Below are 506,242 nucleotides of genomic sequence, written 5' to 3' on the forward strand. Positions count from 1 at the left end.
ACTATGATTTGTCTCTGCTTTCCTCTTTACTCTACGATCGATGCAATTTGTCTGTCAGTCCCTTTCAAAATTTTTGAGGGGGGTTTATTTTAAAATTCGGACTGGAATTTGAACAAGGAGTCTTTTGAATGTGGGGTAGGGAATAGCCCATACAAAGCTCTGGAAATCTGGGTTTCCCAGCAATATACTATCCACTTCCAAACCTGGCCCACTATATGTTCATTATAAATGCCTGAGGTGAACTCAATTAATTTTAAAATCTGATCTATTGAAACAGCACTCTTTCTTTGAAGGATCTCAAAGCATTTTGCAGGAGTTTCCCCTGCTCCTGCAGTCAGTTCCACATAGGTAGACCTTGTGGCCACACAGAGCCCTCTTGACTTCACTGGGCCGCCCTGTGGGCATAAGTGTCTGCTTACAGGGATCTAATTGTAGGATTCGTTCTGCAATTATTGTTACTGGACATGCGTGTAGTGATGCAAATGTAACATAAAATTGACATGTTTCCTCGCCCCCAAAGTTTACAATCCAAGAGACTAGTCACAGGACAACTGTTTGGATCAAGAAGAGTGAGCAGAGGGTATTGATGAGGAGAACACGGTGGGAAGGATTTGTGGAAGTAGTGGGATTTCTGAAGAGAGAGGGCACTTGGTGGACTAGGCATATAAGACTGTTCAAACCAGCGTGGAAGAGGCACGGAACCATGAATGGCAAGGAGAAAACTAAGGGCTCAGTCATGGAAGGTGCTGAATACACTAGTCCTGATCAAGCACAGCCCTTGAGCAAATGCTTCACTTCAAGCATGAGAGTTGTCCCACTGCCTTCAATGGTCCTGCTTGCTGGCCCCAATCCAGCAAAGGATTTAAGCATAAATACTCACCATCTTGCACAGTCAAGCCCTAAGGGAATAATAAGGAGAGAACACTGGGAGAAGCATAGTGTAAAACAGGGCAGTAGAAGGAAATGAGAGCACAGATGTACAAGGACAAGTTTATCCTCAAATTGAGCCTCTCTTCTCCTATGAGAAAGAGAAGTATTGTCTTCATTTTAGAGAGACAGCATCCCTGTGCTTCAGTTTCTCTCTGACTTATAGTCACAAAAGACAGTGGCAGAGCAGGAGTCTTGGAGCCAGGATTCCTGGGTACTATTCCTGGCTCTAACTACATATTCTAGTTTAATGATCCACAGCTGCAACTATATCGTTTCTCCTTTTTGATCAGAGCAACTAGTCAAAGTTTAGGGCTCTGTGGGTGTTCCAGTTGGGAGTAGAAATTTGTGGTAGCCAGGTGTTTCTTTGTAAATAAACAAAACTACATCAAGGAATGTACAAAGTCCTGTATCTCTGAACACGGAAGGAACCAAGAACAAAAAGGAATAATTTCTTGTCTTACCAGTCCCCTCCCACCCCGCGCACTCTTTGAGCCAACACCAAACCCAAAAACTCTCTCTCTACCTCTGTGTTCTTGTCTGTGACCTCAGTGGATGTGAGTTCTCTCTCACACACACCTACCCAAAACAATACTCAGCTCAAAAGCTCCTAGGACGGTTCACATGCACTTTTGTCTGAGGGGCTTATGTTTCCAGTTCTGTTAATTGAGGGATGAGTTCACACCTATCAACCCCAGCATGGATTTTAACCAAACTCAACAAGGTTTCTTTCACCCAGTTCATTATTAAAAAAAACAACCAATAACCACTACTATTGTCAATAGCCACAGCATCGGGGTTAGAAATACTGGCCTCTCTCACAGATTACTTCCTCATTAACTAGGGACTTGACCTTGCATTGTGCTGAGCATTATGGTGGCCCAAACTGAAGCGTAGGGAACTACTCACATGCTTATACTATTCAGTACATGTTGATGTGTTTTGCTGGACTGGAACCAGAGTGCTCAGAAGCTTGTAGGATGGAGTCCTAAAGGAACCGTTCTTCTATCTCGGTTGTTAGAGAGAAGTTACATATAGATGAACAGATTTGACATACTCCATCCAGAAGAAAGCAGTCTTACGTAGCACAACTATACAGGATGAAATATCTGGAAAAGTATTGCTTAGCCTGGCAGATGACTGATATTAATAAAGTACATATAGGCTTTGTTATGCAAGGAAGGGATATATGCATTTCACTGCCATATTAACAACAATTTAAGAAAGCTATTAGCTGTAGACTCTTCAGTTTCTTGTTTAAACTTATGTGCTGTGCTATTATAATGAATATTTAGATTGAGGCTACTGTGTAATGAGGATAAATACCATTCCAAGTCTGAGGCTCTTGAAAACTGCACGAAGTAGTATTTAAGTGCATTATGTGAAACGATTTAAGCAAATTATTATGCACTCCACTTCCAAGGAACTTGTCTTATACAAATAATTGTTTGTAGCTGTTGAAAAGTAAATTGAAAGCAAGTTTCTAATCTGAAAAAGACAGCAGGTGTCGATTAACTCTGCAAGTGCAGATGCAAGCCCAGGCAAGGTAGCCGATTCCTCAAACTCCTTAGGCAAAACAAGCTAAGGTAAAAATTTGGCCATGCAAAAGTTTCCATTTAACATCCTTAAATATATGAAGGGACAGCAACTCCTTTCTATTTAGCATTTTCTCAAAAGAGGGATGAGAAGTAATAGCACAGGAAGAATAATCTACCTAAACTTTGGGGAATAAACTATCTTTTAAAAAACAAGACAGAATCACACCACCACGATGGATCTTTCATGATAACAATTGCATTTCAACAGTAAAGACAATGAGAATGTATGCCTCTCTGAAATCTCTTGATCACAACTCTTTGACCACAAGGTAGATCTCAGTACAGCATGTGTGTATATGTGCTGCTAGGCAGGATCTAAAGTCACTCTATTTCTGCAAAACATTTTAACACATTCTTCACTATTATTTTTAAACCACACCAGCGTGCTTCACAGCTCTGTCCCTTTGTTTTCATGGTAGCAGTGGGGACTGGAATGACAGTAGGAGAAAAATGGAAACATAATATGTCCACTGCAATTGGCCTCCGCTGTGCTTGAATCCCTTCACTAGCAATATGTTCAGAGGGCTGTGCTTTAAAGCTGGACTTCTCACATTATTAAATAGAGCAAGATGGTTCCAGTGTCATTTTTAGAGAGAAGTTATTTAAGAGGGCAACATGCAGTTGTGGAGGGAGGACATCAGTTCAAAATTACATCTGTCTGGAATTTCACTGGTGGTCGTTGGAAGTGAAGATTGTTTGCTGATAAAGTCTGAAATGGTCTCCGTCTGACAGGGACTGTCTCCCTGGTGTGCTCGTGGCAGGGAAGAAGGAAAGGACCACATGGTTTAGGTTCTAATAAGGCCACAATTTTATTAGTTAAAAATTACATCCAAGTTTCCTGTCAGGAGACAGCGCAGAGTAGTCATTTTTAGCCCATTAATCCTTTACCAATTCTTTGTGTGATCTCACCACAGGGGCAGCCAATCATAACGCTAGGAGGTTTTCTGGGTGCTTCCACTCACCTGCTAGTATCCCTCCCCTTTCAGGGGTTGAGGTGAGAGGTGAACTTTGACACCTCCTCTCACCAGCACTGCTATAAAGCACATTGACAGGGGCAGTCCCCCCAGATATTGTCCTGGACCTTGGCTCACATTTGCCCTCATAAGGAGATGCCCTCAGGCTGGCCACCATGTTACCTTTTTTGATCTGGAGCCTAAATCAGTGAGTTTCTGCATTAGGTGCCTGCCAAAACGTGTGACAACTAAACAACTCTCACATAGGTCAAACTATGGCCTCTGGGAGCTGGACAATCTCAGCCCTCTGGTTGGATTTTGCTGTCAGAAAGATGACAAAACCTTGCCCAGCCTCAGCCAATCTGGTGGTATGAGGGAAAATTCCTTCCCATACCCAAAGCAGCAGCTAGCATAGCCTTCAGGGTTTCAGATAGGGAAGCAGGCTGTTGAAGCCACCAAACTCACCTTTTGCTGGGCTTGGCACCCCTGTCTATACTCTCCTTTGGCATAATTCACTATTTTTTCTACTTATCTCAATGGATTTTTGTTGCTCTCCCAGGCTTTTTTTTTTTAAACTGAAATACTGTTTTTCATTCCATCACAAACAAGTCCCATAGGTGTGAACACTTAGTATTTCTTATCATGAATAAGGAGATGAACACACACACACACACACACACACACACACACACACTTGCAAAGCAACAGCTTGCCAGGTATGGAGTACAACAGTGTAGATCCACAAAGCTAGTATTTTATTTCCTTTTGTTTTATGTATACAATATATAGGAAGTTCGTTCTGAAGCACTTAATCAGGGAAAATGCATTAAAAGACACATGTTAAATAGAAATGGTATTGACTATAATGTTATAAGCAACCAGAATGAAAGTAAGAGCTTGTCTATGCTTAAACGCTACAGCAGCACAGCTGCGTCACTGTAGCGCTTCAGTGCAGACACTACCTGTGCCAACAGGAGGGATTCTTCCATCAGCGTAGGTAATCCGCCTCTCTGAGAGGTGATAACTAGTTTGAAGGAAAAATTCTTCCATTGACCTAATGCTGTCTACACAGGGACTGAGGTCGGCTTAACTATGCTGCTCAGAGGTGTCGATTTTTCACACCTCTGAGCAATTTAGTTATGCCAACCGGATTTTCTAGTGTAGACCAGCCCTCAGGATGCAGTAACTGCATGCAGAGAGTCATTAAGAGTATTGTGTGGGTTTAACCACTCTCCTTTGTCTGGAAGTTACAGCTCTGAGATTCCTTCATATTGCAAAGCAGCTCTGAAAAAGGATGGTAAATGGCGAGGCAATCTGTCCAGACCATGTGCTCTGATGGGGTTCCTTGGGCAGGATTTACCCAGTTGAAAAACTCAGGGACTAGACTAGACAGCACTTGGAATCCCCTACTGTAAGCAGAGACCTGTATGAGACCTGGCCTAGAGAAAGCCAAGGCAGCTGCTTTTGGGGACCGTGGCAGGGATCTCTTACCCAAGCTCCCTGCGAGAGTTGCCTGTAAGCTGTTACCATCTCTTTTCAATTAAACAGGACTTCGGTGTATTTTGTAAATAAACAAATTTCACCAAGAGAATAACTGCCTCCATCTCCCCAGTTTCTGCTCAGCACCAGGGACAACAGTATCTATAAAACTGATCATTCAAGAGACGTTTTCAGTTAGTCAGAAATGTCACTGATATTAACCCCAGGGTAATCACATATAGAATTCCTTCCAAATGAATTGAGTCAATTATGAGGATGAGAGTGTATTAAATTTATTGGACTTCATCATTCATTCAGGCTCTCCCTTGCCCCCATGTAAATTTACCATGTAAATTGCATTTCAATGTATTTTTGTAACTTTGGTAAGGTGAATAGAAAAGATAGTGGGAAGAAAGATTTGTGTTTATATTTTTAAAAAGCTGTACTGTGAAATGCACCTACAGTGAACTCTAGAGAAACTCTACCATCAGTGAATAAAATAAAAGTCTCAACTCGTGTCTGTGTGTGTGCAAGTGTGAAAATAGCAGTTTTTTGTATTTGGGAATAGTTGTTTTTTAAGTGACTTCATTTTAAGAGGCTACCACTGTACAGGAAAACCTTTTGTAAATCAAAATCAGCGACTTAGTAGAAGATATTTTTAACTGAAGTCTACTTAAAGCAGGCATTTGGCTATGGAATGTGGTCCTTAGGTCGTCTTACCTTATATTATGCTCACACTATGAAAAAATAATTGAATATATGGAAATTCTTCCTACTGGAGTGACTGGAAATCATTATGCCATAATCCCACTTGCTGCCTCTGCTGCCTTACCTGGGAATGGAATTTGGAAACACAGTTGAGTCATGCCATCACTAATTCCTCCCCATTTGATTAGTGCTTTGCACTTCTTTATGCTTTTCATCTAATGATCTCAATGTTCTTTTGAGACATATAATGAATTAAAGCCCATGACACCCTGTGCAAGAGAGAAGCAATATATTATGTTAACAGCGTAAAATGAGATTCAAGGAGGGAGGTTAAGGGATTAGTTTGGTCATGTGTACGTGACAAGCCACAGTCAATGCAATTTAGGTCAGTGTCCAGCCACCACAATGTATATGTTGCTCGGGCCCCTATATACTTGCCCGTTTGCATTAGAGCTGCACGTGCTCACTACGAGTGCTTGCACTGATGTAAAGTGTGGTGTACCATGAGTAGGCATTTCTCTGTGCCATGCACCGCCATCCAGTACAATGCCTTTTGGATGCATCCGACGAAGTGAGTATTCACCCACGAAAGCTCATGCTCCAATACATCTGTTAGTCTATAAGGTGCCACAGGACTCTTTGCTGCTTTTACAGATCCAGACTAACACGGCTACTCTTCTGATACTTAATGCCTTTTGGGACATTTTTGCAAAGTTTTGTGGGATATTAACGACATGCAGGGATCAAATTCAAAGCATGTAACTTTTTCCATTCCATAATACCATCCTTTTCCCATAATTTACACAGCATTTTTTTTTTAAATCCCACAAACCTGTATGGTGCTTTTTGGTCTCTCCATGCTTCTGTCAAAGATGTCAGCTCTCAGAGCTCTGTGCTATTCTCTTGAACGTTGCAAATACAGGAAGCCTGATTCTCCTGTCTTCAGAGACTCTCAAGAAGTCACGTCCCCAGTTATTGCACTATGATATCTTCAACAGTTTGCTGATGGACATAGCGGAAAACAATTCAAGGCAGTGGTTGGTGTTCACAGAACTGCTGTAGGTGGCGGAGCACTGCATCTGAGTCTGAGAAACAAGCAGTGACTGGTGGATCACATCATAATGCAGGTTGGGATGATGAGTGGTGGCGGAAGAATTTACAGATGCAAGAGGCTGCATTCCTGGATCTGTGTGCCAAGTTCATGCCAGCCTTCAAGCACAGGAACACCAGAATGAGAGCTGCATTGACAGTGCAGTGCACTGCATTGACAGTGGAGAAGAGAGTGGCAATCGCACTCTGGAAGCATGCAGCTGATCAGTGCGAAGTCATTTTGGAGTTGGAAAACCAACAGGCCATTGTCATGTGAGTGTGTAGGGCTATTAATTGTCTTTCAGTATACAGGACTGTGACTGTCAGTAATGATGCTCGCATCTTTAATAACATAGGATTTTTCAAAAAAAAGGCAAGCAAGGACATTCGTTCCTAACCAGAGGATTACCACTGGCAATGTTGAAATGCCTGTAGTGATCTTGGGAGACGCAGCCCACTCTCATGCTCCCCGGTCTCATCAAGCTGTACACTGGCCACCTAGATAGCACCAAGGAAAGAGTCAACTACCAGCCTAGCAGGTTAGATACAATGTGTAATAGAATATGTTCTTATCAAGCTGTAAACCTGGCTAATCCACTCAAAATTCAAATATTCACTGTTCCTGACATCCCACAGATTTCTAGTAGTCTCTCATTGTCACATGTCCACAACTGTCTACTATTTTCTAGGCATTATCACTCCAGCTGGTCTTCTGAACTATAACCACCAAAGCCTAAAATTGACAGTACTCCTTCTGGATAAGGTTCTCTAATTTCTGTCTATATAGAACCTAAAATTCAGAAGAATATCAGTGGATCCCATTGTGACGGGCTTGTGTATACAGGTCAGATTAGATGATCGCAATGGTCCCTTCTGGCCTTGGAATCTATGAGTTTATGGCTACCACCTGACCTATGTACTTTGCCTTACAATTCCACTGAAGTCCATCACAGTCATCTGCTTTGTATTCTGTAGTTTGCAAAATCCACAGCTACAGGGGGTTCCTAGTATATATCTGCCCTTTTCCATCGTTTCACATATCCATCGCTCATCAGTAGAGGAATGTGTTCTGATTCATGTTGGTCCCATCCACATATCTGTCGTTTGCAACTTACTCGCTTCACGTTTAGCATCACTTTTCTGTGAGTGCTTTGCACCCACCAGCAGCCAGCACCCCTCCTCCCCACCCTGTGCCTCCTGTCCCACAAGGCCACTGATCAACGTCTCCCCCTCACTCCCAGAGTCTCCTGCATGCTGCAAAATAACTGTTCAGTGGCGTGCAGGAGACTCTGGGATGGAGGGGGAGGAGCAGGGACAGGGTGCACTCAGAGGAGGGGGCAGAACTGCGTGGGAAGAGGTGAGGTGGAGGGGGGTGGGAAAAGGTGGGGTGGGCCATTATTTCTTATGGGGAAAAATTCCCTGGTATCTGTCATTTTGGTATCCATCGCAACCCTGACATATATCAGGGATCCCCTGTACTCAGAAAAGCCTGCCAAACAGAAAATAAACTTTTTTTCTGATCTCAGGTATATAGCAAATAACTTTGCAGTACATCTAAGCGAGTGTTTCTCAGATGTGGGCACTGTGGCCGTATGCAGCAATCAGGGGCTTTTCTTGCAGCTACAGCCTCTTGGGCAGTGACTGGGGGAGAACGCAAAGCAGTACCTCTCCCGCAGGGCCATCAGAAGGGTTTGGGCTCTCCCCTCCTCTGGAGACACAAACACTGGAGGAGCAGGCAGCCAGTGAGTTCCTGACTTTCCCAGTCTCGGGCTTCAGCCCTGGGGTGACAAGCGGCAGGCTCCGGTCATGGGATTTTGGGCTCCAGCCCTGACCCTAGCCACACGGTAGCAGGTGCCAGCTCTGGGCTCGCCACCTCTTCCCCATCATTGTCCCTGGCCCCTGCAGCCTCCTCCAGCCCTGGGCTCTGGCCCTGGAACCTTGGATTCACTGCCTCCCCGTTGCCCCTGGCCCCCAATCCCTACGCAGCCCCCCATCCATCTCATCCATCACCCCTGACCCCCACTGTCTCCCTACCCACCTGCCCATCCAGGGCTTAATTTGTCCCCTGGCTTGCCAGGGCTGAGTAAGTCTGCTGTGAAAATTGATACTTGTATGGTTCTTAATACCACTTTTCACAGCCTCCCAGCCAGCTAGTAAGTCTGCTATGAAAAGTGATATTAATAAACATACAACTATTACTTTTTGCAGCACCAGACTTACTAGCCAGCAAGTCTTAAAAAGAAAAAAAAAGGCAACCAAAAACAAAAGAAACAACAACAAAATACAAGGATGTGCAAAGCACCTTATTTGTGTTTCTATTCTGTTTAGGTCCAGTAAAGAATAGAGAATTGTACATTATTTTTATTATTGAGTCTGCAATAAAACCCCATATAAATAAATTATAATGATTTGGCCATGTAGATGTACATATTTTTGTTTTTCCTAAAGTTAATTCAGTATTTTAAGAAGATTTGTCATAGCAGCCACCAGCAAGATGTGGTGGCTGCACTCTGAGGCCACCAAAGAATTTATTGTGAGAACCCTGGATCTAAGCGCGTATGTGTATCGAAGGATATTACATGTGGTTACAAACTCTGATAAAAATGTTCTTTCTGTAAATTTGGGGTTGTTTTAATAAGAAAATATAAAGAAACAGAACATAGGAAAAAGATGGTTTGGATGGACTGTAAACTAATCTCTTCTGTCTGATAAGTGGGGGTGGCTCCAGGCCCCAGCACGCCAAGCGCGTGCTTGGGGCGGCAAGCCGCAAGGGGTGCTCTGCTGGTGCCGCAAGGGTGGCAGGCAGGCTGCCTTCAGTGGTTAGCCTGCGGAGGGTCCACTGGACCTGCAGCTTCGGCGGACCTCCCGCAGGCACGCCTGCCTGCCGTGCTTGGGGCAGCAAAATCCCTAGAGCCGCCCCTGCTGATAAGCAGCCATAATTCTCATTAGAATGTGGATGGGGAAAACAGTCCCATACGTTAGTTTCAAGACCATTATGAAGTGCTTGTTGCTGAAAGGTGCAGTTGTGGCCATTTGTAGTAACAGCAAGTTATTACCGTAGATTGCAGGTTTATGATCATGCTGGGTTGAGTACAGATTCCAATTGTAAACACTGAGAAGGTTCAGACTTTAAACCCTTGAGTTTGGATGGTTCAGACCAGAGTTTCGGTGTTTTGATTCTGCCTGCTATAATGATATGAAGTTGAGAGTTAGTTTTTTATTTGGTCTCATCCTTAAAATATCAGCACAGGGGGTGGAGATTGTACACATCCAGTGCTGCAAACATGACACTTTTCAGTGTTATGTTAATGATTTATAGGTCTCTGATAATACAGACAATATACTTTCTCTTCTAGATAGAGGTTGGGTGGGGGGTTCTATAAATGGAAATTATAAAAAGAAGCATATAATTAGATGGTAATACTTCAGACTATGTGGGTATCTAGTTAATGCACGTCAAGTCTCCTTGGATAAATCATTGTGCTTATGAAATGGAAAATAGTAGGAAACTATCTCTGTCAGATCTAAAGCACCTGTCACAATAAGGAACCCATATTTAACAGGCTTATATTAATGTTAAAAAATAAAACAATAAAGATTTTATACAACAATACAGAGCCTATTGTGTCTTAAAGTATATAGACACTGATAACTGTGAAACAGCACAATTTTCATCTCCCAGTGGGAAATTACAGCTAAAACTTCCAAGAGTTCTAACTGGTTATTTGGGAGCTGCCATTTCTGTTTCCATGGAAACCGATGTCAGATTTTCAATGAAGTGCTTTGAAACTATCCTCAATTCTGTCGATTTACAATTATTTTACACCACCTTATCCTCTGTGACAAGCCAATCTCTATTTCCATGGAAACAGCAACTGCAGCCAGCAGGCCTCTAAGTGATTGGTTAGATCCCTTTTAAAGTTCAGCTCTTGCTGCTGGCTGAAAGCTAAATGTAAACCAGCAAAGATTAATATTCAGTGTTCTCAAAAACTCTGCAACATTAACCATGGGGAGGAAAGTTAATGTTTTTCTAGTATATTTATGGGGTTGGGTTTTCTTAAAGGGCCTTATTAAACTGCCTTGACACAAATCCACTGTTTGTTATAATACAGAATGTCTCTTTAATTGGTGTTTTGCTTTAATTGAATTTATATTTAACATGAAAATTAATCTCAGAACCCCAAAAATTCATGAAAGGCAAACCCATATTGAATTTTTGATTATAATTAATACCTAGCTCTTATATAGTGCTGTTCACCTGTAGATCTCAAGGCGCTTTACCAAGGATCTCAACCTTGTTATCTCCATTTTACTAAAGGGGAAACTGAGGAATAGAGAGAAGTGACTTTCCCCAGATCATCCAACTGGCCAGTGTCAGAGCCCGGAATAGAAACTAAGCTCCCACATATACCAGTCCAGTGCTCTATTCACTAGGGCATGTATGTTTCTGCAATGATGCAAATTTTAGGAATTAAAAATGCCTGTTAACCCCCCAGCACACAGACCAATGCGTTTATCAGTATATTTGTATTTTCTTTTTCGACCTAACTTGGTCCCACTGAAGTCAGCGTCAGTTTTTCCATTGACTTCATGGCGAGTTGGAACAGGGCCCTGATTTTTGAAGTGTGCACTCAGCAGATCTATTAGTTTTGCCTACCAATTATGAGATTTATAAATGGATTCAGTACTGTATTAAAATCATTCCAGTTAGTATTTTCCCCCAAATTATTGCGAGTATTTCAGTAGCCAAGTGAGGTGGGGGCCCTAGTGTGTTAGGTACTGCTCTAATATGTCATAATAGACAGTCCGTGCCCCAAAGAGTTTACAGTGTAAATAGACAAAGGGTGAGAGGGGAAACAGCGAAGTGAAAAGACTGTCCCAGGATCACTCAGCAGGTCAGTGATAGAACTCGGGTATCCTTAGTCCCTGTCCTGTGTCCTATCCCCTATACTTCACTTCTTCTCCATATGATCTTTTCATATAAGGCTATTGATAAGAGATCCATCATTCTTTTGAAATGGAACTTCCCTGTCCTTCCAGTGCTGAAGGTTCATTAGGCTAGTAGAAATCCAAAAGTAATTATTTTTCTTGTTAATTTTTAACTTTAAAGGCCTCAGTGCTTCTCTTTCACTGATAACCTATGGTGGTAGTTGTGCCATTCATAATGTTCAGTTAACGGATGCCACACTTGTTTGTTTTATGAGGAATTAAGTGGCTGAAATAATTTCAGCACAGACTGGTAGCCTGTGTTCTAACTTGCTGAGAGGGTCCCATTATACTACAATATTGGATAAGGAATCAGTGCTCTAATCTAAACACATTGGTGTGTTCCACCAGCATTGACTGATGTGACTGAACTACTCATGGTTCTTTGTACTTATGCTAGAGACAAGCTGTAAATGGCTTTCAGTGGAAAAAATAGAAAGATTTCTGTTTCTGTAAGTGCATTCCATCTCCCTCATTTGTCACAGCTTTGGATAAAGATACTTTTTTATCACATTGCTGCTCTTTGCACATTCTACTGATAAAGTCTTCATGGTTGTTCATCTCTACAGTCCATTGCATTCAATGAAATGCAGAGTAACTATGTAATTGCTAGCTAAGTAGGCAGCATGTGCAGAGTTTAAGAGGTTTGTTTCTTAGTCGGGACTCTTTGAATACTGTACTATCTTACACTTTGCAATGAGACCATATAAATGTTTTCCAACTTAAATTGATGTAAAAACTACATACAGAGATTGTTTTCTCTGCCATGGAAATGCAGTCACCTCTGAGGTAAAATGTGGCAATTGTTTAACAGCTCACAGAAAAACTAACCAGCAGATTAAGACAAAAAATGAAAAATATCTTATCTGACTGAAACTACAAGGGGAATGTAGGAAGATAACTATTACCCAAGTTGGAGTTTAGAAAGGCTCTCCAAAATCTTGTGAAAAATACACAGTATCTTTAACTGATCACAAGACATCAAGACCTTATTCAAAATATGCCACCTCCAACAGTCAGTGTCTTGTGCTTAATACATTACCATTTAGCATGTTGAGAGGCATTAGTTTGCTACTGACTTGGAGTACCTCTGCCTGTAATTCCCAGTTCCAGTAGACAGACACAGTGTGGCCGCAGTGACACAGGCAGTGGGTTGTGGTAGCCACACAAATGCAACCCCATCCAAGACCCTAGGGCTGTACTCAAGTAGTTAGCCTGAACTGCCTTTTATGCTGTTGCAGGCTATCTCCAACAGAGCTAGCGCATGTACATCTACCTGAGCATGGAATCATCCTCCCCCCAGCAGCAGTGTAAATGTAACTGAATCATCAGCACCATTTCCTGAAGCCTCCATATGTTCTTTGAGTTTACCCCTTTAGTCTTACAGTATTCCCACTGTAAGAGCACAACACATGTGGCATGCATAGCCAGTGGCACTGGAACACTTTTCATAGAGGGGGTGCTGAAAGCCAGCCAAGGAAACTATAAAGCAGTGGTCCCCACACTTTTTACCACATGGCCAGAAGTGAAGCCCAGGAGCCAGGACATGGGAGCAGAGCAGTAGAAGTAACTTTAAAAGATTGCATCAGTGCTTGGTATTCAATTATGCGAGAGCCATTTGTCCTCACCATCACAATCTACCTAAGGTTTTATTTCTAGGTCTCCAGTATAGCAGGAACAATCCATTTCCTTTCTACTTACCATCCATGTAAATTAGTGACTCCTCTTTCAACATTCCTCATGACCCTAAAGTCTAGTACAGATTTCTGCTCTGTCCTTGTCTAGGAGTGATTTGTTTCTGGGATTCAAATGCCCCTATCCTTAGTCTTGTTACCTCTAAACCCTATGTTCTCAGCTGGTGCTGTAATTCACTGGTATTATAAATAAATTAGATTTGTCTCCTCTGACTCTACCTCCTATACTCTCTGAGGGGAGGGCTCTAAAGTCCAGATAAAGGCAGAAAACTCTTCAGTGGGCCCAGCTAGATATTGTCAGAAACCAAGTTGCAAAAACATTTTATAAAAATCAGTTAACACATCCCAGTTAACTCATAATTAAAGAATGCCTTTGTGAAAGCTCTGTTCTTAAAACAAACCTTCTTTAGGAGAAAGTTCAGTCTCTAGTTGGTAAGATAGAGGGAATCAAATTCTGTAACCTGGCTCAGCCTGTGCGTAAAAGGGAGTCCTTTCCCGCTCAAATGTAGATAGAACATCTGGTTTACTTTCATGCTTTGAAAACTTCCTTAGAGGTACAAGAGGCAGCACAGAGATGGACAAATTCATCCCTGGTGGAATTTCAACGTGTTCAATGCACTTAAGACCATAAGAGCAGCCATATTGGGTCAGACCAAAGATTCATTCAGCCCAGTATCCTGTCTACCAATAGTGGCTAATGTCAGGTGTCCCAGAGGGAGTGAACCTAACAGGTAATGATCAAGTGATCTCTCTTTTGCAATCCATCTCCACCCTCTGACAAACAGAGGCTAGTGACATCATTCCTTACCTATCCTGGCTAATAGCTATTAATGGACTTACCCTCCATCAATTTATGTAGTTCTCTTTTAAACTCTGTTATAGTCCTAGCCTTCACAACCTCCTCAGGCAAGGAGTTCCACAAGTTGACTGTTCTCTGTGTGAAGAAGAATTTCCTTTTATTTGTTTTAAACCTGCTGCCCATTAATTTCATTTGGTGGCCTCTAGTTCTTATATTATGGGAACAAATAAATAACTTTTCATTATTCACATTCCCCACACCATTCATGATTTTATATATCTCTGTCATATTCCCCCTTAGTCTCCTCTTTTTCCAAGCTGAGAAGTCCTAGCCTCTTTAATCTCTCCTCATATGGGACCTGTTCCAAACCCCTAATCATTTTAGTTGCACTTTTCTGAACTTTTTCTAATGCCAGTATATCTTTTTTGGGATGAGGAGACCACATCCGTACACAGTATTCAAGATGTGGGCGTACCATGGATTTATATAAGGGCAATAATATATTCTCCATCTTATTCTCTATCCCTTTTTTAATGGTTTCTAACTTCCTGTTTGCTTTTTTAACTGCCACTGCACACTGTGTGGATGTCTTCAGAGAACTATCCATGATGACTCCAAGATCTCTTTCCTGATTAGTGGTAGCTAAATTAGCCCCCATCATATTGTATGTATAGTTGGGGATATTTTTTCCCAATGTGCATTACTTTACATTTATCCACATTAAATTTCATTTGCCATTTTGTTGTCCAATCACTTAGTTCTGTGAGATCTTTTTGAAGTTCTTCACAGTCTGCTTTGGTCTTAACTTTCTTGAGCAGTTTAGTATCATCTGCAAACTTTGTCACCTCACTGTTTACCCCTTTCTCCACATCATTTATGAATAAGTTGAATAGAATTGATCCTAGGACTGACCCTTCAGGAACACCACTAGTTATCCCTCTCCATTCTGAAAATTTACCATTTATTCCTACCCTTTGTTCCCTGTCTTTTAACCAGTTCTCAATCCATGAAAGGATCTTCCCTCTTATCCCATGACATCTTAATTTATGTAAGAGCCTTTGGTGAGGGACCTTGTCAAATTATGTCCACTGGATCCTCCTTAACCACATGTTTGTTGACCGCTTCAAAGAACTCTAATAGATTAGTAAGACATGATTTACCTTTACAGAAACCATGTTGACTTTTGCCCAACAAGTTATGTTCTTCTGTGTGTCTGACAATTTTATTCTTTACTGTTGTTTCAACTAATTTGCCCGGTACTGACATTAGACTTACCGGTCTGTAATTGCCAAGGTCGCCTCTAGAGCCCTTTTTAAATATTGGCATTACATTAACTATCTTCCAGTCATTGGCACAGAAGCTGATTTCAAGGACAGGTTACAAACCATAGTTAATAGTTCCGCAATTTCACATTTGAGTTCTTTCAGAACTCTTGGGTGAATGCAATCTGGTCCTGGTGACTTGTTACTGTTACATTTATCAATTAATTCCAAAACCTTCTCTAGTGACACTTCAATCTGTAACAATTCCTCAGATTTGTCACCTACAAAGGACGGCTCAGGTTTGGGAATCTCCTTAACATCCTCAGCCATGAAGACTGAAGCAAAGAATTCATTTAGTTTCTCTGCAATGACAGAAGATCAACCGCTACAGATGTATATTCTAATAAACTTGTGAGACTTTAATCTTTCCTAGAACATTCCCAATTTTTTCACAAACAGCTATAAGAAAGAAAAAATTGCAGAACTTTCTCAGGCACATGTTATCTTTGGATGGTGGAGAGCTGCACTTCCTCAGCTCATCTGTATGCTGGGTGAGCATTAAAACTAGATATAAAATACTTAGAAGCACATATTGAGCCAGATTGTCCACTGATGGAAATTAGCATAGCTTCTTTGACTCTAATCAAGTTACACCAGTTTACACCATCCCAAAATCTGGCCTATTTTTTAAACTATTTATTTATTTAGGAAGTTTTAACAGGTTGATCTAGAGACAAAACAATAATAATTACAACAGTGAGCTTTTGTTTAGAGAAACATTTATATAGTAATATAATCATTGGCTTTCTCTATTTAACAGGCTGTTACCATATTACTGAATGAGCATCCTTACAGTACACAACATGTTGTTAATAGTGATTTTTTACTACATTGAGTGAAATCTCTGTTTACAAATATTTAATAAGAATCTGGCCCATTCTTAATGGGACAACTCCCAAAGGGCACTGAGCTCCTGCAGTTCCCACTGACCATCCCTGTACCAAGGTCTCAGTAAATTCAACAGAACATGTAGGTTGTAGGTAATTAAAGTGTAATCAAGATTGCAAAATGAATGCAAAAATTCCAACTGTTACTCTTTCTGCACATAAAAATATTGTAGAATGTGCTATGCCCCATTATCTCAGATTTGTTACCTTTATTTAAATGTAACTGTTTCACATACTATCTTAGGTACTTATATGGCTCCCATTTCTGATGTCTCTGAGCGCTGCACAGGTTTTAATGTATTTATCTTCTCTCATGCATGTGAGAAGGGGCAGTGCTATTATCCCCATTGTACAGATGGGGAACTGGGGCACAGATAGGCTAAGGCCATGTCTACACTATCATTTATGTTGGCAAAACTTATGTTGCTCAAGAATGTGAAAAAAACACACCCCTGATCGACATAAATTATGCTGGCATAAGTGGTAGTGTATGCAGCACTATGTCAGTGGGAGAAGCTACCACCGCTCCTTGGGGGTGGTTTAATTATGTCGAGAGGAGAGTTCTCTCCCATCGGTACAGAACAGCTACACCAGAGATCTTACAGCAGCACAGCTAGGCTGTTGTAAGCTCTCTAGTGCAAACAGAGCCTAAGTGACTTGCCAAAGGTCACACAAGAAGTCTGTGGCAGAGCCCAGAATTAAATCAAGGTCTCTTGACTCCCATGCTAACCATTGGACCAAACTTCCTGGCTAATCAGTCAATAATCTATTTATTACTACTGTAAGAAGAATTCTCTACAGTGTCTACTGTAGAAGTAGAATCACAGACCTACTTCCCTTATATAAATGAAACAATAAGAATAAAAAAAATATGATCAGACCCATATCACTGAGTTATCCTGCAGAACTCATGTTTATCAATTAATCATTTCTGAGCAAACATTTTCTCTGGTTTGAGAAAAGGTTGAATTGGGAGTCACTCTTTTCCTGTATTACTTTGCATCACATAGGATATCATTCAGTTTGTTATAAGATCAGTCTTATTACACAGCATTAGCTGCAATATAGCACATGCAAATATTGTTTGTCCCAGCCACATGAGAAGAAAGATGAGCTGAATTAATTAGGCCGCAACTGTATTTATTAATCACTCACATTTATTTCATCTCTCTTGTCAATTGTTAATTTAAAATAGTATCCAGTGACTGAAAAATATAAATAATATCTGTGAATTGATTCTCTGCTAAAAGTGGTAGAATAACCTTTGGATACTCAACAGGATTTTTTGGAATTGTACAGTATACTCCCTGCATTAGAATTTTCTCCTGTGATGCCATGGAAAATGCACAAATTAAACTATTATAAATATTAGCTCAGGTTACTCTGGCATTTTTAGGCAAACGTAAATATTCTAACAAATGTGTTCATTTAAGAGGGTAGGTTTGTTTTTTATAAATGCCTAATTTTATGCTGTCCCAGTAGAACAGCAAAACTGTTAGGATGTAGCAAGTTGCAAGATAAAGTATTTGGATTAAAAAACAGGGAAAACCAAACCAATATGCTTCATTTTTTTTAAAAGGTAAATAATTATAGACTGCTTATTATTCGTAAACTTTCTCTCTCCATTTAAAGAACAGTTTTCTTGACTTTCAGATAAAGGGTCACGCTTCAGACACTGACTAGCTGTTTAGTCTCAGACCAAATCAGTTAATTAAATTTCTCCACATTTGAGAATATATTCACGGAGATGTTTTGTCATGCAAACATACCCTTAAATATATAAAGCACCAGAAAAAGTAACAGTTGTTTCCACCATCTTATGGTAAAAGTATTTGTAGTATTTGAGCACCAAAGACTGTTCTTTTTGCAAACTATGAATGCTAGAAATGTTGATCAGGTTGAATCATACTTCAGATGGTTAAGTAATTAGGTCTGTTTTTTCCATCAATGCTGCTCTTTCTTGTCTCATTCTCCCTTAATAATAATAGTGGTAGAGAGATTCCTAGCTACCTTAAAACTTTTTAAATATACAAATTTTTGTTACTTTAAATAAACCCCTTGTAGATTAATTTCATCACCTTCAATTTTTTTATCTTAAAACAAAATATGGATTTCCTGTCCCCTTCGAAAACACTGTTTTCCCAGACTTGGACCTCCCCCCAAATATCACAATTGTGATACATGTATTTTGTCAGTACTGATTTGTTAGGTAAAAGTACAGTTAAGACCATTTATGAAGAATGCAATTACTGCAAGATAGAATCCTCATAAAGGGAATTAAAGAAAAAATGGACAAATTATTTGAATACTAACAGTGTCTTAGGACACAACGTTAGATACTTAGGTATGGTGTTTCTTCCTCACATGCAGAATTGAACAGATTGCCAGATTTAGGGTTGGGCAAGAATGTTCCCAGGTGTCACAGTCAGATACCTGCTGCTTCACGAATCATCCACAGGCATCGTCCATTAGAATAAGATCTTTGTCTCTCACACAATCAATTGCTCCAAACTATCAGGTTTATTGGCAAATTTCTGCCCTTCTTATCATTTATTTCTCTGGTGCTTTAATCTTTATAAAGCACTAATTTCGTAGAATAAATAAGCAGCATATGCTGCTGGGAAGCCATTGTTACTGAAAACATTGCTTAATTGCATTAAGTGTAAACAAGATAATGGATAAAGTAGACAGTGAGGACGCTAGGGAATGAAAATTAGTTGACATAATGGACAAATTATTTAAGTGCCTTTTCTGATTGTATTTCTCTATAAGTCAGGGCTGCCTCGGGGGGAGGACTGCAAGTGGGGCAATTTGCCACAGGCCCTGGGCCCCATAGGGGCCCCCACGACAGTTTTTTGGCATCCCTGGAGCGGGATCCTTCACTAGCTCCGGGGGCCCCGGAAAACTCTCTTGGGGCCTGGGCCCCAGGAGCTTCTTCCGCTCTGGGTCTTTGGCAGCAATTCAGCGGCGGGGGTCCTTCCACTCCAGGACCCACTGCCGAAGTGCCCTGAAGACCTGCGGCGGGGGATCTTTCTGCCCCGGGACCTCCCGTCGAAGACCCCAGGCTCCCTGAATCCTCTGGGTGGCCCTGCTATTAGTACCTTGAGTATCAGCCATATAGAAGCCAATAGCAGTGCCCTTTGAGAGATTATCTTGATTTTTTTTTAAAACAATATGAAATATTCTTTTGTACACATATCCTCAAACATGCTGCTATGTTTCTTGCACAGTATGCTCCAGGTATGTTGGAAAGCACCTAAACGGAGCTAGGTGGATCCCCTTGCAATCAGTGTAACTTGTGCAGGAAGCAATTGCAATGAAATCACAGCCTGTGTAGGAAAAGTTTTATGCTCTGATAAAACAGGGCCACCCAAAGGATTCAGGGAGCCTGGGGTCTTCGTGGCGGGGGGCCCCCCGCTTCAGCGGTAATTCAGCGGCAGGGGGTCGTTCTGCTCCGGGGCCCTCCGCCACCGAATTGCCTCCGAAGACCCAGCACTTCGGCAGCGGGTCCCACTTCGGCGGTAATTTGGCAGCAGGAGGTCCTTCCACCGCCGAAGACCCAGAGCGGAAGACGATCTGGGGGCCGCAGCCCCGTGAGAGTTTTCCGGGGCCCCCCGGAGCGAGTGAAGACCCTGCTCCAGGGGCCAAAAAAACTCTCATGGTGGCCCTGGGGTAAATTGCCCCACTTGTCCCGCCCTCTGGGCGGCCCTGTGATAAAAATACAGATCCCAAAATCCTTAAGTATAAATCACTTGGGACCTTCCAGCATTTGAGACCACTTTTCTTCTCTTGAACACAACTCATGTTAGTGTGACATTAAAGCCCTCAAGCTTGATCCCCTTTGATTTAGGATTCATGGAGCTAGTGACAGAGCACTCTTGATGAACAATCTCCCACTCCAGTGCATTGGCAGCGTTCAGGATGCTCTGACATATCTGTGTGGCAGGTGGATTTTGATGGGAGTGAGTTCAGCATGGAGGAAGGGGAGAGAGAAAGTGAGTGTGTGTGTGTCGGGGGTGGGGTGTGTTCATTCTGCTCACTGTAGGGTAGAGACTGCTATTTCATTTTATTTTTGTTCTTGTCATTTGTGGCCTGGTGCCTAGGGCCTTCGATATCCATCCCCTTTTTTACTTGTGTAAAATCTAGAGAAATAATATTACTAGCCAGCATGTTGTGACAAAAGTAACGTCAAAGTTAATGAAATTCAGATCAGTTTCCATGACGTCTGACCCGAGAGAGAGAGAGAGAGAGAGAGAGCGAGCTCTTGCACTGTTGCTGCTGGCAGACTGATACATGCAGACAGGTGAGGAATGAACAGCTTGAGATGGGAAATTATAAAAATATATTTTTATAAGATACAGAAATAGTCAGAATTTTCCCTATCCTTTGTCTAGATAGGTCAGTGTAGAGATGCTCCTCGTTCCTCCTCCTCTATTCTGTATTGTTCAACAGAACCAACAGCTGCTCTCTTCTACTCTGTACAGTTTCTTCTTGTCATCTTCTCCATAGCATCTGAGCACCTACCAGTAGTATATTAAGTGATGTGAATCGTATCTGTCATGTGTGGTTCATTCTGTTTCTTGTCATCTCCCCAGAATTGTGGGTGCAGTATAGTGTGTTGTTTTGGTAGGTTTAAAATGTGCATGCTGCTCTGGCAAACTAAGTCAAATTTCACAAACCTTAGCTCCATAAAATGAATGTTTCAGTTGCTGTCATGCTACATTACTGCTCATCTGATATGTTTGTAAATATTGTGTTCATTCTGAGGTCCAGGATGCTGAGTTGCACATATCTTTAAGTTAATGAATGGAGGGATTTCAGAACAAGTAGAATTTTTTCCTGTTCATCGCATTTTAGCAAGTCATTTAGTCACTGGAGCTGGACTCTCTGTAGGTCCCTCATGTGCAGGTTTGTCCAGGGAATGATCTGTGTACAATGCAGCATGACTCTTGGGAGGTGTAGGCATAGGCCTTGTCTACCTGGCAACACTCAGGAAAGTTAATCTGCTTTAACTCAAGGGGTGAATTGAAAGTGGATTAGTTAAACTGCATTAAACTCTTATGTGGACACTCTCATTCAGAATTAAGGGGTCGTTAATTAATTTTAGTTTAATTCACTTTGTAAGTGAATTAAGCTAAACCAAATTAAGGCCACCTTAATTCTGAACAAGGTCTGGTCTACACTTTAAAAATTAGATTAAAAAATGTCATGCCCTAAGCACTATATTTAGGTCAACCTAATGCCAGTGTAGACACAACTAGGTCAACTGAAGGATTCTTCTGACCTAGTTACCGTGTCTTGGGGAGATGGATTACCTATATTGGTGGAAAAATCCCATCTGTTGACTTGGAAAGTGTATCCGCTATGGGCTAGTTTACACTGGGAACTTACACTGGCATACCTATGTCACTCAGGTGTGAGAAATCCATATCCAATAGAAATGTAGCTATGTTGACCTAACCCCGCTATAGACAGTACTAGGTCAACTGAGGAATTTTTCCATTGACCTGGCTACCACCTCTTGAGGAGGTAACAACATTTGGTTTGATTAAAACTAAATGCTAAACAGACACTCCGCATGTAGATCAAAAGTTAGTTTATATAAAAACAAAAGTACTTCATCCATTAGCACTTTTTTTTTCCTCCTAGGACAGGTCACTCTGATTATTCAAAACTGTTATCTGAAGCAGTCTGATGCCACCCAGCCTTAATTACACTCAAAATTTTCTTGATTATCTGTATCTTCAGTGTGTCTCTGTCAGCCAAAAAACTATTTGGATAATTATGGTTGAATTGTATTTGTAGATTGCCAGGTAGCACAACTTCTTTTTGCATAACCAAGTTAATCATTCTTGTAGCTGTATTTATCCCAGGATATTAGAGACACAAGGTGGGTGAGGTAACATCTTTTATTGAAACAACTTCTGTTTAGGATAGGGATGTAAAACAGTAAATGGTTAACCGGTAAGCATTAGTCTTACTGGTTAACATGCCCTAAGCGTTAACCGCTACCACACCGGCAGCATAACCCTAGCCCCAGTTGTGCTGGGTATTTAGTAGACCTATGTTAAATCACTTTTGCATGTCCACATGATGCTCCCTGTGTTGGCAGTGCATGTCCTGACCAGGAGCACTTGCACCAATTTACCTATCAGTGTGAGACAGCTTCTGAAAGGTAGCAACAATCAATATAAGCAACAGCATCTACGCTGACATTGCTTTGATCTAACTACATCGACCTAAGCAGTATGGCTCTCACGAAGATGGAGTTAAGTTGGTGTAGTAGGCGAGTTACATTGGTGAGAGAGACGTTCTATTGTAGACGCTTACAGTTAGGTTGTTGTTAAGTTGCCTTTACACCAACCTCTGTAGTGTAAACCAAGGCTTAGGTCAACTTAATTTTGTACTGTAGACTTCCCCTAAGCTGTAAAAGTAGACAGACACCTGGTTGAAAGCTGCCAGAGATGAGTTTTAAAAAAAACAATAATTTCAAACAAATTGAAGATGAAACTTTAGACTAGACTAACAATTGAAAGTAGGAGTCTTTAAAAAGTACACTCTCATATATTAGATAGTCTCCAACTCAAAAAACTCTTACTATTTTGGTGTCCTGAGAATTATAAGTGTATTTTGTTAAATGTGTCATCAACACTATATTAAAAAGTCCTTTTACCCTTACATATTTGCTTTGCTAATAGAGTTAGCAAATCAAGAGACATGCTAAAACCACCTCTGAGCATCATGGATTGTTCTGAAAATCATTAATACTATTAACAAGCAAACTTAAAACAAAACAATGTATGCTTTTACTCAATAATAAAGAGAAGGAGGACTGGGAGGACAGAAAATCCCTAGGAAAGTGCAACACAAGCAACAATAGTATGTTTGTAAGAGGGCTTTATTAACTATGTATAGATAAAATTAAATACCTCTTTCAGCAGTTTAAGGTGCTTAGTTTTGCTATGACCCAAATAGCTGTTTTTATTCTGTTGCTGACTCTAGTTTATGAAGTAGAGCAGTCAGCTGCTGAAGAGCCAAAAACCAAAACACGTAGTTCTCTTGGAAATCTTCTTTACTTGATTTTATTCCTGCACCCAAATAAAACTTTGGGATTTTCAATATGCAGTTAACAACTGCATGTAGCTCTTAAATTAAACCATAGTGGTTGTCCATTGCATCAGTCTTAGTTCAAAAACATCATTTTTTGCACAGTTACATGTTGCTGCATCAAATTAATGTTCTGAAAAGTATATGTGCTACATAAATTAATTTAACTCAGATCTTTTACATTAATGGAATATGCCACACTATGCTGTGTTCCAAAATACATATTTCATCATGAACATTTTCATATGGGTATGTATGTTTAGTAGAGAATTGAGTGATTATCAAGTGAATGTTTTTTCTGAATACTAATAAAAAAACCTCTGCAACTCAAGCTATATTTAAATAGAAGTTAAAAGGTGTGACCACCTAACTAAAGTCAGCAGACAGAGTTCATGATATTTCCAAGAAAAAGAAAATGTTGTGTATGAGGATGGCTGAATTTTTTTTGTTGTTTCTATATAAATTTCCTTTAACACAGAGAGCAGTGGTTCTCAAACTGGGGTCAGCAAGTCATGTCTGGGGCCACCGGTCCCCACTGATCAACTCCTCCCCTTCGCTCCCAGTGCTTCCTGCATGCCGTGGAACAGCTGTTCAGCGGCATGCAGGAGGCACTGGGAGGATGGGGGAGGAGCAGGGAAGAGGAGGGGTGGAAAGAGGTGTGGCTTTGGGGCCAGGGGTGGATTGGGGGCAGGGCCAGCTGCTGAGCAGGAATTAAGCACCCTCCCACCCCAGGGAAAATTAGAAGCCGACTTTGAGGTCTGTGACAAATTTTAAATCAAAATGGGGATTCTCGGGTTGCTAAAGTTTGAGACCTGCTGACATAAAAGCACGAAAATAAGGGTTTTTTTAAAATAGTGTATTTAGAAAATACATTTTTTTCCTTTAAAATTTTAATAAAATTTTTCCACCACTCAGTTTTAAAATGCTTCTGGTACTTAGCCTTTAGCCTCAGTTTCAGATTACTGCTGGAACTGAAAGTGAAGAGTGCTCACATTCTAATGCTATTCATGGGGTATTTCACCCCACCAAAATAAGGTATTAGACTATTACTCTAAAAATAGTAGTGATATGATTGTAGAATCAGTGCTCTCTTTCTAGTTCATTTTAGCCCAACATTCCATTTAAAAAAAACAAAAAACCACAACATTATCCCATTCTATAATCCCAGGTTTTGTTCAGAAAAATGTCAATTGCATGGTTAGCTCTTCTTCAATCTTGTCAGATATATAATGGCTGAGGATGCTACCTGATTTCATGGGTGAAGTTCCAGTATGTTGAAGATAATAGGAGGAATAAGGGGTTATATTTACCGTATCACATTTTTCTTAATTGGCATAGAAAAAAGGAACAGAGCATCACTTGATGTACAGCAGACCTAGGAATACCACAGTTTTCACTGGCAATACTGTAAATGGATACATTTTAATGTCTCATTGGATTAGGCACCTCTCTTATTATCCCTTAATAAATATACTACAGTAGTTGCTTTAGATGATCAGAGATTAGGAGTAAATTTAGAAAAGGAATATAAAAAGATGGAGTGTTTAACTGTTTTAATCTGACAAATGAAGAGGGTTCTGACACTGAAATATCACATGTACCTCTAATGATGTAGAATTATACATTAAAAATAATTACTATCTGTACAGATGCAAAAATATAAAGGTTTTATATCATACAATTAACCCGCTATAGAAATCATTTAAAAATAAGCAGAAACCTCTTGAACAATTGAGGTATTAATCCTTTTGAATGTTCCTCCAAGGGTATTAAATAAAACATCTTTAATAGTGAACCTAAACATTACTACTCTCCCCCGATAACTTCTGAAAAACATTAACCACCTAAATAAATGATTAGTAATTTTTGCTTCTCTCACATATTTTGCCTTTTTTCAGAACCATTCAGACTCTTCAAGCATGGTAGTACAACTAATTTCACAATACAGTACTAAACATATAGATTATTTAAGAATGTTTTTACTTTTTCAGATGCCAAAAATGCTAATGCTGCAATTCGAGGAATACTAAATATTTCAGATTAGTTCTGAAGGCTGAAAAGGCCTATGGAAACTTGCAAAAGTACTTAAGTAATTAAATTTAGAATGCAAAACACTTATACAAACACTAGTATATTATAATCACACAAAGTAAAACTTACAATGCAGCTTATAAATTTGAGTACCCTAAAGAAAAACTCCAGTTTAGGAACACAGAGGCAGCAAGATCACAAATGAGTAAACTAAAGTTCTTGATGGTAGAAACGTTCATCATGGAGCTGCCTGCCATAATCTGTTGCTTCACTTGTAAGGAACAAATCCTGGTTCTCAAGAATCTCTGCCTCAGAGAGCTTTTTATCATCATTCAAATCCATTTCTTCAATCAGATGAAGAGCCTTTAAAATAAATGGAACACAATGTGTTTTGTCCAGTAAATTGACACTTACATTTATGAATATGCTTTTAGCACTGATTTGTCTAATTCGTGCCATTAGTTTAAAGGGACTATTATAACACAAAATGTCTGTCACCTATGAACCAAAAATCAACTCCCTTTGTATGTTTAAGGCACGGTCATTTTTCCCTCAATAGTCGAAACTGTACATTTAGAATACGGGTTTATTTTCTCACACTTCTTCTGTCTTATAGCAAAGTGATAATGCTGAATGTCTAGCCTCACTCAATTCTATAGCAGTTTACCAATATCAAACAGGATCAAGCAGAAGAAGATAGCATTAAAACAAATCTCCACAAGCAGCAAAAGACAATGAAGAATCTTACTGGAAGAGCAAATTTCTTGTTTATTCCTCTGGTCAATGTGTGTTACACAGTCCCCTTTCTCTGCCAGATCAAGAAAACGAGTCTGTCACATCTCCCAACCTTGGTGCTTCAGCTCAGTTTATAGGCAATTTTACTATTACCTCTGGAAGTCCCCAGTGTGTTGATTAAAATGGCTGCCATCACATAAGTGGAGCCTCATCCAGGATTTGAACCTCTTCAAGTTCATTACAAGCATCACAGGAGAAGTATATAATCCACTGGTCAGCAACTGTCAAATGTCCACGTCTATGCCTGATCCACACAGGATGCACGGCTGTTACAACTCTCAGCTACAGAGCCTGGCTCTTTAGGTCAAGCTATAGATACTCCTGTTTTCAGCTTTGGATATCCCTAGTTTGCTGGCCACACTTGCATATTTTCTTCTTTAAATTCTGACCTAGTTTATGGTTTGGATAAGAAAGTTAAAAATCTCAGCATCAAATATTTCTCCAGTATTTGAGGATGGCTAGTTTAAAATATCTGAGGTATAGATCTGCAGCCGAATATTCTTTATATATTTATGAACAGTTTTAAAACAAAACATTCTACTAAAGCAAAAGGTTGAACTGTTAGTCTAAGGGGATTGACTGCGTGGGAGTTTGGCAATCTAGTGGTCAAGCAACAAGTCACTTGCAAATATCAAAATGAAACTGCAGAACAACTTTCAAACTGCATCCAATGACTCATTCAGTGTCACCATCTCTCTAGCCTGAAGGCTCTAGATGAGCCCTTGGTACCGGAAAAGAAGGCAGGAACCATGGTACAAAAAAAATTTACTGACATCCTTGCCAGGATGGAGCCTGAAAAATGCTATGGCCTCCTGGAAAATTAAGCTGTCAGCTTAAAAAAAAAAAAATCAACTGGATAAGCAAAGAATTACTGAAAAGTTCAAGACCACACAGGATTTAAGGAAAGTACACAGAAAGACACAAAGCCAGGTATTCAGCAAGAATAATATGATCCTTGAAGGAAGAATGGAGCAGACTGAAAAATCAGATTTGGGCAAGTAATATCAGGATATTGGGGTTCCTGCTGGCAAAGACTGATTGGACTTTTATCTTGCAGAAATGTTATTTCAACCATTTTGCAACTTAACCTCAAAAAAAAAAAAAAAAAAACCCATACAGTGAGAGACAGTACTGGGCTCCTGGCCAAGTTCTTTTTTTTTTGGTGACAATACAACAAAGATGTTCAGAGGTGGCTTCAGTAACCATGCTTTCCAACCCAGAGAACATGCTACGCTTTCTGACACAGAATGTGCTGTCTCTCTTGGAGGCAAGAGCAAAAGATGATCTAAATGTGAAGGGGAAACATGTTCTTTCCTCCAATCTGAAACGTCAAATGATCTGATGCAGTCAAAAGAAGAAACATTTGGGTAATTAATATAAAGTTATTGGGGAGAAAAGGGAGAGTAGGTTTCTCCCTATCTGCTGTACTCAGCAATAGCAAGGACCATTTACCAAAACAAACAATTTGGTTTTGGGACATTAAGTGCTTCAATTGTCTGCAGAAAAAAATAAGAGGAAGGAAAAACAGCTAGATGAAGAATCCATTTAAACTCCTTATCACATTATGCCTAATTCAACTGATTTCATTGTTTTAAATTTGGATTATGGTATACTTGGGTTCTGTTTTGATTTTATGTACATAGGTTTCTATCACCCAAGACACAAATGGCAGCAACTTATCCAGCTAGATGAAAGGTAGCAAGTTCTATCAGAAGAATGAATGTTATGGCCTCTGTATTAATATTTAATTGGATTCATGTTATCCATCTAGTACTTTGGAAAGATTTATCATGGTTTTGCTAAAAATACTGTATCTTCCATCAAGTCAGATTGACTATTTACCTTTGAGGAGTGCAACTATTCATTTTATATTCTGACCATTCATATAGTCCATAGGAATTCCAACTGCTGCACTATGCAACATTTTGTAATAATCTTCATTCTTTGTTAAAGTGAAAATCATAATTTTATCAGAACTTTATGAAAAGCGTTAGATACTTTTCAGTTAATAAGATGTAAAATACACTTTTTTGTACAATAAACTAAATTAACGCAGCATATATTTGGTCATTTTACACACTACCACAATATTTTCAAGAAGTTTCATTAAATCTAAACAAAAGCCATGAACTCAAACCTCATACCTCCTCTTGTGCAATACCCTGATTATTAGGTACTACCCAAGTCAGCAGTTCTTGAGGGCTGAGTTTTCCATCACTATCCTTGTCATAATCATTCACAAATCGATCCTTCTCGACAAGTATCCATTCTGGATCTTCATTTGCAGCTAAATATAAAGTATTTTTCAAATTTTAAGACCATTCGGTATCTCTGAACTGTTTTCACCTCTTTTCTAATGCAAAAATTGACTGGGTTTAAGATTAAGCAATGTCACCAGAGCAAGCATTACAGATCATTCTCACTGAATTAAATCAACAAAACTGTTTCCTATAGATGTAAACAGAATTAAAAACAAAGCTTACAGTAATGGAACTTTAAGGTTGCAACCTTAAAATTAAAGTCAAGAAATGTAATGAAGGATACAATCAACTCAATCATCACACTTTGAACCAAAAGTGTTTTAGTTAAAATTGTAATACAGTAACTCCTCACTTAACTTTGTAGTTATGTTCCTGAAAAATGCGACTAAATGAAACGATGTTAAGCGAATCCAATTTCCCCATAAGAATGAATGTAAATGGGGGGGGGTTAGGTTCCAGGGCAGCTTCCCCTACTCTGCAAGCACCAGAGGTGGGGGGTTCAACCTTCAACCCGCCCACTCCACTCCTTCCCTCAAACCCCACCGCCTCTTCTCCCCCCAACCTCCTCCCCCTTTAGTTCACTCACTGCATCCTGGCTCCTCTCCTCTCCCTTCTGAATGCCAAGCCAGCTGATTGCTGCGTAGAGGAGGAAAGGGAAAGGCAAGCCAAGTCCTCGCTCCTCCCCCATCCCTCCAAAACACCACAAGCCAGCCGATTGCCACTGGCAGGAGGAAGAGGGGGATGGCGCTGATCTGCAGAGTCTGCTGGCGGGCAGGAGGCGCTGGGGGGGGCGGGGGGGCATAGGGAGGCTGCCACCTGTGAAGAAAGCAGGCAGCCAAACAACGTCAGAGTGGAGCATTGCACTCCTTTAAAGGAGTATGTTCCTTAATTGATCAGCAAAGAAACAACGTTGAGCGGGACGACTAAGTGAGGAGTTACTGTACTGCTTAATCTAACTGAAATAGGAGAAACGTGTTTTACTTTGACACTATCTAGATTGCCAAATACACAATTACTTTACACCTTTCTCTGCCTTTTCAATACATTTATTTAAAAGAGTAAGCATTTGTCAGACAGTTTTTTCCTGGTAACAAATGTTACAGTGAAGCATTATCGGACACCTTCTGAAACCTCATCAAAAGTAGGTGACATCATACGGAAGACTGAAAAATAATCAGTTCAGAAATAGATATGTTTCCACTGTATATAAGGCATGGGTGAGGTCCCTTTCCTTGTTCCTCATTAAAAAGGATGTCTGTATGCAAACAGGCTCTTGTTTGAGCTCAGCAGCCCCTGCTGTTGAAGTCAAACTTGCATCATAACTAGATGCTGCAGAAATGGACTCTTCAGGCGGGGCAGGCTAAAATTATGAAGTGATCAACGGGTTGTCTACCGACTTGATATCAATAATTTTGGCAGAATTTAAGTTTTGCTTGAAAACTAGCCATAATATTAAAAAAAAAAAATTTAAAAAAAATAGTTGTTCCTTGCCATAATAGCTGCTTCGGAGCCACCCCTGACAATTAGTGGTTTTATAACCACTTTAGGGGTAAAAAAAAAGATTTTCTCCTCTCTGTAAGCATCAGAAATGCCTCCCTCACCCTGTAACTTCAGAGGTGGAGAGGTATTGTCTTGGATATCAAGGAAATGAAGCCCCTTTTTCCTCAGGGGCTTGAGAAAGGCATGGGATGGGAGAGGAGAGAAGTATCCCCAGCTTATTGACTGGATTCACTAATCCCTGTGCACCTAAACCACATAAGCCTTTTCCTATGCACCCAGGCACTACGACTCTCCCCTTCCCCACCCCACTGGGATTAGAACAGGTCTGGTATTTCTGGCCCTTATTGTAAACATCATGCTAGTTGTCTTATTGGGGCTGGGAAGGAATTTCCCTCACTGCCAGATTGGCCTTGGTTTTTTTTCCATCTTTCCAAAAGCAGCTCTGAGCAGGGGCAGCTCTAGGCACCAGCATGCCAAGCGCGTGCCTGGGGCGGCAAGCCACATGGGGTCCTCTGCCGGTCACCACGAGGGCGGCAGGCAGGTTGCCTTTAGCGGCATGCCTGCGGAGGGTCCGCTGGTCCCACGGCTTTGGCGGACCTCCTGCAGGTTGCCGTCGAATTCACGGGACTGGGGACCTCCCACAGGTGTGCTGCCGAAGGCAGCCTGCCTGCCGTGCTTGAGGCGGCAAAATACCTAGAGCTGCCCCGGCTCTGAGATCTGGTGGGTAAAATGTTCATGTTGTTTCAAGCTGGCAGTCAGTCAGTGCAGGTACATATTAAATGCAGGTCCAGTTTCCCAATAAACCAAATGGAGCAGGATTAGGGGAGGGCATCCACTGGAGAAAGCAGATGGGAAGCCTAGTGTCTGGTAAAGTGAGGGTCTACTCTCTTTTCCCTACACCATTAATCCTCGTGAAGAGGTCCCCACAACGGTGGAGGCTTATGACAGCCCTCCCCAAGTGGTACTGATTATGGAAGGAAGGTTGATCTTGAGTTATTGCTGGACAGTCTCCCAGATGTATTCTATTAATAATGCTGCAGCCTCGTTTTACTACATTCCTGGTGTCTTGTATTCCTATAATGCCCGGGACAATGGCAAGAGAAAAACGACTATTACTGGGAAACAGACAATACACTAACTGCTATCAAACACATACAAAAATTAGAGTAAAAGAAGCTAAAATGGTGTACTCTTGCTACTCATCTTTGTACTATGTTTTTTAAATGAGCGTCAAGGGTACCCAGAGCCTTCGGCATATTCTTTTGGTTTTTAAACTCCTAACACAGGGGTGGCCAACCTAAGCCTGAGAAGGAGCCAGAATTTACCAATGTGCGTTGCCAAAGAGCCACAGTAATATGCCAGCAGCCTCCCCATCAGCTCCTCCCACCCCTGCTCCCAGTGCTTCCCACCCACCAGCAGCCCCACCAATCAGCACCTCTCGCTCAGCTGTTTCATGGCATGCAGGAGGATCGGGGGCGGGAAGGGGTAGGAGTGAGGGCATGGCAGACAGAGGAGGGGGCAGAAAGGGGTGGAGTGGGAGCAGGGCCTGTGGCAGAGCCAGGGGTCGAGCAGTGAGCACTCCCCGGCACATTGGAAATTTGGCACCTGTAGCTCCAGCCCCAGAGTTGGTGCCTATACAAGGAGCCACATATTAACTTCTGAAGACCTGTACGTGGCTCCGGATCCACAGGTTGGCCACCCGTCCTAACCAAACCACCACTAGAAAGCACAAAGAAGCTTCTGTTCATTTCCCTCCCTCCCCATCATTTTACATACTTGGATCTCTTCTGTAGTCACCAAGGAACTCTTCCAGGCTCACAAGTCCATCACCATTTTTATCATGTTCTTCTAAAGCTTCCTGAATGACAAATTCCTTTTGTGTGCACATGTGTGTGTGACAGGAACATTAGTTGGTTAAACACTTAACATTAAGAAAAAACAGCAATATATCATTCTAGAGGACTAAAAGAATGCATTCTATATTCTAAACACTTACTGGTTTCAAACAAATTTCTCTTTTAGTGTAGAATAGCGCAACAATTAAAACAGCCACACATCCAGTCCTGGAGGGAAATAAGTCTACACTGCATATTCATTTGACTTTTAATGCAATCACATTTTACTGAAATCATATTTGAATGGGATGCTTTGATTTGGAATCCTGGAACTGAATTCAAGGCAATAGATATGTATATGAAATATTAATTTAAAAAAAGGGGCACTGCCACCTATTTGAACAAAATGGATCACTTTTCTCTACTACTTCCAATTTGGTAAATACTTTTTTATAGTAAAATTATTAGGGAAACTTTTTAAAAATTATCTGCCTTTAACTCCATTGGAAAAATATAGTATCAAAGTCAACGTGCCTGCTTGCCTAGTTTTACCATGCCTTGTTTGTTCACCAATATCAGCAATCATGTCACACAAACTGATGCCAGGTTTGCTTTGTGCTCCCTCTGGTGGCTGACTCTGCAGCGGCAAAGAACTAAACATTACAAGTTCTATAGAGGAAAGACTATTTCTTTTCAATTTCTTGGCAAGAAAGTATTTAATCTAAATATGCTGGGGGTTTTGTTTTAAAAATTATGGACTTCAGACTATAAAAAGGCACCCATTTAAAATCATACTTGCGTGTGAAAAGGTTTCATCTGTATAACTACTTAAAATTACTATAACTGAAAGATCAGGATTTTTTTTTCCCCCCATTTTATTCAAAATGCTCTCAAAAGAAACAGTTTCACTGTTGTGCGCATAGCCAGTTTTACCGTTTTTATGAATCTTTCATACAGCAATAAGGGAAAGGAAAATATGATTGTGAAACTACAAAAGTTAGCATGGAGATACAGGGGTTAGCGTGGTAGTTGAAACTTTTAAACTCTTTGAAACTGGTAAGAATTCAAGTTGACAGGATCTCTTTACAAAGTAGATCAAAATTAACTAAGACAATTTAAGTAATTTTTTAAACAAAAGCATCAAACGTACATAAGCAGCTGAAATGCATCCTTCATATTCAAACTAAGAACTCACTTCTAATCTAAAACTGTTTTACCAGGCTAGGAAATCTCACACTCTCACTCAGGCCAGTCAACCAAATCCAGTCAATTCACGTGAATGAAATTAACTTACTACTTACTGATCTACGTTTAGAACTCTTAGGACTTTCCAGAGAAGCAAGTACTAGCACAGACCTGTACTAGATTATTTTCATTCTTTGGTTCTATCCCAGATGCTATGTTCACCTACAGTCTGTGAGTATTAGTGATGATGTTCATAAAATTGAGGAACACATTCAAATAACTAAACTCCACAATAAATATATATATTGCACAAACAAGTAGGGCTTAATTTTAAGACTTTGTGGCTACAAAATAAAATTGGGACAGCTGTATTGAATTGGACTGAGCATATCTTAACAAGTGACTGAACAATTTTTTCCAGCCTGGCTGGTGCATACAACAATGCAAGCTGAAATCGTTTCTGTTACATTTGCATGCAGACTCATTTTTAAAAAACACAGTAATTTATGCCCTCTCATCTCAGCTAGCATCAAACCTGAAGGCTTATCTGTAGTCAGAAAAGTGACTTTCTGCATCCGTTTTAGAGGGCTGAGTATTCCCTTCACTTAATCCTTTCCCATGCCAAAGGCTTTTCCTTAAGATGATCTATATCTTTCTGATGGGGACTCTTTTCCAAGCTAGACCTGACTCCCTCATCATAAACAGGATGCTCTACTGTACTACTCCCAGCCTAAGGGGAGAATCATCTAATCCCAACTCTTGCATGACAATTTAAAGCATCTCCACTACTCTACTGGGTAGATTCCTGAACCCCAAGACTGAGGACTTTGCACATCATATATGTATGTTCTTCAAGAGAAAGAAATAGTAGTTGTTCACAAGCAAGTTTTCCAAGGTTCGTTGGACTAAAGACAACCATTACAAGGTGCAGCCTCGATGCATATTAACCTTTAGAACAAATGATTTTCCCTAAGTCTTACCGTCATATACTCAGCTTCTTCAGGATGCTCAAAAGCAATAAATTCATTCAGATTCAGACCAGGAACTTCATCTCTACTGGCTTTTTCAAACCGCTTCTTGTCCTTTAAATGAAGCTAAAAAAAGTTTTCAGAAAACAGACTTGATCAGATCACTTAATGAAGCAGAACACTGGACATCTACCGTAACTGGTTTACAGGATTACAGCAAGAAAACACAGTATTACCGTGTTTCACATATGGGTAGAATAGAACCTGTTATCTCTACATTAACACAGCTCATGCAGAGATAAAAGACCAGTGCTCTTGGGTAAGGTAATTTATTACAAGTACTATGCATATGGAAACTTGCTACTTTTAGACTCCAAGGGAAGATCTGTAAAACAGGTTCCTGGCCCACACCTCAAATGAAAGAGAGGTAGTGTGACCAGACCAAGCAGCAGGTGTATTCTTCACATACATTACTCCTCCAAAATTCACCAATCCAACCACAAGCACTAATCCAAATCATGTCTAGCTGCATAAATTGAGCCCCAAACTACCGAGGATAGTACAATAATTGTGTTAAGTAAGTGCTACCACAATACAAATAGATGAAGAACAGATGGGTACAGTACATAATTAGCATTGTAAAGAAATGAAACTGTGGTCAAAACTTTGGGGGACCAGTTAAAAGTTAAGTGTATTGCTTGTAGAAAGATTTTGAGTTGTATTTAAAAGGGAGAGGGAATCTATGAAGGTCAGGGTGGGGAGCAGACATTTTCCCAGGCTGATGATGAAAGATACCAAACCAAATGTGGGAAATGAGAGACGGAAGACTCACAGGTTAGACTTGGAAGAGCAGATGTGGAGAAAAATGGATAAAGCTGTGGCCAAGAAAGGCCTTGTAGTCTAAAGGATTGTCCACACTAGGGAATTTTTCAGATTTCACAGCCACCATGAGAACTGTAATGTAGACAGGGCTTTTGACTGTTGCCACTTTAACACCATGTTATCTAACCTTGCTGGGAGCAAGTCTAATTAACACTTTGCAGTCAGTGTCAGTAGCCTTTCTGTACTAACATTGTTTACAGCAGTTTAGCAGATTTATGGAAAAATGAATTGGCTGAAGGGTACAACAGATCTACACTCTCTCTATCAGAATGCACCAAAGCAATAGGTGGTATAGGCCCGATTCAGGAAAGCACTTAAGCATCTGCTTAAGTACTTTACTGGAGCAATAATGAGCAATTCTCTGCTGAATAAATTAACAGTGCAACAGATTTAGTCATTTCATTGGGTAGAACAGAAGTAAGCTCCTTGTTATAGAATCTTGCTTCGGGATAAGGTCAGCATCTTTGACAAATTGCTATAGAAATGGCAAAGCAAAAGGGAGACATAATGTAGCATTTGTCTTGTGATATTCTATTCTATTGCTGTTATCTCCTGAAATAGTTTACAGGATAAAAACAAACACATGTATCTATGATTTTATAAACTAGATTATTCATTTTTATAGCACCCATCACCATAATATCTGGGCAATGGACAAGGTTCCTTTTTAACAATATTTTGTATTTTTCCGCCCTTTAGCTTACTGGGCCAGGAGATATACTGAAGTGAATAGTATTCTCATAACAGCAGAATTCAGGAAAGGATATGAACTCATACTTTGACTTACGCCCTAATCTATAATTAATGGGGGCTAGGAAGAAGTTTTTTCTATGAGCAGGTTATTCCACAGTTGCTTACTACAGGTATCTTGTGCCTTCCTCTGAAGCAGCTGGTACTGGCCACCATCAGAGAGAGGATAGCAACTAGATGGGTCACTGGTCTGATCCAGTACATTTCCATCCTACATTGCCAAGAGAGGGACCAACTGAGGTATGGGTTCTAGGATTCCATTACCAATATATTCGTACCCTACTCAACTCTCAAATGTGGCTCGTCCTGTCATTCATTTTGTTGGCTGGAACTTCAATATTTTGTTATTACCTTTTAACTACTGAGCAAGTCCAGACAGCTGAAAATGTTCAGTACGTTTGCCAACTCTGACTGTGTTTAACGATGTAACAGAATAAAATTACTAAAGAATCCAACACTGCTGCCATTTGCCAATGCTTTGTAAAAGCTGGTGTTTGAGTATCTTACCTGTCGAAATGATTCTTCTTCTTGATCTTCCAGGACAGTATTCTCATCAAAGTCAATTAGACGATCATACATTTGAATGTTGTACTCCTCCCAAGATACTAATCCATCACCATCTTTATCATATTCACCAAACTGTTTCTTAGCCTCTTGCGTAACATAATGCTTAAAAGACTGCTGGATCCATGAACTTAGTTCATCTGTGGAAATGCAACATAATGCAATTAAATCTTTAATTTAACCTTTTTTATTTAAAAAGCAATTGCAGTAAATGTTGCATTTTCTACATTCCTGAACAGTAGAAACAAGGTCTCTTCACATTCAAACAGTGGAAGATTTTACTTGTTAAAATACTCACATGCAATCATGTAACCAGGGCTTCACTGTGCCTCAGGAATCCACTTTCCATAGGATATTCCTGTTTTTTATGTCAGGCAAGAAAGAGAACCAACCAGAGCTAAAATCCTATGTTAGTCTCATGTAGCAGTATTTTCTCCATTAAATACTTATTAGTAGCATGAAACTGATTACCGGCATCATGCCCATTTCAAATTGTTTACAGGGCTAGAGAAATAAACGAGAAACAGTATAGTTTAACCTAATCTGTGGGTACAAAAGGCATACCGTGTAAAGACAACTTTTTGCAAAACAAAAATTCGACCATTTTAAAAAGTATTCAATATATCAAATTTTTGTATTCTGAAAAATGTGACAGGCACAAATTATAAATAAGTACAATACATACAGCTACATAAATCCGTCAATATCCCTAAAGTTAGTTATCCAAAAGAAAATACTACCTAAGGATTTCCACTTAAAATGAGCCCCAACTGGGCCTTATAAAATTTCAGAGTAGACATTAAGCTTTGTTTTTCAAGGAAATATAGCAATAAAAAAAAAACCAAAACAACCAAACCAAGATTTAGCCGATTGGCCAGTTCTCCCTCTTATACTTAGATGTCTTAACCATCCAATTAATAGGAATATTTCCCAAGATCGTATTTTCAATAAATTAAAAATGCATGCATGCACACGCACACACATCCCCATCCTATTATTAGAAAAAGACTCTCTAGTCAAAACCATTAAATTCTAGTGCAATTCTGAAAAGTGACAAATAAAGTAAGGGCACCTTATTATTCAACTGATCTGCACTCCCACTGTTTCACAGCAGTCTCTTATGCTAAAATAAGTTTGTGTTACTTTATTCCTTTTAGCAATACAGAACTAATACAACTTACACGGGGGCCCTGTGAAGCTAAGTTGCTCAGCCTTTGGCTTCAGCCCTGGATGGCAGGGCTCAGGGTCCCAGGCATCAGCCCTGTGTGGCGCCCTTGGCCCTAGTGAGTCTAATGCCAACCTTGCTTGGCAGACCCCCAGGGGCCCATGGGCCCCTTTTTGAGAACTGCTGCTGTAGAAGGAATTGATTCTAACTCTCTCTCTCAGCTGTGTTTACTATGAAGAGGTAACAGGAGTAAAAAGCAGAAACATCTTATTTTTGCACCAAAAAAAATCAGACAGGTCTGTGGATACAGACAAGACAGTTACTTTGCAATCTAGAACTTAAACTTTGACATAAATTTAACAGTAGATACAGTAATATAAGAATACTGCACTGGTTCAAAGACGACATGTTGTAGGGACTGACAAGTTTTAGACACTTAGTAGCTACCTTACCAGAACTGACCTTACCAATGGGGGCAGATAGAAAAGAAGTGGGGAGAATCCCAATAGTGAAGAGTCCCTCTTTCTATCAGACTTTAGCTAGTATATGTTTGATATACATGCAGCTGCCCCTTCTGACAACTGAAAGTGAGAAAGAGTAAACTCTCTCACATCAGAACTTTTTGACTGTGTATCTGCTAACTGTCCCTTCATCTCCACATTTTGAGTCTTCCTCTCCTGTTTGCAGCTCCATTTCTTGTCTTTCCTGCTTCTTATAGCTTTCCAGAGTAGCAGAGTGAAATCAACATGTCAACTTTAATATTTAGCCACAGCAGAGGAGCAGTGAATTTGACCAGTCACTTGTTACTATCTCTCTGCAATAGCTTCACAAAACTATGAGCAGCAACAGAGACACACAACAGTGTCTGCAGACAATGAAAGACATAGCTACACTGCTAAGTTTCAGAGCAGCAGCTGTGTTAGTCTGTATCCACAAAAAGAACAGGAGTACTTGTGGCACCTTAGAGACTAACAAATTTATTTCAGCATAAGCTTTCGTGGGCTAGAGCTCACTTCTTCGGATGCATCCAAAGGGACAGGGAGCAGAGAGATGCATCCTAAGAAGTGAGCTGTAGCCCACAAAAGCTTATGCTGAAATAAATTTGTTAGTCTCTAAGGTGCCACAAGTACTCCTGTTCTTCTTACTACTAGGTTTGCAACTCAAGATTTTTAATTATCACGCTGCACTATTTTCTCACCCCTATCCACTAAGTGAGTTTTTTTCCAGTGACCCAAAATCTGTGTGCAATCCCTACCATCAGTAAGGAATCCATCCGAGTCCAAGTCAATTTTCTTTATGATGGCCTTCAGTCTCTTTTGCTGTTCGTCTAGACTGAGTTTAGTATATTCTTCTGCTTCATCCTTTGGAAGGAGAAAAAAACCAAACAGAACTGACTAACACAAAAGTCTGATACAGCCCTGCCACTTCTGAGCAGAGGGGCAAATTAAAATCTCTCTTTCTCACAAAAAAAAATGAATCGCACAGTAACCTGCGTTCATTTAAAAAAAAAAGGGGGAGGCACCACATCTCAACGAGGTGGGTGAGTGTCATCGTTCAGCAGCGTTCACGGCCTCCCACGCTGCGAGACAGGCTGCTGCAGCTCTCTCGGCTTAGCACCCCGAGCCAGGGTCATCGCCCGGCGCCCGCTGGCTGGGGACTGTCTCCTAGGCTCCAGGAACAGCAGGAAGCTCCCCGCCCACCAATGCGGGCCTGAGGGGGCCTCCCGGGCCGCTCACCTGGCCTCCGAGCAGCGCCTCCCGGTCGTAGTCGGCCCGGTGCTCGCTGTCGACGTAGTGGTGGTCGCTGGGTCCCCCGCACGCCGCGCCCAGCACCCCGAGCACCAGGCCCAGCCACAGCAGCGGCGGGGGCCGCATCGCGCCCGCGGCTCCGCCGAAGGAGGAGCAGAGCTGGCGGCGGCGCTGCTGCCCTCCGACCAGCCTGGCTGGCTCCACAGGCTGGGACCAGAAGGCTGGTGGGGGCCACCCGGTTGGCGGCTGGCTCGCTCTGCGGAGACGCGGCTGCAGAGCCGGACACAGCGCCCCGCACCGGCTGCGAGCAGCCTCTGCAGAGAGAGAGGGGCTGTGGACGCGGCCGGGCTATAACGGGACCCAGCTACCCCAGGCCCCTCCTCCCCCACCTGCGCTGCGGGAGTCCTGCCCGAATCACAGCTCTCTAACCACTAGCCCCTACTCCCATGCTGAGCTGGGAAGAGGACCTAGGAGTCCTGATGCCTGGTCCCCTGTTCTAACCACTAGCCCACACAGCCTGGAACTGAACCCAAGAGTCCTGACTCTCATAGGTTAGGGCTATGTCATTGCCATTCAGCTCTTTAACTTACTATACCATTTAAAAGGGAAAAAATACAATTATTTCCTGGACCCTGGGCTTACTGCCCCCGCCATTGGCCCTGGCCCCAGCCCCCCACCTCCCCCATATCCACCTTGCCATTGCCTCTGGCTCCCACTATCTCCCTAACCACCTGCCTATCCAGGGGTTAATTTGTGCCCTGGCTTGCCATGGCTGAGTAATTCTGCTGTGAAAATTGATGTGTGTATGGTTGTTAATATCACTTTTCACAGCCTCCCCACTAGCTAGTAAGTCTGCTATGAAAAGTGATATTAACAACGATACAAATAAAAGTTTTCACAGCAGCAGACTTACTAGAGGCAACCAAAACCAAAAGAAACAACAACAACAACAAAATACAAGAACGTGCAAAGCACCTTATTCGTTTTTCTGTTCTGTTTAGGTCCAGTAAAGAATAGAGAACTGTACATTATTACTATTATTATTATTATTGAGTCTGCAATAAAACCCTATATAAATAAAGTATAAAGATTTGGACATGCAGATGTGCATATTTATTTGTTTTTCCTAAAGTTAATTAAATATTTTATGAAAATTTGTCATAGTAGCCACCAGCAAAAGTTGGTGGCCACACTTTGAGGCCTGGAAGGTTTACTTAGTCCAGTCTCTCAAGGTTCCTTTCAGCTTTACAATTCTGTGGTTCAAAGAAAAGGATAAGTCCTGTAACTGTTCACTGTTTCAGAAAAAAAATTAAAACCTGGTCAGTTTCTGTACTGGTGCTGACCATAATTTGTCTTTGCATTTTCAGCTAAAATGTGTTCAGACCAGTTGAGCTGTACCCACTTCTAACACCCAACAGCAACAAAGCAAAGCATCTTTGCGGCATGTTTTAAGAGCTGTCAGGTGCGCCACATACATCTCATGGTCCACAACTATTATAATAGATTTCCCAAATAACATTAATTCAGTGCAGATGTGTTACATGCAAGCTTATTTGCAATGTGGTCATGCATTGAGGTGACCAAAGACAGGAAAGGGAGGAAATATGATTACAGGGGTAATAAAACAAACAGAAAACAAAAATGGTATATACTATATATTAGGCAAAAAAATACAGTTCATCAATAACTCTTTCCAAGAGGAAAAACATAGGAGACCATATTCTTCTCTCGATAATTTGCCTGTGTCAAAGTGTTTCTCAACATTGTTAATTAGTTCTACAATAACATTTAAAGTAATTCTTCTGGGGTCAAGACGCTCCCATAATCTTGATCATTTTAGAATAAGAAATGGTACCACGGGAAAAAAAAAGTTCTTGCCCTCTGTATTTCTGGAATTTTCTGATCAAACACCTGTGCCCTCAGTTTAGGATCTACAAGGGACCAGTCCTTCATAAAGCTCTCTAAATTTATACTGCTTAGTTTGCCTGATAATCATTTTAATATCCATGTCAGAACCTACCAGTTCACTGCAGGTAAGATTTCTGATCTGAATAATTTTTGAATTTACTGCTTTCTTCATCAGTGCCGTCAGTTAGGACTACGATAATGACATATTTCCCCCACCCTACAGTTTCATTATTTTGAGCTGCTTTTTTAATTGCAAAGAAATTCTTTTTAGGAAGTTGTGTTCCAGACAGATTTTTGACTGTGTTGGAATTTTTTTTGCCCTGCTTTCTAATAACTATACTAAATCTACAGTTTCTTTTGTTCTCTGAGTGCTTTGCAAACCTCAATCTTTTTCTATTTAATGGTTAGCATGACAGCAGATGCCCAGCAACAAAGCCAACAGAATATTAACAATCATCTTGAACAGGAAACATTGTCTGTTCAGTTGTTTTTAACCAGCACTTTGACATTCCTAAATTTTAATTTTGCCGCTTTTCAGCTAACAATATTGTACCTTGATTTTCTGTTATTTTCTATTATACATATCATTTTGTATTATTTCACTGTCAGAATAATGTAAACTGAGCAACAATTCTGTGATAATTATAAAGAGCATAGTCTTACACTGTTCAAATATGAAGTATATGGATTTCAAAATAGTGATAATTTACATTGCGTTCTGAGTGTAGTTCTAAATGATATCAATAATAAATAATAATGTATAACACCCTTCATTACAAAGGATTCAACAGCTTTTTTGAAACTTAACACACTACAGACCTGGTTTTCCACTGCTTTACACTTAGTATAGCTATTTACCCTGGATGAACTGGTTATAAAATGCTACCATTCTGATTTGATATCAGATACTGGTACTATATATCAAATCAGAATGATAGCATTTGGTATCACATGCTCAGGCAAGATACTAGGGAGGAGTGTACAGAGGCAGATGAACTGAGATGTGGCAGCACACAAGACACAGCCATTTTGGGGTGTGGCAGAGGGGATGGGGAAGAACACAGAAGCATGGTTGTTTTCAGTTGCAGGGTATTGGGGACAGTGTACATATGTGGCCACACCCATGTGTGGCAGTAGTGATAACACATAACTATGACTGCGCTGAGACACGGTGGAGGGAAGGATGCAGATGTGGCATGTCAGGCAAGACAATGGTGTAAAGACATAATTATGCTCAGGTGTGGCAGTGAGGGGAGGGGAGGAACGCACAGACATGACTGTGCTGGGGACATGGTAGCATGGCTGTGTAAAGGTGTGTTAGGTGACAAGGTGCAGATATGGCTGTAAGAAGGCATGGCTGAGTGGCGTGATGGAATTGTAAAACTGTATTATAATGTTGAACCACAAGATGGGATCGTGTGTGACATAGCTTACTTGAGCTGGTAACAGTTGTACCTGGCAGTGCATTAAAGCATCTGAAAGAGAATACATCTCTTGGTATTTTCCTGATGGAAGTTCTGTAGCCAGTCCAAATTCGGTAGAGGAGCCTGACCTGCTAGTAGGAGGCAGCCTTGTAACCAACTGTGTACAAGGAGTACACATGACACAGGGAACATAACAGTTAAGGGCAAGGGCAGAGAAAGTATACTGATGTGGGTCATGGCAATGGAGGACATGGCAATGTGGGAGTGGACAGACATGGCCATGCTTAGGCATTGCCATAGGAAAGGCAAATAGAGATGGCTATGCTCAGGCATGGCAGAACGGGAGCATTCAGACAAAGCTGTTGTCAGTTGTGGCAATGTGGAGGATGCACATGTGGCCATGGGATAAGGAGAGTGCATTTAAAACAGTATTTTATTGTCACTCTTTTGTGTCCCCACACTAGTGCTGTGTGACACGCTGAGACATCTACATTGTACCTAGTGATAATAAACCTTATGATTATTATGCATCAATTAATACAAATATATTTGCATAATTTATTTCACTTTTTCCTCCTCCCTTCAGTTTCCTCAGGGATGGGGAAAGTGAAAGATTCTTCACTCCTACAGGTGTGAGATCACGCCAGAGGCCTAAAAACCATGTGTACGCAATACACAATTTCTGATTGAGGAGAGCCGCAGTCATGTCCCTGCCCTGTGCCTCAGTTTCCACATCTATAAAATGGGGATGACAATGCTTAGTTCCTTTGTCTATTGCTTTGAAATCACAGATGAAAATCATTATTCAAGAGCTAGGTATTATTATAATCAGCTAGACATTGCCTTGATGTGTGCCTTGCATACCCCAGCCCTGAGGAGGGAAGGGCTGAGATCAGGGCCGGCTTTAGGCCGATTTGCCCGATTCCTGGGAATCGGGCCCCGCGCCTTAGGTGCCTTTTTAATTTTTTTTACTTACCCCGGCTGCGGTCTGCTCCAGGGTCTTCTGTGGCCTCGCTCCCCTGACCAAAGCGCCGGAGGGAGCGCAGCTGCCCCACAGTCCCACTCTCCCGGCTGGAGCTCCGGCCAGAGCGCAGCAAACCCTACCCTGCAGCCCTGCTCTCCTGGCTGGAGCTCTGGGCCCTTTAAATAGCCCCCAGAGCTCTGGGGTAGCAGGGGGTTTGGGGGCTATTTAAAGGGCTGGGGCTCCAGCTGCCTCTGCTGTCCCCTCTGCCCTGCCCACACCAGCCCTGCCCCGCCGCCGGCAGCCAGCTCTGCACCCCCTGCCCACAGCCAGCCCCTGCCAAACCCCTGTCCTGTCTTCAGCCAACCCCTGCCACACGCCCTACCCAAAGCCAGCCAGCCCCACACACTCCCCTGCCTGCACGAGCCTGCACACCCTGACTTGCCCACCCCCAGCCCTGCACCCCCTGATGCACCTCCCAGCCTGAAGCCAGCCAGTCCCACACTCCTCTGTCTCCAGCCCTGCCCACCCCTGCTGTATCCCCCTGCGGCCCTGCCTGAAGCCAGCGCACCCCACACCCCTTGTCTCCAGCCAGTCCTGCACCCCTTGCCCTGCCTGCAGCCAGATCCTACCTCCAGTCAGCCCCTGCCCTGCCTCCAACCAGCCCCATGTCCGCTGCTGCTCTGCAGTTCCCAGGGCAGTAACCCTGCACACCTGCTTCAATGAGGGGGACAGGGAGCAGCTGGGACCCACACATGTGCACACCCCCAGGGAGTGGCAGGGACCCATACATGTGAAACTGCGGTCATTAATAACCAATCAACAGCATATATGATGCAATGTACATAATATATAATTTTATTATTTATATAGTTATGGACAGTAAATAATACATGGAAGAAATGAAAGACTTTTTTTTTTTTTTAGTCAGTCATCCCTGCCAGGGCCCCCGCTGAAAATGTTCGAATTGGGCTCCGCACTTCCTAAAGCCGGTCCTGGCTGAGATGTACCACACAAGCCCCTCTACAACCCGCACACCATCCTGGCAATCACTGCAGATGGATGACCCCATTTCTGGTACCCTTTATCTACCCTGCCCCTCTCTATGCCGGGGTTTCTCCCACCTCTGCCACTCTTCCATCAGAGTCCATTTATCCTTTCTTAACCCCATCTCCTGCACCCTGTCCCCAGTGCTGCCTATCTGCTACTCCCCTGCTTTGGACTCCTTTCACCTCCTGCACAAACCCTGACTATCTTCCTCCCGCCTCCCTTTTACCGCCCGCCCCCAGCATGGACTGCTGGCACCGAACTACGGGCGGAGGTAGGGCAGCGCCTTCGCCGGCTCGTCCTGAGCACGCGCAGGCGGCTCCGGCATGTTCCGGCAAGCTGTGACGGGAGGCCGTTCCTGACACTGCACCGGCCACTGGCGGGATGAGATGACATCAGCTCGGCGGGACGCGCGCAGGCGGGACAACGCAGTAAGAAGGAGAGTGTAAGTGTGGGTCCCTTATTGCGCTCCGCGGAGTAAAGGGGAGGGGCAACTTGGTGAGCCTGGGGGGACAGCAAGATGGCGGCTGGCCGGTCCCGTTCTTCTGCGGGAGCCGGCTGCCCCACTCCACCAAGGCGGGCGGGGGATGGGCCTCCCTCCCAGCGCCGGGGGCAGCATCTGGGGGGTCCGACACACAAGGGATCGCGGGCAGCCTGACACCTGGCTCTGTTGCTGGGAGGGGCGTGGGGCTGCCGCTCGTAGGCTGCTGTCGGGCCCCTGCGCACGGGGAGGGGAGCGGGCCCGCCCTCTGAACTCCTCTACGAGGGACCCTTCCCAAAGCCCCGCTCCCACGCAGAGATCCCTTGGATGGCAGGGGGCTGGGCTGTGACGGGGGGCTCCTGAGTGTGGAGGAGAGAGAGCTTTGCTCTGTGCTTGGGACCCCGTTTCCTAGCACTTACCGTGAAGCGAACTACCCAGTTGCGCCAACGGTATCTAAATATCTACCACCACTGGTGTCTGGTAAACGTTATTAGTCTTATTCAGAGGGCAGCTGGAACCTGGTTATCGATCAAAAGACTTTACCGGTGTTAGGCAGGAGCCACCCTGAACTCTTAATTGATCATGTGGGAATTCACTCTAACCCTCCAAGAACATCTTTAGAACAGCTGCTGTAATTTAGGACTTGATCCAAGTCCCAGGCTTGTGATCAGGCTAAACTCTGGCTGTTCAGTGCACAGCAGTTCTCACATACTGGGCACAAGCTGAGTCTTATAGTTAAAGGGGTACAGCCAATTTAAAATAAATTCTTCTGTTTCTTTCTTATTAGAGTTACAAGGAACACCTCAGATTATTATACCTGAAAGAGATGGGGGGGAAGATTCCTTTGCTTCCGTTATATATTTGACAGCATTTAATGTATAGTCATTTTCCTGTTTTCTGCTTATGTCCCCTCATTTTGTTTTGTGAAAGACCTTCACACAGATGAGGGAGAAAGGAGAACTTGATTGTAAAATCTCAAAAACTGGCAGGAGGGACTTGAGCAAGAGTATTATTGGAAACTACTTAAAATTTTAACTGATTAGGTTCTAAATTGATACTGTCACTTTTTAACGGGTGTGGAAGGCAGGAAGAGTTACAGCTACAGAAATTCTGTTTGATATCTTCATCAATGGTTTAGATAATGGCAGAGAGAGTACACACATGAAGTTTGCAGATGCAACCCCTCCAGCTTGGTATCAAGTGCTTTGGAGGATAGGATTAAAATTCAAAATGATCTGGAGAAATGGTCTGAAGTAAATAGGATGAAATTCAATAAGGACAAATGCAAAGTACTCTATTTAGGAAGGAACAATCAGCTGCACACATACAAGATGAGAAATGACCGCCTAGGAGGAGTACTTTGGAAAGGGATCTGGGGATCATACTGGATCACAAGCTAAATATGAGTCAACAGCGTAATGCTGTTGCAGTAAAAAACAAATATCATCTTGGGATGTGTTAGCAGGAGTATTGTAAGCAAGATAGGAGAAGTAATTCTTCCGCTCTTCATGCTGATTAGGCCTCAACTGGAGTATTATGTCCAGTTGTGGGTGCCACATTTCAGGAAAGGTATTGACAAATTGGAGAAAGTCCAGCAAAGAGCAACAAAAGTGATTAAAAGTCTAGAAAACATGACCTATGAGGGAAGATTGAAAAAATGGGGTTTGTTTAGTCTGGAGAAGAGAAGACTGAGAGGGGACGTGATAACAGTTTTCAGGTACATAAAAGGTTACAAGGAGGAGGGAGAAAAATGGTGGTTGTTAGCCTCTGAGGATAGGACAAGAAGCAATGGACTTAAATTGCAGCAAGGACGGTTTAGGTTGGACATTAGGAAAAACTTCCTAACTGTCAGAGTGGTTAAGCACTGGAATAAATTGCCTAGGTAGGTTGTAGAATCTCCATCATTGGGGATTTTTAAGAACAGGTTGGACAAACACCTGTCAGGGATGGTCTAGGTAATACTTAGTCCTACCATGAGTGCAGGGAACTGGACTAGATTACCTCTTGAGGTCCCTTCCAGTTCTATGATTCTATGAAATGGGCGGTACAGCATAATAGATACTGATGTACGTGGCAGTGATTGGAAACTGCTGTCATAGGTTCTTGATCTCAAGGTATCTTGTCCTTACATGATTGCCGAAGTTTAAAGCGACACTGTATTGTAAAAATTGCTCTAGCTCAAATTTAAATATTTTTAATTTGATGGGGAGGGGATTATCTTGAGTCTAACTTACTTTGAGGTGTAGAGGCATTTTCTGAATACTTACAGTGTTGAGGGTTCCTTCCCCTTCTTCATCCCTTGTTTTGCCATATTTTATATTTCTCAGTGTTGGTCCATGTTACTGTGGATGTCATGTTTCTGACTGTTCCCAGACGTGTTCTGATCTTTTAAATAATGTTGATGCACAAGCACGTTTTATTTTGACAAATCAAGTGTTTGTTTTTTTAAACAAAAACAACCATGCTAATTTAACTTATCCTCAAATTGTTTCAGTGTTTGTTTCAGAGGCAAATGGTTATAGTGTTTGCCAAATTGCAAAAATAAAATAAGCACGGGGAAAAAAAAACCTAGATTTTTGTGTAAAAGAATGTATTCCAAATAATGGAGAGTAAAAATGAAAGAGAGAATCCAGCCGTTACCTGAAGGTTATTTTTAAAGCCTGTGTGACTTGTCTAGGTTTTAAATATTTATGAGTATACAGTATATACATTGAAATGTATACACACATAGCATGGGGTGCAAGATGTGGAAAGTTTGACGTACCAATCAGAGCAGGGGAATGGCACAACTGTAGCTTTAAAAAAAGGTACAGTACTGCCATTTAACAGTAAGGCATAGGAATTGCCACACTGAGTCAGATGCAAGGCCCCTACTCTAGATCCTGTCTCTAACAGTGGTCAGTACCAGATGCTTCAGAGGAAGTGCTTGTCAAAGAGACAGTTTTGAAAATTTAACATTTTAGCTATTGACATCATAGAGGGAGTCATCATCATATCATTACATAGATGAAATACATTTACAACTTTTCAATATCATGGCAATAAAAACCTAAAATTGGATTTTGTCATAATCTGCAGAAGATTCTTTGCAATGTAAACAGTGAAAGCATATATAGATTTACTGTGAAGCTGGCTTTAGGAAATATTTAATAAAACCTCATTTATTAAAAGATGTGTGTACCATCCTAAAGCAAGTAAAGAAATTCAGTGAAGCCCTTTTAAATAAGTGCTTTTTAAAGACCATCGTGGCAAATCATTCACTTTAGTGGGACAACAAGCATGAAAAAGGCCTGCAGGATCATGCCATAAAGGAATAATATGCTATTTTCCGAAACTATGGCATACACTAAAGACATACCCTTCTTAGTAGTGTAACCAAAAGAAAAACAAACAGATGTAGACTAGTTTGAAATTGCTGTTTTATTTATAACCTAGAGCTCTTTATTTAAATTGAGAAGCCTCTGCTGAGGCAGGTGGGAAGTCCTGGACCTCAATATTACCTTCTCTAAAAAAGTTTTAGATTTCCATCATTTGTATTTTCCTGTTATATTAGGAACATATTTCCCAATACAATTGATTTGAATCAATTTACATACACTTTATGGCATTACTAATATTTCTGCATGGAGATTTAAACTTTGCTATGGATTCCCTCTGTTAACCTTCTGATTTTTTGCCAGATGTTTAGCTATCTTGTAATAAAAAATCTTTTAAACTTTTGTTAAGACATTTAGATGATAGTTGTACCTATATATTTAAACTGGCATGCATGATGTAAATGCTACTTCATTTTCTAACTCTTCTAAAGATAATGAAAGATTTACGTCTAGCATTAAAGTTAGAACATAGTTTTAAAAATATATGTGGCATAAAATAAAGTGAATGACTAGTTACATTTATTTTAACACAGGTATGAAAACTCCATGGGGTCAGCCAAAAATGTGATAAGTGAGACTGTTGATATAGCAGAGAGTTATAACATGACGGTAAGTCACTCATGTAGTGCAACAGCATTTTAAGATTTTTCTTTACCAAAACAATATTGTGGTTTGTTTGCAACTCTCAGCCCCCCCGCCCCCCTATTGCTCCTCTTAGGTCAGTGGAAGTGCTCCTGGTGAGGGTGCCTGCCACTGACAAAAGGAGAGTAGTGTGGACATCAACCACCATAGTAATTACTGCAGTGGCTGTAAGTTGACCTAACATAGGTCTACTTAAGTTTGTAGTATAGATATGTCCGGAGTGAGGAAAGGGAAGGAGGCCCCTTAGTGTCAAGCAGCCATTTCTCTGTTATGTTCCGAATGGTGATAGCAAAAGATCACGTGGAGAATAGGAGCAGAATGTACAGACAGGAGTGTGGGTGATAGTGGATAGAAACAGAGGAGACAGACTGGCTGCAGAGGGAGGAGAGTGAAAGGTTTTTGTTTTTTTTATGGCCACTACAGCACCCTCCCCTGTTGAACTTGGAATTGAAACCAAAATTCGAGAACCTGAGCATTCCTTTCCTGGAGCAAACAGATCTGAAACTTACTAGTGCAGGGGTTCCCAAACTTAGTTCGCAGCTTGTTCAGGGTAAGACCCTGGCAGGCCGTGAGACACTTTGTTTACCTGAGTGTCCGCAGGTATGGCCGCTCGCAGCTCCCATTGCCCGGGAACAGTGAACCGCAGCCACTGGGAGCTGCGAGAGGCCGTACCTGTGGACGCTCAGGTAAACAAAGCATCTCGCAGCCTGCCAGGGGCTTACCCTGAACAAGCCGGGAACCAAGTTTCGTAATCCCTGCTCTAGTGGCTAGTCTTCGGAAAGGCTAACAGACTACTATTACCAATTACTCAGTTCACATTGTAGAAGTCTGGGCTGTGGATTAAAGGTGCCAACACTGCTGATGACCAACACAGGGGTTAGTAGGATTCCACAAGGATTTTTTTTTAGTTTGCTTTTTAAAAAAATTAGGAAATGACATTTAAAAAATCTACAGTAAAGGAACATTCAGGTTGCAAAGTCAAGAACTCAAAAGTCACTAAATACCAGAATTGAAGTTGCCATGCAATTTGAATTTGGAAGGTGTATAGTGAATGGGGTTGGGGACTGCAGGTAGAGAAAATATAATGTCACTTGGTTGAAAATTCTACCCCTGCTTCTGCCAGAGATTCGTATGCAGTGCTTGGCAAGTCACTTTAATCAACTCTTTTATAAGTTACCATTAATCTGATGTTCCTAATTTTCTAGTTGCTGAACTTGAGACAGCTGGGACAAGACTTGCAGAAGTGCTGAGTGCTCATAACTGCAATTGAAGTTTACTGGAGCTGTGTTTGAACTTACTGTAAAAAATGCTATACAAATGCTAAGTACAGCAAAAAATCAGGCCCTGGGCATCTCAAGTTGGGCATCCAAAATTAGTGGATGTTTTTAGTGTTGTTGTAGCTGTGTTGATCCCAAGATATTAGAGAGACAAGGTGTGCAAGGTAATATCTTCTAATGGATCAACTTCAGTTGGTGAAAAAGACAAGCTTTTGAGTTTACCCACCACTATTCTTCAGGTCTGGAAAAGATAGGTGGCAGTTAACATCTCTGCCACCATAAAATAAAGGAGAGCTAGTGTGTTATAGATTGTTAGACAATCATGGGCCTAATAAACACACTGAATTTAAGGCTTAGTACAACAAAGTTAGGAATTTATGCTCCGAGGCTTATCTTTTGAAGGTGTTGTGTAGGTTTCCTTTAAGTTTTTGTGAGTTTTGGCCTGACTGTCTCTGTTCCTCTATTCTCCATCTGTAAAGTGTGGATAATAATGCCACCTTGTGATAGTGGTGTGAAGACAGATCCATTAATGTCTGTGACCACTCAGGTACTTTGTTGAGAGCACCATAGAAAAGCCCATGAGAAATTTAGTAATTATGTATTCAGTGCATGGTTTGACTGATGTATGATAAATTAGGCCTTGGGCTCTGCATTGTATGAAGAGGATAAAAAGAAATATTGAATAGCTCCCCATTCAGTGAACACTATTCCTGCTTTGCATTGAATGAAGCAGAGGTCTTCTGAAAAATATAGTACATGATCATGAAATTAAAGTCTATCTTAATGTATACTCACAAGGGGCTAAATCAAGGTTGCGCAAGAAATCTTAATTTTGACTTTTTTGAATGCTTGACTTCGTAACCTTAAAATTCTTTTAACATATTTTTTATTTAATTTTACATGTATATTAGAAGATTTTTAAGAGTATCAAACTATGTCATAAAATGTTGGCAGTTGGATCTGAATCTTGGTAAGATTTTTGCCTGTTTTGTCACAAACTACGTCACTGTTTGGTTTGTACTGTAATTATGCAGAGCTTTAGGGTATGTCTACACTGGCAGAGTTACAGCGCCAGCTGCTAGAGCGTCACTCAGAGAACGCTGAAGGTAAACAGCTGTTGTGTGTTCACACTGTCAGCTGCCTGTGCAATAGCGTTTTCACACTTGCGGCACTTGCAGTGGTATTTGGAACGATGCACTCTGGGCAGCTATCCCACAAAGCATCTCTTTCTCTTCTGCTGCTAAGAGTTGTGGGAAGGCGGAGGGAGTCACAGGGCATCGTGGGTCCTGTCCCAGTGCTCCATGATGCATTGCTTTGCATCCCAGAAATCCCGGTGCTTCCGTCTGCATTTGGCACCTTCTTTCAACGGTTTGTATACTGCACACTCTGCTCTGCCTCTTCGGTCTGCAGGAATGGATCCTGCACTGTTGATCAATATGCTTCTCGCTGTCACTAACATGTCATGAGTGGCGGTGGAGTTACTCCTTAAACTACAAAGGCAAGAACAGTTCGACATTGATCTCGCCACACATAGTAGCTACGAAATGAGATGCTTGTGGCATTCATGGAGATGCTGACCACAGTGGAATGCTGCTTTTGGGCTTGGGAAACAAGCATTGAGTGGTGGGATCAATTGTCATGCACGTCTGGGATGTTGAGTGGTGGCTGCAGAACTTTTGGATGAAAAAAGCCACATTCATGGGACTGTGTGAGGAGCTCGCCTCAGCCCTGCAGCCCAAGGACGCGAAAATGAGAGCTGCCCTTCCATTGGAGAAGCATGTGGCAATTGCATTCTGGAAGCTGGCTACTCCAGACTGCTACTGATTGGTCGCTAACCAGTTCGGAGTGGAAAAGTTGACCGTTGGATTCGTGTTGATAGAAGTGTTGAGTGCCATTAATTGCATCCTGCTCCGAAAGACCGTGACTCTAGGCAATGTGCATGACATTGTGGATGGCTTTGCACAAATGGGCTTCCCTAAGTATGGAGGGGTGATAGATGGCACACACATTCCAATTCTGGCACCAGACCACCTAGCCACTGAGTACGTTAATCGGAAGGGGTATTTCTCAATGGTTCTTCAGGCACTTGTGGATCAGTGTGGGTGTTTCACAGCCATTAACACAAGCTGGTCTAGAAAACTGCATAATGCACTCATCTTTTGAAACACTGACCTGTTCAGGAAGCTACAAGCAGGGACTTTCTTCCCAGGCCAGAAGATCACCGTAGGGGAAGTCGAAATGCCCATTGTGATCCTGGGAAACCCTGCCTACCCCTTAGTTGCATGGCTTATGAAGCCATACAGGGGGCACCTTGACAGCGGCAAGGAGCTGTTCAACAGGCTGAGCAAGTGCAGAATGACTATTGAGTATGCTTTTGACTGTTTAAAGGCCTGCTGGCACTGCCTATATGGTAGGCTGGACCTGTCCGATGACCATATTCCTATGCTTATAGCTGCGTGCAGTTCACTCCATAATATTTGTGAAGAAAAGGGTGAAAGCTTCACTCAGGGCTGGACCGCTGAGGCTCAGTGCCTGGAGGCTGAATTTGAGCAGCCAGAGACAAGGATTATTAGAGGGACACAGTGCGGGGCCATAAGGATCAGGGATGCTTTGAGACAGCAATTTGAAGCTGAAAGCCACTAATATTTGTTGCTATGCTTGGGAATGCAGTGCTTGTAATGCTAGGAGGTGATTGTGATTGGTGCAGATGATGCACTATGAAGATTTAAGAAAACGGCCATTTGCTTTGCAGGGCTCTGTTTTTTTTCAGTTAATGGAATAAAGATTGCTTTTAAACCAAAACAATTCTTTTATTAAAAAACAACAACCAGAGGAGGGAGAGAGACAAAAAAACACATCAGCACTGAAGGAGATGGGGGAAGGGAGGGTCCCAGGAGGAGGTGTGGTCCTGGGACGGTTAAAGATTTGTGTATGTCCGGGTATCATATCCAACCTTCTTTGGAGTACAGTGCTGTGAGCGCTGTACTTCAGCAGGGCTAAACTGCAGAGGGACAGGTGTTGAGTGCATTGGGTACTGGGAGTCCACAGTGCTATACTGTGATGGGGGAGGAGGGAAATGTAGCGGGTACAGACTGGAGCCAGGAGGTTGATAAGAGAGTGTTGGCGGTGTCTGGGGCGCGCATGGGAAAGAGTTTTGCAACAGCGGTTGCAGGGGAGGGTGGGCGTGGAGCTGCTCTGTTTGCAGTGCTAGTAGCGTCTGGAATGTGTCCAGTTGGTGCTCCATAACATTTAAGAGCCGCTCCTTGGCTTCGTCTTGGCACACCACGTTCTCCTTTCGGTCCCTCTTCACGCTGTCCTGCCACTCCTTCAATTCTAGTTTTTCGGCCACGGAGTGTATCATCACATCACGCAGAAAGTCCTCTTTAGTTCTTTGTCGCCGCTTTCTAATTCTGCGCAGCCATTCAGCTGGGGATAACAAAGAGGGAGGCTGGGCTCCCAAGGTCATATCTGTGAAGCCAAAATGCAGCATTTTACAGAAGCAGTATTGTTTGCAACACACAGACCACTGATTCAGTGGTTTAAAACACAGCCACTATTCACATACCTATCACTAACTGGCTGACTCCAGGCAAGCACACATGAGTCACAAGATCCCCAAAATAGTGAGTAATCGCGGGGATAGGGGAAATCAGTGTTCCAGGACCATACTGTACACTGGGAACATGGCTCTTGGGGAGAACTAGCCCATTTTCCACAAGCTGTGGTCATTATGTTGAGGATTAGTAGGGAATCAGTGGAGTGTCTTCTCCAAGACTGCAGCTTCCACCCTGGCCCTTATTGCGGCTTGCCGGTGTGCAGCAACACGCACACACCCCAGCCCCTCCATGATGCTCAAAGTGGCGCGGGAAAGTTACCATTAATGGGACAAGAAACAGAGCAGCTCTGCCAAAGAACCTGCGGCAGCAGATTTCCCAGTATCTCCATAAGAGTTTCCTGGAGATCTCTGAGGAAGATTCCCATGAAGTGAGGGAGCCAGCCAATCAACACCTTGGTCTGCTGCTCAGACTAGGCATGTGGTGGTACACGCATCATACAGACACAGGCCTGCTTTCTGCAACCCTCCTACCCCCAACAACTCACTTCAGTGATTCCCAAAATCAGAGCCACTTACCAGGAGCCTTCTCTCCTGTTTGTGCTTCGCCAAGCTCCGACAGCCATGACTGGCTAGCCACCTCTGGGGTAGAAAAGAGCTCCTGGCTGCATGTATCTCTGATCTCAGAGTCGTCCTCTGCCTCTGGATCCCCCTACACATCCTCGTCCAAGATTTCCTCTTCCTGGCTCAGTCCACTCTCTATAGGCACACGAGCCACCAAATATCCACAGTGCCCTTCACAGTGGAGTTGGGGTCACCACTGAGTATCGCATCCAGCTCTTTGTAGAACTGGCAACTTGTGGGGGCAGCACTGGAGCGGCGGTTTGCCTCCCACGCCTTGTGGTAGGTGTCCTGCAGCTCCCTTACTTTGACCCTGCACTGCAGTGTGTCCTGGTCATGGCCCCTTTCTGTCATGTATCGTGAACTCTGTCTGTAGGTAACATAATTCCTACAGCTGGGACTGGACAACATCCTCTCTTCAAATGCTGATGAGGTCCAGCAGCTTGGCATAGCTCCAAGTGGATCTATGGGGGTGGGATCGCCTGGTGCATGAAGCAGGCATAGTCACCTGGAAAGATGCCCTGAGACCACTGCGCATGTCATGGAGCAAACGGGAAGGAGACTTCCAAAATTCTCAGGGAATTTAAGGGGTGGGGCTCATGGTTGGTGACCTGAGGGTTGAGCAATAGAGTTCAAACCAGATTTAGCAGTCTCAAAGTACCCAAATTAATTGATTTGTAAATGATGTTTTTGAAATATGAGGGAAATAAAAAAAAAAGAGATGTCAGAATATGTCGGTTAATTATGAAATTCTCAAAGTCTAGTTCTTTACTGTTAAATTTAATTCTGCAAAGACGGTCTGTTGGTAGGGTAGTTTATCAAATAAAACATTTTTAAAAAAGATATTGCATATATCTTTATGATTTTAGGAGTACATATGTAACTAAAAAGAGGGCATATACTATTAGGTGTTATCTTTAAAAGATAACACAAGTTAATTATAAAAGTTTGATGTGTTCTTTTATCTCTCTATTCTTATTAGTTTAAATCATATTTACCATAGCAAGTTGTAATACTGGAAATCATAAAATTAGAAATCTAAATTTGGTACCTGCATCTTATTTAATTAAAAAAGATAAACTGCTCTTTTAAAGAGTAAAAAAATGGTTTTCTCAAAGCAAAAATAAAATAAAATAATCCCAACTCCTCCCCCCCCAAATGCTGTTAGTAAAAATCAAGAACAAGATATTTTACCTGAAGATGGGTTTTACTGGACTAATTTGGCAAATTCAGGTAAATCCTGAGTTTACAAGATCTGCAGAACTTTCATCAGACATGGAAATTGTAAAGTTAAGCAACTAATGCAATGTACCATACTGTCCTTATTTAGATTGACATTCAACTGTATTTTAAAGAAATAGATCAAAGAAAGATTCTATTTTTAAACGGGTTTGATATTTGAATTTGCCCTCCATAAAATAAATATATATAACCAAGATGTAAATTTAAACTCTACATGTAAATTAATATTTTTTTGTTGAATTTCATACATTTCTGTTAATGTCTGTTGGCTGCATTCCACTATGGTCCACCTCAATTTGACATATACCATAAATGAATGTCTTCAGTGATTTATAGCATAGGACACTTTCAAAACACTAAAAAGGAGTTCACAACTCTGTGATCTCCCTGAAGATAAATTCTTTATCATGAAACCACCAAGCATTGTGGGTAGGGGAGGGAAGAAAAAGCATTATTATCTGAGAATATATAGGCTATAAAAGAGTTTCTGAGACCAGTTTCTTTTTTTATATATTACTTTTATATTGTCTTGAGGGAATGCTAAGAAATGACATTTTTAATAGAGAATTAAGACATCTCTATTATGTGCCAGAGTCTGCTGTTCAAGGACCTTTAAAGAACACTTTGCAACAAGAGACTTTCAACAGATATTTTTAAGTACCTTTTTAATCTGATGGAGCAATTTGCCAAAGTTTTACAAACAACAGGAACAGCACTGTTTACAATTCTAAGCTTTTTGCAGTATTTTTCCAATCGTGAAGAACAGTACAATTTTAAAAAGCTCATCTGAACAGGTCTGTTTTTTATCAGTGACATGATGCAGGAAATCTTCTAGACTATTAACAGTGAAGAATCTTCCCATGGATACTGCGCACCCTCAATTCCAGTTGAAGTCAGTGGGAGTTGAGAGTGCTGAGCAGCTTGCAAGAAGTGCTTAGTCCCTAACTGAAGAGAGAGTGGAAACTGCTCCTCAGATTTTCAGGGTGTGTGCGCAGTTGGGGGATCGTGGGAAGATACAGTTCTTTGAGGCAGGGAAACAGCAAAAATTGTTTAGGTTATCTGTTTCTCATACTTAATAGCCTTTTGTTTCTGTACATGTGATGTATCTTTTTTCTGTTTAAATACTGAAAGTTAAACAACATGCATTTAGTGATAATTAAAGTTGCATCAAGAGATACCTCCATCACCCAAAACCTTAAGAATGCAAATAAGAAGTTACAGAAAAGGCCTCCAGCATTTCTTGCCACCTTTGCCATCATCTACAGTGTCGTCAGTAATTCACTCTGATATTCCATAAAGCATTTCCTTTTGTCTTCAATGCATACCAAAACCCAGTATGTTTCCCCACTTTGGCTCAGTGGTTTGAGCATTGGCCTGCTAAATCCAGGGTTGTGAGTTCAGCCCTTGAGGGGGCCATTTAGGGATCTGGAGCAAAAATCTGTCAGGGACAGTACTTGGTCCTGCAGTGAAGGCAGGGGACTGGACTCAATGACCTTTCAAGATCCCTTCCAGTTCTATGATATAGGTATATCTCCATATTCATCCAACTCATGCTCTTACGCAAAACCTTAATAGTGACCTCATACTCTTTTGCACCAACAGATCTGCCCATCTGACTGTTATGCAGTCCATTAATTTGGAGTGTTGTTCTACCTTACCATAGCTGGGACTATGCAGGATCCCCCTAGAGTGCAGCCTGGAATGGTGGGACCACTGTGCCCCCTTAACTCTCTCCAGTCTGGCCTGTCTCTCACAGTGCCTTGCTAATGACCAGCAGAAAGCCTCTCCAGGCACTGTGATCACTTTGCACAACAGCATGTGGAGCCCCACACCCAGCTGTATTGCATGAATGTTCCCAGAGCCACTCATGAATCTCACAGAAAAGCATCAGCCGAATCCCACCCCAGTTTCCAGCACTGTACCCCAGGAATATACCATCTGCTGCAAGTTTCAGCGCTGTAATGTGGCAGTGTAGACAGTGTAACAGCGCTGGGAGCTACTCCCCTCATGGGGATGGTTTTTTTGCAGCGCTGAGAGAGAGCTAGTGCCACGATTACACAGCCATGTTAAAGCGCTGCCGTGGCAGCGCTTTCACGTTGCTAGTGAAGACGTGCCCTTAGTTGCTTGCAGTGTAGTTGGGGGCAGGAGAAAAGGCCAGCATATGGCCACTCTGGCTGTTTTATACCCTCAGTCCTTGTGCTTGGAAAACTCAAGTGCAGATATGTCTGGGGCATTGCTGAGTCTCCCAGCAAGGTTGAGCAATTCCCCTGGTGTGGCCTCATGCAGGTGAGTCATTACATTGTAGCTCCTTTGCTGGACAGTGGTTGCTGATGAGTTGATTGATACCCGGCCTGGGTGTTGGTTGCTTGCCTTGCCGTTGCCTCTGGGGAGCTAATATCTGGCTGATTCCCTAGCTTACAACATGTTTTAATGACAACCATACAACACAATTCTCATAACTTCATATGCATTAACGATATGCATATATGGAAAGAGAAATGACTTTCAGCAGGTCATAACCTTTCCCCTTTTATCTTACAAGGCATGCTTTATATGTGAGATCACAATCATATATAAATGAGGAATTATGAGGGTTCCAGGATGCTCCCCCAAGGTACAGAATGTCCCAGGGACCATGACCAAGTTTTGCTTGACAGTGCAAGATGGATGAAATTGACTATCTCGTCCTGATTAGAGAAATGTCTTAGTACATGTATACAGAGAATGTTAATGAAGTAGGGAACCCCTGTAAAAGGGCCCTCTAATATTCACTGCCATACCTCTGTGCATATTAGAGATTTACAATGAAATAAGGAAGATAGGGTTGCAAGGAAATAGCACTACCTAATATGTAAGGCGTTAGCGAATTTGTAGTAGCTCCTCTTAGTTAACTGATGATTGTAACTCCAGCAGTTTTAGGAATGTTTAGAACATAAGTATTTCAATACTATATATATACTGGGGTTTGGGCCCCAGATTTTATCCATCAGCTGAAATAGACTTCACTATCGGGTGAATGGTTACTTCATTCTAGATGAATAGAAGGGGCTTAATGTCTTGATGTCCAGTATTGCCTTTGACACAGTGATTTAGACACAACAAATCCTGCATCTTGGCAGGGGGTTAGATTAGATGACCCTTGTGGTCCCTTCTAACCCTGTGATTCTGACACATTCTCCTCTTTGCTTTGTGACTGTATTCTCCTGGTTCTCCTGTTTTGCTGACTATTACCTTCAGTATCTCCTTTAAGGATTTCCTATTCTCTGGCTGGTGTCCCACAAGGTTCTCTTCTTGTTTGTCTTGTCTTAGTTAGCTTGCAAGGTCTTTGGGGCATGGAATGTGTTAGTTATATAAAGGACTAAACTGATGGGTTATGATAGTAATATAGACATCTTTTGTAGTAATTTCAGGAGTAAGCCTGTAGCTAGCTACTTGTGCAGCTTTGTCTTGGGATATCATTTGGTAGTCTCAAGACTAGGAGGATCAAAATAATCACTTGCTAACCTGAAACAATCTCGTAGAGTGTTTATTGAATTCATAATGATGACATTTTTTCTTTCAAGGAGGGAATTGTTTTCTTGTTCATACTTAGTCCAAATTTCACTTAGCTGCGCTTCATTTTAAAGAGAGAACTTATTTTTAGAAAAAGCAGCAGAGAGTCCTGTGGCACCTTATAGACTAACAGACGTATTGAAGCAGGAGCTTTTGTGGGTGAATACCCACTTCGTTGGATGCATGTGTTTAGAAAGCATCTCTAGAATATTTTTTTTTACCATTGTCCGGTTATTGACTAATTTTTATATGTGGTTTCATATCAGAGAAGTTCTTTCAAAGTCACAGATTATCATATTCAGAAGAGACATAATATCTGATTGTCTTATGGCCAATAAAAGACAAGGGCATGTGGGTTTTCTGCTGTTTTCTATTTATTTTTTAAGACATTGAAATAATAATTTTAAAGAAAACCATGCAACAACTATAGAACAGGTTTTTTCTAAACATTTTTCAGAGTAAATCTGAATGCTGAGGTGATCAAAGGTCTGCAAGACAGCCCGCTACTTTCCTCAATTTTGGGATTATTCACACAGGAAAGTGCACTTTAACTAAAGCCATGATTTTAAACTGATTTAGTTAAATGAGTGCCAAAGGCTTTATGAACACTCATATTTTGGCTTTTTCAGTTAGGTGAATTTGATTAGAAATTGGTTTAATTTAAATCAAACTAAACCACTCAAACTGAAATAAGTTTTCATATAGGGATTTGCACCAGTTTGCCATACATCTAATTTTAAATCAGTGTATGTTAAACTGGCGCAACTTTTTGTGTTGACAAGACATATAACGTCACTTAGAGAGTAAAAAGAGAGAAGACTATCATTTTATGCAAATTTGTTATGGCCCTCAGGCTCCTGACCAGTTTGTGCATTGCTTGGTTGTGCAAGCTTTGGGAATCTGTCCTTACTGCATGTTGTATTGACAGTTTATAAACTCCTATATTAGTAATGTAAGCTAGCCTCTGAGAATACTTTTAAGTGCTTCTGCAGGAGTAGGGTAAAAGGTAGGGGGGGTCAAGCAATTAAAAAAATTAATCATGATAAACTATTAAACTATAATAGAATATCATTTATTAAAATATTTTTGGATGATTTCTAAATTTTCAAATATTAATTTTTCAGTTACAACACAGAATACAAACTGTACAGTGCTCATTTTATATTTTTGATTACAAGTATTTGCCATGTAAAAAAAAAAGAGTATTTTTCAATTCACTTAATACAAGTACTGTAGTGCAACCTCTTTATCATGAAAGTTGAACTTACAAATGTAGAATTATGTACAAAAAAACTGCATTCAAAAATAAAACAAGGTAAAATTTTAGAGCCTGCAATTCCAATCACTCCTATTTCTTGTTCAGCCAATTGCTCAGTCAAACAAGCTTATTTATGTTTGCAGGAGATGATACTGCCCACCTCTTGTTCACAGTGTCACCTGAAAGTGAGAACAGGAGTTCTCATGCCACTGTTATAGCTGGCATTGAAAGATATTTAAGTGCCAGATTTCAATTACAACACAGAATACAATATCTATGAAAATGTAGGAAAACATCCAAACTGTTTAACAAATTTCAATTGGTATTCAATTGTTTAATAGTGTGATTAAAACTGTGATTAACTGCGATTAATTTTTTTAATCACGATTAACTTTTGAGTTAATTGCGTGAGTTAACTGCAATTAATTGACAGCCCTAGTAAAAAAAAAAAAGTAAAATATTATTTTGGACTCACACAAATATGGGCTGTTTTTAACATTTCCTGGCAAGTAGTTAGACAAAGGATGAATTGGGACAGTTTTGACATAGGCCCCATTTTAGAGTTTACCCTCCTTGGGGTTCCTTTTGAACCAAATTAAATAACTTGTCCCTTTATTATATGAGCTTTCCTTTACAGCTCAATTCCTCTTTAGTTATACTACTTTTGTGTTAAGGACACTATGGTATACAGTAGTGCCTCCAAGTAATTCTCTGTGTAGCACTAGATGGCACACTGTGACTTTGAAACAATCTACTGAAGTCTTCTGGACACAGGAGCCTAGGTTAAAATATTGTTGGTACAAACATTCAAAATAATGTGCGGTTTCTCACACACATTTATTGCATTTCATACTACCATGATACACATAGATAAAACAGTTTAAACTACAATGCCTCATCTAGTAGAATCTGCAGTCATTTTTACAAGACTTGGTTATTAAACACGATAATGCTCATGGACTGAAATGGTTTCAAGATTGGGGCCTCAAATTGTAAGTCTGGTGCAGGAAACATCTCCATCTGTACTATCAATGCTTAAAATACTGGTTTTATTAAGGTTTTGTGGTTCATTTTCTCAACATGTACTGCAAACAGTTAACTACATGAATAGTTCTGTTGACTTCAGTGGGACTGCTCACATAGTTACATACTGTAACTTGAATTTTAAATTAATTTTTGTACAGAGCCCTCTTTAAGTAGTATGTTTTGAATTTTGTTAAATGTACTCTAAAATTTGTTATAGGAGTTTTTCTCCCCCCCCCCCCATTTACATTTGGAAAAGTCTTATGGATGGGCCTGAGAGCAACATCACCAAACTTTTTCAGGCCAGCCCTCCTTTCCTCCCCCCTTTTCTGTACATATCTGACTGTTACTTCCTGCCTTTCAATTTGAGCTCTGTTTCTGCTGTTAACGGTAAACTCCCTCTTGCAGAGCATGAGAGAGGGAATATTCCATCCACAAAAGAGTAAGACCAAGCACAGTGTGCTGTCAATTGAAGAAAGTAATCTGAAACGAGAATACTTTTTTTTAAAATTTCTTTCCGTTACAGTTATCTTCAGGTTTATTTGTAATGATAGTAGCTACAACATTTTCAGATGTAAATGCGATTTTCAAATTAACTGTGTCCCTTTAAGTATTTATAAAAACAGGCCCTGAAATGGACATCATAATATGTACCTGTAACAGGGCACAGTGATGCATATGCACATCCCAGTGCACCTGTGACAGCCTTTGTGCCTTTAAAACTTTTGAATTGTAGTTGCAGGTGACATGCTCCTAGTTCTGCTTTATAGGAAATCGCATATAAAGCTTCCTCCCTCTTAAGCAGTTAGAAGAGTCCCACCGCAGGGAAGGATCTGAGATGACTTTCTGCATTTTTCAGGGAGAGAGGGAGATACTTGCAGGGAGCAGGAGCCAATTGTGAATAATGGCCAGTAGGTGCTACCCAAAGCAGAATGATGCATCCTTTTCCTTCCCTGTTGGTGCAGACTGGACAACTCTTAGGGAAAGGATGCGTTCTCTCCCTCCTGTCTGGCTAACACAGGGAAACCTTCTTGGAATTATTATCCAAGGTGTTTTTTTTTCCCCTAGTTGATTTGATAATAAAACAAGCCCTAAGTTAAGGATTTTAAAAAGACTCACGGTTGGAGCTTTATATACCTTTCCTGCCTGGTGAAGCTGCCCATCAACTCATAGTACCTTAAAGAGATACTGCGAGGCTAAATTTATTACTTATAAGGTGGTTTAAGATCCTCAGATAGAATATGATGTAGATGAACATTATACAAACCATTTTTAAACAAAAATGATATACTGCAGGAATAAAAGTACAAATATATGTAAGTTAAATATTTCTGGTTGTATATTTGTAAGCAAATATTTGTTCATTTGTAAGTACAAGTTTTTAGGAATTTTCAGCTAGAGTAAAGTGACTAAGATTCCTATTGATAGCTTGCTGACTTGGACTCTGAATGTCATTTACTGCAGTTGTTACTTTTTGAAAGTCATATTTTAAATATTAGGTGGTTTCAGTATAATGCAATAAAATAAAATCACAAAGTGACCAATTCAATAATAAAATTCTTGCCTGCGTATATGTACCTGCCTCTAGAAATTTCCACTACATGCATCCGATGAAGTGGGTATTCAACCATGAAAGCTCATGCTCCAATACATCTGTTAGTCTATAAGATGCCACAGGACTCTTGCTATTGTTACGATGATCCATATTTCTTAGCCCAGTTGTTTAATAATGACTTACAAAACAAAATTAGTTTTCTTTTTATTGCACTTTTGTCAACAATTATGGATGTACTGAAGTTAAGATTCTCCCTTATTTTCCCTCTTTGTACTATTGTACTGGAAGAAATGCAGTCTCAGCAGAGGGTCCTTTTAAAGTGAGCTCTTGCGTGTTATGCCTGTCTGAGAGGGCCCCAGTCTGTTGATCTGCAGTGCCATGGTATAAAGTCTGCCTTCTTAGTCAGGCTTTTTCCTGTAGAGTACCTGGTTGCATTCTGTTGTGAGGCAAGAATTTATTTAGTTGATGTTAGTCAATATCTGTTAATGTTTGTTTTATTGTATATACTTTCAAAAGCCTTGAACTGAGTATATTTTAAAAATCTAACCAAATTTGTTTCTTTAGTGGGAATCATCCTCGGGGTTCCTTCTTGTATCCTTACCTTCTCTACTATAGCTTTGTGTAGTAGTAAGTTATCCTCTAGGGTCTTGTTTTCACTAAGAAGAAAAGGTATAATTTTAGCATGTAATAGGTGGTCCGGATAAACCTGAGCTCCTCTCTAGGGTTTCTTTGCCATGCTAATGTGTATTTTTGGCCTAAGGTTTTGTCTACACTAGACTTTTTTTTGTCATGATTTATTGATTGCCAATTAATTCAAGATAATTTATTATCACATTTCATCTTTCTCATGCCAGTGTTAGCACACAGGGCAGAAATTCATCTATTCTATTCTATTCTATTCTATTCTATTCTATTCTTCTGTGTCTTTCAGCCCAGTGCCTCTTGGGGGGAGGGAAGCTCAGACCCAGGGCTCTGGCCCTCCCCCTGAACCCCAAGCCAGCTGAGACTGACTTGCTTCCTGCTGCCTGGCCTCTGCCCTGCCCGTTGTGCCTCCTCTGGTCTTTGTCTCCCTCCCCTGGCCAAGAGTCACCTGGTTGCATCCCCCTCCTGGGTCTCAGGTTACAAAGGGGCAGCCATAGCATCTGTGCAGGCAGCTGGAGTAGTCCCCGCAAAAGTCACACACCTTTATTCTCACCACCTAGACATTGGTGCAGTGCACCCACCTCATTCATGCAAAACAGTAAGGCTCACGTAGGCTCACATACAACATAACAAAGGAAAATCCCCACTACGTCACAGTATCACACTGCAGAAACTTTCCCTACAACAGAGAGTAGTGTAACTCCTCTTCAGTTGTTACAGTCAGTGAGACAACCTTTCTGGAGTATTCTGACAGTGATTCTGTGTTTCTACTAGTCGGGAGGAGGGTCTCCTTTTACCAGACTTCATTAAACGGTTCTTTCAGATTTGTTAAGGTTGTGTTATCAACTGCTTTTAGCATTCCTGCTGTGATTTGGTCATCTGCTGCTGCTTTGTTGTTTTTCAGCTCCTTGACTACAGCCTGTACTTTTGCCATCTCTGTTGGACTGATGTTAATGTCAAGTTGATCAGTTTAGCGTATTTCATCAAAATCTGGTGGTGTTGTAAGCATTTTTTCATCTTTGCCTTTGACTGATCAATTTCTTATTTTGAAATTTTCACAAAGGATTTCAGTCATTTAGCAAATGTCTCTGTGGTTTCCTTTCGTAGCAGCATTTTCAGCTTCAGCTGCTAGGTCTTCAGCATATCTCCATTTATCTTTCCTTGCATTGGTTTTCACTTTTTTGATCTGGTTTCTTGTATTGCTCCTTTGGTTTTTCCAATATTTCATTGGTCTTAGTATTCAGGAGTTTTCCTGGCAGTGCTTTCCTTACCTTGATGAGATGTCTTGTCTCTTGGCTTATCCAATTCTTGCTCTGTCTATATTGATATCCAACAGTGACTCCTGTAGCTTCAATCCCCTTCAATCCTCTGAGTGCTGCCCATTTTTCTTAAGGTTCAGTCTGTGTCTCACTTTGATCTGCCTTTGGCAGTACTTCAGACCTGTTTCTTAATTCAAGATGGAATTTCTCACAATAGTCTCATTTTCATCTTTGTACTGTTGATTTTATTTACCACTTTCTGGTTAAAAGGTGATCTTTCTTAATGTTATTTTCAGTATAGCAATGCAGAGATTGTGGTCACTGCTAATATTTGCAGCTTGATATGCCCATGCAATCTTGGACAGATGACTTGAATCTTCAGTTGATGCACACGGGGTCAATCTATTTTGTTTTTTGTTTTGTTTTACCATCTGGTGAATTCCATATTTCTTTGTGTATGTCTTTGTGAGGGAACAGGGTGCTTGCAGGAACTAGATTGGATACCAGTCACAGTTCAATGAGTCTCTTGCCATTTTGGTTGATGTTTACCAATCCATACTTCCCTGTCCACCAGGGCTGATTTGATTTAAATCACTTGTCAGGAAGACTCGATTTAATCATGGATTTCTACATAAAAGTGCATTCTTGTTGGTTGTTATAACTTTAATATATATTCTTGACAACTCAGAGATAGATGAGACCCAAACTGGGTCTCTTTTACAGCCTGCTGCCATTATAGGTTTTCCCTTCAAGTGAGAGAATGGTGTGGTAGATCTCAAATCAATGAAGGCTACACCCAGAAAGACCTCAAGGCTTCTGGAATATGGTGCTCAAACAGTTTCACTTCTGTTTCTACTGCCTGTCCCTCCTTTCTCACGTATATCTCCAGTAGGGTGACCAGACGTCCCGATTTTATCGGGCCTGTCCCGATATTTGCTTGTTTGTCCTGCGTCCCAACCGATGTTTGGTCGGGACACTGGACAAACAAGCAATTTTGCCCTCTGCTCCCGCGCACAGGCGGAGCCCAGAGGGGCTCTTGCCCCTCTCTGCCCCCAGCTCTGCCTCCTCCTTCCCCCATTGGATTCCTCGCCCTGGACCCGCCCCCAGCCCTGCCCTTCACTGCCCCATTGGATCCCTCCCCAACTCCCCGCCCTAGCCCCACCTCTTCCCCAAGCATGCGGCATTCCTCCTCCCTCCCAGGTTTGCACATGGGCCAGGGCCAGGGCTGGGAGCGCAGCGCGGAGGCTGCTCCAGCCCTGCAGCCCGTGGGGCAGCGCAGTGGGGCCAGGGCCAGTGTGGAGCAGGCAGGGCCCAGGCGGGCGAGGAGTGGAGTTACGCGTAGGGCGGACATGCTCCTGCCGGGAGGGGCCAGGCCTGGCTGCCTGGTTCGCCCCCTGCCCGGGGGGGGGGGTCCCCAAGCTCCCCACAGCTGGAGCGGGGCTGTCCAGGGTGAGTGTCCGGGGCGGGATGGAGTGGAGCAGCCTCTGCTGTGGGGCCGGTGCGACGAAGGCCGGGAGTGGCTGGGCCAGGAGCGGCAGGAGGGGCCCGGAGCGGGGCTCGGCTGCACAGTTCGGAGTCCAGGCTGGGCCCAGGAGCGAGGGGATGGGGGAGCTGGGGGTGTATCGGGGGTCGGAGCAGAGATTTGGGTGGAGACGGGGCTGTGCTACTTCTCCGGCTTTTTATTTGCTTTCCCCCATCCCGATATTTCTTGTTTGTCATCTGGTCACTCTAATCTCCAGGCTTCTTCTTCTTGTCCAGATCTGTTCTGCCCCCAACAATCTTTTGTTCATTTAACTTTTTGAAATTTTGCACTTTTAGAGAGAGGTAAGGGTTTGACTCTATGTACACAAATTTGCAGAGGGACAGTAGAGTTGAGGTCTGTTATTTCTCACCTCTCTATATTATTTATTTATTTAAAACATTTTTGCTGTTAACAAGCATGTTATCTCTGGAGAGACAAATCCACAGTTTAAGAACTTTAAAACTATGCGTCTCTCATGGTATCTTCTAGACTTAGCAGTGAGTCCTATTGTATAGATAGAAAGATTAACCTAAATAATCTATACAGAAGCCCCTGGAACTGCATAAGATTGAGTCCCTAATCCATGAACTGTTGGAACTCATTTACAAAACTTTTCTTAATGAATATATTGTCTCATACTATAGACTTAGAATTTATAATTCCTATTCCATGATGAGATATCTTTGAGCTATAATATATCTTAATTAAAACTATCTTTAGATAGATTTTTTCCTCAAAAAGCATTTAATCAAAAAATGTGATTTAAATAAAAAAAATTGATTTTTATCCACCCTGCTGTCCACTCTTTCCATATCCTAAGTGTTAAAGGTCACCCATTACAAGAAGTAAATCATATTTTGATATTCTGTCAATCATATTCTGGAGGCAATAGAAGAATTCCTCTTTGTTCTTGAAGCTGTTTTCCTCTGGCAGAGCATAGCACTCTCTGATTGACACTTTTGGTCCAGTCTGGTTTGGAGTCTGGCATATATGATGTGTTGGTTGATGTATGCCCAGTCTGTCCTAATGAATGCTATTCCCACTCATTGTTTGTTATCACAATGACTTGAAAAGATAAAAATTTTCTTTTCATGCCAGAAGTGCTTCTTGTCCACACCTGGTCTATCTGTTCTTACTGATGTCCAGGATTTTGAGTACATAGTTTTCCTCATGATTTGCGAGATTATTGATGTTTGAAACATTGTTCTCTCCTTCCAATAACCAACTTTGAAGTGTTTTCTTGCTGCCATCATCAGCCTTTGTGGGGTCCTGGCTTCCACAGACTGGCTTTCTCCAGAACCCTTTATGAAACGTGAGGCATTGGCAGCCATCTGTAATGGAGTGGTAACTTGGTTCCATTTCTGTAACCAGTGAGGTGGTTTTTGTTTGTTTTTTATGGGGCTAGATGTTTGCCTTGTGCTCAGTCCTTCCAATTTTATCCAGGTTTAGGAGCAGCAGCCACATCAAGGTGCAGCAGGTGCGGTTAACACAAGGTGAACACACTCATAAAGTTATAAACACTTCTTCAATGCTGACAATCAGTTTAATCAAGGTTAAAAAAAGTCAGTTGTAGACAAAGCCCAGCTGAGGGCTAGACACTAGTTCTCATTCTGATTAAACATTCTGCTAGAAGATACTGTAAGGGATAAGACACATGCCTCTTCTCTGTGAAAATAAATGAATATATCCATGCCACCGACACAGTTTCTAATAGGTGGTGAAAATACAATACCCATCTCACAGCCTTTTACAAATAGTAGTTAATATTTATGCTTATGTGAAGATTGTCAACTGCAAGCCTCTTTTTGGATGTTTTAGCATTAATGCTTTGAGATAATTAATATATTAGCTTGAAATAGAATGATGCATTTTTCCTGTATTTCACATTTTCAGGCTTCTTTCCAGCGCTCTAATAGTCATGACAAAGTGAGGAAAATTGTTGCAGAAGAGGGTCGTACAGCAAGAAACCTTATTGCATGGAGTGTCCCACTGGAAAGCAAAGAGGATGATAGTAAGTATTGAACTTCCTCCCCCCCAACCTTCCCTTACTTTCCCACCCAAAAAAGAATGTTTAAGTTTGAAGTAAAAAATTTTATACCTAAAAATTTTATCTTAAATTTGATAACTGCTTAAAACATAGATATCATCAATATTTTAAAATGATTTCTTCAGTATACTTCATGTTTAAGTCAATTATTATTTTGTAAAATGTATATAAAAATTTGATAAAGATGAAATAAAAGGTATCTTCACTGTTTTGTCCCCTTTATTGACTGTAACCAGGCTGGTTACAGTCAGCCTCCTATGTGCCCCCTTGTGAGCTGGGTTTACGCTATAGGAAGTCTGCCTCAGTTTCCCCTCTTGGACTGTTCAAATACACTTCAGGCTTTTTGTTGGTCAAAAATACCTTCTTTTGGGACTTGGTTTATTAATAAAAAATAATCTGTAAATAAAACTCAAAACCCCCAAACAAAGTCCATTGATATGTCCACACAGCCCAAGGTTTTACTTCCTCCTTCCAGGATGTGTGTGGGGAAGCGCATGAGAAGGGAAAGTGCAAGAGCAAGGCATAATCTCATTGCTTTAGGGTACAAACCCTGGAGGTAGAGTGTGTGGTGGGAACGGGTAAAAACTTATTCAGATATCCCATCCTGGAAGTGCTGATAGCATAGAGTGGGCGACAGGAAACATCAGGCAAATTCTGAAGTGCTGTAGGAACTTTGGCACTGGGATATTCAGGGTCCTTACTTGAACACTGTTGTTGAACTCTGGCAAACAAGGAGGATAGCTATATCCTTTGTGTTTATCAACTATAAAACAAAATGAACATGGGTTACAATTGCCCAGTATTTCAAAGGACATTAAGACTCTACGGTTTCAGCCTCTGACCTTTTTACTGCAGTCTTATCCCAACTATCCTGCCTCACTGGCATTCCTGCCTGAAGCGTATAAGCCCAGTCTGCAAAGCTTTTATATAGCACAGTGGTTCCCAAACTGGGGTTCATGAAATGTTACACGGGGTTCTCGGGGAAAAAATTCCCTAATGGCAGACAGAGCTGTCGCTAGGGACCCCAGCAGCCCGGAGCCCCTGGACTTCCAAGAGCTAAGCAGATCAAAGCAAGCATATCTGTCACACTGAGGAGATTTAAACTTCAAGACTTCTTCTAAGAAATGGAAAGGGAGATGGATATTTTTTGCTGTTTTTAAAATTAAATAGGCAGCTCGTATTGTTTTAAAAATTATTATGAAGAACAAGTTTAAGCTTTTTGTTGTAACATGCATTGTTTACCTGGACTCTCAAGACCTGAATGCTTGTGTAAGAGGAACTCTTTGAGATGGCTTCTTAAATACCTTCATTCTTCCACATCTGATGCTTCTTGATGAAACCTAGGAGCCTTGTCTTCTAACAGACTTATTTAAAGTGATACAAGCAACGAAAGTGAGATCTTGCTGTTTTCATAATGTGATAAAAATACTGTAATGATATATAATAATTAATAGTAAATAGTGTGTAATAAGCATGTCATAAAAACAAATTTTATATTACCAAGATCACTGCTTTTATAATTTATACTCAGGTAAATGAGAAAATCCCTGGAAATACTCAGTTTTAGGAGGGGGTTCGCGATACTTGACATTTTAGTGAAAGGGGTTCACAGGTTATTAAAGCTTGGGAACAACTGATATAGCAGAATTATCAATACAGCATCTGTTTTTGCTTACTGGTTACTGCTGACATGTGAGTCCTTAAATTAGCTATATGTAGTAAGACAAGGTAGAACAATGGCTAGTTGTTAAGAAGTGGCTGTCAGATTTATTCTCTCTCTCTCTCTCTCTCTCTCAGAAAAGGGACGACTGCTATTTCCCTATCAGGTACAAAGAAAGGAAATAAATTAAGGCTTTCTCTTTTCATTGGGAGACTCTAGCCTTCAATCTCAGTATTCGCTTCAGTGACACTCCTTCATTCTGTTTACCCATTAAATAGGGAAATTAGAGAGGTGTTCTTTCTGTTCTGGGTAAGGGTTGTAAAAACACGGGGCTGTACCAGTTAAGAAGAAAGAGTTTTACATGATTTTACTCCATCTATATCACACCTACAAAGAAAGTAAGAGAAAGGAGACTCTCCCTGTGGTCTGAAGGGGGGACAAGAATGGAGCTTTCACTCTTGTTCTTCAGGAGCTCAAATATCTAAACAAAATAAAAACAAGGGGATGACCAGAAACCCTTTTGTTCCCAATGCTGTCCCTGAAAGCCTCCCTTCCCCAGGTCCCAGGTGATTAAATGGGAAAAAATTAGAGAACATGTCATAGCTCAAACACTGGGGTCTCTGCCTAGTTTTAGAGTAAGTTACTATAAACTATTTGCTTTCTCTGTGCACAGCAATGAGTTGCAAATAATTCTTGCTAAGAAGGAACATGTATTTTTAGAGTCTCACTATGTGAACACATTCACATGAATGGGATGTTGCCACTGTTCAAGTGGAAGAACGTTTAGTCTAACCCATAAATATTAAATTGAAAAATCTGTTAACAGTAAATTGGAGACAGCAGAGCCATCAGAACAAGGAAATGTATTGACTGCATTGTTAACTTGCCTAGTTGTGCTCAAGTACAACAGTCTCTCTTTAGCTAGGTGATTATTTGGCACTTATCACCATAGTATCTAAGACAACTTTGTTGCTGCTATTTTATTTTAAATTAAACATAGATGCTATAGTTGCCTTTTTTAAGTGTTTTATCTGCATAAGTCTCATGTTGGGGGTCTGTACTCTGATGTCTCAGAATTAAAATGTTAATTAATGAGAGGCTCTTCCTTTTGAATACTCACCTTAGAATGGGATACAAAACCTTTTCTGTAAGTGCCATTGTGAGCAAAGTTGATCTGTATACATGAATATGAAAGCATTTTGAAAAATTACCAATATAAGGGCTCCAGTGCATATACAAACTGTCACTTTTAAAAAAAAAACTTCTAACGAACTTTATCCGTGTCAGAGTAATAATATTTAACAATTATATGGTGTTTATCATTAGTGAACATCAAAGCATTTTCAAAATTTTAGATTCGAGATTTTCCATAAATTGTTCTGCCTTTAAAAGGACACCATCAACTTAAGAATCACAGTTCTTCCTGAATTGTTTTTAGCCTACTACTGTTACAGAAATGGAGGAGAGAAAAACATTTGGAAAATTAGGGAAGTGTTGTAAAACTGCAGAAATTGACAGAAGGATTCAGGTGCAGTATCTGAAGTTTCTTTAAATTGGCTAGGTTTCAGGTGGATAATATCTATTTAATTTTCCCTGAATATGAACATGAAAGTAGGCCATCACCACTCAGAATCAGTGTTAAAATGTCCAAACAGACACAATGTGGAGACACTGAATTTTCACTGGTGCCCTTGGAGTACCATTTCACAGCTGTACTTTTCCAGCTACGATCTCAATACAGTATAATTAGTTTGATAGAGTTGTTGGTTTGTTGAATGTGAATGTTAATTCTGCTTTTGAATTACACCTTAATGGCATGCAAGATCAATGCAGACTGTTGTCTTCCCTGGAGACTGAAAGCTTATACTTACAGCATCTGGGTACTCCTTTTTTTTCCTAGACCTGTATTTTGGAAGATCAAGCATTTTAAAATATCTTCATCTTAAAATACTAGTATTTTTGAATATTTTTTGTGTGATAAATACTGTTGTACCTAAACTAGTGTAAAACTGAGTAGAAGTGTTGCAATTAATTGTGGAGCCAGGTCCTTATCATATGTTCTCGCTGGCAAGGCTAAGTGTCAACACCAAAGTGAATACATAAAATGGGATGAATTTTTTTTGGGAGGAGGGAGTTTTTTGTAGCAGAAAAACCTCAAATAAAAAGGGGGAATCATAGAAATGCAGGGCTGGAAGGGTCCTTGAGAGCACTGAAGAAGGACCAAGTAAACCTAGACCATCCCTGACAGGTATTTATCTATTCTATTCTTAAAAACCTCCAGTGATGGGGATTCCACAAACGTCCTTGGAAGCCTATTCCAGGATTTAACTACCCTTATAATTAGAAAGTTTTTCGTATCTAACCTAAAACTCACTTGCTGCAGATTACACCCATTATATCTTGTCCTACCTTCAGTGGGCAGTCTTCTTTCTCAAGACTAAACATGCCCCATTTTTTTTAACCTTTCCTCATTAACCTTTTATTATTTTTGTTGCTCTCCTCTGGACTCTCCAATTTTTCACCATCTTTCCAAAAGTATGGTGCCCAGAATTGGACAGAGTACTCCAGCTGAGAATTCACCAGTGCTAAGTAGAGCAGAACAGTTTCCTCCCCATCTTTTACATGTAACACTCTTGTTAATACACCCCAGAATATTAGCCTTTTTCTCAACTGCATCATATTGTTGACTCTCATTCAATTCATGAGCCATTAATAACCTCCCCATCCTTTTCTGTGGTACTACTATCAACCAGTTATTTCCCATTTTGTTGTTGTGCATTTGATTTTTTTCCTTCCTAGGTGAAGTACTTTGCAGTTATCTTTATTGAATTTCATCCTTTGATTTTACACCAATTCTCCAATTTGTCATGATCATTTTGAATGCTAATTTGTGCTTCAGAGTGCTTGCAACCGCTCCCATCTTGGTGTAATCTATAGATTTTATAAGCATACTCTCCATTCTGTTATCCAAGTCATTAATGAAAATATTGAATTGTACTAGATCCAGGAGTGACCACTGCGGAGCCCACTAGATATGCTCTCTCAGTTCAACAGCAAACCATTGATAAGTACAGTCTTTCAATCATTTGTGCGCTCACTTTATAGTAATTTCTTCTAGGCCCTAGTTTTAATATGAAAATGTTGTGTGGGACAGAGTGCAAAGCCTTACTAAAATCATATTATGCCACTTTTACTGCTTCTGCTAATCCACTAGGCCGGTAATCAGAACAATAGTAGCTTTCAAAATGCTCAGATAACTTGTTTTCCAATCACTCTGATTGTTTGATACCTGTAGTCATACTATATTTGTCAATTTGTGTCTGTGGCAAATCTCATTTCTGCTGAAGTAGTACAACAATACAAGTCATTGTTTATCATCTCTAATCTCAAAGTGTTCTAAACAGGGAAAAATAGATTCTTCGGTGTGCTTAATTATGTCTAAATATAGATTAGATTTAGAAATGTAGAACTAGATTTTCAACTGGAAAATTTAAAGTTTTTTTTAATTATTTTGATATGAGAAAACAATTAACTTTACATGCACATTCTGAATAACATAAATATATGGATATTTAACAGGAGCAATTTTTCATTGTTGCTTCATTTACCACTGTTATCCCAAAACGCATCTATTTAGTCCCCAATCTTGCAAACTCACTTGTTCATGCTTAATTTTAAGTGTGTGAGTGGGTCCATTGATTTCATTGGGGCTACTCATATGCTTAAAATAAAATACTTTCCTGAGTGTTTGCAAGATCAGGGTTTTAAATCATTTATAATTCAGAATTATAGCTTTGAGGAAGGTAGTAATGTGAACAACTATTTTATGATGCTGAAAGAAGAGCATAAAATGTATTTAGCAATTATATACTTGAGGCATTTGTGGTAGGATGGGAGGCTTCTCTTTAAACAGAATTACTGTCTTTAGTTCTGGATTGCTTGTAATATTCTCTTAGAAACTTTCAACATGCTCTTAGATGCTTGTAGAAGAGCTTCACAGTTCGCTGACAGAGATGCCTAGAGAATGAATATTAATTGAAACTCCAGCCTCTATTAAATTCAGATGTGATTTTAAAATGGTATTTGTCACACATACTGGGACATTACAGGAGAAGTTAACTCCCAGACAATCATGCCACAACTTGTCATTTCCTGGTTCTTATGGCCCTACTGGCTCTATTTTAACATTTAACAGGTTATACAAATGTAATTTCTTTCATAAAGACAGTGGGCCAAATTCTCATTTATGATCTGACCTCTTTGCACTGCTCAGACAAACTAAAGTGACTAGAATCTGGTCATAGCAGGGAACAGATAAATCACTTTGTGGAAGGGAACTCAGCTGGTGTAAAGGGTGGGAGAGCCAGCTTCTGTGCCCCTGCCTCCTCCCTTGGCAAAGGGGTGAGTATGTTGTTGTGGCCGAGTTTAGCTCCATTAGGAAGGAATTGGTAAATGGATTTTTCCGATATTCTAGCCATTCCAGAATTAGTACTGGATTTGTCAACTGTCTGTGGAATGAGAATGGTATCTAGACTCCCTCATCAGGACTGTGATTGTTAATGCATATTGGGCCTGGGTAACCCTGGCCCAATTAAACAAATTGTGGCAGTTCAGCATACAGGAATCCAGGAATTAGGTACTTCTTAATTACTTAATGTGCCTATCAGAAAACTTGAGGCACATAGGCAAACAATCTACAAAAATTGTATTGCAAAATCAAAGTTGATACCATATCAATAATACTTAGAACACATCCCATGTGAGACCTTTTTCACTAAACCCAAAATAAAAATGTCGAAATATCTTTGTAAATTTAAGAAACGTGTGTGACATGCCAAAGTAACCACATAAACTTGTATTTGTAACTGTTCTCTTCCCCTTATTCCCTTTTTGTTTGAAGTCATTTGATCGCCACAGAAGGTTCTGGCCAGGCAGAGCACGTTGCAGTATTGGGGCTTTAGACTGTAAGCACTTCAGGATAGGGAATATATTTTATTTTGTGCAGAGGTGTCCAGTACTTCTTGAGCACTTGGAAAGTAATAACCTACACTTTTAGAAAAAGCTTGATAGAATGAATAGGCTTTGCAGTATGTGATGGAGATCAACAAATTTTGGCTCTGTTGGACCAAAGGAAGAAGTGCATGCTGGAGTTGAGAACTCGTGACTGAAAATGCCTGGTTGAACATTCAAAAGTAGCTGAGAGTCCAATAAGATTACAAACTTTAATAATAAAATGAGAGTGTACACCCACATTTAGAGGGCCAAAAATAATCTCTCTCTCCCCACTGGTTGCTTCCTTCAGACAGGCAGCATTGCCTTTGTTGTTTTATTTGAAAGGAGCTCCAGGCAGCCACTTCTTATCCAAATGCCAGAGACTGGCTAAGATGAACAACTGCACCATCTGGGGCCAGTGAAAAAGAAATAATAGAGCTGAGTGGTGTCAGCATAGTGTAATAGCACTACAAGGCAGACTTTCTCACTATCTCCTCTAGATATCTTGCGTACACATGGAAGAGGATGGGTGACAGAATAGAACTCTGTGGGACACCACATGAGAACCCTGGAGAAAAATGAGCAGTTACCTAGCCCTACCCTTGGAGTGTACTCAGAGAGGAAATAAAAGAGCTACTCAAGTGTGTTTCTTTCCATCTCTGCCAGGGTTCACTGACAACACCTCATAGTCAACAGTGTCAAAGGCAACGATAGATGTAAAAGAAACAATGGATACTCAATCCTTGTCCACCACTGTGATGATTTTTGAGACAAGTGTGGTCTGTATAGTGCTGCTCCCTGGTACCAGATTGAAAGATGTCAGAGAAATCTGACTCCAGCTGTTCCCAGAGTTGCATTCCTTTCTCAGGAAGAGATGTGAGACAATGATAATTGCTGAGATTGTCAGTCTAAAAGATGCCTTCTTGAGTATAGTTTAACAATTGTTTGTTTTAGAGATACTGGCACTTTGCCCTTCTGATGAGATGTACAATCTCTCTACATAATAACCCAACCTCTCCTCACTAGATTTACCAGTCAAAGATGAAATGGACCTAAGTTATATCTGAAACTTCCTGAGTACCCAGAACTTCACTAATTCACTTATGTTACAATGGCTAGTTAATAATTCACAAGGTGGTGATCATTAGTCCCTACTATTCTAATCTAAAATTGAATAAGTACCTCATAAGCAAAAGGCTTAGTACTTGATTACCATCTCATGACCAATCTAATATTTTACAGTTACAGACTAGTAGGCCTCACAAGTACAAAGTCTTGAATAACACTCTTCATGGTGGCACTGCTCATGAATACAGAAAGGAAATTATTGTACATTAGCCATAAAAATATTTGTTGAATAAAAAAGGGGAATGAAGCAAGAAAGCATGGCTGATGATGAAAGACAAACTTGTTTGTCCTATGCACGGAAGAAAGTGTTTAAAAATCCTTCAAAAAATACTACCTGTCTTAAATTGCCAAAATCCAGTGTTGACATAGGTGTAGGGCTTTTTATGTACTTGCCTTGCATGTTCAGTCTGCCTGTAAATTGCTTTAATCTCTGCACCTGCCTTGTTCAAACGTTTCCCAGTTTTTACTCATAAATCACATTTTTTGTGCCTTCTAAAGAGAGAACTACTTTTTTTTTAATCCGTCATCCTTTTTAGTACTGGCGTATCTATTTTGATATGCTTGAAAATGGACTCATGGTGCAAGTTTTCTGTGCCATTTACACACACGCACAAAATTCTGCCTTCTAGGAATGTAAACAGTTTCAGATGAGAGCACTCAGTTGTGGTAATATTTTAATGTTTCGAATCCTGGCATACATCTCATCTGGAATTTTGAGGTTTTCAATGAATAGGGAGTGTAATATGTATTCTGTGGACAATCTCTTATTTGCTAACACACAGCATCTCATTTTTATTTCTGAAACCTGCTCACGTTGAGTTCAGAATCTTTAATTTATTTGTGCTTGTAACTTTGGTTTACTCAATGTTTTTAAGAAGAATTCTAAAGCAGGTAATGTAGATTTTGTCTAAAAATGAAAGGCCTGGTTCACTAGTATGCTTCACCACCGCAAAATAGCCATAAACCTGGTTTAACTGATTCAGCCAGTTGCATTACATTACTAGAACAATGTAAAACAGCTGACCCTGCCAGTGAATTTGGCCCCAAATATCTGTTAAAACTCAGTATGTCAATTCTAAAATTCAGGAGTGGTTTCCAGCTTTGTATAGCAAGGACCTATATTGGGGCGGCAACCTTTCAGAAGTGGTGTGCCGAGTCTTCATTTATTCACTCTAATTTAAGGTTTCGCATGCCTGTAATACATTTTAATGTTTTTAGAAGGTCTCTTTCTAGAAGTCTATAATACATAACTAAACTATTGTTGTATGTAAATTAAATAAAGTTTTTAAAATGTTTAAGAAACTTTATTTAAAATTAAATTAAAATGCAGAGCCCCCCGGACTGGTGGCCAGGACGCGGGTAGTGTGAGTGCCACTGAAAATCAGCTCATGTGCCGCCTTCAGCACGCGTGCCATAAATTGCCTACCCCTGACCTATATTAAGTCCACTCAGTTTTTTAGTTGCTTTTATTTCATTGTATAATCTGATCAGTTCAGTAAGATGTGTGAATCTTTCCTCTAAACATATACCTGTTGTCAGAAAGTACATTTACCGTAATTATCATTTTGTCTCAATTGCTTACACTTTGAAAATAGGACCCTGTAACTTTTACATTTTATATATTTTTGTAAGGTAAAACATCAAATCAGAGGAGTAAATCAAGAAAAAAAACATAAAAGAAATAGCTTATGAAATTAGATCTATCTTTGAGCAAGCCCTTTTTAAATCCAAACCCCTTTTAAAAACCATTCCTTATGAAAACATTCCAAAAAAGGAAATTTCTTACCTGCTAATTATAGATCTGAGAATATTTTGTTAAAGTAGATGTACTACACGCTTATTCTGAGGAATTATATTTCATTTTTTTTTATTCACTCTATTGTAGTTTATAAGACTTACTGTCAGATCCTTCAACAGGGAGCCTCTCAAAAAAACATAAAAATGGTGCCCTCATAAGAGTGCTCAGTTTCTTCCTGTTTCCACCTGTTGGAAGGGGCTTGTAAGCCAACTGCCCGGGCTGTATGAACAGTTCTTCAGGAAAAATAGTTAATGGCTAAACTTTTCCATTTCTGTTTTCCCAACCAGTATCCCTTATTTCAATCCTGTAATAAAATTTTGATTAAAATAAGCAATGGATAAAGACTAATAACACCAATATTTGTTGACTTTACCTGCAAGCTCTAACCATATTTGAGCTGTATATGAAAGTGGTGTATTTAACTTCTAGATGATGATGACCTGGTTTTCAGAAGTGCTTAGCACCTTTGGAAAGCAGTCCATCCTTGTGTAGAAAAATCTCTAATTTTTCTGTTGAGTGCTTATATTTGCCAACTTTTAAATTGTATATTCAGTTCTTTCCTTCAGTTAGAACCAATGGACATAAGTATCAAATTCAGTACATACAATTTTGCAAATTGGTTTAATTCATTAATTGTTCTCCTCATCTATCTTATGAGTGTAGTGCACTATTGTTAGCACACTACAAGCTTGGCTGCTTAAATATTAGAATAATGTATCTTCCTAAAATAGTTTTTGCTGATTAAAATAATTGTTTTCTTTACAGGTAAGTCTAAATGGCAAGTAGGTGGAAAATCTAAGAGAGTGATTCATGGAACACATAAACCTACAAAACAGGTATATATGTTGAACTTTTCAGTTTTGTTTTAATTTCAATTACAGCATATAAATGTCATGAAATAGAACTAATACACCATTTACTCAATAATGTGTGTGCATGCATGCATGTGTGTATATAAATAATATTACACACACTCGACTGTCTTAAAAGAACATTATTAATATTGCAAAGTTAAGTACACAGAAGTTGGAAAATGCCACAATGAAGGTTGTCTGTGCAACCTTAATTTGGCTCCCATATGCATTATGAAACAGTCTTTAATTCTTCTTTGAGTGATGTCACTGTGTATTCTACATGTGGGTATGCATGTACGCCATGCATCAAAGTCTGGAAGTTCTTCAAAGCAGCATCCATTGGCCTGCACATATGCAGTAGCTCTCCTCGTGCTCCCGACCAAGAGTATAAGAGTTGGTGTAGGTTGATGCCTCTCCAGTTTCTTCTTGCCACCGTGTGGCGTGAGGCGGAATCATGTCCCCCTTCACTTTGTTTCATAACCTATATAGAAAACATTTGTCAATAGTTATATTATTAGATATGTATTTAGCAGTTAAAAAGTCTATTGAATAGTATAGAATATTTCTTTCTCCCTGGTTTCAGACTGGTAGCTGTGTTAGTCTGTATCAGCAAAAATAACGAGAAGTCCTTGTGGCACCTTGGAGACTAACAAATATATTTGGGCATAAGCTTTCATGGGCTAAAACCCACTTCATCGGATGCATGGAGTGAAAAATACAGTAAGCAGTATATATAAACAGCACATGAAAAAATGGGATTTGCCTTACCAAGTGGGAGGTCAGTGCTAACAAGGCCAATTCAGTTAAAGTGGAAGTGGCCTATTCTCAACAGTTGACAAGAAGAGGTGAATATCAGGAGAAGGAAAATTACTTTTGTCGTGCTAATGAGGCCAATGCAATCAAAGTGGACGTCAGCCATTTCCAACAGTTGATAAGAAGGTGTGAGTATCAGCAGTCTGAATATCAACACTGAATACAGAGAAACGGTATTTTGTTCCTGTGAAAGGGGCTGAATTCTTATTCTTGTCCTGCACCCAACTCTCTGGTGGAACAGGTGACTGTTGAAAGGGCTAGGTCTCGCTAACTTTACATATAACGTTGAGGCATATCTATGGTTGACCAGTAAGTTACTAGTTTTCAGTGATACCTCGTTAGGCATATTTTGTACAAAGATTAGCAGATAAAGGCTCTAAGAGATTGGACCGCCTGGGGAAGAAAGTCTTCTCCTCCACAGACCTGCAGTTTTCTGTCACTGACTGCGAAGTGTTGTCAGCAAAATACAATTTTAATACTTGTTCTAGGCTTGCAGTCTTCACAGACAATCTTTCTGCAGAGGATGGTCCAATTTCAATCTCTTTTAGATGAGGGAAAGCTAGTGGCAAAGGTAGCTCTTCAGGCTGCAGTGGATGTGGCAGAGACAGCTTCTAGAAGTTTGGCTAATCATGAGGAGGGACTCCTGGCTGCAATCATCAGGATTTCCTGGGGAGATCCAAAACACCATCCAGTACCTTCCTTTTAACAGGTCAAATCTCTTAAATGAGAAAATGGACGAATCCCTGCACTCACTGAAAAACGTGCACCTTTTTACCAGCGCAGGGCTGAGCCACCGTGCAAACGTCAGAAGATTCAGAGGTCTTGCTTCTCAGCCCCCCTCTATTATCATACCCTCTACTCACTGTCATCCACCACCCAAGAGCTACTTTTGAAATGTGTTATAACTTATAGGCATTCATAAAAGACCTTATATGATACACTAATACTGTATTCAATTAGTTGCCTCAATTGCTTATCACTACAGGTTAAGCCCTCTGTCTTTATAGAGCTGTAAATCTTTTAAATGGATTATTTGAAAGGTTACCCCTCAAAGTAAAATTTATTCAAGCAGTGAGGAAGGTGGGATGGAGTCTGCTGATGGAAGAAGCTTCATACTCTTTTTTTTCCTCCCAATTGTGTTTGCTGGAATGTGAATTGCAGTGTTCTCTGCTATCTTTGCCCCCCCCCCCCCCCCCCAGCAACCCTCTTGTTCAGATGAACCTGTTTACTGCTTATATGTAAATTGAGATAAACATACTCCCTGGTTCAGGATAAACCTGTTTAACAACTTTTGCCTAGGCAGGGCTGTCTGCTTTTGAACATGTGCTAATAACATCAGACTGGTGGAATTCATAACTTTACGTATAATGTTGAGATATACATATGATTGACCAGTAAGTTATTAGTTTTCAATGATACTTCACTGGGCATATTTTGTACAAAGAATATTACAGTAGTTTGTAGGGTATGAGTAAAGGAGTGCTTTGAGTCACATGGACACACATGGCACCTCCGTGCCAAATTTCAACCCGCTAGAGCTTTTCAAAGAAAAGGTCACTGGAATTTTTTAATGTGAGGAGAACAATGTGTTTTTCCCTAGCTTCATACTCTGAAATGGCTGAATCGTTCTGGCTGAAAATTTCCCCAAAAAGTTCAGCCTGTGATAGACACCTGGCAGTCCAAACACTTTAGTTACAAGCAAAAACAGAATTTTACAATGGAAAGTGTCAGGCAACATAAATAATAGAGGTGCTACTAGCTTTGCCTTTGATATTGAACTAACTATATCATAATGTTATATTAACAGAGCAATACATTTCGGCTTCTCATCATTTTTGATCTTCTTTAACTGTTCCTCTTCTTTGATATAACAGTTTTAGCTTAACATTTTGATCTGTAAGTCTGCCAGTCTTTGATATTATGCATCACAGAAGATGGTATTATGCATCACAGGAGATGGTATAAAGGAAAAAAAGAAAAATGTTCCTTTTTTGTGTAAGTGAATAGGCAAGTTACTTTTCTACCCTGCTCAGCAATTGGTATTCCTCTTTCTTGTTTCCAATCCTTGCTTAAAATGCAAGTTAGATAAGGTTTCCTTTTATTAGAAAAAATTTCTTATTTAGGCCCTAATCCTGCAGTCTGATCATGGAGGTGGAACCTTAATGAAGTAATGGAGGTTTCATGTGGAAGGGTCTGCCCCTACCGATCTAGTTGGGCACAAGGATGATCAGCTTTACCCTCTGGGCTCAGTTTAATTAGGTCCCCTGGGAGATTGTGTAAATATTGAGCTTCAAGAAATATATTCTCTATTAGTACACTGTTGGCTTGAACTGGAGTATTGGAGGTAGCAGTGTGAAAACCTCATGGATACAACTTTAAAAATGGAAATTTTTATGTTTTTGTTTAGTCTTTTATGTAGAAATAAATCCAAGAAGTGCCACAGCTCTGTTTAAATTCAGGCAAATATGCTTTTAATAGCTCCCTCTTCTGATCTTATCGACATCATCTTCCTCTTCCCATGGTGTTGACAAATTTACATTCAAGAACTTCTTGCCGTTCTCAAAATAATTGTACTTTATACTTGCTAGAACTGCTGCCTTTACATGGTGGAGTATTGAAACTTCTGTGCAAGTAGATTATTCAATTTTTAATATAGTAACTTTTCACCACATAAACTGTGTGATTTGTGATACAAGGAATATGTGTTTCTATTTCAAATTCAGTTTAAAAAGCACATAGTTTTCAAAAAAGACAAAGGATTTATTAAAGTGTTTACAAATGCCTGTGTATGATTTTGTTATTTGGCAAACACTTCCACTGTTGAAAATAGATAAAATTTTGTTTATAATAAAGCTTTAAAAAAACACTGCATCTTATGTATGGTCTCAGATCCCTTACTCTCTTTAATACTCAGTAGAAAGCAAGGCTCTTGCAAACACCTTTTGTATGTAGCTTGACACACGTGAATAATCCCATTGAAATAATTGGCATCCATGGGACCTACTTGCTTGTGTCATGTTAAGATGCATGATTGTTTTCCGGATCTGAACCTTAGTATACAACTAAATTGCTCCAAAGTGGATGGGGAGGATGAAGGGTTATTATCCTGCCCTATCCCTCTCAAAATTGGCCTGTTTTAGAGAGGGGAGCATATTGCACTAGGATAGTGCAGTTTGCAAGCAAGGGAGCTAGGGAAGTGATTGTCATTCTGGAGTTCATACTTGGGCAGTGCGACTCTGCATTACTAGCTATGTGAGCCTGAAAAGTACTACCTGGTCAAAAGCAGAGAGTTTTGCAATGTATATTTATAAGGTTTAAACTTATTCTTTATAGTTGTAAATTTAATAAAATGGTGGTGCTGCAGAGTGCTTACACATTTGACTATAGTATTGAAAAATCTTCCCTCAGCCCTCTTTTTCTTGTTATATTTATTTATACAACCGGAGTAAAAAAATTGCAATTACAGATTTAGTTTAGCAGTTTACTGCTATTTTATTTTAAAATAGTGGTACTTTTGCTGATAACAAGCATTAAATATTTTTACAGAACTTATTCATCATTCATTTATAACCTTGATAGTATATTTGCATTAGAAATATTCAGGTTCATGACCATTTTAAAAACAAAAGTTGTATGTTGTGTTTCACTGCTGAATAAAGGTGGTGCTAGTAGTGCTATGGCAAAGTTGGTTAACAGCCTGTTCAGTTTTGACCCTTTTCAAGTAGCTAATGGAGGGTAAAATGCCAAGCATCAGACACAATCTGGGTTCTTTCTTAACGGTTGCCACTCAAGGGAGAGGAAGGCAGATATCAAACTGTGACAATTTGAAATGTACTGTGTTAGAACTGACTGGTGCCCGGGGACTTAAAATAACCTTTCCATTCACTTCCACTGCCTCACTGTCTACGCTTAGCTATAGTTGTATCCACAAAAAAATTGTTGCCCACTTTATATGAGAGCTGATCGTATGACGGAACCGTTGCTGGCATAACTGCTGTATGATTTTATTGTTCTAATTATGTAGCAGTCTTTATGCTTTGGATAGAAAAACAGGTGTCAGTTCTTGCACAGTAATTGTACTGGTTGCATATGTTTGTCTATATCTGAATTAAATTCATATTATAACACTAATGATGATGGGTAACTGTAGATGTTACTCAAATGTTATAACCAAAGGAATCATATCTTTTACAGTGTGTGCGTAGAGTGTAAGTGCAGAAGATATTCTTATTTTTTCTGTTTTCTTTAAAGTAACAAAACAGCATTTCACTGTCACAAAGGGGCAGATCTACCTCTTATTGACTTCAGTGAAAATCTGGGAGTTGGATTGGGCTGCAAGTGAAGATCAGAAAGATCTAGGCTGGTTTTGTACCACAGTGACAGAGCATTGGTCTGCTTCAGGAGACTTATTTAAGCTTCCTGTGGCCAAAGAGGCAGTCTTCTTCCTGAGCCACTAGAGATCAGGCAAATCAATTAAGTGTTATACTTAAGTTTCCAGAGGGATAGTAAAAAATACCAAAGTGTGCAAGTGAAGAAATTTGGAGTTAAAGTTTAAAAAAAACCCCAGACCCGCAATTCAGAAAGTTAGAATGTCATCTCAGTAGTTCAAAAAGCCTAATTGCCAGAAAGCTTAGAAAGCTCATTAAGTTTCCAACACCAACCTTTCTGTTCCCCTGTTCTCACTTCTTTCACTTCATGGTGGGATAACCCCACTACTTGCCACATGGAAAATCAAGTCTTTTCTCTTCATAATGTGAATTATAGGGTGACCAGACAGCAAGGGTGAAAAATCAGGACGGGGGTAATAGGAGCCTATATATGAAAAAAACCCAAAAATCAGGACTGTCCCTATAAAATTGGGACATCTGGTCACCCTAATGAATTATAATAGTATTTCGAAAGAAAACAAAAAAATTAAAATTGTATCTGCATTTCTTTATCTGTTTTTTCCTAGTGACAATTTTAAATGTGCAGTGTAGTTATATCCATGTCGGTCCCAGGATATTAGAGAGACGTTTTGAGTGAGATAATATCTTTTATGGGACCAACTTTTGTTGGCGAGAGAGACAAGCCTTGGAAGAAGAATTCTGTGTGGCTCGAAAGCTTGTCTCTCTTCACCAGCAGAAATTGGTCCAGTAAAAGATTAATTGCTTCGTCTACCTTCTCTCTCTTAAATGCTTAAATGACTTCCACCAGTTCACTGGTGTGACTTTCTTTAAAACATAATCAGGAAACATATATTTCTTGAATGGTTCACCCTTAGCTCTGAAGTTTATTATAGTTGGCATTATGGAGGGATGATTGCTGGATGTCCATGTCATAGCCAACTCCTCTTCTTCAGCAGTTAAGGTTTGACCTGGGTACTGAGTATTAAGAATATTTGCAAGAAAATGAGCTGGATATAGAGCTTGTCTCATTTGTTTTTTTAATGCTTGTAATTCAACGCTGTCATTGCATATTTCTCTTTTTAAGATCTCACCCAGTTCCTTCCAAATTTCAACAGCATCAGCAATAAAACAGCTATTTCCCTGTATTTTGTTCAAGGTTACAGAAATAGGCTTCAGGGTACTCCGCATGTGTTCAACATTTCTCTTAAGACCAATGTTGAGAACTTTGGCTGTGACAATACCATCTATTTTTTCATGATTTTGTTGACAAACTGTCAATCAGATTAGGCCAATTCTTGATATAGTGCTCAAAACAGCCCACTACGGAGTTCTGTCGCACGTCTTGTGGGAGAGTTAGCTTGGTTTCTCCCACTTTTTTCAAAGCAGCTGCTGCAAAGTGGTCATTACGGAAGTATTTTGCAATTTCAACAGCACTAGCTTTTATTCAGGGAACACTGAAGTCTTTGGCTAGGAGGTGCATCAAAGGAACACTACAGCCATACGTTATTAGCTGTCTTCACTCTCTTCTAAATTTATTCTCATCTTGAATACATTTGCAGCATTGTCTCTGACCAAGCTGCATACTAGATATTTGAATTTGGGAACCCCTGGTCTAGACCAAGCTGTTTTTGAGATATGACATTACAGAAACATTTTAGAACACTTGTTTATCAAACTTGCTTTTCAAATCTTTTGTCCAAAGAATCTCACACTTTCAGAATATACAGTAGTCTGGCTAGTGATCATATATGAAGAATTTCAAGCAGTAAGGATGTCTACTGGGGTCATTTTTGGTTGACCAAATACAATTGATACTCAAAATACTCAAGAAAGAGAAACCAATAAATGAACGCTAAATGTAATACATGTCTAAAATTCAGAGATAAATATAAAAACTGACTCCAGTGCTGCTCTTAAAGATGTATTTAAAGATGTTCATTTCAATTACGTGAAGTTCATTGAACCTGTTTTATGACAATTCATTCTTTATGTTCACAATCTTTGCTGAATGTGAGAAGAAACCTAATCACCTTACCAAAGTCGTGGCTTTTATAAATGCAGACTGCAGAGGGTAAATGCTGTTGTTATAATATAACCATTTATGACACTGTAGTCAAAGTTGTCATCTTTTCCATCATAAACTGTACTTTAAAATAGTTGTAAATTAACCATTGTACACTTTGGTCTAAAAGTTTATGTGCAGGGCTAAGCTAAGCTTTTTAAAAAAGAAAAGTTTGAACAAAATGTATGACTGTTTTTGTGTTTTAGGTTGGAGAAAAGTTTTAGTGGTTTCAGATTCCTTCTTACATTTCTACATAGGGTTCAAATTGTTGGTGGCTCAGAACTGAAGACAGTACTTCCTGGGTCACATAATCTGTGTGCACATGCTGGCTATGGGATTTTTCACAAACTGAGATATAAGCAAGGGTAGGGAAAAAGTCCTGTCCCATATAATAAATAAGTTAGTCTTCTCCTTCAGTAAAAGGTAGAATTGTGTTTTTATAATTTTTCTACTAATCTATCAGTGCGGTATCACATTCCTTTGCAATTCTATGGGCAGTTCAAAGATGTCAGTCCTGTAATTTAAGATTGTAAACTGTGTCCACACAGAATTGCATCTTGAAGTTCTGTGTCTGTAGTGCAACAAGAATAGCAGGTAGCTTGCTCTCGCCTTAAGTATTTTATTACATTGGAAAGATAGTTGAGATTCATTTATTTTTCCTTATACTTATTTATAAATAGGAAAACCTTAAGGGATTTTATTTTTGCATCTAAATTAAAGTCAAGAGACCATAAAACAAAGCCCACAAATTGAGTAGTCACACCTGGTGAGTCACATGCAGCTGTTGAGTTTTCCCTTTTGGTTCACAAGAAACAACATGCAAACACATTAATTTAAATATGTATATGGAATTGGCAAAGTCATAAATCTTAGACTTGACCAAAATCACTATTTAAATAAACTATACATGGCATTTGGCCAAAAGCATCCAAGTGTGGATTATTTCCAGCAATCCGCCTTGCTTTCTAACAGAAGGTAAAGTGAATAGGCTCAAAGTGCACACTTTTACTTTATTGCTCTTCCAGTTTCTCATGCACTATTTTGGTTTGGTTTGCAAAATTAAATGTACTACAACTTTGGTAAATTTTATTGTGATAAAGAAATGCGAGTGCAGCCATTGAAATCATGATCAATCTGATTGCATTGTGTGCTCCTTGTTAGTTACAAAATGAAATTTTCCAAATGTTTTAGTACATTATATGATGTGTTTTGTAGTGTAGACAGAGCAGGAGCTATTTGAGAGAAAGAATAGACTAGAATGCGGAGAAAACCCATAAAAGGGTCCAGGAGTTCTAATAGAGCTGATCTTTAATAAACAGTTTGGCAAGTTTTGCCCTCACGCATTTATGCAATTCACTTCTGTTTGGTAGTTACATGTCTAGAAATGTGGCCTGTAGTTTAAAATCTTCTAGAAAAGAAGTAGAGACATTTATAGTCTTAGAATACAGTAATTTAAAAATTTTGATTCTCACCTACTGTTCCACTTTTAAAGGTGTGCCATTTTTATATTGAAATCTGATTTGATATACTGTATGTTTTCCAAACATGCAGAGAATGTTTTTTAATTTAAAGCCAGCATAAACTGTTGAAAGTGGCATTGAATTTATTGCAGTGTCTTTATGATGGAATACTAAAAATCACAAAGAACCTTCTGAGGAGAACAAGGAAAATCCTCTGTGCACTTAGTATTTGCACAGTCTTGGGATCTCTTTTGCACAAATGCCAACATAAAAAATGTTTTTCTGGTTTTCCCCTAATCCATCTACCTTCCATTTATAACGTTGAGACTTTCATCCAAATTACTGTAGAGTTTGTATTTTAACTTGTATTGCCTTTGGGCTTAAATGACATTTCTACAATGGTGCTCTGTCTCTGTTGAATGCAACCTTTCCTGCAATGAAACAAAGTTTTGGCACAGGAGAAAAATGTTTTTCAGCTTTTCACTGAGAAGCAGTAGGATTTGAACCCAGGCCAATTATTATAGCATCCTGTTCTCAGTATTGTAGTTAAGATTAGTTGTTTTAATTATGAAACCTGTTTTTCAAGGATTTAGTAGCTTGGGCTGTTTTAAATCTCATTGGATTTAATCTTGGAATATAAAAGTGGTAGCCCGTAAGCATTTTTGTTTCAATAACTGACTTAAACTATTGAAATCCTCATCCCTTTGTTTAATTGATGTATCCTGTAGGCACCTTGGCTCATATATTGTTTTGTTCATTTTGACACACTGACTAAAAGATGGAGTTTAAAGAAATTAGAATTTGAAAAGATGGAGTTCTCCAAGCAATACTAAAAATGTACTAGTGTCTTACGCAACATAACATTGTAGAGATCTCTACTACAGAAAACATATGCATGGAGTGCCTAATGAATGCTTCAAGATACAAATTATTAAAAAGAAATATTTAAATTATTTTTTTCCATTTATGCTGCTTGATTGTTTGGCTAATGAACATTTTTACTTTCTATTTAAAGTTGGTTTTGTTTTCTGGTTCTCATGCCCTTAACTAATACAATGCTATGTTTGTGTTGTCAGTATTGAGGGAAATGTATATATCTCTTTTCAGTCTTTTCTTTTGATATGAAAAAAGGATGCATGGGTGCCTTTTTATTTATAAAAGCTTATTCTCCATTCTTTTTGTTTTGTATTTGATTAGATGTAATGTTATAGTTTTCAATATCTTGCGAGTGTCTTTTTAAGGAGAATAGTGACAACTTTATTCCCAAATTTCCTTTAAATAGTCCGGGAAGTAACTTTTTAAAAATCTAATTTTCTTTTAATTATTTATGTATTTTCTTACTTTTTGTATTTCCCTCAATTTAGACAGTGAAAATAGACTGGTCAGTTTCACTGATTTGTAATCACATTAAACAATGGCATGTTCTCATGCATAGAAACTAGTGTAGTGCTGTATTATCTGAATTTCAAATGCTGCAGAGCAATATTTATATATTTACATTTGGGTTGGTAGCTTATTTTTGCAAAACCTAAATTTGGGGCCAGTTTTGACCTGCCAGTGACTATAATTCAATTTATGCTTTCATATGCTAGGGCTTTGGCATTTTTTGTTCTCAGACCTAGTTAATAGATACATGGTAAAAATTGTATATGATTGAGGATCACTTTGGATTGATTTGGGGTGCTTGTCCCAGTTGCTGGAGAGGACCCCCCATACCCACAGCACTTCTAGTACGGGAACTCCTTCCTTCCTCTTGGTTGTTGTGGGAGAGAATCTTAGGCTAGATGGGCCCGGTATCCTGAATCTGGCTGAATTCAATTTTGGAGTTGTCACCCAGGAAGAGGTGCTTCACACCCCTTTGGAATGTCTTCCATAACTGAGTTACAGTATATCCATCAACGAAGGAAAAACCTACCTCCCACACTGTGAAAAGGAATGAACTGAACGTGCAAGCTCAGCAGATGTGTAAGGCTGTAGTAATCATTAAATTATTGCTTTTAAGATGGCACATAACAGATCATCTGTGATCCAGCAGCCACGAAGAAAACTGGGGACAGATACGAGCCCAAAGAAAATAGAGTAATCAAATTTAACATAGCATTTATATCTCAATAATTTGCAGAGAACCATAAATTTATACTCCATTTCTCTTCTTCGAAAATTAGGGTAGAAGCTTAAGGTGTGTTTAACACTGCTGAAATCATGACTCTAGAGTCAAAACAACAGAGAGACAACATCAGACCTGGCATAAGTAAGACCAACACAATTAAAGTCAATATGCTGGATTTGAATTTGCCTTGTAATATTTGAGTGTGATGAATGGAAAGTCACCTATACAGGCAAAGACATGAATCTTTTGAAGTGTGAAAGCTTTTTTTTTGTAACTAATTTGATGCTTATTGACTTCTTTACTACAGTGAAGCAATAAAACATTGATTAAAAGGCTGGTCACAGCTGTGTTCACTGGCCTTAATACTTGTACACTGAAGTTATTATATTTTAACAAAAAATTGAGACAAAATGTTCTATACAATATCTTTGCAATAACATTTGTTTGATGACAGAATGGACCTGGCATAGTCATTAGCAAAATAATGTTTGCATCTTCTGGAAACATACTCTTGTCAGAACAAGTAATGGGACAAATGCAGCTTTCCCATCTATATGTAGCGCAGAATATCTTCTGCTATTGTGCAGATGTAAATATTGGGTTAGAAATGTCAGAGAAAAAGAAATTAGGTTTTACAGACTTGCCCCTTTTGTTTAATGAGAAAATTTGCTTGAAGAACTCAGTCAGTGGGATATGGTGTAAGCCTCAATTAAGGATGTCTTGTTTGAAAGTGTTGACATATGTTGAAAAAAATTGTTATACAGAAGCCCAACCCCTTGCCACACTTATTTGTGTTTTGTTTTGTTTTTTTTATGTTGTATCTCATCTCTTCAGAGTACTACAGTAGACTGTAAAATAACATCAGCAGCTGCTGGAGATAAAAACTTTGACAAAAGCCCAACAAAAACAAGGCAACCTCGAAAAGTTGATTTGAGAGCTCGATATTGGGCATTTCTTTTTGACAATCTTAGACGGGCAGTTGATGAAATCTATGTTACTTGTGAGTCGGATCAGAGCGTAGTAGAATGCAAGGTAAGACTCTTTCTGAAATGTTCTGTCCCAATTGTTCCAATGTGTCTCTTGGTGCTGTTCCTGTCATTACAGATAAGCTAAAAACAAGAAACAGAACCTCAAAAACAAATTATTGCATGCTTTGTATTTTATTTGAGGGCCTTAAATAAGAAAGCGGAAAACATATTGATTTATTTTTGCTGAGAAAAAGCAGCTTTCATCTTACATGCTGGCTGGTTTGGAATGATATGAAACTTATAGCAATATGTAACTTTTTTTCTTAGACTTTTAACACTGCAATCAGACTACCGTAATTTATATTAACAAAAACCAAAAACGCCTCATTCAGTCTGTGGTTGATATTTCTAGCAATTGTCATATCCTTTTGCCTGCAGTACTTCTTGCTGTAGATGGCACTGTTGGGATTCAGCCTGTTTTCACATTCTTTAGTTTCCTGTTTAATGTCTTAATTACACATTGCTCCGTTTCTGCAGAGATAGTTATCACTCTTCTGATTCACTCTCTGGTGGTAAGAAAGTGCGATTGATGGCCAAGTATAAACAAAGTCTGGGTGGGATGTCGTTGCAAGGTGTTTTTTCTAATTTTAGATAACCTTGTGTTTGTAGTAAGATGTAAAACAGACACACAAAGCGTGGTGTCTTTTCAGTAACTCAGTAGGAGAACTATTGCCTTTTAATAAGAGTTCATTGTACGCTGTATTACTTTATAATGCATTAAATGATCACAAGAATTAAGAGAAGCCAGGACAGTACATCTTTAAGAAAATATTAAAGGTACTTTTTTTTTTTTAAAAAACATTAAACATGGCTGAAAGTTCACCAAATTCTGGAAGCCATTATCTAATCATTGTGATAGGTATATATCTACATATCTACATATATAGTTTAAAATAAACTTTCATCTTATCATGTGTATCTAGTTTTCTGCTGAAATCAGAGATGGCCAAATTGGCTTTGGGATTAGCGTACAAATATATTTAATTGAAATCAGGTTTCAGAACTGAACAGTAGCTGGAGGCTTCCAAACCATTAGTTGATCTAACATAATTTAACATTTTGTTACTGAACTGTCTTCCTGCTCAGGAAATTTCTCTGATGAATTTTTGTTTTTAAGAAAACCAATCTGCTTTGTCATGTAATCAGATTACCATTTTTAAACTTTTATGACTGAAGGAAAAGAAGTTTATTTGTATCATTATCACATCTTTATAGAGCTGAGACCTCACCTAGAATTCCAGTCATAACACTGAGTCTGTGCTGGGAGGGAAGTGTGTGTGTGTGTGTGTGTGTGTGTGTGTGTGTGTGTGTGTGTGTGTGTGTGTGTGTGTGTGTGTGTGTGTGTGTGTGTATACACACACACACACACACACACCCCAACCAAAAATCTTTAAAACACCAGTTAAGGTTGGTAAGTGACAACAATGCAGTTACTTATCACATTGTTTGCCTGCAAAACTCCCATGACACTTAAAAGCACAAAAATGAATAGCTATGTAAATTCTAAGTCTTACACCTCCAAACATATTTAGTAACTGCATTATTTTAATCATATATAAAGAAATGTCTGTTTCATCACAAAGCCACCACTTTAGTGCAGTCCCAGTGATAAGATTTTGTGTGTATTATTTTTGTTATAGTATCTTGATTTTAGTAATTTTCTTTTATGGGATAGCATTGAATAGACAATATTATTTGTTCATATATCTTTTAATAGAGTTTTTTGAAGATGAGATGTAGGAAAGATGGAAAATTTTAAATAATTTTATTATTAATTATTTGTGGAGAACAGTTACCAGTTATATTTGTTGAGCTGCTTCTTGATTTCTTTTTGCATGATGATTGTATTGATCAATTTATTGTTGTCTTAGCTAAATGTCAGAGATACCTTTGGTACAATATAAAGCGGCAATGACTTTGATAATATATTTTTTATGATTTATGTGTAATAGTAGAATGTTTTGGAAAAGTATTATTTTTCCTTTTTTCTTAGGATTAATGTTGTACATGTAGGTAAGCAGGAAAAAGGTATAATAAATTTATGGTAAAATTATATATGTATGTGGGCTTGCATGTGAGACTGATCAGTATATCATTTACATGCGTGTACATACATTATTTTCTTTTTCAAAGGATTTTTTGCTGTGTAACACTGGTGGTAAAATTTAGGTGCAGCCAAATCTCTGCTAGAAGCTGGTTTCACAGTTGTGGTTCTCCACACCCAAAGCTCTGCCGTCACTCCCTGCAAGGCATATCCTGATTTCTGTCAGCCAAAGTGCTCTGGCTGAATGCAGCTTTCATTTCATGGTGCAGAGGGAGACATTCAGTCAGGTAGCTGGTGTCAGCCCACTTAGGGCTTTGTAACTGAGGATTAGGCTCTTGACTTGCACTAAGAACTGGATATGCAAACAGGATTGAGCATGAAGCACTGGTGTGTGACCTTGTCAACAGTTCTTCTTGCTTAGTAGATGAGCCCCCGCATGCCTTAATTTAAGGGTGGCCTTGGTCAGTCTCAGATGTAGCGCATAGCGCATTATAATAGATCCAAATTTGACAGAACAAGGTGTGTGATAAAACTTTGTATCCATTTCTGATTTTAGAGACTATGTCATCCCATTCGCAACATCCTATCTTGTTTATGTTGTCATATTGTGCCTTGTAATACATATGATATACAAGGGCCTGTGTTTGTTTTCTAACTCCAGAGGTGAGATCCTCTTCTCCATTCCAGTTTTATTCTGCTATTTAAAAGGACTGCAGTGGTGTAAAGGGTCTCTAAAAGCCCTGTATTCATCTAGAATAGGTTTCCCTTGGTGCAGAAAATGTGGAGGAGAGTCATAAAACTGCCTTCAGAGGAGCCTCTGTGGGTATATCTGCACTGCACTTATGTACCCTCGGCTGGCCTGTGCCAGCTGACTTGGGCTTGCGGGACTAGGGCTAAGGGGGTGTTTAATTGCATTGTAGTCTGAGTTTTGGGACCTGCCCACCTCGCAGGGTCCCAGAGCCTGGACTCCAGCCCTAGCCAAAACATTAACATCTACACTCCAGCTAAACAGTCTCTTAGCCTGAGTCAGCTGGCATGGGCCAGCTGCAGGCTTTTAATTGCAGTGTAGACATACCCTGTAAGGCCCTGGTATTGGGGCCAGGATGGGCATGTTGGGAATGGGGCCACAGCACTGTAGTGATTTCAGGCAGTACTGTGGCTTATAGGCAACCTAGGGAGAGTGCCATAATTTAGGCTGTCTTCCAGGTGTTGCTGAAGCCAGGGGTGGGCAAACTTTTTGGCCCGAGGGCCACATCTTGGTGGAGAAATGGCATGCAGGATGATGAATGTAGGGCTGGGGCAGGAGGTTGGGGTGCAGGAGGGAGTGCAGTGTGCAGGAGTGGGCTCAGGGCAAGGGCTTGCGGTGGAGGAGGGGTGCGGGGTGTACGAGGGGGCTCAGGGAAGGGGGTGGGGAGTGCAGGAGGGGACTCAGGGCAGGGAGGCAGGGAGGAGTGTGGGATGGGGCTCAGGGCAGAGGGTTGGGGTGCAGGATCGGTGCAGGGTGTGGCGGGGGCTCAGGGCAAGGGGTTGGTGTTCAGGAGAGGTGTAGGGTACGGCAGGGAGCTCAGGGTGGGGGTTGGTGTGCAAGAGGGGTGCAGGGTACAGCAGGGGGCTCAGGGCAGGGGGTTGGGGTGCAGGAGAGGTGCAGGGTGTGGCAGGGCCTCAGGGCAGGGGGTTGGGTGCAGGGTGCGACAGGGGGCTCAGGGTAGGGAGTTGGGGTGCGGGGTGCAGGAGGGATTTGGTGTGCGGGCTCCAGCCCAGCACCGCTTACATGGAGCAGCTCCGGGGTGGCAGCAGCACACAGTGGGACTAAGGCAGGCTCGTCCTTGCGGCCCCTGAAGGTGGGAGGGACAGAGGGCTCCGCGTGCTGCCCTTGCCTGTCTTTACATTCTCTGAAGCTCTCATTGGCTGTGGTTCCCACTTCCCGGCCAATGGGAGCTGTGAGGGGCAGTACCTGCAGGCGAGGGCAGCATGCAGAGTCCTCTGCCCCCCCCCCCCCGCCCAAGGGGCCTCAGGGGCGTGGTGCCGGCTGCTTCCGAGAGTGGTGTGTGGCCTACAACACCATGGGAGTGGCAATCCCGCATGCTGGATCCAAAGCCCTGAGGGGCCAGATCCGGCCTGCAGGCCATAGTTTGCCCTCCCCGGTTTAAGCCCTCAGAGCAATCTAGGATTGTGAGAATGCAAAGGTGACCTAAAGCCACTTTAGGCCATTGCTGCCTGGGCTATGAGTTCTATGCTATCTAGAGGCAAAAGTCAGACTCTTACCCCACCTCTGTTCTAAGGACATAATGTCAGCAACAGAATATTGCATTGTAAGATTTATTCAGGTTGAGTGCCAGTGAAATAATCTTATTTCCCCCTCCCCCCATTTACAGCGGTATTGTAGCCCTGTTGGACCTAAGATATTAGAGAGACAAGGTGGGTGAGGTAATATCTTTTACTGACCATATTCTGTTGGGGAAAGAGACAAGCTTTCAAGATATACAGAGCAGACCTGAGGAAGAACTCTGTGGCTCAGAACTTGTCTCTTTCATCAGTAGAAGTTGGTCCAATAAAAGATATTACCTCATCCACCTTCCTTCTCTTTTTATTCCCTGCATAGACATGAGCGGTTGTATGCATCTCGTTTTTTTTTGTTTTCAAACATGCCTGAAAGAACTAGTTAGCCATCATTTATTAAATGTCCCAATCCAATTGTAAATAATATGTGAATGAAAATTGTCAGGAACTAGAAAATTAATATTTAAGATTGTGTTATACATTGGGTTAAAGCTCTTTGATACTGTACACATTACTGCCCATCTTCATGTAAGATTGTTGTCAGAAATCATTATGCTCCTTTATGAAATCAGGCAGGTGAAGGAATGGCGAACCATCCAAAACATAGACCTGTGGCAAATTTTGAATAGAAATTTAACAGCGTGGCTCACAAAGGATTTTTCTGGGGACTGATATTGCAAATGCAGGGAGTAGGGCATTGATTGGATTGAAACTGTGTTTTGTTTGGATCTCTGTGAGAGAAACAGCAGAAAGACTAGAGAAGCTTGGAGAGAATGCAGCCACACAAAAGCATTTGTAGCATGGCCTGAGAAAAAACTGAAAGAGAGATTTTGGGCTGAATGGTGACTGAAAGAGACATGGAGGTGTGAGCAAAGAAAGTATTTCCTTTTGTCTGATTCTTCATGTGTTCAGAGAAACAGGACTTTTTATATTCCTTGTAAATAAACAGAATTGCATTAAAGATGTGGATTGTTTCTGTTATGAGAAATTGATGATGGAGACCCACAAGTTCCTGAACTTTGGCTAACTACTTGGGTCAAATATGGGTAACAGTTAATAGTCTATCTTCAACCCACATAATAATGGGAGGGGAGAAAACCCCAGTTTGAGTTGAGGATGGCAGTATCATTCTTCAGACTCTGTTATTTCCGTTTGTTGTATTGCATCACAACCTTTAAACAAATCACTTTGTAAAGGAGAAACTGTAATTTTCAAAACAATAGAATATTAAACCTTCCTAAGGGTGATAACTCACAGTGAGCAAATCCCATCATAACTCTTACTGTACAGGGCAGTGCTAGAAATCAGTAGAAATCACTTTTCTGTATAAGTGGTGAAAAAGTCACAAAAAATAAAAGGTAGAAGTCTGAAAGAAAAATATAAAAAGCTGGTGGAATCAAACAAAGGCTGACAGTGGCAAGAGTGAAGCTTAGAACTCCTCTGGGCTTTAAAATACAGAATAGAAGTGATAGTGAAATTAAGAAATAAAGGTAAAAGATCCCAAGAAATTACTTCTCTGTCATGCAAAACTGTGAGTACTTTTAGTGCCACAGAGAAGGACTCCACTTGTTGTTCACGTAAATAAGAACTGATGGTTGGTGCACTTCATATATTCTCTGGTGCGTGACTGCTTCCCCAAGGGCAAAAGGCTTAATGGAAGATATTTTAAAGTGCTTAAAAGGAAGACTCTTGTCTGAAAGTGTGATACCTCAGGGCTTTAGTTCAAATACAGAATCTACCTTTCAGAAAACAATTACAGGTAGATAATTTACCCTGTACATGCCTGACTGACCATATTCTTCTGAATGTAGTCTGCTTTCTTGGTTAAGCACATATGTGTTATTCTAAACATATACTATTCAGCCTTTACTTCAGTCTTTACTAAAAAAGTTAATTGTGACCAGATGCTTAACGCAATTAATATTAACAACAAGGAAGAAGGCTTTTGGAAAAGAACAGGTTAAAAAATACTTTGGTAAGTTAGATGTGTTGAGGTCAGCAGGGCTGACAAAATTCACCCCAGGGTACTTAAGGAACTAGCTGAAGCAATCTTTGAGCAGTTAACGATTATCTTCAAGAACTCATGAAGGATGGGAGAGGTCCTGGAGGACTGGAGAAGGGCAGACATAGTACCTATTTTCAAAAAGGGGAAAAAGGAAGACCTGGGGAATTTAGACCAGTCAGGCTAACTTGGATACCCAGAAAGATACTCAAACAAATTATTAAACAGTCAGTTTGTTCAAACCTGGAGGATAAGAAGATGATAAGTAATAGCCAAGATTGATTTGGCATGACATATACATGACAAATCCATCTAGTTTCCATCTTTGACAAAGTAACTGGCCTTTTGGATGGGGAGAAGCAGTAGACTTGATATAGCTGGGCTTTAGTGATTCTTTTGACTGTTCCTCATGACATTCTAATAAGCAGCCTATGGAAATATGGCATAGATGAAATTAGGTAGGTGCAAAACTGATTGAAAGACCATACTCAAAGAGTATTTATCAATGGTTCATGTCTCCTTTGGCCCCTCAGGGGTCAGTCCTGGTTCCAGTACCATTCAGTATTTCATCATAACTTGAATGTTGGAGAGCAGAGTACGCATATACAATTTATGAATAACGTCAAGCTGAGAGTGGTTGCAAACACTTTGGAGAACAGGATTAGAATTCAGGATGATCTTGATAAAGTGGAGAATTGGTCTGAAATCAACAAGATGAAATTTAATAAAGACAAGTGCAAAGTACCACATTTAGGAAGGAAAAAATCAAATGCACAAATATATAACAGGGAATAACTGGCTAGGCAGCAGTATTACACAAAAAGATTTGGGGATTATAGTGAATCACAAATTAAATATGAGGCAAGAAGTTTGCTTCTGCTTCAAAAATAGCAGATGTTGTTCTGATATGTAGTGACGGAAACGTCATATGTAAGACAGAGAAGATAATAGTTCTACTTTACTTGGCACTGGTGAGGCCTCAGCTGGAGTACAGTGTCCAGATTTGGGCACTGCACTTTAAGAAAGATATGAACAAATTGGAGAGAGTCAAGAGGAGAAAAACAAAAAATATGAGGTTTGGAAAATATGACTATGAGGAAAGGGTGAAAGCTGTAGGCATGTTCCACTGAAGAAGAGAAGGCTGGGGTGGATGTGGGGGAAGGGCATGAAAACAGTCTTCAAATATGTAAAAGGTGATCAATACAGAGGATGGAAATCAATTATTCTCCGTGTCCACTGAGGGTAGGACAAGAAGTAACTGGCTTATTTTAACAAGGGAGATTCAGGTTAGATATTAGGAAGGTTTCAGAGTAGCAGCCGTGTTAGTCTGTATCTGCAAAAAGAACGGGATTACTTGTGGCACCTTAGAGACTAACAAATTTATTTCAGCATAAGCTTTCATGGGCTACAGCTCACTTCTTCAGATGCATAGAGTGGAACACACAGACAGAAGATATTTATACATACAGAGAACATGAAAAGGTGGAAGTACGCATAGCAACTTTAAGAGTCCAATCAATTGAGATGAGCTATCATCAGCAGGAGAAAAAAAAACTTTCAAGTGATAATCGAGATGACCCATAGAAGGTGTGAAGAGAACCTAACATGGGGAAATAGATTCAGTTAGTGTAATGACCCAACCATTTCCAGTCTCTATTTAACCCTAAGTTAATTGTATCTAATTTGCCTATTAATTTGAGTTCAGCAGTCTCTCTTTGGAGTCTGTTTTTGAAGTTTTTTTGTTGCAAAATTGCCACCTTCAAGTCTGTCACTGAGCGATTAGAGAGGTTGACGTGTTCTCCCACTGGTTTTTGAACGTTATGATTCTTGATGTCAGATTTGTGTCCATTTATTCTTTTGCGTAGAGACTGTCCGGTTTGGCCAATGTATATGGCAGAGGGGCATTGCTGGCACATGATGGCATATATCATGTGGGTAGATGTGCAGGTGAACGAGAAGAGCTTTCAAATAATACCGATAGTTAAACTCTGGAACAGGTTACATAAGGAGGGTGTGGAATCCCCATCACTGGAAGTTTTTAGGAATAGGTTAGACAAACACCTCTCAGGAGTGGTCTAGGTATATTTAATTCTGCCTCAGCACAAGTGGATGGACTAGGTGATCTCTAAATCCCTTTTAGCCCTACATTTTTCTGATTCTGTGAACCTGATAGAGCTATTTCATTGTATCCTCCAAATATGATATTTAATACAATAGTGTAGATTGCCCCATTCTGTAGAACCACCATAAGAAAGTACTTATTTGCACAATGCACAGTCAACTTGTGGAACTCGTTGCCAGGGGATGTTGTGAAGGCAAAAAGAATTCATGAAGGATAGGTCCATTAATAGCTATTAGCCAAGATGGTCAGGGAATGCAACTCCATGCTCTGTGTGTTCCTAAATCTCTCTGACGGCCAGAAGCTGGGACTGGATGACGGGGATGGATCACTTGACAATTGCCCTGTTCTATTCATTCCCTCTGAAGCATCTGGCAGTGGCCACTGTTGGAAGGCAGAATACTGGGCAGATGGGCCATTGGTCTGACTTGATATGGCCATTCCTAGATTCTGACACCCTCAGGAGAGGGTTTGTGTGCAAAACAGTGCAAGGTTCACTTTAAAGAGTTTTTATGAAACTCTTCCCTCACAGTGGTAGAGATTTGCAGACACACAGATTTTGGAGCAACATCCTCTCCAAAGTCCACACATCCTAAGGATCTTCAGAGAAGAGATCCCCTTTTTGTTAGAGACAGGAACTGTTCTTCAAGGATAACTATTGCTTCTCTGTCTATCTTACTCGTGGGCAACATAGCCTTATTAGGAGCCATGCTGCCATTGATCGCATCCCACAGCAGCTTTAGCATATCCTGCCTCCAACTCCACACCTTGTACTCTGTAGAGTCATGAGCAGAGAATCTTCTGAGACAAGGGAGGTGGGACTTCTTCCTCTCCCCATATATAGTTTCTTCTTTTTATAGGTTCTGGATGGAGCAACTGAGCCATCCTAGAATATCAGGGTTGGAAGGGACCTCAGGAGATCATCTAGTCCAACCCCCTGCTCACAGCAGGACTAATCCCCAAATGGCCCCCTCAAGGATTGAACTCACAGCCCTGTGTTTAGCAGGCCAGTGCTCAAACCACTGAGCTGTCTCTCCTCCATGCATTGTCATTGTATAAAAATAGTTCTTGGATTACTCTGATTTTGTGGTAAAGCTATTTTTTCCAATTTTTTAACTAGCCATTAAATGTGGCTTTAGATATTTTTCTATTTTGCTTATTAAAATCTAATAATGGACAATGTTGCAACAGAAAAGGCTAGGCATTATAAGAATTGCAGCTGCAAGATTTGATCATCTCTGTGGCTCATATAGTCTTTCTTCGTGTACCGTAACCTTCCATGAATATACAGTGACACTGCAGTGTTGATAGATAGGTAATGTGTAGTAATTCTGCTGGATTGTTTAAACAGTAGTTTAAAAATTATATGTTAGGAGTTTAGAAATTAAAAAGACCACTCTGGTCTTCTGAATCTTTAAATTACATTTTAAGACGAAAGTCAGTTTTATAATTAAAATCTATATTAATAGTGGAAATATCTTTAATTTCACTCATATGCTTACTTGGTAACACTTCGTACTTGTCTGACGTGCCTAGAGAAGGTATTTAGTGGTTTAAAACAGTATTAATTGTACACCTCTACTCTGATATAATGCTGTCCTCGGGAGCCAAAAAAATCTTACTGCGTTATAGCGGAAACCACGTTATATCGAACTTGCTTTGATCCGCCAGAGTGTGCAGCCTCTCCCCCCACGAGCACTGCTTTACCGCGTTATGTCGGAATAGAGGTGTATAAAAAGAGTTATCTTATGGTACTAGACAGACAAATCACTGCCTACAGTTGAGAAGTCACACAAATTCTGCCAGGTCTGAGGGACTAAAGGACATTAATGATGATAAACAAAAGCAGCTCTTGTGTTGACTCATATTTTGTTGTCTTGTTTTCTTACCTATTTAGTTTGAAAGCTTTTTGAGCAGAGAACGGATTGTTAGCTAAGTTGTCAAGTGTCATTTATATTTACAATGCGGTATAAGTGTTTTGTAAAAATAATGTTAAGTACAGAAATATAGTATCTGGTAATTGATCCTCTAGCCCAGGAGTTCTCAAACGGGGGGTCAGGACCCCTCAGGGGGTCATGAGGTTATTATATGGGGGGTTGCAAGCTGTCAGCCTCCACCCCAAACCCTGCTTTGCCTCCAGCATTTATAATGGTGTTAAATATACAAAAAATGTTTTTTAATTTATGGCGGGGGTTAAATTAAGAGGCTTGCTATGTGAAAGGGGTCACCAGTACAAGTTTGAGAACCACTGCTCTAGCCTTTATTTATTTTTAAATTGTTTTCTGAAAATAAACAATTGTTGTTTTAAAAAAAAAGCTTTCATATACATTTTATTCAAATAATCTTAATTTATTATTTTGAATATTTGTATTTTAATTTGGGAAATTTGTCACTATTTTTCATATTTTTCCATATACTGAAAAAATTCAAGTGGATACATCATGCAGTGTTATAAATGTTTTAATTGTGCTAAAGGTCAAATTACAATACAAGATATATACTTGTTAAAGAAAATAAAACCTGACCCTATTACCAACATTTAACACCTTTGGATTAATCCAGGCTATCTTGAAAATGTGTGTGTTTGTTTTTGAAGTTACACATATGGGACTTGTTCAGTCTTATGATTTGGAGTAGTTAGTTATTGATTACATTGTCACTGTGACTAATGTTTAGTGCTTCCAAATGGGACTGAGCTCTGGTGAGTGGCTGTGGTTGAAATTGCAGACGAAAGGGTTGTGGTAAGGATGCAAACAGTGGAAATGTGTGTAAGAAGATCAGCTGTTGTGTATATTTCCTCCTGGCTTTGGACGCTGCCTAAGGCAGTATCTCAGTAACTCTTGCTAATGGTTTGGAGTTGAGGTATTTGAAACCACAAATGTATGTATTGATACTGCTTTGATGCTTCATGCTTAAGAATACAGTGACAAATTGGTTAAATTACCTCTAAAAGAAGCAGGGTTTGTCAAGTTTAAACATAGTCTTATTTCGTTTAAATTAATCTGTCCACTGGTTCAGTGATCACAGAATTGGTGGATATAAGACCAAATAGGAAACAAAAATGAAATGCTAAATTGTGTAGATACTTGCTATATTATAGTTCCCCCACATTCAAGTTAAATATTGATTTTTCCATGTATTTTATATCTGTTTTATTTTATTATTTAGCATTCTCTAGCCCAACAGAAGAGTAGCCCTCTAACCCTTTGTAGAACATGGCACTGCTCCCCAGTCCATAATGAATGCTCTGTGCTGCTTTCCTGTGAAATTTGGAGATGGTCCCAGTCACATTGCCATGAACTGTAACTGACTAAGCTTTACCCCTAATTTCCATCCACCAGACTTTGTGTCTCTGCCACAAGAACACATTTGGAAGTTAGCTTGTCCCAAACAGTTTGCTGTGTTCCAAGTTGCTCCTAAAGTGACATATTTGCAGATGTGAGTACATGAAGTGAATATGTATTTTCTGATTCAGCCTGTCTCAACCTTCTTAATGATGATGATAATAATTAATAGTAGTAATTTCATCCAACGATCTTAAAGTATTTTCACCTATCTCCTGAAGTAGGTCAATATTATTGTCCCCACTTTACATATGAGTAAATCTGGGCACGGGCAGGTAAGGTTACACAGTGAGTCAGTGGCAGAACTGGAGATGAAATCTGGAGTCCTATCTATCAGTCCTGTGTATTACCCACCAGAGCATCCTTCAGTACAAATATTTGTACTTGAAATATTTTCTTTCTTCCCTTTTGCTCTCTTATTCCCAATCTCACTCTGCCCCTCCTTATTTAATATTTGGAAAAAAAAGAAAATAGATTGCATACAAATATAGTGGTGCTAAGAGCAATTAGGCTAGTGGTCAAGGTTTTCCTGAACTCAATGAATGAGTAATTTGTATTGATTCTCAGATACAGTGTGACAGCCAAGTATTATCTAAACAAACATGGTGTTCTTCTGTTGTCCATCATCAGGATGGGTTCATTTATTTTCCATTTCTTCATACCAGCTACAAGTTTAGGGTTCTTCCGTCTTATTTTTTAGGGCCCATTACATGTATTTTGATTAGTCTGACAACCCAAAAACCACTGGGTCTTGAACTGATTTCTTCCTAGATTTGAACCTCTAGAAGCATGTTTATTCACACTCTATCTTCTAAAAGAAACAATCTGGAAGTTCTGTGGCTGATCCTCCTCACACTGTATTCAGAAAGACAAAGTGGTTCTGAAACATCACCCCAAAGCCTAGTAAGATGGTCGTAGGTTTTCATATTAGCAAATATATAACTCTCGTGCTGTGTTATTCACAAGTCTCATCATCTGCCAATGAAATGAGGTTTCATAGGTTAGATCAGTGATTGGCAACCTTTCAGAAGTGGTGGGCTGAGCCTTCATTTATTCACTCTAATTTAAGATTTCGTGTGCCGGTAATACATTTAAACATTTTTAGAAGGTCTCTTTCTATAAGTCTATAATATATAACTAAACTATTATTGTATGTGCAGTAAATAAGGTTTTTAAAATGTTTAAGAAGCTTCACTTAAAATTAAATTAAAATGCAGAGCCCCACCCAGACCGGTGGCCAGGACCCTTGCAGTGTGAGTGCCACTGAAAATCAGCTTGTGTGCCACCTTCGGCACACATGCCATAGGTTGCCTACCCTTGGGTTAGATATTTAAAAAGTTTTTAATACTGTTTGGAAAAAGCTCAGCCTTATTTGTAAATTTTCCTTTTTTTTTCTTCCTTGTGGAGAAATCCAAATTTCAATTCAGAGGCTTTCCAAGTGGATTCTGGTTTCTATCTAGGCCTTTTTATGATCAGGCTGGAGTCTCAGTACCAGATAGATTGAGGGCATTCTATGAGACCTGTGGCTACACTGGCTGCCTCTATTAGAAATGCAGCAAAGAATCCTGTGGCACCTTATAGACTAACAGACGTTTTGGAGCATGAGCTTTCGTGGGTGAATACCCACTTCGTCAGATGGAAGTAGTGGAAATTTCCAGGGGCAAGCGCGCTAGAGATAAGGAGGTTAGTTCAATCAGGGAGGATGAGGCCCTGTTCTAGCAGTTGAGGTGTGAAAACCAAGGGAGGAGAAACTGGTTTTGCAGTTGGCAAGCCATTCACAGTCTTTGTTTAATCCTGAGCTGATGGTGTCAGATTTGCAGATGAACTGAAGCTCAGCAGTTTCTCTTTGAAGTCTGGTCCTGAAATTTTTTGGCTGCAGGATGCCCATCTTAAGGTCTGCTATAATGTGGCCAGGGAGGTTGAAGTGTTCTCCTACAGGTTTTTGTATATTGCCATTCCTAATATCTGATTTGTGTCCATTGATCCTTTTCCGTAGAGACTGTCCAGTTTGGCCGATGTACATAGCAGAGGGGCTTTGCTGGCATATATTACATTGGTGGACGTGCAGGTGAATGAACTGGTGATGGTGCGGCTGATCTGGTTAGGTCCTGTGATGGTGTCGCTGGTGTAGATATGTGAGCAGAGTTTGCATCAAGGTTTGTTGCATGGACTGGTTCCTGAGCTAGAGTTACTATGATGCGGTGTGCAGTTCCTGGTGAGAATATGTTTCAGGTTGGCAGGTTGACTGTGGGCGAGGACTGGGCTGCCACCCAAGGCCTGTGAAAGTGTGGGATCATTGTCCAGGATGGGTTAAACTCCTACCTGCCACATGGGGCCACAACCATGGTACCCCTAACCCACCCAGCAATATCGTCAATCTATCCAACTACACACTCAGCCCGGAAGAAAAGTCTGTCCTGTCTCGGGGACTCTCCTTCTGCCCTGCCACCCCAACCAACATGATACAGTTCTGCGGCGATCTGGAAGCCTACTTTCGCCATCTCTGACTCAAAGAATACTTTCAGGACAACACTGAACAGCGCACTGATACACAGGTACCCTCCCACCAACAGCACAAGAAGAAGAACTCCACATGGACTCCTCCTGAGGGTCGAAATGACAGTCTGGACCTATACATTGAATGCTTCCGCCGACGTGCACAGGCAGAAATTGTGGAAAAGCAACATCGCTTGCCTCATAACCTAAGTCGCTTGCCTCATAACAGAACGCAATGCCATCCACAGCCTCAGAAACCACCCTGACATTATCATCAAAGAGGCGGATAAAGGAGGTGCTGTTGTCATCATGAACAGGTCTGACTACCAAAAGGAGGCCACCAGACAACTCTCCAATACCAAATTCTACAAGCCACTTCCCTCAGATCCCACTGAGGAATACACTAAGAAACTGCAACATCTACTCAGGACACTCCCTACACTAACACCGGAACAAATCAACATACCCTTAGAGTCCCGACCAGGGTTATTCTATCTATTACCCAAGATCCACAAACCCGGAAATCCTGGATGCCCCATCATCTTGGGCATTGGCACTCTCACTGAAGGACTGTCTAGATATGTGGACTCTCTCTACTCAGACCCTATGCCACCAGCACTCCCAGCTATCTCCATGACACCGCTGATTTCCTGAGGAAACTACAATGCATTGGTGACCTTCCAGAAAACACCATCCTAGCCACCATGGATGTAGAGGCTCTCTACACAAACATCCCACGCACAGATGGAATACAAGCTGTCAGAAACAGTATCCCAGATGATGCCACAGCACAACTGGCTGCTGAGCTCTGTGCCTTTATCCTCACACACAACTATTTCAAATTTGATGACAATATATATCTCCAGTTCAGTGGCACCGCTATGGGCACCCACATGGCCCCACAATATGCCAATATTTTTATGGCCGACCTGGAACAACGCTTCCTCAGCTCTCGTCCCCTCACGCCCCTTCTCTGCCTATGCTACATTGATGACATCTTCATCATCTGGACCCATGGGAAGGAGACTCTGGAAAAATTCCACCACGATTTCAACAGCTTCCACCCCACCATCAACCTCAGCCTGGACCAATCTACATGGGAAGTCCACTTCCCAGACACCACGGTGCAAATAAGTGATGGCCATGTTAACACCACCCTATACCGAACAGCTACCAACTGCTATACCTACCTTCATGCCTCCAGCTTCCATCCTGGGCACATCACACTATCCATTGTCTATAGCCAAGCACTGAGGTACAACCACATCTGCTCTAACCCCTCAGACAGAGACCAACACCTACAAAATCTCCACCAAGCATTCTCAAAACTACAATACCTGCACGAGGAAATAAGGAAACAGATCAACAGAACCAGACGTGTACCAAGAAGTCTGCTACTGCAAGACAAACCCAAGAAAGAAACCAACAGGACTCCACTGGCCATCACATACAGTCCCCAGCTAAAACCCCTCCAACGCATCATCAGGGAACTACAACCCATCCTGGACAATGATCCCACACTTTCACAGGCCTTGGGTGGCAGGCCAGTCCTCGCCCACAGTCAGCCTGCCAACCTGAAACATATTCTCACCAGTAACTGCACACCGCACCATAGTAACTCTAGCTCAGGAACCAATCCATGCAACAAACCTCGATGCCAACTCTGCTTACATATCTACACCAGCGACACCATCACAGGACCTAACTAGATCAGCCGCACCATCACCGGTTCATTCACCTGCACGTCCACCAATGTAATATATGCCAGCAAAGCCCCTCTGCTATGTACATCGGCCAAACTGGACAGTCTCTACGGAAAAGGATCAATGGACACAAATCAGATATTAGGAATGGCAATATACAAAAACCTGTAGGAGAACACTTCAACCTCCCTGGCCACATTATAGCAGACCTTAAGATGGGCATCCTGCAGCCAAAAAACTTCAGGACCAGACTTCAAAGAGAAACTGCTGAGCTTTAGTTCATCTGCCAATTTGACACCATCAGCTCAGGATTAAACAAAGACTGTGAATGGCTTGCCAACTGCAAAACCAGTTTCTCCTCCCTTGGTTTTCACACCTCAACTGCTAGAACAGGGCCTCATCCTCCCTGATTGAACTAACCTCCTTATCTCTAGCTCGCTTGCATATACATATATACACCTGTCCCTGGAAATTTCCACTACTTGCATCTGATGAAGTGGGTATTCACCCACGAAAGCTCATGCTCCAAAACGTCTGTTAGTCTATAAGGTGCCACAGGATTCTTTGCTGCTTTTACAGATCCAGACTAACATGGCTATCGCTCTGATATCTATTAGAAATATATCTATTCTTGAAATATGTTAGGCTGCCATGTGGAGTTCACACCTGCATGAAGTATTATTCTCTTGACTCTGAATATTGATCGGTTGCTTTGTTTAGTAGGGTAGCACTTCAGTCTGTTTCTAAGTAAGCACTCCCTGGCCTCCTGTGATTGTGATTCTGCTGATAAGTCTCCTACACTGGTCTGCTGAGATAATTCGTTAAAGCAAAATGAAAGTTGCCGAGCAATACTTGGAATTCTCAGAATATATAGGGCCAAATTCTATTCTGTTACCCCAGCGTAAACCAAGAATGACTCAGTTGAAGTCAGCGAAGCTGAATAGACGGATCAGTGTGAGATTGGGTGGAGGCCCATTGTCTTTGCTGAGACACATTCATCATCTTTTCTCCACTCCTCTTTGCAGTCCCTTAATGGATGCTTTGATGAGGAAAGAAACTGAGAACAGTTATGGGATCTTGAACATTTGGATCCTAGATTGTCACAAGTGCTCCCAGCAGCTTTAACTACTAACAATTCAGTGGCTTATATGCATGGTGCAAGACTGCTACAGTGGGGATTTGCACAGGCAACATAGTTTGGAGAACTCCAGTTCTTGGTGTATTATATTATTTTTCTCCTCCATCACACAGTTTTTGCCTCGTCTTTAAGGCCTCATGTTACTGTTATTTTTCATTGACTGAGAATGGTTCAATGGCACTCCATTAGATAGAGTAAAGGGATCCCCCTCCCCCAATCCTCCACTAAGATTAAACACGCTGCTTTGGCAACTCTCCCTGACCAGGAAGCAAGAATCCAAACCAAACTCTCTGGGTTCTTTTAAGCATTTATAATTCAGCTGTCAAAAAAGTATCTCTGCAATGAAACTTGTTGTGCAAACTCTCAGCCCCAGGGCAATTTTTAAGCCAAATGACTAAAACAAATTATCTGATTGTCCTGTTCAAAATTAAATAGAAAAACAGAAGAGAAAAATACTAGGTTTGCTTGGTTTTTTTGCAGGAATAACTGAAAATGGCATCTAATCTGACAAATATTTAATCCAAAATGTACAATATAATTACTCTGCGGAACTATCAACTGGTAGAAAAAACTCAATACCCGTTTCCAGACCTGAGAATGAACTGAACATTTTGTATGTTAACAAATTTCTTTTCTCTGGTATGTTCTTCTGGTGGGAATGCTGAGGAAATTGTTCCATCTTGTGGTCTCCTTTGCTTCCGTCTCCCCACCCCTGCATTTTAGTGTGGGAGAGTGAAACCGAGATTTGATTTCCAAGTTCACTACATTATATTTGAACAAACTAGACTCCTTTTCTCAAAGGGTACGTGCAATAGGAACCAAATCATGTAGATTTTTTTTTATATATATACAGGGGGCTGGAAAACTGATTGTGTTTCCTTCTGCTCATGGAGTTTTTTTTTTTTTATTATTATTCTATGGGAGATCCCTGTGTTTCTGCACAGCTTCTGGACCCACATGACTCATGTATGAGCAGGAGCTGTACTTCTATGGTATCTCCTACTGTTGCTGACCCTCTCCTGCCCTGACATCTCCCGTCCCATCCCTTCAGTGTATGTGTATTGCACTGTGTGGTGGGTTAATCCATGTATGTTGTTTCTGGCTTAGGTAAAAGGCATTAAATTACATCATCAGTCCCTGCTTAATTTAGGGGGCATGATAGATTGGACAGCAGCCATCCCCTGGGCTGTCTATCCACACCTATGAAGCCAGGTCCCTGCAGAGGACCTATTGATGTGTTTCCATGGAATCAGACAGAAAACAAGAACACTTGTAAATTTACTGTAGATATTTTGTAAAAATAATGAGGTCTTACTAATATTAGACATCCTTCCAGTGCTCTGCCACTAAGCCGTTGCTATGAAGTGAGGAGAGGCCATTTTTGTATGTGTGAATTATAGGGTGTGAGGTTCTAATGTCTAGAGACCTGTCCAATATTTATTCAAAGGTTGCCCTCTTTAATTGCGCACTGCTGAAATTAACGTAGGTTTTTCAACTAACTAGAGAAACACTTCAATTAAATATATTCTGTTTTCATTCCAGCTCAAAAATTCCACCATATTGATACTAAGCTTTAAGGGTGTTGAGGTATTTTCATTATTTAAAAAAACCTTTAAGATGCAGGAAGCTGTGTGAGATCACAGGACCACACATGTACTGTTTTGCAAATGCATTATGGTAAGGCTTCTCCAAGGTGTTTAGGAAAGGTGGGGACATCCATGGAAAAGACCATGAGCCCAAAATGTAGGAACAAGAAACATGGATTAAAACATACGTAATTTTTAAAAAATGTGGTGGTGTTTGAAATTAAGCTAATGATTCAGGGCTGGAGGAAGGAAATACACTAAGGTAGAAAATGAAAGCATGAAGTCATTAGAATGATGCAGGGGGGAATTTTAATATTGTAGAAATTCTTCTGTTTCACATTTTCCTGTTGACATTGGTTTTAAGACCATCCCCTCAACCTCAACCTGTTTTCTTGGCTTGTACTGGCCCTTTAAAAATCAGTATGAGTTACACTTGACCTTGACAAACAGTGGCTTTTAAAATTGCCTTGACTCTAGTGCAGCAGCAGTCTACCCCATAAAGGTTCCTTTTTGTCAGCACCTTCTCAAGTGGTACAAGTTTCCACTGCTTCAGCACCATAGGGTATATCTGCTACACTCAGTACTGTAGGTGAATTAGAGAGCCAAGACCCTAGGGCCCTGTGCAGTAGTATTGTGTATCAGGAGGACAAAGGGATGGCGCCAACCGTCCTGCTGTATGCGCCAGTAACTAGAATTAATTACAAACCAATCGAATCCGTTGCAGCCAATTGGTAAACTAATTGGTAATTTTAGCTGTACATCTATATGTAGTTATCTGGATGCCTGTAACGGTGCTTTCAGAGCCACTTTTGTTCTGCTTCATCCTGCTTGACAAAATGGCCTTCATAGCTTTAGGGAGAAAGATGTGCATCAGTGAATATGGGGCCGCTCCAGCTGCTTGTCTTGTTTGTATTCCCTTGTTCGTAAAACATGACTCAGATTACAGCTGCATGGTACTACTCTGATCATTTCTGATAAAGTGTAGCTAAACATTCCTTAAAAGAGGTTGTTTAAGCCATTTATTGTATTTTCTTTGTGCCATCTAGCTTCAGCAATATAACTCATATTTGGATTAATTCAGTTTTTAATAGGGAAAATCTCAGTAGCAGACATTTTAAAATAAATTATACTGAATTAATCTTGCTTTCCGTGCTCTTACTATTGTTAACATTCAGCCCAACATAATATGACCGACTTAAAGTGAATTAGAAACCTAGATTTTTATTAGTGAAATTGAAAGAAGAGGGCTGGCTAAAACACGTAATTTGTTCATTTCTTGTAGCAGACTTTTCTTACCAGTTACTTTGCAATGCCAATTGCCTTTTAAGAAAAATATGTAAAATGTTTTGTTTTTGTGACACTTCAAAATAAAGGTAATATAATGTTAATATAAAAGTTGTTTGATTTTTCATATATATTTGTAAATATTTACTACAAATACACTTTTAGACTATGTCCAACGGATGTATTTGTAGTTATTTCATCTTTCTATGTATATGTATATAAAATCTTAGTGTTTAAATTTTTTTTATTAGTATTTGTCAGAGTTCTTTCTTCCCTTCATTTTGGATGAAAATTACCCCTGTGCATAGGTCCACTCCATGGATTATACACCACTTATGTCTCAGTTAAGCTCTATTTTGAGTGCTTAAGTGGGAGATAAGTTGTCCATAGGCCTCGTGCTGGTCTTCTGCACAGGGCTGAATTGCATTTATCTGAATTAAGTAGAAGAGATTAATGAAGTCTGATTTAGATTATATGTGTAGCTATCAGTTAAAAAAGTGAAACAATTAAGAGCTCATACTTAGGTAAATCTCCCACTGAAATTAGTGGGAGAATTACGTGAGTGAAGACTGCAGAATCAGGCCATACTAGGGGAAATGGCCTTTTCAATTTTAACTGTTGTCTTCTGTGTTTAAGGGCAACTTTGACATAGTTAACACACTTCCAAAGCTTGAATGAATTGGAAACCAGTGTGTATGATGAATCATTTTCAAAATAAAGCTTAATAATATTTTTTGCTACTAGAAGGAAGTAAAGACTTTTAATCCTGTTTTGCTCAGTGTACATGATTATTGTGCCACTAATTTTCTTCTTTAGATGTGAGAAATTATATTAGATTCACATTATAGGTCTGCAGTTCTCAAATGGCATTCTTTGTTACTCGTCAGCGTATACATGAGTAGGTTCTGTCAAATTAATAAGATCTTGCAAGGTTCTGTTAATTATCAATTGAATTCCAATTTCAAAGCCATGAAAGACAGTCATAGATGCAGCTTTCACTTTGTCTGACTGAAATAGCTGACTTTGAATCACTTAGGAAATGTAGGTAAATTCTTGAACAATTATATTTCATTCAACAGTATCCTTCCAAAACGATAATAGAATCACTTATCCATAAAAATAGGATGTGTAAGCTGATTATTGGTTGTTATAAGGGCTAAATATGTAATTATTCCAAAGCCATGAATGTGGGATTCTGTGGTTTACAATTCTTACAGTGCAGTTATTGTGAGAAAAGTGAATGTAAACTTTACATCCCAAGGGTTCTGTGCTTAGTAGTGCTCTCAGTAACTTCACATCAAATATATTCTGTTTAAAATTGCCAGTGCCATAATCTCTCCCTGTATACTTTCTGCCTCTTAAACCATCACCAGTAATATTCTGTAATTATAGTATAGTTTATAATTTTGTTGATGCTGAGGTTGAGTAGAATCTTATGTGGCAATATCACATATACATTCCATAATCTCCAGACAGACTAGTATTGCTACACACCATCAGGATGTTCTGTGTGCCACAATTTAGGAATTCTGTGGAAGAGGGGTTCTCTCCTGTGGGCTACAGAGCTAGGTAGGGTGCTTTTTGCCTTCCCCAACTGCTGATATCCTAGGATTCATTAGAGTGGACTCTCTCCTGCTGACTTTACAAAATGTGCAGCGCCCTCCTAATCACTTTGCACATTACACAGCCAAGTGAATCATTAATGTTTGTGCAATTTCCTATGCAGTTCATAAGTTTATCAAAACTCTGTGCAAAATGTACTGCACATATCCAGCATGTGAATTTTAAAAGATCATAACTTGTCAAATCAAAATCAAATTTCACTGGAGCATTCAGAGACACTTGTGCTTAATGAGAGCTTTAATTTATATGCCAGATTTCAGCTTTCTGTCCTTAGCCATTTTGTTTGCAGAGATATTCAAAAAAGATTACAAGAATTATTTATAATAGGAAAAGTATTTTAAACTCTCTTTAAAGTCTGAACTGTTTTTGCTCAAGCCATTCAAAAGCTCCACTTTCAAGCAGGGACTGAGATTGGTAAATTTCAGCTTCAAAAGTTTAAGTTTCAGAAAGTTATTGGCAACTTGAAGTGGTGTCAGAATGGAAAATATTACGCAACCTTTACTAAAGCAGATTTTGACACTTTTGCTATAATAGAGTGAAATTTGTACTCTGTGGTCAGGTTTTTTGCTGAGTTTTCTATCTCTTCCAGTATTGTCTCTTTCTTTGCCTTCCCCACCCCCATAATACAAATACCTGATGTAGGTTGTTTGTTTTCCAGGAGGTTCTAATGATGCTAGATAACTATGTAAGAGATTTCAAGGCATTGATTGACTGGATACAGCTACAGGAAAAGCTAGAGAAGGCTGATGCTCAAAGCAGGTAATCAGATGTTTTTCTTTTCTTGTAATCTATTTCCTGATAGTCTCTCAGGGTGAAATTTACCCTATTGCAGAGATCCAGCACAAGGGCCTATGAGCCGCTTAAGTCCCACTTAAGCAATATTGCCAGCTCCAATCATTAAAAAATCATGAACAAAGCCATATGAAATCATGATATTTAAAAAAAATGTATTTGGAGTTCTTTTTATTTGCAGGCTAGCAAGTGAGAGTATACCCAGGTTCCCTGGTATGCTTGTTCGGCCCACACAGAAGCCTGTGCTGCCATGTCTTTATTACTGTTTTTTAGCCATGCTAGCTAGATTAAAGCTAGATGGGTGCCAGTCTGTACTCCTATCACAGTGTAGACATACCCGTGGACTCCTAGGTCATTTGAGTGACTGAACATTTTACCTGCTATCTATGAAAAAAGATCTGCCTAACTATTTATTTGGGTTCCTGTTTTCCCAAGGAAAGCTAAATTTTGCTTTCTATAAACAATTTCATAATACCGTGTTCTTCTCAGCAGCATCTGTGAGGTGTCGCCACCTTGCAAATTCTCTTAAATAATTATCTGAGAAGAAAAAGCTTAGAATTTAGGTTCCAATAACATCAACAATAGTAATACCTAGCTCTTACATAGCAGTTTTCATCAGTAGATCTCAAAGTGCTTTGCAAAGGAGGTAAGCATCACCACCCCCATTTTACAGATGGGGAAACTGAGGCACAGAAAGGTGAAGTAACTCTCCAAAGGTCATCCAGCAGGCCAGCAGTAGAGTTGGGAATAGAATTCAGGTCTCACGAATTCCAGTTCTGTGCTCTATCCACTGGGAAACATTGCCTCCATTTAGTGACAGGCAAATCATTATTTTAAAAGTGGTTTAGAGTATTCCATTCAGATCAAGCCCATGCTTTCCCTTGCCCTATTGATTCCTCACTTGATTCCATTTTTGAATTGATCAGTAGTTGACATATTCTATATTGCAACCACTAGGTTAGTTCAGATAAATTTTTCCACTGTTGCTACATCACCAACATCCAGAACATGATTTTGTTTTACTTCAAGTAACATAGGAATATCCATTGAAAAATGTTGTAATGACTGCTTAGGATTCATTCTTAATTTATTCTCTCCTGAATTTTTAGACCTACTTCATTGGCCTGGGAAGTAAAGAAGATGTCTCCAGGACGCCATGTAATACCAAGTCCATCAACAGAGAGAATCAGTGTAACATCAAATGCTCGAAGAAGTTTAAATTTTGGGTATGAAAACAAATAATAAAGGCACTAAAGGAAAGCTGACTCATTTATTAAAAAGGTTCAGGGTTAACTTGTACATAATTTTCATTTTGCAGCTAATGTATTATTTTGGGTGCTATTTGCTAAGCTATATTTGAACCCAAATATTGATGTATGTGAACACGAGAGAGAAAAATACCCAACACATTGTGTAAACAAAACAAAACAAAAAACTGTTACTAGAAGACCTAATTTTTTGCTTATATTTAATCAGACATTTTATTCCTAGGCATTTCAATGACCTGACAATAAAAACTGATCAATCTATTTCATGTTAACTGTTTAATAAGATTAGCAGCTATTTCCTTCTACAAAACAAAGGTCAAAATATATGTAATTGACATTTTAAAATAGCCTGTGTATGCACCTGTGTATGGCAAGCTGAGTGTGCAGGAAGTTAATGTTTATCACTAACAATTAATGTAAAATGAAATGGATTTTGATGAGCAGCAAAATTTATATTAGTCTGAAAGACAGAAAATATTTATTATAAAAATACTAAACCTCTTATTCAATTAAGTGCCAGTATGTGGAGCAAGCACACAAAAATTACATATAAATTATTTAACTCTATTTCAGGGGAGCATTATCTTCACTAAAGCCCAAATTTTGGAAAGCACTTAAGCACATGCAGTAAGCCCATTCCTATACAGGACATGCTTTAACTCCAGCCCATTGGGACTTACTGTATGTGCTTAAGTGCTGGCCAATATAGGCCTCAATTCAGGAAAGCATTCCTTAACATTTAGAGTATTTATTCTACTGTGGTTCTAATGTTCAGCTGCCTTATATCAAATATTTCTAAATTAGTGTCACAAGTTATGTTTGATAGAGAAATTTGTGTAACTAAGAGGGAGCTATAATATTACAAAATAAATATATCCATTTTAAGTGCCTATCTGAATATCAAATGGTCAATTCTAATTTTATTTCACAAAAAATAAAACTAGAAAATCCTTGCACCTAAGACCAAACTAAAAATAATTGTAAAACCTTTCAGTTAATAATGTAGTACCCATTATGCCTCTGGCATTTAGGGTAGCGATGAAGCTCCTCCACTCCTGTCTGTTTCTGGCAAGTCTTTCAGTGGTTCCCCAGCTGTACTCCAGGTTTTTCAGGTCAACATCCGTGGTTCTTCACCATGTTGTTTTCAGGTGACCTCGTTTTTGCTTGCCTTTAGGTGTCTTATTGCTATTCTGGTGATGGAACCAGTTTCCATCCAGAGCACAAGACCAATCCATCTCCAACACCTCCTGGTAACGATGGTGCTCCATATCTTTTTAGTACCTCTCTGTACCAGATTATTATTGTATAAAGAAATTTGCAGCTAATTCAGCTATGAACTCAGAAGGTGTTTGGTGGCTTGCACCTCAATCCTGCATTGAGAACTGTGTGGTACTCCTGTGGAGTCCACAGTGCTGGACTGGGGGCTTATCTGGAACTCTCTTGCTGGGTTAGTATTTATTGTGTATTGTAGCAGTGTCCTTGGCATATAACAGGGTTGAGCGATTGCTGGTCTCTGTTCTTGGAACATATCCTGCAGGTCAGTGAACATATGAAGTTGGTACATTACTGCCAACTTTTGGGAATGTTGTCTGTTTATCTGCTTACCTAGAGGATGAAAATGACCAAGACGATAATGGGAGTAAATAAAAGCAGTCAAACTAGGGGTGAGAAACGGGGAAATGGGCAATAGTATAAAAGCTCTTTAGACTAACAACTAACATAATAAAACTCTAGAAATATTTTTCACTTAAGTCATTGTAGATGTTCAGCTTTGCTTTCCCCCCCTCAAATAATAGTTTTAATTTAATGTTTCTGGGTTTTAACTTGTCACTAGCGCAGGCAAGATGGCAGCTAACGGAATGCTCTTATTTTGTCACCCTTCAGATACCTAAATTCCTTTCTTTCTCTCTTTCTCATTCAGGGTACGTCAACATTGCAGTCAGAGGTGTGATTGGCATGTGTAGACATATCTATTTTAGCTTTGATCTGGCTAGCTCAAATAACAGTAGCAGTGAAACCAGGGTAGCATGGATGGCAGCATGTCTTGTACAGACCCATCTGAGACCCTGGCTATGTACTCGAGTGGCTAGCCCTGACTTCAGCCTAAGTTTTCTCCCCAGGCCTGGCTGTTCCCATGTCTATGTACCTAGTTCCCTCTGACTAGATGGCTACCTCTACTTCGCTTATAACCTGTGGAGTTAAGAAACAACACCTGTTACAAGGAGTCAACAGAGCAACTTTATGCTAAAAAAAAAAATCAGTCAAAAGGAAGATCCCTGCATCTGTATGGACTTTAAGATCAGAAGGGATCATCATGATCTTCTAGTCTGACCTCCTGCACATCGCAGGCCACAGAATCTCACCCACCCATTCCTGAAATAGACCTCTAACCTCTGGCTGAGTTACTGAAGTCCTAAAATTATGGTTTAAAGACTTCAAGTTACAGAGACTCCACCATTTACACTAGCTTAAACCTGCAAGTGATCCGTGTCCCATGCTGCAGAGGAAGGCAAATCCCGCCCCCCCCAGGGTCTCTGCCAGTCTGACCTGGGGAAAAATTCCTTCCCGACCCCAAATATGACAATCAGTTGGACCCTGAGCATGTGGGCAAGATCCAGCAGCCAGACACCTGGGAAAGAATTCTATGTAGTAACTCAGAGCCCTCCCCATCTAGTGTCCCATCACTGGCTGTTGGAGATATTAGCTGGTATCAGTCACAGATCGACTACATGCCGTTGTAGGCAATTTCATTATAACGTCTGCTTCATAAATTTAGCAAGCTCAGTCTTGAAGCCACTTAGGTTTTTTGCTCCACTGCTCCCCTTAGAAGTCTGTTCCAGAACTTCATTCCTCTGATGGTTAGAAACCTTCATCTAATTTCAAGCCTAAACTTGTTGATTGTTAGTTTATATCCGTTTGTTCTTGTGTCCACATTGGTGCTCAACTTAAATAACTCCTCTCTGTCCCTGGCATTTATCCCTCTGAGGTATTAATAGAGAGGGGTCATATCTCCCCATAGCCTTGTATAATGGTACTAAAACTTCCCTGTCTCTACTAGAAATACCTTGCCTGATGCATCCTAAGACTGCATTAGCCTTCTTCACGGCCGTATCATGTTGGTGTGATGATGTATGCATGATTGCAGATCCTGGCACTCTGTTATAGTGAGAGAATTGGGTGCTCTTTCTTGTGTATACCTGATGTGATTTTCTACAGGGACAAAGTCATCCTGCATATATACTCCTTTTTTTAATGAGCTTTGAAAGTAATCATCTTCGAGTGATGACCCCTATGTGTATTCCACATGTGGGTGTGCATGCGCGCCATGTGCTTGAGTCCAGCAGTGTTTCTTAGCAGTGTCTGTTATCCCTCACATGCGCAGTGCATCTCCTCGTGCGCTCAGCCGAGGGTATAAGAGCTAGTACGGGTCGATGCCCTCCAGTTCCCTCTTACTGCCACATGGCCTGAGTCTGGACCTTTTCCTTTGTGCTTTTAGTATGCTAAGAGAGTTATTCTTGTTTGTACATAGTATGTAGATAGTTTACAATTAGGTGAGTTAAGTTTGTCTAGTGTAGTAGTTCTTTTTCCCTGGTCAGAGACTGCCCCCTTCTACCTTGGCTTATGCCCAGGATCCCGGACTTCAGAAACTCTCTCTCCTGCCCGTGCTCTTTCTCCATGAGCGTGCTGCGCCATATGTAAGTCTTTCCTGCCCAGGACCAGGGAAGTCTGCAAGCTCTGCCTTGACAAATACTTTATGGAGGAGGCTATGCAGCCCCAGGTGCCTTTGGATCCTGGCCCAGGAGACCCACCTGTACAGCAGCCACTACTGGTGGTGAGGTCAAGGACAGGTCCCGGCATGAGACCAAAAAACTTGGGCACAAGAGCAGATCTCCACAGAGGACTGCTCACAAGTGCAGCGTTTCCTCCCTGAGCCAGGTTGGATGAGAATAGTGTGCGGATCTGGCCAGAGCGGCACCCAAGTTTCCCCGGATGGAGGACAAGGCCAAGCACAAATGGGATCTGGCGGTACCAATGATCATTTGGCACCCAAGCTCCCAGAATGCTCACCAGCGTGCGCAACGCCACTTGCTCTGCCAGTGCCCTTGCGCCTGCCAGACAGGCCAGCCACATAGACCCTGCCAGGCCACTCAGGTTTTTCTGTCACTGTTTTGTGGGCCCCTGGCTGCACGGAGACATTCCTGATGATGGAGGAGTTAAGCCTCCCCTTTATGGAATACAGATAGGGACCACATATCTTGAAGAATCTCCAGTTACAAGTAAGTAACCTCCCCTTATTTGCATTTCACCTTATTCAGAATATTGTTCTGAATGGGTTTTTTCCCCGAAATCAAATGAAGAAAAGGAAAAGTTGTGGCATATCCTTCAAGTATATAGATGACTGCAATTCTGTCCATCAAGAAAAGCTGAATTTAGGCAGTCAGAGTATTTGATCTTTCTTAAGGATAGAAGAATAGCACCCAATATCTACAATTTATCTTTGCTAGGTAAGTAATAGAAACCTTCAAAGTAGCATGGGTCCATGGATTTATTTTAGCTAGATGTACAGTGGAAAGTTAGAAAATATGATGGATCCATGAATTTGTTTATATTCTATATTTATAGCAGAAGCCCACAACACAGCAGTCTGTACTTGGCTAACCTCATAGCCCTTTCTACACAAGGCATTGTGGATTCTTGGGCAGAGAGACCTCTTTGTGCAATTGGCTATTTGGTGCTCCCCAAACACTTCTTTTCATGCTTTACAAACTTAATGTCTTTCTGTCAAAGGATGCCACATTTAGGAACCATGTTCTCTAATCATCAAAGTGCTGAGATCTTTCCTCACTTATTAGCTCCCTTTTAATTTTTAATGTAATAGTTTGAGACTTTGGCTTCCTGTTGAATTCAAGTTCCACTGCTGTTTGTGTATGGAGAAAGTGTAAACAGTCTGACTCTTCTCTCTGAAATTTTGTATAATTGGGAATGCTAAACAGTACTCATTCATGTTTGCCATTGGGAAGTAGGATCCAAAAAGAATATTTTTTTAATCTGCTAGGTCTTTTCTGTGTCCTGGTTTCCACTGATACTGTCACTCACCCTTTAGTTCAGTCAGAAAAGTTTTGTATGTTTTTTCCAAGTTAAATATCAAGAAGATTTTCTGCTCTGGAAATTGAGTAAGTAAAGAGAGAGAGATGGGGGCAAGAATAAGAACTTTCTATTGGTTGTCAAGAGGTGCCATTTTTTTAGAGCCACCTTTTACTCTAAGCCACCAAAAGCCAAGATACAAAAGAAATGAACACCTAAGAAATTCTTTGATAAACCATTCCATTATTTGATCAGAAAGTGATATATCTATGAATTATTTTTTTACTTAGGAATCCATCTGTGACAATTGCTGCCACTCGTCTGGCTCCTTCAGGTGTAAGTTGGGCTGATAAGGTGAAAGCTAACCATGGAGCTAAAGCTGCCACTCCAGAGCTAGCAGCTACACAAACCTGCATGCCAACACCAGTGCAGAAGTCATCACGGAGAAATGGCAAGTGTCCTTCAGTGAGCTATTATCTAAAATTATTATTATGGCCCAGCTATTGAAAAGTTAGTTCAATCAAAGCCACAACTTTTGTTGTTACAGTACACCAATTTAGCTTTACATAAAATAACCGTAAAATTAAATTAGTGATCAAAATGTAGGTTCTTCCAACATTGCTTTTTCAATGCTGCTGTTGAAGTTGAGAAAGATTTCCCATTGCAAATTTGTTTTTTCAAGTGCTGATAACTTTTCATTGACTTGTAACCTACCTGACACCTCATATAGGGAAAAAAAATGTGACTAAACTTTTGGTTTAATGAAACTACTATTTACCTTTCTTTAAAACTCCTTCAGAGGTTTGTTTTCTAAACTTCATCATGGACATCAGGGATCACAACTAAAAAGCAAAAAGTGTTTTGATTCTCAGGTTCAGAAATGTACAAATGGCCCCGCAAGAATAATCTTTGATATTTTCCAAAAGAGCTTGAAGATGTGTGTCCAAAGAGACTAATGCACTAGACCTGTGCTAAAGAAGTGATAATGGATGGCTTGTTCTTTCTCTGAAGAGTTGCCACACTTGTAGTTCCTTTCCCTTTGTTTAAAGAGTGTCCTTGGAGAAGCTTTTAATTCACAGCCTTTTATTTTACTCTAGAGAAGATTGTTTGTTTCACTGGAAATAGTAAAAAAACAAACAAAACTTTGCCTTTTGCTTTATGAACTCTCTCTCTCTCTCTGCCAGGATATATTGGAGCCTTGGAGTGTTTTCAAAGATTGTTTTCCCCATTTATCTTTTAATTTATTGACCCAGTTTACTTTATGCAAACACAGCATTGAGGTCTATAGAGGAAGTAGATATCTTCCCCAAAAAATGAATTTAGAATTCCATTTCTAATATATTTAGTATCTTAAAGAAAAACTACTAGAAAAGAAAGACATGCACTTCATGTATTTACACATTAAAAGTATTGGTAGTAAAAATTATGCACCGTATATAGAGCTGTAAATTTTCATGGTGTTTTACAAAGGTCATACATGTTTCCGGCCTCAAAATATCTTACAATTTAAAATCAGTTTTGTAACAGCAGTTTCATATGGTCAGAAAAGAACAGTCGAAAGCTTACTAATTTCTTGTCTCACATCCATTCGGTCCTGCTATTTTACTGGTCTGTCTCCCTGAGCATCATTTTAAAATGACCTCTTGACTCTAGTGTCACTTCTACTCCTCAACAGTTTTTTTTTGTTTTTGGTCTAGTATTTTTATGTATTCTTGACAACATATGTATAAAATGGAAAACTGAGAAATTGCAGCTACGACATAACAGGACTCCAGTGTGGCATATGATTTATTTCAGTGATGTATGTGATTTTCATATTAAAATAAACTAATGCACAGGAGAAATGAGGAGCAGCAGATATCACCAGCTCTTTTTTGATGTATATGAACTATACCTCATACAGTAGTTTAAGAAGTCTGACCATTCCAGGAGACTGAGCATTCTGACTCATATTACAGCTGCATTACTTTGAGACTGCTGTGAAAAATGTAAAACTTGGAAGAATATAATCTCAAACTACAAGCTTTAAATGAAATATGTCTGTTTTAAAACCATTACAAATTCTTTACTGTCGTGAGATGCCATCTCCTGAGGAACAAAATAAAGGAAAACTACACTCAGCATAAGAATATTTACATGCTGGAAGTGAGAGAAGTGCAGTCTGTTGCTGCTTGGTCTAGTATATGCCACTTTTGAGTTGCATACTGGAAAAGGTTCCTATAAGATGATGATGTATCTATTTAGATTGTAAGCTCCTTAGTTAGGGGCTGGGTTTATATCATGCCAAACATTATGGGTTCTGTATGATTGTTGTCTCTAGACACTACTGTATTACAAGTAATAGAGTGGGGAGTTTGATGGTGAGCAGACAATAAGATAGGAATTCCTATCTAAGGGATAGGAAAAGGGGCTATAAATTCCCACTTTTCTGAGAGCCCACTTCTGGAGGAAATACCATGATTTTCAAAGCTAGAGCTTGGTCTGTTTGTGAGAATTGTGTATTTTTTTTGTTTCCAATTGTTACATTTCTGTAACTAAAAATGGATTTTTTTTGGAAAGCAGTTACTTCTTGTGCTTGAAGTGTACAGCCACTGCTTCACATCTACCTGTTACTGACAGCATCTTTGATTACAACCCTTTCAGTTTTAGTAAAGATCTAATTTACTTTTTATTATCTCTGCAAAAAGAAAACACGTCTATCCTACCTCCCCATCTCCGTGAATTTCCAGTCTTGGGTGCATCCTTTCAGGATGTGATTGTTTGCTTCTATAACTTCAAATTTCTGGGTTGTTGAAGCACCTGTCATACATCTATTAAAAATACCACAGTAATTGTATAGTAGAAGCTAGGTTGAAGGAACTTGTTAAAGAGCGCTTTTCGTTCCTCACCACATCACCTCATGGAACCATAAGCAAAGGACACTGTGTCTGACAGAGAGAGGAGTGATGAAAGACAAGCTATGCAAAAGGATATTTAAGTTGTCCTGATAAAAGTGACAGGCTGATCTCTCAAAGAAACACATATTAAATAAAAGGTTGCTAATAGAAAGAAAGGGTTTACAGCTATCATTTGAATTACTTCTTGTAGCCTGCAACTAAGTGAGAATATGTTTAAATGTTGTGTTTAAGTTTGAATAAGCTTCTTCTCTATAGTTCCTAAAACAGATCCAACTGATTTGGATTTGGCTATTAATGTTGCAGAACAGATGTTGGCTGAACATCCCAGGAGATGGAAGAAATTCTTACTTCCTAGGAGCAAGAAAAGAGGTGGGGCTATCTTTTTCAGAGAGATCCATGGTCTTAAAAAGAAGCTCAAGAGGGGCTGCAGACTCTTCCTATAGCAGTGGCATATGGGTACCATGCTTGTACAGAAAATACTTTGTGCTTAGGACTTAAGCACAAAGTACCAGGGAATGGTTACTTCTTGTTACACTACCTAAATTTTGATTCTTTTATTGGTGCACCAGATCATACTGAGAACAAAATGTACTCAATACAGTTACTCAGTATTGCACTGAGTACACTCATTGTTGAAATACTTGAGAGGATTTGTACCATACATCTTAGTTTTGTTGGATCATCTAAGGGGGCCCTGCTCTGTCACTGATATTGCTGAGTCACTGAACAGCCTCTGAGTTCTCCTGGGGCAAACTTGTAGGTGTATTGATGAGGATTTGGGTTTCCTCTTGTTTTTGCTTGGGCATTTCACAGTCTTAGTCCATATTAAGATTTTTCATCAACATCCTGTCTCTTCAAGACTTCAGGGTTTCAAGCCCTGTTTACTCCCCTCACCCAATCTTCCATCTGTGAACTTTGGTTCAGCATGCTATCACCACATGTCACAGGTGCACCTCTCACTGCTGGGCTGACGTCTCCTCCTGGCCACTCTGAGGATTAGCTGTTGAGGCCGACACCCCTCCCACAGATTGCACACCATCACTCCGATTCTGGTCTGCAGCTCCTCTCTCTCCAGGACCCTCAGCATCTCCTTCGTGACTTAGCCCTTTGTCTAGGTTACTCAGCGTTCCCTCCCCTGGGGTTCAGTCCATCAGCAGTCTTAGGCAGCCTTCCCATTCACTGCCTCAGTTCTGTGCCACACCCTTGGTGGCTGGTAGGTGAACCTGGGCCCACCCTCTTTTCTGGGTTCCAGTCCAGCTCAGCAGTTCTGGACCTCCTCTCTCTGCCCTCACTGCTCCTCCCCTAGACTGCTTCCTGCATTTTGGTTTCCCTTCTCTCTTTGTGTGTACCAGCTCCAAGAACCCTCCTCCCCCTTTCCAGGGAGTGACTGCTGTCTGCCTTCCTGCAGCCTTTTACAGCAGCCTCCAAGCACTCCTCCCTCTTCCCAGGGAGTGACTGCCCTTTTTCAGCAGCCCTAGACTGTAGCCCTCTACCTGGCTTTATAGGCACTGCCTGTTCCTGCACAGGTGGGCCTGCATGCAGTCATTTAGTTCTCTGCTCAGTGGCTCCTCCTCCAGGTGCAGCTTGGGCAGTTAATTGGCTATCTTAACCCTGGTCAGTCCTGCGTGGAGTGGAGACCCCATCACACCACACTTCACCATGTCACGTGTCTCTCTTTTTTCACCTTGATTACCAGTATGTAAGAAGGAAGATGCCCCAGAAGCTTTACTAAGTTTGCATATTGTAGAGAGAGAATATCCTTTATGGACATGCATAACTACTGTGGAAAGGTGCCGCTTGCAAAATCACTTTCAGTCTCTGTGCCGCATGCTCTAAGACCTGAAATGTCTGTGTCACATGCCTATGTCAAGGCTTCAATTCCCTTAGTAGTATAGTGTGCTATCCCAGGAGACTTGGCACCGATTCTTCATAGAATATGACATCACTGTCTTTAAAGCACCATGTTCAACCCATTTAAAGAAGTGACAGGTTATCTCCCAGTTTGTGATTTATGCTGTCCTCAATACCTACTGGCAATCCCTGAAATCTTCAGCTGTGAATAGTATGTACACAGGTACCCAATCCAAAAGATTATCAGATACAACAAAAGGAAATATTGCCATAGCAGAGATGGCTTTGATAGAGATGTGGTTCTTTGCATCAATTTTGGTGCTTAGCAGCACTGACCTGACACTGGCGCTGGATGGAGTCCTCCATTCCATGAGAGGCCTGAATGCACTGGACTGAATTCATGAGTAGATGGCACAGCTGACAACACATTTATCTGCAGTGATTGTCTTAATACTGTTGGTTTTGGCACCAGTCTCAACTCTCCAGTTTCCTTCCCTGACATAGCACCTGTGACATCTATTAAGGTGAACTCTGATGATCAACACTACAAAAGTGATGTCCACTCCTTGTCAACTGTTGAGAATAGCCTACTTCCAACTTAATTGAATTGGCTCGTTAAGCCTGACCCCCAGCTTGGTAAGGCACCTCCCATATTTTTTTATGCTGTGTATTTATACCACCCTACTGTATGTTCCACTTCATGCATCTGATGAAGTGGGTTTTAGCCCACGAAAGCTTATGCCCAAATAATTTTATTAGTCTCTGAAGTGCCGCAAGGACTCCTCATGGTTTTTTCTGATGATGAAGATGATCAAGACGTGTTATTGGGACACTGAAGAAACTGGTGACTCCTTATAAATCATCTGTATGTAGCTGTAACTGCAGGGAAAGAGGACAAAAGGAATGGTTGTTCTGGAGGATCCATCCTTTGCCCATATTTTTGAAGTAGACAGCTAAAGTTTCAAGCTTTAATTCAGTCTCTTTTTAGAAAATGCAAAGAACTGAAGTTGACCGTGATGTGGGTCAGGTTCAGCTTCTGAACAGAGCGATCTGATTATTGTATTCTATTCTGGATATGATAAAGAGAAGACTGAATTTTTTACTGTTTGGATCAAAAAGTTGTTTGGAAACAGAATTTTACCAGCTTTTCTGGTTTTTGCACAGACAGACAACTTAAAGCTAAAATCAGGGACCGTTAAATACACCTAGAACTGTGATTCCCTTCACTAGGCCAAATTCATAAAAAATGGTTTGTTTTTGCCAGTTCTGAAATGAGTGACAAGCACATTTTACTAATTTTACATTGTGTTATTCAGAGATTTTTTTTTCTATATATACAACGTACTGGATTCTAGAAATCAGGTAGTCTCTCTCCAAAAAGTAGACAAACAGGGGCCTGATAGCCTTTCATTTTCTTATTACATCACCTTTCAGTTTTTGGCATTCTAGTCTTAACTAAGACGAAAGCTGTACCCCTCTTTCTCCTGGCTGTGTACACCTCGTGCTAACAACAAAGAAGAGAGTGGTGTAGTGCTGTTACAGGGAATCCTCTACTATCTGGATCCACTATATTTAAGTCTATATTGTGCTGGCAGACTGGGACCTGAGAATTGGACCCATTATATTCTCCTGTTGTTAAAGAAATGGGAAAGCTGCGGCTCAGATTTCAACTCCTTATGTTGGCAGCAGCCCATTACAGTTTTCCAAAAAGTCTTCCAGCAAAAAGGGGAAAGTCATGGTGGGATATTTCTAATTTAAAAGCAAACTTTTAAAAATAAAAATAAACTTGGTAAAGGGCACCAAAAACCTTTCATTTTCTTCATTTCCCTTTTACCTAGTAGGTCAGATGCTCGGTTTGGTAGCATGACTTCAGATTTCTTTATGTAGATCTTTTTGATGACTGCTGCATACTTGTATCCAAGATGGAGGAATCTGTTAAGACATGGTTGAGGGAGAAAAGAAGATTACTTTATTCTGAGAATTCCAGTTAAAATTATCTGCCTTCACAAATGCCACCCTGTTTGTCTTGCCAGGTGACTTTATGGAGATAATATTTTCAGATAATTCCAGTTATAGGTCAATAAACACATTTTCCCAAAACTCCTAGTTTTATATGTTTTCAAAATTAAGAAGATTAATCCAACTATAAATGTCAGAATATGATTCTGTAATGTGTAATAATCCAATGTTAGTTACCTTTTGATTCTCTGTCTCCTTGTTTAGTCTCTTCTTTCTCTTCCTTCTCTGTCCATGGCTTGTGGAACAGTTGCCCACTCACTTTCCCTTGCTTTATGTCTGTGTTTTGTATAGGTATCTTATTTTCCTCCTTCCCCTCTGTATCTCTCTTACATCCTCTCCCCTCCTCTATCCCTTTCCTTGCCCTTCCTGCTTTGACTCTGTAAACCAGAATAAATTGAGATAGAATATTTTGTCAGTCTCTAAAGCTCTAATCAGCAGTGGTTTGTTCACAGAACGTGATATTTGTCAGGTTTACTTTTGGCTCAGCTCTACTCCTGCAAGCTTGATCTTGCTCCCAGTTACATGTAGGACAACATCAACAGACCTGCACTAGGAGCAAATTGGAGAAATATCACCACAGATATCAAGGCATAGTTTGTTCCCTGCTAGGTTGTCAAAGCAGGATTTATTGCACATTAAGGAGACATAATCCCTGTTGGAAATTGTACTTCTCTTCTCCTTTTCCTCTTCTCTTTTGTCATTAAAAAAAAAAAAAGCGTTGTGAATACTAGTTTTACTAGATCAGATGATTTAGGTCTCTCAACAGTTTTACCTATATCCATTGCATGAGTCAACTCTTGTGGAGACAGTGCTTCTTATTATGACTGTCAAGATTTATTGCTTCTTACAGCATTGCATTTTTTCTGTATTTTCTCTTTTTCTTTCCTATCTTCTGTCCTATACTCCTATCTTTGGCTTACCAGAAGTTGTGGAAAAATAATTTCCGTTCCTACTGGGCTTATGCTTCCAACACTCATACATTCACAGTTCTCCATAGTGTCACTATAGTACTTACAGTAATATTGTATAGATTTAAAATACAATAAAGGTTACCTGGGACTTAAAGTTTACTAATGATGGGGTAAAGCCAAGTTGGCTTAGGTAATAAATCACTGGCAAAGAAATGTTTAAGTGAGCACAGATCTCATAAGGCAGAACTTCTTGGAGTATTGCATATACTTGGATAAATGTGCCTCATTGATTATACCAATAAGATTGCTGTGCAGTTCTGCCACATAGAGTAACTTTGAAAGAATAAGGCCCAAATGACCATGGGGGCTTCAGGATAACAGATGGCATGTTACTTCCATGTAATACCAGAGCAAGCAGAGACAGGGAAGTTCAAGTAAAACTAGAGAATGAATTATTAACAAAACTGGGCAAGTAACCAAATCCAGCATGTGATACTTAGCATGTGGAGAATGGCTAGTGTGCTCTGTGAAAATAATTCAAGACTTCTGAAAACAATTGTTACACACCAGGGATAATACCTTAATTAGTGTTAATTTTGCTCAAGATCAAGAGCCAAGTGAGCTAATGTCAATGAAGATATTAGCGCTGCAAAATTTGTGTTAAAATAGTATTGTTTGCAGTGGTTGAGAACATAAGACGGTGAAGGGTAAATTAAAATTGAAAAAGATTTAAAAAAATAAACTTTTGAGTTCATGAATGGGTATCAGATGTCTAGTATAAAGCTCCAGTTTCATACCTGTACCTAAAAAATAAATCAGCAGAATACTGTTATAAAAGTATATTTATATTGGAAGAGCCTCATCAAATAAAGCATGTCAGTGGATATAATGTACTCTTGAGTGTAAAGAAACTCTATCTAAAACTCTTTTAGTGCCTTGTCCTTCCTTATTTATCTTAAAGGTGAACTTTAAAACATTTTTGTTTTGTTTTTATTTTACATATGGGGGATAGAAAATAACATTATTGAAACTTTTCAGAATTGCATGACATACTTAAAATCTGCCACTTATCTGATTCCTTTTTGGACATTTCCATTGTGCTTGTAGAGTTTCTGATTGCTCTTTTGTCCCAGAATGATGTATTTTTTTCAGTATCATGGTAATTTAGATGCAGCCAGCAGGACTTCACATGACTTAAATTATTCCAAACTTAACTTAAAAAAAATCTTTTAATGTGCTGAATGTCTTTCCTATGCTTGCTTTTTCAGCATTTAGCACATAATTGTAGGGTTAACTAATCTTTGCAGCTTATCTTTATGTTTGAACTTTCTTGTTGTTTTATTTGACATTAGCATGGATAACTTTGTGGCGTATACTTTTTTTCATCACTTGCAGAACTTAGTGGAGGACATTGAGGACTCCTGTTGGAGTTCTATTCCTCTCTCATCTCTTTATATTAATAATGGAACGATGATAATAATAGTTAATTAATGCATACTATTTACATAGTACCTTTCATTCCAGGATCTCAAAGTGCTTTCAGTCAATAATTAGGCCTCACAACACCCCTGTGAACTACATTCTTGATCCATCCTGATCCAAACCTACTGAAGTCAAACATTTTTTAATTGACTTCAGTGGGCTTTGGATCAGGCTCTACAATTCCTTAAATGTTATTGCCATAAAGGGAAGTCCTGGTGTCCTGGACTATCCTGATTTACATCTTTTAAAGTCATGGGTTATAAATTGCATGGGTTATAAGTCAGCAGTATTTTTTCCATGATCTGTGAAGAAATTTTCCTGCTTCCAGTAAGTTCCTGCAGAAAAGATAGTGTAATCCTGATCTGGTAATAACACTATTAGATAAATTGAGACTATAAGTAAATAGTATTCATTTTAGAGACAGAGAAACTGAGGTACAGATAGATTAAATAGCTTGCTTGAGATCATATGGTAAGTCTGCAGCAGAGCAAGAAATAGAACCCAGATCTCTTAACTTCAGGTCTCCATAACTCCAACCAGAGGCACACTCTCATCTTTATTCAAGTATATTTTGGAGGAATAAGCACAGGGCTTCTGCAGAGAGATACTGTCTTTGGCTGCTATCAACAAACAGAAAAAGCCCCTTGCAGAATCATTCACACAGAGTTTTGTGGCTTGTGTTGAAAATATCTGTGACCAGTTTGCAGATAATGGGTTCTCTGAAGAAATGTAAAGCAGTTTGATTTGTAAATATTTGATTGCTCTTATTTCAGCTATCTCAGATTATCAGCTTTGATAATATTTAACAGATCACAACCTTTTTATTTTTATGCTAATTGTGACCATGGAATTATTATTAACAGATGCTTGAATTACAGTAGATATACATTTGATCTATTTAAAAACAAAAATGGAGACAGCAGGAGCGCCGCTAGCTTTTTTGCCACCCTAGGCGGCGGAAGGTCCTGCCCCCGAAATGCCGCCCCCGACAGAGGTGGTGGAAGGGCCCGCCCCCGAAATGCTGCTGACGACCAGGGCGGCCCAAGATCCGGCTGCCGCAGTTGCTGCCCTTCAAATGTTAGCGCCCTAGGCGACTGCCTACATTGCCTAATGGGTTGCGTCGGACCTGAGGGACAGATAGTCAGCTGACATAAATATCCCTATAGTTCCACTGACTTCATTGACTATCTACTCCGGCACTTCCATGTATTTGTTTTTCTGTACAAAATGGGGAAAAAAGATAACTAGATTAAGTCCCCAGTAATTGCAAAATGTTAGGTACTGAAGGGTGGCAAAGAATAAATATGCAATTTATACTGCTTTGTTTTGTGTCCAATTCCAAGTTTGTTAGCCTCCCAATAAAGTTGGACCCAATTCAGCTCCCACTGAAGTTAATCGAAGTAGAATAAGCTGGTAACATTCTGTTTTATGCAACCTCTGTTGTTGTTGGAAATCCCAAGACTCTAGCGTTGCAATACTTTGTAGTACAATCTGTAGGTGCACTGGCACTAAACTTAATGATTTACAGAATTTGATGCCAGGGCCCTTGTGCTGGTTTACAGTGGTGCTTCAGAGTTGGAGGCACAAAGGATTCTGGAACACAAAAATGGAGATCAAGGCAAGATAGCCCTATATATTGTAACTTTGTTTAAAGCAAAGAAATGTGTCATTCAAGGGGAACAGGTGTCTGATACCCTCATCTTCCTAAATGGTTGTCTGATCACCAGTACTTAAAGCTGATCTAGTTCCTCCTGAAGTCCAGATACAATGTGAGTCTGGCTGCCGGAATAGCACAAGATTGTTCAAAGAGCATAATAATGCACCCAATATATTTTTAAAATACTTTTATATATTCATTTTATAAATCAGATATCCAATAATTCAAACATTACCAAAATCTTCAAGAGTAATGTGCAATTTGTCATAATGTATCAGTCCAGTTCTGTAATTATCCCTTACATGCACGCCATCAAATGATAATTTAACCAGTACCCCTTGTTTTTTGCAAGTAATTAATAATGGCATAAATAAGTTATGAAACCACTTAAGTTTGAAAATTTTGACTCAGATGTCCTGACTCTCAGTCCTTTTGCCTTAATCACATGACCAACTTTCCTGTTGTAAAGGTTTTGAGATAACTTGATCATAAGAGGAGTTTATATGCTGGTTATACTATGCTAGTATATACTATGTTAAGATTAGTCTCTCACAGAACTGAGCGGTTTTATGTCAGTTTCATTTCTGTGATTTGCTCTCAGTCATGACAAACATTCTTTCTTAAAGACCTTTCCATTTTTATTGGAATGGTTCTTCAAAACAGTTTATACCAAAGGTATACAATAAAATATTGCCCATAGTTAATTCCTTAGTTTCTTTGAGTTCTAAGTTTATTCTTATATTGAGATGCTCTTCTTTTTACTATTTTCTTGAATTTTTTCAATATTTTACTAGATAATAGTGTTTGTGTTGGCCATCTCCTTGGTTAATGGATTAACTCCAAGCTCTGAATAGTATTTCTTTGTACAAGGAAACTTTTGAAAGAGTGTTTTTCCTTTCCTGTTTTAAAATAAAATGATTAATTGTAGTTTTCATAAAGGATGAAAAACTAAATATTCTGAGAATATCCAAGAGAGTACATATTAGGCTTCTCTGTTACTTATTTTGTCATACTTTTTTTTAAAGACTGTTTTAAGATTCTTTGCTAATTTGTGCTCTTTCTCTAAAACAGAGTGTTGTAAAAGCATTATTTTATTTATATTTTTTAAATTAAAGAACTATGTTCAATTTAAGATTCCTTTTTTGTGATAGTTCTTTTTTGAGCCTTTTTCTGTGACCACCTGGGCATGTTTACCCTTACATACATGAGTAGGCCCATCAATATCGGTGGAACTTCTTGCATGCATAAAACTAAGCAAATAAATTGTATGCAGAATGGGGGCCTTGGTCACTAGAGAATGATGTAAAGCCCAGCAAGGTGAAAGATTATTAAAAGTACTAAATGTATCTATTTCCTATATTATTATTTTTAAAAACTATTTGTACACTTTCCACATATTCTGTTGGTTAAATGTAACAATAGAGGGCAAAATTCAAAGAACAAGGGCAAACTTTAAAAAGGACAAAAGGGTTTTATTTTCAAACAGCTTCTCTTGGAATAAATTTCCTTGTTCCTGAATGGATTTTATAGATAATACATACTTATGTCCATTAGAGTGCAGACCATCTGCCAGTATACGATATACTTATACGCTAAACAGTCCAAGTTCACAAAAAAAGATTTTCTTCAGTTTACTTTTGAAAGCAAAAGGATTGCTGGAAGTTTTAATAATGAGTCTTCCATAAACTTTGTGAGAACTCATTTGCTGTTAAGCATTGGAAATAATGGTAATGTTGTATGTTCTTCTCTGTAGGGTACAAATCCTACAAAGTCTGGCTGAGTAAGGCTGATCCTGCAAATATTTAGGGATATTAACTTTAAAGACCTTTCAGATGTTCCCCAGGACAGAATCTGTCAGAAAACTCTGACCTAGGGATGATGGTATTATTCTTATTTAGCAGTTATTAGATGGGATCTAAACTGAATCAGTACAGTTTAGTGTTTAATATTGAGTTTGTATAATTATTTAACACTGAGCTTGTATAAAACCTGTGATCAATAGACATATTTCCGTGAAATAAAAAAAAAAATCAATGGAAACTGCTCTTCTAAATAAATTAACTTACCCTTCAATCTGCAGCCCAAACTTAGCAGCATTTTGCTATTTCATGACACTCAGAAAGTGAAATTATCTGGAAATTGACACTAAATAGTGTAGTTCTATGATCCAATTTGAGTGAAATGCAAAAAGTAAACAAACAGCATGCATAGAAAAATATTAAATTATATTTTAAAAAATGCTTTCACTTTTAATAGCATAAGGCCTCAGTCTTGCAAGTGCATCTCCATGGGTAGATCCTTGTGCTTGAATGGAGGCCCATTGAAGTCATCACAGTCTATATGGGTGCAACAGTCTGTGCACTGAGCTCTGATTGCAGTATCAGGGCCTGAGAATGGTAATAGAAACACAGATCAGAAAATCTATTGTTAAAAAGTATGTGTACATACCAAAAAAAAAAGTACAAACCCTTATGTTCATGAGTAACTTGGCTCATGAAGGTAGCCCCTTAGAAGTCAATGGAACTACTCCCACTAGTAAAGTATGCATGTAGGAGTTTGCAGGATGGGGCCCAGGCTTTTTAAACCAATGGTGTCCCTTGGAAGGAAAATTATTCTTGAACAGTGTCTAATAGGTTTCCATATATTTTTAAAGAGAAAAGGTGTTCTTGTTGTGCAAGAACAATTTAGACAATAAAACTGCTAATTGTGGCTTTGCAAAATTTTATTTATAAAGCTATTTCTTGGTGGGGTGTTCTTGTTTCTTTGTGTAGAACGGAAGGATGCAGAAGGATGGGAAATAGTTCACCGTGGAAGGCCTGTTCGATCTCGATCTACAGCTGTAGCAACAAAAACTCCTGTAATTGCAGAATTACTAAGAGCTAAGGATGACAGCGACAAAGAAAATGTAGTCTTCAGACAATCAGAAAGTAAACAGAAGAATTCATTCGATGAAGATAGTGCATCCAAAAATACAGAACTTCTGCAGAAAGATTCTTTATATCTGAGTGAGCATCCTCTTGCTGAAAGGACTCAGGTCAGTGTAATCTGGAAACATTTTTTTATTTTTAGTATTGTAATATTTTGCTAAGGTTTATATAGAAACATTAATCATGGTTGTTATGTCCAGTGGCTTATTCTTTAACCTGATTGAAAGGTTTTAAAACACTTGGAACTTTTATCAAATCCTTTTTATTATGGTTAATATACAGAAACTACAGTGTGAATAACATTAAGGTGGCAAAATAAACTGACAGTGATAAAAAAACTCTTATCAGATAGAGATGCTCCATATATTTTACAATGTCTAGAAAAATAACTGGGCATGGTAGTATGGTAGTCGGCAACTTAGTTGAAGTCAGTGGATCTGCTCACCCACAAGGCCTGCAGGATTGGACACATTATTTGTTGCAAGAATAACCAAAATGTTTTAATGTTTTTGAAAGTATAAAATCAAATTTGGCTTTAACAGTAGCTCCTAGCGCAGACAACCAAATATTAAAAACTGAAGTACATCAGAAAAATATCTGTATTCACTTATGTGCAATGAGTGCCTGATTATGCTGTCAACGCTACATGCCCACGTTGGGGATGGTTCAGAGCTACAGTGCCTCCTGGAGTTCCCTGGCGCATGGAGTATGTCCCTTGCAACTCTCTTTAGAGGAGTGAAGCCTAATTTTCCCTTTGTGGCTGGACATGTCTTATGGATGATGTTGAAGGGGTGGTATAAGGGATATATCCTTTGACACTTATTGTGGCCCCTCCCCACTTCCTTTGGTGGTGACTAGAATCCTATGGGGGGGCACGAGCAGATGACAGCCTCTGTATTCTAAAAATATACGTTATCACTAAAGTGACAGGGCTGCAATTTTACCTGCTTTCCATGCAGGGAGATGATAGAAATAGCAAAGGCGTGGGACAATCCTTTCCTTCCTCTCGTTATTGCATCTGTGCGAGGGCCAGGCAAAATCTGGCCATAAATTTAATCCTTTGCGTGAAAATGAACTGTTGTATGAGCATGGTATAAAACCCTAGGTGCATAGATATTACAGTGCAGTCAAAGGGAATGTGCTTTGCTAGAAGTACATGTAATAATATCATCTGTAATAGTAGTAATGTTGGTGGAAATTATTTATTGGTCAATATAGTTTGGTTAAAATATTATTGTTAGGAAAGCTTAGTAACAAAGATATGTATGGTAGTCTTCTCCATTGTTGTATTGAACTCTTTTGCTGTAGTGGGAATGTTTGTGTTTTTCAACATTATTTCATAAAATTACCATTTATTTTGCTATATTACTATTGATTTTCTCATAAACAGTGTTGACTACACTGTAAACATCAGTCAAGCTAATATAAATATTGCAAATAAGTATATTAGCAACAATGACTGTGATATAAATAATGTTGATGCCAGTATAAACGAAATTGTGTAAATTATTTTTAAGTCATTAGAACGATAATCCTTAAAGTATGCATATTGGTTGATTTAACAATATGAGGCCAAATTTTGCTCTCCTGTTCACCCATGTAATCCCACTGATTTAACAGAGTTACACTCAAAGAAGCATACCTGCTCCTGCCTCTGCAATTCTGGATGGTCTTTTCTGAAAAAGGACCAATGTCATGATTCTACATAAGGAATGGGTGACAGGATTCTGGAGAACCCACAGTATGTGTGTAGTGTAGCTCAGCTCTGGGGGCCATCTTTTTGTGAGAATGCAGGAAGTAGGTGGGTTGAGGAAGGGGTAGAGCCTGGAGATCTGCTGCTATACCAATCCTCCCATCTTCTTCCCTGGAGGGTAGGGGCCCACAACATATTCCAGCTTTTATTTATATACAGGTATTAACATTGAATAGATCTGATAGCCCTTCTGCCAAATTCTGCTTTTAGTTATACAGCAGTGCAACCACACTGACTTTGGTGAAGTCACAAGTTCCTGCATTTTGCTGCTTTGGGGATATTTCCACCCCCTCAAATCTCACTTACTCCTCTCTGTATGGAAAAAGGGAGGGGAGATTATAGGCCTTAATAAAAGAATGTTGTACTGTATTTCCACATGTTATCCTTGTCTTCTTTTCTCAAAGTCACGTCTTCTACATCTGTTTTCCCAGACTTGTAACCCAAAATTAACTCCCTGGTTTTGAGCTGATTTTTAGAGTATTTAACATTTGATATCACTTTATGGGCTTATCTACACTTACATTTTATAGTGCTCAAACTTGCTGGCTCAGAGGGGTGAAAAATCACCCTCCTGAGTGCAACAGGTCTGAGTGCTTTAAAGTGCTAGTGTAGACAGGCTCCGAGCATTGGGAGCCATACTCCCTGCACTCAGAGCTAATCCCCTCATGGAGATGGACTACCAGGAGCGCTGGGAGAGCTCTCTCCCAGTGCTTGTGTGCGACCACACTCGCACTACAAGGCACTGCCATGGGAGCGTTCCCGCGACAGCGCTTTGAAGTTTCCAATGTAGCCATGCCCTTAGTGTTTAGAGCAGACTACAGTTGCAGTTCTGAGTTCTCAGCACTGCTGAGGTGTCTCAACTTGGATACCCAAAATGTAATGAACACACCGTTAGTGGTCACCTGTGAAAATTTTGGTTTATGAGACTTGCACAACATCACATAAGAACTTTGGCAGAGGGAGGAATAGAATCCAGTTCCCCAGAATGGAATTTAATTGCTTTAATCATGAGACCATCCTTTCTCTTCCTGCAGTTCCTTGCCTCATTTACTACATACATACCTTCCAGCTCCTTCAACAAATGAAGCAGGTATCCTGCAGAGAACAGCCTCATTCACTATACAGTGCTGATTTATTCACCGAGCGCATTTTGTCCTATGCACTAAATGAGGCAGGGTTCTGTAAGGAACATGTGCAAACAGAGATTTTTCAGAGGCTTATAATATGGCCCAGTTTGGCCTAATTTTTATGAGGATAGCAAAAGGCACATCCCTAGCACAAGGAAGACCGCTGCTGCTAGATCTCTGCTCCAAAGCATGGAGACACAAGGGCCTTTTAGCTGAAAGCTTAAAAAAAAATCAGCTTCAGGCCAGCACTTTGAACCTGTAAGTTATAAGTAGATGGAAAATGTCAGGCAACTTTAACTAAAGCCGGCACTACTTGCATCACATACAATATGAGGGCTAAGTACAGTATTTTTATTAGCTTTTTTTTTTCAAGTAGTATATTTGAAAATCAATGTGTTGCATCTAACTTATTTTGTAAATATGTCTTTTATTAGTTCACAGCACACACACTAGAAGATACCAGAAACACTGGCAATGTGGTTTTACAAGACAGTTCTTGCTTACAAACACCTGAAATGCCGGCAGTTGTCATAGACACTGAACATCCTTCAGAAAGTCTACAGATTGATGAATCTCCCTCCATGATCTCTGGTAGTAAAGAACAGCATGAAGCATTAAAAAACAAGATAGAAAGTGAAATGGATCCCTCAGACATTTCAAATGTGAGTGCTGCCAGATTGGTAAGACAATTTACAAGAATTCTGAATAAATTACAAAGATGTGCCTTGGGTTTCTCATTCTGCTTTGCACAATATTTAATGTTAGCCTAGTAAAGAAGTTGTGAAAAAGTCCACAGAGCACCAAATGTATATAGTATGGCAAAAAATCATTTTTTGCATATGTCCAAGCACATTCAACTCTAGAATTGATTACAGTAAGACATCCGAGTTAGGCTAAAATACAGTAATGCACTGATTTGGATTACAAAAGTCACAACTCCAGTTCTTTCTGGAGACATGATCAGAACGATTTTTCACTTCCTTTCATAATTGTTGATTTTAAACAGGCCTCCCGTTCATTGTTACAGTAATTCCACTAATTGCTTGGATTGGAAGAGCATGAGTTATTGAAATTCATTTGGAATTATCAGACTTCTTTCCCCACTAAAATCAAGCCAACTCTTCTCTTATGTCTTCCCATGCAACTAGCAAGCATGACTGACATATGGTTTGGGGCCATTTCTTACCAGGGACCTTGTACAATATGCAATATTTCCTTATACTTTTTTCTTTATTTTCTTTGTTTGCTTATTTTGAAGTATAAGCAGCATGAAGAATATTTTATTTCTGATCCTTTCAACACTTTGGTACTTTAAAAAAATGTGCCTTAGCGCTGATGTAACAATTTGAATAATAATTTTACTGTGTACAATTTAAATATGTTGCATACTGTTCAAACAGAACTTTTTCTTGTCTAATAAAGCAAGCTAGAAACTGTGTTAAAATCTCTGACATTAATCTCCCATGCCATTAAAATCGCACATGGATGTCACTTTGCAGCAAGAGGACTTCCAAGAACAGACTGCTAATCTTAATTATAACTTTATTTCATGATACTAAGTAAAATACCTTTGACATGCAAGACCGTTTTCTAATTAAAGGTGTCACCTTGTTCTTGGCTTTGACAGAGGTGCCAAGGAATTGAAGGGTCATGATGAATGAATTATCCATTTACCCCTATGTTTTGCCTACATTAGGAGATGTTACTGAGTATAAACATGGCTTCTAATAATTGAGTTAGCCGACATAATGTTGGTCATGACTTTTTGGCCTGTGTAGATAAGGACAAGTTATGTTCATCATCATGTAGCTAGTCTTGTTCCCTGATCCTCTCATGGAATGGCCATTCTGTATGCAGAGTACAGTTATGGTCTCAAATTTTGTATTGAGAGAGTAACGAGTTTTTGTAGTCCTCATAGCTTGTTTTTGGCTTATGAAGAATCCCATAGCAAATCAGCAAATATCTAAGTAGATATTTAGTTCTACTGCAGCTTATATAAAAAAAAACCCTCTTCTTGTTCTAGAACTCTCTAGAGTCATTCTACCAGAAATACTGCAGCTTCCAAAGCATGTGTTCTCCCTGGGTTCCTATACTGCAGATCTGCAAGGATGCCACTTAAAACTCAGTTCAGACTTCCAACAGTATTGTTTAGATTCACAGGCTAGATTAAATTCCTCCTTTGTAAAGTGTTCCTGAAGTTCATTTTGATATCATATTGTAAGAGATTTTCTTGTAGCTATTTAATTAATTTGTTTGGAACTGCTAGGATTTTAGTCCGTTAAATTAATTCATTAAATGTATCCTTTAAATGTACCACAACTACTATAGAAAATGACTGTAAATTGACCTAAAAATGTAACATGATCCATATTTGGAAAACTACTTATTTCTAACCTTCTGGTCCAGTTCTAATTTTTGATTTTCTATACAGTCTATGGCAGAAGTCCTTGCTAAAAAAGAAGAGTTAGCAGATCGCCTGGAAAAGGCCAATGAAGAAGCAATAGCTAGTGCCATTGCAGAAGAAGAGCAGTTAACTAGAGAAATTGAAGCAGAAGAAAATAATGACATTAACATTGAGACTGACAATGACAGTGATTTTTCTGTGAGTTTTCAGTCTGTTTTAAAATGATTAATTTTAGTTATCAGAATGTAAGCATAGAATTTAATTTCACATTCCTACTTGCTATATGCAGTTTATTTTATATGCAAATATATCTGTTTATACATGTATTACATTATCATGTAATAACAGTGACAACTATATCAATTTATAGAAATTTGCTGAAGATATTTTTAATCTTACTGTGTTTCACTTTCTGTATTGCGTATTACTGTAGTTGCTAATTAGTCAGCAAGACCAACTAACTAGCAGAGCATTTAAGCATTTTATCTGGAAAGATCCTGTACTACTTTTAAAGAAAGCAGAGATGGAAATTGAAGGGAGATGTTTGGTGTGAGTCTTTGATCAGCACATTTAATTTTTTAATTGTCTTAAAGAGAAAATTTCCCGTCTTGCTGAAGTATGTTTTACCCTCAAAATTTCAAAAAAATATTTACATTAATAACCAAAAGCTCAATTTTGCTGCCATTACTCACATTGTGTAATACCTTACTCCACGAGTATTTTCACTGATATCTAAGGGTATGTCTACACTACGAAATTAGGCTGAATTTATAGAAGTCGATTTTTTACAAAGTGATTTTATACTGTCGATTGTTTGTGTCCCCTCTAAGCACATTAAGTTGGCGGAGTGCATCCACAGTACTGAGGCTAGCGGCGACTTTCGGAGCGTTGCACTATGGGTAGCTATCTCACAGTTCCCGCAGTCTCGGCCACCCATTGGAATTCTAGGTTGAGCTCCCACTGCCTGATGGTGCAAAAACATTGTCGCGGTTGTTTTTGGGTACATGTCGTCAGTTACCCCTCCCTCCATGAGAGCAACAGCAGACAATTGTTTCGCACCTTTTTTCTGCGCAGACGCCATGCCACAGCAAGCGTGCAGCCCACTCAGCTCAGCCACCACTGTTGTGTCCTGGGTGCTGCTGGCAACAGACAGTGGAATAGGGCTGCAAACCATCATCACACTTCCGCTGCCACTCTGCTCTCCTGCTCTGGCAGCAGACTGTGCAACAGAGCTGCAAACCATCATCATCGAACAACAGCTTCCACTGCCACTCTGTTCTGGCAGCAGACGGTGCAATAGGGCTGCAAACCATTGTCATGCTTCCGCTGCCACTCTGCTCTCCCACTCTGGCAGCAGACGGTGCAGTAGGGCTGCAACCCATCGTCACACATCTGCTGCCACTCTGCTTTCCTGCAGACACCATACCACGGCAAGCATGGAGACCGCTCAGATCACCGTAGCAGTTCTTGGTAGTCCATCGATCCGGTGATGACAAATCTGAGCAAATCATCTATTGTTGCTCTCATGGTGTGCCCTCTGATGGCTATACAAGCCAATTCTAGAGGTGCACATTTGGCTGCAGATGGTGCATGGGAAGTTCGCATTCAGTGGGTTGTGCGCTGCTGGTGCTCTGTGATGTCGTTCGCGTGCCTCTTGTAGATGCTGGCAGCGGTCTTCCTCAAAGGCGATGCAGGTATTTCTGACTGTTGCACGCCACTGTGTTCTGTTGCTGGCGGCGTCCTCGAGGTCCCTGGGTTTGATACTGCTATACTGCAGATTGGCTTTGATGGTGTCCTTGTAATGTTTTCGTGGACGACCTATATGCCGGATGCCCTGGGAGAGCTCACCATAGAGAAGCTGGCGAGGGATTCTGTTGGCATCCATGCGGCTGACATGACTGGTCCAACGTAGCTGTGACTTCATGATCATCATTTCGATGCTTGTCATCTGGGCTCTCTCAAGGACCTCAAGATTGGGCACTTTGTCTTGCCAGTGGATCTTCATGATGTTGCGGAGACAACGCATGTGGAATGCTTCGAGCTGCTTGATGCGCTGCCTATATAGTGGCCATATTTCACACCCGTACAAAAGAGATGAAAGAACAGCAGCTCTATACACAAGCAGTTTTGTTGACATCCAGATGTTATGGTGGTTTAAAACTTTGACATGCAGATAGCCAAGTGCCTGGCTTGCTTTGGATATTCATGTGTTGATCTCATTATCCAGTGATCCATCACTGAATATGACACTACCCAGGTATTTAAAGTTCTCCGCTGCTTTAAGCTGAGTGCCATCAGTGGAGATACTTGGGACAGAAGCATTTGATCCAGGTACAGGCTGATGGAGAACTTCTCTCTTTCCGAGGCTGATAGTTAGTCCGAAGAGTTGCGAGGCCTCGGCAAACTTGTTGACAATGTGCTGAAGATCATTTTCAGTGTGAGCCATGAGGGCACAGTCGTCAGCAAAGAGTGCCTCAAGAAGGAGTTTCTGCACTGTCTTAGTCTTTGCATTCAGGCGACGGAGGTCAAAAAGTGAACCATCGTGCCGGCATTTCAAATATATACCTCGATCCAGATCTTTCATTGCATGGTTGAGGACGCATGCAAAGAACAGATTAAATAAGACAGGAGCGAGAACACATCCTTGTTTCACGCCGTTGGTGATGTTGAAGGGGGCAGATGTGGCTCCATCAGACAATACTTCGCCTGTCATGCTGTCATGAAAAAGGCATATAATCTGGACAAATTTTCTTGGGCAGCCAAGTCCAAAGGGCTTCCCTGTTGACGGTATCAAATGCCTTTGTCAGATCTATGAAGACAGCATACAGGTGCATGTTCTGTTCAATACACTTCTCTTGTATTTGTCTGACAGCAAACACCATGTCGACTGTGCTCCAGTCAGGTCGAAAACCACATTGACTTTCAGGTAGATTTGCCTCGGAAATACTGGCTATTAGGTGGTTCAAGATGATGCGGGTGGTGATTTTCCCTCCAATGGAGAGGAGGGATATGCCTCTATAATTTCCACATTCTGCTTTGCTGCCTTTGTTCTTGAAAAGAGAGACAATAGTAGCATTGCGGAGGTCCTGTGGTATGTTTTCTTCCTCCCAGATGCTGATGATCACGCTGTGTAACACTGCTAGTGCTGCTGGACCTGCTGCTTTGTATCTCTCTGCTGGTATCCCTCTTTTCCAGGAGCTTTTCCTGAACTCATCTGGCTAACAGCTTTCTTAATCTCATCTATAGTGGGCAGAGAGTCAAGATCTGTCAGAGCAAGTTGTTGTGGAATTTCATCGAGGATGTTATTATTCATGGTTGATGGTCTATTGAGAAGGTTGCTAAAGTGTTCTCGCCATCTTTCGTTGATGCCTTCTTTATCTTTAATCAGCGTTGTGTTGTCTGATGAGAGCAGTGGGGTGGTCCTTAGTTTAGAAGGTCCATAGACAGTCTTGATAGCACTGAAGAACATCTTTGAGTTGTGGGTCTCAGCATAGAGCTCGATTTCTTTGGCTTTGCTCTCCCAGCAGCTGTCTTGTATCTGATGGAGGTCTTTCTGTGTTTTGCTCTGAAGGTACTTGAAATGTTCCCGTTTGGAGACTGAGGAGGGATCATTCTGCCATTCGATAAAGGCTTTTCTCTTTACTTCCAGAGCTGAGCATATTTCTTCTTGGTTCTCATCAAACCATTCCTGATGGCAATCCTGAGCCCCATAAACACCTTGCGTATTATCCTGCAGTATATGCAGCACCAGAACCTGCAAAAGCAGGCGAGGAAGCGACGGCAGTGCAGTGACGACAGTGATGAGGACATGGACACAGACTTCTCTCAAAGCACGGGCCCTGGCAATTTGGACGTCATGGTGGTAATGGGGCAGGTTCATGCTGTGGAACGCCGATTGTGGGCCCGGGAAACAAGCACAGACTAGTGGGATCGCATAGTGTTGCAGGTCTGGGATGATTCCCATTGGGTGCAAAACTTTCGCATGCGTAAGGGCACTTTCATGGAACTTTGTGACTTGCTTTCCCCTGCCCTGAAGCGCAAGAATACCAAGATGAGAACAGCTCTTGCAGTTCACAAGTGAGTGGTGATAGCCCTCTGGAAGCTTGCAATGCCAGACAGCTACCACTTAGTCGGGAATCAGTTTCGAGTGGGAAAATCTACTGTGGGGGCTGTTGTGATCCAGGTAGCCAACACAATCACTGAGCTGCTGCTATCAAGGGTAGTGACTCTGGGAAATGTACAGGTCATAGTGGATGGCTTTGCTGCAGTGGGATTCCCTAACTGTGGTGGGGCAATAGACGGAACTCATATCCCTATCTTGGGCCTGGAACACCAAGGCAGCCCATAAACTGCAAGGGATACTTTTCAATGGTGCTGCAAGCACTGGTGGATCACAAGGGACATTTCACCGACATCAACGTGGGATGGTCGGGAAAGGTACATGATGCTCGCATCTTCAGGAACTCCGGTCTGTCTGAATGGCTGCAGCAAGGGACTTACTTTCCAGACCAGAAAATAACTGTTGGGGATATTGAAATGCCTATAGATATCCTTGGGAAACAAGCCTCCTCATTAATGCCATGGCTCATGAAGCCATACACAGGCACCCTGGACAGTAGTCAGGAGCTGTTCAACTATAGGCTGAGCAAGTGCAGAATGGTGGTAGAATATGCATTTGGATGTTTAAAAGCGCATTGGCGTAGTTTACTGACTCAGTTAGACCTCAGCGAGACCAATATTACCATTGTTATTACTGCTTGCTATGTGCTCCACAATATCTGTGACAGTAAAGGGGAGACATTTATGGCAGGGTGGGACGTTGAGGCAAATTGCCTGGCTTCTGATTGCGCGCAGCCCGACACCAGGGCAGTTAGAAGAGCACAGCAGGGCGCGCTGTGCATCAGAGAAGCTTTGAAAACCAGTTTCATGACTGGCCAAGCTACGGTGTGAAAGTTCTGTTTGTTTCTCCGTGATGAACACGTCCCTACCCGCCTTGGTTCACTCTACTTCCCTGTAAGCTAAACACCCTCCCATCCCCCCTTCGATCACCGCTTGCAGAGGCAATAATGTCATTGTTGCTTCACATTCTTGCATTCTTTATTAATTCATCACACAAATAGGGGGATAACTGCCAAGGTAGCCCAGGAGGGGTGTTGGAGGAGGGAGGCGCCAGGTGGGATGGTGGAGGAGGGGAGAAGGGAAGGACAGGGCCACACTGCACTTCAAATCTTATTGAATGCCAGCCTTCTGTTGCTTGGGCAGTCCTCTGGGGTGGAGTCGCTGGGTTCCCAGAGTGTGGTCCCCCCCAGCGTTCTTGGGCATCTGGGTGAGGAGGCTATGGAACTTGGGGAGGAGGGTGGTTGGTTACACAGGGGCTGCAGTGGCTATCTGTGCTCCTGCTGCCTTCCCTGCACCTCAACCATATGCTGGAGCATATCAGTTTGATCCTCCAATAGCCTCAGCATTGCATCCTGCCTCCTGTCATCACGCTGCTGCCATCTATCCTCTCACTCCAGCCATCTATCCTCTTGTGCGTCCCTCCTGTCCTCATGTTCATTTTGTTCTTTCCTGGAATCTCACATTGTCTGCCTCCATGCATTCAGTGCGGGAGGACTCCATGAGCTCAGAGAACATTTCATTGCAAGTGCATTTTTTTCGTCGTCTTATCTACGCTAGCCTCTGGGACGGAGATGATAGGGGGAGTGTTGAAACATTTGCAGCTGTGGAAGGAAAAAAAGGAAGAGTTGGGTTGACCATTTAAAATGGGTTGGCACACAGCCCAGCAGGAACGGCCACCTCTGAATGTCACCTTAATAAAACTCCCCTATTTCAACCAGGTGACCATGAATGATATCACTCTCCTGAGAATAACAGAGAGATAAAGAATGGATGTTGCTTGATTGCATTCCAGTAGTTTTACTGGCCGTGAATACATCCCACGTCTTCATGGCAAAGGTACACTCACCAGAGGTGCCTTTTCCACCTTCAAGGTCTGGGAGCCGTAATGGGAGGATAATGTCTCCAGGGTGATAAACAGTTCCTGGCTGTCGGGAGAATGGTTTATCCACTTGCCTGCGGTGCACTATCATCAATCACCTCCTCCTCATCATCTTCCTTGTCCCCAAAATCCTCATCCCTGTTGTGTGAGACTCCCTTGCAGGAGTCCATGTACAGGGGTGGGGTAATTGTAGGGGCACCCCTTAGAATTGCATGCAGCTCATGATAGAAGCGGCATGTCTGGGGGTCTGACTTGGAGCGGCCGTTTGCCTCTTTGGTTTTTTGGTAGGCTTGCCTGAACTTCTTAAGTTTCACGTGGCACTGCTGCAGGTCCCTGTTATAGCCTCTGTCCTTCATGCCCTTGAAGATTTTTTTTTCAAATATTTTGGCATTTCGTCTTTTGGAATGGAGTTCTGATAGCATGGATTCATCTCCCCATATAGCGATCAGATCCAGTACCTCCCATTCGGTCCATGCTGGAGCTCTTTTACAATTCTGGGACTCCATGGTCATCTCTGCTGATGAGCTTGCCACGCTGGCCAAACAGGCAATGAAGTTCAAATGTTCACCGGGCTTTTCCTGTCTACCTGGCCAGTGCATGTGAATTGAGAGTGCTGTCCAGAGCAGTCACAATGGAGCACTCTGGGATAGCTCCCGGAGGCCAGTACTGTCGAATTGCGTCCACACTACCCTCAAATTTGACCCGGCGATGTCAATTTCAGCGCTAATCCCCTCATCGGGCAGGAGTACAGAAATCGATTTTAAGACCCCTTTAAGTCGACAAAAATGGCTTTGTTGTGTGGATGAGTGCAGGGTTAAATCGATCTAACACTACTAAATTCGACCTTAACTCATATTGTAGACAAGGGCTATGTGTCCACTCATGGAGTAGGGTACTACTCAGTGTGACTGGCGGTAGCAGAAAGAGTCTGCAAGTGACTATGGGAATAAGGTAGCTAAAACCCCACACATCATTTTGAAAACACAGAGATTAATTATTTAGGGCACAATCCTGGAAATACACATTTGAGAGACTTTGCATAGAATTTAGTTGAGGAAGACTACTCATCTGAGTAAAGTGATTCATGTATATTTGCAGGACTGTATCCTTCGCTTATGAGCACTTTAGGGTAGGGACTATGTTTATATAGTACCTAGCAGAGTGGAGCCCCAGTCCCTACTGGGACATTTGAACAGTTCTGTGAAACTTATAAGAACAATAATACAAAACTCAAGATTCAGTAAACAGGGTGTAGGACTTTATGGTTGTTTATTAGTCTTTGAGATGTAAAATGCTTAGTAGCAGGTGGAGCTGTCATTTGTAATTAAGGCATTATTCTGCAATTAAAAATTACATAAAAATTGACTTCTCTTAGGATTCACTGTATTTCTGCAGAGGTATCTCTTTTAATTGCCTTTAATCTTTAATCTAAGTTTGTACAGCATTGTAAAATCCATCTAGTATGTTTTGATTTCATGGGTCATTTTGTGAAATTTCAGGCTAGCATGGGCAGTGGAAGTATATCTTTCTGTGGCATGTCTATGGACTGGAATGATGTCCTGGCAGATTATGAAGGTAAAGATTTATGTATTCATCTAGACACACAAAATGACAGTTTATGAAAGAGACTTTCTTTTCATACTCAGTTATGCATTTGGAATAGAAATGACTCCCAAATCATTGAGAAGTTCAGAATTATGTTAGTTGGATATTGTTGGACATTATATTTTAAATTATGTAAGTTATTGTTTCCTTTCTGTGCAGCTCGTGAATCATGGCGTCAAAATAATTCATGGGGTGATATAGTGGAAGAAGAACCTGCGCGTCCACCAGGCCATGGAATACATATGCATGAGAAACTCTCTTCACCATCTCGCAAAAGGTCTTAGAATTTTCAACTGTCTTGAATAGCCAAAATAGAAGTAGATTCAACTGTTGCATGAAGTTTTTATGTTAATAATTTCTTGTCTTCTTTATAAAGTGCTTTGTAATTTGTGGAGGGAAAAAAACTTATATAAGAGCTGGTTATTATTGTTATAAAGTTTGTTACATTTGTACTGTATTGTACAGTAGTTCAAATGCTAAAATGTTCTGAGATTAAAAGAACAGAACAAGGATAATATTAAATATATTAATCAAATACCTATAAATTAGATTAAATCAAATAAGTTACATTTCAGCAGTATAATGCTTTTTTTACTTTCTTAAATATATTTGGATAGCTGAATTGCTTATAGGATTGTCAATCTCAGTTCTTTGTCTCATTAACTTATTTTATTATGTGTATATTAAAAGAACAATAGCAGAATCTAAAAAGAAACATGAGGAGAAACAGATGAAAGCTCAACAGCTGAGAGAAAAGTTACGTGAAGAGAAAACGCTAAAGCTTCAAAAACTGATGGAGCGGGTAAGCTTTCTATAGTTAAAAAGATCCAGTTTATTTTAATTTAGAAGAGTATATTTTGTTCACATGGTCCAAAAACATACTCTACGATTAAATTCAGAGCTAATTTCAGAATGAACCTTGTCTTCTGGGTCTGAGTTAGCAGAATCTTAGTGCATGACACAATTGACCTGACTTTCTAGGAGGCTTGTATATTATTATTATTATTTGTTACCCAAAGTGTCATTCTAGATTGGGCTCCCATTGTGCGATGTGTCTTCCTCGAGTGTTAAAAGAGAAGCAACAGAAAAAAGACAGGGGGAGGGGGATAAAAAACACACAAACCGCTGATCAGAGTGATGACAGGCACGCATCTTGTTAGTTCATTTTCATCTATCTCTCACTCTTTCTATCTCTCTATCTATTTTGGGAGCCAGACAGGGCAAGGGGAATGAAATAGTCAATAAGGAATAAAAGGGAAGAGGGACAATGTTGGGGATGGAGAGATAGGTACGGGAAAGGCGTGAGAGGTCACTGGTAGGTATAGGATTGTGCAGGAGAGGAATGAGAGGAGATTGGGGTGAGCAACCAGCCATCAGTAAGAAAATCATGTTCATACTTCAGATTGTAAAGAGCAGTCTTCTGATATTGCTAGCATCCAGTGGCGGTGCAGATATCTCTTCCTTCTGTGCTGCTCCAAGCTGTTACTGCAGGAGTCCCTGGTGCTTCTAGGGATTGGCTTCATCAGAAGGGCCTGATCTGCGCCCCGTCTGAGGGCTCCTTTTGAGCTTGTTATATTACCTGAATCAAAAGGCTTTTGTCATACTGCGTACAATACTGCACTGGCCTTGTAAAATAGTGTTGAGATCATTAAACAAAGAGTTATTGCTAAATCATTAAGCGGTGTGAGATTTATGAGAAAATCTCACACTAAGTCCTTTTTACTCAGAGAAAGTGCTCTAAATACTGAGACATATCAAAAGAGCTCACTTAATTTTAGCATTTTTTGACTCAGTTCCCTTTGAGCTAGACTGAAATTACTGCAGGGTTTTGCAGGATAGCTTAACTTTGTACTGTCACAAGTGTAGGTAAAGGTTACAAAGTGGAAAACACTGGGGAAAATTCAGACATTAACTGCTGTATTGTATTAATAATGTACTAACTCACTGTGTGTAGGAGAAAGATGTGCGAAAGTGGAAAGAAGAATTACTGGACCAGAGACGCAGGATGATGGAGGAAAAATTACTTCATGCTGAATTTAAACGTGAAGTGCAGTTACAGGCAATTGTGAAAAAAGCACAAGAAGAAGAAGCAAAGGTAGGATGTCTGTATAGAAAAATATTTATTATTTATTGAGTGTGCTCAGCACTATACATGATCTTATGATCAGATATATGAAGGCAATATGGATCAGACATATGATCACCAGTCAAGCAGATAAGGTTCGGTTTCAGAATGGTGAACATTTTCTTTTAAAAAAAAATCCCTTCATGGGTGAACTATCATTGCTAAGCTTAGTGGAAGAAATATGTTTTAAGGAGAGATTTGAATAAAGAGCAGCCTTTGGATAGTGCATAGTACAGTCTCCTCTACACCTGAGAGTGCATAATGGGTCTTTTGGTAATTTGCACCCCTGAAGGTTCACAGAAGGAGCCTGTCCTTTTAATTACAATTGTCCCTGTAGTTTGCATGAGATGTGCAAAGTGAGGAAAGCTCATTGTGCTCTTCCTATGCTACACCCCCACTCTAGGACTAAGGGACAATCTGGCCCTTTAAATGGAGTCCTGTAACATTTTTCACGTGTTCAAACTAACCCACTGTTCCTTCCCAGTGGTTTGGATTTAGATATGGCTGGAATCCCAAACACAAGTAAAGTAGTGACTCATGATCAGTGCACTGAACGTGATTGAGAGCCCCCACTATAGACTTATTACACTTTAAAATTTACTTACCTCCTGGGTCTGTGAAGTACCTCGCTGAAGAAACAAGAATGTAGATTAGAATATTAATTTTTTACATTAATTAAATGCACTGATGGTTGTGTTTTCAGCTGTTGTTTCTTTTTCTTTTAAAATCAATATGTTGTTAGTAATGTTGTTAAATTATTGGAGAGCATGTAATCTTATAATAGAATCATAGGACTGGAAGGGACCTTGAGGTCATCTAGTTCAGTTCCCTGCAGTCATGGCAGGACTAAGTATTTGGCATAGTGTATTTATTCTGGGAAGATAGACAAAACATATCAATGGTTTATTGACTTGAACTAAGGTGGTAGTTGCTGATAAATGCTTTTCGTTTTAGTTTATTGAAGAACTGTTACTTTATTAACTTAGAAGAATTTATTTTAAAGCTCCTTTCTACTGTAACAAAGGTGTCCTCTTACTACTAGAATGCTTTGTTGTATATGTAGTGAAGCTCTGTATCTGAACTATGATTGATACACCTTTTCAACCTTGTTAATTATCATAATCATGACAAAATTGGTTTAGCAGTTTAACTTAATGGTTGTTTCTGTCACTTAGTCTAGACTCTCTTCTAAACTATCTAATTCAGTCTCACACAGTTACCTTCATTATTATTTCATTAAACCAGTGTGACTTCTGTAATCATATTAACTAAATCACACTTAACATAATTCCCAACCAAGCCGATGTTTGAAATGTTGTTTATGTTTAATGTGTGAAATCTGCTGCCTCTTGTGGTTCTTTTGTTCTTGAAGATCAAGGGGTATGTCTACACTGGAAACTTCAAAGTGCTGGCACAGGAGCGTTCCCGCGGCAGCACTTTGAAGTGCGGGTGTGCTGGGAGAACTCTCTCCCAGCACTCCTGGTAATCTACCTCCACGAGGGGATTAGCTGTGAGTGCTGGGAGCCCGGCTCTCAGCGCTCAGAGCCTGTCTACACTAGTGCTTTAAAGTGCTCAGACTTGCTGCGCTCAGGGGGGTGATCTTTCACACCTTTGAGTCAGCAACTTAGAGCACTATAAAATGTAAGTGTGAACAAGCCCAAGGTTAATTGGGTTTACAGAAATACTAGCTGATGTGTAGTACAGTTAAAAGACCATGATGACTGTTGCTGTCCAATTGGTTTTCCAAATTCCCACTGCTTGCTGTTCACTGAACTGCAAAATCCATTCTGTAAATGTATTCTAGTCAGTAAACAAAGCAGAAAAATCTACCTTTTATTTGGCCTCTTATTAGTTCCACAGATTTACATCTGCATGATCCTTTTATGGATTCACACAAATGTAATAGACAGGTTGTGTATGACAATGTACTCTCTTTTATATTCAGTATTTCCTATGTGTTTTGTCAATGCTAATAACTTTTTGTGTTTTTTTCCTCAATAACTTTCCTTCTAAAATATATTTTATTTAAGATTAAATAATAGTTTGCTTTTTCTCAGTCACATATACCTTTCTGAAACATTCACCATGATGCAAATATTACGTATATATATGTATTAAGGTTCACCAAAATCTTTTCAGCAGGTCTTGAGTATGAAGAGAGGGTAAAAAATACACTTATTTCAAATAATTTATAATAAAATAATGATTGTATAGTACTGGGAATACAAAGCTTAAATTTTTGCATATATTTAATGTAAAAAATTAAAATATCTGAAAAGCACTTCAAAATTGGCTCCTATGCATCAATTTTTCATGAGTTATTTATCAATGGCAATTTTAGAATTAAAATGTTATATACTGTTCTACTGTGGATCAATAAAATAGTAAATATAGATTTATGAAATAGATCATAACAAGGTATGAAAGAAAAAGACTATTGAGCTTGATATATTTTCCTTAATTACAAATATGTATATACCCACTTTTAAAACATTCCATTTTGTGAGGTAAATATCAGAATTTAATAAATCTATAAATACATACAATTTTCAAAGTAAAAGTTGAAAAAGACTGAATGAATCATATAGGCCCTGATCCTACAAACACTAATGCACATGCATAACTTTACTCACGTGAGTGTATTGGCTAGTGCAAGGGTCGGCAACCTATGGCAGACAGCTTGTCAAGTAATAACCCTGGCAGGCCGGACGAGTTTGTTTACCTGCCGCCTCCACAGGTTCGGCTGATCGCTGCTCCCACTGGCCACAGTTCACTACTCTGGGCCAATGCGGGCTGCGGAAAGTGGCGTGGTCCTAGGGATATGCCGGCCACGGCTTCCTGCCGCCCCCATTGGTCCGGAGCGGCAAACTGCAGCCAGTGGGAGCAGCGATCGGCCGAACCTTTGGAGACAGCAGGTAAACAAACTGGTCCGGCTCGCCAGGGTGCTTACCCTGGCGAGCCGCATGCCAGAGGTTGCCGACCCCTGGGCTAGTGCATTATCTATTCTTGTTTTAAATTTCTCAAATTATGTGGCTTCACTAACTTACCCTGAGAAAATTTCCACAGTCCCATACATTTCATTATTGGGAAGATTTTCCTGATATTAAGCCTAAATTTAACTTTTTCTTGATAGCTTATCCCATTTCTTGATAGCTTGTTTATACTCCTTGGGCTACCCTGTTAAATAAATAATGTGTGAGGAAAGCAAGGCCCTCGATTCAACTTGCTTGCAAACACTGCATCTGATTAATTCCAAAATTTTAAGGACTCGTCTGGGTGTCAGTTGGGAGAACCCTATTAGTTTTGGTGAAAATCAGAAAAATCTGATTTCTGTTGGAGGACGTGACAGGAAAGTAAGGCTCACAGAGTGCCCATTTCATGCTTCCAGCAGAGAAATCGCTCTAGTGCCCCTTGCTGCTTCCTACACCTATTATAAGTGCAGCTTAACATGCTGCTCTCATTAGGTGTATGGCTTGGCCTTCAGAAGCAACAAAGCATGTGATCCTTTACTTATTTGAATATGTTGTCCTCAGTTACACTGAGATAAAAAAAAATTATAAGGAATATCAACTCTCATGCTTCGTTTCTTATGCTGACTTACGTACTGATGTGTGCAACTCTGTAGTAGGAATAAATATAATTTTTGTAATGTCTTTGAGCTAAGAATATCTGAATGTTTTACAAATGGCAGTGAATTAAACTTCATAACGCTGTTGTGCGGTAACTATTCCTATCCCCATTTTGCAGATAGAAGAATTGAGGCACACAGATTAAATGACTTGCAAGTCTGTGACCGAGAAAGAAAGAGAACCGAAGTCTCTTGGCTCCCAGTGCTTTGTTTTAACTGTTTAAGGCCTGATCTTGCAACTGGATATTGACGATCTGATCCTTGCATCCCTGCAGTCCTTCATTTATTTGCTCTGCTGATTGATCAGCCTTTCTTTACTCAGCTGCTTAGAAGGGATGGGGTACCGAAAATGTTTTCTGCCCTGGCCAACAAAATGCCTAGGGCCTCTTCTAGATGTTCTAGGTGGGGAGAAGAGTCTACCGATGTAAATCCAGTTTCAGGATCTGCGCCTAAGTAATGCTGCCTTTTTGTGGACTTTTAACAATAATCCTAGTTGTTGCAGATGTGAGATAAGGGATTGCATCATATAGACCCAATCCTACGAACATTTAAATTGAAATCAGTGGGACTGCTCACACGTGTAAAGTGAAGCACGAGTAAATGCTTGCAGGATAGAGACCTATGTTTTTATTTTAAAAAACGGAAACCTAAAATGTTATGTTAGTATATGAGATTGGTTGCAACCCACAGACTGTTAGTTGGTATTACAGTCTAAAGTAAATTTAATTTTAAAAAGATTATTAAAGATATTCAGCAAAGTACTTAAATAGGAGAACAGTCCCATTAAATTCAGTGGAGCTGCTCATGAGTAAAGGTAGGCATGTGCTTTAGTACCTTTCTAAATCAGGACCTTATTAAAAATAGGGGTTTAGTTTATAGTAGTTCTTGATATGTAGGATAACCTAGGTAAATTATTTTAAAAGATGCCTATTTTTTCTCATGTATATCCAAATCCTTAACAAAGGATCACATCAGATTGAGACTAAACATGAGAATCTTTGGTGAAAAACCAGGGACATGGGAAAGGATACACTGTGCTGCAAACCTCTTATCCGCAAAAGTTAGAGATGGGATAGACTCCACTAACCAGAGAATGATACTTTAACTCTTCAAATGTCTTGTACGCTGTGGTTTAATTGCAGGTAAATGAAATTGCATTTATAAACACCTTAGAAGCCCAAAATAAACGTCATGATGTGTTGTCCAAACTAAAAGAATATGAACAAAGACTCAATGAATTACAGGAAGAACGCCAACGGAGGCAGGAAGAAAAGCAAGCACGTGATGAAGCTGTTCAGGTATAATGTAACTTTTCAAGTGAAAAAAATAGTTGCAAAAATACAATAAAAGCAGCACATTTGCTCTTAGTTATGTTTCCATAATGTATGAAAATTTTGATTTATCTCCTATACTAAATTACAAAAAAGCAAGATTCCACAGATAGCTTCTTTATAATGCTTCAGGAAGTTAGGAAAAATGTGATTGTTAAACGCTGTACAGGGCTGTTTATACAAATACTGGATAGTTGGGACTCTCCTGTCTTCAGATTTTTAAAGAATGTAATAGTTTTCTTGTAATGGAATAGCAGATAGGTTTTAGCAATACTGAGGGCTTTATGATGAAAACCTGAAGATATTCAATGCAAAAACTGTAGTTAAGTAGTCATCATATGAATACTATCTTAAGTATTCCAATTTTATAGGGCTACTTAAACACACAAAGAAAATGCTTGTGTGTTCCTGGAATTCTGGATTTTTGACTATGCCCTTTGAATGCTAGATTTCTCTAGCATCATACATCCACTGTTTGGCACTGCTTCCTATATTACAAACCAAAGCATAAATTTTTCTCTTATGTAAACTCCCTCTTCTTTCGTATACATCCTTCAGATCACCACAAGTATCTTTCACCTGTGAATCTTTAATCACGCTTCCTTCAGTGCTCACTTAATCCTGTGCAGTTGATAGTGTCAGTGGTGAGTAAGATTCTGTCTCTTTATGGAAAAACAGCTCTCACTGTTTCACCTCTGATAACTTAGAGGGTCATGCTGAGACAACGGTAACTACACAGGAACCAGAAAACATACTTACCCCCTCTACCTTGATAGAACTTGGACTGATCACTCAAAAAAAAACCCTGGGTTCCCAAAGATTGTGTGGCTCACCACTTGCGAAAGAGACCCATTGGGCTGGTTAAATCCATGAAGAACACTTGTCCCTAATGATCACCTCCTTAGCTTTCCTCCTCATCTTCAAGGGATGATCCACTCCTTTGTGCCTGCAGCCTGTTTTTCTTTGGTCTCAGCCTGCTTTTGCTCCCTTGAGTACCTGCCACTTCTATAGTCCTGCCCTGATGGGCCCCTCATCAGGGGCTCTAGGCCCCTCTCAGTCCCAGCTAAAGGAAATCCTCCAAGCAGTCTTACAGTCCCACATGCCACCACCATTCCTTTCTGTCCACAGATCCCTTTGCCTAACTAAAGACTAAAACCTTCAGCCTCCTACTGTGCTATTTCTGTGCACAGCACATTGCAAATACAGAAGGCTGTCTGATGGTGTGTTTGCAGCTCAGTGTTTCAGAAGACAATGAAAAGGTTAAACACTAACTTACCGAGCTGCTGCACTACACCAAAAGGCGCTGCTTCTGTTTCCCTGGAGTCAACTGGAGATTCTCAGACTAGAGAGGACAAAGGAAGCTGGGCCATGGGACTGTGAGATGCTTTTGGTGGATTCCCAGAACCTGCGTCAATGGGACCGCATCTACTCTGCAATGCAATAGGGCTCGAACTCTGGGTCCCAGATTGACTCAGGCTTGAACCCTCCAGCCCCAAATAGTCCCAGGATCCTAGATCCAAGCCCAAGTCAGAGAGGTTTATGTGTAGGCTGAAGCAGGGTTTGGGCTCCAGTCTGAGTCTGAGCTTACATTGCAGCATAGACATACCCTTATAGAGTTGTGTTGGGGAGGTCCAGCATTCTTGCAGTCTTTTCTGCAGTGCCCCATGATGCACTTTGTATATTTCATATGGCAGTTTGCACTTTTGTGCATTTATTTAATTGTACAATCACAGTGAAACATGCGGTTACTTTTCTTGTTTACCTTCTTTAAAAGAAGGAAATTAAATGCATTCACACAATGTTATTGAAATTTTATACACATACAAGTTAGAATAATCATGTATGGTTCCTACAGTAACCATAACCCAGCCACATTGCACATGTATATTAAGACATTAAAACTAACACCATATGTAGTAACACAAAATATTACAAATGTGGAAAGGGGGCTAAGTTATGGCTTCTGTTGTCATAATGACTTTGAATTTCCTGACTTTTTATTAGTGTAAAATCAAAACCATAGATAAGTTGTTTGGTCTTAATAGATGTAAAGATTGCATATCCAGTACTTAAGTTACCATGCAAAATGCTTCTAGGATCATGCTCAAAGATTTTGGAGTTCTTTGAGAGGCTATTTTGTTTTTATAGCATACAGTCTTCAACCTCTAAGAAGTATAGAATATACCCAAATGTTACTGTTACTTGGTCAGTCTTTTTTGAGTCAATTATTGAGTAAATAGTCTTTCATGTGCAAACAAAAATGTATACCCATTTACTGCCTATAGGAGTGCATACAATTGCACATTCAAATTATTATTTAGGTGGTTATGTGTGTACATTTGTGAGCATCTTTGTGTGCAGGCGTCAAGGCTTCTGTCTAGTGCATATCTGGTCCTTAGAGACTTTAATAATGGTAAAGTATGGTTTCATACCATTGTTAATTTGTAAATAAAAGTGAGTAGCTGAAAATAACATTTCTATCATTAGGAGCGTAAAAGAGCTCTGGAAGCAGAACGCCAAGCCCGGGTTGAAGAGCTGCTGATGAAGAGGAAAGAACAAGAGGCTCGGATTGAACAGCAGCGGCAAGAGAAAGAGAAAGCACGGGAAGATGCAGCACGGGAAAGGGCCAGGTACTTCTTACTATCTTGGGCCCTTATTCTGCATGGTGATCCATGCAAGTAGACTTGTACTCCTGTACAGATCACAATGCAGACCTGGGGCTTTGGTTATGGTATTTTTTGGAGAGTAATATTAGTAAATATCATTTATAAATGTTTTCAGATACAGAAATTAGGTGAATCATATTAATTATAAGTCCTTTCTCTCAGAGTCCTTATTCTGTGTTGAAAAAGTGCTGTGTAAATTTGCAGCGCAAACTACATACATTATTATTTTATTAGAGTATTAAAATTTGCTGTATCATAAACTTTTATCACTAACAAGACCTTTTAAAAAATTGCCTTTTTCCTATTTTTTATGGTTTGTCCATAATCAAAAGTCCACAAAGAGGTTTTTAATACAATAGCCATTTCAGCTGTTCAGCTCTCTATCTCTCTTGGGCCAAATTTGAGTTGGATGTATATATGAATTTTGACCCATTGAATGTAGGTCCATCATTATATTGTACACAAAATACTTTCTTTATGTTACAATCACCTTCTGCTTAAGTTATTAGTGTTTATTTTTGTTGTCTGAATCTTGTTCTCAGTCCCCCCCCCGATCCCCTTTCCAAAAGCATATATGTAAAATATACGTTATGTTCTTTTTGTCGCTGAAGTTCATTGAAGATGATTGGTTTAGAAAAAAAAACTTCATCTTTTCTGATATTCACAGCTTGAGGTCTTAAAAGCCATTTTAAGGAATATTCTAATCCAAGTAAAACATTCTGAATTTGTATTGATTTTTTCTACATCTTCCAAGAACATACATTAATCTAATTTGACATCATATAAAGACCTAATATGCCATGAAATGGTTAAACATAATGTACACTAAGAGCAAGATCATCCAATCTGCTCATGACTCTTTGCGCCTTTCCTGGACTGCGCAGAGCCAGTATAGCCAGCTCTATGAAGCCTCTGTCATAGCAGTCGGGTGGAAGAGCCCCTTTGTGGTTTTCTTCATTTTCTTTAATTCCCAGAGGACTTCAGGAAAATTAGGCAGAACAGAGACGGGGTGATATTAGTTGCACCACTGTAGGAAAGGCAGTCCTGGTCCTTAGAAATTCTTGCTCTTTCCAAAGATCGTCCATTCACTCTCCTGTTGTGTTAAAGATTTCTTTCCCAACAATGCAGTGTATCCAGACTTCAAGTCCTTTCTTTATCTGACATCATGGCTGTTAGATTTTGAGGACAGAATGTTTTATGCTTATCTGAGGAGATCCAGACAGTTGTTTGGGAGTCCAGGAAGTGCTATGCTGCTAGATAGAACTGATTATAAAAGGTTGCTCAAGTTAAAATCCTTTATCCTACTTTCAGTCCATTTAGATTTTTTTCTTGTCTCTGGTGTAATCGATGTGTTCATTCATCAAGCTGTTGTTTCTATGCACCATGTTATTATGTAAGGGACCACAATCTGGTGTAATGCTGATTTTTAAAAAGAGCTCCTGAGGCAATCCTGGCAATTACAGTCGATAAGCCTAATTTCAGTACCGGGCAAATTGTTAGAAACTACAAAAGAGCAGAATTATCAGACATGTAGATGCACACGGTTTGTTGTAAAGGGAAGTCGTGCTTCACCAATCCATTAGAATTCTCTGAGGGTGTCAACAAGCATGTGGACAATGGTGTAGCATACTTGGATTTTCAGTAAGCCTTTGACAAGGTTCCTCACCAAAGGCTCTTAAGGAAACTAAGTAGTCATGGGATAACAGAGAAGGTCGTCTCTTGGATCAGTAACTGGTTAAAAGATAGGAAACAATGGGTTAGAATAAATAGTTTTCACAATGGAGAGAGGTAACCAGCAGGGTCCCTCATGGTTCTGTCCTGGGACCTGTGCTGTTCAGTAAATTCATTAATGATCTGGAAAAAGGAGTGCACAGTGAAGTGGCAAAGAGTTCAGATGGTACAAAACTATTCAACATAATTAAGTCCAAAGCTGACTGCGAAGAGTTACAGAGGGATCTCACTAAACTGGGTGCCTGGGCAACAAAATAGCAAATGAAATTCAACATTGATAAATGCAAAGTAGTGCACATCGGAAAAAATAATTTCAGCTACACATATCTAAGGAGGAGGTCTAAATTAGCTTTTACCATCCCAGAAAGAGATCTTGGAGTCTCATGGATAGTTCTCTGAAAACTACAGCTCAATGTACAGCTGTGGTCAAAAAGGCTAACAGAATGTTAGGAACTATTAGGAAAGGGATAGGAAATAAGACAGAAAATGCCATAATGCCACTGTATAAATCCATGGTGTGCCCACATCTTGAATACAATATCCAGTTCTGGTCACTCCATCTCAAAAAGGATACTGGACATACTGGAAAACGTTCAGAGAAAGGCAGCAAAGATGATCATAAGTATGGAATTGCTTCCGTATGAAGAAAGACTATAAAGAGTAGGCAGTTTAGCTTAGAAAATTGACAGTTAAGGCGGGGGTCTGACAGAGATTTATAAAAACTTGAATTGTGTGGAAAAAGTGAATATAGAAGTGTTATTCCTTTCCCACAAAACAAAAAGCAGGTGTCATCTGATGAAATAACAGGTAGCAGGTTTAATACAAACAAGAGGAAGTAATTTTTCACATAACGCACAATCAGCCTGGGGAACTCATGGGATGTTCTGACAGCCAGAAATATAATAAAGTTTAAAAAAGAGCTAGATATGTTCATGGAGGATAGGTCTATCAAAGGCTTTAGCCAAGCTGGTCAGCAATAACCCCATGCTAGTGGCAGCCCTAAACCTCTGGCTTCCAGAAGCCAGTACGGTAAGATGTGTGGAACTCTCAAAAATGGCACTGTTCTGTACGCTGTTCCTTAAGTGCTGATACTGGCCACAGTGGGAGATAGAATACTGGGGTAGATGGACCATTGGTCTGACCCAGTATGGCAGTTCTTATGTTCTTATATTTTACCATCCTTGCTTCAAACCATTTTTAAAAGATCTTATGAACTTGTACTCTCCCTTCCCAGGAGACTAATTATCCTTGATATTTGAGTTTTATGTTAGCCAGACTTAGGGAAAGGGCTTGTAGATTCAGTGACAGAGAATAGAAAAAGCAACGAAGTCTCATTTCTAGTGGTCACTACCTTGGCTGCGAGCATTTTTGGAGTAACAGACTCTGATGGCCAAACCAACTGTATACCATATTCCATAAAGATTAGGCAGTACTTAGGCCTCACCCCAAGTTTCTAACAAAAGTGATATGAGATTTTTCATCTCAGTCAATCAGCTGTCACTGTCTGTCTTTTTTTGTAAAGCCTCACAAGTGTTTTGGGATTTTAGAGATAGTCAGGAACTGAGGGATGATTTCAGGGGCAGTTAATACTCTCACTTGTACACACTACCACTTATGTCAGTATAACTTATATCCCGCAGGATTGTGAATAAGCGACATAAGATGCATCGACCTAAGCACTATGTTGGTGGGAGAGCTTCTTCCACTGACATGGCTACTGACTCCTGCAGAGGTGGTTTTATTATGCCTGTCAGCATAGAGAGACAGAGGCAGGAGCATCTTTGATTGCTATACCACACTTCCCTACTGAACCTGGAATGGAATTCAAAATCCCAAGCCTCAGCTTTTTTCTGCTGTCAGCAAATATCTGTGTGTGCATCTCCTCCCCCTCCAGTGGCTTGTCCACACAGGGGATGACGGCCTACTATTGCTAGCCATTACTCCATTAGTTCAAGTGGCAGAATTCTGTGCTGTGAAGCTATGATTCCAACCAAATCCAACAAGAATTTTTCTTATCAATCAGTTTGTTTTTTTTAAAAGTTAGAAATTATATCAAAAAAATTATTAAGAGTGTTAATGTTGCAAAGTCAAGCACTCAAAAGTTAGGAAATACTAGATTTAAGGTTGCCTGTACAACTTTAATTTGACCCCACTATGCCTTATGATACAGTCTACAGTAATTACATACTATTTTTTCACAGGAGCCTATCCTCATTCAGTGCATCAGATGGGCGATGCATACTGGCTGAATAGCTATTTAATATTTTGTTTTATTCTTATTAGTTCAGTGTGTGGCTCCAGGCTTTATTAATTGCATGCTATTCAAAAGGGTTATTTTAAGCTAGAGAAAATACAGAGGGTCAAATCCTATTCTGTCCCCTTTGCCCATTTCCATGGTAGAAAGTGGGCAGAAAACTGCCCTAAAAGAGCTGCTAGTAAATAGAGGAACCTTTACTTAGAGGAATTCTCTGGTGGCATAGAGCCAGCATACCAACTCTATGCCATCCATTCCTCGTTCTCCTCCCTTGGGATGGGAAGAGGTGTGGCCACAGCGTTTTGCAGTCCGGTGATTTGGACTGATAGAATGGCCTTTAGGGGGCACTGCACCTGGCATATGTTAGAGTAGTCCAAAGGTTTCTCTAACATAAATCAGTCCAAACATGAGTCCTGCTGCCATGGTTCAGGGGAGTTAGTTTGACTTTGCCACCCTCCCTCTTGGATTCTGGTATAGTTCAGTGGGACCCAAGGATGTGGCTCGTTATTTTGCTGCTAGAAATACTTGAATCTTATACTAAAAGACTTAAAACAGAATGGAATGGGTCATTTTGGAATATCTACTTAACTTTTCTTCAAAATCCACTCATTTTGTGCATCTGGGGGTGATTAAAGCCTTCTTATGAAAGGGGTAGTGTATGTAAAAGTGCCTATGAAGAGACCCTGTGCTCTCATGGTTCATTAGCTTGATTCCCAGTAAGGCTTTAGATGCAATTTCTGAGCATTTTATATTCCAAAGAGATTACATCCATAATATGAAAAATTCCACTTCTGTCAATAGTAATCATACAACTGTATTGCTGAGCATAATGATATACAAATATGTTTTACATATGGACCAATAAGCTATGCAAGGAGTAATATTTATGTTTTGTATGTAAGGGGATTGAGTCTTAGGAATTTTTATCTACATTAAAATATTGATTCAAAAGCCATAGTGTTATCTTTGTCTTAATTTTGATGTCACATAGAGGAAGAAAACAAATATGTTCTCTAAAATAAGTTCTGTTGCATAATCCGTTTTGGACATTGTGTTCTTTGGTTGTGTAGTGTGAGTCAGGAGTTCTTTAAAGCCAAAATCAAGATGTTCTAAAAGACTAAAGTGCAGGTATTGCTTATGTACCTCAGGGAGATAGTACATAAAATACATAATTTGTCTCATCGTCATATCCTTTCCCCCCCATGGCAATTGGAGGAGTTCACTTACATTTTCTGAAAGAACGATTGTGCCTAGTATTCACTGTGAGCCTTGTTCTCCCTGCCTGTATTCCTATATTTTCTGTGCTTTTTTATTTTTTAAATTTGGGTTTATGCAAGCCTTCACCAGAACTAGCTTATTCAGTAAAGTACTTCTTAATATTTTACTTTTCATTTTTCTTTAATAATTTTTCCCTTTCTACTTTTGCTGTTCACATTATTTTTATTTCAGAATATCTGTTGTTTAATTTTTCTCATTAGAGAATGTGGCAGGCACATTCAAAAACAGGAATGCCCCCAAAACAGCAGGAAGATGTTGGTTTCAGATTACCATGACCATGTCTGATTGGGGTTGATCTTGTTAGCGTTGAATGTGATATTTCTTTAAGTAACACTCTGAGCTGTCAAGATCTAGGAAGACCAACTAAAATCAATTACCCTTTCAATAATTCAAAATTATTTACATAAGAAGGTTTGCCACTACCTTTTTGGAATGACTGACTGTTTTGCTGAGAGTCTTACAAGTCCTTCAAAGCACTGAACTTCAGAGGAGATTCAAGTCCTCCAGGGCTGCTCCAGCAGCTAACAGGTTATTTCACCTTGAATGCTCTCATAAAATATATTGTATGCAGTGGTGTAGCTGTGTTTGTCCCAGAATATCAGAGAGACAAAGTGAATGAGGTAATATGTTTTATTAACTTCTGTTGGAGAGAGAGACAAAGATTTGAGCTTACATAGCACTCTTCTTCAAGTCTAGGAAATGTATTCAGTGTCATAGTTAAATAGAAGATGGAGCAGATTGTTTAGCGTAAATGGTTAACACACATTTCAAGAAACCAAGATGAAGTGGCCTATTAACAACCCTTCTGTCATAGAGAGGAAAGGGGGAGGGAACTTGGGGATAGTGGTTGTTGTAATAAGCCATAAATCCAATATCTCTGTTCAGTCTGTTTCCTGTATGGCTTCCCTCTCCAACTGTACACCTCTAGATGTCATCTACCACCCCACACTGAAACCCTTGTGGGGCATCATCAGACAATTGCAACCCACATTTGATGGGGCCATATTGTGAAAGAAATCTCTCCAGAACCTCCTCTTCTGGCCTTCAAACAACCTCCAACCTCTCCATCAGAAGCAAACTCCACGCAGACATACCAACTCAAAGTGGTACCAGACCTTGCTAGAACAACAGATGCAAAACCTGCAGCCATATCTCCATTGTTACGATGATCAACACCCTCCACAATACACCTGTCAAGATAAATGGGTCCTACACATGCCTATCACAACATGTGGTGTACCTCATCCAATGCACTAAATCCCCCAATAAAAACTGTGTGGGTAAAACAATACAATCATTATGCTCTCATTTGGGCTCTCACAAAAATGATAAAAGACAAAAATACCATATTACCTGTGGTTGAACACTTTTCACAAAGCAATCACTCTGTAATTGATCTCTCAGTCATCCTCAAAGAAAAACTGAACAACGCTTTCAAAAGATGAGCCTGGGAACCTCTTCTGTCAGCATAGGCAGTGTCTGCACTTAAAATGCTACAGTGGGGCAACTGCAGCCATACTGCTGTAATATTTCAAGTGTAGACAAGTCTTAAAACTATGTGTTAACTACAGGTCTCTCGCAACTTACACACATTTAACATGCGTGATTTCAGCTTTATGCTGAAAGGCCTGGAGTCCGGGAGGGGGCGTGGCCTCAAGTAGAAGAGACGTGGCTTCAAGATTTAAAGGTCCTGGGACACCAGCTGTGGCTTGGAGTCCCAGGGCCTTTAAATCACCCAGGGGACTCCCAGCTGCAGAGGTGGCTGGTAGCCCCTGGGGTGAACTAAAGGGCCTGAGGCTTAAGCCACGGTGGAGCTCCAGGCCCTTTAAATGCCGGCCCCAGGCTGGCTGCCAAAGCTGCGGGCAGGATTTAAAGGGCTCCTCCGCGCTCCCCACCGCAGTGGGAAGCCCCGTGGAGCCCTTTAAATCCTGCCCTCAGCTCCGGCGGCGGAACCGGGGGGCATTTAAAGGGCTCCACCGAGCTCCTTGCAGCGGGAAACCTGGCAGAGCCCTTTAAATCCTGCCCACAGCTCTGGTGGCGGGATGGGGGGGCATTTAAAGGGCTCCACGGGGCTCCTCACAGCAGAGGGAAGCCTGGCAGAGCCCTATAAATGCCCCCCCCGCCCCATCCCCAGAGCTGTGGGCGGGAATTAAAGGGCTTGGAGTTTTGACTATACGCGGTTTTTGCTTTACGCGATAACCGCGGAATGGAACCCCCGCCTAAGATGCAACAGACCTGTACTTACGCTAAATAATCTATTCCATCTTGTATTTAGTTGTGACACTCTGAGTATCTTTCCCAGACGTGAAGAAGAGTTCTGTGTAGGTCGAAAGCTTGTCTCTCTCACCAGCAGAAGTTGGTCCAATAAAAGATATCACCTCACCCACCTTGTCTCTCTCCACCATCTCCAGGGCATTTCACTTTGTCCTGCTACTCAGCAGGGCAAGAGTGAGCTTTGAAATTTTTATGAAAGCATTTGGGTTCAACCTATAAGAAAGGGGATAAGTCCAGAAACAAATGCTCACCTCTTGGTGTGCAACATATTTCCTTCAACCCAGTCTGGACATCCTTGGACCTTTGTTTTATTTCTATTCTATGTAGCATCCCTCAGTTAGCTGTAGTTGTGCCTAGGTCCTTGGTTCAAGTACATGAAATGTGCAGTTACTAGAATTGATTCGATAGGTTTTGTATTGTGTGTATCAATGTATTAGATGCATAATGGATTTAAGTGCCTTCATTGCTGAGTATAGCCAAAGCTGCATGCATTGTGCTTCCATGACCTCTTTTGGCCCCTACCCAGGCTTCTTCTCTTTATACAAACAGTAACAGCAGCCAACTGTATTCTAATTTATAATTAGGATTTGAAAATTCCATTTTCTGACTTGCTATTGGCAAGTCAGAAATTTGCCCTGCTGAATTGTGACCTTAATAATCAATTTCTGCAGAATTTAAGCTTTGTTCTAAAAGAACAAAGTTTCTAATACTTATGGTTTCAAAGATAATTTTCCAAATATGAACTGATGAGGCACTGTCTTCTAGATTGTTAGCTCAAGTGCCTGTGCTCTTGCTCTTGGCTTTCCAAAGAAGCAGCAGCAGAGTGAACTTAAGACTGGACAATTTCACTTAACTATTCAGAACCCTGCAGGGAGCAGTGAAACTGTTGAGAATCATGTCACTTTTACAGTGTTGCTGATAGTTTTTACAATCATCAGTACCAGAGAAAAGCACTGGAATATTCATGGGGCTGCAGGCCAAAAAGAAAAAAAGCAGGGGAGATGTAGAGTACAAGAAACCTTTCATTCCCTTGCATCAGTAAGCATCGCCTTCTTGCATGCAGATGGAAGCAAAAGTGACTTCAAATGCATTAACACTCACTAGCCAGAGACTGAGACTAAAGATGGGGTCACCTAGTAGCGTTTAGAGATAGCACCTTTTATTTCTTCTCAGTGGGAAAGGTAGGTTCACCAAGTCTTTGCGCATGGGACTTGCTTGTGGGTCTTTCATGCATCTTACATGTCATTATATGGCTAGTAAGTTCAGTCCTCTGGCTAGCAGTTGTCTTGTAAATTCCTTTATTTACAATATGCACTTACTTCTTATTGCTTTGATCAAGAGTATATACGAAACAGCAAAAACAGCAGTAAAGCTTAATTTGTAGAACTTTAGAAAGCTGCTGTGATCAGACCTTTAGCCATCATCATTTTCTATCTCAAGCATTTCCCCCAACTGTTGTGTTAATCTGATTGGCCTTGTCTGCACTACACGTTTTGGGGAAAGTCACTAGTGTATTACTCCCTGTTGTCTCTTCACAAGGGGTAGCGACAGTGGAAGTGCTAGTGTAGACAGGACATCACATTCATTAGTGTTTTTTACCACCATGTCATCTATACCTACTCTGAATTGGACTGGAGTGGTGTCTGCTGTTATGAGACCATCAAGATTAAATGCATCTGTTATTTTCAGTAATTAATCTAGTTTCTGCTGAACTACTTTTATCTTCCTCCTGAGCTACTTTTATCTTAAATGGCAGTTAACGCCTTCTCTTGTTTCTTTCCCCGTCTCAAATATATATTATAACTATAAATGTATACTTCATACCTTTACCACTTCTGCTTTAATACATGTTCTCCTTTGGTAGAGATCGAGAGGAGAGGCTGGCAGCTCTCACTGCAGCTCAACAAGAAGCAATGGAGGAGTTACAGAAAAAGATTCAGCTGAAGGTATAAAGGGAGTAATAGTCTTTCTAACTGAAAATACATTTCTATTTAAAATAGAATTTCCACAAAATTATTTTAAGTACATTTTATTTAGCGAAGTCATTACAGTAGAGCCATATCATACTCTGAATTTTGCTACTGTAGTTCAGGTGTTTTAGCTAGACATCTGACTTATGAAGATGGGTCTGATTTTGCTCTCATTGACACTGTAAATCAGAAATAATGCCATAGAAGTCAATGGAATTAATTAGTGTAAACCAAGTGTGGGATCAAAGTTAGGTCTAAATTATTTTGTACTTTTGAAGAAAGTCAAAATAATTTTGAATTTCTAATCATACTATTAAAATGAAATTCTTACAAAATAAAAGTCTTGGTTAAAAAAAATTAAAACTGATATGTACAGTTTGGTGAAAATAGTCTACAAACTAGGGTTACATAGAAAAGGACGTGGGAAATTATGCCATTTTATGTGTCTTCTCAAGTATCAGTAATGGAAGTATGGCATGTTCCTTCCTCTTCACTGCATAGAATATGGTCCCAGTCCTGCAACTAGATCCACTCAGAGGTCTGTCAGTTTCACTGGATCTCTTCAGAAGCATAAGGATCCAGTCATGTGGAGTCAGTTGTAGAATTGGGAATGTTAGGTAGGATGCTGCAGTATTGCAACACAGCTTGTGAAACTCCTACCTTATGAAGAACCAAAGACCAAATGATAAGAAGTTTGAACATATCTATTCTATTTTGAGAGGCCTAAAGATTTCCAAAGTACTAAGTGCTATTTTTCAAGTTCTGGTGAACTGAGAAAATAAAACCTTTATCAAAGTCACAGAATATTAGTAGTAATAATAGCATGATAGGATTACCTAGTAGTCTCTATCAGGATCTGGGGTCCATTGCAGTAGATCTATACAGTCGTATAATTTAAAAAAACAGACTGTTCTTCCATCTCTAAGGAATTCTCTACTGTTGATCCCATTAATTAAGAAGCACTCTCGCTACACATGCTCCTATTGTGAAATGCCATTCTTTCTCATACAGTTGATGTTTATAAGCTAATTTCTGGTATTAGGTAATATACAGATTTTGTGCCATCCTTCTTGTGGTTGATAAAGCATTGTTTGAAAGGGTCTAGAGACTGTAATCCCTATTACAATCTAAATATTAATAATAAATCATTTATACCTTTTTAATTGATGCCATGTTGCTTTCAGTTCATCAGACCAAGCACGATTACACCAGTAATATCTGTATGGTACTGCAAGTTGAACTGATTGGATTCTGTCTCAGAGTTCTTCCTGTGGAAAAAATACAACATGAGCTCAGAAACTAAATGCAACCAAAAACCATTGGACTAGATGTACAAAAGATGATGAAGTGATGTGAATCTACATAAATAACAGTATAGTGTTAATATTTTAAATTATATCAATAAAGAGTAACACACTTAAAATGCATGTGGTGATACAGCCTGTTGCATCCTTTTTGGCATTTTGGAAGGTATTGTACATAAGTTTCAATTTAACTTTTCATCATCTAGAACTAGACAGTACTTAATAAACCTTGGTGTTTCTCAACATTATTCATTTCTGTTTATTTTTACTTGATGTTCTTTACCATTTGTTGTTTTATTTAGCATGATGAAAGCATTCGGAGACACATGGAACAAATTGAACAGAGGAAAGAAAAGGCAGCTGAATTAAGCAGTGGGAGACATGCTAATACTGATTATGCACCTAAACTTACACCATATGAACGAAAAAAGCAGTGTTCATTATGCAATGTTTTGGTAAGTTGGATTGAAGGAATGCTATCAAAAGTAATGGGCCTAGCTAAGGTTTCAATCTACCAGTTTTGTTGTGGTTTGTAGGCATGAATATATTGTAAATGGAGTACTGCCCCACCATTCTCCCCCTGCTTCCTCGCTTTTGTGAACAGAGTAATGATTAGAGCTCTGAAATTTAGCAGATTTTGTGGGATCTTTGGCATTGCAGTTGCATTAGGTTGTTGTTCCGTTGCACTGCCAAGTCAGGCAATGTCCCAGAAACAGGGACAGAGAATCATGTAGCCTAGGGCACCGTTCACTGAGCTGGAGCTAGGAGGTCTGGTCTCCCCTGTACTGATTGCTGTTGATTTTTCTGTCTACTGTAGACTCCTTATCATTGAGCAGGGGCTTCATAACCTACCCAAGAAGTCAGTCAAGCATCATTTCTTCATTTTATAAATAAGTTCACTGAAAGATTTTATAAGGTCACTTCAGAGAGAGTTGAGAATAAACCCCCAGTTTTTATCATATCGTAGACCTAAGTCTTGTCCACTTAGCCACACTGCCTGTCAGAATGAATGTGCCAGATATATGTGCTCATCTATCCTGTCTCTAAACAACCACTATTCTAATCACTATTCTAGCCACTATACCACACGCCCTTCCCAGAAACTGAATAGAAACCAAGATTCTTGATCTCTATCATTTTGCTGTTGTTTAACAGATAATTGTGCAACTTGCTGGCAAAGTGTATATCAATTCCCTCTCTATAGGTAGATCTAAATAGAGGATAACAGTTCTAGGGGTTGAGGTCTATGCGGGAGATTTCATGGTCCAGAGTTCAAACCCCGCTGACAGTACAAATAGGTCTTCCTTCTGATTGCATACGATGGAATTTGTTTTTCCAAGTTTTTGTTTAAAATCGGTTTATTTTATTCATGCAGTGAGAAAATACCCTTAAAACAGGTTTTATACTTAAAACCATTGTAATGGGTCAATTATGACACAACATAAAATGAAACATAGATGTTCCATATTTTAATTATTTGCCAATATTAATTGCTTGTGTCATTCACTGGCAAGCTTGAAGATTAAGAGGTGTGGTATTGACATTTACAAGAACCCTTCTTTCTGACAAAGTAAACAGGTGTTCATGATTGTACACATGGCTATGGAGTAGTCTCTGCATGTATGTTACCAGGGAGGCTTGCATAGTTTCTGTGGACTATAACCCAGAGACAAGGTGGGTGAGGTAATGTATTCTATTGGACCAACTTCTGTTGGTGAAAAAGAAACACTTTCAACCTACTCAGAGCTCTTCTTCAGGTCAAGAGCTCTGTGTAGCTCAAAAGCATGTCTCTTTCACCAAAAGAAATTGGTCTGATAAAAGATATTACTTCATCCACCTTCTCTCTCTAATATCCTGGGACTGACTACAGTGCTGGCTACAACAACACTATAAGCACAGAAATAGTTCAGTGGCTGGATGCCCTGTGTTGGTTTACGTATCAGAGAGAGACACGTGGTTCTTACTCTCAGTACCTTGGATCTTGCTACTGCTTAGTAGAGTGCAATGTCTGTGATTCATATGTGGGCTAAACATGAGCATTGCTCTTAACTTATTAGCTGAATTCCAGTTTGTATTTCCAAGCCTCCGCTACACCAGACAAAGTTGGTATTGTCACCCTCTTGTGCTGTCCCTAGAACATTTGTATCATACCTCATGTCCAAACAGAATTATTTCAAATAGTGTACAGGCATTTACACCATTTTTTGGAATAAACTTGCTTAGAGCAAGAATAAACAGCTTAGAGTCCTCCACTATGCCAGTCTCTACTAGAAGCAGTGCAGAAGTAAAGGTGGCAATACTGGAACCCCCACCTACAATAGCTTTGTGACTCCCTTTTGGGTCAGGACCCCAGTCTGAGAAATGCTGAGTCTTAAGGCAATGTGTCTCAAACTTTTTTTTTCACTGACCACTTAAAAATTGCTGAAGGTCTTGGCAGACCCCTTAATGATCTTTCCAAATGTTGTTTGTACTGTTTAACTAACTATTGTAAAGCAGTTTGGATAAAAAACACTATATAAATAAAACTTTAATAATTAACGTTCTTTTGTTCTACAAATAAAAGCACACAACTCATATTTTAATATCAGTAGTCTTATCTTTCTAATGCAATGGATGTGCCCTCTCTCCCCTGCCGCAGCAGCCCCCAAGCTGGGGCTGGGAAGGAGAGTGATATTTCCCCCACCACAGCAGTCACAGAGCTGAGGCTGGGAAAGAGTGCTGGCTCTCCCTGGCAGCCGCAGCCCTGGAGCTGGGGAAAGTCACCTCTTGCTCTGGCTTCTGCAGCCCTGTACATCCCAGATTCCTCCCACCCCCTCTTCTCACCCCACTGCCCCCTCCCACCTACCCCCTGCGTGGCTCCACACTAATTCCTTCTCTTGTGTGCAGCCGCCTAGCTGTGCACCTTAGAGAAAACTATCCACCGACAACCTGACCTTGCAGACTACAGTTTGAAACCTCTGTCATAAGGGTTTTTTTTGTTACAATACCATGACATTTAAGATTTAAATATCTGAAACTGTGAAATTCAAGATTTTTAAAACGCTATGACCCTGACATTTACGAAAATGGACTGTGAATTTGGCAGGGCCCTAATCGTCATTTGTTCTCATTCCAGATTTCCTCAGAGGTGTATCTTTTTAGCCACATTAAGGGGAAAAAACACCAACAAGCAGTGAGAGAAAATAGCAGCATCCAAGGACGAGAGCTTTCAGATGAAGAAGTGGTATGTTTTATAAAAGTTTTTAATATTAATATAAATATTCTTCTGGTTTACAATGTCATCTGAAATGTAATATTTTAAGACAGATTTGAAAATTCTCACAGAACTAAGAACATAAAAAGTCAGGCATCAAAAATAAGATGTACTATTGATAGTAATGCTGACTTTTTTTAATACGGAATGTAAAAAAAAAAAAGAGAGAAAAAAATAGAACATTCAAATACAGTTATTCCAATGAGTGTCATATAAATAGATTTCCTATAGCAAATGTTGCAATGTATATAAATTGACTGTTTTCTAATAAGGTATTTTTTTCTATCCATCTAACGCAGTGGTTTTCATCCTAAGGTCTGCGGACCGTAGAGGTCTTCAGTCTATGTCTAAGCTTTCCAAAGAGGTCCACACCTCAATAATTTTTTAGGGGTCCACAAATGAAAAAGTTGAAAACCACTGATCTAACCTATCCCGTACTTATCAATGTGGTATATGAGTGCTTTACTAGTGTCTTTTATATACAGTAAAACGTGCCAAGAGCAACCGCTCATGGGAGTTAGCAAAAGTGGTTGCTTGTAAGAGGCATAGATACTGTGGTGAAACTGCATCCAAAAGAAAAAGACATAACCTCCTTCCCAAATACACATGATAAGCACACTTGACAATTGTTGGTATCTGTGACTCCAGCAGGTGCCAGGAACCCAGCAAAATCCGTAGGTTATAAATACGAGAAACAAGCCATGGACTCTTCTTTGCAATCTGGAAAGCTGGTATAATTTCCACCGATTCCTCTGCTTAATTCCCTCATATGTAAAATTCACTTTAGTCTTTTCTGGGTTGAGTATCATCAACATAGTTTGTAGAAAGACAGAGCAAAGCCACTCAAGTGCAAAACTGTCAGTTCCTGCTAGGGTCTGCAAATGTGTTGTCTGCACCTCCTGGTCGAAGTGCTGAAGGGAGCAGTATTAAATTGTTTTTCCACAACATTCTTGATGATTTTCCACAGATATTAGGGATTCAAGATGGGACAATAGTTATAGAGATTGCCCTTATCAAGTAATGGCTTTTTAACAACAACTTCAAAAGAACTGGCACTTCGCTGTCTCTTAAGGAGGCATTGAGAAACAACTTTTTTTCTTTTTACAGCAATTCAGAAAGCTATGCGGTCTCCAAGAGAACAATTCTAAATTGTTGTGTGATTTATCTCTACTGCCACAGCATGGCAGACATGGAAATACAGTGTTATGTCAAGGTGCATTCTGTGAGAAACAGTTCAACTGACACATAGCCTTAAACTGTGTCCATCTGGAGGATATGTGAATCAGCCACCTGGTGTTCCCATCTCATATTTACTAAGAAATACTGCTTAATCTGGGTCTCCAGAGCAGATTCAGATTTGACTTTAGTGTTACAAAATCTGTTTCCAAGCTAGGTGCACCAAATGTTTCCACCTCATAGAGTTTGTTTATTTTAGAATGTCTATTTATTTTGCCATTTGGGGAGGCATTTTATGTGTGCATATCTGCAAGCACATACATAAATATATATTTGTTGATATTTTTATTAATTAAGGTATTTTCTTTGTATTTTGTTTTTCACAACCTGTAGCAGGTTTTTCTCTTCTTTTTGCAGGGAAATGTATAAGTTTCCAAGAGCTGCAACCCACCAATATGGCTGTCTTTGGAGAAGGGATCATTGTAATTACAGAGAAAGGATTCTCTGGAGAAATACATCTTGGTGGATTGCAACTCACCTATTTCCCTAATCACAGGTTGAGGGTTCTCTAACTCTGTATTTTCTGTAATTTTAAGATGGCTATTATAATGGGAGTGTTTTCACTTCCTGTTTGGATATGAAATTGATTATTGGGCAGTAGGTGTAACCTAATTACCTCAGTGGCAGGCTTCCTGCTGGGTCCAGAGTCTTAGAATGTGAGCTGTGAAAGTTCCCAGCAAACTCAAAAGCAAGCACATAGATTACCATTCTTGGATCCATCAGTGTTTACACTGACAGTCACAGGTACCTAATTATCTTGTATGCTTCTCCCTGCTGACTGAACAATGGTAGTTCTACCTTTTAGCTGCTGGGCCACTGCCTTCCTTTAAAACTTGAGGAAAGAAAAGTAAAATAGATTTTTCCTTTGTCTGAATGTTGTACACTAATCACAACATTTAATAGCATAGCTCCTCTAGAAGAAGGAACCATGTGAGGGCGTCTGCTCTAGTGCCCAAGACTGAGGCCTTGTCTGCAATAGAGAGCTTACAGTGGCACAGCTGTACCAGTACTGCTGTGCTTCTGTAAGAGCTCCCATGTAGCCACTCTATGACGATGGGAGAGAGCTCTCCTGTGGACATAATTAAACCACCCCCGGTGAGTAGAAGTAGCTATTGCGGCGGGAGACACTCTCCGGCCAACATAGCACTGTGCACACTGGCGTTTCTGTCACTGTAACTTATGTCGCTCAGGGGGGCGTCTTTTTCACACCCCTGAGCGACACAGTGATAAATGTGCAGACATATCTTGAAAGACATGAATCCATTAGAGCAATGGTGGGCAATCTGCAGGCCGCATGCAGCCCATCAAGGTAATATGATTGCGGGCCGCGAGACATTTTGCTGATGTTGACCGTCCACAGGCACTGCACCCTGCAGCTCCCAGTGGCTGCGGTTCTCTGTTCCCGGCCAATGGGAGCTGTGGGAAGTGGTGTCTGCTGGCAAATGAGCCACAGCGACGTCCCCAACAAAATTAACCATTCCTATGAACTTCTGTACTCCCTCCTTATTTTCTGGATGTTGCATATTTGTTATAGCTTGTATTCTGCTAGGATCAATACATACCCCTTGTTCAGTTAGCCTTTCTCTTAAATAGGTATTTTATCTGAGCCTGAATTTACATTTTTGTTTATTTAGCTTCAGGCCTACTGTTCTAATCCTGTCCAGTGATCTTTTTAACCTGCAATGATGTTTCTCTATTGTACTGCCCCAGATGAGAATGTCATCTGTATATATACTTTTGTGCCTTCAGTTCCCTCAAGTTTTATACATAGTTTTATGAAAGGCTTCTGAAGCAGATTTTAGACCAAACAGTAATCAAAGAAAGCAATATCTTCCATATGGTATAATAAAAGTGCATAATTTGTAGATCCTCTCATCTAAGGGAATCTGCCAGAATCCAGATGGTGCATCTAAAGTAATAAAATACTTTGCACCAGCCATATCTGCCAAAATGTTTTCCTTAATAGGTAACTGAAAGTGCTCCCTTTTGATATATTTCTTAAACTCCTTAGTATCTAGGCATAATCGTAGTGTTCTATCCTTTTTTTCTACTATTACTAGTGAGTGCATCCATTCTGTAAGCTCTTGTGCTTTTCTAATGATGTCTGTTGTTACTGAACAATCAAATTCTTCTTTGAGCTCTTCTCTCATACTTAGTGGAATATTTCTATTTCTGTGTGTGCCGTATTCATGTCCCCCGCAGATTTCTTTGTTTCCTTGCAAAAAAATGACTTTCTGACAGGGAAGCAAAGGGAAGCTGCAAGAGCAGTCATGCACCACTCCCTAGCAGCACAGGTACATTGTTTCAGGCACCCGGAGCAGTCAACAGAGAGGTAAATCACCGCAGGGCAGGTGACACCCCAGCCAGTGGCTCCTACCCTGAGTTGGGATCAGCTGCTAGTCCTGGCTGGGCTGGAGGCAGGAGAGGACGGGACTTCCTCTTCCCCTGCAAGGAGTGGCTGGGGCTGTGTCATATCCACTTCCAGAAATCTCATGCAGCTGCAGGTAACTCAGCATCCTCCCCTGCTTCCTGCCCCCATCACTCCTCAGCTGTGGGGGAGGGGTCACTGTATGGGGAGCTGCTCCTCCATCTGCCCAAATCCCACACATCTGGACCTCCCATACCCAGATAACCCTGCCAAGCCTCACCTCGTACACCCAGAACTTGCCTAGCACTCCATACTGGAACCTCACCCCACTGAACCTCAACTCCTGCATCTGGAGCCCCCCTGCACCCAGACCACCTCCCACTGAGCTCCCTGCACTCAAACCTCCACTCTTATGAGCCCCCTGCACCACCCTGAGCCCTCACACCACTAACCCCCAATTAGCTGCACCCAACCCCACCCCCACCAAGCACCACTGAGACCCTCACACCCAGAGCCCTCTGCTGAGCCCCAGCTACCTTCACCTAGAACCCCCTCCAATGAGTCTGTGCATCCAGATCCCCCCCCACTGAACTGCCTGCACACAGATTGTCCCACACAGAACCCTCTTGTCCCACACCTGGATCACCCCACACTGAGCCCCTTCACACTTGGATCCTGCCTGGTTGAGCCAGCCTGCCCACATCTGGCTTGCCTGGCGCAGAGGAGCAGGGCCCCAAGGTATTTCTGGGCACGGGCCAGGCCTTGAGCTGTGTCAAGGTTGGGCGCAGCCTCACTGCTGAGTCCGTTTCCTAGGGGTGGGGATGCTGCAGAGTGATCTCCCATCTTCGTGCAGCCAGTGGTCTGTGCTCCTCACTGCCATACTGGAGCCTCTACATTTATTTATTGACAAATAAAACTTGAAGAAACATGCAGAATTTTAATTTATTTGGCGCAGAATGCCCTCAGGAGTAAAAATTTCTAGGGCATGTATTATAGGACAGTTGGTTCTGTTAGTTCAATTTTATGTTCAGTTGCCAGTTTTCCTGTGCCCTCTAAAAGGTCCTGTTACTGTATGCCTCTGTCCTTATCTCCTCTACCATGTGCACTCTTTGCATGAGCCCAAGGGCTTGCAATATTTTTAAACCCAATATAGGTGCTTTGCTCCCTTTAACTATCACAAATTTTATCAACCTATTTGATCTTTTACCTTTACTTCTAGTACACATGTACCTCTAGTAGGAATGACTTCCTCGTTATAAGCTTTCCATTTAATCTGTTTTTAATTTAACCTTTTAACACTAATACATGAAACAACATTTACCTGAGCACCAGTGTCGAATTTGTAGGTTACCAGAGTCCCATTAGTCTCTAAGCAAATTGTCCATTCGTCAGTTCCTTCCGCTTCAGATACAGCTCCTAAGCAGAGCTCCTCTTCTGTGTTGCTATCGGTGCCGTCTTCCTGGATTACTGCAGCAGCATGCATTCTTTGCTTCCTCTTCTGCAGTTGTTGATCCTGGTTGTACTCTTCGGCAAAATCGCTGTATTTCTTACAAATATTGTAGTGCTTACCAAAAGCGGTGCATTTTTCAGGTCAGTGTTTGTGTCCACATTTTTTGCAATCCTTGAAGCTGACTCTTGTGAACTCTTGTGCTTTGCTTTGTTCATGCTTCTCTGTGGTTTTTTGTTCAGTAATGACTTATTGCTTGCCAGTATTTATTTTTCTCTTGTCACTCTAATCCAGAGTGGCAGTGTCCTATTTTCCTTCCATTATTTTTATTTTGTTCAGAGTGATTTCTATTGCCTGATAGTCTTACTGCTTTAGCCAAAGTGAGATTCATATCCTCCAATAGTCTTTTTTGCTACTTTGGACCTCTGATTCCAGTTCCAGTTTGATCCCTTATAATTGAATCTGTTAATTGTCCATAGCTGCAGTTTTGGCTCATTAGCTTCAGCTCTGTTAGGCATTCTTCAAAGGACTCTTTCCATTTGTCTTCTAAGGTGAAACTTATACCTTTCAAATGTTTTGTTCTTTTTAGGTGTGCAATACTCTTCAAAGTTCTGCAGAATTGTGTCATAACTTGCTCTCTCTGCCTGATTTAGTTGCATGCTAATTAAAGACATCCAATGCCAAGTCCTGGAAAGTTTAAGAAGATTGCTATTTTCTGCTGGTTTTCTTTTTCACCAATGCTGGCTGCTTATATATAACTCTTGTTTGTTTGAATCTATTCCAGGAGTCTGCTGAATTACCTGAGTTCAACTCCCTGGGGGCTTTTACTTGCTCCATGTCCAAAATTACTCTTTTATTCCTTCAGCACAGTCCTCTTTTCTCTGTCCTCTTTTCTACCTCACTCTAGTACTATATGTTGTCTTGTGGATACATAAGAAGGAGGCACAGTCTGGACTCTTAGAAGTAAGGCTTTAGTGGAACTAATACAGAATTACATAAGACAAAGGAGAGCCATGTACTGTTGGCTGTGTATCTGGTGAAGTTGATACTAGATTGCTTCTAATCATCCCTGTTCTTCTTAGCATGTACTGTGGTCTTAAAGGCACAGTACATACTCCTAACAGAGACCCCAGTTTAGTAAAGCACCAAAGCATATACTTAAATCCATTCCTCTCCAGAAGAGCATTTCAACATGAACTTAAGTATGTACTTTAAGCGTGGGCTTAAGTGCTATCCTGAAACAGGGCCCTAAAGTAGGAGCAAAAGGACTCTAGTGGGAACACTTCCAATTCAATGTACAACTTGACAGCTACAGCAGAAGATTGAGGGTCACTTAAAAAAAATGTCCTTAATTAATGAGTGCATGTGCAGTGCTGTGGCTTACTGTGCCTGTCTAAAATGTTAACCTAAAGCCACCACAGTGATAGTGTAGTACCAGACATTTTAGTTACTAACCTTATATACCTCTACCCCGATATAAAGCAGTCCTCGGGAGCCAAAAAATCTTATTGCATTATATGTGAAACCATGTTATATTGAACTTGCTTTGATCTGCCAGAGTTCGCAGCCCTGCCCCCCCCCCAGAGCACTGCTTTACCGCATTATATGCAAATTCGTGTTATATGAGGTCGCATAATATCGGGGTAGAGGTGTATTAAAAATAATTTGTTTTATACTTAAATTTCAGCTGCTTCTGTGGGTAAAACAATGCAACTGTACAGTCGTCATTTGAGATTTCCCTGGCCAGAGGCCATCTTCACAGTTTTCTTTTTCAGTACTTCAGTACTAAGATATGAATCTTAGAAGTACTCTCATAATAAAGTAGAAAACCTATTACATTTATTCAGCTAAGATATATTTTGTGTTCTTTTCATTTGATATGCCCAGTTAATGCCAAACTTTGCCTCTCCCACAAATAAAGCATTTAATAATTTAATATTAGGTCTAGCATACTTGAAAGCAAGTTTCCAAAATAATATACAGAAGTAAATAATGTGTTGTAGTAAGGCACTGTAATGTTCATAGTCACTAACCACAGAGTTCCAGTTTTAATCAATGAAGGTATCTGTAGTGAACACACTTGCACTACTTAAAGTTATTACTTGTCATCTGTGATGTCTTTATATTATATACACCTTGTCTGTGACCCTTCTTCTTTGACATATAAGATTTTATTTATACCACCTTTGACCTAATAAAATTCCACCTTTAACCTTATGCACTTGACACCTCAGATAACTTACTCTTGATCTTTGACACATTTTGTTTTAAGCCTGTTAAGTGTAATAGGTAGCTGCCTAGAAAGAAAGCTTTTATTGTTTTTTTTTATTGTAATTTGACCATAGACTTTCTCTAGTGTTGCTTGAGATATCACAGAAAGAGTTGGGGCATGTTTAATTTTGTCCATGTCATTATCATAAAATTTAAACTATAAAGTATCCCATTAAAAATTTGGAAATTGCTCTGTTAATATGTTATACAAGCATTTAATTTTCATGGTATGAATATTTTAAAAAATTGTTTGACTGCCAGAAGAATGTTAAATAGTCAATGCTGGTTAAAAGTCTGATGCACCACGTGAACCCTGAAACACTGATTTTTCTGGGTAGCATGGAAACTGGCTAAAAGTTGATTTTGCCCAGCATGGGAAAAACCAAAATCTTTTGTATTATTTGAGTGCCATGGATTATTTATTATTTGCTATCAAGTCCATGAATTCTAAAATATTGTAGACATTATAAATGTTACCTTTTAAACTAGCAAAGGATCCTGTGGCACCTTATAGACTAACAGACGTTTTGGAGCATGAGCTTTCGTGGGTGAATACCCACTTCCTCAGATGCATGTAATGGAAATATCCAGGGGCAGGTATATATATGTGTGCTAGCAAGCAAGCTAGAGATAACGAGGTCAGTTCAATCAGGGAGGATGAGGCCCTGTTCTAGCAGTTGAGGTGTGAAAACCAAGAGAGGAGAAACTGGTTCTGTAATTGGCAAGCCATTCACAGTCTTTGTTCAATCCTGAGCTGATGGTGTCAAATTTGCAGATGAACTGAAGCTCAGCAGTTTCTCTTTGAAGTCTGGTCCTGAAGTTTTTTTGCTGCAGGATGGCCACCTTAAGGTCTGCTATAGTGTGGCCAGGGAGGTTGAAGTGCTCTCCTACAGGTTTTTGTATATTGCCATTCCTAATGTCTGACTTGTGTCCATTTATCCTTTTCCGTAGAGACTGTCCAGTTTGGCCGATGTACATAGCAGAGGGGCATTGCTGGCATATGATGGCGTATATTACATTGGTGGATGTGCAGGTGAATGAACCAGTGATGGTGTGGCTGATCTGGTTAGGTCCTGTGATGAACTGATTGAACTGACCTCGTTATCTCTAGCTTGCTTGCTAGCACACATATATATACCTGCCCCTGGATATTTCCATTACATGCATCTGAGGAAGTGGGTATTCACCCACGAAAGCTCATGCTCCAAAACGTCTGTTAGTCTATAAGGTGCCACAGGATCCTTTGCTGCTTTTACAGATCCAGACTAACACGGCTACCCTCTGATACTTGACACCATGCAAGGCACTGCATTTAGCCGTATGGAATGGAAATCCATCAACCTCATGAAGAAACTTGCACAAATACAGACAGATATCATCTTCCTTTCCAAATGCAAACGGATGGACATCATACCAAATGGACTAAAGGTAAAAAATCCACTGCTATCTACATACTACACAGACCACAGTGAGAGATTATGTCATACTCTATCAAAAAAACTGAGGAACCACCTGATCAGCATCCTATACAGCAAACAGGAAAACATCAAAAAAGAGCTCTCCAACCTGGAGACTCTCATTAATAACCAAACTTCTATACAAACAGACTTCACTAGAATAAGACAGGAGATCTACATTACTCACTTCACCTCTCTTCACAGGAAAAAGGACTGTAAGCTGTCTAAACTCCTACCTGCCACATGGGGCCACAACAGTGGTACCCCTAACCCACCCAGCAATATCGTCAATCTATCCAACTACACACTCAGCCCAGAAGAAAAGTCTGTCCTATCTCGGGGACTCTCTTTCTGCCCTGCCACCCCCACCAACATGATACAGTTCTGTGGCGATCTGGAAGCCTACTTTCGCCGTCTCCGACTCAAAGAATACTTCCAGGACAACACTGAACAGTGCACTGATACACGGGTGCCCTCCCACCAACAGCACAAGAAAAAGAACTCCACATGGACTCCTCCTGAGGGTCGAAATGACAGCCTGGACCTATACATTGAATGCTTCCGCCGGCGTGCACAGGCAGAAATCGTGGAACAACAACATCGCTTGCCTCACAACCTAAGTCGTGCAGAACGCAATGCCATCCACAGCCTCAGAAACCACCCTGACATTATCATCAAAGAGGCTGATAAAGGAGGTGCCGTTGTCATTATGAACAGGTCTGACTATCAAAAGGAGGCAGCCAGACAACTCTCCAATACCAAATTCTACAGGCCACTTCCCTCAGATCCCACTGAGGAATACACTAAGAAACTACAGCATCTACTCAGGACACTCCCTACACTAACACCAGAAGAAATCAACATACCCCTAGAGCCCCGACCAGGGTTATTCTATCTACTACCCAAGATCCACAAACCCGGCAATCCTGGACGCCCCATCATCTCGGGCATTGGCACTCTCACTGAAGGACTGTCTGGATATATGGACTCTCTACTCAGACCCTATGCCACCAGCACTCCCAGCTATCTCCGCGACACCACTGATTTCCTGAGGAAACTACAATGCATTGGTGACCTCCCAGAAAACACCATCCTAGCCACCATGGATGTAGAGGCTCTCTACACAAACATCCCACACACAGATGGAATACAAGCTGTCAGAAACACTATCCCTGATGATGCCACAGCACAACTGGCTGCTGAGCTCTGTGCCTTTATACTTACACACAACTATTTCAAATTTGATGACAATATATATCTCCAGATCAGTGGCACTGCTATGGGCACCCGCATGGCCCCACAATATGCCAATATCTTCATGGCCGACCTGGAACAACGCTTCCTCAGCTCTCGTCCACTCACACCCCTTCTCTATCTACGCTACATTGATGACATCTTCATCATCTGGACCCATGGGAAGGAGACTCTGGAAAAATTCCACCATGATTTCAACAGCTTCCACCCCACCATCAACCTCAGCCTGGATCAATCTACACGGGAGGTCCACTTTCTTGACACCACGGTGCAAATAAGTGATGGTCACATTAACACCACCCTATATCGAAAACCCACCGACCGCTATGCCTACCTTCATGCCTCCAGCTTCCATCCCGGGCACATCACACGATCCATTGTCTACAGCCAAGCACTGAGGTACAACCGCATCTGCTCTGACCCCTCAGACAGAGACCAACACCTACAAAATCTCCACCAAGCATTCTCAAAACTACAATACCCACACGAGGAAATAAGGAAACAGATCAACAGAGCCAGACGTGTACCCAGAAGCCTCCTACTGCAAGACAAACCCAAGAAAGAAACCAACAGGACTCCACTGGCCATCACATACAGCCCCCAGCTAAAACCCCTCCAACGCATCATCAAGGATCTACAACCCATCCTGGACAATGATCCCACACTTTCACAGGCCTTGGGTGGCAGACCAATCCTTGCCCACAGACAACCTGCCAACCTGAAACATATTCTCACCAGTAACTGCACACCACACCATAATAACTCTAGCTCAGGAACCAATCCATGCAACAAACCTCGATGCCAACTCTGCCCACATATCTACACCAGCGACACCATCACAGGACCTAACCAGATCAGCCACACCATCACTGGTTCATTCACCTGCACATCCACCAATGTAATATACGCCATCATATGCCAGCAATGCCCCTCTGCTATGTACATCGGCCAAACTGGACAGTCTCTACGGAAAAGGATAAATGGACACAAGTCAGACATTAGGAATGGCAATATACAAAAACCTGTAGGAGAGCACTTCAACCTCCCTGGCCACACTATAGCAGACCTTAAGGTGGCCATCCTGCAGCAAAAAAACTTCAGGACCAGACTTCAAAGAGAAACTGCTGAGCTTCAGTTCATCTGCAAATTTGACACCATCAGCTCAGGATTGAACAAAGACTGTGAATGGCTTGCCAATTACAGAACCAGTTTCTCCTCTCTTGGTTTTCACACCTCAACTGCTAGAACAGGGCCTCATCCTCCCTGATTGAACTGACCTCGTTATCTCTAGCTTGCTTGCTAGCACACATATATATACCTGCCCCTGGATATTTCCATTACATGCATCTGAGGAAGTGGGTATTCACCCACGAAAGCTCATGCTCCAAAACGTCTGTTAGTCTATAAGGTGCCACAGGATCCTTTGCTGCTTTTACAGATCCAGACTAACACGGCTACCCTCTGATACTTGACACCTTTTAAACTATTGAGATATGAAAATAAATTACACATTGAAGCAATTTCCTTAATGTGGGTGGAAATACTCATATCTTGTGCAGAGCAGGCATATAATGTGATTGGTAGAATTAATTAAATTGTTGTAAATTGGTATATATTTTGCAAAATCCTACAAATTTAAGATTGATTACTAATGAATAAATTTAAAGTGAAGAAATATGAAAATATATCAATATATATGTGACAAAGCTTCCTTAACATAAACTTTGCCTGTTGTAGTTATTTATTTATTTCTCTTCTCTAATCCCCCCAAAAGTATATTTACCTCAGAGCATAAAAGCCACTAATGTGAAATTGTGGTTTAAAATGTTAAAATTAATTACATTTTCTTTGATTCCACTTTCTTCTTCTCGCCCTACATCTGGTCTTTCATTTTGGGGTCCATCTTGCTCCCATTGAAATAAACAGCAAAACTTTCATTGACTTTGTTGGTGCAGGATTGGACTATACATGATCTTTCCTTCCTCATTACATTTCTAGAATTTACCATTTTCTCACTGTCTTGCCGCTAAAACTGTCCATGCCCTGACTATCTCATCTTCATTACAGTGACAGTATCCTGTCTGGCCTGCTTGCCCAACCTTTCTGTCCATACTATCTCTTCCCTCTCTTTTACCAAGAAAATTCAAGAAGATGGTGGTAATCTGACACCTGCCTCATTGCATTTAGCCTCCCATTTTCATATCAGCTTTGATTCAGCAGAGAATTTAAGCATGTGCTTATTTTTAAGCATATATTTAACCGATGGAGTTAAAGTTAAGCATGTGATTAATTGCTTTACTTAATCAGGACCCTAGTGCCTGATCAAAAGCCCATTGAAGTCAGTGGAAAGAATCCCCATTGAGTTCATTGGGCTATGGTATGGATCAGGCTTACTAGGGCCCTGTATGCTCTTGCTCGGCCTTATATCTCAGTTTCTTCCCTATTTTCCTCCTTATTTCTCCCTTCTCCTTTGCCAGTGGCTTGTTTTATGCCATCTGTTATGTTGTCTCCTATGCTGGATCAGTCCCATACACTCATAGACTTTAAGGTCAGAAGGGACCATCGTGATCATCTAGTCTGACCTCCTGCATATTGCAGGTCACAGAACCTCACCCACCCACTCCAGTAATAGACCTCTAACCTCTGGCAGAGTTACTGAAGTCCTCAAATCATGGTTTAAATACTTCAAGTTACAGAGAATACACCATTTACACTAGTTTAAACCAGCAAGTGACCCATGTCCCATGCTGCAGAGAAGGGCAACCCTCCTCCCCCGCAAGGGTCTCTGCCAATCTGACCCAAGGAAAAATTCCTTCCCAACCCCAAATATGGTGATCAGTTGGACCCCGATCACATGGGCAAGACCCAATAGCCCGACACCTTGGGAAAGAATTCTCTGGAGTAACTCAGAGCCCTCCCCATCTAATGTCCCATCCTTGGCTGTTGGAAATATTTGCTGCTAGCAGTCACAGATTGCTGCATGCAGTTGTCTCCCTAATGTAGTAATCACTTCAGCTTCCTTCTGTGAACTATTGTCCCATATCTTGTCTGTGCCTCATCTCATTTAGATGCTAAATTCTTTAAGACAGAGGCTATGTCCCTGTCTATGTTTTTAAAGCACTCTGTAAATATATGCACTATCTAAATATTTCTAATAAAGTTTGCTTCCAATAAAGTATGAGCTAAAAAAAATTAGCCATACACCTGGCAAATTAACTAATCTGTATGTTAAAATTCTGTGTATTCTGAAGACTACTTAATGAAGAAATATTAATGAACATTTATTTGCACAAGTGAAAAATTAAAATATTAGCAAGAGAAGGAAATGACTGTTTTCTGTATTCTGAAATAACATTAAAGAAACAAATAACCATTTTGAATAACATCTTCAGATCAAAGAAAAATGTAATCCATTAGCGGAAGGATGAGATAATTGTACTCTGAGTTTATATTGACAGCTTCAAAACTTAGGGATTTATAAAAGAAGATGATTGGCTGGGCCCACCCACATTTCTTTTAAGAAAGCCTCCAGAAAAGAGCTGGTTGCCCTACCAGGCGGGTGAGGTCTCTTCTACAAACTTCCACCATAACTCTGTCAGTCAGAGAGATGTGATAAGGTGTGATTTTTGGATGACATAGCTGAGCCTGCAGATGCCCCTAATGTAGGCATAGTTATACCAGCAAACTGCTCTTTTGCCAATATAGTTTATCACTCAGGGAGGGGACTGAAATTAACTTTGCTATCAAGAGTTTTTTGCTGGTATAGCATATTGGTATAGCTGTACCGGTAAAATCTTCAAAGTGTAGATCTGGCCATAATCTTTTGCTTTTCTCAACCTTCCTGTGTAATTTAAGTCTTCCAGATAGTATTTAGGGTCTGATAATGAATTTTTAGTTAAACCACACACATTTTATACTAATCTTTGTTTTCTCTTTTCTCTCTATTCTGTTAGTTAACAGTTGTAATACCATGCCCCTGAGCAACACAGTTATACCAACCTAATCACTGGTGTAGACAGCGCTAAGTCAACGAGAGATCTTCTTCTATTGATATAGCTACTGTCCCTCGTGGAGATAGGGTACCTATGCCGACAAGAGAAAAACTCTGCTGTCAGCATAGATAGCATCTTCACTAAGCTCTGTAGCAGCACCACTGCAGCTGTAGACAAGCTTTCACAGAAGGCATTGAGTACCAGTACATTCTTAAAGAGGGTCAGACAACCTGAGAATACCAGATACTGTCACACCATTTATTTAATATACTCTTCTATTTAGTGTCTTCTCCAGGTAATTTAGAAATGGTGTTAAAGATAAGTGTGTAAAAGGAAGGAAAATGCTAAAGTTTATAGTAAATCCTCAAGCCTTTCCTATGAAAGGATTTTTGGAAGGAAAAAAATTGGGTTTTTTCATACTTGACCTTTGCTTGCTTCCTTCTGTACTCATAATTTTCTTTCTTGTTTAGACACTCCCTGATTCCTTCGCTTAAGTAAATCTTTGAGTAATGATGCGTTTACCAAAGCAGAATTGTATATATTTTTTCTTTTGCAGACAGTTTAGCAAACATTGGAAAAGGGCCTCTTCTTTTCCATTTTGAGTCAAAACTAAACAAGGGTTTTTTTTTTAACTTTGATACCTTATGTGTTTCCTATATCTTAAAAGTTCTGATTAATTAACATGAAAAATAACATCACTCCTCCTGCAGTATAAAAACTACTGTTGTTTTCACTGTTTTCACTTAATCTACTGGAAGAATTGAGGCATTTACACCTTGAGTTAAGTGGTCTTTTAAAAAATATATCAGTTTAATGGTTTCTTTTCTTATTTATAATTTGTGTATTCACTGTGCTACACAGCTATTTGAATTGCACTGATCATCATGTTTGTCACCACCTTTCTATTTTTTATGCTTAGTTTCACTTCAGGTAGTGTAAGCTTTTGGCATTCAGGCCTTGTCTACACTACAGAGTTTTGTCACTAAAAGGCAGCTTTTGGTGACAAAACAGTGGAAGCGTACATGAACTCAGCAGCACTGCAGGAATGCACCCCTCCCCTCTGACAGCTGAGCATGCCGCTCTGCTCTGGGTAACAAAGAGCAAATCATTAATATGGAATGCTCCTGCTCTGTCCCAGGCTAGGAACACAGAGGCAGGCAGGCAGGGACAGATGTGTGTATGTGTGAGAGAGTCTCAAAGAGAGAGAGAGGGGGAGAGATTGCCTTGCTGTGCAGAGCCAGGGACAGAGGCAGGGGCATGGGAGGCAAGTTTGTAGAAATTTTGGTGGTGCCCAGAACCTGCCCCCCCAACTCTGCCCGCTCAAACTCCGCCTCCACCTGCCTAAGGCTCTGGGCGGGGTTTCAGGGTGGAAGTCTGGGGTGCAGGTCCTGGGCTGGGGATTAGGGTGCAGGAGGGGTGCAGGCTTTGGGAAGGAGTTTGGGTGCTGGGTGCAGGCTCCGGGCTGGGGCACGGGGTGGGTGTGCAGGAGGGGGTGAGGGCTGCAGGCTTTGGGATGGAGTTTGGGTGCAGGCTCTGGGCTGGTGATGGGGGTGTAGGAAGGGGCGAGGGGTGCAAGCTCTGGGCTGGTGGTGGTGGTGTAGGAAGGGGTGAGGGGTGCAGGCTCTGGGAGGGAGTTTGGGGGCTGGGGGAGGGGGTGAGGGGTGCAGGCTTTGGGACAGTGTTTGGGTGCAGGCTCTGCTGGGGGTGGGGGTGTAGGAAGGGGGAGGTAGGGCTGAGGATGAGGGGTTCATGATGCAGTGGGGCTCAGAGCTGGGCCAGAGGCTCAGGATGCGGGAGGATGAGGGCTCTGGCTGGGGATGAGGATCAGGGTGTGGGGGCATGAGGGCTCTGGCTGGGGATGAGGATCAGGGTGCAGAGGGATGAGGGTTGGGGCTGAGGATGAGGGTTTGGGGCGTTGGAGAGGCTCAGGGCTAGAGCAGGGTAAGGGCAGCCTGCCTTGCCATTAGTGGATGGCAGGCGCTAGGACCCTGGGGCAGCAGACAGCAGTTCTGCCGGGAGCTGATCTCTGGCAGCCCGAGCAGGCAAAGGACGCAGCAGAGGTGGGACGCAGGGGGAGGGGTGGAAGGCGGAGGCCGGGACCTGCTCCAAGCAGGGACGCGGTGGGGGGAGACCCGCAGTGGCCAGGGCCAGGACCTGATCCAGGCAGGGACGCAGCGGGGCGGGACAGTGGGGGGAGACCCACGGGGGCCGGGGCTGGGGCCCGGGCCCGATCCAGGCAGGGCCAGGGGAGAGACCCAGCTCCAAATATTGCTGGAGCAGGGCTCCCGGCACTGAATATTCCTGGAGCGTGGGCACCTTGAGCCCATATAACCAATTGCCTATGGGCAGGGACTGATGTCAGGGGTGTCCCCCTCCACCAGCCTCAGGACTGGTTGCTTCCTGTGCCTGTCTGAAGTTATGAGACAGCATGCGGACACACTCACGGCCCCCCAACACAAACTCTGTCTCTGTCTCTCCCCACACATACACATGCTCCCTGTGACACGCTCTTCTCCCCCTCCACACACACACACTTCAGTTGAAAAGCAGCTGGCAGTCTAGTAGATGTCCATGGAACACTAGGATTGAGAAACCTGCATCAGGTGATGCTGTACCTGCCCCATGAGGCATTGCAAACCCTTCCCAAAGCATTCTGCAGCCAGTTGCACAGTGGGATAGCTACCCACAGTGCACTGCTCTCTGTGTGGATACACTCTGCTGACACAAGGAGCATAGTGTGGACATGCAACAGTGGTTTAATTAAAGCACTTTAATTAAAATGGCATAACTTTTGGCAACGAAACTCTGCAGTGTAGACACAGTCTTAGTTTCAAGCTCTTCTGTCACCAATTGATCATTCAAGGCTATGTTATATGTCCAAAGGCTTTCATTTCCCAGAGATCTTTTTGATGATGTGAGCTTGATTCTGCAACCAGTGGGAGTAAAGGTTTTAGAATTGTATCCCAGTTGTCTATATTTCCACTCTTCTTGCCTGGGCCATTGTTTTTTTCCTTTGAATTCTTCAACTACATTTAAAAATTAGACTTGCAGTCACAACACTTGAAGCAGAGTTCAGTAATTTCACTGATGTATTTGTTATTCTTTGAGTGTGGGTCAGCGTAGGTCCCAGTGTGGATGTAAATGAGTCCAATGTGCATGAGACTTGATTGGTTTTAACTAGCCGAGTCTGGTGGGGCCACATCTGTGCTTTGTGTCTGCTCATGCTCCTCTATAAGGACATAAAGACTGGAGTGTCCCCGCTCCCCCGTTCATTCTTATCTCCCATGGCAGCAAGTCAGAACTTAGCCCTAGTCTGACTACGGGGTTAGGTCGAATTTAGCCACATTAGGTCACTTTAAAAACAAATGTGTCCACACAACCAACCCCGTTCCGTCAACCTAAGGGGCTCTTAAAATTGACTTCTGTACTCCTCGGCAAGGGGAGGAGCGCTAAAATCAACTTTGCTGGGTCGAATTTGGGGTAGTGTGGATGCAAATCGATGGTATTGGCCTCCAGGAGCTATCTCAGAGTGATAACTCTGGACAGCACTTGGGACTCCCTTGCAGTAGCCAGGTACACAGGAAAAGCCCCTTAAATTTTTAATTTAATTTCCTGTTTGGTCAGGAACTCAGCAGCACAGGTGACCATGCATTCCCCCTCTCCCCCCAAATCATAGAGCGTAGAATGTTTCTACGCTCCCCCATCATCTCCGTCCCTGAGGTTATTGCAGATTAGAAGGCGAAAAAACTGCACTTGCAATGACATGTTTTCTGAGCTCATGCAGTCCTCCCGCACTGATAGGGCACAGCTTAATGCATGGAGGCATTCAGTTGCAGAGGCCAGGAAAGAATTAAGTGAGCATGAAGAGCGGAGGCAGGACGCGATGCTGAGGCTAATGGGGGAGCAAACAGACATGATGAAGTGTCTGCTGGGGGAGTAAGGACCTGATGAAGCATCTGTTGGAGCTGCAGGAAGGCCAACAAAAGCACAGACGCCCGCTGCATCCACTGTATAACCGCCTACCCTCCTCCTCATGTTCCATAGCCTCCTCACCCAGACACCCAAGAACACGAGGGTGGAGAAGGGGGGGAGCTCAGGGCACCCAGCCACTCCACTCCAGAGGATAGCCCAAGCAACGGAAGGCTATCATTCAAACAGTTGGATTTTTAGTGTGGCTACAATAAGCAATGTGGCCTTGTCCTTCCCTGCTCCCGCATCCCACCCAGGCTATCTTGTCCATTATCTCATTTTTTTTTAATTAATAAAGAAAGAATGCATGGTTTCAAAACAATAATTACTTTATTTCAAAGGGGGGAAGGTGGTTGGCTTACAGGGAATTAAAATCAACTAAGAGGGCGAGTTTGCAAAAAAGGAGAAACGCACACAACTGTCACTCTGAAGCCAGCCAGTCATGAAACTGGTTTTCAAAGACTCTCTGATGCACAGCACGCCTTGCTATGCTCTTCTAATAGCCCTGGTGTCTGGAGCAAAACGATTGTCTGCCGTTGCTTTCACAGAGGGAGAGGCAACTGACGACATGTACCCAAAACCTCCCGCAACAATGTTTTTGCCCCATCAGGCATTGGGAGCTTAACCCAGAATTCCATTGGGCAGGGGAGACTGAGGGAACCGAGGGATAGCTACCCACAGTGCACCGCTCCTTAAGTCGATGCTAGCTATGGTAGTGAGGATGCACTCCGCCGACTTAATGCGCTTAGTGTGGACATACACAATCGACTGTATAAAATCAATTTCTAAAAATCGACTTCTATAAAATCGGCCTAATTTCATAGTGTAGACCTACCCTTAGTGGTATCCTATCTTCTGATAGAGCTCTGGTGACCTATCTCACAAGAAAACCATTGAACGTCTTGAGAACTTCTTTCAATACTTACCTTTACCTAACTGCATCATTAAATCCTCAATTTGATCTGGTAACAATCAAACAGACCAGGAAGCAATCTTGTTATAACAGAGGACATTAATCCTCTAACCCCTCAACTATGCAGCCTGCTCAGTCCTCATCGCAATAGGTTGCAAATAATCATCAAGAGCTGTTCCAGAGCAAGTCAATCCAACACCTTCTTCAGAAACTGCCTTGCCTCATTCCACCGTTCATGGTCAGACGTTACTACTAACAAGTGGGTATTAGACCCCATTGCCCATCGGCACACCATCCAAATTCCTTCTCTGTCCCCCTGCCCATTTCCTTGTCCATCACTCTTCAAGGATCCTTCTCATGAGAGCCTTCTTCAGTCAGACGTGACCTCATTGCTCCGACCAGGAACTGCAGAAGACTTTTTGCAGGAATACAGAGGAAGACGATTATACTTCTGGTATTTTCTTATTCCATAGGAGTCTGAAGCCTGGTCTACACTACTGCGGTAAATTGATCTAACTTACTCAACTTCAGTTATGTGACTATCATAACTGAAGTCAGTGTAGTTAGATCCCCTATCGTGGTGGCTACACTGCGATATGTCGATGGGAGAACATCTCCCATTGACTTCTCTTATTTTTCTTGAGAAGGTGGAGTACACAAATCGATGGGCGAGTGCTCTCCCATAGATTTAGCGTGTCTTCACCAGACCCGCTAAATCAACAGTCGCTGCATTGATTGCAACAGTGTCAATCTACCAGTAAGTGTAGACATGCCCTGAGAGACTGAGTAGACCTAGCAAATACATATGCCATCTCAGATTCAGGATGTTAAGCTACTTGCCTCCATCATTACAGTGCTCCAAGTACAAAACTGGTTTGCAGTTCTTCACTTGCAGGATACATGCTTCCACATTGCATTCATCTGGCCCACAGGAAGAATCTGAGGTTCAAGATTTGGGCACAGTCACTACTAGTACAAAATTCTGCCTTTTAGACTCTCTTCGGCTGGGGTTCTCAAACTGGGGGTCGGGACCCCTCAGCCTCAACCCCAAACCCCACTTTACCTCCAGCATTTATAATGGTATTAAATATATAAAAAAATGTTTTTAATTTATAAGGGGAGGTCGCACTTGGAGGCTTGCTGTGTGAAAGAGGTCATCAGTACAAAAGTCTGAGAACCCCTGCTTTATGGCACCAAGAGTGTTCACAAAATGGTTAGCAGTAGTAGTGGCACATCTCAGGAACTAAGGGGTACATGTCCACCCATGTCTATATGATTGACTGATCAGAGGTCTGTCCTGGGACGAAACCAATCAGCAGTACGACAGGTTGTGTACCTGTCCTGTCAGTTAGGTCTCCTGATGAATTGTGAAAAATTGCTTCTCACCTCATCTCAGATCTTGAGGAACCACAGTCTTAGGTTGTTAAATGTATTTTGAAAGAATAAATAATTACATTTTTAACTGAAATTAAAATTCTCCAACATCCAAAATCAGCAATAAAAGACACATGACTTTCTACCAGCTCACATAACAGATTTCAGTCCCCTCTAAAGGGAACTGGTGTGCCTGAGTACACCAATTTAAGTTCATATCTCTAGCAGATGGAGATGTCCAACTCACTGAGTTTCCGATTTTATTTTTGTTTTTTATTAAATGGCTTCAAGCCCGTGTTACTGTCAGAGGGTTAGCTAGCCATGTGCTCTCTGAGGGGTTTGTATTATCTTGTATTATTTCTCTCCCATTGATTCATTTTGAAGCACTCTATGGAAGCAGGCTGTGAATCTTAGAATCCCTATATAGGCAGGAATTAGACTGTGAGCAAGTGACAAGCCATCCTAGATCCTTTGTTTTGGCTTTCTTCAGTCTTGTAAGCAAGACATGAGAAGTAATTCTTCCACTCTACTCTGCGCTGATTAGGCCTCAGAGTATTGTGTCCATTTCTGGGTGCCACATTTCAGGAAAGATGTGGACAAATTAGAGAAAGTCCAGAGAAGAGCAACAAAAATGATTAAAGGTCTAGAAAACATGATCTATGAGGGAAGATTGAAAAAATTGTGTTTGTTTAGTCTGGAAAAGAGAAGACCGAGAGGGGACATGATACGTTTTCAAGTACATAAAAGGTGATTACAAGGAGGGAGAAAAATTTTGTTCTTAACTGCTGAGGATAGAACAAGAAGCAGTGGGTTTAAATTGCAACAATGGAGGTTTAGGTTGGACATCAGGAAAAACTTCCTAACTGTCAGGGTGGTTAATGACTGGAATAAATTGCCAAGGGAGGTTGTGGAATCTCCGTCACTGGAGATTTTTAAGAACAAGTTAGACAAACAGCTGTCAGGGATGGTCTAGATAATACTTAGTCCTGCCATGAGTGCAGGGGACTGGACTAAACGGCCTGTCAAGGTCCCTTCCAGTCCTGTAAGTGATTGATTTATAGGCCATTCCTTCACATATAGGAGAGTTCCATATTTCTTATAAAGCAGTTCATGTAAAATAGCTCAGTTGTTTTGAATCTCCTCCAGATTCTCAAGTATATTATAATTTGTGGCATTACGATACAGTATTTGATTACATTTCTACTTTATGATCCAGTTTTAATAAACTGGAATGTTTCAGGCCATCAGTGATTATAATGTTGTAGATTAGATTTTGCGTCTGAAATAACTCTTGGTCCCTTTCAGCATGTGTTATATGAAAAAATAAGGAATACTGAGAAGTCTTATTTAAATATATAATAAAATCAGGAACAAATGTTCTTGTGATAGTATGATTTAAAAGTATATTTTAAAGACCCCTTTAAAAATTGGCAAATATATGCTCTAAGTGATTATACACAAGTTAGGAACTGTTATTCCTGACATGGGTAATAAATATTGAAAACTTTTTTATTTTCTGGAATTACAGTTTATTTTGAAACAAGTAAAAGGTACTATATATTTTAATCCAAAGTACAGATGTGAACTTCAGAATTGGTACTGATTTTCTGCAATGTATGTTTATACTTTATAACAGTTTTTACAACCAATTTTCTGTTGATTTGTTTTAATACAGATTAAGAATTACGAACAATGCCATGATTGTGTTCTAGGGTAATAAATATTATTCCTTGCTAAAACAAGAATTTGAAAACTTTAGAGATAGGGTTCAGATAAGCGTCCAAAGTCAGATACTTCACCAAATCTCCTGTATCTGCAGAATTGGAGTAGAAATCTTGTAAGAATGCCTTTTTCTTTCCAAACTTTTTGGTTCAAGTCAGGCTGGAAGTAACACATGGGCACTTCAGCTTCTGGTCGTAGCCTGAATCCCAGCATACAGAGGGGCATGAAAATGAAAAATAATGGGAGAAAGCAATTAAACTTTTTCAATTTCCAAAAAAGTGTTTGTTTGGCAGTTTGGTTTGGTTTTGGGTGAAGATCCTAGAGTGGAAGCAATGTCAGTTTATCTGAACTGGTTAACTCATGCATAATAGAAATATAGCTAACTATGCAGTATATTACATTATATAGAAAATGTACAATATGTCAGAAAGGTCAAACGCATATATTCAGGGCCAGATTGTGGCATTTGACAGCCCTCTGTGGTGCTAGTGCATAGCCCTGCAGAGATCCTGGTGCATAGGAGAAGTATGCCCTCTGTGCCATACATTAGGAGAGTGCTCTGCAGGCACCGCCCACCCTCCAGAACTGGCCAATTTTTGTGGCTGGGGGAGCCCCATAGCCCCCTCCTTCCCTGGCTTTTCCTGCCATTTTTAGGAGGTGGTTTGTGCACCAAGAGTACTAAGGAGCAGTCTCTGTGCTTAGGAGTATAAGAAGTTCAATTGTTGCTGCCTCTCTGCAGTAGATGCAAGACTCTTAGCATTTCTCCCTTCTGCCTTGCTCACCTTGATAATCTCCAGATGCAATATGACCCTAAGGATAAATCCTTAAATAAATCTTGTCCCATGAAACATTCCATAAAAGAATAACCCTATTCTAATTTTGGTTTTAATTCTTCCATATTATACCCACCCATGCTTTTAGAGTAAATGGCCTTTGGGCCAGAAACTCTCCTATTTGTTAGTACATTTTACTTATTGACAGTTCTGTTTGACTATACATTGCTATAAAAGTAATAGTCCGACCATAAATATTTTTCAAGTTAGTTACTTGCTGGCTCAATCCTCTAGATCATTGTGACTTCACCAAGTGATTTTAAAATATCTTCGTTTAAAAATACATGCATTAATGTGTGTCCCTTTGTCCTTTTCCATAAGGTTATACTAAACATGGCCCAACTTTAATGAAATATGGTATCCTGTGTTTTAGGACACTTTATACATGTTTCTATATTTATTTTTGTCTTTCTGTATCAACAATGCATGAATTATTTTATATATTTTTGTTGCAATATAATTTTAAATTGCCGTTCTTCAGAATTTGTCACACAGCTATTTAAATGGAGTTTACACGCCATAAAAGCCAATTTAGGAGTGGCATACTGTGGCATAACCCATTGCAGAAACGTGTGGCTGCTGTTCCTGTGTGGGTGCATATGCCGAAATGCACACTTCGAGACCTGGGAAGTACTGCAGTGTTAGCTGAACAGGAGGTGTAGACTGGACATTCAAAAGTTGTTTTTTTCATACAGTGAGTCTGTGGAGAAGCTCATATCAATGGAATTCCTTTAGGGTGCTGGTGCAAACTACAGCTTTAATTTTTCTGCCATCCTTGTCCACAGAAACCTCAACAGAAGGCAGAGGTGGGAAACCTCTGCCTCTTTTAGAGGATTAATTTCTTCTTAGCTTGTATTACACCTCCCAGTGCCTAGTTGTACTGAATTTGTCCCTAAACATACCTGTAGTAAGTGTATCTATAATTTATTATTGTGCCCATCGCTTCTTTTTTTAGATCTGTATGCTAATTCTCACCATCTCTTTGTTCGTGTTTGGCAGTCATCTATTAGAAAAGCTGAAGATGAGAATATCAACTTTTGTCCTCAGTAATGCAACACCAAAAGGGTACATATTAATGAAAAAGAAAGACATACATCCTAAGTAAAATGTTAATAAAATATATGGCGAGGGTGTTGGCATGTCTTGATTCTTCAGGATAGAAATAAGATGAAGTGCTAGTTATGTAAATTACTTCTATTTCCTCTGCTACTATTCCTAATAATTTTAAGTGCATTTACTCTGAAACCTTTACTATTTTTGTTCATTTCCTGACACTTTTCTAATTCAGAAGATAAATACTATATGTGCTGCAGTTGGATATATTTTTTCAATTTATTTAAATACTTAAAATATCTTTAAAACACTGACTTTCACAGTGAGATTTTTAAGTAACATTTAAAGATTTTATTTATTAATATTAGGGAGAGGTAGAAAGAATTGTCTGCTTGTTAAAGGCCCAGCACTACTTACGTATTCAAATTCAAGTTCATATAGGGTGCATTTAGATCAGCAAAACTGGACATACAAATCACAACTAATGTGGCTTGTCAGTGTTGCGTACGTCTGTCATTTGCTACTTTGCCTGTTCCAGATGCTCTTTCTTTACCAGTAGTCCTTGCCTTGGCAGCTTTTGCAGGGTCCGTTTTCTGATCAGCTGTAGTTACTGTTAGGACCATGTAGGGCACATGGAGGTAAAGGAGTCTTCTCCAGCTAGTGGAAGAGCAGATAGAAGATGCATCCTTTGGGCTGTTTCCTCTGTGAGGTCTTCAGTCCCCTTTATTTACTTCCTTGGCATACCAATAAATTCCTTTGAGGAGCCTCAAGTATAAATCCTGTAATGCCTATCAGGCCAGAAGGTCTGCTCCAGGTGCAACTTATTTCATGTGTTAGACTCAGCTATCAGGAGGTGACATTTTATCATCTCTTACTCCTCTTGGGACTGTCACAGCTCAGAGCAGCTCTGGTTCAAATTCATATGAAAATATTATACTTGTATTAATCCTGACTTTGCTTTACCATATCAGTTCAACTTTGACACTTTACTTTCTTGATGTTGCTTTAAATACCAATGTTACTCATTAATGTTTTTTTCAAAAGCTAGATTGTGTATTATAATTCTATTTATAATCAATATAATAACTAAACTTTCACTTCAGTTGACTTGGTTGACACTTAAGAATATAATAATTTTCCTACACATATGCATAATTCTCATCAGCACCAATAGGATACATCAATGAATATCAAAGGTGAATCTACTGTGTCTTGTGTGTGGACAGTCTTTCTTCAGTTTTCAGGTTGATGAGATTTTTTTGGTTTTGGAGATTTTTTTGTTGGGGGTGATGGGGTTATTATACCAAATAGTCTCTCAGGAGTAACGGAACGCCATTATGACACAAAATACGTTTAACAGTCTACTGTAGGTCAACACCCAGTATTAATCAGCAGTTTTTCTAGATACTGGCCATTGCCAGTTGTGAATAAATGCTATCATGTATTGTCTGAAGTGACTGTTAATTGGAAAGTTTATTCTCCAGCTGCTGTATTTCACATGAATGAACAAGGGTTAGAATCTGGATTATGTTAATGGTTTAATTCATCTGAACTGCATCCTATTTGAATATATAATGTCTCTGCATTTTGTAGTATTTACTTCATTTTTTTATGGATAAGTTTTGTAATTGTATATTATTTGGATTCTAAAAGAATCATGTGATTTCATCAAATCATATTAGTAATACCGTAATAACTGTAATATAATTTTTAATATATGAGAGAAAAAGTCGGTGGGGGAGGTTGTGTGGAGAAGAATACCTGCCTACGAGAAGTGCCTGATCAGCTGAAGGCCTTATAGTTACTAGATCTGAAATTCACTGGATAGTTGTTCCATTCCATGCAGCACATTTGCATCAGAGGAGGGGATATCCAGCAGGAACATGATTTCCTGGGTGACCTTAACCTCTTCTGGTTTTAGCAATAATGGTTTTTTCAACTCAGTTTCTCATGCAGTTTGTGGACAAGGCACATCTGCTGCATTTTGGAAAGTTACAAAACTGTCAATGACTGAAAGTCTGAACAGTGGGGAGGGAATTTCTCTGTGGATCATTTGGTCTCTCTTACTTATTTATGTCTCATTCTTCTAGTCTGTGATTTTTAATTGTGGTCATAGCAGAATTCTTTCAGTTTAAGGCATCAGGCCCTGAAATTGCAGCATTTAAAAATATTTTCAAGTTTATACTGCAGAATGAAGCAATTTAAAAAAAAATTAACACTTTTGCACATTATAGTATATACAAAGAGAACATGTTGTGGGTTTCTGTTCATGACTCGGGTCATCCTGATAATTTATTAATCCAGTGGGCATTAAAACATCATTATATGTATTATATAAGGTCCTGATCCATCATTACATTGATTTTATATTTGTTTTATAATTTACGTATTTGTTGTAGTTATTGATTGCTTTTCCTCTCTGTCATCCCTTCAGCTTGTAAATTATGTCAATTTAGTCTGAAACATTGGGCCAAATGTAGAGGTAGATTACATATTGGTAAGTGGCTGTCAATCTAACAGTCAAAGCTGTTGTAATGTACACCTTGAGGAGGCTGAAAAAAAAGTTACACCAATTTAGTCTCCATTTAGATTTATATAGATTTCTTTATCATCACCTTGTCCCTTATGCTTTTATTTTCTTCCTTCCTTCGTTTGGAAGGGTGGGACAAAGGGGTTAGTGGTGATCAGGGCCGGCTCCAGGCCACAGCGCGCCAAGCGCGTGCTTGGGGCGGCATGCCGCAGGGGGCGCTCCGCCGGTTGCTGGGAGGGCGGCAGTGGGCTCCGGTGGAACTACTGCAGGCGTGCCTGCAGAGGGGCCACTGGTCCCACGGCTCCGGTGGAGCATCCACAGGCATGCCTGCGGGAGGTCTACCGGAGCCGCGGGACCACCGGACCCCCTGCAGGGAAGCCTGCGCGAGGTCCACCAGAGCTGCAGGACCAGCGAGTGGCACAGCACCCCCTGCAGCGTGCCGCCATGCTTGGGGTGGCGAAATTGCTAGAGCCGGCCCTGGTGGTGATGATGGGTTTTGGATCCTTATGTGAAGTTAGTGCCTACCTTTGTAGATATTGTCTGCCATAGGGAATTTTGCAAAACAAATCCCCAGTGGAGCCCTAGTGTAGACAGATGTTCAGTGGCTTCCAAAGCTTTTGCTGAATCAGGGTTGATATTAGTGGAAAATTCTGTGCAAAATCCCTTTTGTAGACACCTCTGTACACCTTCAGAATCTAAGAGGGAAGATAACTTGTACTCAGAGCTATTAAAAAAAAAAAGAAAGAAAGAAAAGAAAAGAAAATTACTGAAAAGAGTGCCACAACAAAATCGAACAGATAAATCTAAACCTTGCAACTTAAGACCTAGATAATTAAAACATGAAAATACAATACCTCAAATACAATTACAAAATTGCTAAATGTGTAAATTGCAAAATTATGTAAGTACATACCTAAAAAGGCAAAATACCAAGCTTACTAATATTTTTTAAATGTGTTTAAATGAAAAAGGTAGTAGTGTGTGTGTGTGTGTGTGTGTGTGTGTGTGTGTGTGTGTGTGTGTGTTCAAAAAAAACTCAGATCTAACGTTTTAAAACTATCTTCCTCTCCCATTATAAGACCAGTCCTCAACTTCTCACTCAAGCTATGTCACTTGTTCAGCCCATCTACTTTACTGAGTGTTGCCAAAGTAAGGAAGTCAGGCTCAAGCCCAGAGGTTTTAAAACAGATTAATTTTGAAAAACGGTGTTTAATTTCACTAAAATCTCTTGATTTGTACTGGCTGGTGAGTCTTGCCCACATGCTCAGGGTTTAGCTGATCGCCATATTTGGGGTCGGGAAGGAATTTTCCTCCAGGGCAGATTGGCAGAGGCCCTGGAGGTTTTTCGCCTTCCCCTGCAGTGTGGGGCATGGGTCACTTGCTGGTGGATTCTCTGCAGCTTGAGGTCTTCAGACCACAATTTGAAGACTTCAGTTACTCAGGCATCGGTTAGGGGTTTGTTATAGAAGTGAATGGGTAGGGTTCTGTGGCCTGCTTTGTGCAGGGGGTCGGACTAGATGATCACATTGGTCCTTTCTGACCCTAGAATCTATGAATCTATGATTTTTCTTCTTGTGAAAATCTGTGATTTTTGTCAGCTGTTTGTGAGTGATTGTTTTTCCAAAATGGCCAGAGGACTGAAAGTGAGGGAAACTTTCATCATTTCCTTCTTATGAAGAATTCAGCAAAGCTAAAACCTCTCCAACGCATCATCAGGGATCTACAACCCATCCTGGACAATGATCCCACACTTTCACAGGCCTTGGGTGGCAGGCCAGTCCTCGCCCACAGACAACCTGCCAACCTGAAGCATATTCTCACCAGTAACTGCACACCGCACTACAGTAACTCTAGCTCAGGAACCAATCCATGCAACAAACCTCGATGCCAACTCTGCCCACATATCTACACCAGTGACACCATCACAGGACCTAACCAGATCAGCCACACCATCACAGGTTCATTCACATGCACGTCCACCAATGTAATATACGCCATCATATACCAGCAGTGCCCCTCTGCTACGTACATTAGCCAAACTGGACAGTCTCTATGGAAAAGGATCAATGGATACAAATCAGTTATTAGGAACGCAATATACAAAAACCTGTAGGGGAACACTTCAACCTCCCTGGCTACACAATAGCAGATCTTAAGGTGGCCATACTGCAGCAAAAAAACTTCAGGACCAGACTTCAAAGAGAAACTGCTGAGCTTCAGTTCATCTGCAAATTTGACACCATCAGCTCAGGATTAAACAAAGACTGTGAATGGCTTGCCAACTGCAAAACCAGTTTCTCCTCCCTTGATTTTCACACCTCAACTGCTAGAACAGGGCCTCATCCTCCCTGATTGAACTAACGTCCTTATCTCTAGCTTACTTCTTGCTTGCATATATATACTTGCCCCTGGAAATTTCCACTACGTGCATCCAACAAAGTGGGTATTCACCCATGAAAGCTCATGCTCCAAAACGTCTGTTAGTCTATAAGGTGCCACCGGATTCTTTGCTGCTTTTACAGATCCAGACTAACACAGCTACCCCTCTGATACATGAAGAATTCAGTGATTATAATAAGCATGTTGAAGCGTTTCTGTTTATTCCCAGGGCACAGACATCAAAACTATTATGTAATGTGATCTTGAAGAGCACTGAAAGTAGTGGCATACAGATGAAGACACTTTGTGATACAGTATACCTTACATTTTTAAAAATCATGTATTCCTACCACAACTTTGGTAAAACTGTATAAAAGAAACAGGAGTGTTTCTAGTCTATTGAGTTGTTGAACTGACACTAACAAAAGAATATAGAGCAAAAAAAAATGATTGAACAGATTTAAAGTAAAACAGAACATGATAAACCCTTAAGTATGTTAACACAGAATTTCTCCTCTTTTCCATATTTTATGGCTGGATATCATAGCATTGTACATACTAGATACTACATGAGGTCCAGATTCTGCACAAAAATTGAATAGTATCTTACTCTGTTAGTTGATGGATTTCAATAGGATTACTTGCAGAATAAGATACTACTCAGTGTGTGTAAGGATGGCAGAATCTGACCATAATGTTTGTAGTATGTTTTAGTCTTTTGTTCAGGATGGGAAATGTAATTATTTTTACTTATTTATAGCCTTTGTTTCCAGATAGCATTGGTACTTTTGAGAATGTGTGCAGATAGAGTTCAGATCAGTCACATTAAAATTATAAAACAGGTAGTGACATCAAAAGTTTAGTAGATGTGAACACCAATCTTAATAGCATAAGATTTCATTTGAAAATATTTTTAACATAATCATAGAATATATACTGGTTTGATTCTACAAAGGGCTGGAGATTTATTGATGCACTAGGATATTGGGGCACTCATTATCTCTCAGTTGCAGAATCATCCCTGTAGTCCTTTACACCGTTGCATTGCTGTAGAAAACATGTATTAATGCTCACAACACTCATGTGATATAGCTAGGTAAGTAAGTAGTATGTCTGATTACATCTAACATTTACTTAAAGAAGTGTTTCTGGCAAGAAGTAAATAAAATGCCAAACAATTACAATGTATTGTCTTGATTAGAGATCAAACTGTGGGACTCCATAATGTAAATATTAATTGCTAAAGTAAAATCTTTAAGAAGATGAGACCAATTTACTTGTTAAGTACTGTACTGTGTAGAGCCCAATCTTTCAAACACCTACATACATATATACACACATGCTGATAAGCACAGGTGTTTGAAAGATTGGGCCCTATGCAGTACTTAGCAAGTAAATTGGGGGTGTGCGGGGGTGTGTTTGTGTATATCTCTCTATCATCCCATTGACTTCAATGGAATACTCATACAACTAAAGTTACATGCCTAATTGTTTTCAGGATTGCAGATTTAGTATGATTTAGTGTGGGTTATGTGGACTTTAAAAATTACATTATTTAACACAAATATTTTTACAAGCTTATCAGGACCTTAGAGAAAATATGCTTCAGAACAGTATAAGTATGACATTACTGCTGTTGGGTTCACACAGTATTGTCATTCAATACTATCTGAGCTATTAGTTGTACTTGCTTCTCACCTGGAAGGTGCTAAATCTGCCCAGTGTGATAATCCTACACTTTGATCTGTACCTTCAAGAAGTGACAGTTATTTGTGACACAAGGTGTTATTACTCTAGGCTTATTTTAATGAGCTGTAAGGATGAAGTTTGATATTAATTCAAACTGCCACAATTGAAAGTTGAGAACTCTGAGAAACATACTCTGCTAAGGTGCTTGAGTTCATTTGTTCAATATGTTTTGTAGCCATACCATGTTGTGCTATTGACAGCTAAGACGTTTTTTGGCCCTCACAAGGTGATAAATGAATAAGCTTGTTGAACTCTGTAGTTCTGTTTGAGTCATCTATTAAGCTATAGAAAGAGACATTAGACCCTGCAAAGGCGATACAAGGCTTTGTCTCATTCATCATTCCCAGCTATCAGAAATCTGATGGAGTGTTCGTAATTGTCATTGAGTGGCATGAGGATAGCTGGTTTACTCTCGTTTTATATCTGAATGAAGATTGCCTGCTCTTTTATTTTATATGGTGTCTGCTTCAAAGCAGAGAATTAGCTTCATTTTGCTCCTGCTGTCACTTTGACTGATTCAAGTAAATTGATTGTAGATCTGATAAACACACGAATCAGTCCCACACCTGTAGAGTCATAGGTTAGAAAAGTTTAATCTTTCAAATACTTTTTAAAACCTCATGAATTACAGAAGATATAATTGTCTTGCCATTGTGTTACTTTTGTGAGATGATGTAATTAGAAAAAATTATGATAGTAAAATATATTAACGCACAGTTTTAAAAGTTGAGATATCATACTAAAATTGTTATAATTCTCATTTCTGCAATTGTTATAATTCTCATTGTTATTTTATTAATCAGACACCCAAGAATGTGCCAGGCACTGGATGTCTCCGTGTCTAATGTGGCAAAACAGTAATATACCAAGTTAAGGTCCTTAGTTTTCTTAAAATGAAAAAAATTGACACCGACAAGCCATGGGGGCCATAGAGAAGCATTGATGAGACTTGGGGCCACACAGAGTTGGTTCAACATTGATGGCTGGCTTCTCCCTGTATATGATGCTTACGCCTTCTGAGCTCTAGCAGAAGCTGAAGGATCTTAAGTCACCTTTCCTTTCACTACAAGCAGTCAGGAATTGACTAGAAAGGCAGTGGTTGTGAGAGGTTGATAAACAGCACTGGGGGCTGACTCCTGCTCCACCCTTCTACTGCTTCCCTTCAGGACCAAGAGTCATCAGGAGTTTGAGGAGTTTTGCCACCCTTGTGGTGGGGAACTGAGATTCAAGAGGGAGAATTCTGTCGGAACATCCTCAGGGAAGCAGAGTTGCAGGCCACTGAATTTTCCATTTTCAGGGATGTTTACAGGGGTATAGCTAAAATTAATGGGGTGAAATTTAGCAAAAGAATATTCAAGCTGAGTATCAGAGGAAACGCCCAAATAATGAGACCTGTTAGTCAGTGGAATAGTATACTGTAGGGAAGTGGCAGAAATCTTATTGCTTGTATAATCAAGAATGACAACGTACTGAAAATTATATATAACAAATATATTAAATTTTATTTTGTTAAATGTATGTACCATAATATATACAGGATGAGCAGTATGACCAACTTAACATTGCATTACTTACCTTTTAGAATTTCCTAAGGTTGGTGTGCTTGATTTCTTACTCATAATATTGGTTTAACATTCACTTTGCATACATACGATTTAAGATAGAAACTTCAAGCCTTATTTTGATTTTGCTAGGCTAGATTGTACTGTAATGTTTTACAAAAATTAAACAGCCTTTTTCCAGGAAATATCACAAAGATTTATTTAGTTTTTAACAGGCATACATTTTTCCTGAACGAGTAAGAGAAAATATGATCAGTTGTTTGCTGGAAAATACTATCTGTATTGCTACAGAATTAGGCACAGAATGTTTTTTCCCCTAATTATTTTTATTTATTAGTTTCAATTTTATTTATTTTTATTTCAGTTTTTAATGACATTTTAAAAAAGGACAGGGCATCTTCTGATTATGACCCTGATAATTTTCAAGGTTTAATAATAAGTCAGCAGTTTCTCATTTATTTTATCCTTCAAAATGCATATAGTATTATACAAGAAACAAAAAATAGAGAAGCATTACTATATTAATAAATATAATACAAATAGTATAGAAACTGAAACTGATTCTAGGTAATTTCATGTTCCTCCTTGCCTTGGACTGATTAGCTCAAATTAAATATTACTTTAATCAGCCCAAGCAGGTAAAATGCAGTATGGGAATTTCTACTAGTTGCAATAAAAATACTTCTGAGTGACTTCTGGAGTGTATGAATTTATATTTTAATCACATTTGGAAACAGAGGTAGATCTAGAATTGTACAAATAATTGGGTCACGTTGCTGATAATAGAATGTTTTTACCTTTTTCTTTTAAAAAATAAACACCTAGGAAATTACATTTAAAAATTACATTAAAAGAATTATCATTTTGGTTGCAAAAGCCAAATTTTTGAAAGTTAGGAAATGGTAGTTTATGATTGTCTGCACAACCTTAATTTGGTCCCCTTGTGCATCTGCATTATGATGCATACTTTAATTTAAATGATCAAATACTATTTTTTTCTATAAGACCTTATTAAATATTCAAGATAAATGCAGAATTCCTTATAATTTAAGATAAACCAGTTTAAGGCACTTGTCAACTGAAATAAGTGTGACCAGTCAAGGGCGTTGCACTAATTTAACTAAATCAGTTTTTAAACCAATTTGGTTAAATCAGTACAGTTTTCTCATGTAGACAAGCCCAAAGACATTGTGGAAGAATCAAAAGAAGGTATTATCTCAGATGGCGTTATTCAGCAATCGAAATTTAAATTAAAGGTTGTATTTATAAATGACAAAGTGTCTGTGTGATGGGGTTTCCTTCTTAATGCATGAAAATCCAGTCTGAATTTTTATTGATTTCCACATGTCCTTTTGAAGGTGGCGAATCGTATGTATGTGCACACTATGGTTTTCAAAGAGAGCTTTCGGTGCTCAATGGGCAATTCTTACAAAACTGAGAACACCTGCAATAGAACTGCTGTGCTCAGCTTATTATTCCCATGCCCTGGACCACACTATTCATGAGGTCAAGTATCAGAGGGGTAGCCGTGTTAGTCTGGATCTGTAAAGTGCATCTGAGGAAGTGGGTATTCACCCACGAAAGCTCATGCTCCAAAATGTCTGTTAGTCTATAAGGTGCCACAGGATTCTTTGCTGCTTTTACTATTCATGAGATGTTCTGTACAGCAATTAAAAGAACCTTCTGGATTGTGTGGATTTCTTTAATAACAATAAAAAAAGCAAAAAAAGCAAAATGTTTATTTTAAGTAAAATATGTGTTATGATGATATTTACTTTTCATGCATGACATTTGATAAAAACTGAGCTATCTTACAATGAGGCTGCTCTTAGGAGGAAAACTAGCTTACAAGGTGACTGATGTTATTTCACAGAAATGCAAATTTGAGTATGAAAGACAAATTACATTCCTTTCAATAAATTGTAACACTGTAAATGGTGAATATTTTCTCACATGTATTTAAATGAATATAACAAAGTTTAGAATAATGTGATAAAGTGTTGAAATCTTAAACTGTAGCATGAATTATTTCATTTAATACAGTGAATTATGTTGGTAGGCCAGAGCTTTGGTCTTATGTGGCCAGAAAAGTTAATTCAGAGAAGAAGAAATGAGATCAGCTTCAATGAGATCATATCTGCATTGGTATCAGTTTTTATAAATTGTTGGACAAAATAATTACCCACCCCCTTTTTCCTGGATACACATACTCTTATGTTCCCTCCCTGCCAGAACTATTAATTCTCCAGTGGTTGGTTCAGTTTCATTTCTGGATCCTTTTTGCTGCTGGAGAAAAGTACATAGGTTAGAACACAACAAAGATTTGAACCCCATAAATGCAACTGGACTCAGATGGAGCCACAAAAACTCTAAAATGGACTAAACTAGATTTTATGTACATAAAAAATCACAAAGTTGGGGGAAAGAAGGAAATACCGTACATCTTTTATCCATAGCCGCCAATGATGATGTGAAGTGTTGAATTAAACGTGGGTTAACAGGAACTGTAGAAATGTTATGAAATATTTTTCAGATTGAGATCTCTCCTATGCACATGCAAATGGTGGTAAATAGCATAAGGTACACTGTTACTCCCCTCCACCCACCACCCATACCTTGGTGCCACCTTTCAACATGCCAGTCAGTGCACTGAGGACATTTACTGTACCAGCTCTAGGACTGGCACAGCATATGTCTCTTCTGATGCAGGGAGAACCGTGAGGCAGATGGTGACTCAGAATCTGCTTCAGGTCAGCTCCTGGAGCAGTGTAACTACACAACCCCCATAACTGGAGTTTGTGGCAAAAGCCATAATTGGCCCCTTTATATTTATAGGGTATGTTTTTGAGGCACTTTAAAGGCTGTTATTTTTTTTATTATAAGTTAACCTTTTTGGAGTAATTTTGCTCTCCCTCACAGCACCAAAAATATTGGAGTTGGGATTAATTTTATTAAATGTTGTGTAGAAAAATGTTCTTCGGTTTTTTTTAGTTTTTCTCACTGGACTTGTTCTGATATGTAGTTCACTTTCTGTATTTGCACTTTATTTTTTTTTCAAACAAATGTTTTAAGTATGTGCATTTATAAAAAATTTTAAAAGGCATTCAGTTAAAAAAAATGCCACAAATTTAATTGAAAATACTAACTCCATTGAATATGCAATCATGAAATAAATATAGTAAAACTTATTTTAATGTGGGGCCATAAGAATTGAAATATCAGATCACACCACTGGTCCATCTGACTCAGTATTCTCTCTGACAGTGGCCAATGCAAGATGCTTGCAAAGAAAGTGCAAGAAAACCCTGCAGATAGACAGAGCCCAATCCAAAGCCCATTGAAGTCAAAGGAAGAACTCCCATTTACTTCACTGGATCAGAGCCTAATGGAATAACTTGCTCCTAAGGAAAATTTCTCTGTAATCCCCATCAGTTAGTAATTGGCTTATGTCCTGAAGTGTTTATATCCCTTCCAAACTTTTTTCTTGAATATTTGATGTTTATACTCAAATATAAGATGTTTCCCAGCCAGCAATAGTTTAGACATAAAAATACAAGTAAGTCTTTAGATTATCTTAGAATTATGTACACATGATAGAGCAAGAGTGGTCTGGGGTTCAATAGTTAAGTGTTAGAGTGCATGATTGAGCATTGGGAAAACTTAGAAATCCAGGGAATAGGATTTATTTGTTTTGTTAGAGAAAGAGTTAGGAGTAGTTGGCCTGGGAGAAAAGATACATATTGAGATGGGCTATGAAGAGGGTCAATTAAGCAAGAGGGGAACAGCATGGAGAAGGATCTGCTACTGACTGTGAACACACAAGTTGGGACAAAAAGAAATCAAGTATCAGGCAAATGAAGGGGAAAAACTAGACAATAGAAAGAGATGAGGTTGGAGAGAAAGAATAGATATCAAAAAGAAAATCTTCCATGGAAGACAACATAAAAGAGATTTTATAGATTACTCCAAAATGGACAGAAGGCTTGGGAAAATTTGCAGATGGGTTAACATTTCTTGGAAAGGGTGAGGTGAGAAGAAACTCAGTTTTTGACACATCAAATTCAGAAAGAAGATGACCAAGGAAAGGTGACATTGAGAAGAGAAGAAAACCCTAGGCTGAATTAACCAGGTTCTGAGTGGTTAAATACACTAAGAGATCATTCATTCCTGCTGGAGAAGAGACAGCTGTACCCCACTGGCAGTGTGACCTGTGGAATACAGTTAGCAGTGCTTGCACCACTGCGATCCCTGGGCAGTCTTAACTACTGAACAATCCCACTTATTAATATCTTTTATTGGTTACAAAATTACCCATTATTTATTTTAGTGATATATTGACATATATTGATAACAGATGCTTTATGGGTGTTTTCTTAGTGGATAAGATTTTGCTGAGACCAACATATTTTATTGCTTTATTTTGTTTTTTTGCTGTGTCATTATTGGCTTTCCACCCAAAATAAAGTAATTAAATAACATTTTTGGTTAATTGAGAATGGTATAACCCAGTGTTTCCCAAACTTGGGATGCCGCTTGTGCAGGGAAATCCCCTGGTGCGCCGGGCCGGGCTGGTTTGTTTACCTACCGCATCCACAGGTTCGGCTGACTGCGGCTCCCACTGTCCACGGTTCACAGCTCCAGGCCAATGGAAGCAGCGGCCAGTACGTCCCTCGGCTTGCGCCGCTTCCAGCAGCTCCCATTGGCCTGCAGCAGTGAACCACAGCCAGTGGGAGCCGCAATCGGCCGAACCTGCGGACACGGCAGGTAAACAAACTGGCCCGGCCCACCAGGGGCTTTCCCTACACAAGCGGCGTCCTAAGTTTGGGAAACACTGGTATAACCAGTCTTCACAAGTTGCTATAAGAAATTTAAAACAGACTTCTCTTCTAGTGGTTCATAGAAACGTTCATGAATTAAATGTCCCGTTACCGTTATTAGTTAGCAAGAAAGAAAGAAAGAAAAATTCTAGTTTTGCTGAATATAGCCCTGATCATGTAAACACCAAAGCATGTGCTTAATAAGTGTGTGAGGTCCTGTTGAAGATAGTATAATAATTGCAACTGAGTAAGTCAGTGCTGTAAGTGTTTGCAGCATCAACATCATATATGGCTTTGTATTTTTCTTGTCATTTTAATTAAGCACTGTGTGTTTTGTTTGCTTTTAACTTAATTTCTTGAGCTAATGTTTACTTGTTCATTGAGTTTGATCTGACCAAACGGTATGTCTGTGTGTCTTGGGTTTGTAATTATCAGAAAGCGTTGCCAGAAATATTCAGACATATTACTGGTTTATAAAAGGACAGGTGACATTGAAAAGATATAAACAAAAGTTTATACATCAACATTTATTTCTTCATTTTCTCAGCCTTTTGTTAAATATTCATCATTGATGTTCTTTTGATGCAGAATCTTAGTTTCCTCACATGCTATAAAAATGAAATACCATTATTTTAAAATATTATTTCAATGTCTTCTGCAGGAGCACCTGTCATTGAAGAAGTACATTGTTGATATTGTGATTGAAAGCTCTGTTCCAATAGAACCTTTAAAAGATGGAGAGGAAAAGCAAAAATCTAAAAAGAAGGCAAAGAAGCTTAAGGCCCGGATGAACTCCAGGTAATGCTAATATTCTTTTAGCTTTTCCCTAAACTTAATCTTTTGTCCTTTAGCAGGAATGCTATTGAACACTGAAAAAAAGTATGAAGTTATTTGCTTCAGAAATGTCTTGAAAATAACACTGATGAGCCTAATTTATAGCCACTTTCTCTGATTGAGAAAGAAAACTGAATATCGATCTGGAGCCCTTGCTTTCACCTGTTAAGAGCTTTTCTCATAATTGGATGCCAGTGCCCTGCCAAAACTGTAGCCTCTTCCAGAATACAATAGTATGTTTAAGTATGTGTAAACCATGCCTATTTTTCTTCTTAGCTATTGATTTTTAAATGAAGTATCAAAGAAAATCAATAGTAATCAACAAATAGAAGCCTTCCTGCTGTAGTGTCAAATCCCGTGGCTGGGTTTAATCAATTTTGTTGCCTGTCACAACAAGAAAAAGTTAGAAATATCTTAAAATGGAAAGTGAGTTGTCAGACCTGTAGTTTGTCATTAGCCTAAAAAGTGACATCTGAAGATCAGAATGATATGCAGGGCATCATTATATCATGAACTGTGGTGTCTGTCTTATAGCTGAAATGTCTCCAACTGAGGTTAGCACAACTTCAATAGAATATCATAATGTGGATTTCCTTTTTAAAACAATCCTTGCATTTACCTTTAAAAAAAGTCTAAGCATTCATTAACATATTTTTTTCTTATGAGTTATTTGAATAGATTTATTAAAACAATCGTTCAAATAAAATAATAGTTCATTAACATTGCTACGATGCAATAATGGTAACTTAAATCTTCATAGATACACTTATTCTGTCTTTTATCATCTTGTTGCTTCAAGTTCTTTCCTTCCCCTTTTGTTCTTTTATGTGATAGATTTTTTGTCATTGCATCACCAAATTAGAGTTTACTGTTTTACAAGATGCATGTATTGAAAGTACAGTGTCTACTTTCCTTCAGAGTTTCTGATTACTACGGGTAGGAAGTTCATATTGCTGATTTACTGTACTCACTGAGTCCAATCATACATTCTTTACTCAAGTAAAAGTTCCAGTGAATTTACTGAAAAATTTGCTGAAGTAAGGAAAACAGGATCAAGCCTATTGTTTGTTGTTGGCATCAATAACTGAAATATTCTGTCAGTACATCTTGAATTCTATTGTGTTACATGAGTCAGCATATTTTAAAAAATTTATTTATAATTACATTACTAATAGTAATGTATTATTTTACAGATTTCATTTAATAGGAAATTGAAATGTGCACTGAAAGCTTCAAAATCTAGAAAAATATGAAAAGCAAGATAATTAATATTTTAGTTTCAAGGAGTAGCCAGATAATTTTCTGTTATTTTAGGTCATTAACCCTGAAAAGAAAAGATAATTGTGAGTTAGTATTGAACATTTAACTATAAATTCTTAAATGTAGCCATAAGAAGCTCAGCAAAAATATAATGTGTGGTTCAGTCCAGTAGCATAACAAAACAAAGATTGTCCTATAAAATATAAAGCAAAAACAAAGCCTTAGTAAAATACTTTGCATATACTCCATTTGGCAAATTAATTTTAACTAGGCAAATATTGCTTTACTTTTAGGCTTACCAGTTGGCACCTTAATAAGTCACTGTAATATTGGTAAACACTGCCTGGATGCTCTCATGAAATCTCATTGTTGGTCTGGGGGAGAAGGGTTTCCCATATTCAGAACACAAAATAGGGCTTTATTAAACTAGATAATTAAAGCAGGAGTCTCAGTGTTGTGAAATATTGTATGAAATGAGTTATGTGATGTCTAGCACATTTCTGTCAAACAATAATCCAATTCTAAGACCACCAAACAGTTGGGAGTCACTATTCAAAACCAACTCAGAACTTATCTGGACTGTAGATTTAGAGACCTTATTAACTAATTTAAGGAGGAAGGGGGACTGGGTGGGAAGTAAGGAGCATGGAACAGTAATAATTCATTTAGAATTTCCCAGGAAGTCTTCAGTTGAGTTATCTATATACGTTATTTCATAATGGTCATGGGAAACTCCCCCAACGTTTGTAAACTTGGAAATTATGAATGTATTTCAGTTGTTAGAAAATTGTAAGATTTTAAATTTGAGCTGAAGCTAGTAACTGCACTAAAATAGGTTTGTGTTGCTTTCATGAGATGCTAGATCTTAAATCAGACTATGAAAGCAACTAAGAGCAAAGGTGAATGAAAGGACAAATTGTGATCAATGGGTTATTAGTTCTGTGTAAAAGTTTTGTTGGTCTATTAATAATATTTATAACCCTAAGCCATTAAACTGATGCTATAATAACAGTTGATATATATCTAGGTAAATTATCCCAGTTTAATATGGATGTGATACTATCAAAAGAATGCTTCAGTGTCTGCATGTCAGATTGATTGTTAGTGAGAACTAAATAATAAACTCTGACAATACACCTGAAGAAACCAACAAAAGAATATGTTTTGTGATTTCTCATTTACAATTTGTTTAAAACCTTCCTTTCACAAAAAATTGTTGTAGGACGTATTTTAGGTGAATAATTTTTGGTTTACTTTTCTGGGCCATACTCTTAGAATGCCTTTGTACTGGACAACAAACAGGAAACAAAAAGTGAGAATAAATGGTCAGTTTTCATCGTGGAAAAAGGTTAATAGTGGGATGCCTCAAGGTTTCTTACTAGGTTCAGTTACGTTTAATATATTTATTAATGACCTGGAAAGGAGGAGGTGAATAACGAGGTAGAAAACCTTTTAGGTGACGTAAATGATACATCTACACTACAATTAAAAAACCATGGCACTGAGTCTCAGAGCCAATATCAATTGACTCAAGTTTGCGAGGCTAAAAACTGTAATGTAGATGCTTGCGCTGGAGCCCAGGCTCTGAGACCCTCCCCATCATCGGGTTTCAGAGTCTGAGCCCGAGCAACTACACTGCTATTTTTTGCCCTGCAATGTGAGCCCTGTGAGCCCAAGTTAGTTGACCTGACCACCGAGACTCACTGCGGCAGGTCTTTTTTTGTTGTGTAGACGTACCCCAAGCCAGTGGTTCTCAAACTGGGGCCACCGCTTGTTCAGGGAAAGCTGTGGTGGACTGGGACGGTTTGTTTACCTGCCGCGTCCGCAGGTTTGACCAGTCGCGGCTCCCACTGGCCACGGGTCGCTGCTCCCAGCCAATGGCGGCTGCAGGAAGTGGCGCGGGCTGAGAGACATGCTGGCTGCCCTTCCTGCAGCCCTCATTGGCCTGAAGCAGCAAACCGCAGCCAGTGGGAGCCGTGATCGGCCAAACCTGTGGATGCGGCAGGTAAACAAACCAGCCCAGCCCGCCAGGGGCTTTCCCTGAACAAGCGATGGCCCTAGTTTGAGAACCACTGCCCTAAGTGGTTTAGGTTAGTCAAGTCCAGGGAAGACTGTGAAGAACTTCAGAGGTACTTAACTAAGCAAAGTGAATGGACAAATGAAGTTCACGGTAGATAAATGCAAAGTAGTGCTCACTGGAGGGAAAAAATGAACTATTCATATACCTTTACAGAGTTCTAAATTAGCTAGGTCTACTCAAGAAAGAGACATAGGCATTACTGACACTTCAATGAAGACCTCTGCTCGTTGTGCAGATACAGTCAAAAAAGCAAAGGAAATGTTAAGATCCGAAAGGATTGGAACGGAGAATAATATGGAAAATATTACAATCATATCAATGATATGCCCTCATCTGGTACCCTATATGCTGCACTGGTGGTCACATTGCAAAAAGAAAATCATATAATTGATGGGTGATGGTGGCAGTTCAGAGAAGGTGATGAGAATGATTGGGGCATGAAAAAGATGTCATATGAAGAGAAATGGAAAAGATTAGGATTATTTGCTTTACAAAGAAGGGGACATGATAAAAGTATATAGAATGATGAATAATATGGAGAAGGTAGATTGTGAATGTCTGTTCTCCCTGTCTCATAACACAAGAACAAAGGGACATACAATAAAATCGAAAGATAGCAATTTGTAACTGATCAAAAGGAAATACTTTTCACTCAATATGGAATTAGACTGTGAAACTCATTGCTACTGACTGTCATTGAAGCCAAGTATTTTAGCATGAATCAAGGACATTCATAGGGGTATCCAGAGTTATAGTAGTTAATCCTAAAAGAGTTTTGAAGGGAACATAAAACCTCATTCTTCAGGCTTAAAGCAAAGAATGACTATTAGCAATTAGGATGACCAGGAGCGGCGCCAGGGTTTTTGACGCCCTAGGCGGAGGTCCTTCCACGCTCCCAGTCATTGGCGGCAATTCTGCAGCAGGGGGGTCCTTCCGCGGTTCCCGGTCTTCGGGGTACTTTGGTGGCTGGTCCCGGAGTGAGTGAAGGACCCGCCGCAGAATTCCCACCAAAGACCCAGAGCGTGGAAGGACCCCCTGCCGCTGAATTGCCACCGAGGGTGGCAAAATGCCGCCCTCCCAAATCCTAGTGCCCTAGGCAATCACCTAGGTCGCCTAAATGGAAGTGCCGGCCCTGAGGATGACATCTTACTGGGGGGAAGATTATCCTATATTTGCCTACTGTGGGGTTTCAGCACCTTCCTCTAAAGCAATTTACGATGACCACTGTCGGAGAAGGATTACAGATCTGATCACTGGTCTGATCCAGTGTGCAGTTCTTATGTTCAAAATAACTCATTGCCCATTTGGACACCTAAAAAAGTGGCTGGATTTTCCTTTCTGAAAATCTGAATGACTTGTCCTATGTCAGAGATTGAGTCAGCTGCAGAGCTAGGAATAGAACTCAACAGTCCTGAGCAGCAGCCTTACCTAACCCAAACGTCACTATCTTTCCACATTAGTTTCTGCATCTGCCATCATTTTCTTTCTAAATATGAAGTCAATATAGAGTTTTCCTAATGGGTCCAAAGCTGAATTTTCTAGCTGCTCTGTTGGATATTTCTTTCACAATAGGGCTCTGTCTGTAAGAAGTGAGAATTTAAATTTTCTGCGTCACCATAGTGTCTAAATTTGTTTTACCAAATATATTAAATGTTAATAAATTACTGCAATGAATCCTGACTTAGGTTGATGAACTGATGATGTTTATCACCTGTTGGCCCAGTCCAGCTGGAGCCACACTAAGCAGTGGTAAAGAAGTATTGTCTCAAATTTTCCTTTACTTTGGCATGTGGCCAATGTAAACAAGAATACTTTTAAGTGTCTAAACAGGTTTACGCTGTTGAGTCCTGCTTACATTTCCCAAAGTAAAGCAGACATTCATAGAGAGATTTATTTTAGAGTTGTATGTCTCATGAGATATATTGTCATAGTACTGTCATTAGTATTTCACAGAAGATTTAATTGGACCCTCAAATGTAATGGACAATTTGAATGTTAATTACAATGCTTGTGATAAATTTGTCTCTTGATCCATTAGACATGTCAAAATTAGTAATGTTTTCATCTGCAATGACATTTTTGGGATAAAAATATTTCTCTCACCATTGTTTTGTATTGCATTTGTTATGATTTTGAAAGTCAGCTTAAAATATCTTTAATACACAACAGGTGAAGTTAAAGTAGTGACAATAATCATATCAAGTCACTGGCTGTTCTTTAGGAACAAATATGGCTGATGAAAAGACAAAAAAGGCTTACAATAAAATTGATTTTCAGAAATGCCCAGTGGCTTGTAGAGTGTCATGAAGTTGAATAAGTCACATATTAGAATTATCTAATTGCTTTTCAAACACTGAATAATTAAAGAATAATCAATGTTGATTAATATTTTTCCCTCAGGGCTAAAGAATATGAAAGTTTAATGGAAGCAAAAAATGCCACCTCTGAATCACCATACAAAGCAAAGTAAGTATTTAACTGTGTACTTCAGTTGTTTGTGTTTTTTGTAGACGTGCATCTGCAACTTTTCCATAGGAGTCAGTGTGGTAAACTTTCCATTCAGTATTTGGTACACTATCCTCCTGAACTACAGATCAGTTCCTAACACAGAAAATCTGTGCCATAACCACTTCAGTGATAAGATTCAAAATATGCATCTCCACACAATAGGCAAAGAGATTGGCAGGGGGCCAACAATTTAGGTTCCAGTGACCCAAATGAGGCTACAGTACAATATACTGTCCATAAGAGAGAAAAGAGTTTTTGCAGGGGTTTTCATTTATTTCACAAGGAATTTTGCCATTGACAGCATATCTTGGGCCAGATATTCATTGGCTTCAATGATGCGTCACCAGTGTACACCAACTCAGTGGTGATCTGGCCACTTGTCTCTGTAGACATATATATTATTAACCCATTGATGGGCAAATCTAGAATGCTGGGGACCAGGAAATTTGTTGCAATGAAGTTAAAAATAGTATGCATGCTCAGTGAATTAACACGAGTTTAAGAGTCAGAAATGTTTTGGAGACCACTAGCTGGAAGAATGATTGTGCAGACGTACTCAGAATAGGATTGTAATGTGGAGGAGGTAAGTATAGAAAACAATTTAGAAATGATATTGTTTGTACAACTACTGAAGCTTAATTTTGCAGTCCTATCCATAATCTACTCTGTCCACCGGAATTTCTGTTTAAGGCTCCCCCAGGCAAGAAACAGTATGGCTGCTCACATAGATAGAGAAGATGATTCTGGCAACCTGCATATCATAGCTCCATTCCTGTTGTAGATCTCTTCTTTGCTATCTGAGCATCATTGCAGTCCCCTCCAAGGATAAGGAGGGGAAAGAGAATGTTCCTGCTCTGCTGGGCTAGGTTTGCCCAGTAGTTGCAGTAGTTTGTTGATGAAATCACTAGTTTGCCCTGGTAGTTGCTCCTTCAGCCAACTTCTAGAGAAGACTGGTTTTCCCAGACTGAGGCGTTCCATATAAACCGTCAATCTCAAATGTACATTACTGGGCCTGGAGAACTTTTCAGAGGTGGTGTAAAAAGTGACACATGAAATTAGGGTGTGTTCCAGCCCTCAAATCTGGAGTACTTTGCATTTGTCCTGATTGAATTTCATCCTATTTACTTCAGACCATTTCTCCAATTTGTCCAGATCATTTTAATCCTCTCCTCCGAAACAGTCCCTCCCAGCTTGGCATCATCTGCAAACTTTATAAGTGTACTCTATGCCATTATCTAAATCACTGATGAAGATACTGAACTGAGCAGGACCCTACTTGATATGCCCTTCCAGTTTGGCTGTGAACCACTGATAACTACTCTCTGGGAATGATTTTCCAACCAGCTTTGCACTCACCTTATAGTAACTCCATTTAGGTTGTTTTTCCATAGCTTGCTATGGTAAGTAATATATAAATACATATAATCTAAGTAAGTCAAATAGTAACTAGAAAAGACAGCCAACTCAGACTTCTGGATACTTTTTGTGAACAAAATTATTAGTCAGCTGCTAGTAATGCTAGTTCTACTTAACCACATTGTCTTTTCCCCCTTGCTTGTGCTCTGAGCTTCTGATATTAATTGGCTTGTACTGCTAATAATAATCAACGAATTGTTCCCATTTTCCATGTGATTTTATCAGTGATGACCATCACTAAGCATCTCCATCAAATGGCACATCATAAATGCTCTGGGATAGAGGGTACTGTTGTTGACTTCCATTTCTTAATAATTAGAGTAATTATTATGACAGATTAGTACTCTTGGATTTCTTATTCCTGTGTGTGGCTGCCAGGAAACTCATAGTTAAAGCCTGCTTATCAGCTGATAGCAGGATGGACATGTGCCTGGCTCTCCTTGAAACACTGATAAACCATAGTGCTTTCAGTCATCTGGTTCAACTGTACCACAGCAGAAATGCAACAATCCCCTGATTTTTCACCTGAAATTTTCCTTTTATTTTTGACTTGAACTAACTATAATGGGTTTTTTTGTTTGTTTGGTTTTTTACTTCATTGGACTCACCAGCCTCAATCCCTCATTAGCTCCTGTGGCTTCTCTTCTTTTAATTTGATTTTTCTCGTTTCACCTGTTTTCTTGTTTATCTTTTTTATTTGTATATCTCTTGTGTCTGAAGAACTTATAAACTCTGCAGGAATCCTATTCCTGGTGGCTCATTCTACTCCTGGTGGAGTACAGCATCTTTGTTGGGAAGCCTGTGGAGTTTTATAAATTCGTCTAGAATGTTGACAAAGTTTTCAAAGGCTCTGGTATTCATAGCAAGTATTTCCAAAAAATACACCTCATGCACTTGACTAGTGCTCAGTGAGGAGAAACAAATAAAACATTTTAGTGTTTACTTGCTGCTCTGATAACTGGGAGATCACTGAACGATGTTCGGTCGCCAAGTTGATGACATTCGTTGTGAATTCTCACTTAACAGAGTGGGCCCCGTAAAGGTGCCATCTTCCACTCTATGCGATTACACTCTAACATATCTTGGAGTGAAACTCGACTGCACCCTCTCCTTCCATAGTCATCTTGAGAAGATAGCTGCAAAGATAAAAACGAGAGCCAACATAATCCAGAAACTAGCATGTACAACCTGGGTTGCATCAGCATCAGTGTTGCCAACATCTGCAATAACACTTGTATATTCAGTAGCTGAATATTGTGCATTGGTATGGAGCAGATGCAGCCACACACGATTCATGGCTACCCAGCTAAATACAGTGATGGGGTGCATCATGGGAACCCTTAAGTCGACTCCAACACCATGGCTACCTGTCCTGTCTAACATCACTCCCCTGCCAATATCCCGAACTGCTGCAACATTCCACAAAGCTCAGCAAATCCAGGAAAACAGATGTCTTCCTATTCACCAAGACCTTGACAACGCCACACTCCCTCCCCCCTGCAACGTCTTAAGTCCTGCAAGGTTTTCTGGGAACATTCGTTAAGCCTCATGCAATCACGCTATGATCAGAAGGAGGCTTGGAAAGCAAATTGGGCTACACAAGACTTAAAAAATAAGCACCTTTTGCCAGATCCCACTTAGAAGGTTCCTGGGTTTGACCTTCCACAGTCATCTATCTTGGTCAACACTGAACTGAATTCTAACCAGCCATGGTAGATGCGGATATCTAATGCACAAATGGAAAATCAAGGACTCCCCGGTGTGCAAGTTCCCCAAGACAGACCATCAAATATATCACCACCTACTGCTCAATTTACAAATATGAAGGCGGCATTGCTGCAATAAATTCTGCTACTCCCGATGTAGGCTTTTGGCTCAGTCAGCTTCAGATGAAATTATAGTTGCTGCTCTACACCAGCCATATGAAAGAAGAAGTTTTTACTAAATTAACAATTTTTAGCATATAATACCAGAAAAATTAGAAGATGTGGCTAGGTATTCTAGGTTTTCTGAATATTGATGAGTGGCTTATTGTATACACAGGTATTATGTAGACACAGAGCATATTGTTGATAGCAGTAAATAAATAGAAGTGGTAGATTATTATATAATAAAATTATATTAAATCAGTTATGTATTACAGCACTGACACTAGTGACAATAACCTTTAACTGCTCAGAAATTTAATGAGATTTAGTCTCTCAGTTGGAAATTTAGGGGTCAGAAGACTAGTGTTCAGTCCAGTACATTTAACTATGTCATTATGTTCCAAACTAAAACAGCTGTTGCCAGAGTCCTATAATAAAAATCTCTAGGGCTGAATCCTATTGTCTTGCCCTGTCCTGGTGCCAGACCAATCTCCAGTGCAAGTTAGAGCACCCTGGTAATATTCTACTATGGTTCCCCAGGCTATGCTCAAATTGCAACATTATGCATCTGCAGTACATAAAGTAGGATTGAATTCTAAAAAATCTGTTGGATTACTTTAGATTATCATCTAAATAGATATCCGAAAAATATAGGATTAGATGGTATCCTGAGATTCCTGACCGTGAATGGATTGACAAGAGTGGGTGGGTGGGTGGGTGAAAAGAGCTTATGCCCCCTCATGGAGGTTGAGCATAATCATGGTTCTTGTACTCATTGAGTGTAAGGATCAGGTGAGTCTGGAACTGCAAGCTACCTCAAAGTGGGAAGGGAAGGCTTGAGAAGAAGGAGCAGCAGAGCCAACTTGTCACAAAGTGGGTGAGCATACACTGCACCCTTTTAAGCAGGGAACAGTGAACGTGTTCCCTTATGTGCCAGGAAACTCTGTTCCTCTTGAACTTCCTGCTAGTTTGTGTGATTTTTGCATCACCCTAGTGCTGGGCAGAATGCAGTCCCCATTCTAAACTTGTACACAGACCTACAGAAAAATAGCAGTGTGAGACTCCTATTACTGAAAGATCTTCTGGAATCAAGGTAGTACTCAAATCCAATTTAGTCAGAAAGTCACCTTTCAGCACAGTAGTCTGAAAGCAGTTAGATATTTTATTTTTGAAATGTTATCTGTCCAGCATCGGGACTTGAGTATTTGCCAATTGCTCTGAGGTCAAGGCAATAGCAATAGGAAATCCAGTCTGAACATACTTTGTGAAAGAGGGAATAGAAGACTGCCTATGAGTCAACCAACAGCTCAGTTCAGAGTTTACATCATATATTATGCCAGGAAATTAAGCAAATCAACAGAACTGAAGGCAAATAATCTAGGAAAGGTAACTTTATATTCCTCAGTAAAAGAGTGAATGAGAAGACAAGAAACTTCATGAGGCAAGCACTAAAGCCTGGACCTGTGTGGTTTTCTAGTGTAAAAAGACATTTTTAACAAAGGGAAAAAGTTAAAAGGAAAGATTATACTGCTATTAAACTAAGCATAGGGCCCTGTGTTACCTAGTACAATAGCTGAAAAAACAAACTAGAAGAAAGGAACAGAGCAACAGTAGGTCTAGGGTGGAACATTATCATACTACAGAGAAATTTTTAAAAAGTTAGACTTTTATCCTTTCAGCCAGAACACAGAGTGTTTTACTGGGAGCTAATATTAATTGTGCCTGGCTGACAAAAAGTGAATTCTTGCCAGTAATAAGAGTCTAGAATCTGTCCAATGCAGGCTCTGAGAAAATCTGCTGAGGTAATGAGACATGGCATATCATGGAGTGAAAAGGTAAAAAATTGGGAATGCTAGTATTGAAAAGGAATGAATGACAGATTCTTAGCCACCTTTAATGTCTGTAATAATATGTGATCTGAAAAAAATTCTCTCTTACAAAATAAACATCAATATTTTCTGTTTATTCTAAAAGAAGGTCTTAAATAATCTAACTAGGCTGGAATTATATTAATAAACAACCCTAATCCTAAACTACTGTAGTGTTGCAACGATCACTAGTTTCCTGTTGCAGTTCACAGATTGTTTTAGTAGCTGCTGTTAGTTTACATTTCGCAGTTTTACACAATTTTTTGCATTGGCCAAGCACTGGATCAAATGTTTTGTAAACAGCACATTAAGTAGTTGGATGACATTAATATTAGTCAGCAGCCTGGGCCCACGCTGCTTTGGCAGGTATGAAATGTGCACTTGTGTGGGCTCCAGAGTACTGACTCTAAAGTGGTGTGGGGGGGTTTGTTTATTTTTTTGGGTTTTTTTGTTTTGTTTTTTGTGGGATTGTCAGAAGACTCAAACCAGTTCTTTGCTGCAAGTAGAAGTTTACGAGATGGCCAATAGAGATTTCTAGCATATCTGATGAGCAGCTTTTGTCCCCTAAAGCTGAGGGAAACGGTCCCAGTATACTACCTATTCTTTAGGTGCTCCGCCCTGTCAACTAATTTATGCAGCCAATGACACTTTTCCAAGCAAATGAATGCTATCATTGCAGCAGGGAGAATATTCCCAGTTGACTTCTTCACTTGTTGGCTTCACACAGCTGTTTGTTGATGGTTGCTCTTTTTGGTTATTTGTTGAAGGTGAACAGATTCCTGTGACTCCTATAGTGTTAATTTTTAGGCTGCAGATCAGTTTAGATGTAATAATTTAGCATTTCATCCAATAAACTTGCCTATTAAAGTTATATTTACATGGATACCTATTATATTAGGGAGATAGGGTGGATGAGGTAATATCTTTTATTGGACCAGCCTTTGTTAGTGAGAGAGAGAAGCTTCCAGGGTCTGTGTAGCTCAAAAGCTTGTCTCTCTCACCAACAGAAGTTTGGTCCAGTAAAAGATATTTCTCGCCTTGTCTCTAATATTCTAGGACCGACATGGCTACAGCATTGCATGCATCCCATTCCTTTTGTAATATCTGTTAGAAGGCTGCACTAGCAGACAGTTTTAAGGAAGGAGGAAAGTAGATTATCACAAAATAAGTTATACTTTGCACTTACTTAGCACTTTTTTCCCAAGGACCATAGAGTTTTCAGTATTAAATTAAGCATCAAAACACCATGTGAGGTATCGAAGTGTTATGAACCCCATTACGTAAATAGAGAAAGTGAGGCAGAGGAAAATGTTGCTGCAATTGATGTAGTGAGTCAGTAGCTGGGACAGAAATCCAATCTTCCCAGTCTTGTACTTTAACCATTAGCTAACACTCCCTTTCTGCAGGTTTGTAAAATTGTCTCTAAACTCCTCTAAAAAAACAAAACAAAAAACTATCACAAAAAAGCACATGCTGAACACTACAGAAATTTAAGCTGTCATTGTCCTGAAAAGAGGATTCAATAGAGAGGGCAGACAGAATTAAAAAGAAAAACCTCTAATAAGAGTCTGCTACAGAAGAAGTGGGATACGTTGTCTGAGATATGTTCTTGCATAGCCAAAAATTGAACATTCTATATATCAATGGTTTTCAAAGTTTGGGTCGCGACCCAGTACTGGGTTGCAGAATGCAAGGCACTGGGTTGCCTTGCTCATCACAAGCGGCTAGCCAGTAAAAACTAGTAGTAAAACTAGTAGTCCCTACCCGGAAGCAGCCAGCAGCAGGTCCGGCTTGTAGGCCCATGGGGCTCCGTGTGCTGGTTAAGCACTTGCTCCACACAATTTTCTTCAACTGAGTCGCCAGAAAAAATGTTTGAAAACCACTGCTCTATATTACAGTATAGTCTTGTTTGCCACCCAGTGCACCATCTGACTCACAGGAGAGAAAGATATTTAGGCCATTCTTGGTCTAATACGTAAGTTACTATTTAGGCCAATTGTAAGACATTAGACCAAAATATTGGCAACATTCAGAGACAAGCCTCCATTTTAAAGGAATTAGTGGAAAGAAGCAGATAATCCCACATGCTGGAAATATTTATGTAGAATTTGTTATTTCCCAAACAGCTGTGCAAACTATAAAGGAGCCAAAAAAGAGTAAATAAATCTCCAGTTAATACAGCAACTACACAATCCTTTAAGAGGATACAATATACACCCCCTTCTGACTGTGCCAAGGCAGGTACTGCTAAAGTCTTTCCTATCCCTTTTCATAGTTCCTTCTGGGGCAATAGGAGGGAGCAAGGTGTATGCTTCCCATTTGGATTCTGGCTAGTTCGTGGAAAAGAATGTGGTTCATTGCAACCTCCCACTCCCTTGTAAACCTGTACATCAGTTGGACAGACTCTCTAGACCTGTGTCTGTCCGTATTAATTCTCCTTTAGGTGTGTGCGGTATACATCCAAGATTTTATTGAGTTAATCTGTAGAAATGGTGAAAATAAATTGACAAATCAATATTCTTAAGGCCTTTCTCTAGAAATGAAGCTTAGCCTGAGAATGTTAATATAGATCTTTTTTCCTTTTCATTTCCAGTATGTGAAATATACTAAAAATTAGGGCTGTCAATTAATCGCAGTTAACTCACACAATTAACTCAAAAAAATAAATCATGATTAATCAGAGTTTTAATTGCACTGTTAAACAATAGAATACCAATTAAATTTATTAAATATTTTGGATGTTTTTCTACATTTTCATGTATATTGTATTCTGTGTTGTAATTAAAATAAGTGTATATTATTTTTTATTACAAATATTTGTACTCTAAAAATGATAAAAGAAATATTATTTTTCAATTCACCTCATACAGGGTACTGTAGAGCAATCTCTTTATTGTGAAAGTGCAATTTACACATGTAGATTTTATTTTTGTTACATAACTGCACTCAAAAACAAAACAATGTAAAACTTCAGAGCCTACAAGTCCACACAGTCCTACTTCTTGTTCAGCCAATCACTAAGACAAACAAGTTTGTTTATATTTATAGGAGATAATGCTGCCCTCTTCTTAGTTACAGTGTCACTTGAAAGTGAGAACAGGCATTTGCATGGCACTTTTGTAGCTGGCATTGCAAGGTATTTACATGCCAGATATGCTACACATTCGTATGCCCCTTCATGCTTTGGCCACCATTCCAGAAGAAATGCTTCCATGCAGACAGTGCTCATTAAAAAAGTAATGTGTTAATTAGATTTGTGAGAACTCCTTGGGGGAGAATTGTATGTCCCCTGCTCTGTTTTACCAGCATTCTGCCATATATTTCATGTTATGGCAGTCTCAGATGATAACCCAGCACTTTCACTGCAGATTTCACAAAATGCAAAGAAGGTACCAGTGTGAGATTTCTAAAGATAGCTACAGCACTCGACCCAACGTTTAAGAATTTGAAGTGCCTTCCAAAATCTGAGAGGGATGAGGTGTGGAGCATGCTTTCAGAAGTCTTAAAAGAGCAACACTTCGATGTGGAAACTACAGAACCCAAACCACCATAAAAGAAAGTTAACCTTCTGCTGGTGGCATCTGACTCAGATAATGAAAATGAACATGCATTGGTTCACACTGCTTCTGATTTTTATTGAGCAGAACCCATCATCAGCATTCATGCATGTCCCCTGGAATGGTGTTTGAAATGTGAAGGAACATATGAATCTTTAGCACATCTGGCATGTAAATATCTTTCAGTGCCGACTATAACAGTGCCATGAGAACACCTGTTCTCACTTTCAGGTGACATTGTGAACAAGAAGCGGGCATCATGATCTCCTCCAAATGTAAACAAGCTTGTTTGTCTGAGCTATTGGCTGAACAAAAAGTAAGACTGATTGGACTTGCAGGCTCTAAAATTTTACATTGTTTTATTTTTGAATGCAGTTTTTTTGTACAGTAATCGACATTTTTAAGTTCAACTTTCATGATAAAGAGATTGCACTACAGTACTTGTATTAGGTGAATTGAAAAATACTATTTCTTTTTATAGTACAAATATTTGTAATAAAAAATAAATATAAAGTGAGCACTGTACACTTTGTATTCTGTGTTGTAATTGAAATCAGTATTTTTGAAAATGTAGAAAACATCCAAAAATATTTAAATATAGGTCTCTCGCATCTTACGTTGGGGTTACGTTCCGCACTCAGCGCGTAAAGGGAAAAACGCGTATAGTCAAAATTATATTGAGTGTAATGGCAGGCAGAATTTCCCGCACTACAGAAACAGTATTTAAATTGTTGTTTTTCTCTTTTTTTTTTGTTTTTGTTGTTTTTGCCGACCGTGTAAATCTGAAATCACGCATGTTAAATGCGCATAAGATGCGACAGACCTGTAAATGATATTCTGTTGCTTAACTGTGCGATTATTCGTGATTCATTTTTTTAATTGCACGATTAATTGCAATTCATTTTTTTGATTGCTTGACAGCCCTACTCAAAATACTTAGCCTATAGCACAAAGAAACTCTTGTTATAAAATATTTTGGATTTTTTTATTTATTACTTATTTGATTACTATTGTATAGTATAAAACCTTTTACATGAGCAGCCCTCATTTTGACATTTGAATTGTAAAAATGTCAATGTATTTTTATTTGCTAAAATTATTATTTAGTTAGTATTTATATTGTGGTAGCACCTCCCAGTGAGCCACCTCCATACGTGCTTTATGGATATTTCTTCTAAAATCTGGATTATTCATGTTTGTGGGTAATACTAAAATCTTATTTGGTGAGATGTAAATCATTGTAGATTAAAAAGACATACTGCATTTGTGGCATCCCTTTTTGAGTAGCCCGGCGAATTTTGCCCAGTTGTTTGCAGTTTCTGGTATGAAAAGGTGGAGGAACACAGAACTCAGGACAGAAATAATGTAAACATTATCATGAAATAGATGGATAGATGAATTTGGAAAGGCTGCTATGTCCATATAATCACTGGAGCAAACATTACAATTTCTCCTAATCTGTTGATACTAATGATAAATTCCGTACGAAGCACAATCCACTGTATCAAACAGATTCCTTGGTTCTTCAGAACAATCCAAAATAAAGAGATCACTAACTTTCCTTTCACCAAAAAATCAGTTTAAAGACTATCTGGAGTTGAGATAACTCATCCAGGATTTAGCAGTTGCAGAGAACATTTCTGCTTCTTCTATCCTCCCAACAAGAACACATACTGTAACATTTTCCTGTCAGTGGATTAGCAGACAATAGAACATAAGTAAGGCTATGATTTGGTGACAGAAGTCACAGAATCTGAGATTTCAAGCGACCTCCGTGACTTCAGCCTGTGGTGGTTGGGAGCTGCAGGGTCCCCCACTGCCTCTGGCAGTCCCTGGAGCTCCAGGTCACTGTGAGTAGCGGGGTACCATGCAGCTCCCAGGAAGCGGGATACCCCTGTGCTGGCCACCGCCAGTGGGGGAACCCCAAGCTCGCTGGCAGCAGGGAGCCCTGCAGCTCCTTGCCATGGCAGGGGAACCCCCAAGTTCCAGGCAGCTAAGGACAGTGGGAGAAGCCCACAACTCCTGGCCCCCACAGACAGTGAAGGATCCCCGGAGCTGCAGACAGCAGGGGTACCCCCGCAGCCCTCAGCTGCTGCAGGCTGCTCCTAACCCCTGTGCAGCTGCGCTGCTTCAGGCAGTGTGAGGACCCGCAGATCCCCATTTTGTCAGGGATAGTTTTAGTAAAAGTCATGGACAGGTCATGGTTCCCATGAATTTTTCTCTTTTGCCCGTGATCTGTCTGTGGCTTTTACTAAAAATATCTGTGACAAAATCTTAGCCTTAACCATAAGCAATTCAGGAGTAAATCATTAGCATGTGGGGCTGGAAATTTCACTCTTATGGCTTGTCTATACTGCCCCACAATTTGGACTAGAGGGTGTGTGAATAGCAGTACGCACCAAAGTGCTGAGCTGTAACTCCCCCATATGGATGCTGCAGGCACAAATTAAAAGCTTGCAAGTTTACGTTAACATCGTCCTCTTCAAACAGGACCAAACTAGTGTGAACTAAAGTTTATCTTTTAGTAAAAGATTCTGGAGTTATTTACAGTCGAAGTTAAAATCTGACAGTTTCTTTCTTGAGGGGGAATACATTACCAGCAGTGTTTCTTCCGTTGAGGTTGGAAATTGGACATATCTTTTAGGTCATATTACTGAAACATCACTCTAATTCTGGCATTCTTCCTTTAAGCTTAGTTCAGATGAATCACAGTTTTGATTTACCTCAGGGTTAAATACAGAGCTCTTGTGTTCAGTGAATGTTCCTTATGCCTTTTTAAATACTATTGGCATTGGGTGGAATATATGCTAAATTCACAAAGACACTGACATACAAATATGTGTATTCTATAGGTATGTTTAGGTACTTTGTAGTTCACTGTTTGAAATATTAGAATTACTCTCTGCAGTGGTGAAACAGTCCTCCAACCAATGAAGTGGCCACTTTTCTGTCACAAAGTCTAATGTTTTGCCCATAATTTTATGCTTGCTTTGCCTCTACCTTAATCTGATAGGACACCAGCCCAAATTAAAATACAAAGTGGTGGGGCAGAGAAACCATTTTTAATAGTCTTTTTGCTTTTATGTTAATTTTTGTGTAGATGTAGTCCACTATTGAAAGTGTTAGTGATATGGTATATTAAGAAAAGTGCATCAAAACTGTGCAAAGAAAACATTCATACTGTATACTATAGTTCTGAGTAGTCAATGCAAAAGCATATTTTATATTAGGACATTAATATTATTTTAATAATTAGTAAAATATATTTCAACATAAACCCTCATAATTATTAGATTGTGCAACCTCCAATGTGTCTCCATCCAGTCATGTAATTTGAAAGAAATATTTACTTAAGGGATTTAAGCACTTCCTTACTTAAACATGTACTTAAGTGCTTTGCTGAATAAGAATGGGCTTTTAATGTATGTTGAAATGCTGTCCTGAATTGGGGCCTATGGCTGAAATATAATTGAGGAGATCCAATGTACAGTTTTTGTTGGATAGAGGAAGAGAAGCAAGAGTTCCTCTTTGAGTGGTTGGACATGTGTATTCCACTCAAGTGTATGGGTGCCCATTACACCAGAGCCAGTGTGTTTTCTGCAGCAGTACCCATTGGGTCCATGCATGCATCCTGCACCTTCTCCTGGCTCCTCCTGAGGCTGAACAAGAGTGGCACTGCCCTGATCCTATCAGTTCCTTGTCACCAGCCATAGCCTGAGTTGAAGCTTCCTGGGCAGTTTACCTCATGATTTTTTTCTCTTTCTAGTCAGCAAGATTAGTTCTCTGCCTTCGCTGTAAATAGAAGTTAGTACCCCATAATTAGACTTCTTTTGTTAATTCATTTTGTTTTAGGGTTTTATTTTGTTTGTTAATAGTTAGTCTTCAGTGCTAGACACTACTGATGTGCAGCACTCCTCGGGCTTTTAGCAATGCCTGTCATGTGGGGTGTCTACTCAAATAGTGACCCTCACGTGCTCTGCCTTCTCTGTCTTAGGAAGGGGCACATTAGGGAGAGGTGTGGTATCTGCCATTCTTTCAGAAAAAGAATGCAGATTTCCAGAGATCTGTGCCTCAAGCAACACTTTATGAAGCAGGCCATGAGACACACCTCAGCCCCAGGACCCTCAACTAAACACCTATTGCCTTCCTGCAGACCACTAATGAGGCTGCAGTGGTCTCTGACAGACCCCTAGACTCAGGCTATGTCTACACTAGCACTTTGGTCAGTATTCTTACCTCACTCATGAGTGTGAAAAAACACCTCCCTGAGTGACATAAGTTGCATCAACAGACATGCTGGTGTGGACGGTGCTATGTCGGTAGGAGACACAATCCTGCTGACATAGCTACTGTTGCTTGTTGGGGGTCATTTAATTATGTCAACAGGAGAGCTCTCTCCCGTCAGCTTGGAGCAGCTATATGGGAGATCTTACAGCAGCGCAGCTGCATCACTACAGCGGTACCACTGTAAGCTCTCTAGTGTAGACATGGCCTCAGTCTCTTCTCTGAGGAAAAGGTGTTGGTCATCTTATCCAGAGCTTCCCCAAAAGAGGACTCATAAAACAAACCAGAGCTGCTCACAGTCGTAGACTTTTTTGAGGAGGAAGCACAAATCACAGAGAAGGAGATCCACCAATTCCAGTACGAATCAGCCAGCTCATCCTCAGTCTGCTGTTTGGAAGCAAGACATTTGACTTCTCCTTCAAAGAGAGCAATACAGTCGTTGGCGATTTTTCTGTAATCTCCCCTCCATGCATGGGGACAGATATGCCACTTCCTCAATGCTTGAGCAATCATAACACAGACAAATGGATCCTAAGGACTATGAGATTGGGATATTTTATCCAATTCTTCTCACCCCCCCATTTCCCACTCATCTCCACTATCCCTTTCTGGGGAACTGTCTCAGGGAGTCAGTGCTCCTTCAGAAAGTTCAGACTGTGCGCACTCTAGGAGCCATATAAGAATTTCACTTTGGCATTGGGGAAAGGGGTTTTATCCATGACTCTTTCTGATCCCCAAGTCCAAGAGAGGTTCTGTGTCCCATACTGAACCTTCAAAATCTCAACAAGTTCATCAGATATATAAAATTTTATATGGTTTCCCTAGCATCAATCCATCCTTCCCTACATCACAGTGCTTGTTTGCTACCCTTTCTCTCCAGAATGCCTATTTCCATGTGGCAGTGCTGCCAAGTCACAGGAAGTTTTGAGATCTGTAGCAACGGGCCAACATTATCAATACACAGTACTTCGGTTTGGCCTGTTGTCAGCGCCGCATGTATTACCTACTAGTGCAAAGTGGAAGTGGCTGCCTTCTTGAGAAGAAAGGGAATTCACGTCTTCACTTATCTGGATGATTGATTGGTGTGAGGCAGATTGAAACATCAGGTACTTCACCATGTTTAGTTCATCATCTGTCTCTTCGACTGTCTGGGACTCATTCTGAACAAGAGAAAATCCATGTTGGTCCCAATACAGAAAATAGAGTCCATCAAGGTCCTACTCAGTTCTGGGAATTCGATGGCTTATCTCCCTCAGGACAAATTTCAGACCATTCAAAAGTTGTGCATATTCTCAAGTCACACCTTACCACTGCTGTCGGTTGTGCCGAAGGCTACTAGATATATGGCCTCATATACTTACGTGACCCAACATGCCAAGCTGAACCTCCGCATCCATCAAGATTCACTAAACAGACACCTTTAAACAAGTTGTTCAAGATTTCTCCTGTGATCCTATGTTCCCTGGATCAAAACAACATATCTCTCAGCCCCTTTCGTCCAGGACAGTCATTACTAGCAGATTTTTGTATCAATGTCCTTAAACTCTGGACAATTCACAAGGCTTGTTGTGCCTTTCTCCCTCACTTCAAGGGTTTGTCGATCCAGAAACTGGCCAACAATACAACCATGGTGTACTGCCTAAGCAGATAGGGAGGGAGGTGATCCAATCAGATTTGCCAAGATTGATGAATCTCTGTGACTTTGGCATCAAGGAAGGCTACTCCCATTACAGCTCACTTACCTGTCTCCCAAAAACAGATGGCCGATTACTCAGGAAGGGGATTCTCCTAGAATGATTGGCCCCTCAAGAACAGTATGCCGAGGACTGTCTTTCAAATCTCGGGTATTCCAGCAGTCAGCCTATTTGCAACAAAAGGCAACAAGAAATGCCATCAGCTCTGTCCTCGAGTAAGTCATAATTCAAACTCAATAACCAACTCGATTCTCATGTAGGCATTTCCCCCATTCCACAAGTTCTCAATTTAAAACAAGATCACACCAAGATAATTGGCGATAAGAGTGTGATTGAGACAGCTCTGGTTCTTGGATCTTCACATTCTCTCGATTCAAACCAATGGTCTCTACCTCCTCTTCCAAATCTCATCTCCCAGCAACAGAGATGAATGTGTCACCCAGATCTTAATAGTCTGCACCTCACCTTTTTTTTGTTTGTTTTTCCAAAAATGGCACTCAAGTCTGCATATTTTGGATGTCAGGCAAGCACTGGCCTTCCATCTATATAGGACCAAGACTTTCAGGCTGTCTTCTTGGCTTTTTTGTTTAATATAATAGCAGAATGAGAGGTCAGGCAGTTTCAGCACAGACAGTTTCCCAATGGATTAATTTCTGTATTGCAACAGGATGCAGGGTAGCAAATGCCTCTCCTTCCCAAAGACTATTGGCCCATTCAACAAGAGCTCAAACAACCTCAAAAATTTTTCTAAGGGACATCGCCATACTATACATTTTTAGAGCTGCTACTTGGTCTTCTCTGCATACATTCACTCATCATTATGCCATGACAACAGCTTCAGGATGTGATGCTAACTTTGAGAAAGCAATATTGAGTCACTGTTTAAATATACTTGGAGCCCGACCTCCTGACAGTATTGCTTTTGAGTCACCTGAGTGGAATACACGTGTAAATGCTCGAAGAAGAAAATCTGGTTACTTACCTGTACTGTAACCTGTGTTCTTCAAAATATGATTGCACACATGTATTCCACGACCCTCCGTCCATTCCCTCTCCATTGAGTTTTGAGCCACCATAGTTCAGTGAAAAGGAATTGATGGAAGATGTGCTGGCACTACCCTCATATAGCCGTAGGAGTGGCCATGAGGAGGCATAGGGCACGTGTGCTGCACCAATAGGTACAGCTGCAGAAAACTCTCTGGCTCCAGCACACTGGGTGGGCATCGCCAGCATGCATCACCTGAGTGGAGTACATATTTGCTCCCACATCTCAAAGAACAACAATTACAATACAGGTAAGTAAGGGTTTCTTCCCTTTTTTGCAATATCATTTTTATGTTGCTCTAATTTAGGCTATTTCCTCACTGTATTATCCACAAAAGAAAAATATTTAATATGAAACAGTTTTTATCCAAATATAATTAATCAAAATCGTACTTTGATATAAATATAAGATGTGTTCTACTTTGACTTGCCAGAGCATTCCATAAAAAAAAAAAAAAGATTTAGTGTGGTAGCAAAACTGTCAATAAAACTGGAAAATAGTTCCCCAGTTCGGAAATAAAGGTCTCGGCTTCATTCCAATATGTCTATATATAAAGACCTCAGTATGTACTTTACAGTGAATGGCTGTTATCGTGTCACAAGATTCAGTTCCACTGGCATTCTGCTACAGTTACATCTGTAATCAAAGTAAGGACCTTGGTATCTCTCACTGCTAATGACACAATCCTTGCTATACTTGGTCCTCATCCCTGGTAGATGCTCCTTCAACCAACTTCTACAGCAGCCTGGCTTCCCAACAACTAGCTTGCTCCTTGGCTTTCCTGAGAAAGAGAAGGAACTCTGCTCTCACTCCTCACTCTCTCAAGCAGGTCCTTCACTCACTTTCCTCCTTTTTTCATCAGTAGCCCACTCTCTTGTATTGAAGGGAGTGAGCCCATTACAAACATTGGCTTCCTCTCTATTCTAGAGGAAGGGAGGAGACACCTACAATCACCAGAGCAGAACATTAAAATTCATTTTATATATATGTATGTATATGTCTGGTTTGAAATAGGTCTGTGTTGAAGTGGAGGGAATGAGTTGGGGAATATCTCTCCATGGGACTTTTTTAAATACTTGACACAATCTGGTACTTTGCAGAGTTAGAAAAAATTGTTGTTAAGAATTAATTATTTTTATGAACTGGAGATTTTAATTATCTCTTGCAAGGATGATAGAGCTGTATCCAAGGCACAACTCCATCAGATTCATGAAATCATCCCATTTCTTCCATTTGATGGTAAAAGAGTTCCCAAAAGCCCCCAAGAGTACCATCCAATACATCACTCAGTTATTCTCATCTCTTAATTATCAGCCTTGTTCGTTCATAACCCATTAGGACAAGACTTTCAACAAAAGTTCTTTTTGAACATTGTTCTGTAGTGTTTATTCGCAATAGACCAGATTTCGCCTCCCTAGACCCACATGCTTTGGAGGGTACTTTTTGAAGGTCAGTGTGAGATAAGGAGAATCAGAGACCCTGCAGAACTCCTAAACTCCACATTGCAGGAAGGTTGGGGTGGAGCTGGAGACTCTTTGATCTAGTGTTTTCAAAAATCAAGGAACTTTCTTTTTATCTGTTAATTTACCTTTTAAGATAAGATTTCTTGTGTGTGTGTAAGTAAAGGAACATTATGGTTATTTAAAAGTATAGAAGAAAAAGAGTTAAGGTAGATAAGTAATTACACTCACAGTTTATACAATCTGTTAATTTAAATGTATATATGTAAAATATCATGTTGCATATTCCAAAAACAATCTGAACTCTTCCATTATATACCCTTCCACAATCTATCTTCCAGAGAGACCGATACAATAATATCCGCAACTTGTGAATTTTTAAAAATTAAGGAAATAAGTCTGTTCCAGTGCACAGATTGGGTGGGCATCCAAAAATACAATAAACATTGTTCAGACTATACATTTAACTTCGAAATCGTTGTTGTTAATAATAGCCACACCTTTTTTGTGCAGTCTTTATAAAAAGGTCAAAGTCAATATAATGCAAAAAGAGAAGAAAAATTCCTACTCTCAAACATGCAATATAACATTAAAACTGACCAGCATTTCCAGTAAATAAAGATCATTCCAGATGAAACAAATTAGTATGAGTCAGTGCCTATCTTATTTGGCTGGAGGGAAAATAACTGAGTAATGAGCAAATCTGCTCCAGCGATAGATAACGTTCTAGTTTCTTAGTACTCCAATTTATTAATGTTTAATTAAAGCATTTATACAGACTCACACTGATATATAACAATATAATGGTGTGAAAATCTTTGTATTGCCAGGTGCACACAAAATGGTCTTTCCAACTCGGGAAGGAAGCAGGGGAACTTGTCAACAGAGGTGACAGTTTGATATTATAATTATGGCTACGATTTTGTCACAGAGGTTGTGGAAGTCATGGAATCCATGACTTCCAGAGACTTTTGTGACTACACCCCGGGCGCCCCCCGCCCCAGGCACTCCAAGCTACCGCAGGCGGATTGGGGACCCTGCAGCTGAGCTCCCCATTTTGTCACAGATATTTTTAGTAAAAGTCCGGGACAAGTCGCAGCCTTCCATGAATTTTTCTTTATTGCTCATGACCTGTCCCGGACTTTTACTAAAAATACCCATGACAAAATCTTAGCTTTAATTATAATTATTCAGTAAGACCTTTTCCCCTTCCCTCTAATCTTTGTCCTTGCATTGAGCAGTGTCTTAGGTAATGTTAAGTACTCTGGACACTGATGTCTGATCCACATGTAGATAAAACACACACACACACACACACACACACTTCCTCATCAAAAGAGGCTTTAAGATTTGCCATATAGAAAAATGAGGCTTTGTCATCTTTATCCACCAAATTCTCTAAGAGCATCAAAGTCCCTTCTTTAGGCCTGCATGGCTGACCTCAGATCTTACTCCGATTTGATTTCTGTTCTTTTTATACTACCTGCAGCAAGCAGAATTCCATCTTGCTCTCTCAAATCAGACAGAGTTGTGATTATGATGCTTCGCTCTTTTTAATGAAGTTTTATGGGGTTTCCTCATGGGACTGCAGTAGTTATTTTCAAATAGATATTTATTTAGATTCAGAAATCTTGTAGATTTTCCAGAAGATAAAGTAGGACTAAATGACTTTCCACTAAAACTGCCTAGACTTTTTATCTTTGTAGATCTTATTTGGTTTTCTAAGTATGGGCTGCAGCCATTCTGCCTTTCACTAATTTTGTAACCTGCTTATGTTGTTCAGTCACAGTATTTAATTAATGAGATTTGCAGTCCCATATCCCTCACTTTTTCTTCTTTTTTCTATCTTTGCTCCTAGTTTAGTAAGTACAGAAGAAATTCTTTCAATTTTGTTTTTCACGGAGGGCATGGCAGTGCAGAGAATATCTTGTTTGGACTTAAGCAACTGTTAGCATTCCTTTCCCAGAAAAATCCTCTGGCTGAATGTCAGCGGGTCCAGCTAACCAGATGCTAACAAGTCCTAGGCTCAAAGAAATCCTGATGATCATTTTTATTTTTACTTTTATTGGGCATTGTAACTCTCCAGATTCAGAGTGCTGTGAAGTCTTTTTATAGATTTATTTACTTAGCTCTTTTTAAGTGAAAAAAATAAAAAATACCACCTTCCACTGATTAAGCAGGAGCTCTCCCTGCCTAGGCCTTGCCCCCATTTAGAATTTTTTTTTAAAATCATTAACTACAAATGATCTTGATATAGATTCTACAGACATGCTGGTTCCCTTTTCAACCTTCTGGTACTAGTTAAGATCATAGACTCATAGACTCATAGACTCTAGGACTGGAAGGGACCTCGAGAGGTCATCGAGTCCAGTCCCCTGCCCTCATGGCAGGACCAAATACTGTCTAGACCATCCCTGATAGACATTTATCTAACCTACTCTTAAATATCTCCAGAGATGGAGATTCCACAACTTCCCTAGGCAATCTATTCCAGTGTTTAACTACCCTGACAGTTAGGAACTTTTTCCTAATGTCCAACCTAAATCTCCCTTGCTGCAGTTTAAGCCCATTGCTTCTTGTTCTATCATTGGAGGCTAAGGTGAACAAGTTTTCTCCCTCCTCCTGATGACACCCTTTTAGATACCTGAAAACTGCTATCATGTCCCCTCTCAGTCTTCTCTTTTCCAAACTAAACAAACCCAATTCCTTCAGCCTTCCTTCATAGGTCATGTTCTCAAGACCTTTAATCATTCTTGTTGCTCTTCTCTGGACCCTCTCCAATTTCTCCACATCTTTCTTGAAATGCGGTGCCCAGAACTGGACACAATACTCCAGTTGGGGCCTAACCAGCGCAGAGTAAAGCAGAAGAATGACTTCTCGTGTCTTGTTTACAACACACCTGTTAATGCATCCCAGAATCACGTTTGCTTTTTTTGCAACAGTATCACACTGTTGACTCATATTAAGCTTGTGGTCCACTATGACCCCTAGATCTCTTTCTGCCATACTCCTTCCTAGACAGTCTCCTCCCATTCTGTATGTGTGAAACTGATTGTTCCTTCCTAAGTGGAGCACTTTGCATTTATCTTTATTGAACTTCATCCTGTTTACCTCAGACCATTTCTCCAACTTGTCCAGATCATTTTGAATTTTGACCCTGTCCTCCAAAGCAGTTGCAATCCCTCCCAGTTTGGTATCATCTGCAAACTTAATAAGCGTACTTTCTATGCCAACATCTAAATCGTTGATGAAGATATTGAACAGAACCGGTCCCAAAACAGAACCCTGTGGAACCCCACTTGTTATACCTTTCCAGCAGGATTGGGAGCCATTAACAACTACTCTCTGAGTACGGTTATCCAGCCAGTTATGCACCCACCTTATAGTAGCCCCATCTAAATTGTACTTTCCTAGCTTATCTATAAGAATATCATGCGAGACTGTATCAAATGCCTTACTGAAGTCTAGATATATCACATCCACCGCTTCTCCCTTATCCACAAGGCTCGTTATCCTATCAAAGAATGTTATCAGATTAGTTTGACATGATTTGTTCTTTACAAATCCATGCTGGCTATTCCCTATCACCTTACCACCTTCCAAGTGTTTGCAGATGATTTCTTTGATTACCTGCTCCATTATCTTCCCTGGCACAGAAGTTAAACTAACTGGTCTGTAGTTTCCTGGGTTGTTTTTATTTCCCTTTTTATAGATGGGCACTATATTTGCCCCCTTCCAGTCTTCTGGAATCTCCCCCGTCTCCCATGATTTCCCAAAGATAATAGCTAGAGGCTCAGATACCTCTTCTATTAACTCCTTCAGTATTCTAGGATGCATTTCATCAGGCCCTGGTGACTTGCAGGCATCTAACTTTTCTAAGTGATTTTTTACTTGCTCTTTGCTTATTTTCTCTTCTAAATCTACCCTCTTCCCGTAAGCATTCACTATACTAGACATTCCTTCAGACTTCTCAGTGAAGACCGAAACAAAGAAGTCATTAAGCATCTCTGCCATTTCCAAGTCTCCCGTTACTGTTACCCCCTCCTCATTGAGCAGTGGGCCTACCCTGTCCTTAGTCTTCCTCTTGCTTCGAATGTATTGATAAAAAGTCTTCTTGTTTCCCTTTATTCCCATAGCTAGTTTGAGTTCATTTTGTGCCTTTGCTTTTCTAATCTTGCCTCTGCATTCCTGTGTTATTTGCCTATATTCATCCTTCGTGATCTGCCCTAGTTTCCATTTTTTATATGACGCCTTTTTATTTTGTAGGTCACGCAAGATCTCAAGGGTAAGCCAAGGTGGTCTTTTGCCACATTTTCTATCTTTCCTAACCATTGGAATAACTTGCTTTTGGGCCCTTAATAGCGTCCCTTTGAAAAACTGCCAACTTTCCTCAGTTGTTTTTCCCCTCAGTCTTAATTCCCATGGGACCTTGCCTATCAGCTCTCTGAGCTTACCAAAATCCGCCTTCCTGAAATCCATTGTCTCTATTCTGCTGTACTCCCTTCTACCCTTACTTAGAATTGCAAATTCTATGATTTCATGATCACTTTCACCCAAGCTTCCTTCTACTTTCAAATTCTCAACAAGTTCCTCCCTATTTGTTAAAATCAAGTCTAGAACAGCTTCCCCCCTAGTAGCTTTTTCAACTTTCTGAAATAAAAAGTTGTCTGCAATGCAGTCCAGGAACTTATTGGATAGTCTGTGCCCCGCGGTGTTATTGTCCCAACATATATCTGGATAGTTGAAGTCCCCCATCACCACCAAATCTTGGGCTTTGGATGATTTTGTTAGTTGTTTGAAAAAAGCCTCATCCACCTCTTCCGCCTGATTAGGTGGCCTGTAGTAGACTCCCAGCACGACATCACCTGTGTTTTTTACCCCTTTTAGCCTAACCCAGAGACTCTCCACCCTTCCGTCTCCTATGTCCATCTCCACCTCAGTCCAAGTGTGTACATTTTTAATATATAAGGCAACACCTCCTCCCTTTTTCCCCTGTCTATCCTTCCTGAGCAAACTATACCCATCCACACCAACATTCCAGTCGTGTGTATAATCCCACCAAGTTTCAGTAATGCCAATAATGTCATAGTTGTATTTGTTTATTAGCACTTCCAGTTCTTCCTGCTTATTACCCATACTTCTTGCATTTGTATAAAGGCATCTAAGATACTGGTTTGATTTTGCCTCCCAGCTTTGCCCTGACCCTCCTTCCTCTCTGCCATTATAGCCCGTGCTCCCTCCTGCTTCCAACCCATCTCCCAGGTCTTGTTCCCCACTTTCCTGTGGGCTTTGCTCACCTGTCCCCGTCGAACCTAGTTTAAAGCCCTCCTTACCAGGTTAGCCAGTCTGTGCGCAAATAAGGCCTTTCCTCTCTTCGAAAGGTGATCATCTTCCCTTTCCTGTCATTCTACCCATGCCACCCCCACTGTGAATGTTTCCTGGCTCTCCCTTCCCCCACTCATGATGTTCAGGTGCCTAGTGATCAGTTTTAAGGTCCTGCATAACTTCCTTCCTTACTTATCCCTACTTGGTTCTTATGTCATCCTCCCACATTCATGCTGCTCCACCAATGAAACCAGCTCCATCCCACCTCATCTCTGTATGCCACAGCTACCACCACGCTTTCTTTTTTACCTCTAATGAATGGAATGCCATTCCTGAACTGGTCTGTAAAGCCACTGCACTCTCTTCATTTCAGTCACCCCTAAAAACCCACTTCTCAAGAAACTAGTTAAATTGTCTACTGTTCTATGTCCTTTACTCTTCTCCTGAGTGAATTGCTCATCTGTGTGGAGGGAGATAGTTGAAAGCTGGGAGGAGGAGGCAAAAGAATACTGAAACTGAAGCTGAGAAAGACAAATAGGTTGAATTGTGGAGGAAGGATGCAGGGAATTAACTGTGATTAACTTAAAAAAAGACAACAGCAGCAGCAAACAAACAGGTGACTAATAAGTGCTTATGATTGTCCTAATCTCTTTACTTGCATGTGGCCTCACTTCCTCCTTTCTTCATCTCCTTGTCCTTTTTAGAGTGTATTCTTTCTAGGCTGGGGCTGTCGTCTTCCTCTGTGGTACACATTTTGGATGCTACTGCAATATGAGTAGTAATACCTGTATATACATTTTTCTTAATTGTTTTAATCAAATTGAGGCTCATTAAGTTTCAGTAGGTATCTTTGAGATTTTACTTGAATGTAACTTTTTTCTCTTTTTAACTCATTTTTGTCTTTTGTTTACTGTTTAAGGCTGCAGCGATTAGCAAAAGATCTTCTAAAGCAGTTCCAAGTACAGGATAGCAGTTCATTGGCAAACAACAAGGTTTCTGCTCTGGACAGGACTTTAGGAGAGATTTCTCGTATTCTGGAAAAAGAGGTATTATTTATTACGTAATTAACACATGGAATGCACAGCTTAGTTGGAATCAAGAAAGCATTCAACATGTATGTACGTGAATATATGAGTTATAAACGTTCCTACTTCAGGGGGTTAGGAAGAAACTTTCCATATAACCTAGTTGTTACATAATTGACCATTCTGGAGATTCCAGCTCCTTCACCGGATGCATCTGATACTCACCAGATGCTCTTCATAAAAAAAAAAACAAAAAAACTTTTTGCTATAAAAGAAGTTACAGCAAACAAAACATGACTTTATAGAAAAACTATAATTTGATTTTTTTAATGTTTTTTTTACTGTTTAAACAGATGTTTCCAATAAAACCTGAGATACATGGAGTGCATTTCTTCCCTTTTCTTACTTTTGTGAAAGTCCCCGCCCTTTTTTAACAGATAAATTAAAGACCACCCCTGCCCACATGATTCATATATACAGTGATTTTTCTCTGGTTATTAGATGAAGATGAATATTGTTTTTAGTTTTGGATAGCAACAGGATTACATAAGCTTTCTGTGGTTTATCAGTAACTTTAGACATGTGTATGCTGTTACCACAAGTAAACGAAGTTTAAACAGATGGATTTGACATGGATTTTTTCCAGTTGCTTTTCCTGATATTTTAGAATACTGCCAGATTTAAGTAGGGAGCCAGCTGCAAGTCTTATGAACCTGAATAAGTAACTTCATATCTGCCAAAATGTGTAAGTTGATGGAAGTTAGAGAAACAAAATTTTCTGTGACCCATGTCACAAAGTGTAATATTATGTTATATTTAATTGTAGCAAATATTCCTTCACTTCAAGTTCAATCAGATTCCACAATTGCTCAAATAACAATATTTAAGTCCTGTAGAAGTCCTCCACTCAGTGCTTGTGCATACCTATCATGACAATTGTGGATTGGCAGTCACAAATATAGACTAAGGAAAGACTGTGGCCTAAATTCTTAGATATACCTGTTATCCTCTGAATGCAACTGAGGGGGCTGAATAGCCAGCCACGACTCTTTGATTGTGAGGCCAGTTCTGCACTGGTTATAACCCCAGCATAGGGTAGAGCAGCCTTGGCTATGGTGCTGTTTGAGGTGTTTGAATTCTACTGTTTGCAGGCTATTGCTCCCTTTTGTGCCCTCACTCTGCCGCCCACAGCTGCACCAGCTTGCAGTCATTTACATCTGGAGAATCCTTAGCTAGGAAAAGTCAGCAGCTCTCTGGCTTATTTACATTGCCAAATAAATGAGAGAATCCAGCCTTGTAAATCTTTTGTTCCCTTAACCTGTATATATTTCAAATGACCATGCTACGTTCACAATAAGCTTTCAGATTCACTTGGACTTGTGTTTTTACTTTTTTAGCACAGCAATACTCAAACTCACAACATTCAGTTTAGAGTAGTTAGTATCTTTTAAGCCTCTCTCATTTTTCTCCCTCTTGCCCATTTTTGAGAAGCAATTAATGTAATTATTACATCGCCATAGGAGTGGTTGCCATTTGTGTTTCCTTTCCCATCATGTTAGAAGGTTAAAATGACATCATGCTGCCTATATTACCAAGTATAGTGGCTCACAGAGCTCAGAAACAGACTGTTTCGGTAAACATTACTGAGTGATGGTTTTCAGCAAAAAGGAGAAAAACATTTATGTCGTTATTGCTGTCAAAGTGAAATTGAAGTATAGTTTATATTGCTACTGATACTCGCAAGCTCAGAAGGAAGTATCCCATTTCTTATTAGAAATGTTAAAAAGAACTGAAGTTTGACGAGTTCTCTTTAGTTTGCTTTTTTTTTCTTTGTACTTGAAGTGAAAATTTTCACTGGTTGAAATAGTACATTCCAGTTAAATAATTTGCCTATATCTTCTTTTGGAGCCTATCCAAAATACACTAAAGTCAGTAAGTGTCTTTCCATTGATATCAGTGGGCTTTGGATCAGACACTTGGAGAACATGGGCTAGTTCTCCTCTCCCTTGCATCATGTGTGGTCCTTTACACCTCTGCAAAATGAATGCAGAGTAAAATACTGTCAGATCAGCACTTTTCACAGGTGTAAATAAACGTGCAAAGCAGTGAAGTCTCAGACCTGATATGTTGGGTTGGTTTTTTTGGGAGGGGTGAGGTGTTCCTCTTCTGCTGGCAAGCCTTTTATGTTTCCCCTGTGTTTTACTGCATGCTATATGTGGCACATTGCAATGTAAGTCACCATTCTACAGCATAAGTAATGGCACTTACGCGAGCCAAATTTTGACTTAACACCTTCTGCAAACCCATTGAAGCCAATGGGCGTGATTCTTGTTTACGTTGTCCGCTTTACGCAACTCTGGCAGTGTAAAAGTTCCTTAAATGGATGGAAATGCCCCATATAATATCCACAGTGCAGAAAGCTCTCCTGGCTGGTGTAAAACCAGTAGAGGGGCTCTACAGTTGACCTAACCCCAGGTATAAGGGTTAGGTCAGGGTGTGAAGGGAGGCATGGCTGAAATTCCATGTACTGTGATTATTTTCTGATTTCCAGAGCCTCTAAGAGGTCATGGGAAGCAGAGAGTAAGCTGGAGCAGCCTTGAGGTTACTTCAACTTACGCTGGGGACCAGGCAAGGTCCTGAATGACCCCAGAGTACCGGGAGCACAAAGGTGGCTTACATTTACCTTTAATTACCCCTTCATTCCTGCCCCAACCACAGGACAGGAGTAACTGAGTGTCAGACCCAGTGGGATTTCCAGGACTGTATGACAGGAAGGAATTTAGCCCATTATTTCCGTTATTATGGTGGTACTAGGTATCTTAGAAAGTCATGTGTCAGCTTTGTCATGGTACATTGTTTCATGACTGTGTTATAGGTTGAAAGAGAGACAAGGTGGGTGAGGTAATATCTTTCATTGGACCAAATTCTGTTGGTAAAAAAGAGAAGCTTTCAAGGTTACACAGAGATCTTCTTCAGGTCTACAGCTATGCTGCATAGTATAGGTGGAAGTGCATTTTATTTATCTAATAGCTACAGCAGAATCAATCATTTGGTCGAGGATTTTTGTAGCATGGAAATGGCAATACAATCTGTATTCACATAAGTGATTGCTCAAAAATAGAAGACAGTAAGCCAAATTCTGCTCTCAACTACACTGGGGTGAATAATTTCAGTGGGAGTTGGAGGTATTCAGCAGCTCTCAAGGTCAGGCTGTTATTCAGTAAGGTCCAAAAGTGGACATCATTAGTGCAATTAATAGTACATTCTTCCATTAATTTACGGTATAAGGGAGAAAAAAAGAATTCTTTAAACAATCAATATAATTTTTATAACTCAAAAGCTTATTTTAATCCGATCCAAAATTATATAAAATGGATCATAGTTTTAAATTCTAGTTTAATTGTTGTGTAAAAGAAATTGAATTCTTCTGATAAAAGGCAAGCAAGCATATATTACATATCTGTGTTCTAGAGTGCTCCATTTGAACCAATGCTGCATACATATTTACCAGGAGAATATAGTTTATCTTTGCTCTATTTAGCATTGGTGTCAATCAGATAATGGAATAGTAGCTATAGTTGTTTTCAAGAAATATTGCAAACATACACTTTAAATGATGTTTTGAAAATGAGGCCATTACTCAAGTCAAAATTTGGTTTGTTTTCTATATTTCGCCCTTATCATACTTAAGGATCTACCCTGTAATTATCGAACTGTAAAGAGTATGAAGTCTCTTTCTCTTACCACTGCTAATTTTGCTATATTGCAATAAATTAAATAATAACAAAAATCAAAAAGAAATGTGCATGAATTTTCCTCCGTTCAGTGTCTCAAACAGATTCATTGTGAGTCGTTTCACTACAGTTGATATCTTATAGCTATTATGTATTTCTTATTTTACGCAACTACTTATATTAGTGGTAGAGCATGAAACCAATTTGAGGGAAACAAATTAGCGGTTTATTTAAATATATTTGCTTATAGAAGAGTAAGATTCAGTAGATGATTTCATTGAAAGTGCATATTTTATAAGACGTGTGTGTGTGTGTGTGTGTGTGTGTATGTCTGTGTGTTAAGTTTATAATACAATAGGATTCTATTTTCTTACACATGCATATGGGGTTTATATGAGCAATGTCCATTAATGATGGTTATCTATGTGAAATCCATTAATTTCCCACAAATTTCTGCAGATATGTTGGCAAATAGATACATATGGTGGGAAGAAAAAAATCACACACAGGACCTAGCAATATAAAATGCTGGCAGTGTTTCATGCTGTATTGAGGAAAGTTGCCACTTAAGGTCCAGATCATGACCCAGCTTACTTGGTGATACAAAGCAGTAAGGGCTAGCTCCACAGAAGAACTCGGGCATTGCAATGCTCAGCATTGCCATACCTGTTAGGTGCTGTGATGGGGCGGCCCCACTCTGCACTAGCCCCAGCAATGTCAGACCACTAGCTCTGACAGAGGAAGTCCCGCCCCGGTTGTACTGGGCATGCTCCAAGTGCTCTGGGAGTATAAAAAGAAGGAATTCAGCTCAGTCTGGGCTGGCGGCCGTAGGGGAAGGACCTATCCGGGAAGCCCCTGCGGAGGACCAGCCACCACCCTTGAACTCACTGGGGTCTGAAGCTTCCTCTGGCCAGAACGAAGCCCTGCTGCAGGAAGAGACCGAGGAGCCTGAGGAGGCGATGGACCCAGAGACCCGCAGAGAACCTGGAGACTCATGGGAGGCCCCAACGCTCGACTTGGTAGGAAGCAGCCCGGAGGGAGTGATGGACTGGTACCTGGTCCCCGGTAAGCCTCAGCGTGTTTTGGTAGGACCTCCTCCCACCCCCGCTGAGCCCTTGGCAAAGTCCTGCGGTGCTGTTAGGGGCAATTCTATGGACTTTGGCCACTAGGCCATGCTACCCCATAACCAGGGGCAATCCTATGGACTCTGGCCACTAGGCCATGCACCCCGTAACCAGGGGCAATTCTATGGACTCTGGCCACTAGGCCATGCTACCCCATAACCAGGGGCAATCCTATGGACTCTGGCCACTAGGCCATGTTGCCCTGCAACGAGGGGCATGAACCCTCACAGGTGCCTAGAAAGTCAGTGGGACTCACAAAGCTTGAGTTAGGCACTCAGACTCCATGTACATTGAATGAAGGGAGATAGGCGCCTAAGAATGGGATTCACAAAAGCTGTCACACTAGGTGGCTCCCCACTAAGACAGTCAGTGATGGGAACAGTAGATGGAGCTTTGATTCTGCTCCCTCTCTCTCCAGTCAGCAGCATAGTATAAGCCAAAACAGTTTGCTTCCTCCCTAAAGGAAACAGGGAAACCAGGACCGTGATGGACCCTTCCTGGGCTGCTGCAGAGGCTCAGAGCAGATCATGTAGTCACTAGCCACAAATGGCAAAGTTTATAGTGAGAATCTGCCAAGCACACATCCCAAAGAAAATATTAACAAAGTGGTGTTACAGTGAAGACACATTGATCATACATACTCTTATTTAAAGAAATACCAAGTGATATATAATGTGTCCTAAGACATTTCTCCTAGAATATTATCTTAAAAGCTGAATTATTTTGTATGAAGTACAAGTACAGTTCTAATAAATATAATCATCCTAAATTGGCAGTTAACCATTTGCATTACTGAGCCTGACAGTGAAAACAAGTGGTAATATTTTGAAGAGTACAAAGAATATGTAATATAAAAATAGGCTATGGAATTTACAATATTTTGTTCAGAAGGAGCTTGTATGTTTTGTAGAATACAACCATATACACATAACATACAGCATAAAGATATTAAGAAAACCTTTGAGTACCATTAATGGGATCTGTACAGAGTAGAACAATTTCTGCGGGTTCCATAATTCTTATTCTTAAAACATGGTCTTTAAACTACTTAAAATAAAAAGTGATTTCCAGTGTAAGTATGTCAGCATTACTGAAATATTTGTGAGCCCATCATTGTTCTAATAGCACAAACAAATAATCATGGTACAAAAAACTCCAGCTCACTTCCCCACAGCTTGCATATCTTCTTTTAGATGTAATCATCCAAACGTGTGCGTGTGTGTGGTGGACGTGGAACTGCTCTATAATAATCTGAGGGTTGCTGTTAATATGATTTGTCATCTACAAATTATACTCTAACTCTTTATTATTCTCTTCTGTCCTCGGGTGAATATTATTATTATTCATTCAGTCTTTAGATATATTTTTACCTTGGCTGCTTAGAGAAAGGAGCAGTTTTCATTTTGCTTTATAATTTTTATCTGCAGAAAAGGTAAGATTTAAAAACTTTTAACTAGGGAGAAAATGGAAAGTTTTATACCTTATATCTTCAGAAAATAATGTTTCCTTTTTTGCAAAACTAAGTTCTGTGTTCCATCCAAACACTTCTGAATTTATTCCAGTCAGATTTACTGAACCCTATATGTGAGAGTATTATGCATAGCCCTACTAGTTAAGAGTAGCTGGGAAGTGATGCATTTAAAAATCCATGAGAAGAAATGCGTAGTGTTGAGATTTAGACTTTACATCATAAATTTTAAAAAATTGTTGGGACACTTGGGATCTCAGCTACCCTACCAGCGGTAGTAACTTCAGATGTCAAAGAAGTGAATTCCAAAAGCTAATGACTAAGTCCATTTCTGTAAATGCATGATGTTTTTAAAATATTGATTCTGCTGTTCTTTGGCAGTAGCTCTCTCTCTGCTATTGCTGAAATTGGAGAGAGTGTACATCCAGCAGTGTCATCATGATACTGATTTTTCCTGAGTGCGGAACTAGCTGCCAGCTGCATGTTTTTGCTGTAGCGCAGAGCCTGATGGCAATATGCCAGCTGCTGTGTATCTTGTTATTAAAACAATCCTTTAAAATTATACAAATATACCAGATTGCAGGATATTTGCAGCCTCAGTGGATCAGATGACATATGGAGCCTTTCAGCAGTCAGGCACTGATTGAAACTGGGCTCCATGTCAGTAGTAACTATCAGAATGCTGTTCAGTGGCCTTTGTGAAAAAGTTGATGGATGCGGTTCTGTTTTGTCCACATATGCAAAAGGGATAGCTCATGGGGGAGGGATAGCTCAGTGGTTTGAGCATTGGCCTGCTAAATCCAGGGCTGTGAGTTCAATCCTTGAGGGGGTCACTTAGGGATCTGGGGCAAAAATTGATCCTGCTAGCGAAGGCAGGGGGGCTGGACTCAATGACCTTTCAAGGTCCCTTCCAGTTCTAGGAGATTGGTATATCTCCAATTACTAAAAAAAAATGTATATAAAAAGCTATTTTTAATTTTAGAGCCTCTACTTCTTTTGCATTCATAAACGGTACCAAGCCAACCAGTTTAGGTTAGTGCATGAGGAGAATCATTATGGCAGTGTGAAAACAAAGGGAAATCTATCAATAATATAAATGTAGTGAAAATAGCACTTTTCTTCCTGTGACAATATTGGCAGCAGCATATCAGAGTAATGGCATTTACTGAGGCAGATTTTTCTCAACTCATCGTATGAAATACCTTGTCTGCTTGATAAGTTGCAGTTGTGCATATGTGAATAACATTTGCTCTCTTCACCCCAAATAAGCAGGGTTTGTACAATGAACTTGGTGTTTGTGTGTGTAAGACTTGGGGAGGGATTGTGCATTTGGTAGTGTCAAAACAACTTTTACATTTGATAAAGTAGCAGCATTTCCTCATAGATGCAGACCTTGCTACCATTATTCATGCCACCTCTAGACTGGACTACTGTAATGTGCTCTACATGAAGGTAGTGTAGATTGCAGAAACCTGCTTGCTAGTGGATCATCTCACCATGAGCATTCAATACCAGTGCTTTGCAATCTGCACTTGCTGCCTATTGGCTTCCTCACAGGGCTTTTGTGATTTTACCACTTTTTTTCATTCCACAGGGAAAACCCACGAAAGCTCTATGTAAAAAAACACAGAAAACATACTATGTGGTTTACTTTCTAAGCATTTGTATTCCAGAAACACAAAAGATCACACATACATTGTCCAAAATGAAAAGCTTGCATTTTTGTAAATAAAATTTAAAAAACACAATAATTGAATCTTCAGTCTATAGCTAGTTAGGCCCTACCACTCTTTTATATCTGTCTTTTGATACCTGTAGATGTTTACCAATGCATTTGCTGTTTCTGCACCAAGCATTTTGCATAGTTAGGTACAAACCAATCTGAACATGCTGAAAACATGCTAGAATGTGCAGAATTTAAAAATTGATAAAATCCTAAATTCAAGTGTCCTCTGTCACTTTGTTCCACAATTTCCACATTTTATGCAACAAACTATTGTACAGCCTCTTTCACAAACTTAGATTTGGGATTAATATCGGGATCTTCAATTTTAAGTTCAAAAAGTCTTCTGTTTTTGGCTCAATAATTCATTTTTGGGGGTGGGAGGGATCACTCATGTTGACCAAGTGATGAAAAGATTCTGTAGCTTTTTCTAATAATTTTTTTATTTTATCCTTGTGTGTTTCAGTACTTAGTTAATTAGATCAAGCCAGATTTCCGCTGACACTGTAATAATAGTATAATCTGCCTATAATCTGTCAAATTCCTGTGAAACTTCCTTCAATTGTTTGCCATTTTAGTATCGCTATGGAATTAATTGTTTGTAAAATATGTGTTCTGTTTTGATCAAAGTACTTCTTGTATTCATTGCAAATTTCAATATACTTACAGTAGTTGGATGCAAACAGAGACAAATAATTTTCCTGAGAGTTGTGAGTGTTTTTGACAAGCGAGGGCAATAATCCTCCTATTTTTTTAGATAACCAACTATGAACCAGATAATGAGTGCAAAAGAATTTTTGAACTTCCACTATTCCAGAATGACGTGATGTTAAAGAGATACTGAAAGTCCATAAATTATTTAGGGACTTAAATTATCATCACAATTGCATATCTGTGAGGATGATGCCTCTGAATGTGTCCTACTTTCAGAATCACCACCTGACTGTATTATATTTATCAGCTGATTTTACATTTACTACAGTTACAATAAGAAACAGCCACCTAAGGCCAATCTAAATTACCACCTAAGTCGATCTAACTTGCATCACTCAGGAGTGTGAAAAAGTCACCAACGTGAGCGACACAAATTACAGTGACCTAAGTGCTGTCCACATCGGCGCTGTGTCGATGGGAGACGCTGTTCTGCCAGCATAGCTTCCACTTCTCGCGGAGATAGAGTAATTATGCTGGTGGAAGAGCACTCTCCTGTCGGCTTAGAGCGTCTTCACCAGACATGCTACAGAGGCGCAGCTGTGCTGATGTAGCGCTTTTTGTGTTGACCTGCCCCTAGTGAATTCAACCCTGTGCATAACTAAAAACTGGAAGAATAAGATGAGCAAACCAACTTTATATAAAATCTTATCAGTTATCCTGCTACCTTTCAGAAATAGCTACATTCTAAGAAAACAAGCTCCCTCCCAGTTTGCACTCCACTTACTTCAGTATCCATTCATCCACTCCCCAATCTCTTCAGTATACACTATTTGATTTTATCTACTATCCACTACCCCTTTCTCCAGTTAATAATATCTCCTCATGTTCCCCTTCCCCTCTAATGCCAAGGAAGTTCTGTAACTTTATTGTTGTTTCTTAATAGGCTCAGCAAGAACCTTGATATTTCACATCATTTCACTTCTAACTTTTTAGAATGGTGTTCTTTCACAGATTGAAATTAGAGTCTACTGTTTATAATTTAAAAATTTTAAATTATGTTCTTATGTCATTACTTCAGATATAGAAGTTCTAAAAATGAAAAAAAAATCTTTAAAAGTTTGTTGCGGGTTTTCCCCTCAGAAAAATGGGTTTTTCACAGTAGGAGTTAAGGCGTTAAATTAATTTTTAAAGTCCTAATTAGCCTGGATCCTGCCTGCCAGAGAGATTGTATCTCTTCCTGTGCAATAGTGATGAATATAAGATCACCAGAAGCCCTTGAACTGGAACCTATTTTGAAGGCGGCTGTGGCAGAACATTCACCAAGAGTGCCTCTTGACTTCAGAATTCAGTCCTGAACCTGCTCTGAAACAGCACAAATGTGTTGACTTTTCAGGACATGCTTCAAAGCTCATCTTTTCTGAATAGACCTTTAGGGGAAGATTGAAGGTGTGTGATGGGGGGATTTTGGGGAGGAATCTAAGTGATGGGGAGATTTTGTTATGCAATGTGGTTTTTTGCTGACTAATATTATGTAGTTGGGGGGAAGGCTTTTCTGTTTTCATTGCTATGAACAGTTTTTATTCTGTTAATTGATGGCATGGTGTCTAGAACCATAGGCTTTTTTTATATTGTTTAAATCAAAATAAAGTAATAAGCATAAATTCTCTTCCACAGAATCCTATGTCCTATTGCACAGTTTTCTACTCCATCTGGACAATATTGTTCAAGAGATCTTCCAGCAATAGAATACACTGTATATGCTCTCCAACCAATCCTTAGAAAATATCACTTGTGAGAGGCAGTTCTTTCTGTTTCACATCTGTAGTCATAGAGAAAAAAAACTAAGTATCTCACTTTGCTGTATACCATGCAGACTGCAGGCCAGCTGCTGCCCAGTATAATCAACACAGAGCAAAAATTATATCGTATCTTCTTATTTTGTTTATCTAAATAGTGAAGATTGACTGTGATACACAAACATTTTTAAATCAACCCTTCCTCCTACTATTTTACCGTTTACTCTGAGCTGTTTAACTAGTTTAATAGTTTTCTTGAAACAGTTTATGCCATGTTCTCAGTTTCAAATTTTTATCATAAGAAAAATCTATTTACTGTCACTTCCTTTCAAACTGTAGGAGTCTAATCGTTGTCTTATGAGTATGAAAGATTCCACGATACTTCTGTGTGTTTGTTAGGTGCTTAGTATTATGTGGCCTTCGGATGTTCTTGCATAAGAATAACCAGTAATTATGTTATTGCATACAACCTTTTATCTTCAGGAGTTTCCTGAAAGTGTTATTTAAAAAAGACACATGAAGTACAATTAAATATTGATTATCAACTCTGTATAACATTTTGTTGCTAGTAAGCGCTACAGTGGGGAAAGGGGAAAGAAAAGATACGTTTGGTAGAGTTAATAGGCAAGGCCTCATTTTTTTTCTTTTTCCAGGCATTACCCTGCCACCAGTGAAGTCTCATTATTTCTGAGTGTCCTAATCAATAGGGTCATGAAAGATTGATTTTGGTAGCTGTCAGTGTGTTTATGACACAGATCATATATAGTCATTTATAGAAGTAGATTGTAATTCTCTTGTTAGCTTGTGAGTCAAGAAATCAGCGGACACATCTTGCATGTCAGTGAGTGGTGAAAAGAATCTTGATGGTGTCAGTCATTGACTGAGAGGAGGAGACTGACACTGTTAATTGAATTTCCCCAGGGAGTATAAAAATATACCATGATATAGGGGGAGGAGTAGGGAGTGGGAACCACACAAGCTGTCAGTGTGTGTGAGCTGGTTACATTGATTTACCTCTGCTAATGGCCTGGGTTGGATAAAAAATTGCCCTAAGGGAGGACAGAGTTCACTACAATAGCTCCTTGCCACTTACTAAAAGTCTTTCAGACTTACAAGTAGTGACATAAAAAAAAAAAGTAAAATAAAATAGTTCTCACAAAGTCCTTTAAAGGCATAGTATAAACAGTTTTCATTCTGAATGTTTCTTCTGCTAGCAGTTCATATTGATTGAAAGAATATATTTTCAAGGGAATCAATGCTGTATTTCAACCTTAGGATTCAAACAGGTAGCTTCTTAAATGCTTTTTCTTCACTTTAAAAAGTAACAATGAGGGCAAAAATATTCTTATAATCTCATCACTGAAATAAAGGATTTTTAACAACATTTAAATAAAACTTTCAGCTGCTATTATTTTAGGTAATAGTAAGTAAATGTAAAAATAAGTAAAATGCAAGAATCTTTCATTGATTTTGTAATACTCTGGAGAATGTTTAAATATCATTACGCCATTTAAATTTTTCCTTACTTTCTTTTTTATTAAATTCTATAATTTTTAAACCATATCCAGTACAATATTTATAAACCACTAGGAGGTAAAGACGTTCACTAAAGCAAAAACATATATATCGCTCTTTCAGCTGCAGTATAATGTGGATCTGCTTGCATCAAAACTGTGACTTTTGTAGCATATTAATATGAAGTTAACTTGTATGATGCAGAACTTCTGAATAGACAGAAACGTACATAAATGAATGTGAAATCTCAGTACTCTACTAAAAAAAAGTGTACGTGTGTGTCTGCTTTCTCCAGCTGTGAATCACAAAAGTAAAACCTAAACTTAAATGGTGCTAAAGAATAAACTTATGACTTATAAAGTTCTTACTGGATATAACCAGGATGGACAGCTGCCTTATTACTCTAGATATTTTCAGTGCTCCTCTCTGCTGCTTTCTGTAAATAACATCAAACAAACTCAAAATTCTAAAACTTGCTGTATGTTCCTAACATTTCAGCCCAAAGTTTCATCCAGTGAAAAAGAGGTAGGGGAGTAAAGTTACCAGTTACTATATCAGGAGTTCTCAAACTTGGGGTCAGGACCACTCAGAGGGTTACGAGGTTATTACATGGGGGGTTGCAAGCTGTCAGCCTCCACCCCAAACCCTGCTTTTCATCCAGCATTTATAATGGAGTTAAATATATTAAAAAGTGTTTTTAATTTATAAGGGGGTCACATTCAGAGGCATGCTATGTGAAAGGGGTCACCAGTACAAAAGTTTGAGAACCACTGCACTACATAAACAAACTGTAACACTCAGACTGTATAGACCATAGTATTCTTGGAAGGCAATTCATAGTTTTTATGCATATTCACATCCTGACTGGCAGAAACTCTGGGAAGAAATTATATAGCATCAGTCTCTCTTTATCTATATGTGTGTGCATATAAACACAAAAGAGAAAACACAGTAACGGACACAATAAAGGCAATAACAAATAAGGCTGGCTTGAGGTTGTGTGCAGCCCCCAGTAAACAGTAATATGTGGCTCCTTCCACCCTTCACAAGATCTTGGAAACTATTTCAAGCTTAAGCTCTCCTTCTATCAAAAGCCCCCCAAAATCACCAGTTTAGCTGATGCCAAAGAATAAATTCCAAAGCCCACTGAGATATAATTGATGTTTGAGACCCCATAGACTGAAATGTCTCTCTCATCACATAGCCTTTTATTTTAATTTCATCTGTTTAGCCATTACGGGCCTGATCCTACATGTCTCCCATCAAAGGCAGTAGGACTTTTGAGTGTGCAAGAAATCCAGAGTGAGGCTGTACATTTATATTAAGCTGTCTTATAAACAAGAATTATCTTTGCTAAAAGTACACTTTCAGGATTGTATTGTGATGCACTTTGAGCAAAAAAAATTTCATTTGGTAACTGACATTTACAAGTAGACCTGGCACCTCTCAGGTCATATTGCTCATCTTGTGCTCATATTGGCCTATGCCTGCTTTATTACAGCAGTGTGTGGGAAGAGGTATGCAACCCCTTTGTGACCTTGACTAAGCACCTAAGCCATTACCCCTTCTCGTGCTTCCATCTCCTTGAAGTTCAGAAAGTAAGTTTTTTCTCTCCAAGGTACCCAGCAGTGGTATCCCCAGTTTAACATTCACTGCACACAAATTTTTAAATTATCATAAATCACTGCAAAGTTGATTTGGTATTTCTTAAATAGAGAAAATGACCAAATGAAATAGCAATTAACTTATCTAGGTTGAGGCAACAGGAGTGCTGCTAGACAGACACAATTATTGTTTAACAAAGTATGGAAATATTACCTACAGCCCAGGCTGTTTCTAAGCCTGAAGGCTGATAGAACTTCTGTCCATTTGTCAGCTTAAAGTTTCAGCATATCTCTTAAAGTCTGTTGTGCCATGTCTCAGCAAGCTTTGTGTACTTCCTTCTTAACTCAGTTCTTCTTTAGGCTCGTACAAAAAATTCTGTGTAGACAAATTTAACTATATTGATTTAGAAAGCAATATAGTTAAATCAGTGTAACCCCCTAATATGGCCACAATTATACACTACAGAATAAAAGTGCTTATATACTCAGAGCTGGCATAAGCAGACTAAGTAATTGCTTAGGGCCCGGAGCAGGTCAAGCGAGCTCCCTATTTGCTTTTTATTATGTGGGCGGACAAAAATATTCCTGCTTAGGGCCCCCAATTGGCTAGCACTGCCTCTGTACTGCATATATAAAAACAGTTTATTTCACCACATTACCAGAAATAGGCTGTACCAGTAAAGGCACTTTATACTACTGTAGCTCCATCCACACTAGAGATGAATTTACTGAATCAGTTTCTAACTCAGTATAGTTAAATCTGTGCAAAAACTGTTTGCATCTTACTTCTTTCTGGTTTGAAATAAAACATTTATCCAGATTCAGTACATTTTGGGGAGGGACTTTGTGATCCTTGGTATCCCTGCACAGCATTGAAGTGTTTTTTCCCTATTGACTAATCATGATCAACTTTTGATATAACAAAGGCATTTCTCATATGCCTTGAGATGAGATGGGTTGTTTGTTTGTTTCTGTTTAATGCGATTTATAAGAATACTGAATTGCATAGGAAAGTTTTGCCCATTCCACCAAAAGCATTTATCTAAGGCAAGATAGGTGTCTCAGATAAAATCTCATTAGAATCAGTTGGCCTGAATTTCAGTAGCAGTGAGTACTCAGAACTCTAACTGAAAGCACCTAAGACTACATCACGTAGGCACTTTTGAAAATCTTACCTGAAGGGTGCTGTTTTCAGTTGAAATCAAGAATATTTAAAATGTCTGAGGTGAGAACATGGATCAAATACAGTATGAGATTATCTTACATGCAGATTCAAAATATCTTTGTCCCAAAGTTGATTGATTGTTTCATAGCACGATTTAACAGAGATGAAGATTATAGAACTTCGATTGCCTGAAGGGTAGAGAAATGTTTCAGTGTAAGGCTACATTCTGATACATGTGGCACATTGCTGTAACATATTATTTTCCCTAATGTGTCATATATGCTGTATGCACGGATTTTTTTTTTTCCTACTGCCTTGGAGATATTTTCTTACTATGTATTTACACAATGCCTAGCACTGTCGGGCCCTGACGTCAGTTGACATTTCTAGAGATTACCAAAATACTACTAATAAATAATAATTATAAATATAGTTCCATATTAAAGTTGATATTAAAACTTGAGGATGGTGTAACCACTTAGTCCACATTTATTTCTTCTTTGTACATCATTAATAAGAACTGTACGTACTGCAACAAAAAATTCCAGTTACCTATTTTTCAATTACCCTACTAAACTTAAGAAGAAAATAATTTTATACTGCTTAATGTCTTTCTCCATATAGGAAGCAGATTTCAGAGAAGAAAAAATATTCCCCTAGTAATGTTTATTTTTTCAATTTCAGAAGTGTTTGAATCTATATATTAAGTGCCTACACTTTTCACTTTTACACTACTATTTTCAAGACTGGTGCACATTTATGACCTCTAAAAAGTGCTACCCCAGTGGCAACTAATAATTTATTTAGTGTCAAACGCATTTTTGTTTTCTTGATTTTTAGATAAATTTGCAGCTCATTGCTGCACCAGTCATGATGTCAGTTATTTACATTACAGTAAAATGTTTGTCGTAACTTTCAAATACAGGGGAACTGTAGACAGACGGTGTTTATCACACTGCAGAGACTGTCAGAAATGGTTGGCCTCAACAGTACAGCATCAGATCCAGTATTTACATTTTGATCTACAAACTGTCGGGCCTGTTCTGCATAGTGACCAGTTCTAGTGTGGCAATTAATAGAACAGTTTTTGGTGGGTTCACCAGGTTGCCTACGTATAGATTTCACTGGAAACTTGCTTTCTCTTGACATGGATCTGGCCACAGAGATGACAAGAAACAAAAGCAATAGTGTAAAATTAAGAACTGTTGAGATATTTATTTGTTAAATTAATCTGTGGCAAAAGTAAGGTACAGAACAAAACTAGAATTAAGAGGAATAAATTTTTTTAGTATATATTAGACTTTAAGCCATTTCTAGTGCTTAGAACTAATGTTTGTAAAGATCTTGAAGAAGCAAATGCTATATACTATAACTGTTATAAGAATAGAAGAGGGTACTATTGGGAATTAGGCACATTTGGCTCTGGTGGTTCAAAGAGGCTGTAAAGCTGGGATAAACATCTATGCTGGGATTCCCATAGCAGAGGACTATTGAAATGGCAAGGAGCTCCTATGCCAACTCTGACACGTGTCTCCCAGATCCAACACACCATTTGAGAGGGCATTGCCAGAGGGGTGCACTCTGGTGATCCACACCTGCCAGAATGGCCGCTTAGAACCCTGGTCTGCCAGACATACCTAGGTTACACCAGAGGCCAGACTAGTCCCCAGTTGGCTCTAAGATCAGAGAACTAAAAGTGACAGAAAGCCCGCTTCTCCCTTATCTTCCCTCTTCGGTCTTGTACTGAACACAGCTCAACCTGTCCCCTGGTGTTTGTAGCTCTGAAACCATCAAAGAGAAGATTGTATAGGACATCTCCCAAAGGTTGTTTATTAAAACAAATAAAAGGAAGTTCTTCATGCAGCGCACAGTCAACTTGTGGAACTCCTTACCTGAGGAGGTTGTGAAGGCTGGGACTGTAACAGCATTTAAAAGAGAACTGGATAAATTCATGGTGGTTAAGTCCATAAATGACTATTAGTCAGGATGGGTACGGAATGGTGTCCCTAGCCTCTAGGAGAGAGATCACTTAACCATTGCCTGTTAGGTTCACTCCCTCTGGGGCACCTGGCATTGGCCACTGTCGGTAGACAGATATTGGGCTAGATGGACCTTTGGTTTGACCCGGTACGACTATTCTTATGTTCTTATGTGCAATGGTATTCGTTACTGAAGCTAATGCATAACTTGTTCAGAAACACAGACAAGCCACTTTTCAAGATGGTCTGAATTCACAATGTCCTGCATGAAATTCTGGTTCTTCTTATGAAATTATTTTATTTGGCCTTTGCCTGAGGGTGAGGGCAACAGATGGGTTTGTTGAGGGCGTCAAGAATGGAATACTCTTTCCCCAGTTCAGTAACAGAGCACCTCTGCAGCCAAGCCACAGTCACTAGCTAATGAGATGTGGTAGCATCTATGGTCCCTAGCCCCATCCCCACATGCGATTTGTCTAGTGTGTGAGTTATTAACCTGGGCTTTCCAATCTTCAGAAAAATCACAACCACATCAGCAGATCACAACCTGCTTTCCCTTCCCATGTTGTTAAATGACAGGGGTCCTAAGCAGGGTCCCAATATGGAAAATATTGAGAACTATTGGTCTAGTGGATTTGTCCAGGTCACAGACACACTGGCCACACCACACCCGTTCCACGATCCCACCTTCCGACTGTCACAAAGAATGCTCCACTCCATGCCATGCTTGGACCTGAAAAGCTTCCTTTGTTTCCTAGCCTCCCTAAACAGCACAACCATACTGAGTATTGGACCGTTGTCAGCTGCACAATAAAGCCAGTAGGATTTTCTCTCTGAGTTTGTATATGTAGATATGTATGTGTGCTGGAGGTTCCTGAACCATTCACCACCTCTCCTCTCCATACCTATACAGCATCCCATCACAATCTGCCCCATAATGTACAGCCAGACCTATTAGAATCGAGATTTCAGAGTATTGGAGCTGATGGCACCTGAGATCTCTAATGTGTATACAGTTTTTTTAGTTAGCCTCTGCCTAAAGAGTGCAAGTTACAAGACTGATTTAGCAAAAAGCTGTTAGAGATGGCACAAAGACATGGAAATGTACGCTAACAACAGTTAGCTGAGCTAGCATATTTTACTGTGCCACTGTTTCTCTACCTGACTACAATTTAAAAAACATGATATAGTCATGTAAAAGTTCAGTACAAAAGCAAAATCCAATAGGTATCTTTGTGATAGAGCAGGGGTTCTCAAACTTCATTGCACCTTGACCTTCTTCTGACAACAAAAATTACTACACAACTTCAGGAGGGGGGACTGAAGCCTGAGCCCACCTGAGCCCTGGGGAGAGGGGTGACCCAAAGCCTGAGCCCCACCACCCGAGGCGGGGTGACCATAGCTAAAGCCTAAGGGCGTCAGCCCAGGCAGGTGGCCTGTAACCTGAGCCCCGCTGCCCAGTGTGGAAGTCCTCGGACTTTGGCTTTGGCCCCAGGCCCCAGCAAGTCTAAGTCAACCCTGGCAACCCCATTAAAATGGAGTTGCAACCCACTTTGGGGTCCCAACCCACAGTTTGAGAACCGCTGTGATAGATAATCATTCTCATGCTTTATAACCTTGAAATGTTGATTCTCTGCTGTAGCCTGGGTTGGGGGCCAGGAGATTGTTTTTGTTTTGCTTCATTTTTAAATCTCTCATTTCTCCACTAGAGGACAGTACTAGCAGAAACACTTCACAAATATTGTACTTTGAATCCTTAAAAGTGATAGAACTGCCCTCAAAGGTAAAATTTTGTTTTCAAAGGGGAAAATTCATACACATTTTCATTCACTTAATGTTGATTATAATTATGATAATTTTAAATTAATTATTTTACACTTTAATTCTGAAAAGGTATTTTGTTTTTAAAATTAAGCCTGATACATTTAAAACAGGAATTAGTGTGTGTAAATGATTATATATTAAAATGCTGTTGTGTTTTTATATTTGACAAGCTTTTAAAAAAATGTGTGGTGGTTAGCTAGAAAGACCCACGTGATTGTCATGCACTAGACATTCATCTGGTGGCAAAATGTTTAAAAGATAATGTTTAGATGGATGTTTTGGGGGGGGTTATTTTTTGCTTTTTGATATATTATAGCATATCAATAGATGCTACATTAATTTGTGCTTCGTGTGTTAACCAGAAATCTTTGTGATGCACTTCAAATAGCTGCTCTAAGTTTCATGAGTTTCCTAGTTGTAATGAAAACTAACCATATTTGCATACCTTATACAGTCCCTACATAATGAAAGTCTTGGTTCATATAAAGATTAAGTCTTTTCTTTCGTTAAATATATCAGATGTTTAGAGTAGGAGAGTGTCAAGTAAGTTCCCTGGTATCTCTGAACAGTTAAAAAAAATATTTCTGGTTCTGTACCATACTTGCATAGAAGCCTAAACCTAATTCAAAACAGGAAGAAGTGTCATGACTCCTTGGGATCAGAGGTCTGAGTATCAGATTTTTAAAAGGCATAGTTTATAATGCAATTTATAAAACATACTGATTAATGAGACTAATGAATACATGCTAAAAGCTCGTGTTGTCATGCAAATTTAATTAGGCTGCCTGTACGGTGCAATGAGATGAAGTGATGGATGTAAGAAGAAAAAAAAAAAGAATTAATCATGGACTTTCAGATTGTCTTTAACCTAAGAACAGCTACGGCAGAGCTTTCTGTTCTATTGTGTGTTGCATAATTCTTAGAAAGTCTAGCTGAAAAACTTTAAAACTACTCTTTATTTGCAAACTGTTCACTAACTATCAAGCAGTGCCACTCACAGGCTTGAAGTAATATGATAACATTATCTTTCTCGGAAGACTGTAGGAAGGAAGTGTACCAAATAGAGACATATTCCAGTGCCTGCAGAGTACAGAGTACGGGTTAATAATCTTCTCTAGTCTAGTTCAGTGAAATGTGGTTCTTTACTGAGTTGAAAAGTATCATCATTTTGAAAAGTACACTTGGGATCAAACCCATTAATGCTCTGTATTTCTTAGAAATAATGGTAGTGTAGCTTATAATAATTTCACAGGGGTTTAATCTCTTCTGAATGTGCTAATGTATAGTAACCATTACTGGGCCTATTTCTGCTCTGTTTGGATATCTCTCCCATTGACTTCATTAGGAGGGTAGTTGAGAGCAGAATGTGGCTTGCTAACTGTGATGGCATAATGTATTTATATAAAGGAGGGAACAGACCCCATTGGTGTTACAGGAACTGTGAAATATATCACAGTAGACTAAATTCTTCGCTAAGGTACACGAGTGTAAAAAGAAAGCAATTCCGCTGATTTCAATCCTGTTTATCAGGACAGATTGCTGCTGAGATATATGGCTTGCAAACTGATATTATTGCATGTTACCTAAAGTATATGTTGAGAATTTTGTTCTGCCATGTTTTGAGAAGTTCACAAGGAGAATACCTATTAAGTAAATGAGAGAGCCATGCAAATCTGCATTGGTGCTTAACTTATCTCAAAGCTCTTCCATTTTTGTGATGGTAATATTGCCAAAAGGATGGGAGGTTGTCAGAAATGTAAAAATTTTACCCTACTGACACAAGTATCACCATTAAAAGTGTCAAATGTTTAACAAAGTAGAAATACTATAATGATTTACATAAGGTTCTCAAGTACCATGATAATGGGAACAACATAAAAACCTAGACCTGGGGTAGGCAACCTATGGCACAAGTGCCGAAGGCAGCACGCAAGCTGATTTTCAGTGGCACTCACACTGCCTGAGTCCTTGCCACTGGTCTGGGGCGCTCTGCATTTTAATTTAAAGTTAAATGAAGCTTCTTAAACATTTTAAAAACCTTATTTAAACTGTTATTGTGTGTAAAGTAGTTATGTATTATAGACTTACAGAAACAGACCTTCTAAAAATGTTAAAATGTATTACAGCTGTACGAAACCTTAAATTAGAGTGAATAAATGAAGACTTGGCTCTCCATTTCTGAAAGGTTGCCAATGCCTGACCTCGACACATAGATAATCAATGTTAACCTTTAGTTAAAGAGCAATTATGCAATGGTAATATTTTCCTAATAATATCTTAGTATAATTTCTAAAATTTATTTTTGGACATACAGAACCAAATTTTCAAACAATTAGCCCCATATATTCATGCACAGACACCAGTAAGTGCATTTTTTGACCATTAAAAATTATGCATGCAAGCCTTAGTGCTTGAAAAGTATGGAAGCAGGTATTTGAGTACACAGTGAAAGTGATATTGTGGCCCCTATGAACACTTTGTCCCTAAATGTTTTTGGTGAATAAGAAATATTTCATTATACGTTGTGTTAGGAAGCATTCCAGTGCAAATTCTCTGTTCTCTGTAACAGAAGGAAGTCCAAGAAAAAGCATTCAAGGCAAAAAAATTTTTTTTTTAAATGTATAGGAAGCATGAGAAATCGAATGCCTCCTCATCTTCGAAAGGAGGAGGACTCTGTACTATCTCCTGCTTCTTTTCCATATCTTGAGAATCAAAAAGGGTAGACTGTTTAACTCAGAGGAACAGGATAGTCTTATAGAGTGAGTACAAACCACCATAGACATCTTAAATCACAAATCTATTCAAGCAGTTGTCTCCAAGATGGATCACCTAAATATGAAAAGCAAAAGGAGAACTTCATCTACAGTTTCATAATCCCTTGAGAAGATGATGGATTTAGAAGAGATCTAATAATCACAGTTGTATTAATCACAATTAATTATACAAAATCTGAAACAGAAAAATGCACTATATTCTCAATGGCAGAAAGTATTTATTCACATCAAGAGGACTGCCACTCTGGCTGCTGTAGTGGACCAAGATAAGGATCAATCACTCGAGTGCTATTATGACTCATTCCTCTCATGTGTAGATACCAAGAAATGTGTAATTCCTTATGAAGCATCCCTTTTATATATATGCTAAACCTAAGGCTTTGTCAAGGCTCAATATAACTACACTCAACCCTGTGTAATTGGCTCATAAGTCTCCTGTTCTCCCTTTCTTTTGTGTAGCATTTGTGTTATGATATAATTAGGGCCCTACCAAATTCACTGTCCATTGTGATCAATTGCATGGCCAGAGGGTGTTTTTTAACTGGTCAGTTCCACATTTTCAGCTCTTTGCATCTGAAATTTCAGTGTTGTAACCATGGAGGTCCCAACCCAAAAGGTACCCGGAAGTGGGTCTGATCTCTCCCTTCCTTCCCCACCCCCTGAGCTGCCATGCAAGGGAAGGACAAGTCCTATCCCTCCCCAGCCCAGCAGGGATTCACAGCTAGGAGCCCCCCTGGCTGGGGCACTCTCAAGAGCAGGGTGGGATTGGACCCACATCCACAAGCCTCCTCCAGCTGCAGGAACCTCCAGGGCTGGAGCATCCTGCAGCAGAGGAAGGCACTCCGAGGTGGGTATGATCTCCCCTGAAAGCGAGAGCGGCTGTGCAGGGGATGGACAAGTCCTCTCCCTCCCAAGCCTAGCCAGGACTTGAAGCTAGGAGCCCCTGGGCTCAGGTGCTCCCAGCAGCAAGGGGGGGTGGGATCAGATTTCACAGGGAAAGGCTTATTTCGTGGTCCACGACATGTTTTTCACGGCCATAAAATTGGTAGTGCCCTAGATATATTCTAGTTTTCTTTTCATCCTCTCCTTTGCTCCACTGTGGTGAGAGACAACATTTGATTCTACACTTGAATGCAGACTCTATTTCCAGACCCATGTAACCTGGGCACCATTCAGTGAACTTTTAACTTTCCATAGGGAGCCTATATAAGGCCATCAAGGATACAACTGACCTGAGCCTCCTTCTGTTTCCCAGTTGGGAACAGAAGAAAAATTTTACCCACAAAAGCTAGAGGAGTTACAAAACACCTTTTTATTCCTTATGTTCTTCTTAAACCAGAAGGCACTTCTCCTTATGCCAGACAACTAAATCCTCCTCACCTCTCCCCCAAAGAGCCCCAGTTTTCATCAAAGGCTTGCCAGTGCAGATCAGTATGTCTTATAGAAAGGTTGAAGTTTATCCTTATTGTGTGGACCATTTCCATCATGGACATACATACCTTGGAATTACCAGCTGAGGTTATTCAGTAGAATTTCCCTGCTTCTCCTGTTCACAGCATACTTTCTTTTCTCCATCTGCAGCTTAAAAGGAGCTAGCTCACCTGCAATGGATCTACAGCTTGTTAAACATTGGAGTAATTCACCCATGCCTCCATTGTACAGAAACTTGGAGGCCTGCTCATATTATGTCATATGGTGTCATAGAGGACTGGGGGTATTAAGCCTTAACTGGATCTGTTTTTCCTCTGCCCTTGAATAAGGAAAGCCAAATTTAGGGAGAAATGCTTGCCATTCTGATCCAAGAGCTTTCATGAAGGTCTGGTCTACACTACAGGGTTAGGTCGAATTTAGCCGCATTAGGTCGATTTAAAAATGACTGCATCCACACAACCAACCCCCTTCCATCGTCCTAAAGGGCTCTTAAAATCGTCTTCTGTACTCCTCCCCGACGAGGGGAGTAGCGCTAAAATTGACTTTGCTGGGTTGAATTTGGGGTAGTGCGAACGCAAATCAATGCTACTGGCTTCTGGGAGCTATCCCAGAGTGCTCCACTGTGACGACTCTGGACAGCACTTTGAACTCCGATGCACTAGCCAGGTACACAGGAAAAGCCCCAGGAACTTTTTAATTTCATTTCCTGTTTGGTCAGCGTGGCGAACTCAGCAGCACAGGTGACCATGCAGTCCTCCCAGAATCGTAGAGCGTAGAATGTTTCTACGCTCCCCCTATCATCTCCATCCCTGAGGTTATCACAGTTAGAAGCAAAAAGAACACAGTTGCGATGACTGACATGTTTTCTGAGCTCATGCAGTCCTCCCGCACTGATAGGGCACAGCTTAATGCATGGAGGCATTCAGTGGTAGAGGCCAGGAAAGAATTAAGTGAGCGCGAAGAGCGGAGGGAGGACGTGATGCTGAGGCTAATGGGGGAGCAAACAGACATGATGAAGTGTCTGTTGGAGCAGCAGGAAAGCCAAAAAGAGCACAGATCCCCGCTGCATCCACTGCATAACAACCTGCCCTCCTCCCCATGTTCCATAACCTCCTCAGCCAGACGCCCAAGAACGCGGCAGGGGAGGCTCCAGGTACCCAGCCACTCCTCTGCAGAGGATGGCCCAAGCAACAGAAAGCTGTCATTCAAACAGTTTGATTTTTAGTGTGGCTACAATAAGCAATGTGGCCTTGTCCTTCCCTCCTCCCCCACCCCACCCAGGCTACCTTGTCCGTTAATTCATTTTTTTTATTTAATAAAGAAAGAATGCATGTTTTCAAAACAATAATTACTTTATTTCAAAGGAGGGAAGGTGGTTGGCTTACAGTGAATTAAAATCAACTAAGAGGGCGGGTTTGCATCAAGGAGAAACACACACAACTGTCACACTGAAGCCTGGCCAGTCACGAAACTGGTTTTCAAAGCCTCTCTGATGTGCAGCGCGCCATGCTATGCTCTTCTAATCACCCTGGTGTCTGGCTACTCAAAATCAGATGCCAGGCAATTTGCCTCAACCTCCCACCCCACTATAAACGTCTCCCCCTTACTCTCACAGATGTTATGGAGCACACAGCAAGCAGCAATAACAATGGAATGTTTGTTGCACTGAGGTCTGACCAACAGTGCCAGCGAGCTTTTAAACGTCCAAAAGTACATTCTACCACCATTCTGCACTTGCTCCGCCTATAGTTGAACTGCTCCTTACTACTGTCCAGGCTTCATGAACGGATCCCCTAAGCAGGAGAGCAGAGTTGCAGCGGAAGTGGTGGATGAGGATGGTTAGCAGTCCTACTGCATCGTCTGCTGCCAGCAGCACCCACGAGGACCAGAACGGATCCCCCGAGCTTGTCACTGGGGAGCAAGAGAGCAGAGTTGCAGCGGAAGCGGTGGAGCCGTACACCATGCCCTGGAGGTTGCTAGGAGCCAGGCAGGGAAGATGTTCCCAGAACTCCCGGCCAAGATACATGTCCATCAAGGATGGTTAACAGTCCTACTGCACTATCTGCTACGAAGGCAAGGAGCTGCTGCTGTGTAGCAATGCCAGCTGTTGCAGGTGCTTCTGTGTCAAATGCTTGGAGGGCCGGGTAGGGCAAGGTACCTCAGCCAAGGCAAAGAGCAAGAGCCCTGGAGCTGTTACATGTATCAACCACAGAAGTGCTATGGGGTGTTACAGCGCCGACCGAACTGGAATGTAGGCCTGCAAGACTTCACCAGAGACAAAGGACAGGAATATTATGCACCTGAAATCTAAAAAGGCCCACACATTTCCCAGAGTCACTACCCTTGATAACAGAACGTCAATGATTGCATTGGCTACTTGAATCACAGCAGCCCCCACAGTACACTTGTCCACAACAGCAGTGGTGACGGTGAGCTGAGTGGGCTCCATGCTTGCCACGGTATGGCGTCTGCACGGGTAACCCAGGAAAAAGGCGCAAGACCATTGTCTGCCGTTGCTTTCACAGAGGGAGGAGTGACTGACGACATGTACCCAAAACCACCCGCGACAATGTTTTTGCCCCATCAGGCACTGGGAGCTTAACCCAAAATTCCAGTGGATGGTGGAGACTGCAGGAACTGTGGGATACCTACCCACAGCGCAGTACTCCGTAAGTCTATGGTAGCCGTGGTAGTGAGGACACACTCCACCGACTTAATGCTCTTAGTGTGGACATACGCAATCGACTGTATAAAATCGGTCTAAAAATTGACTTCTATAAAATTGACCTAATTTCGTAGTGTAGACATATCCTAAGTGACTTACTCTACCTCTCAGTGGATCTCAAGGATATGTATCTTCATATTCACTCAACACTTCCCAAGTTCCTTTGTTTTTCTACCACATGGCCCTGCTTTTGGCCCTTCTGCCTCCAAGGTATTTACCGAGATCACAGTAATAGTGATAGATGCTCAGAGGGTGGCAAAGTCGGGCAAACTCTTCATCTTCTGGGCTTGATGGTATCAGCAATATTCACAGTCTGTAGTGCGATGCTTCACATCTCAACTCTTCATGTTATCAGCTTGGGATCATCAGGACAAATCTCTCAACAAATGCATTCAGTTTCCTTCTGGGGCCTAGAGGACCCTTCACTGTAGTCCAAAAGCATCTGTCTTCCTGCAGATTGTTATCACGTCCCTCCGTCTCATACCAGCTTCAGAAGCTGCGGGTCATGTATATGCTATAGGCCATATCAGATCCTTTGGCCATGCTGGAAGCGTAGAAAAATCTCAATTTCAGATGTGAAATCAAGATTTAACAAAGACGATAAAAATAATTGAATTTAATAGAGGTTAAGAAAATACCGTAAGAACCCTGGGCTTGATTCTTTGCTTCACTAAGGCTACTTTACTCTGCATAAGTGATACAAAGTGACTTTAAAGCAGCCAGAGATGACCAGGGGAAAATTCTCCATCCACAGGAAGGGGCATGTAGTACCTTATAGGGATCAGATATGGGTGGGATGGGAGGAGCATGGCACAGCAGTGCTACATCCAAGTCTCTGTTGACATGTCATAAATTGAAACTGCTGTCCTGCAGCTTTAATTTACATTGGGATCAGATGTCTAAGGATTGGGAAACTCAAAAGTTTCTTGCAGACAACCGCTCTCAGCTGTGCCTGAGTACTGCTTTTCTCAGGAAGACTGGAGAATCTGCCTACCCAGTTTGTACCAATAACTGTCGTTTTCATGACTGTAATAGCAGCCCTCTTCTGTTCAAATTGTTTTCTTTATGACTTCATCAAGAGATGGAAACTTTGGATAAGTACATCATATTATCGCTGCTGAATTTTTAAAATAATCTGTTTACAGCTCAGATGCAGCATACAGCTTTTACTGATTTTTTTTAATGCTTATAGGCCAATTTTACAGCTGTGCTGACTGACTCAGATACAGATCAAGTATTTGTGCAATTTCACATAGTGAATGAATGGCTCAGCTGTAATTTGAACCTTGATCTTCCTGTTCTTTGATGCAATCACCAGATCACACAGCCTCTTTAGACTCCCCAAGTAGCTAGTCCAGAGGATTGAAAGTGAGGCCCCAGTCCTGCAGGCCCAGCTCACAAGTGTAAGCGCTGCTAGACTGGACCTTATAGTGGCAACAAGATGCCAGTGGGCCTATCTTTCTAAACTTGTGCTTGCCATAATGTATGCCTGACTTTTTTGTTCTTCCAAAAACTCTTCAAGCATCACAAACTTGAAATTCTGATCATTTGGAGTCCCCTGTTTGAGATGATGTTTTAGCAAATAATATTTATCCTCCCACTAATATGGAATTTTGTGACCTTAATACAGGGAACTCTTAATCTGCAATGTCTATTTGTTTCTCTGCCATCAATCACCATAAAATGTAGGCGCTGATGCCAATGACCTCATTGACAAAATGTCAGCAACCTAACAGCTGCACATCAGTATACCCCAATTTTAGAGCAAGATAAATGCCCTCAATAATTATATTTACCTATACTTGTGTCTTCCCTGATAGGCATACAGTAGTATCTTGCTTGAGTTCACCAGTAATAAAAACCTGCAGTTGACTGGTCTTTTCTTTACCCTGAAGTTTGTAGGATGAGGGCATCTGTGGTCCACATTTTAGGACATGGTGCAACATATCAGGCCTTTGGGTTCAGCTTTGAGCAACGCTGCAAAGTTTGTATAGTTTTAATACTGTAACAATCACATAGGAAGTCATTAATTAGATTTAAAGGTGAGCTGAAATGGATTTTTAAAATAATTTTAAACTGTGAACCAAAATTGTTAATTAAACAGATGTGTACTCTTAAAACTTACAAATGAATGTATTTTAAAGGTGAACAAAAAGTCTTTTTTACCTGTCAAGACCTCAGTTTAGGCAATTGGGTTTCTCTGTTTCTCCTGCAAGAGCTAATGATATCGCTAATAATTAAAACAGCATAGAGGGTTGCATCTGTATACTGCTTTTGTTGCTAGCATTATCCGAGTCTTCAGTTGTGCTTAGGGAACCACAGAAACTTGAGAGCTTGAACTTAGGTCTTGATCAGACAGGTAGGCAAAGGAGAAATTGATACTAATTTTATTTTAAACTACATTTATATATCATTTTAAAATCTATGCACACATTCTGTTAGAGCTTGATCTAAAGCCCATTGAAGTCAATGGAAAACTTTGGACCAGGTTCTTACTGATCTGAGATCTGTTAGATTGAATTTTTGGACTTTGTTTTTGTTGTTAAAAAGTATTTCACCTCACCTTTGAGCAGTACAAACAAACAGCACCAAATCCAGGGCCCAGAGAGATAGGAGTAAAGGCCATTAAAAATAATGCTGTATCTCTTGCAGCAGATGAATTGGCAGATTAATCTTTTTCAAAACAGTTAGTGCCAATGCTGCATATTCCTTGTAATGCCTGGTTTGGAGGATGTGGAAAGGTCCAGCAGAATATGAGAGACTAGAATATTTTTCATTGTACTGTAATTATTGTATCTACCAGTGGTCCAAATTACCAGTAGTGATATAAACATGACTCTCCTGTAATAATGCTTTAGATCAGGGGTCTCAAACACGCAGCCCGCGGGGTTATTTCCTGCGGCCCACCAAGCTCCCTGCGCCCCCCTGCCCAGGACCGGCCCACAACATTTTGGCACCTGAGGCAGAGAGCTCAAATGACACCCATGCCTCCTCGCTTGGGCCAAAACTTTGAAAGGTCTCAGTTCTGCCTTCTTCCTGTTCTACTCCTCTCATAGAACTGTTCTGCTACCTACCCCAGTAAAGGAGAACTAACAACTTAAAATGCCTTGTTCAAAAATTTTAAGAAGCACTTAACTTTCAAACACCTGAACAACAAATGTAACTTTTCTTGTCTGCATAGTAAACACTTGCATTTTTATCTGTTTGAATAATCAAAGTGGTGCTTTCCGTGCCTTCTTAATTGCAGATGTTTGAATGGCTTCCTGCTGAAGGTCCACAATCTGGGACAGCTCATGCTCTATTGAGATGGTTGCAAGGCTGACCAGCCTCTTCTGTGTCATTGTGTAGCATAGATGTGTTTTTATTAACTTCTGCTTGGAGAACCTACGTTCTCCACTGGCAACTGTTACAGGAAGTGTTAGACGTACGCGCAGAGCAACAAAAGCATTTGGAAAGAGGGTGGTCATCTTATGTGTGCACATACATTCTAGAACAGCCTTTGGAGTTGATCCTGCTGAAATGTATCTTGAAAGGGCTTTCAGTTCATCACCTAAATCACTCGCATCAATATCGCGCATGTCATCATGTGTCAACACTGTTTCTAGTGCCCTGCGTTGCTGATGTAGGTCTTCTTCAGGTATAGTGAGGAGTTCTGGAATATCATACAACATCCCAAATATACTGCTGTGTTCCTTGAGCTGCATGAAACGTTCTTCAACTGACTGTATTGCACAATCTAGCACCTGGTTAAAGAATTCAACTATGAATTGTTGTTTGGGGTCTTTTATGAGATTATCCTGTGCCTCATAATCAAAATGTCGTCTTCTTCAGTGACTCTTGTATTCTTGAATGGGTGGGAAAATAGCTTCAGTGTGAAGTTCCTCTGCCAACTTCTGTGCACTCTTCAGAACATTTTGAAATCTCTCATCTGACCAGTCAGACTGTAGATATGAGTTTGCTTTGTCCAGTTGTTCCATTGCTCCGATATATCAAAGTCAACACTTGGAGTCTCTTGCTTACAACTTTTATTTCAAACAGTATGTCATGCCGCAAAACTAAGCCACACAGAAATTTGAAGTTACGTATGTTTCTGGTGATTCCATTTCCCTCTGCCACTCTTCTCCCACAAACAGTTCCTGTCATAGCATTATACTCCATAATGACAACTGTGTCATCATTTATCTTCCCAATTTGGTGTTTGATAGGCTTTATCACCTCCACTCGACTTTCCCATCATGTGGCACTCAGTGGTTTCAGTGTCAGAGAGGATATTCCCAGGTGTTGCTTCAAAATTTGCCTTCAATGAGTTGATACAGAGAAAAATACATAGATGCTTTGAATTACATTAAAAGATTCAGCAGACTCACTAGAAGCTGATGCTGCATCACTGACCACCAAGCTCAATGAATGAGAACTTCATGGGACAAAAAAAGCTCAAGGGTTTAACTCTCGGATCCGTGTTTGCACTCCTCTGTTCTTTCCTCTCATGTTGGCACCATTATTGTAGCTCTGACCTCTCATGTCAGCTATCGCAATTCCCATCTCTTCCAGCTTTTTAAGAAGCACATTTGTTATACCAGCTGCTGTAGTATCATCAGTGTCAATAAATTCTAGAAAATGCTCTCTGACAGTCACCATTGCAGGGACATTTTCACTACGTTCTGTTGTTGTTACAAAACACACCATTAAAGTCTTTTGTTGCGTATTGCTGATGTCAGGTGTGCAGTCCAGAATAACAGAGTAATATCTTGCTGACTTCAGATCTGCCACAATCTTCTGTTTGACTTTTGTTGCCAGTAACTGTATGATCTCATTTTGAATTGTTTTTCCAAGGTAGTGATGTGTGTACATTTCTTGAGTGGTGACTCTTCTTAGATGCTTCTGGAGTACAGCATCAAACTCAGCCATCAGCTCAACAATTTTAAGGAAGTTTCCATTGTTTGGCACATACAGCTGATCTGAAGTGCCACGCAGTGCTAGGTTTTGGGTAGCAAGCATTCTCACAATGTGCCTTTTCAGAACATTTTGCCAGTAAAGAGACTCTGATGCAGTATTCTCTTGATGCTGATCATCTATGGTGGCCTTTAACCTTAGTCTCATCTCAAGCACTTTCCGCCTATGGAATGCTCTTTGGTGATTTGCTGCCTTCTCATGGCATGCAAGCTTTCTAGCCAGATGTTTCCAGTTCTTTGTTCCTGTAGAACCCAATGTGGCCGGAACATTAGACTTGAAGAGTTTGCAACAAAAACAGTATGCAGCATTCTGGGGGTTTGAGTACATAAGCCATGGTCTCTCCACTTTGTCACCATTGGGGATTTCATGCCAGTAATGTATTGGATGGAAACTTCTATTTTCATTGTCTTTGGGGAACATGAAGTTTTTCACGTGCTGTGGCCCATGCAGTACAAGGAAGTCCCTCAGGCTACTGCTCAAATGAGTCCACAGTCCTGGATCATCTAGACTTCAGGAGCTAAACTCAGCAGCAGCTTTTCTTGTGCCTCCACCACACTCTGATCTACACTTTTCTTCAGGAATGTGCATGGTTACATCCATTTAAGATGGAGATATGGATGCTGCAGTAGCTGCCAGGTCACCTGCACTCTGACTATCTGGAAGATCAGGCATCTCCTCACCACTCACATCCTCATTGGGGCCAGAAGGCTTACCGTGAACATTTGTGTCTGTGTCTCAAGAGAGCTCCTTCCTGCTTAGATAGAAAGCAAGCAAAGGAAGCTTTTATTTTTCTGAATGCTGCCCCAGACGGGCATTTTCTTCCTTCACTCATGACTGCTGTTCTTTGCCAGCTAATAGTGGCTCTCAACACTCAAGTGAAGGGGACAAATAAGCCAGCTGATAGCAGGGCCTGAGTGAGGGAAGATATCCGCGTCTTAAGAGCCTAACTGGCTCTTACTACTTCAGCTGACTGCCTGTTCTCCTCCAGTGGGTTCAGTGAAGCAACAGGAAACAGGAAGCTCCCTGAGGAGCTGGTGTTATCATTCCAGGGTCCTGGGGGTGCTAGAGAGGTAGATAAGAGGCTCCTCCCCTTCTCTCTCCCTGTGGCTCTTGCTGCTTTCTCTTATTCCCTCTTATCTTTTCTCCTGCCTGCCTGTTATGTCTCTTGTGCCCTCCGTTCTCCAGCACAGCACTCTACCATCTCTATGCATCTCGAGCAGAGAGAATACATATGCCCCAGCAGCAGACACAATTTTCTACACTCTGGATCCTAGTGGTGCCCCCCCCCTCCCCGACATAGTCTGGCACCTGAGGCGGCCGGCTCAGTTTGCTTCATAGTAAGGCCAGCTCTGCCCTTGCTCCTCTGGAGTTATTTCCTGTGGCTGCCAAGCTCCCATCTCCCCCAGCACACCATATTCCCACTCCTCTGCCTGCCTCCAGGTGCTTCCTGCCACCAAACAGCTGTTTGGCAGCGCTAAGTGCTTTCCAGGAGAGAGGGAGGAGGACCAGGGAGCTGCGTGCTGAGAGGAGAAGGCAGAGAAGAGGCAGGGCTGGGGAAGAGATTGGAATGGAGGGGTCGGAGTTGGGATGGGGACTTTGGGGAAGGGATTGGAATGGAGACAGGGAAGGGGTGGGAAGAGTCAGGGCCTCATGGAAAGTGTGGAGTGAGGGGGCAGGGTTGGGCGAGGATTTTGTACCTTTATATGAAAAGGTGTCAGTGATGTGGCCCTCGGGCCAATGTTCTAGTCCTCATGTGGCCCTCATGGTGATTTGAGTTTGAGATCCCTGCTTTAGATTATCAATAGTGTTTGTGCCCACGATTTCAATAATCTTTGAATTAGCCTTTTCTCAAAATGAATTTACAAACAAGAAAATGCTCTGTTTTTGTGGCATTTTCCCACTGGATCTAATATTCCTTCTCTAAAAGACAGTTTAAAACTGGCACTCCAAGGTGTCCAACATTTTTCTCAAAAACAAACACTTATGTAGTTAACATGGGGACTGATCCTGCTCCCGTTCAAGTCAATGGCCGTGGGTAATCAGGTCCCAGTCGTGAAAGCTGCTGAGTTTCCACCTCACAGAAAGTGAGGTGGGGAGGGATAGCTCAGTGGTTTGAGCATTAGCCTGCTAAACCCAGGATTGTGAGTTCAATCCTTGAGGGGGCCATTTAGGGATTTGGGGATTGATCCTGCTTTGAGCAGGGGGTTGGACTAGATGATCTCCTGAGGTCCCTTTCAACCCTAATAATCTGTGATTCTATGTAGAAAATTATACAAATGACCCTGTATAATCAGGGTAAAATAATTGCAAGTTTATTGAGTTCCTTAGTATGGTTCTTTCTTGTGCTTTGGCCTTGTCTCCAGTGTAGTTTTTTGCATTGATGGAATTGCATCTGTACAAATCTCTAGTGTAGAGGGCCCTACACTGGTTTGTTTTGGTGTAAAAACAGTGACTTGGGCAGGCATTGTTTCACTAGTGACCAGATGCCTATGACCCTTTACATAGCATGGCAGTGTCAGAAAATAACAGGTTAAATTATTCTCTGCTTTTTGGGACTGAAGTTTTTCCTTCATGTTGTTCAGCTCGTGTGTCTTGACACAGATGTTTTCTTAACAAAAATATTTTAAGAATTACATCCATCATTTGTTACCACCAATAATTACCATAATACTTAGCACTTGCCCTGTGTGTAGTGCTTTCATGTTCAAAGTGCTTCACAATGTCATCTAAATCAGTGCTTCTCAAAGCCCGTCTGCCGCTTGTTCAGGGAAAGCCCTGGCGGTCCGGGCTGGTTTGTTTACCTGACGCGTCCATAGGTTTGGCCGATTGCGGCTCCCATTGGTCGCGGTTTGCCGCTCCAGGCCAATAGGGGCTGTGGGAAGCGGCACAGGCCGAGGGATGTGTTGGCCGCCTTTTCTGCAGCCCCATTGGCCTGGAGCAGCAAACTGCAGCCAGTGGGAGCCGCGGTCGGCCGAATCTGTGGACGTGGCAGGTAAACAAACCAGCCCAGACCGCCAGAGTACTTACCCTGAAAAAGCAGCAGACCGACTTTCAGAAGCACTGATCTAAATAATCTATACAGCCGCCTTTAATTACCACCTTCATTTTGTAGATGGGGAAAACTAAGGTCAAGTGTGTCAGAGGTCACAGTAGAATACCCATAGCCACTGAAGGAGTCAATATCAGAGCATGTTTAGAATTCGAGAGTTCTTGTCTGTCATTCAGTGCTTCAAATACTAACCACACACTCTCTCTCTCTCTCTCTCTCTCTCTCTCTCTCTCTACTATATTTTCCAGTTGTTTTGGATTGATTCTGTTAGATTTAGTGGGCCAAATTCACCCAGAATCAGTGCTACCATCCAATGGCAGAGAGCCTGCCTTTGGTGGGCAGTCTACTGTGTAGGGTTATAGTGATGCTAAGGGCCTGGAACTTGCCAATCTGCCAAGGGGCCAGCAGTCAACAAGCACACTCCAAAAAGTGAGTGGCGCTGCTATGGAACAAGAGCAGCTAGTGATGTGCTTAATATATTCCCTTGTGAGCGTCTGCCAGTGGGGTTCCTGTTGAAACCCCAGAAGTTGTTAAATCTGCCTTGTCTGATGGAAGCCCCAGGAGAGGCCAGGCAGGAATCACACCATCCATATTCCCCCAGATGAATTCCCCACATGGTGCAACAGGACAGCAGGGAAAAATTTGGCCCAGAGTTCAGCTTGCAATTAGATACTCTGTTGTTTGTAACTAGGTGGGAAGCTTTTGTGCATGCTGGTTTTAGATGACAAAGGTGCTGCAATGCCCATAGCATTCACATTTAGCACCTACAAGTACATGTAGTCCTATGTTTACAGGAGAGGTTGGCATTTTCCAATTTTGGCAAATAGTAGCAAGAGAGGGCAGGGGGCTGTGTGGGTGGTATTCATTAGAATAACTTACCTGACTGGTTAACAGCTTGCACTAACTCTTGAGTGCTCACAAGCAGATTTGCGGTTTTTGAAGGATAACCCAAGGGTTGTCCTCAGACAGAGTATCAGCAGAGGTGTTAATAGAATCTCTCTCTGACTCAGGTTTGATTGATGAACCAGAAAAACTTGCAGCACTTGTGGGAAAAGGGAAGACTGTAGCCAGTTTCCCTTTTATTAAACTGAGGTTTAACATACAATATGAGCAGAAGATTGAAAGGGGAGAAGGAATAAGATACAGAACAAGCCTAGGAAGAAATTAAATTAGTTAATAGCAGTGTGCTTGTACCATAGGCATAGGAACCAATTGTCTTAGTAGAACTGTAGTCCTAATATTAGGGCTCATTTTCACACAACCACTCCTGTGCATGCTAACTTTGCTAAACCTCAGTTGTTTCCTACAATGACTTGGTGTCAGGTATCTGATTGAGTTCTCTGGTGGTCAGAGTGCACCTTCAGAAAGAAAAACAAAAAGCCACCACTTTCTTGTCTTTAGTTTGCATTAGGGAGAAAAAGAGTTCTGTTCTTATTGCTGCAAGTGCTTAATGAATCGAAAGTTAAATGAATCCAAATCCCCTTCTTTTTCATTTTCCTTGTACCTTTGTATTTGGTATGCAAGATTGCAGTTAGTGCAGCTGAAGATTTTGTAGCAAAAAGAAATGTTGTTGTCCTGTAGTTTTGGTGGCTACAGCTTCTGCTGCACAAGGGCAAGAACTGGAGAGCCCATACAGTGAGTATGAACCTCTTCTGTATTGTGAAACAGGGCTTCCTGCATGCTCCCAGTATCCTGTCACATGTCAGATGGTGGAGATGAGGCAGGAGCAGCCTAGGAGAGAAGCAGGGCAAGCCTAATTGATCCTCTGCTCCACAGATCTACTGAAATTACCCCATGCAGAGTGTGAGAACAGAAGCCATGGGAGCTACCTCAACTTCAAGGGTGCAGAAACAGCCAAATTTTCAGCTTGCAGGCAGGATTTTTTTCCTATATCTTTTCCTTTTGGTCCTGCACACCATCCCATTAAGCACTCCTATTATTCAGGGCAATGACATGTGGCAGGATTTATCCTGTTGTACTTACTGGATTGACAACAGGTAGAGGTAGGGTACATAATGTAAGCAAATAGCCGCTTTTTGTTGGAACACATACTTTTCTGAGCCATTTTGGCTCATTTTACATATCAGTTTTGTCAAAATGTTTTAAACTTTTATAAGTAGAATTACAAAACTAGAAATGCTGCCTTTGAACTAGCATTGATTTTTAAGTATTGAAGTTTAAGGTTTTTATCCTTAATACCAAATCAAAACAGGTTTATGGTTACATACATTGAGCTTTTATCCGTGGAAGAATGGTCTTGTGGCTAAAACAAAGGTCTCGGAATCAGCAGATCTAAGCTTTATTCCTGGCTTTGCCACATCCTTTCTTAGATAAGACACTGAGGCCAAAATTTTCATACTTCAATGCCAAAAATTAGGAACCAAAATCTTGAGACACCTAAATAAATAATTGATATTTTTTTCAAATTTTCCATAGCTTGCATTAATTTTAGGTATCCTAGTTTGCATTTTTTTGGCCTAATCTCTCTGTTTAGTTCTTCCATCTGTAAAATTAGGATAATACTTTCCTGCTCATAACAGTCTTGTGAGGCTTAATTCATTAATGTTTGAAAAGCACTTTGAGATTCTTGGGTGGAAGGGATTATATTAGGGCAAAGTATTTGTGACCGGGGCCCTAGTGGGGAGCCAGCTATGGTCACTCAATTAGGGTGAACTGTAAAGAATGGGGCAGACAATCCCTATAAAGCTGGTGGATATTCCAATACTTAGATTCACCAAACCAGTACAAAACAGCTTCTTTATTACCTAACTGGTTACTCAGAAGTCCAAACAACACAGTTCCCTTAAAGTGATCCAGCCTCAGGCCTCCATCCAGGTACCCACATCAAATATGATGAAAATTTCTGTAAATCTTATTTCATCATATAAAAGAAAAGGTTCTACCAATCCCAAAGGATCAGACACATTACCTCCCAGGTTAATGAATATTTCAGATCTTACCCAAATACACACTACAGCCAATTCTTATTAACTAAACTAAAATTTATTAAAAAACAAAAGAGAGAATGGTTAAAAGATCAATATACATACAGACGTGAGTTCAATTCATTTAGGTGCAGATTCATAGCAGAGATGGTGAGCTTCAGAAGTGGGTATTCACCCACGAAAGCTCGTGCTCCAAAACATCTGTTAGTCTATAAGGTGCCACAGGATTCTTTGCTGCTCTTTCAGAAATAGTTCATAGTTAATAGTCCAATGTCCAAATATCAAATTCAGGGTGCACCAGCATAACTGGGACCTCAATCTTGCGACTCAAACTTTCCCTGAAGAAGCTTAAACAGATCCGAGATGACAGAATCAGGACCCAAGGATCTTTTATACAATTTCATGTCCTCTTTGCCAAGTTGGGGTTTCCTCATGGAACAAAAGGTAATTAGGATGACTTTATAGTAGGTCCATCACCGGTACTTAGCTATACAAATTAACGTATGGCCATTTGCTTTTTCCTCCACCATTCACATTTCAAAGAGAGATGAATACCGAGATATCTCGTATTTACAGTTCTTCTTCAAGTGATTGCTCATATCCATTCCAGGTAGGTGTGCGCGCCGTGCGTGCACGTTTGCCGGAAACTTTTTACCCTAGCAACTCCAGTGGGCCGGCAGGTCGCCCCCTAGGGTGGCGCCACTATGGCACTAGATATATACCCCTGCCGGCCCTCCCGCTCCTCAGTTCCTTCTTACCGCCATGTCGGTTGCTGGAACTGTGGAGTGCGGCTTGCTGTCCTCCACGTACCTAGCTCTCCTGTACTCTGTTCGTAGTCGTAGTTGTAAATAGTTTTATAGATAGTTTGAAGTAGTATATTAGTTAGTTGTTTATTATATATAGTTGTTTAACTTGTTCGCGGGTGGGCCGTTGCCCTTCCCGGCGCCCGGCACCGGGCTCATGCCTGGCTCGCCGGGCTTCAAGCAGTGCTCGGCATGCAAGAAGTCGATGCTAACTAGTGATCCCCACGACGCGTGCCTCAAGTGCCTGGGGGAATCGCACATAAGTGAGAAGTGTCGTATATGCAAGGCCTTTAAGCTTCGCACAAAGAAGGAGAGGGATCAAAGACTCCGCGCTCTCCTAATGGAAGCGGCACTGTCTCCGGCAGCGCAGCCGGCCACTTCTACTCCGGCACCGGACCGCGCCGGCACCGGCAAGACTCCCCGGCACCGACCATCCCCGGCACCTGGAGCAGATCCATGACCCTCGGCGTCTGCAACACCATCGAGGCAGGCCCGAGTGGAACGCCCGGCACCTACCTCGGCCGCGGCACCGCCTGCAGGGCTGCTGTCGACTCCGGGTCCGGAAGGTCCGTCGAGTCCAGCCCCTCCTAGCTCCCCCTTGAGATCAGGGGTCGAGCTGTTAGTCCCATCTACGCTGGAGACCTTTGCCTCGGCACGGGACTTGATAGCGCTAACGGAGCCATCGCAGCCTCAGACAGCACCCCCGGGACGGGTAACCTCCAGAGGCAAACCAATGCTAAGAGCGCTGTCTTCAGAGTCCCGGCACCGATCGCCCCGGAGACGTGAACGCTCGCGCTCGGGGTGCCGCTCACAGTCCCGGCACCGTTCTCCCAGGCGGTACCGGTCGCACTCGCGGCGCCGATCAGTATCTCCACGGTCCCGGTCTGGCTCCTCTTACCGCCGGCACCGAGACTCTAGGAACCATTCACCTCGACGTTCGGCTTCTCGGTCGACCTCCCGGCACCGAGCCGGTGGTAGGTCCCGATCCCGGTCGACCTCCCGGCACCGCGTCGGTGGCAGGTCCCGGTCCCCACTGCCATCCCGGCACCGCGCTGATCGAAGATCGTGGTCCCGCTCTCGGCACCGACCTCGATGCAGATCCTGCTCCAGATCCCGGCACCGGCTACTACGCCGTTCCCGGTCCCGATCCCGGCACCGATACGGGTCGCGGCACCGATCCTCGGCACCGAGGAGAGCGTCGGAGTCGGTATAAAGAGACGCCTGTCAAACAGGCTCAGCGCTTCCGTGGCCTTCCAGGGAACCATCGGTGTCCTCTCAGGCGGACAGCGCCTATGCCTTGGGCCAGGATAGACACTCGGCCCTGTTTCAGGACCCTCCACCACAGGAACGAGGGCCTCAACAGTGGGGGTTTTGGACCCCATGGGCGTATCGCCAAGCCCAGGGCCCACAACATATTACCCCCCACCCTGCGGCGGAACGCAGGCCACCGGAGGCAACGGTGTCTAGACCCCCTCCCTCCCCGGAAGCAGACGGCAGGTCCAGCCACCAGGACCCAGAGCTCCCTCCAGTGACGGAGGTGCAGCTCCAGATTGAACCCCCCGTGGGCACTCTGTTGCCGGGGGTTTCCTTGTCGTCTTCACCAGATGAGGCAGTGGCAGGTACCTCGTCCTCCAGCCCTCCCCCGCTAGATCTTAGGGCACACCAGGACCTCCTCCGACGAGTGGCACAGAACCTGGACATTCAAGCAGAGGAGGTCTCTGAAATCGAGGACCCGGTGGTGAGCATCCTCTCCGCCAATGCGCCCACCAGAGTGGCCCTACCCTTTATCAAAACTATCCAGGCCAACGCAGCTACTATCTGGCAGTCACCGGCCTCCATCCCTCCGACCACACGAGGGGTGGAAAGGAAGTACATGGCCCTTTCGAAGGGCTATGAATACCTGTACGTTCACCCAACACCCTGCTCACTTGTGGTCCAGTCGGTGAACGACAGGGAGCGCCACGGTCAAGAGGCCCCAGCGCCCAAGTCGAAGGAGGCGAGACGCATGGACCTCCTGGGCCGCAAGGTCTATTCGGCGGGGGCGCTACAGCTCAGGGTCTCGAATCAGCAGGCCCTCCTTAGCCGCTACTCCTTCAACTCATGGGTAGCGGCGGGGAAATTCGCAGAGCTGTTACCACAGGACGCCCGCCAGGAGTTTACCACCATCCTGGATGAGGGCAAAAAGGTAGCGAGGACCTCGCTACAAGCCTCCCTGGATGCTGCAGACTCGGCCGCTCGGACCCTGGCCTCGGGGCTTATGATGCGCCGAATTTCCTGGCTTCAGGTCTCTGACCTTCCACCGGAGCTCCAGCATACGATCCAGGACCTCCCCTTCGAAGGCCAGGGCCTGTTTTCCGCTAAAACAGACCCCAGACTGAAGGACCTTAAAGACAATAGGGTCATAATACGGTCCTTGGGGATGCATACGCCTGCGACACAACGCAGACCATTCTGGCAGCAGAACCAACAACAACAGCGTCGGCCGTATCCTCAGTTCCGTCCGCGGCAGGACCTTGCTAGACACCACGGCAGGAACAACCGACGCAGACAGTCGGGCGGCCAAACGGGGCAAAACCAAGACTCCGCCAAGGCCCCTCCTGGACCCAAGCCTTCATTTTGAAGGTGCGCCCGAGGGCGCAGTACCAGTTTCCCCTCCGGATCCTTCCCTGCAGTTTTCCAACCGTCTTTCGTTTTTCCTCCCGGCGTGGACCCAAATAACATCGGACCGTTGGGTCTTGCGTACGGTGCAGGCCGGTTTCGCCTGCAGTTTTCTTCACCCCCCCCCCGCCACTCACCATCCTCGTCCCTCTTCAGGGACCCCTCTCACGAGCAATTCCTCCGTCAGGAGGTGCACACGCTCCTCGTCAAGGGAGCCATAGAGGAGGTTCCAGAGAGCGAGAAGGGCAAGGGGTTTTATTCCCGCTACTTTCTAATCCCCAAGTCCAAGGGGGGCCTCAGGCCTATCCTCGACCTGCAGGAACTCAACAAGTATATGGTGAAGTTGAAGTTCCATATGGTGTCCCTTGGAACCATCATCCCTTCCCTGGATCCCGGAGACTGGTACGCTGCCCTCGACGTGCAGGACGCTTACTTCCATATCGCCATATTCCCCCAGCACAGGCGTTTCCTCCGCTTTGTGGTCGACCGCCAACATTACCAATTTGCGGTCCTCCCGTTTGGCCTCTCTACGGCCCCGAGGGTGTTCATGAAATGCATGGCAGTCGTCGTCGCACACCGTCGGCGCTGCCACATTTACGTGTTCCCCTACCTCGACGACTGGCTGATCCGGGGCACATCGGAGCTGCAGGTCCGCGACCACGTCCGCAGGATCAGCAGCCTCTTTGCTGCCCTAGGCCTCGTGATCAACGTGGACAAATCTACTCTGCTCCCCACGCAAAGAATAGAGTTCATCGGGGCCGTTCTGGACTCTACCCTAGCCAGGGCCTTGCTACCCTTGCCCAGGTTCCAGTCGCTGTTGACCATCATTCTGCGCTTGCAGGCGGCCCCACTGACCTCTCTAAGAACATGTCTGGCCCTCCTGGGCCATATGGTGGCCTGTACGTTCGTGACAGCGTATGCCCGACTCCGCATGAGGCCTCTTCAATCTTGGCTCATCGCGCAGTACCGGCCGGCCAGACATTCGTTGAACACAGTTGTCACCATTCCCCAAAGGGTCCTGGAATCCCTTCGGTGGTGGCTGGACCAGTCCGTAGTCTGTGCGGGGCTTCTGTTTCATCCGCCCCAGCCCTCGGCATCCCTGACTACGGACTCCTCAGATCTGGGCTGGGGGGCGCACTGCGGCGCCCAAAGAACTCAGGGCTTGTGGACCCCTCAGGAGCTGGACCTCCACATCAACATACGGGAGTTGAGAGCGGTCCGTCTTGCTTGTCTAGCGTTCGTCCATCACCTTCAAGGTTGTTGTGTCGTGGTGTTCACCGACAACATGATGACCATGTTCTACATCAACAAGCAGGGCGGCACCAGGTCCTCTCCCCTATGTCTCGAGGCGATGCGTCTCTGGCAGTTTTGCATAGCCCATGCCGTTCACCTTTCCGCCTCCTATCTCCTGGGAGTACGAAACACTCTAGCGGATCGACTGAGCAGGTCCTTCCGCTCGCACGAGTGGTCCCTCCGTCCAGACGTCGCCCTCTCACTCTTCCAGAGGTGGGGTCATCCCCGGATGGACCTCTTCGCGTCCAGGGAGAACAGGAAATGTCGAGCCTTCTGCTCCTTTCAGGGTCGGGAGCCCGGGTCTATAGCGGATGCCTTCCTGATCCCATGGGCGACCCACCTGTTTTACGCGTTCCTCCCCGTTCCACTGATACACAGGGTTCTCCTCAAGGTGCGCAGAGACATAGCTCGGGTGATTCTCATAGCCCCAGCGTGGGCCAGACAACATTGGTACCCCATGTTGCTGGTCCTCTCAGTAGCCAACCCAGTTGCCCTGCCCCTGCATCCGGACCTGATCACCCAGGACCACCGCAGGCTCTGTCACCCGGACCTTCCGTCTCTGCACCTTACAGCATGGCTCCTGCATGGTTGACAGGCTCCGAATTACGCTGCTCTACCCCGGTTCGGGAGGTTCTCCTGAGCAGTAGAAAGCCTTCCACCAGGGCTACTTACTCGGCTAAGTGGAAGCGTTTCTCCTGTTGGTGTTCGGAGAAAGGTCTTCTCCCTATGGAGATTCCCATCACCACTATTCTAGACTACATCTGGTCCCTTAAGGCCCAGGGTCTGGTGTTGTCGTCCCTCCGGGTCCACCTACCGGCTATCTCCGCGTTTCGTCCTGGAGTGGACGGGTGTTCCGTCTTCTCCCACTCCATGGTGGTGAGATTCCTGAAGGGACTGGAGCGTCTCTATCCACAGATCCGCCCTCCTGCCCCTTCTTGGGATCTCAACCTGGTCCTAACTCGGCTCATGGGTCCTCCATTCGAGCCGTTAGCTACTTGCTCCCTGCTCTATCTCTCATGGAAGACCGCCTTCCTAGTGGCCATCACCTCAGCTAGACGGGTGTCAGAACTACGGGCCCTCACAGTAGATCCCCCGTATACGGTCTTCCATAAAGACAAGGTGCAGCTGAGACCACACCCGGCCTTCCTTCCCAAAGTGGTCTCAGCTTTCCACATTAACCAGGAGATCTTCCTCCCTGTCTTTTTCCCAAAGCCCCATTCGTCCAGCAGGGAGCAACAGCTCCACTCGCGAGATGTCCGTAGGGCGCTGGCATTTTATGTGGACAGAACCAAACCGTTCCGCAGGTCCCCCCAGTTATTCGTAGCGGACCGGGTCAAGGGGCTACCGATTTCCTCGCAGAGGATATCTTCCTGAGTTACCTCCTGTATCAGGACCTGTTATGACCTGGCCCACGTTCCGACGGGCCGTGTGACTGCTCACTCCACCAGAGCACAGGCATCATCGCTGGCTTTCCTTGCCCGCGTGCCAATCCAAGAGATTTGTAGGGCGGCGACCTGGTCATCGGTCCACACATTCGCTTCCCATTACGCCCTGGTTCAGCAGTCCAGAGATGATGCGGCCTTTGGCTCTGCAGTGCTCCAGGCCGCGACTTCTCACTCCGACCCCACCGCCTAGGTAAGGCTTGGGATTCACCTACCTGGAATGGATATGAGCAATCACTCGAAGAAGAAAAGACGGTTACTCACCGTTGTAACTGTTGTTCTTCGAGATGTGTTGCTCATATCCATTCCACACTCGCCCTCCTTCCCCACTGTCGGAGTAGCCGGCAAGAAGGAACTGAGGAGCGGGCGGGCCGGCAGGGGTATATATCTAGTGCCATAGTGGCGCCACTCTAGGGGGCGACCTGCCGGCCCACTGGAGTTGCTAGGGTAAAAAGTTTCCGGCAAACGTGCACGCGCGGCGCGCACACCTACCTGGAATGGATATGAGCAACACATCTCGAAGAACAACAGTTACAACGGTGAGTAACCGTCTTTTCCTTTAAATGATATCAGAATACAGCATAGCCAGGACTGTTGATTACATTGTCGACCCCAACCATATATATGTAAATACACAAAACACAAACATTATCTCCCCACGTGTCTTCTGTGGGTTATTTATTTTACAGGATGTTTAATCCTTTCTAGCCATGCATCACAGGATTATTATTATACTGGTTTCACAAAAGAGAGCCCTATTCATTAGGCTCAGAAATGCCAATTGTCATTGAAAAAATTGTTTTGTAATACTTTCCACAGAATTTGTCACTCTATGAACTTTTAATACTACAGCACTGATGCAAATGGGTGTAGTTTTTGTTTTCTCTTAAGCGCACAGATTCCCTAAAGTTCAAGACCAAGAAGTCATCAGAGATGATTTAAAAAAAAAAAAAGACAAGGAGCCAGCCTGGGATCCCCCGTCTGGATTTTTTGTTTTATGAGGCTTTGAACTGTATTTCTTAGCCACTGGCACTTTAGATAGAATCTCTGCTAAAAACTAGGCTATAGGGGAGAAGAAAATAATTTTTAAAATAGAGCTTAACTGTATTTTACTAATTAATAACAAACTCTTCTTTCATAGGCTGACCACTGCTGCTTCAATTTAATAAGTACAGAATTCAGTTGCACAGATTGAATGCATTCTGTCAATAACAGAAGGCAAAGTGTACACAAATATTTGGTTTAGATCCAACAAGTCTTTCACACACACAAGTTCAGTTGGAGCTAATGTGAGGTCTGGGCATGCAGGGCTTTTCCATGATGAATCTTTTAATTTCAAAGTAGCAAGCAACCTTTTGAGGATCTGGAAAGATTCTTCCCTGCCTTCACCAATGTGTCAATGGCTTGGTTTTGGGTTTGGTTTGTTTGTTTTTGCATAGCAGTACTTTAAGAACTTTTTTTTTTAAGTTTTTAATTATTTTAAAAGATGATAAATTTAAACTTTCAAAAGGTTTAAAATTGCATAGGATAGAAATGGAAAAGTTGTCATCAAAACATTTCAGATAAAAAGACTGACTTATTTCTGGTCCTACTTTACTATGTAACTAATAATATAAGACTGTGACAGAGGAAATATGTGAAAGGTGAATTCTTGATTTGAATATTCATTCACAGATTTTTTAAGGCCATAAGAGATCATTATGATCATCTAGTCTAATCTCCTGCATAACACAGGCCACAGAATTTCACTCAGTAATTCCTGCATCAAGTCCATAATTTACTGTTAAATCAGGAGTAAATATTTTAGAAAAATACCCAGTTTTGATTTAAAAATTCAGATGACTGAGAATCTACCATATCCATTGATATGTTTTCCCAATTGTTAATTATGCTCACTATTAAAAAAATTGTGCCTTATTTCTGGTCCGAATTCGTCTACCTTCAGCTTCCAGACATTGGATCTTCTTATATCTTGGCATGCTAGAAAATAAGAGCCCTCTCTCCTAGAAACATTCTTTCCATTTAGGCACTTGGAGACTGTGATGAAGTCACCTCTTAACCTTCTCTTGCATAAACTAAATAGATTGAGCTGCTTTAGTCTCTCAGTGCAAGGCTGGTTTTTCAGAGCTAGACTCATTCTTGTAGCCTTTTTCTGAACCCTTTCCTATTTGTTAACATCCTTTTTTAAAGTGTGGAACCAGAGCTGGATGACGCTGTTCTAGTTATGGTCTCACTCATGTTCTGAAGTAGTGCATGCAGAATTCTAAAAGTACTGTTTGTTAAAGTTCAGTTTATTTCAGTGTAGGTATTGTTGTGTGTTGACTGTTGGCTTGTTCAAATAAGTCCAAGTTTTCACCTCCTGTAGTACACTATTTGCCATGGTTTCAAAAATGTAATATAGCTATATAATATGAAGAATTGTAAAATAACTAAATGAAATTAAATGTTGTAGCAGTGAAGACACATTGACATGTTCATGTGTGTTTCTTTGTGTATTGTAGGTGGCTGATATAATGCAGTGTGATAGGGAATACGCATACATACTTTTTAGCACATTTTTTTTAATTTTAAGGATTTGGGGGGGGTTATATGAAAAAATGTAGATCAAAAATTCTTTTAAACTACTTTAGGTAGATTAGTTTGCTAACTTTCAAATTTGCAGACTTGCCAAACCTCCTTGCATCATTCGGAAAGTGGTGCTTCTGGAGGTACCACAGATGCCAAACCTTGATAAAATCCACCCTATCTTGTTAATGAACGTGCAAACAGTTGTTCCCCATCTGCTGCCTGTGTCTAAAAGGCTAGGAAGCCCTTCCTTCTTGATCACAAAGGACATAATTATTGTCTGTAGAAGAGTCAAGTACAAAGACAGTTCATCCAGTTTGACCGCTACTACACTGCAGGCCACCAAAGATTAACAGCTGCTTCTCCTTTGATTAGGTTAGGTAATAATAGTTACTTTAGTTAATAATTGGATGGATTCCCAGGCCATGTAATTCAGGTTTAGGCTGTCATTTTTTGCTGGCATGTAGCTGAGCTGTATTATTGGAATGGAGCCTGTAATCCTATTAGTCAGTTGTCACTCAAGTCATAGTAGAGAAGATAAGGGGAATTCAAATCCATTAAGGTGTTGTAACAGGTACGAAAATGAGCAAACCACACACATTCAATTTTCAGGGAACGTTCTTGATTGTGCTTCTTTAATTAAATCCAAATCACTCTAATTATAAAAAGAAGTAATGTTTGATTAAATATTTTATTTTTCATAATTAAATCCTGTCATAGAATTGTATTAACTAATCTATATAGGAAATAACAAATTATCTTTGTTTACTTATCCCTTCCTACATGGATACTTCTGAATAGATGCATAACTCTTAGGATGTTGCATTGAAGTGGGTTACTGTATTTTCTGTATGACAGATTTATAATGGTATGAAGATTAGGAATTATTTTTCAATACCTCTTTAGTCAAGTGTATTGGCTTTCCTCCTCTACAAACAGGACCACTGCATTTCACAATGACAAATACTTGTGAATGGGCAAAAAAAGCCCTTTTTTCTGTCCAGCATTGTTTTTGGTTACTACCATTACTATGCACTAGATTACATCTCCAGATAATGTTTTCTAAAGGTTAGTTCAAATCTATGTTGCTCATTAAGAAAAGTTTTTATAAGGCCTTTTTCAGTAACAAATGTATATATTATAATCGTAGTCACTTTTGCTCACTTGTTGCCTGTTCATTTGCCTCTGATTTTCTGTACAGCAGGTAGTCTCAAACCTGCAAATCCTTTTGCATTTGGAAATCAGGTTTTTTAAAATTATGTTGTATGCATATTTGTGCAAATCTGTACAGAGGAGGAGCAAAATAGTTTCATGTGGTGTTCCACAATCCAACTGATATGCATTGATTTACATTTTCTGAACAAATATCTTTTATATGGATTAGTTTGAGGAATATCATTCTCAGTCTAAATATGTAACCCCTTCCAAAGGGCCAGATTTTGCAGTCAGGTTTATAGAGTGGGTCCCAGATAAACATCTAAGCTGAAAGATTTTGGAACCTAAATATTTTAGGGATCCAGAGGATTCTTCAACACTGCAAAGAGTGTTTTATACTGGATTTCTACCCTTTCCAAATGGGGATTTAGCAGGCAGGCACTGTCATATATTATTGCAGAGTGCTAGACTATGGGGCTCTGATCTCATTGAGACACCCACTACTACAGTAAAAATAAACAATAACAATATCATGACAGGCCCCTTAAATGTGATTCTTTTCTTCTGCACTGATTGCAGTTGGGGCAGGCTTCCATCAAAATGTTGTTTGAGCATGTAGGTAGAATAGCCAATATGCCTCAACTTCCTTCAGTACCAAGGTTCTGTAGAAATATCTGGGAATGTTTGTTTTCCCATGTAACAGCTAATGAAAGCCTATTAGCACTCCAGACACTATATGAATTTGGGTCACATTCTGGAGGAGTTCATTTAAGGGGAAAAAAGTGCAAGGGAACAGATATTCTGCACCCATATTTTTATGATTTCTAAAGGATTTTCTTAGACCAGCACACAGATGTATCAAATGCTGATAATCACTTCACAGCAGATACAATACTACAAGTATGTATGAAAATTCATTTGATATCTTTTGAATTTCATATTTCTTAGATTAACAAAATTGGTATTTTTTCTTTTTTTAATACCTTTATTAATTCTTATTTTTTGCACAACTCATCTTTCTAATACAGCCCATGATATACTCTATGTAAGCTGAGGGTGCCCTCCACCATACACACACACACTTATTTTCTCACCACTCAATCAGGTGCCATTTTCATTGTTAGGGATCCAGTGACACACAACACTCACTCTGGGAACATTATTAGAGCAGCATTCAAGAGTAAATGATACTTCTGTGGCATCATTTCTTTGGTTCCCATGACCTCTGCTGACCCAAGGCCAAGAGCCTCAGAGTTGTCCCTGAATCTGGGATTCTTGGATAGAAAGGTAGTTGTGCAGTGACTTAATCATTAGGCTGACCACACGTGTACAATATATCAGTAGTTAATTCAGTAATCAGCAATGTGTGTTAACAAATAGTTGAAAGACTCTTTAAAAAGTCACTTGAACTTTTGTAACCCCCACTCTATCTAGAACACATCCTTTTAGATAAATTCATCCAAGAGCATGCAAGAAATCATTGATATCAACAGTGGATTCCAGATCACTGAGTGCCAGGTTTTAAAGTTCCTTTACTGCAGTAGGAGCAGTGAACCAATAATTCGCTGATGTATTTACCCCAGTCTTGCTACCATAATCATTTTAATTCTTCTCCTAGCCTTAATCCCATTTGTATAGGGTCAGTCCTTCGAGTCCTCCTTCCCCGTTCCACTCTGTCTTGAAATAGTTCCTGAAAACTCCACAGCTACCCAGATTCTTTTGTATAACATCCCTCCATCCACCACAATAATTTTAGTTAAATCCTTTTATTTAATCTTTTTGTTTTGTCTGTCTTTCATATTTATGAGGATGTTTATCATCATGGTATCCAATGAACAAAATGTTCATGGATTTCATTGATGGTCTGGATGAGGAAATAAATAGGACATTAACTATTTTTTCAGAGATGCTGAATTAGGAGGAATTGCAAACATAATAGAGGACAGAGAAAGAATACAGAGGGACCCTAGAAAGATTAGAAATACAGACAAAAACATAAGTTCTTCAAAAATGCAAGTTAATATTTTTTGATGAAAAAAATCTGAAACACAGATACTCAGTGGGAGGGATAGATCTAGAAGAGTAATGCTGAAAGAGACCTAGACCTAGAGGCAAGAGCAAACATTAAATTAGACATGAGTTTGGAATCTGATAGAGAGATCAAAAAGGCCAGTGCTATTTTTGAATACACATGTGAAGACATCCTGTTACCACACATGTAGATAGCAGTCCTTTTCTTTGTGGCTTTGATGTGACCTAACCCGTAATAAGGTGTTCATTTCCGGACACTTCATTTCCTAATATATAGATATTAAGAAACTGGGAGGAATTTGGAAAAAGCAAGAAAATTTGGTGTGGAAAAATTACAAGGCAAAGAAAAGATTTGGAATGAAATATGTTTGTGTGCTAAGCAAAAATTAAAGTGGGAATATGTAATAGCCTACAATTTTAGGAATGGTGTAGTCAGAAAGGAGGGAGAAGAATTGGTATAATAAAATTGGGTATAACTTGAAGTAATTAAATGAAACTGAAATGGCAAATTCAGGTTGAATGTCAGGAGACATTTCTTGATAGTGAGATCTAATAGGTTGTGGTATAATCTCCCATAGGAAGTGGTGAAAACTGCATTGCTTGTCTCATTTAAAACTAGAGTGGATGCAACACTAACAAATGTACTATAGGGAACAGTCCTGCACTGGCAGGTCAGTGGCTTTTCCATTTGTATCATCTGATGCATGTATACCAAATGTATCTAGGGATTCTCATATACATTTCTCTAAATATATTGTACGTACATGTTAATTATTTTGTTAATGAGGTTTCTTGGTAACAATGGTCACTACACTGATATACACTTTTAATCACAATAGAAAGTGATAACTTAGAAATACTTTTAACCTTCATATAGGACTCAGTCCTGCTCACTTTAAAATCACTGGGAAAATTCCCATTTACCTCAGTGATCCAGGATCAGACCTTACTGGAGGATGTGACTAATGGTATATCTTCATTGTAGAGTTAAATCGAATTATCTACTCTCCGGTTGCTTTTCTAGAGGTAGTCTGGCTCAGGTTAGAGTGGCTATACTGCAAAATAATACTCAAGCTGCAGTGTCCACACTGGTTCTGCACTTGCTTATTTGCTGCACTAAGACTTCTGGTAGCATTTCCTTTGGTTCTTTGTGCTGCGATAAGCTGAGCTGCTCTATAAATTCTTTCCCAGTGAATTGTGGGAAACTTTGTTAGTCCTTTCTGAGCACACGGAAATAATTGTGGGAAGGCATTGGAGGACTAATGGCACTTGAGTGGAGCTAGCCTGTGTCTACACTGCAGAATGGTTTAGTTAGCAACTGACAGATTGTGCTAATTTGAGCTTTAGCCTATACCTGATAGACCAGCCATTTCCAATTAAAAACACCACCTTACTTGAGATAAGGGGGTTTTTGTGTGGATGGGACTCAAGCTAAGCTTCATCACTCAAGTTAAAGCTGAAGTGAAGACCCTAAGAGTTAACTGGACTAAAACTAACTGACTGAACTAAAACTAACCGACTGAAATTTTGGAGTTGCATAAACATTAAACCTATAGAAATTGCTAGTTGGTTATCTAACAACTTGTGTAAACTGGCACACACAAACAGCTTCATGTCATTTCACACTAGTTGCAGCCTTTGAAGATAAGTCTTTTTTGTTGTTGTTTACAAATCCCATCCAATGCACATTAGTCAAAGAAAATTGCTTCTTTATGGTCTCTTCAAAATCTAGCTCCCAACATGATGTGAAATGGAGCTAGTAGATCGATGGGAAGATTTTTTCTGAAACCTTGGGCAAGCCATTTAAATACGTTACAGCTTTACCTTTGTGTGAATGTTTGAGAGAGCTAAACTTGCTGGGGAGAAAATTATATGCTCTTAAAACTTGTCTTGTACTGTGGTGTTTACATATGACTTCTAATATTGGTAAGAAAAAATGTGGGCTATGAAATCCTACTAAATTATTTGTTATTACCATAGTTCATAGTGGGCTGTTCTGACATGCAGCACCCACAGAGTGCTAAGTATTTTACAGACAAATCATATATGAATATGATCCCTACCTCAAAGTTCTTACAGTCTAATTGTAGACATGACACAAGTGAAATCAACAAACAACTGGAGAAGGAGGGAGGAAATTGGAAAAAGAGAGGTTGAGGATTACAGTAATAAGGTCCCACAGTTATTAGATTTGTTGTGTGTGGTGTTGGCGTTGGTTCTGTATCAATAACATTAATTGAAGTTTTGCTATTGACTTCCAGGGGTCCAGGATCAGATAGATAGTTGATGCACGTGAAGTTTGGGTAATTCTATTTATGCTTACAGAAATTAATCCCCAAAGGGGGGGAAAAATCAGAAATGTTATAAAATACATACTTGTCCCTCATTGTTAGAATATGTCCTACAAAATTGCACCTCAGCTATCAGCTAAATGAGGCTCATGTTAAAATAATCTTCATTATGGGCTTGATCTTGCTTCCACCGAAGTCAATTAGAGCTTAAATGGGAATAAGATTGAGCCCTAAACCAATATCTGTTTATAAAACTCAAAATAGCAGTGGTGTTATAATGAAGTTACAGCGTATATAATATCATCTGGAAAAACAACATTAACGCCTGCATATTCAAAGGAGTATTCCACTCTGTGCTTCTGTAGTGAAAGAATCAATGCACTAATTAAAAAGGTGAACAATCTGATTAAACTGTATTAAGATTTTACTAAGTGTACGTCAAGGCACTTACACACCAGACACGTCTTTTAAATACTAAATTTATTTTTAAATTTCAGTAAATATTCCATATAATTATTGTTCTCTATTTGTGTTTATCCAGAATGCAGCAGATCAGATAGCATTCCGGGTTGCAGGAGGACTCACAGCCCTTGAACACATTCTTCAAGTAGTGATTTCTTCCACGAATCTGAATGCAGTTTTACGGATTCCTCCCAAGTATGTATGGTGCTACAGTTGCCATTTTGAATCATTACTAGATTGTGCCATCACTGATGGGAAATACTTCTTTTCCACTAACCCCATTTGACTTTATTATTTATCTAACTGCTTGCTGCTCTTTCCTGGTGGTGTAGATGTTTATGGCCCTTGGTTTTTATCTACCCTGCCATTTAAGTTCCAGATGGAAGACAGGATTTGGCCCCAAAACTCTAGGACCAGTTTAAAGTCTGTAAGTGTTTCACTGTTTCTGTTTCTTTGAGAGGTGATCTCCCTGCCTATCCAGAATGAGGAATGCAGCAGACACCTATATCTCTGTAGAGAGGAGACCCACTTTTTAAAAAAGTTAGACTATCAAAGTCCCTGTTTTGTTTTGGGGTGTTTTTAAGTGCTTTTATGTGTTGTGATCCTAACTTGATCCAAAGTGAAACAGTTGTTCCTAGATATCACTTTAGATTCCTCCTGTGCCGCTGACACATTGGGCAGTCCAGTTCCTCCATTGGGCAGTCCAGACTGGTTCCAGTCACTCGCTGGTTGTGGTGCTTCTTCCCAGGAGATGCCAGCATATATATCTTCTGTCATTGTCAGGTGCCCACTTCAATGCTTGCTAAGCATGTCTCCCATCTTCCATATGGTGTACATGTCCCAATGACCTGAGCTTTCTTTCTTTGACGATATTTTCTAACATGGCCTGCTCTTTAATCTTCCTGAGTCTCGCATTTGTTGTTTTGTCTTTCCATGAAATGTGTAATATCTTCCTCAGCCATCTGTGATGGGCAGACTTCAACTTCTTTTTATTAGCCACTGTCATCAGCCAAGTCTCTGCTCAGTATAATAGCATGTTCAGTATAATCACATGGTATAATCTGACCTTTAATTTGGTATGGAGACCTCTGTCTCACCAGATGTTCATCCTTCCAAAAGTGTTATTTGCTTTTCCTGATCTCATTTGAATATCTTTATCGAAGCTACTTTCAGATGTCATTACACTCCCCAGATAGCCAAACTCTTCTACTTGTTCAATTTCTTTTCCATCTATGTAGACTTTTGTGTCTATTGTTCAATTTCCTACCTTCATAATCTTGTTTTCTCTGCATTTACTTTCAATCCAATTTTTGCTGCTTTCTGTTCTCTCTCTGATATAAGGGTAGTCATTTCACTACACGTCATACTTAGTAAAGCAATATCATTGGCAAACTAAAGATCATGTAACTCATCAGTAGTAACACATTTTACATCATTCATGATAACTTTTGTTGCCTGCTTCATCACCCAGTCTATTGCTAATGCAAAGAGGATTAGTGATAGCACACACTCTTGTCTAATTCCAGTCACAATATCAAACCACACACCTAGGTCTGTGTCTGATCTTACTAAGTGTATACTTTCATTGTATAGACTCCTTCAAATGTTGAGTAGCTTGAGTGGTATCCCATAGCTTCTAGCAATATCCCTCAGCATTTCTCTGGACACTATCAAGCACTTTCTTAAAGTCAATAAAGTTGATTAAGATTTTTTTTTCCCCAAGCGGTAGGTTTTTTTGGTGATTTGTCAGAGAGTGAAATCTGTTCACACAATGATCTGTCTGGCGGGAACCCAGTCTGTTCATCTCGTAATATTCCATCCACTGCTTTCTTCATTACATGCAACATAACGATAGCCAATATGTTGCCCAGAATTAATAGCAATATAATACATCTCCAGTTTGTGCACTGGGTGAGGTCACTCTTTTCTGGCAATACGGTGATGATACTATCTTTCCAGTCTTATGGCACTTGTTCTTTCACCTATATTTCATCACAGAATTTTGTTAGCTGCTGGGTGAGAATTTTGCCTCTTGCCTTTAGTACCTCTGGTTGAATTATGTCAACCCCAGGAGTTTTGCGGTGTTTGTTGTCTTTAATCCTCCTAGATATTGCTGTCTAAAATTGCTACTGGAAATATGTCTAAGTTCGCTGGTAGTGCAGGAATGCCTCATTATAGTGCATGAGAAATAAAAGTCTGAAGGTTAAGTATCAGGACCCCTAAAGGTGGCCAGGTGTTAGAAATGAGCTGCAAAAATGGTAAGTTAGAAGAAATTCATTAATAGCATGATCTCCTCCTTTAGCTAATCTTTTAGCTGTAATTTGTATCCACTTTAAGGCCCTCTTACACTGCCAGAGGAGAGTAAAGAGACTTTGGTGTGATGAGAATTGGGCCCACGGTCTTCTCTCGTGAACTGTTTTCGTTGTGAGTTTGGAAAACACCAGCAATGTTTCGTGTACTACCAAACAGCAATACTTCATAGATTTCCTGTGGAGTTTGAGAAATAATTGTCTCTGTTGTAAAGTGTGATGAGGCAGAGCTGCATCTCAAGAAAAAGAGCACTCAGAGGTAAAATGCCTCTTGGAATTCCCTGCTTGCTCTGGAAGGAAGGGAGAAAAAATTTGCTGAACTCCTTTTATGTCATGTAGCATCTGGCCTGCTCCACTGGTCAGCACATAGGGATGATTCCTTTTCCAGTGAATTGTTTCTAGGGCAAGTAACTTGGTAGAAGTCTTTGCACTCCCTCAAGCACAGGAGCTGTGATTGTAGGTGACCCATATATGTGCAAAGGTGAGAGTCCTGTCTCCTTTCTCACACTGCGTGGCCACAGTTTAGCCCTAACTGTTTAGAATGGCATTTTTTTCTTTTTTTAAAAAAGTCTCATTTTGGCAAGATTTTGTTGAGGGAGTTTGAGAAAATTGTGTTTATATTATTGAGAAAATTTTGTTTAAAGTTTGCTACACAGTATGAAAATGTATTAGTTTTGAAAGGAACTTGCTGTGCTGATAAATGAAAACCAACTTCAGCTGCAAGGTTCATATAACTGAAAAAAAAATCTTGGAAAATATAATCAAACCTTTTTTTTTCTCCTCTTACATATTAACTCCCCCCCCCCCGTGTCTGGTTCCAGTGATTCCTTACTTTCATGAGCACTAAACTTACTATTGTTAAAGTACTTTTTGCTTAAAATATAATACTTTATATTAACACACAAGCTTTTAACCACTTCTGAACTGTGTTCCCAAATCAAATATCTACAGAAAATAGAGATAAAGGTTGATCTTTCTATCTGTTTTATATATCTAACAGATTCACAGAGAGATATCTGTAACAACAATTTTGCTCCAGTACTCAGAGTGATTTGTTTCAAGTTATTATAAACAACTGGGGTGGCCAACCTGTGGCTCTGGAGCCACATGCGGCTCTTCAGAAGTTAATATGCGGCTCCTTGCATAGGCACCAACGCCAGGGCTGGAGCTACAGGCACCAACTTTCCAATGTGCTGGGGGAGGGGCGGTGCTCTCTGCTCAACCCCTGGCTCTGCCACAGGCCCTGCTGCCACTCCACCCCTTCCTGCCGCCTCCTCTGAGCCTGCCATGCCCTCACTCCTCCCCCTCCCTCCCAGAGCCTCCTGCATGCCACAAAACAGCTGATCAGGAGGTGCAGGGAGGAAGGGGGAGGCACTGGTCAGTGGGGCTGCCAGTGGATGGGAGGCGCTGGGAGCTGGGTGAGGGAGCTGATGGGGGCTGCTGACGTATTACCGTGGCTCTTTGGCAATGTACATTGGTAAATTCTGGCTCCTTCTCAGGCTCAGGTTGGCCACCCTTGCACATCATTGAAATGAACAATGTCTAACTGTCTGACTGCAGGGTGTGGTGTAACTTACTCTGAAGAAAATAAAGTAATAGCAACCTTCTCTAGATGAAAAGAATGTGTTAATACACTAAATCTAGGAGTCTCTTGAGAATATCACTAATAATGCTGTCAGAAAGTTTTGAGGAAATGATGGACATTTTTAAAAAGACTCTTCTCCATTGGAAGGAATCAGTAGATCTCTTTCTCATCCAGGTACAAATAGGTATTGCTGTATTATTCTCAGCAAAATCATAGAAGAATCTCTGAAGGTTGTTTTTTCCATCTATATACAAGATGGCAAGACCTTGCGTCAGTGTTTTAAATCATTCTGCCCTTCTAAATATTGGCTTCAACCTTCACTAGTGCATAAATATATTTAGGAATGATGGATGATAGTGAAGTATTACGGGGAATGATGACATAGGATTAAAAGAAATAAAATCAGATGTTTAATTTTAATTAGTTTTATTAACACAACATTCCATTTAGTACTTCTTTTAAAAAGGTATCCTACTGGAAGCAGTCGCTTGCAACAGTTATTTTATGTGAAAAAATAAGAAAGCTGTGTACAATTAAGAAGACAGAAATTTTACTCCTTATTTTATTCTTTTCTTCCAAATAAGCCATTTTCTTTTTATGTTGCATTCATTGTATGTAGTAGGCCAGTGGTCCCCAACGTGGTGCCCGTGGGCACCATGCTGCCCTCCGGGGCATTTGTGTGCTCCCCCCTAGTGCCCAGCAGGGGAGAGAAGCCGTGGCCCTGCGCCTGCCAGGGACAGAGAACTCAGGCTGCGGGCACAGTGTTCTCTGTTCCCGGCAGGTGCGGGGCCTGCCTAGTGCCCCACAGGGGAGAGAAGCTGTGTCCCCGTGTCTGCCAGGGACAGAGAGCTCCGGGGCTGCAGGCTGAGGGTGCCGGTGTTCTCGGTCCCCGGCAGGCGCGGGACCCATCTAGTGCCCAGCAGGGGAAAGAATCCAGGCCCCTGCGCATGCTAGGGACAGAGTACTCCAGGGTTGCAGGCGCCAGTGTTCCCTGTCCTCACGGCTTCTCTCTGACTTCTCTCTTCTCTCTGGATTCATATATTATGGAATATTAAATATGTTTTTTGTATTATTTAATGTACAAATACAAAATAAGCCTTGAAAAATTGTTGGCGCGCGCCACACTCTTCTGAAAACATGAATGTGCTACAGGTCACAAAAAGGTTGGGGACCACTGTAGTAGGCTATCAATCTGTAGCTTGCAGCTTTTAAACTGCCCACTGTTCTTAAAGTCTTCCATGTCTTCACAATAGCTCTGGTCACTGAAACCTCTATTTCCAGTTGAGGAGGCATCAGAAATAGCAATGGACCTTTATACTGGAGTATTTAAATAATAAGACAGTTTACACTTGAACAATGTAGTTTTGATTTGGAGGAGTACCAAATTATCTTCAAATGCATAGCTCAGAACTTTCTTGAGTAGAGTTTGGTTAATTAGCATTGCTGTTGCCCAGCCACATGCCATTAAACATTGTATCAAATTCAAATATGTTTATGTTTATATTTAAAATACTTTTTAACTAGTGAGGCCTCCATGTTGGGAATGCAGTTGTTAGGCAGTCATGCATTACAGGTGGAAAATATTGTCTCAAAAGTAGTTTAAAATTATTTCACTTTCTGAATAGCCTTCTATTGGCAAAAAAATTGCAGCACATGGAGAAAAATCATAGTTTAGTAACTTCTTATTACTAAATAAGAAATAATAAGTAAATAAGGCAACTCCCATCTTTTCATGTACTGTGTATTTATACCTGTCTACTGTATTTTCCACTCCATGCATCTGATGAACTGGGTTTTAGCCCACGAAAGTTTATGCCCAAATAAATGTGTTAGTCTCTAAGGTGTCACAAGTACTCCTCGTTATTTTTACTATGATATAGTTCATTCTTTTGAAGATGTGAAGCATCTTTGATTTGTATTTGATTTATTAGTAGTACAAATCATGACTCTTTGAAAGGTATTTGAAAATGCTGAGCACTGTCTAGTAAGTTTCAGTCATTACTTAGAATAGGATATGTGTTTTCAGATTGCTTCCTAGACCTTTTGTGTATCAATCTGTGATTATGAGTCACTAAAACATTTTGAAAAGTTGATAAAGCAATTCGCATTTGTAGGGAACTTACAAACAACTGTCAGTTATTTTGACATTTTTTGTGTTCATGGAAATTGAAAGAAATGGTAACATTCCAAAACAATGCACAAGTTTGTTTGGTTTTTTTCCAAACAGCAGCACTGGAATGCTCCAGGATGTATAAAGTACAACCAGTATATTTAAAAAAAAAATCACTCCAAAACAGAGAAATTCTAAATTTAATGCTAACATTCCTTCCAACAAATACAGTGTGAATGGAGCTTTTTGCTGGGATTTTGTGTTGGATTTCTCTGAGGCATTGATTCACAGTTCCATTTACAGATTTGTCACAAGTGTTCAGTTCTACATAGACTAATTTCAGTTAAAATTTACATAATAGTTTCAAGTATGCTATTCTGAGATTAATTTTAATAGGAAAGGTCCTGTTAAAATCCAGTAGTATTTTACATTGTGTCCATGCTGTGTGTATACTACCATGGAATGCAATACATGTTCATAGTCTATTATTATTAAGATAATCTACTGTACTGCATATGATGATAAACTGCTTTTGAAGTTAAATATCTCAGTCAGTTCAACATACCAAGAGGGTCTGGCCAATATGCATCACAAACAATATACCAGGTGAACCTACTCCACGAAATAGGTTACTTGCTCTCTACAACATCAGCATTTCAGGTGCAAATATCGTCCTGGGTTTTTAGTTGAAAAGTTTTTGGATTAATCGAAAACTTTCAGAAATTCTGTTGGTTGACTACATTGTAAATGAAGAAAATGATGAACTAATGACATAAATTTTACATATTACAAATTACATAACTGAGGCTGAGAACTTGTCTGGCCAAGTTTCAGTCTAATGCAAATAAGAATGGCAGATTTATAAAACCTTCAAAAATGAGGTTAGAATGGAAACACAAACAGAGCTATAATGTCAAACTTCAGCTATTTTTCTAGCTCTGTTAAAAGATCTGTGAGAGATAACTATCTTTAAAATAATTAAGCTGACATTAGACCTTAAAGTATGTCTATTTATTATAGTATATAAAATAAACATGTGTTGGCACCATTTCGTATTTGGCCATAATTCATTCACATGGTGTATCTATTCCAAATCAGCTGTCACCAAGATCAGAATCAATATAGTTCACTAGATAGATCAGGAAATCCCAGTTTGGGGCTTTTATGTTGCAGAGTTTATGATTAAATGTGTGTGTGGATATAGGTATTCATGAAATTATAGTATTTTTATTAATGGAAAAGGTTACAATTTTTTTTCTGATTGTCTAAACAATAAGTGATCAGGATTAATCTTTTCAGATCTTATGTATTTATTGCAACTCATTGAAGTAGAAAGACATTTTAATTATTTTCTTAACCGAATATCTTATACAATGCATATTTCTTTATGAAATTCATGATCTTTGTGTTTGCACCTGTATATCTTTTATGAGGCATATGTATTTACTTGTAAACATCACTTCATCTCTTTTTTCTCTTCTGCTTCCAATTTGTAGAGCTCATTTGGTACAAAATAGTAGTTAAAATGTTCAGGTTAATAGATTCCATAAACAATAAGAATATGTGAATGCATTTAAAAGGGATTATGCTAAAATGTGACCATTTTATGAGACTACAGAAAAATTGAAAGACGTGTCGTTGAAAACATAGTTTTATTTGTCATATGTTAGACTGCTCCTGAATACAAATAGTAAATTCAAAATAGTGGGGCAAAAATTGTATGTAGGCATCATGGTGGCTCTCTATGCAGGAGTGAATTTCACCTTTGGAAACTGTGGACGCAGAGATACATCTTCCTAAGCATTCATTTAAGTGGGCATCTGAAAAATAGCAGTGTTCTGAAAGTTAAGATGTAAAGTTTAGTATAACTTTTATTGCTATAAGAGCAGCAATATTTCTACCAGATTTTGTCCTTTTTCACAAGTATGGCTCTCACTTTGCTCATGAGGCTGTAAGAGGAATTTTCAGATTTGCAATTCGGAAACACATAGTATTCAACTAAAATCTGTCACCCTTTCTTGAGCTTGATTTAAGTGTTTTTCTTAATACCCGGCTATAGCGACACTGGATATGGTTTGATCAGGCCACAAGTGTATCATTAGATGTCTTGGACTACCCGACAGATAATGTACAGTTCAGGTAACTCCATGACCATTTCAACATCTACCTGGGGGCTTCCACCAATCTCTCCTTTCCATCCTGGTCCCCCAGCAACTCATTTCTGGGACTTTACCAGCCACCCCCCTCGAACAAGGGTTAAGGTGGGCTATAAGAAAGGGGGATTGGCTCCCTGCTATACCAGTCATAGGAGCCCCAAAACACTCTCCCCTCCGCGTTTCACTCTTTAAAACAAAAACCTCTTTTTTAAGTCTTTAACAAGCCATTTATCTGCTCCTGGCAAACCTGCTGTGGGGATGGCAAAAAAAGCCCCACACCAATGGGCCAATCTGGTGGTGAGGGAAAAGGGGCTTCTCCCACTGGGCTTGCCCCTCTAGCAATTCCCCAGCCCTTCCAGTCTCTGGGGATGAGTCAGCATCACAATGCTTACCCAGTCCCCCTTTACAGCAGATTCCGTGTCTCTCTCTCATCCCCTGCCCATGAAGCGCTACTATACCCCTTTCCTGGCAAGCCAGACAGTGCTCCCCCCACTTAAAGGTGCAGTGCGGTCATGTTAGTTGCTCAATTTATTTCTTAGCTTATTCTTAGAGATGCTTCTCTTCTTTTGATGTGGTAAAGTGGTGAACTAGGAGTTACTGGTACAATTTTCCTTTACATAATCTGAACAACATTGGATCAAGATTTATCTTTTACACAAGAAATCATCATGTATTCCTTTATAGACCCAAATACACCATGGAGTGTCACAAATCCACATCATACTCTTGAGTGTTGTGCTTTGCGTTTGAGGTGACAGCTGTGAAAAAAACACATAACCAGACATTGGCTGTTACACATATGTGCAGAAATTGGATTGTATACATTATTCTTACTAAAGTTGCCTTTAAATTTATGCATGAAATTTTTCTTCCAGATTCAACTTTTTCAGACAATATAAAATATCTAGTGTGTATTTTTGTTGTTGATGATGTTAACTAACACCACCATTTTTTCAAATCATACCCCCTTTTAAGGGCTCTGCTAACAGAAATCCATAGCTATCAGGGCTTTTTTTAGTGAATGGTGAAACCTCACTCTGGCATGGAATCTGCTTTTTATTTTAACCCCTTAGATGTATTATACAAATCAATTTTAAAGGTTGCACAGATAGTATCTAGTAATATCAACTGGTGCAAACCTTTCCCTCCAGGTGACTTTGTTCAAGTTCAGATAACAGGAAAATGAATGTGCTATGTAAGTAAACTGTAACTAGATTGTTGAGAGAGCTCCAATTCCATAGGACCTGACTTTTTATGAACAACTGAAGCATGCTGAGACTTGGCTGTTTAAACCAACCATTTTTTTGCTCTCAGTACAGAGAATCAGTGTGATCTAATGCCTGTTAACCTGCTGTCACAAAAACTCCTTCATACAAACAAATTCTTAAATAAGAGGGTTTTTTCAAGATGAGAAGTTTTCCACCTGACTATCTTTAAAAAACAAACAAAGCACAGTCTTTGGTTGTAGCTGATTCTTTAATGAAAAATAAAATGTAAATCAGTTTTCTTCTTGCCTTAAGTTTTGAAAGAAGTTTGCAATTTACTTTTCTTAGGTTATTTTGTGTTTTGATATAATTTACATCTCTGCTGACTTTTTAAAGTTTGAGTCCTATGAAATGGCATTGTCCTATGTTTAGTGCTAACACGAGCAAGAAGTAAAAACATGGAAATAAACTAAACATTGTCATGTATTAATTATCCGCGTGACTTCCCCCACCACAATAGGTCTTGCTAAAAGATACCACTTCACTCAACTAAAATAGACAGTTTGTGTGGTGTTGTATGATTTAACTATTTGTGCTCATCTTAAATTAGGAATCTGTCTGCTATTTTGTGATGAGGTTAAGCTATTTAGAAGTAGGTGAGGAGATTACTCGGGATATTATCCACATCTCTCTTTCCCCAAAATCCTGGCAGCATGGTGCAGCTCAGAACTTTAATCCCATGTCTACAAAATAAAGCTTTATTATAAAAAGATTTAACAATATGCTTGTTGTTTTGTACTGCCCAGATTGTTTGTTAGGCCAGCAGGACAGCAAGTGCTGCAGGAAAGATTTGGCATTTGTAAAAGACAGATGATCCATTTAGTGTGAGGGTCATTTTTTAAGAACAGAACACTCAAAGGGGAGGAGAAAGAACTGGATTATAATAGGTTTTATTATTGGTGTTAAGGTATTAAGAATTAGTGTCCAGGTGTATTATTTCTTAGAGAAGCATTTTATAATTTTCATAACTGATTGACACTGTTCAGTTTTCTGATTACAGAACAAGCCATAATTTAGCATACTTGAGTAAAATTCCCAGTTTTGTAATATTTTATCTGTGTGCCTTCAATGAAAATCAATTTGGAGTTAGACAGCAAAAACCCTGCATGAGTAACAGAACCCAGGCAGGAAACAGGATTACTGCCTCTGCCATGGTCTTACTTACTGACCTGTGGGGAAATCACTTAACCTTTCTATGCTTCAGTTTGGCTACCCATTTTCCAAACAGATAAAGTAATATTTACATACGACAGAATAGTATTGTGAGGCTTAAATAATTAGTTCTCTGAGTGAGTTGCACAGTGTAAATGCAAATTATTCAGAGGCTGATAGCAGATAGATGGGGGGACATTTGTTACTATTAAAAACTTGATTGGAGGGAGGAAATTGTTTTTCTTTCCTTGTGTCTTGCCATACTGCTTCTTTCATCATCCAGTCATAGTAAATATCATGGGAAGCCAACCTGAGCCATTGCTATAGTGTGTAGAAAATAGTCTGCATAATATTATAGCTGGATGGATATAGTTGTTAGCGGTTGCAGTGTAAAATAAAATATTTTGTTGCTATGGGATTAACCACTACCTTAGACTGAAAATACTTCCATAGTTTGCTCTCCCATTTTACAGTTTTTTATCTACTTTATAAATATTTCTGAATGTGAAGTGCTCTGTTTATTCAATTTGTAAGTATTGTTCAAATGCTCGTTACCTGAGGTCCAAAACAAGCTTTCTCTGCAAGGTTACTCCCTCTGGGGAAACATTCACTCCAGACTAGCAGTTGGTGTGAGGGCATAAGGGTTCTCTGAAGAGAATGACCTCCTTGCAAGATCAACATCCAAAACCTGCAGCATCTGTCGGTTTTCATGACCGTTTCTTTCTCTCTCTGTAACAGAGCCGGGTTTCACATTTGACAGTACTCAAGCACAAATCAACATTGCCCTGCTGCACTAGTATGTGAACAAATGGTGTAGATGGAAGGAGCTCTTTTGGGTTGTTTAGAATGGATTTTAGTGTGGGAACAGTTTCTTTCAGTTAATAAGTCAGGGCCTCTGAACTTTATATAAGGTCTGCCAGATTCTACTATAAATGTAAATATTGGGGGTAAATTGTACACTTGATTTGTCATATGTCATATAATAACTTATAAGAACGGGTTCCAAACTTAAACATTTTCTGGTGAAAAATAAAAGAGGGTTAGTTCTGTTGGCTTCCACTATTTCTATTTATTAGTTGTAGTTAGTCTTTAGAGAGCCCATTTGTGAGTCAGAGAATTTAAGATCGCATTGATGATATACAGAATAAACAGGTAACTGTGAATTATGAGGATGTAATTCCTTTGAGGATTTCTGATGTCATTATAAACCATGTGAGTGAAGCTCTAGTGTTTGTTTATGCAGTCTTCAAAATCTAGAGATGGCATTATAGCCTCATAATTCAGTTCCTGGTTAATTTTTAATTTTATATTTCATCCTGTATCCGTACCTTGTCTCTTCCTTTACGGTTCCACTGCTTGCCATTCTGTCTCTCTCTCTCTCCATTCTTTAACTACTAACCCATCTGTCACCTCCATTCTGCTCTTTTCTGTCAGATACCAAACTAACTGCTTTCTTTCCCTGTCAGAACAGTGAGAAGTCCTCTCAGCTCTCCAGGTTCTGTTCAAACAGCAGTGGTTGGTAAAACTTTGCAGTTCACCCTTGTGGTAGCACAACCATGAATTTGATTGTCTAAGTCTTGTAATAACTCACCCAGTAATTGAGGTGGTTTTATTTTTTAATGAGTGAGGGGTTGTAGTATGTTTAACCTCATGCTGTGTATATTTAATTCCAGTCTTTCAAACTTGGAGTTACTATTCAAAGTCTTATTTTAGAGGTAGGCTGTTTCTATATGTTTGTGGTACCTTGATTTTATGGAAGCAAAGGTTATGACTTTTCACCCACGTACCCCAGTGCACAAACATGAATTAGTTTTGTGTTGTGGGATACAATTTTAGATAGAGGCCATGATTCTCCACTCATTTACATTCGGGTAAATTAGGAGTAACTTAGAGCGTAATTTAGAGGAGAATCAGAACATAGATTCTAAACTGTTCTGTTCTCTTCTGTATATGAAGACATATATTAAAGATAAACATTGTTCACATTTATTTATGTTCACATAAGATAAATAATAAAATGTATATACATATATTTTGGTCAAACTTCAGGATAGAACTCTTCTCTGGAGCCAAAATTTGTGTATCATAAAGAGTGTATTTATAATTGGATTTACTCTAGTTTAGAGTAAAGCCCTCCATCAGAGGGTAGACTTATTATGTGGTTTGAGTATATGTGCATCTAACTTAGCTTTAAAGCTGATTTGTGGGTGTGATACAAAGTTTAGAACAACAACAGTAGTCAATAAACCACTGCTTTACATGTGAGGAAAATACTCTATTACCCTAACATAATTTTGATAGCTTTATTGATACATACTTTTTTAAAAAAAATGAGTAATAAAATCTGCCAGTGTAAACACATCAAAAAATAAATTTAGTTTTGCAAATTGGTAAATTTAAGTTACAGTTAGATGAAGTTCTTGACACACACACAGCTTTCTGTGCTTGTCTCAGAGGCCTTGTGCAGAAATGGTGACAGTTGACAGCTGTTGTTCTACTAATAAGATTAAAGTAAAGAAATTAGTTGTGCTGACTTTAATCTGCCATTTAACGCTGCAAACCACCTGGGGCCTGTTTCAGTGCTGACACTTCCAATTTTAAATAAAAAAAATTCTATAACTGAACCTTAGTTAAGAACATGTCTAAATACATTCTAATCATAGCAGTCTATAGTTAACAAGCTTATGTTATCAATTAAAAAAGCCCTCCTTATTATGAAAAATTAATTTGACATGCATTTGCTTATGCCACACTTTCAAAGGCATTATTTCAATCTTTGGAACTTCACATACTTTTTTTGGATGTAGGATTCATTTGGGAAATACAAAACCAGGGTATATTACTTCAAATTAATTTATTCTACATCTAAAACAGGATTTTTCATTTTAGATCTATCTAGAATGATGGTTCTTTTTTGGAATTATGAAATATGCCATCCACTCAGAGCTGTATTTCAGTAAGAGAACCACATAATTCTAAACATTTTGAAATAAATTATCAAGATGTAAAGTTAATCTGTTAACTTCAAATTTCAAAGGTTAGGAAAATATATTTTCATATGATCTTTCCTTTAGAGCAGTAAGTGAAAGAGCTTTCCAAAAAGTGAGAACTAAAACTTGTCCTTTATATAGTAAAAATAAACGTTGCAAGATGTCCTTTATGTTTCTAATTGTAATAGCCAGGGGCAGCTTGCCTCCAGGCACCAGCACGCCAAGCACGTGCCTGGGGCGGCAAGCCACGGGGGGCGCTCTGCCGGTCGCTGCGAGGGCGGCAGGCAGGTTGCCTTCGGCGACATGCCTGCAGAGGGTCCGCTGGTCCCGCAGCTTCGGCGGACCTCCCGCAGGCATGCCGCCGAATCCACGGGATCGAGGACCTCCCACAGGCAAGCCACCGAAGGCAGCCTGCCTGCCGTGCTTGGGGTGGCAAAATGCCTAGAGCTGCCTCTGGTAATAGCCTTATTAACATATGTTGACTTATCTTTGCTGAAAGAAAAATTAAGTCCTCTAGAGCAGTATTTCTCAACCTTTTTGATATCAGGGACCGGCTTGTTGCCTTCCTAAACTGTGTCAAGGAAATCTCGGACCAGTGCCAATCCATGGACCGGTCATTGAGAAACACTGTTCTAGAGCATAATTTTTCAGTACTACTGTGGGAATATATTTTTCATCCTTCATTTTGTTAAATGAAGGATATAAACTTCTTTTAAAAGCTAGGTTAGGAAAAGAGAGCTTGGTTGCATATATATTTTTACTTTTAAGCATGATAGATAAGAGGCATATTAGTTGAATTTTCCACAGGAATTATCAGTGTAGATTGAAGAACAAGTGAATGACATTGCAGCTCAGTAAGCATTAATATGATATTGCATTTTATACTGTTTGAACCACATTTCCAGAAGAGTGCCTTCCAATCAGAGTGAATATATTAATTTATAACAAGACAATATAAACAATACACAAAATATTTTTATTAATAGTTATATTCAGAATATTAACAAACAGGCATTATGATTATATGGATTTTCATGTCTAAATGAAGGGAATTATAATATCAACTATCATATAAATAAGTTCTCCCAAAAATGTTCCTGATCCATTTTTAAATGTTGCAGCATGTTCTACGTTCCTATCACAGTCTCAATAGTCTCATAAGTTTTTACATTCCTCCATCCTTAGTGCCCCATTTGCTGTCACTTTCTTAGCAGCCCAGGAAGACTAGATGACATTTCCTTTAGAGTCCAATAATGTTTGCTTTCATTTGGAGGAGAAGCAATTGAGCTATACAGAGGAACGATTTACTATAAATTCACTGTCTTCTGAGCATTCCCAGATCTTACTGCTTTGGGAAATGTGGGAAAGAATTTGAAATTGATGTATATGATGCCTCTAAATTGTCAGCCTTTGGAGTTAGATGATCAGCTGAGACAGTAATGAGCACAATATAAATAAATACCTTGGCAGGCTTCCTAAATGTTTGTACCAAATAAATCTTATTCAGTATGGAACTGCACAAAAACATATTATTAAGACTCTGCTACAATATGATGACCTTTGGCTTTCTCTCCGTTAAGTATTTTCTCACCAGTTGTAAGAAAAAATAAAACTATAAAATAAAGATAAATTTATTTAATTAATTTAGTTAGTAAAGTCAGATGGTGACTTTGACGGCTTCTCTATAAAAATTTGTCAGTGAGCACTGCCACGCCATTCCAGAAAGTGAATTTTACTAATGATCTCAAGTTTGGTTGTCTATTGAGCCTGGTTATCCTCCATCACATTAGTGATTGCCATGTATTTAAAAACAGAAATAAAAACAATCTCTCTCTTTGCTTTCCTTTTGGAAAGCAACCAGAATTGTTTATTGACTTTATTTTATTTTATTTTATAGTTGTGTTGTATGTGTGTTTTGTGTCCGTGTGCTTGTTTGTAAGAAAAGAAATTTTTGAGGAAAAGCTAAGTCAAAGAAAATATTGTGAAAAAATTTATTCTGAAAATGATAAAATCCTTTAGGCAGGTATATCTCATGTGGCAATGAGTTCCATAGCCTTGGGCCAGTTCCTGTGAAAGTTCTGACTCCACATAAATCATTCACTTTGCATAGGAATAAATAACTCCACAAGGTGCAACATAGAGAAGAACCAGGCCTACTGTATATATTTTGAACTGTTATGGCCCATTTTGTCTAGCTTTCTTTTTGCTCTTCCAGTTTTTCAGAATTGGCACTCTCCCTTTTGCTATTGGAAACCTACCATCTATTTCCCCTCATACGTACGTGTAGCTCCCATCATTGCTAATGTAGTTATGCACCCAAGTTTAAAGTCCCCATAATGGGGATGCCAGTGATTCCTGAAGACGAGTTTCGTGTAAGCTCAGAAACTTGTCTCTTTCATCAGCAGAGATTGGTCCAGTACAAGATATTACCTCACTCACCTTGTCTCTCTAAGGGTGTGTCTACCCTGGCACTTTACAGCGCTGCAGCTTTCTCGCTCAGGGGGGTGAAAAAACACATCCCTGAGCGCAGCAAGTTCCAGCACTGTAAAGTGCCAGTGTAGACAGTGCACCAGCGCTGAGAGCCATGCCCCTCGCGGAGGTGAGCCACATTAAAGCACTGTCGCGGCAGCGCTTTAACGTTGCCAGTGTAGACTAGCCCTAAGTCCCAGAATCATCAGGAGATTCACCTGAGGCAAAAGACTGATGTTTCACCTGTTAATTGTTGTTTTGTTCAATACAATTCACCTTAGTTTGCTGAGACTGCAAGCCAGACCCTCTCTAAAGCTGATCCCAGTACAGTGTTAGCATTTCCTGCTGATTAATTTATAACATATCCTTGTGCCTGAATATTCTGCTACCAAACTGACTAATGATCTTGTATACCTAGGTTACTTGCATGAGACAATGAATTCTGCCAGAAAAAAACATTAGTTTTTCAAATTGTGCAAAAATGAGAGTTGTACCTGATGTTGCACAGATATTCCTTTTTTGCCTTTTTCATTGACTATATTTCTAATATACCGATGATCGTGGGGGCGGGAGGAATCAAAGGTTTGATTTGCGTGTATGTGTAAGAATGTGAAGGTGTGTAAATATGCACAGACGTTTAATACCACATGTAACATAGGAGAGCTTGCACTTTTTAACATTACAGCTTCCAAGGCATGCAATTTAGTTTTAAATCCAAGTTCTGGTTCTAGAGCAGATGCAGTGGTAACACACTATAGAATTTGGAATGTATATAGGTTCACTCAGAACTTCTATATCATGTCAATATTTATTTAACCTACCTCATGCTAATTTGTATTTTCTGTGTAACTTTTCATACTCATGTTTGTTAAACTTACCTTCATTTTAGGTTGCCTAATGATATTCCTCATAGCCTAATATTTATATTTAATTGTATAGATTAGTATATTTAAGAAGAGAAGTATGTTGACATTTCATTTTTTATTTTAGGTCACTCTGCAATACTGTAAATGTTTACAACCTGGCCTGCAGTAATTGCACAGAAAACTGCACCTATGTTCTGTTCAGTAATAAGATCACTTTTTTAATGGACCTGTTGATGCATCAGTTAATGGTATGTAACATTTTTACCCTGAATTAGAAATGAAGTGTGTTTGCGTAGTGCTGGTATACTAGAATATTTGGTATATTAAAATACCAGAAAAATATGGGATTCAAAGTCAGATATATTTCTACAATGATATTAACATTGAAAATGTCTGTATGTACTAGGGAAGTTAAAACAAGAGTACCTAGCAAATTTTCATTGGTGCCCCATCACATCTACCATTGCACTCAGAATGTATATCAATACAAATCAAGGTGATGGACTGCTGCTTTTTCATGTGTATTTGGTTACTGTGTATATACAGTATATACTGTAATTGTGTATAAGTTGAAAATTTCTGCAAACAGATTCTGCAAACACACACAAAATATATTTAAGAACTAAACAAAAAACACTTCAGATGGTCCGCCAGTGTTTTGTCTTTAACTCTTCCAGTTTCAGTTCCACTGAGATTACATTCAGAGAATACTTATCTGAGCTTTATTTCTGCATATGTTCAATTCGAGTATCTTTTAATATCTAAAACATAAGTCTGCTCAATTTGTAATCTTAATTTGGTTTGCAAAATTGTTAAACAGCAGGCCTATTTAACTGAGAAACTTTTAATTTTGCAATGTTTCGTTTAATTTCAAATATCATTAAATATTTTATTTGAAAACTCATTTTTAATTCATAGTGACCTGCTCATCATGAGATATTTAGTCTAGAATTTCTACTTATAAATTGTGTGTATGTATTTTCATGAGCCAAGCAGTTTGTTAATTGAAAAATTATGTACATGCCTTAAATAATTTACATAACACTGTTAGAGTCAACAAGACATAGGACTGTTAATGAACACTTAAAAAGTGACACGCAAAAGATTCTTGACAGACAAAGAAAACCTGGAGGCAGCATTTAAATTCTGCTCTATGTAATTGCCAATTCATGGTTTTTCAAAGCTTTCCAAAAGGATTCCAGGTATTAGATTTTAATTATATTTAGTGAAAGTTGCATGTATAATGTTAGGCCAGCCACAACATTGTTTTCTTTCTGCTGAACAAGCCAAAACACAGACTCCATGGTTAATTACACAAGGCATTAAATACTTCAGCACTTTACAAGTGGCAAGATTGATTCTGATGCCAAACACCCTCCCCTTCCTCCTTTTAGTAATATGCCAAGACTACTATGCAAAGACTAACTTCCTCTTTTGTTGTAGAAATATACAAAGTGTTTGTTACATAGAGAGGGATGAAATTACCAGTCACACATGGTGGTGTTCACTAAGAAAACTACTATTCCTAGAGCTACTCTCAATCCAGAACAGAACTTCATAGTATAATGCCAAATACTGCCTTGATTTGCAGCAGAACTCCAGTTAGAACCAATTTTGTTTCCTTGATCCACACTGAAACTCAACTTTCTATTATTAAAGTCTCTTGTGCAGATTTTGGGCAGTATATGGCCCTTAACTGGAATAACTTCCCGATGTAATGAAATACGTATTAAAATAATTACTGAGTGATATACATGCAAAAGGTACAGTACATCTAGGGCAGGGGTCGGCAACCAGTGCAGGTGCAAGGATTTTTCGCATCCTAGGAGAAACTTCCACCTTGCGCCCCGCCCCCGGGTCCTGTGGCAGCTCTCCGCCCCCTCCAACCCTAAGGCGTCCCCCCATGGCAGCCCCCCACCCCCCTCTGCCCTGAGCCCCCACCTCCCCATGGCAGCTCCCCCCCTCCTCCCTGAGCCCGGCCCGCGGAGCCGTGCAGCAGCTCCCCACCCGAGCTCACCTCTGCTCCACCTCCTCTCCGAGCACGCCGTTGCTGCTTCACTTCTCCTGCCTCCCAGGCTTGTGGCGCCAATCAGCTGTTTGGCACCGCAAGCCTGGGAGGGAGAGAAGCAGAGCGGCACGGCATGCTCAGGGTACGAGGCAGAGCAGAGGTGAGCTGAGACGGGGAGTGGTTCCCCTACATCCCGCGCCCCCCATTACTTGCTCCAGGCGGCCCTCCCTGCGCCCCCCTGCCCCAAGTCCCTCCGCCTAAATGACGATGACTACCAGGGCGGCCAAAGATCCGGCTGCCACGGTCACTGCTGAAGGACTCAAAATGCCACCCCCCAAATGCTAGTGCCCTAGGCGACCGCCTAGGTCACCTAATGGGTTGCGCCTGCCCTGTCAGCAACCTTTCAGAAGTGTTGTGCTGAATCTTCATTTATTCACTCTAATTTAAGGTTTCGCATGCCAGTAATACATTTTAACGTTTTTAGGTCTCTTTATAACTAAACTATTGTTGTATGTAAAGTAAATAAGGTATTTAAAATGTTTAAGAAGCTTCATTTAAAATTAAATTAAAATGCAGATCCCCCTGGACCAGTGGCCAGGACCTGGGCAGTGTGAGTACCACTGAAAATAAGCTCGTGTGCCACCTTTGGCACGTGTGCCATAAGTTGCCTATCCTTGATCTAGGGTGTTACTCCTGAAAATAAATACTCCTTTTCTTACTTCTGCATTCTTGAAAGAGAAATTAAGTGTGATCGCACCTAGGATTTTGCTTCTTAATTCAAGGAAATTAACATCTTGGTGGGAAACATTTCATTTTATTTTGTTTTAATTGAAAGATGACTATACCTGTCCTTTTTAGTGTTTTTGGGCCTAGTCCAAAATCAATTAATGTCTTTCCATTGACTTCATTTGCCTTTGGATCTAATCCTCTGTACTCATTACTGCACACACTTACTCATGCAGATAGTTTGATAGGAGCTGCTTTTATCTATATCTGAACATGACCAGCCACATTGTTGGCACTTAACAAATAAAAAATAATATCACAGATAATTCTTGAGTGCATCAAGTTTGCAGGTCTCTAGCCCTATAGATGAAGAGCAGATTAGGAAAGAAATAGGTTTAGTGCTGGATTATATTCATATTCATGAATGCAAATATAGAAAAATAGTCAGTTTAAGAAGTAGAGGAAAGTGTTTAGAAACAGTGGGGAGGGGTAGCTCAGTGGTTTGAGCATTGGCCAGGGTTGTGAGTTCAATCTTTGAGGGTACCATTTGAGGATTGGTCCTGCTTTGAGCAGGGGGTTGGACTAGATGATCTCTTAAGGTCCCTTCCAACCCTTATGATTCTAAGTATCTAAATATATTCAGTTTCATAAATTATTTTTGTAATTTATTTACACATTCTCAGTATTTACATATAACTTCTGTCCAAATTATATTTATTTGTGGTTTTATATCTACTTCTTCATAATCCAGTCATTACATTTTGATGAATAAGAGACTTACATCAGTGTAACAGATGCTAAAATTCAGAGCTATAATAAATCATGATTTTTATTGGTGCTCAAATGTTCCTTTTCCTTACAGAGAAAATAAAATGTTTTTTTTTTCTTGAAGCAAATACTGTTATTGTCAAAGTTATGTAAGAAAGCCATCCTAGCCTTTCTGTACTAGAAACATGGTCGACATGGTATAAAACATAGGAAGTAGACAGACAACTAACCTTAAAAGTTTTGTAAATAAGAAGTAAAACATTAACTTAGCATTTCTTGCTTTCTAGAGTATACATTTCAGTAAGTTACTTGTTAAAACATTACTCATATGTTTATTGTGTATAAGGAAAAAATACTAAGAAATCCGTTGTGGGTCACCCCTTCTTAGTCTACATCTTTTTATTTAACCAGCTGTCATCTAGTCATTCAAGGTCTAATCCAGTGCCCGTTAAAGTCACTGAGGGGATGTCTAACTGCAGTTAGACCCCTGCGGCTAGCCCATGCCAACTGATTCAGGCTTGCAGGGCTCGGGCTAAGGAGCTGTTTAATTGTGGTGTAGATGTTTGGGGGACCCTCCCCCCTCACAGGGTTCTAGAGCCTAGGCTCCAGCCCGAGCCTGAACATCTATACCGCAGTTAAACAGAGTCTTGGCCTGAGCTCTGCAAGCCCAAATCAGCTAACAAAGGGCAGCCACAGGTTTTTAATTGCAGTGTAGACATATCTGGAGAATCTTTCTATTGATTTCTCTGGATGTTGGATCAGACCATGCTATTTACATGCATGCACATCTTGAAGCTGCTCCCATAACTTGAATTAGATTATACAAAGTTTCCAGGTCAGCTCTTCCTTGTCTCTGAGTCCTGTAGATGGATTATTGTAAGTATATAGCGGAAACCTTTCTAGATGTATATTTTAGAAGGCTTGACACTGAGAAGAATGAGTCAATAGGTTTGAACTGTAAGCTTGGATTGATTTTTATTGTAGTTCAACAGATAACTATCAAAGCAAATTAGAACTCTCATGTAACTTTCTACAAAGATATCTGTTCCACTCCTAGAAAAAGCCATTTGTATAAAGCATGTACTTCACTATACGGTAGAACCTCAGAGTTACAAACACCTCAGGAATGCAGGTTGTTCATAACTCTGTAATGTTCCTAACTCTGAACAAAACTTTATGGTTGTTCTTTCAGAAGTTTACAAACTGAACATTGACTTAATACAGCTCTGAAACTTTAGAATGCAGAAGAAAAATGCTGCTTTTAACCATCTTAATTTAAATGAAACAAGAACAGAAAATAGTTTCCTTACCTTGTCAAATCTTTTTTTAAACTTTCACTTTATTTTTTAGTAGTTTATGTTTAACACAGTACTGTACTGTATGTGCTTTTTCTTGTCTTTACTGCTTCCTGATTGCATATTTCCGGTCCCAAATGAGGTGTGTGGTTGACCAGTCAGTTCATCGCTCTGATGTTCATAACACTGAGGTTCTACTGTACATAAATTTATAAATAAAAATCATGTATCTTTTCCTTAGTAAATATTCATCAGTTGGTTTTTCATCTGCTATATTACAAATACCTGTCCTTTTATGCTTTAAAAATAACCTGTAAAAGGCATGATAGTTTATTTTCTATCTATATGTTCTTAGCTAGATCAAAGAGAAGTTTCCAAAAGCTTTTGAAAATAAGAAGGTGGACAAGACAGCCCAGGCTAGTAAACAATCTGAGTTCATCTGAAGCTGACCTAGGTGCTTTTGTTTATTCAGACCTTTTCCTCCGGGGTATACCCTACGTTGTTACCATTTAGTTCAAATGCAATACATTAAGAATTAGTGCCCAATACATTCATATTGTTATAATTTTTTGTGGGCATAAGCATCCAAAATTAGATTCTTTTTTTCCTTCCATTTCAAAGGACATACTAAATACCAGAGAATTATAGATAGCTGACTCACAGGAGAGACAATTATTGCCAATCATTTCAATGATTGATATGTAGGGCTCTACCAAATTCACGGTCCATTTTGGTCAATTTCACGGGATTTCATAGGATTTTAAAAATCATAAATTTCATGATTTTAGATATTTAAATCTGAAATGTCATGATGTTGTAATTGTAGGAGTCCTGACCCAAAAAGGAGTTGTGGAGGGGTTGCAAGGTTATTGAGGGAGGGGAGGTTTGTGGTACTGCTAACCTTATTTCTGCATTGCTGTTGGTGGCAGTGCTACTTTCAAAGCTGGGAAGCTGGAGAGCAGCAGCTGTTGCCCAGGAGCCCAGCTCTGAAGACAAAGCTGCCACCAGAAGCAATGCAGAAGTAAGGATGGCAGGGTATGGTATTGCCACCCTTACTTGTGTGCTGCTGCCTGCAGAGCTAGGCCCTCAGTCAGCAGCCACCACCCAGTGGTGCCCAGCTCTGAAGGCAGCAGCACAGAATTAAGGGTGGCATGGTATGGTATTGCACCCTTACTTCTGCACTGCTGCTGGCAGGGCACCCAGCCAACAGCCGCTGCTCTCTGGATGCCCAGTTCTGAAGGCAGCGCAGAAGTAAGGGTGGCAATACCACAACCCTCCTAAAATAACCTTGTGACCCCCCCCGCAACTGTCTTCTGGGTCAGGCACCCCAATTTGAGAAACGCTGCTCTCCCCCATGAAATCTGTTTCACGGGGGGAGACCAGATTTCACGGTCCGTGATGCATTGTTCATAGCCATGCATTTGGTAGGGCCCTATTCATATGCATTGATATTAATTCCCACATGCTTTTTCAATTACATTATTGCTTCACGCATCATTAACATTATTTTTTAGATTATTTTTCTCTTTAAGATTAATTCATAAAGGCCTCAATCAGTGATTTTTTTCTAGTAATCAGTAATCAGAAACATGCATAATTTTCAACAGTTGTATCAGATCACAGAATCCAAATATACATACAGTTGCATGACAAGGTTGTAACTGAGCCTTCTTAGAGAAAATAGCGCAAAAAAAGTATCAAAGGGAAAGAAAAGATTGCATTCCGCAGGTCAGTGCTTTCTCTGGACTCTATAGAATTACTAAGGAATTTTCCTCATATTATTATTCTTTTCATCCAAGGATCTCTAAGCATTTTATGAAGGTGTGAATCTATATTAACAAGCTGAGTTTGTTTAGAGTATTTAACTATCTCATAGGAAGTCTTCCATATAATGTGATGGATTTTCATTATCAATGCCACATGTTTATCAGGGCAGTCTTCACTGTTTTATCCCGTCACAAATATTAATCTTTGATACAGTATGTTTTGTGTTTATGGATATTTAAATATGCTTATTTTTTTTCTGTCAAAATTTATCTAAGAGCATCCTCTAAATAAAATAATCTCTCCACCCATGAAATTATCTGAAAAGTCAAAAGGACTTTTTTTTTCCTTAAAATTAAAATGAAAGCTGCCTGTTTCTTTTAGAAAAAAGGTGACTAAAGAAATTCTGATTTTTCAAGATATTTGAGCTCTTGAAAGATTATATGTCTCTTATAGAAAACTTTAATCAGCTGTACTCTAGTAAAGTTTTAAATTTGCAATAGTCATCCATAATGTATGGATTGAAGGACACCTACTGAACTGGTAGTGAGGAATTATCTATAAATGGACATAAAGACAATAGGTTTTATATTGTATTTTCAACCAACATGTTACGTTCACGGTAAATCAAAGCAAACCAGCATGAATCTGAACCATCATTGCCATCATAAAACAAGAATACATATATTGATGTTTGTAAAAAGAATGCAGGATCTTCCATCCTGATCTGACTGTTGTAAATCTGAAGGTTTATAGATATATCTGTAATAAGCGCTTCTCAAGATACTTTGTGATAAACAAATTCTGACTAATTGCTTTGTAAAAATAAATAGAAAAAGCAAAATCTTTTAAACTATTTTTCTACCATATAAGATGAATTCTTAATATTTGGGTTGTTTTTTTTAAATGTTCACTCTCCATACAAGATACAGTATTAAATTTTTGTCCTGCTTTTAATGTACTGGAATTTGCACTCAAGATTATCATCTTTCAGGCCTGAATTTGGATATGGAACCTTGGTCTGAATTTACGGCTGGTTTCTGTGACAGAAACCCCTGGGAGGCCAGTGGCTGTACTGTCAACTGCCCATCCTGGAAATGGACATCTCCTTCAATGCAAAGGGATGTAGATTGCACCTTTCTGCTCCTGCAGTGATAAATCAAGCCCATAGTGTATAAGCCAGTAAAATCAGTAATTTTTTTGTACACAATATGAGATCCTGGTGGGAAACAGACTGGCTTTTCTTCTAGCACACACTACCAAAATTAATGGAACTTTATTTGCATTCTTAACTTTGAAGTGATGGCTGCCATTCCATAATAAATGTGTATATGACTCTTGTTCCAGCCCTGCCAACTTTCTCTCCCCAAGTCATATTTTCCAGAGGTGGCTGCTATTTGTACTTCTAGGTGAAATTTCAAAAATTCATAATCTTGTGTTATTGTACAAGTTCATTTTTCCAGGTAATCTTCAAATGTTTGGGCCCTCAAAATTCTGTATAAAGCATCATTCGACAACACAAAAACTGTACGAAATGAACTGGTGGAAATGTTCATGAAAATGATTCTACCTGTTTAACCCAGCCCTATGTATAATGTACTAAAAATTAATCTCTCCATGTAGATGCACAGAAAACTACTAAAACAAAACAACTTGGTCATTACATTTTATGCTTTTAAATACAGTACTTAAAGCTGTATTCACATTCTAGACAAACAGCCTGTAAAATTTTATTCATACAGTACACTACATTTATTTGGAGTGAATTAATCTGGTTATCCAGTTACATGGGGCATTTCCCAGGGAACTGATTTTTTCCCCCCAGTGTAATCCATTGGGAGAGGCTGCCTTGGTATAGTAATGTTACTTAAACAGGACAGTCTATCTCATTGAATATGCTACTTTCTCAACTCTGTATGTGACTGAATTTGTGAATCTTCTATACTTTGCAGAAACTGAGGCAGCTGCACAGTTTTTTAATCGCATCCCTGTCTCTTAAGAGTTTACAATCTCCATGTTGATAACTACAAGGATTGTAAGCTCAGCTGTTTTAGTTCATGGAGAGTTTGCAATGTCCATGATGTGCAGTCTCCACAGGGTCACTCACTTTTGGGTACTTACAGGAGCTGTGAAGAGGAAGAGCTTATAAGCACTGCATAGGGGAGACTGAAGGTACTAAGAGGAACTGTCAACCAGATAATTTGCAACACGCACTGTAGGGAAAGTGCAGAGCTTCTTCACTGCAGAGTAACTAAAGCAGCTGCAGAGCTTCTCATCTCCAAAGCACCATCCAAGTTCAAGAGGTGCTTAAATAAAATCCTCCAGTTGGAGGATTGAGGATCATCACCCAAAAGAAGCAGATATAGGGGAAACCCACTTAATTAGGATATCAGGCCAACCTGATCAAGGAGTTTCTAATGTAATAGAAGGCATGCTTCAGTGTTGGCATGTAAAATGCATCTCTCAGCACTCGCATCTTTTATTTCTTTGCAATCCCATAACTAAAAAAATGGTTTGAGTCCATTTTTATATTTTATTGTGCAGTTTGTGAATCAGTTTGCTTTTGAGAGGAGACCTTGTATGTCACATTTCAGCCTAGAATGAAAGTTTAGAGCCAAATTGCAAACCCTTATGAAAAATGGGTTTAGAGTAGAAATGCTGGCACAGCATGTCGTGCTGTGGGCTGAATGGTCCTGCTGTAATATTCTGGTTAAATTGGTAGCCCTTGTTCTTCTTTGGAGCAGGAGTGTGTTTTTATGTTTCTGCCTAAAGGTTGAAGGATTGGAAATGCCAGAAGCTAAAGAGCTCTGTTTATTCCTTGGCCAGGTACAGTTAGACAGCTGTAATGCAAGCTTTCTCTATACCCAGCCTGCTATTGACCTCAGCCCTGACCTGCACAGACCACCCACCTTAGGGGTGAGCATTAGCTCAATTTTTATAGCTTAATTGTTCAGTTCATATAGGGAGCCACTGGTATTTACTGCGAATACTATGAAAAACTGCACATTTTCCAAAATGTTTCTGTTCAGGCAAGCCCAGTGACTTTATGTCTGCAGAAAGCACAGCAACAGGACTGATTGGGAGATACAAACACAAGTGACTAAGTGAGCAGAGATAACATCACAAGGTGTGCAACACCTCTTAATACAGAAATCCTGAGGGCAAGTTGCTTAGAAACCATTTATATGAGTAAATCTAGTTACAAAATATCACTGTATTTAGATTATTTTGTGATTACTTAGAATAGGTCTGTTTCGGGATCTGTGGGCTTCTAACTTTTATAAGAGTGATTAAAAACTGCAAGTTTTCAGGGACAGATCCTCATCTGATGTAAATTGAAAGTCAGTGGATCTGTGACATTTTATATCAGATGAGGATCTGCCCCTCAGGCTCTTAAAAGCTTTACTTCCAATTGAAATCTTATGAATGAACCTGGTCTATAACACAAAGAAATTAAAGTTTGAAATATAACACTGAACATTTTTCATTTGGGAACTGTTCCGGGTGGTCTATTGAGTAGACATTTGTTTTAAATTGTTATGTCTTCATGCATATACTTTAAAATGTCAGTGATTAGTATTTCATTCCCTTTTATACAGCAAAATGTAATGCATTGAGATAGATATAAAATATAGTCAGTCTGTAAGGGGATATTTAAAATAATGTAAAATTCCATCTCATTCATTAATCATGAAGTTCTGTCTAGCTCGATCAATGCTGCAGAGATTGTAGAGTAAAGAATACTGTTCCCTACCCAGCCTAAAATCACAGTTCCTCAATCTGACAAAATCTGGATGTAAGGCCCAGAATTAGTTCTTTTGTAAATCCAGACCTGTGTTTCTCTGCTCCCTTTTATTGCTAAGGGCTTGTATGGAGTTATTAAGGAACAGCTAACCCAATGGGGCAAGCTAAACAGGAGCAAGCCGCTCTAATTCCAAAGTGAGTGTTCACACATGGAATTATTCAGCAATAGCTGCTCTTGAATAACTCCATTTGTAGACAAGCTCTCAATGGAGGAAAAGCTATCAACATTAAGACAACATCTCTATCAGAAATAATTCTACAGGCAACAGAAGCAACTCAAAAGACATGGTAAAATTTAGGGTGTGTCTCTGAACATTTTACATGTACTTTCTTTTGACATCTCATGTTCATGCCTGTTGAGTTCATATTAAATTCTGTAAAAATAACATTCAAAGTAACATACAATGGATTGTATACAGAAGTGCATTCTTGATTTGAAATTCCAAATCAAGTAAACCAATATGTAGTGCTGAGAAGGAAACAGCCGATCCAAAACAGAAGCATCTGCTTCTACACCAATTGAGATTGATGAGAGTTTTGTTGTTGCATTCAGTTAGAGCAAGATTGGGCAAAAGATGTTGCACTTTGATGCTCAGTGGAAACTCTTCTTTCTTCAGTTGGACACATACAAAAAAAGTCAAAATGTGTGTTGTGGGTTTTTGTTTTATATAGAAGTATTGAAGTACAATTGTAGTCGTGGTGTCATGAGTCCTGAGAACCAGATTCTCAGCTGCGTTCAATGCATGCTAAGTGCTTTCCTGGATCAGAGCCAGCATGCTCAGCACCTTGCTGGATTAAATGGAGGGCACAGCTGAGGAGGCTATGCCAGCAAGGGATTTCCCCTACACATGGGAAGTTCTCAGTTGACCAGTTAAGCTGGCTTCAGGCTGCCATAACAGTGCAAGTGGATTGCATCAGTGCCTAGAATCTGGGCCTAGGAGTCTTCCTGTGTAAAGACTGATTTAAAAATGAGTAAAGAATTCAGGGTTTGGTCTAATGCTGTTTTCCAATAACATTGTTAAAACAGCACTATGACATTGGATAATTTGTTTTTTCTTAGACTCTAGGACTGGAAGGGACCTCGAGAGGTCATCGAGTCTAGTCCTCTGCCCTCATGGCAGGACCAAATACTGTCTAGACCATCCCTGATAGACATTTATCTAACCTACTCTTAAATATCTCCAGAGATGGAGATTCCACAACCTCCCTAGGCAATTTATTCCAGTGTTTAACTACCCTGACAGTTAGGAACTTTTTCCTAATGTCCAACCTAAATCTCCCTTGCTGCAGTTTAAGCCCATTGCTTCTTGTTCTATCATTAGAGGCTAAGGTGAACAAGTTTTCTCCCTCCTCCTGATGACACCCTTTTAGATACTTGAAAACTGCTATCATATCCCCTCTCAGTCTTCTCTTTTTCAAACTAAATAAACCCAATTCTTTCAGCCTTTCTTCGTAGGTCATGTTCTCAAGACCTTCAATCATTCTTGTTGCTCTTCTCTGGACCCTCTCCAGTTTCTCCACATCTTTCTTGAAATGCGGTGCCCAGAACTGGACACAATTCTCCAGTTGAGGCCTAACCAGCACAGAGTAGAGCGGAAGAATGACTTCTCGTGTCTTGTTTACAACACACCTGTTAATGCATCCCAGAATCACATTTGCTTTTCTTGCAACAGTATCACACTGTTGACTCATATTTAGCTTGTGGTCCACTATGACCCCTAGATCTCTTTCTGCCATACTCCTTCCTAGACAGTCTCTTCCCATTCTGTACGTGTGAAACTGATTGTTCCTTCCTAAGTGGAGCACTTTGCATTTGTCTTTTTTGAACTTCATCCGGTTTACCTCAGACCATTTCTCCAATTTGTCCAGGTCATTTTGAATGTTGACCCTGTCCTCCAAAGCAGTTGCAATCCCTCCCAGTTTGGTATCGTCCGCAAACTTAATAAGCGTACTTTCTATGCCAACATCTAAGTCGTTGATGAAGATATTGAACAGAGCCGGTCCCAAAACAGACCCCTGCGGAACCCCACTTGTTATACCTTTCCAGCAGGATTGGGAGCCATTAATAACTACTCTCTGAGTACGGTTATCCAGACAGTTATGCACCCACCTTATAGTAGCCCCATCTAAATTGTATTTGCCTAGTTTATCTATAAGGATATCATGCGAGACCGTATCAAATGCCTTACTAAAGTCTAGGTGTACCACATCCACCGCTTCTCCCTTATCCACAAGGCTTATTATCCTATCAAAGAAAGCTTTCAGATTGGTTTGACACGATTTGTTCTTTACAAATCCATGCTGGCTATTCCCTATCACCTTACCTCCTTCCAAGTGTTTGCAGATGATTTCTTTAATTACTTGTTCCATTATCTTCCCTGGCACAGAAGTTAAACTAACTGGTCTGTAGTTTCCTGGGTTGTTTTTATTTCCCTTTTTATAGATGGGCACTATATTTGCCCTTTTCCAGTCTTCTGGAATCTCTCCCATCTCCCATGACTTTCCAAAGATAATAGCTAGAGGCTCAGATACCTCCTCTATTAACTCCTTGAATATTCTGGGATGCATTTCATCAGGCCCTGGTGACTTGCAGGCATCTAACTTTTCTAAGTGATTTTTAACTTGCTCTTTTTTTATTTTATCTTCTAAACCTACCCCCTTCCCGTAAGCATTCACTATGTTAGACATTCCTTCAGACTTCTCAGTGAAGGCCGAAACAAAGAAGTCAATAAGCATCTCTGCCATTTCCAAGTTTCCTGTTACTGTTTCTCCCTCGTCACTGAGCAGTGGGCCTACTTCTTTCTTTCTCTTCTTTTTCTTTCATCATCAATCACTTAAAAATGCTTTATACCAATTACCAGACCAAACCTTTTTTCAATACAGAGTTAGAGCAGTGGTCGGCAACCTGTAGCCTGCATGCGGCCCATCAGGATAATCCGGTTGCGGGCCACAAGACATTTTGCTGACATTGACCATCCGCAGGCACGTTCCCCCCAAGCTCCCAGTGGCCGTGGTTCACTACCCTGATGGGCTGCATGTGGCCCACGAGCTGCAGGTTGCCCACCACTGATTTAGGGGCATATATATATATATATCATTTAAACATTTAACAATATCAAAAGAATACTGTATATGAATATTAGAAATGAAATATTTGAAACTTTACAAATTCATAGATAATGTTTGACACACATCAGCTCCACATTCGAATCTCCATATATAGACAGCATAAAAAAATTAGAATCTGAAACCAATAAAATAACCCTTCCATAATTTTAATTATCCATATCCACAATCTATATAATTATCAACAAGCAACCTTAATACATTAACTCATATTCATATATTCCATATATAAATTGTAAAAATCAACTGTCTTGCAATTATTAATAATATAATTATTATAGAAAACACCAGTGAAAATAGAGCTCCTTGTTTAAAATAATTAGAAATAGCACAATAATATAAAATCTTTCACTTGTGTAACTAAGTGCCATGCATTTAGAAAATATAATAGCTTAGATGTATAACACTGTAAGAAAACACAAGATCAATTTGTCTTAAATGCTGTTCATTATAACAAATGCAAAGTTGCTAATACAAAATATTAGTACTAAATAATCTTTTTAAGAAAAAGGTTGCACATCATTTTATATCTCAATTGCACAAGCAATGGAGAGTATATCTTAGTAATTTTAAACCTTGGTGTTCATGGTGCAAGGCTGCCATATTTAAAGTGATATACACATTTTACAATGCAATCCATCTGTTTCAGTAGAGAATTTATTTATTTGGTAGAGAATAAAACCATTAGGCATTAATTATTTTAGTCAGTGTAGATTACAGGAGCAATGTTGTATATTTTCAGTCAAACTTGAATTAGCAGCTGAAGACTTCTCACTGGCTGACTTGGCTCATCACCAGAAGCCAGACTATTACAATGAGTTTTAAGTACCAACACAAGGCTCAGAGCTAATGAATAATAAAGAAATATGCATGTTGTTCTTTGTCATCAAGTGTTACCAAATCCCCCCAGATACCTATATAGGCTAAACTGTGGTGCAACAGCATTTTATGAATCCACTAGCATACATTAATTCTACAGGATTTTAAAACTGAATGAAAGAAAACTTCAGGCAGTATTGATCATTAATTACAGGGTGGATAAAGATCAAGTTCTCTGTCATTAAATTGCTTCTACAGAACCACAGCACTGTGCTGTCGTCAGCACCATTAAAAGCAGTGAGCCCAGTTAGGAGCCATGTTTCTTGATGCATGTATCTAAAGTGACAAGATTCTGTCTGTCTAAAGCTAGCACGTCATTCATATTCCCTTCACTTCTTGTTTTTTCTGTCTATCACCAAATCCTGGATCCTCCTTGAACCTCCAGTGCTCATAATGGGGCAAATCTTAAGCTGGTTTAAACTGTCATACCCTCATTGACTTCAGTGAACACTAGCTAAGAAGTTGCTCCCAGTTTTGTAGCTGTATATATAATATAGCCTTATATTTTACATGTAGTAAATCTGTCCAGGTATTACTACCATCTTTAGAGTAAGATGCTTCCAGCTGCTGATTTACTCCCTTTCAAAAATAAGCTTTCACAGCTGTGACTGAGGAAATCTGCAGCTTTCCAAGCAGCACTACATATTATGTTTCTCACATGACATGGTTGTTGGCTTCTGTTACAATCAACAGAAGGAGCAAAGAATCCTGTGGCACCTTATAAACTAACAGACGTTTTGGGGCATGAGCTTTCGTGGGTGAATACCCACTTCGTCGGATGCATGTGACATCATGCTCCAAAACATCTGTTAGTCTATAAGGTGCTACAGGATTCTTTGCTGCTTTTACAGATCCAGACTAACACGGCTACCCTCTGATACCAATCAACAGAAGGTATTCTTCATTGAGGAATTTAGACCTCATCCAGGTGGCCTAGAGGGTGAAGAACTTAATTTGCCCTTCACCAAGACAAAGATAACACCTTGGCTAAGAGGGAGGAGACAGGAGATTCAGCCAGATTTCTGGATTTGACTGAACTAATTAATAAGCCCCAGGTGGAGCTACCACACTATCAGTTGCATTAGAGGCATTTTCCCTGTTGTCCTTAGCAGTTACGAAATATAAAGGGTATCGACAAAAGGGCAACTTTGGCTCCTGCTACTTGGTCTCATGTCATGCATAATTTGAGGTTTAACCAGAAAGAGCATGGAACTAATTCCCATTGTTCCTTCTAGTTGTCATTAGCTCCCCTTGTAACACCATTAGCCCATTTCCTCCCTTTCTGAACAGTCCAATATGTCATGTTAATATGACCTTGAATTTATGGAGGAGAAAGGCTATGCCCTTCAATATGAATTTGTTTCTTATCCCAACCAACTTCTCATACAAAGTCTGCTTTTCAGGGACCCTTCTCACAAGTTTCTATTATGACATATTTCCTAATCTTTATCAATAGAAACTGTTACAATGAATCACAGAGGCCAGGATTTCTTTTCCCATTATCTTTTGATTCTAAAATATTACAGAAGCTTTTTGGCCCATTCTAGACTTTGGAAGTTTGAATAGATTTCCAGACAGATCATATTCTTTCAATCATCTCAATGCCCCAATCCTTTCCCTTTTCCCTGAACTCTGATTTGATGCTCTTGGCCTTTGAGATTCTTGCTTCCACATATTAATTCAGAAATCACAAAGGAAGTATCTTTACTCTCTGGTGATGTCGGTTTTTACCAAAAGCCTGTCCACAGTACCTACAGGTTTATCCATACTTAAAATGTTGATTCATGTGAATCATGACACAATCCCAGCAGTGATACAGACATGCCTGTATATTTTTCTGGGTCTATTGAGTACAATGGAGAAATCTTCATTCATTTTAGCATCTTACTTCCATAGTGACAGCCCTCTGCCCACAGCATCAGCATCATCCCCAGAAAAGCATTTTCAGGGTATTCAAAGAAGAGATGAGCATTCAGTGTCAAGATTGGCACCAGAATTACAAGCAAAAGAGGCAGATGTGAATCAAGGAAGGAGACAGAGATGTGTCTGAGGATTCTTCTCTTGCCCATGAAGAGCACTTCTCTCTTTGATATGTTTAGCTTATTTGCATATTCAGTTTTGTGAGTCATTCATCTGGCATTGGCAGTTTCCCTTCCTCTAATCTGAAATAAGAAGGCAGCTAATGCTAAAAAGTTTAGAAACTATTTTACATTAGCTTCAGTACAGCCTAAGAGCAACTTGTGTGTAGACTGAGCTATTCTTAGTCTTTCCATTAGCCATTCACTTATAAGGAGAAACAAATTCTCTGGAGAACTTTCTTTCAAGTCTATGAAGTGGGACCAATATGAGTGGTCTAGCTCAGCGATGGGCATGCTTGCTAGCAGGACCGGCTCTGGCTTTTTTGCCGCCCCAAGCAAAAAAAAACAAAAATGCGAGGCGGCTGGAGCGGTGAAGCAAAAAAACAAAAAACGGTGGGGCGGACAGAACCAGGGTGCAAACTTTCAGCTAGTGGGACTCCCTGCGCTGCAGACATGCCCTGGGCAGTGGAGTTCGCGCCCCAGCTAGCAGGGGGAAGGTAGAGGGGGAGAGAGAAGGGGGGCGGCCAGGGCTTCCTTCAGCCAGGGTACTCACCACTCGGTCCCTCTTGCCACACCGCCTGCCAGGAGGGCTCCACACCGCTCTGGTCGGTGGGGTGGGAAGGACGCAGGCTGCTGGGCTTGCTGCAGACGTGCCATCGGCTGGGGCAGATGGAGCGCGCAGCCAGCTCCCAGCAGGGCACCCCCCTCCTCCGTGCCACTGCCCCCTACAGGGTGGCCAGAGTGGCGAACAAAAAAAAAAAAAGAAAAAGAAAAGGGTGGCCATGCTGCTCTAGGATTGGCGGAAAGCCTTCCCTTATAATCTGCCACCTCAAGCCCGAGCTTGATTGGTTTCCTGGAGCCAGCCTTGCTTGCTTAGGGCCAGCCGGAGATTAATCTGTTTGCATTGAGATCAACAGCAAACGGTAGTGGTTTTGTGCTAAGCTAGGCAGAAGCTAAAGAGCACTATTGGATTCCTTGTTGCTGACTGGAAAATTTATTTCCTGATCCGCAAGGTACTCTTCAGTTGAGACCAAAGTGAGGCCACCTGAGGCTCTGGCTTGTGTTGCCTACATTTGCTGCTCAGATCTTCTAATATCCTTTTCCAGTGGGTTTGATAGTGCAGCCTCCTGATTCTAATTTTTTTTTCCTGACACTGGTTTCTGAGTTCCATCCTTATCAATAATCTGTTCTGTGTTTTTCTTTAGGCTCCATAATTCTTCTGGGACAACAATATCACAAAAAAATAGATGTTCAGTTTTTACATTAAGATAAAGTCTTTCAATCATTTCTGGTGCCTCTTTGTTACTCCTGGAAAAAAATTCAAAGGAGATTTGATCTTGATAGTTGATCATTCACATGGATTACTAAGTGTGTTGCATTTTCTATCAAAAGGCTCACTTGTATGTACCATATAAGAGACTCAAGTCGTTCTCTACCAGCCATCCCCCATCAATTTTGTTAAATATACACGCATCACTACTCTCATAGCATTCTTCTTTCTGGGCAGGGAGAGATGGGTGGCATTATCACTGTAGAATACTTTTGCAAAGTCAGGCAGGTGGATCATCAGAGTAGCAAAAGGTTCACTGTCCACAAAAGAGCACTGGTGATGCCTCTGTAACATTCCAAACTTCATGCAGCCTGAGAAGCAAAAGATCAGACCCAAAGATTTAATTTGATAAAACTGGCACTAATCAAGGAGTCAGTGAGCCATCTAATTAGTTTGTTTACTTTATAATTCATTAATTATATTGAAAATATTTTTGTTTTTGCCAGTGAATCATCATAAGACCTTATCTATACATAATAATAATAATATCTTTATATAGTTAGTTAAGCAGTCCTTTGCTATAAGGTTTCTCTTTAAGTTCATATACACTGAATTCCATTTAGGAATTACTTCATTGTTATCCATTAGCACACATTCTACACATCCATTTTTCACGCATTGTAATTGTTAGAGGTTTCAAATGGCATTCACTGGAAATGGAAGATGGAGAAATATAATCTTATAACAATCTGCCTAATAAAGGATGCAGTATTGTATTTTAATGTTCATCAATAATGCTGGAATATTGCTTCCTCAGTTATTATTTATGGTTCTAATGCATGTCTGTGTATACCATTGGGCTTTTATGATTGTTTCACTGCATGTATTAATTAAAAATATATTCTTAGGAGAACCACAATAGTCTCTTTAGTTAAATTTTACATATTTTATGGAAATGTGTTTGTTTCTCTTTATGCAGGTTTGTGTTCCAGATGAATATAATGCAGTATTAGGAAGAAGTGCAAATAAGCAAGTATTTGAAGGTTTAACAACTGGACTTCTCAGAATCATTGCTGTGGTCTTTGGGTGTCTGATCTCCAGTTTACAAGATGTAAACAATCAGCCCACTGCACCTAAAATAATACAGGAAGTGAAAAACAAGCCCTCAAAAGTTGAGGCCTTTAACAGCAGGGTTCAGGACCTGATCAGGTAAAAACTGATGAAATATCTTTAAACTTTTTATTTTAGTCAAAGAAAATTGCAAAGAACTAGCAATGGTAATAAGCTCCTCTGAACCTAACTCAACAAGACTAACACCTATGTATGGTTCAGAAGATCACTAAAAGGCTATATATATGTTTTCAAGCAAAAATACTCTTTCAGAAAACTATGGGACAAATTCTGCCCTCAAATATACATGTACATTCAAGTCCATAGAGATTTGTGCATTTATCTAAGTGAAAAATTTGGCCCTATGATTGTCCAACTTTCTCTTCTGATGTGTAGAAGTTCCCCAACCGCAAAATACCTCATTGGCACTGGAGTAAGTAAAATTTACTGCAATAATATCACTGTCAATAAACATAGAAAAAAGGCAACTAATGTACAGAAAGTCAGAACAAATTTTCATGGAGACTATAAAACATTCTCTAAATTATGATAAATCTCTTTTTGAAAAATGCTACTATTTGCTCCTAATTGCTGCTCTTGATTATTGTTTCTGTGTGTTAACTACTTGCTACAGTACAGAAGGAAAGTTAGTGGCAAGACTTTCCATAGCTTTCCTTCATGCATGAATTATTCTTGTATTTGCTAGTAATTTACATTATACACTTGAACGTTTGTCTTTTGTTCCCTGTAGAAATTTATGTCTCTCAGTGATGTCTGAAATGTCTTCTTTCTTCTTTTCTTTTTTTAATCATGTTGGCTTAAAGCACCTCACAGCATCAGTCTGCTAGTTTGTTTAACTGTGTTGGATTAAAATCACCAAAATTCTGCTTTTGTATATGCATGTTTCCTTTATGTCAGTGGGAATCCTTGTGTTATTTAGTTGATTGTTCTTTCTGTCCTTTTTTCTAAATAGAGGTGACCAGAATTTTGCACAGTAAAAGTTCCTCTAGACTGTCCATAGTTAGTAACTCTGTATAGGGAGCCTTACATTATGTTTATATAATATTTGTTGATTCCCAACAGTGTACAAAACACAACATAAAGACAGTCCCTGGCTATAAGAGTTTACAGTATAAAAACACACACAGATAAGACAGTAGGAGACTTAGAGATCAATAGTGTTGCTTTTGTTTTTTTAATATACAGTGTGAATTGCCTTTCTTTTACTGGGCAAAAACACTATATTCCCATATTTATCTCTTTTAATACTGAATATACAATCACTACAGGTACAATACATTGTTCTTCCTTTTTGTTCTTACTGTCATCACTTCATATTTATCTACATTTACTTTCAAAAGTTCCTTATTCATTCACACACACAGTCTATCCATGTTATTTTGAACTATGCTGCCCTTCTTTCTGTTGATTCACACATTCGTACTTAGCATTATTAGCAAGTTTCATCACAGTGCTATATGTTCTTTCTTCTAAATCATTAAATAAAGCGTCCTAATTAGGCCTAATATTAATCCTTATTGCACTCAACTCCTTCCATCTTGGGTAGTCATTATTCCCAATTTCTTCTCTTTGATATCTAAGGAATTCTTTACTTCCTCAGGACACTCCCTTAGTGAACTTTATCAGATTAGCCTTTGGTGTGTTACTGTATAAAAAGCTGTTTTAGGACCCACTCCTGCCAGGTGGCAAGCACACTCAATTCTCACTGATTTGAATGGGAGTCGAGGACAGATAGGGTTGGACCTTAATAATTAGCATTGGAGTAAGCTAAGGACATTATTTAATTCCATTTTATTTTTTCAATTCTATGAGGTATGTCAAGTGTGATCATCTTTTTGAAAATCCATGCTGATTATTGACTAGTCTCAATTAGCCCGTAACATTCCTGATGTCTCGCTAGGTAGTCCTGGTTATTGGTTTCATTATGTCCCCCTCGGGTCTGTACTTTTCTAGATCTTCATAAATCTCTTCTCAGATTATAGTGTTACATTAGCCTCCTCCAAGTCCAGTACCTCTTATATTTCCATAGAGGTTTCAGATCAATTTGCTAATGGGACTCCTATCTCTTTCTCTTTTGGAATAGACCTTTTGTGGTCCTAGATTTTAGCAGTCTACAGATCTTATAATTTCATGGTCTCTTCTTCTGCTGAGACCCTGATTTCTTCTTATATTTTTTTCTCCCTTGGGGAATTTGTTCTGAGCATCTGTCTTTTAACCTTTTTTTGTGAGCACATGAGGCAAAGGATACATTTAATTTTTCAGTAAGGCCTACCTCTTCAGTTAATAAATTACTTTTTTCATCTCACAAAGCCTGTCTATCTCCACCACTGACCTCTTGTTCCTTATGCACTTGAAAAAATTGTGATTTATCTTAACCTCTTCATATGCAATTTTGTTTTCATTCTCCTCTTCAGTATTTTTTCAATTTTAGTACACTTTAATGTGCGTTTGTTGCAGACTTTCTCTATACCTTGCATTTTATATAATACTTCATAATATAACTCCTTCTTACCCTTAATTACTCTTTGCACTTCTTTGTTCATCTCCACTGACCTTTTTTACTCCTAGTATATTTATTGGCACATGCAACATTTGGGTCCACAATAATTTATCTTTCTGCACTTTCCTTTTGCTTTTTGTTTCCTTGCCCTCAGTTGTTTTATCCTATTTAATTTCAGTAATTGTTTCTCTTTTTTCTCATAATTCCATGTGCTAAAACACAAATATGTACATATTTACACATACATGTGTTGAGGAGGGGTAGCTATAAGTATACACACACAAACCTTATATTAGGAACGGTTGATAGGACCATCTGTTATTATTAAGGTTGCCTGACACATCCCAATATAAGACCCTGCTTTAAATTGCTTATAACTGTGCCATACTTGAACCATTTGTGTTGAAATTTTCCATACCAGGTATCTGTCAGATGCTGAATTGTTTTGGAAAATTTCAGCCCAAATGGTTCAGCCATTTCCAAGAAAATGGTATGGAGAAAATATGTTGTTTTGACCATGTTAAAATATTCTGGCAATCTTTTCTTTTGGAAGGTCTGGTGCTCCCTTCCTTTGGTGCAGCAACTTGAAATTTGGCAAGTGGGCAACCTTTGAAAAATTGTAGCTTGCCCATGCTGTCTAGCGGCTTGCTAGAATTTTGCAGTTTAATTCTCTGAACATTCTTTCTGCACTGGGCATGCTGCAGCCTGAGGCAACAGGGGGCTGAGCAGGACATTCCCTGTAGTTGCCACTCTGGGCTGCTGGGGGCTGTGTCAGAGCTGGGCACCAGAACAAAGGGTAGGAGGGCCTGTCTCTCCTGTACTCTTAAAGCCCCGTCTGCTGACAGGCAGGAAGAGAGGAGAAAGCTGCCTGAATGGAATGCAAACGGGACAAGAGTCAGTCATGGGGGATTCTGGCATATTAAAGCTTTTGAGCGCTTGACTTTGAAACTTAAATAACATTTTTTCAGCATACTTTTTGTGTGATACATAGATGTGCATACACACACACACTATAGTTTATATAGAATGATCCCGTTTTTAATTTCAGTTCAGTCCTAATGTCATATATCACTATCAAAGGCATACAGTATTTCCTCATCTTTACATCAATTATTTTGTTCTTTATGTTTCTCAGAATGAAGCAGAATTGCTTGCTTGCTTTCCTTTTACATTTTAGAAACATAGAATTTTTTATGTCAAATCAGGCCATTGATCTGTTTAATCAGAAATCTTATCTCCTGCAATAGTTAATCCCTCAGGATGCAAAGGAAGCCAAAGAAATAAAAAATGCACCTACTTACTTGTGCAATGCTTAACATAAGGGGGCAAATTCCTTTCTGACTCCTGCAGATCTTTTCTCACCCTAAAGGATGAGAATTGATTGTCATTATGTTAGCCTACATAGCTAGAAATGATGTTAATACTTATGTAATTATCCAGCCCTTTATAAAATCCAGCCACAGTGTTTAACTCAATGACCTTCTGTGACACTGAATTCCACAGGTTGATTATACATAGTCTGTACTAGTATTTACTTTTGTTGGTTCTGTTCAAAGATTTTATAGACTGAATCACTCAGGTACTTTGTTCTTGAATGTATGACTTCATTTAGTGTTTCCTAAGTACTTGAAATATCTCATTACTATTTTTCTTTTTGCAACTCTTTTTGAGTTTGTTATTTTCTACAGATTAGTTATTTGAGAAGTTGTGTGTTGCAAGTTTCTAGTCTACCTACTCTCTTTCACTTGAACCCAGACAGACTGTCAGCTGCCCATAGTTTCTTTAAGGTCTTCCTGTTTGATATGAACTTTACCACGTTTTTTTCTAACTCCTTGTCCTGTGTCCTATCCAATGAGCAATGCTGCCTCCTTAAACCACAGATGTACTATCAGACTATACTATTAAAGTTTTCCACAAGTAATGTAGGCACCCCAGAAACCTCATGGACAGTAACTATACATGATATATGTAGCATTCAAAGGGTAATCCAGCTGCTCCGTTTTTTTCTTATCCTAAATCTTTGGCTTTCTATTTTTAGCAATTAACCATCAGAATGTATCTACTTCCCTAAATACAGAATCCCGCCACCTGCCATTTCTATGTCATTCTCATTCTTTACCGTTCATTAGCTTAATGTCTTAAGTAGGGTAGGAAATTGACATTTCTCTTGGAAAATGCTGGTTTATGAACTAGTTTTGCAAATTAAATAATGTCCTAAATATATAAAAATCATCAAGAATGTTTTTATACCACTACAGGAGTTGAACACTTATGTGGTGGTACAAAAGTGTGGCAAAGGTAACATAAGAGAGCAAAGTAAATATTTTTTTTTCTAGTCTTAAACCCCTTGTATTTACATTTAATAATTAATGCATTTTAAAACTTTTTTTTAAACTCTGGCATAATGTTGACTGATATAAATCTAAGAGGACAGCTGTAGGAGAAAGGCAAAACAAACAGTTGTCATAGATACCAGTGACCTCTAAAACTTTATTGTTCACATGTAGCCCTGCCCCCTTCCCAAACAGGTTTTCAAAGAGTGTGAAATTTCAGGATGTTGTATTCTCCCCATATATGAATGAGAGGGTGGGAGGTCTGCTTATTGATATTTTGTACTGCACTGACATCTGAAACGGACAGGGCCAAGAACAGGCATACCCCAGAGCTATGAAGATACATGAGAATCAGGATAGGCCCTTCACCTGGGGCACTTTAAGGGATCTGATTCTAACAGGAGAATGAAAGGAATGGTGACAGAGTAATAGTGCAATTAGGAAAAAGGAGAGGGGTGGGTGTTTTAAATTAGCCACAAACAGATAAATTAATATTATTAATGAGAATCTTTCACCTCCTCGCCACTTTATCGTGTTTCTTTTTGGAGATATTTAAACTAAGATGTTTGACTAAAAAAAAAGTTTCAGTGAAAATATTTGGAACTCTATGGGAAAAGTTAATGTGCACCGCATAAGCAGCACCAACTAACTGCCACACAGTTTGTATACCACAAGAGCAGCTATGCTGGGCAGAGATACTGGAACTACTCTACCATGGGAAAAAATTCAAACTAAAAGGAAAAGGGGATGGAAAGCAAAGCTTTGTAACTCTACTCAGCTGTACGCTTAGTTCTTGGGTAGAGAGAGTGTTTCATGTCTCTCATGTTGCCCCCAAAACCAGTTAAGGAATGGCACAGATAGACTGGGAAGAGTTTCCTCCGTTTCTTCTCTGTCAGAAGTGTGATAGCTTACAGCACATTGCATCAAGGTTGGGCAGTAAACTAAAAGGGAGATGGAGGGATCCTGGGACTGCCAATAAGAATGTAGAGATTTCCCTGGAGAAAAAAGAAGAATAACATTGACCAGAAAATGTGTACCTTAGATAATAATTTATCATTATTAGCTTCAGTTCATCTCCTGTTTATCCTTTTCCCCTCCTGCTGCTCAGAGATAGACAGCACTCAGCATTTTACACATCTAACTCCTTAGCTGTCATCTTAGTATTTGCCTGCCAATATTGGAGAGCATGTTTATGACCTGTATTGCAGATGAATTGCTTAGATCAGAAATCTAGAAGACATCTAATACTTACAACTTTTCACAAATTTACCTGAACAGTCAATCTGAGTGTAACTAATAATCTTCAGTCTTTTTTTAATAAGATTTCAAATGGTCTTTTAATACTGCAATGAGATCCCTACTTTGTACACAATATATTTTTACTCATAATTACTCATATTGTTTCCAATAGCTGTCTGTTGTGTAAACTTTGGCAAAAAGTCTGGTTTCTAGCCCTGCAACTCTTAGGGAGGGGGGTTAAGAGTGGGGTGATATATCTGAGGAGATGATCTGGGAATGGAGTTGAAGGAGGTAAGATGGCAGTAGCTGCAACCAGAAAGGATGAGGTAGGAGATGATCAGGGCCTGGACCAGAGTTTTAGCTACCACAATAAAAAAGTCATCTAACAGTAGAAAGCTGTTATCTAATTGTTATTTGTTAGTCATTTAATTGTTGCCTAGAAAAAAAATGCAGTAGTCATTGCTGGTTTATGTTGTAGTAAGATTGCATCTGGATAACATCATCTCATTCTTGTGTTGTTGTGTTCTGGGAAGTTTTTTCTCTTCATGTTAAAAAAAAATCATACTACTGCAAAAATATAGGGATTATTATAAATCATTTAACTATGGCAAAATTCCACTGTCCTTCTAAGAGTATGGTTAAATAAACATATTCATTCGTCTTACTTGTGAAAATATAATAGAAATTACCCTAAGATAGACAGATCTCTTAACAGAAATTTCTATAGCTATAGAGGGCCTAATCTAAAATTACTGCAACTTGAACTACTTTATTTAACCTTTTATGTTTGTATAGTTGTGAATTCAAAACCTGCTCTTTATACAAGTTGACATTGATAATGATAATACTAAAAAAATATTCATTGAAACTGGCAGAGTGCCATATCTTAATACAATGTTTTTTCCCTCCACTTATAGTTATGTGGTGAATATAGGATTGATAGACAAGTTATGCTGCTGTTTCCTCTCCGTCCAAGGTCCTGTTGATGACAATTCAAAAATAGCCACTTTTCTGCAAAATGCTACAGCAGTGTTACATGGAATGTGTCAGCTCTGTTTTGCTGTCAGTGGAAGGTAAGTGCTCTTGCTATTATCATATCTGACTTGCTCTTTCATCTTTTTTTTAAGCATCTGAAAAGCAGCAACCTTTGTGGCCACAAGTATATCCTTCTCATGTGGAACTGAACATTCTAGGTGAAGTTCTAGAATAGAATTGCTTGTAGTTTAACCAGGGTTGGTATAGATGCTGGTATCAAAAGTTCACTGTGTCCACATTTTGGCTGTACAACTATATTGAGTTACCTGCAACCATCCTAGTAATAAGTAATTTATCAGAATTACAAACTTTATCTCCTTTAGTCATCATCATAGAAAATGTTTTATCACTAGTAATTTTAAGCGATCAGTTCTGAAGATTTCAATATATGTTTTATTAGCAGTTAAACTCAACTGTTAAGTAATTTATTTCTTGTATGGTCTAATTCATTCTTTGTCCTTTAAAATTCCTCTTGCAAGAAAGGAGTGATTTTTTTTTTTTATAGGAACTCATTCAGTGGAATTCATTCTGCAGGACAGAAGGGATTTTAAAGGTTCAGGATTGTACATGGCATCCTTCTGCAGGAATATTTGAATAATGAATTTTACTTGTAAAATAAATACATTGGCCACATAATACGTAAGCTAGATTTTAGGTTACACTTAAATCTTTATAAGGGGAGTGATGAAAGGAGCAAATGCTTGTTTTCCTTTATCATTGTAGAATATTTTTAAAACATTCTTGTTAACTAATGTCATGCAATTATTTTGTTAATAACACGGGGAAAAGTTAACCATTGAATGTAAACGTAGATAAGGAAAAAGAGGAAAAGAAAACAACACTGGTGCAGGGGGAACTTAATTCCTGAAAGGGAAAAGTAACATTAGTCATGAAAAACAAACATGATTCAGTAAAACACAAACTATGGAACAAAGCTCTAGGTGGCTGTAATTTCTGATAAGTAGGAGTTTCAGGACCAAGAAAAAGGACTGTAACTACAAATATGAGTCCACAAAGACCATCCAGATTTAATGAAATTTGTCTTCTAGTCTCTTCCTGTGGGCTCCCAAGTTGTCATTTTACACTTTCAACACAATATTGCCAAAAGTCAAATAGATACTAAAGAATCACCCTTCTCTTAGCAGAAAAATTATTCTAGCCACAAAAATAAGTGACTTACTATTTGGAATTTCTAAAGCAGGCATATGCTTCCCAAAAAGAATTAGAAAATACTGTATCTCAGAATAGTGGGGAGCTGTGCAAATACCTCTTTCAAGAAAATATGTAGCTTGTAGTAGGTCCAGAACATCAAGGCAGGTAAGCACTGGGCAACAAAATGGCAAATGAAATTTAATGTGGATAAATGTAAAGTAATGCACATTGGAAAAAATAACCCTAACTATACATACAATATGATGGGGACTAATTTAGGTACAACGAGTCAGGAAAAAGATCTTGGAGTCATCGTGGATAGTTCTCTGAAGATGTCCACGCAGTGTGCAGAGGCGGTCAAAAAAGCAAACAGGATGTTAGGAATCATTAAAAAGGGGATAGAGAATAAGACTGAGAATATATTATTGCCCTTATATAAATCAATGGTACGCCCACATCTCGAATACTGTATACAGATGTGGTCTCCTCATCTCAAAAAAGATATATTGGCACTAGAAAAGGTTCAGAAAAGGGCAACTAAAATGATTAGGGATTTGGAGAGGGTCCCATAGGAGGAAAGATTAAAGAGGCTAGGACTCTTCAGCTTGGAAAAGAGGAGACTAAGGGGGCATATGATAGAGGTATATAAAATCATGAGTGATGTGGAGAAAGTGGATAAGGAAAAGTTATTTACTTATTCCCATAATACAAGAACTAGGGGCCACCAAGTGAAATTAATAGGCAGCAGATTTAAAACAAATAAAAGGAAGTTCTTCTTCACACAGCACACAGTCAACTTGTGCAACACCTTACCTGAGGAGGTTGTGAAGGCTAGGACTATAACAGCGTTTAAAAGGGAACTGGATAAATTCATGGTGGCTAAGTCCATAAATGGCTGTTAGCCAGGATGGGTAAGGAATGGGGTCCCTAGCCTCTGTTTGTCAGAGGATGGAGATGGATGGCAGGAGACAGATCACTTGATCATTGCCTGTTAGGTTCACTCCCTCTGGGGCACCTGACATTGGCCACTGTCGGTAGACAGGATACTGGGCTAGATGGACCTTTCGTCTGACCCAGTACGGCCGTTCTTATGTTCTTATGTACTTAAGCACTACTTCCACAAACCCCAACATTTATGTGATTTTTGTATGATGACAATGCTGTTGATTATCTCAGAATGAACAGAGCATTTTCAGTGGGCTAGAACTCACTTGAGCATATAAGGGAATGCAAAGAATGGGGTTTTAGATTTTTAACCACTGTCCTTGAGAGATCTCTTTGATCAAATGTTACATAGAGGCCTGTTGAAATGGTAGTTTAAATATAATATTTTTTTTCTTCACCCAGTCCACTCTCATTAAAGAAATTACTCAAGGGTGTGATTCTGCCATGTTGGGTAATACTTAACTTCTCAAGTAGCCTCACTGATTTCAGTAGGCTTCAAAGTAAGATCTGCTCAGCACAGATAAGAGAATAAAAATGAGCCCTATATTTGTTGAGCTCTTAAACTTGGTACAGTACAATAACACAAATATACAATGCATGACCTACTGCCACAGAGGCAACCTCTGTGAGTAATTCACAAACACTGCTTAGATTCAGGGTAAGTGGTGACAGACCTTCAACAGCATAACCGACTCATTCTGTTTCTACTGGTTTTGATGCCAAAATACTACTGTAAATACTGAAGTACCATCTTAATAAACATGAATGAGCATGAACAAAAAGCACATTCCTGATCAGCACACATCAAAGTAGGATAATCTGTCTACATTAATCTCAGATTATTATTGGAAAAATGAATAAATACTACCAGTCCTATAACACTGGAGTGTTGAGAGATTTTGACAGTAAAGATATTAAGGTAAAAAAACTCTTATAATTGGTGCAAGAGTGACATAAAAGAACTGCAACATGAAAGACAGAAGCTTCCATATAAAGACCACAATGATTATTTCCCCTCCCCCCACCCCCGTGCATATAGTTAATTCCCACTACTGCTAATGGAAATTGTGTTTTTACCAACAGAAGAATATATTTATTTATTAAACACAATAGGTCAAAAGACAAGACATGAATAGCTGAAGTAGTAGAAAAACCAGTGTGTGCCTTACACACTGAAGAAATAAAGAGCAGTTCATCTAGGAAAACATATGACCCCTTAATGCAGCCAAGTTCAAGGGTATCTGTTGTGATCTGCTGGGAAAATGTCGGTTGCACAAGTTTAATCTTCCCTGGAACTATTTTAACTTGCTAATAAGATTGCAAATATTTGGGGGAGAGCAGCCTATGTGACTTCTACCCACAACAAGGACTTTCTACCCACACAAAGCCTATGTGACTTCTACCCACAACAGCCTATGTGGCTTCTACCCACAACCATCAATAGGTTGAAAGGCATGGTCTGTTGAAGTAAAAACTACACTGAGCAAGGGACTCTGTCTTTCTAGTCTCAGCTCTGGCACTGACTTCCTCTGCAGTCTTCCTGAAGTCAGTTAACCTTTCTGCCTTAGATTCTCCATCTGTAACATGAGAGTACTAAAACCTACTTTCCTACTTATCTACCTCACAAGAACATTTTGAAAAACCCAGACATTTACCCAATTACCGGAATGCATACAAACCCTGCAATGACTGAGGGCTTATTTGGACAATTGTTTCTTGAAACACCTTCTTAAATCTGATAGACAATGTAGAGGTCGCAGCCAAGCATATGAGTTCCAGTTCTACATCAGGAGCTTGGTGGCAATCCAATGATTCTTTCTCTCTTTTAAATAAAAATAAATTGTGTCCTGCAGTATCTGACACTAGTGCCGGTGGGACACCTAGACCTGATCAGTTGTGGGCAAGTTGTCACAACAGTGATAGTAAATAGAGAAAAATCTTAAATAATTTAAGAATCTGAACAGGTGATGTTAGCTGAAATGTGTGATTCATATACAGTAGAAGTTCAACTTTGGGACATAAGAACAAAGATAACAGATTGTATTCCCATGGTAGACATTGTACAGTTAGATACAGTTAAGGACATTCTCACTAATTTAGTAACATAAATTGGAGTAGTCTTAATTTTATCACCATAAAAGTTTAGTTATTGAAATGGAGGACTCCATTCTGAACGTATGCTATAAACATCCATTATAATGAAAGAGGGATTCTTTTTTCATTTATTGGCAGGGTTTTAAAAATGATTTAACTTTGAAATTGATCTTACCTTTCAAATGTTAATATTTTGATACTGGCTAATAAATGTTTGATTGATATTTTTTAATTTAAGTTTTGCAGTGGATGAGATATCATAGTTTCGAAAACATCCTGTGATATGTATAAAAGATCAGCTGTTGAAAACATTAATAATCGTCTTAAATGTGAGTCTCTTTTCTGATAATTAGGTACTATGGCTTGATCTCTTACACCAGCTGTTCTCAACCAGGGGTCCAAAGCCCCTGGAGATCTGTGAGTAGGTTTCAGCGGCTCTGCCAGCATTAGACTCACTGAGGGCCAGGGCAGAAAGCTAAAGTCTCACTGTCCAAGGCCCTGCCAACCAGGCCTCAAGCTGAAGCCTGAGGAGCTTAGCTTCACAAAGTCCCCTGTGGCGTGGGGCTTTGGGCAATTGCCCTGTTTGCTACTCCCTAGTGCCAGGCTGGCTTTTACATGTAGAAAAACAGTTGTTGTGGCACATGTGGGCTGTGGAGTTTTTGTAGCATGTTAGGGGGGCCGCAGAAAGAAAAAGGTTGAGGACCCCTGTCTTACACCAAAAAAATCAGTGGGAATGGGTTGGGAACTTCCTACCTGAGAGACCGCGGCTATCCTCATTTCATACTATAGGTAAATCTACTCTACACTGCATGATTATTCAATGGTATGTAGAATACATACACAAGTAGCCCCTGTAGCAAGGGTATAAATAGCAGTGTAAACAGTGAGGCATGGCTTGGGCAAATATAATGCAGATATGCCTGAAGAGTGTGGATATGTACCCGTGTACATACCTTACACAGCTCTCTACTCACCCAAGCCATGCCTCCCCGTCTACACTGCTGTTTTTAGCTATGTAGTGTCCCATTGCTTCCCTGCAACGGGAGTCTTTCCCTGCTGCAGGAAGAGACTCTGGCAGCGGTCAATTGTGTACTTCAAGATCATGGAGCTTTGATCCTGTATCAGAGCATGGGTCACTTGACCTGTCACTGTATACAAATACAAAAAATGCTTAACCTTTCTATGAGATCTTTGTATTTAAAATGTCTCTCAATCAAGTAGCAGTGCCAAATATAATATAAAATAATCATATGAACAAGGGTTATTGAAATCACATGCTAATTTTGAGCCATAACTTAGTGTGTGGACTAAAACCGTCATAATAATATTTGCAAAGAATCCTGTGGCACCTTATAGACTAACAGACGTTTTGGAGCATGAGCTTTCGTGGGTGAATACCCACTTCCTCAGATGCATGTAATGGAAATATCCAGGGGCAGGTATATATATGTGTGCTAGCAAGCAAGCTAGAGATAACGAGGTCAGTTCAATCAGGGAGGATGAGGTCCTGTTCTAGCAGTTGAGGTGTGAAAACCAAGAGAGGAGAAACTGGTTCTGTAATTGGCAAGCCATTCACAGTCTTTGTTCAATCCTGAGCTGATGGTGTCAAATTTGCAGATGAACTGAAGCTCAGCAGTTTCTCTTTGAAGTCTGGTCCTGAAGTTTTTTTGCTGCAGGATGGCCACCTTAAGGTCTGCTACAGTGTGGCCAGGGAGGTTGAAGTGCTCTCCTACAGGTTTTTGTATATTGCCATTCCTAATGTCTGATTTGTGTCCATTTATCCTTTTCCGTAGAGACTGTCCAGTTTGGCCGATGTACATAGCAGAGGGGCATTGCTGGCATATGATGGCGTATATTACATTGGTGGATGTGCAGGTGAATGAACCAGTGATGGTGTGGCTGATCTGGTTAGGTCCTGTGATGGTGTCGCTGGTGTAGATATGTGGGCAGAGTTGGCATCGAGGTTTGTTGCATGGATTGGTTCCTGAGCTAGAGTTATTATGGTGTGGTGTGCAGTTACTGGTGAGAATATGTTTCAGGTTGGCAGGTTGTCTGTGGGCAAGGATTGGCCTGCCACCCAAGACCTGTGAAAGTGTGGGATCATTGTCCAGGATGGGTTGTAGATCCTTGATGATGCGTTGGAGGGGTTTTAGCTGGGGGCTGTATGTGATGGCCAGTGGAGTCCTGTTGGTTTCTCTCTTGGGTTTGTCTTGCAGTAGGAGGCTTCTGGGTACACGTCTGGCTCTGTTGATCTGTTTCCTTATTTCCTTGTGCGGGTATTGTAGTTTTGAGAATGCTTGGTGAAGAGTTTGTAGGTGTTGGTCTCTGTCTGAGGGGTTAGAGCAGATGCGGTTGTCTATAAGGTGCCACAGGATTCTTTGCTGCTTTTACAGATCCAGACTAACGCGGCTACCCTCTGATACATAATAATATTTGTAATGAGATCAAGCATGGAAAGGTTCCGATTAATACAATTTTTTTCCAGAAAGTTTTAACTATATATAAGCAGGTTTTTATCATGACCGTTACTATGCAACCTTATATAGCTATAACTATAGGATTCATAGTAGTAAACATTATTACAAATTCAGAGTTTTAAACTATTTTATTATATTTTAATATATGACACAGATACACATAATACTTGATTATTTATTTTATATAGATATAGATATATAGAGTAGTCATTTTAGATTGGTTTGCACATTGTGCCAATGTGTACTTGTGGATGGTGTTGTTTTGCAGTATAAGAACCTAAATACAGTATAATAGAGTATTTGATATTATTGTATTATTTGAAGGATACTTTCAAAGCCTGGGGACCTACTGGATGTTAAAATAACTAAAATCAGCTTTTACTTACGCTCTCAGGAGAAAATTGTGCATGTTGAAAGAGAAAGGTAGGAGTAACTTTTTTAGGGCAAAATTCTGTCATCAGTCCACTAATCAAGTAGCAGAATGGTACTTCAGGAAGGTTTGCAGTGGTCCACAGAGTGCCAGCAAAGTCTCTTCCAGTTGCAGTACCATTTAAATTACTTAAATTACCAAGGAAGCTCCAGATTCAATTGTGTATATCGTGTACCAGTGTCTGAGGCCAGACAGGATCTCTGAATGTAAATATGGGCTGTCTGTTATGAGCCGCCTTTTGGACAGATTTTTTTTCATACTCCTATTCATAGGCACTAACTTTTCCCCGTGCTGCTGGGTCTCATCTCCAGCCATGCCCCGACTCCACCACTGCCCCGCCCCATCCTACCCCTGCCCCGCCCCCACTCCAACCCATTCCTCAAAGTCTCCGCCCCAATTCCGCCCCCTCCCTGCCTCTATTGGACTCCTTCCCCAAATCCCCGCCCCGGCCTAGCCTCTTCCCGGAGCGCGCTGTGTACCCCATCCTTCCCCCTCCCTCCCAGCGCTTGCCACCGCGAAACATAATAATAAGATTCCGATTAATACAACTGTTTCGCAGCGGCAGGCACTGGAAGGAGAAGCGAGGACGTGGCACGCTCAGGGGAGGAGGTGGAGTGGAGGTGAGCAGAGGCAGGGGGGCAGGGATCTTCCAGTGGGTGCAAAGCACCCACCAATTTTTCCTAGTGGGTGCTCCAGCCCCGGAGCACCCACAAAGTCAGCGCCTATGCTCTTACTTCCATCCCAGATTTTAAAGCAATAGTTTCTTTTTCCCCTTGCTATATTGAACAGTCCTACATAAAATATAGCAGTTTTTTTTTCTTGGTAAATCAGACATTGTGCATTGACACTATGTGATCTTAAAATCAGTTTATCTTATTGTTAGAAGTTGAAAAGCAACTATTGATCGGTGCTTTCAATAGTTAATGGCTATAGTAATTTATAATTATAAAATACAAGATTTAATATATACTGGATGAAATTTTAAACCTAGGTGCCTAAAGTTAGGCACCTAAATCCATATTTAGATGTGTAAATAGAAATGCTAAGTGCCTGAAGCTCCCTTTGTCTTCAGTGGGGTGTGGTAATGCTCAGCACTTTTGAAAAATAGGCTATTTATATTTGGTGTCGAAAGATTTAAGAGCCCACCTCAAGGCATTTGAGATTTAAAATTTTGGCTATTGTAATTATTATCTAGTAGTTAACCTTGCTTTCCTTTTTGCTCCAGCTACCCTTAAGCAAAGTTGAAAGCCAAGTTAGTTTTTAAAACCTGAAACAAAAGCAATTATTAAATATTCTTCTTTTTACCGAGTAACAGCTTTATTTTTATATAAATCTGTTCTTGGGGAACCAAGCAATATGTGCCCCTCTTGGAGGGTTGAACAGTGTTCACTGATGGTGGCTCTGCTTCCCAATACTTATTGTAATTGTAGGAGTACAAGTGTATTTGTAGGCCTTGAATCCTGCACTGCCCAGGTGTAACATGTTGTGCATGTAAATACACGACAGAAAATGATGAAAAGGGCAGGGAGCACAGGGAAACCTGATCCTCCATTAATAACAACATTGCTGTGCTGCCTCAACTTATTCCTTCCTAGTAGCAGCAGTGAGGCCTAAGAAGGAAAACATGGAGCCAAGTTCTTCTTCAACACACCAAGAATCACACTTATGTCTATTTCTCTTCAGATGTGCCCATTCTTCACATGTTCCCTACCCCTTTTTTTAACCTGAGTATGTGTGAGTAAGATTGAGTACACAAGAAGTTTAGCTGTAGCTCTGTCCAGAAGACTATGGCTAATGCTTAAGCTCACTTGTCACCATCAGTAGCCTCTGCTTACATTCATACTGAAATGTAACCATTCACCATACCATGCCATGCAGTGCATAAGGACTTGCAGGATCAAGACTTGTGTTAAAAATAAATGAAAAATCAGCTAGCCAAAGACATAATTTTCTGTGAACCCTGAATGAAGAACTATATGACTGATGCAAAGGGCAGGAGGGAAATTTGTCAGTTGTAGTACATCATAAGGGCTAGTTTTATCCAAATCTTGTTCTCATTAAGGACTGTAAAATAAACTAACAATAACACAGCTCCAATGATAAAACTTGGTTCTGCATAAGGAGAATATTGCAAATAAACTCTCAAATCATCAAGCTTCTTGGAGCATCAGTTTACAGAGTATATTTGCCATTGCTTGATGTGAGAACTATTTACAAGCTCCCTTGTTAATGTAATGTGAAAATAAAGTGTGACATTAATACAGAAGCTATGTTGTTGCTACTGAATGTTATCTCAGAACAGAACTGGACAGTGTGTAAATCCTTGTCAGTGGCTAATGAATCTAAACTGTGAATTACAAGCTATAACAATGATATACAGAAATATACAGGGTTTTGTCCAGAAAAACAGCAAATGTCAGATCACAGAAATACAAGGGAAGTAGGCTGGTTTTTCTGTTTTATTACAGTAATTAAAATAATGCCTGTTTTGGCTGCTGAATGGCAAATTGGATGAAAGCAGTTTGCTAGAGTACTGATTGTCCTGCTCTCCATTGCCAAGACAGAGCAGATTCAGCACGTGCTGTAAACTACATGCAAGTAACTAACACTTACTTCGAAGTGAAGAAACTAAAAGGGTTCATTACTGTACATACCATACAATGAAGTGAGGCCTATATTAATTATCGCAGTTATAAAAGCTTTATGTGCTTATTTATTTATTTTTTCACCTCCTAATTTTTACAGTGTTGTTGAGCTGTAAATCCTAACATGAAAAGACAGGTTATGTCCTCACAGACTTTTTTGAAAGTTATCTCCTCATTTGACAACTGTTATTAACCGTGTGTGTGTATGCAAACATTAAAATGTATCCCCCACAAAGACTCACGATTACTTTTTAGATCATTCATATTTTTAAATATAAACAATTTTCTCTCATAAATAAAACCTTGCAGAAATTTTTCTTTTATACTGTTTGTGCTACGGAGCAACAATATTAATCGTATTGTTATATAAATGGTATATTCTCTAATAATAATTCCTATAATCGTGCTGTAGCTAAATTTCTCAGTATTGACAAATAATTTGTTTCAAGCGATACATTAACCTGTAAATGAGCTATCATGAGATTAGTATAAGCAGTATGCTGTATGAACATAATTAATATTTTTACATTACTACTTATTATTTTTATAAACGTCTCTTCCAGTAACCCAAATTCTGTGGCCATTCATGGATCCCTTTATGGCAGAGCTTGAACTCTAATGGGTACCAGATTTTCATAACAGTAGTGCAGACTCCCTGGCTTTTCTTAAATTAAAAGAAAAAAAACCACCCACCATCTTAGGAGCTGTTGCTACAATTCAAATACTCACCTGTTTTTTCATGCTAATGCTAGCTAAGAGATTTGCCCTTAATGGTTATATTCTGTTAACCACACTTCCAGACCCATATAAGGAGTGAACTGCCTTTAAATGAGCTATTCAAAGAGAATGGTACAAGACCAAAACCAGAGAGAGAAACAAGCAAAATAAAAGTACCTTTTTCCACAAGTATGGGACTCCTTGTAGAAAAAGGAGCTCTTCAGTGAGAGGAAGAAAATCTAAATCTGGCCCTTTCTATGGGAACTGACACATAGTTACCTACATTTTCATTTCTGAACTTCAACAGTTTCATTCAGAATTTTAATTTTAACTAGTTGTGTAGGGAGTACTATGTTAAATTGTCAAAATTTGATATTGATGACTGATACCATTGGTGCGAAAATTGTGGGTATTGTAATTTTAGTGAGTAGGAAAGAACAGATGCTGATGACTTACACAAATAACTCTTCCTCAGAGAGGCTGTGCTTGTTTGCAGAACCCTTATTTTCTGATGTTTCGTTGTTGTATTTACTGACTTCAAACCTAAAATACCTATGGCAAAATTGTACATTCTGCCCATGTGCTTTTTAAAACTTTAATCTGTTGCTTGACAGTTACCATTGAGTTTGCCGTTCGACTTCTCAACATTTGAAACAGAATCAAAAGATTTTTGAAAACCTCTTATATGTAAGAGATTCACTGTTTTACTAGGTTGAACAAAATCACTCAAAGCAACATATACAGAAGTTCATATTTTATTTTCCCTCATTGCATATACATTTTTTTCACTTTAAAGCCCACAACTGGTATGAATAAGGTCTTCTACTTTTTTCATATTTTATTTTCCCTCATTGCATATACATTTTTTTCACTTTAAAGCCCACAACTGCTATGAATAAGGTCTTCTACTTTTTTATTGTAAACATTTAGGCTTAAAGTGATTATAACTGACAGTTAAAACCAACAGGAGCCAGTGGCCTGTTCATGTAAAAATTATCTGTAATACAGGCAAAATCAAAAGTAAACATTTCCAAGAGTTCCTTCAGTTCCACATTAGTTTTTTACAAGCCAAACACAGCAGACAGAGGGTTTTGTTGTTTTTTTTCACGGTTATGTCCTGTGGTGTAGTTGAAGAATGTGCAGTCTTCTTTATGAAAAAAAATGCTTGTGTTTTTGAACCACTTCTACATCTGAATTCTTTTAACATATATTTCTGATTCATTCAGTGTTCCGTGGTAGTACAAAATTGCAAAATAATTGTATCCAGCTAAATAAGCTTTATCATATGGATTTGTTTAGCACTATTAATGGGTTGGGAAATTAGAATAAGTTAACATTAACCTCAGGTAAATTGATCCATCTTTTCATTACAAATAGTTGCAAAAATTGCTCTGAGGTATTCAATATTAGGTTATATTTTGGGAGATGAATAGTTTTCAGCTGATTATTCTTCCATTTTATATCACTGAAAACCCTAAGATTTATCATTAAAATTAATAAATGCTAATTGATGAAAGCAGGTATGCTATACTTTGATATGAAGAGAAAGAGTGACTTGAGTATTTTAGTGACTTGAGTGTTATGAGTAACTATATAGTCTATTGCAGAATAACTAATTGGGCAACAAAAATAAAATTTTAAAGGCAAGGAGTTTTTAGAGAGCTCACTGACCTAGAAAGCAAAGTTTTAAAAGTCTTCATCTAGACAGTCTGTGTTAAATCATGCCTTTCCACATGAAAGCCAGGAAAGGCCACAAGCTCCCCCTCCGTGGTGTGAGCAGAAGGCATGGCCATCTCAATCCAGGAGCGTTCCAAAAGCTGTTAGAATTAGCATTCCCTCTGGTTGGTTCCTCGTCTGCTCCTGGGATGGCCTCTTCCCCCACAAGGGGATGGAAGTTGTGGAGCAAAAATTTGCATAAGTTAATAATGCTGCAGATTTGAAATAGGACGATGCTATAGAGAGTAGATCTGTCCTGACTTCATTCAGCCACACTCACTCAAAAAAACACACAAAGAGCCCCAAAGTGAAGAGTTGATGAAGAAATATTCCACAATCCAAGATGTCATATTGGCTGATCGAAGTACTGCCCTCCCCCAGACAACGTTTGACTCCTAACAGTAGGTTTTCTATTCCTTTTATCCTCTCCATGAGAAGAAATGGAGGGGATGTTCAACCTGGCAATAAGACTGAAATGTTTGTTTCATTTTTTTTATAGCAGATAACAAATCAGCATTTTCAACATTTTTTTTTTTTTTTACTTACCGGTTAGTAAGGCTTTCAGTATGATCCATTACATTTTGAAAGAATTCAACAGTAGTAGCTTTTTGAAGCTCTGTTGCAGTTTGGTTTATGGCATGATTTCTTTAGTGGATTCTTAGGACTCCCAGTTGGTTATTAAAGGCAGTCAGTGTTAAACAAACACAGGCCCTGTTTTTGAACCTGTACAATAAACTCAGACACATTAGTCTGTAGTCAAGTCTCTGCAAGTGGCTGACCTCTAACTCTTATGGCTCTAATGGAAGTAGCTGAGTGCCGATTGACAATAGCAAACAGGAGTTTGTGTAACACCATAGATGGTACCTGTAGGTAAATAGACACAGTTTGCTTCTTTTTGTTTTTAACTGCATTTCATCGGAAGAGCTAGTTATTTCCTTTCAAAGATTTTATGAGGTGATTGTGCAGCCTTGTGTGTACTGTGCACAAGATAGGTCAGCTATCTATGAGAAGGACTATGGCACTAATATCCTGGCGGTAAAAGGAAAAATATTTTGTAATTTAGGCCTATTTTCAATAACATCAGTCATGGGATGGGCTGCAAATAGAAGAGTATTAAAATAAGCTTTTTCTTCTTACAGCAATTTCAGAGAAAATTATTCTTGACACATATGATCTGATCAACTAAGCATCAGTGGTTCTTCTGAACAATCATCATGCAAATTTAAATACCTAAAAGATCATTTATCAAGTCGTACCTGCAGCACAAATCCTGCCTCCGGTTGCCAGAACAAGTAATTCAGCTGGACATTAGGGAATTCCAAGTGAGAGAGAACTACTTGGAGGCCAGAGAGCAGGAGTAGAGCCACTTTGAAGTCGCTACTCCAACTTAAGGGCTGGAATAATATTGATGGCCCTAGCATCTCCCTCTGCTTCCCCCTTCCCTTTACCCCTAAGAACAGAGAATCTTACAAGCAGTGTATCTGCATGCTATGTCCCTGCCCAGCACCTACAGCATGATTTCTCTCAGCCACCCAAAGAGCCCACACAAACGTTGTGTTTCTGCAGTGTAGAAGATTCACCCCTCTGCTCTAGGTTCTAACATTTCCTCCACTAGAGAAGTACACTAATTCTGTGATGGGATCCTTTATGACTCTGGAAGAGGGAGGGAGATTAAGACATAAGAAACTGGGCATTTATTTAAAAATAGCTTGCAAGTCACATTGTGCAATGATATACTACACACAGACCTATTCTTTTGAATACACTTCCAGAATTCCAAAATTATCACTGCTACAAAACAGTTGTGAACTGGAAAATAACTGTTGATATTGACAGAAATTCCCCATGCGAGGTCAGCAACTACATTAATCTCCATCTTAGAATTTGATCCAATAGAAAATAAGCTTTAGGAATGCTTTAGCTGTACAGCTGCAAGCGCGAAGTTCAGTACAGTAATCCTCTCTAACAGCTGCTGAATGCTACATGAAGAATTTTACATTTAGCCCCTTTCACTGCAGTAGAGGCTTAGACTTCTTCCTGTATAACCATCCAACTTAAGGGAATTACATTGGAAGCCTTACTGAGGATGCTGGTTGAGTCCCCTGATATGTTAATGTGGAAGCAGGTTCTTCTTTGAGTAGTATCCCTAAGGGTGCTTCACCTCAGGTGCACATGTATCTCTTGAGCCAGTGTCTGTTCAGCCCTTGTGTATGCTGTACGCCTCCTTGTGGTGGACACCAAGGTTGTATAGGGGTGCCCAGGCAAACCACTCTCTGTTTCTTCTCCACCACCTTGGCCCAAGATGGAACACTAGTGTGTTTACCTAGAGCAGGGGTGGGCAAACTTTTCGGCCCGAGGGCCACATAGATTCATAGATTCTAGGGTCAGAAGGTACCAATGTGATCATCTAGTCCGACCCCCTGCACAAAGCAGGCCACAGAACCCTACCCATCCACTTCTATAACAAACCCCTAACCTATGCCTGAGTTATTGAAGTCTTCAAATTGTGGTCTGAAGACCTCAAGCTGCAGAGAATCCACCAGCAAGTGACCCATGCCCCACGCTGCAGGGGAAGGCGAAAAACCTCCAGGGCCTCTGCCAATCTGCCCTGGAGGAAAATTCCCTCCCAACCTCAAATATGGTGATCAGCTAAACCCTGAGCATGTGGGCAAGACTAACCAGCCAGCACTCAGAAAGAATTCTCTGCAGTAACTCAGATCCCATCCCATCCAACATCCCATCACCAACCACTGGGCATACTTATCTGGCGATAATCAAAGATCAGTTGCCAAAATTAGGCTCTCCCATCATACCATCCCTTCCATAAACTTATCAAGCTTAATCTTAAAGCCAGATATGGCTTTTGCCCCCACTACTCCCCTTGGAAGGCTGTTCCAGAACTTCACTCCTCTAATGGTTAGAAACCTTCGTCTAATTTCAAGTCTAAACTTCCTAGTGTCCAGTTTATACCCATTCGTTCTTGTGTCTACATTGGTACTAAGCTTAAATAATTCCTCTCCCTCCCTAATATTAATCCCTCTGATATATTTATAAAGAGCAAGCATATCCCCCCTCAGCCTTCTTTTGGCTAGACTAAACAAGCCAAGCTCTTTGAGTCTCCTTTCATATGACAGGTTTTCCATTCCTCGGATCATCCTAGTAGTCCGTCTCTGAACCTGTTCCAGTTTGAATTCATCCTTCTTAAACATGGGAGACCAGAACTGCACACAGTATTCCAGGTGAGGTCTCACCAGCGCCTTATATAACAGTACTAACACCTCCTTATCTTTGCTGGAAATACCTCGCCTAATGCATCCTAAAACCGCATTAGCTTTTTTAACGGCCATATCACATTGGCAGTTCATAGTCATCCTGTGATCTACCAATACTCCAAGGTCCTTCTCCTCCTCTGTTGCTTCCAACTGATGCGTCCCCAATCTATATCTAAAGTTCTTATTATTAATCCCTAAGTGCATGACCTTGCACTTTTCACTATTAAATTTCATCCTATTACTATTACTCCAGTTTACAAGGTCATCCAGATCTTCCTGTATGATATCCCGGTCCTTCTCCGTGTTAGCAATACCCCCCAGCTTCGTGTCATCCGCGAACTTTATTAGCACATTCCCGCTTTTTGTGCCAAGGTCAGTAATAAAAAGGTTAAATAAGATTGGTCCCAGAACCAATCCTTGAGGAACTCCACTAGTAACCTCCTTCCAGCCTGACAGTTCACCCTTCAGTATGACCCGTTGTAGTCTCCCCTTTAACCAGTTCCTTATCCACCTTTCAATTCTCATATTGATCCCCATCTTTTCCAATTTCCTCTATTTCCCTTCACCCCTTCCATGCTTTCTAGTCTCCTGGATCTCTCCTTTATTCCCTGTTGCATGGCCTGGCCAGTACCTCCTCTCCCAGTCCCATACATCTCCTCTTCACTCCTCCCCAAGAGAACTCATTCAAGACCAAACAGCATGGTTAAATGACAACCAGTCTGTTTCCAGCCAATCCATGTCCCTCCCTGTCCACTACCCCCCTCTCCACACCACCTGCCCCCGTTTCACATTTTCCCCATCTATGCTTCAAGTTAGTACCTTTTGAACTTGTATTTATAAACATTTTAAAATAATTTTAAAATTTGCTCTGTAGACACTGCAAACAGTACCAAAAAGAACCCTGGTACACACACTGTAGCTGAGGTTGCCATGACTGTAATCAATGATACCAGTAACAAGGAGCATACCACAGGCTTTGTCAAGTGCCAATGCTTTTTCTGTACCAAGGGTACCACTTGTACAGGCATCCCCGGCTGAGCTGCTTGCATCGGTACTGATGATTGGGTTCAGGCGCACAATGGTACCAATGGCTGAACGAGATGCTTCAGTGCTGATGAGCAAGATGGCTGAGCAAGATGGTAGCTTGTGCTTGCTCTCCTTACTAGTGGAGGGCATGGGCATCCTACTGGAGTTGTGCTTCCTCTCCTTGGAGCTCTGGGTCTTTCTGGGCCTGCTGGTACTGGAGGAAGAGTCTGTGGCCTCAACAGTACCCTGGGAGACTAGGGATGTAAATACCGTTTAAAAAGTTAACTGTTTAAAGGATTAAAATATGTCCTTTAAATGGTTACCCAATTAAGCAGCTGGGGCTGATCCTGCCAGCTGGTGCGGCTGGGGCTGATTCGCCAGCATGGCTGGGGTCCCTCATGCCGGGGTTGGTGCAGGGCTACTGGGGCCAGCTGACCCATGGTTAACAGTTAAGTCAGGTTAACTGGTAAGACTAATGCTTACCAGTTAACTTTTTACATCCCTATGGGAGACCGAGGATCTTGACAGGGACCTGGTCTTTTCTGGAGGTGGCTCCTTAGATAGTCTGTGCTCCTCTTTTCGGTAGTCTTCCCAGAGTGCTCCAAAGGCTTTCCTTTCTTAGGAGAAGTTTGCCCTGAGATTGATGGGGTGCTAGATCTGTCAGGGACAGATGTGTGTGGGGGGGTCATCTCCTGACCTGGCTCAGAGGGTGTTTGCAGGTTCCACAGCCAACAGTTTGAGCTTTATTTCCCTGTTCTTAGCCCTGCACTTAAGGGTTAAACAAAAGGTGCACCCTGGGAGATGTGGGCCTCTCTCCCCCAGGCAATGGACACACTTGGAGTATCTGGCTCACTGCTATAGCCTCTGGGCAAGACAGGCAATGTTTGAAGCCTGGCAAGCCAGGCATAGTCCACTAGGAGAGGATTAGTCTCCCAAGGCAAAAGAGAGGGAAATCAGTCCTCCCATCTAAACTGTCAACTATACTAACCTTAACAACAACCCTAAACTAACTAACTTTGATAGAAAAAAGGGATAAAGTGAAAGACCAAGTATGCTCTAGGTCAGGGGTGGGCAAACTATGGCCTGGGGTCTGCATCCGGCCCTTCAAACATTTTAATCCGGCCCTCGAGGGTCCGGGGCTAGTTCCACTCTGGCGTTCCAGTCAGAGAGTAAGGTTAGGGGCTTGCCCTGCTTCATGCATACTGTGGCTCCGAGCAGCTCCTGGAAGAAGCGGCACGTCCCCCCTTTGGCTCCTACATGTAGGGGCAGCCAAGGAGCTCCACATGCTGCCCCCACCCCAAGAGCTGCCCCTGCAGCTCCCATTGGCCAGGAACCACGGTCAATGAGAGCTGCAGAGATGGCACCTGTGGATGGGGTGGTGTGTAGAGTTGCCTGGCCACGCCGCCATGTAGGAGCAGAAGAGGGGACATGTCACTGTTTCTGGAAGCTGTTTGAGGAAAGCGCCACCCGGAGCCTGCACCCCTCACCCCCTCCCATGCCCCAACCCCTTGCCCCAGCCCTGATCCCCCTCCTGGTCTCCAAACCCCTTGGTCCCAGCCCAGAGTCCCCTTCTGCACCCCAAACCCTCATCCCAGCCCCACCCCAGAGCCCACATCCCCAGCCGGAGTTCTCCCCCACACACCCCAACCCCATGCCCCAGCTCCCTCCTGCACACTGAACTCCTCATTTCTGGACCCACTGCAGAGTCTGCACCCCCAGCCAGAGCCCGCACCCCAAACCCCAATTTTGTGAGAATTCATGGCCTGCCATACAATTTCCATACACAGACAGCTGCAGCAGCACAGGAGCCAGCAAACAGAGCTGTAAACAGGGGAGTTTCAGTGGGAGTTTCCAGGGGGAGGTTGCAGGGGAGACTAAGACAGAGGAACCGACAAGCAAGTCAAGGGATGGGGTGCAGAAGCTAATCGACTGGTGTGGTCTGGTGCCTGCTGGGGGCTTGTGTTGTGTTGACTACCAGGCGGCAGGTGGGAAGGCCATGACTGATACAGAGGCAGCAGTGAAAGACACAACGAGGATGACTGGATGTGGAGCTGCGGCATGTACATGATCCTGGAGGGGGCGCCTGAAAAGAGCTTTGTCTGCATGAAGTGCCGCCTGATAGAGCTGATGGAAGAGAAGATCCGAGGACTGGAGATGCAGGTGCAAACTCTGGTTGAGTTCAGAAGGGGGTTTGAGCAGACGATGGAGCACAGACAGGAGGGGGCTGAAGGGATAAGCTCAGATGTGCAGATGAAATCAGGACCAAAGATTTCAGAGGAGAGACTACTGGGGGAGGAAAGTGGACAGTGGAAGCATGTGACTAAGAGAACCAGGCAGAGGAAAAGACGGGCCAGTGAAGGAGAAATAGAACTCAGGAACAGGTTTGCAGAGTTGGAAAATGAAGAAGGGGCACAGCAGGTGGCCGCTGAAGGAGAGAGGGCAAGGAAAAAGAGAAGAGCTGTTAGTCCTGCAAGAGGAGGGGAGAAGTCAATGGAGGCAACACCAAATATGAGCCCCAGGAGGACTGCAAGGGGGAATAGGAATCGAGAGGACTTGCAGCCGGTGGGTGCGGGAGATAGACCGGAGAAGTGCACTGTCACCAGCAAAAGGCAGGTCTACGTGATTGGAGACTCCTTACAGAGAAGAATAGACAGGCCTGTGACTAGAGCTGATCGGGAGAACAGAAGGGTGTGCTGTATGCCAGGTGCTAAGATACAGGATGTGGACCTGAGGCTGAAAAGGATACTAGCGGGAGCGGGGAAGAATCCGTTGATTGTCCTTCATGTGGGAATGAATGATACGGCTAGATACTCTCTGGAATATATCAAGGGAGACTATGCCAGACTGGGGAAGACGCTTAAGGAAATCGAGGCTCAGGTGATCTTCAGTGGGATTCTGCCGGTTCCTAGAGAAGGGTGACAAAGGTGTGACAAGATTATGGCGATCAACAGATGGCTCAGGCAGTGGTGCTATAAGGAGGGCTTTGGGATGTACGGCCATTGGGAAGCATTTACGGACAGAAGACTGTTCTCTCGGGATGGACTTCAACTGAGGAAGGAGGGAAATAGACTTCTAGGATGGAGGCTTGCCGACCTGATTAAAAGAGCTTTAAACTAGAAATTTGGGGAGATGGTTGGGAGATCTCCACGCCGGAATTTAACCTTGAGAGGGAAGTAAACAAAGTAAGAGGGGATACAGCCGTGGACAGAAGAATTGGCATAATGAGGAAGGGTAGTGTAGATAACAGACTAACAGGTGATGTTGGTGGTAGAATGTCCGTGCCTAACAGGGTACAGAATGTGAGTGAAGCCAAACGGCAAAAATTAAGATGTCTGTACACTAATGTGAGGAGCTTAGGGAACAAAATGGAGGAACTAGAGCTACTGGTGCAGGAAGTGAAACCAGATGTTATAGGGATAACAGAAACGTGGTGGAATAATAGTCATGACTGGAGTACAGGTATTGAAGGCTATGTGCTGTTTAGGAAAGATAGAAATAAAGGCAAAGGTGGTGGAGTAGCATTGTACATCAATGAGGAGGTTAACTGTAAAGAAATAAGAAGTAATGGAATGGACAAGACAGAGTGTGTCTGGGCAAAAATCACACTGGGAAAGAAAGCTACTAGAGCCTCCCCTGAGATATGCTTGGGGTGTGCTACAGACTGCCGGGATCTGATTTGAATATGGATAGAGACCTCTTTAATGTTTTTAAGGAAGTAAACGCTAATGGGAAATGTGTGATCATGGGAGACTTTAACTTCCCAAATATAGACTGGAGGACAAGTGCTAGTAAGAATAATAGGGCTCAGATTTTTCTGGATGTGATAGCTGATGGATTCCTTCACCAAGTAGTTGAAGAACCGACAAGAGGGGATGCCATTTTAGATTTGGTTTTGGTGAGCAGTGAGGACCTCATAGAAGAAATGGTTGTAGGGGACAACCTTGGTTCGAGTGATCATGAGCTAATTCAGTTCAAACTAGATGGAAGGATAAACAAAAATAGATCTGGGACTAGGGTTTTTGATTTCAAAAGGGCTAACTTTAAAGAATTAAGGAAATTAGTTAGGGAAGTGGACTGGACTGAAGAACTTGTGGATCTAAATGCGGAAGAGGCCTGGAATTACTTTAAGTCGCAGCTGCAGAAACTATCGGAAGCCTGCATCCCAAGAAAGGGGAAAAAAACCATAGACAGGAGTTGTAGACCAAGCTGGATGAGCAAGCATCTCAGAGAGGTGATTAAGAAAAAGCAGAAAGCCTACAAGGAGTGGAAGAAGGGTGGGATTAGCAAGGAAAGCTATCTTAGTGAGGTCAGAGCATGTAGGGATAAAGTGAGAAAGGCTAAAACCCAAGTAGAGTTGAACCTTGCAAAGGGAATTAAAACCAATAGTAAAAGGTTCTATAGCCATATAAATAAGAAGAAAACAAAGAAAGAAGAAGTGGGACCGCTACACACTGAGGATGGAAAGGAGGTTAAGGATAACCTAGGCATGGCCCAATATCTAAATAAGTACTTTGCCTCAGTCTTTCTGTATTTAATAAAATCACTTTTTACTTTTTAATTAACCTATAGTATGTATTAATACCTGCAGAAGCAAACAGCTGTGCATATCTCTCTATCAGTATTATAGAGGGCGAACAATTCATGAGTTTACCCTGTGTAAGCTTTATACAGGGTAAAACGGATTTAAATGGGCATCTGAGTGTTGAAGACAGGAACTCCATTGGGAGTTGGGCATCTGAGTGTTGAAGACAGGAACACTTCTTAAGTTGCTTTCAGTTAAGTCTGCAGCTTTGGGGCACATGGTTCAGACCCTGGGTCTGTGTTGGAGCAAACTGGCATGTCTGCTCAACAAGTCCGGGTACTGGAGTCCCAAGCTAGCAGGGAAAACGGGCAGAAGTAGTCTTGGCACATCAGTTGGCAGCCCCAAGGGGGTTTCTGTGATCCAACCTGTCACACCCACCATTCCCTTCCACTGTCCACTCCCCCATATCTCACCCAGGTATAACTGCCCGGTCACTCATACTCTTGGGACTTGCTCAAGTATGCAAAGTGGAGAAGAGCTCCACTTTGGTGTGCATCATAAGATCTGGTAGAAGAGATCTCTCCAGTGGACCTGCCACACCAACCTGATTTAAACCTTTGGTGCTTGTTCACAGCCCAAAATTATCACTAAAACAATGTGTTTCAGTCAAATCCAGCTAACATCAGACATAATACTTTCTACACAAAAATTTGATATCTTTAAAAATAACTCAAAACGTTAGAATATCTGGAAATAAACATGCAGGGGATCCAACTAGTTACGGCCACCTCCAAGCCCTATAATCTGTCATCACTCACTATCACTTCACCTGACTTCTACTGTCCACCCAAACCTAGCATTGCCCCGTAAAATGTGTGAAAATATATGCCAAGGTCAAAGTAACAAACTACTAGAAACTAAAACCTATTTCTTATTCAAAAGCTCCATTTCCAGTATACTATATTATAGCTATGTAATATATACTATATCCAGTATGTGTGTGTATATATATATAGCACTGATTTATATTCCAGCCATGCAGAATATGCATTTTATTATGGATATGCTTAAAGGGACATTATCAAAGTTAGTACATCCTAATTTTAACTTACCTGTAAAGCTGATTGTTGTAGCTGGGTATATGCCACTTACTGCAGCTCGGTTGCTTTCTCGCTCTATTTATTCATCATATTATTTCCTATGCACCTTACATATTCTAAGAAAATCTCGCCAGGACTGGCTAAATAAAAGTAAAAATAGCATTAGCTAATCGACTGGCTCCCCAGAAGGCAATTTATAATGAACTCCTCTATAGGGAAATAACTTCATGGGGCACTGTTTCTTGATGTCTGGGACCCTGGCTAAGTGTTAATTGTTTGTTCGTTTTCAATAGTTTAATGTATATCAATCCATCATAGAAGGGTAGATATAAAAATATATATAACTACTAAGATGGATTAATCAGGTATGTTAAATACATATTCTTAAAATCTTAATCAGCATCCTTTTTAGTTGACATAACAAATTATCATAAGAAACAATCCTACTTCTAAAACCATAAACATACCCTATATGTTTTCCAGTAATGACAAATTGTCTTTGCCAGAGAATCACCGTGATTTATTTCTGCTTAATAAAACAAAATTTGACCCACATTTTCTTCAGTTACGAGCTCTGCTTTATTATGTTGTCTTGAGTTTGTGCTGTTAATTACATCCACATCTTAAGATAAGTTTCTTAGAATAATGAGTAGCAGGTGAAATCCATCTAATAAGATTAAATACAGTTCTATTAATAAGCTCCTTATTTCACTCTCTAATGTGCTTCGAGATCCCACAAAAGAAAGAGCAGTAAAGGTACAACATATAGGAGTTGATTTCACAGTAAAGTTATACAAGTATGTTGAAAAATCCCAAACATGAAGGCTGGGGCATTTCTTATCAATTTGGAGTCACATTTTCTACCCATGGAACAATAATTTTCTATTATAAACACAAATTCACATTGATACAGGGGTATCCATTTGTAACCTGGTGCTTTCTTATTCACTTTGGTTCTTCACTAGTAAACAATTAAGCATCAGCACAAGATGGTGGTGACCGAAAACCTGGCAGTTGTTTAGAGAGACACATGAAATCAGGTGCTGGTTTCAATCCACTTCTTAGTAGACAAATGTCCACATCACAAAAACTGATCTTAGGTATTATTAGCTGACACTCATGTTGGCATCCTCCTAAAGTCAAAGAAATCACAATACCAAATCAGACCAGGGAAGTTCGTAACAGTGGGTACATTGTTATCCATATAAATAACTATTCCTTTTTTAATCCTTCTCAGGTCTTGTATATCTTGTGGCAGTGAGTTCCATGGTTGACTATTTGTTGTGTCAAAATGTATTTCCTATTATAAACTTTAATTTAAATTTCTTGACTTTCATTTTCATTTTTCTTTTATTATGAGAAAGGGTAAATAAATGTACCCTTACCCAATTTACCTTTTCTATGTCATTCATTGTTTTATATATATCTTATACGTCCATTCTTATTTGTGCATATACTAATCTTTTCAATCTCTTTTAATATTGAAGTCTCTCATGTGTCTATCATTTTAGATCCCCATCTATGTAGCCCTCTATTTGATCCTTTTTTTTTTTTGATGGGGTGACCAGAACTGAGCCCAGTGTCTGAGGTGAAGAACTGCTGTTAATTTTTGTAATTACATAATATTTTAATACTATTTTTATTACATCCTAGCACTGGATTGTTGTTTTGACTGCCACTGCACATTAAGCAGAGGTTTTCACTGAGCTCTTTCAGTGCAAGGCTCAGTACTTTTCCTTAGGGGTTAAATTTAGAACTCTGCAGCATGTATGAGTAGTTCAAGTAATCTCTTCCAATATGCATTACCTTATATTTGTCAGTGTTTAATTGCATCCAGTGTCCTGCTATTCATTAGGTCTCTTCTGAAGTTTTCATAGTCTTCTCTAATAATAACTGTCCTAAATACATTTGTTTCACATGCAGATTTTATCACTTCACTGTTACTTAATAACGTGGAAAAGAGAGTGTATGTGAAACAACACCAGTTCTGATATAGATCAGTGAGAAAACTCCCTGTTAACCATTTGCCCTATTGAAAATTGACCATTTACTCCTACTCTCTGTTTTCTGTCTCTTTGTCATTGCAGAATTTTCACCCCAAGACTATTTAGTTTCCTCAGTAGACTCTCATGAGGGGCTATGTCAAAGGCTTTTTAAAAGTTCAGATTAATTAAATCTGTCAGTTTTCTTTTAACTATAGATTTTTTGCATCTACAAGAGATTCTGGTAGATTGAAGAAGCATGGTTTTCCTTTACACAAGTTGTACTAGTTTGTCCTTTTTCCTTAGGTTTTGCTACGCTGCAGTCTTCTAATATAGTAGCTGATTTTAATAAGAGGCTGCATATTTTTGTTTGCAGCTCACCCATTTCATTCTTAAATTCCTTCAGAACTCTCGGATGAATATCATCTGGTCCTGGTATCACACTGGTAAGAATTTAGGAGTGGAATTAGAGATCAATATCTTTCAAGAAAGTTACTTAAAGATGAGTGGATAATTATCTAGAGAGACTTTATATATAAATTAGGGTATATTATCAAACATTTTGTGGAAATACTATGGTTTCCTGACATCATATAGATATCAGATTTTTTCATGTTTAACTGTTTCCTTGTTTTCTTCCATTTGAGACATTAAAAATATTAGCTGTTGTGGTAGTTTTCGTTTTAGACAGTTTAATGTTTCTTTGGCAGGTCTTGGCCCATATTTGACAATACACGTCAGGATCCCACAGGGCTAACTGCAGTTCTTCGGACTACAGATCTAGTTGGAGTCTTGCATATGCTGTACTGTATTCTTTTCCATGGCACCATCTCAGATTCAAACATGGCAAGTTCTAAAGAGAGTTATACAGAGAACACGATCCAGGTTGCTATTCAGAGTTTACGCTTGTTCAATAGCTTCGCAGTTCTTGATCTGCCAGCTTTTCAGGTAACAATTTTTGCTTTTTTAACTTATGCTTAAGATTAGCACATATATTGTTATGTACATTTTCTTTTAATTTATTCAAATGCATATAATTGTATTTAAAATTAACTTGAGGAAGAGTCACAAATGAAATAAATACTCTTTGGTCTTATTTCTGCATGCATAGAATTGCTATTTGCTAATGGTATTTCCATTGTCTAACTATGGGAAATAATAAATGCTATCTATTTTTTTTATTATAAGGCAGACATACAGAACACACAAACTAAACTGAATATACAACATTACCATTTTTGTTCTACTGGTTTTGAGGGTGACCAGTGTGTTATATATCAAATCTAATCTCCTGTGTTACGAGGTTGCAAACCTTCTGTGCCAAGTCCACAAAGAGCTATTTTTCTTCTTTTTGGAATGGGAAATGGCTTGCTTCTATGATATTTTGAGCTTCTTAGGTGCCTAGAGTTGATGGCTGCATCCCTAGATCACACTGTGTTTAAGTGTGACTTGCCACTTACTTGAATTTAAGATGGTACAACTCAGCTAGAAAAATACTGTCTTTTAAAATTCCTCAGGAAAAAAACATTCAAATTTTGCAGATGACAACAAAATTTCTCTTGAAATTTTAATTTTCTAAAATAAAATATATGTGTTGCCCACATTTGACATTTAAGCCACAAAAAAAGACCATTTTTTTGGGAAAAGATCTCAGATTGGTTTAATTAAATAAAGGAAGAAGAAATTTGCCTGGCAATTAGTCCATAATGCAAATTAATAACTTTGCCACTTTAAGAAAAAAACTAATATTAAAATATTCCAGAAATAAATGAGTAAAAGCTTTTATTAATGTGAGATGAAATTGCAAATAACATTGCTTTGTAGAACTTCTTTGCTAACATCAATCTCACGCAGTATATCAAATGAAGTTTTTATGTATAATGGATACATTCAATGTATAATGGATACATTTGTCCAATCATATTGTACATCATGGACTCCTTTCTGCGCTGCGCTGAAATCAGCAGAAGTTTTGCCTGAGTGAAGAATGCAAGATAATCCACCATCAACTCCCACTTCTTGATTTTTAATTTTAGTATAATTAATAGTCCTGATCTTGCAACTAGTTCTGTGCAGAAAGACCCCCCTTCATCCACATGGGTCCAGTTGCAGGATCAAAGCCACTCTGTTGAGGCTGGCAAATTTCTCAAAAGTAGAAATTATTTCATATGTAAACATTGTAATATCTTAGGGCTGACAATGCAGTAAAAAATGTAATTTCAGTTTAATAAAGCATTTGTTTACCTGCTTAGCTGAAATAGGGTCATAGTATTGTTTTGATGGACAGAATCACTGTTCCAATCTCAGTAACTACTTGTCTCCATCTATTAATGTTAACTATTTAGTTAATGTTAAAAAGGCAGCACACACCTGAAACATATTATTGTCCCTCCTGACACTTAGGAACTGTAGCAGAGTAAGGCAGAAAAGAAAGAAAACATAGTTTATGTGCTGCCTAATGATTATTAGCTCTCGGGAATAGTTTTTTCGTGTAATAGTAAGACTCTAGAACAGTTTTCTGATTAAAAGAAGAGGTTCACTTGTGGCACAGTATGAATTAATTTCAGCACAGATAATAATCCCCTGGTTCATGGGTGTGTGCGTCATTTAACCTGACAGTCTAACAACTGAAAGATGGTAGTGAGAAACAATACACAGGATACTGAATTACTATTAATTCAGGCTAAAGAGGAAGCATAGTTTCCTTGAAAAATTAGTTTAACTTTTATACACAAACTCCTGTGCCCCTTGGCCTGTTGTTATCAGGGAAGGTTAAACACAGAGCGTTAGGTCACAGCATGCATGGACATGACTAATTAAATAAGAGCTGGACCCAAAACATATTGCTACATGATGTAAAGTAGCAAATAGATACTATATAATGTTTTGAAGCTTGAAAGTACAACAACTTATTGGGGGTATTAACTATGGAGATGGAAAATATCCATTGCTGGTTTTTTAAAACAAAAATTCATTTTTCTGGGCAGAATTTTGATTATGTTAAAACCTAACTTTAGCACACTTAGATTTATGTACATATGTAGTCCACACAGACTAGAAGATATGAAATAAAGAAAACTTTCAGATGAAAGATATTTTCCCACAGGCCTGCACTGTTGTTTCATTAGAGTTAGTAGACTGTCATGCTCATTCCTTATGCTTCAGTTTTCCCCTTTGACCTTGTGTCGCTCTGTCTGTTTGACATGTTTATTAAATAGAGGCTGTAGGCTGCACAGATAAAATCTAATTCCCCTGAATCTCCACACTACAGCAATTTGCCTACTTTCAGAAACTATCCCCCCAAAAAATTGCAGCTGATGGTTGTCTTATTTTGGATGTTTCCAACTTTTGAAAATGTTTGTTTGAAAAGTTATTAGTTATTATTTATCTTTCTTTTCCGTTCAGAACACACAGATATTAATGAGAAATGTATTTTGCTCTTTTGCAAAAATTGGGAATGATTTGTTTTCCTTTGCTTATTACTGAGAATTATTATTAGGATTAAGTTTTCCCGGAACATGTTCTGCATATTTAATGAAATTGGCTACTTAATGCTAACAGAATGCCAAGTGAGAAGAATCTAAATTTTTCTTTGCCCATTTAAAAATAAAATTCAGTTTTATTTACAGTGGCATTTATCATATTAATTAACATCCTACTGATAAGTTGATGAAAAAATTAAGGAGGGGAGGGGACGGGTTCATTTGGCATTTTTTTACCACGACCATTATACAATCAAAAGTATAACCAAAATCTTACTTGAATACTTTCTGATAAAGTATGTGATTTGTAATTTAGACTCTCATTTGTTTCAGTTAGTCCCTATAATATATTGCTAGGTTATGATTTCCTATTTTCTATCAGTCTATTGTAGGTGCTGAGGGACTTTCTCTTGCATTCCGTCATATTATCAGCTCTTTGCTGTGGTATTGTTCTCAGCATACCTGTGAAGGACTGCTACATGAAGTCATTCTTTGTGTTGGGTATTTTACTGTCAACCATCCAGATAATCAGGTAAGAAAATCAGAAAATGTGTTTGGGATTATAGTGCACATGTTTAGGCCCTGGTCTTGAAATGCTTAATTACATGAGTAGTGCTGTTGAGGCCAATGTGACTCCTCACATGTGTAAATTTATGTACGTACATAAGCATCTGTAAGATAGGAGCCTACGTTTTGTATTAGGATGGAAGACTAAATGAGGAATGTAAAGAGGGACATCATTCTTTTTGGTATTTATTTATTTTTTATGGGTGGTACTCCTGTGTTTGAGATACTCATAGCACTGACCAACCATAGTTAGGCCTGGTCACTGCCAAAACAGGACTGTTGACAAGTATGTTTTTCATGTCCACAAGGGTGTTATATCTTAGGTTCATATATTTTCCTTTTATCCTTTCTTATTGGATAGATGTTTGTACCAGAGAGAAGGCCAAACTCTACCTTGAGATATATGCAAATACAAATCTCCTGGAAGCCAATAAGAGCTGTGCATGCATATCTGAGAGTAGAATTTATCCCTTGTTCTTCATTCTGCTATTATTTTTAACCTTTCTATTTGTACTAAATTATATTAATAGTGCACTGGTCTCTCTGATTCCTACGGGAATGACTCTTACGTTCTGCTTTAGTTGCAAAACATAACTTCAACTTCCTGGACACTGCAGTCCACAGCTATAATGGATTCCGTGAACTCACACATTAGAAAGAATTGCTTACAAAATAATCAGGATGCAAAATTTTGAGGATATTTGGAGTCGGAGTATACCCGTGTGTTAATCAGGCAGAACTTCACCCTTGCTCTTTATTTTTGAATACTTGGACCTGACTGTGTATATATACATAGAAATTGTATTATGTCGCATTATCCTTTGATATTATTCAATTATATGGTGTATTTTACATTGTCATTTGCCTTATTACTCCTTTATGTCTGTTTCTGCTATGCCCCTTTTCCGTTAAACTATTTTATTCAGAATTAGAAGTTTAATCCCCTCCATAAATTGAAGAGCAGATGTAAGTGAATGTTTCAACTTGTCAGTATAAGTTTAAAAAAAAAAAAAAACCTTTTGAACTATGATGGTAGGGCTGTCAACTGCAATTTGAACATTGTAATATCTTAGGGCTGACAATGCAGTAAAAAATGTAATTTCAGCGGTTTTGGCCACAGCTTCAGAGAAACTGCTTGCAGCCCTGCCACTGTGTGAAGCCAAATCATAATTCAGGACCCAAAAGTTGCCTGGCACTGCTCCCTCAGAAAACTGACTCCAAGGATGGTCCTGTGTTTTGCAGGGCTAATGTTAAGTAACTTTTGGAACTTGAATCAGGATTAGACTCCATTGAAGCAGAAATTGAGAAGTCCTGTGGAGGCACTTCTCTTTCACACAGACTGCTTGCAGGTGGTATTTTTGTAATGCTTTCATTTTGAAAGCGGAGTGGTATTGCTGAACTTTTCAGATTCCCACTGCAGTATAACTGGTCTTGGTATACAGAAGTGCCAGTGAACTCCATCTTCCTTTCTTCTCCACTTCAAGAATTCTTTTTTTGGCTCACAAGTGTAAACAGATGTGATCCATTGGAAAAGGGACATGCACCATTAATGTGCCAGTAATAGCACAGAAGAAGAACTTCTATCCAGAGATGTTGGTTGTAGTGTTCTGTAGTGCCCATCGCTGTTTAGATTTGTGCCCTAGGGCAAAGGTGCACCAGCTTCTGAACAGGCACCATGCCATCCTAGCAGATGGCTATGGTGAGTAGGTAGCCAAGACATAAAGTATGTACATAAATGTGTTTGTCTGAGGGCATGATTCCCAGCTGCTAATGTTGCAGTCTGTCTAAATCTTCAGCATCTGCACATGTGGTTAAAGTCATGTGCCATCACTAATCTACCTCTGAACTAGATTAAATTTGAGGATTAATAACTTCTTCACCTACATAAAACAATTTTAGGTCCTTGCTAAAATAAGCACAGTGCTGGTCAGGCAATAGAGGCAGAGTAGCATAGTGGACTGCTTTGGTGTCACTTCTTCAAGCTATTTATTTCTGTTAGAGATACGCAAAATTAAGGGTCATTTTGTGAACATTTCACTCATAAAATTGGCAATTTTCATTTAATGCTTTGCAAATTTTGTTGCAAAAATCATTTTTCTCAAGCAAAAACATGTTTCCACCCTGTTCACAATTTGAAGACTACCAAGATCCCACCCATCTTTTAAAACCACCATGTTTCACCCTTCAGCCTGTGGCATAATATTTATGAGATCTCCAACTAGATGGGATAGAAGGTTTACTTTTATGTCATAGAATCTGATAATTTGTTGTTTAATATTTTTTGAATCCACATGTATTTTAAATGGTCAAATTTTGCTCCTTAGAGAAACTAGATATTCATGCCTCCTGGTCTGTTTTAATCTAAAGAAAAGCAAAAAACTAATCTCTGGGACAACTTGATTCTCTTTCCTTCTGTAAGACCATTCATGTAGGCTCAGATAAGGAGTATTTCTTTACCTCAAGTTGGACCCTTTGGGTAATAAATACTGGTAATAAAATCAGGTACCGAACAGGCACTGGGATTTGCGTGCAGCTGTTATTTTCGTATGCTAGTAGTGCTGTGATTCCCAGTATTGAAATGATGCCTTCCATGATACAGGAAGTGCTACTGGTTCATTTATTACCTCTATAATGTTAGTTCCTGGACTTTCTGTTTTTACATTGAACATTTGTGCAATGCTAGTTTTAAAAAAATCAGTATATTCCTGAAGCAGAAGCCAAATAACAAATGCTCTAGAACAGTAAACATTAGCCTCCTTAGAGATGCTGGAGTATTGTAAGCAAGACACAAGAAGTAATTCTTCTGCTCTACTCTGCACTGATTAGACCTCAACTGGAGTATTGTGCCCAGTTCTGGGCACCACATTTCAGGAAAGATGTGGACAGATTGGAGAAAGTCCAAAGAAGAGCAACAAAAGTGATGAAAGGTCTAGAAAGAATTACCTTATGAGAGAAGACTGGAAAAATTGAGTTTGTTTAGTCTAGAGAAGAGAAGACTAAGGGGCTTACATTGTAGCAAGGGTGGTTTAGGTTGGACATTAGGAAAGACTTTCTAACTGTCAGGGTAGTAAAGCACTGGAATAAATTGCCTAGGAAGGTTGTGGAAACTCTATCGTTGGAGATTTAAGGGCAGGTTAGACAAACACCTGTCAGGGATGGTCTAGATAATACTTAGTCCTGCTTTGAGTGCAGGGGAGTGGACTAGAGGACCTCTCACGGTCTGTTCCAGTTCTATGATTCTGTGCTCCAAGAAGTCAAATCATGTATCCCAGATTTCACCGAAGAAGACAAATATCCCTTAGATCCTGAAAACTGTGTTTGTATATTCATCAAGCGCATTTTAAGGGACCATTGACTGGGATCTTTCATATCAGCCTTCTGATTGCTCCTGCAGTCATATAAATATTTGTTGTGGTTTGTTTGTAGTTTAAACAAGTCTTTTCCTCTGTAGATTGTTAGTCCCCTATTATCTCTTGTAAATTTCAATTCCCTGCTTACTCACAAGAACAAGGCAGACAAGTAGCGTGGTATATTACGGTGTGTCTGTGTACATTCACACCTATGCCTACAAGCACAGACACAAAACCCTATATGATGAGTAGGACAAAGAAGCAGCAATCTTATTATTCAGAATTTGGCAGCCCCTATTTTAGAGGCTGGACAGATCTTTCAGCAGAGGAAATTTTAAAATAATGTTATTAATAAGGTATGTTATATTTTATGTCTGCCAACCTTGACATTGTCTTTTGAAAAGTAATACAGTGGAGTCCTGATTTAAATAACAAAATAACTTTTGGTCTGTGCAACCAAATGATCACTGCAAGTAGCGATCAGGATAAGGGGATTCTCTTTTGTTTGGACCGTACTTGCTAAGTTTATTTTAAAATTACTATAACTTTCTGACATTGCCCACAGTTATTGTATTAGTGATAGTTTTTTCATATCCTGTTTTAATCTTCATAAAGCTTTTTTCAGGGCCTCTGCTATCACTGAATGAAATAAATAGGTTATGAAACTAAAATTTTTTTAAAGCAAACAGTCCTTTAATATGTTAAATGCTTCAGCATCATTAGTCGAGAGTAAACTGCACTGTCTGTTTTGTATCAGCACGCGAACTTTTATTTACAGCTTGCATTTTTACAAGACAAGAATTCTGTAATCATGCGCTAGTGTAAGATTGCTTATTACACATCTGCTTTGCATAAAGTATGGTCAGTGAAACTGATTCTCTTTATTTGTCACCATTTAGTCTATTAACTTAAGAAAACAGGTCCCATGATACTAAAGATGCACTCAAAATAATAATAAAAATAAAAATAATTTCCCTATCTTTGATTAAGCCAATCATCTACTTACTGTAGGATTAGAGTTTCTAATTAAAATGTTGTTGTTAATTAAAAATCCCCTCGTATTTTATTACATTTTCATTCCCTTTTCTACTTTGTCTGATTTCATTATTATAATGAACGTAATTGGTATGTGCTGTCAACCATCTACTTCATTTGCATTTTATATTGGATAATTGAATGTAGCCTGATAATTAAATTAACACAAATGACAGATGATTTGGCATCCTTCACATTACTGTTTGGGGAATAAAAATCTTTGCATATTCATTGTAGTTAGGGAATATTCTTAATTTGGAAAATCTTTTCAAATTAAAGACCTTAGACCCATGATCTTGCATCCAAAGGCTCCAAAAGAAGTTGCACTGTTCATCTATCTAGTTGTGCCTGTATCATAAATCTAGTTTTATTACTTTCAGGAATTAACAGAAACAATGAATTTAAACTGCTTTTGTGTGAGTCTGATTCACTTTGGGTATTGGCAATACGATACAGAGCCTTATACCTCTAAATTATCAATCTGAAGCATGATGTTATTAGGTCACTGGGTATAAACTCCCCATTTATTGGCTCAAGAAAAGTCATTTAGATTTAAAATGATTTTTTTTGTAAATTCATGTATAATTTATAACATGGATGGATTACAGTAAACCATCTGTTGAAAACAGGAATACATATATTAAAGGGTTAGTTTTCATTGAATATTGTCATCTACCTACTAGGACACAGCAATAGCATTTTTAATGTGGAAGATTTAATGCAAAACTGATAGAACCTTTTTTACAAGTATAACACCAACTGTAATTTGAAAATGAAAAAAGATTTGTGAACTTTTCAATAGAAGAGTTTCTCCTTTCTCAAAACGATTGCACATCACACAGCAGTAATATCACAGGTATAAATATAATGCTAAAAAAAACTAAGAGTGTACGCTTCGTTTCAACTATTTAACATGAAGTTAAAACAAACAAAAAGGTCATAAAATTGTAAAATGGTCTTAAATTACATTTACAGTCACTTTAAAGCCACTTCACATTGTTAGAGTTGTGTAAAGTGACCATTAGTGTAAATGACAATCAAGCCCAAATTTTTAAAGAAACCTCAACCTAGCTTTAAAATTTGCATTTGTTTTTTTTAATCCAGTCCTTTGTGAGATTATTTTGACATCTAGCTATGTGATTTATGGGCACAAATACTGGTTGCATGTGTGGGAAATATGTTGAGTCATGTTTATCAAAGTTGCTGATAAATTATTTTATTTACATGAACTTCCTAAATTAATATTTGCAAATTTGTAATATTTAAATAGTTGTATAACTAAAAAAGGACAATAACAGCATTATTAAATATATTGTTTCTGCGGCATGAAATGATACTTACTAGTAGATACTTATTTACTATTTTACACTTGTTGCCCTTAGCTGGGGCTTGAGAAGAAGCAGCAAAGCATAACTATAAAAGTTAATTATGCCAAATTTTACTTTATACTGTTTTCCAAGACCATAGGTTGAGATTTTCATAGCAGTACAAGGGATTTATCTTTAGTGGAAAATGTGTGGCTAAATCCCCTGCACTGCCTTGAAAATTTCAGCCATAGTGTCTGAAATACTTTATTGTTCTGAAATGTTAAATTATGACAGGAGAGATATAGCTAGTATTTACTATCAGTTTTCCATACATACCAGTTCTTAGAACTGTAAGAGGATGTTTGTTTACTGGGGACCTTGTGCACCTGGCTGTTCGCCAGCATGCAAAAGGGGAAAAGACATGGAATAAAGGGGCAAAAGGGCCTCTAACCCATGGAAGGGAGTGCAAAGCCAGTGCAACTCAGGGTACGTCTACACTACGGGATTATTCCAATTTTACATAAACCGGTTTTGTAAAACAGATTGTATAAAGCACATTAATTTGGTGGAGTGCATCCATGGTCTGAGGCTAGCATCGATTTCTGGAGCGTTGCACTGTGGGTAGCTATTCCATAGCTATCCCATAGTTCCCGCAGTCTCCCCCGCCCCTTGGAATTCTGGGTTGAGATCCCAGTGCCTGATGGGGCAAAAATCATTGTGGCGGGTGGTTCTGTGTAAGTGTCATCACTCATTCCTTCCTCCGGGAAAGCAACGGCAGACAATCATTTCGCGCCCTTTTTCCCTGGATTGGTCTGGCAGACGTCATAGCACGGCAACCCTGGAGCCCATTCAGCTTTTTTTTACTGTCACCGTATGTGTACTGGATGCCGCTGACAGAGGCGATACTACAGCGCTACACAGCAGCATTCATTTGCTTTTGCATGATAACGGAGATGGTTATCAGTTGTTCTGTACCATCTGCTGCCATTGTAAATTGGCAATGAGATGACGGTTATCTGTCATTCTGTACCGTCTGCTGCTATCATGGGTGCCCCTGGCTGAGGTCGGCCGGGGCGCAAAGGCAAAAATGGGAATGACTCCCCGAGTCTGTTCCTCCTTTATGGTATCTAAAAATAGAGTCAGTCCTGCCTAGAATATGGGGCAAGTGTACTAGAGAACCAGTGTACCAGAGAACCAGAGAGCACAGTCACTCTGTGTCAGATCTCACAGAAATGATGAGCTGCATGCCATTCACGGGGGGTGCCCCTGCAACAACCCCACCCATTGCTTCCCTCCTCCCCAACCTTCCTGGGCTACCGTGGCAGTGTCCCCGCCATTTGTGTCATGAAGTTATAAAGAATGCAGGAATAAGAAACAGTGACTTGTTAGTGAGATAAAATGAGGGGGAGGCAGCCTCCAGTTGCTATGATAGTCCAGGCAGGCCATTAAACGGTGGCAGGGGAGAGGAGCCCATCCTCCTGCTGCTATGATAGTCCAGGCACTACAGAATCTTTTCTTTACACATGAAAGGGAGGGGGCTAATTGAAGCTCAATCCCCAGTTGCTATGATGAGGACGGTTACCAGCCGTTCTGTCCCATCCACTGGGAATGACCGGAAGTCATTCCTATTTTTACCCAGGCGCCCCCCCCCGGCCGGCCTCACCTGAGGCCAGCCAGGAGCACTCACGGGCAGATGATGGTACTGCAGCAATCAAGCATATTGTACCATCTGCCACCGGGGAGGGAAGAGGAGCAGATACTGCTCTTTAGTGCCGCAGCATCGCGTCTACCAGCAGCATTCAGTACACATAGGGTGACATTAAAAAAAAGTCAAGAAACAATTTTTTTCCCTTTTCTTTCACGTGAGGGGGGAAGGAGTAAATTGGCGAGCTATACCCTGAACCACGCCGGACAATGTGTTTGAACCTACAGGCATTGGGAACTCAGCCAAGAATGCAAATACTTTTCGGAGACTGCTGTGAACTGTGGGATAGCTGGAGTCCTCAGTACCCCCTCCCTCCCTCCATGAGCATCCATTTGATTCTTTGGCTTTCCGTTACACTTGTCACGCAGCACTGTGTAGCCTGGAGATTTTTTTCAAACGCTTTGGCATTTCATCTTCTGTTACGGAGCTCTGATAGAACAGATTCGTCTCCCCATACAGCGATCAGATCCAGTACCTCCCGTACGGTCTATGCTGGAGCTCTTTTTGGATTTGGGACTGCATCGCCACCCGTGCTGATCAGAGCTCCACGCTGGGCAAACAGGAAATGCAATTCAAAAGTTCGCGGGGCTTTTCCTGTTTACCTGGCCAGTGCATTCGAGTTCGGATTGCTGTCCAGAGTGGTCACAGTGGTGCACTGTGGGATACCGCCCGGAGGCCAATACCGTCGATTTGCGGCCACACTAACCCTAATCCGATATGGTAATACCGATTTTAGCGCTACTCCTCTCATTGAGGAGGAGTACAGAAACCGATTTAAAGAGCCCTTTATATCAATATAAAGGGCCTCGTAGTGTGGACGGGTGTGCCATTAAATCGGTTTAACACTGCTAAAATCGGCTTAAACTCGTAATGTAGACCAGGCCTGACTCTCTCCCTTACTCAAGCCTAGGGAAACCCACTGCATGAATGACGGGAAAGGAATGGAGCTAGGGAGCAGTAACTCTAAGCAGCGTGCTCCTTCTGAAACAGTGTTTCCACCAGAGGAGCCAGCTAAAGTTACTGCTGCTAAGAGAAGCATCCACTATCGTAGAAAGTGTCTAAACAGACTTTGTCAACCTTAAAATCACAATTATGTCTGAAAATAATTTCCTGTTGTTTTACAGGTAACACCTAAGATTACTTCACCAACATAATTTAAAGGGAAAAAAAGCTTTAATTTTTGCAGATGGTTTCTTTTGTGCATTTGATAGCACTTTCTGTGAATAATTTTCACTGTTTCCCTACTGTAGTCTGTCAGTTTCCACTGTTGTCTGCATCAGTCTTTTAACAAAAAGGAAGAGCAAAACTTTTAACAATAGGATAATGGGATTATAAATTGACAAGGAGGTTTGGGGGACAGGTATAGGAAAGAGAGGCTGGAGACTCCACCAGTGGTTTTGTTGGTGGAGTTGATTATTACATTTTTGTTATAGTCGCATTGCTGTTGGGATAGTTGTGAGGCATCGGGAGTTCACCCAGACCAGTAAGGGATTGTGTCACCGCCTGCCCTGTAACCCTGAGTGCTTCTGTGGTATGTAACTTTGGTTCAGAGCCTGACACCAGCAGCCTACTTACAACACAGTGACCTTGCCCTGGCTTCCGTCACCCTGGTTACTCCTTGCAGGGTGACACCAACAGCTTTTCCAGTCCCAAATTTACCCAAAACCATCTCCTCTGCAGTGCTCAGCGCCTCTCACTGTAGCACTCACAAAACTTTATCGAGTTCGCTGCTCCTTTGAAGAGACAGTACACAGCACCCGCCTGTTAGTTTGGCTGAGGATTTTACCCTTCAGTCTGAAATACTGTACTGAGATGGCTGTGTAATAAAACAAGATTAAGTTTATTTACAAACAATGGATATTTAAGTGATACCACAGAGAAGTAATTGAGATAGAAGTGGTTACAATCAAAAGTAAAAATATGCTTCTAAGATTAAAACCTAATTAAACAAACTAGAGCCCTTTATTCAAAGCAGTTTCTCACCACAGTTGTTCTTCCAGCATGACTGGCCAGTTCTTAGCCAGGATCCAACACAGGGCTCAAAGCACTTGGTGTTTTTGGCTCTTCAAGTGAAGGATGCCAAAATGGCTTTTTCTCTCTGCTTATATCCTCAATGATTATCTGTGTTTTCAAAGTCAGGTGGCCTTTCTGGGGGCTCAGCTTGCTATGTCCATCAGGGAGCTGATGCCATGTTCATTTTTGCAGTCTCATCTTCCCTCCTCCCCCCATCTGGATAGTTAAGTGACAATCTCCTCCACTCACTAGTTTGATGGGTTTGTTTATCTTTTATGTAAATGTGCTTCATTGTCCCTTCTTGCTCAGTTTTCCACTGGAGACCATTCAAGCACATGGGACCACATTCCTTTGTCTAGGGAAGGGTGTTTAAGACCTACCTGCCAAACATATTTCAATAACCTTTTTCCAGTACATATTTATTATTTTCATATATCACTTGTATATCCTTAACGCCACTGTGTTACCAGTTCGCATATGATCCCTTACATGACAGCTTTTAGATATAGATTATGACAGCAGTGAGTTCGGATACATGTAGCCGCTCAGGCCAGCTTAGGCCTGGTCCACACTACGCAGTTAAATCGATTTAAACAGCGTTAAATCGATTTAACGCTGTACCCGTCCACACTACAATGTACTTTAAATCAATTTTAAGGGCTCTTAAAATCGATTTCTGTACTCCTCCCCAACGAGGAGTAACGCTAAAATCGATATTACTATATCAATTTAGGGTTAGTGTGGACGGAAATCGAAGTTATTGGCCTCCGGGTGGTATCCCACAGTGCACCAGTGGCCACTCTGGACAGATAACTGAACTCTAATGCACTGGCCAGGTATACAGGAAAAGCCCCGCGAACTTTTGAATTGCATTTCCTGTTTGGCCAGCGTGGAGCTCTCATCAGCACAGGTGACCATGCAGAGGTCATCAGCACAGGTAACAATGCAGTCTCCTGAGAATAGAAAAAGAGCACCCGCATGGACCGCACGAGAGGTACTGGATCTTATTGCTATATGGGGAGAGGATTCAGTGCTATCAGAACTGCATTCCAAAAGACGAAATGAAAAAACTTTTGAAAAAATTTCCAATACCATGAGGGAGAGAGGCCACACCAGGGACTCAGTGCAGTGCAGAGTGAAAGTCAAGGAGCTCAGACAAGCCTACCAGAAAACCAAAGCAACAAACGGCAGATCCGGATCAGAGCCCAAAACATGCCGCTTCTATGCTGAGCTGCATACAATTTTAGGGGGCTGCGCCACCAGTACCCCCCCCTTGTCCGTGGATTCCGAGGTGGGGGTTATAATCTCAACCATGGATGAGGATTCAGCGGAGGGGGAAGATGATGAGGAGGAAGAACTTGCAGAGACCACACAGCACTCCATTCTCCCCAACAGTCAGGAGCTTTTTGTGACCCAGACGGATTTACCGTGCCTGCCCTCCCAAGCCACTAGCCCAGACAGTGAAGCCATGGAAGGGACCTCTGGTGAGTGTACCTTTGTAAATATAAATCATAGTTTAAAAGCAAGCGTTTTTTAATGATTGATTTGCCATGAGGTCTTGGCATGCATTAGCAGGCATTAAAGTTACTGGAACAGTTTGTTAACATGTCTGGGGATGGAGCAGAAATCCTCCAGGGACATCTCCATGAAGCGCTCCTGGAGGTACTCCAAAAGCCTTTGCAGGTTTCTGGGCAAGGCAGCCTTGTTCCGTCCACCATGGTAGGACACTTTACCACGCCATGCATGTAGCAAGTAATCTGGTATCATTGCATGACAAAGCCTAGCTGCGTAAGGTCCCGGTGATTGCAGGCATTCAAGAAACATCCTTTCTTTATCTCATTCCGTTATCCTCAGCAGAGTGATATCGTTCATGGTAACCTGGTTTAAATTAATGTATTTTATTAAGGGGACAGAGCTGGCCATTCCTACTGGGCTGCTTGCCTGTTGCTTAAAAGAAATCCTTCCTTGCAGGTAGCCAAGCGGGGGGAGGGGAGGGGGCTTAATGGCGCTGAGCTTTTTAGCATTTGGCCAGCAGGAATCTTCCCAGCTACCAGCCACGCGGTGGGGGGGGAGGAGATAGGGGGGGTGATTAGCAGTGATCTGCCATTATACCAGCCATGCGGTGTGGGGAGGGGTAAAGCAATTCCCTTAGGGGTAGGGTATGGCGTCTGCTGCTCCTTGTAAAAGCAGCAGCACAGGGAGAAGCTGTATGCCTTACCATGACCGCATGCAAGCTGAATTGTGATACCCGGACCTGCATCTGTGTTGATTTGTTACACCACAGCCGCAGGCACTAAATACTGAAAGAGTCCAAATGCGACCTTGTAGTGAAATCACATGTGCTATGTAAGGTGAATAGTGTAGTTCAGTGTGAAAGAGTATAACCATTGTTCTGTGAAATGTATCTTTTATAATCCTTCTATCACTATTTTCCCCCACTCATGCAGCTGCAAATTTTTCAAGCCTCCCTACTCCATCCCGAAGGCTAGCTCAGATAAGGCGGAGGAAGAAGAGGACACGAGATGAAATGTTCGCAGAAATCGTGGCAGTAACCTGCAATGAAAGAGCTCATCTAGGGGATTGAAAGGACGTGGTAGCAAAGTACAGGAAAGATGCCAGTGAACGTGAGGACAGGAGGGACCAACGTGAGGATAGGAGAGACGCTCGAGATGAGATGTGGCGGCAGGAAGATCAGAGGTGTAGGCAGGAAGATCTGCGGTGGTGGGATGCAACGCTGGAGCTGCTGCGTGATCAAACTGACATCCTCCGACGTCTGGTGGATCTTCAGGAAGAGCAGCGGGGTCACAGACTGCCGCTCCAGCCCCTGTGTAACCACCCTCAGTACTCACCATGTTCCATGTCTTCCACACCCAGACGTGTAAGAACATGTGGGGGAAGGCTTTCTGCACCCGCCCACTCCACCCCCGTGGACAGTCCAACCAAAAGGCTGTCATTACATTGAAATGTCCTTAATGGCCTTTTTCTTCCCTCCTATCCTCCTCCCAAACCACTCCCGGGATACCTTGTTATTTCTCTTACTCTTTTTATAATTACATGCTTTTTAAACGAAGTGGGAGGGTGGGTTGCTTACAGGGAATTACTTTTAATAAAGAATACAAGCTTTTTTAACGATAGTAACTTTATTTCCATAAGCAAGCTGTAATGGAAGGGGGAGGGTGGGTTGCTTGCAGGAGAAGTCAATAAAGGGGGGAGGTTCATGAAGGGGAAACAAACACAGCAGTCACACCGTACCCTGGCCCATGATGAAACTCATTTTCAAGGCTTCTGTGATGCGCACCGCTTCCTGGTGTGCTCTTCTAATCGCCCTGGTGTCTGGCTGCGCGTAATCAGCGGCCAGGTGATTTGCCTCAGCCTCCCACCCCGCCATAAAGGTCTCCCCCTTACTCTCACAGAGATTGTGGAGCACACAGCAAGCAGCAATAACAAAGGGGACATTGGTTTGGCTGAGGTCTGAGCGAGTGAGTAACGTTCTCCAGCGAGCCTTTAAATGGCCAAATGCACATTCTACCACCATTCTGCACTTGCTCAGCCTGTAGTTAAACAGCTCCTGACCACTGTCCAGGCTGCCTGTGTATGGCTTCATGAGCCATGGCATCAAGGTGTAGGCTGGGTCCCCCAGGATAACGACAGGCATTTCAACATCCCCAACTGTTATTTTCTGGTCTGGGAAGTAAGTCCCTTGCTGCAGCCGTTTAAACAGAGCAGTGCTTTTGAAGACGCGAGCGTCATGAACCCTTCCTGGCCATCCCACGTGGATGTTGGTGAAACGTCCCTTGTGATCCACCAGTGCTTGCAGCACCATTGAAAAGTACCCCTTGCGGTTTATGTACTGGGTGCCCTGGTGCTCCGGTGCCAAGATAGGGATATGGGTTCCATCTATCGCCCCCCCACAGTTAGGGAATCCCATTGCAGCAAAGCCATCCACTATGACCTGCATGTTTCCCAGAGTCACAACCTTTCGTAGCAGCAGCTTAATGATTGCTTTGGCTACTTGCAGCACAGCAGCCCCCACAGTAGATTTTCCCACTCCAAATTGATTCCCGACTGACCAGTAGCTGTCTGGCGTTGCAAGCTTCCAGAGGGCTATTGCCAGTCGCTTCTCCACTGTGAGGGCTGCTCTTATCCTGGTATTATGGCGTTTCAGGGCAGGGAAAAGCAAATCACAAAGTTCAAAGAAAGTGCTCTTACGCATGCGAAAGTTCCGCAGCCACTGCAAATCATCCCACACCTGCAAAACTATGCAGTCCCACCAGTCTGTGCTTGTTTCCCGGGCCCAAAATCAGCGATCAATGGGTAGAACCTCCCCCATTACCATCAAGAGCTCCAAAGCGCGGGGGCCCGCGGTTAGGGAGAAATCAGTGTCCAGGTCCTCATCACTCTCGTCGCCGCGCTGCCGTAGCTGCCGTAGCTGCCTCCTCCTCTCCTGCGTTTGCAGTTCATGGTTCAGCATAGACAGCACGAGAATGCGTGAGGTGTTTACAACGTCCACGATTGCGCTACTGAGCTGAGCAGGGTCCATGCTTGCTGTGCTATGGCGTTTGCTCAGTTCACCCAGTAAAAAAGGCGCGAAATGGCTGTCTGCTGCTTTCAGGAAGGGAGGGGTGAGGCTGTACCCAGAACCACCCGCGACAATGATTTTTGCCCCATCAGGCACTGGGGTAGTAACCCAGAATTCCAAGGGTCAGGGAAGACTGCGGGAACTATGGGATAGCTACCCACAGTGCAACGCTCCAGAAATCGATGGTAGCCTAGGACCATGGACGCACACCGCCGAATTAATGTGCCCTAGTGTGGATGCATAAAATCGACTTTATAATATCGGTATTATAAAACCGGTTTTAGTTAATTCAAAATTATGCTGTAGTGTAGACATACCCTTAGACTTCTAGGGAGCCTCTTGCCCTCTGGCAATGGGGCATTCTTAGGGTCCTAGTAGTGCTCTCAGTTAGTTGATTTTTAGACTGTTAGGAACGAATTGTATTATTAAGAGTCTAACAAGGCAACCTACCGCATGGGATGGGTGCTCTTTTTTTGTAATTAGCACAAATCTTGGTAAAAAATAAATAAATAAATAAATAAATAGTACCCCAAATGACTTTTAGCTCAATGTTTTTTAACTAAATAGATTTCATATTTATAGTGTCCTTTTAACATAGGACTTTAAACACCAATTTGACTATTTGTAGCCGAATTGTTTACAATCATATGATACTAAAAAAAAAAAATTATAATTTTTTTCAGTTGGAACTATAAAAATCATTGGGGATGTTCTTGAATACTTTAACATGTTCACGAGTCATATGGTGTGTTGTAGTCTTGATAAACCAGAAAAAATCCACGTGTAATAAAACTCGTTCTAAAATGGGGCAAATTAAAACACAGTTATAGTGAGTTTTACATAACTCAAGAGGAGCTTAAGTGGACAAAGGCCTTCAATAAGAATGATTTTCCACTCTAGATACTATTGGGGAAGCATGGGAACATCTTGTAGGTAATTTGTCAAGACATTTTTGTAGTATTTTACCATTGTGGATGAACAAAAACATGGTGCAAAAAATGTACTCTAAAAAGAGTGAAAATTTTCTAACTGCTGTGCCTAAAATGCAATAAATAACAGTGACCATAGGTAATTCAAATAAGGCAAGATCTTTAATAGCTTTGTAGGTTAACTACACTGATAAAACACCAAAGTGGGTCCTGTGCTTCGTGGGATATTGACATATCTGAGCAAAGATTTTATGATGATGAACCATAGTTACATTCAGTTAAACTTAGGCCCTGACATGGTAAAAAGTACTACTTTTTCCAGCCTTAAAAATGTAGCCCATAACTGAGGCTTAAAGTTGGACAGAATTCTAAGGTGAAAAAGAGGGCTGGATACAGCCTTGAGTTAATCTGCTAGCCTCTGGAGGACTGGGTTCTAATCTTAGGTCAGAAATAAATGATCTTGGTAGCCTCAGCTTAATCCCTAGTGGACACTTGTCCATGTAAAAAAAAAACCCACAGAGTTTGGCATGGTTCTGCTTAATAGGCAGTTTCTTCTCAGCTGAGACCCAATCCTGGAATATTATGGGTTTGGCCAGTCAAGATAGAACTACTTTGGCAGAGATGTATGAATAAGCTTGCATGACGCCTGCCTTTACTCTGTCTGACTCTAACCAAAGCTATCAGTCTCTCATTTTCATGAGAATTAAATTTCACACAAAAATTTAAACAAAGTCTGAAGTCTGCAAATCTTTAATCAGTTGCTGAGAGCCATGATCTGTTTTGCCTAGTGTGTGAGGGAACTCTCCTGTGATAGCCTCATAGAATGTAAGCCATTCAACTCTCTCCATACCCACAGTGGCTCGCTCCCCTCAGCGCTGTTGTGCACTGTTTGGAAAGAAAGACAACAGCCTGCTCTGTGTTCATACTCAGGCAATTAACTACTACTCTCTGTCTTCCTTGAGGGGCCAAAGTATTTTGATACTTCTCTAGGGGTGCCAGCCTGCTACAGCCCAAATTAGTCTGCAGACCTAATTCCACTAGGCTTACATAAAACAGTGTTTTATTGGAATTGTACAGAAATAGAGAATTATAAATAGGCTTGGAAAGATTAGCTTTTTATCGGTAAATGTTTATAAACGTCAATTTCAACATACACGCACAAACTGATGGAAAAGTATTTCCCTCCGTAATAATCCAAATTTACAGATAGCCAAAGAAAGAAAAATGCTGCTTGAAAACTTATTAGCGTTAGATTTAAGGCTATTTACTGTGTATATTTTGACATGTGATGTGACAATTTGTGTTTTAATGGTTATAAAGCTTTAACTTTTTGAGACTCATTGTCAGTCATCATTAAATAATTATTGTCTGACCCCAAATATTTTTTTGCAACTGTGAAAACTGTAATTGGTAAATATAGAAAAAGGCTTAAAAATAAATATTCATATAAAACAATCAAATCCTGCCAAGCCTAATTATAAAATATAAGTTAAAAATAATGTAGCCTAGGTGAGTACTATGAAAATTCTTGCTAGTCTGTGACTAAACTTAGTTATTGGTAGATGATAATTTACCTTTCATGGCAGAAAAGTGTATTTTCTTATTTTCAGCTTAAAGCTTTCTTTCTGCCACCTCAGTAATATAACACACAGAGTTAGTGTTTCTGAACCGTTACTGGTTGGTAATCCCTTGTTTGAACTCAAACGTTTTCACAAGCACATTACATTTACTGTAGAAATACAAGTCAAAAATGTCTCCTTTATAACAATGATAATGTTGTATAATTTATTTGTGTGTGTTTTGAGAGGTTGACAGAGAATACTTGATCTTGAAGGGTAAGGGTCTGCAGGGAGTGAGAGAGCAAGATTTTCTTTCCTTTAGATTGTGGTAAAATTTTCAGTGCTTTGCCACTCACCTGATTGTCTTCTATGACCCTCTGGGGGTTGTGGGCCACTGGTTGGAATCTCTCCAAGTGTGATGGAAGAACCCTCCTCCAATCAGATTTAATTCTTGAAGACCAAGATTCCCCTCTGACTTATGCTAATTTAAGTCAAGACAGCAAAGAGTCCTGTGGCACCTTATAGACTAACAGACATATTGGAGCATGAACTTTTGTGGGTTAATACCCACTTCGTTCTAGTCAGTTGCGTTACACCAGTGTAAATGAGAGAAGACTCAAACTGTGAATGTCAACTTTTGATTAGAATTTTAGTATTGCATCATCCTTTGGTCCAGATTTATCTTAAATATTTATTAGGTACCTGTAAGATCTCATTTCCAAGGGATTCTTTCAGGTACAGATTTCTCCTAATCATCATTCAACATAGTTGAGGCCTACATTGATATTACCTGTATGTGTCCTAGTAGCAATGGGAACTGGTAGAGTTTTAGACCTTTCTTAGCACTCGCTTTGTATAGGTGTAAATGATTAGAAAAGACCGTGGTGAATCAGGCCCATTGAGTAGATAGGAGCTATCCAGTCCTCCTAGAGCAAGGGTGGGCAAACTTTTTGGCCTGAGGGCCACATCGGGGTTGCACAACTGTATGGAGGGCCGGGTAGGGAAGGTTGTGCCTCCCCAAACAGCCTGGCCATCTCCCACTTCCCACCCCCTGACTGCCCCCTCAGAACTCCCAACTGATCCAACCCCCTCTGCTCCTTGTCCCCTGACCACCTCCTCCTGGGACCACCACCCCCTATCCAACCCCTCTGCTCCCTGTCCCCATCCCTATTCACACCCTCGCCCCCTGACAGCCCCCCCTGGAACTCCCAACCCTATCCAACCACCCTCTGCTCCTCGTCCCCTGATCACCCCCTCCCGGGACTCCTCGCCCCTAACTGCACCCCCGGGATACCACCCCCTTATCCATTCCCCCCCACTTCCTGTCCCATGACTGCCCTCCTGACCCCTATCCACATTTCCGCCCCGTGACAGGCCCCCAGGACTCCCACTCCCAATCTTCCCTGTTCCCCATCCCCTGACCGCCCCCCTAGAACCTCCACCCCATCCAACCACCCCCCCTCCTTGACTGCCCCTCAAGACCCCCTGCTCTAACTCCCTCACTCGCCGCCCCCTTACCAGCAGCAGGAGCTCACATCCGCGTCACCTGGCCAGAGCCAGCTACGCTCCCCACGCTGCCCAGCGGGAGCGGCAGGCCAGAGCGCGGCCCATGCAGCGGCATGGCTGCGAGGAAGGAGGGACAGTGGGGGAGGGGCCGGGAGCTCAGGGGCCAGGCAGGACGGTCCTGCGGGCCGGATGTAGCCCACGGGCCATAGTTTGCCCGCGTCTGTCCTACAGTCTTGAAAGACCTTCCCTTTAACACAGAAAATGGAACCTGAGGTCATGTAACCCATCCCAAATTCACCAATATGTCATTCGTTCAGATACAGTACCCAAATTAAGTTGCAGAAAAGGGCATGCTTCAAAGATCCTCTAATGTCCACCAAGCCAGTGTGCAAACACTTGACACTACAGAGTAGGTAGTGGGATATAGAATGGACATAAATAACCACATTATCAGGCACATAAGTGGTATTTTAGTGAAAGCTAATGTAGTGTTGTTTTTCAACTGACCAAGCATCCACATTTGGATTTTTTTTTAAGTGAGATCCAGTTCCTTACCTGCAGCATACTACATCTGAACCGCTAGTAATGACTACGGTACAGAATTTCCCATCCGCACAAACCAATTCAACACATATTTGAAAGAATCAGTGTCCACATGCTATATGTGAGTCAAACTATTTAATCCAAACCCTGCAATCTGTAGTGTATGTACCTTGCAATGAGCTAAAAAGTTTAAAAATCATCAATCACTTTGAGATGTTAAATATATCTGTAATTACACAGAATAACACCTTGAGCAAATAGGGAAGTTTAATATGTAAGTCCTGCTCAAACATAAAGGCTTTTCAGGAGTCCTTTTGCATCCAGGTTCTAATAGTCTTAGACAAAACTGGAGACCAGTGGCAAACATACAGGTTCAATATGTATAAAGACACAATTCTTGTTAATCAGTTCTGAGGTAATCAGGTAGGTCAGAGAGTTGGAGGAAGGGTGGTAGATTTTATCTAAATTTGATGATGACCTCTTCAGAGATAATGTAGAACTAAAGATAAAAGAGGTAATATTTCAGTCATTTCAATTTTTTCTATAGAATATATGGATTGAGACATTGCACATTGATCTTTATTATTTGATGCCACAGTATACATGTATTTCTGTAGATACGTGTGATTTGTACCATGTCCAAATTTGTGTCTGATAACTTTCTCATCTGATTAACAGTTACAGTGTGTTGGCCTGCGGGTTAGTGGTCAATAAATTGAAGTTGATTGGGATAAGAAACTGAGGCCCCAGTTCAGGAAGATTCTTTAAGCACATGAGTAGTTGAGACTTCTCACACACTTAAACTTAGGCATATGCTTGTGTAACTTGCTGAATCAGGACATTAAACTGGCTGGTTATCCAGTTGTACACACCTCAGTCGGGTGAAAACAACATGCAAAGGACCATACTCATCTATTGCTATTACGAGTTTACAAGTCTCTGAATGAACCAGCTCAAACCTTTAAACCTCTTTTCAGCTTTGACCACAGAGCTAATGTGAACACATACTGGAGAAAAGGGTTTTTTTGTGAATGAGACACAGGAAGTATGCATTTATTTAAAGAGTAATAAATAAATTTTGAAATGACTAAGATAACTCAGCATGAATGTTGAATAGTGATTATGAACCATAATTAGGATCTGCTCATACTGAACTTTCATCCGAGAAGCATAAGCAGAAGAAAAAAATCGAAGGGGAACTTGTTTCACCTGAGAAAGCATTAAATCAGCACATTCACAAAGAGTAGCAAATCTTTGTGTAATATTTTTTGTGTTTAAACTGAAATGTTGTATAACTGTTTTGGAGCTCACAAAAAAAGAAAATAAAATATAAACACACTGTATGGCAGTAGATAAGCTCAGGCCAGAAAATAGTTCGCATTAACCTTCCCTGTAATTTCACTACTTTTCTCATGTATCAGAGGGGTAGCCGTGTTAGTCTGGATCTGTAAAAGCAGCAAAGAATCCTGTGGCACCTTATAGACTAACAGACGTTTTGGAGCATGAGCTTTCGTGGGTGAATACCCACTTCCTCAGATGCATGTAGTGGAAATTCCCAGGGGCAGGTATATATATGCTAGCAAGCAAGCTAGAGATAACGAGGTCAGTTCAATCAGGGAGGATGAGGCCCTGTTCTAGCAGCTGAGGTGTGAAAACCAATCCTGTCAGGATTGAACAAAGACTGTGAATGGCTTGCCAACTACAGAACCAGTTTCTCCTCTCTTGGTTTTCACACCTCAGCTGCTAGAACAGGGCCTCATCCTCCCTGATTGAACTGACCTCGTTATCTCTAGCTTGCTTGCTAGCATATATATACCTGCCCCTGGAAATTTCCACTACATGCATCTGAGGAAGTGGGTATTCACCCACGAAAGCTCATGCTCCAAAACGTCTGTTAGTCTATAAGGTGCCACAGGATTCTTTGCTGCTTTTACTTTTCTCATGGCACCCACACAAGACCTTAGAGAGTAGTTCTACTTTAAAATAGACTACACTGGTCCAGGCACATGCTAACCTTACAGCAGGAGAGCCTCAAGGCATCTTGGAATTTTTTCCATTAAGAATATTGCAAACTCCTACCTTTTTATGCTGTAATGGAGCTAATCTTTTCCAACGTCTGTTACTTCTGTATGTTCTACTCATAACAGAATTTCATCTGCTTTAGTTCTTCATCTGTTATAAGAAAAAAATATTAAAGCAGCTACTTACAAAACTTTTAATAAATCTTTTAGACTAACACATATTTGCTTATGTATTAAAATTTTAAATTAGGAACATATTGAACTTATGTGTTCAGCTAGATTTCTTGTTAGCATCAGGTTTGGTAAACATGTTTACATATTTAAATATGCTGCTTCGTTTATAACTATCCTTTGTAGTAAATGATAGAAAGATTTGGGATTATTATAGTGTTTGGCCAAATTCTCCTGTCAGTTGTATACCCATGCTAGACCAAAAACCCTAAAGCTATCCCAAAAAGGAAAATGCTAGTCATGTGACGAATGTTATTTCTGAGCTCTGTGTTCTCTAACTACCATTCTTTTTGGAAGCATATATTTTTATTTTAAGAAACTAAACATTTTCAGATAAACAAAATGATCATTTTTAACCTTGAGAGTACCATTCTGAATACTGTTTTCAACATAGAAATAGTACTTTGATCCATGATAAATGTTAGAGACAAATTTACAACATACTTTGTTTAGAGGTTATAGCCTTGCCAATGATGGAGTTAGCAAAATGGGGAGCGGGGAAATAGCTTGACCTTAAAACAGAAGAAGAGCCTGAGTGGTGACATATTCTGCTGATTAAATGCTAGCAGCATGGGATATGTTTATATAAGCGCAAAGAAATAATGCAGATCTAACTTTGAAGAGAAACTGAACTACTGATATAAAGACTTATTTCTTTTACAGAGTTGTAAATAACCTGACATAAAACCCAAGCACTTAACTGTTTGATGGAGTACTGTGAAACTAGAAAGAATAACTGCAGTGTATTTAAGTTCCTGTTTAGTAAAATTATTAACTCCTTTATACCGATTAAAATATGACATTTATATAAATGATATATAAATAGTAATAGTCTCCATATTCACTATGTAAAAGTGAAGGTCCAGTGTGTTTATAATGGACATGTTCAGGTTTGGAACAGCACTCACATAAGAGTCTGAAAATGGCAAGTGGTGCCATTTTAGATCCATTAGCTTTTTAGCCTGAGCTTCTCCTAAGAGAGTTGCATCTGAACAGGGAATAAATTGTGGCAGAAGAACACAGTCAAGTAAAAGAGAACGTTTTGATGCTTCATTTCACATGGAGTGAAATTTTGTCGAGAAAGATAAGATACATTTCTTCTTCGAGTGCTTTCCCTGTGGGTGCTCCACTCGAGGTGACAGTGTGTCCCGGCGCCATTGATCGGAGATCTTCGGTACCAGTGCCTCGTCGGGACGCACGTACTCAGCTGCTGTCTCGCGGTCTCGTTAGAGTCTGACTGAGAAGGAACTGAGGGGGGCGTGGCCCCCTCAGTTTCTTCTCAACTGTCCTCGGCTGAAGATGGGACTTGGGGCAGTGCTCATCCTCTTCCCTGGTCTCTGAAGGAAACAATTACAAAGAACATAGAAATAGTTAGTAACATTCCAGTTGTTTTCCTTCCTTTAGAATAGTTACTTAGTGTAAAAAACAAAACAAAAAAAAACAACCTTTTTTCCTCAAGTTAGTCTCCCGCTGAAACACTCTCCCCTGGCATTCCCAGAGCAATAATGCCAGGCGCTTCAGGATTCAAGAAGTGTTCTTCCGGTCAAGACTGTATGCTAAGGTCCGATGGACATTCACGTTGTGTGAAGTGCCTTAGCGAGACTCACATCCCTGCTAAATGTGTCCATTGTACGAGCCTCAAAATCAGGGCTCATTGTGACAGGGACCTGAGGCTGAAAATGCTTCTGATGCAGAAATCCCTGAAGCTGCCTCTGGAGACAGTCAATGACAAGCCTTCTCCCTCACGCTCCCCAGCCAGGTCCAAACCAATTGAGAGCACGGCTTCACCCTTTCAGGTGAAGAGGTAGGAAGCCCAACCGTCTCCGAGCAGAGACTTTCACAAGGGTAAAGGGTCTCCGGTGAGATCTATTACCTTCAGTGTTGACAGCACTGAAGGCAGGCACCTCCAACTGTCCCAGCACCTCACCACGGAGCGAGCGCAGAGGCAGAGACCTGACTTCCCATGCTGGGAAGGTCTCCCTGGCAGCAGTCCCCTCAGCACCGAAAATAGACATAGTGCCGACAAGAACGTTGGCACCGAGCCTGCCTGCCGCTCCGATAGCAGCAGCGGACCTCCCGCAGGGCGCCTACAAGCAACTCGCAGCACCTGGAAAAGCCAAACAGAAGTCCGGGCCCGCTTCTGAGCACAGATCGCGCTCAGCGGAATCACAGCCCAGGGAGCAGCAACAACAGTTCCTAAGTCAGGACGACTTCTCAGTGGCACCTGAGCCTAACTCTCCGCTCCTGGACACACAGTGCTCACTCTCTGACCAGCCGCTGTCCCCACCTGTGCTGGCTACCTTTACTGACAGCAAGCCTGATATGCAGCAGCAGGCGGAGTTCTCCCCACCTGCCTCTCCTCCTCCACTGGAACCTTTTGCACCTCAGTCCATGGCGCACAACCACCAGCCTCAGTTTCCCTACTTCACTCCCCCCGCCCCCGTGGGCGGCACCTAACTTTTCTTATCCTATTATGACTTGGCCTCAGTGGTATCCTTGGCCAACTCCTACTGCCACCCACCCTCGTGCTTCTTCCACCAGACCACAAGCTTCTTCTGCACCTCTGTCTCCAGCTCCATCTACTTCTAGAGCGCCTGAACCCCCCTCTGAAGAGGTGGGCCATGGACCATACCCTGATTCACCGACTCCTAACTTTCCATCAGCTCCAGACCGAGCCCTCATGCCTCCGCCTCCACAGAACGTGGACGACTTTAAACAATTCCAAGAACTTTTCAAGAGGGTGGCACTCAGTTAAGACATCCCTTTAGAGGAGGTCCAGGAGACACAATACAGACTCCTCAAAATCCTACAACCTTCTCTACCCTCAAAGATCGTGCTTCCCATAAATGAAGCACTCCTAGAACCAGCTGATGCCAGACCCCATCCTCTATCTTAGCAACTTGCACAAAGGCTGAATGTAAATATTATGTTCCTGCTAAGGACGTAGACTTCTTATTCTCTCATCCACAACCAAATTCTCTTGTAGTGGATGCAGCGACACACAGGGTGAAACAGCCGCATTACTGGCCCACCCTGCAAGACAAGGACCTCAAACGCTTTGATCTCTTGGGATGCAAGGTTTATATCTCCTCCAATCTGCAATTCAGAATTGCAAACTATTCCACCCTACTTGCAAGCTACAACTTTGATAACTACAATAAACTCTTTGATTTTTACCTCGCATATCCCAGAGGACAGGAGAGCAGACTTTAAGCCAGTCCTCATCGAGGGCCAGTTTGTCTCCAGAACAGCCCTACAAGCATCTCTAGACATGGCAGACACAGCATCCCGCACTACCGCAACTGCACTGGTTATGCACAGATCTTCCTGGCTCTCTGCATCTGTATCCCCAAAGACCTGCTGACTAAAGTGGAGGATCTCTCCTTTGATGAAGGTAAACTCTTACCCAAGAAAACTGACGAAGTCCTTCACAGAATGAAAGATTGTAGAGCAACCCTCCGCACCCTGGGCATTTACCCATCCCTTTCCAGGAGACAACGGTTTCAACCTTATCAGAGGCCTCGCACACAACAGTGTCACCAGCCTCAGCCCAGACCATACGATATACCCGCTTGACCTTCTAGGCACAGACAAAACGAAGCACAAGCAGCTACTTCCCACCCATTGGGGAACAAACAGCAATTTTGAAGTGTTGATTGGGGGTCTGCATGACCACCCCTTAACTCCACCGCCTATTTGCCAATTTGGCCACCGCCTCCAGGTTTTCCACCATGCCTGGCAGCAGATTACACAGGACCGTTGGGTCCTGGAAATAGTTCAGTCCGGTTACTCCATCCCTTTTATATCCTATCCTCCTACTCTTCCCTGTCCCTCTTCAAGGACCCCTCTCTTGAGCACCTACTTCGCATAGAAATGGCTCATCTTCTACAGCTAGGTGCAGTGGAACCTGTGCCGACACAACATTGAGCAAAACTGTTCTACTCCCACTACTTTCTGACCTAGAAAAAGACTGGGGGATGGAGGCCTATACTAGACCTATGCCAACTGAACAAATTCATAAGGGTACAGAAGTTCAAGATGGTCACACTGGGCACAATAATACCTGCGCTGGAACAAGGGGACTGGTTAATAGCCCTCGACCTACAGGATGCCTATTTCCACATATCCATTCATCCAGCCCACAAACACTTCCTACGATTCACACTCTGACACAACTATTTTCAATACAAGTTACTCCCTTTCGGACTCTCCACAGCACCAAGAGTATTCTCCAAGACCCTAGCCGTAGTTGTGGCCCACCTCCGCAGACATGGGATCACACTCTTCCCCTACCTAGACGATTGCCTCATCAAAGGCAGCTTATACGACGAGACGCTACAAGCTACCCATTTCGCCATCTCCCTCTTCCACAGGTTAGGCCTGCAAATAAACATCCAAAAATCCACCCTGACACCTACACAGCAAATTGAATTCACTGGAGCTCACCTGGACTCAATTCAAACCAGAGCCTCACTCTCACACAACAGATTCCTCACTATCACACATCTCAGACGTACGTTCTCTGTTCATCCCAGGATACAGGCAAGAATTTGCCTACAACTCCTTGGCCACATGGCAGCCACCACTTTCGTGGTCAGATACGCCAGGCTGCACATGAGGTATCTTCAGGATTGGCTCAACTCCAACTGCAAACCCAGCAGGCACAGCTTCTGCATGCTGCTAACTCGTCCAGTGAACGTACTAGCTTCCCTACAATGGTGGACAAGACCAGAGAACCTCTGCATGGGCGTTCCCTTCCAGCAACGATCCCAATGCTCATGCTCACCACAGATGCTTCTTTGATTGGTTGGGGACCGCACCTGGGGGGACACACAGCACAAGGCCGCTGATCTGCACCAGAGACGCGTCTACATATAAATCTCCTAGAGCTCAGAGCAGTGAGACAAGCCTGCCTTCACTTTCTTCCCCTCATAAAGAACAAATCTGTCCAGGTCCTAACGGACAATATAGCATGTATGTTTTACATCAGCAAACCCGGGGAGCGCAATCGCAAATCCCTATGGATGGAGGCCATCTGGTTGTGGAATTGGTGCATACAACACCACATACAAATTACTGCTTTATACCTACCTGGCTGTCACAACAGTACTGCTAACGCACTCAGCAGACACTTCTCCACAGAACACAAATGGGAATTGCACCCCATTATACTACAACAGCTCTTCTCCCACTGGGGCACACTGTCAATAGACCTTTTTGCCACAACCCAGAATCGCAAATGCCACCTATTCTGCTCCAGAGTGGGATTTGGGACTGCATCCCTAGGAGATGGGTTCCTTATCCCGTCAAACAACTCTCTTATGTACGCCTTTCCACCAATCCCTCTGATACCCAGGATTCTACACAAGATCAGAGACAACAAGGCCCAGGGGGCACAGGATGCACACGCTCAGGCAGACTCTAACAAGACCTCGAGGCAGCAGCTGAGCGCATGCATCCCGACCAGGCACTGCTACTGAAGATCTCCGATCAACGGCGCTGGGACTCACCGTCACCTGGAGTGGAGCACCCACAGGGGGACACATCTCGAAGAACCTCAGTTACTGCAAGGTGAGTAACTTTCTCTTCTGGAGAGTTAGTTCCATCTCACAAGAATAAGTAGTGTATTTTATACGGAATATCTATGGAATATGCTGTAACATCAGCATGTTTTTCTCCCATCAAGCTAAAAAAAGCTGTACCCTCAGTTTAAAAGTTGGGTGTAAAAGCTTTCCAAACCACTGCTTAGACTTCTACATTAGACCATTCTTTTATGTTCCATCCCTTCTCATTTTCTTATGTTACAGTAATTCTGTCAAACTTTTCATCTGCTCAATGAGGGTTATAAAAGAAGGAGCCAAGTTTGAAGTTCCTAGCCATTTTTTAGTTACGCCAGTACAAAATTCAATCAGAATACGTAAGGAAGGGGGATATTGTCTTCACACACACAATTCAAAAAGGGAAACCAAGTTTCCTCAAACATTCTTAAATAAATTATCTTGGGACTAAAATAAGCATAAAAGATTTCAGTCCAAAAGGAGTTTGCTTGGGGAAAGTTATGAGCAGCTGAAAAGGTTACAAGAAAAGGGGAGTTAGAATGAAAACTGGAACAGAACCTCAACTATGGGATTTGCTGCAGGAAACGCCCAAGTACACAAACACATTTTGCAATATCTTGAGCATATTCTCCCAGCTTGTTTAAGATGTATAAATGTAGCCATTTCTTCAACAACCCTCTCAAATCAAACAGAAGTAATAACAAGTACACTTTCATGTTTTAGGTTAATCCATTATCACAGCCCCCTGTGCATTATACAGTATCCAAGTGGCATTGGTCTGATTGCATCTCCGAAGACCAGCTCTGTTAAAATACTTGAACACTGTATTTTAGGGACCTGGAATAATGGATTATCATTGTAGATATTACACACCAATGGGATTTTGTGTATGTGACATAATAGATGGGAAGTATTATTTATCTCACAGTGAGGATACCCTGTCCTCTCATACTAAAGATACCCCTCTAGGGGTGGGGACCCCAATTATTAGGAAGAGACAGGCAATAGTAATGGGGGATTCTGTTGTTAGAAATATAGATAGATTTGTGATGACCAAAAACCGCATAATGAATTGTCTGCCAGGCGTGAAGGTTGTAGACCTCTAGATAAACTTATGTGTAGCGCTGGAGAGGAGCCAGTAGTCATGGTACATGTAGGTACCAATGACATAGGGAAAGGCAGGAAAGAGGTTCTGGAAGCCACATTTAGGCTGCTAGGTAAGAGATTAAGGTCCAGGACCTCTGTGGTAGCGTTCTCTGAAATGCTTCCAGTTCCACGTGCAGAGCCAGTTAGGCAGAACTGCAGGGTCTCAATGCGTGGATGAGACGAGGATGTTGGGAGGAGGGGTTTAGGTGTATTAGGAACTGGGGAACCTTTGGGGAAAGAAGACTGTACAGGAAGCATGGGCTCTATGCACACCAAAACAGAACCAGATTACTGGCATGTAAAATTAAGAAGGTTGTAGAGAAGTTTTTAAACTAGGGGCTGGGGGAAAGCCAACACAAGTGCGGAGGAGCACATGATGTTCATATGAGACATCCCTTAGGGGAGGATTTATTAAAGGGGATACTATATATCCTAGTAAAGAGGAAAAAATAGACGTTGATAAAGTACAGCTAGGTACTGAGGAGAATCAGTCAAATGAAAAAGAGTCCCATCACATGAAGGCAGAGAACTAAATATTGACAAATTTTATAAGTATCTGTATACAAATGCTGGAAGTCTAAATACTAAGATGGGTGGACTTGAGTGCTTGGTATTAAATGAGGATATTCATATGATAGGCATCACAGAAACTTGGCAGAATGATGATAATCAATGAGACAGTAATACCAGGATACCAAATATATAGGAATTACAGGCTAAATTGTGCTGGTAGGGGAGTGGGGTTATATGTGAACGAAAGCATAGAGTCAAATATAGTAAAAATCTTAAATGAATCAAATTACCCTAGAATCACTGTGGATAGAAATTCCTGGCTTGAATAATAGGAGTATAGCAGTAGGATTATACTACCGACCACCTGGCCAGAATAGTAATGGTGATTGTGAAATACTCAGGGAAATGAGAGAGGCTGCGAAAACAGAAAACCCAATAATAATGGGAAATTTCAACTATCCTATTATTGACTGAGTACATGTCACCTTAGGATGGAATGCAGAGATAAAATTTCTAGACACCATTAATGACTACTTTTGAATCATCTAGTGCTGGAACTCACGAGGAGAGAAGCAATTTTTTATTTAATCCTAAATTGAGCACAGGATCTAGTCCAAGAGGTGACTGTAGCTGAACCATAGCGACCATATTGTAATTGAATTTAACATCCTTGTAGCGGAGAAAATGTGGCATTTAACTTCAAAAAGGGGAAATATACAAAAATGAGGAAGCCAGCTAAATGGAAATTAAAAGGAACAGTCACAAGAATGAAATGCCTGCAAGCTGCATTGAAACTATTTTAAAGCACCATAATAGGGGCATATCTCAAATCAATAAAAAAAAAATAGAACAATAAGAGGACCAAAAAAATGCCACCTGGCTAAACAGCAGAGTAAAGGAGGCAGTAAAAGGCAAAAAGGCATTCTTTAAAAATTGGAAGTCAAATCCTACTGAGGAAAATAGAAAGGAGGATAAACTCTGGCAAGTCAAGTGTAAAAGTATAATTAGGCAGGCCAAAAAAGAATTTGAAGAGCAACTTGCTACAGATGCAAAAGCTAACAGCAACAGTTTTTTAAGTAATCGGAAACAGGAACCCTGCCAAACAGTCGAGGTCACTGGACAATCAAGGTGCAAAAAGAACACTGAAGGAAGATAAGGCGAATGCAGAGAAGCTAAATGAATTATTTGCGTCAGTCTTCACTGCAGAAGATGTGAGGGAGATTCCCACATCTGAGCCATTCTTTTTAGGTGACAAATTTGAAGAACTGTCCCAGATAGAGGAATAGAGGAAGTTTTGGAACAAATGGATAAATTAAACAGTAATAAGTCACCAGGACCAGATGGTATTCACCCAAGAGTTCTGGAGACTAACTGTGGTATGTAACCTACCACTTAAATCAGCCTGTGTACCAAATGACTGGAGGATAGCTAACGTAATGCCAATTTTTAAAAAGAGCTCCAGAGGCAATCCTGTCAATTACAGGCTGGTAAGTTTACTTCAGTCCAGGCAAATTGGTCCAAACTGTAGTAAAGGACAGAATTATTAGACACATAGAGGAACAGAGTATGTTGGGGAAGAGTCAGTGTGGTTTTTTGTAAAGGGAAATCATGCTTCACCTGTCTTTTAGATTTCTCTGAGCATGTCAACAAGCATTTGGATAAGGGAGATCCAGGTGATATGATGTACTTGGGCTTTCAGAAAGCTTTTGACAAGGTCCCACACCTCAGGCTCTTAAACAAAGTAAACTGTCATAGGATAAGGGGGAAGGTCCTCTCATAGATCATAACTTTAGAAGACAAGAAACAATGGGTAGGAATAAATGTTCAGTTTTCACAATAGAGAGGTAAATAGTAGGGTTCCTCAAGGATCTGTATTGGCACCTGTGCTGTTTCAACATATTCATAAATCATCTGGAAAATTGGGTGAACAGTGGGGTGGCAAAGTTCTGTAGATAATACTAAATTATTCAAGATAATTAAGTCCAAAGTTGATGCAAAGAGTTACAAAGGGATCTCACAAAAGTGGGTGATTGGACAACAAAATGGCAGGGGAAATTCAATGTTGATAAGTGCAAATTAGTGCACATTGGAAAACATAATCCTAAGTATCCATGCAAAATGATGGAATCTAAATTAACTGTTACCAATCAAGAAAGAGATCTTGGAGTCAACATGGATAGTTCTCTGAAAACATCTGCTTCGTGTGCAGCTACATTCAAAACAGCTAACAGAATGTTAGGAACCATTATGAAATAATAAGACAGAAAATGTCATAATGCCACTATATAATTCCATGGTACACCCACACCTGTAATACTGTGCAAAGTTCTAGTCACCCCATCTCAATAAAGATATAATAGAGTTGGAAAAGGTATAGAGAAGGGGAACAGAAATTATTAGGGGGATGAAACAGCTTCCACATGAGAGAATAAAAAGACTTGGACTGTTCATTGGAGAGAAAAAATGCCTTGGGGGGGAGATATGATACCAGTCTATAAAATCATGAATGGAGTGGAGAAAGAGAATGGGGAAGTGTAATGTACCCCTTCTTATAACACAAGAACCAGGGGTCACCCAAATTAATAAGCAGCAGGTTTAAAACAAACACAGGGAAGTACTACTTCACACAACACACAATCAACCCATGGAATTTGTATAACTGGGTTCAAAAAATAATTAGGTAAGTTCTTGGAGCATAGATCCATCGATGGCTATTAGCCAAGGTGGTCAGGAACACAACCCCATGCTCTGGTTATCACTATACCTTTGGCTTTCTGAAGCTAGGACTTGGCGACAGGGAATGTATCACTTGATAATTGCACCGTTCTGTTCATACCCTCTGAAGCACCTGGAACTGGCCACTGCCGGAAGACAAAATAGTGTACTAGATGGACCATTGGTCTGAGCCAGTATGACCATTCTTATGTTCTTATGAGTTCCTGTGATAGATAGGGACACAACTTGACTAAGTAAAGTCAAATGCTTCTGGGAGTTCGTTCCTTTGACTAGTCTTTAAAGCTCATTTGCTCTCTGACTATGAAGGAGGACAGCATATTGTCAGGTTTCTACCACATTGTTTTTAACATAAAGCATAGTGACCAATTTTTTTAACAGAACAACAAATAATTCAACATGAGTGAATATTTTTTAATTAATATTCAAATGTTTTGGAACAGTGACAATTTATTTTTTTAGGTTTTGTAGAGCTCCAAACATACAGACCATGCTCAGCAAATAATAATAAATGGTGAGATTTGTACACTGAGGATGACTTGCAGAAGATGATGGTTTTATTGAGAACTTGACTTGTTTGAATCTGTTCAATACTTTCTTCTTCCAAATTTTGTTTTGCCTTTGTGTACACATTAAAAGTTGCCACTGCCTCTGATCAGACAATTAATTATCCTCTTTGAAAGATAATTCTAGTGTTTTTGTCATGGATATGGGCAAGAATAAATGGCATGAATGATACCTTTCCAAAACTGAAAATGTCTGCATAAAACACAGAAACCAAACCTAAATCTACCACAAGGAGTAAGCTAAATATTCCTTTAAAAATCAGCACTTCTACTCTACAGTAATCCTAGATTCAGCTTCTACTGTATACAAGGAGCAGAAAAGAGTGTGATTGAGGCTGCATTGTCCTTTTGTTACTTGTAATAAAAATTTTTACAGTACTTAGTGTGTGAGCTTGGAGATACTAAAAACCAATCTGTGATCTTAACTGAAGTTAAGCTTCTTTAAATCTGTTTAAAAGTTTCTGGCAAAATTTTAAATTCAATTAGTCATCGTTGTCGTTCTCTCTCTTTTTTTTTCCCTCCTCCAACTCTAGACATACGTAAAATGTGTGCAATTACCATTTGGAAATAAGAATTTTGGATTGTCACCAAAGATCCTTGTTGTTAGGTTAAAAAATGTAAATCCTCTCAAAACAATTGATTAAGTCGCTGTACTTTAAGATGTTAATTTCATAGTATGCATTGATATTTAAAACCTGCAGATGGTATTGTAGACTTTATCTAGTATATAAATCATTATCTTGAACTCAAAGTTGGCTAATGTGAAGTCTTTGTTTTCCCAGTATTTACATACATTCATTCTGCAGATTTGTAGCTTTGACTGCAAAGTTTTAGTTTGTTTAATGAGAAATATATTTGTCAGTCATGGAATATTTATGCCTCTTAGCCACTTAATTGTAATTGTATGACTATTAAGATTAGAGGATCCTTTTCACATTTTTGTTATAAAATTAAAATACCACTTCAAGAGATTTGTCTTCTACTTTGAGATATAACTGCTAGTCTACACACTCAAAAGAGCTGAATCCCATTTGTTATGAAGCTGTCAGAATACTGCTTTGACATGCATTCCTCTGGGTCCAATTTCATAGATATATGCATATTAGTAATTTTCTTTTGTGTAATCAAAAAGAATATAGAGACTGATTAAATCAAACATTATGTGATTGGGCAGTTGGCCAAAATAGAGAGCCCCATCTTATTATAGCTTCTCTGTGTAAGGTTCCCCATAGATCCATACATGGATATGTTCCTGCCCATTCAAACAAGTAGGTCAACTGCCCCTTCAGGACTGTGTCTCACTTCCCCACGCTCCTCCAAGGGCTCTTTGTGGGCTCCAAATCCATACAGAAAAGGAGAGTAGCTTTGGGCTACTTATGCACCATTCCCATCCCCAGCTCTGGGGAAAATCCATTCAGGGGCTATTGGAGCCTTATAGTTTTAACTTCTGAGCAGAGCTCTTTCTGCACAGGGGACTTTCCTTTAAGAGACAGAGTGTGCCAAGAGTTGGGAAGGGAAGCCCTGTTCGCACTCCTGTCTCGACCGAGATCTAAGACAGAGCTGCAGAGTCCAGGAAGTGGTGTGGATGACCTTACCCTGCACCAATACCCCAGATCTTTGGGCCAAACCACTGCCAGCTCTATGAAGGGGAAAACCCTGTCTCTCAGCAGAACAATTAGGAGGAAATGTTGTGAAGGCAACCTTGTGTTTTCTTTGCAGCCATTCCATCCCACAGGGAGGGGGCAAGTACAATTTTTTTTTCCAATTCCTTGATTTGATTATCCTTCCTTAATATTTAGAATGCTGTGTAAATGAACTGTTGGATTCAGAGTAAAAGGAAGGAAACAAAATCCCAGAGGCACACTATTTTATAAAGATCAGGTGTATCTTGTGGCCACTTGATTCTTGCTGTCAATGAACTGGTTTGGTGTCAGTAGACCTCCTTGCATTTCTTTCTCATCACAATATTTGGAAATGCCTCTTGTTTAACTAGATAGTTCTTGGTGTAACGCTGAATTTCAGACACTGCACTGTTTCATAGTAATCTACTGCATATGTTAATTTTCTCTTTACCCTCTTGGGTCATATTTAACATAAAATCAGGATAAAATAACAAGGCTGGCATTAAAGATAGGTGGCATAGGCTGCCATCTAGAGGCATCAGAATTGAGGAATTGTGCTCTCCCAAAAGGTCAGCTTCACAAACACCAGTTCAGGATCAGGATGGCTCTTCACTGTTACACGGTGCTTGCAAAGTGCAGCCAAGGCCCAGGAAGTGCTGAATTCACCTGTAAGGAGGGATGGATGGACTGGGTTACTAGAGACACTGGATGCTGTTGGGACAGGAAGCTGAAAGGTCAGTTGGTGGGATAGTGAAGGACAGGCACAAGTAGGCACCTCCCAAAGGCCTTTCTAACTGCCAAACTTATACATGACCCCTTCTTCCAATGAAAAACATAAACACAGCCTCCTAGGTACCAAATTCCCCCACAAACACTAGTGACAAGTATCCTCAATTTGACCCTCGTCTAGCTGCCAGACCTCTTGCATCCCCAGCTTCTGGTGACAATAGCAAGAAAAGTGTCGCTTTCCTTTTAAAGGTTTTCCATTTTAAAAAGTGTGGTCACCCTACACAGCCTACTCAACAGGAAAGGAAATAGGAAGAGGTCATCACATCAGCCTTCTGCCTAGAACTCTCAGGGAGCTCTGACAACAGTTTGCTCTTGTTTTAATATATGCAAATTAAATGCTAAAAGTAGTGTAAGAGATTGGGAAGGTTGCAAATTCAGGCAGAGACCAAACATGTCAGTTTTCAAAAATGTCAGTCTTCAAAGTGAATGTTTCAGAAAGCTAAGAATAAGTGACAAAAAGGAAAAATGGAGACAATTTTTCACCTTTATGTATGTAGCAGTCAAAACTGGTGCACCTGCTGTAATACCAAAGATTTGATATAGATGTTAATTAAAATATCACACATGGACCTGTAAAGAATATTATGATAATACGTATACATAAGAAATAACTAATATATTTTGTGCCATTTTTAAGTTGTGTTCTCAGTAAGTTCTACATTTCAGCTAATATGGCAATGTTATCTTCAACTCTACAAGACAGAATATAGCTCCTAATTTTAACAACATTTAACTTTTGAGTGGACTGTGCCATTGGCCCCAGTTCAGCATACCATTTAAATATCTTCTTAAAGTTAAGGGCATGAGTAAGTCCATTCCTACACAGAAAAACACTTAAATATGTGCTTAATGTCAAGCATGAGAGTCCCATACTGGGGCCTTTAGCTTTATTATGTAGCTGAGAACTCCTCACTATAGTGCATTGAGCTTCATATTATGAGTGTCAGCTGTGTTATTTTACTTGTAGACAAACAAAAATGCAGTATAAAAACCTTTAAATAGTTACTTTAGCACTGTATTTTCCAGATACCTGTTTTCTCTTCCTTGGTAGCTGCATACATTGAGTGTGGTTCAGCCAATGTATGTAAGCATTAGTTGCCCATCTCTTTACCAGGTTCTTTTCCTAATTGTTTATGTATTGGGCCAAAATACAGCTTGAGGTAAGCAGCTGCATCTCCCACGGCAGTTCTCTGAGACAAGTCCTGCAGTGAAGTAAGCAGCAGAACTTTATGATTTTTTTTATTTCAACAAAAAATTGCAAAATATTATTTTTACCAATTCTAATAAGTGCTGTAAATGACACACTGGCTTAAGTTGGTCAGAAAATAAGCATAAAAGTCATGTACCTTTTACTGACTTGATATTTAGGCCTCAGTTCAGGAAAGTATTTAAGCAGATGCTTAACTTCAGGTATGTGCTTAAATCCTTTGCTGAATAGAAATGGCCTAAATTGGGGATTTTAGTAAATGTGACAAACAAGTGTATGCTCAGCAAGCTGGAGGAAGAGTGTCAGGAAAAGCCAGTTACAGGAGAATTACCGGTTCAGACAGACAATGAAAAAATAAGCACTTTTCTTCACTGAATTGTGGGAAGAGGGAATTCTAGCTCAGGTTACAGCCTCTTATTACATCACTACTCTGATCCTACAAATCTTGCCAGGATCCCTCAGCAAAGAGGCAAGTGAGGATCTGATATTACTATTTTTAAAAAGAGAGAAAAATTAACTTTAATGTTGAGACTCTACTTAACCATCATAAAGGAGAGTAAAAGGGAAGGTTTTGATTTGTTTTCTTTACTGTTCACTATTATAAATCAGATGCTGAATTTTATTTACTCCATTCACTGAACGAAGAAGCTGTACTTTTGTTGTAATTCTCTTGTTGCTTTCTTCAGAGTATATACTCCCAGTTGTATCAGTTTTATCAGCCATGTTAGATACAATGAACTAAAATCATTAAATTGATTCCATATGTGATAAATGCCAGACTTAAAATAATCAGTGCCTCTAGTATATTAGCTCACTGCGTTTATTTGTGATGCCTACATAGTAACCCAGCCTTAAAACTGAAAAGAAAAAGATTTTTAAATATTAATTCTATGACTGCAGTAGCTATATGTGGCGCTACTTGGGGACGAGGTTGCTAACTATCCGTACATTCTTTGAATAGCTAGTTAGAATTGGTAGTGTAGGATGAGAAATGAAGTACCCTGGAAATCACTTTTCCTGCCCGTTTGTCATGTACAATAGCCATTAACAGGAAGCCAAAGAGTTCTGTCATCCTTGAGTCAGAATTGGATCAGCTGCAGTTATTCCGGCCTCTGGTGGAATTTTTAAATAAATTACTCCTATAGCAGTAGAATTTAAAAGAGAAGAATACGGAATTACATTAAAAATATTGAAATAGCTAGGGTTGAAAACAGTAATTGTACATTCAAAAATGGTGGTCATTTGGTTACAGAATTTGTAGCTGATAATTAAATATAGATTCATCCTGGTGCTTTATTGATAATGTAGATAATATTTTTCTCAAAAGAGCAGTGTCTGAATGCATGCTAAATTGTCACATATTTGGGTTGTTTTTTTTTAAATTCCTCCTGGATTTAAGAGAATTAAGACATTCCTATCAGTATTCTCTGAAGGGTTTTCAATGTCTTTTTGGCTATTGAACTAAAAAATGTGAACTATTACTTTGTTGATCTTGTTCTTAAACCAAACTGCATTATCAACTGAGAATGTGTTCTTAACGTATTGTTAAAAGTGCTTTGAAAACTTGTAAATCCCTGTAATTTATGTTCCTGTGGTCTCCACTGCTTCTTTCTGTCCTTCTGGTTTTAATTTGAATGCAGTCCTGTCTGGGTGTGTACCTGTAAAATTGTGTTTTTCCAAGTACAATTTACAGTCATGACCTTAAGTTTTACAGTGTTCCTAACCTTATAGGAGCTTCCTCCTATACTGAAAAGCCAACTTTGGGTCAAGCAGCTCTTTCATATTATAATTGTCTAATCAAGGTTACTCGGAACAGATCTGATTTTGACATTTTTTAGTTTATCATCAAGACTTTGTAGGACTAGTGAGTAAATTAGGAGGGGTCCCCTGCAAGATACCATTAATGGCATTGCTTTATTTCTTCAGATGTACACAGTTGTAAACCTAGCCTGCTTCATGACAACAGTTCCATTTATCTAAACAATTCTCCTTTTAGAGTCAATGGCACTGATAGAAACTGAGATAAGAAATACAGATGGGAGGATCTTTCTGAGTCTATACTTGCTGAAACTCATTGCTGTGCAATTTACAATCACCTTTTCTTTTCAGTGCCTGGGTGAATGTGTAGCAGACATCTATGATGAAACATAGTCTTTTATAATTGCTAAAGAGAATTATTGTAAAGGATGAATGTGCATCATAAGGGTTATTTCATTACTGGTGATCTCTTTATTATTTTTCTAAAATCATGCTTATATTTTAAAAGTGTGTTTGTAAATTATTGTCTTTTTGCAGTATTTCTTTGTCTCTTACCGCACCATTAAATGATGTATAGTAATCTTCAAATAACTCTGTTTTTATTTGCTTAAGGTTTTTTTTATTATGCAAGAAAAGGATGCTTTATAATCAAATATTTCTTACATTCTTGTAACTGCTATGGGTATAATACTAGTATTGCAGAAATTATTTTGATTAAATCCTCTGAGCTTTTCTTTTAGCATTCATTAAACATTTTTTTCTCAGCCATGTTCTTTTAGTTACTATAGTTTCCAAATTCCTGTCAGTTAATGTAAGAGGAAGAGCAGATAGCACAAGTGTTCTAATGTTGTGTTACTCTTGTATTTTCAGGTAATTGTACAATCTGGCCGTCACCCCACAGTGCTGCAAAAACTATGCCAGTTGCCTTTCCAGTATTTCAGTGATCCTCGCCTAATCAAAGTGCTCTTCCCTACGCTAATAGCTGCTTGTTACAATAACCCTCAGAACAAGGTCATTCTGGAGCAGGAGATGAGTTGTGTTTTACTTGCCACATTCATTCAGGTAGATATTCTAGTGACATGCAATTACACACAATCTGACTACAATACTTTGGTCTTTTCTGTGCATATCAAATTAATTCACTTTAGATAGTACAAATAAATAACATTTAAGCACTTTAAAACATCTTCCAATTATTTTTCAAACCACCGATTATTTCTGTATTTGAGGCTTCTTGTAATACTAAAAGGTTTCTAAGTAGTTGGGTTCTCACTGTCACATGTGGGACTCTATTTTCATTAAAGTGATTGGACACGGTGAAATTTGCACTAGTTGCAGCTATTACTAGACAATTTTTAAAATATCGCTTTTTGAGGAAGATATTTTATTGTACACATTTGTTTTCTGTAATGCATCTAGTTACAGACAGATACACAACTACATGCTGTGTACAACAGATTTGCAGAGAGAATTTAGCCATCATTTGTGCATGTGTGTGTATATATATATATACACACATAACACATGCACACACAAGTAAAAATACCAGAATATATTTTATGGTCCTGATCTTGCAATCTTTACATGGGTAAGTAAACCACTGAGTTAATTGAGACTGCTCTCATGAACAAGGGTTTTCAGGATTGTACTCTCTTTTTGTAAACTGATGTTCTGTGATTTATTCATCAGCTTATGAAAAACATATATATGAAAAAGTTTTATTAACTATTTTCAAATTAAAAAGTACATCCAGTTTAACTAAATATTCTGATTTTTTTTATTTAAAACGTATTTTGATGTTGATTGAACAGATTGAATTCTGTAGCAGTCAAGTGAAAGTTATAATTGTTGATAAAGCAATATTGTTCGTAGTTGATGATGTATGACCAATTGAATGAAGAAAATTAAGTTGCTGGGGGTTTTTTCAAAAGCTTTCCAAATTTTCCAATTCTAGACTGGATATATTTTGGGGAAAGGACATGAAAGCTAAATAATTATTTAAAAGTCTTCAGATGACATCACGCTTTTCACTGTAACTTTCTATTTTCATCATTTTGAATACTCAAAATTTTAACATAATTGTTACAAAGAATACTAGAATTTAACACTGAAAAAATTGTTCCTCTTGTAACCAACTCATTTTTGTATGCATATAAAAATATAATTCATTTTTTATTTTGATTTATTTTTCAAAAGTATAAACATATGTTTATGTGAAATCTCTAGTTGCCTTTGATATAACTTAAGAAAAACAAGTTCAACATCACATGCAAACAGCAGTTTCCTCAACCAGAAAGGGAGGGGGTAAAAATTACTCCAGACACTAATCTGATCCTTATAATTGAAGTTATTTACCTAGTTTTTCTCACTGTAAGAGTGAAACAGGCATTGATGATGGTCTCTGATCAAAAAGCCACAGCATAAATAAAATTACAAAGGTTAGCTTTACTTTATGAAATATTAATCAGGTGCTGTTTGTCCTGATTTGCAGTTCATGGGAACATTTGAAGTCAAATGCCAATGGCAAATTGATTTCTTACAGGTTTTTAGAAAATGTTTTGACATCAAAATTAAAAATCTAATGGCAGATCCTCAGCTAGTACAAATTGTCACAGCTCTATTGACTTCAGTGGAGCTATGACAGTTTACACCAGAGAATCTGGCCCGAAATGTTTAAAGCACATAATAAGTACTGTAAGAGTCAAGGACTTTTGAGATATCAATAAGGAAATAACAGATTTACATTTATATTTATATGTTAACTTACTATCATCAGGAGACAGACTCTGCAGTCTTTATTCAGTTAAATCTACCATTTGCTTTAATTGGAGTTTTATCTGAGTTTAGACTTCAGGATCTGCCTACCTCATTAGAGAACGGGATCCTTTGTGCTAGGAAATGCAAAAAGAAATTCTTCTGGTTATTTGAATATTTGGCAAATATATTGGATATATACAAATATATATCATAAAAAATATGTCATTAAAATATAGTTGTGGTTTAGAAATGTGTACAAGGCTAACTCAGAAGAGGAAAATGATTCAATCGGACTTTACAGCTATACATTTAATATCACCCCAGAAACAGAATTCTTTCCACACACTACATCATCCTAGTTATTTTTGTTGTTTCTGGATGCAATGCTTTTAAATAGATCAAAATATTATTTAACAGAATATATGTGATTTCATAAATCATTGCTCTTAGAGAATATATCAGCATGAACCAAAAATATCAGCTATGTTTGACAGATACTTAAATGAAGGGCCTGATCCTGAAAGCCCTTACTACTGACTTGAGTAATCCTACTGGCTACTTATGGGCATGAGTCTGCTTCCATTGAAATCAATGGCAAAATTCAGACTTCACTGGGATCGAGCCCTGCATAAGCAAAATACTACAAACAGGGCACATGGTATGCAGGATTGGGCACCTAGATTTTATGATGAACTATTGCTATTGTGCAGTCAGTTACTGTACGATCTAGAGTAAGTTACATCTGTGACAAAACTCCCATTGATTTCTATGAGATCAGGATCAGACTCTTGCTGTAGGTAGAGATAATAAACATTAGTAATATGTGAGTGACAACTGAAGAAATCCTTAAGTATATATTATACAACGTGGAAAATATGAATCTGAGAAGACTTCTGTTTTAAAGAAATGCAGCGGTAGCTAGAGTTTTATTAAAGTTAAAAATCATATAATGATAAGAAGTGGTTCTAATTTCATAAGAAGGTGTTCTGCATGCACAAAATAAAGGCATTTTTCTGGGAAGTGTTATTAAAATCAACTGCATATAATATGATTAAATGTTAACAGTATTTTGTTATTTCTTTATAACAAACAGATATGTTTATTCATTCACAGGTTTCATTAGAAGGATTTTATTTTCTTGTAACTGTGAAAAATTAAATCTCATCTCATTTTTACTTCTTCATATCGTAGATCTGAAAACTAAATAACATTTGTTTTATTTTATAGGATTTCACACAGAATTCAGGCCAAACAGATAACCAGTCTTCTCAACAAAGGGGTATGTCTCCAGTGAAATTTACCAACTTAGCGATTACGTAACAAAAATGTGGAAGATCTTGCATTTACTGTGATTAGCTCATGGTATCTGCCCTCACAATAAAAAAAGTGCAGTAAACAACAAAATGACATCACATATTTAGGAAGACTCTTTTAGCTTAAGTTATTTACATGAGTTGTAATTTATAGTTTTACTGCTTGTAGCATCATTCAGAATGTAGATATTATTAAATGCAGTGTGATGTGTTGGTGTATCCTGCAAACACTTACACGCACATACGTTTACTCATGTTAGTAGCTCTCTATTCAGGGGTTTTAAGTCACTGGAGCCACATGAAGATTTTCAGTGCACCCCAATAGTCCCCCAGACAATGGCTGGAAACTATGAGTAAAATATTCTCCTGTGATTATATGCATAAGCACTCTATCAGTTTTTAAAAGGTTATTGCATTGTTTTCCTGTGCTTGTAAATACCTTTGGAATGTGGAACATGATTAACCACTGCAAGCTACATTTTTGAAAGATGTTCATCTGAGCCAGCCATTGCCTAGTAGACTGACTTGAGATTTAGATGTGCGAGTGACTCAGGAGCTCATTTTGGGTTCTCCATATTCAGCATACAGTACAGTGGACCCTTTTATAGTCTTTTTTTTATTTCAAACACCAAGAAGTGATTCACGGTGATAACCAGTTAGCACACTGCAGTGCATTTAACAGGATACTGTTAGGCAGTCAAGGTGCAAAATTGAGGCTTTGAGTTTTTTTAAAAATGTTTACAAAATCAGATATTATAGCAGTTTCATGATACTTTTTAATATCAATTAAAACATTTTTGGTTTGATTTGAAACAAACACTTTGCTGCAGTGTTTGTAACACAGACCTTACAGCATTGTGTTTATGCATGAGAACCTGCAAGTGAAACAAACTAAAAACCAAAGAGAAAACGAACTATTTTATTTTCATTGTCCAAACTGAATGAAAGGCAAAAATACATGGTGACAAGTGAGTTTGATTTCTAAACTAATTCCAATTATAACAGTCTAAGGTATGATTAACAACATAATCAGGATCTTTTTTTTAAATATATCATTTTAAACTTCAAAGATATTTTATATCTTAAAGTCCCGTTAAATAAACAAAGTTGGACTTTCATTCTATTTGATACAGTGGAATTTGCTTTTTATATTGAATCATGAAGTGAATTATGATCATTTACAGTAGTTGAAGAGTCTGATCTTACAAACCTTTACTTTCATGAGTAGTCCCATTGACTTTACTGCAAGTACTTACGAATTAAAAGAATACTAAAAGTTTGCAAGATAGGGCCTAATTTCCTGAGCTTGCTGTGAGCTTTCTGTGGGCAGATCTCTTCACCTTCATGAAACCCCGTTAAAGTAATTGGTAGCCAGTGACAAATGAGGGCAGCCTCAAAGCGGTTTAACTGAAAGGGACTGAACTGGTCCCTGACTGTTCCCAAAACACAGGGAGCACAAAGGTGCATAAAGCCCAGTTAATGTGTGGAGCAGAGCTTAGCTGGAACAGAGAGACTGATGCAGTAAGTGTCTTGCCATTACTTCACTGAGGTAGGATAGCTTGCTTCACCAAAAAAATAATCTATCCATAGTTGCATAGAACTGTTTTTCTGTGTTTTAAGGACTTTGTTTATAGGAGGTAAAAGAGGTGAATCAAGTTGAATTGCCCATGTTTTTTATTCTTGTTTCATTACCATATTAAGAGAGAATAGTTTGATAATTTTATGTTTTCTCTTTCGCAGAAAAATTCTTCACTTCCCAAGATTATCTTGAGCTGTCTAACAGATTCCCTTGCCAAGCCTGGGAAGAAGCACGACAGTTCTTCTTGAAAAAAGAGAAAAAATAAGTGTTTCATTTTGTTTCGATTTTTGAAACATCTAACATGTTAATGTTAAGCAATTTGTCCTAATTACATACTTTAAGAAACTGTTTTGGAAACTTCTAGATACTCTAAATACTTCTGCTGTAGATATAAGTAATTTGCACTATTTATGTCTCAAGTACTGTAGATACTTTAAAGCGGTGTTTTTTAATTTTGAAAATTGTTTATTTCATTTACATACTACATCATGGTTTTGGTAGCTTCTACCCTATGATGTGTACTTCTTGCACTGTAAAACTGCTGAAATTAGGTTACAAATATAGAAAATGTTATCTTCTATATATCCTGTAATAAAATAACTTATTCTGTTTGTAGTGTGACTTATTCAGATTACTATAGACCACAATCTCATAAATAGAAATAGAAGTCTTGAGGCATCTTTTGAATTAATCAAAATTTTGGCAAGTTTATGCTGAATTGACTCAATTTAGAGTTCATTTAGACTTTTCTTGTGATTTAGAATAAGATCATTTGTAATAAACTTTTTAAGCCACACACATTTTTAAAGTTTGAATAAGACTTTCATAAAAATTGTTAATTGATTGTGATGCATCTTGGTACTGTTAAATGGTGAGTTTTCATAAAGCTATGTCAAGCAATATTAAAAAAACAATTAGTGTTTCTGTTGAAAATAAGATTTTCTTTTGCTTGTTTAGCTAGGCTAAAATTATTTCTCAGAAATATGACAGACTGTGGTGATTCAGATTACTGTTATACCCTGGTGAACTGTAACACTTACCAGGCACACACAAACATGAGACAATAAAGGAAAATATGGATATTATAAACTTATTCAAAACTAAACTTGGGAGAGGCATTAAAAAGGGTGTAACAAATGCCACCATGATGTTGTAAGCAAATAAAAAATTGTATTGTAGAATGTTTAAAGAATGTTGTATATTGTATAAAATCAGACCTCAGGCTTACAAACTGATATGCGAATACTGGGGTGAGTATCTTGAAGAATAGTGTTACAGCGGTCCCCACCATACTCACGAAGAGTTTTAATTATGGATTTTGCAGGCTCCCTTTCCTTTCCCTATTTTTTTCCTTTTTTTCCCCATTTTTCCTCAATGTCAAGATTTGTGCATGTAAATACATTTGTTCGCTTTAAGCCAGCCAGCCACTGTCAGGTCAGTCTGTTTAACATAACAATTTTCAGTCACAGCAGAGATTCTGATGGTACATGCCTCAGTGATAACATGGAGGATGGGGCAAGGGAAGGAAGACTCTGTGATTAGAAAGGAGACAATGTAAAAAAGAATCTGAAAAATCAAAGTTGTTGCCGTAGGAAATACACAGATAAAGCCCTGTGCACATTTACAGTGCTGCATACATAATATTCAAATGTTAAAATATATAATTGCAACACTTCTCTAATCCAAAGATACCAAAGACCTCACAAACAGCCCTGTCAGGGAGGTAAGTATTCCTAGATTGCAAGCTCCACAGAGGCAGGGACAGTTATTGTTCCGTGTTTGTACAGCACTTAGCACAATGAAGTCCTGATTCATGACTAGGGCTCCTTCCAGCTATCGTAATACAAATTAATAGTAATATCCCCACTGTAAAGATGCAATTGGGAGAGAAGATCCCAGTTCCCTGCCCTAAACAGAGCACACTTGAACTCTGTCAGTCTCTGGGCCTGTCCCTGCACCTATTCAAGTCCATCACAGATTGTCCCTCTGCAGTGTGAACAGGATGGGACCCTCTATTTTCAAGAGTTTCTGAGCACTTCAATGGTTGTGCAACAATCTCCTGCTGCCCACAAACTACTGGCAGTGGCTGGATGCAAGTGTCAGTTGCAGCTGGAAAGGCACTCAGTTCACAATGTCACTGTATTTCAAGGTTTCCTACTTTCACAACCAAAAGGGAATTTGGGATTAAAAATTCCCAGAAACAGGGAAATCCAAGACGGCAAATATGAAATTTGCTGTTGATATTAATAATGAGGGAACAAGAGGGCACTTTATTTCCTGACTTTCTCACTGCCACTGCTTTTTATGAGCAGCCAAATGAGTTTTGGAGGAAAGGATTAAGATAGGTTGCCTTTTGTTTTCTTGTTAAGGTCTCAACCTATTTAAAGTATCCATCTTGCTGGCTGGAACAGTCTGTGGTTCTTGGAAATACCAAGCATTGGGGCTACAGCAGCCATTAAGTAGATTTAAAGTGTTTGCAGACAGGTCCCAGAAGGATCATGAGCAGCTTTGATCACCAAGGATTCATTCAAGCTTTTTTTCTGGGACAGGAAGGTGGGGTAGTCGGTGCTTAAATACTTTTTTCAGTAGAAAACAGCCCCTTGCCAGCAGCGTTCAGAGCAGGCTAAAGAAAACGAGCCCTTGTGTGATATTGGAGGGGTTTCGGCCATCTCTTTTCAGAAGCTCGCTATTTGTGGTGCCAGTCATGGGGCTCTGCTTGAAGGAGGGCTCATTGCTCAGGGGAGCGGACTAGCCAGGGGACAGCAATGACAAGCAGGTAATTGAATGTACCCCATGGGCTCTCAGGCCCAATGCTGGGATGAGGGACACCCCTGTGAGTCCAGCTACTCAGCTCCCCTTGATTTCAGTGAGTCTGCCCAGATGTGACACAGAATTTGGGAACAGATCCTTGGTTCGCCCTGTGTACACAAGACAAAAATTAAAACAAGCCAGAGCTTTGGCAAACCGACTTGTCCAGCAAGCCCTACAGAGGTTTCCAATACAATTGCTATCTCTGTTCTTCTCTCTTGCACCGTTTCCATTTCCACACCAGCCACAGGATTTTCAAGCCTGTCCGAGTCTCTGGAGATTTTCCAGGCAGGGATATGCCAGCTGCAATGAACCTTTTGTCACTGGCTTCTTCTGTCATATAGCAACCCTGGAAGCCAGGAAGGGAAAAGAATGGTGGCCCTAGCCTCTGTTCATCAGAGGATGGAGATGGATGGCAGGAGAGAGATCACTTGATCATTGCCTGTTAGCTTCACTCCCTCTGGGGCACCTGGCATTGGCCACTGTCAGTAGACAGATACTGGGCTAGATGGACCTTTGGTCTGACCCGGTACGGCCGCTCTTATGTTCCTCTTCCTTATCATTAAACTGCTGCGGCCTGGTGGCCCTCTCCCCTGGGATGGCCTTTGCAGGCTCCTGGCACAGGGGAGGGCAGCGTGTCCATTTCCTCCAGACCTTGCTGTGCTCCCCGCATGTGAATCACTGACTGAATTTTCAACTGGTGCATAAATCACGGTATTACTGGCATCTAATAAATGTGCCATGACTGAGATGAACCCAGATGGTGGAGACATTTGTCCTTTTAACATAAAACTTCAAACCTTTGTTTTTCTCCTTAGGAAAGGCAACAACAGAGTGGCAGGAGCTGAAGTGAAGGCGAAAGGAAAGGAATAGGCCTGGGAGGCCATATTAAATCAAAACCCAGCCCTAGTTCCCGGCTTGCTGGGCCCGATTCTGCCTAGGGCAATTGTAGCCAATGAGAGTCTGAGTGTGTGGCAGGTTCGTGACAAGGGTCCAACGGAATTTAGGCTCCTCGCTCCCATTGACATCAGTGGAAGGCAGCAGCCTGAAAACCCGGGTGGATCTGCCCCGGGTTCCGGCCTCGGGTTTGCTTCAGCGCCGGAGCTGTCCCCCTCCCCCGCCTTCAGCTGTCTCCAGCGGCCAGGTTCTGAGCCTAGCAGGTTCCCTCCGCCGCTAGCAGAGCGGCCTAGCGCCACCCCCGAGCAGTGCCGCCCAGAGGAGCCCAGCCCGGCCCGGCGCAGAGCAGAGCAGCGCGAGGATGCAGGGCGTGGCGCAGCTCCCAGCCGGCCCAGCCTCGCGCGCCGCCATGGCTCGTTAAAGCAGCTAATTGCCGCCCGCGGCACTGACGGAGGTGGCCCCGCTGTCGGGCTGCAGACTCGCCGCAGCCGGCGCTGGGGTCTCCTGCGGGCGCTCACTGGGAAGGAGCAGGGCGCGCGCCAGCCTGCTACCCCCCCCCCCCCCGGCGGGCGGCCTGGCCCGGCCCGGCCCGGCCAGGCCCCCCCCGGCGGGCGGCCTGGCCCGGCCCGGCCCGGCCCGTCAACCGTTCACGGGCAGCGCCCAGGGGCTGAGCCGCCCCCTCCCCAGGCCCGGCAGAACTACACGGGGAGGGGCCCGGCCCCGCCGCCTCCCCGGCAGACACTTGCCCCGGCGGTAGGGGGAGCTGCGGCGTGACCCGGGCAGCAGCCCGGCCCCTTGGAGGCGACAGAGGAGCGGGACTGGGGGCCGCGCTCGGGTTTCAAGGTCCCTCTTTAAGGAGCCGCCCAGCCGGGCTGCGCTTTTACGGGTGGTCGCAGTCCAGGGGCCGGGCGGCTCCGGTCCGGGGGGATGGAAGCAGCTTGTTTCAATCTAGGCGGGGGGCGCGGCTGGGGCGCAGCAGGGGGAGCGAGTGGCCACGGGCCCCCACTCCGAGCCCGGGGGGATCGCGCCCGGCCCGCTCCCGGGGGAAGCCGCCCAGGACTGACCCAGGCTGGGCCTTGGAGCCACCCGCCCGCCCCCCGCTGCCGGGTGAGCGCTGCCCAGCCCCGGGCACAGCTCCCCGCCCAGCATCATTCGTCCCTCCCGCTCTCCAGCGGGCTCTGCCCGGCCGGGGCCGCCCCGCCGCTGAGCCTGGGGAGCAGGGAGATCACATGTCTCCTGGGGGGGCCCAACCCCACTTCTCCCCACTCCCTCCCTGCCGCTTTCCGGGGGTGGGGGCCTGCTGGCCACACCGGGCTCTGCGCTAGGGGCTGGCCCGGGCTCCGGCTGCGCCAATTAGCGCGGGGGCTCGCGCGAGGTTGGCTGCTCCCAGACACTTCTCATTTGTCTAAATTACCCGAGTTCTTCTATTGGCTGCTCCAGGGTCCAGGCGCAGCTGCAGCATCGCTCTGCCGTATGGCTCCCTGGCTCCGCTTCCTAATGGACTCAGCAAACCTTAATGCGCGGTAGTGAGAGTCTCTCCCCCAACACAAACTACCCTGCAGCCGGGGAAAGTTCCTTCATCTTCCCTCCCTCTGTGTCCCGGTTTAGAGCCCGTTTTCTGTCCCACGCCCCTCCCAGGCAGCCCTTTCACCATCCCCGCTGCGTGCAGCTGCCCGGCGGAGACTCCCACGTGGAGCCCTTGTGCATCAGGCGCTTCAGCACCTCTGCAAACTCAGGTGCTCCGACTGTTTGCTCCCGGGTAACGCAGCCCCCTGGCTTGCAGGCGGCTCGCTGCCTAGACCTTACCTGGGAGGATACTGGTATGTTCGCCAAGCATCCAACTTCTCCACTTCCCACCACAGGTTAGTGACTCGGAAGTTACACTCACCAGGCTTCAAACAAACCTGCAGCTAGAGAGAGCTGGGGCCAGGCACAGTCACCCCAAAGGGCCCACCTGGCCCCCTGCCTGGCGCAACCCCTGCAGCAGACACACAATCCTGCCCGGTCATTGCTGGCAGGCGGGAGGGGAGATTTGTCTGCAGCGCAGTTTAATGTACGGGGAAACCCCTGTGGGCTGGCGGGGACCTGAGCTTCCTTATTGATGCAACTAACCCAGCGGGGCGCTGACCCCAGCTCGGCGCCTGCAGCCTCCCCCTGTCCCTGGCAGACAGGGCCGCCTCCCTTGGACAGAGCCGGCACAAAGGCAGGGAATGACCGAGCGCTTCCTGCATTGCCCGCCTGCGGAGATGACCAGGGCCTATTAGACACATAGCTACGCGCGCGCGGTGGATGCGCTCAATGCAGCGACTCCAATTAGCTCCCAACCCGCGCCGCTTAATGCAAAGGAGGCAGCGCCGCCCAGCTCCGGCAGCAGCCCCGCGGGGTAGTCTTGGGGCGCTCCGTGGAGATGAGGGGAAGGGGTCTGGAGGTGCTGCCCCTAACTCAGGTCAGGCCCCGCCTGCCCCTAGGGGACGGCTGGAGGGCTGAGTGTGCAGGACTGGAGGGAGGGGAGCGGTCTAGGTTAAGTGCACAGGATCTGCAAGGATCCAGCAGCGCTCATTCCAAGCCTGCCCAGGCAGAGCGGAGGCGAACCTGGTCCTTATTAACCTAGCCTATCTAGACTCTTATCTCGGAGTTTGCAGGCCCATTTCCTACACCCGGGAGAAAGAGCTTGTTAAAGGCAAAGTGCTGCTGTCTCTCGGGAACTAGAAGAAAACCAGACTTCGGGGCCTTTTCCACCGTCTCCCCATCACCCACTCCCGGCCCCTAGTGACGTGCCTGCAGCCGCGATGGCCCGAGGGGCTCCTAGGGGGACACAGAGAGACACGCCTGTGAGCAAAGCCCAGCCCTGCCCCTCCCTCAAAGCCCACAACGCTGCTGGCCAGTCCTAAATCCACCCGCAGCTCCGTCTGTGGGGCTCTTCTAGCCCCGTGCAGCTGGCATCTGCTTTGCGCCAGACCCTAGCAAGGGGGGGGGTTCCCACTGCCGAGGGGGAGGGGGGCGGAAAGCTGGCACCGGAGGGTTAAACAAAGGGTTAAATATTTGTGACTGAGAACCCGAGCCTCCAGCTCATGGCCTGGCCCAGGGGCCTGGTGGAGATTCTGTATCTGCCTCTTATTTCCTGCGATCACTAGTCAGTTTCTCTTTAAAACACACACACACAGGGCCGGCGGCGGGGTTTGAAATGTCACACCAGCTGACCTGGGCACAGCCTATCCAGGGGCCATTGCAGCAAGAGGGGCCCCTCCCCCAGAGAAACCCTTCGCCTTTGGGTCTGCAAAGAAAATAAACCCAGGACACGCCAGACTGGTTCTTGGAGGGGAACTTGCAGCGCCCGTAACGGAGGGTGGTTGTGGCTCCCTTCAGTGTATCGCTTGCAGGTGATGCCAAACCCAGATAAGGAGCCGCCCAGCCTTCGCCTCTGTCTAGACGGGAGAATTAATAAATGCAACTAGATTGATCACATCACAAATCCACTCTGGGGACAGCCAGGACAAACGAACCACTCGCGGGGATCCCAAGCTGCTGTCACAGGATTTAGCGCGTTAATTAGCTCGTTGCTACGTGGCGTTTAAAAGGTCGAGCCGGAGGCTTGTGTCTGGGGCTCGGTGGTGGTTTGACTCACTAGATACTAGCGATTCCCTATGTGGGGGCTGTTCTCTGGTGGATCTCCCCGGCTTCTGCCCCTCCCCTAGGTGCAAAGGGTTTTGTTTCTACAGCCTCTCCGCCCCCGCTAGCAGAGCGGTTTAGGGTAAGTGCTTTGCACGGTCTGGACAGTGCTAGGCCTCTTCAGCGGCAGGCCGCGAAACAAAATAAAAGGATACTTGTTGCTAAATGTCACGGCCTGGGCATTGCAGCCCCGGAGACAATGAGTTTTTGGCGGTTCTGTGCCGAAAAGCCTGTTACACGGACTGCAGCGCTATTAGCAGCCTTGTAAACTGAAACCCAAGCTGAGCGCCGTCCTAATGGTTAGTTATGCAGCTACCGAGCAGAACCGAAGTGTGCGTGGCCGGGGCCGGAGCAGCGGCTGCTTAGTCACAGCTGGGCCAGGCTAGCGATTGCGAGCTGGGGCCTGGGCGGCCGGGGGGCGCTGACAACGCTGCCCATTGCCGCCGACACAGGAGGGAAGTTTTGCCTGGGTGAAGGGCGGTGGGAGAGGGGCTTTAACTACTTGGGTGGGACAGTGGGTGAGATACCTAATACAGAGCCACGCTCAACTCATTAGCCCTACTAACAGCCAGATTTGCCGCCTTTTCCACCGGTGTAAATCCGGAATGGCTCTGGATTGAGTGCGCCGTTACACCAGTGGAAGGGAGCCTAATGCAGATTCATCCTCATCTCCTTATTGAGCAGCAAATATATTTCACACGCCCAGGCTCTAAAGGTGCCTTCACCCCTCGCCCTGCGTGAATCAGAGACGTCCTGAAATAAAGAGTGAGGAAGGGGAAGTAACCTTTGGCCCAGTGACATTCTCCTGGGAAGAACATGGGGGCTGGGTGACTGCCCAGTCCCTGCTAACAGCGTCCCTGTTCACCCCGGGCAGTTCACTTTCCCTGTGAATTAGGATCCCAGCAGCTAAAGCCAGACAAACCCAGAGCCAGCTCCATGCACTGCCTTGTGGGGGAGGGCGCAGGACAGGGCCTACATGTAAATACAGTAACAGAATCACAGGTGAGAGCAAAACAGTTCCAGTTCTGGTGCTACGTTTAATAGATTTGTAGGGACAATTGAGTATGGGCTGAAATAAGAAGCTGCAAAGAGAAGCAGAACTTCAGCCAGCCCTGCCCAGGAGATGAAATCTCTGTCTCTTACAGCTGGGAAAACGCACGTGTTCACCAGGGATGCACTGGACGAAGGGCGGCTTGCCCTGGGGTTTTGAAAAGTGGTTCAACTTGAAACTGGAAATAATTTTATTTTCTAATTTAAAAATACCCTGTGATAGCAGACAGGCTGCTTTAACAGGTAGTGCCACGATTCAGGAAGGCAACTCGATTACATTATACAATCATTACCGGGGGTTGGGGGGGCAATTCAGCTTTTCCTTTTAATATCAACCAAAATCCAAATCAGGGTGTTTTTTTAATACACATTGATAAGAAAACAGTTATAAATAATGCCCTTCGATGAACGTGGCTAGTTTGATTAGCTCAATATTACTGGGAGTTCTAGCAACACGGATCCCTGCTGTTCCGTGTATTCCTTTAAAGCCTCTGATACCACGGCAGAAGAGATCATTTCTCTATCTTGTTTCTACTTGGACCATTTCGATTCCGGCTGGTAATTTCGAGCCGCAGATTTGTTTTCAAGGATGGCCCCTCAGAATTATTTCCGCGGAATTTTCACCCTTGGTGTCTCTTTATTCTTCACCCGGCAGAGCTGGGTAACAATACACACACGTTGCAGCACTTTCCAATTAGGTTATTTTTTATTAAAATCAAAATATTAATCCCACTATTAACTGCTGCTCTGACAATAAATAACAATAACTTACTTTTGTTCTTTATAGGCTCAAACAATTTGTCCTCCGTCCATAAGATAACTTAACATTTTCAATAAACGTCTCATTTCCATATATATGTTTTCCAGCAATCATGCGGCTTGGGGGGGGTTCCTTTCCCCCCACCCAAAACAGGACAAGGTTCTCAAGTCAGGGATAATGCGGAGTGTGGAATGATCTCACTCATGTGGTGCTGTGAGAGACACTGGGATGGAGATGACTACTCAAAAGACAACATCGAGCTGAGATGATTTAACTGGCTTCCAACAGTCCTAGGAAGACACAAAAGATCCTTTTTTCTTCCAAAAAGGAAAACGAAAAAAAAATGTACAAACTACCATTATACAGTACGTGATTTGGGGGCTAATTTTAGTAAATCCACGTTTCCTCTGGGGAGAACAAAAAATCCGCAAGGAAAAAAATAAGGGGTGGGGGGGAGTTCTCTCCAGTCTGGTGAAGGCAGCTAGAATCCTGGTGCTTTTTGGCAGTCAATACATATTTTTGTTTGTTTTTAAATAATATTTTTATAAAAAGTTTTGTTTGGAGCTCTGGGCCAGCCTGAGGCTGGGCTTGTCTCATGCAGGGAGCAGGAGCATGCGAAAGTCCAAATCCGCTGGGGGGTGTGCTGGTCTCACGTCTCCACAGGACTGGGTACCATGCTGTTGGGGGTGTCAGGTAACTGGGAAGACAAGGAGGTCACATCGCTGCCAGAAGAGTTACCCAATGAGCCAGATTCGGAAAAGGATACCTGGGGGGGAGAGGAAAGGGAGGGGGGAGATGGATGAGAGCGATGTGAGCAGAATTCAGAGCCCTCAATCCCTGCCTTATCTAGACTGGGGGAAGGTTTTTTTTATCGTGTTAACCCGTTTTAATCAGACGCTGCTAAAAAAATACTCTAGCACCAAGTGCAAGGCAGGGTTTAAAAACTAGCTAAGATTCACCTGCAGCACAGAAGCAGCTAAAACACAACATATACCCTGTCTCCCCCAGGGTTTGTACACGTTTTAGTTCAAACGTGTTTAAATAACACTTGTTCTAAACCGAGCCTCGACCTACTCAAGCAGGGATGCCCATGGCTAAAGAACCCCTCCATCCTGTTCAGAGTAATGCCATAAACACCTAGTGTCAGGGGCTTACACAACCTGCAGGTCCCTTCATTCCTCCTCTCGTCCACATTCAAACCACAGCGCCCCTCTGCCAGGCAGGGCTTGTGCTGGCAAAACAAATCTCATCCTTCATACAAGGATAGGACATGATTACCGATAACTAACTACACAAACCAAGCTGATGAGAACCCAGGCGTCCTTGAGAGAAGTTCTCTCCTCCCCTGGCGGAATCCTATTGGGCACTAGGGCAAAAAGATCTCTCCAGCTCAGTGGTGCTGCACACTCCTACTGCAACCCCCGGGGATGACTTTGCAATGGGAGGAGGCTCTCCTGCCCATTAAGAAATCTGCTAGACTTTTCGAAGTTAATTTCAGACTAGGCAATGGTCCAGGGGCAGTTGCGCAGTGCTGGGCTCCACATATCACAGGGTGATGTATGTGCAGCATATTTCATCAATTCGCTCTTCCAATGCTAGTCAATGATCGTTTAATTATTCATACAGCACTCCTGTCTCACTTTCCCATTATATTAACTAAACATAACACAAGATTAATTTTTGATTATCTGCTAAAACATCCTAGCGGAGGAGTACATTAACGGGGGGCTTCCTCCGCTGCTTTTTCTGCGCCCGATTCTCCTCCACAAACACCCGGCTCAGAGAAAAGTTAGCGCGGGCTGGGCATCGGAACGGGAGTGTTAAAACCCAGTGCGCCCGTGGCCCAGCCCCTGGAGTCCTCACCCAATTTCCATTGACGTCAGTGCCGCTTTTGCCCGTCTAGAGAGAATTTCAGCGTCTAACTAGGAATGAGAAATTCCGGAGTCAGAATGTCCGGATCTGGCCCCTTGTAACTGTTTACTAGCACATGGTCATTTATAAACCACTAGCTGATTTGTCCCGGGGAATTTCTCTCGCTTTCTTTTTCCAAGTGCCAAGGAACTGGCTGTTTTGGTTTGTTCGTTAATAAGGACACTTCCTATTCCCTTGCCAAAGGGTGCGGGGAACCGCTGAAATGGGCACGCACCAGGCACACGTGTCTATCTCTAAGCTCCTTTCTATCATTACTGGTCTCCTGGCCGTTTAACGTTTCTGTTGCCCTGCTGTGGATCAGAGCTCCTGCCCCAGAGAGCTTACAGTCTAAGTGCCGGGAGGGGGGATTACCATTCAGATTCAGTTGCCAAGACAGCCTGTATTCAGGGGCTGCCTTGGGCTGAGCTCCCATGGGAACAGCCCTTTTCTCTAATTCACATCGAACTGGACCAAGGGAAATGGAAGTGTGGGCTGCTAGAGCTCCTGAACCATTCCTCCTCCGGGCACTGGGTGACTGTCAACCCCCCAAAAATCTAGGCACAGGGATCCCCGGATGCACTTCGGCTCCTAACTTCTAGTGATGTCAGTGGGAGTTGGGAACCTTCGCGGACGTGACGCTCCAAGAAGCAGGAGGGAGTGCGGTGATCAAGCTCTGGGAGCAGTAAATAAAGAGCAGGCGGAGGGACCCGCTCCCGCAGCCGAGCGGAGCGGCCTCTTACCAGCTGCTGGAAGGCAGGTTGGTCCAGGTCGCTCTGCAGTGCGAATTCACTGAGCGCTTTCCACGGGGGCTGGTAGGTCTGGACCTCCACCGCGTTGCCTTGCACGGCGCTCTCATGGCGGATGGGGCTCCCGGCCACCAGGGGGGTCCCGGTCAGGCCCTGCAGACTCTAGAGGGGGAGGGAGACAAGCAGCAAAGTCTCAGCCGGGCGGGCTCTGCGGTATCGGGCGCGGCCCGGGGCATTGCAGGGGCCGCAGGAGTCAGCGCCAGGGCGCGGTTCTCCCAACCCAAGAGCGGTCCTGATTTTCTACAACCGCGGCTGGCCTCCCCCTGGAGCCCGCCCCAGCGCTGCGCTCCCCGGCTCCCTGGGCCCGTGGAAGCGCCAGGTGCGGGGACCTGTCCTCCCTCCTGCCGAGAACCCTGCAACCCCTCGGCTCCACCTGCTGCTCGCGGCAGGCGCTCCGAGGGGAGCAGGGCCCGGGCCCTTGGTTCTACCCGATCCCAACACGAACGGAGTTGGAGAGTCACCGCTCCGGGTTTCGTTTTCAGTGCCTCCCCTGGGCTCTCCTGCAGGCTCACGGACCCAACGTGCCATCTCGGTCCGGGATTTCACTTGTACAATTATTATCAGCTTGACATGATTTGGCTGTAACCGAGCCCCCGAGAAGAAAAGGGTCAAACCAATATTTAGGGCTCTCCCAAGAAGTTATAAAACCACCCCAGAAGGGTGTTTGTTTCAGCACCTAAGAGCACTTTCCCTTTGGGTTCAGCGTTATTTTTTTATCGTTTTGAACAATGTCCGGAGTGCAAGATTTAAGTGTCTGTCATGACAGAACAGCTTTAACTTAACCCCGAAATATCTTAATGGGTCACGGCCAGGTTCATAATAACAATTCATGCATTTTAAAAACTAAATAGCTTTATGTAGCCAACAAACCCGTAGATTATTAAAGCGGAACGATTTTTGTTAAATCTAGCTCGCTGGTCCCTATTCCTGCTGTGTGTTTACTCTGTATATGTCTCTCAGGCTAGTCTGTTTCACTTTTGGTTTCTGGTCAATTTGTAGCCCGTTTCACTTCTGCGGGTTGCATTCATTCATTTAACACATCTTTACTATTGGATTTTTGTTTTAAATCCATACAAACATTTCTGTGGATTTTAGGAATTGTGTAAATATAGAATTGGTCCCTGGGATCTGGTTTATCCCATAAAAGGGAGCGTGGAGCAGAGGGGATGTCCTGTACAAATACCCCAGGGCTGGGCTGTAACGCACCCACACAGATATTTTCTCCACCAGATATTTCCATGTGAGTAATATTCGGGGGAAAATCAATGGCCAAGGCCAGGAGTCCTCGGGAACTACAGGGAGAACCGTTCCCTCCTGCAAAATGGCCCCTGCCTGGTGGGTGGAAAGAGATGCTCTGCTCTTACTGTCTTGTCGCTGTGCTGCTGCTGCTGCAGCTGCTTCATCAGGATGGATTTCTTCTTGTCCTTGCAGCGCTTGTTCTGGAACCAGACCCGGATGACTCTGGGGCTCAAGCCGGTCATCTCCACCAGCTGCTCCTTCATCAGCGCGTCCGGCCGCGGGTTGGCCGCATAGCAGGTCCGCAGCGTGTGCAGCTGCTTCTCGTTCAGCACAGTCCGGACGCGGGTGGTCTTCTCCGTCTGCTTGTGCACGTGGGGCCGGAGAGAGGGCTGGCGGCCGGGCACGGAGTCTGCAGAGGGGCGAGGGGAAAGCGACCAATTCCAGTTAGCGCTGGGGTCTGAGTCCCTTCCCGGGGAGCCCCTAGCCTCAGCCAGGCCGCGAAGGCAGCGTGGGGACGGATGTATAGTGATCTCTGGCCCGGCCTGTGTTCATGGCGCAGAGAATCGGAGGCAGGCACCCTCCCCTGCTGCAGTGAAGCCCCCCGCAGGAAAAACTCTGGGGGGTCTCCGGGGAGCGGAGTCCCTGCTAGGGGCTTCCCTGAAGCGAGGGGTTGCAGCTAAGCCCCTGCACTAAATGCAGCCTGGGAGAGATTAGCTTGCAAGGCCCAGCGCTCCTGAGCCGGTGCGGCCTGCGTCTCCTCTGAGATAAAAGGCCATTCCTACCCGCAGCCCAAGCCGGAGCTGCCCCCCCTCCCAGTACAGCCAGGCAGGGAGTTGTACGAGCCACTCTACGGTGGCGGAAGCGGTTCCTGCTTCCCCAGTCGAGTAGGCAACAGGGAGACTCGGAATCACACACATTGCAAGGCGGGGATGCCAGGGCTCAGCCCAGCACTCAAGGGGTGGGGGGTCGGTACTTTACAGCCCACCAGGCACTGGAGGAAGCTGCTGCCGCCACCCCCAGAAACAGGCTCTGGCAGCTGGGGTTCTTGCAAACAGGACGAACAAATACAAGTGAGGCAGGAGGAAAATCGCCCCGAGACTCAGTTAACCGGGGCTCCGAGCCAGAGTTTCCCTGCACTCAGCGGCTAGGTCCGGCCCAGCACCGCGCCGCTTCCCGACTGGGAAATCGGGGGAGAAAGTGACTCTGTCGAGCAGGACATTTCACAGGGAAAGCCCGCGTGGGGGTTACAGGCTCGATAAATAAACCCGCGCCCCCCATATTAATTATTCCAAACGGGCATTTTGCCCCTGAGATTTGACCATTAGATTGTATATCAAGTGCAAATTTCCCAGGGATCTAATCAGGGCCGGCTTCGCTCACCCAACCACCCAGCGCGGCCTGTTGCAGGGCCTGGGGAACCTCCCAGAGTTAAAAACCGTTCAGTCAAACAGCTGGGGCGAACTGCCCTGACCGGTGCCCCCGAGCGGAGGAGAACCAGCCGGATAATCAGGAGAAGAGGTGCTGAAGTGCTAACTAGCCAGCAATTGTGACCCCGTCCATTAATCTCCGCGCTTCTTCCATGCCCTGGGAACTGTAGGATCTGCACAGCTTTCCGCAGGTGGGGGGGGGGTACTCCGGGAAACAACCCTTAGCCGGGATTTCTACTGGAAAACAGTGTAAATAGGAGCACTTCTCACGCGGCGGACGGGAAGGAGTCAATATAGAGCGTCCTTAATAATCAATAACACGGGCGGTATAAAATCGCCCCCAGAAGGGGAAACGCCGGCTTGCTGCGATCGTTAACTAGTTAACTACAATGAGTCAATAATTATCATTCAAAAACATCGTGAGCAGAGTAGCCAAAAGAGGACCAGGCTAGAATCTTTATCGAGCCGCAGCCGAATGACCGCCGTATAATCTCGATATGCACAGATCCTAATCAGCCAGCACCAACACACCTCAAAATAGACAATCGAAACCAGGTCTGCCACCCTTTCTCCATGGGATCTCGGCTTCTTGCAAACGGGGTTTGTTTTGTTTCTACGATTAATTTCTCTCTGATCAGAGGAATAATCTCGCTTCGGTTCCAGTGTTGGTGTTAGCACGGGGTGGTTTGTTTTTGGTTTTTTTAACTTTTGCAGCTCAATATTTTTACAATCCACATGATTTCGTTTCCGAGGAGTGAAAACTCACCCTTCTTGAAACAAACCAGACGAACTAATCCATGGCCTAAACCAGCGGGAGAATGGAGTGCAGGCGCGAGGCTATTATTCCCGCAGGAAAGGAGACAGCCTAGGAAAAGCACAGATTGTGCACGAAAATATACCCCCATCCTAGCTGACTTTCTTCCCCCGAATGATAGAAAGCTGCCCCGGAGTGTGTAGTGACTGGGGAAGCAGCCCCGGCTCTCTCATACTCACACCGCTCGAGCTCTAGTCCAGTTCACACTGAACGCGCCAGGACCACCGCCGGGGCTGTCCCGCGGTTAGCGAGCGCTTCGTAGCCTGTTGCCGGGGCAGTTCAGGATGCCTTGGCTGAAGCCCCTTTATTCCAAAACCTCCCAAGCGCAGTCGTTGTTTGGACTTGTCTTCCCGCTCCTGTGTGCTCGCCTACACATTAGGGGACTGCCTCTGGAGCTGGAGTTAGGGCCAAACGCTGCAGATCCATCTGTTGAGCTAGTCTCCTGGGCCAGAGCCCATCACCCTAATATCTGAGCACAACTGCCTTGGGGTTGGGAGCCAGCAGGGTTTGGCTCTTAGCGAATGAAGGCTGGTTAAATGGCACCGGGCTGCACCCCAAGGGGACAGCCATCTCTCTAGCCTCCTGTCCTGGCTGAGATCCTCTCCCCTGCCTCTTGGCATCACTGCAGTGTCTAGAACAGGCTATCTAGTCGCTCCTCGGCTCTGCCATGTTCCTCTAGCTTTTCCCACGTATCCGCTGCTGCTCCCTTGGGTACCCAGGGCTGTCGCAGTCCCTCTCCCCTGCCCGACTGGCTGGCCTCATTGAGTCCCACCTCCCTCCGCCCCCAGGTGCGCTGGTTTTGGTTTTGTTTTGGCTGCAGCTACTTGGAGCTCGATATTCAGCCTCCTGGCCTCTATAACGCTCGCCCAGCCCCGAAGCTACTTCGATTCCCTTCTCAATGTCGCCTCCAGCCACCCCCGCTCTGCCCTCGCCCAGCCTGCCTCTCCCTCTCCTCTTCTGGGTGTGCACAGAACCTCACATATCCCTGGCAAGTGGCCTGCAGCGTCCAGTCCCTCCCACTCCCCAGACGCAGAAGAAAGAGGCCTACACGGAGGAGACGGAAGGGGGGGCGGGGGAGAGGTTCCCAGTGTGGGGCCAGGTGGGAAACACTTAAAAACTGCGGAGTCTCTGGCCAAACCTCCTAGGCCTCCTTCAGCACATCGTGGTGGAGATAACAGATGTGTTTTCTGTAGGCATATAAGAGGGACAGCTAAAGATGTAAATGTCCCTGCAGCGTTAATAGGCAGAGGCAGATTAGATAGAAAATTATTCATACATCTATCAGTCTAGCCAGATCCCAGACACAGGGCTATAGCAGTTTGTACAGTGCATGGCATTGTACCCCAGGGATAACACTACCTGGGGTGTGTGTGTCCATGCCCCGTATTTACTGAGCTAGCTGATGATCTCACACCCTCAGGTGGGCCCCAGCGCCTGGCAGATCTGTTGCTCCTTTACCTGATAGATGCAGGCCTCTGGTGCTCTGTAAATGGCCGGGGCTCCTGGGACTCTCCACCGAGCTCCTGTCCAGCAGAAGGCCGTGGTCGGCCCGACAGAGCAGCTCGTGGTCCCGTAGAGAGAACTCATCCCCGGGCAGGAGCTGCCGGCTGCAGACAGAGCAGCGGAAACATTCGATGTGATACACGTTCTCTCGGGCTCTCATCACCAGATCACTGCTGCTGAATCCCACCTTGCACTTTGCACACTTTATGCCGAATAACCTGCCCGGAGAGAAAGGGCCATGAAGCTACTACACGATCACCCCACTGATCCCAGCTCACCCTCCCCAGTGATTAATCACCTCGGCTGTGAAACCCAGAGGGTCCCCTCTGCTCTCTGCGTAACAAATCTGACCCACTCATTCAATTCGATAAGGGGGCTCGGGGTCAATAGGAAAATTTCCCCTTACCCACATTTTTCTGTAACAGGCATTAGGGAATGCGCAGCTCAATACTGCCTCTTGCTCGCCGACATGATGGTTATTATTAATATTCTTGTTTGGTTGTATCAATTTTTAATAACTTCCTGTCTCCAAAGCCAAATAAACAGGAACGTAATTTGTCCTGATTACAAAAGTATTGGCTCCCTCCTTTAGCAAGCAGGGGGAGGTGCGATTTCACAGATGGGGAGCTCTTTAAATTAGCTCTTAAGAAATCGGTCGGAGGAAAGTTTTTTTTAAATAGATAAAGAGCTTTTTGAATCACCTGATATAATCCCTTTTACAGTATGTCTTGCCATCTCTCACAAAACAAGTGCAGGTTTCATCCAAGTACTGGCTGCATTCAGCGCATTTGAGACATGCTGCATGCCACTCGAGGTCCGGGGAGACCTTCAGGATGTACTGGTCATGGATCTGACTCCCACAGCCCACACACATGGCAATTCCGGGCTTTTCTACCAGTGGAAATGAGCAGAGGAAATTTAGAACGTATACTGGAGGCATCTCATTTCTAATCAAAACTGTCTCAAAGGACTGCAATCACAGAGGCATTCGTAATTAGGAGACATTCTCTAGTAATGGTCAGGCAATGGAAAGAAAGAAAGAAAGAAAGAAAAAGAAAGGTGAAATCGATAAACTGCAGCAATCAACTATTCTCCATACCTGAACTGCAAGGAAATTTTACAGAAGCAATTGGTAGGTGTACATACTGGGATAAAGGTTGGAAAATATAGAACTGGAAAATAATTAAACACAATGGAAAATCAGATGAACTTTATCTGCCGGTTATTTCATGGGCATTTATTATTCGTCTTATTTAAAAAACAACAGCAACAACTAGGTTCTTCTTTTCCTCTTTGCATTTTTCTTATTGTAGATATTAATAATTAATGACGAATGCCTGAGCTATTAGGCTAAAAGGCATCCAAGGAGCAAACCCCAACAAAACATTTATTTAGTCTTTAAAAAGAAAAAAACAAACAACGAATTCTGCAGCCCGAGATCGTGACACAGCAAGATAAAATAACTTTTAATTTAAAAAATAACTAAAAGCAATAAATTGTGCAAGAGCAAAAATAATCATCGTTTACAAAAATGCACGATTTTATAATGGTCTCTAGAAGTATCTCTGTAAATAAACCACTTGTAGAATCAACTTAAACGTTTCAAGTAAATATTTACAAGTATCATTCAGATCGAAGATCAACTTACTCTTGGAATGATCCCCCATAGCACCCAGAAAAGGATAATGAAAAATAATATCCACCATGCAGAAAGAGATGTGTGCAAAGTGTTATGATGCAGAAAGCGCAGGCTGCCTGCCCAGTGCCTGCTGTTTGCTAACTAACTACTCCAGCCTGGAGGAGTTGGAATGTGCAGCCTGCCCTGTCCCATACGCAGCATGACGTCAGCACGCATCAGCCCGCTGGAAGGGAGCGGGGGAGCAGTGACTTCACCAGGCCGCCAGAGCAGCCCCCAGAGGCGATTGGAAGCGATGGAGAGGGAGCGAATTGATTGGCCAGGAGTGAACAATGGAACGCGGAACGCCGTGAAACACACAAAGATTCTTTCTCGCTCAGGTCCCCGCACGCTTGAAGAAGCAGCAGTTCCCTCACTGTTTACCTGGTCTGAAAGTCCCTTCTAGCCAGCAGAACCGCTCCTCCAATCTGCTTCAGAGCTTTCCATTCAAGAGGTGATTATTACACTCGTGTGAGAGCCGAAATCCAGACATGCCCCCAGCCCTCACTCCTATTGGAATGAGACTTTCTCCTTTCCGGATTAATTACTAAAAATCTCCCTCTTGTGATGAAGTATGTTTCGCCTTGTGTTTAAATCAAACTAGCTGTCTCGAGTATTTTAAAATCGAATTCAAACGGTTTTATCTTAACATCCCAAGAATGACTCTGGGTTTATTTCAGTAACGCATTACTATACTATGTGTCTGTATTTGTTTTTATGCTTTATGTATTATTTAAACCTATTTTATGTTGCGGTGCAAGACGAGTGCCCACAAAAGGTGCTTCTGCATGTGACATTTACGTGTGAACCTTATTAATGTATTTGTTGGAGGAAAAAGAAAGGCAGAAAAATTAGCTGGGATCTTGCTCTTGAACCTGACAGGAGCTTAATAGATATTTTAAACAGAATAATACATTGCACCTCTAATTTCATCCCATCTTGCCCAACAATTTATTTTAAATTTAGTTAAGTTCTCAAATCAAAGGTGATCATAAGAAACTAACGAACATTGCAGCCGGTATTACTGTTGCTTTCTACCGATCCGTTATTCTTTCCCCTTTATTAACACCAATTTGTAATTAAAAATACATTTCTGATAGGAAGAGCCTCTAATTTTTCATTCTGTTTTTAACATTTTGTTGTTTAATTGTATTAGTTGTAGAAATACCGATGGAGACAGTGATATGAGCCACTATTTTAGCACATATTATTTTGGGCAGATTGTTTAATTGAAAAGCCTATTGAACTAATCTTTTCGTGAGGAAGTTTTTACGGTCTATATTGCAGCTTTCAGTCACGGTGTCTCTTGAGCAATTCACGACGGCAAACTATCACCAGAATTTATCAGCCCTTTCGGTGACTAGCTGCAAACGTGTGGCTCTCTTTTGATCTTTGAAAATCCTCTCCCCAGAGGAAAGGGGCTGGAGGGAATGTGCCCTTATAATGTGCTGAAAAGCTGCTTAAATAATCACAGGGCTGAACAGTCACAGTTCACAACTCCACAATTTCTGCACGGAGCCTTCTTTTTTTTTTTTTTTTTAACCTGCAACTTGGAAAATTCTTTGCATAAAACAAATATTTAAGGGGGCTTCTTAGAAAATCTTTTTTACTCTGATGAATTTCCATTTGCAACATCCCTCTGTATTAGGTGCCCTATTTGCAGTTCAAAGAAGTATCCAATTGTTTATTTGGGGGGTAGAGGTGACCACCCCACAGAAACCTGTTACCGCGATCTTGGAGTTAATGTGACTTGTCAGTCAGTTGACGTTTCACTGCATTTCTGTTCTCTTTTCACGTTTAAACTCCCTTCACACGGTCCCCCACTGTCTGGTTTCCAAAGCCAGGGTCTGCATTTCACTCGGATAGAAGGACCTCTACTGGGAGAATGGCTAATCGGTTAAAACTTGTCGCCAAGCTTAATAAAGCTCTAATCTTCAAGAAGGCGCATTGATGTAACATGAAATAGTATTAATAATTCAGGACTGGAGCTCACAGGGCGAGGGTGTATTGCTTTAAGTGATCTGCTAGCAGGGACATTCCATTGTTAATGTCCCTTTTAACTCGCTCCTGCCCGAACTCTATCATCCCCAATATTCATGGACCGGGCTTGCAAGGCTGCGGCACCCTTAAGGAATACCCGGGCTAGTTAGCTGGCAGGTTTGGCAAGGTGCATGTTTCCCCTCCTGTACGGAGCCGCTAGCGAGATCTGCAGTTTGGGAAAGGGAGAAGGAAGGGGGTTGCCAAAACAAAGATGACAGGTACACAGCGTTCCTCTTTCTGTCTCCCATCTGAACAAGCCGCGGTGGTGCCTTGATACAACGTTTGTTCCCGCCCAGGAGCGGTGTTTGGCTTTGTGACGCTAGGTTGATGCCAGCTGGCAAACCCAACGCTCGGTCTCCTCGAAGATTGACCATCCGGCTCCACCAGAGCTAAAGGTGCTTTCAGCGTAGCCGCGTCCATCCCGAGGCAGCTCTTCTGCAGACACCCTCGGTGCACCCGAGTGCTAATGTGTATCGAAATGTGGCCACTTAAGTGACCACAGAGATGATGAGTGAAAGTGTACCGGGGCCGCAAGACAAAGGAGAGGGGCTTGGGCGGGCTGAGTCGGACAGGTTTGAAATGTAAAGGCCCCTCAAGTTTTCAGTTCCTGCAAACACTTTGGAAGCTTGCTGCCCAGGGCCTCCTTTGGAGCAGCTCACTGACAAGAGAGATTGCCCTGCCATGAGCCGGGCAAACAGGCACTGCCACCCTACTACAGGCGCGGGTGTTGTCTTCTTGCTGCGATCGCTCCTAAATACAGGCTCACCGTTTCATTCTGTATTTGTCAGGCGTCGGGATGCCCAGTTTGGTCCGCGCTGAGCCATTCATCTCTCTCTTAAAACATCATGCAGATTTTTTTCCCTCTTCAAATCACACATCACCCCCAGTTCCTGCCTTTTGACATGGCCACTAAGGGGCAGTTTCTGGGTGAAGTTAGCACTTCCCCTGCCACATTTCCTCTGAAATTAATATTTTAAAAAATCCGCTACGGTTAAAATCAGGAATTATCCAAAAGAAACCTGGTCCGCAGGAGATCTGATGTAAAAACATCTCTTCACTCACACCTGGGGCAAGTAACGGCACTCTGAACCAAAGAAGGGCAGGACTAGGCTTCAGTAGTGAAAGGGGCCAGTCACCAGGACTTTTGGGGTCTAAACAGCTCAGGGGTGGGGTGAGGGAGTTGCAGGGCTTGCCAGTCGCATCAGCATGTCGTTTTCCCCTTAGCTTGAAACGAACTACATAACAATGCTGGCCAAAGGCTTGGTGCTGATTTTAGCTCAAGAGGCAGCCCACGGAACCACAGGTAAGAACATCATGCGCTGGGTTTGGATCTTGCTGCACACACACAGACACACCCCGAGTCGGTGACAAAGCCGAGGTATCTGCTAGAGTCTGAAGATCTGCCGGCAGGTAAATCACCCGTCCAGCGTAGGGAGGGACCAAATCTTAGTGACAAAGCTTTGAGTTTGAGACGGACGGAGTTCCCCCTTGAGTTACAGGACGGAACTCACGTAGTCACACAACACCGGTGAGTAAAGGACCATACTAATCATTTATGGTCAATAATCAACTGTAAAGATAACATCCACACGATCGGCGTTTCAAACACCAATGCATCACTCCCAACATACATGTGAATTAATAACTAGCGACCCACTATTGCAAAGTCTAACTCCTGGGGCAATTCTTACTCAAGGATTAGTCTCACTTGCCTCAGGGGCCCCCAGGCTTGGTTTTGCAGGTGGGGTTCATATAGGTGCGTTGTACATTCCCAGCGCACAGTCACCAATTACCGCCCCCGGGAGGCAGGAAAGCTCCTACTTTGCAGCTGAGGAGGGTAAATGACTTGAGCCCGGCCCCTGGGACAGACAGAATTCAGGACTCCTGGCTCCCAGGCGGCTGCTCCGTGAACTACAGTCAGTGCTGCCTGTCTGTAAAACTCTGGGTGCCACGTCCTCGTTTCCAGAGGACTAAAACCATCACAGAGGCACACTGTCAGGTGCAAATAGGAACGTAAGAGCTCCCCTGACATTTCGGACTGAAAGAACACCCGGGGGGGTCGGATTGCCCCAGCACCCACAGCTAATCCTTTCGGCTCTTTGGGATGCGGACCTTTATCTGTACCGTGTTCCCGGAAAGGGTGCGAGGGAGAGAGATCTACAGAGTAGACTCGAAAGCCAACAGATCAACACTCTGCCCACCCCGCACCTTCCCAGCTGGGCTCTCTTCTCAAAGGGGTAGGGGGAAAACATAAGGCAAGTGATGGATTTTTGCACAGTTCACAGTGATAAGCAGGCTGCTTCCTGAAGGAAACTCTGGCCCTTTCAGCTGGTCACTTCAAGGAGAGACTGATTCGTTTTAACTGTTTGTCTTCTCCTTTTCCAGTCATAGGCCAACTGAAATCAGTTCCGAACAAAGAGCCGTCCCGGAATGTGTGACGAATTGTTACAAACTGGGCAGTTCTAGGGAAAGAATTTGAAAATCAGTCACAAGGGACAGGCTGTTGTCTTGTCTCTTTTCCTTTTTCCATGAATGAGGTAGTTGTTTCTTTGGGACATATTATTTATTCTAAAGGGGATTCGGAAGATCAACCAACAGAAGTAATTGAGTAATGCTTTACAGAGGGCGTGATAGCGGGATCTTTACTAAACCACAAACCGGCTAGGGAGGAGAGAATTACCAAGTGCCATTTCGCCTGATGTATTTGTCCCACCAGGGGATCGGGATATGGACACAGAGCTGGTATGTAGATGTTAGCATCCGATGTAAATCACACAACAGAACATCCGAGTGGAAAGGGTTGACATTCAAAAAGTTGATTCTCTGGTTTCACCACGTCCTCAATGCAGTCCTGCAGCGAAATTGCCACGTCACAATTATCGCCTCTGTGCTGTGAACATGACTAGCTCATTCATGCACCCCAACCTAGCTCCACCTAGAGAAGGGATCAGTGTGGGGTGTCACCCCCGTCCCCAGGTTCAGCCACAAAGGCATTAAAGCGTCCAAGCGAAGATCTACTCTGCCCCTCCTCCCCCCTCACAGTGTGGGCCCGAGTTTGTGGCACAGACAGGCACTCTGAAGTCAATGGGGTTTATTATTCCGAAAAGGGACTTATTAGCCCTTCAGTAGTTCTGAATGGACCCAAATGGAGCTGATGGCCAGGAGGGGACCTGCCCATGTTTCACTCCTCGACCTGTTCTCCCGGAAAAGGCTAAATAATCTCAGCGATAAATAAATACATCGGTACAAAACGCAGTGATTCTACGCTGATTCGGGCTATTGTCTCTGTCCGTTTCCCGCAGGTTCGTAGACGCTGACAGAAGAGGCAGGATAAATCGTGGATATTGCCATATTGGCTAGAAATTGACACGCTCTGGCTGATCTCAAGCCAGAGCCTTGGCGCTCCGGTGGCTGAGGAATGCGCTAAGCGGGGAGGCACCAGCCGGGTTTTAGCCAGCGCACGAATCCCAGCCTAACGCCCCCCATAGCAAAAGGGAGAGATTGTTTCCCTGCTGTCCATCACGCTAATGACCCGACCACGCACAGGTGCTGGGCAGGTTCTGGCTGGCAGCTGACTTGGGCCGCTGTTGCTGTGGCTTTGGAGGAGTTGCTCTGCTGGAGAGAGAAGCAGGACTTCTTAGTAGGGTAGCCTGAAGTGAGCTCCTCTGGCTGAGTGGCCACAACACCCCTGGGTTTACCCGCTTCAGGTTGCTGGGTACCATCTCTTTGCGCGCATACACCTGTGAAGGCTAATCTCCCAGCCTTCTTATTTAAACTGGACCCGCTGGTGGGTTCCTGGGGGCTAGCCCCGTCAGGTTCCCCGCGCCAGAGGCTAGCCCGGTGTGTGTCGGCGGAGAGGCTATTTGCAATAAACGCGATTCCAGCTTGACTCAGGAGCAGGGAATAAGAGAAGCGGGTTACTCACAAAAACAAACAAACAAACAAAAAAACAATCAGACAGCAACTGCCACAGGTGGGGAAGCAAAATGCGCCTGGATTTCGAAGGATAGAACATAGTGAGAGGGGAAGTTTATCTTACTGAATGCTGGTATGTTTCAGTTTATCTGTGGGCAGGAGCTCTCTTTGTTTCATTTGTTTGTGCGGCGGGCCCTAACCCCTAATTTGGGGCTCCTAGCAAAACTTCTCCTATTAATAAACAGTTAAGAGGGCACACACTAGGGCAGATCTTCATAACAGACCAGTCTCCCCAAATGAGCCTCTCATGTGATTACATCTTAATTCTAGTATGCTGGGTGCTGACCAAGCTAAGCCCCTTTCTTTCCAGAGTAGACCACGAATGACTGAAAACATAAGAAAACTTTAGCTTGACGAATATTGAAAAAAGCATGAAAGGTTGGCAGCACTTGGATCTGAAATATTTGTTCCATGAGGGTTATTTTGGAAAGGTGCCTTTTGTCTATACATGAAAGAAAGTTTTACAACTAGTACCCAGGGAATGTCTTGAAAAGACTGATCTTTTTCAGTATAAGGTGGGCCATGCTATATCTGACAACATCTTGCAGAAAATTCCTAATTACAGAGAGAACAAGGAAGTCGTTTCTTCTTCAAGATAAATTGAGGCAGAAACAGGAAACTTTTTTTTCCAAAGAGAGAGTTGTATTTCAGCTGCAATAAAGATTTAGTGGATGGTTTCTATGACATTTAGTAGCATGCAGAGTGGAGTTATCTGTTATTTGATGGTTGGTGGCAGGACTTTTATTATTGTTAGCAACCTGTGCTTTCCATTATCTAAAAGTGCTTAGGAGATTTCAAAGACAAAGTAGATAATAAATGCAATTTAAAAATTTTTTGACAGTGCTAATATTCTAGCACTTCAAATGAAAATATGGAAAATTGCCATAGAGAAGTCATTCCCACTTTTTTGCATAGTATTTACCACTGTTCATATTTAGAATTGCACCAGTTTCTTTCACTTATGTTGGGATAACTAAGGCAAGTAACTGGAAAATTACTTCCATCTCTAAAGTGTTTTCCTGCCTTATGTGAGGTTTGGTATGACTGGGTCAAAACCAAACCATATGGCTTGTGAAAGAAAGTAAAGTGCAATGTACAGGCTACAGTGTAAAAATGTCTTGTGTGAACTTTTTAAATTAGTGTTGACCAAAGGCTTTCATTACCCCTCTCATTATACTTCAGGGTTCCTTTGAAAATGTCACTGAACTGCCTAGTGGTAAGCCTCTGATATTCTTTACAGTATAAACCTATATCTGGAAGATCTGATCCTCCAGTCCAGACACAGGTAAAATACCCACTGACTTCCCTGACAGTTTTTCCAGCCTCAAGGCTGCAAGTCTGGGACTTAAAGGTCACAGTGGTGACTTGAGACAACTTAGAAAACCAGTTACATCTGGATTCTGCCTCCGATTACATGGGTTCAATTCCCATAGGAGTTAAGGGAGAACTCTGTCCAAAGTTACTATATATTTGAAGGACCATGTCAGGGTATACTGTCACCGCTCTGCTCTGCTGCATAGAGGGAATAAAAAGCGGATACTCCCAAGGCATGACTTTATTGCTGTCAGAGGGAAGGGGTCAGAGACAACACAGTAATGACTTCTCCTTCCTCCAAACTTATATAAGGCCTTCAGTGAGATCCCCATCAAGGTAGGACTCCCTGGGATTCTGGGAATTAAACTGTGAGCAGCCACTCCCTGCAGCATTCCTACAGAATTCCTAGCAGAAATACAACAAGAGGCTAATGCTGCTCTGGCATCCATATGGGTAAGGCTGATGGTTTATCATGTCCTCCTTTTCCCACCCTTCCCCAGCAAGTCACAAGTGTAAGATGCAAAAAGTCATGGGAATTGCATTACACTGACCCTTTAATTAGTGATAAGATAATTTCAGACTATTAAATAATTAACTAAGAGTTTGAAACCATTGAAACCCCCCCTCCCCCAAGGGGGTTATGCTCTCATAATGGAACTTTAAGGTGAGATTCTAAGAAGTGCTTAGCAACTGTTTTGCTCGGTTTCCACTGAAGTCGATGAGGAATTTTACCATTGACTTCAATGGGGACAGTTAGGCCTACACTGAACCCTTATTCTTTTAGAACCAAATCCACGGGCCCGGGCACCCAGTCTGAGTGGCTGAGCATGTCCTGAGTACCTGTGCTGTGGGTTTGAAGTAGAAAGAATCCTGGGTGGCTGATTTGGCATTACTGTGGGGAGAGAGAGCTGGAGGATATACAACAGAGGATCTTCTGGACTTGTCCATCCTCCAGTCTATTCTTGCTTCTCTCCCTTTCCTCCCTCATTCACTGATTTCCCCAGGAGTCCTCAAATGTCTCATTTAGACTGTAAGTTCTTTTGGACAGGACTGTCTTTATACAGTCCCTAGCATTATGGGGTCCTGGTTCATGAGAGGGGCTCCTAGATGCCACTATAATATAAATACTAATAATTAAGCTGGGCTTCACACTACATAGTGGGTGCACAACATCCCTTCATCCTGCTCCTGCAGTCACAGCGTTGGGGGCTGGATTGACCATTTGATATGAAGTGCTGGTTTTCTCACTCTAATTTCCTATACAAAAGCCATAAATGTAAGAGAATCCTTCTATTGTTTCTCATGTACAGTATTTTCTGATGCAAAGCTCAGGACATTAAGTCTGATTCTCATTAAATGTTACGTGCCTGGACATCTGGGTACAAACTAAGGAAAACCCTTTGTTTGAACTCTGTATCCCTTATATTCAATTTTTTTTTATTATTTGTTTTCCTCTTTAGTCTCCATGGGCTTCTTCTCTTGCCTTAATGGAAAAATAGGAGAGCACTTCAGTGGTTAAAATAATACCTTTACATTCCCAAATACTGTGTAGCATGGTGGATATCATGTCTCCCTTATAGTTCAACACTAATGGCTCAAAAGATCTGTTAATTTTTACCAAGCACAAGCTTTCCGTAACTTTCTGCCATGGGATTTCAGATTAATTCCTGCCACTTTTCTCAAGTAAAATTAAAGCAGGAAATATCTTCACACAGTTTCACATACAAATGATCCTCTTTAGCTGTGGAAAGATGTGAGATTCTTAAAAAAAACAAACAACTCACATTACGGGATTTGTCTTTAACTCTTAAATACTTTTATAAGTTCTCAAATTTACACACTCTTGAGTTCTTGAAGTTAATGGGCACATGCATGAATTGTTCCACAACCAGGGCTTAGTAACCCTCATCTTCCTACTCTCTGATTTGTGAGCTTCCTCATGGTCAAAAAAGGAGGGGGTAGCACCTTCTTAAGTGAGCCTCAGTGACAGCTTTATTCAATTATCTTTAAAGGTGGGATTTAAAAAAAATACATAGGACAAAAATATCAGCATGATACAGTCATCCCACTTGCTTTAAATACATATATTGTTTGGTACAGAATTTCTGAGGCTCTAGAAGACAAGACAGGATATTTGCCATGTTACACCCCCCACATTTGACTCCAGATTTACACCGGTGAAACTCAGAGTAGTTGTTCCTTGGGTAATTTTTTAAGTCTACCTGCAACATGTTGGTCTAAATCTACATTAGCAAGAAAATTCTGCGTTGACAGATTCAAGTCTTTATCTTACTCCATTTTTCTTCAGTTTTGCACATTGTAAACATCTCCTACTGTTGGGAGATTTTGTGCATGAGTGATGCAGGGGAGGTGAACTAAGGATAGGGTTTTTGCTTTGATTCTTGAGTTTATTTGCTTTTCTGATTTTTAGAGGCACACAGCTGTCCAGCTAAAAATGCAACAGACAATATCTCTCCTGTGTTACTAATAACCTCTTAGGCTACTAAAACTGGAAAAATTTTTACAAATCTGTATTTTTTCCCCCTACTTCTGTTGTGTTTACTTTTGCCTTTCACTCAGCTTGTTCAATTAAACTAGACAGGTCTTTCTTGGGCCAGGTCTATTTGCCTGATCCATGTGAGTCCTCCCTATGAAGTCAAGGAAATAACATTAGGATGGTCATGCTGGGTCAGAACAATTGTCCATCTAGTCTGGTATCCTGTCTCTGACAGTGGCCAGTGGCAGATGCTTCAAAGGGAATGAACAGACTAGGGCAATTATCAAGTGATCCCTCCCCTGTTGTCCAGTCCCACCATCTGGCAGTTAGAGGCTTAGGGACACTCAGAGCATAGGGTTGAGACCCTGACCATGATGTTTAATAGCCATTGATGGACCTGTCCTCCGTGAATTTATCTAATTATTTTTTAAACTCTGTTAAACTTTTGGCCTTCACAAAATCCCCTGGCAACAAGTTCCACAGGTTGACTGTGCATTGTGTGAAGAAATACTTCCTCTTGTTTGTTCCTGCTGCCTATTAATTTCATTGGGTGACCCCAGTTCCTGTGCTTGTGAAGGAGAAAGTAACACTTCTTGATTCGCTCTCCCCACACCATTCATGATTTTATAGACCTCTATGATATCCTCCCTTTTCTAAGATCAACAGTCCAACTTTTTAATCTCTCCTCATATGCAAGGTTTTTCCATAACCTTGATCATTTTTTTTGTTGCTCTTCTCTATACCTTTTCCATTTTGTAATAGATCTTCTTTGAGATGGAGGGACCAGAACTGCCTGCAGTATTCAAGGTGTGGGTGTACCATGGCTTTGTATAGTGGCATCAAGATATTTTCGGTCATCTTATCTATCTCTTTCCTACTAGTTCCTAACATTCTGTTAGCTTTTTTGACTGCTGCTGCACACTGAGTGGATGCTTTCAAAGAACTACCCACCGTGACTCAAAGATCTCTGTCTTGAGTTCCAACAGGTAATGGTGACCCCTTCATTGTATATGTATAGTTGTGATTGTGTTTTCCAATGTGTATCACTTTGCAATTATAAACATTGAAGGTCCAGAGCAAGAAGGGCCAGACTCTAGTTCTCAAATCCAAAGCAACGAAGGACACATTTTGACTTTGTCAGCTGGTACAGAAGAGCTCATGCTCTGTGGGTGAAAAATAGGTCCCGCTTGAAGGGAATGAGAATTTTGCCATTGACTTCACTAGAGACAGGATTTCACCCTGAGAGTCCAACGCAAAAGTGTGATGAAAATGGACAAGTCTACCTGCAGGACAGAACAAAAGAACTAGAGAGTGAATTTGTTTGCTAGCCAGCATAGCAAAGTCTGATTGATGAGACTCCAGAATGTAGTGAAATAGACAGTGTGACCCTCAGCCAGTCCAGAAAAGCATGGGCTCCTGGGCAAGTCAGTATTTGCACATCTTGTGGTAGTAATAATAAACTACCATCAGTGGGAGACTGATATAAGACTGAAACACACATAAGAATGCAATATATTATTTTCTTGGATCACTTGTCAATTTTGAGGGCAATGCTACCAATTCTCTTTACGTTTCCAAACAATCTCCTCCCTCCACTTAAATATAAACAAACAAGGATAAATTATTTTTATTTCTAAATAACTACCTTTCTGGCCTGAAGCCAAATTCTTCTTTCAGTAATGCTGGTGTAAATCTGAAGTTGCACTATTGAACCCTAAATAGAGTTACTATGCATGTAAACAGGTGTAACTGAGAGAAGAATTTGGCTCTGAATGGGAAGTCATAACATGTCATCATCCCCATGCACAGGTGAGTAGAAATCCCAGAAAGAAAGGATTTGTAATGGAACTGTTGATGGATCCTAAACCAAAACTGTTCCAGCAGGTGATGCTCAAAAGTCTATAAAAATATTCTCCATTATAATGCTAAGAGGCACTGAAATCAACTAGCCTTGGAGATTTAACCTGCATTTGGTAAATAAATGAATTATGACTTGAGGGGGGGGGAGATATGTCTTCACAGAAAAACTGTCAGGTCACTTATAATCACTACAAATACACCTCTACCCTGATATAACGCTGTCCTCGGGAGCCAAAAAATCTTACTGTGTTATAGGTGAAACCGTGTTATATCGAACTTGCTTTGATCTACCAGAGTGTGCAGCCCCCCCCCCCCCGGAGCACTGCTTTACCACGTTCTATCCAAATTCATGTTATATCCGGTCACGTTATATTGGGGTAGAGGTGTATGTGTGATTGCCAATAGTCAATGTAACTTATAAAGTCACAATGACTGTTTCTTGATTTACTTTTCTCAATCACTTTTTAGGAAAATCTCCTATTGATTTCGGTGAGACTTCTGAGTACATGCAGTTAGATCAGGGTATGGCATTAAGCTTGCCAATAAGGTTTTCAGATTTTTTTGAATAATTTTCAGTTTTTGTCACAAAATTTGATGTATCAGTCCCATTTATAAACAGGAAACAATGACTTTTGCAACAGATTGCAAAGGCAGTAAATGCTGATTCTTTCAGAGCCAGCCATGGATTAAGTCCATTATAAAATTAAAACAGATGGAACACAATTTCACTTACATTACAAAAAGGACAGGAACCATCTGCAATAAGATTTAGCTTTGCAAAGCTATTGTTATCATGTTACTATTAAAAACCTTTGATGAATGATTTTCTTCTCTTTCATAAGCTTCACAGAATCAAATGTCTTATTTATTCCTCTTCCCGAGAAGATAATCGTATTTTATTTTAAAAGATGACATCTCTCACGGATCCATTTCTGGGTTATAGCAGAATGTGTAAAAGCAAAGAAACGCAGTAAAACTCAGAAGTTTGGATCTGCTCATAATCTTTATAGGAAAGATTTATCAAAAGGACACTTCTGCAATCATATTCCCCTTTAAAAACATTTTCTTGTGCTTACGGACAATGTCCAATACTGAAAATATATAATTTAATGAGATAATGGGATACTGCATGTCACCTCCTGTCCAATGGGATTATCTGATGGCTAATTATGGACAGATTGTGATTAATGTGATTATGGATTGGATATTAATCTGATTCTGGATTGATCTAGTTATGTTTTAGTCTGCTCCAAATGGTTAATTGGATCTGAGATAATAAAAATGCAGCTTGCACCAGATTTTGCCACATCAATTGATGAAGTATCTTTTGATCTGGTTGGGTTGTGAACAATAAATTATTTACAGCTGTTGAGGAAACTACTCTCCTTTAGAATGTAGTTATTCATTTTTTATTTTCAAGAGCCTTTGAAATTAAAATCAATATCCTTTTAAAAAGTCTCCTTGACAATTGAAAAGTATGTATATAACTCTCAAACAAATCTGACAAAATTAAACAGTGGTTAACTGTTAAATGGTATTGCTCTGTGGGAACGCTGCATTTGTTTCTCTGCTTTAGCCTCAGATCATAAGGAATTGGGAGTTCTGCAGAGGTAGAATGTGTAACACTGCAAAAAAGTGCTGTACAACAGCTACTGCCAGCCCTGTGACTGATTGAGAGTTAGCCTTGGTGGGATTGCAAAGGGATATTCTCTCCATTTTTTTTTCTTCAGTGGAGATCTAATACAGATCTCAAGGCCAGAAAGGACTTTTAGGATCACCTAATCTGACTTCCTGTACAACAAAGAACACTGAATTCTACCCAGTAATTTTTGTATCAAGCCCAGTAACTTGTGATGAGCTAGAGTATATCTTTTAATTTAGATAGACACCCAATCTTGATGTAAAGACTTCAAGGGATTGAGAATTCTCCACACCCCTTGGTAAGCTGTTCTAATTTACTACTCCTATTTAAAAATGTACACCTTATTTGCATTTTAAATTAAATACCATCCATTGTATCTTGTTACTCAGTTGTCTGCAAGATTTAAGATGATGAACATATTGTGGGATCTTGAGAGTGCAAGGAAGAAATGGTGGGAAGGGGACATTTTGCATTTCAAGGGAGGATATTGCAGATAACTTCTCCCACTCTCAATCCATGCAAACTGGATGCAATCATAGTACATATGATATGGTCTTCTGGTTTAACAACAGACCCTGGAGACCAGGAGAGCTGGATTCTGTTTGTTTCTCTGCCACAGACTTCTTGTGTTAAAGCGGGCTGGTAATTTTCTTCTACGGAGTCCAGTTGAAATTGGATTGGGCTCTTAGCTTCTCCAGGACTTAAATTTCTCATTGGTACAATAAGATTTATTGTTATACCTACCTGTGGCATGTGATAATGCTTACCTCATTAATAACGTGAAAAGTGTTTTAAGATCTATAGATGGAAGGCCCAAAAGAAGTGCAAAACATCAGTCATTTTTGAACGTGTAGACAATGATTTTGGCTGCTTCGATTCTTGAGTAACAACCTGAGACCTTAGAAAGAGGTCTGATGCTCTGCAGGATGGAATGCTTGCTTTTGGAAAACTGGGCCTGCTTCTGGTGCTGCAAATCGGCCATCCAAAAACAAATGGATCAACAATTACTAATAACTTTTAAAGAAATAAGGCAATGACTGTGACTCTTGCACTCATCGCAGAAGTATTATTTTCTAGGTTGAAATTTGGAAATTAGCTTTCCAGAAATGCTTGGAAGCAAGCATAAAAGGTGTAATTCCCATGAGGCCATCATGTACATAGACTGGATGTTCTTGGATTTACAGGGAAAGGCTCAGGATAGTGTGAATAGGAAATAGTGGCATGCAAATTCTTCTTTAGCCATGTAATAGAGCCATAAAAAGCAGGTATGTGTTTAAAAAATAATAGCAGCGTATTCTGCCGTTAAATTTTACAAACAACTCCCATTAACTTCAGTGGGAGCTCTGCACACAGAACAATGGCAGTGTACAGCCAAAAGTCTAGGTTGACAATGTTGCTTGGGCTCTGCAGACAGGAAGAGATGTCTGTCTTTCTACTGAGCTGCTGTGGCATAAACATTCCCAAGCAAATTGCATTACAAATAGCATGAACAACAAATATTTTCAAGGAAGGTTCCATCTGTTTTTTAACGTAAGCCTTCACTTCCAAAAAGGTTAACAATTCTAGCAATACTGCAACTACATCAATTAAACTCATGAACACATGTACTCCTTACCTAACCTAGTAGGTCCTGATTCTGCTCCCATTGAATCATTTTTAGCATCCACTTCAATGGGAGCAGGCTCTATATTATGACTAGTGATTTCATTCCCTGGTAATGATGATTTATGAAAATATGCAAAAGAGAACACAAAGTGCTATTGTTATTTATCTAATTATCCAGATAAGATATTTAGAACTTCATTAGGAAGTGTCATTTATAGGGAAACTGCAGAGTGGCACAGTAATCCGAACAGGGCCTGGAAATTTGGATTCTGTTCCCAGCCCTCTGTCATTGGGCAAGGCAACTGACAGCACTGTGCCTCAGTTTCCCCAACTGTAAAATGGTGATACTTCCCAACCTCAAAGGGATGTAGTGAAGGTTAATTTAAGTAGAGATTGTAAATTTCTCTGATATACTCAGATGAAAGATGCCATAAAGGGCATAATAAAATATATGATTATCTTATAAAGGAATCTAATTGTAAGACAGGCTGAGACTTATACTTACACTGGTGTGAATCAGGAGTAAGTCAGTGAGGCTCCACCAGTGTAAAACGGGGGCAAGTGAGAAGAAAATCAGGCCCTACAGAGAGAGGTCTCCTTTCATTACTATGTTTCAATATTCATGCACTGCAGAAATGAATAACTGGATTAGAAAAAATGAAAAAGGCTTGAAATATACAGAAATGGGCAATATTTGCACTTTGACATGGCAAACATGCACATGAGTAACTTTAAACATGTGAGTAGAGCCACAATGGGATTACGCACATGTGTAAAGTTACTCTCATGCATAAGTATTTGGGTTTGGGGGACTAAATGATTTGACAACAGAATTATCTGCTCCATGAAATGGGATAATATAATTTAGAATGATGGCTATAACTATCCTCAATTACCTTCTTTAGTGACTCTGGGTCACTACTACTTCTATTTTTCTCCTCTCTCATGGTGCATTGCTGCCTTGCTCTCTTTTTGACCATCCCTGTAGTGTCATGTAGGCAGATACTGTCTGTTCAATTTTTAAATTCTTCAGTAGAGTGGTAAGCAGATTCTGATTGTTTTAACATTATTGGATTTTGACAGATTAGTAGGTGAATCCTTTCAACTGTTGGTAGAGCTCCTGAATGAAGCTCTTTAATTTATCTCCAAGTCAGCCATACTCCTCATGATTGCAGAAACCGTAAACTGAGGATGACCCGTACCAAAAAGTGGTGTTGCTATTTAAAAAAACCAAAACAATTCAGTCATCTTCTTTACTAAAGCCATTAGTCATGAGAACGGGTTTGCTGGTTTCCATGTCTTGTAGGAATGATGTATTTTACATGAACCAAAATTCAGTTCCAACACACATACTTTTTGTACCCATTCTTGTTTCATTTCCCCTGTGGGTAATTAAGTTACTGGAGTAGGAGTTTTTGCTGTGTTTTCACTAACCTACTATATTTAAACAAGTTTGAGCCATCCTCAGTATTGATCTAACTGCACAGTGTGAAAAAATGTAATTCCCTTTACAATGAAGAAATTGGGTCAGCAGATCCTAATGAAATAATCCTGGATAACAATGCACCATACTCAGGGCTTCTTCCACTAATTAATCATTCATCTTTCTTTCTAAATGTATAAAAATGTTCTCTGCTTGCAATGGATTCTGAATCCACAGTTTCATTGGTCCCTGTGTATTTTATGTTTTACCCTTTTATTATCAGAACCCACTATGTGGGAGATGAGCTGAACCATGACAAAAAGCTTTATTCTATTTCATGTGGATCATGCTGATATAATCCCTACCTGATTACAGTTTTATAAGCGCCTAAAACACTACCTATAAGTGATAAAGACTTCCTTTGTGCATCAAGATGTAATCCTTATCAAGCCAGTTTCAATAAAGATTACATGTATTGAGGTGCTATTCAAGTTTTAAATTAACATTAAAAACAGAAAATATAATATCAAGCCTGTCATTTTCTAGGTCTCTGGCACTTTTACGCTGAAATCTGACCTAGAGTTTGCCAGCAGCAGTTTGCTGATCAAAATATACTTTATGCTATTAAACAGATGCATAGAAAGAAAGAGTTTGACTTACTCTGAGCTGTTATCTGGACTGATAACCATGTGGCCAAAGCTGATCTAATGTTAATTTCCTTACAGTCCAGTAATAAATACTCTAAACCTATACTTGTTCTTTTTTAAAGGCTTGATTCCACAAAATATGCCTTCTGCTTTTGCACTATGAAAGCTAATTTTTTTTGGGGGGGGGGGCAGGGGCTTACAATAGGATTACCAAGGGGTATGCCACACTTCAATGAGTAAAACGTATATTAATTACAAACATTTTTAGTCAAATAAAGGGTCCATGATAAAGGGTACCATATACTCAATTTATTTTTGCTCCTTTTATTAGATTTCTGCATCCTAAGTAAAAATATTTTCCAAAGCAATTGTAACAATATTTGGCACATTTCCTCTATAGAAGGCTCAGTTGTGCCTTTTAGGACACAGCTCTTTGAAGGGGTGGGAGGAAGTTGCCTCATCCCTGAAATCAGTGGTACTTATAAAATTGGGGTTAAATGAAAATAGCACTGTGGCTCCATGAAGCTGTTCTTAGGCATGCCATTGTGAGAGGAGAAACAGGTCTGCTGATGACTTTTTGGTCATTTTTTCAATGTTTCTGAGGTGAATTATTTCCAGAATTTAGAGAACTGGGAACAGCCTTGAAACCTAAAGGGCTGGTTCCTTAGCGTCACTGAGCTAGTTGTAGTAACTTTAAGGCTAAGGGCCCTGAGGCTACTCTAATTCATGCCGGCTGGAAAAGTCCCCTAGGGACAATCTGATCAGCCAAGATTGGCAGGGCACAGTCCACTCCAGTCTTGCTTCTTCTAGCCCTCGTCACAGGGTCTATACAATTGCCAGCGCACCAGAGCCAGGAAATGGGATGCGTTGTATAGCCATAATGGCTGTCTCAAATCTCATTTGCCTTTACAATCATAAGTTAATTGTCCAGCAATACAAACTATCTGAATATGCACGGACACATCCCGCAGTCGGATCTGTAGTATTTCTTGGCATCGTAGGTTGTGGGAAAGCTGAAGTGCTTTGCACTAGTCTGAGAGAAATCACAGTGATGGGTGCCATAGAAATGCATTTGTAAGATAAATCAGCAACATGCTGTAAACCCCTTAAATGTTGGGGAAAAATATGCATTGTAGTCAAATGGTTAGAAAAAACTAAGAATATTAATGATAAGGAAGAAACTGTATTTGTGCCACACCATTCATTGATTTCAGGATCTTAAAGTCTGTAGTGTTACAAATCCATAAGCTCTTAGTACTGCTGGATGGATTGATTGATTTGATTTGTAACTTAAGTGAAGAGGCCACTGTTGATCTCTCCAAGATTTCAGTGACCACATTTTTCAAAGATCTACATTGCAGATTTTTAGGGGAGTATTTTGCTTAATGTATTTTTAAATCCATTCCTTTGCCACTAGGAAATTTTAAAAAGCAAAACAATACCTGATGTATATTATCATTACTTGGGAAGTGTCATGGCTCTCAGAACAAAATGTATAGTCCTTACTGTGGAGTAGACTCCTGTGTTAATCTTGTTTGTTAGGAGAATGGGCCTGTTTCAGATCTCAGTTATGTGGGTATAAATCTGGAATAATTTAATCGAAGCTGGGTTTACACTGGTGTAACCAAGATCACAGTCTGACCCTGTGTGTTTAGAAGACGGATCTGTAATAGTTCCAGTTTGTAACAGAAGCTCTTCTGTGGCTAAATATAGGCTGTTCTGAGGGGAAAATAGATCAGGCACCATCGGAGTGAAACTGCAGTGTTAATGATGCAGTATGGAATTTTGCCATATCAGAATTCCTTTAAATACACATGGAAGTCAAGGGATATGGGTTCTAGACCTAGCTACTAATGCAGGGGTGGGCAAACTACGGCCTGGGGGCCACATCCAGTCCTTCAGACATTTTAATCTGGCCCTTGAGCTCCAGCTGGGGAGCGGGGTCTGGGGCTTTCCCCGCTCCAGCTGGGGAGTTGGCTCGGGGGCTTTACCTGCTTCATAAGGCTACCAGAAGCAGCCGCATGCCCTCCCCCCACGGCTCCTACACGTAGGGGCAGCCAAAGGGTTCCACACACTGCCCCTGCCCCAAGTGCTGCCACGGCCAATGGGAGCTGCAGGGGTGGTGCCTGCGGATGGGGCAGCATGCAGAGCTACCTGGCTGTGCCTCCATATAGGAGCTGGAGGCGGGACATGCTGCTGCATCTGGGAGCTGCTTGAGGTAAGCACTACCTGGAGACTGCACCCCTGACCCCCTCCCATGCCCCAACTCCCTGCCCCAGCCCTGATCTCCCCTCCTTCCCTCCAAACCACTGGGTCCCAGCCTGGAGCACCGTCCTGTACCCCAAACCCTCATCCCCAGCTCCACCCCATAGCCCACGCTCCCAGCTGGAGCCCTCACCCCCCCATGCACACCAACCCTCTGCCTGGACCCTCCTCCCACACACTCAACTCTTAATTTCTGGACTCACCACAGAGCTCGCACCCTCAGCCAGAGCCCTCACTCCCTCCTGCACCCCAACCCTCAATTTTGTGAGCATTCCTGGCCTGCCATACAGTTGCCCTTGGGCCCAAAAGTTTGCCCACTGCTGTACTAATGACTTGCTATGCAGCCTTTGGAAAGTTACTTAGGTCCATAGATTCAAAGATGGCCACTAATTATGGCTCCCTAGCCTGAGATACCTGTCTCTCAACTTGGACAGCCAATATATGAGTTATGCAGTATTAGTGGCCACTTGAAAATGGAAGACTTAATGTCTTTGTGCCTCAACTTCCCTTTCTGTAAAATGGGGACAATGGGAAAAATACATAAAGTATTTGAGATCATCAGATGGCAAGTGCTGTATAAGTGCTAAGCTAAATTCAGGTTGGTTGCTCTCAAAGAATGGTTTTGAAAATAAATTGGGTGGAGAGAAACAACAGCTAAGGTAACAATTAAACATTACCAAGGTGCAAATCTTGCCTCTTGTATGGGCATATACTACCTGAAGGGTAGTGGTTCTACTGCACTGTGGAGGCAGGCTGTAAGGAATCCACAAAGGGAGCGATTTCCTACAGTAGTAGCGCACAGAGAGGTGCAGAAGGTGTCTGTTAGAGAGAGACATGGTCGTGTCCATTAGATTTGTGTCTGTGTGGATCTACTGGCCAATTCCTTCACCCCTTGAGTGGGGGCACAATTGTTACAGAAGGTGCTGTAATTCCATGCCTGCAATCATGGCTGCAGTGAGATTCTGCTGGCACTATGCAGCCTGGGTGGGAGGATTTCATCTCCCAAGAAGCACCCCTCCATAAAGCCATTTTACTTGGGCTTTGCAGTTTGTCGCAGGAGGATTGACTCATTTGCTCTGGAATTGCTGTGTATCATCTGTTTTCTCTATATAGCAGGGACAGAGCAAGGATGCAAACCATATTTTGCTGAACTTTCCTTTAATCAGTTTCATATTGTTAAATGAAATATAATCCTGAGTAAAATACATTCAGCTCCTTAAAAATTAAAAAACCTATAAATTTTTAAAAGCAAATGAGCCATTCTCCAAAACAGAAATGGGTTTTGTGGCCTCTGATGATTATAATGCTGTACGTGAGGAAGGGGCGTTGGCTGAAGCACTTATACATCTGTCCTCTGTAATGGGGATACCATACTGGGCTGGTGTTACTTGACTGGTCTTTGAAACATCAAATGACTTAGACAATTGGCAGGTTCTGGAGTATGGAAAAAGCCTTGACGTCTGGTCTCCTCTCTCATGTTCCAGCACCTATGGACAGCTGAACCCTGCCCCCCACTTCTTTCTTTCTTTCTTTCTTTCTTTTTCTGTAAGTCTCTACCAGATGCGCGCGAGAGATTTACTGTAGGCTCTGCTATGATACAAATGTTGGGTTTCTTGGTTTTGCCAATAGGAGCTTAAAGGGGCTTCCAGAACTTGGCTACAAAGAGTCTTCTTTTCATTTTGGGAACGAAACCCAGGGCCGGTGCAAGGATATTTTGCGCCCTAGGCGAAACTTCCATCTTGCGCCCACACCCCCCAAAAATCACATACATTATACACAATACACGGTCACGAAATTGTGCCCCAGACCTTTTTTTTTATCTGCCATGAGGCTGCAACAACTGTAAACGAAAAAAAAAGAAATTTTATTCCTATCAGTCCTTTTTCTTGTTCACTATTAAAATTAAAGGATAGAGAATGCATATCACTTACTATAATTAACTATTTGAATTTCATCAACTGTTTGACGTAAATATTGATTAAGAGATCAAGATGACTTTCCCTTAAAATTAAGCAATGTTGATTGTAATCAGAAATACACCTTTTTTAGTCACGTATACGTCCTTCCTTCATTTCAAAATCTGACTGGGAGTGCTGCAGAACCCATTCTGCCTAACTAGCCATGCACCTCCAAATGATTAAAAACATCAAATGGTACAAACTCAATTTGAATGAAAAATTCCACTTTCTAACTAAATAGGTCACACACACTCAAATGGTTGCCAAGTGCTCTCTGTGGTGGTATGTTCATCTGCTCTAAACGCCTACTAACTTCCCTGTGAAAATAATCTTTGACTTTGATCCAATGAAAGCAGGATGGAAAAGCTCCCCCCCCAGAAGACCTAAGACATGATGGCTGGATGACATAAACAGACACCTGTCCCTCACAGGCACTACCTCATAACATGCCAGTTGTGCTCAGGACAGAATATCACAGAGGAATATTATGCATTCAGTGGTCTCTACACTGGCCAAGCAACAGCACAACAACTAACCTAACCAGTCCATCCAACTTTTTTGACTGCTTCTTGGGCACTGGTGAGGGGTAGCGGTGCCAGACTGAGCCAGGGGATGGGTGCAGTACAAGTCCACAAACTGAGGGAAGGTGCTGGGCCTGCTGTCCTGCACCAAGTGGAGCACAGCCTCCATGAGGAGAGAACTCAAATAAATATCACGCTCCTTCTGCATGATTCCCCCAAGCACTTCTTCAGGCAGCTGCTATGGGGGTCACTCACAGGCTTAGGCCTGCCTGTTGCAGGCAAAACACAGCAGCAGGGCTTAAAAGTCAGACAGGGCCGCCCAGAGGACTCAGGGGGCCTTGGGCAAAGCAAAATCGGGGCCCCTCCCATAAAACATTTGCAATACTATAGTAACATGTATTAGGAAATGTAAAAAATAACTAGTGAAATACATTCCAAAATTAACTTGTAATAATTTGAAAATACACTAAATACATTATTTAAAAACATTAAAAGCTGTAATGGTCTGTATACATTTGCAATTACATAATGGGCAGATGATGGGTGATTGTGATGGTTGGTACCAATGGGCTGTCGTTGCCTGGGGGTGGTGCTGTTGTTGCCCAGGGCTGGGTGGGGAGCTGGGCTCTGGGTTCAGGGGTGCCCAGCTCACAGGGGCTGGGCTCAGGGATGTGGGGAGATGGGGTCAGGGTGGTGTCCAGCTCAGAAGGGCTGGGCTCGGAGCTGGAGGTCAGGGCTGTGGGGGGGATGGGGTCAAGGGGGGTGCCTGGGGGCACTGGGGCAGCTCAGCTCTGCAGGCTGCTGTTCTCTCAAGCCGCCCACACACAAGGGGAGCAGGAGCAGGGACCAGCCAAGGACCAAGGGGGCAGGAGCACAGGCGCCTGAGGCCGAGCTGTGGGGAAGCACTTGCTTACCTTGCCCAGCACATGAGCGTCAGGGTCTTCTTTCTTCCTCCACTCCACCAGACCACCGGTGAGGCTCTTTTCTTCTCCTGCCCCTTGCTGGGGCTGATGTGGAGGCTGAGCCAGGGGGCAGCCCCCGCTTTCCTCCAGAAGCCCTTGTGTCGCGCCGTCGCAGGGCTCCTACCATGTGCGCTAAGCAGAGCTGCGCAGCTCTGCCCAGCCGCCGCCGCCGCCCCCCCCCCCCCCGCAATGAGAAAAATTGCATAGGCTGGAGCCCCTGCTCTGGGAGGGAGAGGGATTCTGATTTCTGAGCCTCTGCTAGCAGCCCAGGGATTCCCCTGGGTCAGCGCACTGCCGGCAGCCTGAACCTCTGGGCAGTCGCAGTGGCGCCTTGACCCGGGGGACCCCCTGGGCTGCGGGCTGCCACGGCGGCGCCCTGACCCGTGGTACCCCCTGGGATGGAGGCTGCTGCGGTGGCGCCCTGACCCACGGGGCCCCTGGCCTGCCGGCTGCCGCGGCGGTGCCCGCTGACCCAGGGTCAGTGCGCCTCCGCGGCAGCCGGCAGCCCGGGGTTTCCCTGGGCCAGGGGACCCCCTGGGCTGCCGGCTGCCGCGGCGGTGCCCTGACCCGGGGGACCCCCTGGGCTGCCGGCTGCTGCGGCGGCGCACTGACCCGGGGGACCCCCTGGGCTGCGGGCTGCCGCGGCGGCGCCCTGACCCGGGGGAAACCCTGGGCTGCCGGCTGCCGGCGGCAGCTCAGACTCCCTCTCTGTCCCAGCGGCAGCGGCCGGTCAACCATTTAAAAAAATATTGGAGGGTGCTTTTTGGCACCCTAGGCAACCGCCTAGTTCGCCTAAATGGTTGCACCAGCCCTGACTAAACCCCATATATTCCCCTTCTGTGTAGAAATGCACAGAGAGGAACAAAATACAAAAGCTCTGTGTGTTTCTTCAAGATCCATGATTAAGTAAATAAACAATTTCCTACTAGGCCATGGGGCCAGTGGGATTGTGTTGCAGTCATGAGGCAGGGCCCAAGAAAGGCAGTGATGAGCTGTCAATCTATAAGAAACCAAGCCTCAACGCACATGGACCCTGGCTAGCCCCCTGGCCTCTGTACTCCCCTTTGTCCTCCAGAGTATGGCAACACACAGGGTTGAAGTAGCCATATTGACAGTTGCTGCTCTGCCCACAGCGGTCTCTGACCTGCCACTCCAGCCTGCTTCAAGCAGCATTACATTTCCACAAGTTTTTGTGTAATATATAGTTTTTACAATGGACATGGTACTTAGTGTGGCTGTTGCCAGGTCCTTTCCCACATTGGCCATACTCTCTCTTTCACACGGCATGCCAGCTGCATGGCTCTTCTGCTGTATGGAGGGAGGAGCATTGCTCACAGCCACCTTCCATTTTCTATGGCTTTGTTCAACTTTGCAATGTGTAGGAAGGGTAGGGGAGAACATAAGAACATTACTAATGCCTCTGCTCTGTTCAACACAGTTTGTAGTCAGGTCTTTGGCCTGTCCGGTCCCCAGACAGAATGGAAGTTGGCCCATAGCAATGTCAACATCACCCTGACCAAATTGAGCATGCCACAAATCAAACATGGCACAGGGCTCTTATGCACAGACTTAGGCCATTATCGTTTATGGGAAAACATACAGTACTTGCACATGATGGGCCGCAATGCATACCAACACTACGCTGCCCAACAATTTAGGGCAGGAAACATTTAGGCTAGGAAGGACACATTACAAGTTATGCAAATGTACAAAGGTGCCTTCACTTGTGTCCTAAAGGAAAAGGTTTTGATTTTTCTGTCTAGTCACTACTGTAATATAGACTGTACAAATTGGGAATAAGATGCTGCCATTCTGATTTGGTAGTATTCTACACTCAGTTTTAATCTACTTTGCATTGGTATGAATGACTATACAAGGTGCATGGCATTAGGGCAGGAACAGCAGCAGGAGAGGAGGTTCTGGACCCTCCTATGCGCTGTGAAGCTGTGCTCTACAGGTGTCCTATTTATGATAATTGACAAGGGGTTTGGGAAAGGGAGTGGAATTATCAGTATGAATAAATTGATTATACTCTGCATTGTGGAGGGCACAGTGGCTGCAGAGGTTGTTGCTGCCCACAACCTTCAATAGCAGTACTGCAGGCTACACCAGAGGATTTCCTCCTCCTATTTACTTTGGCTTTGTACAATGTGGAAGAATTTCAGTCTAATTCTGGATACTTGTCTGTATAACTTCACTTCCAGAGGTGTTATTCCTCTTTAAAAACTTTATTTAACTCTTGGTAAAAACAAACACGTGAATAAAAGAAATATCGGAAAAATTGATTTCTGATTTTTTTTACCATATCATATTTTTTTTATTAAATCTAGTCAAGAGGAGGAGGATATAATGCTCACCATTGTTCCTCAGTATTATGTAGATGGTTGTCCATTTGTGCTCCGTGCCATCTGGATCCTGTATGGTTCTTGTTCAATTGCTGGATGAATCCATTCTAGTCTTCCCGTTCTTGGGTTTCTTTAAGCATGTAAAAATAAGAAAAGCTTGTGTGTTCGCTTAAGATCACAACCTTGAATCTTTATTTTTGGCTTATGTAATACAAAGAACTAATTTCATTAAGTTTACATCCATGTGGTTAATGGGATCATACCCCCCACCCTCCAATTTTAAGTTTAATTTTTTTGGACCTATGCAAAGCTGGGATCAGTTGGATAGTCATTTTGCTGTAACTGCTGGCCTGTATCCAGGAAACTAATGGGGAGTTTGAGTTGCTTAATCACCCTAATTACAGAGCATCAAGGGTGTTTAGCAGTCAGTCTCGTTTGAGAGTCCACTTTTTATGCTTCAGGACAGCCCTGGCAGACAGATGAGTGCTGACTGTAGGCAGGCCTAAGCTGCACGTTTTTGTCTGTGGATCCAACCGTTTCTCAAGCTAGGGTCTCGATTCGTGCCCGTCTAGTTTTGCCAACATTTCCTCCCCTGAATATGAGCGCCGCGCCGCACACACTGACTGCAAAGCTGCACCGAGGCGCAGCCACGGAAGGGCCTTGGGGCTGCTGTTATCTGGGCTAGTGTAGTGACTCAGCGAGCGGCCCGGGACTCTGCCTCGAGCTGCATTTCCCACCCCGCACGCGCCCGCCGCCCCGGGAACTCAAAGAGCCCAGGAAACTTTCCGTCTCCTCTGATTGGCTGTGCGCGCTGGCCAATGGGAGAAGGCAGGATTCCAAGTCGCGTTGTCCCTCAGCCGCTCGCGCGAGATTTCTGCTGCGCCCAACCGGCCCGGGTGGGAGCTGCTGGGGCGGGGTGAGAGGGACCCGGAGGGAGTCGCCATGTTGCTGGCGGTCGGGGCTCGGCGCCTGAGGCGGGCGGTGAGTGCGGCGCGGCGGTCGGGGCCCGCTCCGCAGGGAGCAGCGGCACCCCCTGAGCGCCGGGCGGGGGAGCTGCGCCCCCCTTGGAGCCCTTCCTGGGGCCCGTACGGCCGGCCCCGCTCCGGCGCTGGCTCCCCCCACCCGCTCCGTCCTGGGGAGCTGCCTGGCTCGGCCCTGTGGCCCCGCAGCTAGGGCCGGGCCGGCTGCGCCCCGAACTGGGCCAAAGGTCACCCAGAGCCAGGGAGACGCGAGCCGCCCACAGGACCCGTGGTCCCAGCCACGGCCTGGAGCTGGCAGGCAGCTCACGAGGGCACCTGCCCTGGGGCGGGGCCAGGTAACCCAGACCATCCCTGCCAGGTGTTTGTCCGACCTGTTCTCAAAACCCTCCAGTGCTGGGGGGCTGGAAACCTCTTCCAGTGCTTAACTATCCTTAGAGTTGGAAAACTTTTCCTACTATCTAACCCAAATCGCCCTTGCTGCAAACTAAGCCTGTTACATTTTACCATGCCCTTGGAGGACTTGGAGAACAAACTGGTAGGTTTGGGGCATCATTTAAGACAGCACAAGCAAGGAAAATGCAGAGCGAGAGGTTTGTTTGGTCTAATTTATATTGCATTATGCAAAAGAGTACCCCTCTCAGACTCTGGACTTCCTTGAAAAGTTCTTAATCAGTCTATGGAAACGTATTCTTATCTGACTTCGAATAATGGCTCATGTGAAATAAGACATTCATCTAATAGCAAAAGTCTAAAAAGTTGTCCTGTCGAGCAGGGGCCCAGGACTCTCACTTTTCAGTGATAAAAAACCCTGTGTAGCCCACTGATGAATTAAAATTACTGCAGCTGTAAAAGACTCTTGGTTTTTAGTGACTGGAACTTAGTTTATAAAAAGTCGTGTGTATGTGTCAAGGGGAGGCTTAGCCAGATTTGTGGTGATAAAATAGGCAGAGAGTGGGAATATACCTTAGTACCACAGTAAAGTAGATAGTGCATCTTGGTCCTGAGTGCCCTCACCTCCAGTTGACTGCAGTGGGAATTGAATGCATGTCTTTGCTTTGCAGGATTGAGCTTAAACTAATTTAACTGGGAGCCATGCATGTAAAGGTGGGATCTGATCACTTTTATATGTTAGGCCATAAAAATTTATTTACTTTTTGTTGCATCATACTCTGTGTTCCAGCTTGTATGTTGCTAAGCTTTACTACTCCGTGAATACTCAGGGTTACTTGGTGGGTGGGTGAAGGACATATTTTATCTAATCTTTTATGCTGTAGTGGGAAGGAATTAAGCAAGTTACTTACAGGCCACCTACCTAAGTATCCCTTTTGGTAAAATGGGGACAAGCTTTATTTGTAAAAAATATTTGAGAATCTCAAAGGAAAGTGGTATGGAAGTACAAAGTATCAATGCTATGGATATATCAATGGATTTTGTCATTAACAAACAATGGTTTAGTGCAGGGGCAGTGGACAGGCTGTCATGTTAGTTTCACTGTTTTTTAAAAGATACAAACTGTCATCCTGACCAATTTGTTTGTGTTTTTTGTATTTTTAGATTAAAGGCTCTTTGGGACAGGGATGATCTTTTCCTGTATATCTGTACAGCCCCTTGGTTGGGTGCTATTACAGTATAAATAATAATCCCTTATTATGACCAATTTAGAGTTCCAAGTTCCACAAAATGAGAAACACAAAGCCAAACTCCTTGATTGTCAACATTTCCACTCTTATTCTTGAATTTGTAAGATGAACTATATTAGCAATATTGTGATCAAGACTCTCTTCCCTGCATTTTTTTAAATGGAGCATTTGTAAAGTATGAAGGATAAGAAGAAACTAGTAATTTCAAATTATTTATCCCATGCAACAAAGAAGAGGGGCAAGGAATTTTAATGGAAGAATCCTGCTCTGATATCAGCTGTCACGGGAGATCATATTTAAATATACTGTATAAGTGGCTTTGTAAACAAGAGCACAAAACAATGCCAAGGAACCTGGACTTTCAACTTGTTTACTGCAGAGGAAGCTCCAGTGGCCTGTTTATGTAGGTATAAGGTATAATCTTTGTTCTACTGTTCAGTTGAAACTAAACAGATGTAAAAGACCAAATTCACCACTGTTACAAGTGAATGTGACTCCGCTGATTTAAGTGAAGTTTTGGGAGGTCATGTGGATGGTGAGAAGGAATTTGCAATTATTGGTGACTTTCTTTCTGTACCTAAATCCTGGACTCTCCATTGGTAGTAAAACACATTTGCCTCATTTTTTTAATGTCATCTAGGTTTGATTCTCTTTAAAAAATCAGGGAAAAAGCCAATTTGAGGTATTCTAGAATATAATTTTCTACTTAATGCAGCTTTTATTGAGCTACTTTTACAGATTAGGGTATCTTTAAAATAGAGAAATTATTGATTAAGATAAACCGAGTCATACTCTTAAATTAAATTGAGAGGTGTCCGCTGCAAGATAGGGTATCTTGGGGGGTGGAGGGAGGAAGAGGATAATCAAGAGATGTCATCCATTTCAGAGGAGCTCTTTTCTGAATGAAGAATCCTGCAAATACTGTATCTAAATAAGAAGGTAATAAGAAACTTACTAAAATTAGGCAGCCACAGGTCCTATATCTGAAACCAGTTGATTTCTAATGTGTGCTAAGGAAAACTCCACTTACTCCCTATGAGTAAATAGTGATGACTGGTAAGGCACATTCTAGGTAAGGTATGATGATGATAGGATAGCTGTATGGTATTAGTATTTCAATGACTCCATTAATTTTTAAAATTTTAAATTAGTGCCCTAATAACTTTGTAAAACATTGTTCTGTGGATACTTTATCTCCAAGTTACATGTTAGAGAGTTAAAATAATGATACATCAGGTTGTTTGGATAAAGTTATGCCTTACCTATTTCAAAGTTTTCCTTTTTATTGGAGTTTTTAAAGTTTACAAACGTGTAACTACTCAGTATTGGTATTTTTACCCAAATGGGGATGCAAAAAACCTATTAGTTCTCTCTCTGCATGGTGGGGTGACATTAGAGAAGAAAAATATTTTGAATGTTAATTCACTCTTTTTGTGCTGCTTCCAACTCCTTGTTTTGGCTTTTAAGATTGGAGGGTAAAAGTTGTTGACCTTTTTCAGATTTCAATAATGCTTTTTTTATTGCACAAAATATCATCTTCTTATCTCTTTTGGACTCAACATATCTATAAATTCAATACTATTTCCCACCTTTTTATATAAATATTTGAGATCCTTGGATGAAAGATGATATAAATATAACTTGTAATTTTTCTGCATGCCTAGCAGGCCCGTATTTGACTTTTCTAATATCTAGTAGTCTTTCACTGAAGGCGTGCTCTTTTTTTTTTTTTCCCCTTCAGAATCTATTCTTGCTGTGCCTTTACTTATTTTACTGTGTGGCTTGATTTTTGATTCTGTTGAGCATTTTCAGTTTTTGTTGACTTTGGTGCAAGTTTGGGGTGTTTGGTATATCTGAAAATTGTCCCATGGTCTTTATTTTATTCTCCACTGCATCCTCAATAGCCGTTCTCTTTTTGCCTGGCATAGTCATTCACATAAATAGGTTTCCTGAAAGATGACCTGAGCACTACAATATGTCACTTGAAATAATTGGTATTTAAATGGCCAGAGTGCAAACAGGGCTGGCTCTAGGTTTTTTGCCGTGCCTCGCTTTTTTTTGGCTTTTACACATTTGCATTTTGCAGTTTTGTTTTTGTTATGACTGTTTAAAATTTAAAAAATTGAAAACCCAGAATTTGTAGTTAACGAAATAAAATTTTCCTACTAGTGTAATTTTAACATTTAATTTTAACAAAATCACAATTACCAACAATTTGGGTTCAACTATACACAGTAATGAAAAATGTTAGTGTCTTCCAGTTTCTCATAAATTAAAAGAATTTAGATGAACTGAATTTTTCTGGTTTTTATACTTGCGTAGTCTTTTAATAAGTCAGTGAAATCTAAATTTTTTGCAATGGTACTTTCAATTGATATTAATGCGAGTCCTGAAAAATGATTTTGAGACATGGTGGACCTCAAATAATTTTTTAGTCATTTCAGTTTTGAGAAACTGTGCTCGTCAAAAGCCACTGATACTGGTAATGTTAAAAGAAGGTGTAATGCTATAGCAGTGTTTGGAGTGAAAAAATCATTTCTTGCTATAAATTCTAATACTTTGAGGAGAAGTTTTAGGACTTATTAGCTCAGCTAAAGCTATTAATTCATCATACAGTTCTACTGCATCAGTGTCATCAGCGTGATCACTACTGAGCACTAAATGTAGGTCTTGGCAGTGCTTCATGAGGTCTTCTTTGGAAAACCGATTTTTAATTTCCAATATTGTATAAAAATTCAAAAGTTTCACAATGACCATGCAACTGACAAAATCTTTCTTCAATGGAAGTTATAGCTGCATCCAAACTACAATAGAAACTTTCAACTTTAAACCTTTCATTTGGATTGAGAATAGGATCATCACGAGCCTCATAACAAAACTGTCTTGTTTTTTTCCCGGAGGACGAATGAATTGTTGAGCTGCAAACGTCAATTCAAAATCAAGATCCTCTGTTACTGTTGTTACTTCTTTGACACTTTCTTCAAATCCTTCATCTGAATGGTATTTTTCTGAATATTCCAGGGTTTTATTCAATATCGTCTTTGCCTGGGATATGTCTATGGTTATGTTCTGCATAACTTTGCTGGTCAAATTAATTTGATTTAGAATATTATGCCAAATAACCGTGCAACATGAAAATGGAAACTGCATCATTTTCTGAGCCAATGTTTCAGCTTCATGTTGAAATGAAGGATCATACGACAAGTCCTGGCTTATTTCAAATAGTGCATTGTAAATCTCTTCTGATGAATATCGTAATGGTCTAATAGTATCTATCTTGCTTTACCATGTAGTTTAAGTGTGAATTTTTGTTCAAGATGGTTGTTCAAGGCTGCCCAATGGTGTGTGGAAGCATTTAAAAAAAAGTTGTAAATTGCTTGCACTGTGGTAAACTATGAAATGGCCTCTTTAGATGCTTTGGCGGCATCACTGACAACCAGATTGAGCGAATGTGCATAGCAAGGAACAAAAAAAGCTTGCTTGTTTAAATTCAGTATTCTTTGCTGTACAACACGTTTGAGCCATTGTTGTACCCTTGACAGTGCATATTTTCTAAAGGTATTCCATAGTGTTCCAATTTTTGTAGAATTACCCCTGTGAGGGCTTTCCCAGTAGTTTCATTCACTGGTATAAAATCTAGAAAGTGTTCACAAACTTTCACTTCTGCATTTTCATCAGTTTTCACAAATCGTAGAACTATTGACACTTGCTTGGTTTTGCTCAGATCTTGAGTACAATCAACTATAATTGAGTAACATTTGGCATGTTTCAAATTCGATAAAATATCATAATTTCTAATGGAGTGCGAAAATTGTATTCTCATTTTGTGTATTTTTACCCAAATAATGGGTGAGAATCTCTCCATTTTTCACTCTTTGTACATGCTCAGCCATAACATTATCAAATTTTGCAAATAACTCAACCAATTTTAAGAAATGTCCATTGTTATTCTCATATAAAAAATCTGGCGACCAATGGAATGCGAGGTGCTGTTCGGCTAGGAAATTAATGATTGCCAGTAAACATTCCAACACAGCTTGCCAATGTGGGATTTCTGAATTTAGTTGACATTGCTGTACCGCATCGATTGTTGTACATAATCTGTTTGACAGCTCAGTCCAATTTGTCAAGGAGCATAAATGATTTTTTGATGTTCTTTCAAATGCTGATGCAAATTTTGCCAGTCATTAAAACCTGCAGTTGCCAGAAGAATGTCCAAGTTACAGAACAATTTGCAGCAAAACAAAAAACGACATATTTGGTCTGTGAATACACTAACCACGATCTATTTAGTTCCCCATTTTTCATTTTTTTCTTCATACTGGATGCCATAAGTCAATGATTCTACTCATTAAATGGATATTCAACTGTAGAATCTAGTTTTGAAGGACCTTTTTTCACAATCATTCACATTGCATCAGTAATTATTGTCGGCGATGTACTTGGATCCGATCCTATGTCAGTCTCTCCACTTTCCAATAATTATTCTTCAGTTTTAGATTTGGATAACGGTTCTTCGTTTCTGGACTCTTCAGTTGAAGAAGTAAATCTTTGGATGGATTGTGATTGTTCATCTTTATCAGTTAGTGAAGATAAACTTTGGTCAGATTGTTCATCTTTGTCAGTTGATAAAGATAAGCTTTGGTTTGATTGATCTTCATCAGTTGATGAATAATTACCTTCAATGCATTGCTTAGAGCTTTCTCCTTGATTGTCGACTTTTTTAAAATACTTTTTTGAAGTACAAGAGTTTTTCTGTATTTTTTTGCTGTTTCTCTTTGTTGCCGGTAGGCAGCACCAGAAAGTCATTTTCTTTTTTGTTCTGGCATTTTACCCCTATAACCACTAGCACCAATGCAAAACGGAAATTAGCGCGAATGGCATTGATAGAGCAGCACAGTACGCACATGTAATCATGATTTGAGTGACCGTGTCACAGTCTGACATGATATTTTTCGTGCCACGCTCCTGTCGCACTACTGTACTTGCCGTAGGTAAGGTGCTAGTCATTGGGCGAGAGAGCTCCCCACGAGCTCGGACACACACTGGACCCAGCCCTGCTGGTGTTTTTTCAGCACTGAGGCTGCCCAGCTGGGAGCCCGAGGGACATGCAATGGAGAGAGCTCTGGGGCTGGAGGAGCCAAGGAAAAGGTGCTGGACTTGCTAGATAGATGCTGCCCCTCTCTGACAGGTCTCTCATCCCCTGCAGTGGGGGAGGCAGAAGGAGACTCCAGGCACCAGCACGCTGTGTGGGGCTGGAGAGGGATGTGGCAGCCTCTGGGGCTCTAGCAGGCAGAAGCTCCCCAGGGATTCCAGGGACCCTCTTACCTTGCTGCATATCTCTCCTGGAGTGGACTTGTCTCCAGTCGCTGCTGCTCCCATGGCCGGGGTTGGGGCTGCTGCTGGATCCCAGCTGCGCTCATCCTTGGTCTTCACTTTGGCCCCGGCATGAGTTCAGCTCATCCCCTGGCAGGAGGTGGTGTAGAGGGGAGGAGGAGGAGGAGGCGAGGACAAGCCGAGGAGGAACGGCCTGCCCAGGTGCCATGTTCCGCCCGTCCTCTGCAGCCGGGGCATGGCCATGCTATCGGCTCCTACCTGAGGAGGGGTGGGTGGTCGCTGCCTGCGGGAGAGCGGCAGGGACACGCTTCCCACTTAGCCAGCTCCCTGCCCCGCCGGCAGAACAACAGGCTGGTTACTGCCCCCGGGGCCATCAGGATCCAGCCCAGGACGCTGCCTCAGGTTTGAGCTGGGGCCTCAGCATTATGCCGCCCCAAGCACCTGCTTGTTTTGCTGGTGCCTAGAGCTGCCCCTGAGTGCAAAAGTCTTTGATGTGAAGGTAATTTTTTTGAAACATGAATTAAAAACACACATTTAAAACTTAGGCTAGGCAGCTGATTGATCCATATGCACCTGTATTTTTATTATACAGTAATTACAGAGCAACATGACTGAGATTTCTAAGAGTATTACAATAGCATTATAGGTCATAAACATTGCAAAAACAGTATGAGTATATATTGTACCCACTCAGCAGTATTTTAAAATCCCAGCATTCACTATCTGAAAAGCACCAAAATAATAAATGATACTTTAACTTTGTAGACTAAAACAAACCTAAAGAATAGAAACCTAAAAACCTGAAAGAAACTGCAATTTAATAATGCATTTCCATGGTGAAGTGGTGGTAGTCATTGAGTACTTCCATCTTCTGTATTCACTTTTGGATATTTTACTTCCTAAAACTTCTGGGTTCCCCTTTGAGGGGTGGGAAAGAAAACTCAGGTTTTCTGCATGGAATTTCCAATAGGTCATTTCTATTCCTATCATGTTAGGAATGTTAACGTAAGGCATGGGTTGGCAACCTTTCAGAAGTGGTGTGCTGAGTTTTCATTTATTCACTCTAATTTAAGGTTTCATGTGCCAGTAATATATTTTAACATTTTTAGAAGATCTCTTTCTATAATATATAACTAAACTATTGTTTTATGTAAAGTAAATAAGGTTTTTAAAATGTTTAAGCAGCTTCATTTAAAATTAAATTAAAATGCAGAGCTCCCCCAGACCAATGGCCAGGACCTGGGCAGTGTGAGTGCCTCTGAAAATGAGCTTGCATGCCACCTTCAGCATGCGTGCCATAGGTTTCCTACCCCTGACGTAAGGGGTAAGGTTTATAATCAGAACCCACTGTAGCTCTTGTACCTTTATACCACCTTTTGGCCCCAGGCAGCTTCTTCTCCTGAACCTGTTAGGACAGCTGTATTACCTCCTGAGCAGACTCCAAAGGTCCCTGACTCTAGGGAGTGTCCTCGGACAGGGGTAAGAAGTGGCACTGTGAAGGCAGCTGATACCTCTTCTCTTGTATCCTCCCATGCAGTAATGAAGATCTTGGAGGATCTTGGGTGCATTGTCCTTGTGGGGCTATATGGCACTAGGTGTGCAGGAAATACCTGGTTACTATCTTACATGGTCTTATGTGTTTATAGGGAGAGACTTAAATATATCATGACTTAAATTCTTTGGAAAATAATGCAGGGGTTTTTTTGGGTGTTTTTTTTTAATGCACTCTGTTAGGCAACCAGTCCATATAGTTAACCCAAAAGGCTACCTGCAATAATGTTCTGTGATTTTTGTGTATCATTTGTGAGTGGCCAGTGCTTGGCTAAATTAACCTCTTGTATGTAAAGAGGCTGTAGTCAAACTAAACTGAAGTATTAGTGAAACATAGTGAAACAAAGTAACAGTGTTTAGAATCCTTTCTTTCATTTCAATTTGATCCTCTGCCTGTTTTTGCAATTTTGTTTGATTTGTAAAGTGCTCCAGAACAAGTTCTAAAGAATTACCAGAGAGTCTAGTAAGTAGGTTGGTCAAGTAAGTATTTTAAGTAGCCATATTGGACTCTGATGGGATATTGTTTGAATCATCAGAAAAGAGTTGAACATTTTAAAATAAAATATATTACTTAGCTTCAAGTCTGATACAGTCCAATAGACTTTTTTATTAAGGTTTCTTTAGACTGCAAACCTGCCTAAGACCCTAATTATTGGTTTGTTTTCCCAATTCCCAACAATTAATAAAGGCAAAGTAAGAATACAATATTTTTTTAAAAATAAAATAAACGCAGGTTCTTTCTCTAGGAGTTTAGTCAAAGCTTTGTTTGAAAAAATTATTTGTTTCAAGCAAATAATTTACACTGCTGTAAGGCAAGTATCCTCTGTTTCTCTTCCATTATGTCCTGCTTCCTTTCCCTTGTAGATTTCATCCTACAACCATCCAAATTCTTAAATTACTTCCATGTGCTCAACAAACTATTTAAGGCATTTAACCAGACTGATCAATTAACCTAAAAATCTAGTTTATAAATTGTTATCCCTAGTCCTGACCAGTGTCTTCCTATCATCTCAAAATGGCTATGCAGTATATGTGTAGTATCTGAAGTTCAGAAGATAGTCACTTGCTTAGTGCTTGGTACTTCTAATAAAGCAGTTTGAAAGTACCATCTGTTAGTTCAGTTGGTCTGTTCAGTGTTACTGGTTAATGTTGTTTTGTACAAATGAAATGCTTTCTGTAAGGCACTAGATGTTCTCTGTAAAATACTATAAAATACTGTTTGTTCCTTCCACATTTAATTGTAACCCTGTGTGTTTTCCTCTTTTTTTTTCCTTCTTTTCTTTTTTAAGGCCTCATTGCTCCAGCGATTTCAGAGTACATTGGTAATAGCTGAACACACAAATGAGTCTCTTACACCCATTACGCTAAATGCTATCACTGCAGCAAAGCAGCTTGGAGGTGAAGTATCTTGTTTAGTAGCTGGTACCAACTGTGACAAGGTAAGAAACTTGATTATTTTTCTTTCTAGATGTGTTTAAAAAAAGTAGTGACTACCATTAAGTAAACCAAACAAGACTTGAATCAGTTTCAAGAATGACGTTCAAGTAGGAGGAGCTATACCAATGGTCACTAGTCCCAAGGAAATGTCCTGCATTTAAACTGTTGCTCTTCGAAACTGAAAATATGCATATACGGTGTGGGGTTTTGTTTTGTTTTGTTTTTAAAAGTGACTATGCTAAAAGGGACTCTCAACTTAAATTTTTCTTCTTAAATGAAGTTTTTATAAATCCAAAGGCCAATCAAAATGTTAAAATTCCAGTTTAAATAGCTATTTAAAAACAAATATTCTCCTGTAAAGTTTGAAATCCAGGTATTGCAGCACTAAGAATCTGAAAGCAAAACTTGCTTACTGACTTTTATTGTCCATTCTGTGAAAATGTCAAAAAGTAAACAGAGCATAAAGAATGACAAATAGAACTTTTAAAAAATCTCACTGTTAACAATCAAAGGTGTTACTAATGTAAGGATTTGTTTACAGTGTATGATTAAGATGTTAGTGTTTCCTGACCTTTAAAAGCATACTACACATTAGAGAACCAATGCCTTGTGTGCTTGCCAGTACTGTTGCTTGAATCATCTGAAGAGTCTATAGAAGACCAGTTTTGTTACACTGTCACTAAGGGTATGGCTACACTTGAAATTTCAAAGTGCTGCCGCGGCAGCGCTTTGAAGTGTGTGTGGTCAGCGCACCAGCACTGAGAGAGAGCTCTCCCAGCTCTGCACATAAACCACATCCTCTATGGGTGTAGCTCGCGGCTCCCAGCGCTGCGGCACTGATTACACTGAGGCTTTACAGCGCTGTATCTTGCAGCGCTCAGGGGGGTGTTTTTTCACACCCCTGAGCGCGAAAGTTGCAGCGCTGTAAAGTGCCAGTGTAGCCAAGGCCTAAGGACTTCAAGAATAGCCTTTTAGCACTGACACCTACAGGTCAATACAGTTTAACTGTATAAAGACTGTGGAAGTGATGTTGATCATGTCTGATAATTTGTAAAATTAAACTGAGTGTGTGCTGAATTGTTTCTCTTGTAGTGATAAGTTTTATCTTAGACAGAGAGCCATACACATGGCAAGTGACATTAAAGTTGTGGCATCCTCTGTAGTCACAAATCTCGAGAAAAGGGATTATAACTTAACTGTAAAGACTGGTTTTAAATTTAAAACCTGACATTCTAGGTCTGAGACCAGGAGCAAACATTTACCGAGTTCTAGAAAAATCTGTTTTGGTTCACGTTTTGTAACACGTCCATTTGCACCCCTTTTATTTTGGAGACTTTTTGCACTCATAACTAAATAGTGATGGGTGAAACTTGTTCTCTTTCAGTACTCCATGTGTTGTGTGTGGTGGTGACCCAAGTTATTTTAGAAAATTATACTGCATATAACATGAACTTTAAAAAGAAAGTTGTAAGAATGTGTACAGGTGGACAAAAAAGTTGTCATACATAAATAATTGTTATGTAGTGGCCGCTTCGGTTTCCTCTCTTACAGCCTTTGGTTTTCTCTCTCTCTCAACCCTTCAGGAAAGCAAGGAAGTAGTGTTATTTGGGGCAATGCAAGTGTCTTAACACGGTTCTATCAATACACCGCAATGTGATTTGCAATAATTGTTTTGTAGCTTAAAATTTGCTTTTGTGTATGTAATACAGCAAAAACATAACTGCATATCTGAAACCTACAGCAATTCAACAGCTAATGTCAGACTTCAGTACAAACGATTTCTATTGTAATTAACCAGAGGACTACATCACTGCTTGTTTTCCTTAGCACTTGTAACATAAGCCCTATATCATTGAAATAAATGGCAAAACTCATTGATATCAGACGAAGTAAGATTAACCTCTTGAATAATTCAGTTAAATCAGTTGAAGCATTAGGCTGACTGTTTTTCATAGTAATTGTTGATCACTTTTATAATAAATGTTTATACTCTTGTAGGGGCTCTCCTCCACCTTCTTTAACTCAGATCCCACCTTAGAATTGTTTTTGAACTTGGAGGCTCCTCCACGACCAGATAGCAGTGCCTTTCATTCACATTTGCCCTGCCCACTGCTTCATCACAGTAAGAGTGACTGGGCCAAATTTGAGCATATGGCTTTGCTGGCATTTCAATTTTACTGTAATTATTGAAATATTTGAAGGCTCACTGTCCCACACCTGTTGAGAACTGTAGTTCCAATTTAATAACATAAGGTTATTGCACACTACTATTTACATGAGGCTAACTTGTCTTATGATGGTTTCTTTTGCAGTTTTTGTCTTATTCAAAAATAGTGTGTATTTATATTGGAGAGGCAGCATAGTCTAGTGCAGGGGTGGGCAAACTTTTTGGCCAGAGGGCCACATTGGGGTTGCAAAACTGTATGGAGGGTGGGGTAGGAAAGGCTGTACCTCTTCAAACAACCTGGCCCCCACCCCCTTTCGGACACCTCCCGCTTCCTGACCCATCCAATCCCCCTGCTTCTTGTCCCCTGACTGGCCCCTCCCGGGGGCCCCTGGCCCCTCCAGCTCCCCATGTCCCCTGACTTGCTCTGCCCCCTATCCACCTCCCTGACAGGCGCGCCCCCCCCCCCCCGGGACTCCCACGCTTATCCAACTCCACCCATTCCTCATCCCCTGATTGCCGCCTCGCTTCCCCCCCCCCCCCCGAACCTCTGCCCCATCCAACCACACTCTGTTCCCTGACTGCCCCCCAGGACCCCTGCCCCTTATCCAACCGCCCAGCCCGGCCCCCTTACCATGTCGGTCAGAGCAGCATGTCTCACAGCCACGCTGCCTAGCTGGAGCCAGACACACTACTGCACTGCCCTGCAGAAGCACGCAGCCCCACTGCCCAGAGTGCTCCCCGTGCGGCAGCATGGCTGCAGGGGAGGGGGTATAGTGGGGGAGGAGCCGGGGGTTAGCCTCTCCGGCCGGAAGCTAAAGGGCCAGGCAGGATGGTCCTGTGGGCCAGATGTGGCCTATGGGCTGTAGTTTGCCGCCCACTGGTCTAATATGTTGGCACTGGACTGGGAGTTGGAGTCCTGTGTTCTGTACCAGTGAATTCTGCCAATGTCCAGCTATGTGACCTCAGGCAAATCTACGCTTTTGTTTCACTCCTGTCTTTGTCTTGTCTATTTAGATTGTGAGCTCTATGGGGAAGGCACTGTCTCTTGCTATTTGGCCTGGTCTACACTGAGGGTGGGAGTGGGGGATCGATCTAAGATATGCAACTTCAGCTATGAGAATTTAAATTACTTACGTTGCGTCCTTGTGGTGTGTCGCAGCTCCCCCGTCGACTTTGCTTCCGTCTCTTACCAAGCTGGAGTTCAGCAGTCGATGGGAGAGCGATCGGGGATTGATTTATCACGTCTACACTACATGCAATAAATTGATCCATCGCTACCTGCTGATCTGGCAGGTAGTGTAGACGTACCCTTTGTTTGCACAGTGCCTAGTGCCCTGGAGCCCTAAGCTCAATTGGTCCTCTAGGTGCTGGTGTAATACTACTACTAATATTTTTGTAATCATAGGTAGCAGAAGAGCTCAGCAAAGTACAGGGCATTGCAAAAGTTCTAGTGGCTCAGCATGATGTATACAAAGGATTTCTACCAGGTGAGCATTATTTGTATACAGCCAAAAATAGTTTGGTGTCATTCTTAGCAATGAAAACTGTAATTGAAAATTATACATGAGTCTGTTGTAAACTGTGACATGTTTTTCCTCAGAGGAGCTGACTCCATTGATTTTGGCAACTCAAAAACAGTTTAATTACACACACATCTGTGCTGGAGCATCTGCCTTTGGGAAGGTGAGCAGATAAGAAACGCACACAAATGTGTAGCATGTATGAGGCTAAGAGGCCACGATACGTAAGTGTGAGTCAGAAATCCGTGAAAGACTTTTCATATATTCTGTAGCCATGCTGGACTTTTCTGAAATGTTACAGCAGTGTAAAGGAGCAATTTAAAGCAAGTGTTTAATTGTAATATATTAGTCATAGATAAATTTTGCTTTCTATGTGGATGTTTAATAAAACAATCATTTCAGATCTCTAGTTCCTATTTATGCCGTCCAAAAAGAGAGACTAGTATAAAAAGCTAACTGTGGTAGCTCTTTTATTTTACTTTGTATTCAGTTGTGTGGTTTGCATTGATGAAGAAGGAAAGCATGCAGGCCTTTTAGCACTAAACTGTTTTGGGTTTTTCTACATATGTCTATGGAGTAATGCAGACTAGAGTGTAAACATTTTTCTAATTGTGCATGAAAACTGCTAACTAACTCCGTTTTATATTTAAAATGTAAGTGCAACTCTCTCTTCTTATTTATTTATTTATTTTGGTTTTACGTTGTCTTCCACATAAGTATTCCATGAGTAATTCGATCTGGCTTCCCTTAGATGAGCTTTCGGTTGCAATCCGTATCAGTCTTTATGAACAAAACTAAAACACTTATAGAGTTCTTTAGATGCTTTTTGTCCCAATGCAGATTTTCTTGGCAGCTCTGACTTGATATTTAGCTGGCTAAAAATGGCAGCTTCAGCTTTCTTGTCCTAAGATCTCTGTATGAAGAACCTATTCTCCTAATGTCGAACTCTGACGTTTACATTGAGTAGTAATTTTCTGTGGGAGTAATTCAGTTTATCTCTTCCTGTAGTAAGGTACTACTTAACATGACTAAAGGTACCAGAAGTGTACCCGTATTTTGTGCATGTTGTACAAGTCGGGGGAAGAACTTAACCCTTTGTCCTCCTTATTACATATAAGATTTGTGCTGCTTCTATATTTAAAAACATCAGGGAGGATGCTAAGTACACATTTCGTAGTCAACTATATACTAAAAAGGAGTGTCTTTCTTAAATTTTGTAATTTTAAGATAGGAGGGTTTTTTTGTGTCTGCTCAAGTACAGATTTGTTCCTCATTCTTGGTATTTGGGAAATAACTTCTACATATATTTAAAAAATAAAAATAAAAAAACCCAACAACCCTACTCATTAGAAGCCAGCAATCCATAACTGTCAATTTTGGGAGCAAATGGCATCTATATTCAGTTTTAAACTATTAAAGCAAATAAGCATCATAATTCAACATATTGAATTAAGGGTTTACTTACTGTAAGTCTCATAAAATTTCTAATGTTGTTACAGTAATGGGCTTTCATTTGACTGCAAAGGCTACATGAGTAGCCATACTAGAAGTCTATGGTTTTGTGTGTCCTCTCACAGATACCATTATATAAAAGTTAAAATTGGGACACTGAATGTATCTTAATTATAGTTCATATGACAAGCAGATTTATTTTAACTTTCTTACATATTTCGGGTACAACCTGTCAGCATTTAGAACATTTTGCTAACTTCTCATATTTAACTTTTTAGAATCTTCTTCCCAGAGTGGCAGCTAAACTTGATGTTGCCCCTATTTCTGACATCATTGAGATTAAATCACCTGACACTTTTGTGAGAACTATTTATGCAGGTGAGCAATTCAAGACTGTGTGTATGCTGTACTATAAGGACCTGATCCTGCTTACCTGTGTTATCAAAACTCCCATTACTACAACTTGGGATGTGAAAGGAATTTCAAGATAATGTCCTAAATCGCTATGGTTAACCAGAATGAAACTAGAAAAAAAGTTATTTTTGTAAAACCATGTAGAATTTTCCCTGGTACTATAGGATTGCAGCTCAAAAACCAGATCTAGCATTTTAATTAATGATCTCTGCTGATGTTTTTCATACATATTGTATTTCTCTGTTAATGTACTTCTGATCAGATTTTGCAACGTGTAAGACATTCAGATAACTGTCTGACTTTATTTAATATGACTAGCGTTAGTTCTGATTTCAGATATCCATAAGGTTATTTTTCGTAGTTATGTAGACATTGATCTGATTATTTGTAATATTTAATTGACTTTCTTTAGTAATTATTTGCAGTCTTTGCTTCAATCATAGTTCTCTAATGCCTGTCTGATCCTATGTTTTAATTTTTTAAATTTAGACATGAGCTCATTAGCCTGTTTCTTAAATTTTGTTGTGAAAGGATTTTCTTTCCTTAGCCTACATGGTATCTTGTGGTAATTGTGATATTACATTTGAGACATGACATAGATGAATTGCAATGCATTTTAAGTTGCTTCCTTGTAGTTCACAGATTCAAGGGTTTTTTGTTTTTGTTTTTTGTTTTAATCGGTAGCTGATATTCTAGCATATCTTTCCCCTCCACTGTTCCTAATTGAGAGAGATTTGGTCTTGGATATCTTAACTGACTTACTGTTTGATGTAGTGGGATTGATTTTTTTTCTTAAGTCATGTGACAGTTTTTAAAAGACCTGTTCGTAAAATGGAGGCTCTTCATACTGTGTTGTGAAGTTACAATCCTGATCTTTGAAATGTAAAAATACCTAAAGGTGGAGAGCTCATTTGAATGCAGTCATGCTGCTCTGATCAGAAAGGGGAAAAGCATTTTCTCCACACTGGCACGTTTCTCAAATCGTGTGTGATAGGAAGGAAATGTAAAAATATTTGTAAAATGCAGTTTTCAGCCTCCTGATTTTCTGATTTTGGTGACCTAAAACTGCAGTTTTAGGGATATAATCTTGTGGATTTTTTTTTTTAAACACTGCATTTTCTGCTAGAAGCACTAGTATTTCTTATGATTCACTGATACTCTGTGCTGTGTTTTTTGCAAAATGATATCTTTCCTAGGAAATGCTCTGTGTACTGTGAAGTGTGATGAAAAAGTAAAAGTGTTTTCTGTACGGGGAACCTCTTTTGAAGCTGCACCAGTGAGTGGTGGTAGTGCTACTGTAGAAAAAGGTGGGTGTTTACTTTGATATATTTTCATCTTTTTGGTTTTAGTTTTGTGCAAAGCATAACTTGAGTTCACAACATTTCTTATCAAAGCAAACTAATTGTAATAATCTTTGTATTGTGCTTAAGAGCTTGTACTTTTTAGTTTTGCCAGCAAAGGAAAGATACATATTGTCTGTCCACTTGCCTTTTCTCCTCTTCTGATCACACCTGTCTTAATACCAAGTAACTATTTCACTCACTATGCCTGCTTTTTGGCCTTGTGCTGCAGCAATCTTACAAGTTGTATATATTTAAAGTTGAACTAGTTTAAGCTTAAATTGCTTTAAAAAACAATTTGGTTAAATTGGTGCAAAACAGTGTGAACATTCACAATTTGATTTAATCCAGTTCTTTATCAATTTAGCGTACATTGATTTCTTATCATATTAAGATAAATTGATAAAAAGATTTAAATCAGATTGAATGTCCCAAACTGCGTTTTGCACCAGTTTTAAATAAACTAGTTCAAAATAACACTTTCAGTTAAACCAGTGCAACTTTGGATACAGACAAGGCCTTAGTCACATGTGTCCTTTCTTGGTCTGGGGCCATTCAAGACTGTTCCATATATCTGCCAGAGGGAGTCAGTAGCACTATGATAAGTATTGCGTTTTCTCATCAATGAAAATATTCAGGGATGTTGAGCTACCGCCTCTGAATCCTTCTCCAGCATTGACCGTGTCAACTCAACTCTGATCAATGAATATTAGCATGTTGCACTGTCATTAGATCACTTAAGCAGCTTGACTCTCTCTCTTTTTTAATAGTAGTTGAGCTGCTTCTAAGGAGATACATTGTGTGTATATTACAAGCCTTCATTTTAGTCCAGTTTAATAGGCAAAGTGAAAATAGTTTTCAGTTAACTTTGCATGTAGTACTACAAATAAAATTTAAATGATCTATAAGTATAATACGGAGGTAAATTATCTTAGAGGCTAATAAATGGACTTAGAGTTCAAACACAGTGTGGAGGCATATGAATAGAATCCATGCTGGAATGGATTCTTGTTCACTTAGTTTCTTATGTAGTCCTTTAGCTTAAAGCAGAAAAAATTTTGCTGTTTTTAAAAAATTAAGAAATATGTACTTTTTACAATATCGTGACATAAGCAGTAACGGCTTCATCACCAGTTGGTCAGTCTGAATGGATTGAGCAGAAGCTAACAAAAAGTGATCGGCCAGAGCTCACGAGTGCAAAGGTGGTCGTATCGGGTGGTAAGTAGATAATATTTAAGTAGTGCTGAGTTTCAGTTAAACTAATAGCTGTAGCAGAACTCCATCTCTGACCTGCTCTGCTGTGTCTAGATATTATTTATTTACAGTATGTAGCTCTCTTTTTGGGAAGAGGGCAGATGCCCAACATCATGTAAACCGCAAACTGTGAAAGCTAGTAACAAATGCTGACATATTTTAAGGTCGTCATCACTTTTAGCAGCTCTGGAAATGTAAAGAGATTTATGCAAATATTTTTAGATCCAAATGTGACTTGCATTAAAATTAGTACAACCAGTGTACAATAGCTCAAGAATTATCTGTTAATTAAAAATTAATCTCACTATCCCCAAGTGAGAAAATAAAGTTATATGATGTATTTTTATGTATTAGTTTGCTCTGCAGTAGGAGATCTATATAACTAAAGCCAGCAGAGGGAGCACAAATTGACAACAAATCCTGTTCCCAGACTTTAGAGAGAATTGATGATGCTGTTGACAAATAAGGAGGCAAACAAGACAGGGCAGTGTTGATGTATGGATAAGAAATAACCACATATTAATCAAATGGAACAGAGCAAAATCTGTATGAATTAAAATTTTTATTTTCAAGATTCATAGGGGTGCTTAGAACTGTTGACTAAAATGTCAAAAGTACCCCTTGCAAAAAGTACTTGAGTGTCTCTGTGAATACAAGTATTGGTAATGTGCGTCATGTATGCATACATTCTCTATTACAAGGTATTTGAACAGAATATCAAATGTCTCCTTCCTTTTTTACCTTCAAGGGCGAGGTTTGAAGAGTGGTGACAACTTCAAACTGTTATATGACCTTGCAGATCAGTTGCATGCTGCAGGTAAAAATTTTTTTTCTTGTTTTAATTGTGGGTGTTTGAAACTGACACAAAAGAACAAGGCTTGATAGCATTAGTTTTTTGATAGTCCCATCCAACTACTGACGTAAAATTGCTTTTTATATAGGCATTATGGTATGTTTTTGCCATTGATGACATCTTAACACTGTAAAAAGGAAACACTCTCTTTTCTTCAGACTGCATGAGTTTTGGTGAAATATCTGAATGGTACCTTGTAAACAGAAAAACTCAACATGAGGAAATTTTTCATACATATTTTTAAATGGTAATATCACTTAGTTTTGAATTCAAAACTCCTTTGCTATGTAAAGCATAGGTATTCAAATACAGACATTCAATGAAAATGGAATACATTAAAGTAATTTTGAATATCCAAGTATAATTATGTCTTTGCTAAATGTAAATGTAAACCTGTATCTTTTCATGATTTAAAAAAAACCCCAAAGATTAATATTAGCCATTGTCACATTTTAGTATCGTTTTTTTGGGTAGATGATGAGGTGGTATGTCACTTAAAAGGCGCACCTTTTAACTTAATCTAGTCAAAAAAAGTGAATTAAAAATAGCTTTAGGTATTGCATCTGCACCAGAGCTCCCCTGGCAGTTTTTGTGGTTTTACAGTCACATTTTCTAATTTTTATTTTTTAAGTTTTTTTTCCCCTCCGTTAATCTATGGTACAGACAGGAAAATCTGACTGCATAATGTGGTGGCAAAATATACAAAAGTAAAAAAATATTTTCTCTTTATTCAGCAATAGTAATTTTTAGATTTTAAATGTAACAGTAATAAGTAGATATTTTCAAACATAGTTTTGTTCGAAATTGACTTTCAGGCAATGTTTAAACTAGGGGTGACCAAACTTACTGACTCTTCAAGTTGCATACGATAATCTTCAGTTGTTCAAGAGCCACAGGGCATGCCTGCCAGGGCTCGGGGCTTCAGCCCTGCGGGGCATGCCTGCTGGGGCTCGGGGCTTCTCCCCCATGGGGCATGCCTGTCAGTGCTTCAGCTGTGCTCCTGCTGAAGCCCCGAGTCCCAACAGACATGGCTCAAGCCCCAGTGTCCCGCGTGTGGAGCTGAAGCCTTGAGAACTCCCCCACCACAGGGAAGAAGCCTCTACTCCCCCCTCCCCACCATACACACACACACGGTAGGTGGAGAATGCGAGGAGGCTTGGGGATTCTGAGCTGCACTTTAACTGTAAAAGAGCTGCATGTGGCTTATGAGTCATGGTTTGGCCACACCTGCTTTAGACACTTTGATTTTTCTTTTATTTGTAAACTTAAATTTAAGCAAAACATTTATAACTGACCTCTTATCTCCATGGGCGCATGATGTGATACAAACATAACATATATAAGGTAGGTGAAGAGTAGGGGAAAGCACTTGTGTGCAAATATTTTTTTGATGAAGTGAAGGGTGGAAATATGCCAGACTTAAATATACAACTCTTTGGTGGTAGGAGTAGGGATTTCCTGTTGCTTATGAAATGCATTAGCACTTAATAACTAGAAACTTCAATCAGTGGTACAGAGGGAGTACTATAAGGATATAATCTTAGGAGAGAAATTTTCAAATACATTCCATAGCATGGGACTCTTTGCTAATATGCAAACTAAATTTACTGGCTAATATTTTAAGAGAAAACTCTGAAAATATTTTCTTTCAACCAGTTGGTGCTTCCCGTGCAGCAGTTGATGCTGGCTTTGTTCCCAATGACATGCAGGTTGGACAGACAGGCAAAATAGTAGCACCAGTAAGTATGGAAATATCTATCTTTTTCATAAGAGAACTGTATGTATTCCATATCATTAATAAAAATATAATCATGTATTTCTAATATAATGCATATAATGAGTCAAGATTTAATATTGAACCTAGCAGCAGCATCCAAGTACATCCTATAAAAAATGCACCTTGCATTTTAAGGTCATAACAGCAGAATTCCTGGTGTAACATTTTTTCCACTTATTGTTCACCTGAAGTGTTCTGCAAGTTACCTCAAGTAGGTGTCTGTATGCTTAATTCCTTTCAGTTATCTATGTGAACTTGTTGCATCTTTCAAGGAGAAGTCCTTGACTTACTGAATGCCATAATTGCTGGCATTGGCTTCTAATTCTGTGCATGCTATAACTTAACTAGTAATTCTGTAGTTAGGCACTTTACAGAGCTGTTCCTCATATGCATGCTAATGATGTGGTGTTCTAAGCTCTTAGGTAACTCTGACTGAATTGTTGCACTGTACACTAAGCAAATCTTGTGCAACAGATGAAAATGCCAGAACATCAAGCATCAGAGAGCCTGTTGGATTACAAGTTAATGGGAAATAAACAAGGAATGTTGACTATATTGCAAAATGCTAGTTCAGGGACATCTCAGCTGTGAAATGTTTTATAAAAGTCAAGGATCATGGAAGAGCAGCAAAGAATCCTGTGGCACCTTATAGACTAACAGATGTTTTGGAGCATGAGCTTTCGTGGATGAATACCCACTTTGTCGGATGCATGTAGTGGAAATTTCCAGGGGCAGGTATATATATATGCAAGCAAGCAAGGATCATGGAAGCATTAGAGGGCATTCTAGAGACAAGGACATCTAAGCTTTTTTTGATCTTCAGCCCTAGAGGCAGTTATGAAAAGTTGGAATGGAAAAGACTAATTTTTGGAGGGAGAAGGCTCACTCCAGATGACTGATCACATCAGCAACTTGTAAAAGGTATAAGAAACTCATATAGTCTTGGTGACTGTAGTTAGACTATCAAAATAATTTGGAGTGGATAGACAAGGCTTACTATTTTGTCAATAAATTAATCTTAATGGATGCAACCATGTGAATGTAAATGACAGTTAAGAAATCCTTTTATCAGCATTTTGCTATATTTACTCATTTTCTTTAAATGCTTTTAAAAATAAGCAGTTGTATAGAGCATTAAAACTTAAATTTTTTTTTTAATTGAAAGAATTGTTCCAAGTTAGCTATAGTCCCAAATGACAGGTCAAAAATGCAATATACTGTAACTTACATAAACTATTTTTATTGTCTATCTGTAAGTTGGAATTTAACCAAGCTGAACTGATAGTAAAAAGGTTAGAGTTACTAATCTGAAGAGAGAATTTTGTACCATAATGCATGCATATCTTAGATGTGAAAAGGTCTAAAAATGCATGTGCTTGACCTCCAATGAATCTTTCCTACTGAAAGTTAACTAGTTTAAGCTTGTAGTCACTTCAGTTCTTTAGCTAGAGAGTATGTCTTTATAACTGAAGAGGAGGTTCACCTAGAAAAGTAATATAATTGGGTTCTTTGAAATAGAATAAAGGGATACTAGGTACAGAACAGTTATCGGAAAGGGGTGACTGCAAGCTTTGCTATGAAGATAGTTTAGCAGGAGCCTGTAATGTAGTATGTTCTGAAAGTTTTTACTTGAGTGCAGTCACAAAACAACCTTGTATATTAAGTAATCACATTACTTGATTCCTTAGTTTTCCACTCGGATTAGATAGAATTGAATTCTGACTTAAATCATGCATCGCTCTATTTGTTGTAAAAAGCAGGAAATGACTCTGCTACAAAAAACAGCTGGACTGTGAGAGGTCTGTGCTTTTTAGTTTGAGGGGAAAAGTGTTCCAGTGTATGCTCTTGCTATTCTATTTATATCTGCTTGCATGGCCCCAGTGGGGGACTGGGATGGATCTGGAATTGGGTTTGTTGTTAGACTAGAAAGGTGGAGACTAATTCTGAGAGCTCAGAGGCAGGGGAAGAAGGGTGTGAGTCTTGCTTCTTTTTGCCTGCTAATGCAAGGAGGTGCTTTCGTCCTGTTAATTGGTAATGCTCTGGGATACGTCTTTTTCTTTCCTTATTTTTTTCTGTGGATGTGGTGAGAGGGGAGAAATTTTGGTCCTTGACCCTTAATTTTTCCTTGGCTGACTACAGATTTAAGAATGCAGCTCAGCTAGTGCATAACAGGACACTCTGTGAATCCCTACAGTCTTATGAGGTTTTTTTTGCACAGTTAAGAGCATTTTCTGAAATGCTAATATGCCAATATATGACCATGTGGCCAATTTTATCGTTTTTTAAACAACACACATTCTTCTTGGAATGTTCCTAGAAAACTTCCATAAAACCTTTCACTTTTCTTCAGTGACTGGAAAAATTAGTTGAATAAGAAACTCAAATACAGATGTTCCATTTTGGACATGAGACTTACTCTGTGTGCAGTACACTTTTAACTTTCACAATAACTTTGCGTTTGTAAAATCATCTACCGTATATACTTGTTTATAAGCCGATTTTTTTTTTTTTTTTTTTAGTAAAAAAGAGAAGTACCAGAGAAGGTCGGCTTATGAACGGGTATAGAGAGGTAGAGGTGGGATACTGCCCCTCCCCCCAACAGAGGGAGCAGGGAGAGGCAGCAGAGCAAGAAAGGAAGAGGCAAGGCCAGAGTCTCTCTGCTTTTGACCATTCTGCTCTCCCTACAGCCTCTGAAGCAGCTGCAGCTCTGGGGCTGGCAGGCTGTGGCCGTGCCGCTTGGCCCCGCCCCCCAGAACAGGCTGTGGCCAGGCCAGAGGCATCCTCCCCAGAAAAGGTGGGAAGGGATAGGATGGGGAGAGTGTGGGGGTCCCGGGCTGGGGGTGGTCACAAGGATTACTCCCCTGACTCTCAGCTTCTCCCCTCACCCCCCCCCAAAAAAAAATTCCCCACCAGTTGTTGTCCCAGCCTGTCAAGGTAAGCAGCTAGCACGCCAGGACACTGTTTACTTAGGTTTATCTCCGTGCCTGTGGACGCTGGAGGTAAACAAACCATCTCGGCCCACCAGCGGCTTATCCTGATGGCCTGGGAGCCAAAGTTTGCTGACCCCTGAATTATAGGGTCGGCTTATGAATGGGTTATAAAAATTTTCCATTTTTACTTATCCATCTGGGGGTGGGGGGCAGGCTCAGCTTATAAACGAACCAGCTTATGGTCGAATATATACGGTACTTTCATTCTTGAGTTTCGTGCATTTTATACTTGACTGGAGCATTTGTAATGTTGCTCTTGTATGTTTTTGAGTTGTTGTCCCAGATTTTTTACGACATTGGGATTTATTACTTTATTTTAATGTAGACTTTGTTACCATTGACTCCAAATGTCTGTTACGCTAGCAATATTTTCTTGAAACTTTTGATATCCAAATAAAAACTCCTCTACTGGGCATTTTAGCCTATAGATAAGGAGGCAAATTGTGTTAAGATTATCTGTGAACTCAGAGAATATTGTTAGGCATAAGGAGTAGCATGTGTCTGCTGAACCTTAAGCTAAAATCTTTCTTACTAATGAAAAATCCTATTTATCCAATTAAATTTAATATTAATTAGTGATAAGAAACCTTATTTTGTGTTCTTTGCTTTAAGAGTATGTTGTTTACAAAAAGACAGTCATTTTCTATTACACTGACCATATAAAAATTCTGCTAATGTACAGAATTTATTTCTTAAAATAAGTACCATATGCTGTCCCTGTTTTACTAGTGGTGTGTTTTTATTATTTTATTTTTTCCTTTAACTCTTTTTAGGACACTCAATTCAAGTAGTTTTGGATACTCAATTCGTTACAGGTCTTTTTGTGAATGCCTGAATATTTGATTAGAGATTTAGATTGTAAATATTCATTACAGTAATGTGGTTTGGAAAATACTCCATTCCCAAACAGGAAACTTATTCTTGCTGAACTGATGGGGAATTTTGTTCTGAAGCAGAGATTTCAGTTTACGCAATTAAAATACACCACTTGCATAGATGTCCACAAAAAGCTAGTGTGTAGGTAAATAAAACTGTGTTTATCAACTGTTTAGATACATGAAAACAAGTACTTATGTCCCATTTATGATAGTATTCCACTTAGAAAAGAACACCTTGGTGTTTCATGGAGCTTTGAGCTATTAGCATTAGCAGTGTTGCTGCTGTTCTTAAACTGGCACATGGCAGGATTTTCTGTCTAGAATTTAATCATTAAAGCTATTGAATTTTGAAGCTGTTAAACTTGTAAGCTCCTTCAGAGAGAGTATATGAGGGGCAGCAAATTGTTGTAAACCTTATGTGATGTCCTGCAAAACCTTGAAGTTGGGGTGGCTGGATGAGGCTTAGAGACGCTATAGGAGAGGCAGGTGATGTGACCTTCCAGCCTTATAGGTCTTCAGGAAAGAGATCAGCAGATCCCACAGAGGTTTGGTGCCTCTGTGCTACTCTTTAGCTACCCTTTTCACAATGGCTGCATAACTTCTACAAGAGCTGTGCTGCCATTGGCTAGGCCTACCATTTATCTGGGCAAATGTGAGGGTATGCAAGTCCAAAGATACGCACGGCTGCTGCTTTAGGTATTCAAGGGGAGAATATGGCATCCCATAGTTTCTTCCCCTCTTGGTTCTGACTTTGTCCCCTGAAACTCTGTGGGAGCCTGCTTCCTCTGTAGATGCTGAAACTGTTCTCCTAGGAAATGTTGGGAGAGATGATTCTAAGGAGAGCAGCATGTCCTCTGCTTGTAGGAGTACAATCTAGTTTTAAATGGCAAGTGGAGTAGTCTTTGGGAAAACAGTGAAAGCTACCCCTTCAGAATCTAAAATGATCTCTTTACTAGGAGGAAGATATGCATTTGCTCTTTCATCCTTTTATCTCATCTTGGACTACCCTAAAACTCCTCTCTCTTTGATACTGACACCTTTCATATACTTGTAGATAATTGTTCTATACGCATTAGCTGTCATGTATCCAAGCTATTTAGTGGAATTTTTTTCCAGTCTTTTCTTGCAAGTTCTCCATCTCCTTAATTTAATCAGAAAAATATGAATAGTGATTATGAATTGTTTAAGAATACTTGACTAGATACATCCAAAAGCCACAGTTGAGGAAGAAGGCCATATTGGTTTAAAAACTGACCTGGTTTAGAGGGGAAGTGAAGGCAGATGTTGGAAGAAAGGGGAAGTTGATAGTAATGAACATAAATCTGAAGCTAGGGATTGTAGAAAATTGATAAGAGAAGCAAAAGAACACAAGGTGAAATCTATGGCCAGCAGAGATGAGGATAATACGTTTTTAAAAGTGTATTAGGAGCAAAAAGAATTCTAACAGTGTTATTGGTCTATTACTAGATGGAAATGTTAAATTATCAATGCAGAAAAGGCAGAAGCGTTCAATGAATATTTCTGTTCTGTATTTGTGGGGAAGAAAGATGATGTAGTCATATCATGATATAACACACACTTTCAATTCCTCTAGTACAGAGGTGGGCAAACTACCGCTCATGGGCCACATCCGGCCCGCAGGACCATTCTGTCCGGCCCCATAGCTCCTGGCCCAGAAGGCTACTCCCCAGCCCCTCCCCTGCTGTCCCTCCTCCCCCCACAGCCATGCTGCCACATGGACAGGGCTCTGGGCAGTGGGGCTGCGAGCTCCTGGAGTAGCGCAGCTTCAGAGCCTAACCTGACCTGGTACTCTGAGCTGCACGGTGCATGGCTGCCTGTCCTGGTGCAGCTGCGCTGCCAGCCACCAGTGCTCCAGGCAGCATGGGAAGGGGGCAGGGAGTGGGGGAGTGGGGTTGGATAGAGAGCTGGGGGTGTGGATGGGGTGGGGGGGGTCAGAGGGTGGGGAACAAGGGGGTTGAATGGGGGTGGGGGTTCTGGGGGTAATCAGGGAGAAGGGGTGGTTGGATGGGGGAGGGGTGCGGGGGGCAGTCAGGGGACAGGAAGAAGGGGTGATTGTATGGGGCAGGGAGTCCCAGGAAGGAGGGGGGGTTGGATGGGGAGGCAGGGAGCAGTTAGAGGTGGGGGGTCTGGGGACAGAGAGCGGGGGGAGCGGATGGGTCAGGGGTTCTGGGGGGGGGCTGTCAGGGGTCGAAGTGTGGGGGGGCGGATGGGGGTTGGGACCAGACCATGCCTGGCTGTTTTGGGGAGGCCCATCCTCCCCTAACCGGCCCACCGTACAATTTCTGAAACCTGATGCGGCCCTCAGGCCCATCCTTCTCTAGTATCTCAGGAGAAGATTAAACAGCACCTACAGAAGTTAAATATTTTAAAATCAGCTGGTCCAAATAACTTGTATCCAAGAGTTTTAAAAGAGCTGGCTGAGGAGCTCACTGCACTGCACCACTATTCCACCACCTTGGAATGCTGGGGAAGTTCTAGAAGACTGGAAGAAAGTTAATATTTTGTGCGAATATTTAAAAAGGGTAAATATGGTGACCTGGGTAATTATAGATCTGTCAGCCTGACATCAGTCCTAAGCAAGATAATGGAGTCATAATATAATGAATGCCCATCAACATGGGTTTATGGAAAATAGATCCTGTCTAACTAACTTTACATCTTTTTTTTGAGCTTACAGCAACACTTACCTTTATCAACCAACTTTGTAATATACTTAAACTTCTATAAAGCATTTGGCTTGGTACTGCACAACATTTTGATTACAAAAAACAGAACTATATAAAATTAACATAGGCGCACATTAAATGGATTAAAAACTGGCTAACTGATAGGTCTCAAAATGCAATTATAGACAGAGAATCGTCATAGACCTGGTATGTTTCCAGTGGCATCCCACAAGGACTGGTTCTTGGCCCGATGCAATTTAACATTTTTATTAATGACCCTGGAACAAAAATGCAAAAACTGGAGGAGTGGTAGATTAATGGAGAGGGTTAGGTCACTGATACAGAGCAATCTGGATTGCCTTGTAAGCTTGGTGGAAGCAGACAGTATACATTTAGCCATATTAAAATGCATACATCTGGGAAAAAAGATTGTAGCCCATACTTACAGGATGGTGGACTCTATCCTGGGAAGCAGTAACTCTGAAAAAATTTGGAGGTCTTGGTAGATGATCAGCTGACTGAGATCCCAATGCAGTGCTAGAAAGGGATAAACTAGTGCGACCCTTAGATGCATAAATAACAGGACTCTCCAGACAAGTAGGTTATTTTACCTCTGTATTTAGCACTGGTTGACTGCTGCTGGAATACTGTATCCAGTTCTGGTGTTCAAGAGGTATGTTGGTATATTGGAGAGGGTTCAAAGAAGAGCCCTGAGAATGATTAAAGGATTAGAAAACATGTCGTGTGGTGATAGCCTCAAGGAGCTCAATTTGTTTTAGTTTAATAAAGAGAAGATTAATGGGTGACTTGATTACAGTTGATAAGTACCTACATGGGTAACAGATATTTAATAATTGGCTCTTCAATCTATCAGAGAAAGGTTTATCATGATCCAGTGGCTGGAAGTGTAAGTGGAAGATAGATAAATTTAGACTGGAAATAATGTATACATTTCTAACAGTGAGAGTAATGAACCACTACAACAATTTACCAAGGGTCATGGTGGTTTCCCCATCACTGACAATCTTACAAAAACATTCAATCTCGTTTCAAAAAGATACAATCTAGGAATTATTTGGAGGCAATTCTGCAGCCTTTTTTATGCAAGAGGTCAGACTAGGTGATTACAGTGTTCTCTTCTGGCCTTGGAATCTATGAATAATTCTATTGTCATTGCAACTAATATTTCAGAAGAAAAATGATGACAAGACTAAGTGGGAGAGAGAAGGCAGGAAGTCCAGAAAGATACTTCGGGATAATAGTTGAAACCCATTAGATGGGAGTTTGCAATGTGATGTAATACCATAAACAGCTTTTGTAGTTGAAGATTGTGTATGTTGAGACACATCACAGAGCAGAGGTAGTAATCCTTTATGGCCCTGGTATGACCACTTGCAGAAATACTGCACTCAGGTCTGAGCACAGCGGGTAAAATCCTGGCCCCACTGAATTTGATGATAAAGCTTCCATTGGTTTGGATGGAGCCAGGATTTTATCCCATATTTCCATTAACAGGTTGGAGGAACTTCACAAAGAACAAAACATTTATCTAGTGATGGGAGCGATTGATTTAGGAGGGAAAAACGGAATGAGCTAAATAGGTATAATTTAATACAGCGGTTCTCAACTGGGGGTACACAGCCCCCTGGAGGGCCATAAGCAGGTTTCAGGGAGTCTGCCACAATAAACCAGAGAGCAGGCACAGCATCAGACTTGTTGGAGTATAGGGCAGAAAGCTGTAGCCTGAGCCCTGCTGTATGGGTCTGAAGCTGTAGCCTGAGCCCTGCTGTGTAGGTCTGAAGCCAAAGTCTGGGCCCCTCTGTGGCCTGGGGTCCTGGGCAGTATTCCCTCTATTTTTTTCCCACCCAGATGCAGAATGAATTTTGTTATGTGCACCAATGTGGAGGTGATGTGTGATACATCACCTTCATATCAGTGCACATAACAAAATTCATGTGGTGGGAGTGGGGCTGAGGGGTTCATAGTGTGAGAGGAATCTCAGGACTGGGATGCAGGGGTGTGAGGGCTCCAGCTGGGGGTGTGGGCTCTAGAGTGGGGCTGGGAATGAGGGGTTTGGGGTGCAGGAGAGTGCTACGGGACTGCGGTGGGGAGAGAAGACTCTGCCCAGCTCTCTCTCCCACAGCAGCACCTGCACTGGAGGGAAGGGGTGCCTCTCCCCGCCGCAGCAGCTCTGAGGCTGTGGGGGAGAGGTGCCTTTTCCTGTCATGGCAGCTCCGGGGCTGGGGCTGCAGGATAGGTGCCCCTCCCCCAGCTGCAACAGGTCTGGGCCACAGCTGGAGGCTGGGAAGGGGCGCTGCTACATGCTAATGCTGGCATGGGCTTTTAATCTACTGGATATGCAGAAAAACAGTTGTGGCATAGGTGGGCTGTGGAGATATTCATAGCATGTTGTTCGGGCCTCAGAAAGAAAAAGGTTGAGAACCCTGGTTTTATAGATGTGACTAGTGGTTTGAGCATTGGCCTGCTAAACCCATGAATTCAATCCTTGAGGGGGACATTTAGGGAACTGGATGTAAAAAATCTGTCTGGGGATTGGCCCTGCTTTGAGCAGGGGGTTGGACTAGATGACCTCCTGAGGTCCCTTCCAACCCTGATATTCTATGATGTAAGTCTAAAATATTTGACGAGCACAAACACCAAGGATGGGGAACAGCAACTTGGGACATGTGTACATTTCAGAATTAACTTGGATTAAGGTAAGGTATGCGTTTAAAGCACAATAACTATGATGCAGATATTCTCATAGACAAACGCTTAAGTGAGGTACATCCCATATAACTAGGAATAACAGGATGAAATTGAGAAAGGGAAAATGGAGCCTGAATAGTAGGGAAACATTTCCTGGTGCTGAGATACATTAGGCAGTGGAATAGTCTCCCCAGGGGAGTGGTGGAAGCTCTATCACTTTGGTCATTTAAAGGAAGACTGAAAATCTGCTTTTCTGTGAAGCATTGCACTAGACAATCTCTCTTTCGTGTGATGCATCACACTTTTTGACCGTTTTTTGTTCAGTCCATTTGAGGCAACATCATATACTTCAATGCTGCATTATTGTATTTATTGCGTTCTTTTAATCTAATTCCATTATTAAACTAGGGGAAAACAGCATCAAATATTTTGTGTAGCCTGATTTATTCTTTATATTAATGGCTCATGGTTCTGTTACTCACTTAGGTGCTTACAAGTTCTTTTCTCAATATGTATTCCATTATTTTCCTTGAGATTATTTACTTGTCCCACCTGGTGAATGGTATCTATGAAGCTTGTTCTCTTTTTGGGGGGGTGAGGTTGGTACCACATCAATGTTATTTCAGTATTCATGTTCTTTCTCAGATCTCTGACTCCCTTTCAAAGTAATTGCTAACAGTAAGTGAACTAGTTAATTCCCTTAGGCCCCTAGGCTGCATGTCATCTGGACCTCTTTTATTTGTACATACTCATTTTTTTTAATAGTATTCCCCCTACCTGCTTATCAACAGCTGTATGGACAAAATTTTCATTACTTCCTAATTGTCCATAGGTACAGGAGCATATTGAGATAGCTAAAGTTTCAGTAATCGAGCACATGGTGAATTGCTTATGTTCTCACACCTATAGTTAGCTTCTTTGTGGGAATGTTATTTGTGCATTACTTTTGGGTATTTTATTAACAGACCAGCAGGCGCACTTGTTATTGTATAAATGGTTGAGTTGAGGTCGTTAGGTGGTTAGCAGCTGGGAATAGCTTTGGGAAAAATGGCCATGCTTAGGAAATTTGTTTTTTGGACTGTCTCCTCTGAAAATTCACTTGTGTTGAAAAGTAGCTCTGTAGCAGCAAACTTTAGAGAGCTGTTTGTATGCAGCTGGGACTGAATTTACAGACTACCTTTCTCTGACTTGCTAAAAAGCTGAAGATTGACAACCCTTTCATCCTGCATTATCCAGCATGGCTTTTAACTCCAAGAGAACTGTGTTCACAAATTGATGCTCTGTTCCTTTGGGGTTGGTGCAGAAACATTAAATTGTACTAAAATATTCATATGTGAGTGCATTTAGCTGAAAGCAATTGATGTGCAGTTCCCAGGAGAGCAGAAAGAAATGCTGTATGGCCCTGTACTCCAGCAGACACCCTAAGCATGCTTCTTAAGAGTAATTACATGCCCTAGCTGATCAAAGTCCTTAAAGGTTCTTTAAGTGAAAAAGATTAGGACTGGATGGAACTGCAATACTTTGTGTACTGTTTAATAACCTCTGCTACCTGAATGCAAGATATTCAACTATTGCTTAGTACATTTTTTTGGAATAATTGTCTGATACAGTGTTTATATATAACCAGTGTCAAGCCATAAAATATTTTATTGGGTTAATAGCTTGTAATTGGAAGAGATCCTTCATGTGAAGTAACTCTCATAACTAAGATTTCTTTCTATTTTTATTGTCCTTTCACTCTTTCAAAGAAAATAAAATCTCTGGGCTGTCTGTAGAAAGAGTACATGTGCCAAAAGGGTTCATTAAACTAGCTGTTTAAAAGCATGCCACTGCAATGATGACAAATTGATGTACACTAAAGATTTTAAAAATAATTCAAAAGTTGAGATGAAAATCAATAGGAGCTGACAGCACACTTGCAAAGCAGCTACCTCATCTTGTGTTACACTTGTGCAAGATACAAAACAGTACCTTAAGAGAATTCCCACTCATACTATAAATGAGAATAAAAATTATTCTTGTGGCTCCCTTAAGCAAATGTAACTGCCCTAAGGCAGCCTTGGGCATTTAAAAATAATCTTTATAAATAAATATCAAGTAACATTATAAGACATGACACATTTAGGAAATCCATCATTTCATAAATAACTTGGGGATCTATGTACATGTGAAAAACATTCTGCATTGACCTATAGGTATGCTGTATAATGACCTGTAGGTGACAGTCCATAAAACTTAGTGTAACTGGATATATGGATTTCAGATGCAATCTTACAAAATTCTGTGTAAGAAATTCCATTGACTTTACTGGGATTACTCGACTAAGGCTTAAGTATCAGGAGGTAGCCGTGCTAGTCTGTATCCACAAAAATAACAAGGAGTCCGGTGGCACCTTAAAGACTAACAGATTTATTTGGGCATAAGCTTTCATGGGTAAAAAACCCACTTCTTCAGATGCATGGAGTGAAAATTACAGATGCAGGCATTTGCAGGATTGGGTACTTTAATTTGACTCTAAACTGGTAGTTTATGGAGAGATCTGAGTAAAGATTATGCTGAGCCTAGAATTCTGGCTGCTTCAAACTTGAGTCAAAATCCAGATTGTGCATAGAACAAAATCAAGGCTTTAAGTGGTGATTCTCTTTCTTTAGAGTTGTTCTGACTCAAACCTGCTGCTACAGCCCTAAGAGATGCCAGGGATGAATGTTTGAGTTGGGCCTCTGCGTTCCCCCTTTCTCACGCTTATGCAATTACTGTGTGATTGTCTGGGCAGGTTACAAACTCCCCAGCCACAAGCAGAATCCTCTCTGGCTGCTGCTGTAGCCCTCCGGAGGAGTCAGAGCACATGGGATGTGTGTGTCCTGCTGGTCCTCCCCTTGCCTTCACACATTTCCATCACTGCCCTGATGGAACTGCCACCAATTCGCCAAATAGCACCTCTTTAATTTAAATACAACTGTTATTTGCTAGTATTGTCTTGCTCATGCTTCTCTACTTTTCCGCTTTTTGCCTTGTATGCTATTCACAGTGTCCCTTCATCCTCCGTGCTTCTTGGTTCCTCCATTCCATACCATCTCCCCATCAGCTCTCCTCTTTCCCCTTTCCTTACTCTCATGCTGTTCATATTTACCAAACCCTTCTAATGTATATATTCCTTGCTAATATTGAAGGATGTTCAAATTATTCAAAACCATCAACCTGAGTGTATAGTGTTTTAGCCATGTCATCATATTCATATCATTTTGCATTCTCCCCCACCCCGCATGTTACTAGCATTCACTTGCTGCATCCTTTTTCAGATTGGACTGTGACCTCTTCAGGGCAAGGACCCTGGACTAGAATCTGGCCCCACAACTGCCCTTTTTTTTTTTTTTTTGCCACCCCAGTGATGTAAAGAAGCTGACATGTCCTCTTGGTGAAATTTTTCTCGTGCAGGAGCAGCATAGGGCTGACATATGTCACAGACAGTTAGAACAGCCCCGGCGAGTGCTCTAACTTGCTCGAGGGATTCCAAATCTGGGAAAAACACAGATGGTATAAACCCACTTTTACCCACCCTCCACCTGGACTGTGCCTTCTGAGAGCATCAGTACGAAATCTGGCTTCATGTTCTCTTTTGTTTTTATGCAGCACCTGGTGCAGTGGGGCCACAGACTTGACTGGGGACTTTGGGCACTATTACAGCACAAATAATTTCAAAGACTTCACCGTAGAGCTGAGAGGAAATACGGCTTTCCTAATCTTCCTTATCTTGGCAGGGGATATGGCTGAGAGCCTTGTGGGTGACCAGTTCCTTCCTTGGTGATGCTTACATCAGCACCTAGCAGCTTGGAAATTTTATTGGTCAGATCAGCTTGGTACATTTAATTAAACAGTAACCTCTATAAACTGAGTCTCCTTCTTAATACTGGGATTTTCTTTTTCTTTTTTTTGCAGTAGGGAACTACTAATAGGAAACAGGCTGTTCTGCACAGTGTCTTTATAATTGGACAGTCAAGTGAAAGTGTTGCTTACGTAAAGTGATCTATCACACAAACTAAAACCAATCAAAATGGGTTGGATATCATACTTTGGAAGCTGAAGGCAGGCAAACTAAAAGGCTAGTGATGTGCATAGGTCTTAAATGTACAATTAAGTCTTTTCAGACAAAGAAGACTGGTAGTATATAAATGATCTTTTAATAAAAACATTTTTGTATTTTCTAGATATGTTAATAGGAAATAGACGTGAATGTCTGACTTTTGGTAAATTGGACTCCTCCTAAAGACTGGTCTTTAAAGTATAGCAAACTGACAAGAGAAACCTTTTAGTCTAGAAGACCAGCGCTTAATGAATCTCTCTCAAAATCATATTACAGTAACATTTTTAAGCCTCTACTTTCTCCTTTGGGATAATTACAATATTACAGTCTAACCATGGTTCCTTCTGTGTACATATTATATTACACTTGTTAGACATAGCAGCTGCAGTTAAAATGGGGTGACCCCAAGCAGTAATCTATTAAGTAAAAGGGAGGGGGAAGCTCAATGAATTTTGTAGTCTCTAACTATTGGATATCTTTGTGAAAACATTCAGAATTGAGATGCTTTTCATAGCCCTATTCATATTTTTCCTACTTTTGCAGCCTTCTTATATTCAAAAGGAAATATCCTATCATCACTGCGCTGCTTCTATATAATTTTTATCACTCTTAAAGATTTTTCTATGTAAACAGTGAGAGAGATTCAGGAATGAAGTAAAATGTTAAAAGTATAATTTTTGAAGACGACTTTGGCAGAAATAAGTAAATTTTCTCCTAACTTATACATCCAGTCATCTTAATTCAAGCCCCCTGCCTTTGTTTCCCCTGAGGAATGGGGCAGGAATTTGGCTTATTTGGTATCAGACAGTAATGAACAATGCTATTTCTGTACTGGGATCCAGTAAAATAAAATGTGCCTTTGAGATAAGTGTTCTCCCCAGTCCTTGGAAAGGAGAAGCCCCATGCAGGAGTTGCTAAAATAAGTCAGGGTGTGGGAACTCTGGATTCTAAACTTGATCTGTGCATGTAATTTTAGAAGGAAGACTTGAACAGAAGTGGGTAGCCATTAAACTGAGGTGAAGAAAAAGGGAAACCCCCATATCCAAGGCTTTCTAGTTGAAACATCGCGCTAAGAGCCAATAAGGCTACAGTTTAGTCCCTTTCATTGATCTAGATCAGTGGTTCCCAAACTTTAACAACCTGTGAACCCCTTTCATTAAAATGTCCAGTCTCGCGAACTCCCTCCTAAAATGAGTATTTCCAGGGATTTTCTCCTTTACCTGAGTATTAATTATAAAAGCAGTGACCTTGGAAATGTAAAATTTGGTTTTATGACACACTTATTACACACTATTATTATTTATCATTACAGTATTTTTATTACATTATGAAAACAGCAACATACTTTCGGAGCTTGTATCACTGTGACTAAGCCTGTTATAAGACAAGGCTCCTATGTTTCATCAAGGAGTATCCGATGTGAAACAGCATGAAGGTGTTTAAGAAGCCAACTCAAAGAGTTTCTCCTACACAAGCATTCAGGTCTTGAGCAGTCCAGGCAAACAATGCATGTTGCAACAAAGCTTGTTCTTCCTAATAATTTTAAAAACAATACTAGCTGCCTATTTAATCTTAAAAACAGAAAAAAAAAATCCACCTCCCTTTTTCCATTTCTTATAAGGAGTTTCGAAGTTTAAACCTCCTCAGTGTGAGAGCAGCAGAGAGTCGTGTGACACCTTATAGACTAACAGACGTATTGGAGCATGAGCTTTCATGGGTGAATACCCACTTCGTCAGATGCATGTGTGAGAGAGATGCTTGCTCTGATCTGCTTCACTCTTGGAAGTCCAGAGGCTCTGGGCTGCTGGCCCTGTGCTGCCTGGGGTCTCTATGGACAGCTCTGTCCACCATTAGGGAACTTTTTCCCGAGAACCCCCTGTAACATTTTGCAAACCCTACTTTGGGAACCACTGCTCTAGATTCTGGCACATAATTTGTAGCTTTGGGGCCACTAAGCCTGCAGAAGGAAAAATAGATCTCCGCTCACTTTAAAGCTAAATGGGAAAGTGCTTCAGTTAGTTGGGAGTAGGGGAAGGGTATAATAAAGACTAGGGAAAGTTGGGGCATCATTTTTTGAGTACTACCTGCCTCTTGTAAAATGGAAGAAATCAAGATTAGAGGCTCCAAGCTGATTTTCCTCCAAATTAAGCCTGGAATGTGGGGTGAGGCATCAAAATTGAGACCTCAGTTTTGTGTCTAGGAAAGTTTGTGGTTGAAACACTGTAACAAGACTCCAAGGGTGGGCTTGGAGAAGGCCTTTGGTTAAGGACAAGGACTGTTACATGATTACTTTCTAATATTTGTTGTACTGTATGGGGACTTTATCCTTGTGCTCTATTCTGTATTCTACTGTCTTTATATATCAGAGGTGGGCAAACTTTTTGGCCCGAGGGCCACATTGGGGTTGCGCAACTGTATGGAGGGCTGGGTACGGAAGGCTGTGCCTCTCCAAACAGCCTGGCCTCTGCCCCCTCCCACTTCCTGCCCACTGACTGCCCCCCTCAGGACCTCCAACCTATCTAACCCCCCCGACTCCCTGTCCCCTGACTGCCCTGCCCCCTATCCACACCCCTGCCCCCGAACGGCCCCCCCCCCCGGGACTGCCACCTCCTATTCAGCTGCCCTCTGCTTCTCGTCCTCTGCCCGCCCTCTCCCAGTACCCCCCCACCCCTAACTGCCCCCCCAGGATCCCACCCCCTTATACAGTCCCCCCTGCTCCCTGTCCCCGACTGCCCTCCCGACCCCTATCCACATCCCCACCTCAGGACTCCCACTCCCAGCCGTCCCTGTTCCCCATCCCCGGACCGCCCCCCGAGAACCTCTGCCCCATCCAACCATCCCTTCCTCCCTGACTGCCCCTCAGAATCCCCCCGCTCCCTTACCCAACTCCCCCCACTCCCTGCCCCCTTACCAGCAGCAGGAGCTCGCAGCCACGGCACCTGGCCAGAGCCAGCTGTGCTCCCCACGCTGCCCAGCAGGAGCGACAGCCCAGAGCACAGTCCGTTTGGTGGTGTGACTGTGGGGAAGGGGCCGGGGACTAGGTTCCCCTGCTGGGAGCTCAGGGGCTGGACAGAACAGTCCTGCGGGCCGTAGTGTGCCCACGTCTGTTATATATGTGTAAGCAGCAGAGAGTCTTGTGGCACCTCCGATACTGTTATATATGGTAATTTTTGGTGGATTGCTCATATTTCAAGTAAGGTAATGAGCTAAATTGACAGTGGCTGGCATTGTGTGGTTCTTTGGGATGTGCTAGAGCATGTGGGAAAAGGACATACAAAACCACCACTTGCGGTTTTTTGGGGTCCCTGATAAATTTGCTGCCTTAAAAATGTTAATTTGAACTAGAACACACTTTGATTTTAAAAGAATGTAGTCTTACCTCCTTGATCATAATGTACACTCTGCTCTTTCTGCATTACGACATAGGTGTTATGAACTAACTGGGTTTTGTAACTAAGATTGTTTTAATTTTTGTTTTCAAAATGGAGGATCTTGACTGGAGAGTGGGTGAGTGAAAGGCAATGAGAAATGATGACTTGACTTAGACAGACCTTCTTTTTGGCTAGGAGCTCCTTGTCTTGGTCTTTATGAATGAGGTGGTGAATAGTATTCTTTGGTTCTCTTCTGTGAATTTCTGAAGATAGATAAACAATAAAATGTTGACTGAAATTTGGACTGTTGGCTGAAAACTATTGTTCCATGAGTTCAAAATGTGCCTGGCTTTGAGTAGGTTGTAGTCAGGATGACTTTCAGACCAAGGGGAAACAGTTTTTTCTTCTATAAATTAAGACTGCCAATATTAATAAGCCTTTTTGAAGAATTTAGATTTATTTGCTTATAAATTCTTACCCATTTCAAATATAAAGTATGTAAAAGTTGCCACATTGACAACCCTGGAGACTTTAGCCCTATTTGTCTCCAAGACAGATAGCAGCAGGGTGGATTGATTTAAATTGCCAGTTTTAGTCATGATTTAAATACTTGATTTTAATCATGTTTTGCATTTGTACTTATTTTTCTAAAGAGAGGTTGGTTCTTATTAGTAACATAAAAATGTGTTGATTTGCAACCTAAATGTTCTCTTTGTACTAAATTTGATGCTGCTTCTTGCTACCCAGGTGGGTTCACTCTGTCTGTGCACATTTCTTTAAACCATTATGTAACTTAACTTATGTTTGTTCAGATTCTCAATTTTTACATTTTTATTGTTAGAATATGGTGAGTGTTGCATTTTGTATTTACTAGATAGTTTTAAATGCAAAACATGTTTTGATAAACTTTTTCTTATGTATCAGCACATGTAAGATTATTTAATTTAAAAAATTAAACATAAGCTTTGTGCATATTTACTTGAATTTTCATCCTAATGCAGCTTAACACAGCTCTCAAATGAAATTAACTAACTCATTTGTTAAACAGTTAATCTAACTTAAGTAGGTTAGCAAATGAACTGATTTGTTTCTGGTCATTGTGTCCTTCAGTTTTAGAACTAGTAGATCTCACCCTCTCACACCTAGTTTTTTTCATGGGTTGGAAGAGAAAAAATAATCTTTCCTGCTTTTTCTACTCCCACTTGGTTTCTTAACTTTGAATGAACTAGTTATGGAACTGAACTAGCTGAGCAAACTGAAAAGAAAAAAATATTTGTTTCTTGCACCTACAGAAGAGGTTATTGTTGTCAAAAGCTGGTTTAGCATGTCAGCAAAGTCTGGTTCCAGGTGCATAGCCAGTGAATATCACTAGGTCAGTGGGTGAATTTCTTTGAAACTGGTTAGCAAACATATACTGATTTAATATTTTTTTTGTGTTTTAAATTAAATGATTATAGTAAATTTAGGCCTTAACAAAGGTGGTCAGTTTCAAATTGAATTTTAAAAATGTTTGTTTAGAAATAAACCTGTATTTAATTAAAACTGATAGAAAAAATTAAATTTAAAAAAAAAATCTTTCAGAGAATCTGAAAGGCCCTCCAACAGTGACAGTCCCATCCTTCAGATAAGGAGTAGTGTGTATTCTGATGCATTTACAACACTACAAACCTCACATACACAGAACCACAGTGATGCCCTGTATATGTGCCAGATGCTTTTTTTTGGTCCTTATTTCCCACCCCAAAACTGGCCAGGTAGACAAGAGAACCAAATTTTGTTCCCTGGGATATCTGGATTTCGGTAATCTAAGTGAGAAATTACTTGTATATTAAAACACTCTTCAATATTGATTTTTCTTATAGTTTCAATGAGATGATACAAACTTTCACTTCTAATACTTAATTTTCTTCTAGGAACTTTATATTGCTGTTGGAATATCTGGAGCAATCCAGCATTTAGCAGGGATGAAAGACAGCAAGGTACAGTCCTGCCTGTATTAGAAAAGACTGAAAGAAGGGGTATTATTTATTATTATTGTTGGCAAAATACATATAGCAGAAAAACTTTTTCCACCATTTGTTGAAAGTGAACATAGCAAGACAATTGGTTTGTTCTGCCATGTTAAAAATGTCAGCTCTCAAAGCTCTATATTATGTTAAATACTGTGAAAGAAAGTGTTTCAATAGTAAGCTCACTTTAAAAGAAATATGTTGCAAAACCAGAAGTTTTTCATTAGAAGAGACTAATTGATTTAATATATTGTTTAAACAAAAATTCCATTCTTGAATACTATATTATAGGTCCCACTCACATATATTTCAGAACTTGACATATTAATTCATGCATAACAATGTGCGATTTGAATTATGAACTTACTATTCCATAAAGTAAAAGATGACTCTGACATTCCTGCATTTATCCATTCAAATGGAAACCTATTATAAAATGGTAATAAAACTTTAAAAGGTTTAACTCATTAGTAGCTGAAATGTATGGGGTAAATTTGGAAATTTGACTCTGGACTGGACAATGACAATTTCCTAATAGATTGGCAGGATTATGTACAGTAATAACAATGCCAAAAATAGAAAAGTTGGGGGGCGGTTGGTTTTTTGTTTTTTTTTTTTCAAGTAATTTTTAAAATGATGCCATTTTTTGGAACCTCTTCAGGAGATTCTGTTAAAGTAGATTTATCAAATAGGCTTAAATGTGTTTCTGTTGTGGCATCCTGCTGAAGCATGAACAGCTTATAAAGCAGTGGAAAACCCCTGTGAGGGTCTCCCATTGTTTTCTAGGTGGAGCGCATGTTTCTGTTTTTATCTTTGATAAATGGATCTTCATCTTCTGAAATTTCAGAAGAAAAGTTCTTAAAATTCCTTTCTGTCCACAGTAACAAATTTAGCTTGGTTAAGTATCCAATGATATTCTTGGCATGAGCCAAACTGCATAATAGGATGATTTGAACTTTATTTTAGCACCTAGTTTCCTCTGAATACTGCAGTTCGGTGTGTGCATTTTTAAGTGAAATGTCAAACTTTTATTGGAGGGCATAGGAATGAGTGGAACACCAGCTTCCAGATTTAGGTTAGAGCAAATTCATTGGAAGATGCAGATTAATACATTTTGTACAGCCTTCTTCATTCAAGCTGTGTCTTGTTTTAGAGTTAATACAGTTGGGAAGACTAACCGCAGTGAGAAATTAAAGGATATGCTGTGGGCAATGGAGGAAAAACTTTCAGGGAAGATTGTGAGGTAGAGAGATGCAGGTAATAGGATCTGCAGTGGCAGAGGCAGATTTTATGCCAGTATTAGTGAAATTGTGTAACATTAGTCTCTTCTCTGCTAGATTAGACAGAGAGAGATGGGGAAGGTGATAAAGAATATTTGCATTCCTGTTAATATCAGAAGATCCCCTTCTCTTTCGTCAATACTGTGTCCTGAAGTTTGAAAATCCTCTTTTTTTTTTTTTTTTTTGGTTTGGTCCCAATTACATATAAAAGATTAGGTAACTTTGAGTCATATATTACTTGGTTTAATTTTTCTCTTTTTATACTATTTATTTTATATTTTAAACAAACTTGTGTATCTTAAGACTTATTTTTACATTTACTTGAACTGTGACCTACTTCTGTTTTTTAGTAGAAGCAGTTAAGTACTGTATTTACTGAAAAGATCCAATTTATATTACTGTTTAAAAAAAAAAAACTAACTGTAACCATGGCTACAGTCTCTTGTGTGATTTCCTCCCGCCCCCCATACTGTGAATTATCTGGCATTGTGAACTTGCACACTTAAGGATATGTTTTCAGAAGTAGTCAGAGAAGCTTTCTCTGAGTGAAATGTATAATTTATTTGTACTTTTACAACAAGGTAGAAAAATCAGTTTTCCAGAAGGGATGGACTATATTATTTGTTTTGTCTGTTATGGATTCACAATTCCTTTCCCTTCTAGGAGTTTTTTTGTTTTTTTTAAATATCTTACCTAGTTTACATGCCGATCAGATTAGCATAATTTTTAAATGTACTGAATCCAATCACTTTACAGAACAGTGATTAAAATATTTCAAAGCTGCGAAGCATTGTTAAAGACTAAGTCTTAAATACAGTGTCTGAAAACAACTATCATTTAAAGGCTTCAATGAAGAGACCTATCTCTTAGAAAATCTTAAATGGTATAGTATTTGTTTTGTTGTTTCTCCAAAGTTACCATCTGATGATTTCCTTCAGTATTTTGTGAGAAGGATGATGGAGCTATAAAATGATGGAAATATGACCAGTTTACATGAGGCTGTCATTTCTCATCAGCTTTTGATTTTGCACCCTTAAAACATATGGATTTGAGTGATCACACAGGGTAGGAGATGGATTGTTGTCAGTCTTGTAGCCAAAGTACAAAGTTTTAAGTTGTACTGAATGCAAATTTTAAAAACAGTTGTTTACGAAGTGCAAGGGAGATAGAAGAGATGCTGATTGCCTGCCCCTAAAGACTGTGATATGTAATGTATGACCTAGAAAATTGGCTCTGATTAAGAAATACCAGGTAACTGAGGTTCTTTGAACTAGTGAATATGTTATAGGAGAAACTGAGGTGAGATGTTTTTAAACAAATCTAACAATGGTGAGGGTACATCTCCACCTCCAACAGGCCAGTGGTGAATATTTTTCTGAATGCCTATTAGATAATACTTCCACAAGATTCTTCTAGAGCAGTGCTCTCCAGCCTTTTCAACCAGAGGGCCAAACACCTTGTTTCAAAATGACATTACTTGGGGGCAGGTTTCTGGACTTGTGCCCTTTATCCTGCTTAGGTAATGTAGAAGGAACAGAAAGCACCATGAAGAGCCCTATCAGAGAAGTCCTCACCAGGTGTAACACCAGTGCAGCCAGTGCCTATGCATTCCTGCAAACAGTCCTTGTTGGAGTGGCCACGGCACCCTGCAGTGAGGCTATCCCCAGCTGGACGTATGGTTCCTAAGGGAATGTTGCCAGCTGGCGGAAATTTAGAGTAATCCCCATGCTCCTCTAACTAGTGCCCAAGGCTGGGGCAGAGAATTGAGGAGCCATAACTGCTTCCCCTCCCTCCCCCTTGGCTGTCCTGAGTGGCTGTATTGGGGAGGAAGATCATCCTTTGCTATTTGTCTCTAGGTGCCAAGTGAAGTCAGTCCAGCTACTATTCTGTGGGCTTCCATGGTCCAGTAAGGAAACAGCAGTGGAGCAGCATTCTCCTCCATCCCTTGCAATGCTGCAGGCAACCAGCAGGGCAGCTGGAACTTGGCATCAACATCAGCTGCTCCTAAGGCTGCAGGCTGATTCAAACACTTCCATTTAAAAATCATAGGGCATGTCCCAGGGAACACACTTAAAGAAAATTGGTACTTGATCATGCATTAATACCCTCAAATGCCACCGCTTTAGAACATACAACTTAGTTTTGGAGGCACACATTTTGAATGTGTCTATTTATAGAAAACCATTTCTGTGGTTTAGAAACATAGGATTTTCTAACCTTATTTCATTTAATTATTACCATCATACTTTTTCAGCAAAATTAATTATTTGGTAGAGTACTTGTAGTGGATGGAGAAAAACACATTTGAATGAAAGGTCTCTTTGAATCGCAGATAAATGTATGAAGAATATGTTGGTTTAGAATATCTGTGTGGCTTTTCACTGCTTTGAATTGTTAGGTGGTAGATATAACCATAACCAGCATAGGGTTTATTTTGTGAGCTGTATAGCTTTGTGTTTACAGAGCTCTCCCTATCCCATAACAGGCTATTTATCTGGGCAACTGCAGTCTTTGGGCTATTTTGAAATGACTTGGTCTAGAAGTACTGACTCTGTCCTCTAGGAGAGGGAGTTTTCTGTATTTAGCATTGGGATTCACTGTGTAGTGAACTAAATGATATTGCCCACATTATAGTTAAGTCTCCAGTATGTGGCTTTATGGTCCTTTTTCAAAATGTCTTTCCCTGTTTTTTATTTGTTAAACCTCATGCTCCTTTTATAGTGGATGTCCTTTTTTATTATAGCCTTTTAAGGAAGTGTCTTCCCCTCCTACATCAAATGACAGCCCTGCTAATTGAGCATGGAATAGTCAGACCATAAGTGTTTCCATTATTTATTGTAGACATTTTAATTCACTTATTGAGATTTCCTTCACAGTCTTGTTTCCCATTTCTGTCCTGAAAACATTTGTCAAATGCTGTTGACCAAATGAGCACAGAATAGTCAGAGCTTAAAAAACTTTTCCGTTGTTATCGTAGACATTTAGTTTTTATTGAGATTTCCTTTAGTCTTTTATTTTCAAGGCAGAAATGGAAAGCATTTGTCAAATGCACTTGACCATATCTGCTGGGTCTAATATTCCGGTGTGAATTTAAGACACTTTTTATATGGACAAAATGTAATCTATAGCTGTATATTTTAAATGTTTATGTTTCTACTTTCAGACCATAGTTGCTATTAATAAGGATCCAGAAGCGCCGATTTTCCAGGTTGCGGACTACGGATTGGTAGCAGATTTATTTAAGGTAAGGGTAACCTTGAGAGGGAGGGAAAAAATCTCCTTAATTTTTTGAGAGCTGTCCTAGCACAGATCAGTTCTGCATTTTTTTTTAACTTGCTCCTTCATTAAATTTTCAAGTAAGAGTAAAGATGTATTTAAGGAGGTACTAAAAATAAGGAAGTATGGTGTTTAAGCTGATGTAAGCATGTGGATAGAAGTAAAAAAATGTTGCATGAGTAAGGAACTCATGGGTTCGACTCCTCTGATGTCTTTAAAAGTGTCCCCCACTGCATGTGGTTGCTTGTAGATGAGAACCACTCCTCATAACTGTTGGAAAGTTTTCCTTCAATTTCCATGTAGACTGACTATAATTTAAACATTAATCTTTAAATTTCTGTGTCCATGCATCTCTGCATTATAGTGGCACCTGCTCCTCCCTGTCTATCAGAAGTTTAGATTACTAGGAAAAAAATCACACCTAGATGGGAGCTGTGTGTAATGAAGTCTGAGACAGGAAGACAGTTCAAAATAATCTATATTAAATCAGACTCATTCTGGAAGAGGCCCTTAGAATATGGGAGGAAGCTTAGATGCTTTGGATCGTTTACTCAAACTGATGTTGAAAACATAACACTTTATAGCCAGTAGTACATAACTGTATCCTGGCATCACTGTTTAACTTAAATAGTAAAACTGTCAGAAGATTAAGGTGTAAAACTAGCTACTACAGATGCTGAACAATTGCCCTTTTAATGATTTTATCTTGTAATATGTCCATTATTCCTGCTACTCCTCACAAATCAGGCTTTTTTCATGTTCCTTATATCAGCCAGCATACAGGGAGCACCTTTTAGGGACAGGCATTATTTACAGGGGAGTCGCATCTGACGTGGGGGTTAGGTTCTGAAGTCAGTGCGTAAGGCAAAAATCTCATATAGTCAAACGCTCAGGTACAGTATTTAAATTATTTTTCTCTTTTGTTTTGTTTTTTGCCATGTGCATATAGTTTAAAATCGCATAAGTTAAATGCGTCTATGATGAGACTCCACTTGTATTCCTATATTTTAGACTGAGTGCCCTCAGTCAGGCACTTTCCATCATCCCCTGCTTCTCACCAAAGGTCATAAGCTTGTTTTCAAGAACACATCACAGTGACTTTCCTAAAAGGATCATACATAAAGCTGGAAACCAAAAGAATAAAAGTTTGGCATAGGATATTTTTCTAAGTCTACATTCTGGCTTCTCTGTGCAGCCCAAAACCTCATTGAAGTTTTAAAAAAATCCTGCATACTGTGTCTCTTAGGCTATCAGTTCTTTCCCTACTTTCAGCATCCCAGTGTTGGGTGAGTGAGACTGTCCCATCTCCCCTGTGTTTGCAGGCATACAGAGTTGTTTGGAAGCTAGTTATACTCTTAATTTCCAGTGCAGGTGTGAACAGATGTAATTGGTATATGAGCTTGAAATTCAGCTTGGTGTTTGTTTAGGGATAACATTTACGTTAGCAGTTTTGCAACTAAAATATACATTTCACTCTGACACAATCATCCTAATTATCATTTTTAATGATCACCTCCTTTTCCAGATCTGCAGTCTCATTTTCCCAATTGCTTCTCATGCTCCAAAATTTCTTACAACCTGCTCTGATGTCAGCAATATTGTAACTCTTGTATGAATCTTATTTACACTGAGGTGTTTTTGCATACCAGTAGGTATCTCCCTGTAGGATGCGGTTGTGTTTGCCTTACGTATTCCTACAGGCATCTCCATCTTAAACTCAACTCAAATTTAGGATTATATTTTAACAAGTCCATTATGAGTTCCTTTAGCAATTACCATTGCACAAGTTGTGCTGCTTATGAGTAGTAGCTTTTGTAGCGGTGGTGGGCAACCTGCGGGCCACAAACGGCCCATCGGGGTAATCTGTTTGCGAGCCACGAGACGTTTTGCTGACTTTACCCATTCGCAGGCATGGCCCCCTGCAGCTCCCAGTGGCTGCGGTTCACTGCTCCTTGCGGAGGGTCAATGTCAGCAAAATGTCTTGCGGCCTGCAATCAGATTACCCTGATGGGTCACAGGTTGCCCACCACTGCTTTATAGGAAGGATCCAGTACCTGTTTTACCCATCAGAACTTCTCATTGGCCCTCATTCAGGAAAGTATTTTATGCAGAGGTTTAAATCCCATTGATATGAATGAGAATTCAGCACATGATTAAGCATAAGTGCTTTGCATTGGGGCAACTATCCCTCTACCTTTCTGAAATGTGTTCTCTCATTTCACAGCGAAACTGGCTTCCTTGATGAGCCAGGTTTGAGTTGTGTGAAAGCAAGGTTTTAAGAAGTCCTGTTTCTTGTCTACCACTGATTTGCTTTCCAGACTCTTCCTAATTCTGGGAAAGTTACGACATAAAGTTATCAAAACAATCCCCATAATAAGAAGCTCTGAGGAGGAAATCTGTGCCTCTGCAAATATCTATTTGAATTTTATTTAGATTTGTACTAAAAGTGCATCCATCCTGTGCACTAGGTTCTGAAGAGTAACTCTACTTAGGCAAGGATCTCCCATTCACCGAGTATTATGTAGGATCTTAGCCTTTCCACAAAGGAGTCTGTATTTAAAGTCTTGAGGAAAGCTTCCCCTCTTTCATTCTCCTCTGTTGCGTATTGAAGGAATTTAATTTCAGGTACCATTATGTATCATTCCCACAGCACAGCAGATCTAAATAGTCACGTTTGACTTTCTTGATTGTTATCCCAAATACTTCACTTTCAGAAACGTTAACAATTTAATTTCCTTTTTTTGAACTTATTATAGAAGAGAAAAGACCAAATACTGAACAATCACTAAGTTTCTTTAGTTGAAGTCTGAATGAATGTGCAGTTAACATTGAATTTGAATGAGTGAATAGAGTTTGAGTGATGGTTCTCGTTCTGTACAGTGTGAACTAGATAAAGCATGTCAGTTTCCGAATATTAAAGAGGCTCATCACCTGAACTCCTCCTGTCACCCCAAAAACGTGTTCACCATTATGTAGAAAAGATTGAACATTTACCAGAACTGTTCACAGTGCTGCTACAGGTTACACTTGGGGCTCTATTAGCATGTAATCTGTATGACTGGCATGAGCTCATAGTATGTCCACTGAGGAAAGTAGGCAGAAACACTGCCAGCACTTAATGCCATTCCTGAACTAATGCCTGCTGGCTCGGCAGTAAACATGGGCCTTTTAATAAGCTGGAGACAAAGTGACATTCGGAAGAAACAACATGTAGACAATTTCCTTAATAAATTTTGTACGAACACATTATTTCCACCTAATGGAAACGTAGCGCTCTTAAATAATTGAGAGGCTATATTCATCAGTGGTGAGTTCAGCTGGGATCTCTGTGAGCTGGGGCAACCTGCAGCCCCTTGAAAGACAAGGTAATTGATATTTTACACAAGTGACTAGGATAGGTTTTCAGGTGTATTCTATAGATTAATCTACCAACTCTTTATATGCATAACTGTTCTTCCTAGTGCTAGTCAGAATTACAGTGCAGCACGGCTGGTGTGAAGTGGCAGAAGCACAGCAGATGCCAAGGCTTTGGCACTGACACACTGTAAAGGGATTGAAAAGCTGATTTAACTAGCATTAAACAATTCCCTTTTTTATTACTTAGTTACTAATTTTTTGCAGCCTGACTAATAGATGCATTTTAGCTTAAACTATTTTTTTTTGGCCATGGTGATTGTTTACTGCCTATCACTTTCTCATCTCTTTTTGGAATTAATTTTTGCTGAAAATGTGAGGAACTAGACCCGTTTTTCAAGTAAGTCACAGAAACGTCCTAAAGCAACGCTGCTATTCCTAACCAGGCTAGAACTAGAAATTTTAGGACCAGGGCCTTTAACTATTGTCGTAAGGATCTTCAGATACTCAAGGCTCTGTGCAGTTCTAATTCCACTGACTTCAGTAGGGGAAAGAATGGCTGTAACCTACTACTTGTGTATCTAATGAGGCCTTACAGCAACAATAAAGATGCTTCTCATAATATCAACACTACTGCTTCTTAGTTTTTCTGTTGAAAATCACCTGATATTTAAATATTGAACAGGCGAATTGTACAACTGTTCAGTACACAGACATTACAGAATACCTCCAAGAAGTGGTTATTGTATTGATTGAGATTAGAATCTGACTTTCAGTTGGGTTGAGCCCCATGACTGAGTTTGGTGTGTAAAACATTCTTTAAAAAGAAAAAAAAAAGAGAGGAAAAAAAAGACAAGCTAAATCTAAACATGCCTTCATTAGGCTGCGAGGGCTGGGCATATCAAATCATTTCTTGGTATTGTCTGTGTTTTATGAGCTCTAAACATAACGTGTCAGAACCTGTTTCTTTCCCAGTCCTAGCAAACCTTTTCTTTGAAATTTGTATGTACTTACTGTCTCTCTGTTTAAATTTGCAGGTAGTTCCTGAGCTGACTGAAGCATTAAAGAAAAAGTGAAAGCACCCTTCAAATTTGAAGAAAAAAAATCTGTGCGCAATGCCATTGAGTTGCTGGTTTCAGGCAGATTTTGAAACAATGAAAAACTGTACAAATTGTCTAAATTCTAACTCTGAATATCTTTTGTGTACTGCACTCGTTCACCTTTTCAGCTACTGTTGGACTGCAAACAATTTTGATTTTTTTCCAATTCTGTAATAAAACATACAATATAAAATCTAGCAGCGGGTCTGCTTTTTTAACTCAAACTTGGATTTGTGGTGGGGACAAAAATGATCCCTCTTTTCCAGAAACTTGTCTACACACTAACAGACTTGCATTTGAGCTATATATTAGCTCAACACAGCCTCTCTCATGTCTCTTTTGGCAAGATCACTAATAAGATTATTTGAACAAGTTATGTTTAGCCTTTCAAAAACTTTATTCCAGATCCTCCAAATGGAGAGTAAAGAATTTCCTTCTGCTATATCTGGACTTCACACTCAAGACTATATGCTGCTGGATCTAAAACCAGAATTTCAGCTTTGATTGTGGTTTAATTTGTTAGTAGCAGTTTCCTTCTGCCTTGTAATTTATTTTATACTGATGCATAGAAGGGGTGTGTGAGTACACAATTACTACTTTGAGTCACTGTATGATGTTCTTAAATAAAAGCCAGTGCTTTCCTATTGAGTGGAGTTTTGATCCAAGAGTTTTTACCAATCATGTCAGTTAATATTATGATAACCACAGTATTAATTATGGAAAGGAAAACTCCTTGAAAGAGTTTTATATTCTTTCTGGAACAACTATTTTGCTTTAAAAACAAAAAAAGTCTGCAGCAGCTGGACTACTCTGGGGTAAGGTTAAATTATCAACTTTTTAAGAATTGCCATCTGAAGGATGGGCTTGAAAGCCTCCAGAAATCAAGATTTTTAGTCACTGTGTATCTTAAAGGAGCTTTTACAAAGCTCAATTTTGGCTTGTGTATAAAACATTGGGGGATGGTATAGAACTGTTTAACTGTGGATGAATTACTTGGGCTGCTATACAATGCTATTATCTCCAACTTATCTGCAATATAGTATTGGCTGTTTGCCACTTAAAGTAGTGCTATATTTGTTAGTGAAGTTCTTTACATAAAGTGTATATACGCTACAAGTGACAAGCGTGTGTAGTTATGCTTTGTCCAAACACTGACCCCTGCTGGAAACTCTTAATATGCATTTGAACAATTAGTTATTTCTAGACAATTTCTCAATTCTAAACGTGTTTTTGATTTAACAAATCACTGTTAATGTTTAGAAGTGACATGTATGACATTTAAAGAATCTTAACCTTATTTACAAAACTTAGACGAATTAACTAGTCAGAGGAAACAATAGCTAATACTAATTTACTGCTTTTCTCAATAGTGCATATAGCAATAGGCTGTGGGTCACAGATGTCCAATGGTGGGTCCCTGGGAAATATACTTTAAAATGTCCTCATCTCTTGATTCTTTTCTAGAAAGTCTCATAGTTTTATGTGGTCTCAGTTTTAATTTACTTTGTGATGTTCTGTTGTGATCCCTGTGTTAATGACAATCGAGCAAAGTTGGTTCTTAGCCTGGGATTTGTGAATGCAGTCACATTAGTTAACATAATCAGAGTGTGAGGTGAGTTTTCATACCCATAGAGAGAATAACTGCTCCACCAAAACCAGAAACGTCAGACAGCCTGTCTGAGTGTTAGGAAGATGAAACCATCATGCAGAAAGAGGAGAGTCAAGAGAAAGGAAAGTGTGATGAATGCTATAGAGTTCTTTCTTAACTATTGTAAGTGTGTGAACAGTGAAGCCACCTCTGACTCCAATAAATGATTCAAGCTACTGAGAGTTCTGAGAAATATTCCCTTGTTAGATTATCAAAATAACTTAGTACTAAGGCCTCCTCTACATTCCCCATACCTAAGAGAATCATTTATGCCACAAAGTGCTAGATAGCTTCCCCTTTTCCTTAGGCAATATAATACCCCTTCTGTTATCTAGTGTCAGCAAACTTAGTCTTGAATTCTCAGTTGATGTCCCAGGAAGCTGTCCCAGACTAACTTTTTTCTGCAGAAGGGCAACTGGTGAAGGTAAAGAAGAAGAGCGTAACTGTTATCCTCAACCCTTATACCTGCGGACACCCCTCCTCATGTACAGCTTGGCATAGCCTCCTTGTAAAATTCTCCATGTTGTTGAGCATTGCTAAATCCAGCATTGTTAATCTCTGGCTTCTGTCCACTCATGGGAGGAAAAGGGCATGCTTAGCTGGGCATCAATGCCAAGACAGATCATGACTGAGTGGTGCTGCTGAGTCAAAGCCTGGCTCCATGTACTGATGGCCCAAGATGTGTGTGGCTGGAACCAGATTTCCTAGGTACAAGCCTATGGGGTCTCTGAATGTCCCCTGAGGAAAGAATGAGTTTAAGTGCAGATTTTCTCCCCCTGCTTTTAATTTTACAGAACATAGATTATTGAGCTCAAATAAGCAAGTGACAGACAATCCACTAGGTGTTAACTACATCCCTGAATATTCAATAATCCTGGGCTTACTATACAAATACCACCTTCAAATGGCTCTGGGATAGACCGCTACCGTGACAGAAAGCTTTCTTGGAAATAATGGGTTAGCTCTACTTACTAAGGAAACTTACACCTTTTTTGCTAATGAATGAAAGGCTTAATTTTCAAATCATGAAATATGAACTTATTTGAACAGCCTTAAACACACAAGGCGAAAACTCCTTAATAAATAGCTAATGCTTTGACCCTAACTTCTATATAATAAAAGTGAAAGCTACAAATCAGTGGTAAACTCTGCAATATCTTGTGTTGTTTCCTTCATCTTCCTACTATACCACTGTCTCCAGACAGCCCTTTCCAGATTTCCTTCCTCCCCAGTTACTGATCCTAGAAGCTGTGCCAGGGTGAATTTGCTTTCCCAGCTGCTTAGAAAAAGGCTGCATACACAGTAACAGTTTGGCTACTTAAACAGTCTGGTCATGTAAATGTACAAGTCAGCTGTGAAATGTTGTTTGGCAAGTAACAGCTCAACCACTGCCCGTATTTAACTTTGTACTGTTAAGAAGTTGGCATGGCTTGCAATGTGCTCTGAAGCATTGCTGACAAGGGTAATAGTCCAAGCTGAATCAGAACTGTAAGTTCTTTAAATGTAGTCAACATTCTATCGTGATTTCCAACCAACCAGTCTTAGCAACAGTCTCTGCCAGAGTAGAAGTAGTAACTTCAAGTTACAAATACTTTAGAAGCAATTTGTGCTAGGAGCTAAACCTCACTCTGCTTCACCAAGATCTAACAGAAGCCATGCCAGTCCCTAAATACACACAGGTGTACAGAGCTGCAGTGTGGGGATGTAGGCCACAGACAGAGTTTGCATCAAAATATTTGGAGAATGAATATACCTGGTGGACAGAGAGTGTGGCTGGTCTTGGCTTTTGGGTTTAAGGCCAGTGGCAGTGACAAAATGGCTGACACACCAAGCATGGGGGGGTCACTGAAGCAGTCACGCGTGAGGCAGGAGCTGAGGGAAGGCAAGATGAATGTGCAATACAAGCAGTTAGCTTTCTCCAATAATAGCTAGTGCTGTTGGCAAGAGCAGAGATAGTTACAGAGCATGTCTGAGGCATGACAAGGGATTTGGGGGAGAGGAGGAAGAGGCTAAAGTTGCACAGCCTACCATGGGCTCAACAGATGCTCATGAGAAAAAATGGGGGGGCGGAGGGAGAGCCCACCAATGGTAGAAAAGCGTGTCAGTGGTAGCGTGAGCTAAGCACACATGGCAGTTAGCAGCATAGGCCAAGTTGAGAGCCCAGCTCTGTACATCAGCATCAGTGTGCTGCTAGAGCCCATAATAAAATGGTGACACGGGATAGATGAGGCTCTGGTGTCAGGAGCCAGGGTGGAAACAGTCTCAAGGGCTGGCAGAACTGAACCAGGAAGTGTTAGATGTCAAAGAGAAACTGGGCAAATGACAGCACCAAGGGAGGGGGAGGGGTGGGTAGAGGAAAAGGGGTGCAAGGGCTATAAGAAAGGAGCTGGGCAGTACAGCTCACACCATGGGCCTCTTCTGAAGGCAAAGGGGGCTATGAAGGCCAGCTTGGAGAGGGATGGATCTTAATGAGTCATAACAGAGCACAATGGGCAAGGCAGGCACGGGCAAGATTGCTCCACCACCCGCTAATCTCCTACCTACAGCCCTCTCCCAAACCCGGGAATTTAGGTGGTGCGAATGGAGAACTAGATGCTGGCCAGATCCTGCACATGAACAGTCCTCTTACCAAAAAAGTCCCATGAACTAGTTATTCATAAGGAAGAGGTCAGGCTGTTGGTATTAATTTCATTCAGTGGATCACACCACTAGTCACGTAAGCTGGAATGCAATTCAGTGCTGGTGTCTTAAAGAAATTATTGCCCACGGCCGGGACCCCACCACTGGGGCGGCTCTAGACATTTCGTTGCCCCGAGCACGGCAGCATGCCATGGGGGGGGGCCCCCTCTGCCAGTCACTGGTCCCACAGCTCTGGTGGACCTCCTGCAGGCATGCTGCCGAAGGGAACCTGCCTGCCGCCCTCCTGGCAACCAGCAGAGTGCCCCAAGCCCATGCTTGGCGTGCTGGGGCCTGGAGCTGCCCCTGCCCACCATTATGCTGGGCTGCATCTAGGTTTTCTGCCAACGCCCATTTCAGTACTGGCTCGGCATGAGGGTGCTTATATTAGCCATTTGTAAGAGCTGGCAGACTCCAAAGCAAGCCTCACGTTTTACTTCAGTGGCTGTTTGTACTTTTCCACTCAGCTAGCACTGTTGGGAAGGGGATCTAGGGCTCTTTACTTCTTGGTGACCACTTCAAAGGAGTCATTACCCTCTGGTGGCTGGGTGACAGTGGCAGACCCCAGAGGAGCGGCAGCTATGGCATTGCTACAGGCACGCCTGGCGATAGCTGGCTCAGAAAACCCAACTACCCTGTCTCACCCCTGAGCTCTGCTTGCTCTAGAGTGCATCCCTCAAGGCACAGCCCTCACTTCAGTCCCATGTTGTCTATGATTCACACACATTTGGTGCCCCCTCGATTGTACAGTTGAAAATCATTACAGAAAGTTATTTACAGTAATGGGGTAAATCCCACAGCATGTCACGTTTCCTGCATCGATGACTACTTTGGGTCCAACATCTGGGCACTGGCAGGGGGGGAGAGAGGCCTGTGGCTAAGTTGAAATCCATGCAAAAAAAATGTAGAAGGGGGTTGCTGGGGGTGGGGAAGGGAGGCAAGCCTTCTGCTTCATTTCCCCCATGCCCAGAGTGCTCAGCCAGATTGTGTACAGGATGGGAACAGAGTGCTACTGCATGAAGCCCTGCCAACAGGCTATTCCACAACCAACAATAAATTTCAACAACAGACATTCAATCAGCTCTGGAGCTAATTAGATTAAATATTTGCCAGACGCCAATTCCAAATGTCCCTGCACTGAAACCTAGGAAGCCAAAATCCATCATTTTATACTGATTGCTTAAAGCCCAAACGGAAACATGGTGGCAGAAGGGAAGGAGCCTTGCATCTCAACAGCCTTTGTGGCCCTTTAAGCTGCTGCTGCACCTGTGTGTCCCTGAGTGCATTGCTTTGTATTAAACTAGTGCCACCCTCCGGTGCACTGCAGTTTCTGTTTGACTTCAGGCCTAGGTGGCTTTCCAAAGAGTTCCAGCCCACAGCCGACTTCAGTCTACACAGCATGAAACAATCACTCAGTGCAGTATGCGGGGGAGAGGCACCAACAAACATTTCAGACCAGGAGCACGCAGCAAAAGTTCAGCACAATTGAATTCTCCACCCACAGGCAATATCTTACAGGGGATTTCTAGTGCCTTAGCACCTAAATTAATAGTCCCTGCTCTGACAGGGAGGCCTGATGTGCCAGGAAACTTGGGGCAGAGATTTTTGTTTCATTACCAGCTCCACTCTGATTAGCACATGGACTTAGAGTGCATAATGTACTGGCATGGGCCAGGTCGCTTCCTCCTCCAGCTCTTTTCCAATTTCACTTCATTTTAAAAAGATCCTATTTCTGCCTGCTCTCTGCTGCAGCAGTGGCTTCCTGTGGGGAGGGAAAGGAGAACACTGGCAGCCTGGTGATACTGGCTCTGGAGGCGGGTGAGACTAGGCCTGGGACTTGGGAAGAGGAGACTTGTACTGTCTCAGCAAGGAGATAGAGTGGGAGATCAGATGGTGTGGGGAGGAAAACCAGTGAGATTGGATGAGGAGCTTTTGCGGGAGGAGGAGGCTTTGCACTGGCTGGCCAAGGAGACTGGGACTAGGAAACAGAGGGGGAGAGGGGAGAACAGTGGCAACAGGGAGGGAGGAGAGATCTGACAAGGAGCTGGGGTATGCCTGGGACTGGCCCTGTAAAGAGCCTGGGATGAGAAGCCAGGGAGATGGTGGGGAAGAGACTGAGACTGGATGAGGAGCCTTGGGATGGAGGCGCAGGCTGAGCTCCAGCTTGAGGAAAGTGGGGACGATATACAGAGTGGCTGAGGAACCAGGAGGAGGATCTGGGACTGGCACTGGCCAGGCAAGGAGACAAGGGGCTGGGGTGGGAGGGAAAACTGGCAGTGGCTGGACCAAGAGTTTGAGGGGTTGGGGGAGAGAATGAGCATTGGGGGAGGAAAGGCCTAGAGGGAGAGACAAGGACTACATAAAAAAACTGGCTGAGAAGCATGGGATGGAGAACAGTGTGTGCTGGGACAAGTCAAAAGGCACCAGGCTGCAGGAAATGGGCAGGAGAGTGTGTCTCCACCGGAGCACATTTCCCACCAAATCCTGGGATGGAATCCAAGATTTCCACGTCTCACCCTTCGTCTGCTCTCAGCACACAAACTATGGCAATGCCAGAGGTTGTATTAGTCACTGTTACGTGCTAGTCACTTTGTAGTACAATTCACACAAGGCCTGTGAATTGCATGCACAGATCTAATGCTTGAGTGTTATTCCCCAACCCTTCCCCCACACCCCAGCAGTGGGCCAGAGGCACTAGTTCAGTATGAGAGGCGAGAGGCCATATACCTTTGAAATGTCCACAAAAACCTCCTGCTAGATATTGTGAAGAGGCACATGAATGGAATATGGTGAGTGACAGAGTTACCTTTAGTTCTTCTCTCCCATAAATCACTGTGCTGTTCCATGTGGTAGCTTGTGTCCCAGAGCAAAGAGGAAATCAGTCCTTCCTTCTTTTTAAAGGGTTTCCTTTCCCCCATCTCTCCATTTGGCGTAGTTCATTTTGTTAGAGGAACTAGCACTAAGCTGCCTGGGAAAGGGACAGGCACAGTCACTTTCCCTTCACCAAGGAAGATGAGCTGCAACCAGCCACTTCCTGCAAACCACAGTCTTAGGCAGAGGCTGGAATTAATTGAGTCACAGGTGGACTGTTAGCAGCTATCAGGAAAGAAGTTGCCTGAGCGGTGACAAAGCTGGCTCAGGCTTTGGGAGTCCTGAAGGGAGAAGAGGCACAAGCTGTGGTAGAAGGTAACCTAACAGTGCCTGGGGCTGTACATTCTTAGCTGCAGCCTGAAGAGTTTTTGCTCTTTGTCATTTTATTTGAGTTCCCCTTCTTTAGAAGCGCTGTGTTGTGCATTTGCCTGGCTGAGGCCTGGTTATTAGCCACACTTCACTGCTGGATGCTAGCAGAGATGCCAGCCAAAAGCCCCAGGAAGCGAAGTGCATGCTGTGGCCTCCAGACAGGGTTACAGATGTGGGGCCCTTCTGCCTCTGCACAAAAAAATAATGAGCATTGGAGACAGGAGGAGGTAAATCTGGCCTAACGCACAGAGAAACTGCAGTGGTCTGTGTCCCCAGCAGCCGCCAGTTTGTCCCTTCTGCCTCGCTGGCTCCTGCACCTCTCTCGTCATTCTGGCCCTTTCCTCACTGAACCTTGTGCTGAGCCCTAACATCGCCCCCATTCCCCAGCGCATTTGCCCTGAGCCCCTCCCCAGAATGTATCCTTTTCTTATTGGTGACACATACAGAACCTACCAACAATAAAGGCAGAGGAAAGCTAACCTCTCTGGGACCAGGCACACCCCTGTCTGAGCTAAAACCGCCTGTTCTTTTTGTAACCACATCCTTTCCCCTTCCCCACCCTTCAACCTGTTTGTGTCACCCATGTCTTGTCTTTCGGATGCTGTGCTCTTTGGGGCAAGGACTGTCATTTTCTGTATGTTTGTACAGCCCCTAGCACAATGAGGCACTAAATGATAGCAAGTTATTTTGGCTCATGTTTGGCTGAGCCTTCAGCTGCAAATGGTTCCTTCCACTTCCTTTGCAACCTTATGCTTGTAATTTTCACTAAGGTAGACATTCCAGAGTACTGGGATTGCCACATGTATCTGTGCTAGGGGACCAAGCAGCAGAGAAAGGAAGGACTCTCCTGGTTAAACACAACATAGAACAAACAGAGTACAGGGAGCGCCACTGATGATGAGCACAGAACTGCCTGTATACAGCTCTAAAAAATTACTTGAACCCCATGTAGCTGGGTTGCCCCAGGGATACCCCTCTCCAATATTTTCCTTCCCAAACAAAATCAACCTCAGTTCTGGGTAGGTGGGAGAATTCAAAACATTGTCTCTGGAAAACAAATCTTTGGTAGGGCTGGCTGGCGAGATGTTCTTAGGGACTGCTCCAGTACCCCTGGTCATCCATGGGACTCAGATCAGGACCAAACTTGCACAGTGAGAGAGGAAGAGCTTGGTCTGGCCTCCCCTTGAACAGCCTCATACCTTCATGAGCCACATGACCAGAACATTACACAATGCTGCTTGCTGTTGGTACCACTAGCATTGATGCTGCACAGGTATCAGCAAGTCCAGCAAAAATAGGTTTGGGATGTGGATGGACAGATGTCACAGAGGCAGCTGAGGCCTTGCTTTTCCCAAGATCCTCTTCTGCATCTGCAATGCTGTTGATAACAATGTCAATTTGAACTTCAAACTGGCAGCCTCTGCTTAACCCCCCACCCGCCCGCACTGGAATATCAGAGATGTTTCCAACCATGCCTGAGGTGTCCTGGTAAGGCAGAATGGGGAATCTTGGGCGCTATTGCATTGGGTGTGGCTTCCACTATTAATCCTCAACTTTTATAAACATTAAATACATTCCAAAATTCTTAAGCTACGAAGTGCTGGTGTGCTTGTGCATTTGAGAACGGAGGTAAAGTAGAGGGTGTTCTGAGAACAACCCCCCTGCTTTACAAATCCTAGGGGTAATTTTAGCAACAAACTGGGTACTTGCCTTTATTACCTGCAGTCTGGGAGCTGCAACCAATTCATATAAGGAGGAGCTGACTTCGGAGAGCTTTCATGTGGGTTTGTTGCTGTGAGAAACAGCTCCCTTGGTACCTAGGCATTCCACGTGTCTGTTCCATGTAGTTTCTGACTTGCAAGGCAGTCCGATCGCATTGTGGAGAGGCGGGGGTGGTGGTGGGGGAATCACAAAAATACATATATACTGCAACAACAGTAAGGACATGAATTCATTTGTCAGCTGCAAATTCTGCCTCCTTACTTGGTCCGTAGACGCTCTGCAATGGATGTGCATTGCAGCGCATAATGTAGAACACATAAGATCATATTCTCTTCTCAGATGTGGCCAATATCAAATCACAACTGTGTGAATTAACCCCTGGACTGCTATACAGTGTGACTAGCACATCTCAGGAGCATGATCTCTAATACAGTTATGCCCCAATGACTAGAACCATTAACACTGTTCCTCTGGTTTGTAGATATTGTTACGTGATTGCTTTCCCTGGGTTGTCTTCTATTATTGGGTGGGGGAGGGGTCAGCATCCCTTATATATAATTACATGCAGGGAAAAGGCAGAAGAACTGTGAACTAACTTGACCCTGTTGGGTGGCCTGGGTGTGGGTATGGGTGTGTGTGTGTGGGGGAAGGTGGGGTGATGTCAGCAGAGAATGAGGCTCTCCTTGGCTGATCCCAGACAATGAACTCGTCTGTCTGTCAGCGAGTAACTTAAAAACAAAGGATCCAGGTCATGAGAACAAAATAATTTGACCAAAATGCTTAAAATAAAACAAAAAATCCTTTGTGTAACAGGCCAGGTAATATAGGCCCAAATGCAAGAATGAGGAAGCTGTTTTCAAGTAGCAGCAGCTTTCGGAGATGACGGAGGGCTTACCATTATCATTAGCTCTCAAGTCAAATGAATTGAGCTCTTTGGTTTTTTAATTCAATTTCTGTGGCTCATGAAGATCAACGAACAGCTTTTGTGGCCCAGCTAATTTTCTGAGGCGTTGGTTGGTGACGGGCAGATGGAGACCTGCGAGCTGATGCTGCCTGCCATATTGCCTTAGCAGTTAGGCTGCAAGAAGCAGGGGTTAGTTAGTTTCAAGTCATATTGGAACTTGAGTTTCCTTTATGATGTGCTTTATGACTCCCACAGCCCACTGCTCTTTAGTTTACACAACAGCCTCTGAGGGATCCTGATAATGGGCAGTGAGGAAAAAGGATGAAATAACCCCAAATGGTTTCATTCTGCCCCCACGGGCTGTGATACCGTAACATTTAAATTGAACAAGCTCTGCATGTTGTATGTAAAAATGGGCAGCCATTTTTAGCGCTGCACGCTGAACAGAAGTTAACCTTAGTGGATATAGCTTTCTACCACCCCGAAGCTCAATTCGCTCATTAAATTATGATATTGGAAACTTAAACCTCATCTCTTCCAATTATACCCACATTAAATCAAGATCCGGTGACAGGTCAGCTGGCTTGTTAGTATCATTTCCTTTCCCCCCATGCTTTCTCCCAGCCTTTTCCCTCTGTGGCAGGACAGAAAAAGAGTACAGATTACTATTAGTATAGTCATTTCAGCATATCACACTTACCTTGCAAAGTACACACTGACCTTCGTAATCTTATTTCATGCAGTGGCTGCCAGTGTTCCCTCTAATTTTTCCCACTCATGTGCGGAATGAATATTGATATGTGCACCCATATGGAGGTGATGTGTGACAAATCACCTCCATATTGGTGCACATAACAAAATGAATGCGGGGGAGGCAAAGGGTTCTGAGTGTGGGAGGAGGCTCAAGGCTAGGGCAGAGATTGGGATGCGGGTTGGGGTGAGGGCTCCAGCTGGGGGTGTGGGCTCTGGGGTGGGGCCAAGGATGAAGGGCTCAGGGCTGTGGCAGAGGGCTGGGGGTGCAGTGGGTGAGGGCCTCGGGATGGGCTGGGAATGAGGGGTTCACGGGGCGGTAGGGGACTCAAGGGCTGGGGCAGAGCATTGAGATGGTGGGTGAGGGCTCCAGCTGGGGGGTGCAGGCAGGCTGCCCTGGGGCCAGAGAACTGCCCCCAGCCCTCTCCTCGCCGGCAGCATGGAGCTCTGGGGGAGGGGCCCCTCTCTCCCTGCTGGCAGCAGTGAGCAAGC

At 40.9% G+C, this 506,242-nt stretch overlaps 4 protein-coding genes across 14 annotated transcripts; 2 read left to right on the forward strand and 2 right to left on the reverse strand.

Moving 5' to 3' along the window:
- Window positions 1-25,087: 25,087 nt before the first annotated feature.
- On the reverse strand, window positions 25,088-39,474 carry RCN2 (reticulocalbin 2). Of its 2 annotated transcripts, XM_050967067.1 has the most exons (8): window positions 39,222-39,474; window positions 38,741-38,846; window positions 36,264-36,460; window positions 34,137-34,250; window positions 31,913-32,009; window positions 28,520-28,662; window positions 28,218-28,317; window positions 25,855-25,943 (listed from the first exon to the last, which is right to left on the reverse strand). In XM_050967067.1, the coding sequence occupies exons 1-7, from the start codon at window positions 39,357-39,359 to the stop codon at window positions 28,237-28,239; spliced, it is 876 nt and encodes a 291-aa protein (XP_050823024.1). In that variant the 5' UTR covers window positions 39,360-39,474; the 3' UTR covers window positions 25,855-25,943; window positions 28,218-28,236. The 2 variants fall into 2 exon arrangements, with proteins under 2 accessions (XP_050823023.1, XP_050823024.1); XM_050967066.1 differs by lacking the exon at window positions 28,218-28,317 and having other exon boundaries at window positions 25,088-25,943; window positions 39,222-39,468.
- A 5,376-nt stretch (window positions 39,475-44,850) lies between these two features.
- On the forward strand, window positions 44,851-402,351 carry SCAPER (S-phase cyclin A associated protein in the ER). 7 transcript variants are annotated; one of them, XM_050966967.1, is made up of 32 exons: window positions 44,853-45,018; window positions 48,965-49,040; window positions 68,471-68,588; window positions 78,968-79,038; window positions 90,724-90,921; window positions 113,195-113,295; window positions 114,438-114,554; window positions 119,972-120,132; window positions 133,270-133,532; window positions 136,740-136,985; window positions 138,737-138,907; window positions 146,207-146,282; window positions 146,472-146,589; window positions 147,003-147,114; window positions 148,267-148,407; window positions 153,208-153,363; window positions 155,884-156,026; window positions 165,464-165,545; window positions 167,176-167,328; window positions 169,989-170,096; window positions 207,714-207,850; window positions 213,627-213,692; window positions 237,171-237,297; window positions 288,516-288,631; window positions 305,463-305,586; window positions 324,036-324,265; window positions 331,177-331,332; window positions 356,083-356,320; window positions 359,237-359,386; window positions 396,962-397,153; window positions 400,076-400,127; window positions 401,902-402,351. In XM_050966967.1, exons 1-32 carry the CDS (start codon window positions 44,963-44,965, stop codon window positions 402,003-402,005), a joined length of 4,359 nt encoding a protein of 1,452 aa, XP_050822924.1. In that variant the 5' UTR covers window positions 44,853-44,962; the 3' UTR covers window positions 402,006-402,351. The 7 variants fall into 7 exon arrangements, with proteins under 7 accessions (XP_050822927.1, XP_050822926.1, XP_050822928.1 ...); XM_050966968.1 differs by having other exon boundaries at window positions 136,740-136,967; XM_050966969.1 differs by lacking the exon at window positions 90,724-90,921 and having other exon boundaries at window positions 44,852-45,018.
- Window positions 402,352-410,858: 8,507 nt separating this feature from the next.
- On the reverse strand, window positions 410,859-420,330 carry ISL2 (ISL LIM homeobox 2). The gene is made up of 6 exons (XM_050967127.1): window positions 420,273-420,330; window positions 419,326-419,515; window positions 418,580-418,842; window positions 415,006-415,289; window positions 413,576-413,743; window positions 410,859-411,690 (listed from the first exon to the last, which is right to left on the reverse strand). Exons 1-6 carry the CDS (start codon window positions 420,328-420,330, stop codon window positions 411,574-411,576), a joined length of 1,080 nt encoding a protein of 359 aa, XP_050823084.1. The 3' UTR covers window positions 410,859-411,573.
- Window positions 420,331-446,171: 25,841 nt separating this feature from the next.
- Window positions 446,172-495,007, forward strand: ETFA (electron transfer flavoprotein subunit alpha). Of its 4 annotated transcripts, none has more exons than XM_050967061.1 (12): window positions 446,172-446,334; window positions 456,151-456,300; window positions 459,871-459,952; window positions 460,066-460,148; window positions 461,716-461,815; window positions 463,048-463,158; window positions 464,305-464,409; window positions 465,194-465,262; window positions 466,955-467,037; window positions 485,705-485,770; window positions 490,244-490,324; window positions 494,748-495,007. In XM_050967061.1, exons 1-12 carry the CDS (start codon window positions 446,296-446,298, stop codon window positions 494,784-494,786), a joined length of 1,008 nt encoding a protein of 335 aa, XP_050823018.1. In that variant the 5' UTR covers window positions 446,172-446,295; the 3' UTR covers window positions 494,787-495,007. The 4 variants fall into 4 exon arrangements, with proteins under 4 accessions (XP_050823018.1, XP_050823019.1, XP_050823020.1 ...); XM_050967062.1 differs by having other exon boundaries at window positions 446,185-446,334; window positions 464,308-464,409; XM_050967063.1 differs by lacking the exon at window positions 446,172-446,334 and adding an exon at window positions 446,734-446,868.
- The last annotated feature ends 11,235 nt before the right edge of the window (window positions 495,008-506,242 follow it).

Source organism: Gopherus flavomarginatus, chromosome 9 (genome assembly GCF_025201925.1).
Source record: "Gopherus flavomarginatus isolate rGopFla2 chromosome 9, rGopFla2.mat.asm, whole genome shotgun sequence".
NCBI lineage: Eukaryota > Metazoa > Chordata > Testudines > Testudinidae > Gopherus > Gopherus flavomarginatus.

What these genes read in the sequence shown, in the direction of transcription:
- RCN2 (XM_050967066.1), bottom strand. Translation starts at nt 39,359, where the DNA reads ATGCGGCCCCCGCCGCTGCTGTGGCTGGGCCTGGTGCTCGGGGTGCTG. An exon ending in AAGAAGCTGAGTATATGACG is followed by an intron (nt 32,010 to 34,136) that starts GTAAGACTTAGG and finishes TGCACACAAAAG; the next exon opens with GAATTTGTCATTCAGGAAGC. An exon ending in TGACTACAGAAGAGATCCAA is followed by an intron (nt 28,663 to 31,912) that starts GTATGTAAAATG and finishes CTTTATATTTAG; the next exon opens with CTGCAAATGAAGATCCAGAA.
- ETFA (XM_050967061.1), top strand. Translation starts at nt 446,296, where the DNA reads ATGTTGCTGGCGGTCGGGGCTCGGCGCCTGAGGCGGGCG. An exon ending in ATACAAAGGATTTCTACCAG is followed by an intron (nt 459,953 to 460,065) that starts GTGAGCATTATT and finishes GTTTTTCCTCAG; the next exon opens with AGGAGCTGACTCCATTGATT. An exon ending in AGATCAGTTGCATGCTGCAG is followed by an intron (nt 465,263 to 466,954) that starts GTAAAAATTTTT and finishes TCTTTCAACCAG; the next exon opens with TTGGTGCTTCCCGTGCAGCA.
- ISL2 (XM_050967127.1), bottom strand. Translation starts at nt 420,330, where the DNA reads ATGGTGGATATTATTTTTCATTATCCTTTTCTGGGTGCTATGGGGGAT. An exon ending in TATGGGGGATCATTCCAAGA is followed by an intron (nt 419,516 to 420,272) that starts GTAAGTTGATCT and finishes TTCCACTGGTAG; the next exon opens with AAAAGCCCGGAATTGCCATG. An exon ending in CAGAGGCCTGCATCTATCAG is followed by an intron (nt 415,290 to 418,579) that starts GTAAAGGAGCAA and finishes GCCCCTCTGCAG; the next exon opens with ACTCCGTGCCCGGCCGCCAG.
- SCAPER (XM_050966967.1), top strand. Translation starts at nt 44,963, where the DNA reads ATGACATCAGCTCGGCGGGACGCGCGCAGGCGGGACAACGCAGTAAGA. An exon ending in AAGGCTGATGCTCAAAGCAG is followed by an intron (nt 113,296 to 114,437) that starts GTAATCAGATGT and finishes CTGAATTTTTAG; the next exon opens with ACCTACTTCATTGGCCTGGG. An exon ending in TGTTTTGCTGTCAGTGGAAG is followed by an intron (nt 331,333 to 356,082) that starts GTAAGTGCTCTT and finishes TTTCTTTGGCAG; the next exon opens with GTCTTGGCCCATATTTGACA.